At 45.5% G+C, this 576716-nt stretch overlaps 7 protein-coding genes, 9 long non-coding RNA genes, 1 other non-coding gene and 1 pseudogene across 34 annotated transcripts; 10 read left to right on the plus strand and 8 right to left on the minus strand.

Moving 5' to 3' along the window:
- The first annotated feature begins 8817 nt into the window (after positions 1-8817).
- Positions 8818-51850, plus strand: CCDC81 (coiled-coil domain containing 81). Of its 2 annotated transcripts, none has more exons than XM_086384721.1 (16): positions 8818-9002; positions 9865-10051; positions 16892-16953; positions 20085-20241; positions 21792-22048; positions 26884-26963; positions 29615-29736; positions 33650-33773; positions 36448-36541; positions 36963-37109; positions 37766-37870; positions 40629-40801; positions 42397-42475; positions 43150-43370; positions 48911-49036; positions 51364-51850. In XM_086384721.1, the coding sequence occupies exons 1-16, from the start codon at positions 8979-8981 to the stop codon at positions 51503-51505; spliced, it is 2100 nt and encodes a 699-aa protein (XP_086240847.1). In that variant the 5' UTR covers positions 8818-8978; the 3' UTR covers positions 51506-51850. The 2 variants fall into 2 exon arrangements, with proteins under 2 accessions (XP_086240847.1, XP_086240848.1); XM_086384722.1 differs by lacking the exon at positions 8818-9002 and adding an exon at positions 25204-25315 and having other exon boundaries at positions 9597-10051.
- A 21-nt stretch (positions 51851-51871) lies between these two features.
- On the plus strand, positions 51872-60615 carry LOC147342547 (uncharacterized). Its single transcript, XR_015157914.1, has 2 exons — positions 51872-51954; positions 60219-60615. It is a non-coding gene; the product is annotated as an uncharacterized LOC147342547 (long non-coding RNA).
- Positions 60616-62715: 2100 nt separating this feature from the next.
- Positions 62716-63829, plus strand: LOC147342548 (protein tyrosine phosphatase type IVA 1 pseudogene; annotated as a pseudogene). Its single transcript, XR_015157909.1, has one exon. The product of XR_015157909.1 is annotated as a protein tyrosine phosphatase type IVA 1 pseudogene (transcript).
- On the plus strand, positions 62716-64354 carry LOC147342549 (uncharacterized). The gene has a single exon (XR_015157910.1). It is a non-coding gene; the product is annotated as an uncharacterized LOC147342549 (long non-coding RNA).
- Positions 64355-71224: 6870 nt separating this feature from the next.
- Positions 71225-292009, minus strand: ME3 (malic enzyme 3). Of its 8 annotated transcripts, XR_015157908.1 has the most exons (16): positions 291844-292009; positions 291349-291546; positions 188300-188433; positions 185004-185153; positions 147917-147992; positions 135246-135407; positions 121793-121896; positions 96136-96245; positions 81846-81943; positions 81455-81568; positions 80336-80485; positions 79019-79124; positions 78276-78418; positions 77625-77798; positions 73070-73168; positions 71225-71462 (listed from the first exon to the last, which is right to left on the minus strand). XR_015157908.1 is itself a non-coding variant. In XM_086384724.1 (15 exons), exons 2-15 carry the CDS (start codon positions 291529-291531, stop codon positions 71301-71303), a joined length of 1815 nt encoding a protein of 604 aa, XP_086240850.1. In that variant the 5' UTR covers positions 291532-291546; positions 291896-292009; the 3' UTR covers positions 71225-71300. The 8 variants fall into 8 exon arrangements, 7 of the variants coding, with proteins under 7 accessions (XP_086240850.1, XP_086240849.1, XP_086240851.1 ...); XM_086384724.1 differs by lacking the exon at positions 80336-80485 and having other exon boundaries at positions 291896-292009; XM_086384723.1 differs by lacking the exon at positions 80336-80485.
- On the minus strand, positions 102178-103711 carry LOC147342551 (uncharacterized). The gene is made up of 2 exons (XM_086384736.1): positions 103559-103711; positions 102178-103465 (listed from the first exon to the last, which is right to left on the minus strand). The coding sequence occupies exons 1-2, from the start codon at positions 103578-103580 to the stop codon at positions 102726-102728; spliced, it is 762 nt and encodes a 253-aa protein (XP_086240862.1). The 5' UTR covers positions 103581-103711; the 3' UTR covers positions 102178-102725.
- On the minus strand, positions 133649-133718 carry LOC147342552 (small nucleolar RNA SNORD30). Its single transcript, XR_015158198.1, has one exon. It is a non-coding gene; the product is annotated as a small nucleolar RNA SNORD30 (small nucleolar RNA).
- On the plus strand, positions 291429-302218 carry LOC147342553 (uncharacterized). Its single transcript, XR_015157913.1, has 3 exons — positions 291429-291567; positions 293294-293353; positions 302101-302218. It is a non-coding gene; the product is annotated as an uncharacterized LOC147342553 (long non-coding RNA).
- A 12103-nt stretch (positions 302219-314321) lies between these two features.
- On the plus strand, positions 314322-371057 carry LOC147342554 (uncharacterized). 2 transcript variants are annotated; one of them, XR_015157912.1, is made up of 3 exons: positions 314322-314474; positions 326792-326909; positions 369597-371057. It is a non-coding gene; the product is annotated as an uncharacterized LOC147342554 (long non-coding RNA). The 2 variants fall into 2 exon arrangements; XR_015157911.1 differs by lacking the exon at positions 314322-314474 and adding an exon at positions 325975-326428.
- An 8644-nt stretch (positions 371058-379701) lies between these two features.
- Positions 379702-440972, minus strand: LOC147342555 (uncharacterized). The gene is made up of 3 exons (XM_086384735.1): positions 439445-440972; positions 388403-389287; positions 379702-381007 (listed from the first exon to the last, which is right to left on the minus strand). The coding sequence occupies exon 1, from the start codon at positions 440619-440621 to the stop codon at positions 439746-439748; it is 876 nt and encodes a 291-aa protein (XP_086240861.1). The 5' UTR covers positions 440622-440972; the 3' UTR covers positions 379702-381007; positions 388403-389287; positions 439445-439745.
- On the plus strand, positions 393346-395280 carry LOC147342556 (uncharacterized). The gene is made up of 2 exons (XR_015157915.1): positions 393346-393480; positions 393646-395280. It is a non-coding gene; the product is annotated as an uncharacterized LOC147342556 (long non-coding RNA).
- On the plus strand, positions 429945-448860 carry PRSS23 (serine protease 23). 3 transcript variants are annotated; one of them, XM_086384734.1, is made up of 3 exons: positions 440234-440342; positions 441602-441657; positions 447330-448860. In XM_086384734.1, the coding sequence occupies exon 3, from the start codon at positions 447343-447345 to the stop codon at positions 448468-448470; it is 1128 nt and encodes a 375-aa protein (XP_086240860.1). In that variant the 5' UTR covers positions 440234-440342; positions 441602-441657; positions 447330-447342; the 3' UTR covers positions 448471-448860. The 3 variants fall into 3 exon arrangements, with proteins under 3 accessions (XP_086240859.1, XP_086240860.1, XP_086240858.1); XM_086384733.1 differs by lacking the exons at positions 440234-440342; positions 441602-441657 and adding an exon at positions 429945-430117; XM_086384732.1 differs by lacking the exon at positions 441602-441657.
- A 39252-nt stretch (positions 448861-488112) lies between these two features.
- LOC147342558 (uncharacterized) lies at positions 488113-514190 on the minus strand. Of its 5 annotated transcripts, none has more exons than XR_015157919.1 (4): positions 513863-514190; positions 507393-507493; positions 506877-507007; positions 488113-488792 (listed from the first exon to the last, which is right to left on the minus strand). It is a non-coding gene; the product is annotated as an uncharacterized LOC147342558 (long non-coding RNA). The 5 variants fall into 5 exon arrangements; XR_015157916.1 differs by lacking the exon at positions 488113-488792 and adding an exon at positions 500022-501660; XR_015157917.1 differs by lacking the exon at positions 488113-488792 and adding an exon at positions 503271-503392.
- An 18643-nt stretch (positions 514191-532833) lies between these two features.
- Positions 532834-554593, minus strand: LOC147342559 (uncharacterized). 2 transcript variants are annotated; one of them, XR_015157356.1, is made up of 5 exons: positions 554459-554593; positions 554269-554371; positions 553514-553614; positions 552960-553018; positions 532834-533815 (listed from the first exon to the last, which is right to left on the minus strand). It is a non-coding gene; the product is annotated as an uncharacterized LOC147342559 (long non-coding RNA). The 2 variants fall into 2 exon arrangements; XR_015157355.1 differs by lacking the exons at positions 554269-554371; positions 554459-554593 and adding an exon at positions 553715-554188 and having other exon boundaries at positions 552960-553614.
- LOC147342560 (uncharacterized) lies at positions 553072-554644 on the plus strand. The gene is made up of 2 exons (XR_015157358.1): positions 553072-553178; positions 554278-554644. It is a non-coding gene; the product is annotated as an uncharacterized LOC147342560 (long non-coding RNA).
- A 2864-nt stretch (positions 554645-557508) lies between these two features.
- On the minus strand, positions 557509-566807 carry FZD4 (frizzled class receptor 4). Its single transcript, XM_086383029.1, has 2 exons — positions 566185-566807; positions 557509-564021 (listed from the first exon to the last, which is right to left on the minus strand). The coding sequence occupies exons 1-2, from the start codon at positions 566473-566475 to the stop codon at positions 562693-562695; spliced, it is 1620 nt and encodes a 539-aa protein (XP_086239155.1). The 5' UTR covers positions 566476-566807; the 3' UTR covers positions 557509-562692.
- LOC147342562 (uncharacterized) lies at positions 566718-567728 on the minus strand. Its single transcript, XM_086383030.1, has 2 exons — positions 567428-567728; positions 566718-567289 (listed from the first exon to the last, which is right to left on the minus strand). The coding sequence occupies exons 1-2, from the start codon at positions 567711-567713 to the stop codon at positions 566718-566720; spliced, it is 858 nt and encodes a 285-aa protein (XP_086239156.1). The 5' UTR covers positions 567714-567728.
- LOC147342563 (uncharacterized) lies at positions 567467-570466 on the plus strand. The gene is made up of 3 exons (XR_015157357.1): positions 567467-567606; positions 569648-569776; positions 569954-570466. It is a non-coding gene; the product is annotated as an uncharacterized LOC147342563 (long non-coding RNA).
- Positions 570467-576716: the final 6250 nt, after the last annotated feature.

The following is a 576716-nucleotide window of genomic DNA, read 5'->3' on the forward strand; positions in this document are numbered from 1 at the left end:
CGCCTGGGAAGGCCATTCCATGACTTAAGCAATTATAATTTATTGTGTGCTTATGATAATAACTCTTTATGTTATCTCATTAAATCCTTAATACAGCTGAGAATGATTATGATCCCATTTTACTGACAATGGAGCTAAGACTCATAGAAATTGAGTAGCATGCCCAGGTTTTCCAGAACAGAAAATTAAAGGCCTCAGGCTTAGTTTTCCATTAAATGTTCTCATAGCTGAGGATATTTACATCTTTCAGGTCTCTGTTTAAATGTAGCAAATAATAAGAAGCTCAACAAATAAATTTTTTTATGCTTAAGGATTGACTCTCAGTCCCAAAGTCTTACCTTTTATTGTGTTCCTAGGCAGAACTAAGAAGATTTAATTTTTAAATCTCCTGATACTAAAGAATACGCTGTGCAAAGGTTGTGCATGCCACATGCTAAATAATATGTGCCTTGATGGTCCGTACTCTTTTTAAAATTAGAGTTTAATGTACATATAGTAAAATAAATATTAAGCACGTGTGTGTTTTCACAGGTCTATATACTCGTGTAATCACCACCCAGATCAAGATACAGAACATTTTCAGCCCCTGAGGAAACTTTCTGTGCTGCCTTCGGGTTGATACCCTAGTTCTCAGAGGTAGATTTTCTTTTTTCTTTTTTAATTATTTATTGTTTATTTGGCTGCACTGGGTCTTTGCTGTGGCACATGGGATCTTTGACCTTTGTTGTGGCGTGAGAGATCTAGCTTCCTGATCAGAGATGGAACCTGGTTCCCCTGCGTTGAAAGCATGGTGTCTTAGCCACTGGATCACCAAGTGAGTCCCAGAGGTAGGTTTTCTGAATTCTATCACATAAATTAGTTTGCTGATTTTTCAGGTTCAGATACACATAATCTATAGTTGGTACTCTTGCATTTTTCTTTTTTTTGCTCATCATAATATTTTGAAGATTTATCTGTGTTCTGCATGTCAGTAGTTTCTTATTTTTATGGTTGTCATAGTCCTTTATATGAACACACCACAGTTTGTTCATTTATTCACCCACTAATGGGTATTTAGGTTGTTGCTAGTTTTTGGCTATTAGGAGTAAAGGTGGTGAAAATATTCTTATATAAGTTTTTATAGACATATGTACTTGATATGTTGTTTAGGGGAAGATATACTTAGGAGTGAAATCGATGTCATAAGGTATGTCTGTTTCGCTTCCTTTTGTAAGAAGTCCATGTTCAAGTATTTTGTCAATTTTAAAGGCTTTCTTATTGATCTATGAAGTTCTTTATATATTATGGGTATAATTCTTTATCAGATATGTCAGATATATGTATTACAAATATATTCTCCCAGTTTGTAATTTGCCTATCCAGTTTCCTGCTAATGTGTTCTGATGATAGAAGTTCTCAGTTTTAATGAAGTCACATTCAAGAATTTTGTCTTCTGAAGTCAGTGCTTTTTCTGTTTCGTGTAAGAAATCTTTGCCTACTCGAAACCTGTGAAGTTACTCTCCTACCTTTTCTTCTAGAGCTTTATTTTCTAGCTTTCGTGTTTAGATCTATGATCCACCTTGAATTGATTTTGGAGCTTGATGTGAGGTAGGGTTTATTGCTTTTCCCATATGAATATGAAGTTGTTAAAGCGGCTTCTAATGAAGAATACTATCAGTTCCCTGCTGAATTGTGATGACACTTTTGTCATAAACCGAGTGACTATAAATACAGGGTATTTCTGATCTCTGTTTTGTTATATTGGTCTATCCCTGCACTAATGCTCCACTGTCTTAACTGTTGTTGTTGTTATTTAGTTGCTAAGTCACGTCCGACTCTTTGTGACCCCGTGGACTATAGCCCACCAGGCTCCTCCGTCCATGGAATTTTCCAGGCACGAATACTGGAGTGGGTTGCCATTTCCTCCTCCAGGTGATCTCACTGGCCCAGAGACTGAACTCATGTCTCCTCCTTGGCAGCTGGCTTCTTTACCACTTCTCCCCCTGGGAAGCCTGCTGTCTTAATTAGTGCAGCTTTATAGTAAATCTTGAACTCTGATAGTATAAGTTCTGTGATTTTATTCATCTTTATGATAGTCTTGGCTATTCTAGATTCTTTGTATTTCCAGATAAATTTAAGATTCAACCTGTCAGTAGCCACTAAATATTCATGCAAGTTGGGGAAAACTGACATCAATATTCAGTCTTTTGATTCATAAACATGATTTTGCTCTCCAGTTATTTAGGTCATTTTAAATTTCTTTCTATAGTACAACGGAGAAGGCAATGGCAACCCACTCCGGTACTCTTGCCTGGAAAATCCCATGGACGGAGGAGCCTGGTGGGCTGCAGTCCACGGGGTCGCTGAGAGTCGGACATGACTGAGCAACTTCACTTTCACTTTTCGCTTTCATCCATTGGAGAAGGAAATGGCAACCCACTCCAGTGTTCTTGCCTGGAGAATCCCAGGGACGGGGGAGCCTATGGGGTCGCACAGAGTCGGACACGACCGAAGCGACTTTGCAGCAGCAGCAGCAGCTATAGTACAAACTTGCAATATTTTGCAGTTTTCAACATTAGCTTTATGAAACTTCTTAAACTTGTTCCTAGATGTTTGATTTTTTCATTCTAATATAAATGGCATTTTTAAACATTTCATTTTCTGATCATTTCTTGATAGTACATAGAAATACAGTTGTTTTTTTATACGTTGGGCTTCACTTGTGGCTCAGCTGGTAAAGAATCTGCCTGCAATGCGGGAGACCTGGATTCAATCCCTGGGTTGGGACGATCCCCTGGAGAAGGGAATAGCTACCCACTCCAATATTCCAATTTGGAGAATTCCATGGACTGTACAGTCCATGGGGTCTCAAAGAGTCGGACACGACTGAGTGGCTTTCACTTTCACTTCTATACCTTAAGCTTATATCTAAAGAGCTTGTTGATAAACTTATGATTTTAATAGTTGATATGTTTTCAGATTTTGTACAGTCATGTAAAATGCGAGTGAAAAATCACTCTACTTTTTTCCCAGCAGTGTATCTTTTGTTTACTTCTAGTCTTATAGCACCATGTAGGGCCTCCAGCACAATGATGATAAAAGCTGTGGTGCTCATCTTGTTGGGGAGAAAGCTTTGACTGTGGCACCACTGAAAATGGTGTTTAAAAAAATAAATTTCTTTTCAATTTATCTGGCTGCACTGGGTCTTAGTCACAGCACACAAGAGCTTCATTGCTGCATGTGGCATCTAGTTCTCTGACCAGGGATTGAACCTGGGCCCCTGCACTATGAACAGAGTCTTATCCACTGGACCACCAGGCAAGTCCTTACCTATAGGGTTTTATTACTAGATAATTTTTCAAAAACCCTATTTCCTCCCATTTCTACCTTGTTGAGGATTCTTCCTTCTGAAATTGTGAATGCATTTTAGTTTTATCAGATGTGCTTTCTCCGTCTAGTGACATGACTGCACTTTCCCCCTATTTTTAAAAATTCTGTTAATGTTGTGAATGACACTCATGGAATTTTAAAACATTAAACTGTCCTTTTATTCCTGGAATAAACCCCTCTTGGCTGTGATGCATCACATTTTTTTTTAATATCCCTGGAATCCTGTTTACTGATATTTTGTCAGGATTTTTACATTTACATTCAAAAGAGACACTGGCCTGTAGTTTTTCTTTTTTGTAATGTCTTTTTTAGGTTTGGAATGAATGTTTTACTGATCTTAAAAAATTGAGATCAGAAGTCTTCTCTCTTTTTCTATTCTTTGAGTATTTGTAAATTCAGTATTATTTTTTCCTTAAATATTTTGAAGAATTCACCATTAAAGCCATATGGGTCTGCTGTTTTTTGTGGGAAAATTTGGAAGTAATTTGTGTCAGCACATCAAATTGAGAGAGTCATTTCCTAGGCAGGTTGATAGGGAGTCTAGGGGTCCCCGAGGAGAGAGGGGTCTGGAATTCTCAAGGAGGAAAAAAGGACAAACTTTTTTTCTTTCTCCACATTCCTTAGGATTATATACCAATAATGTATCCTGCCTAAGGACAGTCTTTGGATTCAACCTTCTGTTATTTTAAAATGTTAATTATGGGAGTATACCTGGTCTTTACAAGGATGTATCTTGCCTGAAGACAGTGTTATCTTAAAATGTAAATTATGGGAGTAGGTCGGAGGAGGTCTTTACAACCTCCAAACATTCTTTGGATTATATAACCTCATTGTTAACACTAGCAAGGGGGTACGCTTTCTACCCCCTTCTGATGCCTATGTCAGAAGCTTTCTCTATCTCCTTTATACTTTAATAAAACTTTATTACACAAAAGCTCTGAGCGATCAAGCCTCGTCTCTGGCCCCGGATTGAATTCTTCTCCTCCGGGGGCCAAGAATCCCGGTGTATTTGCGTGATTCAACAACAACCTTTCAAAATTTTAGTCATTCTCTATAGGTAATGTCCTTGTTCAAGAGAAATATTATTATAGCTTGAGATGAGTTTGAAGTTTATATAAAATAATAAATTATAGGTATGTCTTTCTATTGGGCTTCCCTGGTGGCTCAGATGGTAAAGAATTTGCCTGCAACATAGGAGACCCAAGGCTACAGTGCATGGGGTCATAAAGAGTTGGACATGACTGAGAGACTAACAAACATAAAAATCATGTCTTTGTACTAAGAAAATAAAAAAAACTAGTAGTCTTCAAATTATTGGGTTTTGCTTCATATATTTTGAAGCTCTGTTATTAAGAGCATAAATGTGATAGGATAATTAGGATGTAAAAATTAAGATTTTTATGTCTTGTTCATAAATTGACCCCTTTATCATTGTGAAATGGTACTCTATCTCTGGTAACATCCTTTGCTCTGAAATCTAACTTGTCTGATGGTAATATAACCACTCTAGTTTTTACTGATTAGTGTTAGTGTGGTATACTTTTTACCACCCATTTAGTTTTTGCCTTTTTGTTTATATTCTGAATATGTTTCTGATAGGCAACCTATAGTGGGGTCTTGCTTTTTGACTAATCTAATGATATCTGCCCTTTAATTAGATATGTTTAGACCACTCAGATTATATTTAATATGATTATTGACATGGTTGGATTTGAATCTGTATGCATGCATGCTCAGTCACTTCAATTGTGTCTGACTCTGTGCGACCCTATGGACTGTAGCCCTCCAAGCTTCTCTGTTCATGGGATTCTCCAGGCAAGACCACTGGAGTGGGTTGCCATAGTCTCCTCCAGGGCATCTTCCCGACCCAGGGACTGAACCCGTGCCTCTTACACCCACTGGCACTGGCAGGTGGGCTCTTTACTGCTAGTGCCACCTGGGAAGCCCTGAATTCGAATCTACCCTCTTGCTATTTGTTTTCTATTTGTCTTGTCTGGCTTTTGTTCTCTTTGTTCTCTTTTTCTGCCTTCTTTTGGACTAACTGATTTTTAAATTCCATGTTGAGGGGGCTTACTTGTTACAATTCTGTTGTATTTATAGTATACTTGTTTAACCTGTCCCAATCTATCTTCAAGTGATAACACTTTACATATAAGAACAAGTGTATACTTCTATTTCCTCTCTTCCAGCCTCTGTGCTATTGTTGACATACATTTTACTTTCGTATATTTTATAAACACTGAAATATATTGTTATTATCTTTGCTGTAGATAGTCAATTTCCTTTCTAAAAAAAATATGTCTCTTAAATCATGTAGAAAACTAAAAACTGAAATCACAAACCACTGTTACAATAGTAATGCATGAGTGCCTGAGTGCAAAGTTGTTCAGTCATGTCCGACTCTTTGAGACCCTATGGACTGTAGCCCGCCAGGCTCCTCTGTTAATGAGATTCTCCAGGCAGGAATACTGGAGTGGGTTGGCATGCCCTCCTCCAGGGGATCTGCCTGACCCAGGTCTCTTATGTCTCCTGCATTGACAGGCGGGTTCTTTACCACTAGCACCACCTGGAAAGCCCAGCTTTAGTACTAGGTTATGTAACTGCCCATGTACTCACCTTTACTGAGGTCTTTATTTCTTCACATGGCTTTGAGTTACTTCAAATGTCCTTTCATTTCAGTTTGCAAGATTCACTTTAGCATTTCTTGCAGGGCATGTCTAAAGGTAATAAACATCCTCAGTTTTTATCTGGGAATATCTTGATTTTTCTGTCATTTTTTTTTTTTTTTGTCACATCATATGGCTTGTGGGAACTTAGTTCCCCAACCAGGGATTGAACTCAGACTCTAGGCAATGAAAATGCCTAACCACTGGTGCTGTGCTCTGTGTGCTAAGTCTCTTCAGTTGTCTCTGACCCCGTGGACTGTAGCCCACCAGGCTCCTCTGTCCATGGGATTCTCTAGGCAAGAATTCTGGAGTGGGTTGCCATGTGCTCCTCTGGGGATCTTAATGCAGGGATCAAACCCACGTCTCTTAAGTCTCTTTCACTGGCAGGTGAGTTGTTTACCACTAGCGCCACAAGGGAATTTCCACTCCCTCATTTTTTAAAAGACCTTTTATTGGAGTATACTTGATTTACAATGTTGTGTTGGTTTCAGGTGTACAGCAGAGTGAATCAGTTATACATATGCTCTTATTTTTGTTTTTAAATTATTTTCCATTCAGGCCATTGCAGAGTATTGAGTAGAGTTCCCTGTACTATCCACCAGGTTCTTATTAGTTATCCATTCTGTATATAGTAGTGTGTATATGCCAATCCCGATCTCCCAATTTATCCCTCCACCCACTTATCTCCTGGTAGCCATAGTTTATTTTCTACATCCATGACTCTACTTCTGGTTTATAAATAAGTTAATTTGTATTCTTTTTTTTTTTTTAAGATTCTATGTATAAGTGATATTGTATGATGCTTGTCTTTCTATATCTGACTAACCTACAGTACTAGCTCCAAGTTTAGTAGTTTGGAAGCCAAAATTTTTTTTTTCATTTAATTTTTCCCATTGTTTCTTATTTATTCTTTAAATTTTTGGCTCCATTGATCTTAGTTGGCTTCCTGCTGGATTTTCATTGCATTGTGTGGACTTCTCTCTAGTTTCAGCACGCAGCCTTAATAGCCCTGAAGCATGTGGGATCTTAGTTCCTTGACCAAGGATGGAACCCGTGTCCCCTGCATTGGAAGGTGGATTCTTAACCACTGGATGACCAGGGAAGTCCCTCCTATTGTTTCCTTAAGCGTACTGCAACTTCCTCTATTATCATTATTCCTGTCTTATGAGTGAAAAACTGAAGCTCTGAAGTATTAACATTTTTTCAGTCATACAAATTATTTATGCTAACATCAGGTGTGAACTCAGGTCTTCAATTGCCAATATTTTTATTTTTTCTTATTTGAAATGGGGGGAAAACATGCAAAATGTTTATAAGAATGACAGGTCAGATGAGTACGGCATAAATATTAACTTAGCATCCATTAATAAATAATGTTATATACATAGGTATCATTATCATATTTATTATTCATTGAGGTCACATCTATTAAACACGGGAAAGTTCTGTTGTACGACTTTCATCCTGCAGGTGCACCAGGTAGAGTGGTGACGGTGTGCTATCTATTACTTGACATGTTCTTTTTTTTTAATAGTCTGACTTGAGTTTTCCTACATTTCTTCCTTGGGAGATCATTCCATAGCTTAGTCTCAAAGCATCCTCATTTGTCATATTATCTAATTTACCTTTCTTCAGTTGTGTTACATCTTTGCCATTTCATCTGTCAAACGTTTATAAACAGCTGTCACTCCCAATGACATTAATCATTCTGGGGTCAATCTTCCCAAGACATGCTCTTATGCTTTTAGTTATTGGGTGGCTTTCCCTCATCTCTCTCAGAAATTTCTCTGATTGCAGTTGACCCTTGAACAATGGGAGGGGGTGAGGTTTGGAGTGCCAAGTCTCCCCACAGTGGAAACAGCCCCTCCCCCCAACTTTACAGTCCCTTGGACTGCAAGGAGATCCAACCAGTCCATTCTGAAGGAGATCAGCCCTGGGATTTCTTTGGAAGGAATGATGCTAAAGCTGAAACTCCAGTACTTTGGCCACCTCATGCGAAGAGTTGACTCATTGGAAAAGACTCTGATGCTGGGAGGGATTGGGGGCAGGAGAAGAAGGGGACAACAGAGGATGAGATGGCTGGATGGCATCACTGACTCAATGGACGTGAGTCTGGGTGAACTCCGGGAGTTGGTGATGGACAGGGAGGCCTGGCGTGCTGCGATTCATGGGGTCGAAAAGAGTTGGACACGACTGAGCGACTGAACTGAACTGAACTGAACTGATACCTCATGCCCCTCTACCCCCACCCTGATATCTGCTGTTCCACATCCATGGATTCAGCTATTTCAGAATCCGTGTTACTATAGCATATATATTTAGTGAAAAAAATCTGCACACAAAGGGACCCGGGCAGTTCAGATTTGTACTGTTTGAGGATCAACTGAATAGTTTCCATCTGACATATAGATTCTTTATGCCACATAATGAAATACCAACTCCATTTTAATACTGAAGAATATAATAGTCTGTGTGAGTGATCACGTCATCTTATCCCAAAGCCTTCAGGAGCCATCTACACCTTCCAAGTAAATCCCAAACCTCTTTGCTAAGCATTCAGACCAGTCATCTCAGAAGTAACCTCCCCCTCCTTGTACTGCTTTTACATTCTCTTCATATCTCAAATATGAGAGTTAACATGGAGAAGTCACCCATTGAGAAGCCCCTGATCTCGGCAACTAGAGAAAGCAGCACTTAGCAACCGAGACCCAGCACAGCCGAAAAGAAAAAGTTTGTTCAAGAATGTTTGCAGCAACATTATTCCGAATAGCTCCAAAGGGAAACAATTCATGTCTCCGTCAACAGTGGAATGGATAAATAAAGTGTGCAATCGTCACACAAAGGGATAACATGCAACAGTGAAAATGAACAAATTGCTACTGAAGAAATCACAGAGGAATCTCACGTTTAGTGACAGAGCCACAATCGAAGCATACATACTGTATGCTTCTAAAAGTTCAAATACAGGTAAAATTAATTGATGGTATTTGTTGGAATAATGTCAGGAGGGGAAATGAGGTGCATTTCTGTGGTAATGGTGGAGTTCTATTTCTTGACCTGAATGGGGTTTACATGGGTATGCTTGCTTTGTGATAATTCATTGTCAGCAGAGGAGAGAGTATGAAAACAGTTCTGCAGGAGGAGAGTCATTCAGTGTAGAAGGAAGGAGAAGTTGACTATAATGAAAAAAAAAGTCGACTCCCTCCCCAGTCCTCCTGCCCTCCATTTCCTAGGAGGGGAGTCTAGGAAAAACCAAACAGGAGACAAACAAATTTCAGCTCTCACTCAAGCTCTCAAACAGACCCAGAGACTCAGAAAGTCCATCACTCGGGACAAACGCTTATTTCCAGGTTTGTCCAGGGTGATTACCAAAGCCACACGTCTCTTCGCTGTTCAGGGCAAGAAGGAAAGGGAAAAAAATAAAAAACATTGTTACTTCCCAATTTCTCTCTGCCTGGAGCTCTGATTCAACCGGGCCACCTGGGACCAGACACACCTAGGGGGCTGGGCCACGGCCCTATTCTGACTCCCTAGCAACGGAGCGAGCCTTTGTCGCGTCCTAGCAACACGCTTCTCCCTTACTCTCTGCGGGCCCGCCCTCCCGCGGTCCCCTTACCCTGCTCCGTGCTCCGGCTGACCCTCTCAGTGGGCCTCCTAAAGGTCCCCAGAGCTTGGATTTGCGCTTTTTAATTCAAGTGCCGAACAGCTCTCTGAGTTCCTGTGGTGGGCACATTTCAGGGAGAGCCAGAGTCGGGGGCGGGGTGTGGGGGACGGCAAGAAAAAAACGTTTAAGAAAGAAAAAAAAAATCGAGATTTGGGAATTTTTAAGGTACATCCAAATTTCCCAGGAGAGGGGGGCTGGAGAGTGAGACAACCACGTTTGTGTAAACTCCATCTGAAGAAGAAAAGACGCAGCATCCACCTGACGGGACCAGAGATGCTGGACACCATCCTCCCTTCGCTGCAGGACGTCGGCAGGCACCTGCTGCCCACGCTGCCCTCGCTGAGCCAGGAGGGTAGGCGACAGGGGTTTGGGGCTGGGGACGAACCTTTACCTGCTTGGGGCAAAGCTAAGGGCTTCTCCCCATCCCCTGTCTCTGGAGGGCCTTGAAGGGCCCGTGTTGCCTTGTCAAGCAGCTGGTAATCACAGCCGATTCACGGTGCACGTCCAAAGGCTCTTTCCATTTCTTTAGCTCCGCTGGGTCTTAGGTGCCGCTTGCTAACTCACTTACTTGCTCGGTGTGGGAGGGGCTTCCTTGACCCGGGATGGAACCCAGACCACGTGCACTTGGGAGCACTAAGTCTTAAGACACTTTTGTTTACTGAGTTCTTTAATGAGAGAAAGGGGCCAGCTGAGGGGGTTTTTATTAAATAAGATAATGTACACACTGGGACTAGCGTGGAGTCTCAATAAATGCTGGCTACAAACAACCCCCCCAAATGGCTCCTCCTCAGAATTCAGGCAAAGGCAAGGCTACTTTTGTTGCCCTTGGTATCTCAGGGTTGTGTTAAGAAAGTGAGATCAAGGGACTGCCCTGGTGGTCCAGTGGTTAAGACTCTGGGCTTCTACATGGAGGGGAGTGGGTGAATGGGTTCCATCCCTGGCTGGGGAAGTGAGATACTGCATGCTGCCTGTGGCAGCCAAAAAAGTTAAAAAAAAAAAAAAAAAACAACACCAAAAAACAGATTAAAAAAAAGAAATGGCTGTTTGGAAGAAGACTTGACATGTTCTATAGAAAATTTGCTAGGCTTGGTTAGAAAGTTTCTTAGAAGAGTAACTCCAAAGTGACACCGAGATTAAAAAAAAAAAAATTATTTTTGGCTGCACTGGGTCTTCATTGTTTTGCCTGGGCTTTCTCTAGTTGTGGCGAGCAGGGGTTAGTTACTCATTGTTGCAGATCTCCGGCTTCTCACCGCACTGTCTCCTGTTGCAGAGCACAGGCTCTAGGTGAACCGACTTCAGCAGTTGCGGCCCGAGGGCTCAGGAGTTGTGACAACCCATGCCAGTGTTTTCACCCGGGAAATCCCAAGGACACAGAAGCCTGGCGGGGTACAGTCCATGGGGTCACCAAAGAGTTGGACATGACTGAGCAACTAAACAACAACACTAGTACTTAGAGGGAACCATCATCATTTTACAGATGCGAACCGATTGAAAGTACTGAAGGCTGCACAGCGAGCAATCCGTGGGGGCGGGAAGGCTGTAGGTCTCCAGACACACAGCACAGCGTGCCCTTCCCACTGCACTGTGCTCTGGGAATATGTTTCCTTGTCTAAATCACTCTATACTAATTTGCTCTGTTTGTATATCATGATTTTAGTTTAATAAAGTTAGGGGACTTATCTTTCCCTTTTGATATTAGTATCTATTTCAAGTACATATTATTCTGTAATATACATAATGGGCACTTGGTCTTTTTTTTTTTTAATAATGATTATATATAAGATAAAGTGTTCCTACCTGGAATACATTTGGCATTGTGTTTAAAAATACGGTTTTGAATGCACAAAATGTTTAGAATCTGAACTTAAATGAAGGTTGAATTGAATATGGAAGGTACATCCAGGGATGATTTCTTGTGGTTCTTGGTATTTCAGTGTTTGGTCAAAATAAATAAAAACCTCAGCTTTCCTAAAAATATAACAGTAGCATATTCTTTAATTTGCTTTTTAGACTGGATTAGAAGTATTTTTCTTTTGAGATTTAGTGATTCTTTTCCTGACACTTTGGTGTATGCAAAAAAATCAAAGTTAGAAATCAGTCTGCAAGATTTCCAGGTCTGTTCCATTTGAATTACAGAGGCTTAAAGGCTTCATTTCCTGAAGGAAAGGATGTACATATTTTCCTTTTCCTTCTGTGAAAAATATCAAATTTCAGCTTAGAATAATAAACTCTGCTCTTATAAGACTTTGCCTATTCGATTTTTAAGAAATTATTATTTTATTTATTGATTTCTGACTGTGCCAGGTCTTCATCACTCGTGGGCTTTTCTCTAGTTGCAGGGAGAGGGGGCTGCTTTCTATGGGCAGCATGAGAGCTTCTCGCTGTGGTGGCTTCTCTTGTTTCTGAGCACAGGCACAGGTGTGCAGACTCCAGTGAAGTGAAGTGAAGTGAAGTGAAAGTCACTCAGTTGTGTCCTACTCTTTGTGACCCCATGGACTATACAGTCCATGGAATTCTCCAGGCCAGAATACTGGAGTGGGTAGCCTTTCCCTTCTCCAGGGGATCTTCCCAACCCAGGGATTGAACCCAGGTCTCCCTCATTGCAGGCGGATTCTTTACCAGCTGAGCCACAAGGGAAGCCCGCAGACTCCAGTAGTTGCAATATATGGGCTAAGTAGTTACAGCTTCCTGGTTCTAGAGCCCTGGCTCAGTAGTTGTAGTCCATGGGCTTAGCTGCCCTGCAGCATGTGGGATTTTCCCAAATCAGGGATGGAAACCATGTCTCTTGCATTGGCAAACAGATTCTTATCCACTGTGCCACTAGGGAGGCCCCCCACTCCCACCCCATTAGATTTTATAGGGTAAAATGACACAGTTGGACTTGAATGTATCTTTCAAATGAAGAAAGAGGATCTTCAAATTTCTAATTAAGCTCAGGTCTTTTCAGTAGGGTCTGGTCGCCAGCTATACAATTTCTCCTGGCCGTAATTAAATCATTTCATTTTGGTACAGATTGTTTTCCTGAAATGTGAGCTGCATATCATCACTCTAGGTGAAAGGCTTAACAGTTTTGACTTTCAAAAGTCTTCATGTAAGTCTGGCTACTGAGATTCTATATCACTAGTGAATTAAATATTTTTAGTCATGATGAAAATTTGAATTCAGGAAACAGTTGAGACTGTTAATTCTTAGCAGCCAGCAGCAGACAGAATTCTTTTGTCTGTAAGGGTGAGGAAGAATGGGATATATAGTAGAATGGGACAGAGTAGAAGGAATACTTGAGTATATTTAATAAACCGTATATCCATGATTTAGAGTGAAGGGCAGAGTTGGCATCCAGCTCGCTGTAGCATGCAGTCCTAGTTTTCTTGGTGAGTGAGTTTCCATCACCCAACTTGTTTCTCGAGGCTCATAAGAGTCACTTCCATCTGTGCATGCATGCTCAGTCATGTCCGACTCTGGACTGTAGTCTGCCGGGCTCCTCTGTCTATAGGATTTTTCAGCAAGAATACTGGAGTGGGTTACCATTTCCTCCTCCAGGGGATCTTCCCAACCCAGGGATTGAAAGGTTGTTGCTGAGTTGTGAAAGATTCCGGGATTCTTGACCTCCAGAGGAGAAGAATTCAATCTGGGATCAGAGACAAGGCTTGATCGCTCAGAGCTTTTGTGTAATAAAGTTTTATTAAAGTATAAAAGAGATAGAGAAAAGCTTCTGATATAGACATCAGAAGGGGGCAGAAAGAGTGCCCCCTGCTAGTCTTAAGCTGGATGTTATATAGCTGCTGCTGCTGCTGCTAAGTCACTTCAGTCGTGTCTGACTCTGTGCGACCCCATAGACGGCAGCCCACCAGGCTCCGCTGTGCCTGGGATTCTCCAGGCAAGAACACTGGAGTGGGTTGCCATTTCCTTCTCCAATGGATGAAAGCGAAAAGTGAAAGTCAAGTCGCTCAGTCATGTCCGACTCTTAGTGACCCCATGGACTGCAGCCCACCAGGCTCCTCAATCCATGGGATTTTCCAGGCAAGAGTAATGGAGTGGGGTGCCATTGCCTTCTCCTACCAGCTGCTAATTAGAGAAAGGAAATGTCTCAAAACTCAGAGACTGTCACCAGGCCCCTCACCCACAACATACATTTTGAGATAACATTGGTACCAGGTGAGTCATCCCAGGCCATAAAACGATTGACATGAATCTTGCAGAAAGGTAGGTTTCCAAGTAAATATACAGTTTCATTAACATAGATTGGGAGAACAAGGTACGAGTAAAACATACTGGTTTGTTGAGCCCTTATCAGTTCTGTGTCTTAAGTGGAACCGACTTGGAGAAAGTCAGAGTCTAGGGTAAATACATAGTTCATTAACATAGCTTAAGAAAAATATTTCCATAAGAAAAATGCATTGGTTAGCTCAAGGTTTGAGAAAAGTTAAGTTCAGGTGGAACCAGGTGTCATCATGGCAACACAAAATTTTAAGAGAAACCTCCTTTTAAATTTGTATAGAGAAGGGAAAAATATTTAACACTTGTAGTTTGTTCCCCTGCCACTTAAGAAGGAGATAAAAAAACATCTGACACTTGCAGTCTGTTTCCTCTGTTTGGAGACCCCCTAGCCTTCCTGCCTGGAGAAGGCAATGGCACCCCACTCCAGTACTCTTGCTTGGAAAATCCCATGGACGGAGGAGCCTGGTAGGCTGCAGTCCATGGGGTCGCTAAGAGTTGGACACGACTGAGCGACTTCCCTTTCACTTTTCGCTTTCATCCATTGGAGAAGGAAATGGCAACCCACTCCAGTGTTCTTGCCTGGAGAATCCCAGGGACGGGAGAGCCTGGTGGGCTGCCGTCTATGGGGTCGCACAGAGTCGGACACGACTGAAGCGACTTAGCAGCAGCAGCAGCAGCCTTCCTGCCTGTTACCCTCTTAGGATCAAACCGGTGTCTCCTGTATCTCCTGCATTGCAGATGGATTCTTTACCCACTGAGCCATTAGGGAAACCCATGAGTCACTGCTACTTCTCATTGCCCATCCTGTTCATTGTCTGGCATATTAATAAAAATATTTACAGTGTTGATATACAGGATTAAATGAGTGCAATTTTCCACATTAGGTAATGGTTTAAACCATTAGAAAAGCAGTTACAAGAGTAAATCAAGCAGTTTCTAAACTGGGGAAAGAATGGGTTTTTGTGCCCAACTCCATCTATGCCATGAAGTGGTAAGCTGATATTTGCCACTGTTCGTGATCCTTTCTTTTGAGTAAAACACAGGACTCTTGATTTGCAGAGAGAGTTCACTAGTGGAAAATATCTGTAATAAACTCATGACTAAGTTTGGAATGGAAATGTCAACATAGACATGGTTTTCTATATTTATGAGTATTAGTTATACCCAGAGTATTCTTTCATATCATACATTAACACTTTAGTAATTGACAACTACTTATTTTTCTACCACAGCTTTCCTGGAACATAGCTCAGAACAAGAAAATAAGCATAGAAGGCCTCCCTCTGATCATTCAAAGTAGAAAGTGTGAAGTCTATGTCTCAATTCAAAGTAAAGCTCTTTGGACCCTTACCCAAAAGTCTGTTTTTAAAAATTATTATTTTAGACATAATGTTAGTATATTTGTTGAAATCAAGAGCACAGCTGATCAGAAGCAGTGAATTAAGACTGGGCAGTGAGCCTGCAGAGCACTTGTAGCAGAGAGGAGTGACAGCTGGAGTCCAATGGTGACGACTGAGAGTGAAAAGCAGTCAAGAATGAAGCAAAAATAAAAGTGCAGAGACAGTTAATGTACGGACAATGATCTTTCATGCTTTAGTGGCCCCTGGCCTCCTTCCTGTATTATGGAGTGGTGTGAGAATGAAGGCTTATGTTAATCAAATGGCATGGTGTAGACTCTTAGAAGCTTGTTGAATGGGTCATTAAGAAAAGCCTAGATTAGGGACTTCCCTGGTGGTCCAGTGGCTAAGACTCCATGTTCACAATGCAGGGAGCCCTGGTTCGATCCCTGGTCAGGGAACTAGATCCCACATGCTGCAACTAAGAGTTCACAGTTCAGTTCAGTCACTCAGTCGTGTCCGACTCTTTGCGACCCCATGAATCGCAGCACACTAGGCCTCCCTGTCTATCGCCAACTCCCGGAGTTCACTCAAACTCACGTCCATCGAGTCAGCAATGCCATCCAGCCATCTCATCCTCTGTCCCCTTCTCCTCCTGCCCCCAATCCCTCCCAGCATCAGAGTCTTTTCCAATGAGTCAACTCTTCGCATGAGGTGGCCAAAGTACTGGAGTTTCAGCTTTAGCATCAGTCCTTCCAAAGAACACCCAGGACCAATCTCCTTTAGAATGGACTGGTTGGATCTCCTTGCAGTCCAAGGGACTCTCAAGAGTCTTTTCCAACACCACAGTTCAAAAGCATCAATGCTTTGGCACTCAGCTTTCTTCACAGTCCAACTCTCACATCCATACATGACCACTGGAAAAACCATAGCCTTGACTAGACGGACCTTTGTTGGCAAGCCACAACTAAAAAAAGATCCTGTGTGCCACAACTAAAGGTTCCACATGCCTCAATGAAGATTTAAGATCCCTTGTGCTGCAACTGAGACTCAGCATAGCCACATAAATACATATATATATATATATAAAGAAAAGGCTAGATAACACTAGGTTAACTCAGATGGTTAAGAATCTGTCTGCAATGCAGGAGACCCGGGTTTGATCCCTGGGTCAGGAAGATCCCCTGGAGAAGGGAATGGCTACCCACTCCAGTATTCTTGTCTGGAGAATTCCAAAGACAGAGCAGCCTAGCAGACTACAGTCCATGGGATCGCCAAGAGTCTGACACAACTAACAACAACTATGTTTATAGAATAAAGGGCAAGTTGTGACACTTCCCTTTATTCTACAAAGATTTTCTCCACCTCCTCTCTACCTTCTCTTTCTCTTTCGCCTCCTCTTTCACATTTTTGGAATTTAAAGCAAGTTAACTTTGCTTATTAGGAAAATTATCTTTGGGGAGTGACTTTATTTTCTGTTAATTTTAATTAATTAGAAATTATTATCACTTAAATAATGTAAATTATTTATTCTGTATTTCGTATTCACATTTTTGTTTACGAACACTAAGATAACTATCACAGGTGTGCTTTCATAAATTATTCATACATTATATTTTATTTACCTTGAATTTTAGAAGTTTCTACTATTTGGGGAAATGTGTCAGAATTTGTGGAACGGCAGCTATCCTTACACAAGGTAAGATTTATACTTTAATTTTAACATAGGACATCAAAGAATGTTTCCTCCTTAGTCTCCAATTGTTTTGCTGGGAGAAAGATAGCAGATTTTAGAGCCATCCAGTGTAACCTGCAGTCTTGTGATTTTATGATGCTCACACGTAGGACTTGTGGTTGGTAGATTTAACAGACACGGATTTCACCCTTAGGTAATGATGTGAAAGTTGTGCTGTTCCAGTGATAGGAAGTGTATTGCTGATCAGTCCAGGTGTGTACAGAGGACGTAGATGAATTCTGTTCCTCTGTGATCTGGTAGTTCCTGGCGTGGCTATAGAAGGATATGATGCTTCTTGTCTTGCCTCCTTGCAGGGAATGGATTCTAACTGAAATGTATGAAGGCAGTCAGGGACTGAACTCTACTTGCCAAAAATGAGAACCTTTGTCCAGGGCTGGCCTATTTCTCCCCCATCAAGTCTTGAGTTTGGATGCCACAGAACTGAACAGAGATGTTGGGAGTTTGGAGGGTGCTGGGATATTGTGAAACGTTTATATCCTACTCAGAGGTCCCAATATGAGAACCTTTGATCTGAATTCATCCATGAAATCTATTTGTTTGATCTGATAATTTGAATTAGTCATCAGAATTTAAAATTGGGAGTTTGTACAAATTTTTTTTTCCTTGAAAAATCAGCCGATTAACAAAATCAGTTTTTGTTCAGTACATGTGACGCTTGGCTGAAGCTGACAAGGGTCTCTCCCCTTTAGATGGGGCATGCACTCCTGAGCCATCACATTCTCTGGCTCTGTACCTTCACTCCCTTGCATCCTTTCTTGGCTCCTATAGCATTAGACTTTGTAACCTTTGATGTTTCCATGAAGACAGAGCTCTAGAGTGAGAGCCAAAATCTTTTGCTTCTGCGCATTAACCAAGATCACCACACTAGGGCACGTATCTTCGATGTTTTGGGTCGTCTGATTTTAAGTGAGGGACAATAAACCTACCATAAAGAATGAGAGGGACTTCCTTGGTGTTCCAGTGGTTAATCCTCCATGCTCCCAATGCCAGGAGCTTGGGTTTGATCCCTATTTAGGGTTCTAGATCCCACATGCCATAACTAAAAGATCCCATACACCGCAGCGAAGATCAAGACACTGTGTGCCACAACTGAGATCTGGTGCAGACAAGTAAATAAATAAACGTTGTTTTTTTTTTTTTTTAAAAGAGAGAATGAGGAAGCAGAAAATCTCTCCCCTGATGGCAAGGGATTAAAATTTAAAATGCCACACAATTTCAGTCAGTTCAGTTCAGTCGCTCAGTCGTGTCTGACTCTCTGCCCCACCACGGACCACAGCACGCCAGGCTTCCCTGTCCATCACCAACTCTCGGAGCTTGCTCAAACTCATGCCCATTGAGTTGGTGACGTGGCCAAAGTATTAGAGTTTCAGCCTCAGCATCAGTCCTTCCAATGAACAGTCAGGACTGATTTCCTTTAGGATGGACTGGTTGGATCTCCTTGCAGTCCAAGGGACTCTTAAGGGTCTTTTCCAACATCACAGTTCAAAAGCATCAATTCTTTGGCACTCAGCTTTCTTTATAGTCCAACTCTCACATCCGTACATGACTACTGAAAAAAACATAGCTTTGACTAGATGAATCTTTGTTGGCAGAGTAATATCTCTGCTTTTTAATATGCTGTCTAGGTTGGTCATAGCTTTTCTTTCAAGGAGCAAGTGTCTTTTAATTTCATGGCTGCAGTCACTATCTGCAGTGATTTTGAAAGCCCCAAATAAAGTCTGTCACTGTTTCCATTGTTTTCCCATCTATTTGCCATGAAGTGGTGGGACCAGATGCCACGATCTTAAGTTTTCTGAATGTTGAGTTTTAAGCCAAGTTTTCCACTCTCTTCTTTCATTTTCATCAAGAGGCTCTTTAGTTCTTCTTCGCTTTCTGGTATCATCTGCGTATCTGAGGTTATTGATATTTCTCCCAGTAATCTTGATTCCAGCCTGGGCGTCATCTAGCCTGGCATTTCACATGATGTACTCTGCATATAAGTGAAATAAACAGGGTGACAGTATGCAGCCTTGATGTGCTCCTTTCCCGATTTGGAACCAATCTGTTGTTTCATGTCTGGTTCTAACTGTTGCTTCTTGACCTGCATACAGATTTCTCAGGACGCAGGTAAGGTAGTCTGGTATTTCCATCTCTTTTTAGGACAAGAGTAATCTTCAGTTCAGTTCAGTCGCTCAGTCGTGTCCGACTCTTTGCGACCCCATGAATTGCAGCACGCCAGGCCTCCCTGTCCATCACCAACTCCCGGAGTTCACTCAAACTCATGTCCATCGAGTCAGTGATGCCATCCAGCTATCTCATCCTCTGTCGTCCCCTTCTCCTCCTGCCCCCAATCCCTCCCAGCATCAGGGTCTTTTCCAATGAGTCAACTCTTCGCATGAGGTGGCCAAAGTACTGGAGTTTCAGCTTTAGCATCAGTCCTTCCAAAGAACACCCAGGGCTGATCTCCTTTAGAATGGACTGGTTGGATCTCCTTGCAGTCCAAGGGACTCTCAAGAGTCTTCTCCAACACAAAAGCATCAATTCTTCGGCGCTCAGCCTTCTTCACAGTCCAACTCTCACATCCATACATGACCACTGGAAAAACCATAGCCTTGACTAGATGGACCTTTGTTGGCAAAGTAATCTTAGATAAAGATTAAAAGCAGCTATGGCATCCATACATTAAAAAAAAATTTTATTTGTTTGACTATACCAGGTCTTAGTAGTGGTATGTGGGATACAGTTCCTCCACCAGGGATCAAACCCAGGCCCCCTGCACTGGGAGCGCAGGGTCTTAGCCACTGGACCACCGGGAAGTCCCCATACATGTTTTCTTAGTCCTCACAGCCTTTGAATGATATGGAGATGATGGATCAGAAAAGCACTGTGGATTGAGATATTACATTTTATACTTCTTTGAAAACTTAGAGTCATGAAATACTAAAGCTGTAATGGGTCATAAAGAGCATTGAATTTTAAGGCACATGTTTAAATTTCTTCATGTGCTTTGGGATAACACTGCTAAGGATTATTTTTCTTTACATTTCAGTGAATTCTTTCTGTTGATTTTTTTTTTTTCCCCTTTATCTTTTCAGGGAGTTCAGATTCCAGGACTTGGAACTTTCACTTTCATGAGACAAAAGCTTGAGGTGGGAAACAAGAAGTTTTTCCTAATTCAGAGGCCCGTGTTTATCATGGCAGAGAAGTTAGTACAGATTCATGGACTCAAACAAAACAGAGTATATACTCCTGGTAAACAGATTTTATTTTAAAGACTTTCCCAGAACGTGACTAGCCAGGGGATGAAAATGAAAGGGCAATGCTTGGCCAATTGTGGCTTTACTGCTTTCTGCTTTGAGAAGCTCTCTTTTCATGTGATACCTTTGTCAGAGGGAGGGGCTGAGGTAGGGAATAATATACAGTCTTTTTGCAAGTCATTTTCAACCTCAGAAGCTCAAGGCCGGATATGACATCAAGGCAAATTTATATAAAAGCCACATCACTGAGTCATGCAGATTTTATATGTATTTCAGATCTAAGAAATTAAAAGTGATTATAAAGAAGAGAAAGTTAATTAGGATTACTGGTTGGAAGAATCACAGTTAATATCAACTAGGAAAAGATCAACTGAGTTTCTATTGTATATCATAGAAATTATTGAAATTTAAAAGTTGTTAGAAGGTTAATGGAGAAGGCAATGGCACCCCACTCCTGTACCCTTGCCTGGAAAATCCCATGGATGGAGGAGCCTGGTAGGCTGCAGTCCATGGGGTTGTGAAGAGTCGGACACGACTGAGTGACTTCACTTTGACTTTTCACTTTCATGCATTGGAGAAGGAAATGGCAACCCACTCCAGTGTTCTTGCCTGGAGAATCCCAGGGACAGCGGAGCCTGGTGGGCTGCTGTCTGTGGGGTTGCACAGAGTTGGACACGACTGAAGCAACTTAGCAGCAGGTTAATAATTCTGTAAAGACTTAATACCTTATACACCTCTCACATCCTAAATCTCCTTCTTTCCTTTGCTTCCTTATTCCCTTCTTCCCTCCTTTTGCCTCCTTCCTTTTTCCCCTCCACAAATATTTACTAAGGGCCAACGACATGGCAGTCTTGTCCCAGGTGCTAGAGACATGGGGGGATACATGACGCCTTCTCCAGGATACTTGCATTCCAGTTTCAGGGTGTGGCTTTATGTGATACCTGCCCTGGTTACTTGGAGTGGGAGGGTTCTCTCCTAATTTCTGGTTGTGTTCCTTTTGACTTTCCTTATCATGCCCTCCTGCATCAGACTTATATCTGGATGAAGAGAGTTCATCTACCCCCAGTGCCGACAAGGTGAAAAGGCTGGAACTTGCCTTTATGTTAACATCTCTGGAAGTTAATTTGCAGAGTAACTTTCTACCGAAAAATGATATATTGGAAAAACAAATACCAACAAGCTATACTTAGAATTTGTTATGCCTGTATTCTGTATGGTAAATTTGATGGATTTTTCAACCATTTAAAAATGTATTTATTTTTGACTACACTGGGTCTTCATTGCTTTGGGTGGGCTTTCTCTTTCAACAAGAGAGAATGAAAAGCTTGTCTGTAGCACAGTTTAGAAAGCTAATTGTGCTTGTTCTGAGCAAAAACATTCTACTTTTAGGGAAAATTTAATTGAGCATTAAAGAGTACAACTAAAGGCTTCACAGGTACAGTTCTGTTTTTAAGTATTAAGTGAGAATCAAGTGATTATTTGTGAGTGTGTATGCTATGTCTTTGTTATAATCTCAATTCTTTCCTCTCCCCCTTTCTCCTCTAGGTGATATCCCAATAGTTCCACTTAATTTTGTCATGATATCCTTGGAGGGTCCATTTAGCAGAGATATAGTGGAAGGATGTGTGAAGGAGACGCTGCTTTTTTTGTCACGATCCATTTCCATCAAACAAAATGTGGAGTTTACATTCAAAGGAATCGGGGTCCTCATGATCAAAGACAGCAAAGTCAAGATGAGATTCTATAAGGACTTCCTTTGTACAATGGATGGAAGCGGGGCTTTGGCAAAAGCCCTAGCAAATGTAAATTACTGTTTTCTTTCTCCTAACCCCTTTCTGAATCTGTAAATGTGTTATCTTTAAGATTGACAAGGGCTTCCCTGGTGGCTCAGTGGTAAAGAATCTGCCTGCCAACGCAGGAGACGCAGGTTCAATCCCTGGGTCGGGAAGATCCCCTGGAGGAGGAAATGGCAACCCACTCCAGTATTCTTACCTGGAAAATCCCATGGACAGAGGGACCTGGTGGGCTACAGTCCAGAGGGTCGTAAAGAGTCAGACAGGACTTAGCAACTAAAACAACAACAAGGTTGACATATTTTAAATGGCAGTTACCCCAAGTCAAAGAAGTGCTTGTTTATAGATGATTAACTCTTTGACAAAAAAGTTAGAAGGGTTAAAGAACTAAGTTTTGTGTCAGTGCCAACTGAAAAATTATAAACAGTAGTAGAAACTCATAATTATGAACATTTTATAGGATAGTACCTTATAGTTTAAAAACTTTTTTTTTCTACATATATTATTTCATTTGACTCTCAAAACATTATAAAACCAGAATTATTATCCTGATTTTACCAGTGAGAAAAATGGGGTTCAGAGAGGTTGTGTGGGAAGTCTAGGAGTTCAGCAGTGGAACTGAAATTTAAGCCAAGACTTCCTAATTACTCTTTTTGTACCGATTACACTATTTTATTTTAATGAAAGTCTACAGAAAAATCTAATTCAAGTCATAGAAATGTATATTCAGCTTTTAATTTGCATTGTTTAGAAGAAATTTCATAGTTGACCATTCACCGTTAACTGTTATAGCTGGTGTGACCTTCGTGCCAAGTTGGACATTGCAGACTTTAAGGAGGCAGTGAAACAATCATTCAACAGAGCTAACTGAAACTCCTTTTTTCTTTTTTCAATTTATTTTAGTTGGAGGTTAATTACTTTACAATATTGTAGTGGGTTTTGCCATACATTGATATGAATCAGCCACGGGTGTACATGTGTTCCCCATCCTGACCCTCCCTCCCACCTTCCTCCCCATCCCATCCCTCAGGGTCATCCCAGTGCACCAGCCCTGAGTGTCCTGTCTCATGCATCAAACCTGGACTGGAGATCTGTTTCACATATGATAATATACACGTGTCAATGCTATTCTCTCAGATTATCTCACCCTCGCCTTCTCCCACAGAGTCCAAAAGACTGTTCTATACATCTGTGTCTCTTTTGCTGTCTTGCATATAGGGTTATCATTACCATCTTTCTAAATTCCACATATATGTGTTAGTATACAGTATTGGTGTTTTTCTTTCTGGCTTACTTCACTCTGTATAATAGGCTCCAGTTTCATCCACCTCATTATAACTGATTCAAATGTATTCTTTTTAATGGCTGAGTAATATTCCATCGTGTATATGTACCACAGCTTTCTTATCCATTTGTCTGCTGATGGACATCTAGGTTGCTTCCATGTTCTGGCTATTATAAACAGTGCTCTGATAAACATTGGGGTACACGTGTCTCAATTCTGGTTTCCTCGGTGTGTGTGCCCAGCAGTGGGATTTCTGGGTCATATGGCAGTTCTATTTCCAGTTTTTTAAGGAATCTCCACACTGTTCTCCATAGTGGCTGTACTAGTTTGCATTCCCATCAACAGTGTAAGAGGGTTCCCTTTTCCCCACACCCTCTCCAGTATTTATTGTTTGTAGATTTTTGGATAGCAGCCATTCTGACCGTTGTGAGATGGTACCTCATTGTGGTTTTGATTTGCATTTCTCTGATAATGAGTGATGTTGAACATCTTTTCATGTGTTTGTTAGCCATCTGTATGTCTTCTTTGGAGAACTGTCTGTTTAGTTCTTTGGGCCACTTTTTGATTGGGTCATTTATTTTTCTGGAATTGAGCTTTAGGAGTTGCTTGTATATTTTTGAGATTAATTATTTGTCAGTTGCTTCATTTGCTATTATTTTCTCCCATTCTGAAGGCCGTCTTTCCACCTTGCTTATAGTTTCCTTTGTTGTGCAAAAGCTTTTAAGTTTAATTAGGTCCCATTTGTTTAGTTTTGCTTTTATTTCCAATACGCTGGGAGGTGGGTCATAGAGGATCCTGCTTTGATTTATGTCAGAGAGTGTTTTGCCTATGTTTTCCTCTAGGAGTTTTATAGTTTCTGGTCTTACATTTAGATCTTTAATCCATTTGAATTTATTTTTGTGTATGGTGTTAGAAAGTGTTCTAGTTTCATTCTTTTACAAGTGGTTGACCAATTTCCCCAGCAGCACTAGTTAAAGAGATTGTCTTTTCTCCATTGTATATTCTTGCCTCCTTTGTCAAAGATAAAGTGTCCATATGTGCATGGATTTATCTTTGGGCTTTCTATTTTGTTCCATTGATCTATATTTCTGTCTTTGTGCCAGTACCATACTGTCTTGATGACTGTAGCTTTGTAGTAGTGCCTGAAGTCAGGCAGGTTGATTCCTCCAGTTCCATTCTTCTTTTTCAAGATTGCTTTGGCCTATTCGAGGTTTTTTGTATTTCCATACAAATTGTGAAATTATTTGTTCTAGTTCTGTGAAAAATCCCATTGGTAGCTCGATAGGCATTGCATTGAATCTATAGATTGCTTTGTGTAGTATACTCATTTTCACTATATTGATTCTTCCAATCCATGAACATGGTATATTTCTCCATCTATTTGTGTCCTCTTTGATTTCTTTCATCAGTGATTTATAGTTTTATATATATAGGTCTTTTGTTTCTTTAGGTAGATATATTCTTAAGTATTTCATTCTTAAGTGAATGAAATTGTGAAACTTTTAAAAAATCTTTTATTTTGTTTTGGGGTGATAGTTTCAGGTGAACAGTGAAGGGATTTGGCCATACATATACATGTATCCATTCTCCCCCAAACTCCCCTCCCATCCAGGCTGTCACATAGCATTGAGCAGAGTTCTAGGTGCTATATATACAAATAGGTCCTTGTTGAGAACTAATTGAATCTGAATGTACTAATTTGGGATGGATGGATTGGATTATCATGAATGTTATATAATCTTGTGACCCATAGAACAAAAGCCTGACTTTCTTTTTTTTTTTTTTTTTAAAGAAAGAGCTATGAAAGAAAATGTTATACATATGGTTTAATTCTCCCTTCTGATTTATCCTTTTGTGGTGCTCTGGGATGGGGGTTTAGGAGATGGAGTCATGCCTACTTAGGCCCTTGGTGTTTTCTCCACATCCTGGCTTCATACAGGATGGCTCAGAGGGATGCCAACCCTGTGTGTGCAGAGTGGAGACACACACACGTGAGTATCACCCTCTCGTTTTTATTAAAACACGGGCAGGATGTGCAAAATCAGAAACAAGGCCAAAGTGCTGCTCCATCTCTCACCCTCAGGGATTATGCAGAGCTTTGTAAGCTTTGATACATGTTTAAAAGACAGGATAATGCTTCATTTGGCCTGCTGTACTCTAAGATGTACCTTTTAAGGAGAGTTTTCCAAAAGAACTGCTCTTGATGGATATCCTATAAAAAAAGCTCTATAGGCCAAAGCACATAGGTATGTTAAAGTACCTGAGAAGTCTGGCTGGAAAGAAGCAGCTTTAACTGCCTGTAAGTATTTAATCATGGAACTTTAGGTTGAGTCAATATTCATTAATACCTGTAAAACACATTTCGGGAAACTGCTGTAAAGTTGTGAGAGTGACTGTTTTTTCCCTAAATGTTCCATAACGTAAACCCGAGTGCTGTCTTGTAGAAGAGTTCTCTTAGGAAGTTGTGTGCTAATTTCAGTGATGCTGTGTTAGCTCAAAATATTTTTAAAACTTAGATCTTTAGAATCTCCTTCAAAGCCTTTTGTAAACCACATCATTAATCCAAAAAGAATAATTTTACCTGTTATTCTATACTAGTATAATTTAATAATGTGATTATTATATATAATATACAATTATTAAATATTTTATAAATTATATTATAAATACGATTTGTAGATTATAATAAATATATATTATTTATAATAATTGTAATTGTCACTATTTGTGGAGTGCTTTTATGTGCTAGCCACTTATATATAGTACCTCCTAAAAGTCCTGTGAATTTGATCCCACATATCTAGGGTCTAAAGCTTTATAGCTGTTGTTGTTCAGTCCCTCAGTCATGTCTGACTCTTTGTGACCCCATGGACTGCAGCATGCCAGTCTTCCCTGTCCTTCACTATCTTCCGGAGCTTGCTCAAACTCATGTCCCTTGAGTGGATGATGCCATCCAACCATCTCATCCTCTGTCACTCCTTTCTCCTTTTGCCCTCAGTCTTTCCCAGTGTCAGGGCTTTTCCAATGAGTCAGCTCTTTGCATCAGCTGGCCAAAGTATTGGAGATTCAGCATCAGTCCTTCCAAAGAATATTCAGGGTTGATTTCCTTTAGGATTGACTGGTTTGATCTTCTTGCGTTAGCAGTGTGGGGATTTAAGCATGAGGATAGCTGACTCCAAAGTCCTTCTCTCAGCTACCCAGTTTTAGAGTTATTTGGGTCAAGAGTGGAACTAGCCAGCTTGCTCGTATTCCTGAGAGTTTCAAGAAGTTGGCTGTCCTCTTAAAGATGAGGAGCTGTCAACCCTGAGGGCAGTTTCCAAGGAGGAAATGGTTTGAGAAAAGGCAGCATCAATGAAATTGGGATGGGACCAAGCAAGGTGACTTCTTTGATAAATGAGATCTTTCTTCATTGGATGTTAAGTTCTAGACTTTAAGCCCTAAACAGAAATAACAGTGGAGGGTATCATGGTAGTCTGAGGCTTTTGAGCAGCCTGTGGCTCTGATTGTCTGTGTCCTGGACCACAGCCCAAATGTAACCTGTCTTTTTCCCTGTCCCCAGAGGCCTGACACAGTGGACTCAGTGTTGTCTAGCAGAGAGAACTTGGGGAAGCGACCCAGCAACGTGCTTGCATTTCCAAGGTCAGTGCTTTCCTCTATAGGTTTCTCCGGGCGTGGCCGTCCTTGCAGACCTGTTGATGGAACTGGACAGTGTTTCGCACCTGAATTCTCTAGCTCATGCTCTATCTAGTGCAGCTCTCTCTTGCTCTCTCTCTGTGTTCCAGCAAATGAATTTATTGTATGCACTTTCTGTAGTTAAAAAACAATGGACACTTAGAATACTTAGAAAAAAAACAAAAAACCAACTCTTGGTTCCCTGGGAATTCTCTTACTGCCTCCCACCAACCTTAGTCCTTGCAAGTATCAGTAAAATTTTTCTCATCCACTAGGCTTTCTTCTACCTTTCACCCCTTCCTCTGACCTAGTCCCTTCCTCATCATGCACTCTAGACTAACAGTTGTCTAAGATTTGATTTTTACCACGGAAGGGGCTAGACAAGGTATAGCTTCACCCCAACAGCATAGTGAGTGTTTTCAATGGCTGCTGATGCTGCTGAATATAATAATGATAATGATAACAACAATGATAATATTACAATGACAATAATAATAGCAATCATCTATGGAGCACTTACTAGTTGCCAGATATTGTTAAGCCCTTTCTTAATAGTCTTGCATTTAATCTTTACTACAACCACTTGAGATACGTATTATAATTTTATAAAGGAGCAAAATTAATTATAACTTTAATTCTATTTTTAATTAAAAATTTTATTGAAGTATAGTTCATTTGCAATGTTGTGTTAGTTTTTGGTGTTCAGCATGTAGTTTTAATTCTTTTTTTTTTTTTTAACAAGTGAAGTATCACTCCAGTTAGTTCAGTTGCTCAGTTGTGTCCAACTCTTTGCGACCCCATGAACCTCAGCACACCAGGCCTCCCTGTCCATCACCAACTTCCAGAGTTTACTCAAACTCATGTCCACTGAGTCAGTTATGCCATCCAACCATCTCATCCTCTGTTGTCCCCTTCTCCTCCCACCTTGAATCTTTCCCAGCATCAGGGTCTTTTCCAATGAGTCAGTTCTTTGCATCAGGTGGCCAAAATATTGGAGTTTCAGCTTCAGCATCAGTCCTTCCAGTGAATATTCAGGACTTACTTCCTTTAGGATGGGCTGGTTGGATCTCCTTGTTGTCCAAGGGACTCTCAAATGTATTCTCCAACACCATAGTTCAAAAGCATCAATTCTTCAGCACTCAGCTTTCTTTATATTCCAATTCTTACATCAATACATGACTACTGGAAAAACCATAGCTTTGACTACATGGACCTTTGTTGGCAAAGTAATGTCTCTGCTTTTGAATATGCTGTCTAGGTTGGTCATAATTTTTCTTCCAAGGAGCAAGCATCTTTTAATTTCATGGCTGCAGTCACATCTGCAGTTTCAGGATGCAGCATTAAAAGCACTTCAATAGGAGTCAGGAGAGTTGGGTTTTATTTCCAGTTTGGTCATTACTTACCCATTATGAGCTCTTAATCATATTTTTAATCTTAATTGCTGTGCCACTAACTACTATGCATTTTGGGGAAAGGAAGTTTGGGAAATAGTAAACTATTTCCCAAAATAGTTTTCTCATTTTTTTTGTCTCAGAGTATTTTCTCATATTTTTTGGTGGCGGGGGAGGGGAGGAGGGGGAGGGCGTCTGTGACATCCTCTTACATTTGTTGGTTTGGAACCAGTCTTTCCTGGAAAAGCTATATGATACAGCCCTCAGCATAATCAGTGTGAGGGGGAGAATAAGCATTAAAGATTAATTAGTCCAGCCTCTTCATCTTCCAGATGAAATGATTACACAGCATGGGGGCCCAGTCGGAAACCGTGGCCCCTGACTGTCTCAGTGCTGTTTCCACTGCAGCATGTTGTCTTACCCATTAAACAGAAATCCATGGATTCAAAGTAACTTTATTTTGATTGTATTTTGGGAGGCAGATTTGGCTGTCCCCTTGGACATAGTTTGGCTTAAGCACTCCAGGAGGGAAATAATTGTAGTTAGTTAAGGGACAGATGGACGGTCCTGTCCATTAGAGAGCCTGGCAATGGACAGGAGGGCTCGAATCCTCAAAGCAAATGTAGGCGTTTCCTTTATGTGAAGCTTGGCCTCTGAATGTACTGCAAGCACCATGCCTGCCCCACCCTTCCTTCCCACCTCTAACCCAGCACCCCATTCCTGGGACCAGAGAAAAGCTGCAGTTACTGACATCAGCTAAATAAACCTCTTCCCCCTCGCCTTTGTAAGCCCCTCACTTTTGCCTGGGGAGAGGATGGAGCAGTGAGGAGGAGGAAGAGGGAGGAGAGGAGTGCTCACTTCTGGGCATACCCTGCCTACCAGTCCCTGAATCCATGCCTCCAAGTTATCCAGTGGCCACCATCCACTGTTTCAGGACTGTGGCATCTGCTTACAGAGCTAGAAAAGACAAATGAATCCAAGCTGAAATAAAACCAAAAAACTTTAATCCAGGCCTTCAGAGCAGTTTATCTATATAAGAGCTTCTTTGGGTTGGGAAGGGTCTTGGTTGGCTCCCAGGCTTAACCTCAAAGAGAATGAGTCCATGATTCGTACTCAGTGAATAAAAGCACTTCTCCTCCTTGAGGCATGTAAGCTTATTTCATTCAGAATCAATCAGCTAACTTGGCTTTACACATTCGCCTATGGACACATCTTGGCTCATTCCAGGATTGAGCTCAAGGAGATGGAGAACAAACCACCTATGGAGACCATTGCAGAAGAAGATGGACAGAATGAACAGAAGAAGGACAAATTAAAAGACCAGTCAGACAAAGAAGTGGGTGTCCCAGGTAGGTCATTGATTTCTGGGTATAATCTGTTCCTCTTTACTACTTGTGAGCCACACCATATTGCTTAGCAACTCTGATGGTCAAAATAAAGTTCATTTCATGAATAATCACTGTATTCTTCTCTCTAACAAACATCTCCTATTCCTGGAATCCTGTATCTCACCCTAACCATTTTATGACACTCAGACTTTTAGACTGTGATCTCTTTGCTGACTCCCCACTACTCAAAACTCAGCTGCCTGGAAGATCTAGGCAGGTAACATAAATGCATGAACTGGGCTGGATGTCACATGGTAGGGAGACATGTATCAATATTTTTTATGAAAAATGAAGAGTGGTAGTTTTACATCTTTGACACCTGGATTTATAGAAGATAGCAGATTCTCATATCTGTGTCATCATATAATCTGTTGTAATATATTGTTTTGGTTGGGGCATGTGAGGAAAATCCTAGGACTTCAAAGACTTTTTGAAAGACTCCTAGGGGTTCCCAGGGGTTGCCAGACTATATACTTGGAGACTTATTCCTCTAGCAGATTATTGATTTGTGGAAATGTAAGCCAGTTCAGTTCAGTCGCTCAGTCGTGTCCGACTCTTTGTGACCCCATGAATTGCAGCACACAAGGCCTCCCTGTCTATCACCAACTCTTGGAGTTCACTCAAACTCACATCCATCGAGTGGGTGATGCCATCCAGCCGTCTCATCCTCTGTCGTCCCCTTTTCTTCCTGCCCCCAATCCCTCCCAGCATCGGGGTCTTTTCCAATGAGTCAACTCTTCGCATGAGGTGGCCAAAGTACAGGAGTTTCAGCTTCAGCATCATTCCTTCCAAAGAATACCCAGGACTGATCTCCTTTAGAATGGACTGGTTGGATCTCCTTGCAGTCCAAGGGACTCTCAAAAGTCTTCTCCAGCACCACAGTTCAAAAGCATCAATTCTTTGGCACTCAGCTTTCTTCACAGTCCAACTCTCACATCCATACATGACTACTGGAAAAGCCATAGCCTTGACTAGACAGACCTTTGTTGGCAAAGTAATGTCTCTGCTTTTGAATATGCCATCTAGGTTGGTCATAACTTTCCTTCCAAGGAGTAAGCGTCTTTTAATTTCATGGTTGCAGTCACAATCTGCAGTGATTTTGGAGCCCCCCAAAATAAAGTCTGCCACTGTTTCCACTGTTTCCCCATCTATTTCCCATGAAGTGATGGGACCAGATGCCATGATCTTCGTTTTCTGAATGTTGAGCTTTAAGCCAACTTTTTCACTCTCCTCTTTCACTTTCATCAAGAGGCTTTTGAGTTCCTCTTCACTTTCTGCCATAAGGGTGGTGTCATCTGCATATCTGAGGTTATTGATATTTCTCCCAGCAATCTTGATTCCAGCTTGTGCTTCCTCCAGCCCAGCTTTTCTCATGATGTACTCTGCATATAAGTTAAATAAGCAGGGTGACAATATACAGCCTTGACGTACTCCTTTTCCTATTTGGAACCAGTCTGTTGTTCCATGTCCAGTTCTAACTGTTGCTTTCTGACCTGCATACAGATTTCTCAAGAGGCAGGTCAGGTGGTCTGGTATTGCCACTTCTTTCAGAATTTTCCACAGTTTATTGTGATCCACACAGTCAAAGGCTTTGACATAGTCAATAAGGCAGAAATAGATGTTTTTCTGGAACTCTCTTGCTTTTTCCACGATCCAGCAGATGTTGACAATTTGATCTCTGGTTCCTCTGCCTTTTCTAAAACCAGCTTGAACATCTGGAAGTTCACGGTTCACGTATTGCTGAAGCCTGTCTTGGAGAATTTTGAGCATTAGTTTACTAGCGTGTGAGATGAGTGCAAATGTCAGCCAAGTGGTAGCAAATTGCCTGATTTTTCAAGAGAAGCAGAGATCCTGACTTGTGAAATCTATTAATTGTTTTTATTTAATTTATTTTAATTGGAGGATAATTATTTTACAATATTGTGATGGTTTTGCCATACATCAGCATGAATCGGCCACAGGTATACATGTGTCCCCTCCCATCCTGAACCCTCCTCCCACCTCCCTCCCCACCCCACCCCTCTGGGTTGTCACAGAAGACCAGCTTTGGGGGCCCTGCTTCATGCATCAAAGTTGCCCTGGTCATCTCTTTTACATGTGGTAAGGTATATGTTTCAATGTTATTCCCTCAAATCATCCCACTCTTGCCTTCTCCCACTGAGTCCAGTGTTCACTACTAATTGACATTCAAAAAAAAATACTAACTAGGCCAAACAAAACATTTATCAATGGGTAAATGTTGGCTTGTGAATGTTGGTTTTGTGACATGTGGCCTACAGGATTACACATCAGCTTTTAGCCTGATAGATGCTTTCATTCTTTAGCTTCACTTGTCAGTTTCCTATGGACTCTTTCTAGAGTTAAATTGTCTGTTCATCTTCTCCTAACATGCCTTGCTCTTCCTTGACTTCAAGCTTTTGTTCACTCTTCTCCTGCCTGGAATTCCCTTCCTTTTCTTACAGTCTATCCCAATCCTACTCTCCTCTTATCAGCCTTTTTTTTTTCTTTTTAAATTAATTTTCATTGGAGTACAGTTGCCTTACAGTGTTGTGTTAGTTTCTACTCAAGAGCAGAGTGACTGAGCTGTATCTGTACATATATCCCCTCTTGCTTGGGCTTCTTTCCCATTCAGGCCACCACAGTGATTGCATTAAGTAGTGCTCCCTCTTCTATTCAGTGTGTCCTCATTCATTATCTATTTTATACTTGGCATCAGTAGTACTGGAGTACATAGTATAGTACCATAGTATAGTAGTATTAGTACTGGAGTACATAGTATAGTACCATAGTGTAGTAGCATTAGTACTGGAGTACATAGTATAGTACCATAGTATAGTAGTATTAGTACTGGAGTACATAGTATAGTACCATAGTGTAGTAGCATTAGTACTGGAGTACATAGTATAGTACCATAGTGTAGTAGCATTAGTACTGGAGTACATAGTATAGTACCATAGTATAGTAGCATTAGTACTGGAGTACATAGTATAGTACCATAGTGTAGTAGTATTAGTACTGGAGTACATAGTATAGTACCATAGTGTAGTAGCATTAGTACCGGATAGACTGTAGCCTACCAGGCTCCTCTGTCCATGGGATTTTCCAGGCAATAATACTGGAGTGATTGCCATTTCCTTCTCCAGGGTATCTTCCCAACCCAGGGCTTGAACCTGGGTCTCCCACATTGTAGACAGACACTTTACTGTCTGAGCCACCAGGGAAGTTCTTGTACATAGTATAGTACCATAGTATAGTAGTATTGGGATATGTCCACCCCAGTCTTCTGGTTCCTTCCGCCCCTCACTCTTTCCCCCTTGGTGTCTGTATGTTTGTTCTCTATGTCTGTGTCTCTATTTCTCTTAGTAGCCCTTTCACATTTCACTTCCTCCATGGAAACTTCTCTCATCAATGGATTCTGAACTGGCTCCCTTCATCTCCTCTGTCAGACTTAAAGATGGCACCATTTATCTGAGATTCAGATATTCTGCATCCTTGTCCTGAGTTGCTATTTATATAATGTGTATAAAACACTTAGTATTTTTAGCAGGTGGAAAGACCTCCACAACTGAGAGCTCTTGTGTTTTCTGTTTGTATCTTATTTTTCCTCTCCAACTATATTTATTGAAAGATCTTCAAGGGCAGAGACTTGCCTCTTGTATTTTTTAAAGTGCCCAGCCAGAGCCTTTACATGTAATAAGTATACAGCAAAACAGATATTTTAACCACACTAGGGCCAAGGGACAATAATTTAAAATGAGAAAGTGCATTTTATGTGAAAATTTTCCCAAGTAAAATTATGAGTTTTTAAAATCTGTGTTACGTACAAACCACTGATTTAGAGTTAAAAGGAAACTCGCTTTCATTCATTCTACAGAGATTTTATCACCCAAGACAGCTCAAGATAGACCGGCTGTCTCTTCTGCCAAAGGGACAAATGTCCGTTTGCCAAATAAACTGGAGCAGAATGGGAGTGGTGGGAAGAATATGAACCTTGAAAGGTAATGCACTGGGTATTTTTTTTCTGTTGCATTTTACTAAATGTATTTTCACGCCCTTTCTTGATGTAGGGAATTTTAAATAAGCATTCATTTTTTCATTCATTCCTTCACCCACTATTCCTGATGCCACATTCTAGCATCTAAAATACACTTGCATGCCAGGTGATGAAGGTGGTAATGATGACCAGCACTCACAACCTGTGGGAAAACCAGAGTAATAAGTTATGATTCAGTAGGATAAATGCTACCACGGAGGTGGAAACAAAACAGCACAGAGGAAGAAACATCTAACTTCCCTTATGAATTCGGGAAAGCCTCTCTTGTTTTCTGTGTGTGGATATTATAATATGATACAGGTTCATGTTTAGATCAAATCGGAAAGCATTTTTGCCAAACATGGCTTTGTTGTTGTTTAGTTACTAGGTTTGGCTACTCTTTGCAACCCCATGGGCTGCAGCACACCAGGCTTCCCTGTCCTTCACCAACTCCCAGAGCTTGCTCAAACTCAGGTCCGTTGAGTCAGAGATGCCATCCAACCATCTCATCCTCTGTCGTTCCCTTCTTCTCCTACCTTCAATTTTTCCCAGCATCAGAGTCTTTTCTAATGAGTCAGTTCTTTGCATCAGATGGCCAAACTGTTGGAGCTTCAGCTTCAGCATCAGTCCTTCCAATGAATATTCAGGGTTGATTTCCTTTGGGATTCTAATTCCTAATTATTAGTGATTCCTAGTAAAGTTTTCCTATAGAAGTTGACCAATCAACCAATGTTTTTTTCTTGTTTGTTTGTTTTTGTTTGTGTGCTGATTACTAAAGTAATATGCATTTGTCAAAGAAATTTTAGAAGAAATGAGAAAAGCAAGAGATACAAAAACAATCACCCATAGCACACAAAACAGAAGAAGTTTTCTGTAATATTATGGGTGTATATCCTTCATTTCAATGCACATATATTATAACACGGACATATATTTATACTTTAAACATGTACATACATTTTAAAGAAAACTGAGATTATATCATATGAACCTTTGCTATACTTAACAATTTAAGTGGTGAAAATTTCCCTATGGCTTTAAATATTCTAAAACATGAACAAATGATTTCTCATCTCATTTATTAAACCTTTTGTTTAACAAATCTCCTGTATACATAGATGATTTTTAGTTTTTTATAAATGTTGAAACAAATATAATCACATAATTCTTTGCACACACCTGCATATTCTACAGGAAAGAAGCTTTAAAGTGAAATTTCAGAGATAAGTGATGAGTCCATTTTTCATGTTTTTGATATGCATTACCAATCATCTTCAGGGCTTCTGAAGTGGTGCTAGTTTTAAAGGACCCACCAGCCAAAGCAGGAGATGTAAGAGATGTGGGCTTGATCCCTGGGTCGGGAAGATCCTCTGGAGGAGGGCATGGCAACCTGCTCCAGTATTCTTGCCTGGAGAATCCCATGGACAGAGGAGCCTGGTGTAGTACAGTTCATGGGGCTGCAAAGAGTCAGACACAACTGAAGTGACTTGGCATGCATGCACCATGCACCAGTTACCCTTAGGTAGACGATACCAAAAATTATCTTCCCAGTAACAGAAATATGAAGAACTGCTGTGTTCTCTGTAGCTTTGCTAATACTGGATATGGCTCCCATTCAATGGCTGCATTCTCAATGGCTCCCTCTTCATTCTTCGATGGCTCCCATTCTCACCCAGGGTGAAAGCTAAAGTCATTACCATGGCCTTCAATATCTTGCCTGATCTCTGATCTCTCTCTTACTTCCTCCAGCCACAGACATGCTCCCACTTCAAGTCCTTAGACTCATTTGCTCCACTAGATTCTTTTCCATCAGATATCTGATTATTATTATTATTTTACTGCCTTCAAGTTGCTCAAATTTCACCTTTCTGGTGAGAATTTCCCTGGACATTTTATTCATGATTTAATACTCCATTCCTCCAGCATTGCATGGTATTTATCACCAACGAACAGACTATATAATTCATTCATCTTGTTTATTGACTGTCCACTCCCGTCAGCATGTTAATTCCATGAGGACAGAGCTTTTTTTTGTATGTGTGTTTTGTTCTTCAGTGCCTCTCCCATGCTGAGAGCAGTACACTTAGTAACACTCAATAAATTTTTGTAGAATGAGTAAGTTTTATCCCAATTTCACTGAATTGGTAACTGAGACTTTGTGTAATTACCCAGTTTGTCTAATGCCAGTCAGCTTCTAATAAAAAAAGCTGGGTTTTGAACCTGAATTTATCTGATATAAAGGTTAGGTTTTTAATCTCTATACATGTAGATACTCTAAAGAAAACTGCTGAGATATTTTTTATTTTCTTATATTTATTTGTGCATGCATGCTTAGTCACTTCAGTCACGTCTGACTCTTTGCAACCCTATGGACTGCAGACCACCAGGCTCCTCTGTCCATGGGATTCTCCAGGCAGGGTCACTGGAATGGGTTGCCATGCCCTCCTCCTGGGGATCGACCCATCCCAGGGATCGAAGCTGCATCTTTTATGTCTCCTGTATTGGTAGGCTAGTTCTTTACTACTCGTGCCATCTCGGAAGCCCTCTTATATTTATACTTGTTTCTAAAATTATCATTCATCATTGATTATAATTGATGTTATACATTAATATTAATTAATGTTGCATTGTTTTTATAGTGCATCATTTCCAGGTGGACTGAAAAATGATCATGCAATGAAGCCTAAAATTTCTCCAGGCACTTCTTGCAAGGACCATCATAGGGCAGGACAGGTACAGTGTCTTCAAAGAAACAGAGCCCAGACAGAATCTCCTTCTGACTTCTGCTTCTCAAAGAGAATTTGAGGAATTGCTCTTTCTTTAATACACGGGTATGGCTTAAGTACACAGGACCTATAATGGGGCTGTGATAAATATATCTACTAGTCAAAATCTACTAGTTAACAGAAATACGTCTGGGAAATCTTTAATTTTCAGTTGCTTTAAACACATCTGTTCAAGTAAGAGTTGAATAAATCCTCTGGAATATTTGTGGGGCCCTCTCTGAAAAATCCCATTTGGATAATATCACGAATACATCCTTTTATGAAGTCTACTTCTTGACACCCCTAGCCTTTGGAGAGCTTGGGAAGGAAATGCAGAGCAAAAAAAGTAAAAGGTAAAAATCAATTTGCCCTAAAACTCGATGTTATAGGAAATGTGTTACATATGCTTGCAACGAGCACAGCGAAATTCCCCGCTGTACTACACCGCGGAGAGGAGGAGGAGAGAGATGGAAGATGAGCAACTCATCCAGGAGTATCTCGTGTTGAAAGACCAAGAGACTATCTTCAAAGAGCAGGTACTTCCGCACCTCGGTTAAGGAGTGTTTACCATGGGGCAGGAGAACATGATTATCAAAGGCCATTTAAAAAGCTCCAGCGTGTAGCTTGACGGTGGTGTATTTAATCATTTACCTACTGCTGAATTCGAACTTAGGTTATGTCCAAGTTTTCACTAATAATACAGCCCGGGGATGAATATCCATGTAGTTGGTGTTTGAACCTGCTACTGATTTTTTTCCCCTCCCTGAGGACTGAGTTTTAAAGGTGGAATTCCTGGATGTATGTGGCTTTATTTTTGATTTACATGAAATATAACCCCAGGCAAGTCTTCTCCCTTCAGGCTCATGGCCTGTCTTGAGTAAAGATGGAATGGCACCTTCATCTTTGCTCTGTCCTGATTTCTGAACTTTTCAATAACTGGCTCTGCGGCCTTCTTGCGATATCATAGGGAACCATTCCTGAAACCTTCGTTCCTTCTTACGATCCCTGTAGAAGTGGTGCCTAGAGTCCAAGAATGGGAAACAAAAGCCCACTTTAAAAAAAATATATAAACACATCAGAAAGTACCATTACCTCCCAAAGGCAGGTTTCTACCTTAGTTGGGTTATTTTAATGTAGTAGAATTAAATTTTTAAAGACTCTATTTCAACATGTAATGATTTTTTTTTCAAAGATGAGAAATCTGGCTAGTAGAGAACAGAATCAAAAGAATGCCGCCTATAATCTTGGAGTTGCTGAAGCTATACGGATCCACAAGAATGAGAAACCTGAATTTTATGTAAGAATCTATTCAAAATTTCTGTTGCTGATACCTGCCATAGTTGTGAGCATTGGGGTCTACTCATACTGCATGTTGTGCCATTTTTAAAAAGTGGTAAGGCTGTGCAGGGGTGAAGGCAGGTGCACTTCTAAGGCAGGAGTGGTCCAGTGTCTGCCTCTGCATGTCACGCTCACAATACAGTCCCTGTTGTGGGTCACTACAGTGCTTGTCACAGATGGTGATTCTCAGCTGGGACCTGGGAGAGGTGGGGTTAGGAGAACAGTATATTAAATTCCTGCCCCAGGATTAGATGATCTAAATAGAGAACAAGTATCTCCCGGGAGCTTGCTGGAAATACAGAATCTAGGGTGCCACCTCACACCTCACAGAATGAGAATCTACATTTCAATAAGATATTTAGGTGATTTGTAGCTTCCTTAAGTTTGAGAGGGGCTTCCCAGGTGGCTCAGTGATAAAGAATCTGCCTGCCAATGTAAGAGATGCAGGTTCAGTCTGTGGGTTTGGAAGATCCCCTGGAGGAGGGCATGGCAACCCACTCTAGTATTCTTGCTTGGAGAATCCTATGGACAGAGGAGCCTGGTGGGCTACAGTCCATGGGTTCGCAAAAAAGCTGGACATGACTGAAAAACTAAGCAATAAGTTTGAGAAGTCCAGCTTCAGATGGAGGTCAGCCACCTGCCTTGCCATTAATTGTTTTCAATCATGATGTGCCCACCTTTATTTCTGCTTGTTCTTGCTTCTTTTTACCTCACTATCTAGGTAATGTGACACTCTGGATGTACACCTAATAAAATAGATTTTCTTTATTTAACATCAGACATTTCATTGAATTATTTTGTGCTGGCCACTGTACCAGTAGCTAAGAATACAAGGATGAAGAATAAGACAAAGTCCCTCTCTAAAGACATTTCAGGATAATGGGGGAAACAGATTTAAAGAGACAAGAGTGTGATAAACTAAATGCTATGATAAATCTTTGAACAGGGCAGAGAAGGGAGTCACTTAACTGAAACCAGAGATCTGGGAAGACTTCCTGGCATACAGGAGTTAGGTCAAGAAGTGAATGGAGGCAAAACCTTCCGGTCAGGGGCAGCAGGGAGTGAGGAAGAGAGAGCACCATGCTTTTGAGCTGTAGGCCCGATCTCTCTCTCCTCTTAGGTAGATTTAAGGTTCAGATTATATGTTTATCACTGCCCAATTTGAATCTCCTCTTTGTTATAACTGTAGATGCTTAAAGTGAAACAGATCAAAACAGAAGTTTCGATTCCCCTTCTCAACCTGTTCTTCTCCCAGCCTTCCCATTTTAGCAAGTGGCATCACCAGCCAGTTTCATGCACCCTTACCTAAAGTGATCCCAGATCCCTTCTCCTCCGTCCCGCCTTATCCAGCCATCTTCAAGCCCACTTGCCTTCACCTCCAAAATGTATCCAGCATCTCTTCACCTTCAATGGTACCCAACCCTAGCCCAAGCCGCATTTCTAGAAGGTCCAACTTTTGTGATGCTTTCCTAGTTAGGCTCGAGGCCTGCCTTCCTACAATCTAGTCTCTACATAGAAGCCAAAGTGATCTTTTAAAACTGTTCACCAGAACAGATCATTCTCCGTATAGAGCCTCTAATGGCCTTCCACTGAATTAAAATAAGCCTAAACACCTGACTTTGACCTCTCACATCCCCCTGGTTTGGCCCACCTCTCTCTTTGAGCCCGCCTGCCGTGTTTTCCCCCTGCTCACTATGCCTCAGCCATGTAGACCTTCTTTCTGCTTGTTTTCATCTAGGGTCTTTGCACTTGCTGTTCTTTCTGTATGGGTCCCTGATGTTTGCAGTGGAGGTGACCCAGTCACCACCTTAATAAAAGCCTTCCCTAATAACCAGTTAACCCCGTTCCCATCCAGTTACTTGCTATGACAAAGACCTCATAGCACCTTGCTGCTGTTCAGTCACTAGGTCATGTCCAACTCTTGTACAACCCCAAGGACTGTAAGCCCACCAGGCTCCTCTGTCCATGGGATTCCCCAGGCAAGAATACTGGAGTGGAATGCCATTTCCTTCTCCAGGGGAATCTTCCTGACCCAGGGATGGAACCCGCATCTTAGGCATTGGCAGGTGGATTCTTTTCCATTGAGCCGTGAGGAAGCCCTCATAGCACACATTAATTTCTTGAATTATCTGTGCGCTGTTCCTTGTTGACTGGCTGTCTGTGGCACCAGCGTGTAGGATCAGTGAGAGTGAGGCTCTCTGTTGGTCTCTGTTCTTGGTCATGGCTGGGTTCCCTGTATTGAGAGTGGCCAGAACCAAGTAGGTGCTGTATTCTCCTTCTTCCACTCCCTTGCATTCCTGCTGATGCTTCTGCACTCACTCAATTCCTTCTTTCAGTATGAATGTGTAAGTACTAGTGGAGGACCTACTCCGTGAAGTCCTTTTTCATCTCCCTCTCAGTTATGGGGCTGTGGTCAGTACTATTCAGATTCATCCTCAAGTGTGCTCGTATTAATCTGTGGGTCACTAGCTATTTGCCACGTTGAAGACTGGGCAAATATGATAACTTAATGTTTTCTGGTTGACATTTTCTGAATGATTACCTTTGTTCTTTGATGCTTTTTGGAGAAGGAAATGGCAGCCCACTCCAGTGCTCTTGCCTGGAAATTCCCATAGACGGAGGAGCCGGGTAAGCTACAGTCCATGTGACTTCACTTTCACTTTCTTTGATGCTTTTTATGATTCTAGAATAAATGAGTTGCTTCTCTTTCATTCTAGAAATCCTTCCTGTTTGATAAACGGCCGCTCAGTCCTGAGATTAATGCTTTTAAGCAAGAGGAGTATTCCCAAAGTCTCCTGAAACAAATGGATCACAGACGGGAAAAGGACATAAAGCAAAGGCAAAACAGAGAGCTGATGGACCGCCTGGAACAAGTGCAGCTCACAGAGGAGTGAGTCTCTGAAAAGACGGGTTTGGAATGTTCATGGGACACTTCTTCCCCTGTAGGACTGAATCATCGCTGGCAGTCCCGTTAGTACAGCTGTGCGCATTAACCCAGCTAGCAGCCAGTACCATAGCATAACACTTCATTAGAAACGAGAAAAAGCCAGCATTATTATAACTACCATTATAGTAACAATGGCTGCTTAAAATCATTTTGATTACAGAGTATCATTTTGTATTTTTAAGTGAGATATTATTTTTAAACTTTATTAATTTGGCTGCATCGGGTCTTCATTGTGGTTTGTGGGCTTCTCTCTAGCTGTGGTGTGCAGGCTCTAGGGCTGCAGCCTTAGCTGCCCCGTGGCATTTGGGACCTTAGTTCCCTGACCAGGGATCCAACCTGCATCCCCTGCATTGGAAGGCAGATTCTTAACCACTAGACCACCAGGAAAGTCCCCATTTTGAACTGTTTTGTGGTCACTAATCCTTGTAGATGGCAGAAAGGACCTGCTTGAGCAGGCTTCATTCCATTATTCCCAGATGACCACAAGGCAAAGCTGAGTTTTATTATAACTAAGAAGGGGGGTCCCGTGGAACCCAAGGGCAGAAATGTATGGGAGACCCAGGAGGGCTGAAACCAGGGTCTAAAATCCTTGTAAAAAACGCTTTCCATCTGCTAATATCCACAGGTCCTTAGGTGACATTGTCTGTATTCCAGCTGGCACTTGGATGAATTTCAATTCCAAATTTTTAGGAAAGAATCTGATTGGTCCTGCATGGGCTATTGGAGACCTAGGTTAGGGCCAGGGCCACAGAGTTCAAACATGCTAGAGGGGATACACTTCTGCTACTGGAGAGAAATTAGGGAGGCTGCTGGGGTGAGAGAGAGACCTCCGAAACAAGTAAGCAGCTAGATTCTGTGGCCAAAAAGCTGTTTTCTAGAAAATGCATATGTTTTGTTATATTCATTTTACAGATCATGTGGAGGTGGCATAAAATAGATGCGTGTTACAATAGGAAGATCACTCTTATAAAGGAATCTTGTGATGAATCATTTTATTGTGTTACAGACATTTTCTCCTTTTCTATCTAGATTTTTTTAAGCCTGGGGGGAGAAGGGGTGCCTGACTTACTGGCAGTGCATTTGGAAAATATGGTTGGTCAGTTGCTTATTCTCTACCTGTCCGTCCTTGTCTGCGGGCTTTCCCAGTGGCTCAGCGATAGGGATCTGCCTGCAATGCAGGAGACCTGGGTCAGAAAGATCCCCTCGAGGAGGAAATGGCAACTCACTCCAGTGTTCTTGCGTGGAGAATCCCATGGTCAGAGAAACCCTGTGGGCTACAGTCTATGGGGTCGCAAAGAGTTGGACACAACTGAAGTAACTTAGCAACAGCATCAGCTGTCCTTGTCTACTAGCTTATGGATTTGGATTTCTTTTTCTTTCTTAAAGTAAAAGTTCCTGGAAGGAAAAAAGTATCGCTTTTTGTTTATCAGGTTCTTATTCCTATTAATATTTATTAAACACGTGCTGTTGATGTTAATCTGTGCTACGAAAGACTCTAAGAAACTGTGCCCTCACCTTCTCTTATTTGTAACTGCCAGACTTGCTGCGCAAAGAGCCAAATATATAAAAGATAAGATGGAAGAAACACAGTGTTACAAGAGGGCTCTGGATGCCCAGGTAAGGGGACATATTATTACTTTAAAATTGTGCAGTGTTTCTGGCTGCTTTTGGTCCCCATGGATGGAGTAGTTGAAATCTGTAGGAATGAACCTCCAAGGGCTGGAAACATGACATATTTGGGAACAATTCTTAAACTGATTAACTAGCTGTAATATAGATTGCACTGATGCTGTAAAATCTGGACCGTGTGGGTATATCTGTCCCCAAGTAAGTGTTCTCTCCCCTTTATTGCTGTAAACAGTGATGTCCATGTAGCACATGTTAAACTGTTTTAATGTTTCCCGTATACACTGCAAACTACTGTAATTTACATGTGTTTCCTTGTTGTAAATAAGCTTCTCCTCCTATCCAGATTTTGTGTGTGTGTGTGTTCTACCAATTAACTACTTTTGCAGTTTTATTCCTTTGTTATTTTTCCTACTTTGTTTACGGAAAAAATAGAAATGCTGGAATCCCCACCCTCCCCTAAAAAGGTGTGCAGTGTTTCCATAGCATTCTAAACATGTGTGAATCCTGTAATGTTATGAATGCCCTTCTGTGTTATCCATTTGGTGTTTTTTGAGGCCCTTGTTCCTCCCGCCCAGGTGCTGGTTTTTGCCATGCCGCGGCCTGTGCCTGACGTCTAGTCCCTGGTATAACCATAATCTGCATTCTGTGTGTCCCTGCCTCAGATAAAGAACAGATGCCCTCAGCTGCCTGTGTTTGAGCCAGACTCTTCTAAGCCCATCTTTGGTAAGAATGAGGGTGAGATGATGGTGGAAAAGCGAAAGAGAGACCAGAACTACATGAAGCATCAGATGGAGGCCGCAGCTAACCACAAGAGGAGAGCCATCCTGCACCAGCTGGTGGATCAAAAGCGGGATTTGCTAATGCTGCAGAGGACACACCAAGAGTGAGACCCCTGGCGCTTTCCTCTCCTCCTCCTCTCCTGCCCTCCAGAGAAGCAGTCATAACAGGGAACACGCTGAAGAGTTACCATGCACAAAATATTGTTCTATGCTTATTATATGCTTTATCTCGTTTCATCCCTACAACTCAACCTATGGACAAAAGCTTTTAGATTAATAACAGAGCCATTTATTTATTTTTATTTTATTTTATTTTTTTAAATTTACAATATTGTTTTGCCATATATCAACATGAATCCGCCACAGGTATACACGCTCTCCCCATCCTGAACCCTCCTCCTTCCTCCCTCCCCGTACCATCCCTCTGGGTTGTCCCAGTGCACCAGCCCCAAGCATCCAGTATCGTGCATCGAAAACAGACCCATTTAAAAGGAATATTAATAAGCATACATATTATATAATGATGTAAGATAACCGATAATGAATTCTAAATGCATTATCTTTTTCATACTCTTTTCCATTATGATTTATTATAAGATGCTGACTACAGTTCTCTTACTGCTTATCTATTTTATATATAGTAGTTTGTATCTGTTAATCCCAAACTCCTAATTTACCCCTCCCCTACTCCCTTTCCCTTTTGGTAACCATAAGTTTGGAGAAGTAGCTGTTCGAGTCTCATACCAATTCTTATCACATTATTTATTTGCTATATTTACTATTTTGTGTTGTTTGCTTTCTTACTGTAGAGTTTTAAAAATACTCTTTAACCTCCTTTTTTTTTTTAATTGAAGTACTCAGCATTTCATAGTTTTAAAAGCTTTCTGGTGATTGCATTGGGCAGCTAAGTTCACGGGTGACATCTAGGTTCTGCAGGTTTGGTTCAGAAGGATGTCCCTTTGGAACTATGTATTCCTTGGTTGCGGTTTCCAGGTGGCTCAGTGGTACAGAATCCACCTGCCAATACAGGAGACACAGGTTCGATCCCTGGGTCAGAAAGATCCCCTGGAGAAGGCAATGGGCTACCCACTCCAGTATTTTTGCCTGGGAAATCCCATGGACAGAGGAGCTTGGCGGGCTACAGTTCCATGGAGTCGCAAAGAATCGGGCACAACTTAGAGACTAAACAATAGCGACAAAGTCTCAAACAAACTTTCTTGATCCTACTTCTCCCTCAAGTTAACTTTCCATAGTTCTCTTTCCCTGTTCAGGACAATGTCTGAAAAGAGTTGTCCACCCCAGCATTGTCCATAGGTGAGTCACAAATGTGCCGTCCTGCTCAAGTGGACACAAAGACATGAAACTCAGATCCTTTCTCAACCTCCACTAAATCCCTTCTGCAGAGAACTGTGCATATAGTAAGCTGTGCTGATGTTTGCTGGTGCAGGGATGCTGAAGGTGAGAACATTCTGGAAATCAGAGCTCTGAGCAAACACGACTGTGGTCTTTACTTGGTTATCTCTTTCGTTGGAGCTCTGATCATAAACTTCCTTTTCTGTATGGGCCAGGTCCTTGTCTTCTGTTTCTATATCCTTTACTAATTATTCCAGTCTCTCTCACTTCTCTTTTCTTTTCCAACTGGCCCACCTTCAGCCCATCTCAAGATGTGAATTTAGGTCTTCCTGTGGCAAATAGAAAGTCACTTTCTTTCAGAGAGAAATGATTTAGTCCGTGTGATCCAAAGATGCCTGCTGACGTAATTTTACTTGTTTTACATTTTTTTCTTTAAACTTTCCTGTTTTTGTTTTTAAAAAATATAACAACTCATGCTCACTAAAATTATCAATGGGTGGAGAGATTTTTTTTAAAAAGGCTGATAATCTCTCTTACCAAGTAGTCTATGTTAAGATTCAGTTCAGTTCAGTCGCTCAGTCATGTCCGACTCTTTGCGACCCCACGAATCACAGCACACCAGGCCTCCCTGTCGATCACCAACTCCCGGAGTTCACTCAAACTCAAGTCTATCGAGTCGGTGATACCATCCAGCTATCTCATCCTCTGTCGTCCCCTTCTCCTCCTGCCCCCAATGCCTCCCAGCATCAGAGACTTCTCCAATGAGTCAACTCTTTGCATGAGGTGGCCAAAGTACTGGAGTTTCAGCTTTAGCATCATTCCTTCCAAAGAACACTCAAGACTGATCTCCTTTAGAATGGACTGGTTGGATCTCCTTGCAGTCCAAGGGACTCTCAATAGTCTGTTCCAACACCACAGTTCAAAAGCATCAATTCTTCAGTGCTCAGCTTTCTTCATAGTCCAACTCTCACATCCATACATGACCACTGGAAAAACCATAGCCTTGACTAGATGGACCTTTGTTGGCATAGTAATGTCTTTGCTTTTTAATATGCTATCTAGGTTGGTCATAACTTTTCTTCCAAGGAGTAAGCATCTCTTAATTTCATGGCTGCAATCATTAGCTTTCTACATTTTTTCCTATTTCTTTTACAAATGCGTTAAAAAATGTACACATATATATATTTTCCTTCCATTTTGCAAATGAAAATAAGGTGTGTGAGATCTTATATATTACTCTACAACCCAACCTTTCTTTAACCTAATAATGTGCCATTAATTTGTATTTAGGTCAGTACATATATTAAAAAATTCATTTTTCTTTAATAACAGCATATTATCTATAATATATAATATGGTTTATATAGTTTAACTTTTGCACCATTGATGAACATTCACTTTATTCCCAGGTATTTTGCCACTACACCAATTTGGCATTAAACACTTTTCTTATATATCTTATACTGGTTGTTTTGTTTCTATTGGATAAATTCCTAAAATTGGTGTTGCTGTTAGTGGGAATGTAAATTGGTACAACCACTATGGCAAACAGTGGTGGTTTCTCAAAAAAAATTAGAATCACTGTTCAGTTCAGTTCAGTTGCTCAGTCGTGTCTGACTCTTTGGCACCCCATGGACTACAGCATGCCAGGCCTCCCTGTCCATCACCAACTCCCGGAGTTCACTCAGACTCACATCCATCGAGTCGGTGATGCCATTCAGCCATCTCATCCTCTGTCATCCATCCCCTTCTCCTGCCTTCAATCTTTCCCAGCATCAGGGTTTTTTCAAATAAGTCATCTCTTCGCATGAGGTGGCCAGAGTACTGGAGTTTCAGCTTTAGCATCATTCCTTCCAAAGAACACCCAGGACTGATCTCCTTTAGAATGGACTGGTTGGATCTCCTTGCAGTCCAAGGACCCCTCAAGAGTCTGCTCCAACACCACAGTTCAAAAGCATCAATTCTTCAGTGCTCAGCTTTCTTCACAGTCCAACTCTCACATCCATACATGACCACTGGAAAAACCATAGCCTTAACTAGATGGACCTATGTTGGCAAAGTAATGTCTCTGCTTTTTAATATGCTGTCTAGGTTGGTCATAACTTTTCTTCCAAGGAGTAAGTGTCTTTTAATTTCATGGCTGCAATCACCATCTGCACTGATTTTGGAGCCCAAAAAAATAGTCTGCCACTGTTTCCCCATCTATTTCCCATGAAGTGATGGGACCAGATGCCATGATCTTCGTTTTCTGAATGTTGAGCTTTAAGCCAACTTTTTCACTCTCCTCTTTCACTTTCATCAAGAGGCTCTTTAGTTCTTCCTCACTTTCTGCCATAGGATGGTGTCATCTGCATATCTGAGGTTATTGATATTTCTCCTGGCAATCTTGATTCTAGCTTGTGCTTCATCCAGCCCAGCATTTCTCTTGATGTACTCTGCATATAAGTTAAATAAGCAGGGTGACAATATATAGCCTTGACGTACTCCTTTTCCTATTTGGAACCAGTCTGTTGTTCCATGTTCAGTTCTAACTGTTGCATCCTGACCTGCATACAGGTTTCTCAAGAGGCAGGTCAGGTGGTCTGGTATTCCCATCTCTTTCAGAATATTCCACAATTTATTGTGATCCACACAGTCAAAGGCTTTGGCATAGTCAATAAAGCAGAAATAGATGTTTTTCTGGAACTGTATGATTCCACAATTCCACTTCTGTGTACATAACCAAAATATTTGAAAGCATACTCTTTCAGAGGTATTTGTACACTTATGTTCATAGCAGCATTATTTATGATAGTCAAGGAATAGCAACCCAAATATCCAATCACAGATGAATGGATAAATAAAGTGTGGCACACACATACATGGACTATTATGCAGCCTTATAAAGAAAGTTCTGACACATGCAACAATGTGGATGAACCTTGAGGACACTATGTTAAGTGAAATAAACCAGCCACACAAAAAAAGACACTGTATGACTTAATTTACATAAGGTAATTAGAGTAGTCTAATTCATGGAAACAAAGTAGAAGGGTAGTTGACAGGTTGGGGAGGGAAAAGTAGGGAGTTGTTTAATGGGTTTAGAATTTCAATTTTGCAAGGTGAAAAAAGATATTTCATATATGTTAGATACATTCCCACTAATTGCACGACAGTGGGAATATACTTAACACCATATATATGTATGTTTAGAAATGGTTAAGAAAGTCAATTTATGTGGGTTTTTTTTCTACAATTTAAAAAACTGAAAAGATAAAAAATGTTATGAAAAATGTATATAATAGGTACCATTCAGTCATTGAACTCCCATTGTGTGATAGGAATTGGCACTTTCTGTACGTTATCCTACTTAATCTCCATAATGACCACACAGTAGCTATTGAATCAATGCTTGTTAGAGGATAATGTGGCCGTGCTATTTTAGAAGTGAACCAGCACAGAGCACGTGACAGGTTTTATCGGCGGGTCCTGACACCTAGTGGCGGTTGGTACCAGTAACACAAGAGTCTTCAGAGCAGCAGGCTAAATCAAGGGTCACATTCAGTGAAGTCCCTTCTAGAATTTAATGAGAACTGACTGTAAGAGTTTTAGCTTGGCAAGAAAGAGACACATTTATATTGAGGCCAGTTTAGGGTGATTCACAACAGCCGTGAGTATGTGTTTGGAGATCAGAGGTAGAAACAACATTGGGAATGCTGGAACACTCTACTTGAAGGGAGATATTATACTGCAGTCATTTCTTTGATGACGTGACCCTCAAACACTTTTGTTTTTTAAAACTTCTTCACAATGTTGGATACATTCTCCATTCACTTTCTTTTGCCTAGTTATTTGTCCCCGCCCTGCCCCGCCCCGCCCACCTTTCTAACCATTCATTTGTATGCCTGTCTACATGTCTTGTAAAACTCCTGGAAGAACTGGTGGGCCGGCTACTGAGAGTCTGGACTAAAAGGAAAGAAACAAAGTATGGGAAACCATGTGAGATGAATCTTCAGATCAGCTAAATTAGCCTCAAAGGAAATAGATGGCTTTAAAAGCTGAATTTAATTGGAAGGAGGTTTTAATACTACTAATTTAAACCCAGATTGATGATGAAAAGCCTTAGATCCATAAATTATTTGCAGGAGTTTCACCATGTTTTTACAGTGTTCATGTCTCTTAGTCTGTTTCAAAGGGTGGGGAACAAAACCAGGACGTTTCCTGTTTAACTTAGAATAAAAGGAATGGGGCTCCTAAGGCTGCTGTCTTTCCCAGTATTACAAATGGAATCAGACTATTCTGTTCTCTCTAGGCACTTGGCAGACAGAAATGCTGAGCTTGAGCGAGTGAACAGAATCAACCAAAGCTTACAGGACAATTGGGAAAGGAGTGCTGTCATGAAGAAGCATCGAGACTTGGAGGAGAAGGCTTTTGAGCGGTAATACCTGATTGCACCTGAAGTTTTATTTGCAAAGCAAATCCCTTCTGCATCTTGTTTAGTTCCTACTAATCCTGGGATGACAGATAGGTTTTAAGTGTCAACTTCAGTTTATTAGCATTGACTGCCTAGAGAGCTTAGAGAGGAGGAAAGAATTCTGGGTTCAGTGGGAAATACTGCTGTGACCTGGGACGGCGACTGCTGTGTTGTATGCTATATGTTTGCCACCTCTGTGCTGATCTTTGCCTCTGTGTAATAGGTTTGTTTTCTTTTTGTGGAGGCTAGGAAGGCCTGGGGAGAGGGGAAGAGTGTGGAAATTCTCTTTGGAAATAATTAGCTGGAAATAGGAATTAGAAATAGAGTGTTTCTGCCTGAATGCATGTTAGGTTTATGGAATGATCTCATAAGAACAGAGTCATGGGGCTGTGGTTAAGACTGGCAATCAGAAAAGTGAGATGCCCAACCAAGAACACCTTCCTGAAATGTATTATATTCCCGCTCTCTCTCCCCTGCTATCTATTTACAATCTAGAGTCAGGGAATCTAGATGTTTTTAAGAATTAACACTAACTTTGGAGAGGCAGCTAATACTTTTTGCCTTATTTTTTCTTATTTCTAAGGTGGGGAAATTAAACATTGGCCTGGCTTGGCTAACACAGGAATTTGGGGGATCAAATAAAGAGATAGAAAATCATTATACTTTAAAAATTGAAAATGCTTTACACATGTAAGGTACGATTTCATAGAATATTAAAAACTTGAAGAAACAAAGTCTATACAATCAAACATTACAAAAACCTGAAAATACCAAAGTAACATTCAATTGCTAATTATCAACAATGTTTTATCATAAAAAATTGTTACAGTGGATCTTGATTTGTAACTAACCTTTTCCTTTTAGATTTTAAGGCATTCCTCACCTATCTTTCTAATGGGCAGAACCCATATTTTGTGACAATGAAAGTATGAGGGATGATGTGGAAAACAGATTTCAAAGAAGTGGGGTTGTTTGGCCTAGAGAAGAGGAAGAGAAAGGGAAGTTGGATATTTTAAACCATTGTCTTAATGTGAAAAAGCAGGTAAAAGGCAATAAGATTAATTAGTGTCAGGGAGATTTTAGTTGGATTTTGGAAGAAGGCTTGGCTAATGTTGCGATAAAGGATAGCGACATAACACACGCTTGAGTGGCAGGATGGCCTGACTGCTCCATGGCCACAGCAAAATGGACCTCTCACCTGAAGACGTAGGGCAAGCTGTGGGCAGGGACTCAAGTGAACGGCAGACAGGGAGGAGGAATTGGTTGGTGTTAAAAAGAAAACAAAGTAAAAGCAAAATTAAGGTTCATGTGTATGCAGTTGGCTTCCCTGATAGCTCAGTTGGTAAACAATCCACCTGCAATGCAAAAGACCTTGGTTCGATTCCTGAGTCGGGAAGATCCCCTAGAGAAGGGAATGGCTATCCACTGGAGAATTCCATGGACTGTATAATCCACGGGGTCGAAAAGAGTTGGACACTACTGAGCGACTTTCACTTTCTATGCAGTTAGCTTGTGATACTCCTTCCTATCCCCAAAGGAAGCCAGGTAGGTCTCCCCTGCCCATTGACAAGGGCGTCTTTTTTTTCCCTTTGAGGATTATCACTGATGTGTTTTTTATAGAATCCCACCTGTACAGGAATTTTGATAGGGTAGGGGAGACTGTGGAGACTGTCCTGCATCATAGAGGAAAATGGCTGAAGTGGAAAAGCAGCCATTGCCATCCCTTCATCTCTGCTTTCAACTGCTTTTGTCCTCTTTCTCTGTCTCCACTTTCTCTCCTGCCCTCCACTCACCAGAGGCTCCTGGCCCTCTGGGTCTTTTCACTGAAATCTAGTCTTCCCTGTCTTCACTGTTTGCTGATAACCAGCAGCTCAATGGCTTGATCTTCTCTCAAAAGCTGTCTCCTGGGAAGCCCGACAGGTGAAGGCCCCACACAGGGCCAAGCAGCAAACACCAAAGCTCTGGAGTTTTCCCATTGCCGCCGACTGTGTGACTCTGGGCAGGTCTTGTGTGCACTGAGGGTTTAGGTTGGGTGAGGGGAGAAGACTTGGGGGCAGACAGGAAGGTACCACTCAGAGCCTGTTATTGACCCGGAAGGAGACGCAGGACATGCCTTTCCTGGGGTGACCAGCAGGTGGCGGCGCAGGGGATCACGGATGGACCGGAAGCTCCTGGAGGGCAGGGACCCGGCGCTGCTCCTGCACGCTGTCCTGGCTCCAGCTTCCAGGCGAGGCATGCAGCAAGGACTCAGGGGGCGCTGGCCGATGACCGCTCTTCCTCCGTCTCTGCAGGGCCTCCGACAAGCTCTTCCTGCTGGACCAATGTGAGAAGTACCGGCGCTGCAAGCAGTGCCAGAGGCGCACGTCCAACAGGGGCGAGAGCAACCTGTGGCCCCTCAACAAGTACATGCACGGCTCCCGGCTGTTCGTATAAAACCCGGAGTCCGGGCCTGCGTCTCCTGGGGAAAGTCTTTTTCTTTTTTTTTTTTTAAAGGGTGGTGGTGAAACTTCATGTTTTTACTTTAGAGGAAAAAAAAAAAAATTACTGTGCCATTCTGGTGCTTTTTGGAGTAGATTGGATTCCTATAGAGGGCTTCTCCCTGCCCGTCTCCCTCCCATTCCTCCCCAGGCCACCAAGGAGCCTGGACTGGGAAGTGGAACCCTGCTTCACTGTGTTTGAGAGGGGGGTGCTGACCCAACCCACCACCCGCTCTGTGACTTTATTTAGGAACCTTTATTTTTCTTCACCTATAATGAAGAGTGTCATAATAAATACTTTGCACGACTTTTGACTGTGCAGAACAATTCGTGATGGTGAATCATACCACGCCTCCCCCAGCCCTAGATTTTTCCCAAGGCTGGAAATGTGTGAACCTCCCAAAGGTAGGTCAGGCTATTTGCCTCAGGCGGTCATAGCAATGCTTCTGGAGTTTTCTAGTTGATGACACACCTGGGACTTGTTGGGATCTCAGGGATATTTTTCCCTTGGTGAGCTTCTGGCCAACCATTCCACCATTCTGCCCGTTTCTGCACCACTACTGACTGTAGGTTTATTGTTTGGATAAGTGAATACTGTGAGGGGAGCCTGGCTGGCTTGCCAGGGTCCACTTTCTTCTCTCATTGCATCCAATCTTTTTTTATTGGAGTATAATTGCTTTACAATTGTGTTAGTTTCTACTAACACAAAGTGTTATCACACACACACATATGTATGTATATGTCCCCTCGCTCTTGAGCCTCCCTCCGTCCCACATCCCCATCCCACCCCTCTAGGTCATCACAGAGCCCCGAGCTGAGCTCCCTGTGCTATAGAGCAGCTTCCCGCTAGCTGTGTGTTTTACACATAGTAGTATATATTTGTTAATGCTACTGTCTCAGTTCACCCCACCCTCTCTTACCCTCCCTCTGTCTGTTCTCTATGTCTGCATCTCTGCTCCTGCCCTGCAAATAGGTTCATCAGTACCATTTGTCTAGGTTCCATGTATACCTGGCATCCATTCTTAAGCTGTACGTGCTATGGGTGAGGAAGAGCTTCGTGTTGAGGGACTGATTTTCAGTTAAGGTATATGTGCTCTTTTTAAAAAATATTTTCTTTTTTAAAAAATTAAAATTTGCTTGCTTTTAATTGGAGGGTAATTGATTTACAGTATTGTGTTGGTTTCTGCCAAATATCAACAAGAATCAGCCATAGGTATACATATGTCCCCTCCTTCTTGAATCTCCTTTTCACCTCCTATGGTTTGTGTGTTCTTAACCAAATTTTTTTCACTTATCTTTACCCTTTGGCTTTCTTCTCCCTGTCCTGTCCTACCACTTCAGGTGAAACAATGAACAAAGCAGAGCGATGTCTGGATTTCTGATATGTAAAAGCTAGGCAGAAAGTCCCTTAGACACTCTGCTTTCTGCCTGCAGCATTTTTCTTAGAAAGAAATGTGGGGAGATACAGAACATTGTGCTTCCCTGGTGGCTCAGTGGTAAAGAATCCACCTGCCAACACAGGAGACATGGGTTTGATCCCCTGGGTCAGGAAGAGCCCCTGGAGGAGGAAATGGCAACCCACTCCAGTGTTCTTGCCTGAGAAATCCCAGGGACAGAAGAGCCTGGCAAGATACAGTCCATGGGTCACAAAGAGTCAGACATAACTGACTAAACAACAATCTAGAACATTGTTTGCCCTACTCCAAATACAAAATAGGAATGTTTTGAGCCTTGAATAATTGGGAAAGTATTTACTTAAATTGATATTGGGCAAATTTTGTTGCTTACGTTATCTTTTTCTATCGAAACAAGTATGCTCTCTGGTGACTGAAACTGTCTGAAGCTCTCCCCTCCCGCATCCTGTATTAACCACTTCCTTCCATTTCCCCAGAAGACCCCTCCATGGGGGTTCCATCATCCCCAATATTTGAAACAATAGCCTGGCCCCAGGACTGCTTGACTTGCTTGAAAAACCCATCCCTGCCACACCCTTGGAGTACTTCTCTGTCTCTAATAAATAATAAATTCCTATAATAGCATTGTATGAATATATATCTATATAGAGAGAGACTGCCTTGTTAAAGAAAAAAAGACTTTAGGCAATGTTGATATGTTTGGGTGAAAAGATTTAAATTCATAGGTATTTTTACTGTAGGAACTGAACTTGTAATTTATTTTTTTAAGTATTTATTTATTTTGACTGCATCAGGTCTATGTTGCAGTACACAGGATCTTCTAGTTGTGAGCCATGGGATCTAGTTCCCTGACCAGGGACCGAACCGGGACCCCCTGCATTGGGAATGTGTGTCTTAGCCACTGGACCACCAGGGAAGTCCCTGAACTTACAATGTGTTACCCTGGGTAGCAGTACTGACTCTCAGTCTGTGTCAAGCACCAAGCTAGTGACCTGGAGATTAAGACCTCTTCAGTCCTTGCCTGCCTTGGGAGCACTTACGGTGTAATGCAGAGATGTGACTTGGAAAATCTCTCTGTAACAAAGCAGATACCTAATAGTGCTGTGCATTGCTTGTTTTGGAAAAGCAAGGTCGAGCCCTTGAGGCTGGTTAGCTTGACAGGGAAAGCTTTTGAGAGAGATGAGGCCAGGGCTGAGTTTTTAAGGAGAAATGGGAAATAGCTAGGTAAAGACTGACAAGGAGTCATGGCAACAGATGTCGAGGCCTGTGCTCCTGTCTGTTGAGACTAAGGTGGAGAAGTGGTTATGTGAGCTAGGTTATAAAAGCTAATTAAAAAAAAAAAAAAACATTCATTCATTTTAAGAACAAATTTTTTTGATGTTCATGAACTTTAAAAAATTTTTATTTGGAGGATAATTGCTTTACAATGTTGTATTGGTTTGTGCCATACAACAACGTGAATCAGCCGTAAGTATACTATATCCCCTCCCTCGCGGGCCTCCCTCCCCAGGTCACCCCTAGGGTCATCACAGAGCACTAGGCTGGGCTCCCTGTGTCATACAGCAGCTTCCCACTAGCTGTTTTACACATGGCAGTGTATCTATTTCAATATTACTCTCTCAATTCTTCCTACCCTCTCCTTCCATTACTGTGTCCACAAGTCCATTCTCTGTATCTGTGTCTCTAAGAATCAAATGTTATTATAGTCCTGAATTAAAACAGCTGATTTCATACAAAAAAAGAAGGCACAGTCTTTTTTTTTTTTTTTTGGAGCAAGTTTTCCTAATTTGGTACCTTGTTCACTGATCTTAACTGCTAATATTGTTTTAGTTCAATCCTGCTATTAGGCCAGACTCAATGAGAATGTCTTTTCTAAATCAATTTGAATTACTGTCTTCAAGTTCTGTCATTTCTGGAGCTATGGTACTGCCAGACCAGCTTAATGTATCAAAGGAGTTCCAATTTCAGTGGTTTTTAATGTTTTGGACAGTCGGGAATCTTTTGAGAATCTGATGGAAAATATGTATGTACTCTTTCCTAAAAATATGCACATTTTCATATACAACATGTTGCATATGATTAGGGGTATCCTAGAACACCTGGGCCACAGGTTAAGAACTCTTACTCTAAACAGCTTTATTTCAATGTTATTTACAAGCTCAAACTATCAAAAGTGAGCAAAGTGAAGGACTTTGCTTTTGAAAATGCCCTGTCAGTTCTAGGGAACTATGCCCATTTTTGCCTTCCTCTTTGACCCTATGTAAAAATAGTGCGATGAAATTGGAATGGCTGTTAGAAAACACTCCAGTAGTTTTCAAAATGTTTTGAGTAAGATTCAGTAAAAGAAATACACTTCATATTGAAACACAGAACTTGTGCACACACATAATGAGACAAAAGTTTTACAGGGCTCTACTTACCCCACCTATCTGCAATGGATTCTGATAATTTCTATTTTATTTCATTAAACATTTCTGATTAGATTGAACAGAGCTGATTTAACAGTCTGCTAGTGTAAATAGATAATTTTCAGTTTGATAAACATAGTTTTAATTGAATTTTTCCCTCTCATAGTACTTTGTAGTTGGCTCGAATTCATTAGTGGTTGAGATTGTATTATAATGGTATTCAACCAGGAGACTGAGAAATGCTTAGGTCCTATCTGGTAACCAGACTGCCTTCTCCTAAGGAACTTTAAGAAAGTGGCCACCTAGTTAAGATCCATTGTAGGATATTGACTTTTTTTTTGAGCAAGCAAAATCTTGACATTCAGAGTGCAAGTTCTATCTCATCTGTGGGTAGAAGAGTCAGCCTCATCTCTTCCAAAAGCTTTCCCTGTCAATCAGACCTGACTGCAAGGGCTCTGCCTGGCTCTTCCGTAATTCTCAAAGCCTGTGTTTCTTTGGGTCTGTTTTTCACATGTGTGGCTTGGGAGTAAACCTGAGACTTGTGTCGATTCACACACAGAATTAAGGGATTTCTTTCCCAGCTTTCTCCTCTCTGGAATTTCTTTAATGTTCTCCAGTGTCTTATTTCTAGTCCTCTGTCTATAAAGCCACAGTTTTTCTTGGAGCTTTAGGAAACCAGGGCAAACCAGAAGAAGAGCAGTAAGTGACAAGACAGAAACAAACGACAAAGATTCGTCCCACACTCTTCTGACCGTGGGGTGCCTTTTCCTGCTTCCCCTGGCCAGGAAGACAGGCTGTCAGCGTCTCCGGTACTTGGAACGCCGCCACCATCACTGCAGTTCATGACTGTGGCTGGTCTTGGCGCATGCCGGGGTTGGGGAGAAGGACAAAAAGGGCTTCCCTTTACACTCTAGTTCACAGGGAACCCTTTTCCTGTTTCTCTGGCCAGAAGAGGGGACTTCTCTTGAGTTTATGCTCTGTGTGTCAACTGGATCTTAGATTGTCCTCAGGGCAAACCAGAAGAGGAATAAATTCACCAGTAAATTCATCACTATACTAATCATTCTTCAGGTTTTGACTAGCTTATATAATCCCCCTGCTATTGTTTGCTTTTTAGAGTCCTACTTGCTTTCTATATTCTGTTCAATTACAGTCAAAGAGAAACCCTGGGGTGTGCTTACTCCATCTTGGCCAGCACCAGAAGTGTTTTATTTTGGTTTTGAGTCTCTATTCTTCTTCCTTTCACCTTTCTCTCAAACCAGGTGGTATGTCAGTCCTTTCATTTAAATTTTATTAGTTAGGATAGCACCTTAACAAAGATTAAATACTAGTAGCTTAACCACCATAATAAGTAGCTTAACCATTTTTTCAGGAAACAGTCTAGGAGTACATAGTCCAAGACAGTAAGGTGGTTCTACCAGATTCTCCTGTGGTTTCCACCACTGGTCAAGGCAACTGTTTCTGGTAGCATCTCCTAACTAGCAAGTTGGAAGAAAAGGGCAAGGTAGCCAGTGTGCAAGTTTTTTTTTTTTTAAGGAGTATAACCTGGAAGTGGTACCATTATTTCTGTCCATGTCCCATTGGCCAAAATTTAATCACATGGCTACACCATGCTGCAAGGGATCTTGGAGAATGAAGTCTCCAGCTTGGTGGCCATGTGTAGTGAAGTACTCAGGGAATGTTAGTACTAAATATAGGGGAAATAGATCCTATTGGACAACTGCCAGTCTGCCATATCCTAGAATTATGGCCAGAAGAAGCTACGAAATACCTAACAATGCCAGCTATGATATTTTTATTTTTGGAATATAATTGCTGTACAATGTGTTAATTTATGTTGTACAGCAAAGTGAATCAGCTATATTTATACATATACCCCTCCCTCCCTGCCCCCTCCCCCCCCGCCCAGGTCATCACAGAGCTCAGAGTTGAGCTCCTGTGCTATACCACAGGTTTCCACTAGCTATCTATTTTACATATGGTACTGTGTATGTCTGGAGAAGGAAATGGCAACCCACTCCAGTGTTCTTGCCTGGAGAATCTAGGGATGGGGGAGTCTGGTGGGCTACCGTCTATGGGGTCGCACAGAGTCAGACACGACTGAAGCGACTTAGCAGCAGCAGCAGTGTGTATGTCAGTCATAATCTCCCAATTCATTCCACCCTCCCCCAATATTTTAAAAATCTTAAAAAAATATAAAGCTGCAAAAAACATCTCTAGAGGCAGACACAAAGTGGGAGCAAGAATTCAGAGAAGCAAGCATCAGCTGGTGGGTTACCTATGACTTGGACCTTTTAAATTAATGCTAGAGATACATTTAAAATTTTTCAAATAATTTCAAGCTTACAAGGATTCAAGAATGGTAAAAATACCCCCCTCCCACCCCCAAACTAAATAAGGGTAAGTTGATGACATATCCCTTACCACTTCTAAATACTTTAGAGCATAATGCCTTACAAATAAGGATCAGTTCAGTTCAGTTCAGTTGCTCAGTCGTGTCTGACTCTTTGCAACCACGTGAATCGCAGCACGCCAGGCCTCCCTGTCCACCACCAACTCCCAGAGTTTACTCAAACTCATGTCCATCGAGTCGGTGATGCCATCCAGCCATCTCATCCTCTGTTGTCCTTCTCCTCCTGCCCCCAATCCCTCCCAGCATCAGAATCTTTTCCAATGAGTCAACTCTTCGCATGAGGTAGCCAAAGTGTTGGAGTTTCAGCTTTAGCATCATTCCTTTCAATGAACACCCAGGACTGATCTCCTTTAGAATGGACTGATTGGACCTCCTTGCAGTCCAAGGGACTCTCAAGAGTCTTCTCCAACACCACAGTTCAAAAGCATCAATTCTTCGGCACTCAGCTTTCTTTATAGTCCAACTCTCACATCCATACATGACCACTGGAAAAACCATAGCCTTGACTAGACAGACCTTTGTTGGCAAAGTAATGTCTGTTTTTGAATATGCTATCTAGGTTGGTCATAACTTTCCTTCCAAGGAGTAAGCATCTTTTAATTTCATGGCTGCAATCACCATCTACAGTGATTCTGGAGCCCAGAAAAATAAAGTCTGACACTGTTTCCCCATCTATTTGCCATGAAGTGATGGGACCAGATGCCATGATCTTAGTTTTCTGAATGTTGAGTTTTAAGCCAACTTTTTCACTCTCCTCTTTCACTTTCATCAAGAGGCTTTTGAGTTCCTCTTCACTTTCTGCCATAAGGGTGGTGTCATCTGCATATCTGAGGTTATTGATATTTCTCCTGGCAATCTTGATTCCAGCTTGTGCTTCTTCCAGCCCAGCGTTTCTCATGATGTACTCTGCATATAAGTTAAATAAGCAGGGTGACAATATACAGCCTTGACGTATTCCTTTTCCTATTTGGAACCAGTCTGTTGTTCCATGTCCAGTTCTAACTGTTGCTTCCTGACCTGCATACAGGTTTCTGAAGAGGCAGGTCAGGTGGTCTGCTATTCCCATCTCTTTCAGAATCTGCCACAGTTTATTGTGATCCACACAGTCAAAGGCTTTGGCATAGTCAATAAGGCAGAAGTAGATGTTTTTCTGGAACTCTCTTGCTTTTTCAATGATCCAGTGGATGCTGGCAATTTGATCTCTGGTTCCTCTGCCTTTTCTAAAACCAGCTTGAACATCTGGATAGTCTCCCATAAAACCACATTATAGCCACCAAAATCAGAAAATCAACATCTATTTTTACTATATAATCCAACAACTCAATTAAAAATTTGCCAGTTGTTCCAGTAATATCCTTTAAAATTAAAAAAAGTTATTTTACTTTTGGCTGTGCTGGGTCTTTTGCTGTGCAAGGGTACTGCTCATTGTTGTACGAAGGCTTCTCATTGCGTGGCAGGTAGCATCAATTTTGGAGCATGGGATCTAGGCATATGGGCTTCAGGAGTTGTGACATGCAGGCTCAGTAGTTGTGGCTCACAGGCTTAGTTGCCCCGAGGCATGTGGGATCTTCCTGAAACAGGGATTGAACCCATGTCCCCTGAGTTTGCAGGCAGTAATGTCCTTTTAAGCAAAAGGGTGCAATCTGTGATCATGGTGACATATTTAGTTGACATTATTTTCCTAATCTCCTTCTACCTGAATAGTCCTCAGCCTTTACTTAAGTTTCACAGCTGACACTTTTGAAGATTTCAGTCCTTCCACCAGGATGTATGATTTTTCCTCATGATCAAATTCAAGTATTTTCTCAGGAATACCACAGAAGTGCTGCTATGTTCCTTGTATACCATTCTATCAGGTGGTACCCACTCAGTCTTTCTCATTACTGGTCATGTTAACTCTGATCATTTGAATAAGTGATACCTGCTGGGTTTACCACTATCAAGTTGTTTTCTTTTGTAACCAATTGATACTTTATGATAGGTACTTTTGAAAGTAAATAAATATCCATTCCTCATCAAATTTCACTCACTAGGTTTAGCACATATTGATGTTTCTTTGCTAAATATATAATTGTGATGATGGTTGCTAAATACAGATTTTTGTAATTGCACTATTGCTGCTACATTTACTAGTTAGCATTCTACTCTAAGGTAAAGTGTTTTCTTCTCCCTATTTATTTATATCCATATAGACTTATGGTTTATTTTATTCAATGACTAATAATTCAGTACTATTATTGATATAAAAATCATGATCAGTGGGAGATCTTTAAGCTGGCTTCTGTGTTTTTTGTACTTTTATTTATTTTTTTTTGTACTTTTAAATAATTAAAAAAAATTAGAATGATTTTAGAGAATTCCTTGTACACTCTTCACTCAGTTTCCCCCACTGTTAACATCTTCTGTTTCTATGACATATTTGTTATAACTAAGGAATCAACCAGAGAAGGCAATGGCACCCCACTCCAGTATTCTCACCTGGAAAATCCCATGGATGGAGGAGCCTGGAAGGCTGCAGTCCATGGGGTCGCTGAGGGTTGGACACGACTGAAGTGACTTAGCAGCAGCAGCAAGAAATCAACATTGGTACTCTACCATTAATTAAACTTCACACTGTATTCAGATATCACTTGTTTTACCCTGATATGCATAAAATGTCCTTTTGCTGTTCCAAGATTCCATCTAGTATAGCATGTATCATTTGGTCGTCAGGTTATTTTTAGTCTCCTTTGGTCTGTGTATTTTTTGGTCTATGTCCTTTTGTCATATGCCTATCATTTTTTGAACACTTCCATAACTTTGTCATAATAAATGTTCTAGGCTAGTCATATTTTTGCTGCCCTACCTTTAGAATTAGCCATCTCCCCTAGGGGACTTTTAATGGAGAATGGTATTAGGAAACCATGATCTGAGTGCTAGTTGTTCTCATTGCTATTGGGTTGTCATTGCTTTAGGCCCTCTCTGCTCTCTGAAGATGAAGCTGAGGAATTCACACACACACACACACACACACACACACACACCTATCTATAATTCTATATATATTGAAATTATGAGTTTACAGTGACACAAACAATGCCAACCCCAAATCCTACAACTAGTTATACTTTTTCCCTTTCCATATTTGTAACTCCTGTCAGAGCAGGGAGAAGGCTAATTCCCATTATTCTCAATGTATTACTAGATAAACTCTTATGTAATCTTACTGTATAAACCCTTATGTAATCTCCAATCATCACTGCTTTCCTCCATTGTACATGTCCTCTGTACCCTGCTTGAGCTCTGACAGCCCACACTAGGTTCCAACTGCCAGCCCACCCTTGCTTAAATGTCCTCCTCATCCTTTTCCCCAGACTCCAGTATCTTCTGCATTCTCCATCTCTCATCTACCTCACAGACAACTACCTTGCTCCCCTCCATGTAGTGGACTCAGTTATTAAAAAAGAAGTGAAGGATGGAAGAAAGAGCAAAGAATGAAGGAAGAGGAAAGAAGAAATGGGCCCAATATAGGCCAGTGAAGAAAGCCTATACATTTTAGAAAATTCTAAAGCTATTAGAAAGTTAAACTGAAAACAAGGAATATCTTCAAAGGTCTGAGAAAATGTCAATGTAGAATTGCATACTCAGTGAAACTATCAGAAATGAAAGCAAAGTAAAAAGAATTATAGAAAAAAAAGTTTATTTAAAAAAACATGTCTACCAACAATAAAAAATATTTTTCAACAATGAGAAAATGCATATTTTTAAGATAATATAAAATATTTACCAAAGTCGGTCATACAACAGGAACTAAAGGAACTGCCCCAAAATGCTGTAAGATAAGAATACTCTTAGAAGAGTTGAGATGCAAGAAATAGTGAGCAAATAAACTGCTAACATATTGGGCAAATTTAAACAAACCCTGATTTTTATAAACAATGTCATAAGTGAGGTTTAAAAAATGCTTGACGGCATTATTTAAAATATGTTGAGCTGGGCTCAATAATAACTGCTGGGCTTCCCAGGTGGCGCAGTGGTAAAGAATCGGCCTGCCAATGCAGGAGACACAAAAGAGGCTGGTTCCATCCCTTTCATCCCTGGAAGATCCCCTGGAGTAGGAAATGGCAGCCCACTCCAGCATTCTTGCCGGGGAAATACCACGGACGACAGAGCCTGGTGGGCTACAGTCCATGGGGTGACAAAGATTGGGACAAGACTGAGAGAGTATGTCTGTGTGACTTAGAGTTGTAACTGCTAAGAACTTTAAAGCACAATTACACATTTTCAAAACAGTGGAAAGAAAATATGAACTTAGCAGAAGAAAAATCTTATTCTAAAAGAAATCGGAAGATTAAAAAAAAGAAATACACAAATGTCAAATAACACAAAATGAGAAAAACAGATGCAGAGACAGCAATAACATGTAACGTAAAACAAAATAATGTATAAAAATAATGTAAATAGGCTTAAGTTCTTTAAAAACAAAGTTTGTCAGACCGATCGAAAAAAAGCCTAGCAATATGTCATGGCTGAAACATGAAGCCGACGGAGGAAGCTACAGCAGAGTCCACGGACGGGGTTCTTCCACTACCTTTCCCTTCCCACCTATCTCGGTTCGCCTCCGACTCTCTTCAGCCTCTCCCAGGTTTTGACTCGGTCCATTCCCGTCCCCAAGTCCCTCCTCACTCCCTTTCCTCCCCGGCGGGAGACGGGGAGACGAGGAGGCTTAACGTCCAGCCCGTGTCCCTACACCAACCGACTCACTCCCCATCGGCCGCCGTGGCGACGTTGCCGGGGACGGGCCCCACACCGTCGCGCTCTATTTCTCGGCCCGCCCTTCTGCGATTGGTGAGGAAGAGTCCACGCTGACTATAAAAGGAAGGGTTTGTGACGCAGGCGCGCCTCGGGGAGCGCCGATTGGCTCTCTCGACGCGAACGCTCGGCTGATCTCGGAGTCGCGCCGCCGTTCTCTCTGCGACGACCGCCATAGCTCCCTCCTCTTCAGCCGACGCCACCACCGCCTGTGCTGCGGGACCGGCTGTATGGTTAGGCCACAGTCTTTAATGAGTAAACTAAGTCCTTCCTGTGGTGGTGTTGGTCACGCATTTATGGAGTTTCTGAAGGTCCCCGGAGACTACTGCCAGGCACAGCACGACCTTCGTGAGGAGAAGTGAACTGTAGAAATTCATCACTGCTCCACCAAGAAGACCCCATAGGAGCGTCAACCTGGACACAGACGTGTGTTCTTGAAACCATCGGAGCCTTTTACAAGAATTCCGACCTGGATGGGGTAAACCTCGGTGCTCTTCCTTTCCATTGACTCAGTCTTACTGAACTGAAGGATGGCTTCGTGTTAGGAAGTTCATTTCATTTCCTCGTTACTCCCAATTTCGTGTAAGCATTGAGAATTTCGAGTGGGGCATATTGGAATAGACTTCAGTTTCTTTACATCATTTCTGCGTTCAGAAATTTAATTTTTTTTTCCCGTAACTGTAACGAGTTTTTTTTTTTTTTTAAACTAAATTGACATGGCTCCACTGAACCGCCCAGCTCCTGTGGAAGTCACATACAGGAACATGAGATTTCTTATTACACACAATCCAACGAGTGCAACCTTAAGCAAATTCATAGAGGACCTTAAGAAGTATGGAGTTACGACAATAGTAAGAGTGTGTGAAGCAACTTATGACACTGCTCTGGTGGAGAAAGAAGGCATCCAGGTTTTGGATTGGCCCTTTGATGATGGTTCATCACCCTCTAACCAGATTGTGGATGACTGGTTAAGTCTTTTAAATATTAAATTTCGGGAAGAACCTGGTTGTTGCATTGCTGTTCACTGTGTTGCAGGTCTTGGGAGAACTCCAGTGCTTGTCGCCCTGGCATTAATGGAAGGTGGAATGAAAAATGAAGAGGCGGTCCAGTTTATAAGACAAAAGCGGCGTGGAGCTTTTAACAGCAAGCAACTTTTATACTTGGAGAAATATCATTCTAAAATGCGGCTGCGCTTCAAAGACTCCAGTGGCCATAGAAACAACTGTTGCATTCAATAAAACTTGCCTGCCTCATGCTGTTGCCTTGGACACGGAACTTGAGACAGGACTTAATTTATCATATATATTAGCATAGGCTTAATGAAGGACAAGTCTAATGAAGCCTCCCATAGGAATACTGAAAAGCCACAAATGTGACAAAATTGTAGCCTCTTTAGCTTACTACTATTCCCATGCCAGAAATAATATATAAGAAACTGAGAGATTAGGTACCAAAAGTCAGCACAATACTGGGATAATTTTAGTATCATGTAGATTTAAAACCCTAGGAATTAAGAACAGCACTGTAAACCATATGAAGTTTATTCCTCTAGTCATCTCAAACTATCACAAGACCTTTGTGGTTATTTATCTGCTCCTGTGTTTACCACTACCTGTGTATATCAGGTTTGTGTGACAATTGATTCTGTTGAATTCTTACTAGGACTTATGGTGATTATTGTCTTTATATAAATCTCATTTTGTGCTGTTGTGAAAGGCTCCAGTTTGAAAAAAAATCACATCTCTGAAAGTTAATGTAAAATATACATCATACAGAAACGTGTGTGTGTGTGTGTAATATTTTTAGACAAAAAAGCTTTACAATCTGTTTACACTTGGGATGCAGTTTTGAAGGGGAGGGCCTGAAGACAGAATGGGAAGAGGCTATGGAAAATTTCTACTAGAAATTCCATGTTGCCTTAATCTTGTGCAGGATGTATAGAATAGTTCCTTTTATTTAGTAAACTTTAGAAAGGGAAAGATACTTTGTAGCGAAAACATTTCTTAATTATAAAATTTTTGAATGCCTTGTAGTTCTTCAACACACCTATTGGAAGTTATTAACTATTATTTTTAAGTGTAGTATTTTTTCCTTGTCTTTTCAACCAAAATAGAAGAGAGTTTCTACTACTGAACTGATCAGACATCTAACATTTTATGATTTTGAACTGTGTAACAATAGTTAGATACTTGATACTTTGTTTTATTATGGAATTGATAAAATGGTGGTATATATTAAGGTTAGTTCAACCATAGATTCATAGTGTGTGGAAATGTAGTTCTGTGGGAGAAATAGTTTGTTAGTTTTTACCTTTTGTCAGCTAGTACAAGAGCTGAAATATCTAATGAATTGTAGGAGAGTGAGATGAACTAAGCAAGATGGTGTAGCTGTGTCATTTTTAGTAAAAGTAGAAGCAAAGGCATGACTAGAGATAAAATCATTACTTAAAATTTCAAAAGTTACACTTCACCAGAAAGTTATGTATCAAATAACATGGTTCAAAAATCTGCAAAGCAAACATGGAAAGAACCACAAGGAAAATTGACAAGTTTACCAGAGTGATAGGAAATTTTATTATTTTTCTTTCAGAAACAGATCAAGTAGACAAAAATTAGTAAAGATATATATTTGAACAAAACAGTAAGTTTGATCCCATGAACATAAGGACATTGCATCCAACAGTGAGCATCCTTATTTTTCTAAGAGTACCTGAAATATTTTATTAAATTTGACTATATATAAGATCATATATAATTTCAGCAAAATTCTAAAACATTTGAATAACACAAGTTTTCTGACTACAATTAAGTTAGAGAAAAAAGTAACATTTGAAATTTTGAAAATCTGTGTCTAGAAACTTCCACTTCTAGACAGGATGTAGTAGGTCATTGGCAGCCCAACACCCTCTCTGCAACATCCATAAAAACATGGATAAGTTTCAAGAATCATATGTTTAAGGATGTATGAGAGCTGTGAGAGCAGCATGGACTAGGTGAACAGGAATTCCGAACAGGAAGGAGTTCTCCTGAGGTGAGTGGCCGTTTTGTTTGCTGGGGGCATTTACTAGGACATGTTTGCTGGGACGTGGACTAAGGATCAGGCTTGGTTCTTGCAGCAGGCTCTCTACTGAGGGAAAACGAAACCCAGCGAGGCTCCTGGTGGTCACATTGGGGCTGGCGCAACAGATTGGAAAATTGAGAGGTTTGGCCAGTTTCACGTCGCAGGTCAAGTTTCTCAGGAAACAGATAGAGGTTTGCACTTGGAGGCTTACTGGAGCGTCATCTCAACAACACTGTGATGGAGCTAGAGAACCAGGATGCTTCAGAAGCCAAATGGGGATACATACAGATGCAGCAGTAGCATTAGCCAATCTCCCAGGGAGCTGTGAAGCTGGGATGGCCATTTAGGGGTGTCTGCAATTGTGGCAAGGGGCTTGGATCTTTGGACTCCAGTCATTAGATGCAGGCTGTCCCTGGGGATGAGGGCGTAATCTTGGATGAAGCATCATCTTTCAGTCAAGTGCAGCTCCCAGGCAGTGCTGTGAGCCTGCAGCTGATAATACTGTTGGCGGCTGGCCATGAATGTGTGTTTTAGACCGTTCGAGGGATCTGGGTGGTACTGCCACAGCATCCACAGGTACAGCCACTATACTGAAGGACACTTGCTGAGTTCTGGGACCAAGTATGAGAGGCTGGGGAGTTAGAATGAAGGTTTTTAAAAGATGGAGGGAAATTTCCCTCAACTTCTTGGTGCTTAGACAAAGCCCTGCTAGAAGAGGTTCTAATTTTCCCCAATACTTAGACTGTTTCTCTCTTTTTTTATTATAGCCATTCTGGTGAGTGGGAAGTGGTATCTCATTGCAGTTTTAATTTTAATAAAACTAATGTTAAACATCTTTTCGTGTACATGTTAGCCATTTATAATATATCAACTCAAATATTTTACCAATTTTTTTCAGTTGGATCTTGTCATCTTACTGAGTTGTAGAAATTTCTTATATATTCTGACTCTAATGCCTTTATCAGATATATAATTGGCAAATACTATCTCCCAATCTGTTACCTGTCATTTTCTTTCCCTTAATGGTTTGTTTCAAAGTACAGAAGTTAAAAAATTTAATGAGGTACGATTTATCTATTTTCTCTTTTATGGATCATGCTTTTAAACTGTATCTAAGAATCTCTTCAATCAGTCACAAAGACTTTTTGGCTATATTTCCTTCTAGAAATTGTACAGATTTTAGCTCTTACATTTAGATCTGTGGTCCATTTTGAGTTAATTTTTGTATATGGTGTGAAATAAGTATCTCTTTCTCTATGTGTGTATATATATATTTGCATGTGGATATCTAGTTGTCCCCAGCATCATCTCTTCAAAAGATCACCTTTCCTCCACTCACTTTGGTAACTGAAAAATCAGCTTACCATAAATGAAGGACTCATTTCTGAATTCTCAACTCTGTTTCATTGATCTATATGAGTACATGGTCTTGATTACTGTAGCTTTATGGAAAGTTCTGAAATTGGATCATGTACATCATCATTTCAAAAGTTTTTACTATTCTACATTTGCATATAAATTTTAGGATCAATGTGTGAATTTTTACAAAAATAGGCTGTAGGGATTTTGATAGGTCTAGTGTTGAATTTATAAATAATTTGGAGAGAACTGCAGCCTTGATAATATTGAATCTTAAACATGTACATGGAACATTACCCTTAAATTTAGTTTCTATCATCAATGTTTTATAGTTTTCATTGTGCAAGATTTGTACCTCTTCAGTTCAGTTCAGTTGCTCAGTCGTGTCCGACTCTTTGCGACCCCATGAACTGCAGCACACCAGGCCTCCCTGTCTATCACCAACTCCTGGAGTTCACTCAGACTCACGTCCACTGAGTCGGTGATGCCATCCAGCCATCTCACCCTCTGTCATCCCCTTCTCCTGCCCCCAATCTCTCCCAGCATCAGAGTCTTTTCCAAAGAGTCAGCTTTTCACATGAGGTGGCCAAAGTATTGGAGTTTCAGCTTCAGCATCATTCCTTCCAAAGAACACCCAGGACTGGTCTCCTTTAGGATGGACTGGTTGGATCTCCTTGCAGTCCAAGGGACTCTCAAGAGTCTTCTCCAACACCACAGTTCAAAAGCATCCATTCTTTGGTGCTCAGCCTTCTTCACAGTCCAACTCTCACATCCATACATGACCACTGGAAAAACCATAGCCTTGACTAGACAGACCTTTGTTGGCAAAGTAATGTCTCTGCTTTTGAATATGCTATCTAGGCTGGTCACAACTTTCCTTCCAAGGAGTAAGCGTCTTTTAATTTCATGGCTGCAGTCACCATCTGTAGTGATTTTGGAGCCCCCCAAAATAAAGTCTGACACTGTTTCCACTGTTTCCCCATCTATTTGCCATGAAGTGATGGGACCAGATGCCATTAAATTACGTATTTTTTTTCTTTTTGATGGTATTGTGAATGCAATGTTTTCTTAATTTTATTGCTAGTGTTCACTGCTAGTCTATGGAAATATAGTTGATTTTTGTACATTGACCTTGCTTTCTATGAGCTTCCTAAACTCATTTGTTAGGGGAGAGAGAGAGGGAATGAGGAAGGGAGGGAAAGAGCAAAGCAAGTGCTGTTCTGTTCTTTGGCATTTTCTGCTTACAAGAATACGTCATCTGTAAATAAAGGCAGTTTTACTCTCCCCCCACCCCCCCAGTCTGAATGCCTTTTACTTTTTTTTTTTAATTGATTGGCTAGACCCTCAATGTTGACCAGAAGTGGTGGAAACAAACTTCCAGATCTTAGGGAGAAAGTATTCATTCTTTCACCTGTAAGGATGATGTTAGCTGTTGGCTCTTCATTAGGTTGAGGATGTTCTCTTAGTTTGTTGAAAGTTTTATCATAAACAGGTGTTGGGTATTTTAAGATGCTTTTTCCACATCCATTGACATGATCTGGTGGTTTGTGTCCTTTGTTCTAGTAAGATCATGTACTATGTTGATCAGTTTTTAAATGTTAAAACAACTTTGCATTCCTGAGATAAATTCCACTTGTTTGTTGTGTTTAATTCTTTTATATTGATACATTTGGCTTGCTAATATTTTGTTTAGAATTTTGCATCTATAGTCATGAAGGATATTGGTCTGCAGTTTTTGTGTGTTGCTTTTTATCTGGTTTTGATATCAGGGTAGTACCAGTATTATGGAATGATTTTGGAAGTATTCCATCCTCCATTTTCTGAAAATGTTTGTGAAGGATTGGTATTATTAATACTTTAAATATTTGATAAAATTCACCCATGAAGAATTCTTGGCCTGGGCTTTTCTTGGTGGGAAGATTTTGAATTACTAATTCAATTCTTTGATTTGTTATAGGTCTATTGATTTCTACTCTAATCTTTGCTTGCTTTGAATTCTGTTTGCTTTTCCTGTTGTAGTTTCTTAAGGAGAAACTTTGTTATTGTTTTAGGACTTTTATTCTTTTTTCCCCCCTGATATTGGCATTTAAAGCTCTAAAATTTCCCTCTAGGTACTATTTTTAGCTATAACTCATTAATTTTTTGGAGAAGGCAACGGCACTCCACTCCAGTACTCTTCCCTGGAAAATCCCACGGACGGAGAAGCCTGGTAGGCTGCAGTCCATGGGGTCGCCAAGAGTTAGACACGACTGAGCGACTTCACTTTCACTTTTCACTTTCATGCCTTGGAGAAGGAAATGGCAACCCACTCCAGTGTTCTTGCCTGGAGAATCCCAGGGACGGGGGAGCCTGGTGGGCTGCCGTCTCTGGGGTCACACAGAGTTGGACACGACTGAAGCGACTTAGCAGCAGCAGCAGTAATTTTTATTTTTCTTTATTTAATTCAACATACATAATTTATCTTGTGATTTCTTCTTACCATGACTTACTTAGAAATATACTGTTTAATTTCCAAAGAGTTGGAAACTTCCCATTTTCTTTTTTACTGTTGTTGATTTCTAATTTAGTTATTAATTCTGTCCAAGAAGACTTCCTGGAGTCAAATGTATTTGCAGTCCAATGATGAATGATGTCTCCAGGTAGAAAGCTGGTTGAACTGAAATGTAACTGATAAAGGGCAGAGAAGCAGAGGGAAGGACTTTGCAGGTAGAGACGAAGCATGTGTAAGGGCACAGGCCTGGAAGCGCATGTGCTCAGTGCCAGCAAGATGATCCCTGTGCTTGGAACACAGGAAATGTAATTATCTTCTTTTTGTTTCCATCAGCATAGCTAAAGTTGGTCATTTTAGTTGATCTTGTCAGCCTGTTTTGGTTTCACTGATTTTCTCTACTATTTTTCTTTTCTGTCACATTGAGTATAAAGAAGGTGCAGTTGGGATACAGAGGAAGTTGTGGGACAGGACGTAGAAAAGATATGAAAGGCTCCCTGGTGTCCAGATTCCAGCTTCACTCTTCAAGCCCTCTTCTGACCATGAGAGGTCCTCAGAATGCGGCCACAGATTACAGAACGGGGATGTTTCCTCAGGGTATTCCTGGCTGAGCACCAGCACCCAGGAAGGAGGTGTTGGAAGAGTAAGACCTAGACAGGGGGTGACGTGATGTCTCTGCTAATCACTCTTCCAGGATCCCAGGCGCCCCCCTGGCCTGTCCCTGAGGAGTGGCACGTAGGGCCGGCTCATGGTGGGCAGCGGAGACCCTCAGGCTGAGCTGGCAGCAGGAGGGTGGACAGTGGTAGGTCTCTGGGCATGGATTGTTTTTTCTGGTGTCACTCAATGAAAGTGGAGGCTGGACGCTGCCATGCCAGTAGATGTTAGCAATTTAGCAGGGTCTTCCATTGTGAGGGCCACAAGCTCGTCCCCCCCAGCCGCCCAACCCTCCCCATGGTGTGGGCTCTGCTGGACACGAGGGAGGTGAAAGCTATGACTCAACCTGGTATAAGAGACACACAGACTGACAACCTTCTGTAGGAAAGCTTTTCCAGTTTGATGAACTACTTCAGAGTGTGAAGGGCAGAGGAGAGCATCCCTGAGTCAGGAACATGAAATCAAGTCTTCTCTCACGCTCCCCACGGTGCCCTTCCCCTCACAGCCTCTCTTCCTCCTTGGTTTGCTGACTGTCCCCACCCACATCTCTCTGGTTTTCCTTTTGGTAATAACCACAAGGGCATGCCCACACTCAGCAACCACAGGGCAGTGACCATTTCTGACTTGTGAGTTGCTTCGAGCCAGACACTCAGCTCTCACGCCCTCTGAGTCTTGAAGGGTGTGTATTTGTCCAGCAGAGACTGAACTCCCTGGTGGGTGGGTCGCCATGAAGCCTTCTCTTATGCCCTCATAGGAAGGATCCTCTCCCTTCTCTGAGCACACGAGCTTTATCTGCAGTTCTTTCAGGGACTTAACTACTTTCTCCCTGGAGGCAAAATGCCTTGTGCCCATATCTCATCTCCTCTACTAGACCCCAGACCTTGTCAAGGCAGATTCTAGATTTCCACAAGGTCTAGCCAAAAGTTAGCAATTGGTGGATGAAGAAATTCTTGGGAAGGAAGCCTGAGGAGGGTTACAAAAAAGTGAACCCAAGGCCTCCTTCAGGGACAAAGCTCTTACTCATCTTATGCCTGGGCCTCTCCCCTCACACCAGAAAGTTCAAAGGAAAAACACAATGACAAGGATGGCCATTTTTGAACCCATTTATATTGTCAGTGTTACCCTGGGCTTCACCCAGCCCTATCCCAGCCTTTGAGGTTGCATCAGATGGTCTGGACATTCATGGCTTCCTCGGGCCAAGTGTAGCTGTCCAGCGTAAAGGAGTCATATTCTGGAGTATAGACCAGAGACCTTACAAAAGCCTCCTTGTCCTCGGGCTCTGGGTAGTAGGAGGCCAGGTTGTGTTTGTACGCGAAGTCGAGGACCTAGGGAAAGATATGTGTGACTGAGGAACTGGCTGTAAGGAGGAGCCTGCCTGAAGACCCTCGTTTGGGAGCTTGTGGAAGGGGGGGATACACCCGCGGCAGGCATGTGGCCCCTGAAGCCACTGGAGAGGAAGGAGCTAGAGCTTTCTGCCTCGTAAGGGAGCTCTGACACAGTGGAATAAACACGGTCAGGGTCAAGAGGCTTCAGGCTAAAGTCTGCTTCTGCTTCCGATTGCCTGTGGGTCCTTGGTAGTGATGCCATCCTGGCTGAGCCTCAGTTTCCACATCTGTGAAGTGGGGGTAATGACAGCTTCCTCTGGCATGGCGTGAGGATAAAGTTAGGTAGCAGGCAAAAGTGTTCAGTACCTGATACTTTGTCTCTCCTAAACGCAGCCTGAATTCAAAGAACAGCTTGGACAATGTTCTTTGGGTATTAGCTTTGGCTTCACAAGAGGATGAAGCTAAATATCCCTGAAAGGAAGGAACTGGACAGGGTGGAGCTGGACTATCAGCTGGACAGTTGGGCTTGAGGACAACAAGCCCCACAGTCTGATTCTGGAACACACGGGACAACTCTTGGGGAGCGCATGCTGTCTGTCGTGCAATGCATTTTCTGAAATTACTCTTAAAACTTATAGAAAATGTAAAATATATATTAATAGAAATTATAGAAATAACAGTATAATAAACCCTCGTGTATTTGTCATCCAGATGCAACAATTATCAGTGTTAGGTCATTCTTTAGGGCTCTATGTTCTGGTTCTCTGAATACCCATCATCTCTGCATCGTCTGTTGGGTGACATTTATACTTAGACTATTCCATGAACTTGATCACCCCGTGGCCCAGCCATCCTGAGAGAGAGAGAAAGCATGAGCATCTACTCTGGCCAGAAAGGTGCCAAGTGTGGAGCTTTTTCAAGCTCTTCTCTTTTAATGTCCTCCAAAGCTCTGGGAGTTGTTGTTTTGTTGCTCAGTCATGTCCAACTCTCTGCGACTCTGTGGACTGTAGCCTGCCAGGCTCCTCTGTCCATGGGAATCTCCAGACAAGAATACTGGAGTGGTTTGCCATCTCCTTCTCCAGAGAATTTTCCCAACCCAGGGATCTAACCCACATCTTTACCACTGAGCCACCAGGGAAGACCCAAAACTTTGGGACAGAGGAATTCTTTGGAAAAGAAGGAAACTGAGGCCCAGGGAGGTGCAGTGATTGTCCTGAGGTGCCTCTGCTGCTGACTGGCAGGGCTGGGACTCCACAGCCCAAGCTCTTTCCATGATGCTATGCAAGTTGACCTTTCTGTATAAATGGGCACTTATGATTCATTTTTTAAAAATCCCACCCACGTTCTGGTCCACAAAACTATGGACTTTGATGACCTTTCTGTCTGGTTTCTGAGGGGAAGTGCAGGAGCTTCCCAGAACTGCCCTGAGTGGGTGTCGGGATGGGGCTCGAGCTACAGGCCAGAGTTTGTCAGCAGCCTCTGGGGAGCATGCAGTGCAGGCCAGGGAGCCAGGACGTGTCCAGCGCTGCCCTCCCCTCAGTCCCCCTAAAGTCAGACAGAGTTGACGGATGCCGCTACCCATGTTTAGGGGGTGAGGAGTCCCTTACTTTGATGGCGATTCTCAGAGACACGTCTCGGATGGTGCTGAGGGGCGGGTACAGTCTCCCCTGTGACAGATGGTGCTCAGAGACCTCTTGGGCAATTTGCTGGGGAGAGACAAGGGAGAGGAATAAGCTGATTTTCTGCCTTTCCAGAACAAGCCCGACCCAGTACACTGGAGACTCACCTTGCCCCTTACAGGTGGCCAGTCACTGCAGTTTCCACCGTTGTCTCGCCACCTCGTGGCCCTGGGGTGCTTAAAGCTTAGGCTTACAACAAGGACACACCCTTTATGTCCTTTGAGACTAGCTGAGGCTTTAAACAACATGAGGCTCTCTGAATTCTGAAGGAAAACCACTAGGGCCAAGATGAACAAACTAGTGACTCGCAGAGCAGCTGGTAAACAACCCGCCTGCCAGTGCAGGGGACGCAGAGACGTGGATTTGATCCCTGGGTCAGGAAGATCCCCTGCAGAAGGAAATTCCAACCCATTCTGGCATTCTTGCCTGGAGCATCCCATGGACAGAGGAGCCTGGCGGGTTACAGCCCCTGGGGTCGCAAAGAGTCGGACACGACTGGGCCAACTAAGCACGTGTGCACAGAGCAGACTCCGGGACCCCCTGGCTGGCCTAGCCTGTTGCCTTGGGACGCCTGAGTCCCTCGCTTCCTGAGCTCTAGCCCCTTCCACACGCTTAGGAGCACCCTGGGCGTCCATCATGACTGTCTTGCGTCTCTGTATTCAGGGCTCCTTGATTCGCCGTCCCAGCCCTGGCCCTGGTGAAGACTAGCTGCTTCTCCAGCAAGTGACCCCACAACGGGCAGTACCAGCTCCCTGCATAAATGCTCCGAGCCTTCACCCTGGGACACCCTCCCTGATCCAGGGCTGCTCTCTGAGGGGCAGCCCTCCTCTGCAAGCCTCTTCCTCCTGCCGGGGGCCTGGTGCTCATCCAGCCTTGCAGAACAGCCTCTTTGATGTGGCTCTGAATCCACCCCCACCCTGCCTTGTGTCAAGTTTAAATCTGGGGAAAAGCCACATAAGAAGTCTTGTGTCCCAGAACAGACCGAGAAAGGAGCTAGTCTTGCCTCAGAGTCTGGCAGATGGGAGGGACGTGGGCCGTGTTCTCATGCTTGGCCTTCTCCTTTCTGTTCACTCAGCCCAGCCTTCACAGAGCCCTGCGACTCGCCAGGCTCTGTGCTAGGTGCGGAAGGGCATGGCGGAGAAGCCAGTCTTTTCCTTCCTGGAGGCTGGCGTCAGTGGAAAATGAATGATTAGAGTGACAGCAAGGAGAGGGGAGAGACAGGCATAGAGGAGGGCAGGGCCCAGCCCTCCAGGGCCCTCCTGGTGGTCCAGTGGTTGAGACCCCACGCTTCCAGTGCAGGGGGTTTTGTTGTTTAGTCGCTAAGTCATGTCTGACTCATTTGAGACTCCATGGACCATAGTCTGCCAGGCTCCTTGTTCATAGACTTCTCTAGGCAAGAAGACTGCAGTGGGTTGCCATTTCCTCCTCCAGGGGATCTTCCCAACCCAGGAATTGAATCTGAGTCTCCTGCATTGGCAGGTGGATTCTTTACCACTGAGCCACCAGGGAAGCCCTCCAATGTGGAAGACGCAAGGGGATGCAAGTTCAATCCCTGGTCAGGGAACTAAAATCCTATATGCCTCATGGTGAGGCAAAAAAAAAAAAAAAAAAACACAACACAACAACAGAAGATGAGGCAAGGCTGGTGACATGAGAGAGGGAGATGGAGCAGCTGAGGTAGACGCAGGCAGCAGAGAGAGAAGGGTAAGACCCTGTTCAGAGAGAGAAGAGCCAGGCGCAGACTCACTCTTTATAAAAATAAAAAAAGGCATCCAGAAGAAAAGACAGAAGCTAAGACCTGAAGGGCCAAGTATGAATTCCTTGAAGAGAGGAGAAGGAATAGCACATGAGAATTCTTGGAGGGAAGAGAGAGCATGACTGTGAAAAGGATGGATAGGCTGATGGCAGGGGGAGGGAAGGAGGACCTGGGATGAACCGTATGAAGGGGTTTGGACTTTCCTGGGAGCATCAATGAGCCATATAAAAGTCTGAAGTTTAGGAGACAAGAGGGCCTGTTCCCAGCTTTGAAGGATCCTCTGTGGAGCTATCGAGGATGGACTGATCAGAGGGAAGCAGGATTCCCAGGGATAGATCTGCAGCTAGAAAGCTTCTGCAGTGACGAGTTGGATCGCGGTAGGTGTGGTTGCTTCTAAGACGCTGGGCATTGCCAATGCTCTGCTGTGGCTTCAAGGCACATTGCCTGGGGCCCTCCTGGCGCATTGCTCACAAGCCAGGTGACCCCTCTCGGTGCCTGTTTCCTTGTCTATAACACAGGGATGATCGCTGTATTTTACCAGGCTGTCAAGATGACATGAGATAGCGCATGTAAATCTCCTAAAATACATATTACTTTTTATATAGAGCAATCAGATGCAACTGAAGTTATCTTAATTTAAAAGCACCCTTTTCAGAAATGTAACCTGCCAGGACTTTGAAGACCAGACTGTCAGCTCCAGGGAGGCAGGGGCCTTGTGCTCATAGCAAGTGACTGACAAGTAGATTCAGGAGGGGTTCCTGCTTAATTCATGGACACTATTTTGGAAACGATGGAGTGGAACTGTCCCACAGCATGAGGTGGGGGTTGGGAAGATGTCTCTGGGGGTTGCACAGGAAGGCTCTGGCAACAGTGTTTCTGCACATCAGGGAACCTGCTTGCAGGCCAACTCCAAGCAGGAAGTGACTCTTCTTATCCAGTGGGAGTTTCGGACAGTTCTGCCCATGCCACCAAAACATCACCACCACCAATCAGAGCAACCAGAAGAAATACAAACACAAAATACTTAGACAAGAGGGACAGAGAACCACAGCACAAAACCAGAGCTAGTGTGCACAAGGCTTGCGCGAGGCTGACGGGCCTCCAGGAGACATAGGAAGAAGGAACTTGATGTGTGACGCAGGTAGTTTCTTGTGGGGCTCATAGGAGCAGGACTGGGTATGGCTGTGTGGAAGCCGTTCTGTGTCATGCTGGTTTGGGGCTCTCCCCAGTGCTGTGGTGAGAGGGGAACGCAGACACAGGCCAGAGATCACAGTTGAGCCTTTGGAGCTCACTGGGGATAAATGTATTTGATATTCGTTTATAGTTTTGAGAGTCCTTTGGACTGTAAGGAGATCAAACCAGTCAATCCTAAAGGAAATCAACCCTGAATATTCACTGTAAGGGCTGGTGCTGAAGCTAAAGCTCTAATACTTTGGCCACCTGATGTGTAGAGCTAACTCGTTGGAAAAGCCCCTGATGCTGGGAAAGGTTGAAGGCAGGAGGAGAAAGGGGCAGCAGAGGATGAGATGGTTGGGTGGCATCACCAACTCAATGGACATGAGTTTGAGCAAACTCTGGGAGATAGTGGAGGACAGAGGAGCCTGATGTGCTGCAGGCCATGGGGTCGAAAAGAGTCGGACATGACTCAGCGACTGAACGATGACAACAACATAGCTGGGATTAGCTTAACTTTCCAACAGAAACATTTCTATTGCCATGGTTCCTCAGAGTGAAGATAAATGTGAAGCGCCTGGTCTTTAGTAAGCGACTAATAAATGTCAGCCACTGTAACTGTTATTAAAAACCATTATTTTGAATGTGGGCTGTCATTCTCAATGAATTCTTTCATTGTTTTCACCGTGCCCAGTAAAGAGCCCTTCTGTAGTAAGGTAAGTAAGCCTTTTCTAGTAAGGTACCTGGAGCAGGTGTACATCCATGTCTGTGCTCAAGATAGGGGTACTCAGAGCAGGCCAACCCAGCCTGCAACCTTCCTTATACAAAGCTGTCCTGCTGCTGCTGCTGCTGCTAAGTTGCTTCAGTCGTGTCCGACTCTGTGAGACCCCATAGATGGCAGCCCACCAGGCTCCGCCGTCCCTGGGATTCTCCAGGCAACAACACTGGAGTGGGTTGCCACTTCCTTCTCCAGTGCGTGAAAGTGAAAAGTGAAAGTGAAGTCGCTCAGTCAAGCCCGACTCTTAGCGACCCCATGGACTGCAGCCTACCAGGCTTCTCCGTCCATGGGATTTTCCAGGCAAGAGTACTGGAGTGGGGTGTCAGTGCCTTCCTCGAGAAAGCTGCCCTAGTGGGGCTTATTTTGCTACCAGTTACCAGTAATGTGGCCAGCACCCACGGTCGGAAGAATCAATTGCTTGTCATGGTTCATGAGCCCACTGTTTGAGGTGGCTTTGGTGGCATTTCTGTTCTTGGCAGGCACACGGGTACTGCTGGGAGGTAGGGAGCCCCGCCAGGTATGTCCCCTCAGTGCCAGGGCCTCCTGCCAACACCCCCTCCCACTGACTCTTCCTTATCCCACATCGCGCCCCTTAGAGCGTGTGTTTTCAGAGACGTTCAAGCCTCAAGGTGATCTTGAGAGACGCTTGACATTGGAGCCCTTTGCGGGACCACTGAAGGACTTGGCGGGCAGGAAGTAGCAGAAACAAGACAAGGAGTCTTCAGGGAGCAGCGTAGGCCCTCCCGGGAGCATGCAGGAGCAGGGAACAGGGATACCTCTGCTGTCAGGAGGAAGATCTCATCAGGGATGTGCCGGATCCCGCCGGCAATGACTCCCAGGGCCACGCCGGGAAACACGTAGGCGTTGTTGCCCTGCCCCGGAAAGAAGGTCCTGCCATCCTCCAGAGTCACACTTGGAAAAGGACTTCCGCTGGCAAAGATCCCTCGGCCCTGGGGGCGGGAAGAAAACCAGAGACGGAGCTTGGAGACGGGTTGCGGGAGTGATGGTGGCCTAGTCTGGTCTCCCGAACGTTGACTCCTCTCCGTTTTCTCCCGAGTGCTCGGCGTTCTGCTGAGGACGCTGCAGGTGCTAAAAGCAGGCCTGTTCATCTGACCGGAAACCGAGCTCCCACCAGGCTCCCCGGCAGCCACAAAACCACCGGAAGGGGAAGGCGTGCCTTTCTAACTTGTCACCTCCCCAGAGAGCCAAGCCAGGTGTGCAGAGTCTACCAGCACCTCGAGTTCCGGTCAAAGCTCTATGTGAGGGGACCCTGAGCACCAAGGCATAATGGTAAGAGCCGTGGCTTTGGAGCCAGACCTGGGTTTGGGGGCCAGCTCCACTTTTTTCCCCCACCCTACTCATAGGGCGACTCATAGTCACTGTTACTGTGTCCGCTCAGCCTGGGGCAGGAAGCACTCCCCGCTGACCTCGGTGACCCGGTAGCACTTCTCAGCCGTGCACTCGGCCTTGCTGGTGGGGTTGCTCAGGGCAAAGATGATTGGGTGCTCGTGGAAGGAGGCCATGTCCCTCAGGATCTGCTCCGTGAAGGCTCCTGCGATGGCAGCAACACCTACGGGGAGAAGAGGGGTAGTGGGGATGCCTACGCTTTATAAATACCCCATTCCTCTCCTGGTGGTGCTGGCGGGCAACTAGATACAGCGCAGAAGGCTCAGGAGTCTTGGGGGATGTCATTGGCCATGGGGACAACAGAGGATGAGAGAAAAGGGTCTTCCTGCTTGAGCTGGCTGAGACCCCCTGTTAAGTCGTAAGGGACCACTGGTCTGTCCCAGGCCCCTGGCCAGTGAAGATACACCTGTGAAGGCATTCCTGGCCACTGCCCTTTAGAGTGGGCTGCTCCCCCCAGGAGAGGGGTGATGCTAGGGTCCCCTCCAAGGAGCTCATTTCATCTTGGTCAGAGAGACCAGCCTGTGTTTTTCTGCTCTATGGAGTAATTCTGCATCATGAAGCCCAGCGTGGTGCCTCCATTCTATGGTTCACATGCAGCAATAACTCAATAAAAGTCAATAACTCAATAAAAGCACTGAATTGGATGTGAGGGGAAAGAGCTGCATCTCCATGGGTTGCTGAAGCCCCCTTGTTGACCCTCAGTCTCCGCCTGCAAGTCAAGAGAATTAGCTGGGCTGAGCAGTGGGCCACCCCCTCCTCCTACCTATGATGGCCGTGGGCTTCACCAGCCTCACCACCTCCTCCAGGGAGTTCACTTCGGGGTGGTCCTGGGCAAACATCTCCTTCTCATGGTTCAGGTGGCTCCTCCCCTGCAGGGAAAGGAAGAATACGATGCAACTGTGGTGGTGAGAACCATCGGGTAGGGTGGGGATGTTCTGGAGACTCTTAGAACCTTTCCCGCAGAGCCCTGTGCTTTGGGCTGAGCTGTCAGAAGTGTTGAGGCCCATCCTCTAGATTGGAACCTAAGACGGAACCTAAGGATTTGAAATGTGCGTGTTATGTGTGTGTGTGTGTTTCTTTAATCCAAACCACATATGGAGAATCCAATAAAGCCTTTCTTTGAGCTGCTCAGGTCGTGGCTTCCTAGGCCAGGACAGAAAGGCTCGGAGGAAACGCCTGAGTCTAATTGAGACTCTTGACTCTGAGACACACAGCACACAGGCCCCAGGAGGGATGGAGGCCCAAGTCATCCACCATCAGGGTGTATTTGACAAGAGCCATTAACCTCCCCACGGGGTCTCAAGGAGTCAGACACACGATGGAGTGACTGAACTGAAACTGAAATTAACCTCCCCAGTGCCTCCCTGGTGGCTCAGATGGTAAAGAATCTGCCTGCTGAGCAGGAGACCCGGGTTTGATCCTTGAGTCAGGAAGATCCCCTGGAGCAGGGCATGGCAACCCACTCCTTTATTCTTGCCTGGAGAATCCCTTGGACAGAGGAGCCTGGCGGGCTACAGACCATGGCGTCGCAAAGAGTGGGACATGACTGAATGACTAACACTTTCTCTTTCATTAACCTCCCTATAAATAAGAATAAGCCGGGATCCAGATCTGGCTTGCAATGGCTGGCTGCTCCCAGTGAGCTTGAGATTCTTTCCACTTCTTCCTTTACAAATTTTATTGGAGTCTAGTTTATTTGCAGTGCTGTGTTCGTTTCAGATATACAGCCCAGTGATTCAGTTATACATATGCATATATTCATTCTTTTTCAGATTCATTTCCCATATAGATTATTACAGAATATTGAGTGGAGTTCCCTGTGCTATACAGTAGGTCCTTGTTGGTTATCTATTTTATACCTAGCAGTGTCTGCATGTTAATCCCAAGCTCCTAATTTTTCCCTCCCTCCCATATTTCCCTCCCTCCCACATTTCCCCTTTGGTGATGGTAAATTTGTTTTCCAAATCTGTGAATCTGTTTTTGTTTTATAAATAAGTTCATTTTTTGTGTGTGTCATATTAAAAAATTAGATTCCACACAGGAGTGATACGTGATATTTGTCTTCCTCTGTCTGACTTACTTCACACTGTGTTAGATTCCTTCCATTTCTTCACATAGGAGGCCGTGGGTCACAGGCTGGTCAAGGATGACTCCCCTGGGTCAATCGGTCCCACGAGAACCGGAGTGAGAATGGCAGCTCTGACAGACCGTGCAGGAGGGGCGAGCTCAACTGAGCAAAGCGATGATGAAAGGTGGGCGAGAGCCAAGCGCGGCAGCCTGCGCCCGAGTCTGGACCACGCTCTGGAAGGCTCTGGGGCAGGAGGCGGGGTCCAGGTCCCGGTCCCCTCCAGTGGGAGTCTGCCCTGAGAGGGTCTGTGGCTGCTTTGGGGGATTCCACTATTCTTGGCTGAGACCCTCTTGTTCCCATCTCTGTCTTTAAAAAAAAAATCTCTCATGGACACATCCTATGTTAGTGGAATTTGGGGAATTAAAACATGGAGCTCTGAGTGAAATCCTAAGGAAGGAGGTCATCCAGCCGGGCCCTCAGCACACTGAAGTCAGAAGCTGGACTGTCTCCCTTACTCATTCCTTCACCAATGCCTCAGATATCAATTATGTTCTTATCACATGCTGGACACAGATATCAAGACTTACAGCCTCACGGGGAGGGAGACCAGCAGAGGGGTGCCAGCCCCATAACGTGACAAGTGTAATATTAATACACGAAGGGCAGAGGGCAGTTTCCTCTAGGAAACTAATTGAGACCTAGATGCTCAAGAACACTGCTTGAAGGAGGTGACAGAAGACAGGGAGGAGACTGATGGGCTGAGTGGGCTTGTGGGAAAGGAGGTGGGCATTCGTTCCAGGCAGAGGAACAAAATATGCAAAGATGGGGAAGAGAGGGAGCATTCACTTTGGGACAACTGTGGTTTAATATGGCTGGAGGTGAGTGCAAGACAGGAAGCAGGGAGATGAGGCTGGGAGCAGGAGGCAGACACATTCACACGCACATTCAAAGCTTTTGGACAAGAGTGGTTAAGGCTCCTGGGGGATGAGTCATTTGCTGTGGAGATCAGGACACTGCTGTCCTTCTGCTCTCTATTCTGTCTGAGCAGTTTGCCCCCTGGAAGATCTCCTCCAGTCCCCTTCCAATAGTGGCAGGTCTCAGGAAACCTGCAGGTCTCCAGACTGACAGTACCTTGACAATGAGCCCCTTGGAGTCCACCATCCAGATCTTCCTTGTGGCCTCTGCTTTGGGTACACCTTCTTTCTCTAGGGCCATGACAAGGAGGTGGGCAATGCCCATGGCTGCCTGCGAGGTGGTGTTCAGACACAAGGCCAGAGCTACTCAGGATTTATCAGACACTTTGCCAAGATCCTCCCTTCTTCCCCCACTCCTCCCAGGAGGCCTCGTTAAGTCCCTGCCTCGAGATACCCAAATGGTGGGGCCCAGGCAGGTACAATGATCACCATGCTTCTGGGCTGTTTCCTCTCCTCTGGAGCCCAGAAGGCGTCCCCTCCTTGTTTCTCCTCCCCGTATTCTTATTCTCCTTCTGGAGTGACTGTAGAGAGCCCTTGGTGGGACTCACCTCACCAGCACCTTGGAAAACAAACACGTGATTGGAGAGCTTGTTCTTGGTGATCCGCAGAGCAGCCAGGATCCCTGCCACGGCCACAGAGGCTGTGCCTGCAATAGAGTGGACTGAGATGACCGTCTGGCCCCCGGGCCCCACCGCCAAGACCCTTGGCAGAGTTCTCCGTACCTAGAACCTGTGATGGAACAAGCAGCTTTCCCTCGGCCTCACAGAGTCAAGCCTGTAGGCATGCAAGTTGTCCAGCAACTCTCTTTTGCATAATACTCTGCATGCAGGGGTGTGTCATAGCACTCCAGTGCTCCAGAGCAGGTATTAACAAATATTGTTACAACGAAAGAGAGGCAGAGCTGCTGAGGGCGCAGATCCTTCAGAAATGAAGGTCTGGGTCATCTTACTAAGGGAACTGGCAAGCCGAGTTCTTGTCTGAGGATAAGAAAATATGGCATGGGAGACTGAGGAAGAAATAAATAAATATCAACCATGGCTGCATGACTGGTTATAGAAACGAGGGATGTAGTAACCATGCAAATTTTCTTCCTTGACTATCATGTGATTTAATGGTTCATATTAACTAATTTATTCTCCCTTTTTCTTCCTCTTATAAGTTTTGTTGAAGGTTAATTCTACAATTCAGCCTCTAGATAACAGAATTTTCAAATGTGACTGAGTTGGAAGAGTAGTTAATCTTGCCCAGATTTGGGTAGTGTGACTATCTTCCAGATATAAATATGTCAATTGAAAAAAAAAGTGCACACTGTCAGAGTTGAGAGTTAATGCTTATTTGGGGGCAAAAATAAGGACCTTAGCCCTTTCAAATAGCTCTGGGAACTACTCGGAAGCGATGAGGGGGAGGTCAGTATACATGTGATTTTAGGGAAGAGGGTATTGCAGTCAAGTACACATTTTGGCAGGAAGGCTGCTGCTAGTCACAAGGTTATTCCTGGTCATGAGAAGCAGATGTCTCCACTAATGATTTTATGCTTTTCTAGATATGACAAGATGCAAGAAACTGGGTTCATAAAATCTCCTGAAAATACCTAACTATCTGAAGGCCTGTTCTGCCTGTTTTTCCCAGGGCACAGAGGACTCCATCCCTTATCGCTGCCCTGAACCCCTTTCAGGGTGTGTGGAAGGTTGGCGACTGCAGGGGCCAGCGACTTCATTCTTGTTGAAACAGACATTCTTTACCTGGCAAACAAAAGAACTGTAGAGACTTTGACTCTCCCCATTTCAGGGAGAGGGTAAGAATGTCTGCACTGGTTGGAAAGATAGTTGCATTTTATTAGGCATTTTGTTAGAATTGTTTCTATTGTCTTCTGGAAGTATCAATGTGTAGAATAGGTGTGCAAGGATGCTGAACCGCCAAAAGTGTGGGCTCTGCCAGTTACTGGATAATTGTCGCTCCTTGGTCTGCAAACCACTTTCCAGCCTTACCAGCTGGCTTTATGGTGGGCTCTGCCAATAGGCGGTGCCAGGGGGTGACTGAAAGGCTAAATGAGGAGGGAAAGAACACTTTTTTCAGCATCATCCCCACCTTGGAAGATTGGTTGGTAAAATGTAAGACATTCAGTTAAATTTGATTTTTAGATAAACAAGAAATATTTTTTTTAGCATGTGTTCCATGTTTATTATAAATATTCTAAAAACTTATTTGTCTGAAACTCAAATTTAGCTGACCATCTGCATTTTTGTTTTTGCTAGATCTGGCAACTCCATTGCCTTGGTTTTGTTTTTACTCTTACAGCAGCAGTTTGTTCCAGAAGCAGCAGTTAAATCCAGTTTGCACTTTATCCATCACTTCTAGAACTAACCTCATAGCGCTCCCCACCACATCTTCCCTATGTTACCCCAGCCTATGGGGGTGGTAGCAGATCCTTAGTATTTCTTCTTGGTTTTTCAGTTCTTTAATGTATAATCCACAAGTCTTTATGTCAAGTTTTCTCTGTTAAAACCACTGATGTGGATGCTGACAGAGTCACAATAAAGTAACTACAGCTGGCAATGCTAAGCGTCCAGGATGACCAAAGAAAAGGAAATTCAAGTGGGATTGTTTATGGCTGGTTAAAATTATACAAATCAAAAACAAATCGATATTATCTCTGGCTGGTGAGGGAGGAGGGAAAAGAGTAAAGTCCCAGCCCACATTCCATGCTAAAGAGCTACAATCCTTTTTGGAAAACTATTTCCCAATATAAACCAAGGCATAAAATGTTTTTGCCCTTTGACCTCATGCTTCTACTTTTGGGAATCTATGTATGAAAACATCCAAAAGGTATGTTGTAGGGTATTTATGACACCGTCACTTAGAACACAGAATGATTGGAAATAATAAACACCCAACAAGAGTGACATTTAAGTAAATTAGCTAATGTAGACACTTAGTAGGATATTGCAGCCGTTAAAAACGCTCCTTATGATAGCAACACAGAAAATGCTATCAAGTTAGTAACTGACAGCACGTATTGTTCAGAGTTCTTTATAAGTCTTAATGTAAAGACATTTAATTGTCTCATAATCATCCCCATTTTACAGATTGGGAAAGTGAGGTATGGAGCAGTTTGCTGAGTTGGCCAAGATCACATAACAGAGTGAACTCGGGGAATCAGGCTCTTGGGCTGGTGCTTTTGACCCCTAAACTATATTTCACTGAATTAGTTGGAAGGATGTGCGTGTGTGCTCAGTCGTGTCCAGCTCTGTATGATCTATGTAGCCCGCCAGGCTCCTCTGTCCATGGGATTGTCCAGGCAAGAATACTGGAGTGTGTTGCCATTTCCTACTCCAGGGACTCTAAATAAACACATTCACTTGCTGTGGAGATGCCGGGATTGAATCCAGGGCCTCATACATGCAAAGCATGTAATTAGTTGGAAGGAAGAGAACATTAAAGTGGTCTACATAACCATGATTCTAACTGTATCAAAATATACACACAGAATCTGGATGGTGCTGTAAAATACTAATGGTTGCAGGGTGGGAATAGGAGTGTATCTTTCATTTTTGTGTCCAGTTTTCCACTGGACAGAGCAAGTTTTCAGCTCATCTAATTCTATTTCAGGACAGCCTTCTGCCTCCTGAAGAAAGGCAATGAAAGAATCCTAAAGAAAGGCAATGACAAAGAGTGTTCAAACTACTGCACAATTGCTCTCATCTCCCACACTAGCAAAGTAATGCTCAAAATTCTCCAAGCCAGGCTTCAACAGTACGTGAACCGTGAACTTCCAGATGTTCAAGCTGGATTTAGAAAAGGCAGAGGAACCAGAGATCAAATTGTGAACATCCCTTGGATCATCAAAAATGCAAGAGAGTTCCAGACTTCTACTTTATTGACTATGCTAAATTCTTTGACTGTGTGGGTCACAACAAACTGTGGAAAATTCTTAAAGAGATGGGTATACCAGACGACTTTACCTGCCTCCTGAGAAATCTGTATGCAGGTCAAGAGGCAACAATTAGAACCATACGTGGGACAACAGACTGGTTCCAAATCAGGAAAGGAGTTCGTCAAGGCTGTATACTGTCACCCTGCTTATTTAACTTATATGCAGAGTACATCATGAGAAATGCTGGGCTGGAAGAAGCACAAGCTGGAATCAAGATTGCTGGGAGAAATATCAATAACCTCAGATATGCAGATGACACCACCCTTATGGCAGAAAGTGAAGAGGAACTAAAAAGCCTCTTGATGAAAGTGAAAGAGGAGAGTGAAAAAGTTGGCTTAAAGCTCAACATTCAGAAAACTAAGATCATGGCATCTGGTCCCATCGCTTCATGGGAAATAGATGGGGAAACAATGGAGACAGTGAGAGACTTTATTTTTGGGGGGCTCCAAAATCACTGCAGATGGTGACTGCAGCCATGAAATTAAAAGACACTTGCTCCTTGGAAGAAAAGCTATGACCAACCTAGACAGCATATTAAAAAGTGGAGACATTACTTTGCCAACAAAGGTCCATCTAGTCAAAACTATGGTTTTTCCAGTAGTCATGTATGGATGTCAGAGTTGGACTATAAAGAAAGCTGAACGCTGAAGAATTGATGGTTTTGAACTGTGGTGTTGGAGAAGACTCTTGAGAGTCCCTTGGACTGCAAGGAGATCCAACCAGTCCATCCTAAAGGAAATCAATCCTGAATATTCATTGGGAGGACTGATGCTGAAGCTGAAACTCCAATACTTTGGTCACCTGATGCGAAGAACTGACTCATTGGAAAAGACCCTGATGCTGGGAAAGATTGAAGACAGGAGAAGGGGACGACAGAGGATGAGGTAGTTGGATGACATCACCAACTGAATGTACATGAGTTTGAGTAGACTCCGGGAGTTGGTGATGGACAGGGAGGCCTGGCATGCTGCAGTTCATGGAGTTGCAAAGAGCCAGACACCGCTGAGCAACTGAACTGAACTGAACTGAACTCTGCCTCCCGAAAGGAGATGTACAAAACATAGGACACCAGGTGGCGCCAGAGATATTTCATCAGAGGACCTCTCAAGGACCCTGCCTCTTGATGGAGCTTTTCCTCCTTGGATGTCAAGTATCTTTGTGGTTAAACCTGCAGGCTGAACAACAGCTTACCTGCAGAAATTCAGTGCTGGATGGAGAGCATGACATCCAACAATGGTACGGATGAGGAAACTGAGGCCAGAGAAGGACAGTGGCTTCCCCCGTCAGTCACCAAGTAAAGAGAAGTAAAGCAGGAAGTAAAGCAAAGTAAACCTGCTTCCTGGTCTATGCAGCTCAGACAGCCTTTCCTGACTCTGGAGTTGAAGGCAGCAGCAGTGGCCTCCAGGGCTTTCCCTGGGAGGTGGGGGGCGGACCTGAGAAGCAGGTGCTAGTGGAGGTAGAGGGAAGTGAACTTAGGTCGTGGACATAATTGTTCAGCTGTGACTCTGAAAGTGGTGGAAAACACAAAAGCTCGGGAAATCTGATAGAAAAGAGTCGAAAATGTCCAAAGGATACAATGGCAACCTCTCCTAATTGCTCTCACCGTGACCTTGGCTCTGTGCCGTGTATATGCTTGCCTGCATTTATTTGTTCATTTATTGTTTATGACAACTCTAGGAAATAGGTACTACGGAGCATTCTTTTTTCCCTTTCCCCCCTTCTCAGAAATGAAAAGAGAAGTTCAGGAAAATAAAGAGAGCCAGGTGAGAAGTGAATTCTCTGACCACTAGGCCTATCAAAGCCTCCGGCCTCTACACTTTGCCTTTCCTCCTGTTTCATGGATGAATGATCCCTGCTCTTGGCGAAAGCGCCCTCCACGTGTGGACTGGACCTTAGCATGTTTACCTACTCCAGGAGTTGGTTTTGTAATTCTCTTCCTTTTCCTCCTCTGGCATCCTCAACTGCTCCCTTTCTAGTGGGCCACACTGCCGTCAGCATGCAAATATGTCATCAAGTTGCCATCCTTAAAAAGCCTCTTCTTGACCCTATGTCATCGCCACCCCATTTTTTTTGCTGTCGCTATTGTTTAGTCGCTGAGTCATGTCCGACTCTTTTGTGACCCCACGGACTATAGCGTGCCAGGCTCCTCTATCCGTGGGGTTTCTCAGGCAAGAATACTGGAGTGGGTTACCATTTCCTTTTCCAGGGGATCTTCCTGACTCAGAGAGTGAACCCATGTCTCCTGCATTGGTAGGTGGGTTCTTTACCACTGAGCCACCAGGGAAGCCCACCCTGTCTCTTACTTCCCTTTATAGCCAAGTTCCTTTATAGAGTGTAATATACTCATTGTTGGTTCCCTGGTGGCTCAGATGGTAAAGAATCTGCCTGCAATGCAGCAGACTTGTGTTCAATCCCTGGGTTGGGAAGATCCCCTGGAGAAGGAAATGGCAACCCACTCCAGTATTCTTGCCTGGGGAATTTCATGGACAGAGGAGCCTGGTGGGCTATAGTGGACAGAGTTGCCAAGAGTCAGACACGACTGAGCAACCAACACTTTCATACTCATGGTCTGCATTTCCTTTCTTCTTGGTCTCCCTGAAAACCAGTCCCATCCAGCGACTCTCCTGTCTTGATGCCACCAGTTCCTCCCCTTGTCAAGCTCAGGGTCAGTCCTCAGCCCTCTTCCTCCCTGACTTTTCATTACCATTCGATACTGGTGTTCATCCTTTCCTATGGAAAACTCTGCACATGGCTTCTGGACCCTCATGGTCATTGGCTCCCTTGCTGGCTACTTCTCATTCTTCTTTCTGGGATCTTCCTCCGAGGACATCCTCTGAAGAGGCCAGTGACCCTAATCACAGTCAAGAACTCAAGAGGGGAAACAGCAGTTCTCAAATCCTGTATTAGAAAGTTTGGCAAATAAAGTCATCTCCATCACTGACTTTCATTTAAGTTTCATAAAGTTTCATTAAAGTTAATGAGGAAGAAGGTCTTGGGTTATGCATTAAGGATTTAAAAACAGAGAGGAAGGAAGCTGCTTAGCTTTCTGGAAGCAATCACCTAGAGAAGCCCGGGGGTCCAGGGTTACGTTAGAACATCGCTTGTGCCCACACATACCATGGCAGCTGAAAGCATGGTTGTTTGTTCCTTGTTCATGATGAAAGAAAAACAAATTTTCCCTTTCAGAGGGAGCTTTCCATAATTGCACTTCCCGCAAATTGAGTACTGGAGGTTGTAGGTACAGGAAATAGCATAGAAGGACAAGCTGAAAATGTAGTTGCTATTGGGCTTTTAATAGTCACTTTTAAATTTTATTTATTTTTAATTTTTAATTAATTAATTGTCACTTTTGACAAAGTTGAAGAAGTTTCTATCCTAGACCATGGGTTATCAGAGAAAAGGGGAAGAACTAGCTGTGTCTCAGGTGAGAGGAGGCTGTCGTCCTGGGCAATGAGAACAGGGAGTTAGGCTTCGCCAGGGTGTGGCCAAGGGGCCTGGAGGCTTGCGCCGGGGCACTGGGCGGCCTCTTGAATAAGGTCGGGCCCACTTTCACAAGTGGGCTGGTCATCCTCTGGTGGCTTAGATGGTAAAGAATCTGCCTACAGTGTGAGAGAGCTGGCTTTGATCCCTGGGTTGGGAAGATCCCTTGGAGAAGGGAAAGGCTACCCACTCCAGTATTCTGACCTGGAGAATTCCATGGACAGAGGAGCCCAGTGGGCTACAGCCCATAGGGTTGCAAAGAGTCGGACATGACTGAGCGGCTTTCAGTAGGGGGAGGGGCAGCAGACCCCTGAGAGTTGGAAATGCACCCCCCCCCCCCCACTGCACCACAGTGTCCTTACAGAGCAGACCAGCTGGACAGATGTCAGAGCTGGGCTGTTTGTTCCTTCTCCTCTGCCCCTTTCCCATCATCCCTGCACCGGGGTATTTTGCAATATCATGCCAAGTGGGTGACCGCTGCCCAATGTCACTCCTGGGCTCCTGGTGAAGGGTGGGGTCATCCTGGGGGCTGTGGAACAGGTTTGACCCTGGGCAGGGTATCCTAGGCTGAGGTTTGAGTCTTAAGGACAAAGAGAAATTAGCCAAGAGCAGAAGAGAGTTCCACGCAGAGGGACCAGCACATTCAGAATCGCAGAGTTGGCAGAAAACTCATGGAACTGAGGATTCAGCGGGCTGCAGAAATAGGGTGGATGCGGAGAGTGGAGAGAGGTGAGGTGGAACCCGCCTCCCTTCTCAGCTCCCCCGTCCTGCGCTCACACTGGTCCCCTCCCCACTCCCATCAAAGCCGCTCTGTTTCAACCCTCCTTCCCTCCCAGCCTTATGTGTTGGGAGCCTACAGTGCACCAGGCGTTTCAGTACTTGGTACCGGAACCATCTCCGGTTACATGCCTGTTCCTGCCTCTACATCACTACAGCCCTTACGATAACCTGGGTGCCGTAAACGGAGGGAGTGGCGGTAACAGTGGATCGGCAGAGTGTCCATCCAGCCAGGACTGATGCTCACCTTAGCAAAGCATCCTGGTCTTTCTGGCAGTACTGGCTGAGTGCCTTTCATGGCTGTCAATACGATCATGTTCCTTTTACAGATAAGGAAAAGAAGACTGTGAGGAGTTAAGCCATTTGGCCAAAGTCCCAAAGCAGAACAGTTGGAGATTTCGACCTAGGCTTGTCTTGGAAATACAGCTCAGGGGTAGAGCATCTGACGGCAGACCCAGGCTTGTCTGAATCCAGCATCTGACGATTAAGCACCTGGGCTCACAGATGAAAACTTGAAAGCCTGAGGGCTGACGGTGGCCCGGCACACACTGCAGGCCCCCTGAGCGGCTGTCTGCTTTCAGGAACGAGGCAGGTCTTGAGGGCAGGGAAGGTCCAAGGAGGACTTGCAGGGCGGGGAACGTTCTGGAGCTGACAAGCCAGCCGGCTTTCCAGGGTCCATGCGGGCAGCCAGCCATGGGGCCCGGGGCCCATGCTCACCAGGCCAGCAGCCTCCTGGAGCTGGCTTCTTGGGAAGGACACAGCTGGTGAGTCCCCCGGGCGTGACCATTCCTATCGCTGTTCTCCTTCCAGGTCTCCCGCCTCTGCTAAGAGTAGGGATGCTTCTCTGTTCCCAGCTGAAACAACAAAAGTCACCTGAGCCTCTGCCTTTTCCAGAAATTCCTGACGAGGCTGCCAGCAAATGAGTCAGTGCCGGGACGGCCGTGCTCACTGAGAACCAGCCTGGGTGGAGGAGGCCTTCCACCAGCCCGCGTGCCCTGCTCGCTGAGAACCAGCCTGGCCGGAGGAGGCCTTCCACCAGCCCGAGTGGGAGCAGGCTGGAGCAGACACGCAGCCCTGGGGGGCCCTTGACCCTCCAGTGCGGGGGCTCCAGATGCCCCGCCGGGGGGTTGGCCACGTGGGCTTGGTGACTCCCAGGAGGGTGGAGCAGCAGACTGGCTGGGAGACGGCTTGAATCTTCCGCTCAGCACCAAGCACGGCCCTGCCCTCCTGGAGGGTGGACCCTGTGGCCTTTACTCATATCTTTTCTTATTCCACGGAGGACATGAGGCTGGGCTGCTGTTCCTTTTGTTGACTTAAAAAATATTCATGACTTAAAAGTTGGGAATTAGGTTTTATCTGGTGGGAATTTTTAGGACTTCATGCCTGGGAAGACAGCATCTCAACTAGCCCTGAGAGAACTGCTCTGAGGAGCTGGGAGTGAGGGGATAGAGGGGGAGAGGAGCCAGGTTACCTAGAAATTTGCAACAAAGGGCAGGTAATCTGAACGTCAAAAGTATTTTTGTGAATTCCAGAAAACCAAGTATCTCAGGTTAAGGAATGTAGCACTTTTCTGTGTATGGAAAGATGCAAGAGTCTGGGCTCTCTAAAGCCATTCCTGTCACACGTATATCAGCTGTGGGGCCAGGATCCTGCATTTTTCCACGTCCTGAGCTCCCTTGAGCTCACTGTAGGGGGTGGCTGCAGTCCGATGGCTGCTAGATCACAGGTATTCTTCTCCTTCCTGAGTGCCCTTGCTGCTGCTGCTAAGTCACTTGAGTCGAGTCCGACTCCATGCAACGCTATGGACAGCAGCCCACCAGGCTCCTCTGTCCACAGGATTCTCTAGGCAAGAACACTGGAGTGGGTTGCCGTTTCCTTCTGCCCACTGAGTGCCCTTAGGGCTCACCAGTTCACACGGAGGACTGCTGCTGCATTCGCCGATGACTGCGACATCCTTGTTTACTGATACGGCAGGAAACATTCCACTTCTTGATTTCACTCCACTTCTCGATTTCACATGGGCAGCCTGGTCCCAGCCCCCGCCATTATGGGATTCCAGAAGATTCTGACCACGCATCCTGCTAGGGGCCTGTCCCCAGCGACCACATGGGGCATGGCTGTAGTGTCGGTTTACCACTGGGATTCCTCCCACACTCCCTCCCCATCCCAACCCTCTCCAATTCTGCGCTCGCAGGCACCCTTTCTATTTTTGAATTGATGCTTTTAAACTGTGGTGGTGGAGAAGACTTCTTGAGAGTCCCTTGGACAGCAAGATCCAACCACTCCATCCTAAAGGAGATCAGTCCTGAATATTCACTGAAAGGACTGATGCTGAAGCTGAAGCTCCAATACTTTGGCCACCTGATGCGAACAACTGACTCATTGGAAAAGACCCTGATACTGGGAAAGCTTGAAGGTGGGAGGAGAAGGGATGACAGAAGATGAGATGGTTGGATGGCATCACCGACTCAATGGACACAAGTTTGAGTAAACTCTGGGAGTTGGTGATCGACAGGGAGGCCTGGCATGCTGCAGTTCATGGGGTCGCAAAGAGTCAGACATGACTGAGCAACTGAACTGAACTGATATAGTTACAGGTTTCTTTTTACTTTTTATTTGCAAGGAAAGGGGAGCAGTTCTTCCATGTTGCCCCATTAGCCCCGGGACTCCTCACTAGTCTAACTGCCCGTTCAGCAGTGAGAGTGCACAGCACAGGCTTCCGGTCCTGGCCCGTCACTCACCAGCTGGTGACTGAGTGAGCCCGTCCCTTTCCCCAGGCCCCCGGTGGGGTGTGGGGACTGCGAGCCTCAAAAAGAGAGGACGGGGGAGGTGAGCAGAGCAGTGACACCCACACTGATGTGGGGTTTGGAACGTAATCCTCGGCAAAGAGGATTTCCACCTCACCCATGCCGGGGCACAGGCAGCCTGACTGCTCGGAGAGACAGTACAGAATTCCGGGTGAGAAATAATTAGCTTCTATCTACCAGATGGGCTTTCCAGGTGGCGCTAGTGTTAAAGAACCCACCTGCCAATGCAGGAGATGTAAGAGATGTGGGTTCCATACCTGGGTCGGGAAGATCCCCTGGAGGAGGCCACAGCAACCCACTCCAGTACATTTGCCTGGAGAATCCCATGGACAGAGGAGCCTGGCAGGCTGCAGTCCATGGCGTCACAAAGAGTCAGACACAACTGAAGCGACTTAGCATGCATGCACGCACGCACCTACTAAATAGCACAGGGAGCTCTACTCAATGCTCTATGGTGACCTAGGGAAGGAAATCCAAAAAAGAGGGACTGTATTGGCTCAGATGGTAAAGAATCTGCCTGTAATGTAACAGACCAGGGTTGGATCCCAGGTCAGGAAGATCCCCTGGAGAAGGGAATGGCTACCCACTGCAGTATTCTTGCCTGGAAAATTCCATGGACAGATGAGCCTGGAGGGCTACAGTCCACGGGGTCACAAAGAGTCAGACACGACTGAGCGACCTGACACTTGCACTTTCATAGCTGATTTACGTTGTTGTACAGTAGAAACTAACACAACACTCTAAAGCAACTATACTCCAATAAAAAAAAAATTTTTTTTAAAGAAATAACTAGAGTCTAGAAATGGCAACCCAATCCAGTATTTGTGCCTGGAAAATTGCATGGACAGAGGAGGCTGGCTGGCTGCAGTGCATGGGGTTGCAAAGAGTCGGACACAGCTGAACGACTGAGCACACAGCACAGCCCCGGCTTTATGTCAGGCTGTGGGACCTGGAGCGACATGCTCACCAGTGACGTGGACAACAATGTCCGTTCGCCCTGTAGATGGAAGGCGGGTGAGCCAAGGAAGCTGTGAGGCTGTGTGGATGGAAAACCCTCTCGGAACCTAAAGCTCTGTGTGTATGTCTGCACACCTGGAGCCCGCTCTCCTAGCTGTGCTTGCCCACGGCGGCTTGTTTTCCACATCTACCCTCCGGCCTGGGAAGCCATGGGCTCAGGAGGATGATTGGCTGTCCTGCTGCCGACTCACGGGTGAGGGGTGTGACCTGGGAGCTGGTCAGGGGCCGGCAGGCAGGTGCTTCCTCCAGGGCTGCAGGCACACCCTGCCCGCTGGGCCAGCAGCGAGGGGACCGCTGTTCCCGGACTGCGCTGCTCTGTCTGCACAGCGCCCCACTTGTCCAGGTGAGGCCAGGCTGGCACTGCCAATGCCTGTCCCAGCCCAGAGACGGAGTGGTGACAGGCTGGGGGTGGGGTCACCATGCCCCAGCATTCCCTTTCTGGGCCCCTCTCTGGACACCTACTCTTCCGGCATTGTGTGTGTGTGTGTATATTTTGGGTGTTTTTTTGCTCCTTGGGTCTTTGTTGCTATGCACAGGCTTTTTCTGGTTGCAGAGAGCAGGGGCTCTCTACTTTTGAGCTGCAGTGCTCGGGCTTCTCTTATTGTGCAGCACGGCTCTAGGGAACAGGCAGTTGCCCCATGTGGGCTCTATAGTTTCGGCTTGCGGATTCCAGAGCACAGGCTCAATAGTTGTGGCCCACAGGCTTAGTTGGGCATATGGGATGCTCCTGGATCAGGGATCGAACTAGTGTCCCTCGTGTTGCGAGGCGGATTCTTAACCACTGGACCGCCAGTGAAGCACCCGTGACCACCATAGTTTCATCTGAACTATGCTAATCTGCCTCTTAAAAATGTATGAAAGTGAAAAAGTAGAAGTGTTAGTTGCTCAGTCATGTCTGATTCTTTGTGACCCCATGGACTGTAGCGTGCCAGGCTCCTCTGTCCATGGGATGCTCCAGGTAAGAATCCTGGAGTGGGTTGCCATTCCCTTCTCCAGGGGATCTTCCCAACTTGGGGATTGAACCTGGGTCTCCGACATTGCAGGCAGATTCTTTACCATCTAAACCACCAGGGAAGCCCCCTCAAAATACAGAACACCTCACAAATTTGCATGCCATTCTTGACCAATGCAAAAAAAAAGATCATATATCGTATTTCTTTAGCCCTCAGTGTGGACCACAGGGAAGGAAGAGGCATTTGGTTTTGTGATATGAGTACAAAATCTGGGTGGGGGATTATAAACTTGGAATTCAGAGTCCAAATGCCTGGTTTCAAATTTCAGCTCTACATTCACTGGCTATGAACACTAGTTACTCTGTCTGTGCTTCTGTTATTTCATTTACAAGACAGGGTTGCTAATACATAGTAGGATTAACATGTAAAGTACTTAGAACCACGCTTGATGTATAATTAAGATTCGGCTCTAATCCTCAGCTATTTCTGACTAGGCTTGAATCCACCTAGGTTTCTCTCTAACTCCAGTACTTTGGCCACCTCATGCGAAGAGTTGACTCATTGGAAAAGACTCTGATGCTGGGAGGGATTGGGGACAGGGGGAGAAGGGGACGACAGAGGATGAGATGGCTGGATGGCATCACCGCCTCGATGGACGTGAGTCTGAGTGAACTCCGGGAGTTGGTGATGGACAGGGAGGCCTGGCGTGCTCCGATTCATGGGGTTGCAAAGAGTGACTGAACTGAACTGAACTGAGGTTTCTCTATCTCACTTGGAGAAAAGCTGGGACCTCTTTGGACCTCATCTACAAGATGCTGGCCCATCTTTAAGTCCCAGGAACCAATACCTGTCCCCTACCAATTTGTTCATATTATCTGACATTTGAAAAGTTCCTCGGTTTGAAAACATCTTGCTTGCCAAACTTCATTTGTTAAATAATAACCTACAAGTCATCAAGGTTTCCATCAGGCTTCATAAAATACTAGGAACAGCTGGCCATGCTCCTTACTGAGAAATCCTGGATGAGGTGAGGTAAGCCCGGAGGGACCACCCCTCCCACTCCAGTCATATGCTGGCACTGCCACGGCAGGAAGCAAGTGCCTTCAGATACTTCTAGCTCACTGAACAGGGAACCAAGTCAACTCTGAATGAGAAGATGCTCTTGGAGTGTTCCAGTGCTCTGGTTATCACTGTGAGAGGCACTCATTCTAGCCAAGTTACATTGCTGGTGTTTAGTCACTAAGTTGTCCCCGACTCTTTGCAACCCCATGGACTGTAGTCCACCAGGCTCCTCTGTCCATGGGATTTTCCAGATAAGAATACTGGAGTGGGTTGCTATTTCCTCCTCCAGGAGATCCTCCTGACCCAGGGATCGAACCTGCGTCTCCTGCTAGGCAGGTGGATTCTTTACCACTGAGCCACAGGGGAAGCCCCCAGCCAAGTTAAAGGAAGGCCTTATCCTGCTTCCCTGACAGTGATACACTTTGTGTTCAGAAACTCCAAGAGTGAGTTGTGGCTGGGGAAGGCCATTTTTATGGTGGCTGATGCTTGGGTCTGATGAGTCCTAAATCATAGCATGGTTGAAAATCTCTCTCGTGTCCCTAATCACCTAATTCTTATTTTCCTCTGAAACAGTAATGTTGTATATTTTACAGATGAGGAAACTGAGGCTTAGCAAAGTTAGAGGATGTGCTGAAGGTCACAGAGCTAAGAATTAGCCAAGTGGGACTCGAATCTAGATATACTGCTCTGTCTTCAACAGCTGCTGGCGGTAAACTGGCTCTCAGGGGGCCCCGCCCCACCCTGGCACCCAGGTGAACCTTGGGAGGCCTCAACCTGAGTGGCTTTGTCAGGCTGGGTGGAAACCTACCTTGGATGTCGTCGTTGAACATGCAGTACTTGTTGCGGTATTTGTTGAGAAGGCGGAAGGCGTTGGCATTGGCAAAGTCCTCAAACTGGATGAGGCAGTTTATTCCAAACCTGTGGGGAGGGAGAGGAAAGGGCACGTGATTGCCTCCTCAAGCTGGTTCCTGGCAGGTGTCAGCCTGTCCTGGGGAGGGGGCGGTGCAGGCCAGGGGCTGAGGGCACGGCTCACTCTTGGGGTGCGTGCCACTTGGCGGGCTTCTGGACTTCTGGCTCTGCCCGCCCCACTGGGGAGGAGGATGGGGAAGGCAGAGGGTATGTATGGGACCTGGAGGCCAGCCAAGCACATATCATTGTCTCTAATGTGGGCTGGTGGGCTTCCCTGGTAAAGAATCCACCTGCCAATGCAGGAGACACGGGTTTGATCCCTGGGTCGGGAAGATCCCCTGGAGGAGGAAATGGCAACCTACTCCTGTATTCTTGCCTGGAGAATCCCATGGACAGAGGAGCCAGCCTGGCAGGCTACAGTCCACGGGACTGCAAAGAGTCAGACACGACTGAACGACTAAGCATGCTGCCTTATTTAAAATCTACACTAGAACTGCCTCCTAGATTTCAAGGTCAGAAAGAAGGTTGTGTTTCCTAAAAAATGACTGGCCTGGTGACCCGTGCTTCCTGTTAGCGCTGCGTGTCAGGAAGCCAAGAGCTGACTTCTGCCCTTTCACGGCAGGTTCCTTAAGCCAAGGCTCCCTGCATGTGCATTCTCTTGACTCCATTCTGGCTCTTGGATCCTGCTTTTTTGCGTTGTATTCTGTCTTCTTGGAGTCCTTCTGGAAGCAAGTGTGATGTGAATTACTAAAAATGACTTAATCCATGAGCCAAAAGAGACATCATCTCATGGGTCAATTTGTGACTGACAGCATCTGCAGTCCTGTTCATTGAGAAAAAATGCCCTGATTGATCTATATTGGGGTGTCTGGGCACAAGAGAAGGAGAAATGCCTGCTAGTCCCAGTTGTGTGAACTGGAGGCCTGGGATCAGCTTGGGACCAGCTGTGAAAAGAAAGACGTCTGCCCTTGCGGCTGGGCACACGTGGTGGGTGTCCTGTGCTGTCGAGGCGTGTGTCTGATGAGGCTGGGTGCTGTGCGGGGGGGCGGAACACTGAAGTGGCCCAGAACACACAGTTTCCAACCTCAGAATTCTGTGCGTGGCTTATCCTTCTTTTTTGTTCCAGAAAATTTACCCACTTTATTAACACATTGCGATTGCTCTACATTTTATCATGCATGCTCAGTCGCTTCAGTGGGGTCCAACTCTTTGCAACCCCATGGACTGTAGCCCGTCAGGCTCCTCTGTCCATGGGATTCTCCAGGCAAGAATACTGGAGTGGGTTGCCATTTCCTTCTCCAGGGGATCTTCCCAATCCAGGGATCGAACTCGTGTCTCTTTCTACATTGGTGGGCGACTTCTCCAGCACTAACACCACCTGGGAAGCCCACATTTTACCATCTTACGTAGAAAACACTGGAAATACAAGCTACTTTGTAAAACGAAAGACGAACATTGAATCCAAAGATAAGCTATGCTTTACACAATAGACTCTTATCTTGTGGCTAGTATTAAATCTTAAATACCTACTTCTTTTGTTAAAATGATTAATCTACATGTTCCTAAATTACATCTGCATTACAAACATGGCTCAGTAATTTTCAGAAACTGTTTCTAGAGGCTTGTTCTAAAAGGAGGTGCACAACCAGAAAAGGGAGAAAGCAAAAATAAGTATGGTAGAAATGCGTGCTCCTACGTGGTCCTTCCAGAAGCTTAGTGAGTTAGGGCTGTTGATGGGGGATCTGGAGACAGGTTCATGTTACTGAGCTGAAATGGAGAGGTGGTCACTTGCCAGTCCGTCAGGAGGGTCAGGAGGCTGGTGGGCTGCAACCGAGTGGTCTTATACCTGTCACTTCACTTCTGTGTTAGGCCTCAGTTTGCTGTCTGTCGACAGGCACCATAATACCTATCTGGCCAACTCTGGTGGGCTGTTGTGAGGGTTCAGAGCTGGGGGTGATTTGTTTATTCACTCATTTTTGGCTGTGGTGGGTCTTGGCTGCTGTTTTGGCTGTGTTGGGTCTAGTTGCAGTGGGCGGGGGCTTCTCTAGTTGTGGGGTTCGGGCTTCACACTGTGGGGGCCTCTCCTGTTGCAGAGCTCGGGGTCTGCAGTGCAGGCCAGCAGCTGTGGTGCTCAGGCTCGGCTTCTGCGTGGCACATGGGATCTTCCTGGACCAGGGATCCCACCCGTGTCTCCTGCACTGGGAGGCAGATTCTTTAACCACTGAGCCCCCAGGGGAGCCCTGGGGGTGATTTTTGTTTTTTTAATTTATTAAAAATTTTTTTGATCTTTGGCCACACTGTGCTACTGGCAGGATCTCAGTTTCCCGAGCGAGAATTGAAGTCCCTGTAGGCGATTTTTACATTGTAAGATGCTAAACGTGTGTCACCCTGACCACAATTCTTATTTCCTGTCACAGAGCAAGTGCTGCTGGGGGCAGGGGTGGGGAGCTAGCCGTGTCTCCTGACTCACCATCCCTCTTCTCCTTGTACAATGAATATAAATGTTTTTTTTTTTTTTTAACGCCCTTCGCTGCATAATTATAATGCTATGCTCGCCAAACCAAAATTTACTGTGAATTTTTGCTCAGGGTGTGAATTTCAAGTATTTGGATGGGGACTGGGGAACAGAATGTCTTTGGTGGCTGGTGACATTTTGATATATAGCGTCCTCACAAGACTGCCAGTGTTGCTCCCCCACTAGCCTGGAGCTAAAATGCTGAAAAGGTCAAACGGCGAAACACTGTGATACACGTTCTCCTTTCTCTCCCATCTCTCTTTCACACACACAAACACAATCTGACCTTTAAGCAACCCCCCTCTTAGGTTAAAAAAATAAGGCAAGGATTAGAAGTAAATGCCTGGGTTCAGTACCTTATTCCTCTTTCATGTCAGATTCAGTGTCACATAAAAGAACCTTCCCAGGCAGCAATCTGATGAGATATAGGGTACAATCTCATTCATTCAGGTCACTTTAATCTAACTCGGAATTGGGCAAAAGGCTATGTGAATTGCCCATCCAGTAAACTAGTTTCAGAGTTCCTGGACCTCCTTGGATTTAAGGGCCTCCAGGGACCCTGTCCACCATGGATACCATCCCCATGGCTGCTCCCTGGACCTTTCGTCACCAGGAGCAGCTTCCACACTGCCTGGATCAGCCTCTGACCACGGCCTTCCCTTCCACATCTCTCACTGCCACTGTGCCTGTTCTTCATCTCCAGTGAGACCTGTGGACCTGTTACCATTCCCCCAGTCCTTCAGTATTTGTGGCACATAGGCTTGGTCACTCCGCGGTATGGGGGATCTTAGTTGCCTGAACAAGGATCGAACCTGCGTCCCCCACATTGCAAGGCGGATTCTTAACCACTGAAACACCAGGGGAGTCCCCTGCCAACTTGTTAAACTGATTAAAAGCCATTTCAAAGTGAAGATTTAAAAAGCTTCAGTGGCAAAAGCACTTCTCTCAATTCCTCCATGTAGATCCAAATACAGGTAATGAGTGGACCATCATACCAATTTCAATGTTAATGATAATATTCATTAAAATATTTCTACCAACAGCAGCAGTAACAAAAACAGCTAATGGTTACAGATGGAGCTGGGCATCTGGTTGAGTTCTTTAGAAGCATTATCTCAACTAATCTTCCCATGACCATACGTGGTAGGTGTCCTTTCAGAGAAGCAACTCTCAGCTACAGGATGGTCACTTACTTGCCCCGGGGCTATTTATTCTCCTGCAACTGAAAAGTGGTGGAGCTGCAATCTGAACCTGGCTCTGTCTGACTCCAGAATTTAGATTTCACAGCAATATGATTTTTGTAAAAGATAAAGTAGATGTTAGATTTCTTTTGACACTAAACTGGGAAACAGGAAAATCGTGTTCTCTTTCTGACATAAACTCGGAGTTTTGGGTGAGTCCCTTTCTCTCTGGGTCTCAGTTTCTGCTCTGAGAGCCTTAGGGGAAGAAGCAGGAGCTACTTAACATAGGGTTGGAATAGATACACCGGGGGCTTCACTCAGATAGATGGTTAAGTCCAAAGTGGGGTGGTCTGACCATTCCTGCTGAGGGTCACATGTGACAGGAACACCAGTGTCCCTGAGTCTTTTTTGAGCTGGCTCAGAGCAGACCATCCTAGTGAGCAGGCCTGAGGCAGCCACCGTCCAGGTCGTAGGGCAGGGGCTGCAGCAGCCCCTCCAAGGGGCCCCCGCTCAGACCGCCTGCTCAGGGCCCTGGGCAGTTCCCTGATTTTGGTGCCAGCGGCGTGTCACTGGCCTTCCACCCTGCCAGAAGCTGGCCCTCACCGGGGAGGTGGTGGTTTATCTGTCCCCTTCTGCACTTGTGAACTCTTCACCCTGAAGCCCTGGCAGGGATTGAGGAACATCTAATGCTTCTGCGATGGATGAAATTCCTGCGATGGAGAAACAGGCGCATCCCCAAGCCACACACAGAGCTGCCCAGACTCCTCCATCCTGGGGACTTCGCTGGGAAATGGCCTTGGTGCTGCCAGGGAAGGCACGCTAAGGCTGGGGCTCATTTAAAGACACAAGGCTGATGGGTGGATGTTACAAGCGTTTTTCCCTCCAGCCCTCAGGCAAGAGGAAGGCTAAAAACGGCAGCTTGTGCCTGGGAGCCCTAGGGAGCTGAATGCAACAGTGAGAGGAGGCCACGCCAGGGCCCACAGAGCGGTGGACCTGCTACCTGGGCTGCGGGGTCAGGAGATTCTCAGGTGGCTGCTCCTCCCCTGCAGCCAGCCAACCAAAGTCAGCTGGAGAGATGTGGTGAGAGCCAAACATTCCAGGGGCTGCAGACCCGGTTTCTTTGCTCCGTAGGTCAGGACCTGCCATTCTTTTAAACACCTGGGGCTGACCTCTTTCAGGCCTGAACAAACACAGGGGACCTGGGAAGAGCAGGTGGATTTGCTCAGCCTGCCCCCAAACAGATGACTAAAACCGACCCCTCACATTTCCATGGGAGCCCATTCCATGCCCCTAACAAAACAAACACACATACACACACAAAAGACTTCCCAGGGGAGTGCACTCAGAGGACATCAGTTACTCACCGGGGAAAGCTATTTCTTCTGTTTATTTTGTCCTTCCAGGAATTAGAGCTGACAGAATCACGAAAGCACTAGATCTTGGTTTCTATTTTACCCAATCCATTAAATTCTAGTCCCTTGAGATGCTCTCAGAAAGAGGTTACAGGGCTCAATCCATCTGGGAAACTCTGAATGTTCATGTAACATGTACAATGTATTATATTAAAGGCTCTGAAAAGTCCTGCATTAAGAAACCTGTTTAACTCAGCATTTTCTAAACATATTTCACTACAGACCTTACCGTTCTGGTGCAGCTTGACAGACATAGCTCTCTGCAGAAAGAACTCTGTACTGGGGTTGGGGTGTGTGTGGGGGGATGAGTGGATTCAAGGCAAGGCCATCTCTCCCTGGGATTCCTGCAGTTGTTACTTCTGGCCAGGGTCCTATAATAATGGATCTCACCTCCAGCCTTATTCCCCTCCTGCCAATCCATCTACTGTTTCTAAACACAAATTCTTGCACACCATTTCTGTTCTGAAAATCCTTACAGGTCTCCCATTGCCTTTGTGTTCAGACTCCTGAGATGGCATTGACTTGGTCCCAACCTTAATGATCACCCCTGCTCATGTCTTCCAGCACTGTGGACATATTTTGCAGCTTCCCAACCACTGTGGACCCTTGCACTGTTTTATGTCTTTGCTCAGATACCTAGGAGACCTCCTTTTATCCTGGCCAACTCCTACTTAAACAGTGAGGCCCTTATGAAAGGTCATGTCTTCGAGAAAGCCTTCCCTGATCCAGCAATTTCCTTACCCGGGGCGGCAGAAACTCTTCTGTGTCTGGGCTGCCTTGCTACACTGGGCGCATCTGTTAGCACACATCATGTTGCATCACAATTATTTACAGAGATTTCTACTTTAATTATTAAAGGAATGTATTGGGCATAGGGTCCTCCTTGTGCCAGGAACTCTCCGGGGTATGATAGAAATATTCAGTTCAGCAGACATGTCTAAGGGGCCCGCTGTGAACCAGGGACTGTCTTCCCTGCTAGATGACCAAGGCAAGTTCAAGAATTTCAAGTTTGACAGGGACACAAGAAAGTGAAGAAAGCAGTGGTGACATCCTTTGACAAGGGCGATAATGAAGGTATGTGCTGGGTACGTGGGAAGTCTCAAAGGGAGCAGACAGCTGTGCTGGGGCAGGCAGGGAGGGCTTCCGAGAGCAGGAGATCTGGAGGTGCGCCCCGGGGCAGGGCAGAGGTTCCCGGCAGACTCGGCAGGTGGGGTCAGGCGGGGAGAGCGAAGGGCGCCTCAGGCAGAGCGAACAGCACACGCGTGTGCAGTGGTGGGGGGCGTCCTGGAGCTGAAGGAACGTAACCAGAGCTGGAGCTCGGGAGGGGTGAGGACGGGGAACTTGGTGGGGGCGAGGCTGGGTGGACTCTGGGGGCCGCCCTTTACAGGCCTGTGGAAAGAGCCTGGACCGTCTGGGCGCAGTGAGGCCTACTGAGGGGCTGTAGGTGGGAGAAAGTGGCTGCTGTGTTAGGACATTCGAACGGGTGACGGATGGACAGCTGTGCGTGTGTACCAAGCGGGGAGCGAGGCCGAGAACGGAGCCCCTGGCACAGCTGCAGCCGGGGAGCGGCGAGGAGCGGGGAGAGCCCCCTGTGCGGCAGGGTGAGCGGGGGCCCGCAAGGTAGAAGGGGGCCCGCAGAGCAGCTGCCCGAGGAGCCTCTACCGAAACAACGGCCAGGAAGTGTGGGTGCGGGTGAAGCTCGGATGACTCGTGCACTTAGCCAGAGCACGTTCAGCGGAGAGGAGGCGGGAGAGCCATTCTGCACGTTCAGGAAGAGGCTTGGCTTCAAAGGCAGGGAGACAGGCCGGTGGCGGGTGTGGGACGCAGGGACGGCCTCGGCTTTGATGGGAGGTCTGCGTATGGGACGGAGGGGCCAGCAAGGAGGGGAGACGCGAGGGGCAGTGACGGGGGTCGAGGGTCTGAGGAGACGGGAGGAGGCAGGAGTCAGAGTCCAGCTGAAGAGGGAAGAGGACACGGTTCCTCCTTCTGGGACCTCACAGCCTGGCGGAGGGACAGAGACGAAGCTCTCACCCCGAAGCTCCACCACAGACCCGAAGAGGGGCTGACGCACTCTGCAGGGGGTGGTGGGGAGGGATTCAGCAGGAAGACAGGGAAACGAGTCTGCAGGTGAGAAACGGAAAACCACAGATTGGAGAAAGGGGGACTATGGCGTCGGAAAACGAAATCCCAGTGGAATTAGGCATGAATGATTACCTTCAAAGACACGAAGGACCATTCTGTGGACGGGAAATGAAGTAGACTTATCTTTTGTGGCCTTAAGGGAAAAAACAGAGCCGATAGGGGGAGGTCAGAAATCCAGAGATTGCAGGGCCGTAAAAGGTAGAGAGCTCAAACGCCAAGACGGAAGGAGGCTGTCCCTGGAAGCGATTCCAGGCTCCTCGGAGCTCCGCTTGGCGCTGAGGCTGTGGAAGGGGCTCCAGGCGCGATGGCAGGGGGCTGGGGGTGTGTGTGCAGGCCCTTCCCTCCCTGGTCCCACCCCGGACGGTCCTCTGGCGTGCCGGCTCTGGCAGCCAGACTGGCGGGCTCCTGCGGCCGCCGTGATAGCCTGATGGGGGAAAACTCCCACCGTGTAACAGCACAGTCACAGGAAGCAGCAACTTCTGAGCAAAAGTGCCAGAATAATGTGTTCGTTCCGTGGTCACTGATCTGACGGCAGTCCCAGGCCAGACAGAAAAAAACAAAAATCTCCAGGAACAGTGTGGACTTCCTCCTCAATTTCCCCGTGTGTCTGAGTTCCTGGGCAAACAGGCAAATGGCGCCAGAGAGCCCGGGGCTGGGCAGAGGATGGAGGCTGACCTGCCGACCTCTCGACCTCTCGACCTCTCAGAGGTCAGAGGCCAGACCTGAGTGCTTCCTCCAGAGCACACGGCTCACTCCCCAACCTCCTGCTCTTCAAGCCCAGACACCTTCCCAGCCACCATCCCATGGGCTGACGTGGGACATCGGCTCTGATTTGCCCAGACTGTACGTTCGAACCGTCCTGGGATAACGGGACATCCTTCGTGAAGATCCTCGGATTACTCTGGTCCATCCTGATCTCTCTGTTTGGGTGTACTGCCATAGTATCTGTACCATACAATCTGTCACACAGCTATGTCTTGGACTTCCTAAGCATCTAATGAACTGTCCCTCTCTCACATGTGTCTTAAGTCACTTCAGTTGCTTTGCAACCCTATGGACCATAGCCCGCCAGACTCCTCTGTCCATGAGGATTCTCCAGGCAAGAATACTGGAGTGGGCTGCAGTGCCCTCTCTCATGAAACTGGCTAAATTCTACCCTGAATGAGAGCCTGGGGTGGAGGACAATAAGGCCACAAAATCCAGTCTGTGTTTGTGGGCTTGTGAAACTGCTGTGAGTCAAAGTCAGGGAGGGAAAGAAGGGCAAGATTAAGCCAGGGTAGGGGACAGCCTCGGTCCAGGCAGGCCCGGGGCAGGGTCCCTTGAGGGCAGGGAAGGTGTCTCACTCCCCACGTGGCGCACGACTGCTGAAAACAGGAGCTGCAACTGACCGCCTCTCCTGTGCCCTGCTCCGAACAAATCTGCTTGAGACATCTGAGTGAGAAGACCAAACCCACCTGTGGCCGTTTGCCCGGGGCCCTGGGCTTGCCCCGCTCAGCCCTTGCGGGTGAACAAACCGAAGCGTGGATGGTGCCTGCCAGAGAGCACTGCCCCTCCCAGGGTGCCCAGTCACACGTAGCCCACGGGACACCCCGGTCCCCGGGGGCCTGCTGTCCCCTTCCAGAGGCCGCTGTGGCCAAGAATCTTTGTATCATAATAGCTCAGTCCCGTTCCTTTACCCCAGGATCCAAGTCAATGCAAATAAGTCCACAGGCAGGAAAGGGCTTTCTAGTGAGGCTGGGAGAGCCAGCAGCAGAGACTGGAGAAAAATACCACTAAGTGTGGAGTCAGATGCGTTTGAGGTGGGCCTAGATTCTTCCCTTTCTAGCTGGTGATTTTGTACAAGTTGTTTAACTTTTCTGAATCTCAATTTCTTTATCTCTCAAGGTTGCTGTGATAATTAAAAGTCAAGCACCCAGTACAGAGAAGATTCTTTGGAAAAGTGAGTTGCTAGCTCTTTCCTACGAAGAAAGTCATAACTTTTAACTCCATCTAAATGTCCCAGGCGTTTGATCACCTTATTCTCCCATCAACCTCAACTGACACTGCAGGCAAAGCCATTAACTAGGTGGGTGTTAAATCTACACAGACTCAGCAATAATTATTTAAGCATATTTCTATTTTTCCCCAATTAAAAACTTCTCGAGAGACAAAGGATTAATTTCCAAAATATACAAGCAGCTCATATGACTCAATACCAGAAAAACAAACAACCCAATCAAAAAGTGGGAAAAAGACCTAAACAGACATTTCTCCAAAGAAGACCTACAGGTGGTTAACAAACACACGAAAAGATGCTCAACATTGCTCATTATTAAAGAAATGCAAATCAAAACTACAATGAGATATCACCTAACACCGGTCAGAATGGCCCTCATCAAAAAGTCTACAAACAATAAATGCTGGAGAGGGTGTGGAGAAAAGGGATTCTTTGCACTGTTGATAAGAATGTAATTTGATAGAGCCACTCCGGAAGATGGTATGGAGAGTCCTTAAAAAACTAGGAATAAAACCACCATATGACCCAGCAATCCCACTCCTAGGCATATACCCTGAGGAAACCAAAATTGAAAGAGACACCTCTATTCCATTGTTCACTGCAGCACTATTTATAATAGCTAAACATGGAAGCAACCTAGATATCCATCGACAGATGAATGGATAAAGAAGTTGTGGTACATATACACAATGGAATATTACTCAGCCATAAAAAGGAACACATTTGAGTCAGTTCTAATGAGGTGGATGAACCTAGAACCTATTATATAGAGTAAAGTGAGTCAGAAAGAGAAAGATAAATGCTGTATTCTAACACATATATGTGGTATTTAGAAAAATGGTACTGAAGAATTTACTTACAGGGCAACAATGGAGAAACAGACATAGAGAATAGACTTATGAACATGAGGAGAGGGGAGGGGAGGGTGAGATGTATGGAAAGAGTAACATGGAAACTTACGTTACCATATGTAAAATAGATAGCCAACAGGAATTTGCTGTATGGCTCAGGAAACTCAAACAGGGGCTCTGAATCAACCTAGAGGGGTGGGGTGGGGAGGGAGATGGGAAGGAGCTTCAAAAGGGAGGGGATATATGTATACCTATGGCTGTTGAGGTTTGACAGAAAATAGCAAAATTCTATAAAGCAATTATCCCTCAATAAAAAATAAATTAATTAAAAAAAAACTTCTTGAGAGCAAAGTGTATTTCTGACTCAGTGAAAACACTGAGCAGTGACGGTCTCAGCTAAGAGGGACTCAGTGAGTGAACGCTCCTTGAGACACTGGATTTAGAGCTAACATTCATGCTCTTTACAACCTTTCAAAATTAAAACAAAACCTTGAAACTTTGTCTGTAGCCTGGATGCCCTAAATTGAGGGTTTTTCCTTTGTATTGTTTAAAACCACCAGGAAAAGCTTGGAGCCAGAGGCTCAGTTTTTCCCCTGGGGCCCGACAGGACTGGCTGGGTTTGCAGTTTGTAGAGAGGCCTGCAGGGACATCAGTCCTGGTGAAGGATGGGGCAGCTGGTCCACTAGCCATTGGGCAGTTAAGGAGGAAGAACTGAGAAATGCCACCCAAGACCCAGATTCTGGGGAATTTTCCCCACCACCAAAAAAGAAAATGATAACTGATATAAGTGGTATAAATATATTGCTTTATAGTAATGTATCAAGTCAACAGGCTGTAGGCCTTAAACTTATACAATGTTACATGTCAATTACATTTCAATAAAAAGAGAAAATAAAAAAGAAGGCGCCTCCCTTGCTGAGGGTGGCTAGAGAGTCTGGAAAATGGGAGTTGATGGCTGATGCCTCCATCGCCTCCCTGATATTGAGGATGGGTGGGTCATTAACGCTGCCTTAGAACAAGGTGGAGAGAGGAGACACGGATATGTGAAGCACTGATAGACTGGTTTCCACAGACCTTCCTCCCCTTTGTCCTCCTTGCCTGCTGCATCAAGGAAATGTCTGGAATAGGTTGGACAGTCTTTTCTTTCATGTAGAAGAAAAGGCGCAGAGATTCTCCAAGTCAGAGAGTAGGTTCTGGAGTTAGACCACCTGGTTCACAGCTCGGCTTCACCACTGTTAGAGGTGTGACCTTGGACAAGATCCCTAACTGCTCAGTACCCCAGTTTCCCTGTCTGTAAAGGGTGCCCTCATTCAATAAATGTTTATTGAGAGTCCATGCTGTAACTAGGCATCGTTCCGAGTGCTTGAGATACAGCAGTGAACCTAAGAGACGAAGATCTCTCCCTGGAACTTACATTTTAGTGGGACAGGACAATAACTGTATCTACTTACTAGGATTATTTTGAGTATTACTTGACTTGATGTATGTGAATGACTTTATCGTCCGCAGAAGCCTAGATCAGACTAACACTCACTTTACCAGAAGGTGAAACCTGGGATGCTTGCTTGCTTCTTTGCTTCTTTAGTTTTTAAAAAATGCAAGGAACTGTCTTTGAGAAAGAATTGCTGCTTAACTCATTATTTTAAAAGAAATCCATTGCTTTTTCTAATTTCAAAAGAAATGCCTGCACACAATCAAACATCATAGAAATGACTGACAGTGAAAATTCTGGCAACCTCATGCTTTAACTGTAGTCACTGTTAATGGCCTGATGCATGTACATGCAGGTATTTTTTTCCTTTACGTAACTTACCTTTTTTTTTTTTTTTTTAATTATTTACTTCTGGCTGCGCTGACTTTGCGTTGCTGTGGCCAGGCTTTCTCTAGTTGCAGCAAGCAGGGGCTACCCTCTAGTTGCAGCGTGTGGACCTGTGGTGCCGGCCTCTCTGGTGGGGCACAGGCTCTCGGGCTTCAGCAATTGCGGCACATGGCTCAGGGGTTGCAGCTCTTCGCATCCAGAGCACGGGCTCATTACTGGGGCACACGGGCTCAGCCGCCCTGAGGCATGTGGGGTCTTCCCAGACCAGAGACTGAACCGGTGTTCCCTGCATTGCAAGGCTGATTCCTGACTGCTGGACCACCAGAGCAGACCCCATCACTTATCCTGACAGAAGCATTTGTTTTTAGGATTATCCACCCCCCATTTTATTAGATTCAAACACATTAAAAATCAATGTGCTTGAGCCTAACAAAATGAATGCAGTAGAATAAAAGAGACTGCATGATATGCGTGTGTGAATGAGTGAGACAAGGAGAAGGAGACACAAAGACAAAATGAGAGCAAATGTGCCACAGGGATGGGGTTGCCTAGAACTGCAAAATCCTCTCTGGCATGCAGTGATGGGGCTCAGATTTGGGGGCTCCAGTCTTCTCTATCCTTTCTTTCCCTTGAGAGAAAGGCTCTTTTCATCAACGGCAGCTCAGAAAACAAAAGTCTTTCCTGAGTAGAACACCTGGTCTCCCAACTCTTTTTGGATCGCCAGCAGTAGGAAAGAAGGGTCTCCGATGTGCCGGCAGGCAGTGATTTTTAAAGATTTGGGTTTTCTGATGGTGTCTTGAGCTAGCCCTGGTGTACTCTGCTGAATTTCTGTGACTCTGTTGTTCCTTTTCAGAAGTTTGAGCTGTTTCTTTTTCAAATCTGCTTGCCATTTTTTAAAGTACTGTGTACTTTCCCTACTACTTCATTCTTGTAAAGCATATCTCTATTCCACCCCAGTGTGACCGCTTTACGCCCTCAGAATGCTCCTCTCCTGGGGCTCTAACTCTTCCACTAGCTTCGGAACTTCCCGCACGGTGGCTTGCTTCTGTGTGGCTTACTGTGAATCACGAATTTGCTTCATTACGGAATTGCTTTTCCCTTCAAGGAGTTCCACCAGCATGGCTGGTGGGCGTGTCACTACAGAGAAGTTTGTTTTCCCTCTGCGAGGTCCTTCAGCCGTGTCACTGGTAGGGGGCACTTTCATACCCACTTCTTAACTTGGGAATTTCTGCATCACGTGGATATTAAAATTGTGGACTCTCAAGTCCACATGTGGTGAGACTCAGTGTTTGCTTTCTTCCAAAAGAAAGCGATTCCTCTCCTCCCTACTTCACCCCGACCCCCAGCTCCTTGTTATTCCCCTGGGGTTGGTGAGCAGATCCCATTTCTTCTTCATGTAAGGTCCAACCATTCAAAACTTGCAGTTTTCTGCATCTCAGTTCCAATGTTCTGCCTTGTATAGGCCTCAATACTTGACCCCGCCTGGGTGTATGGACCCATCTCCAGGTCTGAATGATGAGAAGAAAACAGCCGTGAAAATGGATGGATTTTCAAGGTTGGGGAAACAGCAAGGATGAAGGCTCTGCAGCTGTAACAGACATGACCTGTGGAAGGAGGAGCAGGAGGGTCGGTGTGGCCGCAGCTGAGGGAGCAAGGGAGGGTGGAAGGGGACAACGTCATCAAAGGCTTCCTTCCAGCTCCAAGAGCAAAACACAAGGGATGCTATACGTGTGGTCCCTGAAAAAGTCAGTATCAGTGGGCTGACCTTAAAATTCAGTGATTTCCTATCCTTGGGCAAGTTTCCGGTTCTCATTTCTGTACTGAGAAATGTGTCCCACAAGAATATTTTCAGTTCTGCATGGGGCAAAGCTCTCAGAATGGTGGGTCTGTAAGGCCCACCCCTAAGAAAGGCAATCCCTAAGAAAAGCAATCCCAAAGAATGCTCAAACTACCACAGAATTGCACTCATTTCACATGCTAGTAAAGTAACGCTCAAAATTTTCCAAGCCAGGCTTCAACAGTATGTGAACTGTGAACTTCCAGATGTTCAAGCTGGATTTAGAAAAGGCAGAGGAACCAGAGATTGAATTGCCAACATCTGCTGGATCATCAAAAAAGCAAAAGAGTTCCAGAAAAACATCTATTTCTGCTTTATTGACTATGCCAAAGCCTTTGACTGTGTGGATCACAATAAACTGTGGCAAATTCTGAAAGAGATGGGAATACCAGACCACCTGACCTGCCTCTTGAGAAACCTGTATGCAGGTCAGGAAGTAACAGTTAGAACTGGACATGGAACAACAGACTGGTTCCAAATAGGAAAAGGAGTCCATCAAGGCTGTATATTTTCACCCTGCTTATTTAATTTATATGCAGAGTACATCATGAGACACGCTGGGCTGGAAGAAGCACAAGCTGGAATCAAGATTGCCAGGAGAAATATCAATAACCTCAGATATGCAGATGATACCACCCATATGGCAGAAAGTGAAGAAGAACTAAAGAGCCTCTTGATGAAAGTGAAAAAGGAGAGTGAAAAAGTTGGCTTAAAGCTCAACATTCAGAAAACAAAGATCATGGCATCCGGTCCCATCACTTCATGGCAAATATATGGGGAAACAGTGGAAACAGTGTCAGATTTTATTTTTTTGGGATCCAAAATCACTGCAGATGGTGATTGCAGCCATGAAATTAAAGGACACTTGCTCCTTGGAAGAAAAGTTATGACAACCTAGACAGCATATTAAAAAGCAGAGACGTTACTTTGCCAACAAAGGTCCATCTATTTAAGGCTGTGGTTTTTCCAGTAGTCATGTATGGATGTGAGAGTTGGACTATAAAGAAAGCTGAGCGCCGAAGAATTGATGCTTTTGAACTGTGGTGTTGGAGAAGACTCTTGAGAGTCCCTTGGACTGCAGGGAGATCAAACCAGTCCATCCTAAAGGAAATCAGTCCTGAATATTCATTGGAAGGACTGATGCTGAAGCTGAAACTCCAATACTTTGGGCACCTGATGTGAAGAACTGACTCACTGGAAAAGACCCTGATGCTGGGAAAGATTGAAGGCAGGAGGAGAAGGGAAAGACAGAGGATGAGATGGTTGGATGGCATCACCGACTCGATGGACATAAGTTTGAGTAAACTCCGGGAGTTGGTGATGGACAGGGAGGCCTGGCGTGCTGCAGTCCATGGGGTCGCAAAGAGTTGGACACAACTGAGCAACTGAACTGAACTGAAGGCCCCCATAACACTGCGCTGAAACAACTACAGAAAACAGAGCTCTAACCCACACATATTTACACGGATACACAGAATGCCTCTCTGTCAGGTGCGGGTGGGGATGGGGCGAGCTAAACTGAATAGGTGAAAGGACTGATCGCACATACCAGACATCTGAAAATGGACATGGCTCACAGCCACGCTGCCAGGGCTGTTGTTTTTATTTCCTAAGAGTAGCAGCTGGGAAGAGAAATTGGGGAAGAGAAGGGAGGTATTATTGGAACAGTGGGGATGGATGAGTGGGGGACTACGGAAGAAAAAGATGGATATATTCATGGATAATTTAATTGAATACATGAATTCGGGGAGCACTAAAGCATGGCCTAAAGGACAGTGACTTTGGAAACTGCCTCAATTATTATTGTTATTCATAATAGCAAACATTCATGCTTACTATTACCCAGTTATAACATTTACATGGCTTGTCTCATACATTCAGCAGAAGCATTCTACAAATTAAATATTAAAAATGCATCTTGGAAGTGAGGACGCTGAGGCACAGATAAATTAAGTAGTTTGTTAATAAGGGGCAGGCGAGAGGTTCAAACTCACACATTATAGCTCTGGAGGTAGTGCTTTTAACCACCATTGTTAGTGGGAGGGGTCTTAATGAAGGGCTTCCCTGGTGGCTCAGACAGTAAAGAATCTGCCTGCAATGCAGGAGACCCACGTTGATCCCTGGGTCAGGAAGATCCCCTAGAGAAGGGAATGGCTATCAAACTCAGGCATTATAGCTCTAGAATTAATGCTTTCAATAACTATTGTTAATGGGTGGGGCCTTAATAAGGCCCCCTTTCTTTTTATATATTTTTCTTTTTTTTAAATTTATTTTTTAATTGGACAAAAATTTCTTTACGATGTTGTGTTTGTTTCTGCTGTACAACAATGCAAATCAGCCATGATTATACATACACTCCCTCCCTCGTGAGCCTCCAGGCCCCCTTTCTTAGAGGGCTAGTTACACTTTGTAAGCTTCAGTTTCCTCATCCTGTAAAATAAAGCTTGTAACAGTAGCCACCCTAGAGGGCTGTTGTGAGAATTAAATGAATTAATATTGTATGAGAGCTCATATTAGTCTGTGCATAGAAGGTAATAAGTAAAAAAAATAGTTATTGTCATTTTATCATTATTGTTATCAATTCATTAATCTATTCTTTCCTCTCCTCTGCTATAATATGAAACTTTTCAGGTTTGGGAATAATTTTATTCCTATTTTGATACCAGGTAGTACAATCCACCTCTTAGGGAAAAATGAAATAACCAGTTGGCGTCACTGAATCCATCTCCCCAGTTAAGTGAACTTCCTCCATCACATTTTGGCCTCTATTTAATCCACTTGGTCAGGATAGAAGCTAACAGGGTCCTAGAGAACTCAATGCTGATTTGCATTTTGCTACCACCTTCCAGCTCTCTCTGTAACCGCAGACAGAGTCCTCACAAGCATGAGAGTCTGTTGTTTCACAGCATCCGGCTCCTGTTCGGGTGGGAAAATGTAGGAGCTGGACTGTCAACAATTAGCCATGCTAGGCTGAGACTGGGAAACGGTCCTGTTTCTTCAGAGGCCAGACAAGCTAGAATGGGTCCTGCTGTTCCTTCCTCCGAGCTTCCTTGACCGTGAGTGCTTGGTCGTGTCCGACTCTGTGTGACCCCATGGACTGTAGCCCGCCAGGCTCCTCTGTCCACAGAATTTTTCAAGCAAGAATACTAGAGTGGGTTGCCATTTCCTCCTCCAGGATATATTCCCGACCCGTGCATCAAACATGTGTCTCTCGCGGCTCCTGCACTGGCAGGCAGATTCTTGACCACTGGGCCAGCTGGGAAATGCCTGAGCTTCCTCAGACGTGGCCCGTTCACCAGCTTCTATTCACTTTGACTGACAGCTAGCCTGGTGAGGGCTTTCAGCCCCTCAACCAACCAACCAAGCAACCATCCAACCACCTGACCCCAATCAAAGATCCAACCAGTCACCTCCCACGCTCACCATATATGGCGGATCCACCATGAGTCTAATCATGCACTGTGCCCCCCAGGGACTACCAGTCTGGTAGAGATGATACACAGTTATAGGACCCGAGGAAGGAAAGTTCTTCAAAGTCCATCAGTCCGGCCTAGGCTGATACTTGAACCTCTCTACAAGAATCCAGGCACATCTTTGCCTAATTTCTGCTCTAATGGTATAAAGACCAAAAAAGGCTATGGAAAAGCTCTAGACCATTATAGAAAAGACATCATGATGTGATGCATGATTAAGTAACACATGAATTATGTGGTCACAAGTTATGCTATGATTACAAACAGGGCAAGGGTTTCTGGCCAGGTTGGTCAGGGCAGACTTCCCTGGGAAGCGCAGAATTTGAGTTGGGGTGTTACCATGGCTTCTGTTCTCATCTTCTCCCACATCTTGTCAATTTCAATACTTCTGTTGCCTAAGAACTTACCAAGCCTCCCTGCTGCTCTCTGCATCAAGTTCCAAGTAAGGCTTTGTGAGGATGGATAATTTTCAAACATTTTTAGTAGAAGTTTTTTTTTTTTTAATTAATGAAATCTTGAACAGAACTGTGATACAGAAAGCAATGAAAAACAATGATATTTTTCTTCAAGTAGTTTTAGTCTTGTATGGTTGCTGGGAAATATTCATTTCTAGCAGCCTGGATGCATTCATTTCTAGCAGCCTCCAGGCATTTCTGTAAATGCCTGGAGTTTGAGGAAGCTTGGTTTACAATCACCTAATTATCGGGACTTCCCTGGTGATCCAGTGGTTAAGAGTCTGCTGTGCAATGCAGGGGACAGGGGTTCAATCCCTGGATACTAGGGTACTAGGACCAAAGTGCTGCATAGCAAGTAAGCTGGCACACCACAGCCACTGAGCCTGCATGCCCCTGGAGCCTGTGCCACAAACAGACTTCCTGTGCCGCAATGAAGGAAAAGTCCTGTGTGCCCCAACTACCCAATGCTGCCAAAATGCAGAAACAAACACACACATAGATATTAAAGAAAACACTGGGTTAGATAACTTAAGCCCTTTTTACTTCTGAGCTCTAATAGTTACAACCCTCTTCCTGGATCCCAAGGCCTATCATGTAGCCCACTCTATTCCTGTGTGTGTGCTCAGTTACTCAGTGCTCAGTTGTATCCAACTCTTTGTGACCCCATGGACTGTAGGCCGCCAGGCTCCTCTGCGCATGGGATTTCCCAGTCGAGAATACTGGAGTGGGTTGCCATGTCCATCTCCAGGGGATCTTCCCGACCCAAGGATTGAACCTTGAGTCTCCTGCGTTTCCTGCATTGGCAGGAGGATTCTTTGCCACTGCACCACCTGGGAATCCCCTATACCTACTTAACTTTATTTTGAACCGATAAACATCCATCTCTGTGGGACCAGTCCTCCAGAGTCTTTGCTGTGTCCTTGCCTTCCTCGTGATGTATCATGCATGTGGAATGTACTCCCTCTCCTGTGGCTTACTCACATTTGGCCCTGCCTCTGTTTACTTTGCATCTCTCCCCAGTCATCCCTGATTGCTCCTTTCTCTGAATTTCTATCGAACTGAAGGCCAATACTGAACAGTCGAGTACTTAATTCTTCTCTAATTACCTCCTGTTCAAAATGTTGTCTCGTTGGAAGACCTGTAAGAATCACGAGGACACAGTGCATGTCTTGTATTTCTTTAGAACTTCATTACAGGGCTTAGTCAGGTTCTGGGCATGCAGTCATTATTCAAACGCTCTGGAAAAGCATGATTAGCTCCGTTATTTGTTTGTGCTGCTCTCAGCTTTCTCAGAGCTTCTCACCTCAGTGCTGCAGATAAAGCTCAGTTCCCAGGAGTAAGCGATCTGTACCTCCTGTTCTTATCTTTTTGCCAAAAATACATTCCCTCATGGGTCGAGTTGGAAAAGTCAAATTCTGAAAAAAGTAGACAAATTTATTGGGAGGGTGATGTGATTTTCTGTATTCCACAGGAAGTTTTTCATAAGAAACCCCCTGAACAAGAGAGTCATAACTGTTGTTACTGATTTATCTATGCATTAATACTTATTTTGGGCTGTACTGGGTCTTTGCTACTGCGCTCAGGCTTTCTCTAGTTGTGGCGAGGGGGACTATTCTGGCTGAGGTGTAGCTTCTCTTGCTATGGAGCATATGCTCTGGGCTGCTCGAACTTCAGTGGTTGTGGCCTGAGGGTTCCAGAGCTCAGGCTCAGTAGTTGGAGTCCACGGGCTCAGCTGCTTCACTGCGAACGGGATCTTCCCATACCAGGGATCAAAACCAGGCCCTCTGCGTTGGCAGACAGGTCCTCAACCACTGGACCACCAGGGAGGCCCTTGGAGTCTGTATGATTGATACCTCTCCGGGTGGATCGAATGCCAGGCCAGGTTTGGGAACCACAGGTCAGTATTCACATGCCTTCGTGTGTTTGACGCACTGCTTTGTTCCAGCGTGGGTGGAGGGTGGGCATGGGGGTGGAGGGTGTCATGGGAGCGAAGTCCATGATTTGTAACTCAGAAGAAGCAGCTGTAATCTCACGCGGGTCCAACAGACAGGCTTGGTGTAGTTCTTGAAATATCCTGAACAGCTGGAGATGAGAAGTCTTCAGCCTCCAGGATCCTTTGGCCTCTGAGTTGCCACTGGGCTTTAGAGTTGCAGAAGGACCAGCACACGTGGGTGTTCACGGAGTCACAGATGCTGAGGCCACAGGCTCGACACAGATCTGGGAGGGTTAAAGCATGGCACACGTGCTGCCAGCCTCACTGCCCTGCTCAGGGCAGACACTGCTGATCAGCCACAGCCCGTTTCCAGTGGTGCCTAGACAGGCCTTAGAGTCCCAGCAATCAGTGCGAGCACGAGGAACAAAAGCTTTTACTCTCCTTGCCGTTCCTACCAGCAATATCCTAGTGTGCTCCTGGGCTTCCCTGGTGGCTCAGCTGGTAAAGAATCCGCCTGCAGTGCGGGAGACTGTATAATCCATGGGGTCGCAAGGAGTCGGACACGGCTGAGCGACTTTCACAGTGTACTCCCAAATTTTGTTGAGCAGATTAACTTGCAGTTATTCACAGGGCACAGTTTCAAAATCAGTAGTAAGGCACACTCTCTGCTCTCTCTACTCTCTTTTCCTAGGTGAACCCCATCATGCCCTTGACCTTACACATGTACACTCGTGTGTGTGTGTGTGTTAGTTGCTCCGTCGTGTCTGACTCTTGGCGATCCCATGGACTGCAGCCCACCAGGATCCTCTGTCCATAGGATTCTCCAGGCAAGAATACTGGAATGGGTAGCCATTCACTTCTCCAGGGGATCTTCCCGACCCAGGGATCAAACCCCAGACCTCCTGCATTGCAGGCTGATCCTTTACTGTCTGAGCCACCAGGGAAGCCCTTGCCCTTATATACCATCTATGAACTGGTAATTCCCAAATTTATATTCCCACCCTAGAATTCTTCTTAAAGAGACTCAGAGGCTGAGAAAGCTTAGAGGTAAGGTCTGAACTCCAGGAGGCAGATAAGAATATCTCTGCATTCATAGATCCTTGAGAGCAGACTGTTTATTTCTCTGAGGATTGCTGACTACACTTGACACAGTGTCTTACATACAGCAGGTACTCAATAACTGACTACCAACTGTGTATGAGGCACCTCCCTGTTTCTATGTGGAAGGATGTTGTTCTTTTTCTCTGCCCTTCTTGCATTTCTGGGGCACAGCCTCTGGTAATGCTGGCTGCCCGATTCCTTGTCCCTCTGGCTGGATGGGGTGGTTGTCTGTTACCTTGATGGCTCCCAATGAACCATGCCTCCTGATGTTCAGACCCTTGTGTTACCCTTCCCCCTTGGAATCGGGTGTGGACCTGTGATTTACTTTAACCAGTAGAATGTGATGGAAGTCACTCTATGCTAGTCCCACCATGGCATGAACCTCAGGTCTCTGGTGTAGAATAGTGTGTGTGTGTGTGCGTGTGAGTGAGAGAGAGAGAGAGAAAACCAGAGAGAAAGATGGAGAGACTCAAAAAGACATTTTCTTGGAGCTAAGACGCAGATGACTTTCTTGTTTTTAAAGTCACGTTTTAAAAAATCTAATATCTCCCTTCTTTGTTATGACTCTTATCAAGAGTTTAGAAATCTCTATATTTAGAGTTTGGGGAGCTAGAGAATGGGGGTGACTTCCTCTCACGGCCTGCATAAAGGCTGAAGCTGCTGCTTCAGACATCAAACGCCTGTCCAGCCCAGGCCAAACATCAGACAGAACTGGCGCTCCGGGGGCAAACTTAGAATAGACTCTGCTGTAAGTAAGAGAAATGAAAAACACAAGTGGAAACCATCAGGAAAAGCCCATGACTCAGGTGCATCACTCTGGGGTCCAGCGCAGGGCAGGGACAGCGTGGGGAGCATGAAGGACTGGTCTTCGCCATGGGAACACCAGGCTATGCGTCAGCTCTGAGCTGGACACGCACAGTGGCTCACTGCTGCGGTTCGCAGGTTACATGGAGATTCCTTCTGCCCACGTGGGTCTCCCCCAGTGGCCACCCACTAGGGCAGCAGTTGAGCCACAGTAACTTTTTTTGTTCTGCCGAAAACTCTTAAGATGAGCGGGTAGAAGCAAGCTGGTGGAGCTTTTACTTGCAGGACTTTTGAAAAGAGATGAGGATGTTGAAGGCAGGAATCAATGTTTCCCAAGGCTCTTTCTTAAAATACACAGTGTCTGGCCTCAGGGGGGCTGACTCATTGGCTGCCCAGGCTGGGCACCCCATCATGGGGCTACTATAATCCCAGGAGACCAGCTCACTCCCCACCTACAGCATCCACAGCAACATCTGCTTCAGCTTATTAGAAAGTTAAAATAAGCAAGTGTCAACCGCTCATCTTTTCCACTTAAGGACACATTCCTCTTGGCTGACGCACATCCCTGCCCAGGGGTTTACCCCTGGACTGTGGGAGTGTGTCTGTGAGACTGTAAACTGATTTTAATGATAATTTAAGGAGCCTCTTACATCCTAGTTTATTTAACCTTCTCACACGAATAGCAGGGCTTCTCTGTGGGGAATCACGGAATGACTACTGACTTCACTAGATAAGGAGGGAGCCCTGGAAACAGGAAGCCAAAGAAACGTGCTCTCAAAGCCAAACGCATTCCCGTGTGTCATCCACGAGTAACTGCAGAAAGCAGTCTGGCCTTGGAGTCAGCAGACTCAGGGTCAGCTCGCTGTCCTGCCAGATGCTGTGTGACCTGGGACAGGTTCCTTGACTTCTCGAAGCCCTCAGATCTCTCGTCTGCTACCCTGCCAGCCACACGGGGATCTTCAGAGGTCTGAATGGGCACCAGGTGGGGAGGCTTCTTAGAGGACAACTGATGCCTCACTTCCTTCTATGACAGCACCACCCAGACGCCACGGAGCCCCAGCTTGAAATAGTTCTCACAGAGCGTCTAATGCACTGCGGGTTAGCTCAGATCTATTCTGAGCTGAAAACTTCCTCCTTTAACATTCTGTCAACTGGTTCTTCTCCCGGTGAAACAAGAGAAGAAATATACAGAAACAAGCCCAGTCCCTCCTCTGTAGGAACACCTTGCAGGTTTCTGAAGGGAGTTCCATACCCCTGTGACCCAGCAGTCCTTTCCCCTGCTCCCCACCAGGCCAAGCCTTTGCTCCTGTTGTGGTTATGGGAGAACAATAACCGTGATACCTGCTGTGGTCATTGTTTTCCAAAGGCATGTTAGGCCATTTACGATAATTTGTGACCTTCAAAGTATCTTGTCTGGAACCATATGTGGTATTCAGGATGATCTAAATGGGGGAGAATTAGGTGAGACATTCACCTCTTCTGTTCTAGATGATTCGCGTCTGCCCATGTGAAGTGCAACTCGCTCAGTCGTGTCGGACTCTTTGCGACCCCATGGACTAGAGAGTCCATGGAGTTCTCCAGGCCAGAATACTGGAGTGGGTAGCCGTTCCCTTCTCCAGGGAATCTTCCCAACCCAAGGATTGAACCCAGGTTCCTGTGTTGCAGGAACCAGCTGAGCCACCAGGGAAGCCCTCTGGCCATGTAGCTGACCCCTGAATGGGCTGTTTCAGTGGCCCCATCTCAACAGCAATACTTCCTTCACAATCCCAGCTTCGAACCCTTGACTTTCTGATTATCTCTTCCCTTTCCTGCTTATTCCATCCGGTACCCAATTCAGTAATTCTCAGGCCTCACCAGGACCTACTGTCCATGGACCATACCACTCTCTCAGCCCTCCTCTCCACCAGACCCTCATCTGTCCCTTCTTCCCTGGCCTAGACCTCATGACGCATCATTGCAATCATCCCCTTAAGGACACTGTCCAGCCCTTCCCTTCTCTTTCTCTCGCTTGCCTGGCAAAATCTCAACCCTGATTGAATCCTTCTCTCTGTGTCTTCCTGCCCTGTATTCAGACAGTGGAAACCCACTAGAGAAAATCACGGGTAAGTTAAACTCATGACCTAAGTTAAATTCATGGCCAGTAACCTGAAGGGGGTCCATGAAGCCACCCAGCAACCGTTCTCTAGCTCCGAGTTGGGACATTCCAGGTCCTGCCTCCTATGCCTCAAACCTGCACCCCCTCAGTCCCCATCCTCACTTTCAGCCGATGACCCTGTCATCCAGGAGAGCTCCCACGGACTCCCCCACAACATCTACCCACCTGTCAGCATCTGTGCCCAGCGCACGGCCTTCCCTCTGTGTGGATGGGCTCTGTTCTCCCATCTTGGACGAAGTGCCCAGGTGGACACTGGACTCTCATCCCCTGGCTTACTTGGCCCATCCACCCCAGTACTCCACACTCTGCTATCAATCCCCACCTCATATAATTCACTATTATTTTCCCTCATCTTCAAAAATGAAACCAGGGACTGCCCTGGTGGTCCGATGGTTAAGAATCCACCTGCTAATGCAGGGCATGGGGGTTCAGTCCCTGGCCCAGGAGGATCCCACATGCCGCAGAGCAACCAAGTCAGTGCATCACAGCTGCTGAAGCCCAGGTGTCTAGAGTCGGTTCTCGGCATCACGAGAAGCCACCGCAGTCAGAAGTTTGTGCATCGCAACGGAGAGTGGTCCTTGTTCGCCGCAATTAGAGAAAGCCCCCGCCCAGCGACTAAGACTCAGCACAGCCCCAAATAAAATAAGCAAATAATTAAAAAAATAAAGACAAAAACCACAGCAACAATAAAACGCTTTCTTCTTATCTCTGGATAAGGAATCCAGGTAATCAGGCTTTAAAGTTTGGTAACCTGCCCTGGTGACTCAGAGGTTAAAGCGTCTGCCTGCAATGCGGGAGACCTGGGTTCAATCCCTGGGTCGGGAAGTTCCCCTGGAGGAGGAAATGGCAACCCACTCCAGTATTCTTGCCTGGAGAATCGCATGGACAGAGGAGCCTGGTGGGCTACAGTCCATGGGGTCGCAAAGAGTTGGACACGACTGAGCGACCTTACTTACTTACTTACTTACTTAACCTGCCCAAGGTCACAGACCTGGAAGTGGTGGGGTAGGTGTGTCCACCCCCAAAGCCCACCCAGACGAGATGTCCTGGGCTGCAGAGGCCAGCCCAGCTTTCTCTCCAGCCAATCACTGAACTCAGACAACGAAGTCCCTTGTCAAGGATGTTCAGACCAGCTCTGCCCTCCCCAGGCACTCTTGGAGTGGCAAGCAAGGCTGGAAGTTTTCAGTGAGAAGGGATCTCTAGATCTGCAGGGACCAGCTGAGCTGCTGAGACTGTCTTGACTGACAGGCCTGTCAGACTCGGCATGGGAGGACAGGGGCTGTTTCCAGAACAGCCAGTGTGCCATCCCAGCAGCATGCCAGTCCCTGTAGGGGGAGCGGGTGGCAATGATGGCAGACAGATGGGGCAGGCTGGGGTGGGACGCAGGAGCTGCCAGCGTGGTACACCCTTGCACAGAGATGACACCTCGTAAATCTCGCAGGCCCGCCCGTGTGGCCTTCAGCGGTGGCTCATTAACACTGCCTGGTCCTTGGAGCCGGAAAATGACAGCTAACAAGGCCAGCTGCCTTGCAGGCCATTCCATCAGAAGGACACTCTTCCGTCCCCCAACACTAAGAACATCTCTATTTCTGCCAGGAACCCAGAGCAGCTGGCCAGGGGGGGTTTTCCTCCCGGGACATCAGATACTTAACTTCCCCCTGATCACAGGGCCTTCAGCTGTCACCCCTTCTCTCCCTTCTCGGCTCCCCAAGATTATCTGAGAGCACGAGCCCGTTTGCCTTTGAGATTTCCAAGGGCATGGGGTCAAGTTGGAATTTTTGGACCACCTGGAAAAGCACGCGTCTCTGCCAAACCCTGTGTTGACTTAGTCATCCTATCTCTTAACGGTCCTCTTCCAGAAGGGGTGGGCTGGCCCACTTACTTGTCCGTCACAGCCTGCATGAACTCGTCCAGAAGGTCATCATACTCCTGCCCGCGGACGCGCCGGTGCTTCAGGCCGATGTACAGGGGGTCCCTGAGCAGCTCCTGCAACAGACAGCATCCGTCTCGTGAAGGGTCCCGGGTTGGCAGGAAGGTGGCGGTGAGGAGGGCTGGGGGGCGCCTGTCCCTCACTCCCGCTCCCCAGGTGCTGCCTGGAAGGGTCTGGAGGCGAAGCCACTGATGCAGCATGGACCTCTTGGCAGGGGGTCTGGAGTTTAGGAACCAAGGATGCTTGAACTAGCAAGACTCTCTGATAGTCTTCCAACCTCTGGCTGCGGCTCTGGGTTCATCCCAGGGCTTCTCAGCAGTAATTCCATGGACACTTTGGCCTGGACAGGTCTTTGATGTGAAGGCGAACCTGCATGTTGTAGAATACTTAGCACAGCAGTGTCTCCAGGTTCTTCCCACTTGAAGTGAGGAGCACCCCCCCATCCCCGCCAGGTTGTGACAATAAAAAAATATCTATAGACACCACCAAATGTCTCCCCAAGGAAATTTCCTAAAGGAAATCAGTCCTGAATATTCGTTGGAAGGACTGATATTGAAGCTGAAACTCCAATACTTCTGCCACCTGATGCAAAGAGCTGACTCATTTGAAAAGACCCTGATGCTGGGAAAGATTGAAGGTGGGAGGAGAAGGGGACGACAGAGGATGAGATGGTTGGATGGCATCACTGACTCAATGGACATGAGTTTGAGTGAACTCCAGGGAGTTGGTGATGGACAGGGAGGCCTAGTGTGCTGCAGTACATGGGGTCGCAAAGAGTCAGACATGACTGAAGTGACTGAACTGAACTGAGCTGAAATGTCTCCCTAGGGGTCAAATATTGACCCCGTTAAGAAGTGCCACAGGCAACATCTGGATTGAGGTACTGGGTCTCAACCAAAGTCACTGATCTGGACTCAAATTAGGAAGCCTTCCCTTCCTCCCTCCTGTCCTTCCCGTGAACGCTTACTGAATACCCATGATGTGCTTGGCACTGTGCCAGGCCCTGGGGACACAAGGAGAGACTGATACAGCCAGCATTTTCCATCCAGGAAAGAAGCCTGCCGTAAGCAGCCCCGTGTCAGGTGCCCCATCTTCTGTGTCTGCGCTGGCTGACGGCCCCTCCCGCCTCTCCTGTACCCCCTCACACACACGCCTACACAGAAGCTGCGGGTTCATCCATGCATGACACATTTCCTGACCCTTTACTGACCCTCTAATGGCCTGCTGCCCTTGGGTCTCTCAGAGGCTTTGTGGGTAAGAGATGGTCTCTGCCTTCAAGGTGCTCAGTCCACTGCAGGTTGGCTGATGAGTCAGTAAACTTGACTACAGATAGAGAGACATTCCTTCAGCACAAAGTGTGGTCCATGGTAGCAGAGAAGGAGTGGAGTAGTTCCCACCAGGGACAAGTGGGGATGATGACATGGGATAAATGGTCAGGCATTAAAAGATGAGCAGAGAAGGGGAAAGGACTTGGGGGAGGGGTGGTTAGGGAGTCTGGGATGGACATGTGCACACTGCTGAATTTAGAATGGATAACCAACAAAGACCTACTGTAGAGCATATGGGACTCTGCCCAATGCCAAGTGGCAGCCTGGATGGGAGGGGAGTTTAGAGGACAATGGATATATGTATACGCATGGCTGAGTCTCTTTACTGTTCACCTGAAACTATCACAACATTGTTAATCAGCTACACCCCAATACAAAATAAAAAGTTTAAAAAAAATGACAGATTTTGCCAGGCAGGCTGGGCCCTCCAGGCTGAGGAGTAAACACAAAGAAAGACTGGGAGCTGGAAGTAAAAGCAGGAAAAAGCACCTGGTGAAGAAATAGGACGAAATTTTATGTGTTAAGGTTTTTGGAAATTATGTTTTTGTGTCCTCCTTCCCCAAATATGTTTCACAGGTGGCGCTAGTGGTAAAGAACCTGCCTGCCAATGCAGGAGACATAAGAGACAAAGGTTTGATCCCTGGGTCAGGAAGATACCCTGGAGGAGGGCATGGCAATTCATTCCAGTATTCTTTCCTGGAGAATCCCCATGGACAGAGGAGCCTGGAATTTGGGTCACAAAGAGTCAGGTATAACTGAAGTGACTTAGCACACACATCCCTAAATATGAGCTCCTTGGGGCCAAGGTTTTGTGTTATCTTCAAATCTCCATCTGGACTGCTCCTGCAGGATTCAGAGGCAAGCATGTCATGAGTCCTGCCCTCAAGGGGCTCGGTGTCAAGTCTCAGCTCCAGCACAGACTAGCTATGTGACCTCAGGTAAATCATGTGACCTCTTGGAGCCTTCTTTTCATCTGTTCAGTTCAGTTCAGTTGCTCAGTCATGTCTGACTCTTTGTGACCCCATGGACTGCAGCATGCCAGGACTCCCTGTCCATCACCAACTCCTGGAGCTTGCTCAAACTCATGTCCATTGAGTCAGTGATGCCATCGAACCATCTCATCCTCTGTCATCTCCTTCTTCTCCTGCCCTCAGTCTTTCCCAGCATAAGGGTCTTTTTCAGTGAGTCAGTTCTTTGCATTAGGTGGCCGAAGTATTGGAGTTTCAGCTTCAGCATCAGTCCTTCCAAGGAATATTCAGGCCTGATTTCCTTTAGGATGGACTGGTTTGATCTCCTTGCAGTCCAAGGGACTCTCAAGCATTTTCTCCAACACCACAGTTCAAAAGCATCAATTCTTCAGCACTCAGCTTTCTTTATGGTCCAGCTCTCACATCCATACATGACTAGTGGAAAAACCACAGCTCTGACTAGATGGATCTTTGTCGACAAAGTAAAGTTAGATGGGAATAAGATACCATCTGCCCAGCTTGATGGTTATGAGGAAATGAAATAATACTGATACATGTGAAAAAGCTTTGTGAATCATAACATATGCTGTAAAGTAATGGCAGCAGCTTTAACTTTCAGTGTTTCCTATGTGCCGGGTACTTCAGGAGGGCCAGACACAGCGAGTTTAAGAGACTCGACCAGCCCTTGGGCTAGTGAGTGGAGGAATCTGGATTCAAACTCATGGCTGCAAGCTCCAGAGCCCATGATCCTAACCTCTGGGCCAAGCTGCTTAAGTGGTTTTTCGGCACATCAACCAGAATTGACATCCTTTTTAAGACACCAGTCTAGGTCCATATTGTCTTGATGGCGCTGTAGGAGGTGGTGGGGGAAAAGTGTAGGGGACAGAAAAGATCAGGAAATATCTACCTTCCCAACCCCTTACCCCCCAGTCCTCAGGCCACATATCTGAGGTGGATTTAACACTTTCTCCAAGGAACCACATGGCTACATCTGAGAGACGTGGGACCTAAACTTCATTTCTCACTCTCCGCACTCCTGGGTTATGCATCCTTGAGACTGTTTAGGACTCTGCTCTAGCTATTGTGTGTGTGTGTGTGTGTGCGTGCACGTGTGGGCAAATGATGCGAATGGGACATATAGCCTTTCACCGGCCACTTTCACAAAATGACCATCTGAAAGCCACTGAGAGACAGCAAACGTCCAGCCAAGGGGACCAAAGAAGTCAATGATGATGTAACAACAAGATGGACAAGTAGGCAGCCGCAGAAATTGGACGAAGCCTATGCAGCCACCTGAACAGAGGTGTATGAGATGATTTAAAATGGAAAAAGCGGGAAACAAAATTGCACAGATATCCTGGTTTCATCTGTCAGAGACACATCAACACAGAAAAGGCACACACAGAATGATAAAAATGGTGTAACTCTTGGCATTTGCAGAAAACACTCACTTTTTCAGTTCTTACAGAGATGAAAGGGTCCACGGTAAGTTATAATTTGTCATGTTTCCAAGAGGCAGATTGATTCAGTGGTACATTAGGCAGCCAAGAATGGCTTTCCTGGTGCTGCATATGTGGTTTCTGGGGGCAAGTCCAATTCTCCAGTGGTATTGAAGAATTTTAGAATTTTCCAAAAGCTTCTCAGTATATCTGCATTTAAGATGAAGGGTTAACCCTAATGAAGTAGTACTAATGAGTTATAAAAGTGACTAGGAAGCTTTGAAAAAAGTCTTGATATTTTATAGTACTTATTTTATTTATAATAAAACATTTTATATCTGAAATATTTCAAAACTAAGTGCACCAAAAAATTGGGGGAAAGTTTCTATGTGGAGATGACATGAAAATATAGCTTCTCATACTTGTACAGAACTTTTGAGTAATTCGCTTGTTCTGAATCAAAAGTAGCTTGATTCAGGACTTCCTCGGTGGTCCCGTGGTTAAGATTCCGAGCTCCCAGTGTAGGGGGCCCGGGGTCAGTTCCTGGTCAGGGAACTAGATCCCGCATGCCACAGCTAAAGATTCCGCGTGCTGCACAACGGCAGCAAGTAAGACCTGTCACAGCCAATAAATAAATACGTATTAAAAAGAAACCATGTGTGGAATATGATGCAAACATTTTTCTAAAATGTAGTTCAAGCTTTCTGTCTTGCATGCTCTCACGCCCATTTTACAGATGAGGAAGGTAGAGTTCAAGGGTTTAAATAAATTACCCAAGCTCACACAGCCAGAGAGTAGCAAAGCTTAAACTGAGCCTTGCTTTGACTGGATCTCCTGACGGTGCCCTTTCCACCCCACCATTTGGGGACCAGGGGACGTGGGTGTGGCTCCTGACCCCCACCCTGGTCTTCCTGAGAGTCCAGGAGTGGCTGGAAGCTCCAGCTGGTGCTGCCGACCCGGCTGGGGAGCAGCGACAGCCGGGGTGGGGTCTGGGGAAACGCCGTGTCCACACCTCCAGTCAGCTGGTGGTCCTTCGGCAGGAACGAAGACAGCTTCTCATGAACAGCAGAGGGTGGAGCTTCCACACTGTGTCACATGGAACAATTCCACCCTGTGTCCCACTGAGTGACATAAAGTGGGCTCTGGGATCGGACGCCCCTGGGTTCGCATTCACGCTCTGTCACCCAACGAGCTTGAGACTCTGGGTACTTGCCCCTGCTTCATTTTACCTCTCTGTCCAGTGGCGATAATAATGATCTCTCTATATATTTTATTGAAATATAGTTGACTTACAATGATGTCTACTGCACAACCTAAGTTCTTTGAGGAAAGGGTCCTACTGACGTGCATCTCCCCAGTGATGTTTACAGTGCTGTGCGTGGCAGGCCATTTAAAAGCATTTACCATGTGAGTTGCAATTATGACTGGGCTAAGGAGATGCTGAATTAAAAACTACGCAGGTCTTAGAAATCACTTGGTTTGGCTTCCTCCAAAGGAATTTTTGAGGCCCAGAAAGGTTAAGTGAACTGCCTATGTTCACAAAATGAATCTGGTGGAAGCAACAGGGTGGCGATGACTAGAGCATGCGGTCTTCCCAGGAGGGACCAGTGCCCCAGCTCCAAGCCTGCTGTGTTCTCTCTGCTAGGTTGTTGCCAAGTTCCCGCTGGCACTAAGTCATTCTACAACTGTAACTTCAGGTTGAGGCTCTACTCAAAGCAGAGTAGATGAACCAGATGAACCAGAACTTTCTTCGCTGCCATGGGAGTTGAGTGTGGCCTCCATGGGTGTCTGCCTGGCTCTGACTTTTTTTTTTTTAAGGGGAAAAAAAGTATTTTATTGAATCACAAAACTGAAGAGTGTAGAGGTAGACTGACTTCAGATATAACTGAAGCCAGGTACCAAAATAACTATCGTAATGCTCATTCTTGGTATTTAATCTCTCTCTCCAAACCCTAATTTCATAGCTCTTCCTTCTTTGTGTTGCATTCAGTTTTTTTTTATTGTGATAAAAGTCACATAATATAAAACATATTATTTTAACCATGTTTAGCTGTACCGTTCAGTGGCACTAAGCACCACTTAATGTACCACAATTGTACATTACTGTAGAATTCTCACCATAATCCATCTCCCAAATTTTTCAGCTTCCTGAGCTGAAACTCTGTCCCCATTAAACACTAACTCCCCATTCTCCCTTCTCACCACCCTTGCCCCCGACCAGTGGCACCTATCAAATGTACTTTCTGACTCAATGAATTTGACAATTTTGGGTACCTCGTATAAGTGGACTCAAACAGTATTTGCCTGTGCCAAATGTATGTTGGAACGCAGGCTTCTTCGTGGCTTAGCCGTAAAGAATCTGCCTTCTATGCAAGAGCTGCAGGAGACTCGTGTTCGATCACTGGATTGGGAAGATCCCCTGTAAGAGCGCATGCCCACTCCAGTATTCTTGCCTGGAGAATCCCAGGGACAGAGGAGCCTGGTAGGCTACAGTTCATGGGTTGCAAAGAGTCAGACACGACTGAAGCGACTTAGCACACACATGTTGGAATGCATTATTAAGGTTAACTTAATATATGCTGGCTCTGACTTTTCAAGGTGAAAAATCTTGGAGACTAAATGTCATGGAAAACACAATGGCTTGCTCCTCTTCACCTGCTGTGTCATCGAGTGCTGGGTTTAAATTGGAAGATGAACCTCTTGGTCTGGAATACTTATCTTGCACAGCAACAGGCACACAAAGGTGTTATTCAGAGAACATCTGGGGTTCTGAGGAGGTCATGGGGTTGGGTCCACGGTGTGGACACAGGGCTCTTTCAAGCTCCAAGTGGCAGCTATGCCCACCATGTACTTCTCTGGAAGCTTGGTCAACCCAAGGGTCAGTGACAACGATCCTAGGACGGGCCTAGGTCACAGGTGCACAGATAGCCAGCGCCTGACGGCACTGTGGGTGAACCAAATTATTATCTGCAGTGAGGACAGTCTTATCAGGGAGAAGGAATCCTTCACCCTTCGGCTCTGGGGGCGATCCCATGCTGCCTCGGCAACCAGTAGCCCCCAAGGCACCGACAACCAGGCTCTGCCCGTGATCCGTCTCCTCCACCTGCCTCTTCAGTCATTCCAATGAGACTCTCTCAGCGTCTCCTTGAGAGGAGACCCCATCAAAGCTCAAGATCTGGGCAGGAGAAAACGTGAGGGCTGAGAAGCCAAGCCCAGATCTGCCCCACAGAATCCTTGGCACAGAGTGGGACAAGTGCTGGGTTTGCACTTAAATCTGGGGGAAGTCATTTCTGCCCTGGGGCCCCTTTTCCTGTGTGAAACGAGGGAGGGTGAGCCAGAAGCATTGACATCTAATATCTTGTGTGTGTGTGTGTGTGTGTGTGTGTGTGTGTGTTAGTCGCTCAGTTGTGTCTGATTCTTTGTGACCCCATGGACTGTAGCCCGTCAGGCTCCTCTGTCCATGGAATTCTCCAGGCCAGAATACTGGAGTGGATTGCCATTCCCTTTTCCAGGGGATCTTCCTGATCCAGGGATCAAACCCAGGTCTCCCACATTGCAGGTGGATTCTTTACCTTCTGAGCCACCAGGGAAGCCTAGGGGTGGGGGGTGGGCCAGAGCAGGCGCTCTGCCGAATGGGGCAGGGCTCCCTCTCCCTGGCGTTTGGAACATCATGGGATGCCCCTCCCTCATGCGCTCATGCCTCATATATTTACTTTTCCGAACCTCCTTGGTGTCAGCAGGTAAAAGTGACTCAGAGTTTCAGGGCTGTAGACACAGATGTTTTCCTTCAACAGGAAACCTGGAGGGGTGTTTTCTTTGACTCTGGTTAAAGCTCCTTTTGCCTCAGGAGTTTTTTTTTTAAATAGAGACACACACAGTTAGTCTAGTTGTTCTGACACAAGCCTTCACTGCAGCATCCTCCCTGAACTGGCACAGAGATGGTAGCTCAAGCAGACGCTCCCTCTCCCGTGGCTTGCTCCGGGCAAGAGATGTGCCCCCTGATTTCGAGGGGAAAAATCTTGCAGACTGATTATTTTCAAAAAGCCCTCTAGGGTGGGACACCACGTAGTGAATGCATTTGGAAAGAGAGAGATGACTGTCTTCCGTTTCCCCAAGGTGGGCCTCTTTGTAACTTCCTTAAAGATAGTCTGGAGGGAGTTCACCTCTGCTTGCAGGGGGAGGACTGTGAAAATGGCATTGCTAAGCCTTAGTTTGATCCTGACTGTTCTGTGGAACCCAGAGTGTGGGAAACACCTCCTTTCCCACTCTTCATCACCCAGTCTATAACACAGATGCTTGACATTTTGGAGCAGTGTGCCATGGTAGACAAGGCAACTCTGGCAGCCAGAGAGAATCTGGGCTCAAATCTCTGCTCCGACACTTAGAGCTGTGGAGCCTGAGGAAAATAGCTCGTTTCAGTCTCAGTGTCCTCATCTGTAAAATGTGGAGATTGATATCTCATATATAGCCGGCATGAGAATGAAATGAGATCAAATCATACAAGGTCTTGGCGCACTGTGGCTGATGGCTGAGGCCTCCCTGGACTGGGTGAGAACCGCTTTCTCTCTCACAAATGGTGTTGCCTGGTCAGGGTGTGCTCTGTCCTCCAGCTGGGGAACCCTCTGGTCCTTTCTAACAGGAGGGAGTAGGCCCAGGGGAAGCTCTCTGCCTTCCACACCCAGGAGTTAGAGGTGATGCGGGGGCCAAAAGCCACGGGTTGGGGGGGAAGCAGACACTTTGAGTAGCTGTACCCCTTGAGCCATTAAAATGATCCATTAGGTTGCTGAGACCAGTCCACCCACGCCTGGCTCTCATTTATCTCCTGCAGCCTCGCAGAGTGCCTGACACCTACTAAACACTTCATAAACTTAAAAAAAAAAATAAGTAAAGAGAAAGTGCTGACAACATAATTCTCATTGAAGAAATCAGAACAAAATTAGGGGCACGGTGTGATGACAACTTGGCAACAAGGACATCCACGAACACGCGCAGGGACACGTGGGATGGGGGCACAGATGTGGCACAGCGGGAGACAGGCCGTTTCCTTCTTCCTTTAGAATTCTGAATAACACATTAAAGTTACTTTAGGAACACAAATTCTCAAAGTCAAGAAGTACCTTCTCATAAAGCGACTGGAACCTGTGAGGGGAGGAGGACACAGGTGGTTAGGCCCCCTCCTGCTGAGGGAGGAGGTAGACGGGCCCCTGGGCTGGACACCTGGGGTCTGTCAAGTGGAGGGAAACTGAAGCTTTGTTCTCACCCAGACACTCCAGGGACAAAGCGAGCGGCAGGAGCTGAGCTCTGCTGAAGTGAAGAGGGAAGGTGACCACTCGGGTGACCACTCCTGAGGTCAGGAAAACTTCCCTGTCTGCACGTGCACAGGAAGGCTCCTCGGGGGTCACAAAGGGAGGGGGTGCCAGCCCATAATAAGTGTGGACATACCCCAACAGGCCTCTGTGGTGGGGTCCATCTTAACAAAAAGTTGTACTCATATCTTGGAAGAGTCCTAGGACAAGTCCCATGTGAAAAAAGAAACAAAATAATTAGCCAAATGTAAACAAAGGCCTTCAGAGAAGGCAATGGCACCCCACTCCAGTACTCGTGCCTGGAAAATCCCATGGACGGAGGAGCCTGGTGGGCTGCAGTCCATGGGGTCGCTGAGGGTCAGGCACGACTGAGCGACTTCACTTTCACTTTTCACTTTCATGCACTGGAGAAGGAAATGGCAACCCACTCCAGTATTCTTGCCTGGAGAATCCCAGGGACGGGGGAGCCTGGTGAGCTGCCGTCTATGGGGTCGAACAGAGTCGGACACGACTGATGCGACTTAGCAGCAGCAGCGGCAAACAAAGGCCTTAAAGGACTGTCCTATGTGAGTGATTTAAGTCACCTCTCTACTGCATGCCTCCTTCAGGACTCCCACACTCCTCTCCAGGTGTATCTCTGCCTATCTTCTGACTTACTGTACTCCTCCTCACTAGAGAGGGCTTCCCCAGTGACTCAGTGGAAAAGAATCCACCTGCAATGCAGGAGCCGCAAGAGACTAGGGGTCAGTCCCTGGGTGGGGAAGATCCCCTGGAGGAGGGCACGGCGACCTATTCCAGTATTCTTGCCTGGAGAATCCCATGGACAGAGGAGCCTGGCAGGCACCTCATTAGAGAGGATGCCTATTCCCTTTGTCTCCAGGTGTGTATTTCTGCCTTGCTTCTATCTTAAATATTAATAAACAAACTGTTTCTCCGTGTGTTCTCCCACATGTTGTGCTCTGCCTCTAATAAGAAACTTTCTACCTGTTATGACAGTTTTTGCCTCCTTGAAACATTCTTGCTTTCAGATGAGGGAAAGAACCAGGGAACTTTGCTTCTAGCCTCTAGCCCCTGGTGGTCTGGTGGTTAGGACTCCTGGTTTTCATCCAGATTACCTAGGGTCAGTTCCTGGGTAGGGAACTAAGATCTCTCTTCAGGACCATTCACTGCTCTGCCTCCAAGATCTCTGCCGTTTCTAGCAGATCTTAGGGAAATTAATCTCTCTGGGCCTCAGTTTCCTCAGCTGTAAAAAGAGGGTAATAACTCATGCTCCACCCATAGGGTTACTGCAGGGTGGTCTATGAAAGGGCCATGGTTACTCCTACTTTTCACCACCTTTTCTGATGGGTTTGTTACAAGTAGTTCAGTTGTTCAGTCATGTCCATCTGTTTGCCACTCCATGGGCTGCAGCCTTCCAGGCTCCTCTGTCCATGGAGTTCTCCAGGCAAGAATACTGGAGTGGGTTGCCATGCCCTCCTCAGGGGATCTTCCCGGCCCAGAGATTGAATCCAGGTCTCCCGCATTGCAGGTGGATTCTTTACCATCTGAGCCACGGGCAAAGACCCTGGTAGTTACAAGTTGAGGCCCACTCTAAACTTTAGCACATCATTGCTGGGTGCTGGACCTTTAACGATAAAGGATGTCAGACACCTGCTAAAGGCAGCCAACACCCTTCCAAGGGATGCAATGGCCTCAGAATCAACCTCAAGCCATTCCATTTCTTGTCTAGAAACAGCTTTAGGGGAGAGAGAGAGAGGGTGGGAAACGATTAAATCCAGTTGGAACACAGCAGGAGGTGATGGGTGGGAATAATAACACAAAGTTTGCTCTCCTCATCCACATTTACAGGGCTTCCGCACATGTTCTTTGTGGTTGAGGGACAATTTCAGCAAAATTCAGGCATCTGGTTGGGTGGGGGAAACCACAGCATGGGGCAGACCTTAAAGACTGGTCTTGATGAGCAATGATAAAGCGTGTCCCACTACCCAGCCTCCCTGCTCCTAGGCTGGTGGGGAGGCATATGGAGAAGTGCTTTGGATGTGGGAGCGCACTCGGTAACCTTCTGGCCCAGGCTCCAGTTTCACTGGCAGGGCTGGAGTCTAGAGGGATACAGGGACTCCCCTGGCTGTCAGGGCTGGGGATCAGGGCCCGTGTTCCCAGGCCAGCACTTTGGCTGCCGGCTTGTCCTCCGCCAGCCCCTCCTACCCCAACAGGTTCCCAGTCTGAAGCCAGGTCTCTCTGTGTCTCCCTCACTTGACTGCATCTGGGGATGAAACCTGAATAAGCATCTCACTAGGGGCTACAGTGCATATTCTCGTTTAGAAATGAGGGTGTTGTGCGGTGTCCAGAGTGGAAGGAGACCTTGGAAAGAGCTATGAAAAGTTTTCCTGAGAAAGATCACACAGGATACCAACAGTATAAGCTTTTCTGACAATATGAATAAAGAATGTAAGTAATGACCATTCTCTTTGCCTCAATATTTCTGCTTGTAGGAGTATATCCTTGGGAAATCAACAGGGAGAGGAAGACTGACCTGCAAAAATGGGTATGAGAGCACAATTATATTTTCAAGAAGACAGAAACAACCTGAGTGTCCAAGAGTGGAGAGTTTCTTACATGAACTGTGATACACCAGGCAGCTATGTAAATGACATTGTGGAAGAATGGCTAGTGACCTGGGAGAAAACTCCTGACACACATTACCTTTAAAAAAGCGGGAAACAAAATTGTATATGCAATATAAACTTAATTTTGTTTCTTTTCTCTAGAAAATCAGATTTCTGAGTCTCAATAGCAAACCATCAGCTAAATGAGATTTCATGTAAATCATCACATATTTAATTTTGCTTTTATAAAAGCTACATTTGGTGGGGGTAAGGCTGGAAAGAAATATTCCAAATTGCAAACAGTGATTATGACTGGTTGTGTGACTAATATTTTATTTTTAATACTTCTCTGGATGTTTCTCAGATGGACATGCATGGATTTTAAATCCAGAGATAGATGTCATTAAGAAGGAGTTCTTTCATGTTCTCTGAAACAAAGATACAGAGCTGTGAATCGCAGACAGCATGAGGAATGTGACCCAGGTGGGTGGTACCCAGAGCAGACAAACTCCTGGCTGGGGTTTGAGCTCCTTAAACTATAAATCTCCCAGAAGCCTGCAGGGGCTCCCAGCCACAGTTTGGGTCAGTTTCTCCCCATGGGTTTACAGGACACTCATGTGCCTGATCCTGGCATTTCAGCATGTGGTCCCAGTGCTTCGAGTTTTAATCCTTTTATAGAAGTAGTAGTTGTTGTTTATTCACTAAGTCATGTCCGACTCTTCGTGACCCCAGGGACTGTAGCCTGCCAGGCTCCTCTGTCCATGGGATTTCCCAGCCAAGAATACTGGAGTGGGTTACTATTTCCTTCTCCAGGGGATCTTCCCTACCTGGGGACCCAACCTGTGTCTCCCGCATTGGCAGGCGGATTCTTTACCACTGAGCCAGCAGGAAAGTTCTTTACAGAGGTAGTTCACCTCTAAAATGCTGAAAACACTGACCAGAAGCCACTCCCACCTCAGTGGCTTTCTTCATTAATGGATCAGAAAGAGAGAGAGGCCACCAGGGTAATGGAAACTGCCTGGGGTCACAGAACAAGAGAGCACAGAAAGCCTGTGCAGGGGCACCTTGGCAGGAGGGAGGGGAGCAAGAAGACCCAGAAGAGGCTGGGGGAGGACAGCGGGGCTGGGAGGGCGGAGTGGGTGACCAGGATGGAGAGAGGTCTTTGAGTCACCACCGTGTAGGCGAAGTGTCCTAGCAAAGAGGACCCCAGAGAGAAACAGCCCCCTTGTAGAGAAAAGCCAATTCTGTGTCCGTGTTGTAACTGTTTCTTTGACTTGCTTTCCTTTGCTTTTGTTATTATTTTTAAAATATGTAAAAAATAGAATGGCCTGATTCAGAGACTCCTGCCCCTCTGCCTGACTGTTAAACTAAAATGCCTTTGTTCAGGACCCTGTCCACCTGTGGAGAGCTGGAAGGAAGAAATGAACACACCCCCTGCCTGAGGCCTGCCATTCTAGGAAATACTTGCAAGATTAATGGCCTTTTTACTTTGCTTCCTCACTTCCCCCATCTCTGAGCTATAAAAGAACCTGGCATCCAGCCCCTGTAAGATGGTTATTTTGAGACATTAGTCTCTCATCTTCTCAGATGGCTCTCCAAATAAATAAAGCAGCTTCCTTGCCTCAGTACCCATCTCCTGGGTTTACTGACCTGTTGTGCAGAACAGCCCGATGCTGCGTAGACAGATCACTGCACAAAGGTGCTCCCCCCCCGAGCCCAGCTGCCACCCTCCGGCTCCCGGCCAGGGCAGCACATTACCTCGTTGTTGGTGCCCACGTCCAGCAGCACAGGGAGGCACTGCCGCGGGTTGACGCCTCCGCACGCCGTGTACAGGGCCAGCTTGCCCACGGGGATGCCCATGCCGTAGCAGCCCAGGTCTCCCAGGCCCAGAATGCGTTCCCCGTCAGTCACCACCACCGCCTGGAAGGAAAGGCAGGACATCTGTACAAAGTGCCTGTTTGTGCAGCGTGTTGGGCCTGACGATGATGCTTACTGTGGGAATGGCAGGGATGTGTGTGCTCAGACGCTCAGTCGTGTCCGACTCTTTGCGACCCATGGACTGTAACCCTCCAGGCTCCTCTGCCCATGGGGCAGGGATAGAGTAGGATAATCAAATAGTTAGCTTAGAAACCCCATTAGGGAGGGAACTTTAGGGGGCTTTGAGAAACCACAATAAGACTAATGATCACTCAAGAAAATAATGAGAAAATTCTGAAGCGCTGTGGGCTTGCTTCACTCACAGAGCAAACGAAGTCCCTTAGCATCAGAGCCAGATTGGCTTGCTTAACAATAAAATCAAGACAACTTGCTTAGCAAGTTAAACTATGCAACACAAGCACGAGACAGGCCCCCAAACAAAACAATGGAGGCATGAGACCTACATCCTGCCCAGTGAGCTCAGTTAATTAGTAACCCCCAAAACATGCTCTTTGGCCCCTAAGACATGTTCTTTGCACAATGACCCCCAAACAATAAAACAGTAGTAGTGAATAAGGCCTACAACTTGCCCAGTGGTGTCTTCAGGTTAATGACCCTCAAAACATGCTGTGTGCACACAAAAAACAATCATTTATGGAAAGGTGACTTTTCAAAATGAAAGACCCTTATTGTCCTGAGACCTGAAAATATTTTTCCCAAGTGCTATGACAGTCCTGGCTGGACCATAGAGGGACGAGAAAACTTCCCTGCCCTAGCTGGGGGAGGAACTGATGAGGGAAACATGACATCTACTCAAGAAAGACAAAGAAGATCTTCTCCCTCTCCCCTCTCTTCCTGTGATTAGGAAAATGCAACCCACTGAGTACTCAGGGCAGTGAGAGCTGGCCGGGAACCTTGCAAGTGAACCAACTCTAATAAACTTTGTGTGCAAAGTTGTTTCAATCATGTCCAACTCTGCGACCCCATGTAGCCTGCCAGGCTCCTCTGTCCATGGGATTTTTCAAGCAAGAATACTGGAGTGGGTTGCCCTTTCCTTCTTCAGCGGATCTTCCCCACCCAGGGGTTGAACTCACATCTCCTGCACTGCAAGCAGGTTCTTTACTGCTGAGCCATCCCTGAGTCAGGGCACTTTGCAAAAGACACCATGCTAAAACCTGGGGGAAGGAGCTTCAGTTTGCTTATCTCTAAGATCAAGAATGTGTGGACCCAGCCCTTGAAAGGAATAATGGGCAGAAGAGAGATGGAATGTGTATATTTATACTGACTCTGGGGTAAAGTATGAGAACCGTGTCATAGCTCAAGAGCAGCAGAGACAGAGAGAAGGGAGAGGCACTTCCTGCAGGGCAACCCTTCTTGGATGAGGGGGAAACACATGCCAGACCTTGGAAAGGTGGAGATTACCCATTTGATGCAAAGGAAATTAAGGTTCAGGGTGGAAGTGGTGGGGGTATAGGGTGTGTGTGGGGGGAGAGGGGGGTTTGGGTCCCAGGAAAGGAAGCAATGGAAAATCAGGCTGGAGTCAGACTGAGGGGGACCCTGAATGTCAGGCCAAGGGGAACCCCTCAGGGTGACAGTGAATTTGTTTATAGGTCACCCCAAGCTGCTCCCCAGCACTGGTTCCCTACATCTTCAAATGAGTGGAGTTTATGGGGCCACCCAGCCCTCCCCTGGAACCAGCTTTGGGTCAGGACGTAGGACCAGCTCTGAGATGTGGATGTCCTGGGCACCATAGGGGTCACTTTACTCCATGTGGCACAGCGCTGGGCCCTGTGGATAAAGAGATGAAGACTCCGTCCTGCCAGGAAGGGTTTAAGATCCAGCACCCACAAGCTCTGCAGAATCTTCTCTCTCTTTCTCCAGGAGTGAGAGCACACAGGGCCTTTTAATAGACACTGGTGCATAGATTTTTAAAATACCCCTTCACCTCTGGAAAGGGGGCCCTCGAGAGGGCAGCCGACGCGGGACTATCATGCTGTCTCCTTGAGATTGGTCTCTTCCCCTAGGGCGAGGGCCCCTCCCCCAACCCTGTCTCACGTCTCACCCGATTCTCCCCACACCCGGCAGGGAGGCAGGTCAGTGATGGTTATCCCTGATGCACAGCTGAGCAAACTAAGCTCCTGGACCTTCACGTTCTGTACGTATTTGCTCAGTATCAGCCCCACGCCAGGCACTGCACTGGAAGTTTCCACGGCAGTTATCTTAGAAACGCTGGGTGACTTACCAAGGGCACTTTGCTTGTGAATGTGGCAAGCGGGGGTTCTAGTTAGGCTTCAGGTTCCTGGTCTGGGCTCCCTCCACTCCCCGCGTCCCAATCCCCCCACCATTCAGCTGAGAAAAGCACCTGTGCTCTTGGCCAAGTCCCACCCCACCTCCCATCCGACCTCTCTGCGGCCTGCCCTTGACCCCCTCCTGGCCGCTCTCCCCGAGTCCTGTCTTCACACTGTCCCTGGGGGCCCAAACTTTGCACATTTCCCTACCATCTCTCCTAGCTAAAACCTCCTTATTCTGATTCCCAGTCTCTCCCACTTTCTCTCTGCTGGGGCACAGAGAGAGACAGGGAGTTCTACAGAGGAAACCAGCTATGACTCCAGGGTGCTCTCCTTATAGCCCTGGGGCTTTTCAAGATGGTGGTGGGGGACCTCCCTGGTGGTCCAGTGGTTGAGACTCCACACTCCCAAGGCAGGGGGCATGGGTTCGATCCCTGGCCGGGGAACTAAGATCCTGCAGAACACACAATATGGCCAAAACAAAAAAAAGATGGCAGCAGAGGTCTGACCGGGTCCCTCCCAACATGGAGATGCCTGTGGGCACTTGACTGCATGCCTGACTGCTCTGAAGGGATATCTCACCTCCATCTGCCATCCACTCTCAATCCTGTTGTGCTAACAGGTGCGTTGCTTATTAATTTTCCTTTTTTTTTTTAAACTGGAGTATAATTGCTTTACAATGTTGTGTTAGCTTCTGCTGTACAACAGAGTGAGCCAGCCATATGTATAATGTACCTGTATCCCCTCCCTCCCACCCGCCCTCATCCTGCCCCTGTAGATCATCTCAGAGACCTGAGTTGAGCTCCCCATGCTATACAGCAGTGTCCCACAGGCTAGTTTACAAATAGCTATTTTACAAAGCCCTCCCTGTGGCTCAGTGGTAAAGAATCCACCCGCCAAGCAGGAGATGCGCATTCAGTCCATGGGTTGGAAAGATCTCCTGGAGAAGGAAATGGCAACCCACTCCAGTAGTCGTGCCTGGGAAATCCAATGGACAGAGGAGCCTGGTGGGCTACGGTCCACGGAGTCACAAAAGAGTCCAGCGCGATTTAGTGACTAAACAACAGCCAAGTGTATATATTGCAACAGCTTCGCAACCAGGGTCAAAGGCCTTTTTTCGCTGTTGTTCAGTTGCTAGGTTGAGTTTGACTCTTTGTGACCCCATGGACTGTTGCCTGCCAGGCTCCTACGTCCATGGGATTTCCCCTTTACTGCCTTCTAACTGTCCATGAAATAGAGTCCAAAAGGCTTATCTCTAATGACAGGAACCCGACACGCCTTCTGGAACTTATCTCCAGTTACTCATCTGCACACAATTGCTCTCTTTGGTCAAACTGGCCTCACTCCCGCCAGAGGAGGGACACACTCTCTCTTCACCTTTGGTCTCTCTCGCCTCTCAGCCTCTGTCTCCTCCTGCACTTTCCCCAGCAGTGCAAACCCCGCCATTACAACCTAATGTGATTTCTTCTAGCACCTGCTATATATTCCATGCACCTGGCCTGCGCACCCTTCCTGGCTGCCCGCCTGCCTTCTGCAAACAATAATTAAGTACCGACTGCTTGCCAAGCCCTGCATACGGTGCAATTAAATCCTTTGATAGTGATAGCATTTGCGTTCTTATTTAACATTTAAAAAATGCACATTTTATCTCACCCAACAGCCTAAAGGTTAACAGCAGGGGTTTTGGCATCTAATAGCCAGCACTTGAGACTATCCTTCTTGATAATGTACCATATGAAATCTTAGGTCAAACAGTAAATTTTCTGAGTTTTAATTTTCCATAACATTAGAATAATTAAAATATCCAACTCATTAGGCTGTAAAGATGAAAGTTGTTAGTTACTCAGTCGCGTCCGACTCTTTGCAACTCCATGGGTTAAGATGAAATTAAATAATAAATGTCTCATTTAACCAGGGGCCTTGTACAATAAAGTAAATGATTGGCAAATGATCACTGCTCTTATGATTATATTGATGATTATTATTTAGGGCAAAGGCTACATATTAGAATTTTTAATTGTTTCATCGCTCTTTAATGCAGCCTCACCACAGAAAGGCCATGCAACAATTATCTGTTAAATGAGTGCGTGAAAAGGAAACTATGGAAGACCTTGGCAACTTTTAAGAAAGTCTGGCTATATGGGCTTCCCAGGTGGCGCTAGTGGTAAGGAACTCACCTGCCAATGCAGGAGACAAAAGAGACGCGGGTTTGATCTCTGGGTCAGGAAGAATCCCCTGGAGGAGGAAATGGCAGCCCTCTCCAGTGTTCTTGCCTGGAGAATCCCATGGACAGAGGAGCCTGGCGGGCTGCAGTCCGTGGGGTCGCAGAGAGGTGGACATGACTTCGAGACTGAGGACGCATGCAATTGGTCTTTCTACTCCTGGAGTCTCCTTATCCCATTTTGTTTTTCAAAGCACACCTAGATTTGCCACTTTCTTGCCCCCACACCTCCAATGGCTCCTGATGCCTATAAAATAAAGCTGAAACATCTCTGACATTTAAGACCTTCCATGATCTATGTCCAATCTACTCTTTGAATTTCCCCTTTATGCACTCCATGCTCCACCCAAATGGAAATACCGCTAATCTTGTATAAGGTGTGTGTTTTCTAGCCTACATGCTATTTTACACCTCAATCCTTATACCTCCTTGATCCAAATCCTACCATCCTTACATGTTTCAAGAAACAGTTCAAAAGACACTTTCCTCCATATGAAGCTTTCCTTCTGGAACATATCACTCCCAGCTCTGAATTCCTATAGCATTTTAATCTCCCATGTCACCTAAGCCTTTCTTTTTTGTATGACAGTTATATCTATGTCCGTGTCTTTCATAGCAACCCTTTAAGGGCAGGTAAAGGATCTTGTCCTCTTTGATTCTTTAGCACTTGGCTTGGGACCTGCAGTGCAACGATGGACAATGTGATTGGCCCAACAGAGAGAGCAAAGGCTCTTCTCCACGGGACTGAATTCAGACCTGGAGTAGACAGGCAAGTTCAGAGAGAAGATGCTGCCTCCTCTGGGGCTGGGACCACAAGAGCGGGAGGAGTCAGAAGGCTGAGGGCAAGCTTGAGTTGCAGCCTGGGGTTTCAGAGCCTGGTGATGGCTGCCCTGAGCCACAGCATCACAGTTCCCACATCTGGATGGCGTTTATAGCTCGTGACCCCTGGGTATTTCTAATAACAAGGAGAAGATCCGGATGACTGGGGGATGCTGTGTCCCTTTCTTCCTCTGTCCAGCCGGCTTCTGACTTACTGTCCACCTCCCTCAGCCTGCATGGCCCTGGCGGGGCTGACCCAAGACCGATACGAGGGCCCCGTGTCCTGGCCTGCCCCGGCTCTGGTTACCCTGGGCTTGAAGCTCTGGGCGTGGGCCGCCTTCAGCACTGTGTGCGAGGCCCTCTCCCTCCTCCTCCTCCTTGCTCACCCTTCCCATCTCCTCTTCCTCTCTGCCTCTTTTTCTCTCACCACAACACAAATAATGCCCCGGCTGTGGTTTCAAATCTTGGTTCCATCCCTCACCAGCACTGAACCTAACTTCCCAGTTGCCTTGTCTATAACACGGGAATGACAATAATTCCTGCCTCTTGGAGGGTCGCTGGGAGAAGCCAGTGAGTTCATCCGTATAAAGCACTTAGTGGGATGCTGGCAAGTGGATGTGGTGCTGTGCTGTCCAGATCCCCTCAGAGGAGAGAAGAGGTCATTACCTGAGCTGTACTTTCAGCCTGCTTGGGTACCTGCTCAACTGAGGAGAGCCACCTTGACCAATGTCATGCTCCATTCCCAGGGCAGCGGCCCACAGCCAAGGACTGAGGGACTCCTTGGCCCAACTCGGGATGACGGAAGAGCCATCCCCACTCCTTAACCTCCTCAGGCGCCCCGCTGGGTCTCTCGGGCCTCCCGACTCAGCTCAGCCTCTCCCTCTCCTCTGTCCTGCCTCCTTTCCTTCTAGAGGCTGATCCCAAGTGTCCTTCCTAATACGCTGATCTCCTCCCAAGAGAAATGTTCCCGGGGAAATCCAACTTCTGACACTGATTGGGGCTTACCCCTTGGTGGGTGTGGGCAAGGCAGGCAGGCACTTGGCACTAAGTCTGGTCCAGGTTTAAAGGCCCAAGAGGCTGGTGCCCATAGGCAGGGGATGCTCCCTTGGCTCCAGGGCTCAGCCGCCTCTCGGCACTGTTAGCTGTTAGGCTTGGGATGAAGGAGGGGTTTAGGAGCCTGGGAAAGCTGTTGAGAAAGGGGGCTCTTCTGAGCCGAGCCTTCCTCCCGGCTCGGGGCAATGGCCTCTGTGGGAAAGAGTCAGAAAAGCAGCTCTCAGTCCCCTCTGTGATTTACACCGCAGGGCTCTGGGGAGCGGCGGGGCAGGTGGCTCTCCCTCCCTGCGAGAGAGGAGCCCCCAAACCCCACGGTCCCCCTGGCCCGAGATCGTGACCTTGCTTCCCTGACAGCCTACTCCTCTTCCTGCACGTGTGCAGTCCTGCTTTCTGGCTGGGAAACTAGAGAAAGTCCTGTTTTATTTTCTGAGTTCTTTCAGAAGGATCTCTCTCTCTCCTCTTTTTAAAGATTACCTGGCTTTTCTTCCAAAGCTATGGTCCCACTTTATATACCCGTCGACAATGAGCGAGAGTTCCAACTGCTCCGTGTCCCTGCCACCCCTCCTTTTACACTTCCTGCCATGCTGATGGACATGTTGTGGTAGCTCACGGTGGGTTTCTTTAAGTTCGTTCATTTATTTTTGGCTGTGCTGGGTCTTCGTGGCTGCGCTTTGGCTTTCTCTAGTTGTGGTGAGCCGACTCCTCACTGTGGAGGTTTCTTCTGTTGCAGAGCACAGGCTCTAGGGCGCGCTTCAGTAGTTGCAGCCCGTGGGTTCAGCAGTCGTGGCTCCCAGGCTCCAGAGCACATGTGCAATAACGGTGGTGCGTGGGCTTATTGCTCCGCATGTGGAATCTTCCCAGACCAGGGATTAAACCATGTCCCTTGCACCAGAAGTGGGATTCTTAATCACTGGACCACCAGGGAAGCCCACAGAAGCATCTCTGGACCACGCCTCCCCTCCAGCCAAGAGGCGAACTATGTGAGGGTCCAGAAAGACCTGCACCTTGAAAAGCTCTGCCTGCCCTGCTCAGCAGCTGGGCTCTGGCTGGCAGCGACACTTACTGGCGGGCGACCGTGGGCATCACTTCACCAATAAACAAGAAAGGCTGTGGCTTAGAAAATTCTGTACGTTTGGAAGGGTAGTCCTGGATTGAGAGGGAGGCACCCTCCAGAAAAACGCGGTCGTGGGGCAGGGTGGCGACTGGGGGCAGCCTGATCGGTCCTAACTGACTTGTATGTGCATGCGTGTGTGTGTGTGTGTATTAGTTTCTCAGTCATGTCTGACTCTTTGCCACCCCATGGACTGTAGCCCACTAGGCTCCTCTGTCCATGGAATTCTCCAGGCAAGAACACTGGAGTGGGTAGCCATTCCCTTCTCCAGGAGATCTTCCCGACCCAGGGATCAAACCTGGGTCTCCTGCATTGCAGGCAGATTCTTTACCGTCTGAGCCACCAGGGAAGCCCAATTGACTTGTACACACGACAAACCATGGGCCCAGTATTCAGAGCTCCTGGCTTTTCTAGAGAAGTCAGAAATCCAGGGTTTTAAAATTGTGGTTTTGTTTTTTTTTCAAATGAAGTCTCTTAAATTTAAAATGTTGCCTACAAATTTAAAAAAATCTCAAAAATCACTGAAAAGCAATAGTGTCTGAGAGCCAAATCTCCTGGCCGCGCTTTTGTGGTCTGCTGTCCCCAGGTGGGGGCCGCCCTCCTCGGCCGCCCTCAGGCCCCTGCAGTCTCCATGCAGCCCCGCTCTGTGGGCTTACGGCCCTCTCCAGCGATGGCAATGCCCACCCCAGTGCCCGTCTGTACGGCACAGACTTCATCAGAGGTGGCCCTCACAATTTTCTGCTGTGAGGTCAGAGAGGCCATCGGCCCACACGGTAGCTAAATGGAAGATCCAAGACCAGAACCCAGAACCCAGGTCTGCCTGGTTGCAAAGCCAGAGCCGACTCTTCTACATAGCTTCCAAGACCAACCTCAGGGTTTCTGCAAAGTGGAACAGCAGTTCTGCGTGGAGGGGAGGCGGGGGCCCCAGGGATTCACCCATCTGCTCTGGGGTACCACGGGGTGAGTGGTCAGGCAACCCTGTTGCTCTTCATTCCCACACTCCTCTCTTCGGCGGCACAGAGAGAACGTCTCAAAGTGTTAGCTGCTCAGTCGTGTACAGCTGTTTGCGAACCCATGGACTATAGCCCGCCAGGCTCCTCTGTCCATGGGATTCTTCAGGCCAGAATACTGCAGTGGGTTGCCATGCCCTTCTCCAGGGGATCTTCTTAACCCAGGGATCAAACTTGGGTCTCCTACATTGCAGGCAGATTCCTTACCATCTGAGCCACCAAGGAAGCCCTGTTGGACATTTTATTTATTTAGTCGCTCAGTCGAATTGTTTCTGGGTCAGTCTAACTGGACTTCAAGCTCCTTGAGATGCCTGTACACCATCTTTATCCCCAAGCCCTCAGAGAAGTCTTACAGAATAGATGTTTACTAAATGGCTGTTGGGCTTCCATCATAGCTCAGTCGGTAAAGAATCCGCCGGCAATGCAGGAGACCCGGGTTTGATTCCTCAGTCGGGAAGAACCCCTGGAGAAGGAAAATGGCAAACCACTCCAGTATTCTTGCCTGGAAAATCCCATGGACAGAGGATCCTGGCGGGCTACAGTCCACAGGGTCGCGAAGAGTCGGACACAACAGAGTGACTAAACCACCACCAAATGGCTGTTGAACACAGCTGAATTAGATGCGCTGGCTCATGTAACTCACGCTTTCCCTAGAGGAGCTGGGTGCTTCTCCTTGTCTGAGCCCTGCTTCATTCCACCTCTTCCAGAATGACCCCAAAGCCCCTGTTTCTCCTCTAAAATCACAACAGGTGCTGTCTTCAACTCTCTGGTAAGTAGCACTTCGTACTTGGAAGGTTCTTAAAATATGTTGGTTGAAGTCAACAGATACTGAGCAGCTAAGGTTCAAGTTTGAATTCATATCTCGATTTCCCAAGTGGAGTGAAGCACTTTGGGATCAGGGTATGTGTTCTCCCTATTCTGCACTCCTCGAAGCAGAGCTCTGGGTGCAGCTTTGTAAGTTATGCCCTGACAGGAGGAGAGATGGGAACCTGATATCCAGCCCACGAGCTGTCAAGGCCCTGTGCTAGTCTGGAGGAAGGAAGGAGCACTTTTTTTCCTTACTGGTTAAGAGGGGACGTCTTTTCATCATTCTTTTAAACTCCCCATAGCAGGTGGCGCTAGGGGTAAAGAATCTGCTGGCCAATGCAGGAGACACAAGAGAAGTGGATTTGATTCTTCAGTCAGGAAGATCTCCTGGAGAAGGGATAGGCTACCCACTGTAGTATTCTTGGGCTTCTCTCGTGTCTCAGACAGTAAGGACTCTGCCTGTAGTGTGGGAGACCTGGGTTCGATCCCTGGGTTGGGAATATCCCCTGGAGGAGGGCATGGTAACCCACTCCAGTATTCTTGCCTGGAGAATCCAATGGAGAGAGGAGCCTGGTGGGCTACAGTCCATGGGGTCGCAAAGAGGGGGCAGGACTGAGCAACTGAGTATGCATGCGTGTGCATGCGTGCACACACACACACACACACAACTCACACACACACATACACACACACACACACATACATACAGAGCTCACACAGAGGCACCACAGATGTCAGTGCAGACCCCATGACTCTGCCCTGGCACAGGCCTGGTATCTGGAAGATGTTCATCAGGTCCCTCTACTAAGTTCATTCAGTTCAGCAAGCATCTACTGAGCACCTACTGTGGACAAGCCTCTCCATGGCTGAACTGTCCAGGAAGGAGGAAAGATTACACAGGACAGGCTGCAGTTAACTTTCCATCAAGTGAGCTGGCTTCCCTTAATGAGCTCAAGATTTCATTATACATTCATCCTGACACACCTTGGAAACTTGCTTCTTCTGAGACTGGGGCCAAAGCCTGCAGGGTCAAGACCTGCCTGTAACCAGAGTCTAAGAAGACAAGCAGGAAAGAGAAGCACCAGGCACATCACGTGTGTGATTGCATACTCAGTCTGGTCCGACTCTTCACAACCCCATGGACTGTAGCCCTCCAGGCTCCTCTGTCCACGGGATTCTCCAGGCAAGAATACTAGAGTGGGTTGCCATGCCCTCCTCCAGGGGATTTTCCCATCCCAGGGATCAAACCCGAGTCTCTTCTGTCTCCAGCACTGGCATGTGGATTCTTTACCACTGAGCCACCTGGGAAGCCCCAGGGCACATCACACCCAGATGGAAATGTTCTAACTGAACTCTTCACTGAGGTCAGGACTGGAATCCAAGGGCCCTGGCTGTGGCGCCAACCTGGATCCCAAGAGCCAAGGTCCTGTCCTACTTACTGTGGTTCTGAACCCCACCACGCCCCCAAGACGGCCAAAAGTGGGTGGAACACAGGAGAGGGGGTTAGAGAGAAGCTGCACTTGGTGCCTGGTGGAGGGAGGTGGCCCAGGGAACTGGCTGGGAGGGAGGGAGAAAACGACTGTCAGCCTCTCAGCATTGCCTTGGGAGGGACAGGAACTGGGTGTGGTCTGCTCCAGTCCCTCCCCTGCTCGTGTGCCAGAAACGCCCTCACCAAGCAGCCAGGGGATGTTCTGTAATTGTGCTTCAACCATTTGTTTGCAGGGGCTTCCCAGGTGGCGGTGGTGGTAAAGAACCCGCCTGCCAAGGCAGGAGACCTAAGAGATGTGGGTCCATCCTGGGTCTCCAAGATCTCCTGGGGCAGGGCATGGCAACCCACTCCAGTATTCTTGCCTGGAGAATCCATGGACAGGGGAGCCTTGTGGGCTACAGTCCATGGGGTCAAAAGAGTCAGACATGACTGAGAAACTAACACACACACACACATGCAGGTTCCCCTGTCCATGGAGGCCTGATAAGGTGATGGGATCTGACCTAACCGTTACTTCGTTTCGTTTTAAGTATATTCATTTCTAGATACAATCTTTACAGATTTCAAATACAGGATTATAGAATCATAGATGCGAAGAGACACAGAGGAGTATTCCTTTAGCCCAGTGCCTTTCTGCCCTGAGCTGAGGTTCACATCTCTTTTACAATATCCCCATCAAGTGATCATGGGGTCCCTCCTTGGATATCTCCAATAGTAGGCGATTTACAGTCCACAGGGTCGCAGAGTCGGACATGACTGAATTGACTTAGCACACACGCATGCATGGCGTCATTCAATAAGATTTGTTTGCAGAAGTGACGATGATCTTAGAATCCAGAGTCCCTGAAATCCTCCACAAAAATCCCCACGAGAAGAAATCTGGCTACACAGCCAGAGGCTAACGAGTTTCTTCAAAGCTGCACTGATTTTGCCTTCTATATTATATCGTTTGCTATATAAAAACTACTTTTCTCCTTAAATGTTTTGAGTAAAACTGGAAACAGTGCCAGATTCCTTTTGTCACTCTGCACATCCATCCCTTCTCCCCAACACTTTGTACCCTCGCCCAACACATACTGCTGTGCACACCCAGGTGTGAAGACGTTGCTCATCATAAATCTTTTCTCTTGGTGCAGAATGTCCCTGCCCTCCATCCTAGTCTCTCCAATGCCTGACTGTCCAAACTCTACCCCTCAACTCAATGCTTTGCTCCAATGTCACCTCTTCCATGAAGTCTTCCCGGATTACCCTGACTAAAAGGAAACTCTCTCTTTGAACACCCCCAGCTCTTCTGTGTGCCTGATTAATCTCTGATCAAGTTCCACCTGTTACTCTTTTGTCTCTCTCTCTCTCTTACTTTTCTCATGAAAAGTTAGCTACTTGAGAAGAGGGTCCATGCTGGATTTTCCCCTGAATCCACCATGGAAACCAGCAGTGAATATTCAGCAAGTACTCAATACACGCACCAGTACTACTATTAGTAATGATGATGATGATGACGGACAGTTTCACAAGGGTATCTGGTTAACGCAAGCCTTCACTCCATGGTGCATTTGTGCTTGGCTATAACTGGACTATGGTCTGGGACTGGGGGAATGGATTTGGTGTCCTGTCTTCAGTGTTGCAATGGCCCCTCTTATAGCTCAGAATGACTAGCGCAGGCTGAAAGGATTCATCCAACAAGACAGCAATAGCAAAGAAAGCAGGATCATACCTTAATATCGTCTTCCGGCCAGGAGTTGAGCATTGTTGCAAGGTGGCCCTTGTCATGAACGGTGATAAACAGCCCACTGGGAAAAACAAAGCACATGCCCACAGACAGACCAGTCAGACCAGGAACGCAGCAGGGGCCACAAGCACTGTGTATCGTTGTATCGCTTAATTTTGGCCACAGATCGGGGCTGAGGGGGTCCCTGTTCAAAGTCCAAACAGTTTACAGCCCTGCCCTGGGCTTCCTTCAACTGCTCCCCACAGGGGAAGGGCTCCATGGGGCCAAGGGATGTATCCACCTGAAGTCTGTGCTCGCCGCAGCCTGTACCCTTCTCCCCCTAGGCCAGGCACCCAGGACCCCAGAATCATCTCCCTGAGTGGTCCCAGGCTGCTTTCAGGGGCTGTGTGGGCCTCTTCTCTGGGTCCCCCCTTCCAAGGACAGACCACACTGCAGTGGGTGGGTCCCCAAGCCTGGGGCCATGACTGGAATTGGACGTGTGGGCGGTGATGTCTAGATACCCGTCCACGTGGTCCCTTGCCATGGAGGATGGAGCTGGGGACAGAAAGGGGCGGGCTGCCAGCCACAAGCCTATTTCCTCTGTACCACTTGAGTCTGAGAATTCTAAATTCAAACTTGGCCTTCCAGACCGTATGAAGATATATCTGTAAAGCAGGAGGATGAAACATATTTTACTTAACAGTTTGTTAGCTTGACTTTGAATTTCTAATGTTTGCACCTAAGTCTGTGGATATGAATCTCCTGTCCTGGGATCAGTGGTGAGAGGACATGTGTGCCTGGTGGGGAGGTTGTGGGTGGTGCAGAGGATGGCAAGTGGTCTGGACCAGTTCCTTCTTTTTCCTTTTTTTTTTTTGACCAATGCACCCAAGAGAGAGAGGCTCCTTTGACTTGTGAAGTACCCAGGCCCGAACACGCAGTCTGTTTTTGCCAGTGTGAGAGGGTTGGGGAAGTGTATGTTGGGGGTGTGGTTCTCCGTTCTACTTGCCCTGCCTAAATCAGAGTGCTTCCCCCAAACGGCTGCCATGGCTTCACGAGGTGCTTGGATTTTGTGACCCATTACTGTAGTCATACCCTCGTTAACACTGTAAGCACCATGGCCCTGTTCTTCGGTCCCACTGGTCTTGTGAAACCCTCACCCTTAAGAAAACCCACTTTCCGCTCCCTGTGCCTTCCCAGCCAGGCCCCGAGGGCAGATGGAGACAGCCCTGCTCCAGGGCAGGCTGATTGCACCACCATCCACTCTCGGCATCAACCCACACAGACTCTCAGCGTTGACCGGTCTCCTTGCCTACAGTGTTTCTCTGATCAAAATTCACTCTTTCCACTCTTTGCAAAGACTGTTGCAACTTCTTTGCTCTCAGGCCTCCAACTGCCTCACCTTTCCCCTCACTGCCCTAGTGACCATGTCTGTGATGTCACAGGAAGCATCTCTTGTCAGTTTTCCACCAGCAAACCTATACACTTCCGTATCTGCAGCCAATCCTCCCATTGCAGTGAAAATTACAGAGCCTGAAACAGACAGAAACTGCAGAGGAATCTGCCTCTGAGAGCAGGAATTATACCCTTTGAGATTTGCCCATCTGTGGCTTTTGCTTGAGGGCAGTCTAATATGCAAGTAGCTTGAGGCAGCAGAAAGCCTCAGTCCTACTAGTTTGAGGTGTCAGAGAAGTGAGTTGGAGCTGGAAGAGCACTCAGAAAGTGAAGGGGAAAGTTCTGGAAGGGAAGGCGATGCAGAGAGGATGAACATCCAATTTTGTGTGTAAAACCTGCCCAAATAACTGGCTGATGATTCACCTATACATACCCAAGGGTCTGGCAAAAAACAAACAAACAAACAAACAAACAAAGAAAAAAAAAACCTGCAGCTGGACACTGAAAGAACCCAGCAGAGATTTCCACTGTTGCCCATCAGTAGGGACAGAGTTTGGAACTTGAGTCCAGCCTACTTGGACTCCAAAATCACTGTGCACGGTGACTGCAGCCATTAAATTACAAGAGGCTTGCTCCTTGGAAGAAAAGTTATGACAAACCTAGACATCACATTAAAAAGCAGAGACATCACTTTGCCAACAAAGGTTTGTATAGTCAAAGCTATGGTTTTTCCAGTAGTCATGTATGTATGTGAGAGTTGGACCATAAAGAAGGCAGAGTGCCAAAGAATTGATGCTTTTGAATTGTGGTGTTGGAAAAGACTCTTGAGAGTCCCTTGGACTACAAGGAGATCCAACCAGTCAATCCTAACAGAAAAAAACCCTGAATATTCATTGGAAGGACTGATGCTGAAGCTGAAGCTCCAATACTTTGGCCACCTGATGTGAAGAGTAGACTCACTGGGAAAGACCCTGTTGTTGGGAAAGACTGAGGGCATGAGAAGAGGGCGGCAGAGGATGAGATGGTTGGATGGTATCACCCGAATCCACGGACATGAATTTGAGCAAACTCCGGGAGACAGTGAAGGAAAGGAAAGCCTGGCGTGCTGCAGTTCCTGGGGTCACAAAGAGTTGGACACGACTCAGCAACTGAACAACAACAACAAAAATAAAAATTACTCTTCTGAGAAACAAAACAATCCAGAGTTCACAGAATTCAGAGTACAGAGAGGTCTATTACAATAGCCTGTTTACTTTATCTATGTTAGACACCATCCATAATAAAAAAATTAAACAAAATAAAACAAGAAAAACACCACTGAACTCCAAACTATTCTTGACCTCCACGGTCCCTGCCAAGACTGCTTCTGCCTTCTCTTCTCTCCCATGGCTAGACTTCTTGGAAGCGCTGTCTACACTAGCCGCTTCCGTTTTTCCATCTTCCACTGAAACATGTCGTTACTTAATAATGTGCTGACAACACTGCTCTTGCCAAGGCCCCGGATGATGTCCACTCCAGAAAGACAAGCAGCTTTCTAGCCTTCGTCTCCTTTGTCTTCTCAGCAGCCTCTGACACTTTAAGCCTCTGGCTTTGGTGACTCCGCTCTCGTGGTTTTTCTTCTACCTCTCAGGCTGCTCCTTCTTAGGATATTCCTGCTGGATCATCCCACCACTAGGTGTTAGAGTTCCTCCCAAATTTGCACTGCCCCATTCTCCTTCTCTCTTGCCTGGAAAATCCCATGGGCAGAGGGCCTGGTAGGCTGTAGTCCATGGGGTCGCTAAGAGTCAGACATGACTGAGCGTCTTCACTTTCACTTTTCACTTTCATGCATTGGAGAAGGAAATGGCAAACCACTCCGGTGTTCTTGCCTAGAGAATCCCAGGGACGGGGGAGCCTCGTAGGCTGCCGTCTATGGGGTCGCACAGAGTCGGACACGACTGAGGCGACTTAGCAGGAGCATCAGCAGCATTCTCCTCACTCTTCCTCTTTCTCTATATGATCTCAACAGTGCCCAAGGCTTTTGGCCAGTGACTCTCAAAGATCTGCAGACCAGAGTTTTTCATCTTTGGTACTACTGACATTTTGGGTGGGATAATTCTTTGCTGTGAAGGGTGAGGATGTCATGTGTGCTGTGGAACGTTGGGCAGCGTCCCTGTCTCTCCCCACTAGATGCCAGCAGCACCCCACACACTGCTGTGAGAGCCAAAAATCTCTCCAGACGTTGGTAAACATTCCCTGGGGAGAAAATGTGCCTCTGATTTTAGAGCCATTGTTCTAGACATTTATATTCAACTGCCTGCCTGCCATCTCCCTTCGTATGCCTCGAAGGCACTTTAAACTTCACCTGTCCAAAATCAAAGTATGATCTAGATGTGCATCGCTATGACTCAAAGACAAGACAAAACAAAAACCCAAGACAAACCTGACTCTCCTCTCCCGCTTCCTTTCTCAGTAACTATTTCCCTCAGGCATGTAGTTTAACAATCCCAGACCCCCAGAAGCATCTTCGACACTGTCCTTTTTCCCTTTTATATAACCCCTGCCAAGTCGTTCACTTCTGCTCTGGAATTACCTCCTGGTTCATACACTTCTTTCACCCATGACACCACTGACCTGGTCCAGACTCCCAGTACAGCTGTTCCCTAAAGCACCACAATAACTCTGTGACACCCTCTCTTGTCTCCACCTAATCTAGTATCTACATAAAAGAAAGAGCGATGTTCTTGAAATCAAAGCCTTACTGTGTTTTTGGCTATGCCTCTCAACTTGCAGGCTCTTAGTTCCCTGACTAGGGATTGAACCTGGGCCACAGCAGTGAAGGCACCAAGTCCTAACCATTGGACCACAGAAAACTCCAAAACCTTACTTTGTTATCCCCTGTGATAAATATCCTGCATGTCTTTCCATGGTTCTTAGGACAAAGACTCAAGTCCTCAGCCTGGTCCACCTATGAGGCCCTGTATAGTCTGGCCCTTGACAACTTCTTCACTTTATCCTTATTGCTTTCTCCAGTCATTGACCACACTGGCCTTCTTTCCATTCCTCCATGTGTCAAGATTTTCTTAGTCCATGGCCATTTCATACACTGTTCCCTTTGCCTGGCACCCCTGGCCTCTCTGCATTCTATCAATGTGCTTAGTTAATGCCTACTTATTTTTCAGATGACTTCCAAGTCAAATTTGGGGCTCCTTGTTAAAATTCTCAAGTATCCCATCCTTACACACACAAACCTATTACAGTTATTTATGTGGTTATTTAGTTAAATGCTACTCTCATTAGACTGTAAACTTCACTGGGGCAAGGCAAGCATTTACTCTGTTGTTGACCACTGTATACCTAAACCTAGTCCATAATAATACTCACACATTATTTTTGAAGAAGTGAACTACAAGGATGGTTGAAGGTTGAGTGATGAAGGTGAAAGGTGTAGAGTTTGGTATAAGTTTGGTATAAGTTGGAGTGAAAGAAGCTTTCATGTGGGCTATGTTGTATCATGCTCAAGGGATCAGTGTGCTGGGCTGGGTGGCACTGGGCTGTGCTTGTGGCTCAGAGCAGGGAAATGCATCTATAAAGGGAGTGGACAGGCCAGTGGGGAGAAAAATTCCAGAGCCTAAGACTTGGGAGTTGCCAGGCTCTTTCCACCATGTTGACTGGGGACAATGTGAGTCTCCGAATTAACTTACTCATTAGGTTTGAGAGCAAGTTCCAGGAATTTTCTGGCCTACTCTAAAATGACCATAGAGCACTTAGTTGTACCCATCAAGACAAAAACAAGAATCAGATTGATTTCTTGGAACTTGTTGCTAAAGATCATCTCTATGCAGTTTGAGTTCGGAAAAAAAAATCATACTGTGTTGATAGTAATGAACTTCAAAGACTTCCCTAGATGAGATAAACAGTCACACATGGTGAGCATCCTGAAGTTTAAATACTGGTACCTGCCTTGGGGGCTTCCCAGTGGCTCAGTGGTAAAGAACCTGCCTGCAATGCAGAAGACATTGGTTCCATCCCTGGGTGGGGAAGATCCCCAGGAGGAGGGCATGGCAACCCACTGCAGTATTCTTGCCTGGATAAGCCCATAGACACAGAGGAGCTTGGTGGTCCATGCGGTCACAAGAGTAGGGCACGACTGAAGTGACTTGGCGCGCACGCACGCACCTGCCTTGGTGTCAGCAGCGGTAAGCGGGCCAAGTTGAGCCTGAATGCCTGGGACCTTTCAAAGAACCACCCTCTCTACTTCCAAACCAGCTGCTGCTCTGAGGTTTGGCCTGAGGAGGCCTTGTTGGGGACTGTGACTCTTCCTTAGCTTCTATTTGTCCACAGCTGCAGCTCTGATATTCATAAGCAATTTCCGCACCCCTCCCCCGCCAGGTCGTCTGGAGCTAGTCACGTGGAACAACAATGCTAACAAAGGGGCCCATTCTTTTCAGCTGGAAAAACCAGGTCTCAGCCCAAGGCTCACTGATGACTCACCGAGTGACCTTGGGGAAGTCATTTACTCACATTAATTAATCCCTATGACGCATTCCTGGCCTCAAGAAGTTCTTAACCCTGACCTGTTTTGGAAATGTCCCTTAGAGCCAAACAACTTCTCTTCTCAACATTACTTTTTACCAGATAGAGGCTTACTAATGATATTTAGCAAAAAGCTCACATGTTAAGGGATAAGATTCAGGCACCATTTTAGATCTTAGCAAAGCTCTCATGTGACTAATTCTAAACACAGGAAAAGTATGATTATGGAAATAATCGGCCACATAAAAATAGGCTCTCTTTGTGGCAGATAAGAAGAGGGTGGAGGGACATTTCAAATGAATGTTTTTAAACTGAGATTTGAGCTAAAAAGTTTCAAAAGATGACTTTTTTTTCTTTTTTGCATATATAATTTTATGCTCAGATCACAGTGCAAAAATAAAACTGAAATATATTAACGGCTTTTAATGACTTCTCAAAGTGCATTTCCATTTATTACATAACTCACAGCTACCAGTCTTCCCCAAAGGATTGCCCTGGAAGAGGATTTTGAGACATCCAGCCCAAAGACCTCACTATATAAATGAGGACATGGAAGTTCAGAGAGGTGAAGTGATTTGCCTGAGGTCACACAGCTCACAAGCAGCAGAACCTACATGAACCAAGATGCTGAGTCCAGTGCTCTTTCTGTTGCCCCAGACTGCCTATTCTTTCCAGAGACCTAGTTCCCAATGAAGAGCTAGGGACATGGACCAAAATGGAGCATCATAGACGCTCATTGGAAACACCGATGAAAGATTTCTCTTGATGCATGTTGGTGAGGAAGTAAAATGTGCAGAGTGAGGGATTATGAGGTTAAACAAATGGACTGTGGGTTCAGCGGGATCCTAGGGGGAAATCCCTTGCCCATCCCTCCACTTCCTACCCAAATTGCATCTAGACCAGCTCAAAAAGAAGATATTTCCAGGGAAGAAGACCTCTTAGATGCCCTCAGCAACCTATTTTCAGGTTTAACTACTTCCACTCAAAGAAGCGGGGTGGGCATTAGTTTTTCCTAGCAATACATGGTGATGGGGTTGGTTCTTATCTCTGCTGTCATGAGGTTCTGACCAAGTGAGAAATGCAGATACTCACTTCTCTGCATTCCTGTTTAGTGGCTTCAGGAAGAATACTTCAGTGCCTGGGAGGTGCACTGACCCACACCTGCTCAGTCTCACCAGAGATCTCCAGCCCATACAGTCCTGGGCATGGGCATGGGGATTTTCAGGGATTACTTCCAATAAAACAGATCACTAAGAGTGATGAGGGTGCAAGCGACTCCAGAGAAGTTCAGAGAAATGGCAGGGGGAGGTAGCAGAGAGGAGGTGTTAAATGTATGCGCTCTGCGGCCACAGCATCTGGGTTCAGATGCTACCTTCGCTCCTCACTGGCCGAGTGGCTGTGGACAGGTTACCCTTCCCCAAGCTGCACTTCCTTATCTGTAAAATGGAGAACTTGACAGTAGCTGCTTCATGCCTGTTATAAGGATCAACTATGACAACGCATATTTAAAGAGTTTACTATGGCGCCTGCTGGCGTGTAGTAAGTGCCCAACAAATGGCAGCGCTAAGAGTTGCTGGGTTGGTGTAGTTAGTGGTTAGGAGTGCAGGCTGGGGAGTCAGCATCCAGATGCTGGCGAAATGCCTAGCGAGGAACTGCTCATAGTAAGTGCTCACTAAACACTCAGAGCTAATTATTAATTCATATTTCAGTGAGACTTATACCAAGTCAGTGTGCGTGCTTGTCAGGGGCTAGGGTTGACAGTTCAGTGTGCCTTTGGTGAAACAGGAAGGCAATCAAAGTTTGGTAGAAAATCTTGCAGTATGAGGGTCACCGAACGAGAGCAAGACAGAGTTCTTTGTGGTGACGCACTGTTGGGACTAAAAGTTTCCATTCCCTGCAAGAACTAGTGTTCAATAAGGATGAGATCAAGGGCAGCTGGAAAGGGAATACACATCACGGAAGAGCAATATTCATCCACTCTGCCATTCAACCATCCATTCGCTCATCCACTGAACAGGCTCTTTGACATCTCTGGAACCCTGTTTAGCCCTTTATGTACATTGTCTTATTTCTCACACAACACTCTCAGATGGGCTTCCTCCCCATTTCTATAGATGAGATTCAGATGGAAGCAATGTAAAGGCAGAGGTGAGGTTTAAACACAGGACTCTTGGAAGTTCGGAAACGCGGCTCCTTCATGTGTGTGATTTGGGATCAGTCACTTCAATTTCATGGCAAATAGATGGAGAGACAGTGGCTGACTTTATTTTTCTGGGTTCCAAAATCACTGCAGATGGTGACTGCAGCCATGAAATTAAAAGACGCTTACTCCTTGGAAGGAAAGTTATGACCAACCTAGACTGCATATTAAAAAGCAGAGACACTACTTTGTCAACAAAGGTCCATCTAGTCAAGGCTATGGTTTTCCCAGTGGTCATGTATGGATGTAAGAGTTGGACTATAAAGAAAGCTGAGTGCTGAATAATTGATGCTTTTGAACTGTGGTGTTGGAGAAGACTCTTGAGAGTCCCTTGGACTGCAAGGAGATCCAACCAGTCCATCCTAAAGGAGATCACTCCTGGGTATTCATTGGAAGGACTGATGTTGAAGCTGAAACTCCAATACTTTGCCCACCTGATGCAAAGAGGTGACTCATTTGAAAAGACCCTGATGCTGCGAAAGATTGAGGGCAGGAGGAGAAGGGGATGACGGAAGGTGAGATGGCTGGATGGCATCACTGACTCAATGGACATGGGTTTGGGTGGACTCCAGGAGTTGGTGATGGACAGGGAGGCCTGGTGTGCTGTGATTTATGGGGTCGCAAAGAGTCGGACACGACTGAGCGACTGAAATGAACTGACTTCAACTCTCCGTGTCTCAGTTTTCCCTTCAGTAAAATGGGAACTGTGGCTTCTCCATTACGGAGTGACCAGGAGGACCAAGCAAGGCGAGTTCACACACTCTGTACACTATAAAGGCCTGAAGGCGTGTGAATCCTCATAGGTGTCTGACCTTGGGACAGGTCAGACAGCTGCGAGAATCCTGGGAGTTCTATGGGGATTCTGAGCAGGGGAAGGGGGTTGGTTTAAGCGTGCTGGCCTCCCTGGTTTCCTGGCGGCCCTTTCTGGCTGAATGGGCTAGTATTTTGGGTGCCAATTTGCTCTCGGCCTGTTTCAATCTTCTCTTGGTGAGAAGAAGCCACCCTCCCCCACAACCCTGCCCCCTACCCTGAATGCGGCCATGTGAGACGATGCCCTGACGGCTGGTGTGATGCTCTTGGCCTATTCTGGAGCACAAAAGGAGGCAGGAAGGCGGGGAGTTCCAGGGAGCACTGGGCCTGGCTCCGCTGAGACGCGCAGGCACTTCCGGCTTTTGAGTGAATGCAGGCTGCCCTGGGGAACTCCTGGGCGCTGAGCACCCTGCAGGGAGCTATGGTAACCTGAGTACTCATCAAGGCTAAAGACTCCTCTGAGCAATCAGAACAGACGCCCTTGGCCACTCCTGGTGCTGTGAGGATGGGCCTCTGTCTGAGAGGCGCTCACGGGGATCTGTCATGTTAACAGCCCTTAATTGAAACAAGAAAAAAAAACAAAAATAACTTTGGCTACTGATTACTTTCCCCAAGTTTTTCCTGTTTGCTTCAGGGAAACAACTTTGAAATTTTAGGAAAGAAAAAAATAAATATATATATAAAGAATCCGGCAAGCTGCCAACTTATGGAATCAAGGCTTAAATAAATATATGCCCTGCTTTACAGAACATTCCTGAAGTTGTGAGTTGTCCACCTCTTCGAGGCCCTGTGGACTATAGCATGCCAGGCTCCTCTGTCCATGGGATTCTCCAGGCAAGAATATTGGAGTGGATTGCCATGCTCTTCTGCAGGGCATCTTCCCCACCCAGGAATCCTGGGTTTCCTGCATTGAAGGCAGATTCTTTACTGCTGAGCCACCAGGGAAAGAAAATACACCTAAAACAATACTGTATGTGTATTTCGGAGGTTACTGTTTAAAGGGAGACTGCAGAGAATTGTCCAGGAATGTAAATCACTGTCCCCTGATTTACAGCTTTCACAAATTTGGACCTTCCTACTTTGGTTTCTAGAAACAGAACCCAGGTTCCTTCTCAGCCGATGCTTGGACATCAGGGCCTGAGAAGGAGTGGTTGGAGATGGGGGGTCAGCCCTCTCTCGCCCAGAGTTCTGGGCTAAATATGTGGCCAGGAAAGGGAAAGGATTCATGCCTAACAAAAACGAAATACCTCCTTTATTCTCTCACACACTTGACTCATTCGGCCTAAAAGACATGCTTGCTCCAGGTCTGACCTGACACTTAGGGGTGCGTGTTGAAAGCTAGCATGTAATTCACCGTCTGCTCCTTCAATGGGGCCGTCGGTACTGTTCCAGAGGAGGCCACCTCAGGACCCGGCCCTGGAGTGGGGATGACGCTGAGCACAGGCCCCAGGTGACGCACGGGTCACGATGCAGAAGCACGGAGTAAGCTTTCCACAGCATCATCTAGCCATGGCCCACTCTGTGCCACAACATCCTTCAGAGATGCCTGTTACGTAAATCGAGATACTGGCGCTCTGGGTAAAGCAGAGGCAAGAGCCTTCCTTCTTGGAGGATCTTCTCATTACTCTTCATCTCAGCGATCACTGTTCCTACAATAGAGCTCAGGCAATGACAGCAGAGAAGGATTCCTACCTGGCGCTATAGCATTGCAGGTTGCTGCTAAGTCGCTTCAGTCGTGTCCGACTCTGTGTGACCCCATAGATGGCAGCCCATTAGGCTGCCCTGTCCCTGGGATTCTCCAGGCAAGAACACTGGAGTGGGTTGCCATTTCCTTCTCCAATGCATGAAAGTGAAAAGTGAAAGTGAAGTTGCTCAGTCGTGTCCGACTCTTAGCGACCCCATGGACTGCGGCCCACCAGGCTCCTCCGTCCATGGGATTTTCCAGGCAAGAGTACTGGAGTGGGGTGCCATTGCCTTCTCCTTGCAGGTTATCGGCTGTTATTTAGAACAGTACGTCTTCAGTGCACAGCTCCTCCCTCGAGACGGCATGTTCTACGAGGGCAGGACGACATCGCTCTTGTTCACTTCTGTAACCCTGGGGCTCAGCATAGCACCAAGCACACAACAGGGGCTCCAGAAGGCGAATACGTGTTGGGCATGCTGAGCGGTCCAGAATGTGGGTACTGAAATGAGACAGAGCTAAGCCTCTGTGTTTTCAGTTAGAAACTGGGCGTACAATAACACCTATCTCAACGTGTTTCGGTGAGGATTCAATGAAATAACAGATCAGGCACAGGGGTAGTGCTTGGCGTGCAGTAACCACTCGCAAATGGTGGCTGATACTGGTTACTTAGACTAGGAAGCAATAACATATGCAAATATTTTCTGGGTGACAGAAAATTCCAAGCCAAGAAAATAAAACAATTCAAAATTGAAGTGTGTGCCTCCCTCTAAAAAGATATACTAAAACCTTAACTCCTGGTGCCTTCTGTGGAAATCGGGTCTTTGCAGATGTCATTAAGATGAGGTCATTAGGTTGTTTCCATGTCGGAGCTATTGTAAATAGCGCTGCAATGAACACTGGGGTACATGTATCTTTTGGAATTATGGTTTTCCCCAGGTAAAATAAAAAAAAAAAAAAAGATGAGGTTGTTAAGAAGGTCTTTCATTCAAAATGGGGTTTCCCAGGTGGCTCAGCAGCAAAGAATCCACCTGCCAATACAGGAGACATAGGAGTCATGAGTTCAATCCCTGGGTAGGGAAGATCCTCTGGAGTAGGAAATGGCAACCCACCCGAATATTCTTGCCTGGAAAATTCCATGGGTAGAGGAGCCTGATGGGCTACAATCCATGGGGTCACAAAGAGTCAGACACGACTGGGCATGCACACACTCCATCCAAAATGACTGGAGTCTTTATGAAAAGAGGCGAAGATGGAGACATACGGGGAGAAGAAGGCCATGTGGTGATGGACGCAGAGATTGGAGTGGGGTGTCTACAAGCCAAGGGATGTCAAGGACCACTGGCAAACTATAGGAGCTGGTAGGAAGGACTCCCCTCTATAGATCTCAGATAGACCTCAACTCTGTCGACCCTTGTCAGACTTGCAGCCTCCAGAACTGTGGGGCAATGAATTTCTGCTGTTTTCAGCCACTCCGTTTGTGGCACTTTGTTACAGGGAAGCTAGTACACCAGTATCCAATTTTTGTGCAGTGCCACAAGCAGGGGTGATCCTGATTTCTTCTCTGAACCTGTCTTAAAACTCAGTCTGTAGGAATTTTGTCAGGGCAAGTGCAGGAGAGGTTTCCTCCCACTGACAAAGGCCTGTAAATGACAACACTATCTCCACTTTTCAACAGGAGCCAGAAAATTCTCTTGAATTTTAGAATTCAGTTACACTGAGAAAGAAAAACAAAGATAACGCTCACTTAGGAGAATGCTCTTTCTTGAGAAAAAGACTCTTAGCCCTTATCTCCCCCTGCAGAGGAGGGACCCTTAGAAGTTTCCTAAAATAGAACTGAGAGAGGAGAAAAAAAAAAACAACAAAACCCACTCAAAGAGACAACATTCATTTAGGCTTCCTGGCACCAAGTCCAACAAAAAAAGGAGGACTTAATTAAAGCAGGGTCAGTGACATCAGGCAAACCACCGAGGCCCGGCTCAGGAGGAGGGACGTGAACTTTCAATTTGGGAACAAAGGTTTGCTGTTGCCACGGAACCACCATTCCGCACATTTTTGGCAGCAAGGAAACCTGGCCTCCGAAAGCACGCAAGAGACTATTTTTAAAGCCTAGCAGCAGCCTCCTGGTCTCAACAGCGCAGCTGGAGAAAGTAGGTCGGAGAAGTCCCAGGGTCCAGCACCTGGCGAGGCAGAGGCTGAGGATGCGGCGAGGTAGCTGCCCTGCTGGGAGGAGTGTAAGCATCACGTTCTCCCCTGGTTCTGCGAAACGTCCGCGGGGCAGTGTGAATAAAGGGGCGGGGGAACACCTATCCGTGGCAGGTCACTCACAAGCTTGCCTTGGTTTTAGTTTCCACCTCGAGGGACATTTTGACTCTTAACCCCCTGAGCCATAGCTCACCTGCCGGCCCTCCTACCACCCCTGCCGTTCCCCCTTGTCTCCCTCGGAGGCGGGCAGGTGTCCCCTCCCACCCTGAGATGGCCCCCTTTCCTCCTGGCCCTCCAACATGACAGTAAGGGAGGGTGCCTGCCTTCGCAGTGAGGCATAAAGGCGTGAACTGGAGTTTCGACCGCACCACTGGGCTGGGGTGGGCGGGGCTTCCTTGAGGGTACCGCCTGCCTCGCCCCCAGCGCTGGCTTCATGCATCCAGCTTTAGGCAGCCAGCACGGTGCTGGGATCCTGGGAAATAAGGAAGAATGGGACTTTACCTCTGATCCAGTGGAGTTTTTTGTTCTAGGCAGACTAGGAAAAAAATAAAATAAAATAGAGTATAATGGGGAACAATGGAGATGCGCTTAGAGGATGGGGAGATGACAGAACAGGCAACCTCTGGATGGCTCATTCATAGAGCCCCAGAGCTGGGCGGGGAGCCCCCACTTTGGGGCACTCGGGCCCTTCCTTCTCACCCTCTCTCCTTTTGCTGCTGCTGGACGGTTTCCTTCAAGTAGACCTGAAGCATCTGGAGAGAAGGGACCATGTCTTCCACCTTCACTGACGTCCACGGGTCCCCCAAGTACAGCCCTATAAACATCATGTCCACTTCAAAAGGGAATCTCTGAACAGACTCCTTTCTCTCCTCTGTGTGGGAATGGAGTGGTTGGGAAAAGGGCAGTAGAAAATTTCCACGAGTATATCCAGCTCTGTGAGTGTTGAAAAGTTAAGATGTCTCTGAGCTTGCTTCCCCATCTGAAAAATTTATCAATAGAAAGTAGATCACATAACCTGTAGAAATCTATGGGTCTGTGACATAATCTGGGCTTCCCTGATGGCTCAGTGCTAAAGAACCTGCCTGCCAATGTAGGAGATGTGGGTTCGATCTCTGGGTTGGGAAGATCCCCTGGAGAAGGAAATGGCAACCCACTCCAGTATTCTTGCCTGGGAAATCCCATGGACAGAGGAGTCTGGAAGGCTACAGTCCATGGGGTCGAAAGAGTTAGACACAGGTATTAAACAACAACAACAATGACGTAATCTAACAAGCCCCGAATGTTAGACCTAGAATGGTTACAAGAGCATGAATTTGCAGGTAGACAGACCTGGACTCAAATCCCAGGTCTTACCCTTATTCACCGAGCAACCTTAGCAAATTACTAACCTGAGTGTCAGTTGCTCGTTGCTAAACCGGGGCTTGAGTTAACAGTTAAATCCATCCCATTAAGCCGGTGTGAGCATTAAATAAAATAAGGTCACAAAGTAGCGTCTTGAAAAATCTTAAACTGGAACGTAAGATGTGTTTCTCAAATGAATGAATGTCAGTTTCTCTCTAAGAGACACGGAAATGCATGCTGTGGTTCTTCAGTAGGGTGAGCACATATTCTGGTTTGCCTGTGTCTTGACATAATTATTTGTGTTTCCTTTCACTCTCAAAAACTTACAGAACTGCAGGTCCAGCCTATTAAATTCAATACTGCAAACATTTATGGGGAACCTAGCAGGCAAAGTCAGGGTCATTTTTTTGGTGGCATCATGTGAACCCTTTCCCGGTGTAGTCTCTAAGTCATTAATATTAACCCTACTGGCAACAAGCGTCTGTGAAGTGTGTAGCGGCACCAACAGTCTTTTGCTCTCTCTGACTTTTGGGAAAAATCTACAACATACCCTGTGCCAAACTCTGCAGAGTGGGTGTTGAATCCACACAGAGGATGCAGCCTTCAAGGCTTTAAACCTACAAAACTCAGGCTTGTCTTGGCTCTCTGAAGGCCTGATCTTTGGCCTCAAGTAAGTCATGTCATTTTTACCTCAGTTGTGATAAGTAAAATGTAGGAAAGAGAGAAAGAGAAGAAACCAGCATTTGTTTCATTCCTGCTAGAGTCTGAATGTTTCCCTCCATATGCTGAAATCCTAATGTCCAATGTGATGGTATTAGGAGGTGGGGCCTTTGGGTGGAGCGCTCCTGAATGAGATTAGTGCCCTTATACATGAGGCTCTGAAGAGTTCCCTAACCCCTTCTACCATGTGAGGATAAAAGGACAAGTCTACTACCAAAAGTGAGCCCTCATCCATGGCATTGACGATGCCAGGGCTCTGATCTCAGACTTTCAGCTTCTGGAACTGCAGAAATAAATTTCTGTTGTTTATAAGCCACACAGTCTGTGGTATCTTGCTACAGCAGCCAGAACGGACTACGACAGCTCCCAGTGGGAGCATTTTACAAATGCTACACCATTTACTCATCACCGTGAGCCTAGGAAGCTGGCATCATTCTCATTCACACCTGGGAGTACTGAAGGTCCTTGAGGCAAACATCCCTGAGACAGGAAGTAGCCTAAGTAGTAAGGCAAGCAGGTAAGAGGTCATCACGCTTTCATGTCCTTCTTGCTGAAGCTTCAGAAGATATCTGTAACACACTAAGCCCTCTAATAGACAGGCTTCTATTAAAATAGAGAAAAACTGGAATAAGTTTCTAAGTGTTTCAACTATTTTTTTTCTTCCTGGAATTTGCAAATATCATTTTCTGCTCTGATGTCTTTGATTATGAGATGCTTTTTGGCAGGAGAAAATTGTTCTAGTTGAATTCCAAGGGTTGAGGAATTTCTCCATCTGTTCTCTTTGAATCAGAAGGATCCTGATAAGGTGTAGAATAAGAAACTGAAAAGAAAGTGTGGTTTTCATTTTTAAGAAAGCCTGTGTACACGGAAAGCTGGTGAAGAGTGTATTTCCATCACATCATTAGCTGAGTGAACAATTTATAATCCGGAGGGAAAAAAGGCCCCATAGATGAAAATTTCATCTGAAACTGACACCCCTGTTCAAATAGCAAATCACTTCAGAATCTGAAAATTCTAATTTTGCAACTCACAGACGCTTCCAATTAGAACAGGGAAGGTTAGCGTGGTTTCAGCTGTTAGTTGAAAATATTAAAACATGCCAAGAAAACTCAGAGTTGGTACAAAGGAGTTTCTTTTTCTACTGAAATATTTACTCCTCCAAAAATAATAATCACAGAGACGTCAGGCCCCGTTTCCCCCAAGAAGTCACACTTAACACTCTTCTCTTTCTTTTATGGCTGGGAACGTGGCACAGACCCACATATGCCTCCACTTTATAAAACAAACACACACCTTCCTGCCGTCTGGAAGGCCTTGAGTTAATCTGGGTCTGTGGGCAATAAGTTTTTGGAACGTGGCTCTGTTCTGACACGAACTTCTGATTTATCCAAGCAAATAATCATCAAACCCGAGAGTCTGAAACTGCTATACCTCTGACTCAGAGGCCTTGCCAATGAGTCGCTTGTTTACAGGTATGTGCAAGATTGTGAGAGAGAAACATCCTGTTTTTCCAAAGCAGGTTGGAGAAGTAGCCCGCATATTTTTTTCCAAGTGCGTCATAAAATCTCTGTAGCCTCAGTTTGAGGAACAGACTGGGAGCGCAGATCCCTGTCGAGAAACAATAGGCCTCTAAGTCAAGGGCCAGCTGAAGCTGTACAAGCTCAGATCCATTTTATGCTAGCATGTAGAAGACGATTCTATGGGCAGACATCTGAGCCCTGTCTTGAAGCAATTTGTAAGCGGAAGATTCTGCCCACTTTAATTTGTCGTGTAAACAGTTCTGGAGTTATCACCGCATATTAGTCATGAAAGCTGGAATCTGATAAAAAGAGAGCAGAATGCACTTTTCAGAGAGGACAAAAGTTCACTGGGAAAACATATGTGCAAACCTCAGGGACCCTGATCAGTGGAAGCAAATGCAAGAGACAGCTAAGTGCCTGGAACCAAATGAATGAGAGAGCCACTCATCAGGGGTAATTAGTGGGGATGGGGGGGTGTGGGGGGGCATTTAATATAATTTATCATTTTGACCGAGTTTAGCTTTTAGATCTTGAGAAAACTCAAGATCAGGAATGTTCAAGGCCAAGAAAATATTTGCTCTGAGATGACTGGAAAACAACATATGTTTCTCTTGTCAGGAGAAAGTTCCAACTGCTGCTGCTGCTGCTAAGTCGCTTCAGTCATGTCCGACTCTGTGCGACCCCATAGACAGCAGCCCATCAGGCTCCCTGGGATTCTCCAGGCAAGAACACTGGAGTGGGTTGCCATTTCCTTTTCCATTGCGTGAAAGTGAAAAGTGAAAGTGAAGTCGCTCAGTTTCGTCTGACTGGTAGCGACCCCATGGACTGAAGCCTACCAGGCTCCTCCATCCATGGGATTTTCTAGGCAAGAGTACTGGAGTGGCTTGCCATTGCCTTCTCCAAAGTTCCAACTAGATCTACTCAATTCAAAGCCCCAGAGTTACGGTGAAGCTCAAGAGCAGAAGCTCAGATAGACTTCCGCTCAAATCTCAGGTCTTCTGGTTAGTAGCTGAGTGACCTTGGCAAATGACTACATCTGAGCCTCAGTTTCTTCATCTGTAAAGTGGGGATAATAAAACATTTCTAATCAAGTTGCCTGAGACAATTAAAAGAGATAACATGTGGAAAACAGTACAATGCCTGGCACATTTAGTAAGTGCTCAATAAATGGAAGCTATTTCTACTATTATTCCATATAAACTATCCTAGAGAATCATTGCTATCCCAGGCTTACCTTGAATAGAAAAACGTAATGAGTAAGGATAAGAAAAGTTAACTTGATCCGATTATATAGGTATGAGCTATATGCTTGCAATATTACTTCTGTTTCTTGATTAGAATCCCTTGGGTCTATAGAGCTAAACCTCAAACTATTAGATGACAGAAATGTCAAGTGGGGAGCTTAATCATGACTTGTCTGGGAGACTGTGCTTATACTGGTGCTACCATGAAAAATCTGTACCGGCACACCGAGAAACATAGCAGGTCCAGCCTTTTCAATTGGTTGTATAAGCTAAAGTACTCATCCATGAGTTAATTCAATAATTACTTTTTGTGACAAGACCTGTTCTGGGCACTTGGAATGTTCATTTCAGTTAACGAAACAGGCAAAATCCTCTGTGCTTATGGAACGTATATTCATCCATTCACTCAGTCATTCACTGTAGCATGTGGGAACTGCCATACTAGGAGTTAAAGACAGGGAAAAGGCAAAGCTACAAAGGTTCGTGAGACACACTGTCTGACAAGCTCCTTCAGAGCAGAGGTTGATGGAGCACGTCTGTAAATCACTGCTGGATAACACTGCAGTAAGTTCATTACCAGAGTGGTAGTGGAGGCACTGTGGACAGACTTAGAAGAAGGAGCAAAATATTCTGAAAGCAAGGGTGTGGGGACAGAGGGACCTCCCTGGTGGTCCAGTGGCTGAGACCCCACACTCCCAGTGCAGGGGGCCCAGGTTTGATCCCTGGTTGGGGAACTAGATCCCTCATGCTGCAACAAAGATTTTGAATGCCACAATTAAAGATTCTGCATACCACAACTAAGATCCGGCACAGCCAAATAAATATATAACTTAATGAGTTAATTTTTTTAAAAAATGTGTGGGCACAGAGACTAAGGAGGGAGCAAGAGATGAAGACACTTGGGATGATTTTAAAGAGTAAGCAGGCATTTACTGTTGGGTAAGATGGGGAAGGACTTCACAGGTAGAATCCACCTGCCAATTCAGGAGACGTAAGAGACGTGGGTTTCATCCTTGGGTTGGGAAGATCCCCTAGAAGAGGGCATGGCAACCCACTCCGGTATTCTTTCCTGGAGGCTCCCATGGACAGAGAAGCCTGGCAGGCTACAGTCCATGGGGTCGCAAAGAGTGAGACATGACTGAAGTGACTTGGCACGCACACACAAAATAAGAAAGAGCATTAGGCAAAGCAAACAACTGCTGGTTTCTGTCAATTAGGGAAGCATTTGGTAGAATGTGAGATTAAAAGGAAGTATAAAATATAAACTACAGTAGCTTATTTCAGAAACTCATCTGTCATCAGTCATGGACTAATTAAACTCTGGTTTTTATTTTGTTTTTAAACTAAGGCTGAGTAGAAAACAGCTTTTATTTTTCCCTAAATTCTCCCATCAGATGAGAACAGCTGAGTTGGCTCCAACTGAGTTTGATTTCTGATGTTCTATTTACCCAGAGGAGGCTTTATGAAATTATGGTCCATGTGCTACCAATATAGTCCATAAATTTCATGCAGAATAATAAATTGTGGACAGTTTTAAGACAGAGATTCTTATGCTCCACTCCTGACACAATGAATCAGAACCTTGGGAAAGAAAGCTGTAGTCTGTAATTTCTTAAAGTGGACTCTTAGGACAAAAGTTTAAAACCAATGGCCTGGGAAGAGGTTTACTTTTAAACACTCCTCCCCTCCCCCTCATTTTTGGTTTGATCATCAAAATCATTTAATTGCCTATTTAACTGCTAGAATTATCTAGCCAGCACATTACCTGATTTTCTCTACTGCTACTTGAATTCTACTTCAGTGCACCATCTTTGTCTAGAAAGAGAGAAGTTTCTCTGCTTGTCACTCCTGGTTATGCCCACTCACACCCCCATACGAGCCAAGGAGGTTTACTCCATCTTCATCTATTCTTCTGATCAGTGAAAGCGTTACCATGACAACCTCACATCCAAGTCCCTCCACTTGGCTGCACACGAGAAGCAGAGCTGGCTCATGCCGGGTCCATTCTGCACCGGCAGGCAAGGGCAATCTATTGCCCTCACCACCTACTCGTGTGAAGACTGGACAAAGTTATTAACCCTTTGGAACCAAAGATTCTGGAAATGCAGGTCCTGATCTCATCCCACTCTCACTGTTGACTTCTTCCCAGTTGACAGGCCTGGATATGGGGATAAAGATATTTTGCAAATAATAAAGTCTGTTCTTTAATTATCCAGTAACATGGAAACTCCTTGCAACTACACTTACGTCCCCAGCCTCGCTTTTAAATCCAATTAAACTCCAGAGACAGCTATCAAGTTCCTACTATGTTCCCAGTCCTGGGCAAGTCTTCCTGTTGAAAATTTTTAAAGGAATCCAATGTAATTTACATTAGTATTAAAAAATTAGGGCATAATGCATTTTAAACAAAATTAGAGTTAAAGCTCTTGGTTTTTAAGTAAGGAGCCATTAATCATAGAAGCTCACTCCTCAAAGATCTATTAGAAGTCATCAGGAAAATAAGACTCCAAGTTTCTTTTATCCTGTTTTATCCTGTTCTATCCTTCCTTTCATCTAACAAGGAGTGTACCTAGGCTCTGTCCTGGGTGCTGGGTATCAAATGATGAGCTCAACAAATATGGCTCCTGCCCATTGGATGCTTACAGTCAGTTCAGTAGTGGAAGGACTCCTGAATAGCAAATAGAAGGCGGCCAAGTCTATGTTCTGTTCTCTTACAGTTTGTACAGCCTGGGGAGTCAAGCTCTGGATCCCTCATTTCCTCATGTGAACAGCGTTGCCCTCTCTGTTTCAAAGCACAGTTTGGTGGGATTGTATTTGAATTCATTTTGAAACTTCAAAGTGCTATACACAGACAAGTAACACAAATCAAGCTTGGTTCAAATGGTGGGAAACACCCCTTTCTCTCTGCACAGAGCCAGGGGACCTGACTTCCAGCCCTACTGTTTCTACTGACTTGTGACCCTGGGGAGGAGGTGCCATGTCCCGCCTAGGCCTTGATTTGAGCTCCATGATCCGGTCACCATAGGCTGCAAAGAGCAACCTGTGACGCACTGAGCTCAAGGGTCTCTTAAGAGCTAATTGATTCCACCTCTTTATAGCCAGGGCCTCACCTAAGACTCCCTGGAGAGATTTAACTATTCTCCAGGTCCTCTGAGGAGGTCAATGTCTCAGCCTGTTTTGGAACCCAGAGCAGGGTGCTGTGTGGGTTTTGGGGAGTGGGCCACAGGGGGCACACAGGTAACATCTGTGCTGGCTGTGCACGGGGTGGGCTTCAATGTGGGGCCATCCAATATCTCATCAGCGACTCAAGGACGTATCACGAGAGCAGGATCCATGAAGTCCTTGGTGTGTCCTGGCTACGTGCCTAAAAGACTGTGCCTGCCTGTGTGGGTATAAAGATTCTGCAAGGTGCCAATTCCCGCTCTCCTAACCGGGCACCCTGATGTGGCCCCATATCGCCTGTCTCCCCACAGGGGACTCCAGCCCTGCATAAGGGTTCCTGCAGATCCCTGTTGCTAATTTCATTCAGTCTAAGGAACATGTCAGCTTAGCTGTTGTTCTGGAGAGGACATATGTGTGGACACATGACTCAGGAATGTTGAATATCAATCCTGCAGATCTAGAAGGGGATGCCACGTGGAAGGAGGGAGAGGCCGCAGGGCAGGATAGACCGGGGTTTGAATCCTGCCACTGACCAGCGCTGAGGCTCCGGGCCCGTGGCCCATCACTTCTGAACCTCTTGCCTGTGACTCGGGGACAGGAGCACTTCTGATTTCTCACAGCTGGTTTGAGATGCCAAGAATACAGATCACGTGACCATGGTGGTCCTGAGCCCTTCTGAGATGCGATCTGATCCAGCTCATTGAAGCAGCTCTGGAGCCCGAGCTCCATGCTCCACGATGACACTGCACGGCCTCGCAGCGCACACCTAATGGTTCTTCCTCTCGCGTTCACCTTCACATCCCGCTCGTCTCCACGTCCTACAGGTCCCCCTTTCTCGGCATCCTGTGTTTTCACCCTTCACTTCAGCCTCTCAGACCCTGCAAGGCCCTTGTCTCCCTGGACTTCAGCTAACACAGCAATGCCCCGTGGGCGCTCCTCGTAAGGCCTCCGAGGATGATCCTCCTTGCAAAATGCTTTCCCGGCAGCCCCTCCTCAGCAGCATGACCATGGTCCCTGAGGAGCGCAATCCTAAGTCCTCACTTGGCTTCACGTTGGCCTTACCTTCCCCGCCCAAGTGATGGAACAGTCTCCTTACATACGCAGTCTGCGAGGTGATGGTGAGTCCTCTGTCCTGGAAGCTCCATCACCAGGGAGGAGAGGCTCAGAAGGACGTGACAGGCTTTGCAGCCGGGGTTGGAATCTCAGCTCAACTGGGTACTAGACGTGTAAGCTATTTCAGGTTATTGAATCTCAGTGCCTCAGTTTCCTTTTCGTGAAAATGGGCTTAATATCACAAAACTGAAAGAGACATTGTGGGGCCTGATTCAAGCATCTGGAGCATCGGAAGCTCTGAATAAATGAATGTGAGCCACTGTTCTAAGAGGTGATTCAGACATCCCATCAGGAAGGAACACTGCTCTCAGCTGTAGGTAACAGAAAACCTTTGACTCAACTGGCCGGAAAGAGGAAATTTATTTCTCCTAACAAGAGGTGCAGGGGGAGGCGACTCAGGATTTGTTTATTTGCTGGCTCAAAATGTCACCAGGGACACAGGCTCCCTCCATGACCATCCTTGGGGTGACAGGCTTGGTCCCCACACTGTTTTTGTGACTGCAGGATGATCGTCACAGTTCCCAGGCAGACGGAGGACATCCGGGAAAGAAAGAGCTCTCCTGGGATGAGAAAACCTTTCCAGAAGTCCTTGGGCAGAGTACCCTCCCAGCTCTTGGGTCAGAATTGTCACTGGGGAGGGAACTTCTCTGTGACTGGCTAGGGATTAATTAGCTCCCACTCCTTGGGGTTGTGGAGGACCAAGACTTCTCAAAGGACACGGCCATTTGGGGGAGGAAAAAACTGGAAATAAATGTGGGGTTTTTGTTAAGAGGGAAGAAGTGTCTCGTATATTCCCAGTCCTAAGAGTCTGTGTGATTCTCGTTTGTCCCAATCACATCTCTTGCTTATGCAGGTCCTCCTGTTTAGAACTCACATAATAAATCTTTATGCCAGGGACTGTACTAGGCCATCTTCCCACCTTGAATCAAAATCCTATTCTCAAGATTTAGATCAAGAACCAACAATTCAGTGGAGATACTTCCTACATAATGAATTACCTCTATGTGTTCAAAGTAAACCAGTCAATCCATACCATGCTTTACTAATTGGTTTATATCACCTTAGAGCTGTTCCTCTCTTCAGGTGGGTTGTAAACTCCTTAAGATCAGGGACCATGAGTAAACTATCTTATTCCATTTGGATCTTCCATGTATTTATGGTGGCCAACCATAAAGATGGAGCTTAATCAACGCTTGCTGAATGGAGTCTAATCAGAAGATAGTCTCTAAGTGCTCTCTCTGCTCAAGGCCTGAAGATACCATGCTTGGCACCATGGGAGACACAGGGCAGAAAAAACCGTAGTTCATTTCCCTCCTAAAGTTTTCAGTACAGGAGAGGAGCTCATATGAGAAGTTGTGTCCAGCTGGAGAAGTCCATCTTTTACCATTCACTTTACCCTTGTCTTTTTAGCTTTTTCAGTTGCTCCCCTCCTGTAACCTTCTGGACAATGCTGATGCTACACTGAGGCTCCCTGCCTGAGTCTTGCTTCATCTCCAGCACCTTAGACACAACCTTCCTGATCTGTTCTTTCCTATTCCTTTTTCTTTTCATACAAAACCTCTCCTTCCTAAGTCCCAATCCCTGCGATATAGGCACAGCAGTCCCCGACCTTTGTGTCACCAGGTACCAGTTTCATAGAACACACAGCCTGGGGAAGGGGATGGTTTGGGGATGATTCAGTGTCTTACATTTATTGTGCCCTTTATTTCTATTATTAGTACGCCAGCTCTACCTCAGGTCATCGGACATTAGATCCTGAAGGTGGGGGACCCCTGGATGCTGGTTTAATGTTAGTCTCTAAGAAACTAGCTTATAGATAAAGTTTTCAGTGTTACCCATTCAGGGCACCTGAGAAATTTGGGGGATTCCTGTGGGTGCAAGGACACGAATATGACACTGGATTTTGGAGACTGGCCAGCTGGTGGTGGGGTTCTTTCTGGCAAGACAGCCTTCACTTTTCTTCAAGAAATTCCACAACACTGATCTTACTTGTCCTCTAGTCTGGGACCTTTCAAAACATTTGCTTTATTTGCAGCATCTCTTAAGAAGCCACTCTTTTGGGAGTGAACTTAGCTTGAGCAAACACAAGCTTTTATTTTTATTGACGTATAGTTGATTTAAAATAATACATTAGTTTCAGGTGTACAACACAGTGATATGATATTGTTATAGATTATATTTCATTTAAATTTATTAAAAAATAATGGCTATTTTCCCCTGTGCTGTATAATATATCCTTATTGCTTATCTATTTTATACATAGTAGTTCCTATCTCTAAGTCCCACACCCCTATCTCACCTCTTCCCCTTCCTTCTCCCACTGGTAACCACTCGTTCATTCTGTTTCTGTGAGCAAACACAAGCTTTCGTGCATTTTACAGGTTAATGAGAGATCAAGGTTATTTGAGGAAAGGTCTACTCAATTGCTGCCCGCATGTACGGATTTCCTTGTCAGTAAGGAAATTCTCCCACACCTATTCTTTTGATCACCAGGGTTGGGATTGCCAGGGACAAGGGAGGAAAAGGACAGAGTCAGATAAAACAGAAACAAAAATCAGTTTGTTTAAACTGCCAGGGAAATCTGCCTTTGGCTAAAGGAAGTCAGACTCAGAACATCCTGTTCTAGTTAATAAAGCTCATCTGCTTCCAGCTTGAACAGAAAAATAAAATCTCTGCATCCATGTGGGGCCACTCAACTTTCCCCCCCTTTTCACTCTCAGCCATCTACACCCAGCCAGGCTCATGGACGGAAGGGTGGCCTCTGTCCTCCCCACCCAGCAAGCTGCTCCTTCTGAACGCTAAAGGCAGGTCACATGCCATGAAGCACAAACTTACTTGCTTGTATGTAAATCTTTAAGCCTCCTCTAAAAAAGGAAGTCTGGAAAAGAAAATGGCCACCCACTCCAGTATTCTTGCCTGGGAAATGCCATGAACAGAGGAGCCTGGTGGGCTACAGTCCACAGGGTCGCAAAGAGACGGACACAACTTAGTGGCTAAACAACAACAACAACAACAAAAGCCATGCCCCTCAGTGACTGAAACCGGTGTGATTCAGACACAAAAAAACCAGGATCCTTAGTGGTTTCTGGGAGTGGGGTGGGGGAGGGAGGGACGAACAGGCAGAGCTCAGGGTTTTTAGGGCAGTGAATATACTCCGTACAATGCTATATAAAACTTTCATCCAGATCCACAGAATGTATGACACCAAGAGTGAGCTCCAAGGTACTCTAAGGACTCGGGGTGATAATGAGGTGTCAGTGAAGGTTCATGAGTTGTGACAGAGGGACCACTCTAGCGGGAGATGTTGATTATGGGGGAGGCGATGAATGTGTGGGGGCAGGGAGTATTTGCAAAGTCTCTGTACTGTCCCTTCAATTTTGCAGTGAACCTAAAACTGCTCTTAAAAGAATAGTCTTTACTGAAAAAAAAAAAAAAATCCTTCTCTCCTCCGTCTCTCCGTCCCAAAGTGATTCACTGATGTGGGATCCAGATACAATTTCACTTACTCCACGTGACATGTGCATCAATAATAGCTGAACAACTTCGAGCTCGGGGAGGACTCCCTCAGATCTACTCCAGCATCAGTTCCCAGTCCCTGGCATCGAACCATCCGTGAACAGCCCCCAGGCTGCCCAGCTGGTCTGTCTAAGAAGATGCCCACGTGTGAATCAGATTCTCAGCCAAATGACACTTCTGCAGATAAGCCTGAACACTTTTTCTTGTCAGAAAATGTGTGTTCATCTACTTTTGCGTTTTTCTCCCTTAAATGCCAAAAAACTTAGAGGCAAATTTATAGCCACCGTGTTCCAATCTGTTCAAAAATTACAGATTGTAAGGATTGGAGGGAGCCCCCTAGATCACCTAATAAAATGCTCTGGTTTATAGATGAGGAAATTGAGCTCCATAAAGGGGTAGGGGTTTCCTGAGGGGCACTGCTAAAGGGCTTCCTTAGTGGCTCAGTGGTAAAGAATCTTCCTGCCAATGCAGGAGACTTGGGTTCAATCCCTGGGTTGGGAAGATCCCCTGGAGAAAGAAACGGCAACCCACTCCAGTATTCTCACCTGGAGAATCCCCATGGACAGAGGAACTTGGTGGGCTACAGTCCATGGGGTTGCAAAAGAGTTGGACACAACTTAAGCATCTAAACAACAACAACACTTCTAAAACTGAGACCAAAACTTCCATCTCAGGACTCCTAGCTTTCTCTGCGAATGCACAGTGGGGTCTGGAAATAACCTATTTCTTCTGCTTCCTTCAGATCGTCTTAATTCATTTCTCAGCGAGTCACTTTTCATTAGCCTTCGATCAAGTGGCTTTCTTTCCTTTTTCAAAAAATATTTATTATTTTTGGCTGCATTGGATCTTAGCTGCAGCATGCGGGACCTTTTCATTGAGACACGAGGGCTTCTCGCTGGTTGTGGCGCTTGGGCTCAGCAGCTGTGGTGCACGGGCTTAGGTGCCCCTTGGCATGTGGGATCTCAGTTCTCTGACCAGAGGCGGAACCTGAATCCTTGTATCGGAAGGCAGATTCTTAATCACTAGGCCACCAGGGAAGTCCCTAATCCAGCAGTTTTCAGTGTGTGGTCCTCACACCAGCAGCATCAGCAGTGTCTGGAACTTGGTGGCTAGGTCAAGTCTCTGAATCAAGCCCTCCAGGTGACTTCAGCGCAACCTGAAGTTTGAGACTATAGTATCCTTGCCTGGGAAAGTCCACAGACAGAGGAGCCTGGCGGGCTACCGTCCATGGGGTCGCAAAGAGTCGGAAACGACTTAGCAACTAAACAATGATAACAACAGAAGTTTGAGACACCCTGCTTTACTCTGTTAACTCCGTTCACCAAGGAGATCAGGGGACTGATCAGGTGCATCTAATTTCACAACACTTTTTCAGCCTGGCTCCTCCAGTGACCGAAATCAGAGGTTCACGTAAGTCACCTTTGGAGACACAGAGTTGATGGTAAATTTGTGGAGAACTGGAGTGGAAAGCCAGGGTGAGCTGAGGCAGCTCTGGGGACTGGCCCTCCCTCTGCCTGTTTTTCCCTCTTTCTTTCCATTTTCCCTGTCTTCCCTCCACAGATCTGTTCCTATTCTTCCTGTTCTTTTTTCCTTTTCCTTTATAGCTGGCGTTTGCCTTTGATCTACCATGACCTGAGTCAAAAGTCTAAATCGCAGCATCCTTTGGCCTTGATTTCCCTTCCTACCTGGAAAATTCTCTCCATATAACCTTTCCCGTTTGTCCGTTCAAGTTCCTGGAAAGGATTCTGACTGGCTTCCCTTTTGAGCCAGGCGGCACTGGTCACATCCTCACCCAAATGATGGGTCACCTTTGGCCTGAGGCTTTTTCCTGTCTCATCAACTGTTGACAGAGGATGGACTGCAGCTGGGGAGATGGGTGACTTCTGTGCAGTAACAGAGGCTTCAGGAAGACACTGGGGGCATGGACAGGGGGAGAACACGTGTGAGACCCTTCCCCCCGCCTGCCCACTTACCCCCACTCACTGTGTGCATGAGACATGAGGGCACTTGGCAGTGGGACTCAACAGTGAGGTTGCTGAGGGTTGAGCTGGAGATACGTTTCTCTAACATTATCATGACCCTAACCTTTTTTCCTTTTTGAATTTTCTATTATCTATTTATTTTTGGTTATGCTGGGTCTTCGCTGTGGCTTCACTGTGGGCTTCTCCAATTGCGGCTCAAGGGCTCGGTAGTTGGGGCATGTGGGATCTTAGTTCCCTGACCAGGGATTGAACCCGGCCCCTTGCATTGGGAGTGTGGCGTCTTGAACCACTGGACCACGAGGGAAAATTCCCCTTGTCTTCAACGTGTTAGGCTCGGGTATTGAAGATCTGGGCCTGGAAGATTTGGGTGGCAGGTTATTGACTCTCAGCAAGTCATAGAGGATCCAAGCTGGAAGGGACTTCAGAGATCACCCCGCTCAGCCATTCCTCACCAGAATCCCTGGGAAGCTTCTGAAAACTAAAGCTGCCTGGACCCACCTCACAGATGTTGCTTAAAAGCCCCCAGAGGCTCTCAGTGCACAGCTGCCATGGAGAACTACTGCTCGAACTGATCTCTTAATTTTTCAGGCGGAGAAACTGCAGCTCAGTTCCATAGCTTGACCATGGCTCAGCTGAATATCCCACTTCCAACGTGGTTATGGAGTTTGGGTTGTTGTTGCTGTTTGGTCGCTCAGTCGTGTCTGACTCTTTGTGACCCCTTGGACTGTAGCCCGCCAGGTTCCTCCGTCCATGGGGATTCTCCAGGCAAGAATACTGGAGTGGGTTGCCATTTCCTTCTCCAGGGGATCTTTGCAATCCAGGGATCGAACCTGCATTTCCTGTGTCTCCTACATTGGAAGACAGATGCTCTACTCCTGAGCCACCAGGGAAGTTCAGGGTTTGGGTTACTAGATGCTGAATGTTTAGCGCTGAAAGAGATCACAGAAGCCATGCACTCCAGCCCATCACCTTCTCCTGAGTCTACGGAGCTAAGTGACTTGCTAAGCACTCAAGGCCAGAAAGAGGGTGCAAAGGCTAGAATGCGGGTCTCCCGACCCTTTACCCAGAGCTCTGCTCATAACCCCAAGCCTGGGGGACTAAAAGGGCCAGATGGGACAGGAAGCGGACCAGCTGCTGACCTGGGCTAACTCTGCACTCGGGAGCCTTTCCAGCCGCACAGCTGAAACAGCCTGGCAGAGGGACCTGGGCAGGACTGGCCGTGGAGTGGGCTCTGGCAGAGGAGTCGGCGCTGGTGCCCTGAGAACAGGGAGGAGGCAGCTGGTCTGAGGAGACGAATCCTTGCTTTCTGCCTGCCTCCCAATTATGCTGGGAGTGTGTGTGTGTGCGTGTATGTGTGTGTGCATGTGTGTGTGTAGGTGGCTGAAGATGAAAAGATCCTAAGTGCTGATGGTAAAGAATTCGCCTGCAATGCAGGAGTCGCAGGAGACGTGGGTTCGACCTCTGGGCTGGGAAGATGCCCCAGAGGAGGAAATGGCAACCCACTCCAGTACTCTTGCCTGGAGAATCCCATGGACAGAGGAGCCTGGTGGGCCACAGTCCATGGGGTTGCAAAGAGTCGGACACGAGTAAAGCTACTTAGCATGTGGTGTACAAAGAGAAAAATATGAGGCAAGGGCTCCCCAGGCATTGAGAGAGGGAGGCAGGAAACCCACGGGTGTGAGCATGAGCTTTAACCTCATCCTTTCAGGTGGGTTGGGGACGGAGAAGAAATGAGAAAATAAATCCCCCTCAAGCTTGTGAGCAGCTCTCCAGCGGATAAAGCATGTTCTCACACAGTCAGCTCGCCTGACCTTCAGCGCAGCCCCGCGCGGTGGGCAGCTCCTGTGATCCAGGCCCAGGGACAGAGAGCAGCTGGGCTCCGAGGTGACACAGCCATTACCCGGGGAGCTGACCCACCCCCTCAGGGCTCCAGCTGGGGCTCTGACCACCGTGGGATCCTGCCCTCCAGGTGTTGTGAGTGTGTGTCCCTCACGTGTGTCCCTTAAGAATGTGCTTGCCTGTGAGGGGTCGTGTTTACCGGGGCCACAGCAGCTGGACTACGAACGCAGGAACGAACAGGGTGTGGTTATAGGGCGGCTGTGAGGTCTTAGACAAGCTAGTTCTCATCTGAGAAACAAGCACCCTGCGGGGCTGCTGTAGGGCTCAGGGATAAGTACACGAAGCACCTAAGCCAGGCTTGCCAGGAGCCTGTGAGCACTCAGCAAATGGTAGCTGTTAATACCCCGTGTACTTGTTAGTGGACTGGGTGCAGAAGCGCATCTGTCTTCAGATTAAAAAAGAAGAGAGCCTGGCACAGGGCCAGGGCTGCTGGCTCTGTCCAAACGTGAACTTGTCCTCAGGGATCTTCCCTGAGGTTCGACGGGGGAAACCAAGTCCTACTTCCTACTCTCAACTTACTAACTCTGCACGAGTGTCTGCTGATGAATCCATGCTAGTTAGGCACAAATACAGATCACTAAGGTCACTGGTGGCTCAGATGGTGAAGAATCTGCCTGCCAATGAAGAAGACACAGGCTCAAGCCCTGGGTGGGGAAGATCTGCTGGGAGAAGGGCATGGCAACCCCTTCCAGTACTCTTGCCTGGAGAATCCCATGGACAGAGGAGCCTGGTGGGCTACAGTCCATGAGGTTGCAAAGGGTCAGACACGACTGAGCAACTTTGACTTCACAAGGTCAGCATGGGTGGCACTTTGGAGGCCTGAGACGCTCTCAGAAGTCAGCAGTTGAGACTCTGGGGTGGGGTGACTGAGTCAGAGGATCGGCTGGGGCGGGGAGGGGCTGGGGGGCCACGCGTATCACAGCCAAGCACATACAAGGACACTTCTCACGTGGCATTGCGCCAAGTCCTCACAAACGGCCATGCGCACAGGCGTTACTCCCATTTCACACGAGGAGGCTGACAGGGTGCTCAGTTACTTGTCGAAAGTCATTTTTTGGAACTGGGGTTCAAGGTCAAGTCTGCCTGGTTTCAAAGGCTATGCTCCTTAAACTACCTGCAACCCAGCCCTTGCCACCCATGCAGGTGAGATCCCACAGGGAGGGGGGAAGCGCTAGGTCTAGAGGTGTGTGTGTATGTGTGTGTGTGTGTGTGCACGCGTGCACCTCACTTGGAGCTCACGGAGGACTAGGAGGGGGAGGCGGCCTCCTGAAAGGAGAATCTTTGCTGACATCGGACAGCTACCCACGCCATGCTGGCTTCCTCGCCACACTCGCTGTGGGGTTCAGCTGTATTCCTCGCGCCTCCCCTCCGCTTGACTTTTACTTCTTCTGAGTCACACACTGAAGACCTTCAGGCCAAGCTAGCCAGGACCCACGGCCCACGGAGGCACAAGCAGAGCGTGTACAGGGGAGAAGCAGGAAGGGGCAGAGGAGGCTCCACGGAGCCCAGATCCTTTTGCTGTGTCTCACCTGCCCGGGGTACTCAGGTGTCCTTGAGATACTCGGGCATCTCCCTAGGGGTTCTGAGGTGATGCAGAGCCCCAGGGATGTCAGAGCGATAATTTCAGCCTCATGCATGCTCAGTTGCTTCAGACTGAGACCACCAGGCTCCTTTGTCCATGGGATTCTCCAGGCAAGAATACTGGAGTGGGCTGCCATTCCCTTCTCCAGGGGATCTTCCTGACCCAGGGATCGAACCCACGTCTCTTATAACTCCTGTGTTGGCAGGTGGATTCTTTACCGCTGGACCCCAGGGCAGCCCATTTTAGCCTCAGCTGGATCTAATTAGCTTTGGGGGTGGTGGTGGAGTGGGGGGGAGGTCTTTTCACAGAGGACTGACAGGAACGTTTATCATTTCAGAAATGACGAGGCGCTGGCTCTCTCCCTCCTGCCCTCGGGCTGGCCTCCTGTTGGACGCTAATCTGCGAAGCCCCGCCTAGCCAGGCTCAGAGGACACTCAGGGCTGGGGTGGAGCCCAGACTCTCCCTTAGTAGGGAGACAGGGATGCAGTCAACACCTGGAAAAAGGCCAGATGGACGCCTGGAGCAGCTGCTCAGAAGGTCACAAGTCAGGTAGCTTGACTGGGTTATCATCTGAGGAAAGGTTCTGCAAAGCATTTGCAGGAAATCTGTACCCAGAGTGTGCGGGATGAATCTGTTGACTTTAAAAAATGCACAATGTGAGAATTGTGAGTTAAATTTTATTGGGGGCAAAGTAAGGACTGCAGCCCAGGAGATAGCACCTCAGATAGCCCTGAGAAACTGCTCCAAAGAGGCAGGAGGGAAAGGTCAGTATGTGATTTTTGGTGAAGAGGGGGAATACATGCAATCAAGCACATATTTTCCAGAAGATTTCTACTAGTCTCAGGAAGCCTTAGCTAGTCACGAGGAACAGTCGTCACCATGGATTTTAGTGCTTTTCTAGATGGGGAGAGATAGAGGAATTGGGCTCATAAAGTCCGATCCTGAAAAATATCTAAAGGCGACCTGAAGACCTGTCCTGCGTTTTCCCCCCTGAGCACAGAGCACCTCATTTCTGCTTTCCACCCTGAACTCCTTTCAGGGTGTACTGAAGGTCAGCAGCTGCAGCGGCACAAGACTCAATCCTTGTAGAGGTACAGGGGTAGATGGCAAGTGCCAATTAGTCACTGACAAACCCACGGCGCCGGCTCACTCTGCCTGTGTCTGCCTCAGCCCTGGATGAGGGGATCGTGCCCTCCCAGGAGAGGCTCTGGAAACGAATACAGCAACCCCCAATTGAGACCCCCAGACAATCATGTTCCAGGAGTGGCAAGAACACCCCTTCCTGAATACCCACCTAACGTGCACAGCCCCAAACTACAGCAAGCGTCGTGATGTGCTGCTTACCTCTCCACACTCTGGTTCAGACTGTGTGGGTCCGAGTCTTGGCTTTGCTGGTTATGAGCTGTGTGACTCTGGGCAAGTTTTCTCTGTGCCTCAGTTTCCCCGTCTACAAATAGGCTGATAACAGTGTCTATTTCTTAGGGGAGCTGTGATAATTAGATGAGTTTATCTATAGACTGCAAGAAGATCAAACCAGTCCATCCTAAAGGAAATCAACCCTGAATATTCACCGGAAGGACTGATGCTGAAGCTGAAGCTCCAATACTTCGGCCACCTGATGTGAGCAGCCTACTCACTCCAGTGAGACCCTGATGCTGGGAAACATAGAAGGCAAAAAAAGGGGGCAGCAGAGGATGAGATGGTTAGATAGATCATTGGCTCAATGGACATGAGTTTAAGCAAACTCTGGGAGATGGGGAAGGACAGGGAAGCCTGGCGTGCTGCAGTCCATGGGGTCACAGAGTCAGACACCACTTAGCGACTGAACAACAATCTATGTAAAGATCTTAGGATAGTGCCTGGCCTTTAGCCAGCAGGTATTACGATAATACTTTTCTCCTGGTTCTAGTTCAACTGCCAGTCTCCTGCCGGGACTGTCACACATCTGTTTTCCATGCTACATGTCCACCTTCGGCAGCACCCTCCCTATACCCAACTGAGGCTGCCCTGGCTCCTGGGCTCAAGCGGTTTCCACCCACATGAACCCCCACTCTGCTGTTATGATCCTTTCCATCACTAACGCACTGGAGAACCACCGGTGAGGCCTGGACCTGAGCGTGAAACAGCTCCCTGTTAAGCCAACCCCCTTGCATGGTGAGAAGGAGACCATGTTTTAGGTAGAACCACTGATCAATTCTCCTACCCCGCCCCTCTAGTCTGCTGTTTCACCCACCGTGAGGTCTCAGAGGCCTTACATTCTTTCCAGGGGGAGGTGGGCATGCTTGAGTCACTGTAGACAAAGACATTCTGTCTCAGTTCTTCGCACTCATCTTTCAGGCCCAGCTCAAATGTCATCTCCTTGGTGTGGCTTTCCCCAGTTCCCACAGTCAGAACTCTCACTTTACAAATTGCTTGAGAATTGTGATCTCAGACAAGTTCCCTTCCTGTGCCACCTCAGTTTGCTCATTTGTGAAATGAACAACACCATTTCCAGATGAACCTTCCAGCACTTGGGGAAGATCCATTATCAGCCAATGGATGTAAAGGCCCTCCGTGCCAGGCAAAGGAGATGGGGAGATACCTGAGTGAGCTGACTGCCCTGCTGTCTACAGAGCTGATAAAACCAAGCCCTTTCCTGGAATGCCCTTCCCTTGTTCTGCACACATGGAATTCCTATTCATCCTTCAAGGACCAGCTCAAATGTCATCCCTCCTGTGAAGCATTCCTGCTGCCCTCAAGGAAAACAAATTTCCTCTCCCTTTCACTCCTGTAATCCTTTGTCCCTATTAAATCTCTTGTTGCTGTTTAACTTTTATCATATTCAACTTATAGCTTTAGGTCAAGAACTGTATTTTGATCTTTGGAGGTAACTTCACAGCTTGTACCATGATGCCCAGCAGCTTCAAAAATGCTCATTAATTCAAACTTCTGGATTCTGGAGTGGACCCTGGAGGAAAACTCTACTATCACCGTGTGTGTGTGTGTGTGTGTGTGTGTGTGTGTGTGTGTTGGTTGCTCAGTCGTGTCCGACTCTTTGCAACCCCATGGACTGTAGCCCACCAGGCTCCTCTGTCCATGGAATTCTCCAGGCAGGAATACTAGAGTGGGTTGCCATTTCCTTCTCCACTACCATCACCAGTTTGCTTGTTTTCTCAGTTGCTAAGTCGAGTCTGACTCTTTGCGACCCCATGGACTGCTGCACACCAGGCTTCTCTGTCCATCACCACCTCCTGGAGCTTGCTCAAACTCATGTCCATTGAGTTGGTGATGTCATCCAACCATCTCATCCTCTGTTGCCCCCTTCTCCTCCTGCCTTCAATCTTTCCCAGCATCAGGGTCTTTTCCAATGAGTTGACTCTTCAGACCAGGTGCCCAAACTATTGGAGCTTCAGCTTCAGCATCAGTCCTCCCAATGAATATTCAGGGTTGATTTCCTTTAGGATGGACTGGGGATCTCCTTGCAGTCCAAGGGACTCTCAAGAGTCTTCTCTAGCAGCACAGCTCAAAAGCATCACTAGTCTGATACTAGTTTATCTGAAGCCAACAGCTGAATTCACAGTCTAGTCCATTAGAGCCTGGGGAGAAGGGCTTCCAGTCAGCCTGGTAGTGGGAGTGGGGAGTGGGGTGGCTGTGTGTTTCTGTACAATCTCAGCTGCAATGCTTAAGGGTTAAAGGATCTTTTCAGGAAACAGTGAATCTGGAAGAGCCAGATCTTGTCTGTAATTACACATTAGTTCATTATATGTTTGATGACTCAATTTTCTTCACCAACATTGAAAAATACAGACGTGTAACATAACTCTGCATATATCAGTCCTGCCTTCCTCCTACGGTAGTTGCTGAAGGAAACAGCACAGATGCCAGGACCCGGCCACGTTATCACATTTCACCTTCACAACGATTATTTCAGGTAGGGAGCCTTATTGCCTTTGGTTGATAAATGTGGACGTTAAGGCCGAGAGAGGTTAAGAAACTTGCCTAAGCATCAGGGAGACGAAACCACAGAGCTCATTGTGGAGACCTAGCTCTTTTTCTCACTCAGTAGGCGACACTGTCCCATCAGAGTGTCAATTACTTGCCCAATGGATCTGATGCGTTTCCAGCTCCCTCTAGAAACTTGTGTCCCAGTACAGGAGGTTGGTGGCTTATCAGATGACTCAGTGGTAAAGAACCCACCTGCCAATGCAGGAGATGCGGTTTGACCCCTGAGTTGGGAAGATCCTCTGGAGAAGGACATGGCAACCCACTCCAGTATTCTTACCCAGAGAATCCCATGGACAGAGGAGCCCGGTAGGCTATAGTCCATGGGGTCTCAAAAGAGTCAGTCATGACTTAGTTACTATACAACAGAGGAGGCTGGTACACAAATAATTAAAAATATAAAGCACCAAAAATAAAACTATGGAATAGAAATATGTGTCATGCACTGGGGTTGAGGGGAGGCGTGGAGGCTGAGAAGAGTTTAGACTGGGGCAGATCAGGGAGGGTTTCTCTGATCAGATCAAAGAAGCTGACTCTTGGAAGATGGGGATAACCTGAGTTTTGCTGGGTAGAGAACAAGGAAAGGAGAGAGGGCAGGAATCTGAGGCAGAGTGGATGGCATGGGCAAAGGCTTGCAGAGAATGCCAGACATGCTTGGGGAAGGAGACTAGACCAGGGTAGCCAGAATTCGGGATTTCTGAGGACGAGCTGGGCTGTGCTAGGCTCAGTTTTGTTAAAATGTTGGCCCTTGTTTCTTTAAGCCTCAGGCAGCTGCTGATAGCTGCAGAGGAGGGCCATGACACTGGTGCAGTGTTAAAGCTAATGCAGGAGATGTGAGAGATGCAAGTTCGATCCCTGGGCCGGGAAGATCCCCTGGAGTAGGCAATGGCCACCCACTCCAGTATTCTGGCCTGGGAAATCCCATGACAGAGGAGCCTGGTGGGTTACAGACCATGGGGTTGCAAAGAGTCAGAAACGACTGAACACACAGAGCACAGCACACAAGCTGTGTGAGGAGGGAGGCTCTGCAAGGAACCGGGAGGTAGTAAACAGGGTCCTGCATCCTTCAGAAACGTGCCATCAGCTCCCAAGGTCTCGGTCAGTATTGGTTTCAGAGATGACTCTCTTTCCCGTTGAAAGAGACAGGCTGAAGACCAGATCAGCTCTGGAGTTTGGGCACACTGTCCCCTGCCCCCAGGATGGCAGAAACACAGCTGCTCTGCGTGATGAGGTCAAATATGCTGCAGCACGTGGACATGCCCACCCACAGGAAGTGGGACACGCTGCCCTTTACCAAGGGTAACACCGGGAACTCCCTGGGCCTGCAGTGCTCATTCCAAATGCTGGCTTCAGAACTGGAATACTGCTTATCCAAATTAATGAAAGATGTTCTAGATCCATGATGACATGTTCCTGACACAGTGCATGATTTATAACACAGATTTATAAATTCTATGTAAATGTAAATTACACATCTGTGCACAGTATTCTAACACAGGCTGAAACAATGTCCCACGACACATAATAAACTCAGGAGCTCTTTAATCATCAGTGCTAGAACTACGTGTTGACAATTACCTTGCACTGAGCACTTTGTGAAAATCCTTCCATTTTTCCTTTTTCATTTTTTAAAAATATATATGCTGAACTCACCATGAAAAAGACAAACAGGTGATCTCTTTAGAAAACTGCCCCCAAATTCTTTGGCTCGGAAAGAAAATGGCGTGCCAGATTTTTGCCGAATAAAGCGACATTTTGAGTGGAATCTGGGTTGAGCCCAAATAAAGGAATGCTGCTTCTTTGAATCAGCAAAAGAATTCAGTCTCCGGTATCCAGCACTCCATTATTCATTGACCCGAATTAGCAGGAGAGCTGTCTGCACTTTGGAGATGACTGGGAAAGTGGGGTTGGAGGGGGAGAGGGAAGGAGGTGGTGGGTAGATAAAGGAGAGGAAAACAAGCTGAAATACCTCCCGGGCCAACTCTGAACAACATGTTGGGTGTTTCTTATTTGGAGGTGGAGAGGCTCCGAGGTCCCCTTGCTAGACACTGTCTCAGATCACCTCTCTGCACATGGGCTCATTTCCCAGAGCAAAAGCTCAAAACAAATGTCATGCTGGGCTGCTTCTTCCCAGGAAGCCCCTCCAGGGTCCCAGCAAGCAAGGCCAGAGAGAAGACTGAACCCGGCCAGGAGACGGCCCCTCCCCGAGCCCTGGCCCCAGGCCGCTCACCGGGGTCTGCGGAAGGTCAGGCCGTAGTGCTGGCAGGCCAGCCCCACGGTGGGCGTGTACACGATGGGCAGGAACTTCTCCACGTCTGAGGTCAGCACGCGGTAGAAAAGCTTCTCGTTCCGGTCCTGGAGCGTCATGAGGATGATGTACCTTGGGAAAAGAGGCAAGAACCAAGCTGATGACATGAACACCCCACATGGCAGCATGGACGGCCCTCGACGTGGAAACCCAGGGCTCCCTGGGCACCTTCACAGGCAAATCACCATCCCCTCTGAGCATGAGTCTCATCATCTAGGAAATGTGGGGAATATGACCTGCATTACGGCGTCCATGGGGTCACCCAGAGCCGGACACGACTGAGTGACTAACAACAACAACAACAATGGCCCTTATTATTACACGATGTAGGTGCCATTCCCAACAGTTTCATTAACGGATTTGACATGGGGAACATGCCTCCCAATGACCTGTATGTGTGCTTAGTCGCTCAGTCATGTCCAACTCTTTGCGACCCCATGGACTGTAGCCTGCCAGGCTCTTCTGTTTATGGAATTCTCCTGGCAAGAATTCTGGAGTGGGTTGCTATTACCTTCTCCAGGGGATCTTCTGGACCCAGGGATCGAACCCATGTTTCCTATATTGCACGGGGATTCTTTACTGTCTGAGCCACCAGGGAAGGCCCCAATTGACTTGTAAGGTGGGTAATATAATTTTGGTCATTTTATTTTATTTTTTTTTATTGGGATATAATTGCTATCTGGCCATTTTAGAGACAGTCAAGCCACAGAGAAATGAAATAATTCACCAAGAGATCTGAACCTATGCAATATAACTCCAGAATCTGTGCTCTCAGCCATGATGCAAGATGGCTAGTTAGGTTATAGTTATGTGGACAGTAATGAATGACAGCAGAATAACAGCATTCTGGGGCTGGGGGAGGTTGGGAAAAATGCTAGGCGGACCGGTGGTATATGAACGGGTCCTTCCTGTCACACAGGCCTGGTTCCTGTCACAAGTAGAGTTCACAAGTGTTTGAGCACCAAGTGATCTCAGGAAGCATGTTGCAAACATGCCTACTTCCTGAAGCCTGGAATCAGTAAGCCAGGAAAAGGGCCTTTCATTCACACTTCACACAGAACAGTCTGGGAGAAAAAAACTTAGGGACTGAAATTCCCAGTAGGGTGTGAAATTGAAAGTGTTCGTTGCTCAGTCGTGTCTGAGTCTTTGCGACCGCATGGACTGTAGCCCGCCAGGCTCCTCTGTCCATGGGATTCTCCAGACAAGAATACTGGAGTGGGTTGCCATGCCCTCCTCCAGGAGATCATTCTGACCCAGGGACTGAACTCACATCTCCTGCAGCTCCTGCGCTGGTGGTGGTTTCTTTACAGCCAAGCCACTGCGGTAGCCCAATGAGGTTTAAGTAGCAGCTGATATCACAACCTTTAAGTTTTGGAGAGATAATGAGGGCGCGTGAGGCCCTGGCATGGAGTGGGGTGACAAAAATGATCTGGCAGGGGAATGATCCCCGGGCGAGGCGTCAGGTTCCTGGGTGTGAATCTCAGCTCTGCTGTTCACGAGCTGTGTGACCTTGAGGAAGTCTTGTGACTTCTTGGGGCTTCAGCCTCTTCTTCCTCACCAAAGGCACTAGTCCGTTACTATGCTCTAGAAGGTACTTTCAGGAAAGGGGGATTTATGCTTAGAATAGTCAGGATCTTAGCTCATTACAAGTGTAATGATTCCCTTACTAAGCACCCACTAGTACACATCTCTTCTCAATTCCGCATTCAGTGATGTCAAGTTGATAAGCTGAAATTGACCTTGGCGGGAGTATCTGCATCATGAAATTGGCAAATGCTTTAAATCCTCACCCCCTGGCCCCAGAACCGCTCCTTAAGCACTTAGCAGCACACCACTGTCTTTACCCATAAGCTGGGGAGCCTCCTTAGCCTTTCTCCCTAAGCACCTGCTGGAAGGAGGGGCTCCCATAATGAATGGGTCAGAGAGGTCCTCAGGAGCAAGCCCCCTTGAGCTCACAGGATCAGGCACATCCACTGCCCCCAGGTCTTCCCAGGCATGCGGGTGAGGCCCATCTCGCTGGAAAGAACTGGAAAGGGGAGGATTCTGGACTTCGATTTTTAGGGTTTAATATCTTTGGGAAGGTGAATTTCATTTTGGACTAAGGAACTTTTGCTCTTAAGTGATAGAATGAGGATCTGAACTCAGGATAGTTTTGTAGCCACTAAGCTTCAATACCTCTTAGCTATGGTGTAGCAGAGAGGTTCAAAGCACAGACTCTGGAGCTAACTGTCTGCGTTCAAATCCTGGCTGTGCCAAAGTTCACAGCCATGAGACCTGCCAGGTCACTACCTTCTTTAGTAAGACGGGTAAAGCTGACCCTGTGAACACCACTGACTCTTCTTGTCAACATCCCCACCGGGAGAAACCGGAGGGGAGGCGGGGCTCTCCCTAAACCTCCAATGGATGGCATCCCAGGTCCGCCCAAGGTGACCCTGTCCATTTCCCTTCTGCTCCACCACGTTCCTTATATTTCAGGAACCTGGGCCATGCACCGCTTCCTTAACCCATCTGTCCCTGTATTTTTTCCTATAGATTAAAAATTTTTTTTCACTTGGAGGATAATTGCTTTACAATGTTGTGTTGGTTTCTGCCGTACGGCATGAATCAGCCAGAAGTACACACATGTCTTCTCCCCCTCAAACCTCCCTCCCACCCCCAGCCCCATCCCACGCCTCTAGGTTGTCACAGGGCACTGGGTTGAGCTCTTCCCACTGGCTATCTATTTTACGTATGGTAATGGATGTTTCAGTGCTACTCTCTCAATTTGTCCCGCCCTCCCCTTCCCCTGCTGTGTCCACAGTTCTCTACGTGTGTGCGTGCTCAGTTGTGTCTGACTCTTTGCGTATAGGCCCACATTTTTGCTCCCCTCCTTCCCATTGAGTGAAATCCTTCCGGGAACCCCACTGCTGAATGCTGAAGTCCATTGGTACTATTGGTGCTTCCTGGGCTGACTCTGATTTCATCACTTCTGGAAGGCCCAACCAGATCCCCCTTGTTGGAGTTCAGGCAAACTTCTCAGTCCTCCCAGGACACACGGACCATGGCTCGATCACAACAAGCCCTGTCCCTCAGGGAGACCATCACCCTGTAGAAGGCAAGGCTGGGTCTGGGCTCTCTCGGGGCTGTCGGCCTTTCCTAGCTAGAGAGTGTCCAGAAAACCATCTGAGGACCAGAGCTGAGCCCGGCGCTGGGTGAGAGAACAGACGTCCGGCACTCACTTGTCCAGGTCACTCTGCTGTCGCTCGTAGTATCTCATGACCCGGAGGAGCTGGACGTCCTGGCTCAGGAAGCAGGGGGGGATGAGGCCGTGGATCCCGAGCTGCAGCCTCTCTTCAAGTGTAAAGGCCATGCCCTGAGGAGAACAGGAAAGAAACGCATGCCCATAAGTGGGTGTGCAGGAAACCCGGGAGCAGCGGCGGTTCCATCCCCAGACCAGCCACAGGCACTGAGACTCAGCAGCGAGGGCCCTGGGCGCAGAGCCCACTGCTGCCTTTTAAGTAGCCAGGCCATCCTGTGTCAGTCATCTTGGCTCTTCTGGAGTCTAGCTTCCTCTTAAAAAAACATGGAAAATGTGTATATTGCCAGGGTTTTTTGGTTTATACTTCTTTTTGAAAATGTATTTTATTTTTAGAAGTTTTTTTTTTTTAAACATTTATTCATCTTTTGTTATTCATTTGGCTGCACCGGATCTTAGTTGCAGCGTGTGGGATTCAGTTCCCCGACCAGGGATTGAACCCAGGGCCCCTGCATTGGGAGCATAGAGTCTTTGCCACTGGATCTACAGGGAAGTCCCCAGAACAGTTTTAGATTTATAGAAAAATTGACAAGACAGTACCGGGTTCCCTTATATTTCCTCATCCAGTTTGCCCTATTAGTAAATATCTTCCATCCCTTTGGTATATTTGTTAGAATTAATGAATCAACAATGACACATTATTATTAAAGTCCCTGGTTTATTCAGATTTCCTAGTTTTTTTTTCCACCTAGTTTTTTTTTCTTTTTTCGTTGTTCTTTTAGGATCCCATCCAGGGCCCCACATTCCATGTAGTCATCAGGTCGCCTAAGGCTCCTTTTGGCTCTGACAGTTTCTCAGGCCCTCCTTGGTTTTGATGACCTTGGAGTGTCTTGAGGAGGACTGGTCAGGTATCTTGTACACTCTCCCTCCACTGGAATTTGTGTCATGCTTCTCTCATGACAGAAGTGGGCTAATGGGTTTTGAGGAGGAAGACCACAGAGGTAAAGTGCCATTTTTATCACATCAGATCAAGGCACATATGACCAACACAACTTATCATTGTTGCTATTGACCGAGATCACGTGGGTGAAGAAGTGCTTGCCAGGACTCTCCACTGTGAAGTTACGCCTTGCTTGGACTTCTACACAGGAGATTTGTCTCTTCTCCCTTACTTATTTGTTCAGTCATTTATTTATATTAGAATGAACTCATGGCTATTTGTTTTATGCTCTGGGTTATAATCCAATACTGTCTTATTTTCTTTGCTCAAGCTGTTCCAGTTTTGGCCATTGAAAACTCTTTTAGCTGGCTCTGTATCCCTTGAGGGGCTTCCCAGGTGGCTCTCCTGATAAAGAACCCACCTGCCAATGCAGGAGACAAAAGAGTCAGGAGTTCAATCTCTGGGTCGGGAAGATTCCCCTGGAGGAAGGCATGGCAATCCACTCCAGTATTCTTGCCTGGAGAATCCCACAGACAGAGGAGCCTGGTGAGCTAAAGTCCATGGGGTTGCAAAGAGTCAGACACGACTGAAGCGACTGAGCATGCCTGGTAAGATTATATTTAGCTTTTTAAGAAACTGCCAAACTGTTTTCTAAAGTGGCTGCAAAACTTTGCGTTCCTACCAGCAACGAATGAGTTTCTGTTGTTCCACCTCCTCTCCAGCAATCGGTGTTGTCAGTTTTAAAAATTTTAGTCTTTGTAATAGATATGTGTGTGTGTGTGTTAGTCGCTCAGTTGTGTCCGACTCTTTGAGACCCCATGGGATGTAGCCCACCGTATGTAGTGGTATGTTATTATTGCTTGAATTTGCAACTCCCTATTGACATAGGATGTTGAACAATTTTTTTTCATATGCTCATTTTTCACCTGTACATCTTCTTAGAGAGGTATTGTTAAAAACTTCTTGCCTTTTTTACTCTTTTTTTCTTATTGTTTAGTTTTAATAGCTCTTAGATCTTCAGTTTTAATGCAATCCCTATCAAAATTTGAATGGCATCTTTTGCAGAAATAGTAAAGTCAATTTTCAAGTTCGTATGAAGTAGCAAGGCACCCTGAGCAACCAAAACCATTTTTTATAAACTACAGGAATCAAAACAGTGTGCTATTGGCATAAGTACATACAGATCAATAGAAAAGAATCAAGAATTTGGAAATAAATCCATACATCTACGAAAATTGGTTTTCGACAAGGATGCCAATTCCATTTGATGGAGAGAGAATAATGTCTTCAAGAACAGATGCTGGGACAACTGGATTGCCATGTGCAGAAGAATTCAAGGGGATTCCTACTTCACACCAAAACAAAAATTAATTCAAATGGATCAATGGCCTAAATATAAGAACTAATATCATAAAACTCTTACAGAAAACACAGGGGTAAATCTTAATGACCTTGGGTTTGACTATGGATTCTTAGATATGCACCAAAGCAACGGCAGTAAAGAAAAAATTAGATAAACTGACTCCATCTAAAAACTTTTGTGTATAAAGGAAAACTGCCAAGGAAGGGGAAAGACAGCCTACAAAATGAGAGAAAATATTTGGAAATCACAGGTCTAATAATGGCTTAATATTCAGAATCTATAATTTCTACAACACACAACAAAAGGAAAAGCAACCCAAGTAAAAAATGGGCAAATGACTCAGATATTTCTCCAAGGAAGATATACAAATGGCCAATAGCACATGAAAAAATATACAGCATTATTAATCATGGTTGTTTAGTTGCTAAGCAACCCCACAAACTGCAGCCTGCCAGGCTCCTCTGTCCATGGGATTTCCCAGGCAAGAATACTACAGTGGGTTGCCATTTCCTTCTCTCGGGTTCTTCCCCACCGGGGGAAGGAACCCACATTTCCTGCATTGGCAGGTGGATTCTTTACAACTGAGCCACTCGGGAAGCCTATCATTAGTCATTGTGTGTATGTGAGTCGCTCAGTCATGTCCGACTCTTTGTGACCCCATGGACTGTAGCCCGCCAGGCTCTTCTGTCCATGGGATTTTCCAGGCAAGGATACTGGAATGGCTTGCCCTGCCCTCCTCCAGGGTATTCTCCTGACCCAGGGATCGAACCTGGGCCTCCTGCATTGCAGGCGGATGCTTTACTGTCTGAGCTAATAGGGAAGCCCATTAGCCATCAGGGAAAATAAAATCAAAACTACACTGAGATAACCATTTCACACCCACTAGGATGGCTGTAATGAAAAAAAAAATAAAGTGAATAACAAGTGTTGGTGAAGATGTGGAGAAACTGAAACTCTTGTACATTGCTGGTAGGAATGTAAAGTGTTGCAGCCTCTATGGGAAAACAATTTCGAATTTCTTCGAAAAGCTAAGCACAAAATTACCATATGACCCCAAAAATTCCATTCCAGAAACTGAAAGCAAGGACTTGAACAGATGTTCACTGCAGTATTATTCACCACAGCCAAAAGGTGGAATCAACAGAGGTGTCCACCAACACATGAATGGATAAACAAAATGTGTATACATACAATGAAAATTATTCAAACATAAAAAGGAATGCAGTTCCGATACATGCTACTTCATGGATGAACCTTGAAAACATTATGCTAAATGAAATAAGCCAGATACAAGAGGACAAATATTATACGAATCCACGTACAGGAAATATCTAGAATAGACAAATTCAACACGACAGAAAGTAGATTAGAGATTACTAAAGGCTGGGCGGTGGGGAAGCCATGGGTGCGTTACTACTTAATGGCAACAGAGTTTCTATTTAGGGCAATGAAAAAGTTTTGGAAATGGATAGTAATGATGGTTGCACAACATTATGAATGTACTTAGTGGCACTTAACTGTATACTTAAAAATGGTTTAATCAAATTTTGTTTTATATATATATATATATACTTGACCACAACTTAAAAAGTTAAAACCAGATTATCTCCCAAAACCACTGAACTGTATCCGTAAAATGAGTGAATTGTATGGTATGTGAATTGTAACTCAATAAAGCTGTTTTAAAAGAATTCTTTGCATATTTTGGATACAAGTCCTGCATCAGATGTGTGTTTTGTAAATATTTCTTTCAGTCTGTGGCTTATCTTTTCATCGTCTGACCAGTGTTTTTCACAGAATGGCCCTTTCTGGTTTGGGCACTGGCAGGGAGACACGAGGGATAAGTAAGACATCATGGAATCTGCTCCCTGGCCCGGTTAAACCCTCTGGAGATGGTGTCTGCTGGCAGAAGCTGCAGGAACTGTTCTCGTAAGGGATACTGGGGGATGTGAGCAGTCCAACTTCCCTGCCTTTATCCTGAAGTGATGAAGAGCAACATCCTGTGGAAAAAAAAGACACCTCTTCCATGTAGAACTCTGGGTGGCTCTGCTGAATGAGGGCTGCCCTAGAACTGCCTAGAAAACAGTGTAGGCGCCCTCAACCTTCTTACCCTGGCAGTGGCCGAAGGGGTCAGCCCAGAGTGGCTCCATGGGTGGCAGACATTAACAAGGAAGGGAGCAGAATCCCCAAGCGGGGAGGATTGTGTAGGGGACTGAGAACAGTCCTTAATTAACTAATTCATTAATTAATACTGCTAGTCAAGGCTATGGTTTTTCCTGTGGTCATGTATGGATGTGAGAGTTGGACTGTGAAGAAGGCTGAGCACTGAAGAATTGATGCTTTTGAACTGTGGTGCTGGAGAAGACTCTTGAGAGTCCCTTGGACTGCAAGGAGATCCAACCAGTCCATTCTGAAGGAGTTCAGCCCTGGGATTTCTTTGGAAGGAATGATGCTAAAGCTGAAACTCCAGGACTTTGGCCACCTCATGTGAAGAGTTGACTCATTAGAAAAGACTCTGATGCTGGGAGGGATTGGGGGCAGGAGGAGAAGGGGATGACAGAGGATGAGATGGCTGGATGGCATCACGGACTCGATGGACGTGAGCTTGAGTGAACTCTGGGAGTTGGTGATGGACAGGGAGGCCTGGCGTTGTGCGACTCATGGGGTCACAAAGAGTCGGACACAACTGAGCGACTGAACTGAACTGAACTGAACTGATGACCCCCACTGTAGTCAAGGCTGATGATCGCTGGGGCAACGCGGGTTAAGCCCTCTCTTCATAATGAGCCTCAGGTGATGAAGGTTCCTTGTAGAAGCGAAGGCTGTATAGGTGATAAGTAAAAACTAATTGACACTTATGGATGTCTAGCGTCCCCAGATTTCCTTGGGGAGGAGGAGCTTGAATGGGTAGGAAGCACCAACTCTTCCCATTCTTCCACCAGCTGGAAAATGCCTCATCTGCAATGAGTACAAGTGCCTCTTCTTGTTTAGGCATGAAGTTGTGTCCGACTCTTTTGTGACCCCACGGACCATGGCCCACCAGGCTCGTCTGTCCGTGGGATTTTCCAGGCAAGAATACTGGAGTGGGTTGCCGTTTCCCTCTCCAGGGGATCTTCCTGACTCAGGGATCGAACACAGGTCTCCTGCATTGGCAGGCAGGTTCTTTACCACCGAGCCTTTACAGGGAATTTAACAATGACAGGGCGATTCAAGTCCATATACTGATTATCCCACCTAGCTGATGCTATCATCAGTTCTAAGAAAAGGACTAATAAATACCCAATCTCACGCCATCCTTAATAATCACCTTGTGAGGAGGTCTTGTACCCTCTACTGTCCAGAGGACACAACTGAGCACCAGATGTTATTTGATGCTCCTGAAGTTGCACAGCTATTGACCCATATTGTATTGTTTCTTAAACCAAGATGCATCTTACAACCATTCGGTGTGATAACTTTTTTCCTGATGATTTCTTTGACTAGAGGTAAGTGACAGAACCAAGAGTGGATCACAGGCTGCATTTTTTTTTTTTAATTGGGGTGTAGTTACTTCACAATGTTGTGTTAGCTTCTGCTGTACAATAAAGTGAATCAGCTATATATGTACATACACCTCCTCCCTCTTGGACGGCTCTCCTGCCCCCTCCACCACCATCCCACCCTTCTAGGTCACCACAGAACACCAAGCTGAGCTCCCTGTGCTATATAGCAGCTTCCCACTGGCCATCTGTTTCACACATGGCAATGCTCATACATCAGTTCCAATCTCCCAATTCACCCCCCCTCCTCGTGTCCACATGTCTGTTTCCTCCTTCTGAGCCTCTATTCATTTGCCACTTATATCATGTACACCCTGCCAGGACCTTGGTGAGATGGACCTCAGAAAATGTGAGTTGGGATGGTGCTGGTGAAGGAAGGGTGGGAAAAAAAGAGAAATAGAAGGGAAAAGTAAATAAAAGTTAGATTCCTTGGCTATTCCCAATTCCTCTTCGTTTTTGTTTTGTAACTTGGGAATCTCTGAAACTACGAGTACTGGGCTGCGGTTATATTTTTATAAAGGAGCAATGATGACTTGGCTTATAAAAATCCTGAGGCATTGTTCCTCCTCTCAGAACTGCTGGAACTGTAAGAAAAAACCTATCTTAGGATAGGCTCGGCTCTGAAAATATGACTCATGGCGTTTTGCAAAGCACTCTGGGCACATAAAATTCCCAGTTTTCTTCATCAAAGCCCAAAATCACCAGTTCACAAATTCCCTGTGCTGGCCATCACCTCTGCAAGCTTGGTATGACACCGAGGTCCCTGATCCTTTTGCAGGAAACATCTCGTACTTTCACTAAACACTATTAGGCAGGTGAGTCTTCACTGGTTTAGTAAAGAATGGAATTGTCTTTCCTTGGACCCAGGATCCCAGGCAGGCCAGGACATTTAATTATGACATCATCTTTGTTAATGACCACTTGGCTTTTAATAACAGCTCGAGTCTCTCTACAGGCTGTTTCTCTTGGCTGACTGCCACCAACTTCTTTGGTATTTCAGGAAAAAGTATGACTGTTTAGCAACTGGTAATTTCAGGGATTAAAAAAAAATACTTCTATAAGCTTCTTTTCACCCTGAAACTAATGTTAAGGCAACCTCAGATTTACAAGTTTGCAGAGAAGAAATGCAGGTACTTTAGCTTTACTGTGGCTTCCAAAATAGGACAGGCCAAAGATGATTCACTAGGGTGTAAGGGAAAAGTATTAGAACTCTATAGGAGAAAGCACTCAGGCTCTTGGCCTGGATAATTTCCATGTTAATATGGAAATGAATATGGTATTCCATATTAAGGTATACCAGGAGTCCTGAGGCAGGAGTAAGGTTTGTACAACATGGAGAAGCTGATAGTGGTGGTGGTGGTGGGGGTCAGTCCTTAATCCTTCTTACTGCATTGAGAATTTATGGTTTCTGTATGCCTAGCCAAATAAAGTGTTGGGTCATATTATCCAGTTTTCGTTGTTGTTGTTAAAGACTGTTTTATTCGATATTTTGGCTGCGCTGGGTCTTCACTGCTGCATGCAGGCTGTCTCCGGTTCGGTGCTTGGGCTTCTCACTGTGGTGGCTTCTCTTGTGGCTGCAGGTGCACAGGCTTCAGGAGTCACAGCACGTGGGCTTGGCTTTTGGGTTTAGTTGCTTGCGGCATATGGGATCTTCCTGGACCAGGGATTTAACTGGTGTCCCTTGCATCGCAAGGCAGACTCTTAACCACTGGACCACCAGGGAAGCCCCATATCATCAAGTTTTAACAAAGTCTTCAAAATAGGACAAGGGGGTTTTGAAAAATGGCTGATTCTCTTAGCAGAAAGTGACCTTGAGGTGTTCAGCTACGACACTCCGGTAGGAATCTGCCAGTTGTGACTCTTTTGAAATATTTGAATTGCTACAGAGCCACTTCTCTGACTACTCCCCCCAGCCAGGTGCCCCTCCCAACCTGCTCTGGCTTCTCCCAGGGAACCTTTGGAACCTCCCCAAGATCAACAAACAATGGGTTAACGTTTGGCAAAGTGGGTGGCTTCAACATCCTGCTCTAGCACCAAAGGTCTGGGACTGTTTTGATTGGTTGGTGCCTACGCTGCGGCAGGGTTAAGCTTTCAACCATCACTCCTGACCTTACCTATCTCATCGTCTTCCCTGAATGACCATCTCTGGCCCAGCCGCTGAATTTCACCTGTGGGCTCAACCCAGGACAAACTTATTGGCATCAGAGACTGGCACCAGAGATAAGACATTTGCTTCCAGCATCAAATCCTCTGGAGAAGGGAAAGGCAACCCACTCCAGTAATTTTGCCTGGAAAATCCCACGGACAGAGGAGCCTGGTGGGCTACAGTCCATGGTTACAAGAGTCGGACATGACTTAGCAACTGAGCACCCACACCATCAAGTGGCTTGAAGGCAGTGAGCCTGTCAGGCCGGGCCCGGCCCCAGCCTCCTGCTGTCCAGAGACCCAGGCTTCCCAGTGGCCGGCTCCTCAAAAACTAAGCCTTCCCGACAGGAGGGCTCCCTGCCCCTCTTGGCAATCTGCCTATTGCCTCTGGCTCCAGAGTCCTGCTGTACACTTGACACTCTCTTTTCATTCACTGTTCAAACATTTATGAGTTCCTACTTTGTGCCAAGGTGTACCCCGTTAGGCACCCTGAAAAGAAATGCGCTTCTGGGTCGACCAGCAAAGACACGTGGATTAACGTGTACAGGTGATCCGGGGCCTCCGCCTCGGGCAGGACACTTCTCCAACCTAAGAAATGGGATGCGGGCCGTGTCACGTGTGGTGGGATTCACTGAAATACCGGTGTGAAATGCTCAGCACGGGTACTGGCACACTGGAAGTGCTCAGGGAACACCACATATTCTCATTATTACCACTGTTATCTGTTCATGGGGCAGGGTGACACAAGAGAGTTCAGGAGCGATCCTGGAGACAAGCCCTGGAGGGTGGTCGGGAGCTCGTCCAGCAGAGGGGGCCTAAAGGGACGTCACCACATCCAGCATAATTGCGCCTCCGATGACTCAGGCCAGGCTCCTGCCTCTGCAGCCCCATGCGCTCCCCACGCCAAACTGCCCTCCGCCCCCAGCAGGCACGCTCACTCTGCCTGTCATACTCTGGTCCACATTAGGACCCCTGTCCAGCATGCTCTGACGCGCTCCTCTCCCATCTTCCAATCCCCAGTCGAGGCCACCTCCTCCAGGAGGTCTTCCTGATACCCTACCTCATTCAGCTCTCCCCTCTCTCTTAGAGTCAGTGCCATACATTTTAGCACATGAAGGGCATTTCTTGCTTGGTTTCTCGAGCATCAGTTAATTAACAAACGTGGGGTAGTGTGAACTAGACACTTGGAAGCAGCTAATACAGGTGGAAGCACAAAACTATCATCACCAATAACACTAACAAGAGCACCCACTGGGTTAGGTCAGGCACTGAGACACGCACTTTGTACTGATCGTCTCATTTAATCACCACTGCAACCCTGAGTTAACAATCCTATGATGTTATCCCCATTTTATGGACTAGAAAACTGAGGCTAGATGCTCAACATCACTCATTATCAGAGAAATGCAAATCAAAACCACTATGAGGTACCATTTCACGCCAGTCAGAATGGCTGCAATCCAAAAGTCTACAAGCAATGAATGCTGGAGAGGGTGTGGAGAAAAGGCAACCTTCTTACACTGTTGGTGGGAATGCAAACTAGTACAGCCACTATGGAGAACAGTGTGGAGATTCCTTAAAAAACTGGAAATAGAACTGCCTTATGACCCAGCAATCCCACTGCTGGGCATACACACCGAGGAAACCAGAAGGGAAAGAGACACGTGTACCCCAATGTTCATCGCAGCACTGTTTATAATAGCCAGGACATGGAAGCAACCTAGATGTCCATCAGCACATGAACGGATAAGAAAAATGTGGTACATATACACAATGGAGTATTACTCAGCCATTAAAAAGAATACATTTGAATCAGTTCTAATGAGGTGGATGAAACTGGAGCCTATTATAGAGAGTGAAGTAAGCCAGAAAGAAAAACACCAATACAGTATACTAATGCATATATATGGAATTTAGAAAGATGGTAACAAGAACCCTGTATAAATGACCGCAAAAGAGACAGTGATGTATAGAACAGTCTTTTGTACTCTGTAGGAGAGGGAGAGGGTGGGATGATTTGGGAGAATGGCATTGAAATATGTATAATATCATATATGAAACAAGTCGCCAGTCCAGGTTTGATGCACGATACTGGATGCTTGGGGCTGGTGCACTGGGACTACCCAGAGGGATGGTATGGGGAGGGAGGAGGGTTCAGGATGGGGAACACATGTATACCTGTGGCAGATCCATTTTGATATATGGCAATATTGTAAAGTTAAATAAAATAAAATAAAAGAAAGGTAGTTAGGCAAGGTCACACAGCAGGTGGATGGAAGAACCAGGAGTGGAACCCAGATCCACTTGTTTCTAAAGTTCACACTCTTTGCTCTGAACTGCTCCTGAGAGTGGCCAGGTTAAACAGTTTGTTGACTGAGTTGAGCTTCCCTGGTGGCTCAGATGGTAAAGAATCCGCCTGCAATGTGGGAGACCTGGGTTCAGTCCCTGGGCTGGGAAGATTCCCTGGAGAAGAGAATGGCTACCCACTCCAGTATTCTCACCTAGAGAATTCCATGGACAGAAGAGACTGGCGGGCTACAGTCCATGGGGTCGCAAAGAGGTGAACACGACTGTGTGACTAACACTTTTGACTGAGTTGACTTGATTTGATTGGAGACGGAATTATTCTGCTTCTCCAAATACAGCCAGTTACCTTAGTGGTTCAGCCACTGCTCCTCTGTGTTAGCACCGGGCCCATCAGCCTATGAGAAAAGCAGGTGTGCTTGTGCCGCTGCGATTACGTGCTTGGTCCATGACATGCACGGAGCCATGTTTCCTTGGAGCAGTGTCACTGCTGGAAGGAAGGATTAGCACACACACGTGTAACAGTAAAGGTTTCTGTTCCACCACCATTACGTCATGCTTTGGGCTGAAGGCTTACGCTGTGGCCTGCTTCCTCCACCAATCAGCTGCAACAGCAGAGAGGAGCCATGGCTGGGGGCAGTTAGCTGCAAAACGGTACAATTAAAGCTGATTAGCTGTTAGGGGACGGGAAGGCATTTCCTCCTGCTCTTGCATATTTTTCCATGACTCTAATTTGCTTGTGAGTTTTATGAGGGTGATGTGGATTCCCACTGGCGATAGGAAGTGAGGTTACTGGGGCTGCTGCTCTCTGACTGAACCCCAGGTTTATGAAGGCCCCTGGGCATTTCTTTGAGATGGATATTTGGGGGGCTTCAGGAAGCAACAGTTAGAACTGGACATGGAACAACAGACTGGTTCCAAATAGGAAAAGGAGTACGTCAAGGCTGTATATTGTCACCCTGTTTATTTAACTTACATTCAGAGTACATCATGAGAAACGCTGGGCTGGAAGAAGCACAAACTGGAATCAAGACTGCTGGGAGAAATATCAATAACCTCAGATATGCAGATGATACCACCCTTATGGCAGAAAGTGAAGAGGAACTAAAAAGCCTCTTGATGAAAGTGAAAGAGGAGAGTGAAAAAGTTGGCTTAAAGCTCAACATTCAGAAAACAAAGATCATGGCATCTGGTCCCATCACTTCATGGGAAATAGATGGGGAAACAGTGGAAACAGTGTCAGACTTTATTTTTGGCGGGGCGGGGCTCCCAAATCACTGCAGATGGTGACTGCAGCCACGAAATTAAAAGACGCTTACTCCTTGGAAGGAATGTTATGACCAACCTAGATAGCATATTCAAAAGCAGAGACATTATTTTGCCAACAAAGGTCCATCTAGTCAAGGCTACGGTTTTTCCTGTGGTCATGTATGGATGTGACAGTTGGACTGTGAAGAAGGCTGAGAGCCGAAGAATTGATGCTTTTGACCTGTGGTGTTGGAGAGGACTCTTGAGAGTCCCTTGGACTGCAAGGAGATCCAACCAGTCCATTCTGAAGGAGATCAGCCCTGGGATTTCTTTGGAAGGAATGATGCTGAAGCTGAAACTCCCGTACTTTGGCCACCTCATGCAAAGAGTTGACTCATTGGAAAAGACTCTGATGCTGGGAGGGATTGGGGGCAGGAGGAGAAGGGGACGACAGAGGATGAGATGGCTGGATGGCATCACTGACTCGATGGATGTGAGTCTGAGTAAACTCCGGGAGCTGGTGATGGACAGGGAGGCCTGGCGTGCTGCGATTCATGGGGTCGCAAAGATTCAGACACAACTGAGTGACTGAACTGAACTGAACTGAAGCACAAGCATCGGGAAGTCTTAGCAGACACAGACCTGAGAATGACCTTCCTCCCAGACATGCTTCTGTGAACAGGGGCAAAATCACAGATCCAGAAACAGATTGTAAATGCCCAAAAGGAGAGTGGAAGATACATTGCTCCTGAGCACTGAGAACGAACCCTAAAGTTTTGGGCTCAAAGACTGGGCTTTGGTGTCATAGGCTGCAAGGGTACAGAGGCTGCCTGGCTTCAAGGTGCACACAGGGGCACATCTCGTTCCAGCGGGACCTGCAGTTCCGTCTCCCTTCCGTGGGACGACGACCAGGACGTGGAGGTGCTGCCCTCACACAGCCAGTATTGGCGGGGGACCGAAAGACCAAAGAGCTACAGTAAAGCCCTCCACTCTCCAGCTGTGTGATTCTGGGGGCAGTGACCTCCTCTCTCTGAATTTGCTGACATGACTGGATGGTTGTGCCGATCGAGTAAGAACACTGACGTTGGGATCTCTTTATAAACTCAAAGATGTGGCAGGATCTAGGATTTTGTCCTAACCTGAACAAGGGAAGAGAGGTGGATAGCGGGAAGGCTTAGGAATCATTCTGTTGGCAAAATTCCCTGTGGCAGTTTGAATGCTTCATGGCCCTCTCTTCCCAAGAGGCTATTATTTAAAATTTAAATACTATTGCTCTTGGCACCCCGTTGGCCCTCTAACTCAGCTAACCCTCAACAGAGGATTGGCACAGGAAGGTGATGGGAAGGGGAGCCACTGAGGACCAGGGAGTACCACTTCCTTCTTCCAGCAGCACAGTGTCTCCTTGACCCTCTCAGCCTGGGAAGACTGGGTCATAATGTAAACTATGACCTGGGGGAATAAGACACACACTGAATAGCCACTGTATCAATATATGCACGCCTGGTGCATGCCGATGCTTGGGTGGGATGCCAGAGCCGGACATGAGAGCGACCAAGGACAAGCTCATCTTACAGGGCAGCTGTCCAGCAGATGACTGTTAACCTGTTCCACCCTGGTGTTAACTGAACCCTCCTTCTCCTCCTCCTGGGCTTGAGCTCAGCTCTGCAGCCCATCAGGTGGAGCAGGAGGAGATCATTTCGTCCTGGAGACAGATGACCGATGGGCACACAGGAGATCAGGTACTCAGTCTCCTCTGTGGTGACAGTGGGAGACAGGAATTGTAGGTCCACAGTCACTTTGGACTGACTTTATAACAACTGTTTATAGTGATGGCTTCTTTAGGTTGCATGAAGTGATTGCATTTCCTTTGTTATATTTGACAATCACAAAACCCCAAAAGAATATCCTGATGACAGAAGCTCCCGAATTTTGCTACCTAGCAGAACCACTAATGCATGCATGCTAAGTCACTTCAGTCGTGTCTGACTCTTTGTGACCCTACAGACCGTAGCCCTCCAGGCTCCTCTGTCCATAGGATTCTCCAGGAAAGAAGACTGGAGTGGCTTTCCATGCCCTCCTCTGGGGGATCTTCCTGACCCAGGGATCGAACCTGCATCTCTTAATGCCTTCTGCATTGGCAGGCGGGTTCTTTACAACTAGGGCCTCCTGGGAAGCCCCACTAAGGGGCTGTTAAATGCCCAGGTCACACCCTATACCCATTAAGTCAGAATTCTGGGAATGGGAAGTCTGGATGAAGAGTTTTTAAAGGTCCACAGGTTAAGTCCAAGGTACAGCAATAGGGAACCACCACCCTAGAGGTAGGCTATGAAAGTGTTTTGTTCATTTTATAGACAGTAACTCGGAGGCTAACAGAGTTTAATAATTTACCTAAAATCAAGACCCTAACAGCACCTTAGGATAGGACTTGAACCTTGAATTCCACTCCAAATTACTGTCAATTCATTTACATAATCATTCATTTAACAAGCATGTTTGGAGAACCAGCCACGTAGGAGGCACCAGACATATGAGAGACCAAATAGACACAGCCTCTGCTGCCAAGGAGTTTCAGTGTAGTCCTCTTTCTAGCCAAACCAGTGGACTCTGCACCCCTTGATACTTTGGAATCAATTCAGAAGTAAGCAGATTAGTTCAGTGCCTGGCAGGGTGTGGTGCTCAGCACAATAGTGCTAATGGTATTTTTGTTGGAGTTCTGGCCTGTAGTGTGCAGATGACCCAGAACAGGCCATGGAGGAGGGAGATGAGGTTTTGAAGGCACCAGTCCTCAATTCAAATCATGACTCTTCCTCCACCAGCTGTGTGATCCTCAGTAATATTCTTAATGTCTCTGAACCTCAATTTGCTCATCTACAGAATGAAGATAGTAATTTGTTGTTCTTGTTGTTATTATTCAGTCACTCAGTCGTGTCCAACTCTTTGTGACCCCATGGACTGCAGCACGCCAGGCTTCCCTGTCCTTTACCATCATCTGGAGTTTGTTCAAACTCATGTCCATTGAGTCAGTGATGTTATCCTACCATCTTATCCTCTGTCACCCTTTTCTCCTCCTGCCCTCAATCTTTCCCAGTATCAGGGTCTTTTCCAAAGAGTCAGCTTTTCACACCAGGTGGCCAAAGTATTGGAGTTTCAGCTTTAGCATCAGTCCTTTCAGGGTATCTGCAGGGTTGATTTACCTTAGGATTGACTGGTTGGATCTCCTTGCTGTCCAAGAGAATCTCAAGAGTTTCTCCAGCACCACAGTTTTCAAAAACATCAATTCTTTGGTGTTTAGCCTTCTTTATGGTTCAACTCTCACACCTGTACATGACTACTGGAAAAACCATAGCCTTGACTTTGTCAAACAAAGTATCACCTTTGTCAGCAAAGTTATGTCTTTGCTTTTGAAAATACTGTTTAGGTTGGTCATAACTTTTCTTCCAAGGAGAAAGCACCTTTTAATTTCACGGCTGCAGTCACCATCTGCAATGATTTTAGAGCCCAAGAAAATAGTCTGTCACTGTTTTCATTTTTTCCCCATCTATTTGCCATGAAGTGATGGGACTGGATGCCATGATCTTAGTTTTTTGAATGTTGAGTTTTTAAACCAGATTTTTCACTCTCCTCTTTCACTTTCATCAAGAGGCTCTTTAGTTCTTTGCTTTCTGCCATAAGGGTGGTGTCATCTGCATATCTGAGGTTATTGCTATTTCTCCTGGCAATCTTGATTCCAGCTTGTGCTTCATCCAGCCTGGCATTTCTCATGATGTACTCTTCATAGAAGTTAAATAATCAGGGTGACAATATACAGCCTTGACGTACTCCTTTCCCAATTTTGAAGCAGTCTCTTGTTCCATGTCTGGTTCTAACTGTTGCTTCTTGACCTGCATACAGGTTTCTCAGGAGGCAGGTAAGGTGGTCTGGCATTCCCATCTCTTGAAGAATTTTCCAGTTTGTCATGATCCACACAAAGGTTTTAGCATAGACAATGAAGCAGAAGTAGATGTTTTTCTGGAATACCATTGCTTTTTCAATAATTCAGTGGATGTTGGCAATTTGATCTCTGGTTCTTCTGCCTTTTCTGAACCCAGCCTGTACATCTGGAAGTTCAGTTCACATACTATTGAAGCCTAGCTTGAAGAGTTTTGAGCATTATTTTGCTAGCATGTGAAATGAGTGCATTTGTGAGGTAGTTTGAGCATTCTTTGGCATTGCCCTTCTTTGGGACTGGAATGAAAACTAACCATTTCCAGTCCTATGGCCACTGCTGAGTTTTCCAAATTTGCTGGCATATTGAGTACAGCACTTTCACAACATCATCTTTTAGGATTTGAATTCCAGCTCAGCTGGAATTCCATCACCTCCACTAGCTTTTTTCGTGGTAATGCTTCCTAGGGCCCACTTGACTTCACATTCCAGGATGTCTGGCTCTAGGTGAGTGATCACACCATTGCGGTTATCCAGGTCATTAAGACCTTTTTTGTACAGTTCTTCTATGTGCTCTTGCCACCTCTTCTTAATATCTTCTGCCTGTGTTAGGTCCAAATCATTTCTGTCCTTTATTGTGTCCATCTTTTTAGGAAACATTCTCTTTGTATCTCTAATTTTTTTGAAGAAACCTCTAGCCTTTTCTATTCTATTGTTTTCCTCTATTTCTTTGCATTGTTCACTTAAGAAGACTTTCTTATCTCTCCTTGTTATTCTTTGGAACTCTAATTCAAATGGGTATATCTTTCCTTTTCTCTTTTGCTTTCCACTTCTCTTTTTTTCTCAGCTATTTGTAAGACCTCCTCAGACAACCATTTTGCCTTTCTGCATTTCTTTTTCTTGGGGATGGTTTTAGTCACCACCTCCAGTACAATGTCATGAAGCTCCTTTCACAGTTCAGGCACTCTACCAGATCTAATCCCCTGAACCTATTTCCATTGTATACCCATAAGGGATTTGATATCAGAAGATAGCAGTGAGAACTAACTGAAGCCTCCAGCGTGGTGGTCAGCACATCTGAGGTCCTCAGTAAACTAAGCTGTGGCCAGGTCCCTGCCTGATGCTGAGTGCGGTGGGGAACACCAGGCTGGAACCTGGTGCTCCTGAGAGGGCCAGCAACCCAGAGTGTCCGTAGAACGTCTCATCCTATTTACCCTTCTAACCTCTACCATCAGCCCATCCTGTTCACCCTCCTTGGTACTCAGCGTTGGGACATCATTTACTTGCAAGTTAAGGCTAAGTGTCCAGTAAATTTTCATCAGGGATGGAGACCAAACGCAAATCTAAAATTAGTGAGAGAAACTCAGCGGGGACGGGTTCTTGTTGTTCAAGTCATGCCCGACTCTTTGCAACCGCATACACTGCAGCATGCCGGGTTTCCCTGTGCTTCACTGTCTCCCAGAGTTGACTGGACTGAAAGTTAAAGGCTGAAGTACTGGGACTGCTTTCTGAACTGTAGTTCCACTTTTAAATTAGATTTATATCAAAAGAAAGGGAAAGGCAAACACAGACCATGTGAGTTTTCCTTCTTACCAGAGCTTAGTTTATACCATTAGCATTGAATTGTTTCTCTATTCCCTTATGAGATAGAATCTAATCCTTGCACTTAAGGAACCTGAGAGGCTCTTTAAAAATTTCTCATTTCATAAACATGATGAGCTCTGGGACCTCTGTGCTGAGGGACTACAGGTGCTTAATCAAATTGCCCTTTTCCATTGGTGATTTCCTAAATGGTAACTGAAATTCTTGCACGTGTGGCTTGGCTGCTATAGAGTGACCCTGAAGGAAGCGATGCTGACATTCGCAGAGAACTCCAAGGGTGACCTTTCCTCCAAATTTCCAAAATAAACAGCTCTATGCCCAAGGCTATATTTAGTGCCATTAGCTACCAGGCTCTTCTGAAACCTATATCCTGTGATAAGTACAGTTAATATTTAAAGTCTCCTTTAAAGGACTGAGGAAAAGTTTATTCTAAATTTATGCTGACTGACTACACCACTGAATGAGTGACTGGGACACTGCTGAGTAGGGTGGAAATTTACTTTGCTTGTACAGATGAATATTAGGTTGGTGAGTCGGCTTATATTTTATAACTTCTATTAAATTAAAAAAGATTTTAGTACTGTTTTTTAGTGCCTACTGAAGGAGAGGCTGTTTTGATACTGAATGAACCAATGCACTGTTTGAATTTGATCCTTCTACAACATCCATATGATATATAATATCTAACCAATGTTATAGAGTTATCAGGCTATGGAGCTGGAACATGAACCCAGGTCTGTGTTGCCACTAGAGTCCATTCTCGTAATCACTATTTTGCACGCGCTGTTTCTCACCCTTTGTTCTCATTTTGGACATTCTGCAATAATCTTAGTCAGCCACATTAAAGACAGAGTTTGAAAGGACTTGCAGGGACACATGGGGAAAAGGAGAGGGTGTGACAAATTGAGAAAGTAACATTAACATATATACACTGCTGCTGCTGCTAAGTCGCTTCAGTCATGTCCGACTCTGTGCGACCCCACAGACGGTAGCCCACCAGGCTCCTCTGTCCATGGGATTTTCCAGGCAAGAGTACTGGAGTGGGGTGCCATTGCCTTCTCCGAGCATATACACTACCATGTGTCAAATGAAAGTGAAAGAGGAGAGTGAAAAGGCTGGCTTAAAACTCAACGTTCAGAAAACTAAGATCATGGCATCCGGTCCCATTACTCCGTGGCGAACAGATGGGGAAACAATGGAAACAGTAAGAGATTTTATTTTGGGGGGCTCCAAAATCTCTGCAGATGGTGACTGCAGCTATGAAATTAAAAGATGCTTCCTCCTTAGAAGAAAAGCTATGACCAACCTAGACAGTATATGAAAAAGCAGAGACATTACTTTGCTGACAAAGGTCCATCCAGTCAAAGTTATGGTTTTTCCAGTGGTCATGTATGGATGTGAAAGTTGGACTATAAAGAAAACTGAGTGCCGAAGAATTGATGCTTTTGAACTGTGGTGTTGGAGAAGACTCTTGAGAGTCCCTTGGACTACAAGGAGATCCAAACAGTCCATTCTAAAGGAGATCAGTCCTGGGTGTTCATTGGAAGGACTGATGCTGAAGCTGAAACTCCAGTACTTTGGCCACCTGATGCGAAGAGCTGACTCATTGGAAAAGACCCTGATGCTGGGAAAGATTGAGGGCAGGAGGAGAAAGGGATGACAGAGGATGAGATGGTTGGATGGCATCACCGACTTCATGGACATGAGTTTGAGTAAACTCCAGGAGTTGGTGATGGACAGGGAAGCCTGGAGTGCTGCAGTCCATGGGGTCGCAGAGTCAGACGTGACTGAGCGACAGAACTGAGTTGATGTGTAAAACAGATTACTAAAGAGAGGCTGTTATATAACACAGAGAGCCCAGCCTGGTTCTCTGTGATGAGTTAGAGGGGTGGGATGAAGGGGGGTGGAATACGGGGCTGGGAAGAATGGGATATATGTGTATATATGTGTGTGTGTGTATATATATATATATATATATATAGTTATATAGTTATGATTGATTCACCTTGTATGGCAGAAACCAACAAACACCGTAAAGCAATTACCCTCCAGTTAAAAAAAAAAGACTGAGTTTGATCAGTCTACTGAAGTGAGAGTTTCCTGGCTGGCGGTATCCCCCAAGACCCCAGGGTACTACCCTTAACACTTTTCTCTGGAGAGAAAAGGGCAAAGCATTCAGCAATATTTAGTGTTCTGTCCCCAAAGGTAGGGGAATGACAAGAGCTGAGAACAGAAGGGAAATACTCTCCCCAGGAGAAGTAAATATGGCTGTGCTTATCAAACAATTCAACTCTGGCTTTGAAATCAACTTAATAGGGAACAACCAGTATTTCAAAAATGACATAGATTTGTGTAGAACATTCCAGGCTGCATCACATTTAGCAGGGACAAGAACTGTTGCTTAGTTGCAAGAGTATGTGTGTGCACGCATGTGCTCACGTGTGTGTATGTCAGGGTACTGGCCTGTGATGTAAAGTATATTTGTAACCGAAGGTTGTAGTGTAAACATCTTGAGAAACACTGTAGCATAGGATAATGATCATGAGTGATGGAGACTAAGACCGCCAAAGACTGATCCTCAACGAGATGCCCAGCCTGAATCCATTACCTGACTTTTCAAGGTTCAGGTTCCTTGTCTGTAAAACTGGGCTGATACCAGAATCCACTTGGTAATTTGTGTCCCATGTCACAGAGTGTCTGATGTTTAGTAAGGACTCACTAAGTAAATATCAGCTATCAATATTTTAAATAAAGGAGCCTGGGTGTTAATTTGGTGGCAAAACAATGTTTTGCATAATGTCCCCAGAATCATTTTCATTCCAGATGCAGACCTCCATCAGCTTCCTGGGCATCCCCACTACAAGTCTCCTAGACCAGTCAAATACCATACGCTACTAACCAAACTCATCTTCCAGGCCAAGCCTCCCTCCTACATTCTCTACTCGACAATGGTGCCACCCAGTAGCTCAGGAGAAATTTAAGAGTCATCCTGGACTCCTCACATCGCAGCCGATTACCAAATCCGGATGATGTCCTAGCTCCTGAATAGTTTGAGACAGAGTTTGAGATTCCACTATTGTCCGCCTCCTCATTCTCATCTTTCTCTTTTCAAGACTGAAATCGTCCTTGCCCTGTTCATAAACAAACGGTTCTGCAACTCCTGGACTCCAGTCTTAATTCCCCCACCCCTTGCTCTCATTGTCCCACCCTTGGAATATATCCTTCAGAACTTCTGCTGGACTGACCTTTCCCAAAAGCCAAATTTGATAACTACACTCCCTTACTTAAACATTTTTATCTGACCTAAAGATTATCATACTGAGTGATATGAGTCAGACAAAGACAAATATTGTATGATGTCACTTCTGAAAAAAATGATAAGAGCTTATTTTAAAAACAGAAATAGACTCAAAGACATAGAAAACAAACTTTTGGATGCCACAGGGGAAAGGGGGCAGGATAAATTAGAAACTTGGAATTAATGGATACATACGGGGCTTCCCTGGTGGCTCAGTAGTAAAGAATCTGCCTGTAAAGGCAGAGACCACTTGCACTGCAGGAGACTGGGGTTCGATCCCTGGGTTGGGAAGATCCCCTGGAGAAGGGAATGGCAACCCACTCCAGTCTTCTTGCCTTAGAAATTCCATTGACAGAGGAGCCTGGTGGGCTACAGTCCATGGAGCCTCAAAGAGTTGGACACAACTGAGTGACCAAACCACTGTCACTGCTATTATATATGCAGTAGATAAACAACAAGGACCTACTGTATAGCACGAGGAAATATATTTTATATCTTATAATAATCTACAATGGAAAATAATCTGAGAAAGAACACACATGTATATGAGTATAACAGAATCTCTTTACTGGACACCTGGGGCTTCCCTCGTAGCTCAGTTGGTAAAGAATCCACCTGTAACTTTGAAATGCATGAAGCATTTGCCAGAAAACTTAACCAAAGGTTACCCATAATAGTTCTTTCCAAGAGCTTACATTTCGTACATTTCCTACTAGAAAACTACTTTGATGATGCAATTACCAACATCTTTAACCTAGGATAACACAATCATACTGACACACATTTCCACAAATTGTTTTGTTCCAGATGGCATAGTTTCCAGTAGAAATGACTTGTGTATTACCTGCTGTTACGGAAATAGCTCACACCATATTGTGTCTTCTGGGAAAAATTTTCACCAGGGAAACGAATATTGTGCTTTGTATATTTTTCCCCTTAAAATTAAAGAATTAAAGAGCAACATAAAAAATTCAAAAAAAAAGAATCCACCTGTAATGCAGGAGACCCTGGTTCGATTCCTGGGTCAGAAAGATCTGCTGGAGAAGGGGAAGGCTACCCACTCCAGTATTCTTGGGCTTCCCTGGTGGCTCAGCTGGTGAAGAATCTGCCTAAAATGAGGGAGACCTGGGTTTGATCCCTAGGTTGGGAGGATCCCTTGGAGAAGGGAATGGCGACCCACTCTAGTATTCTGGCCTGGAGAATTCCATGGACTGTATAGTCCGTGGGGTCACAAAGAGGTGGAAACGACTGAGCGACTTGCACTTTCACGGTATTGTACACCTGAAATATTGTACGTCAACTAAACTTCAATTAAGGAAAAAACCCCTCCTTTTCAAAGCTTGCAAGGCTTCTCATCAGCTGTGCATCACCCTTGGCTTCTTGTCCTGCTGACCTCCACCAAGAGCTCTCAATACAGCAAACTCCTTTCCCATCCCTAGAGGAAGCGGGCATTTTCACATCTGTGCGTGCTGGTTCCTCAACTGAGCATGCTCTTCTACGCCCGTCATCACTCTAGTGCATAGAGGGATGAAAGGTCATCAGCTGAAACTTACAATCCAGTACCCGGATTCTCAGAAATCAGGGTACATGGGAAGCACCCGGGTTGCTGGTTTATAATTCAAGTCCTAAGTCCTGTACCTGTGACTGTGGACCCCTGCGGAGTCAGGGCTTTTCATCTGCACCCCCAGTGATTGTAAGGAACTGCACCAGAAAGGGAGACAAAAGTTTTGTACAAACTCGAATCCACAGCATACAAATTCAGGAGTACACATAAGTATCTTGTCCTTAGGAAACATCTCAACAGAAATGCAATTAGGAGAGGCTTCCCTGGTGGTCCAGTGGTTAAGAATCTGCCTGCCAATACAGGGGACACCAGTTCAGTTCCTGATCTGGGAAGATCCCACAGGCCATGGAGCAACTAAGCCTGTGCTCGACAACTACTGAGCCTGTGCTCTAGAACCAAGGAGCCACAACTACTGAAGTCCCCTCGCCCTGAAGCCCGTGCTCTGTGACAAGAGAAGCCACTGCAATGAGAAGCCTGAGCACCGTGACAAAGGGTAGCCCCTGCTCGCCACAACTAGAGAAAGCCCGTGTGCAGCAGTGAAGTCCCAGTGCGACCAAAAATAAAAAATAAAAAGAAAGGCTATTAGGAGAAATTCTGAAAGAGGTGGCGGAGGGTTGGACCCTGACTTCTTAGGAAAGATTTCTCTTTCAGGATGAGGAGTAATGACAGGAAAGAAAAATACTGCTATTTAATATAATTATTTATTAGTGTTATTGCCTTAAAATACAAATACAGCATAGAGCCACAGAACAATGATGGTGCTAACCATGACACAGTCTTGTAGAAAGGCCTCTCACTGTCCCTACTGGAAAACCCTGGCAAGAGTCCTGGCATGGGTTAAGTTTATAACAGAGAGAAAATTAGCTGCCACACCTATGCGGGAGACAGGAGCCAAGTTCTTCCCACTGAGTCTCATTGCTCTGCTGTTTTCCCTAGTAAGAAAAAAAAAAGAAGCTTCAAGTTAAGTATCTGGGCATTCTGGGCAGTTAAACATTGATGAGACATCAAGATCATTAAACACTGGTGAGAAATTAAGACCAGAGACTGACTTTTTATAGGGAAAAAAATCTCTGAAGCAGTTTTGTGGCTGAACATTAATGAGAAGCAGATAACCCGAGGTTTGCAGATAAGACCCTTAGGAAGCTTTTCTCACTGCTGCCACTGTTGACCTGTTCACCATCTGGCCCACCCTTCTGACTCAACCTAGCCAACATTCATTCATTCATTCATTCAGCTAGCAGGTGCTGTTTGACATGCACAGTTCTAGGTACAGGTGAGAGATGGCAAAACTCATCTCACCTTCTGGCAGCGAAAATTAGCACAGATGATACAAGCCAAAGTGATGCGTCATTCATTTAAAGTTACAAAATAAGGGGATGTCATTCGTTTGACAAAAATTTAAGTACACACTTCATGCAAGGTAATGTGCTGGGCATGGAGATGTAGCCATGCAAAACAGAAGTTCCCAGTTCCTCAGGGAAGATAAATGTTCAACCAAACAAAAAACTACCACATAGTTGCCTCACGATGAGAAGTACCACAGAGCAGCTGTAGAGGATGCTATGAAAGCATGGAAGGAACTGGGAGCCCTGATGTGGCTTCCTCTGCAGGGAGGGAGCGCCTTCCCTACGGAAACAACCTTTGAGACATGATATGAAAGACAAAGAGTTAATTAGGCCAAGTGCCAGGACAGATTTGAGCAGAGAAACATCCTAAGAAACAGCATGTTCAAGGCTCGGAAAGAGGGGGCAGGACCCGGATGGGACAGCACGTGGGCGACTTTGCTAAGGACTGAGGTTTTCGGCCCCAGGGCAATGGGAAACAACAGATAAGTGTTAAACAGAAGAGAAAGGATTTGCTGTGTGTGCAGGGAAGATCACTGTGGCTGTAGCGAGGAGAACTGGGGGGTATCGCTGCCATGACAGATGACTGTGTCACGGAGATGGGACACGCAGTGATCTGGGTGTGCAGGAGGAGATGGAAGGAAAGGAACACATCTCAAATTGTACTTTATACATGCTGAGTCTGATACCCTCTGAAATACCCATCTGCAGACATCAGGCAGACAGCTGGATATCTGAAGTCCGGGTCTCAAAGAGAGGGCTGGAGAATGAATCTGAACATTGGTAGAAATCCGTGGTAACTGAAGCCACAGCAAGGTCTATTCCTCTACAGAGAGTGGTCAAAGTGAGGAAGGTCTGAGCTTTGAGAAACGCCAGCATTTGACGGCTGGATAAAGGAAGATGAACCGGGGGAGCAGGCTGAGAACAAACAACTGGAAGGTAGAAGGGGAAGCAGATGGGTTGTCACTAGATGGCCCAAGAGGACAGGGCTTCAGGAAGGCAGGAGTGGTCAAGGCAGCTGAGTGTCTCTGAAAGATAACGAGGACTGAAAACCCTGCTGGATTCAGCCAATAGAGGTTCCCTGTAAGCTGGTGAAGATTGGCCGCAGTTGGGATTCTGTGGTTTGAAGGGAGAGTAGGAAGGGAGGGAAGGGAATCAGCACAGAGACACAATTCTTCCAAGACCTCTGGCTGCAAAGGGAATTTTAGAGTGGAGAGACCGTGAACATATTTAGATGCTATTGGGGTGGATTCCTCAAAGACGGAGAGAATGGGTGCCAGAGCCGATCGGCGCGGGTGGGGGACCGCCTGTAGGCAGAGGGGCCCCCGCAGCATCTGTGCACGTGTGCTAGGTCGCTTCAGTTGCATCTGACTCTTTGCAACCCCAGGGCCTGAAGCCCGCCAGGTTCCTCTGTCCATGGGACTTCCGAGGCAAGAACACTGGAATGGGTTGCCATTCTTTTCTCCAGGGGATCTTCCTGACCCAGGGATCAAAGTGGCATCTCCTGCATCACCTGGCATTGGCAGGTGGATTCTTTACCACTGAGCCACCGGGGAAGCCCAGCAGTGAAAAGACATAGAGGCAAAAGATGAGGGTACTGTCGGGATGAGCAGGAACGATGACCCTGGGCTGGAAGCTGGACTGGACTAGGTCAGCGGGCAGGAGAGGTAGAGGGCAGAGGAGGCTGGAGACTGGTGAGTTCAGAGGGCAAGGCTGAGCAAGCAGCATCTCTGGTCAGAGAATGTTGTTAGGCTCACTGACTTCTGTGATTTCAATAATTCACACAGACAAATTCCACACTATGCCAAGGTCTGGGGTGTGACTGCAGTAGTAGCTGAGCTGGATTGCAAAAGGAGAGTATTCCAGTTGGAGGAGGTCTGGGTGCTGGGGGAATCAGCCCTTTGATTCTGAAGTCATCCAAGGGTGGAGAAAGTCTATAAGCTGGTGCCAAAGTCCTCAATGAATGAAAGATGGTAAATGACAATGACAAAAAGGAGGAAAGGTCAGTCTCTCTAAATAGCACAACTCTTAGAAAAGGCACCGAGAAGTGGGTTTTGTTGCTGTGGAAACTATTTGTTTAAATAAGAGGATGGGAGAGTTCTAACAGTGACCCTGGGGAATAAAAGGCTCCCTACCTTTGGCCTGACTTGGAACCTTGAGGAGTCCAAAAGGAGTGTGAGAAGGATTTGGGAGAAGCAGTCAGCTCAGGCTGGCGGTAGGTCTGTTACTAGATGGAGCTGGAGAGAATGGGCTGGAGGGGACTGAAGATATAAGCGAAGTTCACTATTCCTGAAATCCGAGCTGAAGTGTATGGGATGGAGAATGGGAGGCTGGACTGGGGGCAAGGATGTAGGCACGACAGTCTGACAGAGAAACAAATGCAAGTAAAGAGGAGCTGGGAGTGTAAGGGGGCGTCCCTGCTGGCTCAGACAGAAGCGAGTCCACCTGCAATACAGGAGACAGAGGTTCGATCCCGGGGTTGGGAAGATCCCCTGGAGAAGGAAATGGGAATCCTGTCCAGTATTCCCGCCTGGAGAACTCCATGGACAAAGGAGCCTGGTGGGCTATAGTAAGGAGAAGGGGGTTAACTGCTTGGGGTTACAAAGGGAGCAGACAGGTGGGCTTTGCAAAGGTCACATCTAGCTGAGATCAAGCAGAATTTCTGCTGATGGGCAAAGGAGGGGGGAGGGCCCCAGGGAGAAGAATCAGCATTTACAAAGAGGCAGAGGCCCGGGAGGTGGCCAGTGCAGCTCTCTTCAGTGGGACTGCGGGGAGGAGTGGAGGTGGAGATGGGCCCAGAGGCCTGGGCAGGCACGAGGCAGGCGGATCCCGGTCACAGAGGGCTCTGGGGTCCAGCTACGGGCCCTGTGGCTTAGGGAGCTCCTGGAGGCTTTTCAGTGGGGCCAAGCTATGATCTCAGCTCATCTCTGAAGACCCACCTGGCGGTGGGTCTTTGCTCCCCTCATCACCCCCTCCATGCTTTGGCTCACATGGTCCACGGAGAGCCCAGCCCCCATCCTCTGACTAAATCCTACTCATCCCTGAGACCTAACTCAAGTCTTAACCCTGGAATAAAGCCCTTCATGACTACTCCAGCCCAGACCTTCCTTCTTTTCCATAGATGTTTTCATTCTTATGGCCAAAATCCTACCCCAAAGGAAAGGCAGTGGGAAAGGTCTTTGTGTCAGTGAGCATCGGCCTCACCAGCTAGAGGAGATAAAATTATAACGATGAGTGGGTAACCTATCTGTCTCTTCTACAAAGAAGGCAGAACAAGACTTGTTCCCAGAGCATTGGAAAAAAGGACTCCTCTTTTCTGTTTTCCTATCAAAAGAAAGAAAAGAAAAGAAAAAAGAAAAATGCCTTAAGGTTCAACTATAGACAAGGGATCAGTTTGAAAGCTCCGTAGTGGGTGGAGGGCCCCTTCCTCTACTAACTAATGGGCTCAATTCATTTCTGGGGAAAGAAAGCCTGAGTTTCCCTAAGGTTTACTCATGAGTGACCAGGTCATTCAAAGATCTCAGGGCACAATGGCTTTCCGAACTCCCCAGTAGCCTGGGACAAAAGAACCAGGGTGCACGCGCTGGCCCTGCCCATTGTGCAGCAGCAGCAGCTGTGGGATTTCCCGGCCCTGCAAACCCCTCCCCGTTCCCCCTTCACCGCCCAGCGCCTGCTCGGGGCTCTCAGCACTGCTGGGGGTGATGGCTGAGCTTGGAGGCCTGGGGGTGGGGGTGGAGGCTCTTAACAGAAAAGCTTCCTCTTTTATTCCTTTAGCGGCAGCAGGGTAGGGAACAATCTCAGCGGCTAGGGAATTCAGGCAACTTATTTTGGGCACTGACTGGAAAGCCAACTGCCCTCTCCTTTCTTGGTAACCTTGCTGTCCCCTGTACCGCCCCGGAGCTCTAAAGATAACTGCCAAGTTGCTGCAAGCGTTTGTTTACAAGTCTGTCTCCCCATTTAGACATCTAGGCGTCCTTCCGGCAGGTCCTACTTCTCTTTATGTTAGTTCTTGACTTGCAGTTGGAGCTAAAAAAATGTTTGAAGAAAGAGAGAGAGGGAAGGAGAGAGAACAGAAGGAAATGAATGGAGGGATGGATAGATAAGTGAATAAATAACAGACTCTGTCTCTGAGGCTGGACGACTAGCTTAGGAGATGCCAATCTGGACTCTGAAGACCCTAGTGGGTCCTCACAGGTTGCACAGACTGTCAAGTGGGGAGTGTCATGAGAATAGATGTCCGTCTTGCTACCCCTGTGCAGTTTAACTCTGCTTTTATGATATTCATTGAACTTCCTTATGTGAGATTTTGTGTGAATAAAAGGTTCTGTGGCTAAGAAAGTCCCTTGAAAGGAATATTGGGCTAGATTTTTCCCCCTTAGATTTCCTCCCACTTTGCTATTTTCCATGATAGGCAAGTATTTGTATTCTCCCTTGGAGGGCTTCCCTGGTGGCTCAGCTGGTAAAGAATCTGCCTGCAGTGTGGGAGACCTGGGTTTGATCCCTGGGTTGGGAAGATCCTCTGGAGAAGGGAACAGCTACCCACTCCAGTATTGTGGCCTGGAGAATTCTATGGACTGTACAGTCCACGGGGTCACAAAGAGTTGGACACGACGGAGTGACTGTCACTTTCACTTGGACCACAGGCTTCCCAGGTGGCGCAGTGGTAAAGAGCACGCCTGCCAACGCAGGAGTCGCAAGAGATGCGGGTTCGATACCTGGGTTGGAAGAGCCCTTGAAGGAGGAAATGGCAACCCACTTCAGGATTCTTGCCTGGAAAATTCCATGGACAGAGAAGCCTGGTGGGCTACAGTCCATTGGGTTGCAAAGAGTCAGATCAAACTGAGCACACACACACACACACACACACACACACACAGCTTTGGACCACTGGTAGAACATTCTCCTGTTCTCCAAGAACATCTTATTCTTGGAAAGCAGGAAGACAGACGTGAGTGAGGGCACCGCTTGCCAGGTACTCTCAGCATGCTCTTTCTGGGCCAGAGCTCCAACAATTAAGCGGCTGCTCCCTGGTCTCCTCCACCCCGGGTCTCCTTACATGTGTGCTGTCCCACATCGCAGTGATGGGGTTCTTGAGGCAAGTGGTGTTTGCAGCTCTGCCTCCAGGTCCATTTTTTCACACCTGATTTTAATGTAACTTACGTTGCACTTGATTGCACTTCTGCTGACAGTCCCAAACACGGAGGGGACTAGGCCCCAGAGGATGGACGTGCTACTGCAGACGGGATGGCCATGAACACTGTCACAGAAGAGCTTGTCACTCAAGTTTGAAAAGGACATCATCAGAGGACCGGACAAGCCCACAGCCTGGCCCATTGTAAGGTTTAGAGAGACCCCCCACAACTTCATCTCCTAACTAACTGTGTGGCTCAGATGCTCAGTCGTGTCTAACTCTTTATGACCCCATGGACTGTAGCCCACCAGGCTCCTCTGTCCAAGTGATTCACCCAGCAAGAATACTGGAATGGGTTGCCATTTCCTTTGCCAAGGAATCTTCCCACTCCTGGGATCAAACCCACGCCTCCTGCATTGGCAAGGGGGTTCTTTACCACTAATGCCACCTGGGAACTCACTCACTCTGGAGGGTCTATGTGTGGCACTATGGAGATCCAGGGTGAATGGGAGAAAGTCCTTTTGTTAAGGAGCTCCCATCCTAGCGATGGAGACAGTGTTAAGGAAATGAAGCAATTCAAGAAGTTAAGCACAGACACAGTATCAAGCCCTGAAGGATTTCAGAACAGAGAGAGAACAGTCCTCCTTGAGGGCTGGGGGAGGAGTGGAAAAGACGTCCCCAAAAAGCAACATTTGATTGAGACCTTGACTTTTTTTTTTTTCCTGAGTAGACCATTTTTAGTCTTTATTGAATTTGTTATGATACTGCTTTTGTTTTATATTTTGGTTTTCTGACCAAGAGGCATGTGGGATTTTCGTTCCCCAACCAGGGATTGAACTCCTTTGCATTGCAAGGTGAAGTCTTAACCACTGGGTCACCAGGGACATCCTTAGACTTTGACTTTGGACAGTTCTTCAAGTCTGGAGGCAAGAGATGGAAGCAGGGGAGACATGCGACACCGAGCTTATAGGATGAGATGGAGGGTGGGGCTATATTGGGGGGTGGGGCTGGACCATGTTGAGGGGTAGGGCTGAGGGCAGGGGGTTTTCATCAGGCAGTCAGGCTGGTGAAATGGGCTTTGCAAGCTTTGCTCATTGTATCACCCTGCGAGTGGTGGGGAGACATTGATGGTTTACAAGCACAGTCTCATATGTTACACAAAGGAAGGCTGATATCCTGCAGGCGATGGGGAAAGAAAGCCCTCAAGTACTGACCCAGTCTTCACAGTGAGGAGCGCTCTGGCAGCTGAGTGGAGGGCTGGGGAGGTACAGAAGCTCAGTGCTCGAAGCAGGGACGGGCCGTGGCCATGGTCCACATGAAGAAGGGAGATGCTCTACGCAGAGCAGAGCAGAAGAAACCAAGTGGAAGAGAAAGGGGAGCTTCAGTGTACATTTCAGAGGGAGAGGAAGCAAGACGTGAGCCTCCCAGAGCGTGGGGCCACTGGGGGAAAGGAAACGATGGGCAGGCCTGGGGGGCCGGGGCCAGCCCTCAGGCCTGTGGCTTAGCACCACGTGGGCATCCTGGAGGCTGGGGTCCTCACAGTCGCTGTGGTGCTGCTCTGTTCCTGGGGTCTGATGACCACTGCATCACTGGAGGAGTTGCTGACACCCGTCAGCCCTTGTGGTTCAGAAAGCCCTAAGTGACTGCTCAGCTCTGATTGTTCTATCTGGTTTTCTGTAGACCTGCCCTGTGAGGTTGCATTCCCCCCCACATTTGTGTGTTAAAGTTCCAAACCAAGGTACCTCAGAATATGACTATTTGGTGCTAGGGCTTTTAAAGGGGTAACTGAGTTAAAATGGGGCTTTGGTGTACCTAAATCCACTCTGACTGTCCTTTAAGAAGAGGAAATGAGGACAGAGAGTCAGAAAAGGGACCATATGAAGGCACAAGGAGAAGATGCCTCCTGCAAGCCACAGAGAGGGACCTTAGGAGAAATCAAACCTGCCGGCACCTTGATCCTGAACTTCTAGTCTTCAAAACCGTGAGAAAACAAATTTCTGTTGCTTAAGCCATCTGGTCTCTGGAATTCTGTTACAGCAGCTCAGCAAACGAATGCACCTCCTGTGAACAAAGTCTTACCCGGGGCCAAACCCACCTGAACCCACCTAGGCAGGCTAAGCAAAGGCCGGGAACTGGGGCCATGTTCCCTGTTTTGATTTCTCCAGCCAGTCTAGCTTCTCCACTGGTCTATTCCTTTACTATCATCACGGGTACCATGACAATGATGGGCAGATGAGTCCATGGAACTTGCTCATCTGAACAAGAATGGCACTGTTATTACCCACAGGGGGCTGCTGCTGTTTTTTCTAAAGAGCCAGTCAATGGGTTCACAAGGCTCACAATAACCCAGCTCTCGGCGCCTGCTCAGAGCTGGTTTCTTAGGCCTTGGGAGGGAGAGAATATTCCCCTTATGCCAAAATGCCCATTGAGCTCTGTTGATCAGATACCACTTGGAAGAACAATGGAATCTATCTGCAAGAGGTAAAGGCTATCAGAGGGGTCAAGCAGCACTTCCCAGCTGACTTCATCACCACATCCGAGGCAAGAGAAGTGGGAGACCTATGGCCTTTATAGGCAAACACAGGGCATTTCACTGTGACTGATGGGGTCACCCGGCTTCGCTAGACAATTGCTGGATGTGGCCAGGTCAGCCCCCACATCTGAGATAAGCCATGGGTCTAAGTGTTGCTACTAAAGCCAGTAACAAAGGAACATTTTATCCAACTCCTTTCTAGACTTGGAGATGCCAGTTTTTCTTCATTTCTGGCTAGCAATCACAGAAAAGGTTAAAATATTGCTGTCTGGAATATCCCAGGAAACCCCCCAATTCAGCAAGACCTGAAGAATATAGTTGCTAGTCACTCCTCTGGAAAGGAGTCCAGGAGGGGAGAGAGTACAGAACTTAGAAGGCAAAGACACTGCATTTGAATCCTGGTCCCTTCAGTTTACTAAGTCTGTGACCTTGGGCAGTCTCTACTCTTCCATGGGTCTCGGCTTCTTCATCTATCAGTTCAGTTCAGTCGCACAGTCGTGTTCGACTCTTTGTGACCCCATGGACTGCAGCACTCCAGGCCTCTCTGTCCACCACCAACTCCCGGAGCTTGCTCAAACTCAAGTCCATCTGAGTCGGTGATGCCATCCAATCATCTCAACCTCTGTGGTCCCTTTCTCCTCCTGCCTTCAATCTTCCCCAGCATCAGGGTCTTTTCCAGTGAGTCAGTTCTTCCCATCAGGTGGCCAAAGTATTGGAGTTTCAGCTTCAGCATCAGTCCGTCCAATGAATATTCAGGACTGATTTCCTTTAGGATTGACTGGTTGGATCTCCTTGCAGCCCAAGGGACTCTCAAGAGTCTTCTCCAACACCACAGTTCAAAAGCATCAATTCTTTGGCGCTCAGCTTTCTTCACAGTCCAACTCTCACATCCATACATGACTACCAGAAAACCATAGCCTTGGCTAGACAGACCTTGTTTGACAAAGTAATGTCTCTGCTTTTGAATATGCTGTCTAGGTTGGTCATAACTTTCCTTCCAAGGAGTAAGCGTCTTTTAATTTCATGGCTGCAATCACCATCTGCAGTGATTTTGGAGCCCAAGAAAAGAAAGTGTGTTACTGTTTTCATTGTTTCCCCATCTATTTCCCATGAAGTGATGGGACTGGATGCCATGATCTTGGTTTTCTGAATGTTGAGTTTAAGCCAGCTTTTGCACTCTCCTCTTTCACTTTCATCAAGAGGCTCTTCAGTTCCTCTTCACTTTCTGCCATAAGAGTGGTGTCCTCTGCATATCTTGGGTTACTGATATTTCTCCTGGCAGTCTTGATTCCAGCTTGTGCTTCACCTATAACACTGGTGTAATACAGGCCCCTCCACACCATGTTATTATGAGTACTCAGTGTGACCATGTATGAAAAGAGAACAAAGAAACTTCATGGAGACGTGACGGTGGGCCAGGCTCACAGCCAGGAAAAGGACTCATTTCTGTACCCGAGAGTACAGGTCACTGTTATTCTGACAAGTTAATGTGGCAGGTCAGCAACTCCTCAACCTTTCTTTACTCACACAGTCAAAGTCACCCAGCACTTGAATTGCCAAATATACAAAACAGACAGGGTACCACCCCCACCTCCAGGAACTGATGATGCCATTCCTGACCTGCCGGGAATCTCAACACACGTCAGGAAGGATATTATAACAGCTCTAGACACCTTTTTCAAAAGGTACTGCTTTGCTACAACAGTTGTAAGAACAACAGCTATCATTTCATTTGTTAATTTTATGCTTCATTTTGTCATTATTTAGTCCCTAAGTCGTGCCCAACTCTTTGTGACCCTATGGACTGTAGACTCCCAGGCTCCTCAGTCCATGGGATTTCCCAGGCAAGAATACTGGAGTGGGGTGCCTCCAGAACTATAATCTCCTTCTGCAGGGGTTATTCCTGATCCAGGGATAGAAACTGTATCTCCTACATTGCAGGTAGATTCTTTACCGCTGAGCCACCAGGAGAAGTCCCAGTTTTATGCTCAGTATTTTGTTAAATGATCTGTTTACATATATCACATGAGACATAAAGTCTTTGGAATGTCAACACACGACCAGCAAGTTGCAGAGCTTGGTCACAAGCCTGATCTCCATCTGACTCTAACTTCAATAGAAATTTAGTAACATATCTTTTACCTAGGCTTAAAAGTGATATATGCTCATTACAGTGGTACAGTGGTAAAGAATCTGCCTGCCAATGTGGGAGACCCCAGACTTGATCCCTGGGTGGGGAAGATCTCTGGAATAGGAAATGGCAACCCGTTCCAGTATTCTTGCCTGGAAAATTCCATTGGCAGAGAAGCCTGGGGGCTACAGTCCATTGGGTCACAAAGAATCGGATACAACTAAGCACACACACACACTGAAAAGTTAAGAAAAATTAAATCAAAATCACAGCTAATCTCATCACTCAGAGATAATCACTGTATCATTTTGTTCTATTTCTTCCTGTATTTTCTCTGTGCTTAAAAAAAAACTTAATTAAAATAAAGTTGAGATTTACTATATGTAAAATTTCATATACTTATGAATTTTTTCCACTTAAAATTATATGATAAACATTTTCCCACACACTAAAAAGTCAACCTAAAACATCACTTAAAATTGAAAATTTCAACTGATTATCTAATAATTTCCCTGTTTTGTATAACTGTTTCTAAAATTTCACTATTATAAATTATGCTGTGCATATATTTTTATTTTGTATTTATATTTATTTTATAAATTTATGCACACATAAAAGACTTTGTCTTCATTTCTGACTATTTTTTTAGGTTGACTTACTAGACTTAAGAGATCGACGAGTCTTTCACTCATTAATTCAATAAATATTTAGTGAGCATCCCCTAAGTGCTGGACAATATTCAAAACTGGTGATGTACTAACAAGCAAAAAAACTGAAGACAGACAAAAATACTTACCTTCTTGAATCTTACATTCTAGAGAGGTCTAAATAATTTTAATTCTCCTTAGTTATTGTCAAATCACTTTCAGAAAGGTTGGCGCAACTTACAACTGCACTAGCAGTGCCTGAGTAGCCATCTCAGTTCACCAGCACAGAGGATTACGGTTTTAAAGTTTCTCAACAGTTTCATAACAATTCACGGCAATGTTGCATTCCTTACAGACCTTTCCCCTACCCTCTCTGCCTCATTTATTCACCACCTTACAAGACACAAGCAAACTGAAGAGATATTTAAATTCCCATCCAAAATGTAAGTTTCAAAGTTGTTTTTTTCCCTCCAATGGGAAAACAATCCCAGCCCCCAGCCACAGATGGCAACAGTGGAATTGCCTCCTCTATTTTGCAAGGTAGCCAGAAATAATGATGACAAATCCATGTCCTGTTAGGGCTTCTGTGTCTGGGAGACAAGCCAGCAGTGAGTTTCTCCAGCCAAAGATCAGGCTTCCTTGGAGGATCAGCCAGAACAAGGCAGGTGGGAACTCTGCAGGGCAGAGGTTGAGGTCAGGATCAAATGAAATTCTGTCACCAAAGCAGTTGGTAAGTTACAAAGTGCTGAGCAGTAGAAGGAAGTTTTATCCTTTTTGATGGAGGCTTTCAGGGGATGTTTAAGTCTTTTGTAGGGCCTTATACCATGTATGGAAAATATATAAAAATAAGTAAAGAAAAGATCAATAAAGAAATAAAGTAAAAATACTACATATATAATATTTTTGGAGTGTTAATCATGTATTAGAAATTTTCAGAATTCTCTTTTTATGATAAATCCATAGACAGTGCTTACTCTGTATCAGGCACTGTTTTAAGCACTTTTGACTCATGTGATCATCATAATCAGCTTATGATGTAGATATCATCATCTCCATTTGACAGATGAAGAAACTGAGGCATAGAGAGATTAAGCACTTGTAAAGCAAGGATCAGATCCCATTTGTTCTGCCTTTACTTCTTTTTTTTTTTTTTATCTCATTTAATATTGGCATATAGCCAATTAGCAATGTTTTGATGGTTTCAGGTGCACAGCAGAGGGACTGAGCCACACAAGTAGATATATCCTTTCTCCCCCAAACTTCCCTCCCATTCAAGCTGCCGCATAACACTGAGCAGAGTTCTCTGTTCGATATACAGCAGGACCTTGTTGGCTACCCATTTAAACATAACAGTGTGTACATGTCCATCCCAAACTCCCTAACCACCCCTTATAAGAAGGAAGCTTCTGAACAAATCAGGTAAGTAATCAACCTGATTCAAAAGTTCAGGTCAAGAGGGGTTTACTGAATGCCTCCCGTGAACCAGGCACTGTGCTCGAGGTCACAAAGCTCACGAGTGGGAGGGCTGGGAGCTTGGATCTGGCTCAAAGCCTGTCTGACTCCAGGTCCTCACTATTGCTCCAAATTGCTTAAGAGAAAATGTTTTCTTATTTGGGCTGAGGTCCGAGAGGCAAGGCTGGCACAAGGCACGGTGCTCTGGGAACAAAATGCCACAGCTACAGAAACAGAGGCTCAGCTGTGCCGGGCTTTGGGAAGCAGTCCTGTTAGAAGAAGGCATATCTGGGTGAGCGTCTCTTCATACCTTTGAGGGTCCCAGACATTCTAATATGGTCCAGGTGGTTCAGAATTGATCTTTTTGGCTCAGATGCCTCCGTACAATGAAAACAACAGTCTTTAGAATTCCAAGAAGTGTTCTTAAAATCCTGGATCTTGGCATTAGAAACTGTTGAACCTCCAGTTATTGAAAACTCTTTTATATTTCCCTCATGACAGCTCACTCTGAGCCTCAGATCATTTTGATAGCTCCCTTAATGGTTGCCTTCACATTTCAAAATCTATGAAATTACATATTTGAAGGGATTATTCATTTTTTCCCTATGGAAAGCATACACACCCCATAATGCTTTAATAATAATAACCAGATGGATTGAGGGGTCTTTGACAAGGGGTTTCTTTAGCTAATTTGAGAACATACTGAATTTCAGTCTCTTCTGACTGGTGCAAAATGAGCAGCATGTAAAGAGCCCTATAAATTTCCTTCTTGTGCAATTTTAATACTTTCATCACAGTCAGATGAAATACATTTAAAGCTAAGTCTCCCCTTTCTCCATTTTGAAAGTACAGGTTTCAGGCTTTACTCAGTAAAGCCCAGAAAAATATCTAACCCGAAGAACTGGCTACCCTCAGTAGTTCCCACTCAAAATTCACCCCATAATACCTCCAAATCATGCGTATGCTCCAAGCTCCTTCTTTCTCACTCTCAAAAAAGCCTGAGAGACTTTAAGAAGGTTATTATGTACCTACATGTAGAATTACAAGACGCCAGGAGTGGAAGGGACCTCAAGGATCATCTGGTCTACATCTTTTATCTTATAACTGAGGAAATTAAAGTTTCAGAAAGGTTCCAAGATGTGGCCAAGATCGTGTACACAGGAAGTGGCAGAGTTTAGACTTGAAATTCCTTCTGAGTGCAACGTACATCCATGATATCACTTTTCCTCTGTCTTCTGCTTTCATTTTCTGAACTTTATCTCCTTTCTCTTTATGTTTTCTACTTCCCATGTCAGAACCAGGTCTTGGACGATGATGGAACGGGTCAAACCATCTCTAGTGGTTGTGAAGTGGCATCTCGTTGTGACTCTGATATTCATATCTTCAGTGATTCATGACGTTGATCTTTTCCTGTGCTATCGGCCATTTGTACATCTTCTTTGGAGAAACGTCTACTCGACTACTTTGCCCATTTTTTTGGTTTATGGGTTTTTTTTGTGTGTCTTTTTGTTGTTGAGTTGTAAGAGTTTTTTATATATTCTGAACACTAAATCGTTATCAGATATATGACTCGTAGACATTTTCTCCCATTCTGTAGCTTATCTTCTTATCTTAAAGCTTGGTGTTTAAGTCTGTAGCTTATTCAAAGAGACTTCTTAAGATACTAAAAAGTTTGTTTTCATATTCCTAAGTATCTTATTTCATACCCTTGAAACTATAAATATTTGCTATGGGAAACTACATTTGTTAAAATTTGTTATTGAAATTCATTATTAAACTTTTTAGTGTGTAGAAGAAAAAAATCAACAAGTATTTATTAAGCATCTACTATGTCTCTTGTCCTCAGTGTATTTTGATTTAAAAATGTGAAGCAGAAGACTTTTACTTCTGACACAGTTCCACCACACGTCATCCAGTGCCATGCACAGAGAAAGTGCTGGAATTAGTGCCCAGAGAAGCTGGGTCACCTCTGCCCCTGGGTTCTCCTTACCTGCAGGATGGGAGTGAAAATATCCTCTTTGCCTCCCGCTAAAGGCGTTGTGAGGCTCAGAAGAGAAGAATGAGAACCAGAGACTTCAGTGGCATGCCCTGGCCCCCTCCCAGCGCATACACACAAACTCACATCATAACAGCATAATGTCATAACAGCACGTCGTAACAGTCATAAGAGTAGAGCTGTTATCCATGTGCTGCTGGGGTCCTCGCAGCACTGCTGGAGTGGGTTTCCCAAAACACACATCTAACTGCTGTTTGCTCCTCTAAAACCCTATGGGGGCTCCCTCTCTTCTAAGAAAGACTTGGTGGTCCGATTCTTTGGCCTCTCCTCGGGCTCTGATGGTCCTGAGCCCAGCCGTGCCAACCTGGCTTCCGTCTGCACCGCCCTCGGCCACCCTCAGAGCATCAGCAGGTGCTGTTCCACACGCGCTCAGTTCAAAGCCTGGCTATGCCTCTGGGTCACGGAACCCGACACCCATATCCAGGTGTCGGTCCTGGGAAGCATCTTAGAAGCGTGACGGAGAGGAAATGACTCCACCACTTGGAGACTTTTGTTGGAAGCTCAGTTCTGCCACCAACAGCCTTGGGACCACCAACAGGCCAGCCTTCTGGGGCCTCAGTTTTCTCATCCATTCATTCAGGTGAGCTCAGCGTCCTTTTCAGTCTATGACCTGGCATTTCTTCTATGAGAAGTAGTTTTTGAGCTTTACTGACATGTAATTGACAAACAAAACCATACTATAAAGTGTACAATATAATGTTTTGATATACATATGCATTGTGAAAGGATTCCCTGCTTTGAATTAATTAGCACATCTGTCACCTCAATGTTTACCCTTTGCTAAGTACGTGTGGTAACACAAGTTCTACTCTCTTAGTAAATTTCAACTATACAATACAGTCACCATGTTATACATTAGATCAGAGCCTTACAACAGAGAGCTTGTATTCTTTTACCAACCCTTCCGTATTTCCTCCATTCCCAGCCCCTGAAAACCACCATTCTACTCTTTGTTTCTATGTATTCAAATTTTTTTAAGATTCCACATATAAGTGATACTGTGCAGTGGTTGTATGAACAAGTATTTTCTGTTGCATTTTACTGAATCAGTGGTCACTAATAATAGTCATTATTCAGTGACATTTACTATTTAGGCTCTATTTAACTGCATTATTTTAAATCTTTGTAACAACCTTTTAAAATCAGATTTATAAAAACCATGGCTCTTTTACAGATAGAATGGATAAGTAACTCGACTGAATCAAACAGCCAGAAAAGGAGGTGCTAACTAGAGCTCACAGCCAGACAGTCTGACTCCAAAGCCCACAGTGTTTTCACTTCAGGTCCCTTCCTCCAAGTCTCCTGCAGCAATGGTATCTTCCCCAAGTTTGCCTCCCACAACTACCCAGAAACACTTGATTACTTCTCCATTCTACCAGTTTTCTAAGGGCTTCTAAGCCCACAGCTTTTCTCCCTCTCAGAGAAAGAGCTGGGAGTCCACTCCATGCACAGAGAGATCTGCTCCCCAAAGCTACCTGAGCTCACCTGAGAAGAGCAGTAACAGTAACATGTGGCCCTCACATAGCAAAGATCTGCTTACCCCTGCTGTCTGTTACCTCCCGAGACTCCTACTGCACTTCTGTAAGTCACGTGGGGACTGCTTTTATAGATGACATGACTGAGGCTCAGAGAACTCTCCTGCTCGTGGTCACGTCGCTGGCTCCAAGTTTACACCCTTTCGATCCTGGGCTGAGCTGAAGTTTGGGGAAACATCTCAGGGACATGCTTTCCTACGGTTCTCTTTGTGAACAGAAAAGGGGAGGGGGTGTTTCTAGTCACCAACAGCCACACAGCTAAATGCCACTCATATGGAACCCTGGCCTTGACCCTAGAGAATCCATCAGCGGCTGGTCTTTGCTGAAGCTATTTTCAGGGCCCCTCCAGTGCTCTCACATTCTACTTCCAGACTTCCCCTGTGCTGGGCTCCAGGAGCCTGACAGGCCCCCCAAATATCCCTGACGACCTCATGGACTGATGCTCACCAGATGCTTCCCAGCCCTCACATTCTCACATGGGGATGATGGGAAAACCCACCTTTACCCAATGGAAGCTGACAGTCCTTGGTGCTGTGACTCTTCCCACAAGGAAAAAGGAGAGAGGAGCAGTGGAGTGACTTTGGTTGGCTGACTGACTTTGAGCTGGAGGTCACTCGTCTGGCTTTGGATTATCTGGTGTTTACCATTCCTGTTTTAATCACCCCTATTTCTTTTTCTAATCCATGCCTCACCAGCAGAAAGAACTGTAAACATGTGAGGCTGCTGTTTTCAGCAAATTCACTCCGTGATCAACGCCAAACCAGGCTCTGCCTGAAAACCAGTCTGGCGCTGACAACAAGAGACGGGGATAGGGTTACATTTCTTGTAAACCGGCAGCTTGATTTTCATCTTGGCGCATGGTGGATTTTGTTATTGTTGTTATTCTGGACTGAGGGATAGGCTTATTTTTCATAGCTGGGTTTACGGTTTAGTGTAGAATTGCTTCTTGAAACTGGCTGAATTTATACATGATTCAACTTATATTCCCAGTCATTAAGAATTTTAGCAATTCAGTCTCCTCTGAGTTATCTTTCTAAATTGCAATTATGACAGTACTCCTTCTTTGGGGGGAATATTCTGGTAAAAAAATTACTTTTCAGACTTATTGATTGGGCTGATATTTACCAGATATTCCAGCAGAAATGTGAAATGGCTGTGAAATGTCTGGCCTCTGTTTTGATTCATTTAGCTAACTGCCATATAGGTCATTAAATATTTCAGATGTTACCCCTACTTGTTAATCTCTACTTCTACCCTTACAGCATTAAGCCATTACAGAAAACACATAATGCTTTAAATAAACCAAGGTTTCCTATTTTCTCACACCTTTGAATGGAATCTTGCAGCTTCCTCTAACTCCTCTCCTTTTTCATTGCTCTCGGCTTAGGAAAGCCTCCCTAACCCCTTCCCCCAGCTCTCCTCCCGCCGTGCACACTGTCAGTCACTCCTTCTGATCCCATAGTACTTATAACACGAAGGAGTTAAGTGATGGAGTTTTTCCACTACAGGGAAAAGTATCTCCCCTGAGTCAGGTCAGTATCGTCAGAAAGAAGCAAACTAGGCAAGTCAGTCCTTCCCTTAAAGATTTACAGAATCTTAGAGCTTGAAGGGAGCTAAGAGGGTCCTTCCCATCCCTTCGGTAGATGCTTTTTCAGCTTCCCATCAAGCACTTCCAGAAACAGAGAAGTCAATGTGTTCTGAACAGTTTTTCTTTACACTGAGCAAAAGTTGATCTCATGATCAACTCTGCCCATATGCCCTTGGCCGGCCTTTTAGAGCTGCAGAACAAGTCTACTTCTCACTCTATCTGATATTTGAGAACAGCTTCATCTGCCTTCTGTCCTTCAGAAAGAGACGGAGGTCCCAGAATCATTTTTCTTTCTTGCTAGAGTGAAGATCACGCCATGACTGCCCCTTTAAGTCAAATGTACCTGTCAGGTTATTTCCCAAACACTTGGCACCAGGCTGTTGTTTGGTCAGGAACATAAATACACTGTATTCAGAATTGATTAGTTTAAGCATAAGCAGTACACCCCTTAAATTCAAGATTACAAATGAAAAAGTTTTTAAATAACAGAAAGTATCTATTAGAGAGAAACATTCTGCAATGAATCTAGTAGGTTAAAGCTCAGCTGCAGCTCATTATTTGTGAAATGTTATGCCTGTTTTTTGCGGAGGAACGAAGAGGCAGTCAAAAGATAGGGCTATGTGTCTCTGAGAGTCCTAACGCGCTGGCTTCACTTTGGAGAAAATTCCTAGGAGGGGCCACTGCGGGGAGCTGGAGACCACTCTGAAATGAAAAGTGAATTCTAGGAAAATTAAGTATGCATGTGATGGAAGCAACCTGGGCAGTGTCTGAATCTATTTTGGGAAATGATGCTGAATTTTTCTCTGAGAATCCATTCACAAGAATGATGTTTTCAAGTATGATTCAAATGCAGTTTTGTCCAGAGGCCGAGCAGCGGACTCAAATACCCACTAAGCTCCCTCTAGAGGTTCGAGTGTGCCGCTGCCCCCAGAGCTCCTGGGCTGGGAAGCCTGTCCCAGCACCCAGAAGAGGGGTCAAGAGATGCAAGGAGCTTCTGATTGTTTCTGGTATTTAGAGTCAAATTTGTGGGCTGAAACAAATTAGAAAGCAAAACAAAACCCCATTCTCTAAATAAAGCTTAGATAAAATACATTGTGAATATACATTCATAGAGAAGAGGTAGCAACTGGTAACATTCTAAAATTTCAAATTAGGTAATACGCTGATGGTTCACAGCGCAATGAAAAACGCAAAAATTTTTGATGACATCCTAGACGTGCTGATGTCTAAAATGGCATGTATTTTAGCACTTAGATTGTATTTATAGCTATTCGCATAGCATTAATCTTGTATTAAATATTGTAAGTAACGTTACTTACAATATTTAATACAAGATTAATGCTGCAAGGAGATCCAACCAGTCCATTCTGAAGGAGATCAGCCCTGGGATTTCTTTGGAAGGAATGATGCTAAAGCTGAAACTCCAGTACTTGGGCCACCTCATGCGAAGAGTTGACTCATTGGAAAAGACTCTGATGCTGGGAGGGATTGGGGGCAGGAGGAGAAGGGGACGACAGAGGATGAGATGGCTGGATGGCATCACTGACTCGATGGACATGAGTCTGAGTGAACTCCAGGAGATGTTGATGGACAGGGAGGCCTGGTGTGCTGAGATTCATGGGGTCACAAAGAGTCGGACACGACTGAGCTACTGAACTGAACTGAACCTAGAGGTGCTTTAAAAGTATATGGAAGGATTTGCAAATACTGCCTAGGACATGGCAACCCACTCCAGTATTCTTGCCCGGAGAATCCCCATGGACAGAGGAGCCTGGCAGGCTACAGTCCATAGGGTTGCAGAGTCGGACACAACTGAGTGACTAAGCACAGCACAGCAAATGCAAATACTACACCATTTTATAAAAGGTGCAGGATGCACCACAGGGTGCAGGATGGGGTCCTGGAACCAATTTCTCCCACAGCTCCCCACCTCCCCAGGGATATTGTGTACACCTTCACCTCACAGGACTGTTGTAAGAATTAAACAATCTACTAAGCATGTTTCTATCACATATTTAAAGTGCCTGGCACTGCAGAGGTTAATTCACTTCTTATCTGAGATAACTGGAGAAAAGCACTTAATCTGTGGTTCTTCTCTTGACAAAGTCCCATACACACAAACTGTATACTGCCCTATAAGTTTTTTTTTTTTTAAATGATATGCATCTTTTGGTTCATGGGTAATGTAATCAACATGATCATTATTAGAGAAACCAACTGTTGAGCACCTTTTCTGTGTCAGGCACTGTGCCAAATACTTTACCTGCGTTTTCAGTCCCCTTTTGGACAGATACTATTATTAGCACCAGTTACAAGGGGGTGGCAGAGGATAAGATGGTTGGATGGCATCTCCGACTCAATGGAAATGAGTTTGAGCAAACTCCGGGAGATAGTGAAGGCCAGGGAAGCCTGGGATGCTGCAGTCCATGGGGCTGGACAGGACGGAGCAACTGAACAAAAACAGATCAGGAACCGAGGACTTGAGGAAGTTAAATCCTTTGTACAAATTCATGCAGTTCATATATGATGCTGGAATTGGAACCCTCGGCTGTGCTTTTAAACACAATAAAATAATTCTTTGTCATTGGCGGAACCTGAACTCATCAAGATTAATGGCTTGGCATCCAGGTACCCCACAAGCAGTGGTGCCATTAATGAAGGGCTTGACTGAGAGAGCATATATACAAAACCATTACAAACATTCAGCGATAACCTCCCCTTCTGAAATGATCACCAGTCTGATTTCATGTGCCCTGTGTCTCCTAGAGCACAGAGGACATTTAATCTTTGCATTCTGCCTATAATGGGTGCTGAGCACATATTTGTTAAATGAATCAATGAATGACTGAATGCCACTGCCTGTCTTCTAAGAGCTTATAATCTGCTAGAAATGATAAGACTTGTGCATACACACACACACACACACAAGTATAATTATAATAGTAGCCAAAAGTGAGTTAAAATATGTGAAAGATATAAATCAGCAATTCTACACTATTCAATTATATGAGGTCAGAAAAAACTTGCCCAGGCACAAGGAGACATGCAGGAATGTTGATTGCAAAATTATGGCTAATAGTAGAGATTGGAAACAACTAAATTTTCATCAACAGAAGCATGGAGAAGTACATTTCACTTTACTGTTACAACAGAATGTTATATATAGAAATTGGAGAAGCAAACGGCACCCCACTCCAGTGTTCTTGCCTGGAGAATCCCAGGGGCAGGGAAGTCTGGTGGGCTGCCGTCTATGGGGTCGCACAGAGTCGGACACGACTGAAGCGACTCAGCAGTAGCAGTCTAAAAGTAAGTGTATTATATGGTTAATTCATGAAACACATTAAGTGAAAAAATAATAACAGCTAATTAGCTACTATTATTTTTTCACTTAATCTAATTTGCAGGTATTAACTCATTTAGTCCTCATGACAACCCTCTGAAGGTAGATACTGTCACCAAACTCACCTTAGAAATGAGGAAGTTGACGGATACCTACATTTGATATAATTGCTAAGACGTTTAAACATATGCAAAAAGACTCATATAAGAATAAATCCGTATGCAATAAAAGCATTAAAGCATACACAGGAACCCTAAGATTATGACAGTGATTACACTAGGGATGGCAAAAGGGAAGGGACCCTGATGACGGAGGGGAATAGAGCAAGCATCAGATGTATTTATGTTTTATTTCTCAAGCTGGATGATGGTTGCAGATACTCTGTATTTTTTCTATGTCTGAACTGCTGCTGCTGCTGCTGCTAAGTCGCTTCAGTCGTGTCCGACTCTGTGCAACCCCAGAGACGGCAGCCCACCAGGCTCCCCCGTCCCTGGGACTCTCCAGGCAAAAACACTGGAGTGGGTTGCTATTTCCTTCTCCAATGCATGAAAGTGAAAAGGGAAAGTGAAGTCGCTCAGTCGTGTCTGACTCTTCGAGACCCCATGGACTGCAGCGTACCAGGCTCCTCCGTCCATGGGATTTGCCAGCCAAGAGTACTGGAGTGGGTTGCCATTGCCTTCTCCTATGTCTGAACTATTTCATAATAAAGTGATCAGCAAAAAGAAATTAAATAGCTTGAAGCCTCAAAGGAAAGAAATGTGATTCCTGATACTGCCTGGAGAAGGGGACAGTTAAATGAGGCCTGGGTACACTACGCATAACACTAGCAAACGAGGAAGTCAGAGTCTGTGCCAAGTGAGGGACACGAGCCCAGAGGTGGAGGTGCAGGAGAACTCAGGCTGCTGGAAAGACATTGCACTTCCCATCCCAAGGCCCCCAGGGCACCAGCCTGAGGGGCTCAGGCATCGGACTTTCTGGTTCCAATATCTGCTTGGTCTTTTTCTCTGTGGCTGTAGAAACAGGGGACTGGGTGGTCCCAGCCTCTTCGCCAGGGTGACCCAGGTGGCTGAGAATGCTTGAATTTGCTGGCATTCTGACACTCTCTCCTGGACTGCAGGGGAGGGGGCATGCCTGCCTGCTGCTCAAAGGCAGACCGGCTGGATGTGGAAGTCTGTTCAGAAGCATGAATAATGACCGCCAGAGAGTCTCCTTTGGAGTTTCCGGAGGAATGATGAGGACTCGCTGCAACTGGAAGCCCAAGCTAGCAATAAGGGAAAACGGTTTTGCTGAACAAAACTGAGCCCACTGCTGGCCAGAAGGGCCAGGACACTTTGGAAGGCTTCAGACACTCAAGTTTTCAGACAGCTGTGGCACTGGGTCTGTGTATATGTGTGCTAAGTCACTTCAGTCGTGTCCAACTCTTTGTGACGCTGTGGACTGTAGTCCACCAGGATTCTCTGTCCATGGGATTCTCCAGGCAAGAACACTGGAGTGGGTTGCCATGCCCTTCTCCAGAAGGATCTTCCTGACCCAGGGATTGAATCCACATCTCCTGCGCCTCTGGCGTTGCAGGCGGATTCTTCCCCGCTGAGCCACGGGGAAGCCCAGCACTGGGTCTCTACCGCCTCAAGCCCCAAACAGACTGGCTACACAGTCTTGACTCTGGGCCTCAGTCTCTTTCACACTCTCCTGCCTGTGCCTATGGGGACTGGCCACACTGCTGACCTGTTCTCACCAGCTCTTTAACTGTTTCTGGTCTGGATCAGAAAATCTGGGATGGCATAACTTAGAGTCTCATCCCTATTTTGCCAGAGCTTCTGGGTGCAATAGCTGGTTTCCCAAGCGCACACTCAAAAAGCAATTTACAGCAACATGGACGGACCCAGAGATTGTCATACTGAGTGAAGTTAAGTCAGACAGAGAAGGAAAAGCATCATACTACATCCTTTATACGTGGAATCTAAAAAGAAAAGACACAAATGAACTTATTTACAAAACAGAACGCGACAGACTTAGGGAAAGAAGGTATGGTTGCCGGGGCCAGTATGGGGGGAAGGGATAGCTAGGGAGTTTAGGATGGATATGTACACATCGGTGCTGCATTCAGAGGAAGCACTTCCTTCTGCAATGGGAAGGCCGAGAAGTTACGTCTGAAGATGGGCCTTGCAGGTTGGCACTTCCTCTGCTTCTGTATATCTGCTCTTGAACGCAGCTTCTCTAAGCCTCGCTTTCCTCATCTGAAAAGTGAGGCCACAGCAGCAACCACCTAAAGAGCGGCTGTGATGAGCAAAGACAAAACACCACCAGCCACCACTTACTGACGCTCACTCTGTGACCAGCTCTGTGCTTAGCACTTTGAAACAGAATTTTACATTAGCTTCCCAGCATCTCTAAGAAGGAGCTGGGGGAACAGAAAGCATAAGTAATTTGCCCCACTCTTTCTCTTTTAAACTGTGGGATAATTTATTTTCTTCTTTAAAAAAAGTATTTATTTGGCTGCGTTGAGTCTTAGCTGTGATATGCGGGAGCTTCACTGCAGCTCAGGGGCTTGGCTGCCTTGTAGAATATGGAATCTTAGTTCCACAACCAGGGATCGAACCCATGTCCTTTGCATTGAAAGGCAGATTCTTAACCACTGGACCATCAGAGAAGTCCCTGTTTTCTCCAGCTTTTTATTATTATTATTATTATTATTGGCTAGGCTTGGACCTTTATAGCTGTGAGTGGGCTTTCTCTAGCTGTGGTGAGTGGGGGCTGCTCTTGGCTTCTTGTTGTGGTGGCTTCTCCTGTCGGGGAGCACAGGCTCTAGGCACATGAGCTTCAGTACTTGTGGCACATGGGCTTAGCTGCCTTGTGGCATGTGGGATCTTCCTGGACCAGGGATCAAACCCCTGTCCCCTGAATTGGCAGGGGGTTTCTTAACCACTGGACCACCAGGGAAGCCCCTTCCCTCATCTCAAATTCACAAACTGTGGATCTGGGATTCAAACCCAGGTCTGTCGGGCTCCAAAGGTGATTCCAGCACTGGAGGCTGCAAAATGCTTTGCAAGTGTGTTTCTGTAGAAGTTATAAACTCATCTCAGTGGGGTTAAAACATCCTTTCTTGAACTGACTTGATTTGGGATTAATTTAAATCCAAAACACATAGGTTGGATTACATTCTTGCTGTGAGTCCAAGACACTCTTTCCTCTTTGCTCCATATAAACGGACTGGGTCCCTGCTGTCTGGGCCCTCAGTGGGCCGGGTCGGACACCAAGAGCTACCCCCCAGCAAGAACAAACTTCTTTGGGGGACCCAGATCTCTCCATTAAGAGGGTGGTGCTTTCACCTTGGACCTCAGTTCTCCATCTTCACAGCTTCTTGGCCATGGTCACCAACCAGGTACCAAGGATGTTTTTTGATAATATCCCAAAGCTAAGTCCTCAAACCCAAATATTCATTTCACTAGCCAAACTCTTCCCCAAATTTTAAGTGTTCTGGAGGTTAAGCTTTTCAATAGTTTCTCTGTATCCACTAACCCATGAACAAGTCAAGCTGCCTCACCTATACTGGTATTATTCTTAATATTGAATTAAATATTGAGGGCTTGGCATTCCTAGTTCCACAATGCTTACCACCTCAAATAAATTAATGAACTACTTCTTTATAAAATGTCCAAAATGTTAAATCATGTCAGATGTGGCCACAAAAGAACTTTGAGTTTTTGGCTGTAAGAATTCATCCACTCTGGCAAAACCAAGTTCTTTCTTTTTTTAAACATGATCCAGCATGAAAAACCAGGAGCTATGGCCTTCAGCTGGAGGTCCTTTGGAGACATGCTTTTGTGAGTTTTAGAAATTAAAGCAGAGATTTATACACTATTCTTCCATTTGAATAGATATTAGTGAGCTTCTAGCCACATTTAAACCATACATATTTTTCAGAGTCACAATTTGAAAAGATGTAGCCTCTGGAAAGGACTTCCCTGGTGGCCCAGTGATTAAGAATCCACTATTGATGCAGGAGATGTAGGCGGCGAAGGTTCGATCCCTGGGTAAGAAAGATCCCCTGGAGAAGGGAATGGCAACCCACTCGAGTATTCTTGCCTGAAGAATCCCACGGACAGAGGAGCCTGGACAGCTACAGTCCATGGGGTCGCCAAGTCAGACAGCACTGAGCGAGTAAGCACACAGCCTCTGGAGAGTGGATCACAGCATTTTTGAGCTGGAGATTATCTGAGAAATCATCTAGTAGAGGATTGTTGAATTCCTAGGGGAAAAAGTAACTGTTCAGTCACAAGCCATTATATTAAATACCACCCACTGAATACTACTGTGAGCCACGCGCTGTTCTAAGCACTTTACAGGTATTAATTTTTTAAGTCGAGAGGCCCCAAGTCTCATAAGGTAGATATTATTATTATCCTCATTTTGTAGATGAGGAAACAGAGGCACAGAGAGTTAAATAACCTGCCTAATGCTTAAATCCAGGCAGTGGGACTGCCCTTAACCCCCTCTCTACACTGCCTCTTGATTCAGGATCACAGAGCTGATAAGGGTCCACCTCCGCCTCAGCCTCCAGTCGAGCTGCTGCAGGTACACCCTTTGTCTTTGGAGAGCTGTTGAGGAACTGGGAGTGTGTACACGGGGTGTGTGCACGGGCGTGCTGGTGGTGTCAGGCGGGCAGTGGTGGAACGCCTCCTACCTCTTCTCAACCCCCCACACTCAGAGTTAGCTCCGACCTCGGGGACTGTTAGAGCTTAGGGGTTAGGGACAGAATGAAGCTCAATTGATGCATCTTGCTCTCAAAGATCCTTCCATGTAATCACCTTTTCAATTCACAGAATATTCTTTTAGTGATTGAAGAGTATATTCCTTTGAAAAAACACAGTTTGTGAAAAAAACACAAACACCCTAATTGCATGGAACGTATAGAGAAGCAGAAGAAAGTAAAACTTTCTTCTTTATATTCCCACTACCCAAAGACAATCACTGTTGATATGTTAGTGTATTTTCTTGTAGTCATTTTTGGACAATTGTTAGCTGTGACTGTAATGAACATGCAATGTTACATCTTGTTTTTCCCACTAAATAGTGTCTATACTATCACCACCTTTTACAAACATCATTTTAAAAGGTTGTATAATAAACCATTATGGGAATGTACCGTAATTTGTATAAATATTCCTCACTTGTTAGGCATTTAGGCTCTTTCCAAATGTTTTATTATCATAAATTGTACTAAAGGTAATTTCTCTAAATAGAGGTTTTACCATCTTTTGGCTTACTTCTCTTGGAAAAATTTCCAGCACGAAAATATTGGAACTTCTCTTCACCTCACACATCACTTTATTAGGAAATTCTCAGTGCTGACATTAATTATCAAGCTATCAATTGTCAAATGGAAATAAGAACGCCATTATGAGACTTTTAATTATTTCATACTTTTAAATGAACACCCTTCTTTTCTCCCAGTATCACACTAGAGCTGTAGTTCATTCTTTGGTAGAATGGCAAATAGCAATACTCTGCCTGGGACTGTCCTGGTGTTCCAGTGGTTAAGAATCTGCCTTCCAAGGCAGGGAATTTGGGTTCAATCCCTGGTCAGGGAACTAAGATTCCCACCTCCTGTGGTACAACTAAGCCCTGATGCAGCTAAATAAATAATAAATATGTAAATAAATAGATTAAAAAAAGAGAAATACTCTGCCCATTCATAATATTGGCATGTCTGAAAATGACACAGAAAGTGGTTGAGAACAAGGGTTCTGCCTCTGTTATATTCTTTCAAAAAGCTCATAACCCCAGTCTAATCATGAGAGAACATCAAACTAACCCAGCTAGGGCAAGGGCATTCTACAGGTTAGGACTTCCCAAGAGTGTCAAAGTCATGAAAAATAAGGAATGGCTGTCATAGATCAGACATCATAGAGGGTCAGGGCAACCAAATGCAACGTGGTACCTTGGACTGGATCCTAGAACAGAAAACGGACCTTAGTGCAAAAAATGGTGAAATCCAGATAGAATCTGCAGCATAGTTAATAGTAATGTACTAACATCAGTTTCTCAGCTTTGACAAGTGTACCATGGAAATGTAAGATGTTAACATGGAAAGACTAGGTGAGAGGCGTACATGAACTCTCTGTAATACCTTTGTACTTTTCTGTAAATCTAAACTATTTCAAATCAAAAGTTTGTTTTCTTAAAAAAAAAAAAGAGATGAAGAGCAGGTTTCTGGAGCCAATCTGATCTGATTCTGAGCCCTAGATCTGACATTTGTTATCGCCGAGTGACTTTAGACAAATGACTTCTTCAAGTGAGGTTCATCTGTTTTATATGAAGAAAACTTCTATGCAGAGTACATCATGAGAAACGCAGGGCTGGAAGAAGCACAAGCTGGGATCAAGATTGCCAAGAGAAATATCAATCACCTCATATATGCAGATGACACCACTCTTATGGCAGAAAGTGAAGAGGAACTAAAAAGCCTCTTGATGAAAGTGAAAGAGGAGAGTGAAAAAGTTGGCTTAAAGCTCAACATTCAGAAAACAAAGATCGTGGCATCTGGTCCCATCACTTCATGGGAAATAGATGGGGAAACAGTGGAAACAGTGTCAGATTTTATTTTGGGAGGCTCCAAAATCACTGCAGATGGTGACTGCAGCCATGAAATTAAAAGACATTTACTCCTTGGAAGGAAAGTTATGACCAACCTAGACAGCATATTGAAAAGCAGAGACATTACTTTGTCAACAAAGGTACGTCTAGTCAAGGCTATGGTTTTTCCAGTGGTCATGTATGGATGTGAGAGTTGGACTGTGAAGAAAGCTGAGCACCAAAGAATTGATGCTTTTGAACTGTGGTATTGGAGAAGACTCTTGAGAGTCCCTTGGACTGCAAGGAGATCCAACCAGTCAATCCTAAAGGAAATCAGTCCTGGGTGTTCTTTGGAAGGAATGATGCTAAAGCTGAAACTCCAGTACTTTGGCCACCTCATGCAAAGAGTTGAATCACTGGAAAAGATTCTGATGCTGGGAGGGATTGGGGGCAGGAGGAGAAGGGGACGACAGAGGATGAGATGGCTGGATGGCATCACCGACTCAATGGACGTGAGTTTGAGTGAACTCCGGGAGTTGGTGATGGACAGGGAGGCCTGGTGTGCTGCAATTCATGGGGTCGCAAAGAGTCGGACACGACTGAGTGACTGAACTGATGAATAAAATGTCTATCACAGAGGGTTATATGTCTTAACTAAAATAATGCAGATAAAGCACTTAGCATTATTCCTGGCACAAGGTGTGCTTGACAAATGTAAACCATATAATTATTTTATTTAGTTGGAGGACTTTTCTGTCCAATTCTTGGTTTCCTCTAAGGTAAGAAGGAATTTTTATGCACAGCTATGCTAAAAGTGGAAAATTAAATAGCTTCATTAAAACTGCAAACTCAACACAAAGGGGACAAACTGTTAGGTGAATCTGAAAACAGTAACTACTGTGGGCTTTTGGATCCTTGCTTTTGTTTTCTGTGTAGCTATTGGGCTGTTTCCTAAGGGTAGGTGAAGTGAGAAGATGCAAGGTTTTGAAGAGACTACATTCTAGCACTGACTGCCCTATGTAACCAACATATAAATGCCCATGGTAAGACATAGGAATTCTTTCACTTGAGCTGCTTAAAAAAACAATCTTGCAGAGAATTGAAAATGGTCCATGCTTGGCTTCTACCCAAAGGCAAATTATTTTAGTACAAAAGTCTAAGGAAAATAATTTAACCACAAGCTATGTGAGTAGGAAAAGAAAAATAACCAAAGGATAAAGAAAAATGCACCCTGGCTCTATCATATATAAAACTTCTTTTTTGGGTGCTAAGCTGCAGAATAGATGTGAAACTTGATCTATAAGCTAGGGTCTAAATGACAAAAGGAAAATAAATAATTCAAGATCTAAAAAATATTCTGAGATGATACTGGACTTCAGGAGAAGATGAAAGACAGGCATGGCTAAAACCCATGATTCAATATGCTGTTCAGGACCTGAATTCAAGTTCATTGACAAGATGTACAGACATCAATTACCTAACAAAAATCACCGAGCTTCAAGTTTCTCAGTCCTCAAGGTGTGAAAATATTGGTAATATCTATATCATGAGATTCTTTGAGACAATATAAAGATTAAATGAGCTAACATGAAAAATGCCTTGCATAACAGCTCGCATATAAGAGACAATGGATAAATATAAGCTACAGCAAGTCTGAAGATACACAGAGCTAACCTGATCACCTTTATGACCTTGTTTCTTATGTTAAGGAACCTGCAATCTGGTTGATGAGAGAAAAAAAAGAACCATCCACATGAAAAAGAATAGAATCATACTGAAACTGCATAACAGAGTGTTAATTTGAGTGTTAGAAATATAGTACTAATATCAGCTTCCTTTTGGCTGTCAAATTCAACCTTACTCATCAACGTGATACTTTTTGGAAATGGAGAGAAGGAAGGATTAAATACCATACATAAATCAGGGCAGGACATTTATCCCTTTGGTGGGAGACTAGTTAGCTGACCAGCCCTCATCCAGCTTTGTGATTCACAGTAATTCATAGCAACAAATCATTTCTCCAGGGAATGAGCTCTTCCATATAAGTGGATTTTCCAGTATAATTAATTGTACCTTCTTAAGTGCTAAAAAAAAAAAAAATCCAATATTTTTGGACAAAAATTAAAAATAAAATTGTTTACATTATCTATTTCACACCCCAGACTTCAAACACACATCTTCATTTAAATCTCTGGCGCTAAAGAAACACCGTGTCTGGCATCCACCAGAGGATCCATAAGGGAAAGGGGAATCGCTCAGTCGTGTCTGACTCTCTGCGACCCCGTGGACTGTAGTCTACCCAGCTCCTCCATCCATGGGATTCTCCAGGCTAGAGTCCTGGAGTGGGTTGCCATTTCCTTCTCCAGGGTACTTCCCGACCCAGGGATTGAACCCGGGTCTCCTGCATTGTAGGCAGATGCTTTACCGTCTGAACCACGAGGGAAGTCAAGGTTCCATAAACGTTTGGCTAAACTGCAGTGTACGATATGTACTTATTTCTACCTTCTTAAGAAGTGTCAGGAAGATGCCCCGAAGGAGGGCATGGCCTCCAGTATTCTTGCCTGGAGAATCCCCATGGACAGAGAGGAGCCTGGGGGATTATAGTCCATGGGGTCGCAAAGAGTCGGACACGACTGAAGTGACTGAGCATGCAAGCAGCATTTAATGAATATGACCCAACCTTATCTTAATGACTACCATCCATATTCTGAACAAAATAACTGCATCACCTCCTGTGACTTAAGTCGTCTGAAGCTATCTTCCTTCATAAAATGAATGCAGACATGTGATCGTTTAATTTTTTCAGCTTTTTTAAAAAAAGTTTTTCATCTCCTCTCGTGTCACGTTGTCAGTGATCTCTGCTAGCTGTTATCATATTGTCATCTTTCAGGATCTTCTCTTTCCTAATCTGTCATGAGCCAGGAAATGAGAGAGCCCATTCACTGGGATGATTTCTAAAAATAAGAGTCAACAGGCTCCGTGCAGGGGACTCTAGGGCTGCCTTCAGAATAAATCAGACAAGTTGTGTTGCTTGGTTCCTTGGAGGCTCAGCATTCATTAGCATGCTCAGTTGCTTCAGTCATGTCCAGCTCTTCGTGACTCCTTGGACTGTAACCCGCCAGGCTCCTCTGTCCATGGAATTCTCCAGGCAAGAATACTGGAGTGGGTTGCCATGCCCTTCTCCAGAGGATCTTCCCAAACCAGGGATTGCACCTGGGGCTCCAGCATTGCTTTCATTTAGTCATTAAAAAAAGTATGTATCAAGTGAGTTTTTCTGTGCCAGTCACTGTTCTAGGGGCAACACTGAAATAAAAAACTGGCACAAAGGACTTTATTCTGCAGGATATCCCAGTTGGGAGACAGATAAAAAGGAATAAGCATCATAAGTTAGCAAAGAATTCATCAGGCTAGGAAAGAAAAAAAAAAAAAAAAAAAACTCAGATGGGATATGGAAGATCTGGAGTGAGCAGGTCACGGTATTACAAAGTTGGTCAAGGCTGGCCGCTGTGAAAGTGAGATGGAAGGAGGTGAGGGAGTTTGCCGAGCAGCTGTCAGGAAGAACCAGGTTCCAGGCAGGGAGTAAAGCAGAGCAAAGCCCATAAAGCCAGAGGGGAGAAGAGCAAGGGGACCAGTGCGACCGCAGAGGCACAGACCAGCAGAAGGCAGGGGCAGAGGCTGGTTTGGGAGGGGACGCAAGCAGGGCCTCGTAGGCCACTGGGTTTTCCTGGTGAGGCAGACGAGGCAGAGGTCGTGGCTCCATTTGTCAGATGAACCAGCTCAAGATCAGGGAGATTTTTTAAAAAATAAATTTATTTATTTATGTATTTTCCCTTGTAGCTCAGTCGGTAGAGAGTCTGCCTGCAATGCAGGAGACCTGGGTTCGATTTCTGGGTCGGGAAGATCGCCTGGAGGAGGAAATGGCAACACACTCCAGTATTCTTGCCTGGAGAATCCCACGGACAGAGGAGCCTGGCAGGTACAGTCTATGGGGTTGCAAGAGTCAGACATGACTGAGTGACTAAGCACACACACACGTGTTTTTGACTGTGTTGGGTCTTCATTGCTGGGTGGACTTTTCTCCACTTACGGTAAGCAGGGGCTACTCTCGAGCTGCGGTGTTCGGGCTTCTCACTGCACTGCCTTTTCTGGCAGACGACGGGATCTAGTGCGTGCAGGCTTCAGCAGCTGCGGTTCCTGGGCGCTAGAGCACAGGCTCAGCAGTTGTGGCTCAGGCTTAGTTGCTCTGTGGCATGTGGGATCTTCCCAGACCAGGAATCGAACCCCTGACTCCTGCATTGGCAGGCGATTCTTTACCACTGAGCTACCAGGGAAACCCCAAGGTCAAGGAATTTAAGCATCGTTTGGAGGTATCAGGGATCCCTGGAAGCGCTTGTCACACTGCTTCCCTTTAGGGGGGTCTTCTCTTTTATAATATGTTAGAATACAGGTCCTCTCTTTTCTAGTATGGTCAGGCTTTATGCAAGGGAATTCAGTGTCTGAAGTCACGGCTTTGGATTAGAAATGCACTCCTCTTCCAGATGCAGGAAGAATGTCGATTACACGGAACTGAACAATCACTTAAGGAAACTGATCACGTGATGCGTCTGCACATTAATGCTGTTGATTACACAAGAAGGGGTCGCCTTAGAGGCACCTCCACCAGGTAATGCCCTTTGAGGAGTTAAGTTTCAGCTACCTGCATACCTTAGTGTAATACATCTTTCTCCTGATCAGATATTTTATAATTCAGTCATTTTGCTAATTCAGCCAATCTCTGCTCTCCAGGGTCTTAGTCCAATTTCCTGAGGTTTTACATAATGGGATCCATCTGCCCGAGGGTCACTTGTCTGAGTACATTTTCCCATCAGAGCATGAGGGTTCTCAGGCCTTGTGATTGGTTAAATAATGCTACAAAGTTCAAGCTCTTGACTAGGCCTCCTCGGAAGTAAGGTCTGCATTTGGATCCATGGCACAGGGAAGAGAACTCTTTCGGACCTTGCGGAGAAGTGTACAGAACCAAAATGCTTCTGTTTTCGAGCCCGGTACAGAATATCAAAAACCACCTATCTGTGCCAACTCCACATTTCTCCATAATTGCTTTGGGAAGATTGTTTGCCTACTTGAAATATGTTCTTTGAGGTTAATAAAAGGAGCGAAATCACCATTTTCAACCATTTCAACCCAGAACCAATGGAAAGAAAAACAGTGTTTTTATTGGCACAGAACTCATGGGACTTAAGAACAATAAAGGTCAACTGCTTCGTATTTTTAAACTTTTTTTTCCCTTAGTCTTGGCTAATCTGTAAGCAAGATTCTCAGAATTCTTAAACAAAAACGCACAACTTCTAATTATTTACAATTGGTCTGAGAATTTCTCTCGGGTAATCAACAGGCCAGGCATGGTTTTATCACTTCTCAAAGTTTTTACTTTTTTTTTCCCCTGAAGTACTTTAAATTCAGGGCTTTTTTTCCTCACTTATTCATTGTTTTTGAAAAAGCAAATTCCCAAACTTTAAACTTGTGTTTGCAAACAGTGATGTATTCAAGTTCAACTTGACCTAAAACTAAGCTTAAGGTCAAGTCAGTCCAACTTCTTAGCATAATTTATTAACAAAACTTTAGAGGGTTTCAGAACAAGCAACATTCAAATCATAATTACAATCTAGATTGGAATAACTGGGAGAGGGAAAGTCTGCATGAGACTTAAAAAATCAAAATATTAAAATATTTGTTGAATGAGTTTTTTTTTATACAGATGAAAATGAAACCTTTAAAGCAAAAAAAAAAAAAGGAATTACTACTTTCTTTTAAGAGAGCTATGGATTTTAAGAATTTACAGGAGCTCTGTGAATCATCTAATCTAGAGATAACAAGTTTTAACTGGAAGCCAACCTCAATCAATGCTAAGTGGGTGCTGGGAGCTCTGTGATAAATACTGAGAAGTCTCATCTGAGTTCAGCCAGCAGTGTTATGATTGATTAACAGTGTCTGCCAAGGCCAAGGAAGGATGTGGAAGACTGCAGGACATAGAAAGGACATGTGCGGAAAGACATATTCCAGATACCTTTCATTGACCCAGTCTAACCTACAACTTTGACAAAGGAGAAATCTGAGGCTACCAAGAAATTGTCTGCCAATGGTCACAAGGCTAGTCTGGACAGAGCCAGAATTAAAGCTTAGCAGTTTGGGTTCTCATTCGAGATCCTTCTATCAATGGAAGTCATTTAAAAATGTATTACAAACTTTCCTGCCACAGTCAATAGATTAAAGGAAGACACTTGCCATATCCAGGTTGCCACAGGATGATAGTGGTGCACAAAGCCGCTTGCAGCCCGGGGCTTTCCGGGTGGTGCTAGTGGTTAAGAACCTGCCTGCCGATGCAGGAGATGTAACTCCCACCGAGCCCCCGGGAGCACAGACTCTGAAGTAGACTGTTGGGGTTCAAGTCCTGACTCCACCCCTCACTGGTACTGTCACTCTGGGCAAATGACTTCACCTCTCTGTGCCTCAGCGGCCAGATCTATAAAATGGAAATAATATTAGTATCTACTTCATGGCATTGTTATGAGGATTAATTTAAATGAATTAACAAAAAGTAACGGGGTCAAAAGAGTCAGACACAATGACTTAACGACAGCAACACAAAACAACATGCTTCAAACAGGGCCTGGTCTGTTAATGTGTCGTGTAAGTTTTCACCATTCTTACTATTATTCATGTCACACTATTTGAGGCTACCAGACAGTCAGGAGTCAAATAACTAAGGCACTGTTACATAAATAACAGCTTAATCCACAGCTCAATCGATAGATCATTTCACAGGTACCTCTGCGGGCCCTTTCAGCAAGCAGTGATCAACTGTTCTGTGTGCCCAGACGTGTCATGGACATATGTTTTCCCCAGGGGTTATAAATGCCCTTTAAAAATACAGTAACATCTTTGGAGTGCCTGTCCAGATCAAAATCACCCCCCATCACCAACACACGCATGTTCACCACCCCCAGCAGCCCTGATGCACAGTGATCCTTCTCTCCAGTCACTGCCCGGACCAGGGTGGCCACCTGACTCAAGCTGGACCGATCAATTCTTTCTCTGACAACTTAGTATTAAGACTAAGAGATGGCTTTATGTCTTTGAGGCTGGAAGTTTAATATAAACTTGGGAGCTGTGGGGCAGTCATGTTTCCCACAATGAAAAAGTGTGAAGCAGAAGAAGTTGGCTTATTAGCAATAAGAGAACAGAGAAGCCAGCGGATTTCTGAGGACCTACCAGCCTCCGTTCCCAGTATTCCCTTGGGCCTGCCTGAATTCCACTGACTGGCTCTGTCTGGCCAATACTTACATAACTTTCGATTCTCTATTTTTCTTAATTTAGATCAAGTTTGTGTTTCTGCTTGCCTTCGTGTATGTGTATGTATGTGTGTGTGTTGCCGTACCACACAGCATGTTGGATCTCAGTTCCCTGAACCACGGATGGAACCCACACCCCCTGCAGTGGAAGTGCAGAGTCTTAACCACTGGACCACCAGGGAAGCCCATCTCTGCTTGTTTTAACGAGCAGAGGTCTAGGATTTCCTTTCACTAGCGGTGGCTATGAAATCTGTAGATTCTCAGACAGATGCCTGCAACCCAATAAACATAAACTCAAATAAAAATAATATGCTTACCAGACAAATAGCTCTGGGACCACTCCCTATATCCCTTCTCCCAGTGCCCCATCTAACCAGATTACTGCCCTGGACCACTCTTAATGCAGAGTTTCTGGAGCTGCTACTGTTCATGGGAACACTTGAGACAATCGGCACAGGAAACGAAGATTGACTTCATTGGTTAAAATAGACCACATAGAAAGCTCAGCTGACTATGTTGAGTGATTACATCTTATTGGTTGGTTAAAAGGTAAACTGAATGAATGAATGTTTGGGAAATCTACTGCCCTTCTGCCTTGCTCTGCTATTTCCCTCTGATTCTTCTGAGCTTCTATGCTGGCCCCAGATGGAGGAATAGAGAAAGGCCACCCGGGCTGTTCTGAGGATACACCATGTAATGCCTCACATACTGTCGTGGGGATGTTGGCTTTACTCTGAGTGGACAGTATTGCAAAAGTATACAGAAAAGAGGAAATGCAGCCTGTGGAGCCCTGCAAGTGGGTGAGCAATGTGGGGTAGAGAGGTTTAGAAGATGACGTGCCCCAGCCCCCAGCAAAAGCAATCTCCTGGTGGTCCAGTGGTTAGCACTCTGTGCTTTCACTGCTGAGGGTGCAGGTTAATCCCTGGTTGGGGATCTAAGACCCTGCAAGCAGCAGTGCAGGAAAAAAAAAAAAAAAAAAAGGATGACATGCTGAGGGGCACGAATGTTGTCCTGAACTCATGAACATCATTTGATTTTGTTCAGATTTATTCAAAGAACCATTGTTATTTTTCAATATTTTAAATACAACATTTTCTTTATGCTCTTTGTAAAAAAGAAGAGCATGTGTATGAAGTATCCTCTTCTTAAAAAAAAAAAATCCAAATCCTAGAGCAGGAATTTTATGCGGAATAAAAAGTACAAGAATCCCCTACCCACGTTGCTAAATGCCTTACTGGACACGACTACATTTGGTTAACACGGTATGTGTCTGAAAAAGCTTTACTAGAAAACTCCCCTCCCTGGGTTTGGGGACTGTATTTACAGAGCACAGTGATTTCTCTCCTGCAGCCCAATCAGGGCGTGGGGAATTACACACATATATTTCACACATTCTGGGTAACCCGAAGACCACAAGGAACACTGTAATTTGTCTAAAACACAGAGAACAGCAGTGAATTTACAGTGCCTTGGGGCCATCATCGTGTATCACTGGCTGGCAAGCACGCAACTGCCAGCTCATGTCTAGGAAGAATATGGATTCCAGAGTCACACAGACCCGGGTTTGAAACCCAGCTCTGACAGTTACCTGTTGGCTTAACTTTTCTGTGACTCCAGTTCCTCATCCATTTATTCATCCATTTAGGAAATTTTCACTGAAAGCCTCCTGCGTGCCAGACCTTGTGGCAGGCATAGGGGAGGAAGAGACCCAGTGCCCGCTCTCACGAAGGCAGTCTAATTGGGAAGGTGCATATTGAATCGAGATTTACGAACAGAAAACTGAAACCAAGGGGAAGGGCTGTGTGGTTTAGAGCCAAGATCCTGGAACAAAACTGCTGCAGTTCAAAGTCTTGTTCTTTTACCTACTAGCTGAGTGGCGCCTTGAGAAAGTTATTTCAACTTCTCTATGCCTCAGTTTCATTATCTGTAAAGTGGGGAAAATATCAGTATCTATCTACACAAGGTTGTTCTGAGGATTAAATCTTAAAATTGTGATTAAATCTTAGAACTACGCTGGCACGTGGTAAGTCTATCTAAGGGTTTGCTCTTATTATCATTAACCGCAGGAAGTGCTATGGAGGAAAGGCACAGGCACAGTGAGGATACGATGGAAGGCCCTGAGCACATGGCAGAATTCAGCAAAGACTTCCTGTCCCGTTTATTAAATTATGACCCTCAAACCTACTCCTCTACAGTGTGCGTTGTGATCTGGGGGGCCAGGGCTCTGCAAACGACATTTTTTGCTTTGCAAACTGGTTTTTTGTTGGGCTTTTCCAAGAGGGCATGATGGAGGGGGATGGAAAGCCTGGAGCAGGGAGAGACAGAACCTGCTGCTTTCCTTCTGATGTCCCTGGGCTTCCCATATCCGTGGGTGGCGCCTGGCAAGGCCAAGTGAAAAGCGAAAATGTTAGTCGCTCACCATGTCTGACTCTTTGTGACCCCCATGGACTGCAACCCACTAGGCTCCTCTGTCCATGGAATTCTCCAGGCCAGCATACTGGAGTGGGTTGCCATTCTGTTTGCCAGGGGATCTTCCCGACCCAGGGGTCGAACCCAGGTCTCCCGCATTGCAGGCGGATTCTTTACCGTCTGAGCCACCAGGGAAGCTGGTGTAAAGTCAAGGTCTCTTGACTTGCACAGCAGTTACTCCTTCCCACGGCAGCAGCAAGGCAGGATGCGCGGTTTTCCTACTACTCATGGAACCAGCTTCATCACACCCCACCTCAGAGACAGCACACCAGCCGCAGGTGCTCCCTTCTCAGAGGCCTGGGTTGCAGGCCTTGGGTCCCTTCTTTAAGCATCTAAGTTTTCTTAATTGCAACTTGTGTCTCTGCAGTCCCAGAGTGGGTTAGCTCACAGTTGTTACCTCCATGATGCCAAAGAGCACAGATAGTCAAATTTCTTCTGTAAAGTCAGGGTAGCAAATATGTCAGACTTTGTCGGCTACATGCCTTTTTTTTTTTTTTTAATTATTTATTTATTATTTTTGGTGGCATGTGAGATCTTAGTTTGCTGACCAGGGATTAAGCCCATGTCCCCTACATTGGGAGGCAGATTCTCAAATACTGGACCAGCAGGGAAGTCCCACTTTTTAGAAAAATAACAACCATTAACAACTGTAGAAACTATTCTTAGCTAACTGGTCACACAAAAACAGATCCTGAGCTGGATTTGGCACACGGGCTGTAGCTTCCAACCTCTCTTCTGTTATCTACTTTATAACATGGTACTTAATTTATAAAATACTGTGTTATAGCCCACTGGTTCAAATAAATGGTATGGTTTCAGTCTCCTGCCTGGGCACTGACTGCTATACTTTCCTTGGGATCTGAAGGAAACAGTAAAGGGTAAAGGTTGATTGGAGGCTAAGGTCTGGGGGGTGGGAGAAGGGGTTCCAGGAGAGGGGAGCACGGGTGTAAGTGCCCAGCAGAGGGAGGGCATGCATACATGCTGAGTCATTCACTCGTGTCCGACTCTTTGCGATCCCATGGACTGTAACCCACTAGGCTCCTCTGTCCATGGGGGTTCTCCAGGCAAGAATACTGGAGTGCATTGCCATGCCCTCCTCCAGGGGATCTTCCTGACCCAGGGATTGAACCCGCGTCTCATTATGTCTCCTGCACTGGCAGACAGGTTCTTTATCATTAGCACCATCTGGGAAGTCCACAGAGGGTGGGCACAGGGCTCACAAGAGAACTGCTGGGTTGGAACAGGCAGACACAGGCAATGTGGGGCCAGCCTATGTAAGGCCTTGTGGGCCACACCAAGTTTCAGTTTTCCATTCTAAATAGATCTGGAAAGCCACTGAAGGGCTTTAAGTAGATGGGTTACAATCTCATATTAGTATTTTGAAAATATCTTCTTGGGTAACTTAGAGTGTGCCAAGTATGAAATGATCTACTCTTTACCAAACAACCTGTACAAATCAAACAGATGCTCAACGAATTTCAGTTTCTGACTTCTACCCACTTTTGGTATCATGGCTACAAGGCCTATTGCTGGATTTCTGACCAAATTGTCAGCAAACCGGCTTGCCCTTTGTGACTTTCAACTTTGGAAGGATGACTTTTCAAACTGTCAAAGTTTTTCTGCCCACATGCATACAAATATTAGGTATATTATTTCTTTATTCTCATCTAGCCCGAGACCACAGATATGATTTTTCAATCAGACACAGTGAAATTGCCCAGTTCTGAGAACCACGGACACAGCCATTTGGCAAGCATAGACTTGGCAGCCTTTCTGCTGACTTGTGAAATCTGCCCACCCCCTCCCCGCCACCCCGAAGGCTCTAGTATCAACCTCAAAATCACAGCCCTCAGGACTCAGTGACTCCACTTCATGCTTTTCTGCCAAGGCCAGTCTCACCAGCAGCAGAAGCCTGCCTACCTGCCCCAAAGGGAAAGCACAGGAGGCCACAACCTTGTGGCAAGAAGTTGACGGACTTGCCAGGAAAGGGTGGCTTCAGTGAAGTTCTGCACAAGTGCGTCCCCTATTCCACAATGAATTTATGTGAAAATATTACCCTTTCCAAGGATGGCCACACCTCCAGTGAAAGTTCCCCCAGCATCCTCTGTGTGTCCCAGGCACAACGTGCTGTGATCTGCAGCTTGGGAGACGGTCAAGGAGCATAACTATAGGCCCTGCCCTCCAGAGACAGGGCATCTAATGAGGAAGATGGTAGACCTCTTCTGGGTACTAGTATCTGAAACTCAAGAGAGCTTACAATCCATTTCGAGAGTTCAGATTTAAGTACACAAAGTAATTACCAGCCGGTACACAAGAGTCAACCCCTTGGCTCCCACCATGATTGCTGTGGGTGGTTAGCAGGATGGTTTGGTTTCCGGTCTTGGCTGAGCTCTATTGCCTGCCCCCTCGTCCACCTCTCTTTCCAGTACTGCCGGGGTCACTAGAATGCCTCCTGGGTCCTGCCCTTGGTGCAGCAGACATTTAAGCAGCTCCAGCCTCACCTTCTAAGATATCAGCTCTGTCTTTCCTAAGCGCTGGTTCTCAGTTTTGGTCTCTGCTTGCTCAGTTGCTCAGTTGTGTCCGACTCTTTGAGACTCCATGGACTGTAGCCCGCCAGGCTCGTCTGTTCATGGAATTTCCCAGGCAAGATTACTGGGGTGGATTGCCATTTCCAGGGGCGCTTCCGGACCCAGGGATCGAACCCACGTCTCCTGCATCAGCAGGCAGATTCTTTACCACTGAGTGACCTGGGAATCACCTGGGATAGTTTAAAAAACTTTGATGCCAAGGCCATACTCTAGACAATTTTTTTCATAATTCTCTGTAGATGGTCATTAGTATGTTTAAAAATAATAATTATTTATTTATAATATATTATAAATATAATATGCTGCTAAGTCACTTCAGTCATGTCTGACTCTGTGCGACCCCTGAGATGGCAACCCACCAGGCTCCCCCGTCCCTGGGATTCTCCAGGCAAGAACACTGGAGTGGGTTGCCATTTCCTCCTCCAATGCATGAAAGTGAAAAGAGAAAGTGAAGTCGCTCAGTTGTGTCCAACTCTTAGCGACCCCATGGACTGCAGCCTACCGGGCTTATCCGTCCATGGGATTTTCCAGGCAAGAGTACTGGAGTGGGGTGCCACTGCCTTTATATATAGTATAGATATAATATAAATAAATGGAATATAGTTATTAGTTTATTTATAATAATTATAGTTATTCTCCAAATAATTACAAAGCATAGCCAAAGTTGAAAACTAGTGCCCTACAGTGGGTCTGTCCCTGCTTTTATACTGTTTGAGAACAGAGCTTATTCCTTGATCCACAGATCAGTCCTACCCGGAACTTTTAAAAACATTTCTGTTCTGGTCGTCTGCCTAGGATCCCAACTCCATTTTAGGTAATGAGTTAGGTAACCAAAACAGGAGATGGAAATACAGACTTTGGATTTACACAGACCTGTGTTCCAACCCACTGTGTATCCCTTGACTCAATTATGGGTTTCTGAGCCTCAGTTTCACAGTCTCACAGAAAATTCTCTATGATGATAGAGGAGACATTTCACATACAGAGAAACTTCTAGATCTAGTATTTCTCGATGGCAAGTATGGGATGAAAACCATCAAACAAAGGAGGTGACTGGTCGTCATCTGATTAGCCCAAGCGCGCAGCCAGTCCACTTTTCCTCCTTCAAGCCCTGCATTAACACATCCAATTAAGCAGTCTCTGCAGAGAGAAACCGGTGAGCCTCACACACACCCCTTGCTCCTGAAAGAGCTAACTGGTGATTCAGAGAATTCAATGGGCCTGACGGACGATCTGTCTTTGGGGGAAAGAAAATCCAAGCCTGGAAACTGGAGCCCTGCTATCTTTCTCACCGGGGTCATGAGAACGTCTCGCATGGTGAGTTCATGTCCCTGAACTTGTATTCCTTTATCATAACATCCAGAGCAGCTGGACTGTTCCCAGAGGCAAGGCTTTGTCTACGGGGCTTCAGAACACACTTTGAGAGAAAGATGCAGGGCTTGTACTCATTTATTTGTTTTCTTAAAGAAGCTTTTCACTCTAGAAAATAGTTTTCAGAAACTTGGGGGAGCTTCTCGAAAGCTTAAAAAAGAAGGTGGGCCAAATGTCAAGCTTTAGACAAGACTCCTCCCCTCCCCCCACCTCCAGCCCCATGGATAAAGGACACCCAATTTCCCGTTGCCTGCTGGGACTGGTACACTTAGCTTAACTGGTATACTTAGTCTGGTTGCAACTTCCTTCATCAACTGGAGCTTTACGCACTGTAGAAAGATAAAAATCACTTAAAGCTTTTGTTTTCCTCTCCGATGGAAAAAATCCTAGCTGGTCTATACCATCCTCCAATCCTAAAGTCATTTCTTACTGTCCTGGGCATCTGCTGTGCTCTAGTTTCCAATACCACGTCCAGAGGTCAAATGTGGCCCATTGGGCACAGGGCAGGGGCGTCTGAAGTTTTGAGCAGAGCAATCATTTTTACATAAACTACCCTGCTGGGGCTTCCCTGGTGGCTCAGTGGTAAAGAGTGGCAACCACACCAGTAATCTTGCCTGGGAAATCCCATAGACAGAGGAGCCTGGCGGGCTACAGTCCATGGGGTCACAAAGAGTCAGTGGGACACGACTGAGCAACTGAACACGCAGAGACCAAAATTGAGAATCACTGTTTAGGAAAGACAGAACTGGTATCTTTGAAGGTGAGACTGGAGTTGCTTAAATGTCTGCTGTCCCAAGGGCAGGGCCTGCCAACGCAGGAGAGGCAGGTTCGATCCCTGGTCCAGGAAGATCTCACGTTAGTTGGAGCAACTAAGCCTGTTTGCCACAACCATTGAGCCTGTGGACTAGAGTTTGGGAGCTACAACTACTTAAGCCCGAGCACCTAGAGCCCAATCTCCACAGCAAGAGGAGCTACAGCAACGAGAAGCCTGAACACTGCAACTAGAGAGCAGCCCCTGCTTGCCACAACTAGAGGAAGCCCATGCAGCAACAAAGATCCAGCAGAGCCATAAATAGATAAATTTGAAAAACAGAGAGAAATTACCCTGCTGGCTGGGCTTGCCACCCACCCACCGTTGCCAGGCGCCCCCCTAGCCAGTTTTGATGGGTGAGGAATTGTGATTGAGGCTGGATGTGAATGACAATCTAAACTGGAACCCTTGCGGTTTAACTCTGCTAAACCTGCAGCATGACAATGAGACAGTACAAGGCATCCAGAGGTCTGAACAACTCCCACACGGACAGACGCCTGTCTCAGAGCTGCAGCACCCACGGAACTTCACCAGGTCCACAAACAACGGTTTGCAAGAAAGCCCCAAATCCCCTGATGAACCTTCCATTGCTTTGATCTGTTTTCTGCTCAGGGTTTCCCCAAAGAATTCTTTTTGACAAAGAGAGTTCAAGGCTATGCCACTAGCAAATGAACAAAAGGCGTGAGCTGCACAGATTCACCTCTGCTACGAATAAAGGAACAAGAACAAGCAGCAGAAGCAGAGCTGTCTGTCACGAGGCCCTGACACAGGACATCTGTTTGAAGTGTTTGACAAATGAAGCCAGGCTTTGCAGACCCGGGCCTCCCACCCCAGGGGCCTGAGCTGGACACCTGACTGGGTCTGTCCCCACTCTCCCCTGTCTCCCATAAAGCCGTGAATAGCGCCATCTCTGGGTTTCTGCAAAACTGGCACCAGGAATGTGCTTTTGGCCTTTTCTTTTCCACAGAAATTACAAAGTGACTTGGTGCTTTACACATAAGCTTCCAAGCCCCAAAGCAACACTACAATTTTAGGTAAAGAACCAAACCTCCTGGGGTGTTTACCTCAAACAAGTCCAGAGGCCAAGACAAATCAACAGGATATAACAGAGTTCATCAAATCAGGCCTCTGGCCTGGAGAAAACACACTTATTGGCATCTTCTCTGAATATCGACCTCCAGCATTTCTCCCCAGAAACTGTTGTTGTTTCGTGAATAATCATGTTAATGAGGGTTGAGTAATCTGTTGGAGACCTGAGTCAGGATTTTCAAAGGAGTTTTCAGGCCCAGGCTGGTGCCCAGCCAGCTCAAGTTTGCAGGCAAAGAAGGAGATTTGAAAGGAAGTGACGGTTGACCAGGAGCCCCCGAGGGGGACTGATAGGGGGCCACCCAGAATCTGGAAGGGGGTGGTGGCGACAGACTGCAGGCTGTGGAAGGCGCTGGTGGGTGCCTCTGTCACGACAGAGAATGGACAACGTGCTGGAGAGGGCAGAGTGACCGAGCCAAGGATGAGCCCAGGTCACTGAGGCACTGGGAAACAGGAGGCCCAAAGAGCTGCTTCGGGGAAGAGACGCTACATACTGAATTTTAGGCGCTGAGCAGCCCTGAACACTTAACAAGCAGCTCAGAAATGCTGGTCCTGGGGCTTGGCTTGGGGGGCTAAAGGAACTTGCTGAAGGTTACGTGCATGTGTGTACGCCCAGTCATATCTGACTCTGCGACCCCATGGACTGTAGCCCTCCAGGCTCCTCTGTCCATGGGATTTCCCAGGCAAGAACACTGGAGTGGGTTGCCATCTCCCCCTCTAGGGGATCTTCCTGACTCAGGGATTGAAACCGTGTCTCCTGCATCTCCTGCACCAGCAGGCAGTTTCCTTACCACTGAGCCACCTGGGAAGCCCTGCCCAAGGCCACATAGCCCGTGAAAGACAGACTTTGGGTGTGAACACAGGGATGCCCAGTGCTGATGCCCAGTGCTGAAGCCCAGTGTTTCCAATCCCAGCGCTTGCTGCCTCTTCAGAGAACCCTTCTTTGCGTGTCAATGTCTTGGTGGGATGTAGCTCATTAGAGAAGGCTAGACAAATTAGGCAATGGCACCTCACTCCAGTACTCTTGCCTGGAAAATCCCATGGACGGAGGAGCCTGGTGGGCTGCAGTCCATGAGGTCGCTAAGAGTCGGACACGACTGAGCGACTTCACTTTCACTTTTCACTTTCATGCATTGGAGGAGGAAATGGCAACCCACTCCAGGGTTCTTGCCTGGAGAATCCCAGGGACGGCAGGGCCTGGTCGGCTGCCGTCTATGGGGTCGCACAGAGTCGGACACGACTGAAACAACTTAGCAGCGGCAGCAGCAGACAAATTAGAGACTGAGTCAGAATTTTCCAAAATGAAGGCCAGCCCACATAAAAAAAATTGGCTTTAATTTGTAGGGAATGAAAAATTGTTAAAGAACCAGAGCCACGCTCAAGACAGGAGAACTGGGAACTGAGGGGACTGTGTTCCTTAGTGTACATCAGAACCCCCTTGGTAAATTTTTTAAAAAAGATCCCCACCCCATCCCAGACCTACTAAATTAGGCTGTATCCTCTACAAAGCTCCCTGGGTGATTCTGAGGCCTCTGGACATAATAAAAATAATCTGAGGGAAGATCTTAAAGATAACAGACAATAATAAATAAGAGCTCTCCACATTAGATGTCTTACTGCACGCCAGATGCTGTTCTGAGGGCCGGCTCTCATGATTTGCTTTAATTTAGTGCAGAAGATGACAAAAGGAGAAACAGAGGCTCCAGGAGGCTCAGCAGTTCGTTCACGGCCCCACAGGGGCCTGCCTGAGGCCAAGGTCCTGGTGTGGAGGGAGGGGGCGTGGTCCTCCAGCAGGGATGTGTTTGGGCGACACGTGGAGCATGCCCTGAGCAGCCTGCGCAGTGTCTTTCCCAGGAGGGCTGCATGCCGACCTCCCAGCTCGCCGGGGAGAGGAGGAACAGAGAGCTGGGATGGGAAGCGGACGCTGGCTGGGGCCTGGCAAGCGGGCTCTGCTAAGCTGTGTACCTGCGACTCGCTCACCCGAACCTGATTCCACCCACACCTCCAACCACAGCCAAGCAGATTCATCCTCTCACTTTAACGAGGTTTCCTGAACACGGACTTGGGGATCAGAGCTTAGGATTTCAGTCCTGTCTGGACTGCGGACTCTCCTGCTTCTCCTGCGACATCAGTCCATCTACAACAGGAGAAGCTCCTCCATGCCGTCTTTGAGGTTCCTTCCAGCGTCGATTCCCTGTGACGACCAGCTGCCCCATGGAGACAGCAGTGGGGGAATAGAGAGGAGCTCAAGGCACAGAACTGCCTTGGCCCAGCACAGGAGGTGTGAGTGACAGTGGGAGAGGCGGTTTCTTCAGGTCAGCCCAGGTGCTGCAGAGTCACAGGAAGCCCCCTGGGCATTGCTCTTTCTTGGAAGCCCCAGGCCCTGCAGCAGGGTGGTACTGACAGGAAACCCACAAGGAGGCGTGCACTTCCCGAGTCCCCATCGTTCAGCCCCCTCGTTCATGAGTCAGTCACCACAGCCAAGCAGCAGCACTTAGTCACTCTCCTCCCCACACAAGCCTGGGCCCAGGACGCAGAGGCAGGGTGCCGAGGGTTCCCACAGAAGAACGCTGTGGGCCCCAGCTACGCATTCCAGCAACGACCACCGAGTCGCCACTGAGCACCGTGTGGCCTGGCGCAGGGTCTGGTTTCGTATCCTTTGGCCACTGGAAGCCGTCTCTGCAAAGTATGAGGCGCCCACGCGGTCCTGTCAGCTTGTTGCTGTCTTGTTGTCCTGACACACAGGACAGATGTGACCCAGGACAAACTGACAGTCAGTCACTTACTGTGTATCAGGCGATGTTTCGAGAGCTTCACGGTACTAATGCATTTTGTTCTGGTAACAACCACAGAGGGGTAATCAACCCTATTTTATTGATTAGGAAACTGAGTACAATATGCTTAGGCAGTCTTCTCAAACTCACAAAATCAGGGGAGACAAAGCCAGGATTTGAACCCACGTGATGGTGGTTCAGGTAATGCAGTGGCAAAGGATCTGCCTGCCAATGCAAGGGACGTTAGAGATGCGGGTTCAAGCACTGAGTCAGGAAGATCCACTAGAGGACGAAACGGCAGCCACCCCAATATTCCTGCCTGGAGAATCCCATGGACAGAGAACCCTGGTGGGCTATAGCCCATGGGGTTGCAAAGATGTGGATGCAACTGAGTACACGCTCACATGATGTTGGTTCTAAAGCTCTTAATGTTAAATGCCATGTTACATTGTCTACATTAAAATAACTAGAAAACAAGAACATGAAGGAGAAATGTAATAAGAGAAATAAAAGGGGACCAGACAGGATGCTGAGACCACACTGCTTTGGGAAAGGTGGACGTGAGGGAGAGGACGGTGTCGGGTTGGCCAAAAAGTTCATTTGAACTTATTTTCAGTATTTGTGCTGGTATCTTTATTTTTGGGGGGCTCCAAAATCACTGCAGATGGTGACTGCAGCCATTAAATTAAAAGACACTTGCTCCATCGCTTCAGTCGTGTCCAACTCTATGCAACCCCATAAATGGCAGCCCACCAGGCTCCGCTGTCCCTGGGATTCTCCAGGCAAGAACACTGGAGTGGGTTGCCATTTCCTTCTCCAATCCTTGGAAGAAAAGCTATGACCAAACTGACAGCATATTAAAAAGCAGAGACATTACTTTGCCAACAAAGGTCCATCTAGTCAAAGCTATGGTTTTTCCAGTAGTCATATATGGATGTGAGAGTTGGACTGTAAAAAAAGCTGAGTGCCAAAGAATTGATGCTTTTGAACTGTGGTGTTGGAGAAGACTCTTGAGAGTCCCTTGGACTGCAAGGAGATCCAACCAGTCCATCCTAAAGGAGATCACTCCTGGGTATTCATTGGAAGGACTGATGTTGAAGCTGAAACTCCAATACTTTGCCCACCTGATGCAAAGAGGTGACTCATTGGAAAAGACTGATGCTGGGAGGGATTGGGGGCAGGAGGAAAAGGGGACAACAGAAGATGAGATGGTTGGATGGCATCACTGACTCAACGGACATGAGTTTAAGTAAACTCCGGGAGTTGGCGATGGACAGGGAGGCCTGGTGTGCTGCAGTCCATGGGGTCACAAAGATTTGGACATGACTGAGTGACTGAATTGAACTGAACTGAACTGCGCTGGTATCTAGGACACCAATCTAGGTTTTTTGGAAAATAAGCACATGCTGTTCCCCAGGCCAGAGGGCAACAGAGTGTCAGAGGGGCCCAGAGGAAGAAGACATGTCCGTCAGATGCATCGTGAAAAGTTTCTCAAGAAGCATCAGCCAAGGGCCTTAGGGTTTCCCAGACACAGGTGAAGATGGAGGCTGGTCCAGAGAGGTCCTTTCAGGAAGTGGGACTGCTTGAGCAAAGGCAGAGAGATGGGAAGTCAAGACACTCTCAGGAAGAGTAGGGACTTGTGCTTTCCTGGGTCACAGCACAGATGAAGAGAAGTATCGGAAGGAGCCATGCTGGAGAGGTCTGATCACAGGAGACCTTAGACGACAGGTTGAGGAGGCTAGGCTTTATTTATCAGGCCATGGGTGACTGAATCTTCCCAAACAGGACAGCGCAGGACAGAGTAAAGCCTTCAGAAGCTGGCTTGGTGCAGGGGGTGTGGCTGCCGGAAGTGAGCAGCCAGGACAGCGCTGTCACAGACGCCAACACACAATGAGACTCAGACAGGGAAAGGGCCACTGGGAACCCGACAGTGATGGACACACTGGAAAGAGAGACTCAATAGGACTTCAGGACAAGAAACATTTGTATTAACACGTGTGGCAGCGTGCGGACGGTTGCTGGGTTGAGATGGAAGAAATCAACAGACCAGAGGTGCCTACCCTGAGTGTCTGGCAGAACAGGCAGTAAAGAGGCAGATTTTCATTTGACACAGTCTAGAATCTTGGAGATGGAGCAGATCCCAGCAGGGGCAGACAAGATGGGAGGCTGGGGGGCTCCCAGTACAGAGGGCTGAGGCCACTACACAAGGGGAAGCCAGGGCACAGTGAGGACAGGAGTGGGACGCTGTCCACTCTATCAGGACCCGAGCATCTTCCTCCTTGTAAGACTGTGGCTAATGGACTTCCCTGGTGGCCGGGTGGTTAGGACTCCACACTTGCACTGCAGGAGATGTGGGTGCCATGCCTGGCTAGAGAACTAAGATACTGCATGCCACTCGGCCTTGCCAAAAAGAAATAATAAAAAGATTGTGGCCAATGTTTATAAAAGAGTGGTTAAGAGCCCAGGCCCTGGAGCAAGAGAGCTGCAATTTGAACCCCAGCTCCCCCATCCACTAGCTGTGTGTTCTTGAGGAAGGTACTTAATTCTGTCCCTCAGTTTCAAATCCTGTAAAATGGGGATAGTAATAGTACCTACCTCCAAAAATTAGGATGAGATACATGAGTCAGTATACATAAAAGGTTTTGATCAGTACTTGGCACACAGAAAGTGCTATGACTCTTGACGTTATAATTAATATAAGTGCAATAAGTAAATAAAGAGCACTTTTGAGCCATATGCACACTGGCTATCACACCAGGTTATCACAATGCTGCTATCTAGATGGAGAGCTGTGACCCAGAGCAGCTACACGACTGCCCACCTGCAGTGGCAAAGCCGAGATGGGAGCCGCCCACTCTGCCATCCCATTGCCTTTGGAGTCCAGATGGGAAGAACGAAAAGGAACCAAAATTTCCTTCTTTCACTTATCCTCCATGTTCCACTAATTTAGTCCCCAAACCCCAGCCAAAATATACCCTTCTCCTTCCATTCCAGCACACAGCCATCCTGAACAAAAGAAAGGGAAGGAGAAGGCAAGAAGGAGGAGAAAAAGAGGGAGGAGAGAGATGGAAGACCAGAGAGAAGGTCAGGGAAGTCTCTACCTGTCAGTTAGAAGTGGAGGCCCTGATGTAAATCCCCCAAATGAACCCAGGAGTACGGGTGTTGCAGGAAAAAGCCAATTCTGACTCCATGTTGGAACTGTTTCCTTAACTTGCTTTTTGTTGTTTTTGTTATAATCATAGGTAATGGCCTGCTTCAGAGAATCCTGCCTCTCGGCCAGTCTGTTAAACTAAAGTGCCTTTGTTCAGGACCCTGTCCTGAACAGGCAGGAAAGAAGGCGGGCAGGAAAGAAGAAATTAACACATTCTCCTGCCTGAGGCTTGCCACTGTAGGAGATATTTGCAAGATTAATGGCCCTTTTACTTTGCTTCCTCACATCCCTCCATCTCAGATTTTTAAAAGAACCTGGCATCTTAGACCCCAGAAGATGGTCATTTTGAGACATTAGTCTGCCATCTTCTTGGTCAGCTGGCTTTCCGAATGGCTGTATTCCTTGCCTCAACACCTCGTTGTTGAGTCATTGGCCTGTTAAGCAGCGAGCAGAGTGAGCCTGGACTCAGTAACATGGGGCCAGCCAGGGGCACGTGCCTCTACATGTGAGTCACTTGCACCCCCGCTGGTGCTGGTTTCTCCCTGCTCTTGACCCCCAGTGGCCTGGGCAGCTGCAAGGCTCCTCACCTGCCTCCTGATCATGTTAGTTAGTTGGCAGTATGTCCTCTGGGAGTGCAGACTCCCTAGCTTTCTCAACCAACAATCAGGTCCTGTGCTTACCTGTCTCTCAAAAAAGCCAGGGCTTTGGGTTTGAAATCAATGGTCATGCCTCCAAAAGAAAATTATCCAGACAACAAAAGGTGACTAGTAGCATTTTAGTCCCACATCCGAGGCACTGTCTACTGTGTGTGAACCTCAAGCAAGACAGAGGATCCTATTCATGGGCAGAACATGGTTCTGGGTTTTCATTTTGCTTTGATTTGTTCTGGAAAAAAGAGGGGCATAGATAATGGCTGGTTTGTCCATTGTCATCTTTCTGGGAAACCTTTAGACAGGTTCCTTTAAACACATTCCGTGGCCTGCTCCCTTAGGACGCATTGAAACTGCAATTGATGATAAGGAACAATAAAAGTTGATTTAGACAGAATTCTCCTCTGGCATTTCTTGAAAGGTGACATTCTATCTTTGCTGTATTCTGCATGTCACCAGGCACTGTTAGAAAATTAGGAACTGACCATGGACTTGGAGAGGTAAATGGCAACTCACTCCAGTATTATTCCTGGAAAATCCCATGGACAGAACAGCCTGGTGGGCTACAGTCCATGGGGTTGCAAAGAATCAGACACGACTGAGCGACCAGCACATGGACTTGAGGCATGAGAGCTTTGCAGGGAACCTGAATATGTCCCCCAAGCCAGGAGGTCTTAGTGGCCAGTCCTACAATCTTCTTCTTCCTCATTAACATCATGATGAGGAATATTGCAAATGGAGGGCTGTTAAAGGGCTGAATGTCTGTGTCGCCTCTAAATTCCTATGTTGAATGAAGCTCCAGTCTCCAGTGTGACGGTCTTTGGAGATGGAACCTTAGGGAGGTAATTAGGTGAAGACGAGGTTTCGAGGACAGGGCTCTCGTGCTGGGAGGAAGAGACACCAGAGTTTTCTCTCTCCACAGGGGCACACAGCCAGGAAAGGCCACTGGGGCCCACAGTGAGAAGGCAGCCAGGGAGAGGGCTCTCATCAGAATTCTATCATATGACCACACTGATCTTGGACTCCAGCCTCCAGAACTGTAAGAAATAAATGTCTGTTGTTTAAGTCACCCAGTCTATGGTACACCGTTCTGGCAGCCCAAGTCACTAAGACAAGGCTTTACTGATTACAGAGAACCCGTGTCATTTCCTAGAGCAGCTCAGTGAGGTTGCTACCTCATTTTACAGATAAGGAAACTGACTCGGAGATGGAGGGATGGGCACAAGCTGGTTGAATGATGGAGCCATGATTGGAACTCTGGTATCTTGACTTGATTATTTCCTTCCCTGGTTCTTCTGGGGCTGCTTTGTTCAACCTAATCCCCACGTCCTGGGAAGGCTCCAGGCTAAAGTTCAGATAGTGTCAGGCAGAGGGGGCAGAGGCCATTTACCAGCCCACCAGGGTCACAGAGAGGAAACCTGGGTCCTTGCATAAGTCTGAAGCTTCTGCGGGTGGAAGAAACAGGAAGCAGTTCTGCATGGCAGTCAGAGAGCTGGGGTGCAGGGTGAAAGAGGTCTGGCCCAAGACTTGATGAGTTTAATTGTGTGTAAGACTTTACAGGATGCCTATTATATCCTGTGTGCCTCAGTTGGGGCTAATTATGGTATTTACCTTAAGAGATTTACCTAAGGAATTTTTATGAAGCATAAACTGAAATAATGATCACAAAGGGCTCTTAGGATGCTGTCTGGCACAGAGTAAACCCTCATAAAGAGGGATAAAGGACATGGCCTGGACTGGACAGCAGTGGCTGGGCATTGTCTGACCACTGCAGCTAGCCCTGGTTCAGGAGAGGCATCAACCAGATGAAAGACCAGAGCATCTATACTCCCTATACCAGGAGACTTGGGACAACTTGCACAGCCTCCTTCCTTCCTCTTCCAATTCTGGGGAAACAGAATTGAAGAGATAAAGCTGTCAAGCAGAACATGCACAGGTTTGAAAACCAGAGATGCATGTGTACTTTGGAGTTTCTGGGTGCTGTGAGTGGGATCTCGAGCGGATTTCTTAACTGCTCTGAGTCTCCATTTCTTCATCCTAAAAAAGTGAGTTGATTATTGTAAAGTAATAGCCTCCAATTAAAATAAATTAACTAAAAAAAAGAAACCATAAAAAAAAAGTGAGTTGATTAACAACTGCCTCCAAGGGCAATGCAGGGAACCAAGTGAGCAATATATGTGAAGGTGTCCCTAAAATGTTATTTTCTGTTTTCACATTAAGAGCTTTGCTGGTATTTACACAGCAGCTGGTAAGCGGCGGGGTGGGATCCTAATAGACTTTCTGATGCCACGAGGCCACAGGAGTGCATCTACATAGTAAATGAGAAATTAAAGATCCACGTGTCTAGGATTTGTTGTTTGCCTATCACTGTTCTTACATCTCCTTAAGGACTAAAAGAAGTATAAAACAGAGTCCAAAGCAAACACTGATGGTGTCTGTCTGTATCCAGAATTTTTAAGGGGTTTTAAGACTAACGATGGCTGGGTCTCAGCCACAACCATAATCTATGCATGCACATTTAGGGCATGAACTCATTCAAGCAACAAATATTAGAAAGTACCTGCTATGTGTGTGAAGTCCTAAGCCAGGCTCCTGAGGCTATAAAAACTGGTAAAAGAGTTACTATCTGTAGGGGATCCTATTAGAGGGGGTAAGATAAAAATAAAAGCCAAAAACAACTCATCAGGGGGGTGATAAGAGCCATGGCAGTGGAATAAACACGGGGATACAGTGGGAAAAAACTGTATTTGGTCTGGAGCTGTCAGGAAGGATGTCCAGAGAGAGTGGTACTGGCACTGTCAGAGTTAAGAGGAGCAGGGGACCAGCAGGCACAAAGATCTGGGATGAGAGACACCCGGTGTCACTAGAGAACTCTTAACAGGTCTGGTACAGGCACTCAGGTCCACGGGCAAGGAGGGACGAGGCTGCCAGGCTGAGTCTGCTTGACAGGGGCCTTGGACACTGCATTAAGGAGCCTGAACTTCGTAGTATGGGTGGAAGGAAGCCACAGAAAGCATTTTAAGAAGCAGAGAGCCTCCCTGGTGGCGGAACCTGCCTGCCAGTGCAGGAAACATGGGTTCGATCGCTGGTCCAAGAAGATTCTACATGTCTCAGAGCTACTAAGCCCCTGTGCAGCACCTACTGAGCCTGTGTGCCAGAGCCTGGGAGCTGTAACTATTGAGCCCAAGTGCCCTAGTGCTTGTGCTCTGCAATGAGAAGCCCCCATATCACCACTAGAGAAAGCCCGTGAAGCAATGAACACCCAGCACAGCCAATAAGAAATAAGTATTCAAATTATTAAAAAAAAAAGTTTAAAAAAAAGAATCAGAGTCTCCCTGATTTTAAAAATTTATCTAGTGGAGGTTGAAATAGAAAGTTGAACTGAGGGGGTAGGAGAAACTGGAAAGAAGGCAATAAATAAGGAGGCTACAGAGATGTCCAAATGAGAAAGACAAGGTTGTGAACTTTGCACACACACACACAGCTACACACACATTCAGCTGGTTCAACCTGGACTGAAACACCCTGGCAACAACTGCACCTGGCCTCTGGCTCCCACTGAAGTGCCCCTGATGGGGCTCTGCTGGGTTCCCTTATATAAGCCCCCATTCTGTTACTTCTCGGCTGTGGTCAACCCAAATAGCTTTTCATTTCCAGACTAACCTCAGACCCAGAGTTTGAGGTGATTAAACGTGGCCTGTGAGGCTGTGGTTCTGGAAACTTCCTCCCAAATGATGTTAAGTACAGGGAGCGCTGCGCGCCTGGACCCACACACAGCACAGTCAGGGCGGCTGGGACCGAGGTCACCAAGGCTGTGCTGGGTTCCGCGATCAGACCTTTAAATTAACACGCAATTACAGCCCCCAAGGGAAGGGAAACAGGCATTGACTATTGATTTTATAAACAAATGAAAAAAAAAATCAAAACCCACTGCATGCACAGAAGGAAATAAATAGTAGTTAATGTGCCTTCGTTAAAATAAAAGCTCTTACTGGGAAGAAGATGGAAGCTCCTGAGGAGCGTAGGGTGAAGGCGGAGGACACAGTCTTTCAAGCTTCTGGAACGCTTATGGATGTGATATCAATGCTAGTAAAAGGGCAGGAAGCTCACTAGCCTTCACTGGGGGCCTACTGTGTGTCAGCAGCTGGGTTAAGCAAGCACTTCAAATGTGTTCCATCACTTTCAATCCTTAAAATGACCTCTGGAGGTTGGAATTGTCCTCCTTAATTCTCCCAATCAGAGACGAATGGGATTACTTCCCCACAGACTTTGTGAAAGGAAGATCAAGTAGCCTTCCCAAGATCACACAGCTAGCAAGTGTCAGGGGTAAAATACAAACCCACATCTCTCAAATTCCACCCCAAAGCCTGAGCTCCTCCGACTGTGCCCCCTGCTTATCTGCATATGAAAATGTGAACAGCTGGACCCCCACAGTGAAAGTGTTAGTTGTTCAGTCCTGTCCAAATCTTTGCGACCCCATGGACTGTACCCCACGAGGCTCCACTGTCCATGGGATTCTCTGGGCAAGAATACTGGAGTGGGTTGCCATTTCCTCTTCCAGCGGATCTTCCCAACCCAGAGATCGAACCTGGGTCTCCTGTATTGCAGGCAGCTTCTTTACTGTCTGAGCCACCAAGGAAGCTGTTTCTCCCTTGTACCTCCATAGCTGGCTGAAAAGTCCCCAAGGAAGTCACTCCCTTAGGGTCCTGTTCATATCTCTGGGTGCTTAGTGCTCAGTCATGGCTGACTCTTTGTGACCAGCCAGGCTCCTCTGTCCATGGTATTTTCCAGGCAAGAACACTGGAGTGGGTTACCATTTCCTATTTCAGGAGATCTTCCCAACCCAAGGAATCAAACCCACATCTCCTGTGTCTTTTGCATTGGCAAGTGCTTCTTACCACTAGAGCCACCTGGGAAGCACAGGTTCATATCTCTAGGGAATGTTAGCCTGGAAGGAAACTTGGAAGTGATCAACTCCCATCTCCCAGGATAGGGATTAGAGATGAATGGGATTACTTCCCCACATCACCCAGCTGAGAGGAGGGCCTATAATGCCCCTGGTCTCCTCTCTTCCTGGCCACTGTTCTCTTTGCTATATCAGGCTGAGGTCTCGTGTCTCAAGAGTCAATGATTTCCTGCAAAAGTTTGTTGTTCTTGCTGTTATTTTTTAATATTAAGATTTCTATTCTTGCCTGAGTCTAAAAAGGACTAAAAAGGAGGTAGGGAAGTAAGTAATAAGGCCTTTTCCTCTAGCAGACTTACTCAGTGGAAAAGCATGAGCTGTGACTCCCTAATGTAGCTAGTCTGCCTTCCACAAGATCCTACAAGAGAATGAGTAAGAAGTGACTAAATCACAGCAAAATGGTTTCATTTACAATTAGCTCTCAGTGTTCTGAAACACAAACCTGCCACCCAGATATTTATCCTAAGATAAACATCTCCCCCACATGTTGCCATAACCAGCTCCTGCTGCCACAAAAGTATACATCTAAACACCCGTACCCAGAACAGAAATGATGACTTCCATAAAAAGAGCTCAGAGGACACCCCTGTGCAGTGATTCTTGTCCTAGAATCCTGGATATAAGCTTTCTATTGGGTCTGGATTCAAAGCTAATTTTTTCTCAAAGGAAAAAAAAATTCATAAACTCAGTTACTCTGACCTCACTGATAGCCAGAAATTTCTCTTTTTCACAAATTGAGGTGCTGAAAGGAATAAAAATGAAGCTCCGCATTAAAGCAGAAAACTTCAAGGTAAAAGAAGTCTGTATATTCTTTCAAACTGAGCTATAAGCATAAATTTTTCCTCTAAGAGTCATGTGATTGAAAGTCTCCAAGATGGGCAGATGACTGGGACACAGTCCTTCAATTATGCTTGACATTGGTGGGTGACTCGAGGCTGGGTGTGGTTAGATGGAGCGGGGACAGAACTGGATGAGTTGGTAGGAATCAGAACCCACCTCTGGGCACATGACCTGAACATCTACTATCAGAGACAATGGACACGAGGCCAGAACCTACCTTTGGCCTCAGGTCAAACCTTAGCCACCCACAGGTTTCTACTCCAGCTTCTACTGTTCCCCCACCAGTAAGAAGTGGGTACAGTTAAACGAGAACCATTTGAGAGGTCCTTGACACAGGAAGAAGAGACAACAAAATCAAGACTGCATGACAGTCTTTGGTGCTCGGGCCAGACTTCTGTGGGGTCATCTCTTGGTATGCTGGATCCTGCCATGGAGGTGATATATCGGGCTTGCTGGAGATCCACAGAGCATATTAGCTTCTGACACTAAAGGCCACCACAGTTTGTAAAGTAAGAGTCTGGGGTTTTCCAAGCTAGAAGGCTTCTGAGTCTGCTCTCCTTGAACCCCGGGGTCCCTGACGTTCTTCAAGCTGCAGATGTACAGAGTGACTGCCATGGATGGGGAGGTCTCACCTCTCATACTCACTGGCTGTGATCCCAGTGTTTGGGCCGACAGCTTTAACATGTGACACTACATTTAGCATATGTTCAAATGACACTTCCGGAGAAGGCAGTGGCACCCCACTCAAGTACTCTTGCCTGGGAAATCCCATGGACAGAGGAGCCTGGTAGGCTACAGTCCATGGGGTCGCAAAGAGTCGGACACAACTGAGCGACTTAGCAGCAGCAGCAGCAAATGACACTTCGGGGACCTCAGGCTTCCTGCACTGATGGGCAGGTGGCAGCCATCAAGTCCAGTTTGGTTTTTTTAAGCAGTTGCCTCACCTTTGCAGAGGTGTCAAGACCCAAGAAAATGGTAGGTACCCAGCAGTCCCTCATTCGGATCTTGGACTATCTCACCCCATCTACTGTAGACCTTGATCCTCACTCTTTCGTCTCTTCACCTCTTTTCCTATCTGGCGTGTTACACCTGCAATCATGCTTCCCAACGCAGTACACAATCCAAGTCTTCTTGGTCTCTACTACTGGCCCACCTTCCCATGAGGTTTTTCTCTCTCATTCTTGGTTTGGAGTTCCCACTATTGATATTTCAGGACCCATTCCTCCCTCTCAGTTCATCCTTAGGATCTCATTTCAAGGATAAGTGCCCCCAGACTTGAACACTTAGTTCTAATGGAAAGACATAGGGAGAAAGTGTTCCTGACTCCTTAGAGGCTAACATCATCACATTCAACAATTGGGAATCCAATTAAGCACAATTAAGCACACATTTGCTCTCTTTTCAATGGGGGTAAATGAAGTACTTTGGCCACCTCATGTGAAGAGTTGACTCATTGGAAAAGACCCTGATGCTGGGAGGGATTGGGGGCAGGAGGAGAAGGGGATGACAGAGGATGAGATGGCTGGATGGCATCACTGACTTGATGGACCTGAGTTTGAGTGAACTCCGGGAGTTGGTGATGGACAGGGAGGCCTGGCGTGCTGCGATTCATGGGGTCGCAAAGAGTCGGACATGACTGAGCAACTGAACTGAACTGAACTGAACGGAATGTCAGTATATCCTAACAGTATGAATGTATGTTATTGTTCAGTCACTAAGTTGTGTCCAACTCTTTGTAGTCCCAGGGACTACAGCACACCAGGCTTCCCTGTCCTTCACTATCTCCCAGAGTTCACTCAGGTTCATGTTCATTGAATCAGTGATGTCATCCAAACATCTCATCCTCTGCTTCCCTCCCCTCCTTCTGCCTTCAATCTTTCCCAGCATCAGGGTCTTTTCCAATGAGTCAGCTCTTCGCATCAGGTGGCCAAAGCATTGGAGCTTCAGCTTCAGCATCAGTCCTTTCAATGAATATTCAGGGTTGATTTCCCATAGGATCTCCTTGCTGTCCAAGGGAATCTCAAGAGTCTTCTCCAACACCATAGTTCAAAAGCATCAACTCTTTGGCACTCAGCTTTCTTTATGGTCCAACTCTCAGAACCATATATGACTACTGGAAAAATCATAGCTTTGACTATACGGACCATTGTAGGCAAAATGATGTCTTTGCCTTTTAATACCCTGTCTAGTTTTGTGATAGACTTATTTCCAAGAAGCAAGGATATTCTAATTTCTTGGCTAAAGTCACCATCCATAGTGATTTTGGAGCCCAAGGAGAGAAAATCTGTTACTCCTTCCATTTCCACTTCTGCTTTGAATGTGTAATATATATTTAAATTACATAAATGTATGTGTGTATGACAGAGAAGGCAATGGCAACTCATTCCAGTACTCTTGCCTGGAAAATCCCACGGATGGAGGAGCCTGGTAGGCTGCAGTCCATGGGGTTGCTAAGAGTCAGGCATGACTGAGCGACTTCACTTTCACTTTTCACTTTCATGCATTGGAGAAGGAAATGGCAACCCACTCCAGTGTTCTTGCCTGGAGAATCCCAGGGACGGGGGAGCCTGGTAGGCTGCCGTCTATGGGGTCGCACAGAGTCGGACACGACTGAAGCAACTTAGCAGCAGCAGCAGCAGCATGTGTGTATGAATGTATTCAGGTATCAATGAATGTATAACATATAGTTAAATTACATATAATTCTCAATAACCCTCATGCAATTCTAATAGACAGAATACCATGTCCTGACGCCAAGTAGAAAAGCAGAAAGCAGGAGAAAAGTCTTCTCACTCACTCAGTAAGGAAAATAAGAAGGCAACAGTAAACAAACCAGGTCAAGGAACACATAGAATTACAACACAAAAACCAAATAAAAGCTCCTCACGAATGGTTATTTGATCAAAGATGTTAATGAGGCACTTGGTCTCTGGGAGAGCTGATGGGAACTATACTTCAGAGGCTAAGTCAAAGGAATAAATGCTTCCCCCATGGAAAATAGGGACGGAAGAGTCCCTCAGATCTCCAAACCATCGGCTAAATGGATGCAAATGTGTTTACAGCCTTCCTTCTTTGAAGTTACAGTATTATGAAATGTTTACAGTGTTAGGCCCCCTTTATAAAAATTCACTCTTTTGAAGAGGAAGTGAAATAAAGTTATACTTCATAGAGTAAGTTACACAAGATCAAAGACTTGGAACACCCATTGTGTAAAACCAAAGATCTTTCATGATTTTGCATGACCTGTAAGATGCCTAGCCTCCCAAGAATTTTCATTCTGGAAACCGTGTTTTCATCACTGAACGTCCTGTGTTGTCCACAGCTTCATGGTTACAGTCACACCATGTGACAGATCACCTTGTCTAAACGACACCAAAAAATGTACGAGAAACAAGAGTTGGCTTTCTATGGTGTTCTTATTGCTGATTCTATTAAAACTTCATCTCTTCTTAAAAATCTTTAGTTATTTACCTAGACAAGTGGCTGAGACTGGGTCGAATTTGCCAAGAAAATCATTCCTGTAAGCTTCTGACTTTCTCTTTTCCTTCTCCAGGAATCAGAGTTCATAAGCACAAACCATAACTCTGCAAAGAGAAAGGCGAGCAAAAATCCAATCCAGTGGAGAAACGGACAACACTTGCCATGGAGGCCAAATTTGTGAAAGGTTCATATTGCATGAATTTCAGATTCTTGTTTCTAGTCCATCTAAGTCTTCTCAAAAACAAAACAAAAATAAAATAGAGGAAGGAAAGAAAAAAATACCTAGAGGAATGAAATTCTCATCTAGAAAATAAACTTGCCAAATTATGAACATTCTTTCCATTTTCAATGCAAGGAATTACTGTTTTTCCAGAAGACTGAGGGAAAACACAGAAGAAGAAGGACATCCCATGAGCTCCTACAAGTGTTCAAACAGCATCTCCCCCACGTCTTTGTGATGGGGGCAGTGATGTCAAATGCTGCATGGGATGCTGGGCACTGTCCCCACAATGAAAAAAATGTCAGTTAATGACAGTCCCTAGGACAACAAGGAGATCAAGACAGCCAATCTTAAAGGAAATCAACCCTGAATATTCATTGGAAGGACTGGTGCTGAAACTGAAGCTCCAATATTCGGCCACCTTGATTCGAAGAGCCAACTCATTGGAAAAGACCCTGATACTTGGAGAGATTGAAGGCAACAGAGGATGAGATGGTTGGAAGGCATCACTGACTCAATGGATATGAGTTTGAGCAAACTCAGGGAAATAATGAGGGATAGGGAAGCCTGTTGTATTGCAGTCCATGGGGTTGCAAAGAGTCAGACATGACTGAGCAACAGAATAACAACGTGACCACATACTCAGTGAGTCAGCACCTTCCTTTGGGAGATAAAATTATAATCAAGAGTGCAGCTTTGTGAGAACAGAACAAGAACAAGGATGCTTAATTAGATAAAGGTCAATGACAAGAACACTCACAATAAAACCACTCTTAAAATAAACAGAACCCAAGTCAGTAATTCATCTCATATTCACCAGTCCCAAAGCAGCCCTTAAGGAATTTTATGTTTTGAAAAATCTTGATTGATAGTAAATTTCTTTTCCGATGTTTAAGATACACGTAACTGGCAGGCAAAACTCTGGCTACTGGCATGAACTCATCAGTATTAACAGCTTTATTTTGTTTAATTCCAGGCGAAGACAAAGGAGCGTGATACTCTGATTAAGCTGTACAAGTTTATGTAGATACATAGAAAGTTTCCACTAGGTTTTTTTGGTTTTTGTTTTAATATTGACAATAAACCTTAAGAATCCTTTTGTTGCTAAGGAGCTCAAGAAATTCTGGAAGGGACACAGTCTCCTCCTTCTTCAGCACCTCTCACTGGCCACCCCAGGCCGCCATCTCCCTCATGGAAATCAAACTCCTGATTCTCTAGTCTCCCTGACTCTGCCCTTGTCCCCTCTTTGGGGCCAAAGTGATCTGTCTGTAGCTCAAATCCCATTGTGTCCCTTTCCAGTGTTCCCCCTCATCTCGAGGACTAATGTCCAGCTTTTCCCCAGGCAAAAAGCAGCCCAGGATTCCACGCCCTGCTCCACCCCGCCCCCCGCGTCTGGCCCCGCCCCCCCGCGTCTGCCCCCCCCCCCGCATCTGCCCCCCCACCACGCGTCTGCTCCCCCCACCCCGCGTCTGCCCCCCCCACCCCGCGTCTGCCCCGCTCCCCCGCGTCTGGCCCCACCCCCCCGCGTCTGGCCCCGCCCCCCCCCCCGCGTCTGGCCCCCGCCCCGCATCTGGCCCCGCCCCCTCCCGGGTCTGGCCCCGCCTTGCTATCCAGCCCCTCCCCTCCACACACCCCGCCCACCTCCGGAAGCACCCACAGGTCCTCACATACCATGTAGCTCTGCTGTATGAGCTTGGAACGTCTTGTTCCCACTTTGTCCACCTAGGGAATCCCTGTATATCTTTTAGGTCTCAGCTCCAAGAAAAATAAGTAGTGACCTCAGCAGAGAGGTCAGAGCAAATTTTCTTTGTTTTACTTTATGCAACACATTATCTGTGAGATTCAATATAAGGATCCAAAGTCACCCACTTAAAGAAATGCCACCTTCTTTCTCTTCGCCAAGAGAAAAATTACTTGGACATTATTAATTTGTTGTTTAGTTGCTAAGTCATGTCTGACTCTTTGTGACTCCATGGACTGTAGCCCACCACGCTCCTCTGTCCATGGAATTCTCCAGGCAAGAATACTGGAATGGGTTGACATTCCCTTCTCCAGGGGATCTTCCCGACCCAGGGATGGAACCTGCATCTCCTGCATTGGCAGGGGGATTCTTTGCTAATGAGCCACCAGGGAAGCTGTGGACATTGTTAATACCATACTTTTGATACAACATAAAACCTATTATACTGCATTTAATTTATGATCTTGCCAGTCTGTCTCTTCCTCTGAACTCTGAGAGCAAGGACCATGACTGACTGATTCATCTCTTTATTTTTTTTTGAACCCAACACAGTGCCTGGAACACAGTAGGCGCTCAATAGATGTTTTGTACAAACCAATGACCAGTCTCAAGAAATCTAGGTTGAGTCTTCTTGCTGCCCCCTTACCATCCAGGAGACCATGGGCAACTCATTTAGGCTCTCTGGGTCCTGGTGTCTCCCCATAAAACAAAGACAGTAATGCCTGCCTTGTGAGGATGCAAGAGGTGCCCAGACAGGAAGCCCCCAGGGTAAACCACGAACACGCCACTTCCTGGCTGCTATGAAGCAGGATGCAGAGGAAGGCCAGGAAGGATCTGAAATCAACAGGGGGGTGAGGGTGGCACAGCAGGAACATACAGACCGAGTCCAGGTGAATCTGAAGGCGGAGTACACAGGGGACAGGTCTCACCCATTCTACGTTCAAACGTGGTTCCCAATCCAGCCACCTGCCTCCTCTCCTTGTCTCCTATCTCTGCCTCCTCCCACAGCCCGGCCACCGCCACCTCGGGCTCCCACTGCTGCAGGGCCTGTGACTGGCTTTCTGCTTCCACTCTCGCCCCCTCCAGCCTGTTATCCACACACAGCCAGAGAGATCCCTCATGGATGTAAAGCTGATCACGCCGCTTCCTGGCTGTGTCCCGTGTTACAGAAGATGAAAGCCAGCCTGCATCCCCCAGACTCCAAGGTCCTGCACAGATCTGAGACCCTGAGCCGTTTGCACCCTGACTTGAGGCACACTGCTCAGCACACCCCTACTGGACTGCCTGTGGTCAGTTCCCAGAACCTGCCAGGCCAAGTCCTTCCTTGTCTCTGGCTCTACACATACTGTTCCTTCCACCCACAGCACTCTGGGCCTGGCCCCTCCGCCAGCTGGCCCCCTGTCTCTGGTCTTTTCCCAAATGTTACCTCCTAAGAGATGTTCCTTCACTGCTGGAGGGGGCCCTCAGTTATTCTCTCAGGCCATACCATGTTTGTTTCTTCTCTATCGTTAAAAACTATCTGGGCAATTTTTTTTACCTTACTGTCTTTCTCACTAGACAATATATTCAATAAGAAGGAGGATCGTAGCTGTCACATTTACTTTCCTATTCCCAATACCTAAAGTAGGAAGTCAAGAAACACCTGGAGTTAACAGGCAAATTTGGCTAACAGGCAAATGAAGCAGGGCAAAGGCTAATAGAGTTTTACCAAGAGAACTCACTGATCATAGCAAACACCCTCTTCCAACAACACAAGAGAAGACTCTACACATGGACGTCACCAGATGGTCAACACTGAAATCAGACTGATTATATTCTTTGCAGCCAAAGATGCAGAAGCTCTATACAGTCAGCAAAAACAAGACCGGGAGCTGACTGTGGCTCAGATCATGAACTCCTTATTACCAAATTCAGACTGAAATTGAAGAAAGGAGGGAAAACCACTAGACCATTCAGGTATAACCTAAATCAAATCCCTTACAATTATACACTGGAAGTGGGAAATAGATTTAAGAGACTAGATCTGATAGACAGTACCTGATGAACTATGGACGGAGGTTCATGACATTGTAGAAGAGACAGGGATCAAGACCATCCCCAAGAAGTAGAAATGCAAAAAAGCAAAATGGCTGTCTGAGGAGGCCTTACAAATAGCTGTGGAAAGAAGAGAAGTGAAAATCAAAGAAGAAAAGGAAAGATATACCCATTTAAATGCAGAGTTCCAAAGAATAGCAAGGAGAGATAAAGCCTTCCTCAGCGATCAGTGCAAAGAAATAGAGGAAAACAATAGAATGGGAAAGACTAGAGATCTCTTCAAGAAAATTAGAGATAACAAGGGAATGTTTCATGCAAAGATGGGCTCAATAAAGGACAGAAATGGTATGGACCTAACAGAAGCAGAAGATATTAAGAAAAGGTGGCAAGAAAACACAGAAGAACTGTACAAAACAGATCTTCATGACCCAGATAATCAGGATGGTGTGATCACTCACCTAGAGCCAGACATTCTGGAATGTGAAGTCAAGTGGGCCTTAAGAAGCCTCACTATCAACAAAGTTAGTGGAGGTGATGGAATTCCAGTTGAGCTATTTCAAATCCTAACAGATGATGCTGTGAAAGTGCTACACTCAATATGTCAGCAAATTTAGAAAACTCAGCAGTGGCCACAGGACTGGAAAAGGTCAGTTTTCATTCCAATTTCAAAGAAAGGCAATGCCAAAGAATGTTCAAACTACCACACAATTCCACTTATCTCACACGCTAGTAAAGTAATGGTCAAGCCAGGCTTCAACATTATGTGAACCGTGAACTTCCAGATGTTCAAACTGGATTTAGAAAAGGCAGAGGAACCAGAGATCAAATTGACAACACCTGCTGGATCATTGAAAAAGCAAGAGAGTTCCAGAAAAACATCTATTTCTGCTTTATTGACTATGCCAAAGCCTTTGACTGTGTGGATCACAATAAACTGTGGAAAATTCTGAAAGAGATGGAAATACCAGACCACCTGACCTGCCTCTTGAGAAACCTGTATGCAGGTCAGGAAGCAACAGTTAGAACTGGACATGGAACAACAGACTGATTCCAAATAGGAAAAGGAGTACGTCAAGGCTGTCTATTGTCACCCTGCTTATTTAACTTCTATGCAGAGTACATCATGAGAAACACTGGGCTGGAAGAAGCACAAGCTGGAATCAAGATTGCCGGGAGAAATATCAATAACCTCAGATATGCAGATGACACCACCCTTATGGCAGAAAGTGAGGAAGAACTAAAGAGCCTCTTGATGAAAGTGAAAGAGGAGAGTGAAAAAGTTGGCTTAAAGCTCAACATTCAGAAAACTAAGATCATGGCATCCAATCCCATCACTTCATGGGAAATAGATGGGGAAACAGTGGAAACAGTGGCAGACTTTATTTTCTTGGGCTCCAAAATCACTGCAGATGGTGACTGCAGCCATGTAATTTAAAGACGCTTGCTCCTTGGAAGAAAAACTATGACCAAGCTAGGCAGCATATTCAAAAGCAGAGACATTACTTTGCCAACAAAGGTCCGTCTAGTTAAGGCTATGGTTTTTTCAGTAGTCATGTATGAATGTGAGAGTTAGACTACAAAGAAAGCTGACCAAACAATTGATGCTTTTGAACTATGGTGTTGGAGAAGACACTTGAGAGTCTCTTGGACAGCAAGGAGATCCAACCAGTCCATCCTAAAGGAGATCAGTCCTGAATATTCATTGGAAGGACTGATGCTGAAACTGAAACTCCAATACTTTGGTCACCTGATTTGAAAACTGATTCACTGGAAAAGACCCTGATGCTGGGAAAGATTGAGGGCAGGAGGAAAAGGGGATGACAGAGGATGAGATGGTTGGACGGCATCACCGACTTAATGGACATAAATTTGAGTAGACTCTGGGAGTTGGTGATGGACAGGGAGGCCTGGTGTGCTGCAGTCCATGGGGTTGCAAAGAGTTGGACACGACTGAGCAACTGAATTGAACTGAACTGAACAATGCCTGGTAACTGGTAGGTGCTCAATAAACATTTGATGGTTGGATGAATGGACAGATGTATGGACACATGAACAGACAGATGGATGGACGGATGGTTGAATGGGGAGGCAGGAAAGGAAATAAAGAAGAGATGAGATGCAGATCAGGAAGCAGGACTCTTTATAAGATATAAAGTCCGTTAGATTGGTAGCCCTAGACATCTTAGTGATACCATGAAGAGCCTCAGAATGTTTTGAATGGAAATCTGTAAGGGAGAAGAGGCCATGGAAACAGGAGGCAAAGTTTACCTTCTTCGTGTTTTTTTCTCTGCCTGCAAGTAATATATGGAAAGCACCTATAAGATCACTTGGCATGCGTGGCATTAGATACATGTTTTTTATTATTATTATTTCTAATATTATTATTCCAGCAGTTATGAGTCCCAAAGGAAGCAGCTGACTGTATGCAAGTGATTGGTCATAGAACACTCAACAGCTCAGCAAACGAAAAAGCCGCCACGGATGCTCAAGACACTGCAGTGTCACAGCCAAGGCTGGTTCCGGGGAGCTGAACCATCCCTGGCGGGGCAGGCCTTTCCCCCGGGCACCACGTGGCCAGCTGCCCACAGGCACCCATGCCATCCTCTCACACAGGCAAGGCTAGGCACTGCCGAGGTTCCTCAAACACAAGGAGAAGCTACTGCCAGCTCCTGAAGTGTGAGAACAGGGGAAATCTTTCAGCTCTGACGGGTGAATTTCAAAGCCTGTTTCTAAAAATGGCTGTTAATAGGCTTTTCTTCACACCAACTCTCCCTATGCCTGCTTTATCAGGTGGCAACTGCATAGCTATTCACTGTCCTGTGGCCAGAGTGATTTCACCAGTCCAAAAAAATAGTAATAATAATAATAATTATGGGCTGGAAGAACCCAAAAATAAAAGAGATGAGAAGGGAGGGTCTGACATGAGCGTTGAGCTTTCTGTCAAATGGTTGGTAGACTGTCTTCATGATCATGTTACTGCAGAGAAAAATAGAAATCCCAAGACGAAGGTGGATGTCAGGAGCACGTCCACTCATTCGAGATGGACACACAGGAGTGACAGCAAGAGCCAGGGCAGCAGATGTTTAGGTCTGAGACATATGCTGTTTAACATGAACTCATCTTCTTTCTACAAGAGACTCAAAAGCACTGTGCTTAAGTTAATGGAGGCTGTATGTATGCTCAGTCACTCAATTGTGTCTGACTCTTTGCGACCGCATGGACTGTAGCCTGCCAGGCTCCTCTGTTCATGGCATTTTCCAGGCAGGAATATTGGAGTGGGTTGCCATTTCCTCCTCCAGGGGACCTTCCCAATCCTGGCATCGAACCTGGGTCTCCTCCACTGCAAGCAGATTCTTTACCATCTGAGCCACCAGGGGAACCCAAGTACTCAGAAATTATCACTAAAGACTCTACCTCACCTGTTTCTTCCCAGACTCACTCCTCTCTTCTCATGTCTCTGCCAAAATCAGATGTACCCACGCCCACGGAGAATGAGTTTGGATCTCCCAGTCTTCCCCTCTCCTTCTGGACTGGCTGCTCTAGAAGGGCAAGGACCAGGTCTAAACGCTATTAGGTCTGTGACTTCTGAGGCCCACACGGGGCTTCACACTATGCTAAAGGAATGGAGGAAAATTTTTACAGATCTGGGTCCACTAAGGATTAACTGGGCACTTACAGTGCACTTTACATACATTAATTATTACAGCACTCTGTTAAGTGGGGTATTTTATTATCACTTCCATTCACAGATGTGAAAACTGAGGCTTAGAGAAATGAAGTGCCTTTCCCAAAACCACACATATAGCAAATGGCTGAGCTGGAACTGGAACCTTGGGCTTTTTGGACTCTAAATCCCTAGATCATAGCCAGTGAGCTCTGCTGCCTGGTCACAGGCTGTTCCCTGGTGGTGGTGGGCAGGGAGAGGTCACACACGGTTGATTCTAACTGACTGCTGTCTTTCATCACCAGAATCCTTTAATCTGTTGCTAATTATAGCAGGTCTAAACCTAGGGTCTTTAAAGTAGCCTCAAAGATGAGAATATATAATCTGGTCGTAAATGTGTTATTCTTTAGATGAAGCTGGAACTGCGTCAGAGCAGAAAACCCTCTTGAATAAATGGATTCGTGAAATTTATATGACCAAAATAAAAGATTTCTCTTGGTTTCCAAAATCCTCCAACCCCCATGGAGGGATCTAAATATAATTATATTGTCACCATCTTTTTAGTCGTGTCCGACTCTTTGTGACCCCCATGGACTGTAGCCCATCAGGCTCCTCTTTCCATGGAATTCTCCAGGCCAGGATACTGGAGTGGGTAGCCTTTCCCTTCTCCAAGGGATCTTCCCAACCCAGGGGTGGATCCCACGTTGCAGGTGGATTCTTTACCAGCTGAGACACAAGGGAAGCCTTTTAAGAAGAGACAGCAGATGGGCTTGTATATTAGTCTTGACCAGAGTGGTTTCTGATGTCTTCAGGAGGGAATGTGAAAGTGATTTGCATAACTGATTTTTATCGAGAGTATATTATGAAGAAGGCATCGTGCTGGCCACACAGTGTTGATGAGGGGGTCCTGGCTCTGAGGACAACATTCAGGTGGAGACAGACATGCACTGCAAGTGTTTAATGAACCCGATATAGAAGGACTTCCCAGGTGGCTCAGTGGTAAAGAATCTGCCTGCCAATGCAGGGGACATGGCTTCGATCCCTGGGTTGGGAAGATCTCCTGGAGCAGGAAATGGCAACCCACTCCAGTATTTTCCCCTGGAAAATTCCATACACAGAGGAGCCTGGTGAACTACAGTCCATGGGGTCGCAAAGAGTTGGACATAGCTCACCATACACACACACACACAATGTAGAAAAGAGCCAGGACTATATAAGCTAAATCTCAGAGAAGCGTGCAGGGTGAATGAGTCACTTGCATGGGTCATTATCAAGGAAAGCAGCAAGGCCGAGGTAGCCCGTGCCAGCTGAGCTGAAGTATGTCAAATATTTAATAAATGAACCCAATGGGAATGGTGCTCCCAGGGGCTGAACAACACAAAAGTGAGGGAAAGAGCAAAATCAAAAGGCACGTCCACAGTCCCTGGAGATGTATCATTAACTCTACTTATAGAATTAGAGGTTTCATAAAATGATTTCTCTCTCTGAAAATGGGGCCCCTCATAAAGTATGGGTCTACTGCTCAATTTCTTCACATTCAACCACAAAAGGTGGCTCTTCTCAGGGAAAAAGTCTTCTCTCACCTGCTTTGATCTAGACAGCTTCTCCTCCACCACCTTCATCTGCCAACTCCTCCTCTTCATAATGTCAGTTCTGGCAGTGCAGCCAGAGAAGCATTCACACCCCTCTCCCCAGCTCCCACAGCACTAGTACAGATGCTTCTCATCACCCCGACCTTCTGAACTGAAACTGTCTGCTTACAAACTGCTGCCTACTCCCACCCCTCTTACACATAAGCTCCCTGAAGGCAAGTGTGTTCACCACTGAGGTTCCCCTGCCTAAAATACAATAGGGTCTCAGCAAATCTTTAATGAATAAATTTAATAAATAAACAAATGAGTTGTGGGAGAATTACACAAATTTAGAGGGTGACAAGAAGGCATCCAGCGATCTTTCAAATTCCCTCTGATATTCTGATTCTGACAGAGCCAGTAGGTATGAGCATAGCCCATCAGAGGGCCACAGCAGGGAATGCCTCGCCAACCGGCTTAGTTGAGTCAATGCTATGGTTTTTCCAGTAGTCATGTATGGATGCAAGAGTTGGACCATAAAGAAGACTAAGCATGCAAGAATTGATGCTTTCAAACTGTGGTGTTAGAGAAGACTCTTGAGAGTCGCTTGGACTGCAAGGAGATCCAACCAGTCAATCCTAAAGGAAATCAGTCCTGAATGTTCACTGGAAGGACTGATGCTGAAGCTGAAACTCCAATACTTTGGCCACCTGATACAAAGAGCTGACTCACTGAAAAAGGCCTTGATGCTGGGAAAGATTGAAGGTGGGAGGAGAAGGGTGCAGCATAGAATGATGGTTAGCATCACTGTCTCAATGGACATGAATTTGAGCAGACTCCAGGAGACAGTGAAGGACAGAGGAGCCTGGTAGGCTGCTATCCATGGGGTCACAAAGAGTCAGATGCAACTTAGCGACTAAATAACAACAACAAAATTAAACGAGTCAATACAAACCCTGGCACAATGTATATCCAAAAAATCCTGGCTCTTATCATTATGACTTGGGTTCCTTCCACAAGGCATTCTACTATTGAAAGAAATTCAGTATAATCTTGGTTGGAATCTTCAACACTCCCTTCAGAAGCCAGAGAAAGAAGGGGTGGGAACCGTCTACTGTGAATGAAGACCAGCGCCACTGAAGTCGTGAGGGAACTCAGCAGCCTTTGCCTCATGGGAAAAGTCACTGCACAGCTCAACAACCCAGAGGATGCTGCCTTGTACGGATGCTGGCTCCTCCTACTGTTTCCTGAAAGACCAAAGCAAACTACAGGATCCAGTAGGGTCTGCCTCCTCCAGAGCTCCACACCACAGGGGAATGTGTTCCAGGACCATTGTGCTACGGGCTTTGTAGACTGCTCCCAAACAATGATACAGAATCCAGACAAAACGCTTTCAAAAAAAAAAAATAATATTCTCAAGTTGCTAATCATTCAACTCTATCCCCTCCGGTCCTTCTGGCTTTCAATATCACTTTTAAAAGCAACTGCAGCTTTGATTTTCTCTTTTTCAACTTCCTCAAAAGCTGATGATCTTTCCACCAAAACTCCCTCTCCTCAAATGACTTGAGTACATTTTACTTCTACTGTGTCCTTTTGGTAGGAACTCTGTTTTCACCAGGCTGCCAGGCAACCATTTGGGTACAGAATGAATGCATGCTTTTAACCGCTGACCCTGGCACCCCCAATCATAGGCTATCCCTCAGATTTTCATCACACAGTCATAGAGCATCTTTTGTGCTCTGCATCAGAGAGGCAGTGGGCCACCACCCCAAAGGATTTCCCAATGTACTTTCTACACATCAAAGTGAAGGTCTGGAAGCTGACTATAACCACGTCTTTGCAAACAAAAGTGCTGAACACCAGTGACCCCTCTGCAATAGCCACGAGAATCAAAAGGCCTCCCCACAGTCCCTCACTATAAGACTGGCATTTGGAAAGAAGAGAACAGATGATGAAAGAAATCTTTGGTAGAAATGACACAAATGCAAACTAAAATAAAGCCATAGTCCCCAGAGTCTCCAAAGGCCCACGCAGATCAAGAGACATTAGAAACAGAGGCTCGAGATGAGCCCTGTGGAGCCCTCCACAGAAACTCTATATGGAGTTCAGATTTAGACTGACTTTGATGCCATTTGGTCCATGTCTGAGCCAGACAACATGTATTTCTGTGTGGGATCTGCCCCCCAGTGCCGCTGCTTACAGACTCTAGTACTGTTGTTTATGACTGTTTTTAGAACAGGTGGCAGGTTCTCCGTTAACATTTACTACATGAATCTAAACATATTGCCTCTAGAAGATAACTGATTATACATGCAAGCAAATCTTGAAATAGGACCACTTGGGAGGGATTTCTGGGCTTCCCTGGTGGCTCAGATGGTAAAGAATCTGCCTGCAACGCAGGAGACCCGGATTCAATCCCTGGGTCGGAAAGATCCTCTTGAGAAGTGAATGGCAACCCACTCCAGTATTCTTGCCTGGAGAATTCCATAGACAGAGGAGACTGACAGACTACAGTCCATGGGGTCGCAAAGAGTCAGACATGACTGAATGACTAACACACACACACACACACACAGATTTTATAGGATTAGAATGCCACCCTTGTGTTACAGATAGGTCAACTTCCAAAAGTTGGTCCAAATGTTATTTACTTGGCTCTAGAAACTCAGTTTCCAACAGAAACTGTGTCTAAAATTGAAAAGACAATGGACCATTAAAGAAAATTATATATAGAGGAAATAAATCTCCCATAATTCCATTGCCCTAACATGATCATTTTTACACATTTAGTTTCAAGTCTTTTTACAGAGCTACCTCTTTTTACAGTAATGCACATGGATATAGATTCCATTTAGTATTTTGCATTAAGCATTCATAAACATAAGTCAATACTTCTGAAATCTTCACAATGATCAAATGCTAATCTAAATCATAATATACTATCTTTGGAGGACAATTCAACTATTTATAACAACGCATTTATAAGAAAAGACTTTCTGAGCATTAGTTTTTCAGGAGTAGCAAACCTTCTCCCTGAGCTTCTGGCACGCCATCCCACACTTCCTTGACTTCCTGACCCCTGAGGTACACAGCAGGTCCTGGAATGATGTCTTAGTCCATCTGGGATGCTGCAACACCACAGACAGAGTGGCTTTGTTGTTGTTGTTCAGTCACTAAGTCATGTGCGACTCTTTTCATGCCAGGCTTCTCTGTCCATCACCATCTCCCAGAGTTTGCTCAAACTCACGTCTGTTGAGTCAGTGATGCCATTCAATCATCTCATCCTCTGTCACCCCCTTCTCCTCCTCAATCTTTCCCAGCATCAGGTCTTTTCCAATGAATCAGCTCTTCGCATCAGGTGGCCAAAGTACTAGAGCTTCAGCATCAGTGGGGCCCCAGGGCAGCCAACGGCAGCGGTGAGGCTGGGGTGCCCTCCAGTCCTGGGCGTCTTCCAACACCAGCTCCAGCCTTCCCCGTATCCCCTGCCCAGCCACTCCAGCAGGGCCTTTGTCTCAACCCCTAGCCTCATGTTGACTGACACCCAATGGCCAGTGAAGGTTTAAACACTCAATGGGGATCAGCAGTGGGACAGCCAGGCATGTCATCCAGCTATGCTGAGTGGCCGAAGGGCATGTCCCTGCTGGTTAGGGCCTGACAAAACCTGGTCCACTGCAGAAGGGAATGGCAAACCACTTCAGGATTCTTGCCTTGAGAACTCCATGAACAGTATGAAAATGGTGGCTTACACAACAGAAATTTACTTCTCACAGTAAAGACTAAGTCTAAGACCAAGGTATAGCTGATTCAGTTCCTGCTAAGGACCATCTTCCTGGCTTGCAGATGGCCATTTTCTTGCTTTATTTTCACATGGCAGAAAGGGAGAAGGGGTTCCCTCCTGTTTCTTTGATAAAAGCACTAAGCCCATCATGAGGGTGCCACTCTTGTGATCTAATTACCTCCCAAAGGCCCCACCATCAAACACCATCGCATTTAGGGGTAAGGTTTCACCCTGTGGATGGGAGGGGTGGGGGTCCATAACATGGTAAGCCTTGTCTTCAGCAGGGAGGCTGCAGCATGGGGGGCTCAGAGAAGTTTAGAGCAGAGACGGGGGCTTCCAGGGTGGGAGCTGTAGGAAGCTGGAGATGCTGACTGAAGCTGGGTTTTCCTATCTCTGGGCTACTCCCTACACATCCTGTTTTTTTTTTTTAGGGTGGGTCTCAAGAATGTCTCCATCCATCTCTGGTTTCAAGACACCACCTGTGTCTCCTAAACAGTTTCTTTTTTTCCCAGGCTTGGTTTAATGCTGGTGAACCTGGAAATAACAAAGGGTGAACGTGTTGTTGTGCTTCCCCAGTCTTCATGGTAAGTGGACCTCTAGGTACACTAAGGGTTGATGTCAGACTAACCTACATTCCAGATGCAGGTGAACTTGGGCATATACACCCCACAGAGAGGGGCACTGGGGAGGAAAAGCACCAGAGGAAAAGAAGGGGGGCTTTGGCGAGGAGGAGGGGAAGGAAGGGATGAAAGGAAGGAGCCTCAGCAGACGCCTCCCTGAATGATCCACTCATCCAATAACCCTTCACTGGGTAACAAACACTGGACCAAGAACTGTTCTAAGTACCTTGGATACATCCATGAATGAATAAGACAAAAATCTCTGTCTAAACAGAGCTTAGTAGGGATATACAAATGATAAACAAGAGACATGATAAGAAAATTAAACAGTATCTTTGTGACCGCATGGACTGTAGCCCACCAGGCTCCTCTGTCTATGGGATTCTCCAGGCAAGAAAACTGGAGTGAGTAGCCATTCCCTTCGCCAGGCGATCTTTCCAACCCAGGGATCAAACCCAAGTCTCCAGCATAGCAGGCAGATGCTTTACCATCTGAGCCACCAGGGCAGCCAAATAATATGTTAGGAAGGATCAAATACTATGCAGGAAAAGTAGATCATGTGAAGGGGACCAAGAAAGTTGAAAGGACTGTTTACAGCTTCCCATGGGGTGGTCTGAGTAGGTCTCACTGAGAAAGTGAGAAGCCTTGAAGAAGGTGAGGGAGTTAACCATGTGGCTATGCAGGAGCTGTGTGTTCTAGAAGAGGAATAACCAGGGCAAAGAGCCCAAGTAGGACCATGCTTGGAGTATCTGAGGTCTGCTTGATTTGGGCAGTGAGACTGAGAAGTAGGAGAAGAGGTCAGAGAGGGTCAAATCACGCAGGACATGGTAAGAACTTTGCTTCTGCAGAGTTTTGAGTAGAGGAGTGATGTGATCAAACTTTGTTTTAAAAGGATCACACTGGCTATTGTGGGGAAGATAAACAAAAGAAACAGAACGATACCAGCTAGGGTATCCTCAGACACGCAGATGACACCACCCTTATGGCAGAAAGTGAAGAACTAAAGAGCCTCTTGATGAAAGTGAAACAGGAGAGTAAAAAAGTTGGCTTAAAACTCAACATTCAGAAAACTAAGATCATGGCATCCGGTCCCAACATTTCATGGCAAATAGATGGGGAAACAATGGAAACCGTGAGAGACTTTAGTTTTGGGGGCTCCAAAGTCACTGCAGATGGTGACTGCAGCCATGAAATTAAGACGCTTCCTCCTTGGAAGAAAAGCTATGACTAATCTAGACAGCATGTTAAAAAGCAGAGACATTACTTTGCCAACAAAAGTCCATCTAGTCAAGGCTATGGTTTTTCCAGTAGTCATGTATAGATGTGAGAGTTGGGCTATAAAGAAAGCTGAGCACCGAAGAATTGATGCTTTTGAACTGTGGTGTTGGAGAAGACTTTTGAGAGTCCTTTGGACTGCAAGGAGATCCAACCAGTCCATCCTAAAGGAAATCAGTCCTGAATATTCATTGGAAGGACTGATGCTGAAGCTGAAACTCCAATACTTTGGCCACCTAATACGAAGAATTGACTCATTGGAAAAGACCCTGATGCTGGGAAAGATTGAAGGAGGGGGGAGAAGGGGATGACAGAGGATGAGATGGTTGGCTGGCATCACTGATGCGATGGACGTGAGTTTGAGTAGGCTCCAGGAGCTGGTGATGGACAGGGAGGCCTGGTGTGCTGTAGTCAATGGGGTCACAAACAGTCAAACACGACTGAGCGACTGAACTGATTGAACTGAGGCAGCTAGGGAGCGCTGTAATCATCCAGCAGAGAAATGGCAGCGCCTTAGGTCGGTGGGGGACCCGTGGTGAGAGCAGAGGCTGGATTCCAGATGTGGTCTGGAGACAGAGCAGTGGGACTACCTGGTGAATTGGACATGGGGTCTGAAAGAGAGTGGCCAGGGACTTGTGCAAGGTTTTAGCCTCTCAAACTGTGGTTAACAGACACAGAGAAGGAGATTGAAAGGAGCAGGACTACAAGTTGGAAACCCATGAGAAGGCTTCTGCCTAATCTAGACACAAGATGATGAAGGTATGAACAAGGCTGCTTGTAGAGGAGATGTAGAGAAACATGGATTTTAAAGGCTGGGATAAAACTGTTAGTAAATCAAGTTAAAATTTCAGATAAGCATTTTGTAGCCCTTTCCCTAATATCCATTCATTCTTTCCTTACTGGTATAGAATCTTTAGCAGGATATATGGGTGCCCAGCTAAAGATTAGTTTCCCTGGTTCTCCTGCAGCTATGACCAACTCTGACCAATTGGATGTGAATGAAAGTGATATTTGCAACGTCCAAATTCCACTAATTCCCTGCACACTTGCTTCTGTATAGAATAAATGGTAGAGACGAGAGCAACCATCCCGGACGACGAAATGGAAGATACACACTGAGGATGGCTGAGCAACCAACTCAAGCCACACATCAACGTGCTCATCGTTGCCTACCCAGGCTTGTTTATGAGAGAAACATGCTTTTATCTTGTTTAAGCCTCTGAGTCAGGGGTTTGCTTTGTAAAAGTTGCCTAACTTTTAGCCTAATGAATGTAAGTTCTTTTAGCTGTTTCAAGCACAAAGCCCTAACACCAAATGTTATCAATCCCAGGAAGCCAGGACAGTATTTGACGGGGAAGGATTTCATTCCAACCCGCCTCTGCTCATTTGTTCTTAAAATATCTGAACAGGGCTTGAGCTTCAATGCCCTGAGTCACTCTGCACAGGAGGCACATGTCCAGAACAAACTGCTGCTCATGGAACTGATGTTTACTGAATAATGCATTGCTTCTTTATTGAAGAAGCCCAACCCAACATCACATCAGAAGCAGAGGTCTCAAGAAGACATATTATGTCATCTGCCTCTGGAACAGAAAACAGCATCTCCAAGAAACCTCAAATTCTCCATACAACCCAATCATCACCTCCTGATTGATCAATGAGCCAAGCGTGTGATGACAGACTCCCCCCAACCCAAAGGAGGCAAAATCAAGTTCTAAACTGGCACGGAACAAAAACATCCTTCAGTCAAAGGCAAAGCCTAACTGTGTGGGAGTCTAAGAAGTCACCACTGCATACAGCAGGGATGGAGCTGAAACCTGTGCACCCAGCACCGCAGCCCAGCCCCCCAGGGCTTCCATGCCCACTAATCTAAATGCATGTAGTCCATGTGGGAAGATGGTCCCCATGCCCCACAATTTGAAGGGCCCACTGCATGAAATACACTGGGCCATTATCAGTGACTGGACCAAGCACCCTTCATTCATTCTTTCCCTGATCATCAAGCTCAAGAGATTAAAAAAAAAAAAAAAAAATGCAGAGAATCAACAGTTGACTCCCCTTCCCACCATGGCTATGGAGCATTCCATTAGATGGGTATACTGTAAATTGCTGAGCCATTCACTGGTTAATGCACATCTGGGTTGTTTCCAGACTTGGGCTATCGTTCGTAAAGCTACTATAAGCAAACAAAAAGGAAAAACTGCAGAGAAGCAGGTGAAGGCTCAGTGGAAGCACATGACAAAAATTATTGCTGGCACGTGGGTCAAAGGAGGGGGTTGACCCAGCCTGGGAAATATCACACCCCTGCAGTGAAATGCCCTGAAGTCTGGGAAGATCAAGATCAAGTAGGTGGATTTCCTCCCAACGGGCTACTTGTAAACATGTCTCCAGGCAACGAGAGCATTGGGCTAACTGTAAAGCCGTGACATTAAGGCTCGTAAAGTTGAGAGGAAAGGGGTTAGAACTTGATTGAGATCGTCCAAAGAGCAAATATTTATTGAGCATGTCAAGTCAGATGTAGAGAGTATCGTGTGACAAGACAGTCTCTGTCCTCATGGTGCTCGGGGTCTAGGGTGGAAGTCACACCACCAGCCATGACAGCAGGCAGCACTCAGCACCCAAAGGAAACACACACGGCATGAGAAGACAAATGGGCGGGGACTCGAGTCTAGTGTGGGGTGTGGGGACAGCACAGCCCTTCCCAAGAGGCCAGAGGTAAGCGGAGGCGGCAGTGCTGCGGGGGCTCACTTGCCACGTGAATAGGACGGAGGTGATTCCACCTATGAAGACAGCCTATAAAATGGGGTTGATCATTTCCTGTTTCATGTAGGTAAAATATTGCTGATATTCTGTAATGTGTAATCAAAGATTCACTCTGTTGCCACAATCATCTATATGAAGAACAGAAGAAGTCACTATGTAAATTTTAGAAGAAAAGCACAATATCGTTGTCTTCAAAAAGGAAATAGAAATTTTGGTGAATCAGAAGATCTAGACCCCTGTAGGGAACTCAGAATCACCTAGTTCCAATTGTTCTCATCGTGAACATGTCTAAGTCAGTCAAAACCAATGTGAATGAGAACCGTCATTGTGATTCAGCGAACTGAAAATCAGACGGTGGGCATCTTCTGCCCACCTCTGCAACCACTGACAATCTCTGTGGCTTCCTTTCAAGTGAGAAATTGCATGGCTTTCTCACCCTGTCTCTTCATCTGAAAATAAGAGGCTGGATGAAAACAACAGTCTTTATAACAGTTGTCATTTTAAAATGACAGTCCACAGTGAAAGTTGGCATTTCACATGGTGACTTGGTATAATACTTATATTTATTAAATTTGAATGCATTTACTACTTCTGAATTCTATTGTAACCCATGTCTTTGAACTTAAAAAAAAAAAAAAAGCTGGTTAGATCCACAAGATAATTCCATGTCTCATAGGTTGCGACTGGAAGTTTGAACAATTTCAGGCTAGGTCATAGCTAAGGGACTTTCCCACCCTGATTCTGGAACTTGTCAAAATGATCATCTAATATTTAGTTAGCCTTACAGTTTTCCAAAATGATTTCACAGGACTCCCCCGGGATCCTCATAGCAGTGGTGTGACATGGGCAGAGGGTCTAATGTGAGTCATCACAAATCATAGGGCGAGATTACAACAGCGCTGGGGCCAGACCCTGTGACTGCACAATGGCAGTGATGCCCGCCCTGTTCAGTAGCTCTTCTCTAGGAGAATTTCATCTCCTGATGACCCCCTTCCCTCAAGCTTCAACTTAAATGCCTCACCCACAAAGCAGGAGGCAAAACCAGTGCACATGTTCCAAGAACGTAATGTTAGTCTTCATGGTCACGCCCTTGTTACAGCCTTCAGGAACTGCCCAGTGCCAGCCACAAACGCAGGAAACTTGGTCCCTGCCCTGGAGGAGCTCTGAGTCTAGCAGAAAAGAAATCCACCCACAGGACTGCCCATTAAGGATGTCTCCCTTTCGAAGCCACCCTTTTCTTGTTTTCTTAGTGATAACCTCATTGGTTCTGTTGAACTCAGCAAGTCTCCCCATCTGGCTGCTGGAAAGTGTCAAGCTTTCAAGCCTTCCCTGGAGACTGCCCGAGCACTGGACATCAGCAGGGCAGCCAGAGAATGGCACCCCAGGAGGAAGTGGGGGCAGTGGCCAGGCAGTGTTGCTTCCTCCGCTGTCTCCCTTCCCTCCCCAAGGGCAAATGGGGGGGCCACAGGCTCTCTCAGCATCACCCCAGATACTCAGCCCAGACTAGCACCAGCTGACTTCAAGGATATACAAAAACTCTAACTTCATGAAAAGGTCAGGTCCCTAGATTTATGAATAATGTCCCATTTATCCTACTTAGGAGGAAAAAAAAATTATACCAGGGACAAAGGACAAGGGCAAGAATGCTTTCAGGAAACCATAAACCTAAGGCTAAAAAAAAAAAGACATTCAAGTCCTCCTTTCATTTTTTTTAAAACTATTCATAAAAATTCAGTGCTAATTCGAATATGCTAGTCCTTCTAAAGCTATTATTGTTAAAACAATCAGAGTCAGTAGTGGGAATTTATTATTTTGCTTTCCAGCATCTACCCTTCCTCCCTCTAATGACAATACACAGATTTACTTGGGGTGGGGTGGGGACACTTCCCCTTTATTCTAAACCGGCTGCTATGGGTACCCCTAACTTGAACTCCATCTTTAAATTCAGGGGTGAACGCTGACTGACTTAAGTCATAGTGGTCAGTTTGAGAGTAGAAGGGAGTCCAATTAGAGTCCATGGGACAGAAAGACTCCTTTCCTGAGCCTTCAGAGAAAGTGTCCTTTCTCTTCTACAGGCACCAGAAGTGAGTGCCTTTCAATCTCTGGATGGTGAGATGTGAGAACAGGAGACGGGGCCTGTGGCAGCAATGGGGTGAGAGACTCTGCAGGATGGACTCTGAAGATGCAGCTGACAACGCAAGAGCCGAGCAGGCAGCCGGAGAACCTGCATCTGTAAGGATGTGATCTGGACTGCTGAGTCAAAGTTGCCTGCAGTGCTTTCTTCCTCTGGACATTTAGTTACAGAAGGCCTTTATTCGCTAGGCTAGTTTGAGTTTCCTAACACCTGCCAACAAAGTTGTAATTCGTAAAACATCTTACCTATTCCAAAGTAGTAATACACAAAGGATTTAGGGTTTCTTGGAGGTGGCGGGGAGCAGGGATCATAGTGTGATGGGTGGAGGTTGAGAGAGAAATTTTCTTTCTTAGCTTCTTCTATTAATTCTGCAGGAAACAATACTTAGCATCTAGATAATTGTTCCTATTTCTCAAAAACACCTTTTCCACAACTATTTCCTCACTTGAATTTCACAATCCTGATTCAAGGAAATTGTGAAGAATTTTATCTTGCAGTAACTGCTTCTTTACCAAGCACTTTATATACTGTCAAAATCAAATTCAGTAATTCATTTGATTGTCACAATAGCTGAATGTGGTAGGGATGGTGGGTCTGTCATAACATCCACTTTAAGCAGGAGAAAGTGGAACCTCAGAGAAATCAAATGAGAGGCCCAAGTTAATATGAGATGGTGTTAGGAGACAGCCCTTAAACCCAGGTTTCTCGATTTTAACACCAATGATACTAAACTCCACTCCCAGAAGCAAATGTGTGTGCTCTTAAGCACCGTGTCAGCAGTGGGCTGAATTTGACCCAAGCACCGGAGATCCAGACCCAGATTTCAGTGGCAGAGTCAGAGCTAACCAGCTGACGACCTTGTCAAGTTTCTTTTGTCTTGTTTTCTCATTTGTAAAGGGAAAGGTTTCAATTTGGATCTCTGAGGCCTTTTCAAGGTCTGAATGTTCCATAATTCTAGACTTTCTTGTCCCGGCTCAAATTAAAAATTTTCTTCTCAGAATAATGAGAACCTTAGCTGATATTTGTTCTCATTGCGTGTCAGGAATTGTGCTAAGAACGCTATCTCTGTTTTCTCTTTAAATCTCACAACACTCCCGACCCAAATGTTTCGCTTTTACAGATAAGGAAACCTGGACAGCCAGGTTCAATGAACTGCCCCAAATTAACAGAATCAGCAAGCATCAAGGTGAGATCTGACTCCAGGTCCGAATGGTTAAGAGGATCTCAACCCAGTCTATATTTGTTCGTGAAGAAATCAGGCTCCCGCATTATTGGTGACCTCTTTCCAAGCAGAAGAGGGGCGCTAAAAAGCCAAACCGAGTCACACCAAGCTTCCCCTGGAAGGGCGTCTGGGAGGATCCTCCCGGGGCCCCGGGGGCGGGGCGCCCATCCCGCCAGCCCCGGGAGAGCGGCTTGGGCCCTCCTACCCTCTCCCGGTTACCTTGTTGAGATGCGGGTTCCTGGTGACATCGTACCCCCGCTTCTTCAGCGGCACGGGGCGCGCCGGGCGGGCCTTGGAGTGGCAGCCTCGGGCGGGCGCGGGAGGCGCCCAGCTCCGGACAGCTCCGCAGGCCCGGCCGGGCCGGAGAGTCAGCCGCGCGCCGGTGCCCAGCGCGGCGCCCATGGTCCTGGCGCAGACCTGGCACGGGGAGACACCAAGGTCAGGGGGGCTTTCGGGCCAGCCAGGACCCGCGCGCGCCGGGGACGTGTGCGCGGGGAGAGGGCGGGGGTCCCGCAGGCGCTCAGGCGCCCCGCCTCCCCCGCGGCCACCCGCGCGGCTCTCGCGGCTGGGCGGCGGGATTCAGGCCTGGGCGAGCCGGACCGAAGCGAAAGCAAGCTCAGGAAGCAGATACGGTGCGGGCGGCAGCCCGCGCCTCGCCCGCCTCCATCCCCGCAGAGAAGCAGCTGCGACTGCGCGGCGAGGGGGTTTCCAAACCTCCGAGTCCGCTCGATGGCGCGCCTCGGTCTCCCCAGCTTCTCCAGCCCACCTGTGCTGCGCCGGGAGCCGCTGTCTATGCGGCCCGGCTGCGGGGCAGGCGGGGCGAGACGCTGCGGGGCCGTTATTCCCCTCCTGCCAATGGCTGGACCGCGCCCGCGGCCTCGAGAGCGCGGAAGCGGGTGCGCCCTGCAAGACGAGTCTGCAAACCTCTGCGCGCCGTGCGGGGCTTCCCCGGGGGCGCTGCACAGCCGCGTGCGCGTGCCTCCGCGCTGATTATAAAGGAAGCTCAGGATGCGCTGCGAGCCGCTGTCTCTTGACAAGGCGAGCGCACAAAGCGGGCTCAGCGTTTAGGTATCAGTGGACCTGCTTAATAGCTCCAACATTTGGTGCAGGAGGCCCTTGGCTTCCCCGGCAAGGAGTTAAAACCCTCAGGCACCCAGCTCTGCGCTGCATTGGGCTGCCAAGTATATAGCCATTAGCCTCACGTGGCACTATACCTTTAAACAAGCTACTTTAAATGGAATAATATTTAAACTCTAGTTCCTTAGGCGCACTAGCCACGTGTCACGAGCTCAAGAGCCACCTGTCCATAGTAGCTTTGGGCCTCACAGAGGAGCCTGGCAGGCTACAGTCCGTGGGGTCGCAGAATCTGACACGACCGGGGGACTCAGCACAGCACAGCACAGATACGGAACATTTCCATCTTTGTAGAAAGTTCTAGCGGACAGCGCTAATACAAGGTCACCAGTTACTAAGACATGAATTGTTGGGAGCAGATAAGAACCTTGGGCGTCTATCACAGTCCTGAATTAATGGTAGATGTTTTTCACACAGTAACCAGCAAACCCCTCTTTAACACGAACTTTTCAGTGGGTGCGGAGTAAAACCCAGACTCTCTTTGGTGCTCACATGTTATCCTGTAGTTAACCTGGCTGCTGCGACTTCCTCATTCTACTTGGGTCTCCCTGGCACTGAGCTCTAGCCACACAGACTCCTCCCTGTATTTCTGCCCCCGGCCGGCTCCCTCACACCTCAGGGCCTTTGCACTTGCTGAGAGCGTGGAATGCTCCTGCTCTCAAGTCTCTGCTAAATTTTCAACTGGAACACCTTTCCTCTACTCCATCCAGTGTCAGCCTCCATTAGGGACTATGGTCATGAAGGAGATTTTCCTTTCTTAAAACTTAACACAGCCAGTAATTAGCTTGTTTTTCTAATTGTTTATTGCCTGTCTTCCCTTATAATGTAAGCATCATGGGGAAAGGCTCTTTGGCTGTAAACCCCTGTATCCTCACTTCTAGCTCAGTGCCTGGTACATTAGCTGTTGTTGTTTAATCACTTAAGTCATGTCTGACTCTTGCCACCCTATGGACTGCAGCCTTCCAGGCTCCTCTGTCCATGGGATTCCCCAGGCAAGAATACTGGAGTGGGCTGTCATTTTCTTCTCCAGGAGATCTTCCAACCCAGGAGTGGAACCCACATCTCCTGTTTGGCAGGCAGAAGACGCCTGGTAAGCCTGGGAAGATGCCAGTACCTGGGAAGCCGCCTGGTACATAGTTGCATAAGAAATAGCTGTTGGGTGACGGAATAGAAGTGGCAGTCACTTTCATGGACTGTGAACCCTCAGAATGATGGACAGGCGGCCTGTCCTCTACACTCCCCTTCAAGCCTTCCATGTAAGCAGCCTTCAGAATCTGCGCTCTGACTCTGTTCTGAGTACCAAATAGATATCTTAGGACTCTGGGCTGCCCTTGCCTGGATTCAGGATGAGAAACAACCATCGCCCCCTTCATTCTCTCCCCTTTCCAGTCCAACCTGCTATTTGCAGCTCAGTAATCTATATCAGGAGTTGGTGATGGACAGGGAAGCCTGGCATGCTGCAGTCCATGGGGTCGCAAGGAGTCAGATACAACTGAGAGACTGAACTGAACTGAATCTATATAAAAACAATACTTTCCAAATCAGAATTGAAATTACCTGGTAGGGGGATGGGGTGAGGGGCAAGATACAGATTTACAGACCCCCAATCACAGAAATTCCAATTAAGTATGGTTTAAATGCCTGTAGTCTGGTTTACTCTTGGACTGTACATTTACATAAACACATAAATGATCCTTTTTTCCCCTTAAACCCATTTCAGTCAGATTTTTGGTTGTTTGCAACTCAGAGTATTTTTAACTGATACTTTCCTGTCAACGCTGTTTTATATTTGCCAATCTTCCTACCATCAGCAAACATCTTGAGGGGAGAGAGAGAGAGAATGTGTGTGTGCGTGTTTCCATCTTTGGTACCTGACACATAGCAAATCATCCAAAACTTTTGAATGAGTCTAACTTTCCTCAATACAATGATCGGTTTCTCACCTGGAGGACATTGAATAGGTAACCTCAGTCATTTGAAACTTAACTAGAAACCAGGATGTAGACAAATGTTCCCAAATAAGCCAGTGTAATTTTTATCAATCTCTTCGCTAGAGCACATGCAGCTTATGTCTAAGATTCTCTCACGTGTGCTATATTCTCTTAGCCCAATATTGTTAAGTCTAACAATATTGCTTTTCTATCATGGGTGTTGATCTTTGGCCAAGTTAAAAAAAAAAAAAAAAGGTGCTAAAGGCAGGTTCACTAGGTGGAGCGGCAGAAAGTAGTGATGAGGAGGGGGCTGCCCTGTTCCTCAGACCCAGGTTCTTTCTCTAGGGTGCTGTCCGTCTCTCTGCAGAAGCATGAATGTGAAAAGGGGGAAGAAGAAGTTGAGGGCGCTGCTTTAGGGAAACGATGTGGATATGGCTCATGTGACATCAACTCACGTTCTGCAGGTGAAATGGAAGTCACGCAGTCCCATCAGCTACCAGGAAGCCTGGGAATACTGTCTCTAGCAGAAAGGCATGAACACCCTCTGCTAAAGCTCAGTGGGGGCGTCTACTACTGAAAGAAGGATGGGAGAAGGATACCTGGGAACTAGTGGCTACTACTAGCCTGGATATAATACTCATTTTATAGGAAAGTGTTTGCAATGGAGTGGATACTCAGAAACTGTTCACAATTATTACTGGCAGATGTGGCTTCCCTCTCTGCTTTCCTGGCATCTTCCTTACTTTCAGAGCTGAACGTAGGCTTACAGAGGCCAGATTCAGAGCTATGGACATGTTTCAGAACTTTTTCAGCTCCATACTACTCTGATTTCCTTAGCAAACCAGCCCCGTGGTCCCTGTGGTCTGATTCTGTACGATAGAACTAATGAGTCTCTGTAAAATTTGTCTCATTTGCTTTGCCTTCACATCCCATGCTCTGTCTACTGTCAGAAGTTGTGGTTGTGATGCTGCTTCCTGGAGTGGAAGGAAAGGAGTCCCATTCCCATCCTCCCTGGCCAAGGTTCCCATATTCCCAGCACACTTAGGACTCTTCCATTCTGATTGCAGAGATTTGCATATCTATCTGTTGCTCTTCAGTACTATACTGAGTTCCTTGAGGAGTGGAACCACCGTTTATGATTCTTTGCATCTCCAGTACCTAGGACAGTACCTAACAGCAAGAACGCAACCAGTCTGATGAATTAAATGAAACACATATAAATCAAATTTGTGCATACCCTTCTAAGAGCTGGACTTGTTAAAAACAAATTTGGTGCATTGGTAAAAGGGTATCAAAGCAGCTTAGGGTTTTAGTTCAGTTGACTGTCTCAAAGCAAGATGACGTGTCTTTTGTAAGCAGATTTTAATGACCCTACCTATAGATTTTTTAAAAAATGAAGGTGCATTAAAATTCATTATTTTTCAGCTAATCCCATTGCTTCACAAATGCATAATATTCTATGTAATATTTTATGAATACTGTGAATTCCTTAACTCACATTGCTGCCAGGAATATTTAGAGATACCCCAACTCTGTTGTTTACATAAGAAGGGATGGTGAGGGACGTTTATTTCCCCCTTGTCCTCGTCCTCACTGCTCCGCCTACATGCCCTGCACTTGGGGTCTTTGCTTAGGCAGTTTCATCTGCTCCCAGCACCTGCCTGTTAAAGCCTTGTCCTCCAGCTTCGCTCAAACACCACATTCTCTGGCAAGTCTTCTCAGATTCCTCTACCTGCAGCAGTTTGTCCCTCATCCACATGCTCCCCAAATTCCTCTCCTCTTGCACTTTTATGGTCTGTTTCTCTTTAAAGTGATTAACTTAGGTGCTTTCCCTCTCTGAGCCTCAAAGGAAGCTCATACCAAAGCTGTAAAAGCAACAGCTTTGCATTCAGACAGTCCAGGGATGAGCTTGTGTGATCTTGGGCATTTTATGTGACCTCTTTGAGGGCATGCTAACTTGCTTCTTCACCAGCTAAGCCATAGGGAAGCCCCTGTGGCTCAGATGGTAAAGAATCCACCTGCAATGTGGGAGACTTGGGTTTGATCCCTGGGTTGGGAAGATCCCGTGGAGAAGGGAAACGCCACTCACTCTAGTATTCTGGCCTGGAGAATTCCGTGGACTGTGTAGTCCATGGGGTCACAAAGAGTTGGACATGACTGAGCCACTTTCACTTTCTTAAGTTGCTTCAATTGTGTCCAACTCTTTGCAACTCTATGGACCAGAGCCTGCTAGGCTCCTCCATCCAAGGGATTCTCCAGGCAAGCATTCTAGAGTGGGTGGCCATGCCCTCCTCCAGATGTGACCTCTTTAAGCCCCATCATTTTCCTGGATAAACTAGGATTCTAATATTACTTCCCACATTGGTTTTTGGAGGAGTGATCTTTACTTTTTATTTTGCTTTTTTTTTTTTGTATTTTCAAATTAATTTTTATTGGAGTATAGTTGCTTTCTAATGTTGTGTTATTTTCTATATAGCAAAGTAAATCAGCTATATATATACATAGATCACCCTTTTTTGGGATTTCCTTCCGCTTTATGTCAACACAGAGCATTGCATAGAGTTTCCATGCTGAACAGTACATTCTTATTAGTTATCTATTTTGTATGTTCAGTTCAGTTCAGTTTAGTTGCTCAGTCATGTCCAACTCTTTGCGACCCTATGAATCGCAGCACACCAGGCCTCCCTGTCCATCACCAACTCCCGGAGTTCACTCAAACGCATGTCCATCGAGTCGGTGATGCCATCCAGCCATCTCATCCTCTGTCGTCCCCTTCTCCTCCTTCCCCCAATCCCTCCCAGCATCAGGGTCTTTTCCAATGAGTCAACTCTTCTCATGAGGTGGCCAAAGTACTGGAGTTTCAGCTTCAGCATCATTCCTTCCAATCAACACACAGGACTGATCTCCTTTAGGATGGACTGGTTGGATCTCCTTGCTGTCCAAGAGACTCTCAAGAGTCTTCTCCAACACCACAGTTCAAAAGCATCAATTCTTTGGTGTTCAGCTTTCTTCACAGTCCAACTCTCACATCCATACATGACCACTGGAAAAACCATAGCCTTGACTAGATGGACCTTTGTTGGCAAAGTAATGTCTCTGCTTTTGAATATGCTATCTAGGTTGGTCATAACTTTCCTTCCAAGGAGTAAGCGTGGCTTACTTTTATTTATTATACTTTTAATTTCATGGCTGCAGTCACCATCTGCAGTGATTTTGGAGCCCAGAAAAATAAAGTCTGACACTGTTTCCCCATCTATTTCCCATGAAGTGATGGGACCAGATGCCATGATCTTCATTTTCTGAATGTTGAACTTTAAGCCAACTTTTTCACTCTCATCAAGAGGCTTTTTAGTTCCTCTTCACTTTCTCCCATAAGGGTGGTGTCATCTGCAGTGTCTATATGTCGATCCCAATATTTATTTTTATAAAGCACATTGTAATGCACTTATCACATGCCAGGCACTGTTCTAGGAGTTTATAAACATTAACTCACTTATTATTTAACAGTTAATGATATGAGAAATACTCTTACTGTGTTTCTATGAAACACTGAGCTCTTTATTAAACTATCTCCTTCAGCTCCAGATCTATGTTTCTACACTCTGGTTTATGGCTGGAGTTGGTACTCTGCAAACCAGTTCTTTGGGGGCAGTGAAAGGGAAAGTGTGAAAGTGTTAGATGCTCAATTGTGTCCAACTCTTTGCGACCCCATGGACTGTAGCCCGCCAGGCTCCTCTGACCATGGGATTTTCCAGGCAAGAATACTGGTGTGAGTGGCCATTACCTTCTCCAGGGGATCTTAAGTTTCCTATTAATTTCTGTCAATAGGGACAGTAGAGGGAGACTGAGGGCTGGAGAGGAAAGATGTCCTTTCTGTTTACCTGCTATTATTTCCTTTCAGTATCCACCTCAGCCACAGTCCTTCGCCCACCGTAAACCGCTGGTCCCAGCCTCTTCCACTCTCTGGAAGCAGCCTCACCACCCCTGCCAACAGCAGAGTGTCACGTCCTCCACGTGTCCATATCCTGATGGTCCGGCCTCTTCCCTTTCCTCCAGCCTCAGAAGTGGGAGCTGCTTCCTGCAGTCTCTCTCTGTGCTTGCCTCAGCACTCTCCCTTTGCATTCAGCCCTCTGCGCGTGTGCTTACCAAGTCGCTTCAGTCATGTCCTATGGACTGCAGCCCACCAGGCTCCATTGTCCGTGAGGCTCTCCAGGCAAGAACACTGGAGTAGGCTGCCATGCCCTCCTCCAGGGGATCTTCCCCACCCAGGGATCGAACCTGCATCTCCTGTCTCCTTCCTTGGCAGGCAGGTTCTTTACCACTGGCACCACCTGGGAAGACCATTCAGCCCTCTAGCACCTTGTGAAGCCAGTTGTTTGTATAAATCCTTTCTGTTGATCCACACTACTCTGGGGCTTCCCAGGTGGTGTTAGAGTGGCAAAGAATTCACCTGCCAATTCAGGAGACCCAGGAGACGCCAGTTCGATCCTTCAGTCGGGAAGAGCTCCAGGAGAAGGAAATGGCAAGCCACTCCAGTATTCTTGCCTGGAGAATCCCATGGAGAGAGGAGTCTGGTGGGCTACAGTCTGTGGTGTCGCAAAGCGTCAGATATGACTGAGCAGCTGAACGCACGCACGCACACACACACACACCCCTACTATAGTCTGGTCTCCTTGACTGGACCCTGCCTGCTAGTATTATTATCTCCATTTTACAGATGAGAACACAAAATCTGGAGAAGCTAAATAACTCACTGAAGTGAGCCAGGACATTTTTGGTGGGCAGTGGAGGAGGGGACAGATTTTAACCCAGGTTCCAGAGGCCATGGTGGTCACCGGGACGCAAAGGGCTTACATTTAGGGAGTGTTGAGACTGGTCTCTTGATGAAAGTGAAAGAGGAGAGTGAAAAATTTGGCTTAAAGTTCAATACTCAGAAAACTAAGATCATGGCATCTGGTCGCATCACTTCATGGGAGATAGATGGGGAAACAGTGGAAACAGTGTCAGACTTTATTTTGGGGGGCTCCAAAATCACTGCAGATGGTGATTGCAGCCATGAAATTAAAAGACGCTTACTCCTTGGAAGGAAAGTTATGACCAGCCTAGATAGTATGTTCAAAAGCAGAAACATTACTTTGCCAACAAAGGTCCATCTAGTCAAGGCTATGGTTTTTCCAGTGGTCATGTATGGATGTGAGAGTTGGACTGTGAAGAAAGCTGAGCACTGAAGAATTGATGCTTTTGAACTGTGGTGTTGGAGAAGACTCTTGAGGGTCCCTTGGACTGCAAGGAGGTCCAACCGGTCCATCCTAAAGGAGACCAGTCTTGGGTGTTCATTGGAAGGACTGATGCTAAAGCTGAAACTCCAATATTTTGGCCACCTCATGCAAAGAGTTGACTCATTGGAAAAGACTCTGAAGCTGGGAGGGATTGGGGGCAGGAAGAGAAGGGGACAACGGAGGATGAGATGGCTGGATGGCATCACCGACTCGATAGACGTTGAGTTTGAGTGAACTCCAGGAGTTGGTGATGGACAGGGAGGCCTGGTGTGCTGTGAGTCATGGGGTCGTGAAGAGTCAGACACAACTGAGCAACTGAACTGAACTGAACCTGGCCTGGTGTGGTCAGACACTCAATGGACAATTATGATCTGCTCTGTAGTCATCATCTTCATCGTTACTCTCAGCCTTGCATCCTACAAGACACCGAGCACAGGGGTGGGTGCGATAAATATCCTTGGAACTGAATTGATTTGCCTGAATGTTGTTGTTCAATTACTCAGTTGAGTTGGACTCTTTGCGACCCCATGGACTGCAGCATGCCAGGCTTCCCAGTCCTCCACTATCTCCCGGAGTTTGCTCAAACTCGTGTCCACTGAGTCGGTGATGCTATCCCACCATCTCAGCCTCTGTGTCCCCCTTCTTCACCTGAATAGGGAAGGACACAGTGGCACAGAGGGGCCATGAAGCCTTTGTATCGGATCCCTCCGAGCCCCTCCTCTAGAGCCGTTTACAGGGTAACCATCACTCCCTCTCTTCCTATCCCTCTCTCCACCTCCCTGCCACCCGCCCCGTCCCATTAAGCGGGAATAATCAGTTCTCTGACATTCCGAAAATGTCACGAGGAGAAATGAAAAGAGTAATTTGGTTGGGTAGCAGAAGAAAACATGTGTCTTATTCCTCTATGGCACTGCATTCTGTTTCTCTATTCCTCTGTTGCATTGCCATAATTTAGTGATGGCTAATTTTAACAAGAGAGGAACATCTTTGAAGTAACCACGTTTCCAACAGAGGTGGCTGCCAGATCCAGTGAGGCCTGCATACTCTTATCACAAAAACATTTCTAAATCTTTATTTATAAATCCATTCAACCTTCTATTCAAGCAGCTGTTGTACCAAACATAATTGCTTCCAGAGAGAAGGAAATAACATACTGCCTTTCTTTCTCATCAGACTCCCTGCCTGATTCTCATTTAGTTCCGCACTAATCCTGAACAGGCTTGTTCCCCTTCTCAGCCTGACCAATGGACCAGCCTTTACTTCCACGGTTTGGTTTATGCACAGACAATTTATAATCCATTTCATACACGCCCTCACTTCCGTCCTGCAATAGGAATGCCTAGAGAAAAACGTTCTCGATCAGCTACCAGAGAGAGCACGAATAACCAGCGCTTCTTGTATCTCCTCTACGCCTCTGGTTTTCCCAGAGGCTGTTTTAGAAAATCTGTCTTCGGCCCGTCCCGAACCTTCTGCTCAATCCCTCTGTCCTCTGACAGCCACCACGGCCATCCTCCGCTTCTGCTCCTGGCCCCTCGGCCTCTTCTCTGCTCACAAAAAAGTTAGACAAAAACGCAACTGTTGGGAAAAGGCAGGATGCGGAAGCAGAAACTCAGGGCAGCCGCTGCTGGGCTGAGCAGCTGATAAGGGGGACGAAATCTGCGCCGGGCTGTTTGCTGGAGGTCAGGGCGGGCTCTTTGTCTGCGGTGTGACCGCCCCTCTGACCCTCTCAGCGTCCCGCCCGCCCCCGCCGACCCCCGCTTGGCCAGCTCAGCTTCTTCCCTTTTTCACCTGCGCGCTTGTTAAACCGTAATGAGCGTAGCCTCCTGCTTCCTCATTGACTTTCCAACCTTCCTGACACCCTTCCGGGATGGGGAGGAATTCGTGGTCTTCCCTGCTGACCGTCTTCTCAGGGGAACAAAAATCATCAAATTTCTGGAGGAATCCTGGGGATATCAAGGGGCGTTCCAGTTATTTTTGCTTTCGGTGTTTCCCAAGTAGACGTTTTCTTTAGACACATAATTGGTGAGAGTGACAGGCCTCGTCAATTCCTCGAGAGGAGCGATAAGCCTCTCTTTGGCTCCTTATTGCTCCAATTGGCTTTTGTTCCTTCTTCCCACCAGATTTAACCGCTCAGCCCCTCCCCTCAGCTCTTATTCAGCCTCAAATCCCTCTGCGGAATTCACTGAGCCTTTCTTTCGCCAAAGAGATGTAATTTGCTTCCTTTGTGGATTCACAGGTTAGAGCTGCAGCTGGGATGGTTTATTCTTGCCCTGGGTGTTATCTGTGCCATCGGGCAACCTCCAGAGCAAGCATTCAGTGGGCTGTGAAACCAGATGGGCTGTGAAACCAGATGTGCGTTCTGACCAAAAGGGTCAGGGTTTCCCGCTCCAGGTCACACCAATTGTTCTCCGCAGGCCACTAGTTATCAGGACTATGCTTGCTTCTCAGAGCAGATGGATTTTAGTTCTTCTCAGCTTAAATCGGGCTTGGTTTCAAATCTAAGACTGGCTTGCAGAGGTCCAAGCGGAGACTGATCCAGTAGTTATCTGGCTGGTATGAATGGGAGAGGCACATTTTTTGCTTTTCAGGCATCAGAATTAGTTACACATCGTTTTATGCTTTTGCAGGCTTAACCCCGCTGTTTCAAAGGAGGTTTTGAGATTCGAGCTCCATCAACCTATTATGTAACACTTTAATTTGCACAATAAAATAAAGGATAGAAACTTCGGTTACCGTTTCAGATTTTCGCCAGTATGAATGTCCTGTTCTTTGTGTAGTACTGAGAGCCTTCTCTTTGGACTCCGATACATCTGGGATTGAGTCCCCACTTTGTCACTCACTAGCTGTGTGATGTTGGGAGATTTACTCCATCTTGCTGAACCTCAATTTCCTTATCTTTAAAATGAGGATGATAATCATAGTAGCTAACTCATAAAGTAGTTGTGAGGATTAAATACCTGGTCCACAGGAAATCTGCAATAAATAGCAATTATTGCTATTTCAATGCTTCCTCTGCCTTCCCACAGAACAATTCTAGGTACATCGTAATTGCTGAATAAATATTGGTTAAATTGCACTTGACTGAATTTTCAAAGATCCAGCTCTCAGTGAGTCACTGTGAAATACTGGTACATCTCCAAGGCGGTTGAGGCCCAGAGGAGGGGCTGAATGTTCAGTGAGTTTTAGCTGTACTTTAATTATTGCAGAAAACACAGGCACAGAGTACGAACCTTTTAAATACTGTTAAAATCTGTGTTGTGTGAATGCTCCCTGGGCCCCCTCTCATGCTGCAGTCGCTCACACCACTGGCCTATAGTTCGCTAGCTCTGTCTCCCTCTACCTATCAAATGCCAGGACCTCAGCTCACCCCAGCTTTGTGCTTACCTAGGGTTCTGCCCAGCAGCGAGGCAGGTTTCAGAATCTGAACCACACCAAGGCTCTCCCTTTTGGGTGCTCGCCTTCTGCTCAGTGGGGCTGTGGCCGCGGGTTCGGGTCCCCACGAAGCTGCAACTCTGCTCAGACCCTGCCGAGGGACTCTGACCACTGTAACTTCTGGGGTGGCTTTCCCAGCTGATGCCACTTCAAACCCCTCTGTTTCTGCCTGTCTCAGCATGTCTGTGGTCTTCCACCTTTTCTCTTCAGCTGGAGACTCTTCTAGAGCCCGGCTGTCTTGGTGGTGGCAGAGGAAGGTTGAGATGAAGACCTAGGACACCTCTCGACACAGTGCTTTCAGATTTATCGTCTCCTTGGAAGAGCAGAGATCCCTGGCAGACTTGGTTAACACATTCTCTCCTCATCCCAGAGCACACAGATGGTCCTGGGGGGAGACAGGGCAAAGTGGATTTCAGGATAAGCCCACCTGGACTCTGTCTGACTCTCTGCTTCCTCCTATCCAGGCTCCTAATTCCAACCTATCCTGGAAACTATCTTTAACAGTTTTTCTAGAAGAAAAGCATTTTCTCTATCTGTATTCAAGCTTCAGTAGGTCCACTTGGTTTAATGCACGCGCATGCGCGCACGCACACACACACACACACACACACACACACATCAGTTGTAACATGTATTAATTGTTGTCTAGTTGCTATGTTATGTCCACCTCTTTTGTGACCCCATGGATTGTAGCCCACCAGGCTCCTCTGTCCGTGGAATTCTCCAGGCAAGAATACAGGAGTGAGTTGCCATTTCCTTCTCCAGGGGATCTTCCCAACCCAGGGATCAAACCTGGGTCTCTTGAATTGCAGGAAGATTCTTTATCATCTGAGCCACCAGGGAAGCCCTCAACTGTAATTAGGCTCAAGTGTTTCTTCACAAGGCTCCAAGGCCACATGCAAATCAGCTCCGTGCCCAGCGATTCAAATGTCCATAGCATCCTGTCACATTTAAGACATTTGCCAAAAAAAAGAAAAAAAAAAAAAAAGACATTTGCCAGGCTAGTGCATACAGAGGACTAACCTCCAGTAGGAGGTATGTAAATTCAATAGAATTGCCCTCAAATCCAAGTTCTTCCCACTCCAGGTGCCCTGCCACTTATTGTTTTAAAAATATTTGCTTTAACAATATGTGTGTGACAGAAGTGAAGGTAGGAACTGGAATTTCTTTATAAATCAAGAGAATTATCAAGGTTGAGCTGGGAGCTTTCTAAAACTCCTGGTAATTACAGAATACATGAAATGACATAACTCTCACATTGGCAGGGACCTTAGGGATCATCCAGGTTTTATAATAAATCAGTGATGGTGTCAAGAATAGACATTTTGCTCAATGAGAACAGATTTCTGGATGCAAGAAGACACTTACCCCTGCCTGGGACATCTAATGAAATAAAGAAAATGCTCTCATTTGAGGAAGAAAACCATTCCTTATGATGAAAAAAGAATGATCACACTCAGCAGCCTTATTTTCCCACTTTTATCAAGCCTCAGGTTTCAGAAAGGAAATTTCTCCTTTAGAAGAAGAAAGTGAGAGACGATGGATAAATAATGCACATGCCGAACACTGGAGCTCTCACAGAGAGAAAATTCAAGGCAATTAGACTACAAGTCAGGAAATTTTTTATCTAATCTCAAGTTCCGACTAGCTCTAACCAAGCCAAGAAAATGAAAATTCTGGAGAGACTAATAATTGATTGATAATGGATGAGAATGAGTCAAGAGGATATCAAATTGAAACAGTCTGTTTACATTTCTCAGGTCTTGCTTACCAGCCAATACAACAGGATATTGAGTGGGATTTTTCTTATTATGTCAGGATTTCAGCTAAAGCCCTGACCTAAGGACAATAGGTAGTTCCCCATATTCTGTAAAGAAACCAAAAAACCATTAGACACGGCCTCCAGGAGTGCTCCAAGAATCCAAATGGATCCTCCAGCCATCACCCACATCGGCAGAAGACGAAAGCCCAGCCCTCTTTTCTTGTTGATGGTTGGCAAGAAAGAAGCCTCTCAGGGGAGCACGCCTGGAGATGAGCGCTGCTTTGAGACGGCAGGCTTGCATCTCCACCTCTGGCCAGAGGCTTAGTGAGCAGCCCGTCTCAGTGGCTCATGACTGACCCTGACCCATGGCCCCGGGGAGATGGGACATTCTGTAGCCAGAGGCTGCCTACAGCAGCCAGTGATGGTGAGAGTGGAGAGAGACCAGTTGCATGGTAGGGTGATCTCCATTCTTCACACTGGCTAGGATGAGATTATTTATTTTTATTGGAGTATAATTGCTTAACAATGTTTTGTTAGTTTCTGCTGTACAATGAAGTGAATCTGCTGTATGTATATATATATATATCCCCCCCTTGAGCCTCCCATCCATCCACATCTTATCCATCTTGATCATCACAGAGCACTGAGCTGAGCCTGTGTTATACAGCAGCCTTCCACTAGTCACCTGTTTTACGCACAGTAGTATATATAAACATATATATCCACGCTGCTCTCCCAATTCATTCTGCCCTCCCGTCCCCCCACCATGACCTGCTGTGTCCAAATGTCTGTTCTCTGCCTCTCTATTCCTGCCCTGCAAATAGGTTCACAGGATGAAATTCTTGAAGGCCAAGGAGATAGCACAAGAAGTAGCTGGGCCTGAGTCGCTTGAGGGTGTAACACCCCTGAGGGTGGCCTGTTCACGGGAGTGGACTGGGGCCATAAGAGGCCGTGGTGTTCCCCACTATGCCAGGAACTGGGCAGGGAGTCACGGAGGTCAGCCAGGAGCTGACCTAAGGCAGTTCGCCACAAGGGCATCTGAGAAAACCTGCTCCCGCGTCTGATTATGCTGCCAGCTTTGGGACACGTGCCACACAGAGCCCTTCAGTAGCCATGAGAGAGCTACAAAGAACAGATGCTAAATGTGAATGCTTGCTCCTGTGTTCGTTTCTTCGGACTGCCGTAACACATTACTATAAACTTGGTGGCTTAAAGCGAGGGGACTGGATTCTTTCACAATTCTGAAGGCCAGACGTCTGAAATCAAGGTGTCAGCAGGGCTGTGCTCCAAAGGCTGTAAGGGAACAATCTGTTCCTTGCCACTTCCAGCTTCAGAAGGCTCCAGGTGTTCCCTGGCATGTGGCTCCATCACTACAATCTGGCTATGGTCACATTGCTGCTGCGGCTTCTCCCTGTGTGTTTTCTGATAAGGATAAGTCATTGAGTTTAGGACCCACCTGCATAACCCACGACAATCCCATCTCAAGGTCCTTAACTTAGGGACTTCCCTAGTGGTCCAGTGGTTAAGAATCCATCTGTCAATGCAGGGGATGTGGGCTTGTTCCCTGGCCCAGGAAGATTCCGCACACTGTGGAGCAACTAAGCCCGTGCACCACAACTGCTGAGCTCCAGTGCAGCAAGTACTGAAACTCCTGCACTCAGAACCCAGGCTCTGCAACAAGCAAAGCCCCTGCTCACTGCAGCAACAAAGACCCACACAGTCATAAATAAAACACACAAACAAATAAATAATTTTTTAAAGATCCTTAATTTTATTACCGGAGAGGGCAATGGCACCCCACTCTAGTACTCTTGCCTGGAGAATCCCATGGACAGAGGAGCCTGGTAGGCTGCAGTCCATGGGGTCGCTGAGTCGGACACGACTGAGCAACTTCACTTTCACTTTTCACTTTCATGCATTGGAGAAGGAAATGGCAACCCACTCCAGTGTTCTTGCCTGGAGAATCCCAGGGACGGGGGAGCCTGGTGAGCTGCCATCCAGGGGGTCGCACAGAGTTGGACATGACTGAAGCAACTTAGCAGCAGCAGCAGCAACTTTATTACACCTGGAAAAATCCCAAATAAGTTCATAATCACAGGATCTGGGGATCAAGACATGGACATATTTTTGAGGCAACAACTCAACCCACTACATTTCTTGTCTGCCTTTCCTCCTCCAAGCAGGCAGGGACCAGAAATTTCTAGGTGAGGTGGAAGAGGAGGGAAGCATAGACTATATCCACCTTTTTCTTCCCTAGAGATCTTCCACTGCATATGAAACAGGCCCAAGCTGGGAGAAGAATCTTTGAAGTGAATGTGAGGCTGAAATTTGAAATTGTACCTTACTAAACTTCCACTGGGCTTCCCACGTGGCGTTAGCAGTAAAGAACCCACCTGCCAACGCAGGTAGACGTAAAAGACAAGGGTTTGATTCCTGGGTTGGGAAGATGCCCTGAAGGAGGGCTTGGCAACCCACTCCAGTATTCTTGCCTGGAGAATCCATGGACAGAGGAGCCTGGCGGGCTGCATTCCATAGGGTCACAAAGGGTTGGACACGACTGAAGTGACTTAGCATGCGTGCAAACTTCCGTTACTGCAAAGTAGGTTTGAAGTTTTGAGACCCACCTGAGATTTCTCAAGGGTTTTGAAAAGGGGACCTGACCAAATATAACCAAAGGCCCCAATGAGAAGGGAGAAAATGGGTATTTCCTGTTGTATTCCACTGAAATCAGCATATTCCATAAAATGGTTACAATAATATTAGTTAATAGTTTATGCTTTTCTATTATAAGGTCTCTGAGTTTTTTTTTTTAAATAAGAAAATTACAATTTAGAGGTGAAGTGTGCTAATATATGTTCTCAGTAAGTATCATATTAAGAACGAACCAGTTGTTTGGGACATATATCCATAGAAACCCAAACTATAAAATTATACTCAATGTCAATCCCTGAGGCAGGAAGTGTGAGGACAAGCAGTTCTCCTATTAACAAATTTCTCACCCACCTACCTGACCACCAACTCCAGGTGTGGACTGATCAGGAAAGTACAGTGAGACTATTATCTACCCCATCCATCAGATTTCTAATAATGCAGCCTGGAGCCTCTGTGCTAAGTCACTTCAGCCATGTCTGCCTCTTTGCAACCCTATGGACTGTGTAGCCTTCCAGGCTCCTATGTCCAGGGATTCTCCAGGCAAGAATGCTGGAGTGGGTCCCTCCAGGGGAATCTTCCCAACCCAGGGATCAAACCTGCATCTCTGTAAGTCTCCTGCATTGGCAAGTGGATTCTTTAGCTCTAGTGCCACCTGGGAAGCCCAATGCAGCCTCATATCATTTGACATTTGTAGGAGCCATTAGAGGCGGCAGCCGAGAGGAGCTACCCCATGTCTGAGGCCAGGGGCGGCGGCTGGGAGGACCTATCCCACGCCCGAGGCCAGGGGCCGCGGCCGGAGGGGCAACCCACCTCCAAGGAGCAGTGGCTGCACGGGCGCAGGAAGGCCTAGGGGAGCTATTCCACGTTCAAGGTCAGAAGGGGCGGAGGTGAGGAGATACCCCTCGTCCAAGGTAAGGAGCAGCGGCTGCGCTTTGCTGGAGCAGCCGTGAAGAAATACCCCACGCCCAGAGTAAGAGAAACCCAAGTAAGAAGGTAGGTGTTGCAAGGGGGCATCAGAGGGCAGACACACTGAAACCATACTTACAGGAAACTAGTCAATCTAACCACACTAGGACCACAGCCTTGTCTAACTCAATGAAACTAAGCCATGCCCGTGGGGCCACCCAAGACGGGGGGGTCATGGTGGAGAGGTCTGACAGAATGTGGTCCACTGGAGAAGGGAATGGCAAACCACTTCAGTATTCTTGCCTTGAGAACCCCATGAACAGTATGAAAAGGCAAAATGATAGGATACTGAAAGAGGAACTCCCCAGGTCAGTAGGTGCCCAATATGCTACTGGAGATCAGTGGAGAAATAACTCCAGAAAGAATGAAGGGATGGAGCCAAAGCAAAAACAATACCCAGTTGTGGATGTGACTGGTGATAGAAGCAAGGTCCGATGCTGTAAAGAGCAATATTGCATAGGAACCTGGAATGTCAGGTCCATGAATGAAGGCAAATGGAAGTGGTCAAACAAGAGATGGCAAGAGTGAACATCGACATTCTAGGAATCAGTGAACTAAAATGGACTGGAATGGGTGAATTTAACTCAGATGACCATTATATCTACTACTGCAGGCAGGAATCCCTCAGAAGAAGTGGAGTAGCCATCATGGTCAACAAAAGAGTCCAAAATGCAGTACTTGCATGCAATCTCAAAAACGACAGAATGATCTCTGTTCGTTTCCAAGGCAAACCATTCAATATCACAGTAATCCAAGTCTATGCCCCAACCAGTAACGCTGAAGAAGCTGAAGTTGAACGGTTCTATGAAGACCTACAAGCCCTTTTAGAACTAACACCCCCCAAAAATGTCCTTTTCATTATAGGGGACTGGAATGCAAAAGTAGGACGTCAAGAAACACCTGGAGTAACAGGCAAATTTGGCCTTGGAATATGGAATGAAGCAGGGCAAAGATTAATAGAGTTTTGCCAAGAAAATGCACTGGTCATAGCAAACACCCTCTTCCAACAACACAAGAGAAGATTCTACACATGGACATCACCAGATGGTCAACACCGAAATCAGATTGATTATATTCTTTGCAGCCAAAGATGGAGAAGCTCTATACAGTCAGCAAAAACAAGACCAGGAGCTGACTGTGGCTCAGATCATGAACTCCTTATTGCCAAATTCAGACTGAAATTGAAGAAAGTAGGGAAAACCACTAGACCATTCAGGTATAACCTAAATCAAATCCCTTATGATTATACAGTGGAAGTGACAAATAGATTTAAGGGACTAGATCTGATAGATAGAGTGCCTGATGAAGTATGGACAGAGGTTCCTGACATTGTACAGGAGACAGGGATCAAGACCATCCCCATGGAAAAGAAATGCAAAAAAGCAAAATGGCTGCCTGGGGAGGCTTTACAAATAGCTGTGAAAAGAAGAGAAGCAAAAAGCAAAGGAGAAAAGGAAAGATATAAGCATCTGAATGCAGAGATCCAAAGAATAGCAAGAAGAGATAAGAAAGCCTTCCTCAGCGATCAGTGCAAAGAAATAGAGGAAAACAACAGAATGGGAAAGACTAGAGATCTCTTCAAGAAAATTAGAGATACCAAGGGAACATTTCATGCAAAGGTGGGCTAGATAAAGGACAGAAATGGTATGGACCTAACCGAAGCAGAAGATATTAAGAAGAGGTGGCAAGAATACACAGAAGAACTGTACAAAAAAGATCTTCATGACCCAGATAATCACGATGGTGTGATCACTCACCTAGAGCCAGACATCCTGGAATGTGAATTCAAGTAGGCCTTAGAAAGCATCACTATGAACAAAGCTAGTGGAGGTGATGGCATTCCAGTTGAGCTATTTCAAATCCTAACAGATGATGCTGTGAAAATGCTGCACTCAATATGTCAGCAAATTTGGAAAACTCAGCAGTGGCCACAAGACTGGAAAAGGTCAGTTTTCATTCCAATCCCAAAGAAAGGCAATGCCAAAGAATGCTCAAACTACCCCATAATTGCACTCATCTCACACGCTAGTAAAGTAATGCTCAAAATTCTGCAAGCCAGGCTTCAGCAATATGTGAACCGTGAACTTCCAGATGTTCAAGCTGGTTTTAGAAAAGGCAGAGGAACCAGAGACCAAATTGCCAACATCCGCTGGATCATGGAAAAAGCAAGAGAGTTCCAGAAAATCATCTATTTCTGCTTTATTGACTATGCCAAAGCCTTTGACTGCGGATCACAATAAACTGTGGAAAATTCTGAAAGAGATGGGAATATCAGACCATCTGACCTACCTCTTGAGAAATCTGTATGCAGGTCAGGAAGCAACAGTTAAAATTGGACATGGAACAACAGACTGGTTCCAAATAGGAAAAGGAGTATGTCAAGGCTGTATATTGTCACCCTGCTTATTTAACTTCTATGCAGAGTACATCATGAGAAACACTGGGCTGGAAGAAGCAGAAGCTGGAATTAAGATTGCTGGGAGAAATATCAACAACCTCAGATATGCAGATGACACCACCCTTATGGCAGAAAGTGAAGAGGAACTAAAAAGCCTCTTGATGAAGGTGAAAAGAGAAGAGTGAAAAAGTTGGCTTAAAGCTCAACATTCAGAAAACAGTGATCATGGCATCCGGTCCCATCACTTCATGGCAAATATATGGGGAATCAGTGGAAACAGTGTCAGACTTTATTTTGGGGGGCTCCAAAATCACTGCAGATGGTGACTGCAGCCATGAAATCAAAAGACACTTACTCCTTGGAAGGAAAGTTATGACCAACCTAGATAGCATATTCAAAAGCAGAGACATTACTTTGCCAACAAAGGTCTGTCTAGTCCAGGCTATGGTTTTTCCAGTGGTCATGTATGGATGTGAGAGTTGGACTGTGAAGAAAGCTGAGGGCCAAAGAACTGATGGTTTTGAACTGTGGTGTTGGAGAAGACTCTTGAGAGTCCCTTGGACTATAAGGAGATCCAACCAGTCCATTCTGAAGGAGATCAGCCCTGGGATTTCTTTGGAAGGAATGATGGTAAAGCTGAAACTCCAGTACTTTGGACACCTCATGCGAAGAGTTGACTCATTGGAAAAGACTCTGATGCTGGGAGGGATTGGGGGCAGGAGGAGAAGGGGATGACAGAAGATGAGATGGCTGGATGGCATCACTGACTCGATGTTCGTGAGTCTGAGTGAACTCTGGGAGTTGGTGACAGACAGGGAGGCCTGGCGTGCTGCAATTCATGGGGTTGCAAAGAGTCGGACATGACTGAGGGACTGAACTGAACTGAACTGAACTCCCACAGTGCTGGCTAGATTGAGTTGCTGTTAATGGAAATCCCAAGGTCAAATGAACAGCTAAAGAGGCAATTGTCTACTTGGACAACTGGTTTTTTTTTAATGACAGAAAATTTCTAACCTTCATACCTCTCCATTCTTTCATGCCTTTTAACTGTAATTTTGCTCTTTTCAGCTGTCTTCAGCTTGTTGCAATCTTTATGATGTTGACTTTGTTACTCAAGTGTTAGGTCTTGCTCATCACGTTGCATCACACACAAAATGGTAAACCGACATTCTTGGATTTGCATTAACAGGAACTTCAGGACAGGGTAGACTTCTGTGGTTAGCCAGTGGAGACCACTGGTCTAGTATTCAGTCAATTATAAGGTCAACACCCAGAAGCTTACCTTTATTTTTGCAACATTGGACTTCTTAGACAAAGAGAAGCACCAGCAAAATAAGAACATATCAAAGTCAATAAGGGGAAAATTACTGATAAGCCTGGAGTCAATCACGTCCTGCCCAATAACCTCCTGCTTCTGCCTCAATAGTTACTGGTCGGCAAAGTTAGAATTCATGTTCAGTCTAATGACCTTCAAAAATGTTAAGGTAAAACCAAAACACCTGGTTGAATTCATTTCAGTAAAATGTGAAAACCAAAAGGATCCATTTAATCCTGAGTTAACTAGAAATATTAGTTGTCCAGTTACCACTGTCCTTTGAGTTTTGGTATAATCAACTGATTCTTTTCTTCTTCAGTGATAGTTGAGGTTATGATGGGAAAGCAGACAGAGTTCAGTAAGAAAAAGAACTAACAAGAGAAGAGGGTAGTACCCAGAGTTCAGAGATGAAGCAATTCTGGAGCACAGGCGTCGAGCGTGCAGTTCGTGGACCAAATACCATTCCTCTGATAGAGAACGTCAGCCAAAACAAAGAATGCTCCTTAATTAGACGACGAACTTGAACCAGAGTTCTGTAACTACCCTGTCTGGGTCTCCCACTGTATAGAAATGTCACCCTAACATTCTTTAATTTATTAATCACTGGGAAGAAAAGTGAATGCGCTTATCTAACTTGGGCTTAATTACATTAATACTACATCATGATACCAGGGCATTAAGATGCATCAGTGAGGGACGTCCCTGGTGGTCCAGCGGCTGAGACTCTGCACTCCCAGTGCAGGGGGCCTGGGTTCAATCCTTGGTCAGGGAACTAGATCCTGTATGCCCACTAAAGATCCCACACACCTCAAGGAAGGTGGACGATCCCACGTGCCACAACAAAGACCTGGCACAGACAAATATAAATGAATAAATAAACGTTTTTTTAAAACATGGATTATTGAGTATAGGAAATAACGATTTGGATTAAGCATTCTTGTGCATATGACTCACACTGCAATTTCATTCAGTAATCCCTGCCAGGCATGGACCATCTTGACTCACTACTCTCAGTAGTGAACCATCACACAGACATATGAAAATTCCCAGTGCCTCTGCCCTGGACATGCCGACAGTGCCTGGGATCCTGCCCCACAGAGCCTTTTCCAGACAGCGTGGTTCCTTGGGGAGCCCGAGGCAGATTTGCTCATGACCCTGTCTGACTCACAGGGCCAGTACGTGGTGAGTCTCACCAAGCCGAAGCCATCCAAATGGCAGAATTGGTAAAACAGAAAAGATAAGCTTAAAATGACTCTTGACTTTATTGGTTGCCCCAATGGAATGGAGTGCATGTCTTCTATGCTTAAAAATCATAGAAAACAGTGTCCTCTTTATATAAGATTAAAACAGTTACTTGGTTTTTAGAATATTATAAAAGCCTAGGAAGAAACTAAAGCTCAGGATTAAAACCAAGTCTTAACACTGGATATATTTAACCAAAGTTTATTGATCATAATGAGATTACAGCTTGTTTATTTCTTGCAGCAAGTATAAACATCAGTCTTTGGTGACAGGAGTGTTTAAAAGCTAACAATATGTATTTGTGTGTAATGTAGAAATGATATAGAAACAAGTTATACAATATTTTAATTTTTTTAAATTGGTTTTGTTGTAGGTATAACTTTTATTATTAACAGGCCAAAGTAGTAGATACCATAGGAATAGGCATAAGAGGCAGAATAGAAAATACATATTTTACTTGCTTTGGCAATAATAATTAGCCATTTAAATTAGTCAAAAAGGGGTATATTAGAAAATGTATTTCATGGAGTTTCTTCTCCGAATCAGAGGTACCAGGGAACATCAGTCCTAGTCCCTACCAGGTAACTGAGGATTGAAGCTCTGAATTGCACTAGCAGAGATCTCATCTTGCACTTTTGTCCGAGCAGTTACCTCCTATGGAACACTCTTTACTCATCACTGTCTAAATCACAGATACTTTACAAATCCTGGTTCATATACTTCCTTATTCTCCAAGCTTTGCTTAGTACATCTTTCTTCTCCAAACTCCCATCACTCGAGGTCATGGTTTGCCCTCCAAGTGGGTGATTTCCCAAACCTTGATCTCCAAAAACCCTTCTCCCTTCTATGAATGCCGCCTTTTGAACAGGGTCATCTCCCAAGTAAACAATATTTATTAAGAAAAAGCTCGTCTATTCAGTCAGGGCTTTTTGCTTGGGGAGTTGCCGTGCGACACTCAGTAATGTCATTTTAATTGAGTATTATGAATTGCATAATCACATGAGTCACTCTCATGGTTGTGGCACTAATTATAATAATGAGGGAATGGTGAAGTCAGCAGTTAGTGGCCTATCTCCAGCCACTGGGCTATACTTAGTGTCCAAGGTCATGCCTGCTCTGCATCTGATCCAGTGGACGGCTGAAACCACCAGACCTATGGCTGTGAAGACACGTCATCAACTGACTGCATCCTAGAAATTCCAACATTGTCATCAACAAGCGATCTAAGCTACCGGTGAGCAGAGCAGGGTTGGTAATACTGTAGTCGAAAGAAGCTTGACCTTTTATTTTAGCTGGTGTGATGAGCTTTTGCTTTCTTCATAGCTTTACTTAGTTCTGAAAAGAGCTTTTAGACTTTCAGCTTTCATGCCTAAAACTGCTAAGGTTCTGGGGAGGCTAAGGTGAGAATGAGGAACCTAAGCCTCCTGATTCTTTCACTAAATTTCAGTTGCATTCAACATTACTGTAACTTCAAAAGTTCCAGTTCCAGGAACACACTGATCATAGCTGACTATCCAAAATGTCAAACAGGAGCTATGAAAGGGGAAAGTTTAGAGTCAACTATCATGTCCTGTTTTTCCAAATGCACACTTGGCTCAGCTTGGAAGGAGCACTTCTTAACTTCAGTCTCCTAGAAATAACCTTTAAAAGAAGAATTATAAGGGTATAATGCACTGTAGTCTACTGTGTGCTGCTGCTGCTGCTGCTAAGTCGCTTCAGTCGTGTCTGACTCTGTACGACCCCATAGACAGCAGCCCACGAGGCTCCCCCGTCCTTGGGATTCTCCAGGCAAGAACACTGGAATGCATTGCCATTTCCTTCTCCAATGCAGGAAAGTGAAAAGTGAGAGTGAAGTCACTCAGTTGTGTCTGACTCTCAGCGACCCCATGGACTGCAGACCACCAGGCTCCTCCACCCATGGGATTTTCCAGGCAAGAGTACTGGAGGGGGGTGCCATTGCCTTCTCCGTTGGGACCACTTAGGACCTGGCAAATGACTGAAGGATTCCCTTCTTTGCACTTCCCTTCCATCGAGGTTCTCAGCCTCGTGAGTGCTGCACGCTTTGGTGTCTTAGTTCAAGCTTCTATAACAAATGTACCATTGACTGGGTGGCTTAAGCAACAAACATTTATTTCTCATGGTTCTGGAGCTGGGAAGCCCAAGATCAGGGTGCCAGAATGGCTGTGTTCTTGGTGAAAGCTTTCTTCCTGGTTCACAGATGGCCATCTGCTCATGGTATCCTCTCACTGTAGAGAGAGAGAAAACTCTCCCATGTCTCTCCTTATAAGGCCACTAATCCCATCACAAAGCCTCCGCCCTCATGTCTTAATTACCTCCCCAAACACCAGGCCTGAATATCATCACATAGGGGATTAGGGTTTCAACATACAAATTTGGGTGGGTTGGGGGTGGGGTGCTGAATACAAATGTGCAGTCCGTAGCACTTGCTGGCTAAACTTCACTCTGATTTGTGAATGCTGTCTCCCTAAGACTGTCAAGGCTCTGCTCAGTTGCTGCTTTCTGCCAGTTCCCCACTCACACCTTTTCACTCTCACTACCTGGAATGAGTGAGTGCTGCAAATGGAAGCAGGGTTGCCCAGCAGTGCGGCACACGCACAGAATCTACGTGTCCCTCCGTGTTCTCAGGAAAGCCGCAGAGTGTTCTGCCTCGGGCTGCAATCCGCGTGTGGGGAGCACTCGCTGCTGACAGGCCCAGGGACCTGGTAGTCCAGACCTCCCTTTCGGCTCTGGAGGGAAGACGTAGTAGACAGTGCCCAAGGACCACTGTCCTGCGCCTCCCCCAGTCACAGACTACTAAGGCTTGATCTCCTTAAATCCACCTCCACTCCCAGGGGGAAAAAATGAAGAGGGGAGGGGGTAGAAACCCTCCACCGACTGTAATTCAGTTTCCATCATCTCATCAGGCAGAACAGGGACTTAAGATATTACGTTAAGTTCAGTATAGGAAAATAAAGACAATTATGTATTTTTTGCATATCTGAGTTTGTAGTCCATGGAGAGCATTAATACCATAAATGTTGCTCTGTGACTTACTTAATTATATATTATATAAAACTCCCCAGACAATATATATAGACCTATCTTTTCCCTTTCATATTTGCATAGTAGTCCCTTGTAAGGTTGAATATAGTTTATTGCATGCTACCTTTAATGGGTAACTAAAAGATTTTTCATTGACCCCATGGACTGTAGCCAGCCAGGCTCCTCCGTCCATGGGATTTTGCAGGCAAGAGTACTGGAGTGGGTTGCCATTGCCTTCTCTGTTGTTTAAATTATAAACTATTAATATGTTAACATATTCTCATGCTTTTATCATTGAATGACAAAACCCGTAGACGTGGGAGTGCCAATTTAAAATATACCTACATTGAAACATTAATAGATGCTGCGCAATTACTTTCCTCAGAGTTGTAGCAATTTATATTTTCATCACTGGTATACATACAAACATGTCCTTTTTTGCACACTCACAAAACACTGATGCTATCAGTCTCACTATTTTTGTTAGTAAAATAGGAAACAACAGTACTTCATTATTGTGTTAATTTTTTCTTTCCTGACCACTAGTGAGGATGAGAATCTTTTACATTTTTATTGTCTAGTTATAATTCCTTTTCTGTAAACTATTTGTTTCATTGATCCATAGTTTCATGAATCCTTTTCTTAATAATTATCTTTAGCAATTTACAGTCATTCTTTTACTGTATGTCTATTAATCCCTTTTCTGCCACATGATACTTTTAATAGTGCTTATTTTTCCAGATATGGAACTAAATGCTTTAAGATATTGTCTTACTCAATCTTTATAAAAACCTCATGTTATTACTACACTAGCTGCTGCTACTGCTGCTAAGTCACTTCAGTTGTGTCCAACTCTGTATGACCCCACAGATGGCAGCCCACCAGGCTCCCCTGTCCCTGGGATTCTCCAGGCAAGAACACTGGAGTGGGTTGCCATTTCCTTCTCCAATGCATGGAAGTGAAAAGTGAAAGTGAAGTCGCTCAGTCGTGTCCAACTCTTAGCGACCCCATGGACTGCAGCCCACCAGGCTCCTCTGTCCATGGGATTTTCCAGGCAAGAGTACTGGAGTGGGGTGCCATTGCCTTCCCTGACTACACTCACTAGAATGGCTAAAATAAAAACCACTGACAATACCAAGTGTTGGTGAAGAAGAGGAATAACAGAGCTCATTCATTGCTGTGGGGGACACAAAAAATACAACTGCTTTAGGAAGCAGTTTGACAGTTTCTTATAAAACTAAACATATGCTTATTATATGAACAAGCAATCCTACTCTGTATTTATCCATGATAAATAAAAACATATGTCTACAAATATATTTACTTGAATGTTCATAGATGATTTATTCATAGTAATCAAATGGCTCCAAACTGAAAAGAACCGAAATATGGTTTTGATTGTGGTTTTATCAGATGTTTCCATTTCTAAAAGCTTTTTTAACTTGTACAGTGCACTCCTATTTTGTTTGGTACATAAAAATTTATAGCAGGGATACATTGCTTTCACCATTCAAAGTATCATTTTCTGTCTTACTGAATATTTTACTCCAAATTCCACTTTATCTGATATTAATGTTGACCCTTTACTGTTGTTTAGCTTTCTTACCTCTGGTACATTTTTCAGTGTTTCTCTGACAAGGGTAATAGGAAGCTGGTATTCACAGATGTTCAGTTATCAATTGTTTATAACAAATTCCTGTTTCGATTGATTAGTTCCCATGCCAAATTAGTTAATTATTTAAAAAGTCATTTGGAGGACATCTTTGTTTTCTTCTGTTTCTTATAAATAGCTAAATGGAATTATAAATAGCTAAACAGAATTTTAACTTGTCTCCCAATATGTGACCCTTTGACTTTTGATGGGATAATTTCATTTGTTAAATTTATTATTATAATTGATGTTTAGTTTTATTCCTTCCATTATATTTTGCAGATGCTGTTTATTATACTTTGTTTTCATTGTTTCTCTGTTTTCTTCATTTTGCTAGTTTAAGTTTTAAAATTTTCTCCTTTTCTGTTATTTAATGTGGGAGTTGTAGGTTTTTGATAATGGTTAACTTTCTATTTTAAGTCATATTAAACCTAATTTTTTAATAGATAAAAATATATATTATTGTCCCAACCAAAAGTAGACTGCTTATATGCTTTAGCTTCCCTACTTTTATTCCCCGAAAAGTGAAAGTGTTAGTCGCTCAGTCTTTGCGACCCCATGGACGAGGCTCCTCTGTCCATGAGATTCTCTAAGCAAGAATACTGGAGTGGGCTGCCATTCCCTTCTCCAGGGGATCTTCCCAATCCAGAGATCAAACCTGGGTCTTCCACATTGCAGGCAGACTCTTTAGTGTCTGAGCCACCAGGGAAGCCCTTATTCCCCTGCTCTAACCAAAATAAAACCTGGGATATGCTTCTCATTTCCCCATGTCATAAGCTCTCCATCTCACTGTCAAAAGTTCTTGATATAAATTACAATTTATTCCAAAGCCACAACAAGTTTTTCTTTATAGTTGTATTTTCTGTATCAAGTTCCTTTTTTTAGTTCCCAGTTGTTATTGTTGTTGTTCAGTCTCTCAGTCAGGTCTGACTCTTTGCGACCCCATGGACTGCAGCACACCAGGCTTCCCTGTTCATCACCATCTCCCAGAGCCTGCTCAAACTCATGTCCATCGAGTCGATGATGCCTTCCAACCATCTCATCCTCTGTTGTCCCCTTCTCCTCCCCTCTTCAATCTTTCCCAACATCAGGGTCTTTTCAAGTGAGTCAGCTCTTCGCATCAGGTGGCCAAAGTATTGGAGTTTCAGCTTCAACATCAGTCCTTCCAATGAACACCCAGGACTAATCTCCTTTAGGATGGACTGGTTGGATCTCCTTGCAGTCCAAGGGACTCTCAAGAGTCTTCTCCAACACCACAGTTCAAAGGCATCAATTCTTCGGCGATCAGCTTTCTTTATAGTCCAACTCTCCCATCCATAAGTGACTACTGGAAAAACCATACCTTTGACTAGATGGACCTTTGTAGGCAAATTAATGTCTCTGCTTTTTAACATGCTGTCTAGGTTGGTCATAGCTTTTCTTCCAAGGAACAAGCATCTTTTAATTTCATGGCTGCAGTCACCATCTGCAGTGATTTTGGAGCCCCCCAAAATAAAGTCTGTCACTGTTTCCATTGTTTCCCATTTATTTGCCATGAAGTAACAGGACTGGATGCCATGATCTTTGTTTTTTGAATGTTGAGTTTTAAGCCAGCTTTTTCACTCTCCTCTTTCACTTTCATCAAGAGGGTCTTTAGTTCTTCTTCACTTTCTGCCAGAAGGGTGGTGTCATCTGCGTATCTGAGGTTATTGATATTTCTCCCAGCAATCTTGATTCCAGCTGGTACTTCATCTAGCCCAGTATTTCACATGATGTACTCTGCATATAAGTTAAATAAGCAGGATGACAACACGCAGCCTTGACATACTCCTCTCCAATAATTTGGAACCAGTCCATTTTTCCATGTCCGGTTCTAACTATCGCTTCTTGACCTGCATACAGGTTTCTCAAGAAGCAGGTAAGATAGTCTGTTATTCCCATCTCTTTAAGAATTTTTCAGTTTTTTGTGATCCACAGTCAAAGACTTTAGTGTAGTCAATGAAGCAGAAATAAAATTACATTTTACCAAACCCTACCAAGAATTATCACAAAATTTTAACAGATAAGTTACTTATTTCTTTTTGCTTATTCTTTCCTCATTTCTGGTGTCATTTGATAGTCAACTGCCTTGAATATTTCTAGAGTAATTTCCTTAGTAATTGGACATAAGTTGTACACAATTGCATGTGGTGGACCACTGGAATTTTTGCTTATCCAGCATCCCTTTTCCCTTCTTATAGTTACAGAGCTCTGCTTCCTTGTGACAAATCCATTTCACTGATGTAGTTAAGGCCCACTCCACCTAACCCTTCAACTTCTCTGGAAAAGGCATGTGACCCAAATCCTGGGCTCTTTCTTCAAGACACGTCAGACAGCACCACTTCTCTTTGAGGATCTCTAAACTTACAGAACGTGAGTCAAGCTGTTGGTGGCTTCCTGCTACTACGTATAGAGATGGTGAAGTCAAGAGATGGTGAAACAGAGCCCAGATGACATCGCTGATCTATGACTGAAGTCTCCCAATGGACATGGAAATAGATCAGTTGAGTTTCTGTCAGTTCCAACCAGGATTTGGATTAATATAGATTAAACAGGTGATATACCTTTTTAATCATTGCATGGCTAAGAAACTTGTTCTTAACAATCGTGGGCTTCCCAGGTGACACCTTGGTAAAGAATCTACCTGCTAATGCAGGAGACTTGGGTTCCATTCCTGGGTTGGGAAGATCTCCCAGAGAAGGAAAAGGCAACCCACTCCAGTATTCTTGCCTGGGAAATCTCATGGACAGAGGAACCTGGCGGGCTATACTCCATGGAATCAAAAAGAGTCCAATATGACTTAGTAACTGAGCATGATAGATAGATAGATAGAGTGATAGATATCTGATAGATAGAGTGCCTGATGAACTATGGAATGAGGTTCATGACATTGTACAGGAGACAGGGATCAAGACCATTCCCATGGAAAAGAAATGCAAAAAAGCAAAATGGCTGCCTGGGGAGGCCTTACAAATAGCTGTGAAAAGAAAAGAAGCAAAAAGCAAAGGAGAAAAGGAAAGATATAAGTATCTGAATGCAGAGTTCCAAAGAATAGCAAGAAGAGATAAGAAAGCCTTCTTCAGCGATCAATGCAAAGAAATAGAGAAAAACAACAGAATGGGAAAGACTAGAGATCTCTTCAAGAAAATTAGAGATACCAAGGGAATATTTCATGCAAAGATGGGCTCGATAAAGGACAGAAATGATATGGACCTAACAGAAGCAGTAGATATTAAGAAGAGGTGGCAAGAATACACAGAAGAACTGTACAAAAAAGATCTTCACAACCCAGATAATCACAATGATGTGATCACTGACCTAGAGCCAGACATCCTGGAATGTGAAGTCAAGTGGGCCTTAGAAAGCATCACTACGAACAAAGCTAGTGGAAGTGATGGAATTCCAGTTGAGCTATTTCAAATCCTAACAGATGATGCTGTGAAAGTGCTGCACTCAATATGCCAGCTGTTGGGCAGTGCAGTACAAAATAGCCTGGAAGGAGAAGGTCCTTGGGAAAATGGCAGAAGGCCAGAAGTACCCCAGCTTTGCATGCTGCTGGCTGAGAAACATCTCCTGCCTTTAGCTATGCTTGGTGCCAAGATTTAATAATAAATATTAAAGATGTTGCTTGAGAAAATGGGTCATGGGATAAACACCTGGGTCATTTAGAACAAGCTGTACTTGAAATATTGTTTACTGGTTATGTCTTAACCCCATGTGAGCTCTGCTGGCCGTATACTCTAAGCTTTTTGTTCCTGCTTCTATAAAAAGGCTTAACTGCAGAAATAAACATGTCAGTCCTTGCAAGAGACTGTCCGAGTGTCATTCTTTCAGATTCGTCGTTTCCAAGTCCCGGGGAGAAAATCCCCAACACCAGCAAATTTGGAAAACTCAGCAGTGGCCACAAGACTGGACAAGGTCAGTTTTCATTCCAATCCCAAAGAAAGGCAATGCCAAAGAATGCTCAAAATACTGCACAATTGTACTCATCTCACATGCTAGTAAAGTAATGCTCAGAATTCTGCAAGCCAGGCTTCAGCAATATGTGAACCGTGAACTTCCTGATGTTCAAGTTGATTTTAGAAAAGGCAGAGGAACCAGAGATCAAATTGCCAACATCCGCTGGATCATGGAAAAAGCAAGAGAGTTCCAGAAAAACATCTATTTCTGCTTTATTGACTATGCCAGAGCCTTTGACTGTGTGGATCACAATAAACTGTGGAAAATTCTGAAAGAGATGGAAATACCAGACCACCTGCCTTGCCTCTTGAGAAATCTGTATGCAGGTCAGGAAGCAACAGTTAGAATTGGACATGGAACAACAGACTGGTTCCAAATAGGAAAAGGAGTACGTCAAGGCTGTATATTGTCCCCCTGCTTATTTAACTTATATGCAGAGTACATCATGAGAAACGCTGGACTGGAAGAAACACAAGCTGGAATCAAGACTGCCGGGAGAAATATCTATAACCTCAGATATGCAGATGACACCACTCTTATGGCAGAAAGTGAAGAGGAATAAAAAGCCTCTTGATGAGAGTGAAAGAGGAGAGTGAAAAAGTTGGCTTAAAGCTCAACATTCAGAAAACGAAGACCATGGCATCCGGTCCCATCACTTCATGGGAAATAGATGGGGAATCAGTGGAAACAGTGACAGACTTTATTTTGGGGGGCTCCAAAATCACTGCAGATGGTGACTGCAGCCATGAAATCAAAAGACACTTACTCCTTGGAAGGAAAGTTATGACCAACCTAGATAGCATATTCAAAAGCAGAGACATTACTTTGCCAACAAAGGTCTGTCTAGTCAAGGCTATGGTTTTTCCTGTGGTCACGTATGGATGTGAGAGTTGGACTGTGAAGAAGGCTGAGCGCCGAAGAATTGATGCTTTTGAACTGTGGTGTTGGAGAAGACTCTTGAGAGTCCCTTGGACTGCAAGGAGATCCAACCGGTCTATTCTGAAGGAGATCAGCCCTGGGATTTCTTTGGAAGGAATGATGCTAAAGCTGAAACTTCAGTACTTTGGCCACCTCGTGCGAAGAGTTGACTCATTGGAAAAGACTCATGCTGGGAGGGACTGGGGGCAGGAGGAGAAGGGGACAACAGAGGATGAGATGGCTGGATGGCATCACTGACTCGATGGACGTTGAGTCTCAGTGAACTCTGGGAGCTGGTGATGGACAGGGAGGCCTGGCGTGCTGCGATTCATGGGGTCGAAAAGAGTCGGACACGACTGAGCGACTGAACTGAACTGAGCATGAGCACAACTTAACAATCACAATTGTAGGATATAATCCTTTTGTCTAAGTTATCTGTGAACTTTGTTCTACTAGCTACTAGATGTTGCAAATGAGAAATCCGACACCAATCTAACTTTCATTTACAATTCACCTTTAGAATCTGTAGTCTGAAGTCTCGTTGACTTCTATCCTCCAATAAAACATGCCAAGATTTTGTTATTAGCATGCAGATTTTACTGAAATAACAATCTACCAATGAATGTAAAATGAAATTTTGATTTTTGTAATAACTTTTTAGTAGTTTAACCAACAATACAAACATATGTTTTGGCACAGTTCATAATGAGTGTATGGACAGCTGAGGAGAGGAATTACTACCTGAAGAGATTATGGAAAGGCTTGTGAAGAGGATGGGATTTGAGCTGAGATGGATGAGACTTCAATAAACAGACAGTAGTAGGTAGAATAAGCTTCCTTGGTGGCTCAGCAGTAAAGAATCTGCCTACCAGTGCAGGGGATGCAGGTTCCATCCCTGCGTGGGGAAGATCCTCTGGAGAAGGGAATGGTAAATCACTCCAGTTTTCTTTTCTTGGAAATCCCATGGACAGGGGAGCCTGGCGAGCTGCAGTCTATGGGGTCACAAAGAGTCAGACATGACTTAGGACCTAAACAAACATCAACAAGTAAGTAACATATTCCCATGAGAAGTTAGGCATGAACAGATCAAGTCCAGACTTTGAAGAGTGTTTAGAAAATGGAAAGGAGGCTGTTGGAATTGAGTGAAGAAACCCTATAAGAAAATTTTCTGGACTCAAGGTAAAGGCCCAGGAATGCCAAGCCGAGGAGACTGAGGGTGATTTTTTTTTCTGTTGAGGGCAGCCTGGGAAGGTTTGCGGTAGGGAATGGAAAGAGGATCACTGTTGGGAGCCATGTCTCTGACTCAGGAGAGATGCAGGGAAGCCTGTGTGTGGCGGTGGCCGGGAGACAGAGGCCTAGCTCCTGCACAGCGTGAGCCAAATTAAGTGCAGCCCAGAGTTTGGGGAAGTTCAACTGCTAACTCTGTCTTGACTTCATGGAAGACCAGAGTAATAAAGACGGTGGTAATGACAGCCCCTGGGCATGAACGTGCAACTAAGTGACAGGTTGGAAGCCTGGGAATGAACTGTTTTTATAAAACCACCATCTATTTGATCATTGCACAGTAAATCATGTAAGTTAGCAATAATAGTTTCCTATTGTAACAAGTTCATTTGCGCTTCCATGAATTCTTGTTTAAAAGCTTAGATGTGGAATTTGGCAAGTCCACAGATCTGTATTAGGGTTTAAGATTCCTAACATTTTCATTGTTTATGCATAACAATCTCGGGTTTTCAGGATACAGAATGAAAAATATAGTTGCATAAAATGGAAACTTAGTAACCTTCATATCAGAGCTTCTATTTATTCAAATGTATCCCTTAATGCTTGCAGCCTCTGATAAATGGAGTGATGTATTACTTTACATCCATCCATTCATTATTTATTGAAGACTTTCTTTGTGAAAGGTACAATGCTAGAATTTACATACAGTCCTCAGAATACAGTCTTCAATCCTTTGAATAATGGTGTTATCTCCATGTTAGAGATGAGAAATCTGAGGTTGACAGGTAACCATTTGTTAGCAGAGTTTTCTGTGTCTCTCTCTCAGCCTCTCTCCTTGTGGAACTGAGCCTACATCTACAGGAGTTTGTCTCCGGAAGCTATTTTGGGGCAGAATCTTGCCTCCCTTGTCACTTTTTATTGGCACCACCAGGGAACACGTGGAGCCACCAGATGGGACCATCCGCTCCCATCACTTCACAGCAAATAGATGGGGAAACGATGGAAACAGTGACAGATTTTATTTTCTTGGGCTCTAAAATCACTGCAGATGGTGACTGCAGCCATGAAATTAAAAGACGCTTGCTCCTTGGAAGAAAGGCTATGACAAACCTAGACAGCATATTAAAAAGCAGAGACATTACTTTGCCTACAAAGGTCTGTCTAGTCAAAGCTATGGTTTTTCTAGTAGTCTTATATGGATGTGAGAGTTGGACCATAAAAAAAGCTTTGGCACTGTGGCGTTGGAGAAGACTCTTAAGAGCCCCTTTGACTACAAGGAGAGCAAATCAGTCAATCCTAAAGGAAATCAGTCCTGAATATGCATTTGAAGAACTGATGCTGAAGCTGAAGCTCCAGTTCTGTGGCCACCTGATGGGAAGAACTGACTCGTTAGAAAAGACCCTGATGCTGGGAAAGATTGAAAGCGGGAGGTGAAGGGGATGACAGAGGATGAGACGGTTGGATGGCATCACCGACTCAATGGACATGACTTTGAGCAAACTCTGGGAGTTGATGATGGACAGGGAGGCCTGACATGCTGCTGTCCATGGGGTCACAAAGAGTCGGACACGACTGAGCGACTGAACTGAACTGAGTGAACATGTGACCCAAAGCTGAGCTAATCACATTCTTTCTCCTAGAAATTTGAAGTTGGAATTCAGAGACTACAAGTCCTTGCTTGTGGCTGGAACACATAGACTTAACAGCCACGGGGAAGCAGATTCCAACAAGATGTTTAGAGAATCCCAGGAGGCAGAGGAAAGAAGGATGAAGTTGCTGCAAAGAGAGAAGCAGAGATGAGAAGTAGAGAGATAGACGATAGCCTTCCAGTTCTTAATTTCCTTCCTTTCGTGAGCCCCAGCTATATTTCTTCCCATAATTTCCATAAGATACCACTATGTCCTTATAATAAACCCTTTTTTTTTTTAGCAGAAACTAGCTCAGGTTTATATTTGTTACTTTCAATTAAAGAGTTTTAATTAATACAGCTAGCATATGACAAAATTTTAACCCAAGTGAAACATTCCAGGCCATGTTTATAGCCACTATACTATATTTCCTCTCTAGGCAAAGAACTGCTTAACTCTGTATAGCAATTGGACAGTATGTTAATTCTGGGAAAAGACATGAGGGTCATGCTGATGACTGCTGCTGCTGCTAAGTCGCTTCAGTCGTGTCTGACTCTGTGCGACCCCATAGACGGCAGCCCATCAGGCTCCCCCATCCCTGGGATTCTCCAGGCAAGAACACTGGAGTGCGTTGCTGATGACTACTTACTATCAATTTGTTTCAGTGGTAAAGGAAGGCTTTCATCAACTTATACACCAAGTCATATACAGATGTAAAGAGGCAAGACATCTGACAAAGTTTTGGTGGTGAGTTCATTGGCTTCTCAGGATCTCTTTGATATATCAATAACCTTACTCTCATCATCATTATCATCACTATGTTCAACAAACTAGGCTATATAGGACCACATGCCTTGGAAGGTTTCCAAATATTTTGCAAATCACCTATTTTTAGATCACTGACATGTAGTGATTTCAGGGACTACGGAAAACCTTTTTCCTCTTCCTCCTGGGCACAGAGTTTTATTACATCTCCCAGGCACCTTGAAGTTAGTGTGGCCATAAGACCCAGCTCTAGCCAATGGAATGCTAATAGAAGTGATATGAACTAGTTGTAGGCCCCGACTATAAAAACACCTAACTGCCATCCTCTGTGCTTTTTCTCCCAAGTCCATGATCTTGGAGCCCACATATTGAATATGGAGGAGTTCCAAGGTGGAGGAATCCTGGGATCTTTAATTGCTACTTGGAACAGAACCAACCACTAAGATGGAAAACCTCTTCGAATGTAAGTGAGCAAGAAGCACATTTACACTTTGCTAAGCTACTAATATTCTGGAGTTTATGTGTTGTAGCAGCTAGTGCTAACTTAACAAGGATTATCTCTTTGGTTTATGACTAATTAGCACATATCCCAAGGCAGGAGAACTTCACTAATAGATCTTATAAAAAAGGGAAAGTTCTCCAGTACTAACAGGCTATGTTTAGAATTTTTCCTTTTAAATCTTGACTATATGCCAGGTTGGCCATGGAAATTGGATGACTCTGGGTGATTAACATCCTGGGCATTTGAGTGATGAAAGAGGCCGGTGTTCCAGGCCTTAACTGATTAATCACATTTCCAGCAAGAAAAAATTATCCCTTGGCTTTTAGCAGTCACTGTGGACATAGAAGGAAAGCTTCCCCATTCCAGGGCCCATACTAGTCGTTTCTTCAAGGATGAGCTTTCTTCAAAGACTTTGATTCACAGATCAAGCCCTAAATATACTGGAATGGATGGCCATGCCCTCCTCCAGGGGATTTTCCTAACCCAAGGATCAAACTCACGTCTCTTTAGGTCTCCTGCATTGGCAGGTGGGTTCTTTACCACTAGCACCACCTGGGAAGCCCAAAATAGTGAAACAGAGATAGCTAAATGTGACCAGCTCCTGACAAATCCTCTGATGGGGCTGCTGCTGCTGCTGCTAAGTCGCTTCAGTCGTGTCCGACACTGTGCGACCTCATAGACGGCAGCCCACCAGGCTCCCCCGTCCCTGGGATTCTCCAGGCAAGAACACTGGAGTGGGTTGCCATTTCCTTCGCCAATGCATGAAAGTGAAAAGTGAAAGTGAAGTCGCTCAGTCGTGTCCGACTATTAGCGACCCCATGGACTGCAGCCTACCAGGCTCCTCTGTCCATGGGATTCTCCAGGCAAGAGTACTAGAGTGGGGTGCCATTGCCTTCTCTGATGGGGAGACTGAAGCAATTCTGTGGCTAAGGTATTTAACAAGAGACTAACACTCCAGATAGTTTAGGCCACACAATGAATTATTGTTATTGCTATTATTGTTGTTATTCATTTATTTTTTATACATTGAGGGCCAGTGAGCTCAAATAGCTGTCAGTCTATCAGGAAGCACCCCTCTCCTCTCTCTGTCCACCATCCCTTTAAACAGGAATCAGAGTATACTTGACTGGTTACCTGCGCAGCAGCAGTTCACTGGAGAATTTTCAGTTCTCTGCTTTACTCTATCCTGATATCCTTGGTCTGGGTAGGCAAGCCCAAACAAAACCGGGGAGAGACAATGGGTTTCATACACTGGAACAGTGTCTTAGGTAACAGTGAAGGGCCAAGATTGAACAGACTCTGAATGTAAGCTGAGTCAGGCTGCAGGGGGAGGGAGCTGAGATCTAGGATGAAAACCTGGGGCCGAGCTCAGGGACCTCTGCTCCAGTGCAGTTGGCTGGACCTGACTGTTCCAGTCCAGGAAGGTCTGTAAGCAGACCTCAGGGCCCCGGGGCTCAGTCACAGGGGCCTGTGGGTACAAGGAAACGGATGCATTTAGTCTCGGGCACAGACTTCTCGCTTCCCTAGCATGTTGTGCACACCTTGTTCTAGCTTTTCTCTTAAGGAACTATTTCCCTCTGCAGATTTTCAGCTCTGTGAGGCCATGAACCACAGCTGTCATGAAAGTCAATTTTTAAATATGAGGAAAGGGAGAGGGATAAATTAGGAGCTTGAGGTTAACAGATACACACTAATATATATATATATATTATACACACATACACAAGGACCTGCTGTACTGCGCAGGGAACAATATTCAATCTTGTAATAACCTCTAATTTGAAATGAGTCTAAAAAGATTCATATATATGTAGCTGAATCACTTTGCTGTACATCTGAAGCCAACACAACATTGTAAATCAAATGTTATACTTTAATTATTTTTAAAAATGTTAATTGCTAGTTCAAAACAACTCAATGGAGGAAGAATGCTCATCTTTTCAACAAATTGGTAACAACTGGACGTCCTTAGGCAAAAAAAGAAATGAAACTTGACTTAAACTTTATACCATGTACAACCATTAATTAAAAAACGGACCATGGACTTAAGTGTAAAATATCAAAATATAAAACTTTTAGGAAAAAAACACAGGAGGACATCTTTGTGAGGAGTTATTATCAATGTCATCAAAAGCATAATTCATAGAAGCAAATATTGTTAAATTGGACTTCATCAAAATTAAAAACCTCGTTCTGTGAAAGGCCTTCTTAATAGAGGGTGAGAAGATGGTTAGAGACCAGAATAAAATATTTGCAAAACACCTCTCCAATAGAGGTTTTATATGTATATATGTAACGTTTCAAAAGCCAACAGTAAAGAGGTCCAAACAACCCAGTTATACAGCGGAAAAAGACATAGACAGATATTCCACTACAGAGGAAAGTGAACTGAGAGTCACTCAGTCATGTCCAACTCTTTGTGACCCCACGAAATTCTCCAGGCCAGAATATTGGAGTGGGTAGCTGTTACCTTCTCCAGGGGATCTTCCCAACCCAGGGATTGAACCCAGGTCTCCCGCACTGCAGGCAGATTCTTTACCAGCTGAGCCACCAGGGAAGCCCACAGAGGAAATACAGATGGGAAAAGAAAAGCACATGAAAAGATTTTTCAACATTATTAGCCCTTGGAGAAAAGTCAGTTAAACTACAGTGAGATATCACTACAAACCTATGAAAACAGCTGAAACAAAAGGCATGAAAATACCAAAGGCTGGCAAGGAGGCAGAGATCCTGGGTCTCAGGCACCCAGGTGGGAATAAACAAAGGTACAGCCACTCTCAAAAGCATCTTGTCAGCTGTTTACAGAACTAAACACGTACTTGCCATACAGCCTAGTCATTGTACCTCTTGGACTTTTTATCCTAGAGAAGTGAAAACTCATGTTCACACAAAAAACCTGCACACGCACATTCACAGCAACTTTATTCATAACAGCAAAAAACTAAAAATAACCCAAGTGCTTTTCAAAGAGTGAATGGTGGAACACAGTCTGGGGTGTCCTTACCATGCAACACTGCTCAGCAATAAAAAAGAACAAACTCTTGATACAACCAACAAATTTGATGGGCTTCAAAACAGATCCAGGAGGTATGGGACCCTACGCAGAGGGACTGGGTAATTTGGCCTCCCCGAGAAAGTGACATTTAAGCTGAGATGTACTTCCCTTTGCACCCCAACGCTGAACAAAGTGCCTACCATCTCTGATGAATGAATGAATGATGTCCAAGGCAAAAGGACCCAAGTAACTTTAAGACAAGCAGCAGGAGTGACATCTCATAAAGACAGAAAACCACTGCCACGGCATTTTACATTTTCCTAAACCAGGGAGATGGATCACAGTGTGGAAGCTATTGGAAACAAGGGACCTGGGATTCTCCTGAAAACATTCAAGAGAATGAACGCACAGTAGGGCTGGGAACCAGGCAAAAAATGCAGGATTACCATCTTTCACATTATTTCCCATGTTACACATGTGTGTGTGTGTGTGTGTGTGTATTCAGTAGCTCAGTTGTATCCGGCCCTTAGCGACCCCACAGGCTGTAGCCCACCTGGCTCCTCTGTCCATGAGATTACCCCAGCAAGAATACTGGAGTGGATTGCCATTTCCTCCTCCAGGGGATCTTCCCAACCCAAGGATCAAACGTGTATCTCTTGTCTTCTGCCTTGGCAGGCAGACTCTTTTTAAAAATTGTTTATTTACTTATTCATCTTTGGAGGTGCTGGGTCGTGGTTGCTGCCCTGGCTCCTCTTTGGCTGTGGTGGACGGGCCTGCTCTCCAGCTGTGGTGTCTGGGCTTCTCCCTGCAGTGGTTCTCTTGCTGTGGAGCGGTGCCTTAGGGCATGTGGGCTTCGGTAGTTGCAGCTCCTGGGCCCTAGAGCACAGGCCCCCGGCCCCAGCTGCTCCACAGCATGTGGCATCTTCCTGGACCAGGGATCAAACCCGAGTGTCCTGCATTGGCAGGCAGATTCATTCCCACTGAGCCCCTGGGGAAGCCCAGCAGGGGAATTCTTTATCACTGTGCCACCTGCCTTTCTTATACATTTCTAGTATTTCCAGCAGCCTGTTTCAAACAATCAGATACTCGCTAATAATAGCATACATGAGACTGTAAAATTCTTGTTCATAAATGTTTTGATTGGTATAGATACTATACCAATACACCCACATATATGGAAGTTTTCATTTAACAGAAGATATATTTTCCCTCATTAGTTAGAAGGGAACCCTCTTGTGGACAGGGTTTTGTTTTTGTTTTATTTTTTATGTTTCTTCACACAGGGATTTTCTCACAGTGTTTTCTTTGTAAAAACTGCCACATTTTGAAGCTGGACTTGGGAGATAGTTTTTTGCTCTCTGGTAAAGGTTTCAGCTGGTAAAGAATCTGCCTGCAATGTGGGAGACCTGGGTTAGATCCCTGGGTTAAAAAGATCCCCTGGAGAACGGAAAGGCTACCCATTCCAGTATTCTGGCCTGGAGAATTCCACGGACTGTATAGTCCATGGGGTCGCAAAGAGTCGGACACAACTGAGCGACTTTCACTTCACTTCACTTTCTGCTCCCATTCATTTTACAAATAACCAACCGAAGGCCCAGAGCCAGAACGATCTTCATTGCTCAGCTTCTAACACAGCTTCACGTGTACATTGTTTTCAAATCATGGATTGTGAAATGCTTACATCAGAGAGTATTAGACCTGGAAGGCATCCTCAAGGCCAAAGTCACATACATCACTGATAACAGGGCAGGGAAGGGCACTCCCAGCTCCCAGTCCGGCGTTTCTTGCATGGCCCCAGGCTCTCCCCTGGAAGCTCCACGAAACAGCTAACTGATTGACTGTGGATTTCTTTGGGATGGGTGACAATTCTTTCCAGCAAGATAAACTTCCCACCCCAAACGGGAAACTTGTAATGCAGCCATCCAAAGTCACTTGTTGACTTCTCAAATTCAAGTCGTTTTTATGGCTGTTGGAAATTTACAGAGATTTGATGGACCTGTGCTTTTGAAACCCAGGGAGGTTCCAGCAGTGAACCAAACCCAAACTTGGTTTGATTCAAAATGATTCAAAACCCAAACTTTGAAACCCAGGTGGGCTGCATTACAGGTTTCCCATTTGGGGTGGGAAGTTTATCTTGATGGAAAGAATTTCTGGCTTCCGGAACTCTCATCTGGCACATGTGAAACCCTCGTGTGAACATCCAGGCCTGCCTTCAGGTACTTAAAGAGTTCCCTCGCTGCAGGAACAATAAGAAAGGCTGACACTTAGAGTCACCAAGGTGCCTCACCCACGTGTCTCATCAGCATGTTTCCCCTGGGGGGTTGTTTTCCAGGTTTTAATGGTGAGAGAAAAGAGAAGCTAAGTACTTGCAGGATTTGGGATAAGCCAGACCTTCACTCATGAAGAGATGCTTTTATGCAAATCAATTTTCCATTTGCCTGGTTTTAAAGCTCTTCCTTCCTAGGCAGAACTTTCAACCAAGGCACTTAGAGTAAAGACTGGTTCAATTAAAATGAAAAGCTAAACATCAGATGGGTGAAAGTGTATGTGTGTGTGTGTGTGTGTGTGTGTGTGTGTTACATACAGTGAATGAACTTGCTGAGGCTAAAAAACAGCTAAGGTATTAACTAATATGTATGAACAGTTCTTTTTATCAAATTTATCAAGTGTGAATAGTTTAATTGGACAAGTTAATTAAGAAGGCTGCTGCTGCTGCTAAGTCACTTCAGTCGTGTCCGACTCTGCGAGACCCCATGGACCGCAGCCTACCAGGCTCCTCCGTCCATGGGATTTTCCAGGCAAGAGTACTGGAATGGGTTGCCATTGCCTTCTCTGAATTAAGAAGGCTACAATCCCAAATTGAAGTTATGTTTAAACCTAAAATGAGTTTTAAACTCATAATTTAAACTAGGTGATTTTCTTTATACTGGTGTCAGAGATAAACGATTTAAATTGCAAATATAAATTTTCTTCCTTCTTTTACTCCCCCAACCCCCCAGAAAGGACTCTTGCTTGCTGGACCAGCTTTTTGTGGGGAGGGGAAAGGGAGATGAGCTGGAGTTATGACAAAACAGGCAAAAGAAAGAAACCAGAGAGATTAAATTGATCTATGGAATACAAAATTAAGATAAAGACAGGAATGGAGCTATCAGAGCTTAAATGCACTGAATTAAGGGAAATTTTAGAGCTTGGAGTGGGGGAGGAGAAGTATTTTGGAGCAAGTTCCATGCATGAGAGATGATAAAAGGACATGAGATACCAAAAAAAAAAAAAAAAAATCAAATAATTTTTGCTATTGATTATTTTCCACTAAAGGTAGAGAGATTTTAATAAAAAAGTAAATTTCTTTTTGATTATTATAGATTAGGACCAAATTTCTTTAAATATGAAACCATGGAAAGAATCACTGGGCTCTTGAAACTTACATGCATTACATACTGAATGTTTAAATAAGAGGCATTTTTTTCAACATTAGTTATTGTGTATATACCAATGTGCTTTTAATGCACATGCCCATTTAGCCTCATTGACTCTCTGATAAATGCTTTCTGATAGTCCAGGGCAACTGCCAAGTGAGAGTGACTGTATTAGAGCAAGACCATTTTCTCTATTGGGAGAGAAAAATCAAAACACCACCTCTGCACTATATCTCAGCAACAAAAGACAGAATTTTCATACAATAGTAAGGGCAGAGAATATTTATTTTTGGCTATGCTGGATCTTCACTCCTGTGCATGTACTTTCTCTCGATGTGGTAAAGTGGAGGCATCTCTTTGAGGAGCACAGGCTTTTTAGAGCGCCGGCTCAGTAGTCATAGCACACAGGCTGCGTTGCTACGTGGCATGTGGGATCTTTCCAGACTAGGATTTGAACCCGTGTCTCCTGCATTGGCAGGTAGGTTCTTAACCATTGAACTATCAGGGAAGCCCCAAAAGATATAGGATATTGATGACAAAGGGCTGAACTTGGAGAATCTCAGAGAGAGAAAAAAAGCATGGGAATCACAAACATGGACCGTATACCTTTTTAAATACACTTTTACAACACTACATTTATGAAGAATTACAGTCAGCCCTCTGTATACACGGTTCTGCATCAGATGCTACTATCTTACAATAGAACTATCTATAGTTGGTTGAACTGTGTATGTGTGGGCCTGTGCATATGAAGGGCTGGCTGTATGACATCATTCTATATAAGGGACTTGAGCATACACAGATATTGCGATCGGTGGGGTCTTAAAGTCAATTCGAGTGAATACCAAGGTACAACACTACTATAATACATCCAGCTATAAAGGATCTCTCTATTGTTCCATGTATTTAGTTAGTTGTGTCTCAAGAAATGTTGGTAGCAGTGATCTTAATTTTGGTAAGGTCAAGAACATCTTTGGGACTCAGTTGAAAGCTATGGACCCATTCTAGAAAAACATGCATCCATGACAAACACATATCACTGATTCTCCTGGACTCTGGCTTAAGAACCTCTAGATCTTTCTAGAACAGCAGAAACCTGCAACAGAGATGCCTTTATCCTGTCATGAGACTTAAGGTGGCAAAGTAGTGGGATTTTTCTCGCCTAACTATGCTGTCATGTTCCCTTGTGGCTCAGCTGGTAAAGAATCTGCCTGCAATGAGGGAGACCTGGGTTTGATCCCTGGGTTGGGAAAATCCCCTGGAGAAGGGAAAGGCTACCCACTCCAGTATTCTGGCCTGGAGCATTCCATGGAATGTATAGTCCATGGAGTTGCAAAGAGTCGGACATGACTGAGCGACTTTCACTCAAAACTATGCTGTCACACACAGAGATGAGGTTGCTTGCTAGGCAAGCAAAAGCACTGCCTGCCCAGGTCCAAGTGTTACTAAACTAAGGACCAGTTTTCCAGTGGTGTAAAATATTGACTCAGAGAAAGACTCTTTAACACTCCTAAGTAACTGAAAAAGAAAAACATACCGTCCTGCCCTATACCACACACAAAGAAGAAACAGGCCAAAAATCATGAAATAACATTCAAGCATCTTTAAAGTTGCAATTAATTATTTCATTGATGCTTTCAAATGCATATTTTTTTGTTCCATAGCCTTAGGGAGCACTTAAGCAAATTCTAGGGTTATGGATCAAACTACAAATCAGCAGCAAGGGTTAGGTTTTGCCAACTGGATTTAAGCACAGAAGTTTTTTAATGAAAAAAAAAAATTGCCTTCATAAAGTTGAAATTTATAGCCCCCCATTTAGAATCGTGGAGTCCTAAGTGTAATTTGATGTGTATCTGCTGGCTGTGCCACCAGAAAGTATTTGCTATAGGATTTAAATGGGATCCTGTATATAAAGCTTTTAGCAAGGGTTTGGCATGCAGCAGGAGCTTAAGAAAGAGTCATGTTAGCAGACTCTCCTAAGGCAGCTGGCCCTTTACTGCTGCTGCTCTGCAGATGCTTCTAATACCACAGAGGATTTTGGGTAGCTTGGTTGCCTCAATACAGCCTTGGCTGAAGCAAAGAAGTCCCTAAACTCTAATGCTTGCTTTATTCGCACCCCTTGGTGTTTGGTCACAGCAGAAAGCATCCAAAATGGCGCATGCCTAGCCTCTCAGTTGTGTCCTATTCTTTTCTATCTTTTGGACTGTAGCCCGCTGGCCCATGGGAGTTTTCAGATACAAAATAGTAACAGGGCCTTATACTTCCTTACCCCTAATTGAGAGAACAAGTTTATACACCTAAGAGAAAAACTATTTCTCTACTCACAACACACTCTGACACCAAAGGTGGAGGGTGGTTTCCACACCAGCAACCAATTCTTTTAACTCTCTGGACACCAAGTGGGTGTCCAGTGATTGGATTTAATTATGGCAGACTCCAAAGACTAAGGGCTCAGTGTCATAAGGCTGCCTACACTTCAGAGGCTCCTCACAAGCCTGGACTTCTGGTACTTCTGACCAACTGGCTACAAGTGGAGAGCTCCTGAGACTCCCTCCTCAGGTTTGATGATTTGCTAGAATGACCTCATAGAACTCAAGTTGGGGAACAGCTGAAGTATTATTACCAGTTTATTATAAAGGAGACAGCTTAGACAGCCAAATGGAAGAGATGCATAAGGCATAAGGTATGCGGACAGAAGTGCAGAGCGTTTATACCCTTTCTGGGCATACCAGGGAGAAATGGGGTACTTCCTGCCGTATCAGTAAACAAGCCTGTCACAGTCACCAGGACTGCAGCCACAGAGGACGGTGAGCTGGTGAGCCCTGAGGGAGCTCGGGAAGGAAAGAATGCCTGCCCTCTAACAGCCGTCAAATTGCAGCCACTCCCTACACTGAGCCCTGAGGAAGCTCAGAACATAAAACAAAAAAAACCACAGGACACTGGCCCCAGATAGGAGAGGTGCATATCAAAGGCATGATTTCAACAAGGCCAGACTCTTGCCTCTCCCCATAGGTAGAAAAAGGCTTCCCAGGTGGCTCCGTGCTAAGAATCTTAGATGTGGGTTTGATTCCTGGGTCAGAAAGATCCCCTGGAGAAGGGAAATGGCAACCCACTGCAGTATTCTTGCCTGGAGAATCCCATGGACAGAGGAGCCTGGTGGGCTACAGTCCATGGGGTCACAAAGAGTCAGACACGGCTGAGCACACACATACATAGAAAAGCACTGAATTCCTTAACTGAAGGTATCTGGTTTTCTTTAATTTAAAGAAACTTTAAAAAAAAATATTTATTTGCTTGTTCCATGCTCATGAAAGATGTTCGCTCTTACTGCAGCATGCAAACTCTTCATTGAGCTGTGTACGATTCAGTTCCCCAACCAGGAATTGAAAGTGGCCCCCCTGCATTGAGATCACAGAGCCTTAACCACTGGACACCAGGGAAGTCCTATGAAAAAACTTCTGACAATCAGACTACCTGTCCTTTGTTGCAAAACTTCTATATAACCTGGCTCCTCCCCTCACCTCCTCTGAGCAGTTCTCGCAGGGATACTTGAGATGCTGCCTACTGGGCTTAAGTCCTAAAAATTTCTGCTGAATAAAACATAACTCTCGACTTTTAGGTTGCGTGTTGACATCACCCTCCCAGTGCCCCATGTGTTCACTAACCTAGAAACTCTCCAAACCTCTTCATTTAGGGTTTTTATGGAGGTTCCATTACACAGGCATGATTGATTCAGTCATTGGCTATTGGTGATTAAATGAATCCCCAGCCTCTCTCTTTTCCCCAGAGGTGGGCGTAAAGAGGCATAGGGATGAAAGTTCTAACCTTCCAATCACCAGGCTGGCTTCCCTGGCAACCAGCTCCCACTCCCCAGAGCCATCTCCTTAGCATAAATTCAGGTAGGCTTGAGCCAGGCTTCTTATGAATAACAGAAGATGCTCTTTTCACCCCTGTGGCTCAGAAAATTCCAAGGGCTTTCAGAGTTTTATGTCAAAAATCAGAGAGAAAGATCAAATATGTAATTCTTCTTACATCACAACATCACGATATTCCCCTGAAGATCACCTTCTGGGTCTTTACATGATTAATTTCTCGTTCAGTTCCTTCTAAGCAGGAGACACACCCGCTGGGAGTCGTTTGGTCACTATGTCATCATCGTCACCCTTTGTTTTCCTTGGGGGGAGAGGCTCATTGGAAGGGAGCTGGGGTGTATGGGGGCATCTGGGAGCCCTTATGCTTGGGTGTACCGCCTCTGAAGGCACAGGGCTTAGGCACTAGTCCCCACCCCTAAGTGCTGACCCTCATATCTACTCTGGTCTAGCAGATAAACTAGTCATCATCATTATCATCTTCTTCCTTAAGGCTCAGAATGCATTTTTCTCTTTTAAATCCTTTAACATGCTATCCCCAAGCAACCTTTCCAGCTCTATCTTACCCTGCTACCTTCCCACACTTTACAGTTCAGCTAAATGAATATGTATCTTCTCCAAGTTTAATTCCAGTCTCAGCTTCTCTCCTGAACTCCAGACTTGTATGTCCAACTGCCTACTTTAGTAATGCCACCCGGAAGCAGAATAGATACACTCACACTCATCACATTGAAAATTAAACTCCTGATACTGCTTTGGTTATCTATAAGGTTCAGCTTATATCCTGGAAGAGCGAAGCTTTCGGCATGTTTTATTCATCTCCTGTTCAGTCTTAGAATTGCAGTGTGGGTCTTGTTCAATGTGAGAGGTTTCTCCGATTGCAGCAAAGTAGATTGGCCTCAACTGTGATCACTGACCTGGAATGTGCCTCCCTCATTGCCTGGCCAAAGCTGTGTGTTCATTACATCCCAATCTTCACGTTGCATCATCCACTCATTCCTTAAATGTTTATGTCTCTGCCTCCTCTGATCCAACGACTGTAAGAGCTGGCACTGTACCTGTGAACTACATGATCGAGGTCTTGGTCTTCATAACCTATAAACACTAGACATGGGAGACTTTCACAATAAAAAGTAAAATAATAAAAAAAATCATGCCAGACCATGAAAAGTAATAAGATCCAGGTGGACAATGGATCCAGTTGTTTCTGGAAACAAAACTTCTCTTCTCTGGAGTAAAGGCCATCTTCTATCCAGGGACAACACTCGGTCAAATTGAATCAACTTTCTATATTCCATGCCAACCGTACAACTGAATATTTCTTATTTCCATTTAGGAGGAATCTTGGCAGTGAAAGGGCGCCTATGTAAAGTGCTTTCACCATTTGCAATTGGCCACAGATCAGGGAAACCAGAGATTTCTCACAGACTTATTCCTTCTGCTTCTGCTGCCAAAATTCTGGCCAACTTTGCGTAGCTACCTCTGTTTCCATTTGAATGAGTCTACTGAATAGCTCTTCTTGAGTTCTGGTGTACACTCTTGCCCACGTCTGCCATCTAACAGGTTGTCTCACTGTTTGTTGAGTTTGTGGTATCCATTTTTCAAATGTTAAATTGTCGAGCCGGGCTGCATCCTTTCCCTTCCTTCTTGAAAAATCTTCCTTTTGTTAAGTCTTTTTCTTCATTGTGTCTTTCTTCATTACAAGTGCGTTTGGCTTGTCCTATGGTCCCTAAGTTAGCACCAATTTTATCTAGTATTTTTGAGGGAATTTTGGCCAGGATTGGTTTGTGCACCCTATCTACTGCTGTGTGTATTAACTGCTTGTGTGCAATCTGGAAACGTATTTCTATCCAGAAATGTTGATTTCCCTAAGATAAAGCCGTGTGAGTGTAAGTCACTCCTACATATATCTTAGTCTGAGTGTGCCAGAGACCTTCCCATAGCGAGCCCTGACGTCCGGGATTTCTAGTGAACTCTCTCTCACCATGTTACTCCCAGCCTTCCATTACTCTTGCTTTCCCACTAAGATTTGCCACTGTTGAATTCTTCCAATCCATCCTATTTTTACCCTAACTACTCATGAGGGGGTCAGATAAGGCCTCTCTGACCCTCAGCCCACCTTGTACCCCACCATGGCACCCTCTACTTTTCCTTCAAAGCACTTCACTCACTTGAAATTATTTAATTTGTATGTATAAGTTAAGGCCCGTCAGCACTGCTAGTCTCCAATCCCAGTGAGGCTAGGGACTGTGTTCTTCTCATTCATAACTGTATCTCCAGGGTCAAAGTGCTTGAGGCAAAATAAATTCCCAATAAACACAAGGTGACCGACTGACTTAACATTCACGCCATGAGATAATGAAAAGAGCTGGTGGCAACTGGCCATCTCAAGAGCCCAGTGCCATTCTGTAGATCAGTCTATGAACTCTGCAGTGATCTTTCACTAATAAAACTTCCAATGAGTTGGAAGACTAGGCACACACAGAGGCTTCCAACAAGGAGGGTATATATAGACCCAGAGGCCAGCATCTTGTCACACGTAGGCTTTTGGTTATTTGACTAGAATTCTGTTTTCAAAAGCATGCAGCCCTCATCTTCTCCTAGTGTGTTTGCAAGAGCACCCATCATCTGCTGTAATTAGTTCCAAGGCTTTGGGGATTTTTTTTTCCCTCCAACCCAGCAGAAACCCAAGAGCACATTTAGACTCCTCTTCTTTGGGCAACACTGTAAAGTGGGAAAACTTCATGGTTAAGGCTGCCTCCCTGAGAGCCAGGTCACTCATCGGGCCATCTTCTCCATGTTACCCCCAGAGGATCAGCGCCCTCATTCTGCAGCCCAGCTCTCTCCCCCTCCAACCCCGGAGGTTCATGCCTCATCTGGAGCTCTCCACCCCAGAGGGCACCCACCTTCCTGAGCTGTCCCGGCCACTCAGCTAAGGTGTGGACCATCTCAAGTGATAATTTTGCATTTCATTAAAGCCTCAGAGGGACACAATTAAACCTGAGCAACTAACCCCGCTGATAGGAGTGTCTAGGTTCCAGAAGAAAGCAGGATTCAGGGGGATGGTCAGAGCGCTGCAGCAGTCAGGGTAGAAGACGAGAAATACTGGCAGAGGTGTTAAAGCCTGCCAGACTTGCAGAGCTGAGTGCTTCTGGGTATTTAAAACCTGGAGCAGATAACTTTTAAATACCCTCTTCGGTATGAAAAAAAAAAAAATGGTTTGCAGTTAATAGCTTTAGATTAGCCCATTTTTATTCCTTATTCTCTAATAAAAATTCTTGTCTACAAAGCTTCTTAATAGTTGACAATCATTCAAGCACGTTTTGGGCAGAGTTGATGGTTCCCATCCCTGGGGGAGTACACATTCCCTTGTTGAAACAATAGCTTCAGAATGAACAATGTTAGCGCAAAGATTGAAAGACAAAGACACAGAACCTGAGTCACTTCAATTCTGTCACCCTGTGTGATCATTTGGAATGTTTATCTGTCTAACGTTTAAAATGGGGAAATGAAGTGGCTGGAGCGATCATTTGAAAGCTATGCTCCACTGAATGGGATCCAGGCAAGGATCAGATTCTAGCTCACAGTGTGTGTCGGAGGCCCCTGTGGTTTTCATAGGTATTATTAAAATTCAACAGTAACCACGCGGCGATTGTTTAGAAATTCTTAGACCAACAGGAAATATTGGAGGGGGGAGTATTTTATCACTGACAATGTTTGGAATGCCCTATGCTTTTTAATAATGAAAAGCAGACGAATGATTTATTTAATTTGATGATAGTTGTAAAATTCTCTGTCAAGCTTGCACACACACACACCCCCTTGCCAGCACCCAGGGCAGGTCCCTCCCACCATCACCCCAGGTGTTCCCTGCCAATGGGTTCAGATCCACATTCTGACATTTACTGTGCAATCTTGAGCAAAGTTATACATTTTTAGAAAGTTAATTTCTATCATTATCAAGTGCTTACAATGTGCTGAAATGACGTTACAGGCTTTGCATGCCTCATTTAATCCACCCAGCACCCCATTAGCTGGGTATTGTCATTATTTTTAGTTTGCAGATCAGGCAACCAAGACACAGAAGATAAACAACTCAGATGTTCACTCCATGTGTAAGCTGCAAACCTGAGACTTGAATTTAGGACTGTCTGACTTTAAATCGTGGGCATTGGACCTTTTCTCCCTAAGCATCACTTCCCTCATCTGCCAATGGGGATGCTCCTATCTCTCTGTTACCAGGCCCCTGTCTCTCTCTCTGGCTTCGTTTCCAGATCCTTCCCAATTGCCACTGCAGGATCTGGCAAGGCCACACTCTTTGTTGTGCCCTCAACTCCACATCTCCACGTGGCCCTCTCCTACTCACTCTTTTAAGATTCAGCTCAAACATCATCCCTCGGAAGCATTTCCTGACTCCCTCCCTTGCCTGCATTGGGCCCCCATGGTGCCCTGCACATAACTCTGACACAGCACCTCCTCACCCAGTCTAAATGGTCTGTTTGTGAGTGTCTCCCCAGCCATCCTTATGTTTCTGAAGAGAATTGGTCTTCATGTTTATGCCATCAGCACCCAGCACTGTGCCAGCAATATAAAGGAAGTTCAAGGATGATTTTGGAATGATTTAGAAACACTGGATCTCGGTTTTCTTGATCTGGAAGGAAGCCTGAGATCTCCTTGCTGTCCAGGGTACTCTCAAGAGTCTTCTCCAACACCACAGTTCAAAAGCATTGATTCTTCAATGCTTAGCCTTCTTTATGGTCCAATGGTAATATCCATACATGACTACTGGAAAAACTATAGTCATATAAGTCATAGACAAAAACTTTGTCTCACAGTACCCTACAGAATTTACCTTTTTTGTAACACTGGCCATTCATCTGAAGGGCTTTTTCCAGAGTTGCCTATAAATGTATTTGACATATTCATGGATGATGTCTTTTCTATTTTAGTAAATAGAAAACTATAAGGAATGAGGGTTCTAACCCTTAATAATCAACTTGCTACTCTCAAGATTTTGCTGTCAATTAACTAACAATCACTGAAGAAGTCATCTGTGTGTTCACGTATTTATTAGCTTGAGTGGGTGTGAAGACCATGGGGGTGATGTGTACTGGTGAAGGAGAGGAGAGAATTTCCTCCCTTTAAGAGCTTTCATATGATATAGGCAGCCTTCTCTTTTGGAAGTCCCCTGGGCAGAGTCCCCAAGTGTCCATTTGTCCAGGTTTTATTAGTCCAGAGGAAGCTACTCTGAGCATTGCCTGTGGGCCTCAGCAGTTAGAAGCACTTTGATTTGACATTTGTCTTTTTTTTTTTTTTTTTTAACCCACTTGGGATCAGCATCAACATTCAAGATGTTTTTATCTTGGATGCCAACTCGTGATAGGCACCACCCCTCCTCCCCGCAAACCCTCTGCAAATGACTTTTGCTGCTCAAATTGTAAGCCAAAATCAGTGAGTGATGGAAGGAAGCCGAGGAGGGCTTCTCGGGTTCCACCCTGGCCCTCTCCAGGGCACCAGATGTCTGGGTGGATGAACTTCCGGGTGTGATCAGGGACTCCCGCCAGCCGCAGCAGCCTCTGTTCCTTGTCTCTGTGCCATGTTTGCTTTGCTGTGTTTGCATTAAGAGATAAGCATGTGCAGCCCACTTTCCAGCTGGTGGATGCTTGTATTTGCCCTACTCTATGTCACACAGAAGGACTATTTACATTCTCATCTTTAGCACTTTCAGAAAACTGGGAAAGGCTATGAGCCCTGTGCCTCTCCACTGTAGAAGCTGGTATTTTTCTCTGGTCAAAGAAATGTAGCGATGTCTATAGAGTTCACAGCTAATGAGAGTATCTCAGAACTTCTGGATTCACCATATTGTCTTACTCTGGAACACAGCAAGGAATTCTGAGAAATATCCAGACAGTGTTTTGTTTTGTCTTGTTTTTTGAAAATAACTGTAATGAATGGGCCAGAACCAATCCAAAGTGGAGAATCCATCAGTGTTCTTGTAATTTCTGCCACCACACAAGGTATTAACAGAATATGGACTGGCTGCTCACTTGCTGTGATTCCTGGGAAAGTTCCTGAAACTCAGTTTTTCAATCTCTAAAATGGAGCTGATAATATCTACTTGGGGGTTGTTGTGACTAGAAAATAAGCCAATGAAAGTAAAGCATGTATCAGAGCACCTAGCACTTAGTATTTACAAATTCTTAATGATTTATAAATTCTTAATAATGTAGTAATTTTATGAGAAAAAAATATTTTTTTCTCATAAAATTTTTTATGTTTTTTTTTTCATAAAATTCTTCCTTAGCACCAAAGTTATTTAGCTTTCTTTTTGATATTCTTCTGCTAAAGAAGTGCTCAGTTGGTTATTGAGAATACAAAAGCTTCTTTAATAAATACTGGTCTTCAAGTGGACTTTATCCCAGGGATGTAAGGATTCTTCAGTATTCACAAATCAATCAATGTGATACACCACATTAACAAATTGAAAGATAAAAACCATATGATTACCTCAATAGATGCAGAGTTCGCCTTTGACAAAACTCAACACCCATTTATGATAACTCTCCAGAAAGCAGGCATAGAAGGAACATACTTCAAAATAATAAAAGCCATATATGATAAACCCACAGCAAACATTATCCTCAATGATGAAAAATTAAAAGTATTTCCCCTAAAGTCAGGAACAAGACAAAGGTGCCCACTCTCACCTCTACTATTCAATATAGTTTTGGAAGTTTTAGCCACAGCAATCAGAGAAGAAAAATAAATAAAAGGAATCCAGATTGGAAAAGAAGAAGTAAAACTCTCACTGTTTGCAGATGACATGATCCTCTACACAGAAAACCCTAAAGACACCACCAGAAAATTACTAGAACTAATCAATGAATATAGTAAAGTTGCAGGATATAAAATTAATATACAGAAATCCCTAGCATTCCTATACACTAACAATGAGAAAACAGAAAGAGAAATTAAGGAAACAATCCCATTCACCATTGCAACGAGAAGACTAAAATACTTAGGAATAAATCTACCCAAAGAAACAAAAGACCTATATATAGAAAACTATAAAACACTGATTAAAGAAATCAAAGATGATGCAAATGGATGGAGAAATATACTATGTTCGTGGATCAGAAGAATCAATATAGTGAAAATGAGTATACTACCCAAAGCAATCTATAGATTCAATGCAATCCCTATCAAGCTACCAACGGTATTTTTCAGAGAACTAGAACAAATAATTACACAAATTGTATGGAAATACATGTGACAAGATGTGATCTTACTAATCTAAATATAAGACCAGAAACTATAAAACTCCTAGAGGAAAACATAGGCAGAACACCCTCTGACATAAATCATAGCAAGATCCTCTATGACCCACCTCCCAGAGAAATGGAAGTAAAAGCAAAAATAAACAAATGGGACCTAATTAAACTTAAAAGCTTTTGCACAACGAAGGAAACTATAAGCAAGGTGAAAAGACAGCCATCAGAATGGGAGAAAATAATAGCAAACGAAGCTACTGACAAAGAATTAATCTCAAAAATACACAAGCAGCGCAAGCAGCTCAATTCCAGAAAAATAAATGACCCAATCAAAAAGTGAGCCAAAGAACTAAATAGACATTTCTGCAAAGAAGACATACAGATGGCTAACAAACACATGAAAAGATGCTCAACATCACTCATTATTAGAGAAATGCAAATCAAAACCACAGTGAGGTACCATCTCATGCCAGTCAGAATGGCTGCTATCAAAAAAGTCTACAAGCAATAAATGCTGGAGAGGGTGTGGAGAAAAGGGAACCCTCTTACACTGTTGGTAGGAATGCAAACTAGTACAGCCACTATGGAGAACAGTGTGGAGATTCCTTGAAACAAAGTGAAAGTGAAGGTTGCTCAGTCGTGTCTGACTCTTTGTGAACCCATGGACTATACAGTCCATGGAATTTTCCAGGCCAGAATTCTGGAGTTGATAGCCTTTCCCTTCTCCGGGGGATCTTCCCGACCCAGGGATCAAACCCAGGTCTCCCACACTGCAGGTGGATTCTTTACCAGTTGAGCCATAAGGGAAGCCCAACTGGAAATACAACTGCCATATGACCCAGCAATCCCAGTGCTGGGCATACACACTGAGGAAACCAGAATTGAAAGAGACACATGTATCCCAATGTTCAGCACAGCACTGTTTACAATAGCTAGGACATGGAAGTGACCTAAATGTCCATGGGCAGATTAATGGATAAGAAAGCTGTGGTATATATACACAATGGAATATTACTCAGATATTAAGAATGCATTTGAGTCAGTTCTAATGAGACGGATGAAACTGGAGCCTATTATACAAAGTGAAGTAAGTTAGAAATAAAAACACCAATACAGCATATTAACACATACATATGGAATTTAGAAAGATGATAACAATGACCCTATATGAGAGATAGCATATAAAGATCAGACTTTTGGACTCTGTGGGAGAAGGCAAGGGTGGGATGATTTGAGAGAATAGCATTGAAACATTTATATTACCATCTGTGAAACAGATTAACAGTTCAACTTCGATGCATGAAACAGGGCACTCAAAGCCAGTGCACTGGGACAACCCAGAGGGATGGGATGTGGAGGGAGGTGGGAGGGGGTTTTGGGATGGTGGACACAGATACACCCATGGCTGATTCATGTCAATATATGGCAAAAACCACAATATTGTAAAGTAATTAGCCTCCAATTATAATAAATAAATTAATTAAAAATAAATAAATACTAGTCTTATCATTTGACTATGCAGCACCACTATTTGATACAAGTCTTACTGTAGCATATTGCTAGCAACATCTTTGAAAGTGAAAGTGAAGTCTCTCAGTCGTCTCTGACTCTTTGCGACCCCGTGGACTGTAGCCCACCAGGCTCCTCTGTCCATGGGATTCTCCAGGCAAGAATACTGGAGTGGGTTGCCGTTTCCTTCTCCATATAACATCCTTATATTGCCATAAATGCAATAAATTAAACTCATACACAATATGAAGGTTAGAAGTTTTTACATTATGGTTTCTTCTTTTTTCAAAAGATTTGTGTCCTACCCAGAGGCCTTCACTGCATTTAGATGTAGCAATATTGAAATTTATAATTCAGAGAGAATTAGGTAAAGTTATTTCAGCTAAGCCTCAACTTGAAACTATGTGGATAACACGCCTTCCATCCATAAGGAAATGGTTAAGATCACATAAGATACAGCAAGTAAAGTGCTTATCTGGGATCTAGCTTAGCAGCAGCACTACAATGTAACAACCTCCTACTGAGAAGGCAATGGCACCCCACTCCAGTACTCTTGCCTGGAAAATCCCATGGACAGAGGAGCCTGGTAGGCTGCAGTCCATGGGGTCGATAATAGTCGGACACGACTGAGCAACTTCACTTTCACTTTTCACTTTCATGCATTGGAGAAGGAAATGGCACCCCACTCCAGTGTTCTTGCCTGGAGAATCCCAGGAACGGGAGCCTGGTGGGCTGCCGTCCATGGGGTCGCACAGAGTCGGACACGACTGAAGTGACTTAGCAGCAGCAGCAGCATATAGTAGTTGCTAGTGTTGTTGTTGCTGTTTAGTTACTAAGTCATGTCTGACCCGTTTGAGACCTCCATGGACCGTAGCCCACCAGGCTCCTCTGTCCATGGGATTTCCCATGCTGGAATACTGCCATTTCCATCTCCAGGGGACCTTCCTGACTCAGGGATGGAACCCAGGCCTCCTGCATTGGCAGGTGGATTCTTTACCACTGAGCCACCAGGGAAGCCCATGTACGTAGTCAGTGTTAGCTATAATCATTACTAATGAAATTTTCACTTGGATCCATTGATTCTACATTCTTCCTTTTTCTCAGACTAAGATTAATTTATTACCTTATAATTGTGCATGGATTTCACTAACGATGCATTAAAAATGTTTCTGAACCTTTCTAGGCCTTATATATGTACTTATTTATTATTAATAAGTTTAGGAATTACCATAAGAATCAGAGAAGCAGAGAGAGAGAGAAAGTCTGAAAAGTAGGAAGGATGAAGCTGTGGAATAGGGAGAGTGAGAGAGGTGGGAGGCTTGGTGGTCTGCGGCTCCAGCTCCTTGCAGAGGCTGGGGGACTCATCTCATGTCTGACCTTGGGATCAGAGCCAGCTGCTTAAGCTAGCTCCAGTTGCTTCTCATTACTTGCAACTAAACAGGCCTACTAGAGTTTAGCACCATTAAATGGTTAGTAACTTATGTAAATTTTAAGTCATTTATGTTATTTTTTCCTGTCATATTCATGGAAGCCTAGATATCAAAAAGATATTACATTAAAAAAAAAACCTGAAAATCTATATCCCTCATGAACATATATGAAAAATCTCTAACAAAACATTCTCAAATAAAGCACAGCAATTTATTAAAATGGTAATACATAATGATCAAATAGGGTTTATCTCAAAAGTGCAAAGGTAGTTCAAGATTCAAAAATCAGTCAACATAATATATTAAGAAAATAAAGGAGAAAACCATGTGACCAATGAAATGGATGCCAAAAGACAGCTGACAAAATTCAGCACCCATTTAGTTTTTAATTGGAGAAAAATTGCTTTACAGTGTTGTGTTGGTTTCTGTCATACAACACACAAATCAGCCATAATTATACATGTATCACCTCCCTCCCCTTCCCCACTCCACCCCTCTAGGTCATCACAGCATACAGGGCTGGGCTTCCTGTGTTACAGAGCTATTGATAAATCCATTTATTTTCAAAATACTTAGCAAAACAGGAAAAGGAAGATACTAATGCTACATAAGGAACTACATATAGCATTAATGATGAAATGCTATATGCTTTCTCCCTGTAATGAAAGACAAAATAAATATGTTTGCTCTTACCACCTTTATTCAGTATTGTTCAAAAGCCAGTGTCAAAGGCAAAAAACAAAAAAGTCATAAAAATTGAAAATAACAAAGTAAAACTAGATTCCAGACATAGAAAACAAACTTATGGTTACCAAAGGGGATAGTTAGGGGAGGGGGTGGCAGTGGAGGAGGAGATAAATTAGGAGTTTGGGATTAACATGTGCACACTACTATATATAAAATAGATAAACAACAAGGGCCTATGTATAGCACAGGGGAATACATTCAATATCTTGTAATAACCCGTAACGGAAAAGAGTCTGGAAAAAGTATATATAACTGACGCTTTGCTGTATATCTGAAACTAATGCAGAATTGCAAACTAACTATATTTCAGTTTTAAGAAAGATTTAAAAAACTGTGTTTATTCACAGGCAACATGATTGTTTGTCTAGAAAATCCTAAGAAATCATCTCCTCCTATTGTGTCTGGCAATGCAGGATACAGAGATAACCTGTGACTGTGTTAAACATAAGGTGTTCTCAGAACTCACAGTCTTGCAGTAGATGGACAATTACAATAGACAGTGATAGATCCTTCAGAGGAGAAAAAACTATAGTGAAAGATTAAAAACCATGGAAAGGTGTGAAGAAGAACCAGCTTTCAATAGAGGTGAGCAATTAAGATGCACAAAAGTCCTGAACATACTTTCACATCTTAAAAGAAACAATGCTGTGGGGAACTCCCTGCTGGTCCAATGGTTAGGACTCTGCCCTTTCACTGCGGAGGAGCTGGGTTCCATCCGTGGTTGGGGAACTAAAATTCCCAAGGGTGCAGCCAAAGAAGAAAAAAAGAAAGAAACAGTGCTATGAATGCATGTGTGTAGCATTTAAATTACTCTTCTCTCCTATTACTGAGCAAGGAAGAGAACTGAAAAGATCTGGGGTCAAGGAGATCCAACCAGTCCATCCTAAAGGAAATCAACCCTGAATATTCATTGGAAGGACTGATGCTGAAGCTGAAGCTACAATACTTTGGCTACCTGATGCGAAGAACTGACTGATTGGAAAAGATCCTGATGCTGAGAAAGAGAGAAGGCAGGAGGAGAAGGCGATGACAGAGGATGAGATGGTTGGATGGCATCACTGACTCAATGGACATGAGTTTGAGGAGCTGGTGATGGACAGGGAGGCCTGGCGTGCTGCAGTCCATGGGGTTGCAAAGAGTTGGATATGACTTAGCAACTGAACAAACAAACAGGCTAGTGATGGCAGAGGTTGCCTCCAGGGTCCACTCTAGAATCCATGAGTTCACAGAGAGCCAGACATGACTTAGCTACAGAAGAACCACAAGTAAAAATGAATGCCTTACTATTGTGATCCTTCTTTGGGGATTTTCCATGTAACACCCTTCGTGCCCTCCAGCCCCAACCACTTACATGATAATTGATGTCAAAGTTGAGGAAAACATGCCACTGGAGTCTGCATCCTAGAGGTTTAAAACTGCACAGTATCAGGAGTTTGTTTCTGCTCAAGGCCAGATCCTTTTATTGTCTCCGTTTCCAGCGACCAAAATTGCTCTTTCCATCACATTCTTTTCCCTAGCTAGTGGAGGATGACGCAGTGTGCAGAGTACTGGCTGGGCCAGAGAATATACCCTAACCAGCTCCCGAGGCTGAGAGTGGGTTTGAGAGAAGCCAATCCCCAAATGAGAGGTGAAGACGCAGCTGGCACCATCACGGTGCAAAGTGCTGGTGGCAAAAAACAGCATCTCAGACTTGCAAGAGGCAAGGACAGGCCCTCTACCCACAGAGGAAGAGTAGCTGAGCTTGGGCAATTGTGTAAGAAAAACCTGAACATATCAGAGCTCAAACTAGCTGGTAATGCACTGAATTTCATTAGTTTTTGAGTGATGAGCCGGTGGAAGTTCTCTTTTAAAACCCAGGGTAGGCTTTCCCTAGTGGCCGAGTGGTAAAGAATCCATCTACCAATGCAGGAGACACGAGTTCGATCCCTGATCTGGGAAGATCCCACATGGCCGAGGAGCAACTAAGCCTGAGCCACAATGATTGAGCCTGTGCGCGCTGGAGCCTGGGAAGCGAAACTACTGAGCCCATGCCCGACTCATGCTCCCCAACAGGAGAAGCCCCTGCCCTGCAACAGGGGAAGCCTGCTTGCCACGACAAAGACCCAGCACAGCCAAAACTAAAAAAGGAGAAGAAGAGTACTGATGGAAATCAGTCTTCTTACAGATGGAGAGAGTAAAATATAAAGCTCTTGAGTGATTGGTCCAAGTGCCTCAACTAAGTAAGAACAGAACTAGAAACTCTGGAGCAGAGCTTGGACAGTCCCTGAGAGAAAGCAGGGACACAGGGAAGACTGCAGAGTGCTCCTGGGTTCCAGCTGAGTCAGAGGCTGTACATCTGTCATAGCACCCACCACATGGTCGGGATTCCCTGGTGGCTCAGACAGTAAAGCGTCTGCCTGCAGTGCAGGAAACCCGGGTTCGATCCCTAGGTTGGGATGATCCCCTGGAGAAGGAAATGGCAACCCACTCTAGTACTCTTGCCTAGAAAATTCCATGGATGGAGGAGCCTGGTGGGCTACAGTCCATGGGGTCACAAAGAGTTGGACACGACTAAGCAACTTCTCTCTCTCTCTCTCTCTTTCTCTCTCTCTCTCTCTCTTTCTGTCTCTTTCTCTCTCTTTCTTTCTCTCTTTCTCTTTCTCTCTCTCTCTTTCTCTTTCTTTCTCTCTCTCTCTCTCTCTTTCTCTTTCTCTCTCTCTCTCTCTCTCTCCCTTTCTCTCTCTTTCTTTCTCTCTCTCTTTCTTTCACCAGCATGGCCAGGGCTCCCCTCCAGGGACACTCAGAGAGCTGGGTCAGAGGGAAGAAGGTGAAACACAGGATGAGGCTGAAGTTTGGGGTTTACAAAGCTGGGGACTGGAGAATGACAAGCCTGCTGGGACGCAGAGGGCATGGCAAGAGTGCTATTAGTGATTCGCTCTGGGGTTCCTGTCTGATCCAAACAAGAGTGACACTTTGAGGAGCACTCATAGGGCTGGAGCTCCTAATGGGGCTGAAGAGAAAGTAGGGGCGAGGAAAAGGATAGGGCAAATAAAGGGACCAACTGTTGTGGTCAGAGCTTGGTCTCTCTTTGAAGAATCCATTGCTATTTCCACTGGGCTTTCTAAAGTAAGACTTAAATTATTTTTATTAAAAATATTTTTTTATTGGAGTATAGTTGCTTTATGAATGCTGTGCTATTTTCTGCTGAACAGCAAAGTGCATCTGCTATACGAATACATATATCCCCTCCTTCTGGAGCCTCCCTCCCCGCCACCCCCCACCCCTCCCCTCCAGGCCATCACAGCACTGAGCCGAGCTCCCTGCGCTGTACGGCAGCTTCCCACTGGCCATCTGCTCTACACACGGTAGTGTATACATGTTGATGCTACTTTCAATAAGAGTTAAAAGTTTTAAAGATTTTGAGCAGAACCCTGTCTGCCTGAGAAACATAATAAGAACAATCCTTTCTTTAATTATTCTAGTTAGCAGTTATTTTTGCACCGCATATTAAGTGCACCCAACTTGGGGAGTGTAATGGGTGGGCGTTAAAAGCACAGCAGCTGAAATTACAGATTTGTATCCTCGAGCAAGTATTTAATGCCTCTTTGCTTCTTAGTTCCCCTACATGTAAAATGGAGGTGATGATAGTACCTGCCTCATAAGGCTGTTGTGAACTTCAGATGAGTTAAAACCATTACTAAGGCATGCTAGGTAATGTGCTTGATTTAGATATGAAAACCTCTTCGTTGGTTCAATATGCCAACAATTCATGGTGGGGGAAAGTGAGGAAGGTCATAGGAACCGTAGAGTCAACATACCTTCTTCAGTTCAGTTCCATTCAGTTGCTCAGTCGTGTCCGACTCTTTGAGACCCCATGAACTGCAGCACGCCAGGCCTCCCTGTCCATCACCAACTCCCGGAGTTCACTCAGACTCACGTCCATCGAGTCGGTGATGCCATCCAGCCATCTTATCCTCTGTCGTCCCTTTTTCCTCCTGCCCCCAATCCCTCCCAGCATCAGAGTCTTTTCCAATGAGTCAACTCTTCGCATGAGGTGGCCAAAGTACTGGAGTTTCAGCTTTAGCATCATTCCTTCCAAAGAACACCCAGGACTGATCTCTTTTAGAATGGACTGGTTGGATCTCCTTGCAGTCCACGGGACTCTCAAGAGTCTTCTCCAACACCACAGTTCAAAAGATCAATTCTTCAGTGCTCAGCTTTCTTCACAGTCCAACTCTCACATCCATACATGACTACTGGAAAAACCATAGCCTTGACTAGACGGACCTTTGTTGGCAAAGTAATGTCTCTGCTGTTGAATATGCTATCTAGGTTGGTCATAACTTTCCTTCCAAGGAGTAAGCGTCTTTTAATTTCATGGCTGCAATCACCATCTGAAAGCAAGGCAATCAGATATCCATAGTGAAGCAGGACTCTTAAAAATATTCTTGGGTATCCGTGGATGAATGGATAAAGATGCTGTGTACACACACACACACACACACACATATATTCAGTGATGAGAAAGAAGGAAATCCTGCCATTAGCAACAACATGGGGGAAAACTTATACTAAGTGAAATAGACAGAGGTAGACAAATATTGTGTGATTTCACTTATATACGGAATCTTTAAAAAAAAAGATCACACTTATAGAAGCAGAGTGCAGATGGTGCTGCCAGAGGTGGGGAAGGGGAGGGGGGAAATGGGGAGATGCTGGTCAGAGAAGAGCACTCAGTGACAGCTTTATTGGATGAGTCTGTCTAGAAATCTAACGTACAGCATGCTAACTATAGTTAATAATACTATTGAATACTGGAAATACACTTATTATATTAGGTGCTTTAACCACACAGAGAAAAACAGTAACCATGGGAGCAGTGTATGTATATGAATTAATATATATGTATATATATACACACACACACATATATATGCATATTTATGTGTGTAAATACCTCATTATATATATATGTATATCAAGTTATCATGTTTTACATGTTACATATATATAATTTTTATATTAAATACAATATTTGGGCATTTTTTTTCTTCTGACTTTCATGTCAAAGTCGAAGTTGCTTGATAATAGATGTGGTTTAGTCCCCATGTTTCTTGTAACCTCCACATTATTTCTGATAGCCCTGGCTCATGAGTAACTAGAATTTGGCTGACATGTGTGAGGCTTGGGAATCCAGGATTCCTCAATATATAAAAAAACTCTCAGATGGTTAGTTCTTAATATATGCCTGCTATTATTATTATATGACTTATAAATAAGCCCCTGCCTGCCATGGGAGATTGTTTATACAATGAGGAAAGAGGGCTATTCTGGTTTATTTATTCAGCATAATTCATTCTTGAATACTACTACGAACTGAAGGTAGAGGTGAAAAATATTGTGTTTGCCTTCAAGTTGTTTCCCTTCAGTTGGCAACAGACACATAACCCGGCAAGAAGAGATTTGTGTATTACATGCAGTGGATATACTTCTTCCATGTTTACAGCAAAGACGGGAGGGAGAAAGAGACTAAGAGAATGACGGGTGAGAAACTGAAGAGAAAATTGGAGGAGGGCTCTCTGCTGCCCTTCAACTCCCTGTGAGGATAAAGGGACCCAGGAAGGGAAATCCCAGAGCTGAGAACTCATATTTTCAGGCTGTGCATTCTTTTCCTAAGGATGGCTCATTGGCAGAAATAAATTGGATATATGTATTAAATCTATTTTTCTTGTACTCTGGGCGGTAGTGAATGGAGAGTACGGTGTTTTTTTTAACCTAACTGACTTTAAGGACATTTGCTCAGAGGGGACTCATTAACCAAGTAGCCATCCACTGTCGGGGTCCACCCACCCCTGGACCTGAAATGTGAACACAGCATCAGTTGACAAAGGATGCTCTCCAGTCCACTGGCTGCGGAGGAGGTTTTCTAAACAACACCTGGGAGTCTGGTCGATACCCTGGGGTGGGTAATTTGATGGGTCTCAGCATTCTACTATACACCTGGGCAATGGCGCAGGGCAGGGCAGCATTCTCGGCTGAGGTATTAGGATGTAGAGGTGGATGAGACAGCCTGTGGGTATCATCACAAGTCACCTATTAGAAATAATAAACAGATAAATGATGCTTGCTAGTTATTGTCTTTAAAAATACATTACAGAGGATATAAGCACTTGCTTATACTGATAATAACATCAGTGTCACACACTCTTTACTGATATACTTTCTTCAGTCAAAACACAGGGGTTGTGGGACTTCCCTGGCGGTCCAGTGGCTAAGACTCTGCACTCTCAATGCAGGGGTCTGGGTTGGATCCCTGGTCAGGGAACTAGATCCTGCATGCCTCAACTAAAGATCCCACATGCCCTAACAAAGACCTGGTCCAGCCAAATAAATAAATATTTTTTAAAAAAGAAAAGAGAGAGGGGTCATGTCATACATAGCATGCAAGAAATGTGTAACTCATGGGAGCATGTCACACACCAAATATCATTCATCATCATTTTAATAAAGGGTGGGCAAGTCACTTGACCTATGTGATCCTCAATTCTAGGTTTGTTTGTGAAAAAAAATAATAAAAGAGAGACATCTTACAGAAAAACCTGTGAAAAGTAACGGTATACAATTAAATTTAGCACAGTATCTGATAAGGTATGTAGGGAACTGCACAGACCTCAGAATTAGTATAAAGATTATTGTAAAGTGAAAACATCTGAGCTAAGATGATGCAGAAAGAAATCTTATCTGAATGTTTCATATCTAACTGAAGCAGCTCCCCAAAACACAGTTGCAATTAACCCCCTGTAAATACACCTTTTCTCTTCTCCTGTTAATTGGCTTACTGTCAGTTAATTTGCAGGTCCCAATCACTAGACCCAAGCTGGAAGAGGATAAATATGTCTTCCTTGACACTTGGATGTTATTTTTCTTCCTTCTCAAATTGTCACTGAAAGTGGTAAATAAGATGATTCTAATTCATAGCAGAAGCTTTAAAAGGAAGAAATAATTGTGAATGCTTAAGACTTAGTATAACCCAAAACAACAACAAAATGTCCTCAAGCCCAAGCAAACTGCAAGAATGAATAAATTCGCACTAGCACCCAAATGCTGCAAGCTCACAGCCCCACCTGCAGGATCTCAACTCTTCCTCAAAGATCCCCTCTTATTTGATGGAGTCCCTAGGTCTCACAAGTCGCTTCAGTTCTGTCTGACTTTTTGTGACCCCCATGGACTGTAGCCTGCCAGGCTCCTCTGTCCATGGGATTCTTCAGGCAAGAATGCTGGAGTGGACTGCCATGCCCTCCTCCAGGGGATCTTCCCCACCCAGGGACTGAACTGCATCTATTACATCTCCTGAATTGGCAGGCGGGTTCTTTACCTCTAGCGCCACCTGGGAAGCCCTTACTTTCTCAAGATTACTAGTCTAGAAAGAACTTAAGAACGAGTCCAAACTTGTCCTATTGCAGTAGCCTCCTTGCTGATGAACATTGCTCCAAGACACTCGAATGTCTCCACCACCGCTAATGCCTTCCCTGACCATCCTGCTTCCCTACCTGGCCTTCCCTCATCAAACCCCCAAACCCTGGTATGTTGATGTTTCACTGTATCAGAATCATGCATGGTGGGTTGTGCAGAAATGTAAAGAAAGACAGTGTCTCACACTGGTGCTTTGCCACACCCTGCCCATCCTATAGATGACATAAAATCCAGTAGGACATACAAACAGCTTCTGCTGAGGCCAGATAGAACAACAGACCCTGGACTAACCCCTCTCCTGTGCTGCCATTATCCTGCCATCCACTCATCATCCACCTACTCACCCACCCATCCATCCATCCACCCCTCCATCCATCCAACCCTCCATCCATCTGCCCATCCACCCATCCATCCACCCACACACCCATCCATCCATCCATCCACCCATCCACCCCTCCACCCACCCATCCACCCATCCATCCACCCATCCACCCCTCCATCCACCTATCCATCCATCCATCCACCCACCCACCCACCCATCCATCCACCCTTCCATCCATCTATCCACCCACCCATCCATCCATCCACCCATCCATTCACCCCTCCATCCACCCATCCATCCATCCATCCATCCACCCATCCACCCACCCATCCATCCATCCATCCACCCATCCACCCACCCACCCATCCATCCATCCACCCATCCACCCACCCACCCATCCATCCATCCACCCACCATCCACCCATCCATCCACCCATCCACCCCTCCATCGACCCATCCATCCATCCATCCATCCATCCATCCACCCACCCATCCATCCATCCATCCATCCACCTATCCATCCATCCATCCACCCACCCACCCATCCACCCATCCATCCATCCATCCACCCACCCACCCCTCCACCCCTCCACCCCTCCATCCACCTATCCATCCATCCATCCACCCATCCACTCCTCCATCCACTCATCCATCCACCCATCCATCCATCCACCCATCCATTCACCCCTCCATCCACCCATCCATCCATCCATCCATCCACCCATCCATCCATCCATCCACCCATCCACCCACCCACCCATCCATCCATCCACCCACCATCCACCCATCCATCCACCCATCCACCCCTCCATCGACCCATCCATCCATCCATCCATCCATCCACCCACCCATCCATCCATCCATCCATCCACCTATCCATCCATCCATCCACCCACCCACCCATCCACCCATCCATCCATCCATCCACCCACCCACCCCTCCACCCCTCCATCCACCTATCCATCCATCCATCCACCCATCCACTCCTCCATCCACTCATCCACCCACCCATCCATCCACCACCCATCCATCTACCCATCCACCCCTCCATCCACCTATCCATCCATCCATCCACCCATCCACCCACCCATCCATCCATCCATCCATTCACCCCTCCATCCACTCAACCATCCACCCATCCATCTATCCATCTACCTCTCCATCCATCCATCCACCCATCCACCCACCCATCCATCTATCCATCCTCATGTGCACCACAAATCACATCCGGATCTTCAGTCATTCAAATGGAGAACTTCCTACTCTTATTTCTCTGTGATCATTGAGCCCTTTTAAATCCTTTGCAATTCAAAATGCTCTTAATATTGAACATATGTATCAAACATCTGACTAAGTGTTTTACATACACTAGCATTTGTAAATTTTTTAACATTTTGAGGTACGTACTAGCCTTAATCTCATTGGACAGTTGAGGAAACTGGCACATAGATGTCAAGCAGTTTGCTCAAAGTCACACTGGTGACTGTTGACAGAAACAGGATTTGAGCCTGGGTTTCATGTCAACTTCTCTAAATCTAGAACCCTTAATCTCTATAAAACCCTGCATCTCTAAGGGGAAAATGAAGCTGTTATATTACAGGATAACTACTTTTTTCACTCTCCCCCAAACAATGAGCACATTTAATTTTATGAAGTACTATTCATTTCAGTCAATGTTTTTAAAGCACTTCTTGGGATCAGATTCTCTGCTGGCTACTCCTTACAAGGCAGGACCTGTTTCTTAGGCTTCTATGTAGCCCAGTTCCCATCAGTGCTTGGATCCCTAGTGTCTGACGCATGACAAAATAACTAAGCACATACAATGCCAAACAAAATTCCTAGACAAGGAAGGAAATCAAATACAAGTGCAGATACTAATTAAATTAGCAGGTCACAATTTCTCCCAGATATTCCTTCCCTGCCAGTCATCATAGGTCTCCTCCTTCTTAAAAATGATTAATCCTCCTTGGGTGAAATATGCTTCTTAAATGTGAATATTTTTTCCCCTCTAAATTCAACAACAGTGTTGGATTCCAAATTGGCTGTTAAAACTCCTGCAAGCACCAACATCACAGATAATCCTCAAGGTGATTCATTGCCTTTAATCCAGAACTTGAATTGATTAATGCACGGATACATATGGGAACGTGCCTGATAACCCTGGAGCAAAGCAGCTTACTCTGCCTGGAAACAGGACCCTGGGGACTGCCCTGATGGCGTTAAGGCTTCTACCAGGTGACACTCCTGCCAAAGGAGGAAATGCAGGAGACGTGGGTTTGCTGAGTCAGGAAGATCCCCTAGAGGAGGAAATGGCAACCCATTCCAGTATTCTTGCCTGGAAAATCCCATGGACGAAGGAGTCTGGCAGGCTGTGGTCCATGGGGTCACAAAGAGTTGGACCTGACTGAGTGACTTAGCACGCACGCACAAGTTCACAGGCCTCACAAGCCCTCAAAGGAATGAGGATGTTTATTCTTCTGAGGACCATCCCAAAGAAGAGAAGAACATCCTCATGTCCTTGAAATACTCAACAAACACTCCTGTTGATCAACTGCATGGATTTAGGGGTATACAGTGATATCATTTCCTTTTTTGTTCTCCTCTTTATTTTCCAATGTAGGTGCTTAAAAGCAAAGAGATGGATAAATTAGGTCTTAAAGAATTTAGGGTTAACTTGCCTTTTTGTGTACACTGAATCATTTTCCTGTTCAGTTGTGATATATTGTTTTAACGAATACATTTTAAATGGAGTAGACAAAATCCTTAGATTTCTCAGATGGCTGATGCTGCCACAGGACATTTGCACAGACTATTATTTCTGTGAGGAATGCTCTTTACCTGCTCTTCACTTAGCTCCTATTAACTTCAGATCTCAGTGAAGTACTACTTCCTAGAGAATCATCACCTGACCTATCTTAGTAGTCAGATCACCTCATTATTTACTCATAATGATGCATGCAAGTCCACCTTCTACCACTGGTCACAATTGTAATTATGTATGTATTTGTGTGACCATTTGATTTTCCATCAAGTCCATCTCGCAAGTAAAAGAACTATGTCCATTGTTGCTCATCATTTCTTGTCAGTGTTTTGCACAATGCCTAGCAAATAACAGAGGCTCACTATATATTTCTGGAATATATGAATAAATTAATGAAACTATTTTTAAAGCACTCCATTTCACCATAGTAATAAATACATAGAACAGGAAGAGCACATAATCTGGAAACCTGGTTTTACGTCTATAATTCACTTATTAGTAATATTGTGATCTTGGCCATGTTAACATTTCTTAGCTTCTAGGTCCAGGAGTATCACCTACCTTTGGATTTCAGTGAAAATAAAATAGCACAATAGATGAGAAAAAGGTACTGACTCATTCTTGTACAGTATACAAATACTAAACTATTGTTTTGAGTGCTACAGATACAGAAGTTCATCAAATATTTGCAACCTAAGGAAGATATGTTTTTCTTGAGCTTTGAAAACATACACACACACACACACTGATTACATAGACTGTCGAAACTCATAAAAACACAAATGGACAGTGTGACATAAACGGGGGTGCTGTAATTCTCTGAGAATGTTTGAATGATCCTAGAAGCAACTAAACTCCTACCTCACACCATATACAAAAATGAACTCAAATAGTTCAAAGTTGAAAATGTCTTAGGAAAAAACATAGGTGTAAATCTTCATGACCTTGAATTAGGCTATGGTTTCTTAGCTATGGCACCAAAAGCACAAACAACAAAGAAAAAATAGAAAAAAAATGGACTTCATCAATTAAAACCTTTGTGCTTCATAAATGTCATCAAGAAAGTGAGAAGAGAACACACAAAATGGGAGAAAATATTTGCAAATCATATATCTGATAAGAGAAAAATAACATATATACAGAAAACTATTATCAGAATATATAAAGATCAAACTCAACCAGAAATTCAAGAAGAAAATGACAATTCAAATAGCAATGGGCCAAAGATTTATATGTACAGTTCTCCAAAGAAGATATATACACACATCAATTACAACACATTCCATTGTAGAGAACTTGTTGACACAATCACACTTACTGCTAGAAGACTGGGAAACAGCCCTTGATAGAGAAGCTACAGCTGCCTATAATAAAAGGAGGAACACAGATTTTTGGTGGAAGTCTACCCAGGTTGGTCTCAGTAGCGATTGTCGGTCATATTATTCCATCATTTTAGGCAGAAGGTATATAATGCCTTAAGAATCATTTCAATCTCAAGGTCACTTCAGTTCAGTGAAGCTGACCTTTGGTGTCTCAGTGTTCAGGTTGTTATTCTATCCTTGCAGCCCAGAATTCTCCTCGTCCAAGGCACGTAGCCTGGTGACACAGGGTTTCCTTTAATCCCATGTGGAATATGTAAACTCAGAACAAGAAAAATATGTGCTTTGTGTCATTTGTACATAAGTCATTTCCCCTCTTGGCATGCCAGAGGCTAATGAATGAGACTTTTTCATCCTCTCTAAATAGTCTTCATGCTTCATGAGCTGTCGTGAAAAGGAATGACATGCTCTGAATCCATTTGATGTAGGTGCATGCAGATTGAATGTCTTGTCATTAATTATACTTTTTGATTTGTGGTAACCCACGTGATAATACCATTTCCCTTTTATTCTAGAAAGAAAAACTTGGAAGAAAAAAAGCAATGCAAAGACTCCCAGCCCAGTTTGGTTACATTTGGATTAGTTAGCTATGTGCTGATGCCAGTAACAAAAGACTGACCCAAATCCCAAGGCAGGCAAGCACTCAGAAAGTTATTTTATTTTCAGAGTGAGGTGATCTCAACCTTATTTGATTCCTACCCTGCCAAGTAATAAATCTGATTTTCTAAAGTCAACAAAAAGATAATACAGTGGCAAAGCCCTTTGCAGCTTTACAAATAGCTCTCATATCTTTTGTTGCAGTGCAGCAGAACATCTAATATGCATTTAGTGAGTATCTACTATGTCCAAGACGCTGTCTCAGGCATTGGGTTTTTATTTCCCTTTACTTATGAAGAAATTGAGATTCAAACATGCAAAGTGGTTTGCCCAAGGTCACAGCCAGTGGGATTAAAACCTACTTTTCTTAACTCTGGCTCTCTTAAATTAACAATAGGCTATAAGAGCAATTGTAGATTACTTACTGGTCAGGCGAGGTAGTAGAAATTTTATATACCGTATCTCATCTAACCTTCTCATCAACTGTGAATAGGTATTGTTTTCCTCATTCCATAGATGAAGAAATTAAGGCTCAGAGGAGTAAGGAGCATTCCTTACCTGAAGCCCAACACCTGTAAGTGGCAAAGCTAGCATCTACACGTAGCTCCATCTATGGGAGACCTCCTTTGCCTGTACTACTCTTCCTCTCTGCTGATTGGCTGTGGCCTCTTCCTCTCTGCTGATTGGCTGTGGCCGTGAGACTCTGCTGGGGGCCACAGCTGATTGGCGGATACACACCTGAAACCAGCGCGGCTTTCCTAAGCCCAGTGTTCTGTGCGTCGATTCCCCCGAGGCAAGCTTCAAGACACAGTTCTACTGCAGTGTCAGTTGCCGCCACGGTCCTTGCCTATTCAAGCTGGGTCCCTAACCTCTGTCTGGTTCTAAATATTAGGTTCTAAAATCACTTGATGACTGCCCCCGTCCCCTGCCCTAATAACCAGGAGGGGTAACTACTTCATGCTTCTCTTGTTCATGCCAGCTTGTATTTCTGGAGATGAGTCTCCGGTTCAATGCTCCCTGGCCAGGATTAGCAACATAATTTTCAAGGCCCGATGCAAAGTTAAAATATAGGGTCTCATGTTTAAAACTTAAGAATATCAAGACAGCAACAGCAAAGCACTTAGGTAAGCATGGGGCCCTTCTGAGGGTGGGACCCCGTGCAACCCGACAGCTCACATGCCCATGAAGTCAGTCCGGGTCTTGCAGGTTTTATTGAAATCTTAAGAATGACCTAGCTTTTCACCACAGATTCTCCCTCTGTTTTTGCAACACATCTATCTCCCTGCTCTAACCTAGTACAGGCTTGCCTTGACCACGGCTGTTAGGACTTCTTGTTGTTCAGTTGCTCAGTCATGTCTGACTGTTTTGCGAACCCATGGACTGCACCGCACCAGGCTTCTGCCCTTCACTATTTCCTGGAGCTTGCTTAAACTCATGTCCATTGAACCAGTGTTGCCATCCAACCATCTCATCCTTTGTTGTCTCCTTCTCCTCCTGCCCTCAATTTTCCCCGCCTCAGGGTCTTTTCTGATGAATTAGCTCTTAGCATCAGGTGGTTAAAGTATTGGAGCTTCAGCTTCAGCATCAGTCCTTCCAATGAATATTCAGGGTTGATTTACTTTAGGATTGATATTGGTTTGATCTCCTTGATGTTCACGAGACCCTCAAGAGTCTTCTCCAGCACCACAGTTTGAAAGCATCAGCTCTTCAATGCTCAGCCTTTTTCATTGTTCAACTCTCACATCCATGCATGACTACTGGAAAAACCAGTTTGACAATACTTGTCAACAAAGTAATGTCTCTGCTTTTTAATATGCTGTCTAGGTTTGTCATAGCCTTTTTTCTAAGGAGCAAGGTTCTTTTAATTTCATGGCTGTAGTCACCATCCACAGTGATTTTGTAGCTCAAGAAAATAGTCTGTCGCTGTTTCCATTGTTACCCCCCATTTATTTGCCGTGAAATGATGGGACCGGATGCTATGATCTTCATTGTAGGACTCGGTCTCCATTTATTGACCCTTTCCCTCATTTTTCCCAGCCCCTCCCCAACCTCCAGTAACCTACCCCACTCTCCAGACATACTCTCACACTCTGACATTCTCAGCAACACAGATCACCCATTCAGTGTTCCAGTCAATGACTATGCAATGTGTACAGATAGGGAACTGATGGAGAGAGAAAGAAGGCTGTGCATGTTTGGCAAGGTATTTGTTTATAACAATCTCTGGCATCTAGAGTAATTTTTGCTTTTTATTAAATATATCTCAGTACTCTGAAGTTGACTCTCAACTTGGCCTGAGCTTCTCGAGGGAAATTTTGGGAGTTTTGCCAAACGACAACACAGAGCTTCATATTTATGTTATAAAAGCCAGCAGTGTCATCACAGACAACTTCCTTCCTTTGCCCGAGCAATTTTCAAAAACACAGATCACAGCCTTATTCAGTACAGTAAACCACACCCTCCACCCTTTTAAAGTTATTGACAACAGCAAGGCAAGAACATGGAAGTCATATCCAAATGGAAAACATTGGCTCCAGTGCATCCGGTTGTGAAATCCTCAAGCATCGGGTTACAGCACTGACAACAAGGGAGAAATTAACAACCATCAAGAGGGGAAACAGAAAAAGATTCCAAATGGAGAAAGACAAAAGGGGGAGAAGTTCAGAAGGCCCCATAGGCCAGAAGGTCCTGTGCATACCCAAGACTCCGGCTCTTCTAAATCACTTCCGGCGGATAATAGCGATAATTTTTGGGTATTTTCCATGGGCCTGGCATGGCTGGATTACATGTCATATTTATCTGGTCTTCCTAACAACCGTGGGTTTCCCTGGTGGCTCAGACGGTAAAGAATCTGCCTGCGATGCAGGAGACCTTGGTCCAATCCCTGGGTCAGAAAGATCCCCTGGAGAGGGGAATGGCTACCCACTCCAGTATTCTTGGGTGGTTAATCCCATGGATAGAGGAGCCTGGAGGGCTACAGTCCATGGGGTCACACAGAGTTGGACACGACTGAGCAACTAACACTTTCAGTTTTCACTTAACAACCCCAGGAAGTAGGTATTATTCCCCTCATTTTATAGATAAGGAAAACTAAGGTTCAGAGGGGTAGGAAGCCTTGCACAGAGTCACATGTCTTAGAAGTGGCTTGGTTGAATGTACAGATGATCCTCTGCAGGTCAGGAACCTTCCCTTGTCTATTCTCTCTCACTCCCGGCTGACTGACTGCGCCCATGGCCACAGTTGATGGCATGAGGCTGGACATCTGAAACAAGAGCAGCTAATTCATGGGATGGCCAGCAACCTATGACTCGTGCAGCTTGGCTCAGAAATGCGATCTGGGCCCATCGGGCTCCTCTCTTAGATTTTAGAGTCTAGAAAATTACAGCCACCAAGTCATGGAAGCTTAGCTGAAGGCTGGTAAGATGCAGTTAATACAGGAGCAGCCATTCTGGGTCACACGTTAACAAAAGTGAGGAGAACTACAGGCAGAGGGAGGGGAAAACAGCATGGATGCACAGGAAGAAGAAAAGATGTCAAGAGAAAGTGAGTATAAAATCAGAGAGAGACACAGAGATGGAGAGATAAGGGCAGGGACACCAAGTCAAAGGGAAAAGAGCCGGGGTTAGCCTCTCGGGTTCCTGCCAGAGCCCCGACTTTAGGCCCCAGGAGTCTTGGCTGCGTTATGGTGCCCAGCTTTGGTTCCTGTGATGTCTCTGGGACCCCACGACAATCCTTTCTACCTCAGGAGAGTGGGCCTCCGTGGCAACCCCCCGCCAAAGTTCTGACTTCAACAGCCTGACTGCAAAGCTGTGCTTACTCTACGTGACTGCATGCCCCACCCCCTCATTCACGATAAGGGCGCCACCTACCGTGTGCCCCAGGGACAGCTGAGAAGCCAAAGGTCCCCTGGGCCAAGCTCCATGAATCTCTTACTTTTATTAACCTTTCATGGCCACCATCCCTGAGTAAAGACCGGGTCTCTGCCTCTGGGCCACTCCCCAGCAGTCCCAGCTTCCCCTCCAGGGTCACTCTTCAGGCCTCCTGTTGCCATGGTTACAGCCACCATCATCTCAGGTCCCTGACCTGGAGCTCAAGGGGCACCAAAGCAGGTGGTCAGCCTTGAACTGGCCTCCTCACTTTCCTCTATGTCCCCTCCTCCCCCAACACCCAGATGTAGGCTTTGTAGAGTCTAGAGATTAATCTGGATAGTGAGTAAACAAAGCATAAATAGTTGAGTCAAGAGGTTAAGATGTGAGCAGACCCTGGCTTAAGGTCTGGATCTTCCTCCTAATGGCTGGGTCACCTTGGGCAAGCTGTCGATCTGAGTCCTGGGTGACATGGATGTCTGTAGAATGATAGCGAAGGTGATGAGCTGAGGCCCCTTCCAGCTCTGACTTTCAAAAATCCCAATGTAGATGCCATTCCCTTTGCTTGGCGTTTAGAGAAGGTCACCCTGTCTGGATCCTTTCTGGAATTTGTGCTTAATCATCATACCATTTTGGCTGCAAATATCAAAAAGGCTCTTCCCAGGTGGCATGGTGGTAAGGAATCCACCAGCCAATGTAGGAGACATGGGCTCAATCCCTGGGTGGGAAAGATCCCCTGGAGAAGGAAATGGCAACCCACTCTGGTCTTCTTGCCTGAGAAATCCCACGGACAGAGGAGCCTGGTGGGCATGGTCCATGGGGTCAAGAAGAGTCAGACACGACTGAGCACAGCCCATAGCACATCAAAAGGGCACATACAGAGGGGCTGAGCAGACTACAAGAAAGGACCCACCTTCACAGGAAAGATACGGAAACAAACTAGCTGAGGGTTCAAGCAAGAAGAAGGAAGTTCTCACACCTGAGAGAAGCCTGGTCACACCAACAGCCCCAGGAACTTGCGGGCAACTGTGTGAACAGCAGAGGTGCAAGGGCGTGTGCATTGCTGAATTAGCAAATTTCTAAGGCATCTATCACAGCAGGCCCACTTGCAGGCTTTATTTAGGTAAAACTCCCATTGAGCCTCAGCTCTCAGGGCTCAGTCTGACTCAGAGCTTCAGAATCTTGGCCTGCAGTGCGATGAGTCATGGTGATGAAATTTCAAGAGAAAAGGACATTCTTAAAATTAGCTTTGAGACAGCAACTGGACGTACTTTTGCTCTGGAAGTGCCTTTCCCAGGTTATTTCAGTTGGTGTCCTCTTTAAAGGGACTCAGATGGCTGGGTTTGCCTCTGGTTCCCTAACCCTCGGGCCCCTCAGAGGCCCAGTACTCCAGACCCTCCCCGTGCAGTTTCTTTCCAGGAAGCAAGTGCAGGCCCCCGGCACAGACCCTCAGGCCTGCTCTGACCCTCGCACTTCCGGCTGTGGTGGTTCCAAGAGGGGCTGGAGCTCTCAGAGGAGCCAAAGGCGAGGATGGGGCTGGCTTGGCTTGACCACCCCCAGTGCTAGAAGTTCCACCGCCGAACACAGATGGGGTGTGAGGGTCTCTGCTCACCCCATCTCATGAGCCCTCTGACTCTGCACAGGCCTCCTTGGCGCCTTTTGACCCGGCCTCCTCCCAGGGCAGGAAATCAAAGCCGATGCTGACTTTGCAGTCGGAATATTTCCATGAGCAATGAGATGTGGATGAACAATTTCTCCACTGTTCCCTGTACAACAGAGGGTTCTGTTGAAATTGGGCAGGAGTGGCTCAGCTCCCATCCTTGATTTCCCCGGATGGAGAGCTGGCTCTCTTCATCTCCATCTCTCCTCAGGGACATGCTGTCTTATGGGGACAATTGGGATTGCCCTCAAAAGTACAAATGGGCAGAGAGCTACTGGGTCTTCAGGGAACCTGGTGGGAGCTGTAAGTAGAAACAATGGGCAGAGCCCAGCTGATGAGCTCTGAGAAGGTCCCAAAGGTCTAAATAAATGCATCTCCCTTTTGCCATCCTTACACTCATTTAATCGTTCACTTAACAAGAACTGAGGGCAAACCAACCATACAGCATCGTGATGCTATTTTACAGGAACTACTGCCATGAAGAAAATACGGCTGCTGCCCACAAAGAATTCACCTTTTTAGATGGTTGTTATTTGAATTGCTAAGTCATGTCCAACTCTTCATGACTCCATAGACTCTAGTCCACCAGGCTCCTCTACCCTTGGGATTTCCCAGGCAAGAATACTGGAGTGGGTTCCATTTCCTTCTCCAGGGGATCTTCCCAAGCCAGGGATCGAACCTGCATCTTCTGCTTAGCAGGCAGATTCTTTACTACTGAGCCACCTGGAAAGCCCCATTTATATGGTGGATACTGGTAAACGGGGCATGGCAGTGTGCACTCACAGAGGCTTCTACAAAATATGATGAGATACAGAGAGAAGAAATGGAAGGTACAGATGAGGGCGGGCTCTGAGAGAAAGGTGAAGGTGTTTACCATTAATTAAGAAAATTTAAAAAAAAATTCAAGCCAGTCTTCAGCAATAGATGAACCATGAAATTCCAGATGTTCAAGCTGGATTTAGAAAAGGCAGAGGAACCAGAGATCAAATTGCCAACATCCGTTGGATCATCGAAAAAGGAAGAGAGTTCCATAAAAACATCTATTTCTGCTTTACTGACTACACCAAAGCCTTTGACTGTGTGGATCACAACAAACTGGAAAATTCTGAAAGAGATGGGAATAACAGACAATTTGACCTGCCTCTTGAGAAACCTGTATGCAGGTCAGGAAGCAACAGATAGAACTGGACATGGAACAACAGACTGGTTCCAAATAGGAAAAGGAGTACATCAAGGCTGTATATTATCACCATGTTTATTTAACTTATATGCAGAGTACATCATGCGAAATGCCAGGCTGGAAGAAGCATAAGCTAGAATCAAGATTGCCGAGAGAAATATCAATAACCTCAGATATGCAGATGACACCACCCTTATGGCAGAAAGTGAAGAACTAAAGAGCCTCTTGATGAAAGTGAAGGAGGAGAGGGAAAAAGTTGGCTTAAAGCTAAATATTGAGAAAACAAAGATCATGGCATCTGGTCCCATCACTTCATGGCAAATAGATGGGGAAACAGTGGAAACAGTGGCAGACTTTATTTTTCTGGGCTCCAAAATCACTGCAGATGGTGACCGCAGCCATAAAATAAAAAGATGCTTCCTCCTTGGAAGAAAAGTTATGACCAACCTAGATAGCATATTCAAAAGCAGAGACATTACTTTGCCAACAAAGGTCCATCTAGTCAAAGCTATGGTTTTTCCAGTAGTCATGTATCAATGTGAGAGTTGGAATATAAAGAAAGCTGAGTGCCAAAGAATTGATGCTTTTGAACTGAGGTGTTGGATAAGACTCTTGAGAATCTCTTGGACTACAAGGAGATCCAACCAGCCTATCCTAAAGGAAATCAGTCCTGAATGTTTATTGGAAGGACTGATGCTGAAGCTGAAATTCCAATACTTAGGCCAAATGATGGGAAGAGCTGACTCATTTGAAAAGACCCTGATGCTGGGAAAGACTGAAGGTGGGAGGAGAAGGGGATGACAGAGGATGAGATGGTTGGATGGCATCACGGACTCAATGGACAGGAGTTTAAGTAAACTCAGGGAGCTGGCGATGGACAGGGAGGCCTGGCGTGCTGCCGTACATGGGGTCGCAAAGAGTCGGACATGACTGAGCGACTGAACTGAACTGAACTAGTATGGTTTGTGTAACTAGTCTGTTGGACAAACATGACTCGTAGCACGTTAGAAATGCAACTTTTTGGCTGACTCCTCCTGTCCTGGTTTTTCCCCATTCCTCCCTCTCTCTCTCTCTTTCTCTCTCTCTGCTGTTTGAGGTCAAAGCCATGAGCAAGAGGAAAGGTAAAGAGATTGGAGAGCTTTGATTTGGCCAAAGGAAGAATCCCTGGTTGGACCAGGGCAGGACTCGTCTCTTGGGGTCATGCCATGGATGCTCCCAAGACCCCTTTCAGAGGCCTCCGTCCGACAGTTTCCTTGACTTTGACAAATGCAACTCCATTCCTGGAGCCACTCGAGGCACTGGGACCTGCACATCTCACCTTCCTGCCCTATTCCCTCCTCCCTCAGGCACTCTCAGACAAGACCTAAGGGGACCTAATCACACACTTATTTTTTGGCATGAGCCACATCTCATGAGCAGGAAACAGTTGCATCCTTTACCCTGAAAAACTCTGGGGGTGCAGTCTAAGCCCCCCCCAGCACTCTATCCTGGCTCTTGCCTCTATGTCAAAAGTCACCCCTCCTTCATTCTCTACCTCTTGGGAGGAGCCAGGTGCTAGTCACAGTTGGCTAGGTCACCAGTGCCTGTGTCTCCCTACTGCAAAAAATAGCTCTCTGCATTCTCCGGCAGCATCTGCACCCTCCCCTGTAAGAGGAGTCTCCTTCCCCCAAAGGAATCTCTTCTCTCACCCTCTCCCCTCTCCACCCTCTCTGACCCTTTCCCCTATCTTTTATGTGGATGAAGAATGAAGACATACGAGCCCTTCCCCTTGAAAATCTGCATCCTGGGGTATGCTGTCATACCCATTGTTGGATCCTGATTTCATCTTATGAAGTCTCAGTGGCAAGAACTAGTGGCAAGAATCCCATTTCAATGTCTTGTTAATGTCCCATCATTGTAGCAGCCCATCTGGACATGGCATCTCCCAGGATGCTCAGCCAAGCTATGGTCTGCTTGGATGCAGAAGTAGGGGACCTCTCAAAGACCCAGTTACTTTCAAGAGGCTCCTCATTGGCTGATTTCCTTATTCACAACCCAGGTGAGTTTTTTCCATCCCAGAGTTTACCTGGAGGACTTCAGGGTGGGGTTTAAAACAGGAAGCTACAGACTGAAGTTTTCTGAGCAGTGTAGTTGAGAAAGGATAGGGTTGAAGTGAATCCATGTTTTTTCACACAGAGGATTTCTTCCTCTACAGGGTGTTGTCTTCCTCTGACAGACCACAGCCACAGAAGGCCACCCATGGAGTGGAGGATCCACAGTCAGCGTCTACACAGCAGCAGCAGAAATGGAGGCTGACCTCACTGGCGAGGCCACTTCAGCACCCTTGGTCTTGGCGCATCCATGAGCACCTCTGACAGATTAGAAGATGCTCCCATGAGCAAAAGGAAAGAAGTACAGCCCAGGATCCCTGGATTACCAGCATATCACTAACCTTCTGTTACCTCCATATAAACCCAACCCCAGGAGCCCAACAGCCAAACTCTGAGCCCTGAGTAGGATGTGAAAACTGAGTCATAGACTGGTGACTCATCAGTGAGAGACCACACAATGAGTCAGGCAGAGGAGCCCTGGGGACAATAGTGTTAAATCTGAATTCTCTGGACTGCCTCTAGAGAACCACCCTTGAAGGAGAGAAAGCCCCAGAATACACGGGTGGGAAGGCAGGTCCAGACACCAAGGTCCCCTCTGAGAACGATGACACACCTTGGCTTTCTGCATGGCTCTCTGGGAGCCTGGGGTTTTGTGCAATGGATTCTAAAGTTGTTCTGTAATCTCTGCTTCACTTACTGAAAACAAGTTCATCCATGTCCTCACGTTTGCTGCCTGCCCTCGGTGACTCATCACTGTTCATTTCATTATCTGACCCTGGACACAGAAGGACCGTCGGGGGACAGGATGGTGACACAGAACAGCAGCTGAGGACATAGCCTGACTTATTACACAAACCTGGGTTTGAAACCTGGCATCACATTTGATGGGATCTGGAGCAAGGCACTTGCTTCATTTTCTTTTTCCCATCATTAAAGCAGAAATAATAATGCACTTAAAGGGTTGCATGGAGGAATAGGAGAGCTGCTGTTTCTGAATGAACCCAGAGTGCAGGAAGTGAACTGAAGTGAAAGCTCAGTTGCTTCTGACTCTTTGAGATCCCATGGGCTGTAGCCCACCAGGCTCGTCTGTCCATGAATTCTCCAGGCAAGAATTCTGGAATGAGTTGCCATTCCCTTCTCCAGGGGATCTTATCAACCCAGGGATCGAACCTGCATCTCTCGCACTGCAGGCAGATTCTTTACCATCTGAGCCACTAGGGAAGCCTCAGAGCATAGTAAGTAGTCTATAATTGGATAAATATTGTATTGTTTACTAAGGATTTGTGTTTCATTGAGGATTTCTCTTCCTCAGAAATTTGCTATTTGCTTACAAAGTTAGATAATTATTTATCACTTACTTGGGGGCAAAAAAAAAAACCACTGTGACAACATATCCCCTCTTCCCCACCACCCCCCAAAAGTCAAACAGCTGGAAGGATCTAAACCAGCTGGAACACACAAACCCTTGAGACAAGGGCCTCATTCAATTCATTTTATATCTGCAGGGCCTGGCAAAAAGTGCTTGGGGAGTGGTTCTAAATAAATATAAGGCTGAACAGCGTGTATGTCGACACTGAACATTTTTGGAATTTGTCTCATGCATATCTGGACACATTCATTCATCAAGAACCTCCGTGTAGAGCCTGCACCCCATATTATGTGAGACACGACTTGGCCATCCACACTTGTGCACATGCTCAGTCACTAAGTCGTGTCCACCTCTCCCCAACCTCACGGGGACTGCAGCCCGCCAGGCTCCCCCGTCCATGGGATTTTCCAGGCAAATAATACTGGAGTGGATGGCCATTTCCTCCTCCAGGTGGTCTTCCTGACCTGGGGATCCAACCTGAGTCTCTTTGGGCTTCTGCATCGGCCACCACGCCACCTGGGAAGCCAGCAATCCACACACAAAATAACAAAACAAGACATGCTCAGGTGAGGGGATTCAAGGCCACAGAGTGGGAGGATTCGAATAGTCCTGGAAAACGTTTCGGAGGCAGACTTGGAAGCTAGGACTCGAAAGAACAGGTGGAATCCTCCACCAGGCGGGATGAGATGGGGCACCTTGCGGGGGGAAGGGCTAGCTCATGAGGGTGGTGGCAGCTGCTGCCGTGTTCGGCAATCAGCGCCCAGCATGGATTCGTGGATACACTGAGCACTCCAGGGGCTTTTCAGAAACGTCTCAAGGGGTTTCTGTCAAAGGCTGGTCTTCCGACCTTCAAACCCTCAGTGACCTAGAGACTTGGGTTCTTCACGTAAGCATGATTGCCTTGGTAACGCCTGGGATGTTCAGATCATGGACCTATAAGATTGAGAACAAAGCTCATCAAATAGGTAATCTCTGGCTGTTGCTTTGTTATTAAGGCTTCCTTTGGTTTAGCGGTTCCTCCCTGCAATGGAAACTGCTCTCCCAAATGACAGCCTGCTTCTCACACCAGCCACTGGGCAGCTCATCCACCTTCTCTTTTTATGTCCCTTAATCTCAGGGTGATGGGAGGTGTATCCCAGTGAACCTTCCCTCCACAGCCGCTGCCCTCTGCACATGGCTTCTGGTTTCCCAGGTAACGGCTGCTATTTAGCCTGAGCTGCAGGAGAGACCCTGGGGACTGATTGCAGTGGATTCCGCTGGGTTCACAGTCATTCTCCCTCATGTTGTGCCAGCTGGGTTCCACCCAGGCTTTTGGTGAGGGCAGCTGCAAAATATGTGGTGTGGTTACACAGAGTATTCTTTTTTTCTAATGGGGATATAGTTGTTTTACAATAGCGTGTTGGTTTCTGCTGCACAATAGAGTGAATCAGCTCTGTGTATAAATATATCCCCTCCCTCTTGAACCTCCCTCCCACCCATCCCTCTCCCCCATCCCACCTCTCTAGGTCATCCCAGATCACGGAGCTGAGTACCCTCTACTATACAGCAGGTTCCCACCAGCTGTCTGTTTTATCCACGGCAGTGTATATGTCAATCCCCATCTCCCAATTCACTTCCCATTCCACATGTCTGTTCTCTATTCCTGCCCTGCAAATAAGACTCATCTGTACCATTTTTCTGGAGAAGGCAATGGCACCCCACTCCAGTACTCTTGCCCGGAAAATCCCATGGACGGAGGAGCCTGGAAGGCTGCAGTCCATGGGGTCGCTGAGGGTCGCACACGACTGAGCGACTTCACTTTCACTTTTCACTTTCATGCATTGGAGGAGGAAATGGCAACCCACTCCAGGGTTCTTGCCTGGAGAATCCCAGGGATGGGGGAGCCTGGTGGGCTGCCGTCTATGGAGTCGCACAGAGTCGGACATGACTGAAGCGACTTAGCAGCAGCAGCAGTACCATTTTTCTAGATTCCACACATATACGTTAATATGCGATATTGTTTTTCTCTTTCTGACTGACTTCAGTCTGTGTGACAGTCTCTAGGTCCATCTACATCCGCCATGAAGATGTCAGGGAGGCAGCATAAAACTGTTGAAATAATGAGTTTGGAACCTGAAAGGTGTGGCTCTGAACCCCAGTTCTGACACTGATCAGCTGTGCAGTGTTGCACAAATCGCTCAGCCTCTCTGAGCCTTAGTGTCATCATGTGCAAACCAGACTTGGTAACTCTGCCTCACAGGGTTGTTGTGAGCACAAGCAACGGTGCGGATAAGGAACCTGGCACAGAGGGGCTCGGGTAGTCAGTGGCATTAGGGTGCCAGGGAGGGAGGCTGATTTCAGAGCCTGTATCTCAGGACTGTGCTTGCAGCCCGTCATTCCCAGACTGCCAGGCACCATCCTCGGCACGTGGCTGCGCTGATGCATGGAGTTCACCTCCTCTACCCGCTCCAGTGGGCTCAGTCCGTGACCATCCCGTCTCCTTCCCAGTGGCACAGCCTGTGTTGGACTCTTCCTGATTCTGGGTGGGGCCCGTTCTGGATGCCTCTGACTCGCACTGTGCTGGGAATGAAAATAAAATGGCTCTGGGATGTAAACAACAGATTGGTGTGGAGCTGGGAATCCGGCAGTGGGAAAGTGAAAATAAGATCTTGGTTGAATAGCTGTGGCAAATATTCTTGACATTCAGATATTCAGGCAAATAATCAGACATTCTCGGTCTATTCTTAGGGTGAGAGGAGCTCTAGCCCCAGATTGTGGGGCTGGAAAAATCCGTTCTTCATGAGGGGGAGCAGTTCTCCCAAGCAACCCCGTGGTGACAGCCTGGGTGCTGAGCAGCCAGGCCAGCTCTCACCAGCACAGGGAACCAGAGCCCAGGGCACAGGCTGCGGGGCGAGGGTGGGGGGGGGGGGCGGTGCTCTGCGAACAGCCAACGGAAGCAGCAGCTCTCCCTACCCTTCTGTTCTGCTCAAAGGCGTGTTTCTCACGGTACCCTCCATAGGCAGAAAGGGAACGATCCTCCTAGCACAGCCCCATTCATTGAACACCTGCTTACCAGAGGGGGAGTGAAGACACCCCAATATCTCTAACCAGTCTTCTCTGTGCTTCAGGCTTTGCTTGCCCTCCTCTCACCTGGTATCTTGGCTAATCATTCATTGAGAAAATAGACCCCCATCAGGCAAGTGCACGCCACTCCCTGCAGCCGTCAGAATTCAAGCAGAAAACAGAACCTTCCCAAGTGTTTAATCAGAGGAAGTAGCACCGACATATATACAGCACCATGCGTAGGACAGAGGGATAGTGGGAAGTTGCTGTATAACACAGGGAGCTCAGCCTGGTGCTACGTGATGACCTAGACGGGTGGGATGGGGGAAGGGAGGGAGGCGCAAGAGGGCCGGGAGATATAGATAGATAGATAGATAGATAGATAGATAGATAGATGTAGTTAGTGGCATTAGGGTACCAGAGAGGGAGGCTTGTTTCAGAGCCTGCATCTCAGGAATGTGCTTGCATCTCATCATTCCCAGCGTGCCAGGGACCATCCTGGGCATGTGGTTACGCTGATGCTTTATATGTAGGTATTATTATATATATATAGTTATGACTGATTCATGTTGTTGTACAGCAGAAACCAACACAACATTGTAAAGCAACTATCCTCCAATTAAAAAAAGAAAACAGGGAATCTAATACCAGGAAACGGCTGTGGAGAAGAACGAAGACCACAGCGGGTGATGCCCAGGGGGTTTCCGACGAAAAGGAGGAGGGAGGCGGTCTTGTCCCCCAGCGGAGGTGCTGGGCTCCCCTGCCGAGCCCGACCACGGGGGGCGTGCCTGCAGGAAACCCGGCCGAGAAGCAGCATCTGCTCTGGAGGTCTCACCCACAGACGAAGGGAGGAGGAATACCCCCGCGTCTCCCTTCCCCCACCTGATAACCTCCCATCAGCACCTCGAATTGACTACACCCAGAGAGGAGCCAGCTGACACAGGTCGTGGGAAATGCAGGGGCCGCCCGCGGCAGGCAGGGCCAGGCAGGGAGGGCCGTGAAACCTCGTCAAGGACCAGCACGCCAGGGACAGCGACGCTGGCCTTCCTTTCATCCTCACAGAAACAGTCACAGGCTCAGACAGGCGTCCCTCTTCACCCGTTTTTCTGATACGGAAAATGAAGTTCAGAAGGGTTCCAAAAAAATCGCCCATGGGCTCTTAGAGCTGAGATTATTTTGGCATCCGAACTAATCTAAGCTGTCTGAGATTTAAACTCTCAAACTTTGTTTTCTCTCCTGACGGGAAAGCTGGGTAAGTTTTGATGAAAGTGAGCCAGATCTATCTTTAGACTCAATCAAAGGCTTTAAACTTAATTTTTGAAAACCGCAATTAATGGAAAATACATTTGTGCCAAAGAGCAAGCAAGTAAAGAAAACAAGCCTGTGGCCTGCTGGAGCTTGACAGCAGGTCAGCCTTGAAGAAGGAGCCTGGGGCTTGAACCATCTCCAGGGACAGCGCGCTGCACTCAGAAACGTGGACGGGATCCGCTCCGGGCCGGTCAAGGCCACCCCAGGTCTCCCCGAGTCACTGAAGCCTTTCCGCCTGTGTCCCTGCCCAGCACCACTCTGTGGAGTTCCCACAGCTTTATGTCAGCGATCCATGAAGTCCCTGCACTGAAGGTTATTCCAGGCCACCGTGGGACCCCTCCTTCTGGGACTCTGACCCCCAAGTCAGGTCATTTGATGCCCCTCCCTACTCTCCTCTCCACATCCTGTGCCAGGCTCCATCACGGGACTGGATGCACTGCCCTGCAATGGTCTGTTTTCTCAGTGATCTGTCCTAAGGGATTGTGAGCACCACAGAGTGAGTACAGGGATATACAAGGACCCGGGATATTCTTAACAACACAGTTCAGTGAAAAGAATGTGCAATCGGGTGTCCCCTCAACCTCAAATTATATCTCACGGATGCTATCCTTAAAAGGTAGTCATTTAGGGTCTGAACTTCAGTTTTTTCCTCTAAAAAATGAGATTACTATTACCTTCCTTAGCTGTGTAACACAGGGAGCTCAGCTCTGGGATGACCTAGAGAGCTGGGATGGGGGAAGGGGTACTCAAGAGGAAGGGGATATATGTGTAGGTATATTGCTAATTCACTTTGTTGTACAGCTGAAACTAACACAGCACTGTAAAGCAATTATACTCCAATTAAAAATAAATAAAAGGAAATGTAATTCAACTTAAGAAAAAGGAATAATAAAAATTAAAGAACTTAAATATTACCTTTCTTTAAGAAAGGGTTGCTGTGGCTGTTCATAATTTAGACTTGCTCAACCACTTGACATTTTGAAAGCAAACTACTCTGTTCTCTCCTAAAATGTTTTTGGATCATGAAAGAATAAAATATTGGGATAGATAGGCCATGATTTTGAAGCAAGGTGATGATAGGAACTAAGATTCAGTATAGGAAATGGAAACCATTCCGAGTAATTCAAGAAGAAAGTGATTTAACGTGGGATATTCAGTTCAGTTCAGTCGCTCAGTCATGTCTGACTCTTCGCGACCCCATGAATCGCATCATCCAGGCCTCCCTGTCCATCACCAACTCCCGGAGTTCACTGAGACTCACGTCCATCGAGTCAGTGATGCCATCCAGCCATCTCATCCTCTGTCGTCCCCTTCTCCTCCTGCCTGCAACGTGGGATATTAGGGGAGTAAAACTGCCAAAGGAGCTAGAAGAATGGACATCACGGGCCCAGCACTGGACTATCGGGTTCAAGGACATCCAGTCCATGGTGGCTGCCCTGCCTACGTCAGCATGCTCTGTTGCTGCCACAACAGCCAAATCATCTCCCAGCTATAACCTCATGTGTTAGCTTCCTAGGGCTTCCCAGGTGGTACAAGTGGTAAAGAACCTGCCTGCCAGTGCAGGAGACATAAGAGATGTGGGTTCCTTCCCTGGGTCGGGAAGATCCCCTGGAGGAGGGCATGGCAACCCACTCCAGTATTCTTGCCTGGAGAATCCCATGGACAGGGGAGCCTGGTGGGCTACAGTCTGTGGGGTCACAAAGAGTCGGACACAACAGGAGTGACTTAACATGCACACACATTAGTCTTCTATTGCCGCATGACAATCTCATCATAAACCTAGGGGCTGAAAGCAACACATTATTACTATCTCATAGTTACTGTGGTCAGGAATCCAGGCATAGCTTACATGGATCCTCTGACTCAGCGTCTCTCGAAGCTGCCATCATGGTGTCAACTGGGGCTGCAGTCTCATCTGAGTCCTGCCCGGGGAAGGAAATGCTTCCAAGCTCACATGGCTGTTGGTGGCATTCAGCTTCTTGCAGGCTGTCAGAGAATGGGCTTCAGTTTCGTACTGATTATTATTAAGCAGAGGACATCCTCAACCTCTTGCCACATGGCTACTAGCTTCCCAAAAACCAGTAAGAGAAAGAGCATCTCCTAGCAAGATGGATGATGCAGTCTCATACAACATAATCATGTACATGTAATTTCATCACCTTGCTACATCCCATGGGTTATTACAGGGATCCCCAACCTCTGGGATCTAATGCTTGATGATCTGAGGTGGAGCTGATGTAATAATAGAAATAAAATGTACAATAAATGTAATAAGCTTGAATCATCCCAAAACCATCCCCACTCTGGTTTGTAGGAAAATTGTCTTCTATGAAACCCATCCCTGGGGCTGCTGGAAGTCACAGGTCCTACTGCCCATATTTCAGGAGAAAGGATTTCACAAGGGTGTGAATGTCAGCAGGGAGAATCTCGGGGCCATCTGAGAGTCTGTCCACCACACCTCGTTTGGCAGCAGCCTTAGCAGCAGGAGGATGGCTTCACCTTGCTTCTGCCTCTCATGTTACTCACCAATGCATTTAACCTCAAAGCAGAATTTCCATTATAGCCCTAGATGCCAAGGATTCTGGAAAATGTCATGTACCCCTTGACAACTTCTCTAACTAGATGGAAGGTAGAATTGTGGTTGAGAGAGTCAGTTCAAAATACCAACACCGGTGGCCTGTGGTATTGAGCATCTGCTCTAGTGGGAAATTTTACTAACTCAATGAATATTTGTTGTGGGAGCGTCAGTGTTACAAAATGGTCAAGAGCATGGGCTTGTAGTCAGACTGCCTGGATGTGGATTCTGTTTCTATCTTAAAATCCTCATCTATAAAGTGGGCATGATAAGCACACCTATAGAATCATGTAATCAGTGAGGGTTTGGCATAGAGTCACAATTCAATAGAGGTTAGACGACATCATCATTCCTGTGGGTCAAGCAATTTCCTAAGTGCTTTCCACACATTATCTCATTGGATCTTCACTAGAGCATTATGAAGTCACTACTGTTATTCCCATTTCATAGATGAGAAAACCATCTCGGGGAGGTTATGCAATTTCCCCAAAACTATTAAAGCCAATTATCAGAAGAGTTCACGGCTCTTAGTCGTTGGGTTAAACTACCTCCTCTTCACCCTTTGAAGATAAAATTGATTTTTATAAATGGCCGTAATCAAAATAACAGGAATAATAATAATTCTTTAAAATCATGGAGGACTTTACAGTTTACAAGTTGCTTTTTCACTTGAGCCCTCTGATAAAATGCTGTAATGTGTATATTCGTTGTTTGGTTTGAAAATACTCAATTCTGAAACAGAAATGGAAAAAACTAGACAAATGAAATTCATAAAATATGTTATTACAGAAACTATGACATGTGTATATTTAACCATAGATAGAAAGAGATAGAAAGTTAAAAAGATATCTACTTTTTGCTGCTGCTGCTAAGTCGCTTCAGTCGTGTCGACTCTGTGTGACCCCATAGACGGCAGCCCACCAGGTTCCCCGTCCCTGGGATTCTCCAGGCAAGAACACTGGAGTGGGTTGCCATTTCCTTCTCCAATGTATGAAAGTGAAGAGTGAAAGTGAAGTCGCTCAGTCGTGTCCGACTCCTAGCAACCCCATGGACTGCAGCCCACCAGGCTCCTCTATCCATGGGATGTTCCAGGCAAGAGTACTGGAGTGGGGTGCCATCGCCTTCTCCGATCTACTTTTTAGGAGGCGCTAAATATTCCTGAGGCACCTGTGCACTAAATATAAGTGACACATAAATATGCATGAGTCCTGTGAGGTTCTGATGTTCTGGGTGTGCTACATATACATGAGCAATCAATATCCATGAGGCCATAATTCAGCCACACATTGATTGACACCCATTCTGACTTGTGTGCCCCCTGCAAAACCTCATGGCTGAAACTCAGGCCTGCTCAGCAGGTGAGCTGCAAGCTACAGCTATTGTGCTGGTGTACTTGTGCTGTCTCTCCAACAGTTTGTGTGTTCTTGGCAGGGGACTTTCCACTGGGGAGCCCCTTAGCTCAAACCTCAACTCTCATCCTGTAACCGAACCATGAGCGGGGAAGGTCCCCAAGGGGGAAGGTTGATGTGGTAGAGGGTGAGGTGGGCAGATGGAACGCTGCCCGCCCCATGGTTCGGTGCTGTGGTCCTTCCGCCCTGATCACACGGCACCCGAGCGCTCATCTCTTTCTTCTTGCTTCCTTTATGTGTTTTACAATGATTCTGTAATCCACTTGGTTAGTGAGCCTTTCTGTTCCATGACCTCAGGTAGGGTGTACCAGTTGGCCTGGTAGTGACCTTAGAGGCTACCACTGCAACATGGTAATTTCCCTCGTGATAAGTGATGGGAAGCAGGTAATGATCATGCTCCTCTCGTTATTGATAAGGAAATTAAGAAAAACAGAGGATATGTGATTATCTAAGGACGCTCAACCAATTAGTAGATTAATTGGAATTAACACATAGGTTTCTCCAACTCCAAGTTTAGTTCCTTTTACTCTAAGCAAGATCCACATAACAACAAAAACAAAACAAAACAAAAAAATCAAAAGGTACAAAAAAAAAGAAAGAAAGAAACAGGTTTTTCTTGTGGGCCTCCAAAGAAAATTTGCAAAGAAAAATTCCAAGGCTGTTCTGAGCAGCGGTTCCTGGGCAGAACAAGGCATTGCTCTGGCAAATGCCTTGTTTTTATGGAGCCACTCACACACGTGCCCATGCTGGAAGCATCCTTAAAAGAGGCCTCTTGTTTAGATACACAGATGCCCTTCCTCTGTTCCTCATTGATTCTGTAAACACAGCCTCCTTATGGACAAGGCTGCCAGGCGACAGACACATAAGAGACTCCGATGCTATTAGGCATTACATCCAGAAAAAAAGGAGGCTTGAGCCAGAAAGGGGTCAGTCATCTGCGTGTCCTTCCTGAAGCTGGATCTCTTGCTAGACAGTATAGCCCTCAGAGATTTGACCTGTGTGTTTGCTCTGGCTTTTTTAACTGTTGACTTTTGGATCAACTTTAGTTTGGCTCGGGTATGAAACTTGCTTTCCTCAAATTAATAGTTACTTGAATAAGCACTTTCTGGTCTTCCTTCCATTCCTTTCCTCACTGGCTTTGAAGCCACATGTAAATAATGGTTGCTGGCCGAAAGGATCTGGGGGCTGTGACTAAGGCCTTTCTAAAGAGGGAAGGCTCCTGGGTCGAGACTATTTATGCCAATTCCCAAGCTTTTGTAGGAAGCATCAGTCTCTTTAGGGTTTCCCCGGTAGCTCAGATGGTAAAGAAGCTGCCTGCAATGCAGAGACCCAGGTTGATCCCTGAGCCAGGAAGATCTCCTGAAGAAAGCAATGGCAACCCACTCTGGTATTCTTACTTGAATAATTCCATGGACAAAGGAGCCTGGTGGGCTACAGTCCATGAAGTCACAGAGAGTCACGACTGAGCGAAAACACTTATCAGTCTTTTCATAGGAGAAAATGGTTAGTCACAATGGAACCTTGGAAATAATTTTCAACAATCATTAGGCACCCCAAATGTGTAAATTTTCTGCAAATTTACACTGGCTTTGCTCTTGTTTCCATTTCATCATAGCCATATTACCTCTTTCAATTGTTCATCAAGTCACTAGGTTCAAAGTACATCACAAAAACTACTCCATTCATGGATATGAAGAACTCAAGGTATTAACAAGGAAAATGAACACAACGTCTTCCTGTATTTTTCCAATCGTGTTTTTGTGGATGTGTTTGAGTGTGTGCAGGCACATAGAGAGACAGCAATGAAGACACCTGGAAGGAGAAATAACAAAATGTTTACATGTACTTATGGAAGAATTATGAAGCTACTGGTGGGAGATGGTAAATAATCTGCCTGCAAAGCAGGAGACAAGGGTTCAAATCCCTGGGTTGGGAAGATCCCCTGCAGAAGGGAATGGCAATCCACTCCACTATTCTTGCTGGGAAAATCCCTTGAGCGGAGGAGCCTGGTGGACTGTAGTCTATGTGAGTCACAAAGAGTCAGACACACTGAGTGACTCACACTTTCACTTTTCATGGAGGAATAATAGGTAATTTGTACTTGATTTTTTAAAATAACTCTCTGTATTGCTTAAATTATTATAATCTTTCATTGCTTTTACCATTTTATTTTCTTTAAAAACTTTCTCTATTTCCTTTCTGAATAGAAATAGCAATATTGAGAAGGTCTTTACTGTTACCAAGGAGCTTTTTGAAAGCTAAATAACCTCAGTGGAATTTATAACATCCCTTGGCAGTTAGTATCATCTTTATATCCATTTTATAGATGCCTCAGACAGCCTGTTGTATTCAAGGTTACACAGCCTCTAAACAAGCAAAATTGAGAGGCAAAGACAGATTTTTTTGACGTCAAAGCCCATGTACTTTCCACTCTGCCATAGCTGCTCTCTGTAGGGACTTTCAGCACTGTGTCCCCAATTTCAATCAACAATTGTTCTCTGGCATGGCACTCTGGGGGGTGCAAAGATAAAAATCTTGCCCCTCCAGGAATGCACAGTCCAGAGCAGGGGTTCACAGCCACAGCTGTACAACAGATCCACTGAGAATCAATTTTCAAACTTTTGAGGCCTGGGTCAGCCTCAGACAATCTTTAAAACTCCTCAGATGATTCCAATGTGCAGCCAAGGTGAGAACAACTGGTCTACCAAGAAGCTGGCATATCTGTAAATGCACAGATCCTGCCAGAGACAATATATATATACATTCAATTGTGACAATTCACAGCCTTGTTTCCAGTAATTGCTTCTTTCCTGGCATCTTATGGGTCCTTGGCATACGGATCTCTTTGCATGGATGTCACAATTTAAGACTATAAATTTAACACTAGGTACTATAAACAGCTTTTCATGTTTATTCTTAAAATTAGTTGGAAATAGCTCTTTCACTCTCTTAATGCAGTGTAGTTGGACAGTGTCATGTAGCAAAAAGAATTCTAGACGTGGAAATCTGAAGACAGGTTTAGTCTTGACTCAGGCTATAAAAACTGTGGTTTGGGACAAGTCACTTCTCCTCTCTGGGACGGGTTTCTTCCTCTATAAAATAAAAGGGTTTAATTACATGCTGTCTTCATTCCTCTAGCTCAAACCACCCATATAATTCTCTTTCATGTAACCCTTACTAAAAAGCAGCTAGCCCAAGATAGACATGAATTTAAAACCTATGTATTTTAGTTATCAATTGCTTCATTACAAATCACCTCAAAATTTAGTGGCTTAAGATGACAGCTTACTATTTTTGATTCAGTGGATTTACTGGGAGGTTGCACTGGTTTCTCCTGGGCTCACAGGTATGGCTGCAGACAAGGGGAGTCAGCTGTAGCTGGAATATCCAAAAGGGTCTTACTCAATTGCCAATTGGTGCTGGCTGTGGGCTGGAGAGCCTTCATCCTCTCCACGTGACCTCTCATCCTCCAGGGGGATAGCCTGGAATTTTGGTGGCCTCAAAATTCCAAGAAGGTGAGAGTGGAAGTTGCATAGCCTCCTGAGCTCTAGGCTCTGGAACTCCCACAGTGTCACTTCAACCATAATTATTAATCAAAGCAAGTCATGCGATTAGCCCAGGTTGCTGCTGCTGCTAAGTCACTTCAATCGTGTCCAGGTTAGATACAAAAAAAAAAAAAAGAGAGGGTGGAGCAAGAGATTCCACTTCCCGATAAGAGAGGCAACAATGACAGACTGCAAAGGGGTGTGGACACATGAGGTGCGGCGCATGTGTGGCTATTATTGTAGTAATCATCCGTGTTAGTTTTGCCTGGAGGTGCTATATAATGTAGTGGTTAAGGGCACAGTCTTTGGATTTAAACAATCTGGTTTCAAATCCTGCTGTTTTTGTTGACTTGTAACATAGGACAGGAGACTTAAATTTCTCTGTGCCTGATTCCTCATTGGTAATTTGGGAAGGATAATAACAGTGCCCACCTTATGAGGTTGACTGTGATAAATAAATATGATTACATCTGTAAAGCCCCTGAGTAGTGTGCTCAGTCATGTCTGACTTTGACACCACATGGACTGCAGCCCACCAGGCTCCTCTGTCCATGGAATTTTCCAGACAGAATACTGGAGTGGGTTGCCATTTCTTTCTCCAGGGGATCTTCCCGACCCAGGTATCGAACATGTGTCTCCTGTGTTTCCTGCATTGGTAGGCAGATTCTTTACCACTGCACCGCCTGGGAAGCCCGTAAAGCCCCTAACTCATAGTAAATGTGTCCTAAAAGCTCTTTGCTCTTACTACTGGTCCTAGTTTTCCGCAGGGAGTGAGGGAGCTACTTCATCCTTCAGGTCAAGGCAGCAACCCTTATCCCACTCCTTCCCAACATCACATCAATTAGACTGCCTGCAGCCACTTGCTGTGAACCTGATGGGTGACAATGCATTTGGTACTGGTTATCACCAAGCTCATTTGCATACAGCATCTCTTCCATGAAAAGCCAGCTCTGAGCACTCATCTGAAAACAAGGAATGTGATGTATGGTCTCAGTGGGAAGGGTGTGCTTCTGGCACGAACAGCTCTCGTTCCTTGGTAGCTCCTGGCTCCTCACTGCCCGGTGGGCTGCAGTTCCAAGTGAGAGAGCCCTCTGCCCCCTGGGAACCTCAGCCTCAGCTGCACAAAGCACACCACCACTTGCTGGCCAAGGCTCCCACCAGGACTCACCTGACTGAGGGCTGGAAGGGCCCTCGGGTCACTGATGTGGTCCAGCCTGTCCTTAATTGCCTGCTGTGCACAGGCTCCCCAAGTCAGGACTTAACCTGTGACTTGTCTTCTGGGAGACACAACCTGAGCTTTCTGCAAGGCAGTTCAACTAAGCTCAGCAGTCTGACTTGCAGCTCTGGAGTCAGACAGACATAGGTTCCAATTCCTTACTGACACTTACAATCACCACGACTCAGGGCAAGGGGGATAACTTCCCTATGCCTTAGTTGTTTCCTCTGCAAAATCATCTACCTGGGACTTCTCTGGTGGTCCGATGGTTGAGAATCCGCCTGCCAATGCAGGGGACATGGGTTCATTCCCTGGTCCGGGAAGATCCTACATGCTGCGGGCAACTAAGCCGATGTGCCACAACTTCTAAGCCCGCGCTCTGGAGCCCCGAGCCATAACTACTGGAGCCCGTGTGTCTAGAGCCTGTGCGCTACAACAGGAGAGGGACTGCAGAGCCATTCACAGCAACGAAGACCCAGCACAGCCAAATAAATACAAAACTGAAAAACTCATCTACCTTACAAGGTTGCTGTAAAGATTAGAAATATGTATACAAAGCACTCAACTCAGACTCTGGATATTAGTAGGATCAAAGTAAATGATTTGTCCAAAGTGCCCATGAGCTCAGGGTACATAATAGCCCCCCCCAAAAAATGTTACTTCCCTTTCAAGTACCAGGGTGAATCTAAGCCTGAAGCTATTCCTTTATTAATGTATTCCACAAACCACTGCAAATGTTGCAGAGAACGCAAATGTATATATCCAGTTCCAAACTAGAAGCCCATGAAAGCAGGATCCTACCTTTTGGTCACTTGTTGTTTAAAAGGTACCTATACAGTACCTGATGGAGAAGGCAATGGCACCCCACTCCAGTACTCTTGCCTGGAAAATCCCATGGACAGAGGAGCCTGGTAGGCTGCAGTCCATGGGGTCGCTAAGAGTCGGACACGACTGAGCGACTTCACTCTCACTTTTCACTTTCCTGCATTGGAGAAGGAAATGGCAACCCACTCCAGTGTTCTTGCCTGGAGAATCCCAGGGACGGGGGAGCCTCGTGGGCTGCCATCTATGGGGTCGCACAGAGTCAGACACGACTGAAGTGACTTAGCAGCATACAGTACCTGAAATACAGTGGGTGTAAAATGAATGCTTGTTGAAGGAAAGATAACCTGGTCTCTGCCATCCCTGAGTTTGGATTTAGAGAGAAGATGAGGAATATGCATAAATAACCGTATCCAGGTTGATTGATTCAAGTGGTCAGGGAGGAGTAAGGGGTATGTAAGAAATTACCCCCTGCAGGGGACTCAGGCAAGGCTTCACGGGAGAGGCACATGAGAATCAGCTTTGAGGAAAGGGAGGATTTCAAAGTGCAAGTATGAGAAAGAAGGCTGAGAATAAAAAGGAGGACCCGTTTAACCCATGGCTGAAATTTACAGCTGAAGCTGGAGGTGGCTCCCTCTCTGGGTATGTTTGTTGTTGCTGTTGTTTAGTGGCTCAGTCGTGTCCAACTCTTCTGTACCCTGTGGACTGTAGTCCCACCAGGCTCCTCTGTCCATGCGATTTCCCAGGCGAAAATACTGCAGTGGGTTGCCATTTCATCCTCCAGGGATCCTACCAACCCAGGGATTGAACCTGCATCTCCTGAACTGGTAGATGGACTCCTCACCATTGAGCCACTACGGAAGCCCCTATGCATGCTTATATGTCTGTAATTCAGAAAACCTCTCATTATCTGAGTGTGTAGTATTCTCTGGGTGGCATGCCCAAATTATATTATTAAATATCTTAAAGGAACTCTTTGTATTCTGGCTGGCTTAGAGACAAAAAACCTCATATATAAATTAAATGTTCCTAAAAAAAAAAATACCCCAGAAATAAAGGAAATTGAGCCTGGAATACTTTCAATGTAAAAAAAATAAAAAGATATTCTTACAGAAACAAACTTAGAAATTTTAAAAAACTTCAAGTACTCAGGATGCAAGTAAATCTTTGGCAAACAAGACTAGTTCAACAATTTCAGTTTAATAAAACAGCTGCTTTCTGAGTTATAGTTTTGCATGATACAAATATGTTTTTACTCTACACAACTATCTTCTTCCTAAACTTATCCAGATTTACTGATAGAGTAAGTTAGCATTGTTGTTGTTTAGTGACTAAGTCATGCCTGACTCTTTTGAGACCCCATGAACTGTAGCCCACCAGGCTCTTCTGTCCATGGGATTTCCCAGACAAGAACACTGGAGTGGATTGCCATTTCGTTTCCCAGGGGATCTTACCAACCTAGGGATTAAACCCAAGTCTCCTGCATTTGCAGGCGATTCTTTACCACTTAGCCACTAGGGAAGCTCTAAGTTAGCATTACTTCTACTAAATACATAGAATTTTAGAATTTTTTTAATTCAAATATTTGTTTAATCATACCAAATATTATTCTGACAAGCTTTATTTCAATAGTAATTATGTTTTCTAGTATGTTAGCTTGAAGATAATTTCCAAGATCATTAAGCAACTCTCAAAATCCTGGACAGATACTAAGTTGACTTCATTAATAGATATTTGTTAGATACTAAGATCATTTCTAAAAAGACAGAATACTGAAATGGTGTCACTAAGTATAATTTAAGTATAATATACTTTTGCTTCTTATTTTTATATGCTATTTGGGTCTGTTAATAAATGTGTTTATGTTTTGCCACTTTGAGAAGTTGTAATAAAGGATATGCAATGGATACAGAAAGTTGTAGAAGGTTCCTGAAAGGGGATTTAATTGTGGTCAGAGCTGGCTACATTTAATGGGTCTATTTATGAGATTGTCATTGTATTTGAGCTATTTTATACCTCTCTATAAACTGCAGACAATGGATATGCAAACTTTGTCTTGTCAGGCAGAGATTAACTGACTTCCTTCTTCCCCATGGAAAACCCAGTTTTGGTACCTGGGTACCTGCAAATTGAACCAGATCCTGTTACCTTGCCCAAATAGTGAGTTTTCCCCCAATTTTCAGTTCTTCCAGATTCCTTCAGTATCTGGCTACAACCTTCCAAACTAACTTTCCAATTTGTCTGCCTTCTGCCTGGTGGCGTACCTAAGAACTATAGCTTGACTGTCCATATTCCTTCTGGGACTCTTGGTTGCCTTGCAGCTGGCCATTTGCCCTAGGACCTGAAGAAGGTCTGGAAGCTGGAGCTCTACTGCTTGATATAAAGCTTGAAGCACTATCCATCACGCAGAGCATGCGTGAGCTGGAATTCTCTCTTGACAAGCCACTCTCTGGACTACTAAGGAAGGCTGGTGAAATGCTTGGGTCATGCATGCCCTTATGAGAAGTGACCTTGATTGTGGACAGCAATTTCACCAAGAACACTGACATTCTAGCTCAAGACCTTCAAGAAACTCAAGGAGCTGTGCTGCATAACTGCATGTGTTCCTCCACTGGCCTGTGGGAATCCACTGGACTGGTTACTCTTAGAGTACAACTCCTGGTTCTTTAATACAACCTTTTATATCACTCTTTCTCTTTTTCACTTTAAAGTGAAAGTCGCTCAGTCATGTCCAACTCTCTGCGACCCCATGGACTATATAGTCCATGGAATTCTCCAGGCCAGAATACTGGAGTGGGTAGCCTTTCCCTTCTCCAGAGGATCTTCCCAACCCAGGGATCGAACCCAGGTCTCCTGCACTGCAGGCGGATTCTTTACCAGCTGAGCCACAAGGGAAGCCCTTTAAACATATTTCTTTTAAGATGCCTGATCTCCAGGACCCTAAAATAACCTACCTTTGCCACCACTTCTCTGCAGATGGTTGAACTGGTTTTGCAGGAATAGAAGCAACAAAAAGTCCTCAAGAGACTATTTCTCAGACTCTGCTTCACTCCATTCAGGGGTTTATAAATTACTTCTGAGTTGTTCAGTGACAAGTGATATTCATTCATTTTTCAAAAAAAGGACAGGCAGTGTTGAACTTTACCTGAGGCCTGTGCTCTCAGAAAACAGCTGGCTAAGAAATTCCCCCACACATTTGTTCTCTGAAATCTCTCTTCTCTTTTGTATTCCAAGAAACAGCTACAGCAATGTTCCCCCATGCACTAAAAGAAGACTCATCTCTAGTCTTCTTCATGACTCTTATAAGACTGTGGACGACCCCTTTGCTGACCTATCCTTATTAAAATTCCAGGCCCCCCTTTCCTTTCTTAGAGAACTTTCTCATTTATGAACATTCTTCCTATTGCAATAGCTTGAATAAAATCATCTTCTTACTCGACAATCTGTTCTGTCTGTTATACTTTCCAATTTAAAAAATAAAGATAGATGTGGGAGGCTTTTTTCCAGTCTTTGGAATTGTTGTGTAAGGAGGTGATGTCTGAGACAGTGTCTGCCAACTCCAACCATGCAACAAGCCTGATGATGGAGGGGCAGGGGACACGGTGGGGGGAATATGCAAAGTACCTGGGTCCTTGATGACATCGTTATATTGCTGAAAAGAGTCAATCTCCTTACTCCCCATCACTTCCAGACTTCTTATTCCAGTAAACAATATTTCGTCTTATGCTTTAAGTTACTCTCTGTTGGGTATTCTATTTTGAAGCCTCAAACACCCTAATAGAATGCTTGCAGGCTTCAGGAATAAAGAAAACCTGTGCCAGAAATCTTGAAAGATGTTTGAGAAGAAACGATTGCCTGTTATATGCAGGTTATATTGTTGTTCAGTTGCTAAGTCATGTCTGACTCTTTTCTACCCCATGGACTGCAGCTTGCCAGGCTTCCCTGTCCTTCACCATCTCCCAGAGTTTGCTCAAACTCAAGTCCATTGAGTCGGTGATGCTATCTGATAATCTCATCCTCTGTTGTCCCTTTCTCCTCCTGTCCTTGATCTTTCCCAGAATCAGGATCTTTTCCAATGAGTTGTCTCTTCGCATCAGGTGGTCAAAGTATTGGAACTTCAGCATCAGTCCTTCCAATGAATATTCAGGGTTGATTTCCTTTAGGATTGACTGGATTGATCTCCTTGCTGTCCAAGGGACTCTCAAGAGTCTTCTCCAGCACCATACTTCAAAAGCATCAATTCTTCAGCTCTCAGCCATCTTTTTGGTCCAACTCTCACATCCATATGTGACTACTGGGAAAACCATAGCTTTGACTAGACAGACTTTTTGTTGGCAAAGTGATGTCTCTGTTTTTTAATATGTTATCTAGCTTTGTCATAGCTTTCCTTCCAAGAAGGAAGTGTCCTTTAATTTCATGGCTGCAGTCACCATCTGCAGTGATTTTGGAAGTTATAGAGAGACTTAGTTTCCTGTGTCATTGTGTGACACTGGAGTTACAGAATCATTCCTGAAAGGACAAAAGACACAAAAGAAGCTTTCAGATATGAATGAAGAATGATTCAAAGGTAACCTGGATGGATAGATGATTGAGGACCTGAAGAGCTGTTGGACATCTCAGCAGATGTCAGCACAGGCATGTAACCTCACAGATCAAATGCACTCTGTGCCTCCCTTAGCATGAACAAGGGTCTCCAGGGAAAAGTGGGCACGTTCAAATGGATTGAGATGAACTTTTACCCACATGCAATAGCCAGACTCATGAGGCAAGGGCTTTGACGATGCCTATCTAGTGGGGTGGCCTTCACGAAGACCTTCTTCCATCTCTAGAGTTCCCAGGAGGAAACCTGGGGGAGTCTTGGCATGAAGTGGGAGTAGGGGAGCAAGAAGGATGGGATCCTGACCCCCTGTTGCAATTCAACCAGAGCAGTCTAATTTTATTGCACTGTATTTGCACTATATTTGTGGCTTGCAATTACAGTTTTACTTGGGAAAGAATTCCAATGCTAGCAACAATTATTTGAAACCTGTGAGCTAGAGGATACATCTCAACATCTCCCACCTCCATGCTCAAGTAAACCTTGAGGGAGCAGGTATGTGGTTGGGGTTGAAAGTAGGTGTTGGTGCACAAGTTTCAGGAACCTTACTGACAAAGGTCTGTCTTTACTATGGGTCAGAAACAGGGGTAGAGTGGCCCAACTTAGCAACCATATTTTGATAAAGAAATCTACTGTTACTTTCTCCCAATAAAATAAAACTCATATCCTCAAAATTTGGCCTGCAAGGAGGACCTCAAGGGGGAGGATGGGAATTGGACGTAGAAACTCTTCTTCTGTTCCTCTAGGTTCTAAGTGTTCTCTTCCCCTTTGGATTTTCTCAATTTGTTCACTTCCTCCACTCTCCAACACTCTCAACAGAATGATGCTCCCGCAACATCTTTCTTTCTTTCTTCAAATATCTTTCTACTTTCCACTTAAAATGGCAACAAGTCAGTTCCACAGATTCTCCAGCTAAAATGGACTTTCAAAAACAACTGAAGGTTAGGGAAGAGCAAAAGAAAAACACATGAGTATCAATCAAGTACATGATGCAATTTTCAAAGCACAGGCTCTGATTCCACTTGAACTGGATTGTTCTCAGGGATTTTACCTCTTCCTGTTTCATACAAGCTCCTGTTTCATACAAGCTCCGTGAATGTCAATGAGCTAGCCATCCAAAGGGCTGACATCACTTCCCAGATCCTCTGCCTAAGCCCTCACTTCAAAAGTGAAAGTGAAGTCGCTCAGTCATGTCCGACTCTTTGCGACCCCATAGGCTGTAGCCTACCAGGCTCCTCTGTCCATGGGGTTTTCCAGGCAATAGTACTAGAGTGGATTGCCATTTCCTTCTCCAGGGGATCTGCCCAACCCAGGGCTCAAACCCGGGTCTCCCGCATTGTAGACAGACGCTTTACCATCTGAGCCACCAGGGAAGTCAACCTCACTTCAAAGCTCCCACCTGTTGCCTGTGGATAATAGTGGCCACCACCTAGGATCTTCTCCTAAACATCTTGACTCTTCCCATTGACAAGATCAAAAAAGATTCTCTTCCAATACCTATCTTGGCTTGGTTATGACACATATTTTCTGCCCAGGATTGACAGGATGATTCATTCTTCAAGAGAGATTGCCCAGTACAATCTCAGTACAAACACTGGTGTGGCTTTATCCTTTCAGATCAAAGAGTCTATTGTTATCTTAATCCTTTTATAACCAGACAGGGGAAATTATACACTAAGATTCCTCTTTTTTTTTTTTTTTTAATTTTTATTTTGTTTCGAAGGATAGCCGATTAGCAATGTTGTGACAGTTTCTGGTGGACAGCAAAGGGACTCAGCCACACATATACATGTGTCCATTCTCTCCCCAAACTCCCCTTCCATCCAGGCTGCCACATAACATTGAGCAGAGTTCCATGTGCTATACAGTAGGTCCTTGTTGGTTATCCATTTTAACTATAGCGGTGTGTACAGGTCCATCCCAAACTCCCTAACCATCTCTTTCTCCCATCCTCACCCCCCTCCCCACCCCCTCCCCAACCATAAGTTTGTTCTCTAAGTCTCTAAGTCTCCTTCTGTTTGGTAAATAAGTTTCTTTGCCATTTCCTCCTCCAGGGGATGCTCCCAAGCCAGAAATGTGCATCTCCTGTGTCCCCTGCATTGGCACACGGACTCTCCACCATTGAGCTGCCTGGGAAGCCCAGTTCATTTGTATAATTTCTTTTTAGGTTCCCCATATAAGGGATGTCATATGATATTTAGGATTTTTAGAATTCCTTTCATGAAGAACATTGTATTTTGGCCTGAAGGGTGTTGGATATGGGGTGGAAAAGCTTTTTTTAAACACCTGGGGCTTGAAGTCTACCTTAATCCCTGGCCCTCAGCCTAGTTCTGTTCCTGGGCCTGGGGAACATCTTAACAGAAGAATTCGAAGTTTCAACAGGTGACCCAGGAAGTGAGGACGGGCGCCTTAGGCCAGTTACTGCATGAAGGAGGAATTTGGAGAGAACAGGAATGTCTAAAAGTGGACTTTGGTGTGACTGCTGTAAATTTTTCCTCTAACTCCTCTAAGAAATCTTTAGTTAAATCTACAAGGCTCGTGTGCTTGGTGTGAGTGAATTCTTTTGCACGTTGACTTTCATGCCTGGTTGGGGTCATCCTTGGTGCAACACAGGACTGGAGGAAGACAAAATCTAGACTCAAATGGGCCATGAGAGAGTAAGTCCTCAGGGAACAAGTGTTGGGACAGACAGACTGTGAAACTGGAAGTGTAGGCCAAGTTTAGCTGGATGTGTAGGTCAAGGAGGCCCTCGTTGACTTCAGAGCCACAGCATGATAAATTAAGCACTGTAATCCTTCACTGATCCCCAGTATCTAAAGTCCATACTCCTTGGGGGAGAGGGGCCCCTCCTCCAAATACTTTTCTTTCCTCAGATTGTCTTTCCATTTTCCTTCTAAAATGGCAACAAATCTCATCTACAAATTTTTTTTTTTTTTTTTAGCTAAGACTGGAATTTTCAAAACAACTAAGGATTAGGGGACTATACATCAATTAAATGATGCAATTTCCAGACACAGGGCTCTGAACGTTTGTATGCATGACACACAAAATCCATTAAAATTTGGCTCCCCAACTCTTCAATGTCATCTCTTCACCACTCCTATCGTCACGGATACTGCTGCACTGCCACCGTTAAGAAACCTAAATGATGACCTTGTCACTCCACCAGGTAGAAGTGACCACTCTTTACCCCATGTCTCACTGGAGCATCGCATTCCAAAACGCTCTGTGTGGGTATTTATTCACATGCTTTTCTCTTCCAATAGATGGTGAGTTTCTTGCCCCAGAACCTAACAAGTCCTTGTGAAGTAGTAGATTCTCAATAATATATGTTGAATGGGAAGGGCTCCAAAGCAGGATATAAAAATAGAAAGAGAGGAGAATGACTAGGCGGGAGTGACAATTCTCTCTCTTATGATCCAGATGACTTTGGGTAGGTTTCTGAATCTCTCAAACTGTCAACTGCCTCATCTATTAACAAAGGCTACTTTGTAGAGAGAAGTTTAAAGTATATAAAGGACCTGGCCTCTAGCAGGTATATAGTAAGTGGACCCTATTACTCAGTAGGCTGGTGGTTTTCAAGGTATTGCTTTTCTAGCAGTGTAACTCTTTTAAAAATGAAATGTTCACAGCCCTGAGTAAGAGCAGAGCTGCTCTAACTTGGGGGTGCAGCCTCAAAGCCCCACCTGCTGAGCTACTTCCCCATCTTGACACAGTCACTCTTCACCCCAGAAAATCCCTGGGCTCCCAGAATAGGGAGTAAAATCTACTGCCTTAGACCAGCATGGAAGATACACAAGTCGTAGCATGGGAGATGATTGTAAGCGGCTTAAAGATATAGCATTAAAGAACACTGATATCTTTTAAAAACTTAGTCCCTGTCCAATTAAATTTTTTTTTCTGAATTTTTAGAGGAAAGTCTGCATCTGGAGCTAATACATTTTTAACTCCTCTCTTACTTTCTCCTAAGACTCCAATACTCAAAGACAGGAGGCTGCAATCTCAGAATCTTCTAGGAGTACCTCACTGGAAGTTAACACTATGGATTTTGCTGGAGTCCAACTCCAGCAGCCAGGGAGTCAATCTGAAGACATGGACAGTGTTGGTGAGTAATGAGACAGCCTCTCATCTTTCTTGGACTGCCTGTTTATTTCAAGTTTAAGATTCTCTTTTATACTTTTACAAAAACATTAGGCCAGAGGTTTGAAATTTTCAGTACCCCTTCTCCCAGATTTATTACCTCCATAAATCATTGTTGCTCTTCAAACAGAGTTCCTGCTTCAGTGATTCTCTCAGATTTCTCTCGGAATCAGCCTTATCATCTATTAACTACCTCCTCTAATGTGACCTATGTGGCTGCGCGGGCGCAGGAGGGCCTAGAGGAGCTATCCCACGCTGAAGGTCAGGAAGGGCGGCGGTGAGGAGATACCCCTTGTCCAAGGTAAGGAGCAATGGCTGCACTTTGCTGGAGCAGCCATGAAGAGATACCCCACGCCCAAGGTAAGAGAAACCCAAGTAAGACGGTAGGTGTTGCAAGAGGGCATCAGAGGGCAAACACACTGAAACCATACTCACAGAAAACTAGTCAATCTAATCACACTAGGACCACAGCCTTGTCTAACTCAATGAAACTAAGCCATGCCTGTGGGGCAACGGATACTGAAAGAGGAACTCCCCAGGTCAGTAGGTGCCCAATATGCTACTGGAGATCGGTGGAAAAATAACTTCAGAAAGAATGAAGGGATGGAGCCAAAGCAAAAAGAATACCCAGCTGTGGATGTGACTGGTGATAGAAGCAAGGTCTGATGCTGTAAAGAGCAATATTGCATAGGAACCTGGAATGTCAGGTCCATGAACCAAGGCAAATTGGAAGTGGTCAAACAAGAGATGGCAAGAGTGAATGTCGACATTCAAGGAATCAGCGAACTAAAATGGACTGGAATGGGTGAATTTAACTCAGATGACCATTATATCTACTACTGCAGGCAGGAATCCGTCAGAAGAAATGGAGTGGACATCATGGTCAACAAAAGAGTCCGAAATGCAGTACTTGGATGCAATCTCAAAAACGACAGAATGATCTCTGTTCGTTTCCAAGGCAAACCATTCAATATCACAGTAATCCAAGTCTATGCCCCAACCAGTAACAATGAAGAAGCTGAACAAGACCTTTTAGAACTAACACCCAAAAAAGATGTCCTTTTCATTACAGGGGACTGGAATGCAAAAGTAGGAAGTCAAGAAACACCTGGAGTAACAGGCAAATTTGGCCTTGGAATACGGAATGAAGCAGGGCAAAGACTAATAGAGTTTTGCCAAGAAAATGCACTGGTCATAACAAACACCCTCTTCCAATAACACAAGAGATGACTCTATACATGGACATCACCAGATGGTCAACACCGAAATCAGATTGATTATATTCTTTGCAGCCAAAGATGGAGAAGCTCTACACAGTCAGCAAAAACAAGACCAGGAGCTGACTGTGGCTCAGATCATGAACTCCTTATTGCCAAATTCACACTTAAATATAACAAAGTAGGGAAAACCACTAGACCATTCAGGTATGACCTAAATCAAATCCCTTATGATTATACAGTGGAAGTGAGAAATACATTTAAGGGCCTAGATCTGATAGATAGAGTGCCTGATGAGCGATGGAATGAGGTTTGTGACACTGTACAGGAGACAGGGATCAAGACCATCCCCATGGAAAAGAAATGCAAAAAAGCAAAATGGCTGTCTGGGGAGGCCTGACAAATAGCTGTGAAAAGAAGAGAAGCAAAAAGCAAAGGAGAAAAGGAAAGATATAAACATCTGAATGCAGAGTTCCAAAGAATAGCAAAGAGAGATAAGAAAGCCTTCCTCAGTGATCAATGCAAAGAAATAGAGGAAAACAACAGAATGGGAAAGACTAGGGACCTCTTCAAGAAAATCAGAGATACCAAAGCAACATTTCATGCAAAGATGGGCTCGATAAAGGACATAAATAGTATGGTCCTAACAGAAGCAGAAGATATTAAGAAGAGATGGCAAGAATACACAGGAGAACTATACAAAAAAGATCTTCATGACCAAGATAATCACGATGGTGTGATCACTGACCTAGAGCCAGACATCCTGGAATGTGAAGTGAAGTGGGCCTTAGACAGCATCACTATGAACAAAGCTAGTGGAGGTGATGGAATTCCAGTTGAGCTATTCCAAATCCTGAAAGATGATGCTGTGAAAGTGCTGCACTCAATATGCCAGCAAACGTGGAAAACTCAGCAGTGGCCACAGGACTGGAAAAGGTCAGTTTTCATTCCAATCCCAAAGAAAGGCAATGCCAAGGAATGCTCAAACTACCGCACAATTGCACTCATCTCACACCCTAGTAAATGAATGCTCAAAATTCTCCAAGCCAGGCTTCAACAATATGTGAACCGTGAACTTTCTGATGTTCAAGCTGGTTTTAGAAAAGGCAGATGAACCAGAGATCAAATTGCCAACATCCGCTGGATCATGGAAAAAGCAAGAGAGTTCCAGAAAAACATCTATTTCTGCTTTATTGACTATGCCAAAGCCTTTGACTGTGTGGATCACAATAAACTGTGGAAAATTCTGAAAGAGATGGAAATACCAGACCACCTGATCTGCCTCTTGAGAAATTTGTATGCAGGTCAGGAAGCAACAGTTAGAATTGGACATGGAACAACAGACTGGTTCCAAATAGGAAAAGGAGTACGTCAAGGCTGTATATTGTCACCCTGTTTATTTAACTTCTATGCAGAGTACATCATGAGAAACGCTGGACTGGAAGAAACACAAGCTGGAATCAAGATTGCTGGGAGAAATATCAATAACCTCAGATATGCAGATGACACCACCCTTATGGCAGAAAGTGAAGAGGAATAAAAAGCCTCTTGATGAAAGTGAAAGTGGAGAGTGAAAAAGTTGGCTTAAAGCTCAATATTCAGAAAACTAAGATCATGGCATCCGGTCCCATCACTTCATGGGAAATAGATGGGGAATCAGTGGAAACAGTGGCAGACTCTATTTTTCTGGGCTCCAAAATCACTACAGATGGTGACTGTAGCCATGAAATTAAAAGACGCTTACTCCTTGGAAGGAAAGTTATGACAAACCTAGATAGCATATTCAAAAGCAGAGACATTACTTTGCCAACAAAGGTCCGTCTAGTCAAAGCGATGGTTTTTCCTGTGGTCATGTATGGATGTGAGAGTTGGACTGTGAAGAAGGGTGAGCGCCGAAGAATTGATGCTTTTGAACTGTGGTGTTGGAGAAGACTCTTGAGAGTCCCTTGGACTGCAAGGAGATCCAACCAGTCCATTCTGAAGGAGATCAGCCCTGGGATTTCTTTGGAAGGAATGATGCTAAAGCTGAAACTCCAGTACTTTGGCCACCTGATACGAAGACTTGACTCATTGGAAAAGACTCTGATGCTGAGAGGGATTGGGGGCAGGAGGAGAAGGGGATAACAGAGGATGAGATGGCTGGATGGCATCACTGACTCAATGGACGTGAGTCTGAGTGAACTCTGGGAGTTGGTGATGGACAGGGAGGCCTGGCGTGCTGCGATTCATGGGGTCGCAAAGAGTCGGACACGACTGAGAGACTGATCTGATCTGATCTGATCTGAATGTGACCTATAGTTAACTTGTGACTACATTGTAGCTCATGCTACATTCCTCAGTTTACTACTTATCTTCCTAAATCCTGTTTGCCCCTAACATCTTGAGCTCACTATCTCTTAAATAGGCTTCTAGCTATCAGATCAGATCAGATCAGATCAGTCTCTCAGTCGTGTCCGAATCTTTGCGACCCCATGTATCGCAGCACACCAGGCATCCCTGTCCATCACCAACTCCCGGAGTTCACTCAGACTCACGTCCATCAAGTCAGTGATGCCATCCAGCCATCCCACCCTCTGTTGTCCCCTTCTCCTCCTGCCCCCAATCCCTCCCAGCATCAGAGTCTTTTCCAATGAGTCAACTCTTCACATGAGGTGGCCAAAGTACTGGAGTTTCAGCTTTAGCATCATTCCTTCCAAAGAAATCCCAGGGCTGATCTCCTTCAGAATGGACTGGCTGGATCTCCTTGCAGTCCAAGGGACTCTCAAGAGTCTTCTCCAACACCACAGTTCAAAAGCATCAATTCTTTGGCGCTCAGCTTTCTTCACAGTCCAACTCTCATATCCATACATGATCACAGGAAAAACCACAGCCTTGACTAGAAGAACCTTTGTTGGTAAAGTAATGTCTCTGCTTTTGAATATGCTATCTAGGTTTGTCATAACTTTCCTTCCAAGGAGTAAGCGTCTTTTAATTTCATGGCTACAGTCACCATCTGTAGTGATTTTGGAGCCCAGAAAAATAAAGTCTGCCACTGTTTCCCCATCTATTTCCCATGAAGTGATGGGACCGGATGCCATGATCTTTTTCTGAATATTGAGCTTTAAGCCAACTTTTTCACTCTCCACTTCCACTTTCATCAAGAGGCTTTTTAGTTCCTCTTCACTTTCTGCCATAAGGGTGGTGTCATCTGCATATCTGAGGTGACTGATATTTCTCCCAGCAATCTTGATTCCAGCTTGTGTTTCTTCCAGTCCAGCGTTTCTCATGATGTACTCTGCATGTAAGTTAAATAAGCAGGTGACAACATACGGCCCTGAGGTACTCCTTTTCCTATTTGGAACCAGTCTGTTGTTCCATGTCCAGTTATAACTGTTGCTTCCTGACCTGCATACAGATTTCTCAAGAGGCAGATCAGGTGGTCTGGTATTCCCATCTCTTTCAGAATTTTCCACAGTTTATTGTGATCCACACAGTCAAAGGCTTTGGCATAGTCAATAAAGCAAAAATAGATGCTTTTCTGGAACTCTCTTGCTTTTTCCATGATTCAGCGGATGTTGTCTCTAAAAATTCCTAACTTCTATAAGCTGTAGTAAAATATGCTAACTTTACAACATTCCTTAAATCTTGAACTTCTAACTGTTTTAATTATTTCTAAGCCCTAAATTCAGTAAACTCCTTTGCCATAAACATTGTCCTCACAAACAGGCTTCAGATAGCAGTCCCTCCCATGGCCTCAAGCTACAGCCTATGTGCTCATCCTGGAACACTCTTTTATAAAAGTCCTTGAACAAATGTCAATGATTAACTTTATGAATTATTTTCTGAGCACAGCTGCAGAAGGCTTTGTGCCTTTTCATGTTCCTCTCAAGAACAATAAGCACTTTAATATTCCTTTTCAGTCAACTCAGCCGAGGAGAGGAAAAGACAAATCAGAATTACAAGGCCTAACTCCTTCATCCCGGGATTCGTGCCTGCAGAATGAGGAGAGGGGGCTGGGGACCATGCCTCCATTTTGTCAGTAATGCCTAACGCGGCTCCCGACAGGATTTGTTCAGTTCCATCTCTACCAGTATCATGCTGTTTAGGTTTGGGGAAATTATTTGACAACAAATTTGTAAAACAAAAATAACAATGCTTACTTCATTTGTGAGTATCAGCATATATTTATTCTAGATATATCTATTGAGAGATTTCCGTGTGCCAGTTACCCTGGTGGAATACAGTGGTAGACCAGACAAATGATCTGGTCTTTGGAAAAGATCGCATCTTTGCCTCTTGGATCTTCCATGCTAGAGGTAGATATAGATCAATAAGGAGATGATTCATTGATATAGTATGCTAAGACCACTTGCAGCATCCAGCATGCTTGGGAAACACTTAAGAAGGACACCTAACTTGGACTTGGGGGTAGGGGTAGTCAAAGAAGTTTTATTGGAATAAATGGCAGCTCAACTGAGTTCTGAAGACCTGTTTAATCCAGAAAGAAAAAGGGAACATGTGTAAAGGACTACAGGGCAAGGGGCACGGAAATAAAAGATGTTGAGTCCTTAGTAAAATGTCCCAAACACAGACATTATTCCAAATGGCCACAGCCTTTAGAACTGCTCTAATGTGCTTGGTCTCTAGAATAATTAGATTTATTTCTGTACCTCAACATGAAAGCAGTTTCTGCCACATAGTGGATGCCCAATAAGTAAATGACTGAATAAACAAATAAATGAGTAAATAAATGAATGAATGAATGTTAGTTATTTCTGTCTGCTTCCAGAGGCTGGTCCATATCACGAGCCATATTCTTACTCAGGGATTACCAGAGAGTAATCCTGCAGCCTGGTTTGTACTTGGGACTTGGAAGATTTTTGTTGGGTTCAGCTGGTAACACATGGCCTCCCTTACCGCTAACCCAGGAGGGGCTGTGCTTTTTTCTCCTATGATACAGATGCTACTAACTGAGACTGCTTTTGTCTCAAGGCATTCTGTCTGAATGGCTCCAACCGTCATCCCACAGACTCAGGCAATCTGTGATACTGTAAAAAACACCATGACTGCCTTATCTTCTGGGACCCTGCCTGACTGTGGCTCATGGACCAATGGAGCAGCTTAGCAGGTGAGAGATAAGGAAAGTCAGGCTAACATTAACAGGAAGGATGAACATTTATTGACCACTTTCTACTTGTCAGGCATTCTGTATGCTAAATGCTCTATATGCCTGACCTCATTTAAATCTTCACAAGGACCCTTGGAATTGGATACTGATATTATCTATGTTTTCCAGACGAGAAAACTGAGGCTTGGAGAGTGATATGACGGTTTTAAGTCAGGGGTAAGCTGGGATCAAACCCCGTTAGTGCAACTGAAAAGCTGGTACTCTTAACCTCAACCGCAAGCAAGCAGAGCAAAACACAACTTGTGCATGCTGCCCACAGCAGCCCACATCTGCCCACACCAACAAAATTAGGGGCATGCCAACAGAATCTGCGCCAAACTTTGTTTCTATTGACTTTGTGAGCCTATGAGGGCACTGAATAAACACTTATTTAGCAAAATGGGGAAAAGAGAAGAAGATTGAACCAAGCGATTCCAGTCATGGAATCTTTTTTTCTCTGTTGTGAACCACATCATCTCAGGTTGCACTTTATCAGTTTAATCTTTCTTAATTTGCAGTCACTGCAACAAGAGACTCAGTCTCTGACAGCAGAGAATAGCTCAGTCTCTGCCTCTGGAATTATATAAATAATATGGCCCCAGAATTCACAAGTTTTTCTTATTTTGCAGAATGAGTTCTTCCCAAATCTCAATACCCAGAAGCTGGCGTGCATGCTAAGTCACTTCAGTCGTGTCTGGGTCTTTGGAACCCTACGGACTGTAGCCCAGCAGGCTCCTCTGTCCATGGAATTCTTCAGGCAAGAATATTGGAGTGACTGCCATTTTCTTCTCCATGGATCTTCCCAACCCAAGGATCAAACCCTTATCTCTTAGGTCTCCTGCATTGGCAGGCGGGTTCTTTACTACTAGCATCACCTGGAAGAGCAATGTAAAAACTACTAAGAAAATCTTTATTCTTTAAACATTTGCCTTCAGATCCCCATAGGTGGTTGACCTTCAGACCCATCAGTGCTCCCACTCAGAACTGTGTCCCTTTGAGATTAGTTAGGCCCTGAATATGTTCCTTCAAGATTCACCTTGAACATAGATAATTTCCACCATTTGTAGAGGGCCCTAGTGGCTCAGATGGTAAAGAACCTGCCTGCAATGCAGGAGACACGGGTTCGATCCCTGGGTCAGGAAGATCCCCTGGCGAAGGGAATGCCTATCCACTCCAGTATTTTTGCCTGGAGAACTCCATGGACAGAGGAGCCTGGCCGGCCACAGTCCCTGGGGATCACACAGAGTCAGACATGACTGAGTGACTAACACACTTACTGGCCAGGACCTGAGCAGAGCCTCTTCCACTTGCTGCCTCTGTTCTTTCTGCAGCCTGCACGGGTCCAGTGCTCCTCTCCAAAGACCCTTTCACGTGACCTCCTCTTTCTAACTCTATCATTTTCCTCACTTCTCATTTTCAGCAGATCGCCGTGCTGAACGCTTTATAAAGGAAATGGAGCTAATGAGACAAGATCAACTCTTCTTCCCACCCCCACCCAAACCCACTCCCTCCCACTTCCCGGGCTCTATGCCAATTCTTATCTCTTCTTTCTTAAAATGTGAACCTCTCTCTCTCTCTCACCTCCCTACACTCTCTCTGTTAGAATCTTTCCTTCCTTAAACCCACATATCCTCTCTTGAAATTTGAATCCATTCTTGCTTTTACCTTTTTTTCTTTTCTACAGAGAAAAAGTTCTCAGATTCTCTGTTTTCTCACCTAGTTTTCAGTCGTCTGTGGGCTGCCTTCAATTCCCACTGGCCCATCAAAATGTATTTGGCAAAGGTCACATGGGATCTCCCCATTAGCCAAGCCTGTTGGTGAGATTTTTGAAACCGTCTTATTGGGCATCTTTAGGATACTCAACACTCAATCATTCTTCACTCTAATAACCTCCTGGCTAACCTGACTTAGCGACTGTACTCTCTTTATTCCTCTGATCCTGCTGTCTCAGCTTCCTTCAGAGACCCCCTCTCCCCTGTCCCCCAGGGTGAGGTCCTGGCCACCTCTTCAGCCCCATCTCCCATCACGTTCTCCTTTTACTTGACCCTGAAGACACTCACTTGCATGTGTCCATCTGTACAGACTCCGCAGCCTCAGGCCTCCATGCCTTTCCTCCTGTGGTTCCCCCTTTCCAGGACACCCTTCCCCCCAGCCTTGCCTGGCTAACTCTTACTCATCCTGTAAAGGTGACCTGGATTTATGTTTGGGGAACGACCCTGGCCCCTCTCCCCTTCTTCTCCTCTTGCCCACTCCCTCCTGTTCTCCCAGCAGCTCAACAGCCCCGTGTGTGTCTCCATCCTTGTCACACTCTCTAATGGCTTTTGTTCTGGCCTCTCAAACACTCTCAGTGGAGTTACTGGATTCACCTCCACGAGGCCTGAGAGATGCATGGCAACCCAGTGCTGGTACCAGAGGCACAGGGCAGAGCGGTCCACGGGCTCCTCATCAATGAATGAATTAGGAAGCTCATGGGGAATCCCTGCGGTCCGGTGGCGACTCCTGGACCCATAATCTGAAGCTTCCCTGCTGGCTTTGTTCTCTCTTTGCAGGCTGACAGGAAGAAGTCAGGCTGCGGCTCTGATCAGCACTACAGACCCCATTATCTAATCTCAGTGGGGCCTCAGTGCCACTCAGACAGCCTCCTTGATCCTGGATGACTCCCTACCACTGTCCTTGAGCACATTCTCCAACTGTTTCCATTTTTCTTAAACCCCGGACCTACTCCAGCCCCTCTGCCCACAGGTCCTGCTTTGCTTACAAGACTGAAGTCCTTGACTTCCTTCTTCTTCCACTAAAAACCTCCTTGTTTCAGGGCTCCCCTGGTGGCTCAGTGGTAGAGAATCCACCCGCCAATGCAGGAGACAGGGGTTAGATCCCTGATCTAGGAGGATCCCAAATGCCATGGAGCGACTAAGCCCGTGCGTGTGTACTTGGTCGCTCAGTCGTGTCCGACTCTTTGCAACCACATGGACCGTAGCCCGCCAGGCTTCTGTGTCCATGGGCTTTCCCAGGCAAGAATGCTAGAATGGGTTGTCATTTCCTCCTCCAGGGGATCTTGCCAACCCAGGGATCAAACCCATATCTCCTGCAGCTCCTGCATTGGCAGGTGGATTGTTGGGAATCCCAACTAAGCCCGTGGGCCACACCTCCTGAGCCTCTGCTCGAGAGCCCTGGAGCTACAACTACTGAGCCCACATGCCCTAGAGCCTGTGCTCTGCAACGCAGGAACCCATGGCGATGAGAAGCCAGCGCACCGCAGCTAGAGACTGGCCCCACTCTCCAAAACTAGAGAAAAGCTGGTGCAGCAACAGAGACCCAACACAGTCATAAATAAGTAAATAAAAATATTTTTTAAAAAACCCTGACCTGGGAGGATCCTACATGCTACAGAGTACCTAAGCCCGTGCGCCACAACTACCAAGCCCGTGCTCTAGAGCCTGGAAGCCGCAACTCGGAGCCCATGTCTCAGAGCCCGTGCTCTGAAAAAAGAGAAGGCACCACAATGAGAAGCCTGCGTACCACAACAGAGAGCAGACCCCGCACACCACAACTAGAGAAAAGGCTGCATGAAGACCCAACACAGCCAAAAATTACAATAAAACAAAACAAACCCACAAACTTCCTGTTTCTTCCAAGTCTCTCCTCTCTCCTCTCTGCCCCTCAGGGACCCCCATGCCCTGGACTGGAGGAGGTATCCTCTGCCCACCGGTCCTAGAGATCCGTCCCCAGGAATTTTCCCCTGGTTCCTGCATCTTCTTCAGCTCCCCAGGCTCATCACCTCAGCTTAAAAAGAGATTCCAGTGTTTCCCACACAAATAAATACATGAATGGGTAAACAAACACCTTTTTTTTTTCATCATGCAAAACACCATCCTACCTTTCTCTGTAATGGCTGCTTCCTCTCCACACCTCTTCCACTTACATATTTAGATTACATCAGTAATCTCTGTTCACAGCAGAATAGTTAGAAACTGTACACAAGCAAAAAGCGGAAGCTATTATCATGACCCCTCAAAAATGACTATATTATTACCTGGAGTACAACTTCCAAACTTCTTTCCATGCATATATGCATGTAAATAAGGTTTAAAAAAAGATTTTAAAACAAAGATAAAATCATCTTCTATGTTGTGTTCTGTGACTAGCTTGTCTTATTTCACAGAGTACTTAGAGTGTCTTTTCGCTGAGCTTAGCCAGATAATTCAGGATCATCTCCATCTCAAGATTCTTAACCCCACCTGCTAGATCCTTTTGGCTATATAAGGTAACATATTCAGGGTAACATATTCACAGGCTCTAAGGATTAGCCCGTGGACTTCTTTGGGGGAGGGGGACATTATTCTGCCCGCCCTAAATAGTCAGTAGCCCAAAGACATGAGAAGGGTCACAGTGATTGGTGGGATTTCAGCACGGGAACAGCAGCATTCTGATGAGACCTCAGTCTTGTCTCATCACATAGTCTCCATGCCCATAAGTAGAGATCTACACTGTCTCTTAAAGAAACAAACTCACAGTTATAACGGTACCTCTTTTATGGTCCATTCCATCTTCCTTTTTTGTGGAAGTCACCTTTCTCCCCCACAGCACATGATTCTGGTGGGTTTGTCACAGAAGGCACCTGTGCTCTGGGCTGACCAATCACAGTACTCCACGCTTTTGGACACAGCAGTTGAAGGATGGGCAGCAATGTAAACAGGGCCTGTAAGATTCTTGGGGGAGGGGCCTGGTCTGGACGCTGAGACAAGAAAGTTTTCTCTCTTGTGGAGACGGTGAGCTCTAGAAATGCTGTATCCTAGCGAGGCTGTCCTTCCCATCATGGAGAGAGATCCTGTCTAAGAATGAAGCCATTCCAGAGGAAAGGAGAGGGACATGGGGGTAAGTGGGGAGTGCGAGATCTTAAGACTAACGGACATCAAATCTGAGCATTTGGGTCCAGACCTGCCTAAAGCCAGACAATTTCTGGACTCTTCAACTGCATGAGCCTATAAATTCATTATATCTTTCTTTGCTTGAACTTTGAACTAGTTTGATTCAAGCTTCTGTTACTTAAAGAATCCTTACTAATACAATACTATTCCACAATATGGATTCATTAAAATCAAATTAACCAAATACTTCAATATTTGGCCTTTAGATGGTTTCCAATTTGTACTACTGTTTAATAAGGCCATAGTTAACCTCCTTGTACCTCTATCCCTACGCATGTGGCATTATTTAGACAACATCTGGGGACTTCCCTGGTGGTCCAGTGATGAAGACCTCATGCTCCCAGTGGCCTAAGTTTGATCAGGGAACTGGATCCCACAGGCCGAAACTAAGGATGCCCCATGCACCTGAGACCTGGTGTAGCCAAATAAATAAAGTGTAAGAAACGAAAAGAAAACAATCAAGGAAATACATTTAGAGTATTGTGCTGGGCGAAAAGTTTGTTTGGGTTTTCTATAACATCTTGTGGAAAAACCTCGAATGAACTTTTCGGCCAACCCAATACATTCGAATGTATTCTTTAGAGTATATTCAAAGAAACCCATCAATTTTACCCATTGTGATCTGGCTACAACCCCACAAGCCTCCTTAAATCTCCTGCTCCTAGGTCACCAAACATCAAAGTGCCTAGTCCAATCATCCTTTTCTCCACCCTCACCCTACGAATAAGCCTTTTCTCATTTCTTCCACCTAAACGATCCTCTTAGACTCCAATGAGTCTTTCTTCCTACCTTCTTTTCTCACTTCCAGGACTGAATCCAGATGCCAATTCAAAAATACTGGTGAAAAGTTGGGAGTACTGGATTAAGACCGTTTGGGGTCTGTCTGTCTTTACTGAATTTGTTACAGTACTGTTTCGGTTCTGCATCTCGGTTTCTTGGCCGTGAGGCATGTGCCAGCTCCCTGATGATCGAACCTGTACTCCCTGCACTAGAAGACGAAGTCCCACCCATTGGATGGCCAGGGAAATCCCCCAGAAATGATATTAATCTTCTGGAGGAGGTCTTAGATAGCTTTAAAGACCTGATAAAAGCTATGTTTTTTTCCTTTCCAGAAATATGCACAGTCAGACAAATGTTCGCATACAACTCCAGAGGCTTCAAGAGGCTCCTGGGTCACTTTGGAACCCCCAGGGAACCTCCTGATCTATATCCTCCAGGTTAAGAACCTCTGGGTACAGCAATGGCAAATGCTTGACTCCTCTACAATCTACCACTTGCCACTTCAGTGCCCCCTGCTCCAGTGCCTTCAGTTCAGTTCAGTTCAGTCGCTCAGTTGTCTGACTCTTTGCGACCCCATGAATCGCAGCATGCCAGGCCTCCCTGTCCATCACCAACTCCCAGAGTTCACTCAGACTCACGTCCATCGAGTCAGTGATGCCATCCAGCCATCTCATCCTCTGTCGTCCCCTTCTCCTCCTGCCCCCAATTCCTCCCGTCATCAGAGTCTTTTCCAATGAGTCAACTCTTCGCATGAGGTGGCCAAAGTACTGGAGTTTCAGCTTCAGCATCATTCCCTCCAAAGAAATCCCAGGGCTGATCTCCTTCAGAATGGACTGGTTGGATCTCCTTGCAGTCCAAGGGACTCTCAAGAGCCTTCTCCAACACCACAGTTCAAAAGCATCAATTCTTCGGCGCTCAGCCTTCTTCACAGTCCAACTCTCACATCCATACATGACCACAGGAAAAACCATAGCCTTGACTAGACAGACCTTTGTTGGCAAAGTAATGTCTCTGCTTTTGAATATGCTATCTAGGTTGGTCATAACTTTCCTTCCAAGGAGTAAGCGTCTTCTAATTTCATGGCTGCAGTCACCATCTGTAGTGATTTTGGAGCCCCAAAAAATAAAGTCTGACACCGTTTCCACTGTTTCCCCATCTATTTCCCATGAAGTGATGGGACCGGATGCCATGATCTTCGTTTTCTGAATGTTGAGCTTTAAGCCAACTTTTTCCCTCTCCTCTTTCACTTTCATCAAAAGGCTTTTTAGTTCCTCTTCACTTTCTGCCATAAGGGTGGTGTCATCTGCATATCTGAGGTTATTGATACTTCTCCCAGCAATCTTGATTCCAGCTTGTGCTTCCTCCAGCCCAGCATTTCTCATGATGTATTCTTAGTGCATTGGTAAACATCGCCCACATCGCCCACACATCCTCTTGCTGAGCTAAACCTACTGTGGTAATCATTTCACAATAAATCATTTCACAAACCATCATGCTCTACACTTTAATCTTATACAGTGATGTATGTCAATTATTCCTCAAAAAAACTGGGGAAAAGAAAACACTTTCTAAGAAACAAATGAATATTTATCCAATAGTCACAAGAAATCAAATGATTTTCCTAAAAGAGGCTTCTCTTCATTTTCATTTTATTTTCCATGATCCACCTCAAAAAAAAAAAAAACTCTTAAAAAAAAACAAAACCAGCCATTTCTGCAGATGGTCTCCTAACATGTGTTTTCCTCAAGTGCCCTTCGTCAACTGGAGTTCACAGGTTGGAGAAGGAGAGTCAAGTAACCCAGTCATTACCAACCAACCTGCCATGTGCAATGACTTCACGACCATATGGGAGGTCCTTGAGAGAGTCTTCAGGGAGAAACTCAGGGGCCACTGACACTTTGGGCCAGCCCAGAACAACTTAACAGAAGAGAGGGTGGATGGGCAAGTTAAGAGGAAGTGCAGCTGCTCTTCAGGACACACATTCATCCCTTCTCTACTGCCCTCCCCACCTTCCCCCCTGCCGCTCTGCCTCGGCATCTCCCAAACTACTCCAAGTGCTCTTGGACCCGGGAGACCAGCTCAGTGCTGACCAGGGTCCTCCCTCCAGCTGCGCCCCCAAAGCATGGAAGTCTGTGACATCTGGGATTCTGCACATCTGGGAAACAGTGCTCAGGCCAGCGACCACATTTCGCCTTCAATATAATTTCCCCTCTGCCCTTCTGTCTATCGCAGGCCTCTTAAATCATGGTGGCTCCATCCAGACCTCCGTATCTTAGTGACTATCTGTTTTGCATTCCTTGCTTCCTCCTCCCCCCACGTTTAATGGGAAACGTTTCCTGTCAACATTTCTTCCGTCCTTTCTGGTGACTGTAACTCCAGCCATTTTGTTATCGTCAATGAATTTCATTAAAAAGGGATGAAGATCCCACGTTCCAAGATCACTAGGGTAGATATTAAGTGAACTAAGTTTGACCCTCAGGCTTCATCACATCCTCCAGAGACCTCCCAGAATGCTGCCTAATAACTGTTTGTGTTTTTATGTGGTCCAAGGTCATAGTTCTATACTGTGCCTTGACAGACCACACTGGATTCCTTCCAAGAACACAATTTCTTGAGACCAATTCAATGTCCCATTAAAATTTTAATCCGCCTTCTGTTACCCATGAATATTTGTAACCCACGCTTTCCAAATACCAATTCTCCACAGAGAATTTATATTTTAGATATTTTCTGCTCACATGACTCCATGGAGCACTGCTGCACACACACAAAAAGCCCATGTATATCAGGGCCCTACAACTTGATGCCTTTTCCTTCTAGACGTGTGTTCTCTATAGGAACAGGAGCTCTGAACTCAGATACATGCTAAGTCACTTCAGGTGTGCCCGACTCTGCCATCCTATGGACTATAGCCCACCAGACTCCTCTGTCCATGGAATTCTGCAGGCAAGAATACTGGAGTGGGTTGCCATTTCCTTCTCCATGGGGTCTTCCCAACCCAGGGATCAAACCTGAGTTTCCTGCACTGCAGGATTCTTTACTGTCTGATGCACCAGGACCCACAGTTAAGGTTAAAGATCTTCAGATAGGGAGATTATCCTGAATTATCTGGGTGGGCCAACTTAAATTACATGAAAAGCAGAGACCTTTCTCTGGCTACAGGCAGAAGAGAGATAGCAGGAGAAACCAGAGAAATGCATAAGCTTTTTGTGTCAGGCCCCATGCATACTAGTTACTGAATTTAATTCTTATAAGAACACTATGAAGTAAATAGATATATTTCTTTTTATAGATGTCCCAGTAAAACAAACTTGCCTAAACTCCAACAGCTGCAAAGAAGAAAAGTATGAGGTGACTTTCAGAGAATTCAGGTCTGCCCGATTTAAATTTACTGCAATGTCTTAGGGTGTTTTCCATAAATACCACTTTTGCCATCATCATAGCAGACATCCCTGCAACCCTGCAGAAAGCAGCTCATACTCACAGCAAAACCTTGAGGAAGGTTTTGTGGCTCGGCTGGTAAAGAATCTGCCTGCAGTGAGGGAGACCTGGGTTGGGAAGATCCCCTGCAGAAGGGATAAGGCTACCCACTCCAGTATTCTGGCCTGGAGAATTCCGTGGACAGAATAGTCCATGGGGTCGCAAAGAGTCAGACACGACTGAGCGACTTTCACTTTCACTTTATTATCTGAACTTTAAAGATGAGAAAATTGAAGCCCAGGGAGTTGAAATGCTCGAGTTCACAGCCCCCGACAGACCAATTAGATTTAAGCTCGGGATTCCTGAGTGGGAACATGCTAAGGGGCCTTTCCACCCACTACAGCCAGTTCCAGCCGGTGCTGAGGAGTTAAACGTTGTGTCGGCTGTTTTCTAAAATTACTGCAAGGCAGTATTTCTAGCACCTCTGAGTCAGATTTTGGTTGTTGCTCTGCCTTGATTATACGTGCCGCACCTCCCCAGCGCTGCGTCGGCTGCAAACTACACTGGTGTCACTCTGACTTCTCCAGATCACACACCCAGCTCTGGAATGAAACGGATTCTGACGCCAGCACCTGAAGCCTCTGAGTCCCACCTCCCCCAGCACAGGCAAACCGGCTCACGGTCCCTCTTGTTTAAGATCTTTTGGTCAATTTTTAATCAACATGTCTTTGTATAAGTAAACTTTTATTTACCTTTGTGTTTCAAAAATAACTCACCAATTGTCAAAAAAGGAATTAAACATCACATTTAGTTTCATCACCTAGAAAAGCAAAGGACGTTACTTTTAAATTGAAATGTTCCTAAAGGTCACTTGTTTTTCAGTCACTAAGTCATGTCATGTCTGAGTTGGTGATGGACAGGGAGGCCTGGTGTGCTGCGGTTCATGGGGTCGCAAAGAGTCAGACAAGACTGAGCAACTGACCTGAAGTCATGTCTGAATCTTGGAGACCCCATGGGCTGCAGCATGCCAGGCTTCCCTGTCCTTCTCCATCTCCCTGAGTTTAACTCATGTCCATTGAGTTGGTGATGCCATCCAACCATCTCATCCTCTGTCACCCCTTGCTGCTTCCAGATTCTATATCTAATACTATAAAAATGAAATGCACGATAATATCTACCTTTATTTAGGAACCTAGTGTTTTAAAATGAATTTCTTATATGTGCCTGACCCTTTTAGAGCTTTACATGTGTTACTTCATTTTAGTCTCATAATACTTTACAGTTTATGATATATAACTGACATGAAAAAATTAAATAAGATGTATTTAAAGTGTAAAAAAGTAAAATAAGTTGGTTTCTTTGGTGTGACATACTTTCTTTCAAAAAAGAAAAGGAACCTTATTGAACTCTGTTGATTGTTTTTTCCTTAAGGTCTCTAGGTTTATCTTCTAAATTTCATAACTGTTTCATTAGTGCTACTACTTGATGGAAGAGGATCTACATTCTACCTAGCTCATAAATCACCTGATTCTGACCTCTAGAGCTACCATAGTTTTTCTTTACTGTATACACATTAATGCAAATACCCACTTCTAACACCCCTGGGAATGTGCATCTCACTCTGCAGATTCTGCACAGTTCCTGTTTGCTAAGGGTTTTCAGCCTGCTTTCCATCAAAAGTTATGACGGTGTTTTCATTACCTCCTAATTCTCTGTACCCCTCGGCTCTGGGTCCTTGCGAACGGAAGCAAACAATAACCTGTGTAATGGTGTGTTCTGTTATTTTGGCTATTTCTTCATTTATAGAACTTGACTGAGGGCAGCATTTTCGGTTTCCATAATTCTAAAAAAACAAACATTTTTCTCAGAGCCCTCAGGCTTGTGCTATTGACACCATCATTTTTTCAGCAATCCCTGACCTTATTTCAGGATGCTACAAGTTAGGTTACTAGGGTTTTTTTTTTTTTTTTTTTCACATTTCTCCTTTTCATAAAGTGAGAGCATTGTTTTTTCTAAACTAACTTCACTAATATGGCCCTGCTTTAATTTCCTGAAAAGGGAAACATTAAATCAGATTTTATTTGTAGTGTTAGTTGCTCAGTCGTGTCCGACTGTTTGCAACCCTGTGGACTATAGCCCCTCAGGCTCCTCTGTCCATGGGAATTCTCCAGGGAAGAATACTGGGATGGGTTGCTATGCCCTTCTCCAGGGGATCTTCCCCACCCAGGGATCAAACCCGGGTCTCCTGCACTACAGGCAGATTCTTTACCATCTGAGCCACTGACAAACCCACCTTATTTGTAGAGGGTGTGCCTAACGGTTTAGTCACAATAGAGTCTATTGAACAGACCAACTGATGTTTTTTAGTGATCCGCATTGAATTATTTATCATTTATTAGAGTATTCCATGTAGACTTCCCTGGTGGTTCAGTGGCTAGGACTCCACATTCCCAATGCCTGGGATTTGATCGCTGGTGAGGGAACTAGATCCCACATGCCCCAATTAAAAGATCCTGCATGCCCCAATGAAGATGTAAGATCGTGTGCACCTCAACTAAGACCCAACACGGTCAAATAAACACATATTTTGAAAAGAAAGAACTCCATATGTGTGGACTATATGCCTAGTAATAATAACAACAACATTTTCTAAGTGCTTACTAAGTACCAAGCATCGCTCTAAGCATTTTACACATACTAATTTATTCATCAAAACAAATATGCGATAATTTAACAGTCTTTGTTTTACAGACAAGGACACTGAGGTACAGAAATATTAAGCGTTTTGCCCAGGGTCACACACCTAGTAAGAGACACAGCTACAATTTGTACCCAGGCAGTCTGAACGCTACATTAAGTGCTAGGTCATGGGAACAGTGGCTATCTAAGAAGATGAGCAAATTTTCAAATGAGGATTTATTATTTCAAGAATTAATTACAGAATGTATCATTTTCTCAAAAAGCACCTACCAAATATTGACTCTCTGCCTCCACTGGAGTAGATACTATGGAGAAGAGAATTAGCAAACTGGTCCACATATACTGAGCGGATTTAAACCTAGCTGAGGAGATCAAGGATACAGATATGACACCCCTAAATAATACAATCAGCATCTAAATAAAAGATCATGCTGCTGCTGCTGCTAAGTCGCTTCAGTCGTGTCCGACTCTGTGCGACCCCATAGACGGCAGCCCACCAGGCTCCCCTGTCCTTGGGATTCTCCAGGCAAGAACACTGGAGTGGGTTGGCATTTCCTCCTCCAATGCATGAAAGTGAAGAGTGAAAGTGAAGTCGCTCAGTCGTGTCTGACTCTTAGAGAACAGCTTATCTGTGACAATGGAAATTATAAAATGGGAACATTAACTGTGGATCCATTTTGTCAAAGTAGTACAATGGGAAAGCACTACAGTGTGAATTAATTTAAAGGACATAAAAGGAAAATCTTGATACTGTGACTTCATTCAGTTAATTCAAACAATATTTACCGGGCACCTACTATGTGTCAGGCAGTGTACTTGTTGCTGATTGTTAAACCATGGCACAATTTACTGAGCGATTATAAAATTACTTTCTCTTGGGGAACTTCAAAAAGTAGGACAGTCTATATTTAGCTATGCCCAGAGGCAGGGAGATGAGCTGGGTGATGATAACTGTACCTAATAATACCAGGCTGACCTGAAAGAGGGTGCTCCGTGACCCTCTCTCTTGCTGCCCCATCGAGGTTCACAGGCAGAAGGGTCTTTGGGTCACCTCAAGTGCTCACAAAAGTTTAAGACTCAAGCTACATATTTTTCATCATGTAACCCAATCCTTCATCTCTCACTTTTCTAGAGCTCTCTGTGAAGAGATCTGTGGCCAACAAACTCCCCCATGTCCTCCCCGCTCTGACGGTCCCCTCTTCTCCTGGCTTTGTTAAAACCTGGCTTTTCCCTGAGACACTTCTTCCCCTACAGTCTCTCAAGGCCCTGTTGTCTCTCCCACCGAGTGTACCTCAAGGCTCGAAGGTGGGGAGAGCCTCATCTTTGCTCATGCCACATTTTAGACCATTTCTCTCACTTCCTCTCTCAAAAACTGCGGCTCCTGCCTTAAGCTCACAGGACTTGTGGTTGTCAGCTGTCGGCCCCGCCTCTAGCTGAAGGTTTTGGCTATGGGCTCCAGGTCCTGCTCTGCTTCTGCTGTCTTCTGGATGTCTTCAACAGGCCTATAAATGGACTGTCCAGCTCCCTGGCCTCTGTGTTTCTTGTTTTTGTCCACCTTCTCAACCACAAACATCCACTCCCCCAGTCACGCCCTAGACCTTGCCGTGATGGCAGCTCCTCCCTGATTCCAAACAGCCCACTCCCTGACAACCACCTTATCAAAACTTGTAGCCTACTGACTCCATCACTTTCTCTCCACTATCCTTCTCTCCATCACCTTCTTACCCAGTTCAAACAGCCACTCCCTGGCAACTGTCAGCCCCAACTCCTTTGCTCAACTCTGCTCCTCCTCCCTCTCACACTCACCTAAAAAAACCTCAGCAGTCAGTGAACCAACTTCTCTGCCTTTTTTGGGCCCACACCCAAGCAGTTGAATATTCCTGGGGGAAAAAAGAACAAAGCGAAGTCAATCAGCTTAAACAGTCTTTAAATTCATGCTAACAAATCTCAAATGAGCTGGGCTTCTCCAGCAAATCCATTTCCCACTCTCCAAGCCAACTAGCTCATACCTTTTTCTGTTTAAATTTCCCATATCCACTTTTATCACTTTCCCCTCTCAATTGAAGACCTTGATTTATGCTTCACTGAGAAAATACATGTTATTAGAGAAGTAATGCCTCAAATCACTTTCAATAAAATGTATACTGAAACCATTAAAAAAAAAAAAGACCATCTATGGAATGGAAGAAAATATTTGCAAATGATGTAACTGACAAGGATGTAACTTTCAATATACAAATAACTTATAGTTCAACAACAACAACAAAAAAAACAACCCAATCAAAACAATGAGTACAACACCTAAATAGACATTTCTCCAAAGAAGAAATTGGTTGGCCAATAGGCACATGAAAAAATGTTCAACCTAGCTAATTATTAAGAGAAATATGAATCAAAACTACAATGAGATACCACCTCACTCTGGTCAGAATGACCATCATTAACAAGTCTACAAATAATAAATGCTAAAGAGGGTGTGGAGAAAAGGGAACCCTACTACACTGTTGGTGGAAATATAAATTGGTGTAGTCACTATGGAAAACAGTATGGAGGTTCTGCAGAAAACTAAAAATAGAATTACCAATGATCCAGCAAATCCCACTCCTGGGTATATATCTGGACAAAACTTTCATTCAAAATGATATATGTACCCCTATGTCCATAGCAGCAACATTTACAATAGCCAAGACATGGAAAGAACCTAAATGTCCATCAATAGAGGAACAGATAAAGAAGATGTGGTCTGCTAAGTCTGCTAAGTCACTTCAGTCGTGTCCGACTCTGTGCGACCCCATAGATGGCAGCCCACCAGGCTTCCCCGTCTCCAGGCAGGAACACTGGAGTGGGTTGCCATTTCCTTCTCCAATGCATGAAAGTGAAAAGTGAAAGTGAAGTCGCTCAGCCGTGTCCGACTCTTCTCGACCCCATGGTCTGCAGCCTACCAGGCTCCTCCGCCCATGGGATTTTCCCAGCAAGAGTACTGGAGTAGGGTGCCATTGCCTTCTCCGGAAGATGTGGTACATATATACAGCGGAATAGTACTCGGCCATAAAAAAGAATGAAATAACGACATTTGCAGCAACACAGATGCAACTAGGGATTATCCTATTAAGTAAAGAATTGGGTTAACCAGAAAGTTCATTCAAGTTTTTCCATAAAATGTTACAGAAAACACAAACTTTTTGGCCAACCCAATAAGTGGGAAAGAGAGGAACAAATACTATATGATAGAAGGAAATGGCAATCCATTCCAGTATTCTTGCCTGGAGAATGCCATGGACAGAGGAGCCTGGCAGACCGTGGTCCATGGGGTCGAAGAGAGTCGGACACGACTGAAGCGACTAAGCACGCACGCACCACTTACACGTGGAATCTAAAATAGGGCACAAAAGGACCTGTCTACGTAGAGAAACAGACTCACAGACGTAGAGCTGTGGTTGCCAAGGGGGAAGGAGGTGGGGGCAGCATGGACCGGGAGTTTGGGGTTAGAAGATACGAACTATTACATGCAGAATGGATAAATCCTAAACATCCTACTGTATAGCACAGGGAACTATATTCAGTATCCTGGGAGAAACCATATTGGAAACTAATATAGAAACGAATGTAAAATTGGCCTTAAATCAACTATACTTCAATTAAAAAAAACAACTTAAAAAATGCGTACCAAATCTTCTCTCCTCCGCAACTATGAAAATGAAAGAACTGTCACTTTCCTGTCCTTGTTCGACCCCTTTACCTGTGTGCTCCACCTCATTCCCTCTGGCCCTTTGAAGGACTACACTCCTGCCATCCCCAACAGCCTCCACATCAGCAGTTCTCAAAGTGTGATCTGCCAACCGCTGGCTATTGCTGAGACTCCAAACCTATTCTCTCCCCAGTCTTCCCCCACCCATCCATCCATTAACAATAAGCAAAAACCTACCAGTCATCCTTGGCTCCTCCCGTTCCCCTCTCCTACTTCAAATCTGTCACAAACGCTTGCCAATTCTTCCGTCATAACCTAGCATCCAAACCCTCCTCCCCACCTCCAATCTAACTCACTATTATCCCTCCGCTGAACTGGTGTAACAGTCCCCTAACAAGTTTCACTGCTTCTGCTGATAACTCTTACAATCCATTCTCTACACACCAGCCAGAGTGATGTCTCCAAAAACCTGTATCAGAACATGTCACTCCCTCAGTTGAATCAGCTAATAGCTGTTCATTGCTCACAGAAAAAGCCCATGAAGTGCTGCAAACTCTAGCTTCTGACTGTGTCCCCAGTCTCAGGGCACTTTATTACACAGCACAGCCTATTTATTTGCCTTCCTTTCTTGGGAGCACTCTGCCCTTTCCACTTCCTGGCTTTTGCACTTGTTTCCTTTGCTTGCAGTGCTTGTCCACCAGCTCCTCGGCTGATTACCACATTCTCACTCTTTCAGTCTCAAAAATCCTACTCAGAAAGACCTTCCCTGAGAACTGTACGGTCGGTGGCTTCTTCAGCTTACATTCTTATCACTTATTTCCTACATGACATTTATTACAACCCACCACTATCTTAATTATTTGTTTCCTCATTTGTCATCTGTTTCCCCAATTAGAGTGTGAGCTTCAGGAGTGCAGGGACTTTATTTCTTTTGGTCATTTCTGGATTTCCAGCACCTGGAACAATGCCTAGCAGAAAGCAGGTACTCAATCAGCATGTATTAAGTAGACAGTGTGAAGGAGTTTTTTAAAAACTTTTATGTGCGGGTCCTTTGGCTATATTCTTAAAATATGTTACAGTATCTCATTTAATGACCATAAAAATCTAATGAGGCATGGTAACTATTATGTTCACGTGGCAGATAAGAAAAAGGAAGCTCAGGAGAGTTATGTGCTCAGTTACCTAACTACTACCAGCTTAATCGGAGCTTCCCAGGTGGCACTAGTGGTAAAGAATCCACCTCCAATGCAGGAGACGCAAGAGACTCGGGTTCGATCTCTGGGCCAGGAAGATCCCCTGGAGCAGGAAATGGCAACCCACTCCAGTGGCCATTCTTGCCTAGAAAATTCCATGAACAGAGAAGCCTGGCAGGCTACAGTCCATGGAGTCACAAAGAGTTGGACACGACTGAGCACACACAGAGATAGTGCCAGCTATATTAGTCAGCCTGGGCAGGCATAACAAAAGACCGTAGACTGGGTGGCTTGACAGTCAACTTGAATTCATTTTCTCACAGTTCTGTGGGCCAGAAGTCCAATGTCAAGGTTAGCTGATTTGGTTTCTGGTGAGGCTTCTCTTCTGGGCTGGGGGAGCAGCTGCCTTCTTATTACCACGCCACATGGCCTTTCTCCAGGTCACTGCACATGGACAGAGAGATTGAGCTTTCTGGTGTCTCATCCTCCAAAGATACTAATCCCATGAGATCAGAGCCCCATCTTTATGATCTCATTTAACCTTAATTACTTCCTTAGAGACCCCATCTCCAAATAAAGCCATATTGCAGTTCAGGGCTTCCACATATGAACCTGGGTTGGGGGGAGTACAAACGTTCAGTCTGTAAAACTGATAGAGCCAGGATTCAAGCCCAGACTTGTCCAGTTCCCAGGCTGATATTCCTAATTGCTGAGTTATATTGCCATGTTGCTTCTGGGTCCTTAGCTCTGCCATAACCTGAACTTCCTCATGCCTGGATTCATACATTACTGGGGATTAGATCACTTGTCTGGTTTTCTCATGGGGCACACCTGCCTTGGAGTTAGGAGCCAAAAATGAAAAGCCTGGCTTCACTTCTCACTACCTGTGTGACCTGGAGCCAACGGCTTAATGACTCTGGATACATCTTAGTTTCCCCATCAATGAAATATGGGCGATATCAAAAGGTACTCTAGGAACTTCCTCCAGGTGTGAGGGGGAAAACAGTCCTCACGGGAATCCACTGAAGGTCTGGGAGCAAACACACCGCGTGATTCCAATGCCTTGTTGTGATGAATATCTTCCTGAGTCACATTAACAGTTGCATAGATGGGCATGAAAAAGCTGCTCCTAGCCCAGCATGGTGATACAGCCTGTGGGAAGGGAGCTCTCATGGCTGTGACCAGTATTTTCCCCTTCCTCCTCATGCTGAATCATCACTGTGCTTTTGTTTTGCTTGAATTCAGTATTTTTCTATTTGGCTTAGTTGCTTTCCAGGCTGGGAGGGACTGCCTCAAGGGGATCACTCCAGAAGGCAGCCTGTCTGGAAGTTCTCAGCAATGTAATTTATCTACTTGAAATCCAAGGGTAGAGTAAATAACAACAACAATAACAATGACAACCTAAGAGTCAACACTTACACTGAATTAAATACTTTGGCCACTTGATGCGAAGAGCTGACTCACCGGAAAAGACCCTGATGCTGAGAAAGACTGAGGGCAGGAGGAGAAGGGGACAACAGAGGATGAGATGGTTGGATGGCATCACCCACTCAATGGACATGAATTTGAGCAAACTCTGGGCAATAGTGAAGGACAGGGAAGCCCGGCGTGCTGCAGTCCAAGGGGTCACAAAGAGTCAGACATGACTTAGAGACTGAACGACATTCAGCATTAACTATATACCAGGCACTGATCTAAGTACAATGAAGATATGAATTTACTTACTCTCTACAATATCTTCTGTAACCACACCTAGAAATAAGTGACAGTATTAATGAGGCTCTACAGTAATCGGTCCCACAGCCAGTAAACATCTGGGCTGGGATTTGAACCAAGGGACTCTGGCTCTATACTCCATACACAAGGCCTCTCCTAGCATTTACTGTTCCTCCCTGCCTGGCCTGTAGTGCCAGGAGGTGGGGCCATCCCCCAGCACAGGGGAAGCACAGGGCCCTATGGGAGGGGAGTACGTCAGGGAGCATCCACCTAGGATTGGAAGCAGAAGCCAGAAGTCTGGGTACAACTGCCAACTAGGAGGTTATGGTAGGTGGCTCCCTGAGGACTCCCAGGCACCCCATGCTTTCTACTCTTGTAGCACTAAGCAGCCTGCATCCCAACTCTGGGCTCATTATCAAGGCCAAGGATGATGTCTAGATGAGATCAGTGATCCCTCAGTAGCAGGGGGGACACAAACCTGGTCCATCACTGAACTACTGGTTTTTTATTTTTTAATTAATTAACTGGCCATACAACATACAAGATCTTCCCTGATAAGTGATCGAACGCATGCCCCCTGAATTGGGAGCGCAGAGTTTTAACTACTAGATCACCAGGGAAGTTCTATTTTAATTTTTTTTATTTATATTTTGGCCATGCACCCTGTGGGATCTTAGTTCCCTGACCAGGGATTGGTCAGGGTGCAGAGTCTTAACCACTGGACTAAACTGCCCATCACTAAACAAAATTGTGATCCTGGGGGCTAAAAAAACACACTTATGAAATGAGTAATGAAATAGGCCCACAAATACCACTGCAAGCACTGGCACAGTGGTTTTGAATCTTTTATTCCTGCTTAGTGTAAAGGCCCTAAAACGAGCTACTTGAGAATTTTGAGAATATTCTTGAGAATATTCTCAGGCCCCAAATCTGCGATTCTGATTCATTTGGTTCAGGTGGTTCTTAAAAACATTTTTACTGAAATATAATAGACAACCAGAAAAGTGTACATAAGTGAACAGCTTGCTGAATTTTCACAAACTGAATGTATCTATGCACCCTGCACTGAGGTCAAGAAACAGAATATTAGTGGAACAGTTTTGGGGAGTTTTAAACTTACAATCCTGATCATTCTTATGCAGATCTCCTGAACACCGAGAAACACCGCAGGATTGCTTAGCACTAAAACTGTTAAAACGGAAAGAGCCCGCACGTGCATCTTTGAGGATGACAAGGACAGGAGAAGGGAAGCACTGCTCGTTGGGGACAACAGACAGTGGCATGGGTCCTGGGGTCATGAAATGGAGAAGGCCAACTCAGTCACCAACTGGCTTGCTGGATGTGAAAAGCAGAGCTCATAAGCTCCCAACACCTGATGAGGGGCCCGATGACTCAATGGGAGAGAAGTCCATGGATGCCAGGTCCAGGCCTTCAGTTTAGCAGCCGCTAAAGCAAACACATGGACGTCACCAGGCGGTCAACACCGAATCAGACTGATTATACTATTTGCAGCCAAAGATGGAGAAGCTCTATACAGTCAGCAAAAACAAGACCGGGAGCTGACTCTGGCTCAGATTACAAACTCCTTACTGCCAAATTCAGAGTTAAATTGAAGAAGGTAGGGAAAACCACTAGACCATTCAGGTATGACCTAAATCAAATCCCTTATGATTATACAGTGGAAGTGAGAAATAGATTTAAGGGACTAGATCTGATAGAGTGCCTGATCAACTATGGACTGAGGTTCGTGACATTGTACAGGAAACAGGGATCAAGACCATCCCCATGGAAAAGAAATGCAAAAAGGCAAAATGGCTGTCTGGGGAGGCCTTACAAATAGCTGTGAAAAGAAGAGAAGCAAAAAGCAAAGGAGAAAAGGAAAGATATAAGTATCTGAATGCAGAGTTCCAAAGAATAGGAAGAAGAGATAAGAAAGCCTTCCTCAGCGATCAATGCAAAGAAATAGAGAAAAACAACAGAATGGGAAAGACTAGAGATCTCTTCAAGAAAATTAGAGATACCAAGGGAACATTTCATGCAAAGATGGGCTCGATAAAGGACAGAAATAGAATGGTCCTAACAGAAGCAGAAGATATTAAGAAGAGATGGCAAGAATACACGGAAGAACTGTACAAAAAAGATCTTCATGACCAAGATAATCACGATGGTGTGATCACTGACCTAGAGCCAGACATCCTGGAATGTGAAGTCAAGTGGGCCTTAGACAACATCACTACGAACAAAGCTAGTGGAGGTGATGGAATTCCAGTTGAGCTATTCCAAATTCTGAAAGATGATGCTGTGAAAGTGCTGCACTCAATATGCCAGCAAATTTGGAAAACTCAGCAGTGGCCACAGAACTGGAAATGGTCAGTTTTCATTCCAATCCCAAAGAAAGGCAATGCCAAAGAATGCTCAAACTACCCCATAATTGCACTCATCTCACACGCTAGTAAATGAATGCTCAAAATTCTCCAAGCCAGGCTTCAGCAATATGTGAACGGTGAACTTCCTGATGTTCAAGCTGGTTTTAGAAAAGGCAGAGGAACCAGAGATCAAATTGCCAACATCCGCTGGATCATGGAAAAAGCAAGACAGTTCCAGAAAAACATCTATTTCTGCTTTATTGACTATGCCAAAACCTTTGACTGTATGGATCACAATAAACTGTGGAAAATTCTGAAGGAGATGGGAATACCAGACCACCTGACCTGGCTCTTGAGAAACCTATATGCAGGTCAGGAAGCAACAGTTAGAATTGGACATGGAACAACAGACTGGTTCCAAATAGGAAAAGGAGTATGTCAAGGCTGTATACTGTCACCCTGTTTATTTAACTTCTATGCAGAGTACATCATGAGAAACGCTAGACTGGAAGAAGCACAACCTGGAATCAAGATTGCCAGGAGAAATATCAATAACCTCAGATATGCAGATGACACCACCCTATGGCAGAAAGTGAAGAGGAACTAAAAAGCCTCTTGATGAAAGTGAAAGAGGAGAGTGAAAAAGGTGGCTTAAAGCTCAATATTCAGAAAACGAAGATCATGGCCTCTGGTCCCATCACTTCATGGGAAATAGATGGGGAAACAGTGGAAACAGTGGCAGACTTTATTTTGGGGGGCTCCAAAATCACTGCAGATGATGACTGCAGCCATGAAATTAAAAGACGCTTACTCCTTGGAAGGAAAGTTATGACCAACCTAAAAAGCATATTGAAAAGCAGAGACATTACTTTGCCAACAAAAGTCTGTCTAGTCAAGGTTATAGTTTTTCCAGTGGTCATGTATGGATGTGAGAGTTGGACTGTGAAGAAAGCTGAGCACTGAAGAATTGATGCTTTTGAACTGTGGTATTGGAGAAGACTCTTGAGAGTCCCTTGGACTGCAAGGAGATCCAACCAGTCCATTCTAAAGGAGATCAGCCCTGGGTGTTCTTTGGAAGGAATGATGCTAAAGCTGAAACTCCAGTACTTTGGCCACCTCATGGGAAGAGTTGACTCATTGAAAAAGACTCTGATGCTGGGATTGATTGGGAGCAGGAGGAGAAGGGGACAACAGAGGATGAGATGGCTGGATGGCATCACCAACTCAATGGACATGAGTTTGAGTGAACTCCGGGAGTTGGTGATGGACAGGGAGGCCTGGCATGCTGCGATTCATGGGGTCACAATAGCTGGACACGACTGAGTGACTGAACTGAAAGCAAACAAGCTTTCAGAGCAAAGACAGAGAGGCCCCTTGGATGTGATCACTGAGTCACCCATTCCCAAAACAATGGGAGTCCCTCCTCTATCTGAAGCAGACTGGATGAGATCTTCAGAAATTCTTTTTCAATTTCAATCACAATCTCTTTCTCACACACACCCAGCTCTTGGTTGGGTACCAAGAGTTGCTCTGGAATGTTCTTTCCCATGTTTTCAATTGAGGTCTTTCACTATGGGTTGGACTCTTTCACTGTCTTTTTCCTCCTATTTTTCCTTTCTTCAGAATTTTTTGACTCCTGATGTTCAGCCTAGAAGCTACAAGCCTGAACTTCTACAAAAATAAAGAAATTTGGTGATGGGAAAAGAAGGCTTCATTCTGGTTATCTCTTGATCACCCATTCGTGGATTCGTGGAGGTCTGATATCAGCCTGAGTATTCCAAGCTGTTCAGTTTTCCTCCAACATCTAACATCCTTCAAAGCCTCACCTTTAACAAGTATAGACACAGATGGCAGAGAGGGAGAGAGGTCGTGCAGGGAAGGAAAGTCATTTTGGTATCAGGCCTTAATTTCTCTAGTCTTTATTGTTAAATCACTGACAATTTCCCTAACTTTAAATTTTTTTCAAGTGCCATATATTCAACAGAGGACTGGGCTGTTTTGTTTTGTTTCCCAGATTTGGCTTCTAATTCTCCCAGAATTTTTTTTTTTTTTTTCCTGTGGGAAAAGAGTTTTAAACATTTCCAAATAAGTTTGGAAAGGAGTTGTCTAGACTCTATAAAGATTCAAGATGAGTTCCTTTTCTGCATAACTCCTTGTCTCCAGCAGATCAGTAACCAAAAGGACAATCTGCATCCTGGTTCCTAAGGAAAGCTGAAGTGTAGCCCCTCCCAGAAAAGTCACTTCTCTTAGTCTACTATTCATTCATCCGATCACCCATTCATCCGCTCTTTTATTCAACAGATTGTCACTACTGAGTTTATACTGTGTCGGGACTTTGCTAGGTGCAGATCACCAAGTGCAAGTGCCCTTCGCTGGCCTTTCCTTTTATTTCTGGGGTGGGCAGGTGGTGGTGGGGAGCACTCAGAAGAAAGGGATATAGATATCTCAAATTATCTTCTTTCCCCTCCAGCTGCCTCCAGGCATCCAGTCCCTGGTTAGAAAGCTGCATAATTGGGACTTCCCTGATGGTCCAGTGGTTAAGAGTCCACCTTGTCACTGCAGGGGACCCAGATCTGTGAACTACTACCCCACATGCCACAGAGCAACTGGGCCCAGTACTGCAACTAGGGGATTCCCAGGTGGTGCAGTGGTAAAGAACTTACCTGCCAACATGGGAGACATGTGTTGGATCCCTGGGTCGGGAAGATCCCTTAAAGAAAACGGCAACCCACTCCAGTATTCTTGCCTGGAGAGTCCCATGGACAGAGGAGCCTGGTGGTCTACAGTCCGTGGGGTCGAAAAGAGTCAGACACAACTGAGCACTCAGGAAAGGGAGGGATGGTTGGAACTAGAGAGCCTGTACGCCACAGTGCAAGATCTCGAAGGCTGCAGCTGGGATCTGACGTGGCTAAATAAGTAATAAATAAATAAAAAGAAAACCTTAAAAAAAAAGAAGAAGAAGAAAGATGCATGCTTAAGGTAAAAGCGATTCTCTCCCAACCTGAATCTCCTCTTGGTATTGCTGTTAGCCCCTGGCTTGCTTCAGGATGACTCTTAAGAGCTTAATAAGGGCCAAGACCATCATTAAAGCTGGGCTTTGCAAGGCCAGCTGCCATACTGCAGCTGTGGCCCTCAGCGCGGAGGGCTGGGGATGGCAGTGTCCCTTGACTGCCTGCCGGATGGCCAGCTCATGCTAGACGAGTGCTCTGGTCTGCTCTGCAGAATCAAAATTCAACTGTTCCACCCGGATTGCATTTGCTAATTTTCATCCTTTTGATCTCATTCTAAACTAGATGTTAGAGCTATTTGCATTAGTGGGGTGAAGATCATTCTGGAAAGTTCAAAAAGCAGCTCAGCCATTATGCTTGAAAATGTGTTTGCGGCAGTGTGACTGAGGGCAAAAACCTGATTCAGGCTGCATCCATGCCTTTGACACTTTTCAAATTGATGTTTTTCCTCCTTCAAAAAAAAACTGATTTCCAATGGAGTTTAACATTTTTCCTTAATGAAGTTCAGGTGCACGTATCTGGCTTTACAACAGATCCAGTATGTGAAAATGGATGTGTACCCATCAAATTAAGGGAAAAGAGGGGCACTTTCAGATGGACAGACTCAATTTACAGAATGATTCTTTTCTTCACCAAAGGAATTTCCACTGGGTTTTCTGAAAGGGGTTAGCTTTCCTAGTGTAATTAAACACTTTGTAAAAGTTTCATTTAAAAACATGGTTTAGACACCACACATCCTATGTAAAGAGAAGACTGCTCAGAACAGGTGGATGGCTCAGGCTGATATTTTTAGAGCCATCACCCCATTTCAAATAGAATTCAGATGGTTTGTCAACATCTGGTTGGTATTCAAGGTCCTGTCTAGATGGTACTGAAGCAAAGCTTATACTTGCTTCAACACTTATGTCAATAGTCACTCCTTTGTTGAGCCCTCTCAGACAATGCTCACCTGTTTTGCAGAGGTGAAATCTTCCAGGCACTCATGCAGCATCTGAACTGGCCACTGTGAAGACTGCCCTAGAAATGGTCTAGGCTTTATCCATTTTATAAGTTCAGATATGTGCCAGGTCCTCAAGAAACCTGCCTCAAAAAGTAGTTGCAGTTGATGAAATGGAATGAGAAGCAGCCTTCACTGTTCTGAAATAGTGTCTTCTGGTTAGAATTCCTCAGAACGAGATCTGATTTTGGTCACAGGGCTATGTCTCCTAGTGGCTTAGAGTTAGGTTGCCTTTGTGGACGAATCATAAAAATTATAATAGAAAATAAAAGACCACATATATAAGTCTAAGCCAGTCAGCATAATCTCTTGCAGCCAGAGGGATTGCTTCAGGAATGTGCAATGGAAAGCAGACCTGGGATGTTTGTTGGAATCGATGAGGAGACAAGCTCTCTCATCCACTGGATTTAATCCTCTGAAAATGTAAATTAGTAGCTTCTGAAGGCTGCCTTAGCAACCATCACAGAAGAACTAACTGGTAGAGAAGCCCAAGCCCCGATGATATCATCTGAGCTCTGGGGTCCAACATCTCCTGAGCGACACCTATTTCAGGACTTTTCAATTAAGGGAGCAGGTAAATTCGCTTCTTTATTTAGACATTTGCCTTGATCTCTTGTCATTTGCAAATGAAAGCCTCCTGGGACTTCCCTGGAGGCCCAGTGGTCAGGACTCAGAGCTTCCACTGCAGGGAGCATGGGTTCGACCCCCAGTCAGAGAACTAAGACCCCACAAGCTGCAAGGCATGACCAAAACACAAAACAAACGAATGAACAAAACAAATGAAAAACTCCTGGCTCCCCGTTTCCCAACTGGCCTTTATATCAATTACCAAGATCTCTGCTTTCTCAGTCCAAAGTATCCATTGGCTGATCTCCGTACCAGTGCCCATAATCTGGTTCAGATTCTCATGGCCTCTAATTTACAAACTCTGAGATTTGTCTCTCAGCCTTCATTTTCTCCCCTCCTATCTAGCTTCCCAGAAGCTGCCGCTTAATCCTCATAAAGCACAGATATGATGAAGGCACTCAGTCGATTGCTCCACAGCTTCCACTGACTCGCCACTGCTCCCTGAGTTAAAAAAAACCTACAGACTTAACCCCTCCCCACCCCCTGTGTCTCCTTTACTCTCACACAGAATACTTCACTTCTGACCCTTCTGGTCACCAAATGTGTGGAGGAGCTTTCCCCACACCGAGGAATTTTCCACAACACTAGGTGGGTGTCCTACATTGTCCTTCAGTTCGGACACTGCTGCTGCTGCCGCCAAGTCGCTTCAGTCGTGTCCGACTCTGTGCGACCCCAAAGACAGCAGCCTACCAGGCTCCCCCGTCCCTGGGATTCTCCAGGCAAGAATACTGGAGTGGGTTGCCATTTCCTTCTCCAATGCGTGAAAGTGAAAAAGTGAAAGGGAAGTCGCTCAGTCGTGTCCGACTCCTAGCTACCTCGTGGACTGCAGCCTACCAGGCTCCTCTGTCCATGGGATTTTCCAGGCAAGAGTACTGGAGTGGGGTGCCATTGCCTTCTCCAAGTTCGGACACTAACTACTTGGAAATAGTGCCAGGTTTTACAGGGTAAGGTCTCCGTCCCACAAGACTGCTCTCCCATTTCAGATGTCAGCTGGAAGCAGGAGTTCCTCAGGTTACCCACAACTTCTGTCCAATTTACCTATAAATGGGAGGGTCCCATGGCCTTCTCCTTGGGTTCAATTAATTTGTTGGAGTGGCTCACAGAATTCAGGAGTACATTTACTTATGTTTGTGGTTGTTGTTGTTTAGTCACTAAGTCATGTCTGACTCTTTTGAGACTCTTTTGCAGCCCACCAGGCTCCTCTGTCCAAGGGATTCTCCAGGCAAAGATACTGGAGCGGGTTGCCATTTCCTTCTCCAGAAGCTCTTCCTGACCCAAGGATCAAACCTGCGTCTCCTGCATTGCAGGTGAATTCTTTACCATCTGAGACACCAGGGAAGCCCTTCTGAATTCTTATAGTCCTTTATCTCTTCACAGCTCAGGACTTTCACCCATCAATTCCTCTTATCTTTCTATATTTTGTTACAGCTATTTGTGGATATGTTCTATCTGGGGCTTCACTAGTGGCTCTGAAGGCAAAGAATCTGTCTGCAATGCAGGTGACCTGGGTTCGACCCCTGGGTCAGGAAGATCCCCCTGGAGAAGGGAATGGCTACCCACTCCAGTATTCTTGCCTGGAATATTCCACGAACAGAGAAGCTTGTGGGCTACGGTCCACAGAGTCACAAAGAGTTGGATACGACTGAGTGACTAATGCTTTTCTATCTAGTCTGCTCTCTAGAGTTCTTCCCCAGTATAGTAGATGGTTACTAGGGGTGAATTAGTGGTCATCACTAGTAGGTTCAGATAGGGTCTGTTTTTGGTTCTTTTATTGGTGGATCCCATCCCCTGCCCCCATAGTAATAATCCATACGTTTACTGAATTGGTATAAAGGAAGGAATGAGAAAGGTTGTTTAATAGATTCTTAGGAAACTTGCTTTTGAATAAGTATAAAAAATAATTTCTAAACAACCTACCCATATATAAACAGATACTAGAGGAGCATACAGGGTTGCTTGGAAATTGTCTTTCTTAAGTACTAAATCTCACACTTCTCCCTCCCCTATTTTTGCACTACTAATTTTCCAACAGAAAAGTAAAATTGAGGTAAAGTTTTGACAAATCATTGAAAATTCTAAACTGTCTTGTGTGTGTGTGCTCAGTTGTGTTCGACTCTTTGCCACCCCATGGATTGTAGCCCACCAGGATCCTCTATCCATGGGATTCTCCAGGCAAGAACACTGGAGTGGGTTGCCATGCCCTCCTCCAGGGCATCTTCCCCACCCAGGAATTGTAAGCTATCTTCATGATGACGATCAAGGACCACATACGAGTATAACTGAAAAAATATCTTATGACCAGACTCTGAATCATGTTAATAGAAGCCATACGTGCATTTACGTCATGTGTCCCAGTTCATAAAATACTTCTACAGACTTTACTTCCTTCCTGGTTTACAACTCTGTGAGATCAGTAAGGCAAGACCCATCAGCCCTATTTACCAGCAAGGAAGAGGTAAGGTCTAAGAGAGGCCAAGCAACTAGCAAGTCTCTATAACCAAGTAGATTACAGAACTAGGACTAAAACCCAAGGTTTCTGACACCCAGCCCCAGTCCTTCCAATTATCCTGTGCCACTTACCTTAGGCTAACAGATAACATCATCCCTTGCCAGTGACTGATTTAGCAAAGGACTTATGACCATTGAATTCCCACCACTGTGATATGAAGAGAGGTCTGGTGAGCAGTATCATTGTCCTGCTTCTAAGAAAGAGAGATAAGGAGAGAAGTTTTTTTTTTTTTTCCCTCCTGGATGTACTTGTTTATGGTAACTACAGAGCTTCAGTGCCCCTCACCTGAAACCACCCTATCCTTCCATTTCTTGACATGTGCAGTCCTCAACTTCCTTGTTGTCATTTAAACCGGCATAAGTCAGGGGTTTCCATTACTAATACATGAAGTCATCCTAACCGAAACAATATGGGCAACTTAATGATATATGGATTTGGGGTAGAGAGGCCTGTGGTTGAATCCCCACTCCAACCCTTCAAACTGGGAATTTTACTCAACTATTTAGAGCCATGGATTCTTATCAGTAAAAGCAGGGATATGTGTACCTACTGCTCAGGGCTTTTCAGTCCAATGCAATAAGTAGTGGGAAGTATCTGATACCTGGTAGATAATAAATAGTCATTATTGTAAAGATGAACTTTATACCAATGCTATAAATACTTCTACCAAGAAAAAAACTTTTAAAACTATAAATGTATATAAAACAATTTTATTGGCTCACTCACGCTCCCTACTGTAGTCAGGCAGGTCTTAGAGTAAATACAAAGGGTGATTCCTAACAATCTCAGATCAAGAATACTCAACCTTTGAATGAACTTCAATTCCCTAAGGCTTTGGGACTATGGAGCAGGCGATGAAAGTGTTGATAATAAAATTACAACTGGAGCTGAGGTTGGAGGGCTGCTACCAGGACTGGAATTTGCCTTGAAGTCAGCAATCAACCTTTCAAAGAGTAGTCTAACAAATCAAAGACTTGTCATTTATTTGCTTTTAATTTTCCTGCAGAAAGAGTTTTAAGGATTTAATAGTTCAATTTTATTGCACTGTTAAAAAAATATAGAGAGAGAGGAAAAAAAAAAAGAGACAGACATTGCCATCTCTTGTCCTAAAAGAGAAGATAGTTTGGATAACCTCACTTTACAAAGATGCTGTTTACACAACCATGAGATCGTAATCGTTAAGCGCAGGACTGGGCCATTCTGGGCCTTCCTGGTTTGAAACCAATCACATTCTTCATTTCAACATTAAAACAAAAAAATATCATGTCACCTTGGGATGTTGTCACATTACTAGGAGAAGCTAATTTTTTGTTTTTATTTTGCTTTGTCTTTTTTTGGCAGAATTACAAAGAATAATATGTAAAACAGGTCAACTTTCAAATGGAGTTTCCCTGGCAGTTCAGGTGGTAAAGAATCTGCCTGCAATGAGGGAGACCTGGGTTCGATCCCTGGATTGGGAAGATGCCCTGGAGAAGGGAATGGCAACCCACTCCAGTATTCTTGTCTGGAGAATCCATGAACAGAGGAGCCTAGCGTGCTATAGTCCATGGGGTCTCAAAGAGTCTGACACCACTGAGCGACTAACACACACAACTTTCAAATCTGTTTCTTGTGGTTTACTATGTGACTATGTCCAAGATCTTAATATTGTTGATTGCAGCAACTGGGAAACGCTGTACCTTTCTTAAAGTTTTTATAAAAGAATAACGAGCAAAAGATGAGTGTCAAAATCCAACTGGAGGATGCAAAGTTTTAAAGGAGGAGCTAATTTTTATTGAGAGCGTAATCCCCAAACTACTCTGTTCCCTATCACCCCCCTGCTTGATGGAGTGAACCCATTGCATACGTGTCAAGTGGCTGCACGCAGTTGTCCAAACAGGGCCTCAGTCAGCCTTGAGTAAAAAAAAAATAAAGCATCCATGTGCTCTGGGAAAAGCCAGAGGATGCACACTTTGAAGACAGCAAGAGGTGGTAGGTGGAAAGGCTCTAGAGCCATTCTTACCAGTTCTGGCTTATATCTTGATTTTTCAGGGACAAGGACGATAACGTGAACAGCTGCTTACAGATCCCACAAGACCTAGGGGCTCGGTGCTCTCCCCACTAATTTTAGTCTGCTGGAAACCCGGATAAAGTCACTCCTCCTTGAAGGGAGTCCAGCTGCCAGTGTCAATACCAGAGTCTCCTCCCAGCGTGACCTTCACTGCTTCATCAGGGAGACAGGCTCCCCGAGCTGTCACCCTGAACCCGCCCTTCCTCCAAGAGCACCCGCTGCAGTCCCAGCTCCGACATCCACCTGCCTTCATGTGGGTAAGTCCCACCCCACCCCACCCCTGCGCCTATGCGAGGACTTTCCCGATATCAGGTGGAGAGCCAGTTGGCTTTCCACGGCATGCCGCAGGCTTTGAAGGGAAAAGAACACGAATGGCCATGCTTGTGGTTTCCCTAATCTGTGTACCAAAGGCAGCAGGAGCCAGGTGGCCCTGCGTTTGAAATAAAGCAGGTTACTGGTTTCAAAGAGCAGGAAGTGAAAGGCTTCTGCAGGTACAATCCCTCCTCTGTTAAGGGCTGGCCACCCTAACTTGGCTTTCACAATGTGAGAAACCACCGCCATTCCCAGAGATGGCTATGGGGCGCTGGTCCTGCTGAGCTCGTCTGCTCTTCAGCAAGTCTCCTCTCTACCGACGTGAAGGAAAACTAGGGGCCTCGGACTGTGTCTGCACAGTGACCAAAGAAATCTGCTGAAAACTAAAAACAAGTCTCAAATTTAGCTCACTGGTGTCTGTTCTCGAGGTCACACTGGCTGATGATGTCAGCCCAAACAGACAGTCTTCCCTGTTCAAAAAGTCTCCCCATTGCCTACAAAAGGCCATCTATTTTGGGCTTTGCTACAACAGTGTTTGGGGCTGGATGTGCAAGGGCTTCAAAATAAACCAACACACGATACCTTCCTCAATTAGCTTTTACACACCAGGAGCTATTCAAAGAGCTGTTATTGTAAATAAGAAGAAGTCGTAGCTAATGAGTAGAAAATCAGGCACCACATATGTTAAGAAGTATTTTGATGCAACTCCTAGATTAATCCTTACTATAACCTTGGTAGGAGGGCATTGTCATCACCCTATTTTGCAAATGAGGAAACTAGGCTCTCCCAGGGTTCTGGTTATTCTGTCTTTATTTGTGTGTGCTCAATCATGTCCAACTCTTTGCAACCCCCCGGATGGTAGCCTTCTCAGTTCCTCTGTCCATCAGATTTTCCAGGCACCAAGATTGGAGTGGGTTGCCATTTCCTACTCTAGGGGAATCTTCTCGACCCAGGGATTGAACCTGTATCTTCTGTTTCTCCTGCATGGCAGGCAAATTCCCTACTATTGTGCCACCTGGGATTTTCTGTCAGTCTCCCAGCAATTCTCCACCCTTCGGCACCCTGCCCTGTATCCAGGAGGTTAAGCCTTACAGACAGCACGGTCAGTTCCCTTGTGAGCTCACTTTGGCAGCTCCAGAGATCAGGGTGGGAAAAGAGGAGGTCAGAGTGTTCCTCTCCCGCTCATTCCCTTCCTCCTGGGAACCAGATTCCTGCAGTGCTTGCAGCCGCCGTCCCATTGACACAGGGCTCCTGGGCGTGCGCATGCAACTAGGTTCTGCTGCGGTCTTCTCCCCCTCGGTCCCAACAACAGCCATGGCTTTCCTCTGCTGCTGGAGCCTGGGTGCTCTCTGTGCTGGCTTGTCCCCTCCACCCTGTTCTCACTGCCATAAGTCGGCACTCCCATAAAATTTCTTCATCTGAACCAATCAAGGGGAAGGTGAGTCTCTGTCAAGAACGCAACTCATATAGCCAACCAAAGACATGCAGGCCAGAGATTCAGCAGGGGCTGCTGCTGCTGCTGCTAAGTCGCTTCAGTCGTGTCTGACTCTGTGCGACCCCATAGACTGCAGCCTTCCAGGCTCCTCCATCCATGGGATTTTCCAGGCAAGAGTACTGGAGTGGGGTGCCTTTGCCTTCTCCAAGTCTTAGACAGATGATGCCTAAGAAGACCAACATGTAGCCATAGCATGAGTACTGAAATGTAACCAGCACACCAAGCAGAAATTGAATTTGTTATCTTAAGTGACCCGAAAGGAAAGAATGGTGAATGGGCATCAAACAGTAATTTGGATTTACATCCTGGAAAATATTAGAGCCCCACTGGTTAAAATTTCACATATAGTATGCCTTGCTCCTAATGGCTGCAATGGCAAACTAAATTATTTCAGACATTATGTTTTAAGCTAATTAGAATTTTACTTATTCATTCATTCAATCATTTTATTAAGTAAAAATTCATTGAGCCTTTATCCTGAGCCAGGCTGTCTTAGAAGACAGAGGAAAACCATAGGGTCTAGAAGAACAAGCCAGTGGTCCCACTCGTGAGACGCTCTGGGCCACTTGAGGCTGAACATGTAAATATATGGTTACAATGTAAGATATAATTTCAATACAGTTCTCTGAAGACACAGAGTATGAATTTACAATTCTAGCAATGAAGGGTTTAGAAGCCTTCAGAGAAGAGCTGATATTTGAGCTTAAAAGATGAGTAGAATTTGCCAGGAAAGAGGAGAAACCTCATGAAAAGACACTGAATTTGAATATCCAGTCCCCACACTTAACCGCATAAAAGATTACTCCTTACAGAAAAAGAAAGAATCCAATATTCATGGATAAATACAAACATAAGTTGAAATACAAACATGAGTTGAGAACAAAAGGATTTTCCGAAAAGACCTTTTAAAGCTATCGAGATTTGAAAGAAATTTTAATAAGATTCCCATTGAAAAGAGAATATCAAAAAGCTGTTTAAGTCTATTTCAAGGCTGCTTCTCCTTGAGTTAAAGGAAGAAAAAACACTTTTTTCTCTTTTGTTCTTGCTCATGAGATCCAGGATACAAGTTAGAGTACATCAGAGAAGCCCAGCGCCAGCCTCCAGAGACCTTCTGAATTTCACCAGAGAAAATGAGAAACACACAGTTATTTCAAAATGTTTCTAATTTTTCAGTTTCAAATAGTGCCCACATTATACAGGAAATTGCTAGTGCCAAAGCCTGTTTTTCTTTCTAATAATTTTAGATTGCTATATTCTTTTAAGTAGGATTAGAGCAAAGCTTTCCTTTGCTGTGCAGCTTTTTTTTTTCTTTTCTTTTCAGGCTACCATATGTACCAATGTGACAATTTAGCTCTACAACTACTTTATGTTTTAAGGCTTTATATATTACGCTTTCACATATCTATATTCATAGTATACTGATTACTTATATTTCCAAGTATTAATACTTAAAATGAGTAATTGACTCAATGGACATGAGTGTGAGCAAACTCTGGGAGATAGTGAAGGACAGGGAAGCCTGGTGTGCTACAGTCCACGGGGCTGCAAAGGGTCAGACACGACTTAGTGACTGAACAATAACAACGACAACAATCAATACTTTTAACAGGAACAGGAATTTTTTTTTTTTAAGTTTTAAGTGCTGGTAGGCTGCCGTCTATGGGGTCGCACAGAGTCGGACACGACTGAAGCGACTTAGCAGCAGCAGCAGCAGCAGCAGCAGCAGCTATACAAGTACGTTTACTTTATTAAGTGCTGTAAAGATTATTTTTATTGGTTCTTTTTGTTATCATTTTTTTAAATTATGAGAACTAGTTGTGGTTTTTTTTATCATAAAGATTTTAAATCCAACCTTCATGAGAGAAAAATCTGGCTTTGCCCTTAAAACACTGACAGATTTATAGACCTAACAATATTCGTGTTGAAGATGCTAGTTGAATAAATGAGCTGATGGTGCCATATGGGGAGACTGGAAGGGGAGACAAAAAGACTACAACCCTGGCTCCATCTGAACCTGTAACTCTTCCCAAATTCAGTACTGTTAACCCCCTGTATCATGGGTTCCAAAAATTCAACTAACCATGGATCCAAAAATTTTGAAAAAAATCCATAAAGTTCCATGAAGCAAAACTTGAATTTGCCATATATCAGCTACTGTGTACATAGCATTTACATTATATTAAGTATTATAAGTAACCTGGGCTTCCCTGGTGGTTCAGTAGGTAAAGAATCCACCTGCAATGCAAAAGATGCAGGAGATGCAGTTTCCATCCCTGGGTCGGGAAGATCCTGGCTACAGTTCACAGGGTCACAAAGAGTCAGATGGCTGAAGCAACTGAGCACCCATGCTCAGAGATGATTTAAAGTATTGGCAGATTTCATAGGTTATATGCAAAGACTGTGCCATTTTATATAAGGAAGTTGAGCATCCTTGGTATCTGCAGGGGTCCTGGAACCAACCCTCTCTCTACAGATACTAAGGGATGACTGGACTGGGATGACTGGACCAGGAAACTCTTTGCTGCCTCCAAACCAAACCTATGACAAAAGACTTAGGGTTGAACAAAAGTCCTGAGATGGTTTATTCTTGGAAAGCCTGGAAAAAACTTTTTAACAATTCGACTGATTCATTCAACTCATTCAACAAGTTTGAAACATAAGCATTTGCAGTGGTAGTAATAACAATAGGTAATATCAATTCAGAATTTATATTATGCTAGCCCAGGGCTGTGTGCTTTGTACTGATTATTCCACTGAGTCCTGACTACAGCCTGAAATAAGCCCCACTGCATAGAACAGAAAAGCAAGGCACAGAAGTCACATCACTTGCCGATGATCATCCAGCAACTAAACGAACTCTAAACTGAGCCCAAGCCAGTCTGACTCCAGAGTTCCACTTCCTTTGCTCTCTCAGGACCACATGCTGGGGGTGCCCGAAGATACAAATGTGGGCCATTCTCCCACAAGGATCACAATGCTGTAGACTCAAAGACTGTAACAGTAGGTCCTCTAGACTTTACCAATGATAAATCCAGGCCAAGTGAGATGATTTACCCGAAGGCACCCTGACAGGTTGAGAATGCCTGCTTCCCTCCTGCTCTGTGCTGTCTCCTCCATTTCTCTTTCACTCACTACACAAAGCTAGAAACATCCACTTACTGAATAAACTCCTGGATCCGTATTATCACCACAGATATAAGAAAATGGATGGAAATGATTTTTAAATGTGGAAATTTATCTCCTTAGAAATAATTCTCATGGACACCTTTTAAACTGGCAAATTATTGAAGCTACATGTGAGCTTCATGGCCTCGTAAAAAATAAGCACTAAGAGGAATGTTGGGATTCACAAATACACGTTGCTGTATATAAAGTGGGGCTTCCCTGGTGGCTCAGAGGTTAAAGAATCCACCTGCAGTGCTGGAGACCGGGGTTCAGTCCCCGGGTGGGGAAGATCCCCTGGAGAAGGGAACGGCAACCCATTCCAGTATTCTTGCCTGGAGAATCCCATGGATGGATGAGCCTGGTGGGCTACAGTCCATGGAATCTCGAAGAGTCGGACACACCTGAGCGACTAACACACACACACACACACACATAAAATAGTTAACAGCAAGGCCCTACTGCACAGGTAACTACGCTCAGTATCTTGTAATAACCTATAATGGAAAAGAATCTGAAGAAGAATATATATGTGTGGATAACTGAATCCCTTCACTGCACACCTGAAACTAACACGACACTGTAAACCAATTGTACTTTATTAAAAAAAAAAAACCTCAGCACTGAAACCATGTACAGAGTTGGTGTCGGGCCTCTCCCCTCCCCGCCACCCTAGGTTTCCAATTATCTTTCGGTCCCATCTTGTCTCCTGCATGGAGACCACTTAACAGGTCATAACGAAATGACTGCAAGCCTGGAACAAAAGCAAGACAGAATCAAAGGATGTTTTCAGTTGGAGTGATGGCAGTCACTCAACAACCTCCTTATTGTAAGGACGAGAAAATGCCGGTCTGGGAAGCAGTACCACACGGCAGAAGCTGCTGACAGAGTGCAACAGGTGGGGCAGAAGTCACAACTGTGTTCCTTAATGGCACACACTCGCATCCCGGTTAACCCCTCTGAATCTCAGTCTCCTTGCCTGCGAAGTGGAGATAACCATAGTTCCTCTTTTTTTGGTTTCTTGAATTAACATGTATGAAGTTCACTACACAGTATGCACTCAGTAAACACAGTGACAATTAGCACAATACGGCACCCCACTCCAGTACTCTTGCCTGGAAAACCCCATGGACAGAGGAGCCTGGTGGGCTGCAGTCCATGGGGTCTCGGAGAGTCGGCCACGACTGAGTGACTTAGCAGCAGCAGCAGCAGCAGGCCTAGTTCTGCCCTCTCCATTCTTCACTGTTCGCCTTGTTTACACAGTAGAGGAACCCAATGCCATGCTTGCTGACGATCTGCTCAGGGCTTCGTCCTCTGAGCTTCAGCAGAAATTCTACCACCTCTTAGGAGGCTTCAGCACCTGCCAGAGTGGGAATTAACAATTCCCTCTTCCATGCTCTGTAGCTGTAGTCTGATCCAGCCTACATCTCACTTTCTCCTGTGTTTGATTTTGTTTTGGTTATATCCAAAGCATCAGTTCCTTGAGATGAGGGATATTTGCTTTCTCCCTCCCTTCCTCTATTCCCAGGTGGCTCAGTGGTAAAGAATCTGCCTGCCAGTGCAGGAGATGCAAGAGATGCGGGTTTGGCCCTTAGGTTGGGAAGATCCCCTGGAGAAGGAAATGTATTCTTTCCTTCTTAGAAGGAAATGCATTTCTAAGAAGGAAAAGAATTCTCCAGTATTCTTGCCTGAGAAATCCCCTGGACAGAGGAGCCTGGAGGGCTAACAGTCCATGGGGTCACAAGAGAACTGGACACAACTTAGCAACTCAACAGCAACTCTTTTATCACAGCCCCCATACAGTTACCTTATACAGACTGGGCACTCGCTAAATGTGTGGGCTTTGTTCTGAATGCATTTTTAACAACTCAGCTGCCATACTCATGAAAAGTATTTGAGAATTATGATTATGGAGTTGATCTGAGTTCTTAAACAATGTGGGTTTTGGATTTTCTGATGGTATTCTTTTTTCAGATGGGGAGTGGGGCAAATATAAAAACAAATATCTAGGTTCACAACTGCTACACAGGGCATTTCTCTTTGAATTAAAGTCCTCTGCAGATCTGCTGTTGCTGCTGTCCATGTGGCAATCACAGCAACAACCTTAGAGCCTGGTAGCATCCTCCCGTTTTACTATCGACAGCTCCTGGAAACAAGAGAAGGGGGTGGAGCCTGTTCAAACATGGTGAGTCCCATCTGGGCAGGGGCAGGAGGCCTGAGGCTGGTTCTGGGAGAGGAGACAGGAGAGGGAGATGCTCTCGGGTCCTTCTGTGCCTCAGTTTCCCTCTTGGAATGACGGGAATAAAATTATTCTGTTCTCTAAGATGCTACCTCCCCAAACTGGTGACAATGGAATTTCAAAAACTGCCAGGACAGGGATTTCCCTGGTGGCCCAGTAGCTAAGACTCCACACTCCCAGTGAAGGAGGCCTGGGTTCGATCCCTGGTCAGGGAACTAGATCCCACATGTCATAACTAAGAGCTCACATGTCTAAACTAAAGGTCCATCATGCCACAACGAAGAGCAAAGTTACTGTGTGCTGCAACTGAAACCCAGCACAGCCAAATATCTATCCATATATATACACATACATACATATATATATATATTTTTTTTTTTAACTGTCAAAGCAAATGAGCAGTGAATATCAAATTCAACTGAGGTGGTCCTAAAGTACAGAGCTCCAAAGCAGAGGGAAGGCATCATCTTTGTGCATAACAGACACAACAAGAGCTAATATTCAGGAAGGGTTTACTATGTGTCAGGCCACGTGCTAAGCATTTCCTGTGTTTTAATTGATTCAGTCCTTCAAACAATACTATGAGGTAGTCACCATTTTACAAAAGAGGAAACTGAGGTGCAGAAAAGTTAAGCCAAAAGCTACAGAACTGGTAAGTGGCAGAGCCTGAACTAGTACTCATATAGTTGAATGTTACTGGCATGCTCTTAATTACGTTCCTGGATTGCCTTCCTGTGGCCATCTCTTTTAAAATTTTTTTTTAATTTTTTAAAATTTATTTATTTTTAATTGAAGGATAATTACAATGTTGTGTTGGTTTCTGCCATACATCAACATGGATCAGCCACAGGTATACATATGTCCGCTCCCTCTTGAGCCTCCCTCCCACCTCCCACCCCATCCCGCCCCTCTGGGTACCACAGAACCCCAGTTTGAGTTCCCCGGGACTGCTCACAGTGCGTTGCATTAATAGGTGTTTTGTAAGTCTCTCCCTTCTTTTTTTCCTTCTAATTCCTTCCCTGGTTCTTCTACTAAGTCAGGTGTTTGACTATTAATGGTGTTTCTCTAGTTGGGAGCTATAGACCCTTGGAGACCCATAATTTAATTTTTTCATAGTTATGATTTTAAAAAATGAACATAAACACATTCTGGGGCACTGGGATAACCGCCTGATACCAAGGATTGCCTTGTGATCTCAGGGCCTCTGTGAGCTCTGCCTTGACACCAGCAGTCACCACCCTTCTCACTACACTAGTAAGAAAGGGAAAGCACAAAGGTAATCTCGAATGATATATGCAACTCAAGTGAAAATCAACTATTACAATAACATAGGCTGTGAACAGAGGAGATGTAGCTGGAAGGGAGGAAAGAGGTAAGAAAACTGAGTCAATATAGGGCACTGGCCACACCATCAGATGGGGAGAGCCATGCAGACCCCGAAAGTACTCACTTCCGGGCCAGAGATACATAATGCTTGCAGCAGCTGAGTGCAGGTGTGCTAAGTCACTTCCGTCTGTCCCACTCTTTGCCACCCTATGGACTGCAGCCCACCAGTCTCCTCTGTCTAGGGGCTTTTCCAGGCAAGAATCCTGGAGTGGGTTGCCACACCGTCCTCGAGGGGATCTTCCTGACCCAGGGATCCAATCCAGAGTCTCTTATGCCTCCTGAGTTGGTAGGCGAGTTCTATTGAGTAAACATCAGTAATTTAAATTTTATAGTTCTGGGAGAAGAACTTTATATTTGATTTACAAATTTATTTTTGCTTTATTCCTGGCTTGTTCAAAAGCTATAACACAAGTTTATATCTGGTTTTATATTTACAACTAGCAATGCAACATTTTGAAAGAAAATAATTTAAGCCAAGCCTGGGGAGGCTGAAGAAACTTTTGCCTTTAACACAGTGCCCTGACATTTGAGAATCACCAACAGTGACAAACACATCGATGACAAATGTGAACACCCTGGGTCTGTCATTAACACACGTGTGAAATAGCCTGTGAGACCCCCCTCTTTTTGACAGCAGGCTTTGGTGGGAGAAATTCTTTCTCTGGTGGCTCAGACAGTAGAGAATCCGCCTGCAATGCAGGAGACACAGGAGATGAGGGTTCGATCCCTGGGTCAGGAAGATCCCCTGGAGGAGGGCATGGCAACCCACTCCAGTATTCTTGCCTGGAGAATCCCATGGACAGAGGTGCCTGGGGGGCTACAGTGCATGGGGTCGCAGAGAGTCGGACACTGACTGAGGAATGACTGAGGAACTAACACATGGGTGGTAGAAAGGACAGGCAGGCGAAATGGCTTCATAGAAGAAAAAATGTGACCTTAGTGCATTGGGGCAAGTCATTCAACTGAGAAAAGTCTCCTCCTGGGCCTTACCTGTCAGAGGGTAATCAGTACCTTCTCCAGCTGCACTGTGGGTCCCTTGCAGTGACTCAGGGAAGCTGACCCACTGAGCGAGGAGGTGGCTCCACCCGCTGGCGCCCCGATAAAGAGCCGAGGCCGGTGGGCTTCCCAACCAGCCGGTCCCTCGAAGCTGCCTCGCCCCAGCTGCGCTCCGGGCCCCGCGCCCCGCTCTGGGTGCGGCCGGAGGGGATGCAAAGCCTGGGCGGTCATGCCACCCGGAGGCAGGTTTCCGCCCCTGGGGGGTCCCCAGAGGCTGGGTGAAGCGGGAAGGAGCTCAGGCATCACCTAAAGACTGAAAACTCTCAAAAGTGCATGTGGGGTGAGGAGCGCACAGGGTTTGCCTCCAACTTTGCAAACTCGCGGAGGGGTTCCGCGCGCACCAGATGTGGCCCAGAGCCCCAACGCTAGGCTGTCGACTTTGCGGGGGCTGGTTTTTCCGAGCAGGAGGCCGCCGGCCGGCAGCAGAGGCCCTGGGCTCGTTCCGGCCGGGGGCTCCCCGGGAGCCAGCGCGGGCTGGCGCGGCGAGGCCGGGACAGGCGAGCGCTGGGGGCCACCTGCGCAGAGCCGCGCGCCGCGGTCCTGCAGCCCCGAGCCAGGCTCGGGCCGCGGGGGCGGCAGAGGCGGGGCCGCGGGCGGGGGGCGGGCCGCGGGCGGCGGAGGCGCGGCGTCCCCGAGGCCGGAGGCGGGGCAGGCCGGCTCGGGAGGCGCGGGGGGCGGATCCGTCGGCCGCCGGCCCAGCTCCCCGGCCCTCCCGCCCCGCTCGCACTCGGTCGCGCCGCCGAGCCGGCATGGGAGCTGCGCGCGCCCTCCCGGCGCCCACACCTGTCTGAGCGGCGCGGCGAGCCGGGGCCCGGCGGGCGACCCGGCACTGGTGAGTGCGGGCGCGGGCGAGGGGCGCCGGCCCGGGGCGGAGGGTACCGGACAAAGGGAGGGCCGCTGCGCTCAAGGCAGGGGCACTGAGGGCTGCGGGGGCCCCGGAGACCTCTCTTCGGCGGCCCCGGAGACCTTGCTTCGGCCACCCTCGGCGCTCGAGGGCTGGGACCCGCGGCCTGCGGGAGCTCCGCGGAGACTCGGGACCCGCAGGGCGTTTGGATTTCCACGGTGTCACCCGCGGATCGAGTGGGGAAAAGCAAGTTTTCGCAGCTACCATCTCGGATGCTGGGTGGGAATAGAAAAGAAGCCTGCGCACGCTCGCGCGCGCGCGCACACACACAATTACTTTTTCCCTTGAGTTTTGCAGCAAGGTCTGCAAGTTAATTTTTTACCCTGGGCATGTAACTGTGAACACACCTTGGCAAGCAAGGAGAGGACAGCAAACAGGTCGGGGAAAAGGCTCTCTTCTCTGGCTCTGTGACTGATGGCCCTGCGCTGCGCTAGGAGCCACTGTCCGTGAACTAGCAACAGTTCTTGGAAGCAAATCTTTCCTCTTCAGCGTGTGGACATTCTTCGTGGGTTCATTTTTAAATAAAAGCTGAAAGAATTAAAAAAAAATGTTTTAGAAGAGCGAGAAGAATATTAGATGAAGGATAACTCCCACTCCCCTTTGGAATACAAATTAGGTTTGCTTTCAAACATCCCATGAGAAAGCAGCTGATAAAAAGTCCTGTTTGTTTTATTGCCTTTTGGGTGACACCCGCGAGACTTCAGAAATAGCGCCTAGCTGGTGGAAAGCTCCTGGTTGTTCCTGGTATCCCTGTTGGCTAGGGCTGCCTTCTCTTAGTTCCTGAAACTGAACTTGAGTGGTCCCTGTGCTGCTCCTTAGGAGGAGATCCGCGAATGATTGGCGCAGATTGGCCAGTGTCAGAATCATTTTGAGGAAGCCCTGTGATAAACAGTTGAATTTGTGGTTTGAAGTCAGCTGTGGCCAAAAGCTGAAAGCCAAATTAATACCAAGCTATTTACTACACTTGGTTCAGAATCATACTTGTGCATAGAGCATTTAAAATAGACCTTATAGGTGCACCTCTCAAGAGCTCTGTTAGACAGGAGTGGATTGGAGGTAGAGTGGAGAAGCAGAAACTGCCACAAAAGCCACTATATGTACTTGTGAAAGCATTTGTGATCATATGCACACCATCTGCATTTGAATAAGTTTTTTCACTTGTGTTTTTCCCACTTAAATAAACTCAGGTGATAACTTGTCATACTTTCCCATGCCTGAACTGGAACAGAAGCGTTTTTCCAAGGTAATTAATATGGACCTCATTTTTGTAACACTGACAACTTATTCAGGTAGATAGTGAATGTGGGTGCATTCTTCTGTCTGTAGTATAAGTGCCAAAGTTCCCATTAGCGGGTCTGAGAACATTACCGGCCCCTGTCTGCAGTGTTTAAGAGTCTCAGGTTCTCCTGAACATCTTTTCTCATAGCTCCCTTAGGACGGAATCCACCGGCCATTATTCATGCATAACTCTCCCTGACCCTAGGGAATTCCTTTCTCAGGGTCTCACCATTGACCGTTTTCTACTATTCTTGTTCTGCTGCCAGGTTTGTCCCAGGCTCACTGGGGTGGTTCATTTTGCCTGAAATCTGATAGAGACGAAGTTAAACGTCGTTTGACCACAAGATTATGTTTAAGGTGGCTGGGCTTGTAAATACCCTGCATTTCTTTCCTGTACAAGACTGTAATTCTTAAACCATTATGTGATTAGGTTTGTTTCCCTTTAACAGGTTCAGTGCCTCAGGAAAACGAGAGCATGCCTGGCTGCGGAGTGTTACCAGAGCTTTGTTCATTTTTAGCTATTTGCTTTAGGAATTAGCATGGTTTTACTGTTCAGTATCCCTGGTCACAGAGTCCATGGAAAAACTCTCTGCCATCCTTCCGAACGTCATCCAGACCTGTTATCCTCACAAACTTGCCTGCTCTTTCTTTCTGTCATTACTGTTTATAGTGGTCCCAGGAATTCAGATGTTGTACAACAAAGAACCTATACCCTGAGGATTAGATCTTCCCTGCCAACACTTGTTTGCTATAGGAGTTATATCACAGCTCCCGAGTATTTGCCCTCTGGAGGAGATGTGTGTTGTTGGAGTTTTCAAGGTGCAGAACTGGGAGAGCGTCTCTGCCCACAGCCTCCAGGCAGCACTGTGGTGTGCACAGCTGATCACAAGCACCGAGCAGTGTCCCCTCCCTGTGAGGTTATCAGCGCACTTACCAAGTGGCAGCATCTTCATAACGTCCATATATTTTTAGACAGTGAACAGCAGGACAGGGGCTCATGGTGAATGATGGAACATGGAAAGTGTAGCCCTCTTGTGAGTCAGATATACAGAGCTGGAAAAGGAATACTGTTTCCATATTACTAAGCACGGCCAGAAAATATTTGCTTACCTTCATTTTCCATTCTGCTTTGTCATTTAGATCAAGTGGTACATGAATATACTCAGTTGGGAACGTTCAAAGATAATTCTGTATCTAAGGACTCCTTATCCAGTAAAGGCTTAGTCCTAGAAATGAAATGTTACAGACCTGAATTTTCCTCATCCAGAGTTAGATACAAGGATGAGATTTGGAAATCTTCATTCTTTTTTAAGGTGTGAGTTTTCCAGACAGTTCTATGAGGATAAAGTGAGCCATTAGTAAAGGCAAGAGAGAATTAAAAATTATGTTCCCATGATTTACCTTTCCAGTAGTGAGATTATGAATGTGTTCATCTTAGAGTGTTTATGTTTAAATAAATGAAATGGGTGTAGTGAAGGTTTACCTAGAGTTTATAAAAATGGAAACAATAATTGTCTCCTGGGGAATTATTCCAGTATCAGGTGAATGGAGAAATTAATGCAGAATCACCAAGCTAATTCTAAAGTATTTTATTAATAGGGCAGGGGTCAGGGCAAGGTGTGAATGCCTTAGGAAAGGCCCCGAGTGGAGGTAGCTTGTCGTCTGTCCCCCATCACCACCGTGCACACACACCCTCACTCACCCCCTCTGCAAACTTTTCTAAGAGCTTTCTCACCTAGCCATCCTCCACTCATCCTTGAAAGCTGCCCTCTGCTGGAGGCCTTTGTTTCCTTTGCAAACAGATAAGGGGAATCTTGTCATCCAGACAGGCTAGAGACTAGCATGATAAATTTTCCTTTTCGTTTCCCCTTGTACCTCCACCTTTCACAATTCTTTGAGTAAAAGTTCCTGGGGGGGAAAAAAAGGCTCCTGGAAAAACCAGACCTAGAAGACTAAGAGATCATTGTTCAGAACAATTTCTAAACCATCCTAAATACACATTTGGTAAGGGAGTGAGCAACTTATGAAGTTGTAACTTTAATACCATTGTCAGTTTAAACCCAGGGGGGACCTGAGAACACATCACTTTATCTTCCAGCTTCTGATCAGGTATTTAAAAACCAAATCAATTCGGAATAATTTGACCTGCATTAATTTTTAAATTTAAATCACAGTTTCTTTTAACATATAGTTCTGTGGGGACTTCCCTGGCGGTCCAATGGTTAAGAGTTCACACTTCCAATTCAATGGGCACAGGTTCAATTCCTGGTCAGGGAACTAAGATCTTACTTGCTGCGTGGCCAAAAAAATGAAATGGAACAAAATAGAATAAAATAATAAAATATTTGTAGCTTTCAGTGTTACATAGAAACTTTAATGAAGATATAAAAAGTTCTCAGAATAAGGTCTTACCGCACAAACAAATGAATAGAGTTGAAATTGTATAGGGAACTTGTAACTGAGATTTCAAACTAATAGAATTAGTCTTTAGAGGTAACTGAAAAGCTTATTTTTAAGGAATTAGAGCTTTACTCAGCACTGTTGGTTCAGCAGTTTTACTTACACGTGGCTAACTTCTCCTTGTGGTGGTGGTTATTCAGTCCCCCAGTCATGTCCAACTCTTTGTGACCCCATGGACTGCAGCGCGCAAGGCCTCCCTGTCCATCATCAACTCCCGGAGTTTACTCAAACTCATGTCCATCAAGTTGGTGATGCCATCCAGCCATCTCATCCTCTGTCACTCCCTTCTCCTCCTGCCTTCAATCTTTCCCAGCATCAGGGTCTTTTCCAATGAGTCAACTCTTCGCATCAGGTGGCCAAAATATTGGAGCTTCAGCTTCAACATCAGTCCTTCCAATGAACACCCAGGACTGATCTCCTTTAGGATGGACTGGTTGGATCTCCTTGCAGTCCAAGGGGCTCTCAAGAGTCTTCTCCAACACCAGACTCTTGCTGAGGTGCTCCTCCTGTTGCTGAGCACAGGCTATTGGTGCTCAGGCTTCAGTGGTTGGCGGCTTGCGGGCCCTTAGAGCACAGGCTCAATAGTCGTGGCTCAGGGCCTTAGCCTCTCGACTTGTGGCATCTTCCCGGACCAGGGATGAAACCCACATCCCCTGCATTGGCAGGCAGATTCTTAACCACTGGACCACCAGGGAAGTCTGAAAGTATTTTTTAAACAGGGGTTTACTATACAGGCAAAGCGCTTGGAAAGGTGAAATAGGGATCAATTTTGCCTGAGAGGGGGTTAATTCATTAAGACATGCTTCCTGGATGGATTTTTAAAGGTTTATCTGAAGTAGTTTCAGACTTTTCCTGCTATTGTCTTCCCTGACACCCTTGCAAGTGGCTGGTTTCAGTGTTTGGGTGAATGGGTAGAGCTAAAGGCATGTGCCACTGGAACAGTCCCGCTGCAGTAAGTAATTTGCACCCGGTACTCCTAGGATCCAGTTAACATGTACGTTTCAGACTTGGGATTTGAAAATGAATGTTCCAGTTGATAATATGCGCGTATATTAACTCTCGTGTTCCTCCTGCCCCTGGAAAATGTCGACTGCTTATGATAACACAGAAGATCGTACTGTCTCATCTCCTCCTTTCTCTTCCCCAGCAATCATATTTTGAAAACGGGAATACCTGGCAGCTGGACCTTTGTGTTTTCTACCTTGAGATAAGCCTCAGTAAACTTGGCTTAAGGCTTGTGTTGCTCAGTGTTAGCATGCCTTAATGTCCTCCTGTGTTATAGTGAGAGGGAGGAGAGGGTAGTGTGTAGGGGTCCAGGAGGCAGCCCTGTGGGAAGCACATGATTCCTCCAGTTTTCCAGTTTTAGGTAAGAAAGCAAAAATCACCCAAAAATTGCTCACAGGTGTATATTCTCAAAGAGGAAGCTTGAGAATAGGAAAACAGTTGCTTTCGAACTCTCACTCCACCTAGCTCGCACCCGCCTCTTAAGACCTAATCCCTCCTTGTCCTTGTTTTGGGATCCTTGCTTGTGAATGAATTAACCTACTTGCTAAGTCAGCTTCTCTTGAACAGAAGATTCGGAGCCAGTCAGAGCCAACTAATGCTTCAGTTCAGTTCAGTCGCTTAGTCATGTCCAACTCTGTGATCCCCCTGGACTGTATGTAGCCCACCAGGCTCCTCTGTCCATGGGACTCTCCAGGCAAGGAGGCTGGAGTGGGTTGCCATGCCCTCCTCCAGGGGATCTTCCCAACCCAGGGGTGGAACCTGGGTCTCCCACATTGCAGGCAGATTCTTTACCGTCTGAGCCACCAAGGAAGCCCCCTTGCTGAGCTAAGGGTAATTCCTAAAGCGACTTATACTGCTTCCTGTCTCCGTATCCTTGCTCCCTTTCTCTAAGTGTCCCCTTTAGTTTGTTTTAGCTTATTTCTGTTCAGCTTTATCACCCCTCTCAAGCATCACCTCCCTTGGAATGCCTCCCTTGTTCTTCTCCCCACCACGGGATTTCATGCCCTTTCTCTGAACCACCACATCCTCCATGTACGTATCTGTCATTGGCATTCATCGTGCAGCATTCAAAAAATGTGTTTTTTGAGCCACACTAACATTAATTCATTCATTCATTTACTCTTCCATGAATAAACCTTTGTGGAATGCTAGCATAGGCCCAATCTCAAGGCCTTTAGACTAGCTGGGAACACAAATGCACAGACCTGAAAAAGCAACCAACAGTAATAGTCACAATGTGTTATTTGATGCAAATTTAAAGCTTTCAGTCTTTGACAAAGACCCTGACACGTCCCACTCTTTGCAACCCTGTGGACTATAGCCTTCCAGGCTCCTCTGTCCAAGGGATTCCCCAGGCAAGAATCCTGGAGTGGGTAGCCATTTCATTCTCCAGGGGATCTTCCTGACCCAGGGTCTCCTGCATTGCAGGCAAATTCTTTACCAACTGAGTCACCAGGGAAGCCCAACGCCCTGGTCTTATACAATAAAATCCAAGGGAGGAGGGAGTGTTTCCTTTGCTAGAGGCCTGTCTACTTTGGAAGTAAACTTATAATAGTTATGATGGTTCTAAATTCAAAACAAAACAAAATTAAAAAGTCCCACACCTTCTTCTGAATCACTCACCATTTAGAAGCAATCTGCGTCCCATCAAGTGTGGCACTGTGGAGCCATCCCTCTTTGATGCCTTGGTCACTCAATAAACTGTGTAATTTGAATTCACCCCGAAGATGAGCAAGTTACTCTGAACATTTCCAAGTACAGGCTATAATGAGATTGAGAGGGAGGAAGAAAGGAGAGAAGTTCAGGGGGACCAGGAGGGTAGCAGAGGATGAAGGTGTAGAATTGAGCATAAAGAATGGCCCGAAATTACATGGGTATCAGGGCCGGTCAAGCAATTCATCTGGGAATTAATGGCCCCATGCACCCACCCTCTGCGGGTCATCCTTAGGGTCCTCTGAAACACCAAGGAGAACAAATACCCAGTTTCATGCTGGGTATCCAGCCCCAGGAAGAAACAAGGTCAAGCCCTTGTGTTGTGAGACCATTTCCGGGGATTCCTCTGCACACCCCAATTCCTGAAGAAGTTTCACAGCTCCAGACAATGCCAGGCATGCCCCTGGACGGCTTCTGCTGACCCTCACCCTCCTCACCCGCTTGTCTTTGTTCCTGCAGGGTGGTGCTCAGCATGGCGGGGACTCCAGGGCACCCCATCTTCCTCCTCCTCCTCCTCTGTGCTGTTGGGCAGGTGAGCCCCTACAGCACCCACTGGAAGCCCACCTGGCCAGCCTACCGCCTCCCCGTGGTCCTGCCCCAGTCCACTTTCAACTTGGCCAAGCCAGACTTTGGAGCTGAAGCCAAGCTGGAAGTGTCCTCCTCGTGTGGACCCCAGTGTCATAAGGGAACCCCACTGCCCACTTATGAAGAAGCCAAGCAGTACCTGTCCTACGAGACCCTCTATGCCAACGGCAGCCGCACCGAGACGCAGGTGGGCATCTACGTCCTCAGAAGTGGCGAGGGGCAGCCTTCCGGGAAGTCTCGGAGGAAGCGGCAGATTTACGGCTACGACAGCAGGTTCAGCATCTTTGGGAAGGATTTCCTGCTCAACTACCCCTTCTCAACCTCCGTGAAGCTATCCACGGGCTGCACCGGCACCCTGGTGGCCGAGAAGCACGTGCTCACAGCTGCCCACTGCATTCACGACGGCAAGACCTACGTGAAAGGAACCCAGAAGCTCCGGGTAGGCTTCCTGAAGCCCAAGTTTAAAGACGGCCGAGGGGCCAATGACTCGCGCTCAGCCCTGCCGGAGAAGATGAAATTCCAGTGGATCCGGGTGAAACGCACCCACGTCCCCAAGGGTTGGATCAAGGGCAACGCCAACGACATCGGCATGGATTATGACTACGCCCTCCTGGAGCTCAAAAAGCCCCACAAGAGAAAGTTCATGAAGATCGGGGTGAGCCCGCCTGCCAAGCAGCTGCCGGGGGGCAGGATCCACTTCTCGGGTTATGACAACGACCGACCCGGCAACCTAGTGTACCGCTTCTGTGACGTCCAGGATGAGACCTACGACCTGCTCTACCAGCAGTGCGATGCCCAGCCCGGTGCCAGCGGGTCCGGGGTCTACGTGAGGATGTGGAAGAGACAGCAGCAGAAGTGGGAGCGGAAAATTATCGGCATCTTTTCTGGGCACCAGTGGGTAGACGTGAATGGTTCGCCACAGGATTTCAACGTGGCCGTTAGAATCACCCCTCTCAAATATGCCCAGATTTGCTATTGGATTAAAGGAAACTACGTGGATTGTAGGGAGGGATGATGTGGGCAGGTTCCTCCCTGGCTGCTCTTAAGAGTCTTCATGTACTTATTTTAGGAAAGGCCAAATGTTGTCATTGGGGTGTGTGTGTGAGTGTGCGTGTGTGTGTGTATGTGTGTGAAATGTGTTATAATACCTTTTACCTAATTTTTTAAAATTGCAAGATGACCGGCAGTGTTATTTGAAAACTGGTTGGTGTGTCATATATCATTCAAGCAGTTTGAAGGCATACTTTTGCATAGACATGAAATACATGCTGATGTTTGGGGCAATAGGGAAGACTTAATGGTTAAGTTAATCTTTCACCTTTTGAGAACTTTGATTTTTATTTCACCTGAATTTGTTTCCAAAGTTGACATTAAATATGTGGCATATGGGAGGCATAAACTCTGACGCGTGTGTATGTGTGTATTTTCTCCTGAGAGTCAACTTGTTTTGTTTTATTAGTACCTAATCATTCATGTTTCCAGATGTTCCCCACCACATACAACTCGTAGGAACTTTTACGATACTTTTGAGACAGGTGGTTATAATGTTTTGGATTTGGGGGCATTTGCACAGTAGTCCTGGATCAGTAAGATAACTTATATTGGTACACATGTAAAAGAATCCACCTGCAATGCGGGAGACCTGAGTTCGATCCCTGGGTCAGGAAGATCCCCTGGAGGAGGGCATGGCAACCCACTGTAGTATTCTTGTGTGGAGAATCCCCACGGACAGAGGAGCCTAGGGGGGGCTACAGTCCATAGGGTTGCAAAGAGTCAGACATGACTGAGCAGCCAAGTACACACAAGCACAGACGCAATTATATCCTACAGTAAGTTGGTATCCCAGGCATCTTTCAGTTTTGAAATAGCTTCTCTTTTGAAAACCATTGCTGTGTTTTTTGGGAAGATTTCGCATGTGGCAGTGCCAGGCCTGCAGTTGCACCAGAGTAGGCAAGATTGTTTATGCCAATCCTTCCATTTAACAGGATTTCACTCACATTTCTCGAACTAGCTTTTCCAGAAGACAATAATCAGGGCCTAATTAGAACAGGCTGTATTGCTTCCCCGCTAACAGTTGTGGTCACACTAAAAACAATCATTGTATTTTACCCCTGGAGTGTAGCACATCTCATGTTTTATCATTTAGATGGAGTAATTTAAAATGAATTAAATTCCAGAAAACAATGGACGCATTGCTTGGCAGATGTCACAACAGAATAACCACTTGTTTGGAGCCTGGCACAGTCATCCAGCCTAATCAAAATTATTCGGCATAGTTGTCAGTGAGCTTTTGGGGAGCTGTGGACTTGTGCAATTTAGAAACTTTCCTCTCTTACTTCACTTGTTTTATAGTAAAAATATTTGGAAAATGCTTTAAGAAAAATCAACATGGCTTCTTTTCCATTAGCTTTTAAAAGGCCTCTTTTACTAGAATTCTCCAGGCTACAGGCATATATAATCTAGAATAAAATTGGGAATGTGAAATGGATCGGAATCATCACTTCAGTTGATGTCTTTATGAATGTTTCATCAATATAATCATCACAGTATAGAAAGAAAAGAATTTGACTTATTTTGGGTTTCCATTCTATGCCTCTCAGCCTGAGCAGTTCTTTCTAAATGTATCAATAGAGGGAGAAAAGCAAATGAATTGCAAGGCAGATATATGGTGAGTTTGCACCCCTGGCAGTTCCAGCCTGCACTGTGACTTTTTTGTGGGAGGACATTGAGATACAGTGCTGCTGTTTATACCTTCTGCAGGTGACTTTCGGCTTATGTTCCTCGAGCTTTTCGGAAGAATGACCTTGATAAGGCACTCGAGCAACCACAGCCGTAGTGCATTCTTCCAGTCACATAAGAAATACTGTGCATAGCAGAGATGCGAGGCCGCCAGGAATCTTTGGATTTCCACTACAATATGCTTTGGAATCTAACAGGAATCTAGCCTCAGGAAGAAGAGAGGTCTCCGTCTCTATGTCTGGTATTTGGGAGTTTTGTTTGTTTTCACTTTTGCTTGGTGCCAAAGGAAGTTTGCTGGACGCCTAGACCAGAACTGGCTTTTTACACCTAGACCAGAACTGGCTTTTTACACCTAAACCAGAACTGATTTTTTTTTTTTTAAATAGATGCTCCTTTTACAAAGCACCTTGATTTCTTGATTTTGATTTTTTGCAGTGCTGAAACTCAACAAGGATGGGCAATGGTACAAAGTCAAAATAATACAATATTTAGTTCACAAGTAGGTTTAATTTACTAAGGATAGTGCACACAGGCTGTGTACAGCCTAAGTCAGAGAAGTGTTAAAGAAGATTATATAATAGTTCGACATGCCCACCTTTTCAGTGGTAATAAAAAGAATCATTTTATTGAAATATTGTGGAAGAAAAGGCTCTTGCAATATTATTAATATAATTAGCACTGAACATATAGTAGTTATACATTGTACTGATAGATCCCTAGCAGAACAATGTTTCCCAAAATGTCTGCCTTAAACACAATCCAGGTTTTCTACCCAAAGTGAAAATGGCACCAACATCGAGGAGGGAAATGCCTCAGGATATTCCCTCTTTTCACTGGGGATTCACTTGCCTGTTTGCACATTAAAAGCTCTAAGAAATCCCTGTAATGAAGAGATATGTTTTAAATTCTGCATTTCAATAAAGGTCTTTGCTCACAGAACCCTTGTTTTCTCATATAATACTTATGAGCAAGCTCTAATAAATACATCTGGGGAATTGCTGTAGCAAACTCTTGGACTAGGTGATGATGCAGAAAGGATGAGTCCTGAGTGAGGTTGGGTACCAGCGTCTTTTCGGTTCACCAGAGCCCTGTACCCAGCTTTGGGAATGTTCAGACAGTGAGATAGGAAATGATTTTTCAATCATTGAAAAGTTTTCAACTTGAAAAATCATTTGTTGTTGAGAATCAGAAGGTTGTGGCAGAAACTGCAGACACATTTTTTTCCATAGACTTTATTCAAAGTTTTGAATTCAGAAAGGAATTAATAAAAAAAAAAAAAAAAGGAAAATAGGCCTAAAAGAGAAATATGAACTGGTCAGTCATGGAGTTGTGTCTGTGTTTTTTCTTTACCTTTTTTGAACCAGAAAATAGATTTAAAAAAAAAAAACAACAAAACCTGGAGGGAATTCCCTGGTGGTCCAGTGCTAAGAACTCAGCACGTTCACTGCCCAGGTTCAATCCCTGGTCAGGGAACCGAGATCCCACAAGCTGTGTGGCCAGCAGAGTAAATCAGAACAACAAGATGATGCTCGCACTCTGGGTGAGTCCTTCTACCTGCCCAGAGGGAGGGCAAGCCCACAGCGACACGTTTAAGGTCAGCATTTAGGGTAGCTGTCTTCCTCTACCACCTCTGGGGGCCTTTGGTTTAGAGCTTGTCAAGGATGGCAAGCCTGCACTGGAATGAAGATGCTCTGGTGCATCGCCACGCACTGGCTGAGCAGTGAGGGGCAGCTATCCGGGGCGTCGGGGGGAATTCTGACAGTGGTCCTCAGCACTTCCCCTCTCTGCTGGTCAGAGCCCGCAGCCAAGGAGCCTCGTGGACAGTCCCTTCTCAGGCCTGCTCGCTTTGTCTGAGTTCTACTGCCCCTGTCTGCCCTTTTTCTTAGTCCTTGTCATGAACTCATCTCTTTTAGAATTTTCCACCGTTTATTGTGATCCATACAGTAAAAGGCTTTGGCATAGTCAATAAAGCAGAAATAGATGTTTTTCTGTTTCAATAAACTAGTTCAATAAACTGTGGAAAATTCTGAAAGAGATGGGAATACCAGACCACCTGACCTGCCTTCTGAGAAATCTGAGAACTGGACATGGAACAACAGACTGGTTCCAAATAGGAAAAGGAGTACCGCAAGGCCGTATGTTGTCACCCTGCTTATTTAACTTATATGCAGAGTGTATCCTGTGAAATGCTGAACTGGATGAAGCACAAGCTGGAATTAAGATTGCTGGGAGAAATATCAATAACCTCAGATATGCAGATGACACCACCCTTATGGCAGAAAGTGAAGAGGAACTAAAGAGCCTCTTGATGACAGTGAAAGAGGAGAGTGAAAAAGTTGCCTTGAAGCTCAATATTCAGAAAACTAAGGTCATGGCATCCAGTCCCATCACTTCATGGGAAATAGATGGGGAAACAGTGGAAACAGTGGCAGATTTTATTTTCTTGGGCTCCAAAATCATTGCAGATGGTGACTGCAGTCATGAAATTAAAAGACGCTTACTCCTTGGAGGAAAAGTTATGACCCACCTAGACAACATATTAAAAAGCAGAGACATTACTTTGCCAACAAAGGTCCATCTAGTCAAGGCTATGGTTTTTCCAGTAGTCATGTATGGATGTGAGAGTTGGAGTATAAAGAAAGCTGAGTGCTGAAGAATTGATAATTTTGAACTGTGGTGTTGAAGAAGACTCTTGAGAGTCCCTTGGATTGCGAGGAGACCCAACCAGTCCATCCTAAAGGAAATCAGTCCTGATATTGAAGCTGAAACTCCAATACTTTGGCCACCTGATGCAAAGAACTGACTCATTGGAAAAGACTTTGATGCTGGGAAAGATTGAGGGTGGAAGGAAAAGGGGATGACAGAGGATGAGATGGTTGGATTGCATCACTGACTCAGTGGACATGAGTTTGAGTAAACTCCAGGAGTTGGTGATGGACAGGGAGGCCTGGTGTGCTGCAGTCCGTGGGGTCGCAAAGAGTCAGACACGACTGAGCGACTGAACTGAACTGTTATGAACCAACTCAAGGATGCCTTGAAGTTGCCTCCCTCAGCTAATCTTTATGAATATTTGGTGTGTGTGCACTCAGTCACTTTAGTCATGTCCAACTCTTTGCAGCCTCAAGGACCACAGCCCGCCAGGCTCCTCTGTCCATGGGATTCTCCAGGCAAGAATACTGGAGTGGGTTGCCATTCCTCCTCCAGGGAATCTTCCCAACCCAGGGATCGAACCCAAGTCTCCTGTTTTGCAGGCTGATTCTTTACCCACTGAGCCACCCGGGAAGCCCCATGAGTATTTAGTAGAGTGGCCATTTAAACTTATCATCCACAGTGGAACTCTTCTGAGACTGATAGAAAGGAAATGCTATTAATAATGTGGCTAGAGAAACAGGTACACCCTGGGTGGGTCCTGGGAAATCCAGCATGTTGGGTCACCTAAACTGGCAAACCCGTAAACCCTCCAAAGCACTGTGTGGAATGCAGACCAGCAGCCATCCTTGTTGACCGAGGAGCAACAGTGGGGCTGCATGCCTTCTTTGCCCAGATCAGCATTCTGAGGATAGCTGATAGGGGAAGGGCATTTAAAATCATTTTGATGGGGTGTTTACCATAGGTGGTAAACACTATTTCTAGCCAATGAACAACCCCTCTGTTTTTAGTCTTCCGTTTCCCCAGAGAAGGAAATAAACCAGCTTCCAGGACAAGAGTTAATAAGGCTGAGAGCTAGGGCAGCAGACTGGTGGGGCTGTGGTGGGAGATGCTGGCCCTGGAGTTGGGCAGGCTGACTCTATAGTTGCCTGCTTCCTTTTGGTGAATGAATCTCAATGCACTTCCGTTTAAAATGTAAAACTCTATTGTCTGATTTAAAGATTCTCTCTCTCTCTCTCTGTGCTCCTACACTTCCAATGAGCTGAGGTAAGTCTAAGGAAGAGGGAAAGGGCAAATATCTGGATCCTTTCCTCCATGGTTGTTGCTTCTCAGGTAACACTGTCTCTTCTATCCTCCTTAGCTCTTACCTCTAGTGATATAACCCTCTGCCTCCTGCTGTTGGGGCAGCCTTACCTGGGAGACAAGCCTCTAGGGTGGTGAACCAGCAAAATATTCCAAGTTCAGCCACTCTCACCCAGACTGGAATTACCCATGAGAAACTTGGGTTTCTCATGGGCTCGATATACCCAACTGTGAGCTGCCCACTAAAGATCTGGGGAGAAAACGTCTTAGGCTGAGGGAACTGGAGTGCAAGGGTCCCAGCAGGATCAAATTTGGTCTGCTCAGGAGGTGAAATAGATGAAGGAAGTTAAAAAGTATAAACTTCCACTATAAAATAAATGCCATTGGGATGTTGTGAAGAATGTGGTGACTGTAGCTAATTGTACTCTATATGTGAAAGTTACCAAGAGTAGACCTTAAAAATTCTTATCACAGGAAGAAAAATTTTTGTAACCATGTATGGTGGTGGATGTTAACCAGACTTTGGGATTGGTCATTTCAGAGCAACATCTGAAACTAATAGAATAAGTCAATTATATCTCGGTTAAAAAAAAAAAAAAACAAAAAACAGAATGACACTTAGGTTTGGGACCTGAGAACCTGTAGATTCCAGGTGCCACTTGCTGAGCTAGGAAAGAGGATTGGGTTTGGGATCAAGGACTTTTGTGTCTGTCACAATAGGTCTGAAATGGCCTAGTGGACACCCAAGTGGGGAAATCAAGTGAGCGCATGAACGGTTAGGTGAGGAGTTCTGGTTGTGAAGCCTGGTAAAAAGATCGTGAATCAGCATGTAGATGGCACTTAAAGCCATCTTTAAGTGATGAGATAATAGCATATGGGGAGAGAAGGAGCAGGATGAAGCTTGAGAAGAGGGCTGAGGACAGGGTCCTGGTCAGCCATCGTTTAGAGGCTGGGCTCGGGGAGGAAGAGGAGGAGGGGAGGAAGCCAAGAGGCTGAGAAGAAACAGCCAGTGAGGTCAGAGGAGAGTCAGGGAGATGTGGCCTCCCAGAGGCCAGTAGCAAAAAGAGGGAAGCCAGGTGGGGAAGGGAGGAGGGAAAATGGGCGGGGCAAGAAGAGGTTGTGGTACATACACACAATGGAATATTACTCAGCTACTAAAAGGAATGCATTTGAATCAGTTCTAATGAGGTGGATGAAACTGGAGCCTATTATACAGAGTGAAGTAAGTCAAAAAGAAAACCACCAATACAGTATACTAATGCATATATATGGAATTTAGAAAGATGGTAACAATGACCCTGTATGCGAGACAGCAAAAGAGACACAGATGTAAAGAACAGACTTTTGGACTCTGTGGGAGAAAGCGAGGGTGGCATGATTTGAGAGAAATAGCACTGAAACATGTGTATGATCATATGTGAAACAGATCTCCCGTCCAGGTTGGATGCATGAGACGGGGTGCTCAGGGCTGGTGCACTGGGATGACTCTGAGGGATGGGATGGGGAGGGAGGTGGTAGAGGAGTTCAGGATGGGGGACACATGTACACCCATGGCTTATTCATGTCAATGTGTGGCAAAAACCACCACAATATTGTAAAATAATTAGCCTCCAATTAAAATAAATACTTTACAAAAGAAAAAAAAAAAAGAGGTTGTGTTTAGAGACCTCCCCCTGGCTGCAGTAAGCAAGGCAAGGGGCCACAGGCAGGGAGGAGTCATCTGGTCCTGCAGGGAGGACCTCGCCTGTGCCTCTCCCTGCTCCCCCAGGGCCTGTGATGACTGTGGATTAACCGAATCCTCAATGGAGTCTCGGAATAGCTGTGTCCTCAGGACATGCAAGGATCCAGGGCCATGCACTCCCCAGGAGGGGACTAAGGGCTATAAAAACAGGGGCTCAGGGAGGCCCACGGCCATCCCCTGCTGCTCAGCCTGATGTTCTCTGAGGATAGAAAGTGCAGGGTGACTTTTCAGCGTGGTATGTGTGTGTGCATCAAGTGTGTAAAAATACCAAGTGTTCCCTTAGTCTTGATTTATCACTATCCCTCATCTTCAGACTTTAAAAGGACTAAGGCACTCTCTTCCGTAAAGAGCGAGGACAGTTTCAGGAACTGTCAAGTCACTGCAGTGAAGCAAGTCTAAGAGAATGAGGAGAGTCTCGGAAAATGAAATAAACAGAGCCCGGGGCTGGAACTGATGCAGCCGCCCTGGGAAGCGCGGCTCAGCCCTGCCATACTCTGAGCTGTCTTCTCAGGAAAGCCTTCCCCCACCATCTAATACCAATGTCCCCAACCTTTTTGGCACCAGGACTGGTTTCGTGCGAGACAGATTTTCCATGGGCTGTGGGGTGGGGGTGGGGGGAGGGTGGTTTCCGGATGACTCGAGCACACTGCATTTATTGGGCCCTTTATTCCTATCGTTCCATCAGCTTCATCTTAGACCATCAGGCATTAGATCCCAGAGGCGGGGGGCCCCTGCTCTAAAAGGTCAACCCAGCCCCTGCCTTGAACTGGTCGTACCTCCCTTCCCTGCCTTATTGTCTCTGTTTAGCACTAACCAGTATTTCTCATCGGAGAAGGCAATGGAACCCCACTCCAGTACTCTTGCCTGGAAAATCCCATGGGCAGAGGAGCCTGGTAGGCTGCAGTCCATGGGGTCGCTAGGAGTCGGACACGACTGAGCGACTTCACTTTCACTTTTCCCTTTCATGCATTGGAGAAGGAAATGGCAACTCACTCCAGTGTTCTTGCCTGGAGAATCCCGGGGATAGGGGAGCCTGGTCGGCTGCTGTCTCTAGGGTCGCACAGAGTCGGACACAACTGAAGCGACGCAGCAGCAGCAGCAGCAGCAGTATTTCTCATACTCCATGTTATATGCATTTCTCTTGTTTGTCCACTGGAATATAACTTCATGAAGGCTGGGATTTTTGTCTGTTGTTTAGATCACCGGCTGGCACACAGTTTCTCAGTAAATAATGTTTTTCAAATGAATGATTGGACAAATGATACCAGTCGCTTTATTTTATTTGGCCATGCCAGCACCTCCGTTCATTGACCAAGGATCAAACCTGGGCCCTTGGTGGTCACAGCCTACAGTCCTATCCCCTGGACCACCACGGAATTCTCCTAGTTGCCTTGTATATCCTGTAACACCAAGACTCGGGATTACTTGGGTTTGGCTACTCCTTGTGTGCAAACATATTCCAGAATAAAACTCTTGTGGTATCTTATACATATTCTACCCTGTTCTAGGATGTATTACATTGTATTGTATTGTATTACAATGTATTACATTGCTATTGTTAGTTATGCATCTGTCTCCTACAGATGCATAGACGATGAGCCTCGTGAGAGCAGGGCTGACTCCTTCTTCCCTGTGTCTTCCGTTGTCTGGCCCAGGCTCTAAGACAAGAAATGTATAGTGAGAAAATGCATGGGTGTCAGTTACGACTTGGCCTGTGGCCCAGAGACTTTGTCCTCTCCCACATCTCACATGTAGTCAGGCCAGCCATCACCTTCTCTCCAGCTCCTCTGCCACTGCTCTGATTCTGGTCCTGACCCTCTCTTCTTTAAACCATCACGTGTGTGTGTGTGTGTGTGTGTGTGTGCACGCGTGCATGTGCTCAGTTGTGTCCAACTCTTTGGGACCCCGTGGACCATAGCCTGCCAGGCTTCTCTGTCCATGGGATTCTCCAGGCAAGAATACTGGAGTGGTTGCCATGCCTTCCTCCAGGGGATCTTTCTGACCCAGGGATCAAACCTGCATCTCCTTCATCTTCTGCTTTGGCAGGTGGGTTCTCTTACCATTGAGCCACCTGGGAAGCACCATCATGGCAGACTCCAAACCACAGCCTCACTGACAGCTCACTGACAGCTGCCCAAGGCATGTTCTAAAGCAAAGATCTGGTTAGGCCACTCCACCGTGTCCTGCTGACTAGACTCAGGCCACTAGAGGATGAAGTTTAGTTTTCTCAGCCTTGGCTGTACACATCCACGCAACACTGGTCAAGTCTGTCCTCCACTGCTCCGCAGTCACACAGCCGGGCCTCCACCAAGTTGTACTGAACGTGTTTGTGTTTCCAAGCCTCTCCCAAAGCCCTCCTCCACTGCCCAGGTCGCCCTTCTCCTATCTCTTCAGTTATTCAGCCATTCGATTATTCGTTCAGCAATAAGCCCTTCTCGGTGCCAGAAACTGTGCTGACCTTGGAGCTGCAGAGACAGACAAGACACATCCCTGGTCTCCAGGTGTCCCTGTGGCTCCCCCTTTTGGGGTCACTGTGGTCCAGACCCTTGTTCCACCCCCCAGAGAGGAGAGGCTCAGTCACTACACTGTCTACAAGAATGCCTTGGTGTCCATGAAACGGAATTGCCACTTGGTAAATTAAACTAATCGAGTGTTCTGCTCATGTTTTAATAAATCGTTGAGTTAGACTGTCCTGCCTGGTTAGTGCCTTTCTTTTCTGAGATTTTTAAAAATAATTTTATTTACTTATTTATGACTGTGTTGGGTCTCTGTTGCTGCACCAGCTTTTCTCTAGTTTTGGAGAGTGGGGCCAGTCTTTAGCTGCGGTGCGCTGGCTTCTCATCACCATGGGTTCCTGTGTTGCAGAGCACAGGCTCTAGGGCACGTGGGCTCAGTACTTGTGGCCCCCAGGCTCTCGAGCAGAGGCTCAGGAGGTGTGGCCCACGGGCTTAGTTGGGATTCCCAGGTGGCTCAGTGGTAAAAATCCACCTGCCAGTGCAGGAGCCGCAGGAGATGTGGGTTTGATCCCTGGGTTGGCAAGATCCCCTGGAGGAGGAAATGACAACCCATTCTAGCATTCTTGCCTGGGAAAGCCCATGGACAGAGAAGCCTGGCGGGCTATGGTTCATGTGGTTGCAAAGAGTCGGACATGACTGAGCGACCACGTACACACGCACGGGCTTAGTCGCTCCATGGCATTTGGGATCCTCCCAGATCAGGGATCTAACCCCTGTCTCCTGCACTGGCGGGTAGATTCTTTACCACTGAGCCACCAGGGGAGCCCTTGGGATTTTTTTCTAACTACTGCTCTACATCCAGTTCCCTGATGGAAAATGCCATGTTTGGTAAACTAGTATAACTCAAGCATGACTAATATCCTTCGTGGGTGAGCCTTGCTTAGACGTAAGGACGTTGTCCTTGAAGTGACATATTTAACAACTCCAGGATGTTTGCTAGACCAGATTTGGAAGATCCCCTAGAAATGCCATCATTTTTTTCTGTCCTCATAGGGAAAAATGTGTCAGGAATCATCCGTTCAATGCTCCCTGCTTTATTTTCCATCTGCTCCTTTATGCCTCATTAAGTTCTTCAAGGTGTTTAATGTCCCATGTTCTCTTCATTTGCATTCATCTGAGGAGTCAAAATTGTAAAATGTTATGGAGGTTCACTCATAGAAAATAATTTGACTTGAAAATGCAATTATTTATGCTTTCACCCACTGTGTGAAAGGATAAAACATTATAATGATTACACTCGAGTCCATACATCCAGGCATTAACATTGTGATCAGATTTCTTTTCCGCCTGTAATTTTTCAGATGGCTCATTTTTGTTGAAAAGACAGTTCTTTAGAGTAAGAGGGGGTCTTCTGATTTGATTTTTTAATCAAATTTTTGACTTGAGCTTCTGTTTCCCTGGATATTTATTGAATCTATAGTGTGTTGAATTCAGTTTTTCTTGACTCTGGAGCTCCATAGCCCCTTGACATAGTGTTTGTTTTCTACGCCGTTTTAAAACTTTTTCTTTTGAAATGTTATAAATCTGGCTAGAGAGTCAAGTTGGTGATTTGGCAAATGTTAAGCTCTGTGCTGCTGCTGCCAAGTCACTTCAGTCGTGTCTGACTCCGTGCGACCCCAGAGACGGCAGCCCACCAGGCTCCCCCGTCCCTGGGATTCTCCAGGCAAGAACACTGGAGTGGGTTGCCATTTCCTTCCCCAATGCATGAAAATGAAGTCGATCAGTCATGTCCAACTCTTTGCGACCCCATGGACTGCAGCCTACCAGGCTCCTCCATCCATGGGATTTTCCAGGCAAGAATACTGGAGTGGGGTGCCATTGCCTTCTCTGATTAAGTTCTTTAGATGGTTACAATTGAAAAGATGAAAAACAAAGTAAGAAATTCTGTGATCGCAGATGGAACTTTTCTAAGTGGCTGGCCAGCATTTTTGAGCCAAACCCTTTACTTTTATTAGAGTGCTCTATGTCTCTGGCCCACTGATTATCACCGTATTATAGAGATGAGACAAAGGGGCTAATCTGGTACACCCAAACATTAATCAGAGTTTCAGTTGTAAAGGGTATTCACCATTCAACTCTCCTGTTTACCACTGGCTTGTTAACTTTTTATAGCAAATGAAAACCCGGACCAGGATCTTGTAATTTCCTCATGAATTTGTCCTTATAAAGAATTTACATTGGATTGAGGCAAGGATCAGGCCATTCATGCATAAATTTATTGAATACCTGCCATGTGCGCACATTTTTTTAAGTGCTCCCTGTAGATTAATTCATTTACTTGTCTCTACAAACTTATGAAAGGAGGCTTTGATTTTATCTCCATTTCAGACATGGAAGAATCGAGGCCCATCGAAGTTAACTTGACAAAAACACACAGTTAAAGCTGGGATTCATATTCTAGCAGTCCGCCACCGGAGCCCACACTCTTGTTTTACTAACAGCCAGGTGCTTGGGAACTGCTGGGACTCTCACAGCTCAGCGTGGCTCCTGGTTGGGGTGGGGTTGGGTGGGCTTCAGGGAGGGCAGCACAGAGCAAAAGATGCTTGATCTTGATGAAGCGTCGATTTAATCCCTTTGAGCAACCGGTTAGCATTTACCAAGTTATCTGGAAAGAAGAAGCACTTGAAAAAAATTAAGTGCACATATCTGTAAAGTTGTGTTACATACGTAAGAACCTGTGACATCAGGACAAGTGTGATACAAATCATGCATGATTCTATTCATTTATATGCTGATGAAGTACTTCAGATTTCTTTTACATGCTTGTCAAGTTATGTGTATATCATTCATTAAAATCTATTTAAAATGGCCAACATTCAGAAGTTTCTGAAATGCCTTGGAGAAGGGATTCAAGTTAAGATGCACTGTGACTCTACCCACAAGGATCTACTGGATAGCACCTGAAACGCTGCTCAATGTAAAGTGGCCGCCTGGATGGGCAGGGACGTAGGGGGAGAATGGATACATGTATGTGTATGGCTGAGTCCCTTCACTGTTCACCTGAAACCACCACAGCACTGTTAATCAGCTATACCCCAATACAAAATAAAAAGTTTAAAAGAAGAAAGATACACTGTAATTCTGATTGTATTGTTTGTAATAACTCATAGTTAATAAATGTTTCTGAACATTTAGGAAGATATCTCCTCTCCAAGTCAAACAAAAACCTCTCCAAATAAATGACAGTTTGAAATACCACCTTGGTTTGCAGATTCATACTAAACTATCTTGTATTTCTTCAAGCTTTGAAAAATTTACTAAAAAAAAAAAAAAAAATATATATATATATATATATCTGCAAGAGAATCTTCCTTGGCCAACAGAGCTAACGTTTGCTCATTCTTGGATCGCCCCCTAGTGGTTTATTCAACTTATGACTATTTCTCAGTTCAGTTCAGTTCAATTCAGTCACTCAGTCTTGTCTGATTCTTTGCCACTCCATGAACTGCAGCACTCCAGGCCTGCCTGTCCATCACCAACTCCCGGAGTCCACCCAAACCCATGTCCATTGAGTCGGTGATGCCATCTAGCCATCTCATCCTCTGTGGTCCCCTTCTCCTCCTGCCTTCAATCTTTCCCAACATCAGGGTATTTTCAAATGAGTCAGCTCTTCGCATCAGGTGGCCAAAGTATTGGAGTTTCAGCTTCAACATCAGTCCTTCCAATGAACACCCAGGACTAATCTCCTTTAGGATGGACTGGTTGGATCTCCTTGCAGTCCAAGGGACTCTCAAGAGTCTTCTCCAACACCACAGTTCAAAAGCATCACTTCTTCAGCGCTCAGCTTTCTTCATAGCCTAACTCTCACATCCATACATGACCACTGGAAAAAACCATAGCCTTGACTAGATGGACCTTTGCTGGCAAAGTAATGTCTCTGCTTTTTAATATGCTGTCTAGGTTGGTCATAACTTTCTTTCCAAGGAGTAAATGTCTTTTAAAGGAGTAAGCGTCTTTTAATTTCATGGCTGCAATCACCATCTTCAGTGATTTTGGAGCCCAGAAAAATAAAGTCAGCCACTGTTTCCACTGTTTCCCCATCTACTTCGCATGAAGTGATGGGACCAGATGCCATGATCTTAAGTTTTCTGAATGCTGAGCTTTAAGCCAACTTTTTCACTCTCCTCTTTCATTTTCATCAAGAGGCTCTTTAGTTCTTCTTCACTTTCTGCCATGACGGTAATGTCATCTGCATATCAGAGGTTATTGATATTTCTCCCAGAAATCTTGATTCCAGCTTGTGCTTCCTCCAGCCCAGCATTTCTCATGATGTACTCTGCATGTATAATTTGGACCATGAAGGAAACTGAGCACCAAAGAATTGATGCTTTTGAACTGTGATGTTGGAGAAGACTCTTGAGAGTCCCTTGGACTGTAAGGAGATCCAACCAGTCAATCATAAAGGAAATCAGTTCTGAATATTCATTGGAAGGACTGATGCTGAAGCTGAAGCTCCACTGGAAAATACCCTGATGATGGGAAAGATTTAAAGCAGAAGGGGATGACAGAGGATGATATGGTTGGATGGCATCACCAACTCGATGGACATGAGTTTGAGTAAACTCTGGGATTTGGGGATGGACAGGGAAGCCTGGCATGCTGCAGTCCATGGGCTTGCAAAGAGTCAGACCTGACTGAGCGACTGAACTGAATAGGTTGCTTTGGGTGTTTTTTATTTTGTCCCTTCCACACGTTTTTGAATTTGCCCAGGGGACCTCCAAAGACAGTATCTTGAAGTGAAAAGTGCACAACGTGCAAAGTGGCCCAGACACTCAGTGGTGATCAAGACACGCTATCGATGCGGATGGTGAAATCCTTCCTTCAAATCTGTACTCTTGCTTTTCCTCTTTGTACCATGGTACCATGTTTTCACTTGTCCACTCTCTTCCTGTCGTCAACATCCCACTGGCGTGGTGCCAGCTAGCCTAAGGACATGACAATGACATACCGGCAGTGCTCAGTCTTGAAAATGCCAATGAACGCTGCTGGGCAGGAGCTCCATCCTTTCACCCACATACAGCAGTCACCACCCTAGAGCTCTCAGTCAGTCCCAGACTTCTCGGCCTTCTGGACAGCAGGGGCTGTGCCTCTCAGCCCCAGCCACGTGAGCACCATCCAAATAGCATGAGCAGGGTGAGGCCTGGCCAGCGTCGTGGACCTGACCCTCGGCAGAACGCTGGGTCCTGTCCAATTAGTTCATAACAAGGAAACTTAGCACGCACACATTGTGACTTCAAACAACCTTCTTTAAGAAGCAGAAGGCCAATAACTGGCTTGATTCAATAAGTAAGACTACCAACACATTTTTAAAATAAAATGTTTTTTAAGCATCTTGATGAAAAAAAAATCATACTCTGATTCATTTTAATGGAGCAAAGTTCACTGACAAAGGTTACACTGAGAATTTAGAGCAGGAGGCTTTGGGGAAGGGAGGTTGAAGCTAAAGAGGGTCCTGTCCTGGAGAAAAGAGGGGGAATTGAGAACAGGGGCCAGGGGTGGGGGTCATAGAGTGTGGGTGCACATTCAATGACGTCTAGCTCTTTGCGACCCCATGGACTGTAGCCCACCAGGCTCCTCTGTCCATGGTATTCTCCCGGCAAGAATCCTGGAGTGGGTTGCCATTTCCTTCTCCTGGGGATCTTCCTGATTCACAAATCAAACCCATGTCTACCCATGTCTCCTACACTGCAGGCAGATTCTTCACTGCTGAGCCACCGGAGTATTACAAAATATTGGATACAGTTTGGCTCTACAGTAAGTCCTTCTCGGTTATCGTCGTATACACAGTAATATGTACATGTTAATTCCAACTCCTAATTTATCCCTCCCACACCTCTCTTTCCCCTTTGGTAACTGTAAGTTTGTTTTCTAGGTCTGTGAGTCTCTTTTGTAAATAAGTCCATTTGTATCATTTTTTCGATTCCATGTTTAAGTGATACCATGTACTTCATCGTGATTTAATCTCACCTTCCCTACCACATGGCCCCTCCCAGCTCTTGCACTGAGCCAGTGATTGCTCAGTGTGAGCGATTAACTGGCAGAGACTTGGGTGGCCAGAGCTGACTGCATGCAACTCCTTGACCCTGTGTGTGATCAGAGCACCCCTAATCCAGTAAATCCAGAGAGGAGTGTCTGCCGGGCACAGTAGTAGAAAGCCATTACTTCACTCTGAAGGCACAAGCAAACGGGGCAAGATTCCAGCTAAATGTCTACATGAATAGAACAACTCTGCAGACAGATCGGCATCACTGAGTTTCCAAAACAGGAGAAAGTGTGAGCTTCTTTGGTCTCCGTGGACTGTAGCCCAAATTCTTCTCGGGAGTCACAGCTCCACAGCCTCATCGAATCTAAACATTTGCTTTAGGAGATTACGGGAAGGCTGTTAAATCATAAACGATGCACTGATTGCGTGCTTCCACGTACGGGTTATTCTTTGTTTATCGAAATGAGGGAAAGGGTTATGTCTTTATGTTTCTTTATTCCCTGAAATGTTTCTTCCAGCCTTCCCTTTCTTTGTGTCTGTTCATTATTTTCCTTAACATGGTATCTGGATTTTATAGAATAGTTTGCAATTTAACACCTCTTTTGCTCCCTTCCCACAATGGCCCTGATCATCACCTTCATAATCATATTTTCTTACAACTCTGTATTGCTCTTCACAGTTCATGAAACACATATTCATGATCTCATGAACCCCCAAGAGGCCCCAGGAGGCCAATAAAGCAGTTGCTATTATACACATTTTACAGGTGAAAAAAATGCCGACTAAAGAATCATTTGCTCCAGCCTGCTAAGCTCGGTGGTCAAGTTGGGAATTGAACCCCACTTTCTCACTGCTTAACTCTGACCTTCAGCCACCACCCTATATCAACAAGGTCCACATTCGGGCTGGGACAGATCTTATTCAAGACTTTGGTTTTCTTTCATAAAACTCTTAAAAATTAAATTAATACTTGTCAGCGTACAATTGTTTTACAATGATGTGTTAGTTTCCAGTGTCTAGCAAAGTGAATAAGTTATACATATCTCCACTCTTCTTTAGATTCTTTTCCGTATAGGTCATTACAGAGTATTGAATAGAATTTCCCATGCTAGACAGTGGGTCCTTATTACTTATCTAGTTTATATATAGTCGTGTGTGGATGTCAATCCCAATCTTTCATAAAACTTTAAAAAATGTAAATGAATGAACTGTGTGACTTATAAGGGAAAATGTGTATATTAAAAGACAGTCACATATTCAGATGCTATATAAACATTTCATGGTGAAAACTACCAGGCCCCCCATCAGACTTCCAAAATGCAGTGTCATCATTAGTCATTACTCACAGCAGGTGCTCAACAAACACTTCGTTGGATGGATGGATGAACGGAGGAGAGACGGGTGGGTGGGTGGATGCGGTGCTGACCCCGTTCTGGGTGCTGGAGACACATTGTTGATCAGGACAGGCAGGTGCCCTGCTCCAGGTCTCTCATGGACACGTGGAGACAGACTTCCCACGCAGTCTCATGATGGCTGATGAGTGTTATAATGGTACAGGTTAGCTTTATTCCAAGCCAGGGACTTGCACTGACTGATTCCTAAGGCCTACAGGTATAGCAGTGCCTGAGGCGCCCAAATCTTTTAGGAAACTGTAAAGCCATCTGAATCCAGTGAAACAACAAAAATGCAACGATTCTAAAATACAGCAGGGAGTTTGCAAAGCCAAAAAGAATAAAAATGTAAATATCATAAGATGTAATATATTGACTTTGTTAAACCAACCTTATTCACTTTTGTCATTATTATTTGCGCAAGTTTTCACTACATTTAAAAACAATTTCAAGTTAGAATTTTTCACATCACAATCTTTCCAGAGAAAGCACAGAAGCTTCCCAGGTATTACAAACAACCCTAAATTAAAGGAGTAATGTAACCAAGTCATTTCAAAAACATAATTATAAAAAGGTTTTCAAAAAATTTACCTGAAGCAGCAGGTAGGCACAGACAACTCCGGCTCCCGCTGCCCCCAGGGTTCTGAACAGGGGCCATGACCACCCCAGCGTGTCAGCAGCACCTGCCTCCGCCCCCACCCCGCCCCCAGCGACAGGGCGCGCAGGGACCACGTGACCTCGGCCATGATGGCGGCGCCCATCATCCGGGTACCCGGGTCGGGGTTGGCAGTAGCAGCAGCAGCTTCATAGACAACAAGCAGTGACAACGAGTTTAAAACTCCAAAGTCAGCGATGGCTCCGACAGGCGCGGTGGAGGGTAAAAAGTGCCCATTTTCAAATATAGCCGGAGGCAACTCCTGTAAAAGAAACCCAAAACGTGTGCTACAGCACCACTGAAAAACAAAACAGTTAGCTCATTGCTAACTGTTGAGTTCTTAGAACCAAGTGAAAAAAAGTTTTACCTAAAGAAAGAAGGTGTTCTTTACTTCAAGTGTGCATCACCATGAAAAGCCAGTAATGTGATATCACAAGAGGAAAATGACAATTCTCTGGAAACCAAACTTAAAGTCATGAACAGACACCAACACAGTATTGTAAAGCAATTGCCCTCCAGTTAAAAATACATTGATTTAAAAAAATAATGCCATGGAATAGTTCAAGTAATAAAGAATTCAAACAGCTGTCATGAAGAAACTCAACCAGCTACAAGGAAACTCAGAAAAGGAGTTCAGTGAACTAAGGAATAAAATGATTAAACAAAAGGAATACTTTATGAAAGCGATGGAAATTCAAAAAGAATCAAACAAATTCTGGAGCTGAAGCGTTCAACAAATTAGATAAAGAATGCACTAGAAAGCATTGCAAATAGAGAAAACCACGTGGAAGAAAGAATTAGCAAGCTCAGCGATAGAGATCTAGATATGTTTCAGGTAGAAGAGTGGAGAGAACAAAGATCTAAAGAAAAAAATAGAAGAAATTCTAAGCAAACTATCTGACTCCATTAGGAAGGACAACATAAGGAAAAGATACTCCAACGGAAGGAGAGAGGGAGAAGGGAGCAGAGAGTTTATCTGAAGAAATAATAGGGACTTCCTTGGTGTTCTAGTGATTACTATTTGGCCCTTTCACTGCTGTGACCCAGATTCAATCTCTGGTTGCAGAACTGAGATCCCACAAGCTGCATGACATGGTCAAAATAATAATAATAATAATGGCTGAAAAATTCCCAAACTCAGGGTAGGAACCATTTATACAAGTCCAAGAAATAAAGAGAACACAGAATTATCTCAGTGTAAGATGTATTGCAAGCTTCCTAGGTGGCACTAGTGATAAAGAACTCACCTGCCAATGAAGGAGACATAAGAGATGCAGGGTTGATCCCTAAGTTGGGAAGATCCTCTGAAGGAGGGCATGACTACCTACTCCAGTATCCTTGCCTGGAGAATTCCATGGACAGAGGAGCCTGGAGGGTCTATATTCCATAGAGTAGCAAAGAATCAGACACAATTGAAGCGACTTAGCATGCACACACCAGAGAAGGCAATGGCACCCCACTCCAGTACTCTCGCCTGGAAGATCCCATGGATGGAGGAGCCTGGTAGGCTGCAGTCCATGGGGTCGCTAAGAGTCAGACACAACTGAGCGACTTCACTCTCACTTTTCACTTTCATGCGTTGGAGAAGTAAATGGCAACCTACTCCAGTGTTCTTGCCTGGAGAATCCCAGGGACGGGGAGCCTGGTGGGCTACCATCTATGGGGTCACACAGAGTCAGACATGACTGAAGTGACTTAGCAGCAGCAGCAGCACACACTCATGCAAGATGTATTATATTAAAACTGTCTAAAAGTCGACAAAGAAAAATGTTAAAGGCTGCCAAAGGGAAAAAAAACATGGCAATGTATACAGAATCCCCATTAGGCTATCAGCAGATTTTTCAGCAGCAACTCTACAGGCCAGGAGAGAGCAGAATGATATACTCAAAATATTGAGAGATAAACAGTGTCAGCCAAGAATGCTCTATCCAGCAAAGTTATTATTCATATATGAAGGAGAAATAAAAGCTCTTTCCAAACAAACAAAAGTTGAGAGCATTCATCACCACTACACCTGCCTTATAAGAGATGTTGAAAGGAGCTCTTTCAGTTGAAACAAAAAGGCAAAGGTACACAAAACTTTGAGTAAGGTGGCAGATAGAATCAGAAAATTGCAACTCTATATCAGAATAAGTTGTTAAGCACGTAATTATAGCTTAAAGGTTGAAAGGGGAAAGGCAGTTAAAAAAAAAAAAGCTATAGCTACTTCGATTTGCTAACAAACTCACAACAGAACATTAAAAGGGATAATGTGAGACAATAAAAGCATAAAAAGGAAGAAAAGGACAGAACCCCTATAGACAAATGAAGATAAGGTTCTCCCAGCAGAAAAGGGCTATTTTATCCATGAGACATTTTATGCAGACCTCACAGTAACCACAAAAGATAAAGGCAGAGCAGAGACCTGAAACATAAAAATGGGGAAATTGAGAAAAACATCACAGAAAATACCAAACAAAAATGGCAAACAGAAACTCAGGAAAAAGAAACAATGACGATATGGAGCAACCAAAAAGCAAAAGATAAAATGGCCATACTCAGTTCTCATTTATCAATAACTGCCTTATATATACAGAGAAGGCAATGGCACCCCACTCCAGTACTCTTGCCTGGAAAATCCATGGACGGAGGAGCCTGGTAGGCTGCAGTCCATGGGCTTGCTAATAGTCAGACACAACTGAGTGACTTCACTTTCACTTTTCACTTTCATGCATTGGAGAAGGAAGTGGCAACCCACCCCAGTGTTCTTGCCTGGAGAATCCCAGGGACGGGTAAGCCTGGTGGGCTGCTGTCTATGGGGTCGCACAGAGTCGGACACGACTGAAGTGCCTTAGCAGCAGCAGCAGCCCTAAATATAAATGGGCTGAATTCATTAATCAAAAGACAGAGTGGCTGAATAGATTAAAATACAAGACCCAACTACAGGCAGCCTCCAGGAGACTCACCTCAGCTCTAAAGATAAACAGACTCAAAGTGAAGGGATGGAAGATGATACTTCAAGCAAATGGGAGCCAAAAGAAAGCGTGTAGCCACACTCACATGAGACAAAGAGAACTCAAGCCACAAAAAGTGACCAGAGACAAAGGTGGACACTGTATAATGATAAAGGGGATAATTCATACGAAGACATTGACCTTGGCGTTATCTTTCTGGGTGTGTCCTCCAGCAAGGGAAACAAAAGCAAAAATAAACAAGTAGGACCACATCAAACTGAAAAGCCTCTACTGCAAAGGAAAACATCAACGAAGTGAAAAGACAACCTACTGAATAAAAGAAGTTACTTGCAAGCCATGTATTTCATAAAAGATTAATATCCAAAATATATAAAGGACTCAGACAACTAAATTATGATAAGAAAACAAACAAGATTTAAAAACGTCCAGAGGATCTAAATAGATGTGTTTTTTTCCCCAAAGAAGACATATAGATGGCCAAAAAGCACATGAAAAGCTGTTCAGTACCACTAATTACGAAGGAAATGCAAATGAAAACCACTATCATCTCATGCCCATTAAAATACCATTAACAATAAAACAGATGAATATTGGAGAAGATGTGGAGGAAAGGGAATCCTTGTGCAGTGTTGGTAAGATTGTAAATTGGTGTAGCCACTATGGAAAATAGTATGAAGATTCCTCAAAAAACCAAGTAGAACTACCATATGACCCAGCTTAATACCCACTTCTGGGTATTTATCCAAAGAACACAAAAACACTACTTCAAAAAGATATATGCACCCTTATGTTCATCATAACATTATGTACAATAGCCAAGATATGGAAACACTCTCAGTGCTTATCAACAGATGAGTGGATAAAGAAGATGTAGTGTAGTGGTACACACACATACAAGGGACTGTTAGTCACAAAACAGATGAAATCTTGCCGTTTGCAACAGCATGGATGGAGGGTATTATGCTAAGTGAAATAAGTCAGGTGGAGAAGACAGACATCCCGTGATTTCACTCATATGTGGAATATAAAAATAAATAAATGACCAAACCAAACAAAAAACAAAGATACAGAGAACAGGTTAGTGGTTATCAGGTTGGGGGCAGCGGGGTGGGCGTAGGGAAATGATTAAAGAGGATCAAGTGTATGCTGACAGGTGGAAAATAAACTTTTGGTGGTGAGCATGCAGTAGTGTTATAATATACACAAGAAACTTATATAATGTTAGAAAGCAATATTACCTCAATTCTTTAAGCAAGAAGAGAAGCTGGAGGATGGAAGAAATATTTGAATACATTTTTTAAAGCTTATGTGATTTGCATATGCATTTTAATATGCTTGATGCCAGCTACCCAAAATGAGACAGCCTGGGTTCTGCAACTGTTGAAAACAGGCCCTGACTGGTGGGGCCAGCCTAACTATGGGCTTCTCATTTTCAGAGAGTCACTGGGTTTTACTGTTCAATTAAAATATTATAAGATGAGTTTCGAGCTCAGATCATTTTTTTTTTTCCAAAAGGAAGGGAGGGAAGTGGGAGGGGAAGCAGTTGTAGGAGAGAGAAAGATTTTTAAAACTTGACTTTGGCATGGCTGCTGCTTCCAGTGGCAGTGTATACCTTTTGCCAAGTCAGAAGAAATGAGCTGCTAAGACATAGGTTTATTCTCAAATGGGTATGGCCAATCCACAATTCACTTTTCTTAGCTCTGGTGTCTGATGCCCTAGCCTGCCCTGACCATTCAGACACCTCGTGGGCACTGGCGTTAATCCAGCACTGGCATTAATAGCAGCCCCACTGCACTACCAAAGAAGGTTTTGCACAGGACGGCTGAGTCCGCTGAGTTCTTTCTCTGTGACTGAGAGCAGGGAAGCAGGGCTGTGGGGAAACAAGCGAGGGGACTGGTGACTGGCTCTGTGTGATCTCCAGGTTAAAGAAGGTGAAAAAAGTGACAGCTAAGGGCCACACATAATCCTGGACTGATGCCTCGCAGAGTGGGGGGTGGGCACTAGTCATAATGGACGTTATCAGGGCACTGATGAAATCTGAACAAGGACTATAATTTGTAGTATTGTAGCAATGTGAGTGGGAAGGGATAGTTAGGGAGTTGGGGATGGACATGTACACACTGCTATATTTAAAATGAATAAACAGGTATACCTGTGGCAGATTCATTTCGATATTTGGCAAAACTAATACAATATTGTAAAGTTTAAAAATAAAATAAAATTTAAAAAAAATAAATAAAATGAATAAACAATAAGGACGTGCTGTATACAATGGAACTGTGTTCAATGTTATGTGGCAGCCTGGATGGGTTGGGGGAGAATGGATACGTGTACATGTGGGGCTGAGTCCCTTACCTGTTCACCTGAAACTATCACAAATTGTTCATCAGTATAGGCTATGGTTTCTCCAGTGGTCATGTACGGATGTGAAAGTTGGACTGTGAAGAAAGCTGAGTGCCGAAGAATTGACACTTTTGAACTGTGGTGTTGGAGAAGATTCCTGAGAGTCCCTTGGACTGCAAGGAGATCCAACCAGTCCATTCTAAAGGAGATCTGGGTGTTCTTTGGAAGGAATGATGCTAAAGCTGAAACTCCAGTACTTTGGCCACCTCATGCAAGGAGTTGACTCATTGGAAAAGACTCTGATGCTGGGAGGGATTGGGGGCAGGAGGAGAAGGGGACAACAGAGGATGAGATGGCTGGATGGCATCACCGACTCAATGGACGTGAGTTTGAGTGAACTCCGGGAGTTGGTGATGGACAGGGAGGCCTGGCGTGCTGCGATTCATGAGGTCGCAAAGAGTCGGACACGACTGAGCGACTGAACTGAACTGATACCCCAATTACAAAATAAAAAGTTAAAAAAAAAAGTTTACTTATTTTGACAGAGAAAGTCCTTGTTCCTAGTAAAAGTGCTCTGAAGTATTTAGGGGGGAGTTGGGCCTGTCCGTTAGCTTTTATTTTACTTTGGTTGCACCGGGTCTTCCTTGTAGGGCTCAGGCTTTCTCTAGCTGTGGCGCTCGGGCTTCGCTTCCCTGCAGCATCTGGGATCTTAGTTCCTCAGCCAGGGATGGAGCACTCGCCCCCTGCATTGGAAGGCGGATTCTTAATCACTGGACCGCAAAGGAAGTTCACTGCTTGTTACTCTAAATGATAAGAGCAATAATGATGATAATGATGACTCTTGTCAGAAAGTGGACACCCTCTTGCTGGAGGCTGGGGACATGGTGAACAGCCCTCTCTGTGTCTAAGAATTCTTCCCCAGAGCCTTCCAGATCCACAATTGGCAGAAACACAGAGCACTTGAGTAACTCACCCAGATTCACATAGCCAGGGCAGCAGAATAGTGTTCTAACCCAGCTGTGTGAACTCCTGAAGTGAAAGTGTCAGTCGCTCAGTCGTGTCCAACTCTTTGCGATGCTATGGACTGTAACCCACCAGGCTCCTTTGTCCATGGGATTCTCCGGGCAAGAATACTGGGGTGGGTTGCCATTCCCTTCTCCAGAGGCTCTTCCTGACCCAGGGATTGAACCTGGGTCTCCTGCATCGCAGGCAGATTCTTTACTACTGAGCCACCAGGGAAGGATCTAGTGGTTTCACGTGCCGTGAAAAACAAGAAGCGGTAACAGGAATACTTGAGAAACAGCCTTCAAGTCCATGGCAGGGACCCAGAAAGCCCTTGGAAGAAAAACAGAGCTAGGATTTCCCTTGCGCCTTTGAAGACCGTCTAGCACTGAAGCTAACAGACTGAGTGCACAGCGATTGTGTCCCATGGGAAGAAAACAAACCCCAGACACTGGCCGAGATGTCTGTGTGATCACTGCCTGGAGGACATCCAGCCCCACAGAGTAAACGCAGCTTGGGTGAGTCCTTTTACCGTGAAAGACAATGAGTGCGTTGTCAACAGCTGAGGTCTCGCTCTCCAGACAGGCTCGGGCTCTGAGAGCTGATGGGGTTCACCCGTCTGCTGATCCCTGGCTGGACGGCTGAGGATATCAGCCTTGAGAAAGCTCCTGCAGTCTGACTGTATGGCCTTCATGAACTCATTCATCCGTCTCTTCATTAATGCCTTCACCGAGCAGACAATGACAGAGCTGTTGGCGTGCGTGTTTAGAGGTGGAGGGTAGTCATTACAGAACCACTAAGAGTTAGATCTAGTCTGTGACTTTGAAATAATAATAGGTACATTTTAATAGGAGCACACTGTTGCCAAGCATTTCACTAATGATGGATATAGATATAGATCATTGCCTAATGGTATAATTAAATACATATATACGTCACTATAAATCACTGCAAAATATATAAGCTAAATCTCTCGACAATACTGTAAGTTAGAAGCTATTATCTTCCCTGATTTATGAATGTGGAACTAAAAGCTTGCTCAGTGAGCCTAAGATAATTTTCCAAGGTCACATAACTGCTAAATAACAAAACTAAAATTTAAAAGCAGGTCCATTTCACTTCAAAGCTCAGGGCTTAGCACTCTGCCTAAGGGGCTGAGAGCAGGTATAAAGAGGGTTGAGAGTATGAATTCTGGAGGAAAACTGCCTGGGTTTGGATGCCAGCTCTGTCAATATTTAGAATGTGGGATCGTAGGCAAAGTACCAAGCTCTCTGTGCCTCAGTTTCTTCATGGGTAAAATGAGGGCAACAGGAGTGTTTGCCCCAGAAGCTTATTAGAAGATTGAAATGAGTTAGTAAGTGCAAGATGGCCTAAAAGTGCTATAGAAGTGTTTGCTCTGTACAGAGAACCCGAATCTACACAGGAAACCTCAAAAGCTAAGCAGTGTAGAGACTGGAGCTAAAAGACAGGCATCAGAAGATGGGGTATGGACCACAGACGCTGGGCAGCTAAGTTCAGAGTGGGATGGCCAAGGCAAGTAGACACAGAGAGTCCCAGACTGGTTTTAAAGTGTCTTAGTCTCTCAGTTGTGTCCAACTCCTTGTGACCCAATGGACTGTAGCCTCCCAGGCTCTTCTGTCCATGGAATTCTCCAGGCAAGAAAACTGGAGTGGTTTGCATGCCCTCCTCCAGGGGATCTTCCTGACCCAGGGATTGAACCTAGGTCTCCTGCATTGCAGGCAGATTCTGAGCCACCAGGGAAGCCCTAAGTTAAAAAAAAAAAAAGAAAAACTAAGGTCACATGAGTATATACAGTATGCTACTTCTGGTGTAAATCATAAAGGAAAATAAAACATACATGTATCTGCTTTAAAAAAAATGTCAGGAAAAAAGCACCCCAAATCTATATAAGATCCCCTTAAATCTGTTGCTGAACTCTAAGTTATGCATGGAGAGGGAGAAACTTCAAAGGTAGGGAAGGTTCAAATAGACTGGGACATTTGGTGAGGACAGAAAGTAAGGATGTGCTCAAAATAATAATAATAGGAGTAGACACAAGAATCACGCTTTGCTCTCATTTATTTGATCCTCAAATGTCAAAATCCGGGGCACTTTGAGGATTACAAGAACTGAGGACACCAAAGGCTCATAATTCACGCAAAGTAGGAATCCATGAGTTCATGCTCATGTCAAATAGATAATAAACAAATCAATTAATAAACAAGGGAGAAAAGAGTGTTTTCTTACAGTGTAAGCTGAATGTCAACTGATCAATGCAGAAGGAGGAGTGAAGTTGGAAAAAAATCATCATTTTGCAAACACCATTGTATATTTCAAGAGATTCTAAATCTAGAATTAAAAGTTTCATGAGACCTGAAATATTTGCCTGGTTACAAAATGCCTCTCCACAGATTGCTAGTTAATTCCAAGAGAAAAAATAATAATCACACGGTGGAGATGCTACACAATGCGACCAGGCCCACAACATGCACCCCGCTGGTGCAGGACGACCAGGCAGTCTGTGCCCCCGTGGGACAGCAGGAGGAACACGTGACCTCGGAAAGTCAAAAGGAGATGCCTAACCTGCACCTAAGCTTGAGAAAAGCGTAGGCAAACTCTAATCGAAAACCTTTCTGCAAAAATACTTAGACCATATTCTTTAAAAGGGCTTCCCTGGTGGCTTAGACGGTAAAGTGTCTGCCTGGAATGCAAGAGACCTGGGTTCAATCCCTAGGTTGGGAAGATCCTCTGGAGAAGAGAATGGCAACCCACTCCAGTATTCTTGCCTGGAAAATCCCATGGATGGAGGAGCCTGGTAGGCTACAGTCCACAGGGTCGCAGAGTCGAACACAACTAAGTGACTTCATACTCATAGTATTCTTTAAAAACATCAATATCACAACAGACAAGAAGAGACTGAGGACTTTTCTTATATTAGAAGACACCAATGAGACGATTACATCCAATGCTATACCCTGGACTGGAGGGATAGAAATGCTATATGTGACACTATTGGGATAACTGACATAGAGTATAAACTGTAGATTCAATTATATAAATGGGATGTAAACTGTAAAAAGGGTTGTATAAATGTTTCCTGAATCTGATAACTGCACTGTACTTATATGAGGGAATATTGTTATTCTCAGGAGCAACACTGAAGACAACATATGCAGCAACTCTTCCAAATGGTTTGGAAAAAATAAAATGCATGTGTGTGCATGAGTGTGTGTGTTGGGGGGTAGACAGACGAAGGAGGAAAGAAAGAACATTAAAATGTAGAAAAAGTTTTAAATTGATGACTCTGATTAAAGGATATGTGGGAGTTCTCTGTCGTATCCTTGCAAATTTTCTGTACATTTAAAATAGTCACAGAAGAAAAAGTTTTTAAAAAGCAGGGGCGGGCCCCTTGCCTCCAGAGAGGACAGGTGCATGGTCTGCAGCACAGCGCGCGCTCTTGAGGCCACTCCCCGTGGGTCAAGCCAGGACGGGGTCCTGTGACCACATCCTCACTTGGCTGTCTCCTCCCTGTCCCGCTCACTCCCTGCCTTTACAGGAGCCTCCTGAAATGCATTGTGTGCACCCAGATTCCTGCCTCAGGCTCTGTTTCTAAGGATTTCATCCTAATAACCAGCTCTGACCAACCCTACCCCACCTTCATGCTTCATTGCCCTTACACCTGTGCTGAAAAATAGCCCCTCGGCATGTCCATGTCCTAATTTCTGGAAGCTGTAATGTTAGCCTATATGGCAAAAGGGGCTTTGCAGATGTGATTAAGTGAAGGGTTTCTAGTTTTCAGTGGACTGTGTAGGGCTGATACAATGACAGGAGTCCTTAAAGTGAGGGAGGCAGGAAGTCAGGGGCTTCCCAGGTGGCACTAGTGGTAAAGAGCCTGCCTGCCAATGCAATAGACTTAAGAGACAAGGGTTCGATTCCTGGGTTGGGAAGATCCCCTGGAGGAGGGCACGGCAACTCACTCCAGTATTCTTGCCTGGAGAATCCCATGGGCAGAGGAGTCTGTTGAGCTACATACAGTCCATAGCGTTGCAGAGTCAGACACAACTGCAGTGACTTAGCATACATGCATACAGGAAGTCAGAAAGAGGCAAAGTGATGATAGAAGCAGGGATGGGGGTCATGTGCTTTGAAGATGGAAGAAGGGGCCACAAGCCCCTGGAAGCTGAAAAAACAAGGAAACAGATTCTCCTCTCAAAGCCTCTGAAAGGACCCAGCCTTCCTGACACCTTGACTTTACAGCCCAGTGAAACTTGACTGATTTCTGACTTCTGACCTTGACCTCTAAAGTTCTAAGAGAACCCAGAAGAATGTTGTTTTAGGAGACAATTTTGTGATCATTTGTTATAGAAACCACAGGAAACACACATTTGCCCTCCACCCTTCCTTTTTCTATTGCACTTGGGCTTCCCTGCTGGCTCAGTTGGTAAAGGATCTGCCTGCAATGCAGGAGACCTTGGTTCAATCCTTGGGTCGGGAAGATTCTTGAAGAAGGAAATGGCTACTCACTCCAGTAATCTTGCCTGGAGAATTTCATGGACAGAGAAGCCTGGCAAGCTGCAGTTGATGGGCTCAGAAAGAATCAGACATGACTGAATTACTATCATTATCAACTTGCTGCTGCTGCTGCTGCTAAGTCGCTTCAGTCGTGTCCGACTCTGTGTGACCCCATAGATGGCAGCCCACCAGGCTCTGCTATCCCTGGGATTCTCCAGGCAAGAACACTGGAGTGGGTTGCCATTTCCTTCTCCAATGCATGAAAGTGAAAAGTGAAAGTGAAGTCACTCAGTCGTGTCTGACTCTAGTGACCCCATGGACTGCAGCCTACCAGGCTCCTCCATCCATGGGATTTTCTAGGCAAAAGTACTGGAGTGGGGTGCCATTGCCTTCTCCGCATTATCACCTTACATTATGTTATATCACTTGCTTGTTAAGATCTTTACTTTCTTGTCTTTCTCCTCCCATTGGAATATAAACTCACAATGGCAAAGATATGGGTCTGTTTTGTTCATAGCTTTATTCAAGTACCTAGACCAGCATCAAGAACATAGCGGGTGCTCAGCTAAATCTGGTGAATGTCAGTTATTCACAGCTTTCCTCATTACCCTCCTCTCTGTCTATCCAAATTTCTAGCCATCCTTCCAGGCTGGCTAAAACCGTGAGCTCCATGGAGTCTTCTCTGATCTCTTCTCTCCCTCTGAATTCCAAGAGCTTACAATCTGTTCTGTGTTATTCACTCAACTCTACTGGCTGGAATGTGGTGTGAGCACAGACGGCAACTGAACAGCAGGGTTCTAGACCCTGCTTCTATCACTTACTCGTAAGGGGACGCGAGCAGAGAGCAAATATGGGAGTTCAATAGTGCGTGGGGGGATGTTCATAGCAGCACTGTCTACAGCAGCCAAGACATGGAAGCAACCTAAGTGTCTATCGGCAGATGAATGCATATAGAAGACGTGGTGTGTATATATATGGTCTATATGTGATATATATACACACATATGTTATATATGTGTGTATATATATATACTAGTCATAAAAAGAATGAAATAACACCATTTGCAGCACAAGGATGGACCTAAACATTATCACACTAAGTCAAGACACAGAAAGACAAATACCGTATGATATCATTTATATATGGAACCTAAAATATGACACAAATGAATTTATTTGCAAAACAGAATTAGACTCACAGACTTGGAAAACAAACTGATGGTTACCAAGGAGAATGGGAGTGTTACTCTTGCTCAGTCGCTCAGTCATGTCCAGCTCTTCGAGATCTCACAGACTGCAGCATGCCAGGCTTTCCTGTCCTTCACCATCTCCTGGAGTCCCCTCAAACTCATGTCCATTGAGTTGTTGATGCCATCCAACGCTATCCAACCACCTCATCCTCTCTTGTCCCCTTCTCCTCCTGCCTTCAATCTTTGCCAGTATTGGGGTCTTTTCTAAAGAGCCGGCTCTTCGCGTGAGGTGGGCAAAGTATTGGAGCTTTAGTATCAGCCCTTCCAGTGAATATTCAGGGTTGATTTCTCTTAGAAATGATTGGTTGGATCTCCTTGAAGTCCAAGGGACTCTCAAGAGTCTTCTCCAACACCACAAAGTATCAATTTGAAAGCATCAAACTTCAGCGCTCAGCCTTTTTTATTGTCCAACTCTCACATCTGTACATGACTACTGGAAAAACCATAGCTTTGACTAGATGGACCATTGTTGGCAAAGTAATGAGTCTGCTTTTTAATGTACTGTCTCAGTTCAGTTCAGTCGCTCAGTCGTGTCCGACTCTTTGCAACCACATGGATTGCAGCACACCAGGCTTCCCTGTGTATCACCAACTTCTGGAGCTTATTCATGTCCACTGAATCTGTGATGCCATCCAACCATCTCATCCTCTGTTGTTCCCTTCTCCTCCTGCTTTCAGTCTTTCCCAGCATGAGGGTCTTTTCCAAGGAGTCAGTTCTTTGCATCAGGTGGTCAAAGTATTGGAGTTTCAGCTTCAGCATCAGTCCTTCTAATGAATATTCAGGACTGATTTCCTTTAGGATGGACTGGTTGGATCTCCTTGCAGTCCAAGGGACTCTCAAGAGTCTTCTCCAACACCAAAGTTCAAAAGCAACAATTCTTCGGCACTCTCCTTTCTTTATGGTCCAACTCTCACGTCCATACATGACTACTGGAAAGACCATAGCTTTGACTAAAATGACCTTTGTTGGCAAAGTAACGTCTCTGCTTTTTAATATGCTGTCTAGATTGGTCATAGCTTTTCTTCCAAGGGGCAAGTGTCTTTTAATTTCATGGCTGCAATCACCATCTGCAGTCATTTTGGAGCCCCTCAAAATAAAGTCTGTCACTGTTTCCATGGTTTCCCCATCTATTTGCCATGAAGTGAAAAACAAGACCGGGAGCTGACTGTGGCTCAGATCATGAGCTGCTTTTTGCAAAATTCAGACTTAAATTGAAGAAAGTAGGGAAAACCACTAGACCATTCAGGTATGACCTAAATCAAATCTCATGATTATACAGTGGAAGTGAGAAATAGATTCAAGGAATTAGATCTGATAGACAGAGTGCCTAAAGAACTATGGACAGAGGTTCATGACATTGTACAGGAGGCAGTGATCAAGACCACTCCCAAGAAAAAGAAATGCAAAAAGGCAAAATGGTTGTCTGAGGAGGCCTTACAAATAGCTGAGAAAAGAAGAGAAGTGAAAGGCAAAGGAGAAAAGGAAAAATATACCCATTTGAATGCAGAGTTCCAAAGAATAGCAAGGAGAGATAAGAAAGCCTTCCTCAGTGATCAGTGTAAAGAAATAGAGGAAAATAATAGAATGGGAAAGACTAGAGATCTCTTCAAGAAAATTAGAGATACCAAGGGAATATTTCATGCAAAGATGGACACAATAAAGGACAGAAATGATATGGACCTAATAGAAGCAGAAGATATTAAGAAGAGGTGACAAGAATACACAGAAGAACTGTACAAAAAAGATCTCCATGACCCAGATAATCACGATGGTGGGATCACTCCCCTAGAGCCAGACATCCTGGAATGTGAAGTCAAGCGGGCCTTAGGAAGCATCACTATCAACAAAGCTAGTGGAGGTGATGGAATTCCAGTTGAGCTATTCCAAATCCTGAAAGATGATGTTGTGAAAGTGCTGCACTCAATATGCCAGCAAATTTGGAAAACTCAGCAGTGGCCACAGAACCGGAAAAGGTCAGTTTTCGTTCCAATCCCAATGAAGGGCAATGCCAAAGAATGTTCAAACTACCACAAAATTGAATTCATCTCACACGCTAACAAGGTAATACTCAAAATTCTCCAAGCCAGGCTTCAACAGTACTTGAACCGTGAACTTCCAGATGTTCAAGCTGGGTTTGCAAAAGTCAGAGGAACCAGAGTTCAAATTGCCAACATTTGTAGGATCATCAAAAAAGCAAGAGAGTTCCAGAAAAACATCTACTGCTGCTTTATTGACTACGCCAAAGCCTTTGACTGTGTGGATCACAACAAACTGGAAAATTCTGAAAGAGATGGGAGTACCAGACCACCTGACCTGCCTCCTGAGAAATCTGTATGCAGATCAGGAAGCAACAGCTAGAACTGGACATGGAACAACAGACTGGTTTCAAATTGGGAAAGTTCATCAAGGCTATATATTGTCACCGTGCTTATTTAACTTACATGCAGAGTACATCATGAGAAATGCCAGGCTGGATGAAGCACAAGCTGGAATCAAGATTGCTGGAGAAATATCAATAACCTCAGATATGCAGATAACACCAGCCTTATGGCAGAAAGTGAAGAAGAACTAAAGAGCCTCTTGATGAAAGTGAAAGAGGAGAGTGAAAAAGTTGGCTTAAAGCTCAACATTCAGAAAACTAAGATCATGGCATCTGGTCCCATCACTTCACGACAAATAGATGGGGAAACCATGGAAACAGTGACAGACTTTATTTTGAGGGGCTCCAAAATGACTGCAGATGGTGACTGCAGCCATGAAATTAAAAGACACTTGCCCCTTGGAAGAAAAGCTATGACCAATCTAGACAGCATATTAAAAAGCAGAGACATTACTTTGCCAACAAAGGTCCTTCTAGTCAAAGCTATGGTCTTTCCAGTACTCATGTATGGATGTGAGAGTTGAACTATAAAGAAAGCTGAGCAGTGAAGAACTGATGCTTTTGAACTGTGGTATTGGAGAAGACTCTTGAGAGTCCCTTGGACAGCAGGGAGATCCAACCAGTCCATCCAAAGGAAATCAGTCCTGAATATTCATTGGAAGGACTGATGCTGAAGCTGAAACTCCAATACTTTGACCACCTGATGCAAAGAACTGACTCCTTGGAAAAGACCCTGATGCTGGGAAAGATTGAAGGCATGAGGAGAAGGGGATGACAGAGGATGAGATGGTTGGATGGCATCACTTATTGATGGACATAAGTAAGCTCTGGGAGTTGGTGATGAACAGGGAAGCCTGGCAGGCTGTAGTCCATGGGGTTGCAAAGAGTCAGACACGACTGAGAGACTGAACTGAACTGAACCGATGGGACCAGATGCCATGATCTTCGTTTTTTGAATGTTGAGTTTTAAGCCAAATTTTTCACTCTCCTCTTTCATCTTCATCAAGAGGTTCTTTAATTCCTGTTCACTCTGCCATAAGCATGGTGTCATATGCGTATCTGAGGTTATTGATATTTCTCCCTGCAATCTTGATTCCAACTTGTGCCTCATCCAGTCTGGCATTCTGCTCGATGTACTCTGCATATAAGTTAAATAAGTACAGTGACATCAACATTTTAGGAATCAGTAAACTAAAATGCACTGGAATGGGTGAATGGGAGTGGGGGAGGGACAAATTAGGAGCTTGGGATTAGCAGATACACACTGTTAGAAATAAAATAAACCACAAGGTCCTACTGTATAGCATAGATAACTATATTCAAAATCCTATAATAAACCATAATGGAAAATAAGAAAAAGAATATGTATATATATAACTGAATCACCTTGCTGCACAGCAGAAACTAATACAACATTGTAAATCAACTACACTTCTATTTTAAAATAAATTAAAAAAATAGATCCCGGAGTAACAAGCCTGCAGCATAGTGGATATCCAACAAATGTTGATCCCTATAATAGCACCCAATAAATGTTGCTAAGAGTATGATTTCTGCCTTGTGACATCTTTTTTTGTGCCTTTAAACTCTTTTCTTTTCTGTAACCCTTTCTTCCCTAGGTCAGGAGCTTCCAGAGGTAAGAATCTTGGCTTCAAACATCCTGGTAGGCCCTTGTAGCACCCAGCAGGGTACAGGAAATGCACCAGCCACTCATTAGAACCCAGTGGCAGGCTTCCTGCTGAGTTGGCCTGGAGTCTGGGTGGGGAACCAGGAAGGAGAAAGGATCTGGGTAACTCAGGCCCACAGGCCCCCCAACCAGGGAGACCTAGGGAGCTGGAATACTGGAGAGCACAGGGACATTTCCTGCAGGCAGAATCCCAGCTTTCAGAATTTAGCATCTCCTGCGCGTGGTCGTGCCTGCTCAGTCACGTCCTACTCTTTGTGACCCCACAGACTATAGCCCACCAGGCTCCTCTGTCCACGGGGTTTTCCAGGCAAGGATACTGGAATGGGTTGCCATTTCCTCCTCCAGGGGATCTTCTCACCCCAGGCATCAAACCTGCATCTCCTGTGTAAGCAGGAGGATTGTTTACACCTTGAGCCACCTGGGAAGCCCCTAGCACACCCCAGAACAGTTCAAATGCCTACAACACTGAGTCCTTTCTCTCTTGATTTCCCACTTACCAAATTTTCCTAGGCCTATTTTCTCTTTACAAAATCCCCTCATAAACTTTAAATACTTCAGAAATCCCCCTCAAATATTTTTAAAATTTTGACTTCCTAATGATTAACATAAAAAGAAGAAAGACAAAGCCACCAGCTGTGGCAGAAGAATTAAAATCCAAGTTCAATTCTGGATCACAGAGCAAGCTTGCACTGTAATTTGCATCACAGTGTCTGACACCAAGGAATCACGTGCTTTCCACATACCTGCCTGCACGTTAAACCCGAGGTCACTCTGGAGCGCTTGTCCATGACTCATGTTTAAAATGTATAATCATAATATTATAGCTGTCGTTTAGGGGGAACTGACTCAGTACCTCATAGCGTGTTGTGTATGTTGCATGAATCATCTCAACAGCTCCATGAGTTGTATGTTCCTAACCTCACTTTGCAGATGAGATAACCAAGGCTAAGACACTAAAAAACTGCCCTTGACTGTAGTCATTATGCATGCTGCACAGCCTGTAATGGTGATTCTTTTAGTTGGAAAGTTCCTGGTCTGACACGGGAGCCGGCAAAGGTGGAAACCAGGTGAGTGGCAGAGCCAGGGCTGGGAATCAGGCAGCTGCAACAGGCTCCCTCCTCAATGGAGCAGCGGGGTCACAGGAGGGAGCCCGGCTCCTACCACGGGGAGTTCCTGCAAACCGAGCTGCAGAGGAGCTGATCGTGACCCAGAGAGAGAGCCACGCAGCTGTCTGAGAAGCGTGGCAGGTGCTGTCACCATTTCTGGTCGAGGCCTTCAGTCTGTCTGGGGCCTCCTCTAATGATCACCAGCTCTCACGGTGGCTCCTGCCCGGCAGTGACCCTCAAGCCCCCTCCTGTCGTCTGACAATTTGTGATATTTTCCAGGTGTGTTCATTTCAAATTTGCTGCTATAACAAATGATCACAAACTTAGTGACTTATACAAAGCAGATTTCTTATCTTACTCTTCTGTAGATCAGAAGTCCAAACATGGCTGGAAAAAAGTGAAAGTGTTAGTTGCTCAGTCGCGTCTGACTCTTTGCAACCCCAGGAACTATAGCCCATCAGGCTCCTCTGTCCATGGGATTCTCCAGGCAAGAATACTGGAGTGGGTAGCCATTTCTTTCTCTAGTGGATTTTTCTCCACCCAGGGACTGAACCTGGGTCTCCTGCATTGCAGGCAAATTCTTTACTGTCTGAGGCACCAGGAATTACAGACTAAATCCAGGTATCAGGAACACTGTGTTATTTCTAGAGGTTCTAGGGGAGAACCCGTTCTCTTATCTTTTCCAGCTTCTCACCTCATTCTGTGGCTAATGGCCCTGTTTTTCGTTTTCAAGCCAGAAGCTGAGCATCTTCCAGTCTCTCTGACTTCCACAATCTCTCTCTCTGCTTCCGTGATCCATTGCTTATTGCACTTGGACCCTCCTGTCTGCCTCTTACAAGAACTCTTGTGAAGGTAAGCAAGGTAATCTTCCCATCTCAAGGTCCTTAATACAACCACATTTGTAAATGCCCCTTTTCCTTGTAAGGTAAGATGTTCATGGGTTCCAGGGATCAGGATGCGACCATCTTTGGTGGTGTGGAAGGGGACGGTGCATTTAGTCTGATTTCCACACAAGTGAAGTTGCATGGGCTCAGTGGATATTTTTTTACTGGACGTGACCCTCCTGCTCTAAGGAGGCATCATGTGAGGCATCAGTGAGGAGGCCAGAGGCTTTGAAGCCAGACAGATGTTGATTTCCAATTTCACTGTTTAGTGTGGTCTTCGGCCAGGAACTTATCTTCTCTGAGCATCAGTGTCCTCTTGCAGGAATGACTATTGTACTTACCTCCTAGAGTTATCGGGGCTTCCCAGGTGGCTCAGCTGTACAGGATCTGCCTGCCAATGCAGGAGACGCAGATTTGAACCCTGGGTCGGGAAGATCCCCTGGAGAAGGAAATGGCAATCCACTCCAGTACTCTTGCCTGCAAAACTCCATAGACAGAGGAGCCTGGAGGGCTATAGTCCATGGGGTCTCCAAGAATCGGCCACGACCAAGCATGCACACACCTAGAGTTACTGTGTGGCTTGAGATAATACATGCAAAGTGCATAACTTAATAAATAGGGGGCCCTTATCATTGTCATTCTGATGGTGTAAGCAAGTTCTGTGAGTGCAGTGATGAAAATGCTAACTTCAAATGCTTTGAGGCAGGATGGCTCCCTGCCTGGATCTTCATCTGAGAAGTTGATTTTCAGGGGTCCTCCTAATCGACCCCATGGACTGTAGCCCGACAGGCTCCTCTGTCCATGAGATTCTTCAGGCAAGAAAACTGGACTGGGTTGCCATTCCCTTCTCCAGGGGATCTTCCCGATGCAGGGATCAAACCTTCCTCTCCTGCATTGCAGGCAGACTCTTACCATCTGAGCCACCAGAGAAGCCCCTCGTGGGATCATGAATTGGGCAGAAAAAGCTGGGCCACCATGCGGGCTGAACACAGTAGAAGACCTGCCAGTTCCCCAGTTAACTGTGGGATCTGGGTGGCTTTCTAGAATGAGAATGAAAGAACACGGCACTTCTCATCCACATGGCTTCTGTTCCACGCGGGATGCGCCGACGGCAGGTTTGGATGTGTGGCGCACCGATCCACACGCAGCGGCGAAAGACAGAGAGCCGGTTGTAGACGTGGCCGGGTCACGAGAGGACGGTCACCGCATCACTGACCGACGCCAGGGGGGAAAGTGAGCGTGCAGCCAGGCCAGGCGCGGGCACTCAGCAGCTCATTAGTCTCACTGTGGCCCCAGACACGGCAAGATGGCTTCTCAGTCCCCACTGACGCCTGTGCGGGGAGCGCCCCCGGGCGCCCCGGCTACAGGGAGTCTTGGCTGTCTCCGCATCTGTGTTCTCCGGATCCAGCTCGCCCGGGGAGCCCCGGACGCAGACGGCACCGACGCAGGCAAAGCACTGTGGAGTCGGGACCCCAGGGTGGAGCCTGGCTCCGTCACCTGACTTTGGGCAGGTTTCTAAAATTGCTCTGAACCTCACCTGGAGTGCAAAACAGACCAAAGTGTCAGCTTTGGCAAATGACTCCTGTGAGGAGAAAAGTAGGTAAAGAAATAGTGTCAGATTTCACAGAACCTTGCCTGGAAGGTGGGAACATTCAATCAATGGGAGCTTTCACTGCAGGGAACCCAAGGGCCGTGATGGGACCAGAGACGCCTCCTGCTTCTGAGAGCAGCAGCCGTAACCCAGGGCGTCCGGTGAGGCCCTTCCCTGCCTCCCAGCTCAGCCGTATGTTCAGTCCTTCATCAAACACTAACTGAGCACCTACTAAGTGCTCCACACTGCATCAGGAGCAGGGGATGAAGACCACGGCGGCCCTGGCCTCACACTGCCCACAGCCCAGCGAGAGAGGCCGCTGAAGTCCACCGTGGTGAGCGCTGACAGAAGAGCGGGCATCTCCCTGAGGACAGCTGGAGAAAAGGCCTGACGCGTAGGGGACGCGGGAGGAGGAGAGCCGCTCTGAGAGGTTACGTCAAGGTCGCACAGCTGGCCTGGCGATCGCCAGCCCCCTGAGAAGCGGAGGCGTGTCTGCCTCCCGATGCCCACGCCGTCACGGGGCTCACAGATGAACTGCATTTGTCTCCAAGGCAGGGGTTTGCTCAGCATCTCCCTGACCGGTCACGGGATAGTGGGCCACTTGAAGACCAGGACCACATCCCTTTCTTTCTATTCCCTCAGGGCCTCACTCGGGGTTCAGAACACAGTATTGAACCTGAATTAGTGAGTCAATGGTGCTCACAGAGGTTGACTGGCTTATTGAAGATCACTTGGTTTTAGCAGCAGGACAGGGACAGAACCCAGTCCTCTGACTGTGGCCCTACGCTTCCCTCTCCAACGCTGACAGGAGGCACGAAAAATCAGCAGCCCAGAAGGGAACGGCCCCGCCTAGGCCTGGAGTCCCTCTTTTCCATCCACTAGAGCTTGTCCAAAAAACAAGAGAAGCAGTGGTTTCCCTGGTGGTCCAGTGGTTAAAAATCTGCCGGCTAACGCAGGGGACGTGGGTTCGATCTCTGGCCAAGGAAGATCCCACGTGCTGCGGAACAGCTAAGCCTGAGCACCACAACTGCTGACACCCACGCTCCCGAGGGCCCGTGGGCCACAGCAAGAGGAGCCGCCTCCACAGCAACGGACACACTGCACAGCAAAGACAAGGACGTGGGTAAATAAAGTTTAAAAAAGTAAACAAAGAGAGGAGCCAATACCCAGGCTCTATAAAACTCAGCTCCTTTGCTTTCTCCTTAATTCTCTCCCCTGACTCTCCTTGCCCTCTCTCTCTCTCACCCTCCTCTCCACCTCTCTGCCTCCTCTGGTTCTTTGCTTCCCTCTCCCCTCGTTTTCTCTTTCTCCTCTCTTCCCATCTTTGCCTTCCTCTCCCCTTCTCCCTCACTCCCCTCTTTCTGCTTCTATACATATGTATATATATTCGTATATATCAATTCATATACACATATTAATATGTACACGTGTGTGTGTGCTATCACTTCATTCGTGTCTTGCTCTTTGCGACTTATATATATATATGTATATAAGCCTACATATACGTGTATGTATCCATATCCGTGTCCATATGGTGAGGCCCTAAGAAAGACTATAGTAGCTCCAGGAGAGGAGTATCAGGGGATTTAAAAATACGCCAAGTGCGAAATTCAAAAGTGATTCCCTGGTCCCCACCCTAGTTTCCACGGAGCATGTTATGACTCCATCTCACCAGCAGAGGGCAGGCTAGGACGGCCAGAGCATCCAAGTCCCGCGGACAAGACTTTAACCCCGCCCTGATGGATTTGTTTTTTTTTCTTTTCCCCCACAAAGGAGGAGAAAAAAGCACCAGAGCTAAAATGCTTTCCCAAATTATCCCACCTGTTTCTTAGAGAGTCGTCAATAGTACAGTTGCTTGTTAATAGGTAAAGGGTGGAAGTGTTTACAGGAATCAAGTTCCTTTCTCTATGTCCAGATTCTGAAACCTGTTGCCTAAGGAGTGGCATGGTTGATTAGCTGGTCCCAAGGAAAGAAAGCTGTGATCATATCTTTAATTTTAGAAACTGGAACTGAAGGGACCCTGACAATCATCGTTGGACTGAAGACTAGAAAAGTTTGGCTGACATTGTACAATAGATCAGGGGCTATGGTGGACACTCACCTAGCTGCTAAATGGTAGACAATCTAGATTGTATTATTTTTCTTTAAAGAGTGTGCAGTTTTATGCCAGCAGGCAGTTAAGTCACTCCCGGATGGTCTTGATTCGGTTGAGACGTGGTTTTGCATTTTGTTAGAATCCGTCTAGGGTTTCCCTCACTCCAGAATTTGATCCTTATTTCGAAAACATGGCCTTTTGATGTCTCAACTGAATTCCCTGGGTTTTCATGACATCACGTCTCTTGGAAGGGTTGAAAGCCCACATGTCCAAGCACTGTGTGCCCTCGGGAGTCGCTGCCCGGCTCTCAGTCCCTGGGGTACTCTTCTCTGCCAGGCCTTCCTGAGTCACCCTGCACACGTTAGCAAAGTGATATTCAGGCAAAGACCCTAGAGTCTCTCTGCGTGTTTCTGAAACTCCTTTTCTCCAGTGTCCTTGTCTCCAGGACCCTGCCCCCCAAATCCCAATCACCTCAGGAGCCTAAACACCGATATCTGTTTCCTCTACTTGGCAAGACTTCTGTTTCCTGTTTGGGCTTCCTCTGGCCAGCCAGACCCCTGTGGAGATTAAATGTGATAATGTGATAATTATGCAAAGCATTGAGCAAAGTAATAGAGTAAATCCTATATGGTGTGTTATTTTTGTTCTTTCTTTTGCAAATGTTTAAATGATGTTCAGAGAACGGAAAATAATGTGTAAATTTCCTGGGCCATGTGTAAAAAAACAGGAAATATCTTCCAAATATAAGTATCATTTTTCTGAGTTGTTTAAGGTTCTGGAAAATCAAGTGGTCCCGCAGGAACAATGGAGAGTTTGATGTCCATCCCACACGTAGCAGGCTCCTGACTCGAACGTTCTCTCACTTGTTATTGATAAACATGTCTGTACTTCATGCCCACTGTTCTACTCTCATTTAAGACTGTTCGGCTCCTCTGAGCGCTGAGACCAGTTTTATTCATGTTTGTCTCTCTTATGGACAGTGGCAGAGCACATTGTAGGTTCATTCAAATATTCTTAAAATTTTTTAATCAAATAAAAAAATTTTCACACAAGAAAATATAAACTGGCATTATGCACATACCCTGCCAAAGCAATATGCTGTAAAAGTGGCAATACAATTATCCCTTCTACTGGCTCCACTTAATACTGAACGCAAACTAAGCAGTGAGAAGGCCTGGGGAAATCGCGATCTGGTTTTCAACCCTAGCTTCCAGGTGTTTTCTAAATGAATGACCTTGAGTATTTATTCTTAATATTGAGAATATTAATATTTATAGAATTTTTCATTTCTTAATAATTTAAAGTCAAGGCTGTGGTTTTTCCAGTAGTCATGTATGGATGTGAGTTGGACTATAAAGAAAGCTGAGTGCAGAAGAATTGATGCTTTTGAACTGTGGTGTTGGAGAAGACTCTTGAGAGTCCCTTGGACTGCAAGGAGATCCAACCAGTCCATCCTAAAGGAGATCAGTCCTGGGTGTTCATTGGAAGGACTGATGCTAAAGCTGAAACTCCAATACTTTGGCCACCTGATACAAAGAGCTGACTCATTTGAGAAAAGACCCTGATGCTGGGAAAGATTGGGGGCAGGAGGAGAAGGGGACGACAGAGGATGAGATGGTTGGTTGGCATCACCGACTCGATGGACATGGGTTTGGGTGGGCTCCGGGAGTTGGTGATGGACAGGGAGGCCTGGCGTGCTGCAGTTCATGGGGTCACAAAGAGTTGGACGTGACTGAGCGACTGAACTGAACTGAACTGAATAATTTAAAGATATTAATAATTATTATTAATTAATATAACAATATTCTGAACTTCAGTTCCTTATCTGTAAGAAAGGAATAATGACTACTACCTCCTACTGTCTTTTGCGAAGATGATAAAGAAATAACACATTTAAAGTCTCTACCACAGATTCTTCACGGTGCATCGTGGAAATTCAATTCACATGATTCCATCGATTCAATCAACCATTAGTTAACTCTGGGTTTTTATGTTCCCCAGTAAGTTTGGCTAACATTACACAGTAGATCCGGGGCTAACGTGGACATTCACCTATGATATCGTCTGTCCAACCATCTCTTTTGGAGAACAGTTTTTCCCCAATTGCTTCTTTCATTCATGTGGGTTTCCTGTGTTATTCAAGGTTCCCTGAAAAGTAAGTTCTGAGATGAGATTAGAAGGGCAAGGCCTTGATTAGGGAAAAATGCCTATGAGGGAAAATGTGGAGGGAGACAGAGGGGGCTGGAAGGCCTTCTGGTCAGGCCGAGATGCAGGTCCAAACTTTGTGAAGAGGAGAATGGGGCGCGGTCGGGGGAGAAGCTGGCTGGGATAGTCTTGGGCTGCAGTACAGTGTTCAGCAAGTCTGATGGAGAATACTTGCACCAAAGTAACCCATCAGAGGGGTCTCATGTCTCCCAGAAACAGCCCATCACAGAATCCTGTCACGTCCAGTCACCACACAGTTATGGGACACCCAGTTAAATCTGAATTTCAGATAAACAATGAATTATTTGTGCATGCTCAGTCAGTCAGTCACGTCTGACTCTTTTGCGACCTCATGGCCTGCAGTCCACCAGGCTCTTCTGTCCATGGGATTTTCCAGGCAAGAATACTGGAGTGGGTTTCATTTCCTCTACCAGGGAATCTTCCCAACCCAGGGATCAAACCTGTGTCTCCTGCATTGACAGATGGATTCTTTACCACTGAGCCACCTGGGAAGCCCAATTTTTAGTATGTCCCAAATATTACATGGGCATCCTGTACTTTTATCTGCTAAATCTGGCTCCCCCAAGCTTGTGAGGACCTGGGCTCAGTGAGAACACGATGACGGATCTCAGCGTGCAGCCGCTGAGACCATGGCTCAATCACACTCCCACAAGGGATCTTTGAGGCACATGTTCATGGCTGCCGCAACACTCTAGGACCCTTCCAGCAGATTCTCTTTCTCCAACGCTAGTTTGAGTTGTGCTTTTATTGTCTGCAACCCAGAGAGTCCTGACTGATTGATGCAGTTATCAACTCACGTACAACAAACTACCCCCAACTCTGTGGTATAATACAGAAACCGTGTTATTATGCTGGTGAATTCCGTGGGTGGTGAGTTAGGATAGACTTTAGGGGCATAGCTTATCCCTGCTCCATAAGGTCTGAGGCCTCATCTGGGATGCAGATAGCAAAGGATGCACATGTGGATGAAGGACTGAGCCGTCCTGAGGCTTCTCCACTCATGGGTTTGGTATCCAGGATGGGGTGTCCTAAAGGCTGGGCTTAGCTGGAGCTGTAAGCCTTCACATGTCTTCACACGTGGCTTGAGTTCTTACAACACGGCTGCCTCAGGGCAGCTGGGGTTTTTAGCTGGTACTTTGGGTTCCGAGCATGATTATTTAGGTAAATAAGTCAGAAGCTGCATGGTTTTTTGTACCTTAGCCTCAGAATTCATGCAGCCTCAGCTGCTGCTGTATTCTACCTGTCAAGGCAGTCACAGCCACCCAGATACAAGGAGAAAGGACCTTGACCTCAGCTTTTAATGTGAAAGAATGTACAGTCATGTTTTTCACAGGCCACACTCATGAGCTGACCAAGCTGAGAATGTCATTTTTAAAAACCCACCTTCAGACCTTCCTTTGTAAGGAACTTTGGCTTATTCACAAAGTAAAATCTCAAGTACTTATTGAGTCAGTGGCATAACATTCTTTTCCAAATATCCATTCAGATCTTCCTTGGGAGCCCAGCAAGACTCTCCCTGCATTCTTCCTTGACTAGATCTTTGATTAAAAATGTAAGCAACTGCATGACACAGTGGGGACACCAGAACAAGAGTGTTTTCTCTGTAGACAGAGACCTTCAGCTCCATCAGTTATTCTCTGTCATTTGCTGTACAGCTATGGATAGAGGCTGCGACAGCTGTGAGGCTGTGCAGCAGGAGAATAAGAACAGCTCTTCTCATCGTCAAAGGTCTTGGGCAGATCAACTCTCATTCTCATGATCAAGTGTCTAAAGATTTTTGACAGCCTGGATATCAGTCATAGAGAGTTGATGGAGAAGCATTTCTTCACTGGGTGATGTGTGCACAGCTTCATAACTAAAAATGAAACGCTATGGGCTCCTTTAGAAAGCAGACGTGGTTTTAAATTCCTTCTTTTCCACTTCTCTCTTGGGCAAGACACTCCACTTCCCGGTCTCTGTTTCTTCCCTGAGAAACTGCATTGCAGATCGTAACTCTGAGCTCATATGAGGGTTATGATAGTACCTGTGAAATAAAGCAGCCAGAACACTGCAGAGTGGCTCCTGGGGTCTTAAGATGAACTGTGGATTAAAGCAGCATCAAATGCTTGCCATGCACTGAGCATCACATTAGAAATTTCAGGGGACACAGAAATTTCCTGTCACCAGCTACCATAGCTGGTTAAGGGGTGCCAGTTCTGGGCAGAGGGAACCAGACAATCGGAAACTGAGTCCCAGGTAAGGAGCTTTGTGTCAGCAGCTTCCTCCGGCTAGCCAGCACGTGCTCGGTGTACATCTGTTACAGTGGGGATCATAATAACAATCACCCCCTTCCTACCTCACAGGGTTATTTTGAATATTACTTAAGAGGGTAGATATTAAAGTGCTTTGTAAATGGTAAAATATCAAAGACTGGTCTTGCCTCGCAAGCAATGTGTCGCCCATGGATCATCAGAACTGGCATCACCTGGGAGCTTCTTAGAAAAGCGGACTCTCAGGCCTCATCCCAACCCTACTTAATTAGCACTGACAGTTTAACAAGACCCCCAGATGACTCCTCTGCGTGTTAGTGTGTGAAAGGCAGTGGTCTGTAAGAGTACACACTTTGATGAAATGAAAACAAGGCAGCTTCAAGGCAAGGCAACCAGTGGGCAACATGAAAGGATCTAGTAATAATTAAAAGCCCAGTTTCCAAGGGTATCAATTAGAAGAAAACCCACAGGGCTAGTTAATGGAAGAATTCCCAGAGGGCATGTGGTTTTGAACAAGTGGTTCAGTCTTATCACCCAAGAGCCTCTGTGGGAAGGAGTGGTATAATCTCCCTGCCCTGCCTGCATAGTTGAGCCTTGGCCAAACAATCGCTTTCCCACCTCAATCAAGGCACCTCGTGGTACTCTGGACTCACTGTGCCCACTGCAGCCAAGCCAAGATGGTCCCCCGTGGGTTGGTTCAAGACGGTGTGCAGTATAGGTATCTAGCTCTCCCGGTACTTCATTCACTCCCCGATTGTAACCTTATCCATTTTCCTCTGCTATCGGGGTTCAAGTGTCTCCTCCACAGTGCTGTGAGCTCCATGAGGTCAAGGACAGCATCTCTGTCTTCTCCCTGATTCCTAGCACAGTGCTGTAGGAAGCCTTAGCCAGGGGCTAATGAAGGAGAAGGTCCTCATTCTGCTGGGATCCAGGATGTGCCCCTTTCCCTCCTTACACGGCTTCAGTGCTTCTGATTCCCTTCCACATACGTGGGGTGCCATTGCCTTCTCCGATACTCATCTCAAAAAGTTCTAATTCTTTACCTGTGCTAAGGTTCTGGATTCATTTTAAACGCAGGTACTTTATGAACATACTTCTGCTCAGGCTACTGTATCCTTAAGTTCAGTTCAGTTCAGTCCAATCGCTCAGTTGTGTCCGACTCTTTGCGACCCCATGGACTGCAGCACACCACGCGTCCCTGTCCATCACCAACTCCAGGAGTTTACTCAAACTCATGTCCATTGAGTCTGTGATGCCATCCAACCATCTCATCCTCTGTCATCCCCTTCTCCTCATGCCTTCAATATTTCCCAGCATCAGGGTCTTTTCAAATGAGTCAGCTCTTCTCATGAGGTGGCCAAAGTACTGGAGTTTCAACTTCAGCATCAGTCCTTCCAATGAATATTCAGGACTGATCTCCTTTAGGATGGACTGGTTGGATCTCCTTGCAGTCCAAGGGACTCTCAAGAGTCTTCTCCAACATCACAGTCCAAAAGCATCAATTCTTTGGTATTCAGCTTTCTTTATACTCCAACTCTCACATCCATACATGACCACTGTATCCTTAATCATGTTGTTTTCAGGGTTTAGTTAAGAAAAAATACTCTATGTGTTTCAACAAGAGTCTAAATATGCAGTTTTTGATGACAAAATTGCTGGAAAATTGGAGTGCAAAAGGAGAAGGTGATGTTACTTACATGAGGAACTGCAAAAAAAAAAAAAAAAAGACCCTGCAAACGCCTCTAATGACTAATGCTGAGCATCTCTTCATGTGCTTGCTATTTGCTTATCGTAGGACAAATGTTTACTCAAATCCTTTGCCCATTTTTAAAACACGTCATTTGCCTTTATGTTGTTGAGTTCTAAGAGCTCTTCACATATTCTGGATTTGGGATATGGATTTATATTTCATATGTGATTTACAAATCTTTTCTTCCATTCTGTTGCTTGCCTTTTTACTTTCTTGATGCTGTCCTTTGAAACGCAAAAGTTTTTAATCTTGATGAAGTCCATTTTATCTGTTTATTTTTTCTGCAGGCGTTTTGGTGTCATATCTAAAACAACATTGCCTGATCTAAGAGCATAAGGATTTAAACCTCTGTTTTCATCTAAGACCTTTATAGTATACAACTCTTACATTTAGATCTTTGATCCATTTTGAATTAATTTTTGTATATGATGTGAGATCAGGCAAAAATGTTCAATTTCATTATTTTCATATGGATATCTAGTTGTCCCACCACCATTTGTGGAAAAGTCTATTTTCCTTCCACTAAATTATCTTGGCATCATTGTCAAAAATCAGTTTACCATAAAGGTTTATCTCTGGACTCTCAGTTCTGTTCCACTGATCTATGTCTGTCTTTGTGTCAGTACCATACTGTCCTGATTACTGTAGCCTTGTTCTGTTTTGAAATTGGGAAGTATGCCTTCTCTAAGTTATTTTTCAAGAAAAGAAAAAAAGTTGTTTTGTCTTACAAAACAACTTTTTGTATGAGTTTCAACAAACTTAAGTGCTTCTCCCGTGCTCACACTGCACTGTATCTACATTTCCAGTAAAGCAAATACTTTATAGTATTGTGCTCATTATGATGTTTGTGTTCTGATTAGAAGATCATTTCTTGAAGACAGGGCACATGTTTAATTTAGCTCTGTATTTCCAATGCTAGAATAAAATTTGGCCCAAACCAGGCCAAACGGATTTGGCCCAAATCAGTGATCAAATTTCCGGTGTTCCTACCATATACTATATAACAGCATTAAATTTCTTTCGCCATCGGTGACTCAAGAATGTTACCGACTTAACTACTTCATCTCAAGTACTTGACAGACAAATAGAGAAAGAATGCACGGAGACCTGAAACCTGTTCTGGCACTGTCACAGAATTCTGTTACAAACACCGTGAAACCCCCTGAGTCTAGTTCTGATTCTTATTCTACAAATTAGGGGTGACATCTGCTATTCATTTCCTGTGATGGTTCATTTCATGTGTCAACTTGGCTGGGCCATGGTCCCCAGATAATTGGTCTTCGTCCTCTGGACTGTTTTTTTGTATGTGAGTGTTTTTTGTATGTGATTAATATTTAAATCTGGACTTTGAGTAAAGTAGCTTGTCCTCCATAGTGTGAATGGGCCTAATCCTATCAGCTGAAAGCCTTAGTAGAATAACACAGACCCCTCCTGAACAAGGAGTGCAGCAGAAGACAGCCTTCAGACTTGGACCAAGACACGGATTCTTACCCGGGTCTCAGTCTGCTGGCCTACCATGCAGAGTTTGGACTCATCAGCCTCCATGATCATATGAGACAAAATTCCTCAAAATAAACTTCTCTCTTTATATGTATATATACATATAATAAGAGATACATATCTCTTATTGGGTCTGTTTCCTTGACGAATACATAAGAACGTTTTCCACCATTATGGAAAACAGAATGGAAGTTCCTTAAAAAACTAAAAATAGAACTACCATATGATCCAGCAATCCCACTTCTGGGCATAAAGCAGAAAAGACAAAAACTGTAATTGGAAAAGATACCTGCACCCAGATGTTTGCAGCAGCAGTATTTACAGTAACCAGGATATGAAGCAACCTGTCCATCAACAGATGAATGGATAGAGAAGATGTGGTATGCAGACACCATGGAATATTACTCAGCCACAAAAAAGAATGAAATATTGCCAGTTGCAACAACACAGAAGAACCTAGAGAATATCATCATACAAAGTTAAGCAGAAAGAGGAAGTGAAAGTGAAAGTCGCTCAGTCGCGTTCAACTCTTTGTGACCCCATAGACTATACAGTCTGTGGAATTCTGCAGGCCAGAATATTGGAGTGGGTAGCCTTTGCCTTCTCCAGGGGATCTTCCCAACCCAGGGATCAAACCCAGGTCTCCCGCATTGCAGAGTCTTTACCATGTGAACCACCAGAGAAGCCCAAGAATACTGGAGTGGGTAGCCTAGCCCTTCTCCAGAGGATCTTAGGCAGACAGAGAAAGATAAATATTATAAGATATCACATATATGTGAAATTTAAAAAAAATAACACAAATGAATTTATTTACAAAACAAGCAGACTCATGGACATAGAAAACAAGCTTATGGTTACCAAAGTGGGGGGAGGTATAAATTAGGAATTTGGGATTAACACATACACACTACTATATATAAAATAAGCAGCAAGGACCTACTGTATAGCACAGGGTACTTGTCTCAATATTTTCTAATAACCTATATGGAAAAAGAACCTGAAAAGAATTTTATGTATATTCACTGTGCTGTACATCTCAAACTAACACAGCATTATAAATCAACTATGATTCAATTTCAAAAAGAATCTTTTTCATTGGCATATACTTTAGCTCTATCCTGCTGCTAAGAGGTAGATTGTTTGGGGGAAGTGTTCAGAAAATGAGCCCACTGGCTCCTCTACAAGTAGAGCAGTGTATTCTTTTTGGCAGGATGACGGGTATGGGATATCTGGTGGATGATACTGATGACAATAGCTGCCCACGTTTATTGAGTACTTACTCTTTGACAGTGTTGTGCTAAGCATTTGTGTCATCAGTCTTTGTAATGGATGCTGTTGAGGGTGTCATCTCACAGTGACAACTCTCCAAACACAGTCCTCAGCTGCAAAGAGTCATACACCCTTTGGAGAGGGGATAAACTCCTCCCAATAAAGGGTCAACACAGGAGACCCCAGCTCCCTCCCTATATTTCAAGACAACTCTGCAGGGCCTCCCAGCTTCAGAGCGTCCTGCAAGAGTGGCTGGAGCCTGTAAGACTGTCCTGCAGCCCAGCTTCTCTGTCTGTCCAGACCTGCTTGCGTCTCGCTTACCCACAACTGTCAGTCCCCAATTTCCTGCCTGCGCATCCTCATCTCAGAACCTCCTCTCAAAGAACCTAACCTGCAGCAGTCCTCTTGTAAGGATTAAACGGAAGAGTCCACAAAAAGAGCTTTGACCGCGCCCCCTGACAGAGAGTAGGCATTCAAACAATGAAATTACTAATTGTTATTGGAGAATAGTTGGCCTACGACGTTGTCTTAGTTTATCCTGTACAGCAAAACGAACTAACACAGCATTGCAGACCAACTACACTCCAATAACAACTAATAATCCAAAAGAGATTATTTCAAAAAATTAATACAAAAAGAGGGGATATATGTATATGTATACATCCCCTCTTTTTTTGGATTTCCTTCCCATTTAGATCACCACAGAGCATTGAGTAGAGTCCCCTGAGCTATACAGTAGCTTTTCACCAGTTATTTACTTTATACATGGTTTCAATAGTATGCATGTGTCGATTTCAATCTCCCAGTTCATCCCACCACCTTTCCTCCTTGGTATCCTTATGTTTGATCTCTACATCTGTGTCTGTATTTCTGCTTTGGAATTAAGATCATGACCAACCTAGATAGCATATTCAAAAGCAGAGACATTACTTTGCCAACAAAGGTTCGTCTAGTCAAGGCTATGGTTTTTCCAGTGGTCATGTATGGATGTGAGAGTTGGACTGTGAAGAAAGCTGAGCACTGAAGAATTGATGCTTTTGAACTGTGGTGTTGGAGAAGACTCTTGAGAGTCCCTTGGATTGCAAGGATATCCAACCAGTCCTTTCTGAAGGAGATCAGCCCTGGGATTTCTTTGGAAGGAATGATGCTGAAGCTGAATCTCCAGTACTTTGGCTACCTCATGCGAAGAGTTGACTCATTGGAAAAGACTCTGATGCTGGGAGGGATTGGCGGCAGGAGGAGAAGGGGACGACAGAGGATGAGATGTCAGGATGGCATCACCGACTCAATGGACGTGAGTTTGAGTGATCTCTGGGAGTTGGTGATGGACAGGGAGGGCTGGCATGCTGCAATTCATGGGGTCACAAAGAGTCGGACATGACTGAGCAACTGAACTGAACTGAACTGATACAATTTTCTAGATTCCACTGCTGCTGCTGCTGCTGCTGCTGCTAAGTCACTTCAGTCACGTCCAACTCTGTGTGACCCCATAGACGGCAGCCCACCAGGCTCCCCTGTCCCTGTGATTCTCTAGGCAAGAACCCTGGAGTGGGTTGCCATTTCCTTCTCCAATGCATGAAAGTGAAAAGTGAAAGTGAAGTCATTCAGTTGTGTCCAACTTTTTGTGACCCCATGGACTGCAGCCTGCCAGGCCCCTCCATCCATGGGATTTTCCAGGCAAGAGTACTGGAGTGGGGTGCCATTGCCTCCTCTACTAAATTCCACATATATGCACTAATTAGTTTTTCTCTTTCTGACTTATTTCACTCTGTATGACAGGCTCTAGGTCCATCCATATCTCTACAAATGACCCAGCTTCATTCTCTTACATGGCTGAGTGATAGTCCATTGTGTATATGCCACATCTTCTTTATCCATTCCTTTAAAACAATGAGATTATTATTAACCACCCCAAAAATGTAGGTACTGTCCCTACCCTGCACTTTACAGATGAAGACACTGAACTTCAGAGAGGTTAAATTACTCAACCAAGATTAAAATTAAAATTAAAGATGTATTTCAAATCCAGGTATGACTGTCTTCAAAACTCTGCTCATTCAAGCTTCCTTATTTTTCCCATTTCCCCCAAGAGTCAATGAAGTCTCAGAGTGACTAAGCCAGTGAGAGGTAGGTCACACAACAACCCTGCCTGCCTCAGAAACAAGTCTGGCCCCTGAGTGACTAAGTCTCACTTCTCTTAACAAATCCTTACACAATGTCCTTTAAAAAATAGGATACTTGGTCTTTCACTCAACTTATGTTCATCAAACTGAGTTGCTTTCAGTAGTTATAAACTTTTATGACTTTTTTCTGGTTATTACTGACAATATGCTTTTCCTTCAGTGCCTTGGTGGTTAAACTCGCATGTCACTATCTATCTGGCCTCTTAGTAGAATGCGATCATTTGCATAATCTGTTCCTTGTACAGTGTTTATTTCCTGGACCAGCTTTGGATTAATTATAATGCCTGTATTTAATGTTCTTATGGGTACTGTTCTAAAATCATTTTTAAGTCAGTTATTAAAAACAATAGATGACATAAAAATGGTTGTTCTTGTATTTTTTTATGAAAAATCTCATTTAAAATTCCCAAGTTCTAACTCAAGGACAGAAATTAATTTTGTGGATTGAAGTTGGGGATAATTTATGGACTCTAACAAAGATAAATAAAACATTATTATTTTTCCTAAAAAACAATCTGTGTTTATCCTTATTAGGCTATCCTGCCCTTTTGGGGGGCTTCCCAGGTGGTGCTAGTGGTAAAGAACTCACCTGCCAATGCAGGAGACATAAGAGATGAGGGTTCGATCCCTGGGTCGGGAAGATCCCCTGGAGGAAGGCAAGGCAACCCACTCTAGTGTTCTTGCCTGAAGTATCCCAGGGACAGAGGACCTTGGAAGACTACAGTCCTTGGGGTTACAAAGGGCCTGATCTGACTAAAGTGACTTAGCACTGCCTTCTTTCAAACAGCCATTCTAGAGACTATATCCAAATGCAAGATCTGGAGGAAGGTATACGGCAGGTGGAGACTGCGTTGTGCAAGCAGAGTACAAAACAAGCCCGCATTGGCAGTGAACTGCAAGTAAGCGGCGAGTTGGAAACCACCAGCGAAGACGGGAAACAAAGCAGAGTGGATGAAAAACAGGAAAAACAAAAGAACAGAAACATGAAAGTCCTGCCCGAACTTCTGGGGCTGTTCCAGGAGGAAGGTTTCACTGCATCCAGAGCCAAATATGAGGGAACAGGTAAGAATGTTCAAGACATCTTCCCTGCAAAGGACTTGGAACACAACTTTATAGAAGCACCTAAAAAAGGTCAAAGATCCTAGACACTCACTGTAAACAAACAAACAAACAAAACAAAACAAAAAATCCTGAACCAGGAATCAAATGTAATCCTCCACATGATATTTACTGGACACTCCACTTCATGGTCTCTGTCTTTGAGGAGCTCGCAGTCCACCATACTAGGAGTGGAGACGGCAGTGGAAAGGACGTTTTCAGTGTAACAACTAACTGTTGCACAAAAGAGATAAAAGACTGAAGCCACTAGAAAGACTGAGGCTGCTATAGAACGTGTGGTTAATCCTGCCCAGGAAAATCCTGGAAGGCTCCACAGAGGAGATGACATTTGAACAGGACCTTGAAGAATAATAGGAGCCAAGGAGAATTTTGAGAGACTAGACTATCTTCTAGCGGGGAAAAACAGACACATGCTTTTCCTTGCTTCCCTCCAGCATGTGGAGGGCACTCCGCGAGGAGTGATCCCTGCGTCGTCTTGCGGTGGATCAGGAGCACTTGGTATTTTCCATATTTCAACACCTGGGGCAATCTCTATAGATTCAAGCACTTCACCCTTTGAGAAGCTTGTCACGGGGTAAAAGAAATGGTCCTTTGAGTTCACATGTCATAAAACCCCGAGAAGCAGCCTGCGTGTGGGGAAGGCAGCTTAGGTTCAGTGGAGCTACACAGAGGAAACAGATGTTCTGCTGTGTCAGACAGACTGGGGGCCAGTCCTGAGAGGTTGCTGAGAGATGGCTCCCTTGCTTCCACGTTCTTTTCCCCCTGAGATGAAAAGGAGAGCCCCATCTCTGAGCCCTGGTGGCGTTTATGTCTAGGTCACAGGAATTCTATCCTCAGGCTCCGACACTGGCCATGAAGCTAGATGGCAGCTTCATGCTGATGGCACGGTACCCACCAGGAGCTCTGTACCCAGAGGATCCAACTGCACTGCTTCAGAAGGAAGTTTTATCTTTCCCGATACTGCTGAACAGATGGCAGCTTTGCACTTGGGAAACATTTGTCGCCAGGATGAAGTCATGTCTTTTAGCAGTTATGGTCTCATTATTTTTAATGAATATTGATGCCATGCTCCGATGTGTCTTAGAAAGAGCTTGTAACTCCTGGTGGGGATCGCATCTGGTCCTGATCCCTGGGAAGGAACATTTTAAGGAATTCAGAGGAAATGGAAATAATGCTTTCAGCCCATCTCTGTTAATAACTAGCTGTGGTTAAGTGGCCTTTGACAAGTCCTTCAGTTACTCAGACTAGCTCAGTGTAGGGAGTGGGCACCACGGGAGGGGTGGATGTCAGTTCTCAGGCACCGTGAGCTCCTCCCTTACTGTTGAAACTGGGGCACTTGGACACCTAGCGATCAGGGTGTTTTGGGGGCCTATTCCACTTGGAACTTGGGGAACCAACTGAAGAGCCAGGCAGCTTCACCTGTCACTCTGAGACTTATCTATCAGATACATTAAACCCTGGACATGACCCTCTGGTGACAGAAATCTCCCTCCCTCTTTGACTCTGTCTCTGACATGCCAGGGTTCTGCCCCTTAGAATCATCTGGAGAGATTTTTTTTTTTTTAAATACCAATGTCAAGGACCCCACCCCAGATATTCAGATTCAGGTCTCAGGTGGGGCCTGAGAAATGCTCTCTTATTTTACAAACTCCCCGGATGAATCTCATGGGCAGCTAATGTTGAAAAGCCTTGCCCTGGAATCTCATACCTTTGTATAAAGCATACTTTTATCCAGTTTCATGCCAGATATCAAGTTTTATTCAGCTTTATGCCAGAACAAAAATTTTTACATCAGTTGTTGAGAACACCAGCAACAAAAACTATTATTGATAATTGCTTAAAGCGTACTTGGCTAGCAATTTACAGTTTACTATCCTTAAAATGGCCTCAGGCTCAGGGAGGTAAAATAGCCCACCGGGAATAAGCAGGTCTCTGCCGCAGAACTTGGTCTAAAACACCCAGGTTTTCTAATTATTTGAGCTCAACCCCTCTCACTATTTCACCCTGGCTCCTAAATTACCAAGCCTGTTTTCAGTTATCAGACTATTTGAGGCCCGTGAGACATTTACAGCTGGCCCTCCACCACCAGACTGAATTGAAACGTTGAGGTAATTATCTGAGTAATTCAGGCAATGCCGTTTATTTTTCCTGAATTACCTGGATAATTACCTCAAGCCTAATAAGATGGAAAGAAGCCAGAGCCACATTCTGATGGTTTTATTGCCCCCTCAACAATGCATTCTTATTTTAAAGGTCCTGATTTGAAGAAATAAGCTGTGGAAACATGGGTCCTCCTCATTTGCCACAGGATACCCCGTTAATCATCTGGGGAAGATGGCGGTTGGCTCAGGAACACAGTCATCCTGTTCTCCAAGTCTCTGGGAGTCGCCTCAGCTAATGAGGTGACAGAGAGGAAGGCTTCTGGGGGCTGGTGTTTCTGCTTTTCTACTTGAGCTTTGCCACATTTCCCTCTGAAACAGTGTCACTCAACACTCTGCACCAGCTCCTTGTTTGCTGGGGCCGGACCTGGCCTGACTGACTAAATGGAGCTCGTCATCCGCGTGGCAAGGCCTCACCTTTCACTTCAAGGCTCGTGGCTAGAAGCCAGAGGGCTCCTTCCAGCTAAAGGGACAGGAACCCCCTGCTTCTGCCGCTGCCACTGTCGACCCTGTTAAGACGACCAAAGGTGTCACAGGAAGAAGTGTCCACCCCATTTCCTCAGGAGGGTTCCTCCTCCTGGTGCCTGGTCGTCTTTCTGGAACCTTGCTTCATCAGTCACTCCCTCTCCTTCCTCTCTCTTCAAGCTTTGCTCTCCATTGGCTCCTTCCGTTGTGCCTATGGCAGCACTAAGACTCCTCCACCTTGTAAGCAGAAAGCAAGGAAGCCAATGAGATTGGGAGGAAGCAAGCCATAGCCAGAAGCCGGCAGAGTGACAGTACTGGGAGATGGGAAAAAGAAAACGGGAGCCAGAAGAATGGAGTCAGGTCAGAGCAGACTGAGCGATAACACGGAAGCCAAGGGAGATGTGAGTTTCCAAAGAAACATGACTTGGTGGAGAAGTAAGTGTGGGTCTGGAATTGAATCCTGACTCCTTCACTTTCTGGCTGCATGATAATCTTTAAAACAGTGATGTTATTAAAGCTCACTCCCAAGGTGTCATGAGAGTGAAGCAATTCATTGCATAGAAAATTACCTAGAGAGATTTTATGCTAATTATTACTGTTATTATTGCAAATGGGAAGGGCTGACCAACAAGATTAAATGCTTCTCTGAAATCAGACTGGAAGAGGTAGTCATGGTTTTCTAATCTTATCATCTAAACTTTTTATTATAAACCCATTCCCATGATACGAAAAACATTTTATAAATGGTCAAGAATATTCATTCATATATACATATATTATATACATGCATGCTTGGTCACTCAATCATGTTCGGCTCTTTGCAACCTCATGGGCAGGCTCCTCTGTCCATGAGATTTTCCAGGCAAGAATACTGGAGTGGGTAGCCATTCCCTTCTCCAGGGGATCTTCCCAACCCAGGGATCAAACCCAGGTCTTCTGCTTTGCAGGCAGATTCTTCACCGTCTTAGCCATGATGCTTTCATATGGATGAGATAAAATGGCTCACCATCACCATAGCCACATTCTGGAAGAGGGCACATGGACAAATTATACCCCTTATCTTTAAGGATATAACCTGGAAGTTGCACCCACCACTTCAAATCATGTTCTGTTGGCCAGACCTTACCTATGTGCCCATTCCTTGCTTCAAGGGAGGCTGGCCAATGCAGGCTTTATTCCATGTGGCCAGGATCATGGTTTTAAGGACCAGTAAATATGAAAGGGTGGCAGGGTGGACAATGAAGGGCTTCCTTGGTGGCTCAGTGGTAAAAGAGTCCATCTGCAATATGGAGACATGGGTTCAACCTGGGTCGTGAAGACCCCCTGGAGAAGGAAATGGCAACCCACTGCAGTATTCTTTGGAAAATCCCAGGGACAGAGGAGCCTTGTGGGCTACAGTCCACGGGGTAACAAAGAGTCAGACATGACAGAGACTAAACAACAACAACAAGTAACAATGAAATGAAGAGAGAACACCTTGATTACTCTTTTGGGAAGTTTGCCAATGAAGAGAAGGAGAAGGAGACTAGGAACAGGAAAGTCAGGCTGAAAGAAGGAGAAGCTAACCTTCACTGGTCGTTTTGAACTTGAAAGCTCACAGTACAAATGCCATCCATGTAACCTTGCCTAATCCCCGGACTAATAATCTCATTCTCCCCATTAACTCCCATATCGCTTGACATATCCCCCTCTGCCTCATCACTGACTAGTTTACGCATGTGTCTCATCTCCCCTATAGCCTCTAAGCATCTCATTTATCTTTCTAACCCTTACCGCTTCTAGTATGATGCCTTGCCCAAAGCTGACATCTTTCTCATGTATCACCTTCCTCCCTATTGGTCTTGCTTTAGTCGGAAGCACAAGAAAGAGTCTAGTGTTTCCCTTCCCCTTTCAACAGCGTAGAGAGTTGACAGTGCTCTTTGAACAGTACTCTTTCCATCTTGCGCTCAGAATGAATGCAGAAAATGATTGGTCACAGACCCCAGGGATGGGAGCACCGTTGCTCAGGAGCGACAAGTTGCTAACATGCAGAAAGAATGGGTGATGGTTCCTGCTTCTCACGATGCATGTTTGTTAATAATTTTGTCAGGCAGGTTATAGAATTTATAAATCTGTACAAGATCATAAAACTGGTTATGACTTTTTTTTTTAAAAAAAGAAGCAAGACTTCAGATCCTGAGTTTGAAAATCATGGCTTTAAATCAGATTTTGTTCTGATATACAGGAACACACAAGATTTAATTAAAGAGTTAAATATCTCTCCTACCCAAGACAGTCTAGCATATTGGAAAATATTTTGAATACTATGAACAAAGGTACAAATCCTGGTCCTAGTGTTATGATCTTGGGAAAGTCACTTAATTTGTCTGGGCATCTACTTTCTCACCCATTAAATGGGGTTAAAAAAACTCATCTTGCACAGTTATTGTGACATATAAGGCTATCGTGTGAAAGCGTTAGTTGCTCAGTCATGTCCGATGCTTTGCAACCCCACAGACTTTAGCCTGCCTGGCTCCTCTGTCCACAGAATTCTCCAATCCCATCATTAGAAAAGACACTGATGCTGATAAAAGCCAACTCATTGCAAAAGACCCTGATGCTGGGAAAGGCTGAGGGCAGGGGGAGAAGGGGGTGACAGAGGATGAGATGGTTGGATGGCATCGCCAACTCAGTGACATGAGTTTGAGCAAACTCTGGGAAATGGTGAAGGTCAGGGAAGCCTGGCATGCTCTAATCCATGGGGGAACAGAGTCAGATACAATTCAGCAACTGAACAACAACAACAAAGGCTGCTGTGACATATAAGGCCAATGTCTGTCATAAATTCTATGCATTTATTATTTTTTAACACTAAACTGAGAGTATTTGGATTTTGGGCTCCACTCATCATTTTCAACCAAATTTATGATATTATTATGAAGACATAATTACAGTTAGTAGAAGAAAAGTCACACTTATGTCAGTGATAAGCTATTTACAAAGATGAATTAATAAATGCCTCTCCTTAGTCCATCAATCATTTCAGGCAAATTATTGGGAAGAGCCACAATAATTCGTATAACACAACTAACAGTTTATCTTTCTGTTAAGTGGGTAAGGTGGGGAGGTGGTAACTGGTTTCTGGTAGTAGCTCTATAGCTTTTAAATTCTATCTTTGTTTCTTACTTTGGCTAAAGGATCTTTTAGGCTTTTTAAAACTTCAAATAAGTCTCAGAGACCCCAATTAAAACTACTGATTAAGTTTGTACAGAAAACCTTTTTTCTAATCACCATGTTCGCTTTCATAGTTTAAACAGGGCCACCAAAAATGTATGTTTAGAAAAATTCATGAAAGGATGTACTTATTCAAATTGCTTGCCATGTTTAGAAGCATAGATTTCTTGGTTGTAAATTTTTGTGTATTTCCCTCATTCCACGGTTTAAATTGACATGGAGAATCAATAAAATAGCAATCATTAAAAAAAAAGAGGAAAAAAATCTTTTTTCTAAATGCAGTTATAAAGCAAATGTTTCAGAATGGCTATAAGCGATGGTATTTTAATAATTTTGTTGAGCCTTAAGGTATAGTATCAAATTCTGCTCATTCCTTCCAGTGGGGGAGAAAACTGGAGAAGGCAGAGGGAAATTGCTTACTTGCCTCCCCGCCATTCTTTAATAAGGCACTGACCCTTGTCAAAGAAAACACATATACGCAGGCACACAAACAAGGACCCCCATTTACCTTATTTTCAAATTTAAATGATGGGATCCGGTCATTCATCTTTGTCACAATCCACCAAACAGTTTTGCAAGAGTATGTTTCATAAACAAGCTCTCCTTTCAGCATCAGCCAGGAAGGTTAAGGTTTAGATCCTGCGTGATAGAAACCCTTTTTGTAATTCTCCCCCAAACATCTGTTCAGTCGCTCATCAACATCTGTCACCCATTTCTAGGCTCAGCCCAGACAAAGCTATGTTTTTCTAACACACTCCATTCCAAATTGTTACCAAGTGATTCCTACTCAGACTAATCTTACACAGGGATTGAGAAGATGTCTTATTGGATCAAATTCGTCTTCTGCTAATGGAGCATCTACCCTGCAGTCTTGGCAAAAGCCCAATGGCTCGGAGGAAGGGAAATTCCTCATAACATGCTAACACTTTTCTGACTCAGATTGTTACACTGAGAACTTTTCATTTTCTTCAGTGCTTCAGGGTTAGCACACATTACCGTATACCTGTGTGTATCTTTAACTTACCCGATTCAAGGCCCAGAGGGTTTGCTTTGTAAAGTAACTGAAGTAAGAAGATAAAAAATGTTTTCTGGGCTTCCCTGGTGGTTCGGTGGTAAAGACTCTGCCTGCCAAATGCAAGAGACATTGGCAACACATCAGTCAAATCCAGGTTCTATCCCTAGGTCAGGAAGATCCCCTGGAGAAGGAAATGGCAACCCACTTCAGTTTTGTTGCTTGGGAAGCCCCATAGAAAGTGGAGCCTGGTGGGCTACAGTCGATGGGGTCGCAAAAGAGTCAGACACGACTTAGCGACTGAACAACAACAACAACATGTTTTCTAATACTTGACCCAATTGTTTGTGTGAAAAGACAAGAAACGTTGGCTAATTTGAAGGACATCACAGGTAAAAGCGAGCAGAAAGACCTGAACTGAGATCTTGGAAATGTCACCTCTGAGGCAAGTAACCTTGGTGGCTTTAGTTAATGATCCTGAGACCTCAAATACCTAATGAGAAAAATGCATACCTTATAGGATTACAGAGTGAAAATTGTACATGTACATTGCATGTAAGGTGCTTGACATTGTGACCGGCATATAGTAAACAACTCAGTCAGGGATAACTCTTGCTATCACCACCATCATGATGATCATCATTGAAGCAGAAAGACACCAGGAAGGCTTTACCTTCCTCTTTTGCTCCCAGCCTCCCTTTTCCCTTTCTGTTCAGCCAGCATTTACTGAGGGCCTCTTATGAGCTCAAATATGTGCCAAATATGAATCTGGTAAATTCCTTGTCCTCAAGGAGCTGTCTCCTTAGTAGTGGAGATACATAAACCCACATTCTACTCAAATCAGACACTGATAAATGCTATAAAATTATAAGTAAAGCTCTTCTCAGAATATTTGAAGATGTTTTAATACCAAATCTCTGTTTTTTCTTATTAGAAGACTTTAACTGGGGCTCATCTTACATGGTAAATTAGGAATTTAAACCCCAGGGCAGAACTTTCATTTCAATGGGAACCTACTGGTTATAATTTAGGTCAATGTTTATAATGTCAATAGTGCAATGAGGAGGAAGAGAAGGGTTTTCACCTCTGTTTCCATGTACATTAAAAATGATAATGAAGAAGGCCCCCAGACTGAACCAAAGAGAGCACCTCAAGTATTCTTTTTTATTTTCTTCATGAAGCTGAATATAAGAAAAGATTTGAAGCTGCCATGACTCATTAAGGCCAATTTGACTGACATGGGTACCAAATATTAATGTTTAGATTTTAGAGATAAGAGTCCCACAGACTCCGCTTTCTATTGTTTCACAGGGAAGAGTCCCTTTGGGAATTCTGTGCCAATGGTCGCTAAGGGCCCCTTTTGCACACTATCCGGGGAAAGAGCAAATGGCACTGAGCGCCCTTCAGATGGATATCCCTCTGCTGCTGTTCCTTCACAGGTCCCTGTCCTAGAGGCCCAGGTCTTGTGTGGGAGACAAGTGTGTCACACAGAGGACATGACTCCATGTGCTGAGATGAGCAGAAAGAAGCTGAATTCCTCAGCAGAGGGGGCAGCAGCCAACAGAGACCTTCCAGGAAGAGGAACCTGCTTCCAGGGAGGGGTCAGGGCCCCTGGTCAGGGGTTAGTCTGGGGAGGGCCAGGTGCAGAACCCAGGTGGGGAGTGGAGTGACTGAGACTGGGAGAAATGGGCCAGAGGCAGTTCTCGAAGGAGAACTCGCACTTTGTATTCACCAAGACACCCGCTAGAAATGAGTGAGATCCAAGGCCCATTCTAGAGGTCCCTCTATGGGCCATGAAGACCACCTGTCCTCATGGAAGTTTCACAGGGCATGAATTCCCAGGCTTTATCAACCAATGTCATGTAACTTCCCTCCTTCAGCAGACTGATAAATTGTTATGTTATGTAACATCTCTGAACTTGCATTTCCTTCGCTGTAAATGGGGAAAACAACACCCACCTCTCCCAGCATCCAGGAACGTGTATGTACCTTGTCTGGTGGTAACAGGCACGCATCTATTCATTTCTTGGAGGCCAAGAGTTATTCACCAGGAAGTGATAAGGAAACAAACCCAGGTATGCGGACCATACATGTCACACACGTTTCAGGGCTTCACTCCACTTCCGGGCACACCTGGCAGGCAGAGGACACCCGGGAGCCCGGCTGAGCAGCCACCAATTTTACACGTGAAACTGGGGGGCATTTGCCTCCCACCCTTCAACTCCCACCAACCTCAACAAATCCTGGCTCTGCTGACTCCTCTCCCAGCCCAGTCCCCACCGATGGGGAGCTGACAGAGGACAACCAAGTCAAGGAAAAAAATATGACTGCAGGGAGGGGAAAGTCACGACAAGTGACACTAAAAAGACTGGATTTTTTCAAGATGTTTTCACTTGTCTTTAAAAAAAAAAAATTACAAAGGCAAATCAGATAACCAAAGAATGCGTGGTCTGTGAGGGAGAAAAGTAGGAAATTGAGTTACAAAAGGAAAGGGGCTGACTAAACACCACTTTGAAAACAGAGATGTCTCTAAATCAACAGGCCCCAAGGACATGTTTCCTGAGGTGCTCATAGACGAATATATTCCTTTCACTGAAAATCGACTTAAGACGAATCCTGTTCTTAAGTTGGGGACAGCTTTAAAACCTGATTTATGGTTTCCCACTCAAAGCCTTCCTGGGCTGCCACTGCAGACACTTTATACTTTGTTGCAGGGTCTGGAAGCCACATTCTGCCTCCTAGGCAGGACCCCTTGGTAGGGGAGGCAGGTGGAGAAGGCAGTCTCTATGTGCCCAGGATACCCCTGGCTTTTATGCCCCCCTTGCCATAGAGCTTGGAAAAGCACCTGACCCATGGTGCAGGTAAGTCAGGCACACAATGATAATGACTCAAGCTGTGTCATGTGCTTCTTAAATGTTTATCTGATCCGTTCTATGGGGCTTCCCAGGTGGCGCTAGTGGTAAAGAACCCGCCTGCCAACGCAGGAGACTTAAGAGACGCAGGTTCTATCCCTGGGTGGGGAATGGCAACCCACTCCAGTATTCCTGCCTAGAGAATTCCATGGACAGAGGAGCCTGGCGGGCTATAGTCCATGGGTTCGCAGAATTCCCAGATATTTCACAAGGTAAACAGATTACCCTTTTTCCCTGCTCACGGCCCTTCTGTGACTTCCCTGTCACCAGAATGAAACTCACACTCTTTGCCAGGGGCTTCAAGGCCCCGCGGGGTCTGGGTCTGAACCACCCAGATGTGCTCCATTTGTACTGCTCTTTGCCACCATGACTACGCCATGGCTGTATTTGCCTGTGGACCCGTTTGTAGGCGATGCTCTCTTCTTTCCGGCTTACAGTCTACACAAGTTCCCTCTGCCTGGAATTTCTTCTCTGAACTCTTTGGCAGACTAGTGCCCACTCCTTCAAATCTCAGCATTATTGGACTTCACTGGCAGTCCAGTGGTTAAGATTCCACACTTCCAATACAAGAGACATAAGTTCGATTCCTGGCTGGGAAACTAAGATTCTGCAGGCCTGTGTAGGCCCCCCACCCCCGTCCCTCAAAAAAGGTCTCAGCATTATTATCTCTTTCTTAAAGAGGCCTTCCTTGCCTCTCAATCCGATTAGGTCTGCCTCTTTTTACACTCACGATAGCCCAGTCTCTTCCTTAATAGCAATTAACTAAACGTTGTGGAGTTATTTGTCTAATGTTTGTCACTGCATCCCTGACAGATGAGGACATCGACTATATCTATTTTACAGGTATTATATGCCATGAATGGGCTTCCCAGGTGGCGCTACTGGTAAAGAACCCTCCTGCCAATGCAGGAGATGTGAGAGTTGGGGACTAGATCCCTGGGTTGGGAAGATCCCCTGGAGGAGAGCCTGGCAACTCATTCTAGTGTTCTTGGAGAACACTAGTGTTCATGGAGAATCCCATGAACACAGGAGCCTGGTGGACTATAGCCCATAGGGTCTCAAAGAGTCAGATATGACTGAAGTGATTCGGTACGCAGCACAGCTCCTGACTCAGCCTGGTGTGTGACAAACAGTTGGAGAATCAATAAAAGGCTGCCTTGAAGAGAACTACAAAATCGTCTGCTCCTGCAGCTGAGAAAGGGTATAGGTGGCTTCTGACCTAAATCAGCTCACAACCAAATATCAAATTATTAAAAGTGCTTGTTGTCAAATTGAATTAAAGGCAAAATGGTAGGTTGGCAGACCATCTTCTCCTTCCAGCCAAGGAACTGCAGTCAAGGGAGGTCACCGGTCTGAAAAGTTAGGAAGAACTTTGAGAAAAATAAGAGCCATTTTCTAAAACCAGAAAACCCGTAAACACAAGTTTCCTGGAGAACTGGTCACTCAGGTGACCCCATGGACTGTAGCCCGCCAGGCTCCTACGTCCATGGGATTCCCCAGGCAAGAATACTGGAGTGGGTAGCCTTTCCCTTCTCCAGGCGATCTTTCTGACCCAGGGATTGAACCTGGGTCTCTTGCACTGCAGACAGATTCTTTACTGTCTAAAGAAAAGGGAAGTCCAACTCTAAAACCAGGAAGCCCCTAAACACAAGTCTCCTGGAGAGCTGGTCACTCAGGTACCCAGCCACACGGTCACCTGTGTAAATGCCAAAATGTCAGAACGTGCAGCTGATACTGGAAAGAGAAGCAGTGGTAGAACCCGGGCCCCAAAGATCCTTGCCCACATGGTACAGGATCTGCCCGTGTTAATCAGAGAAGCCTAGCTGTTCCCATAACTAAAGGCAACTTCCAGGCATTCCTTTGGTTTTCCACTGATTATAAAATATTATTATAAAGGCATAGCATGTCAAGGCATATCATTTATGAAAACCAGGACTCTTTCAGAGAAAAGCAGATAAAGAGAGAAGCCATGACTCATGTCTGTCTCTCTCTACTGAACTGGGACTGGGGCTCCCTTTCCAGGCCGGAAACGGGATGTTCCTGGTCTTTGTTTACCCAGAGCCCAGAGCAGTGCTGAGCACAGAGGAGATCATCCGTTAAGGTTTACCGAACCTATACATGAATAACAGACGGACAAGAGTGTGTCTACACAATTCGTGGAGCTTTGTCTTTCACTGACATGAAGTTGCCCCTCCTAAAAAGGTGCTGTACTTTGTCGGGATGTCTCTGGTGGTTCAACTCCAGACTCAATGGACATGAGTTTGAGTAAACTCTGGGGGATGGTGAAGGACGAGGGAAGCCTGGCTGCTGCTGTCCGTGGGCTGCAAAGAGCTGGACACGACTGAGCGACTGAACAACAACATCTGGTGGTCCAATGGCTAAGACTCCAAGTTCCCAGTGCAGGGGGCCTGGGTTCGATTCCTGGACAGGGAACTAGATTCCACATGCCACAACTAAGGCCCGGTGTGGCCAAATAAAGAAAGAAACATTAAAAAGAAGAAAATGTTATACCTTTAACCTGACCCACCTGTGGCCAGACCCCATGGAGGCATACTCCACAGTCCTGGAATCCCTCTCTGTCTGCTCCCAACTTTTCCTCCTCTGTTTAGACTCAGCCTGTGTCCTGACTTTGACACTATCTCTCAGTTGAGGTCTCCTCTCCCTTGGCACAGGCATTTGTACTCAATTTTCCACTTTCTAACAACTGTGCTGCTACTGCTGCTGCTGCTAAGTCGCTTCAGTCGTGTCCAACTCTGTGCGACCCTATTGACGGCAGCCCACCAGGCTCCCCCGTCCCTGGGATTCTCCAGGCAAGAACACTGGAGTGGGTTGCCGTTTCCTTCTCCAATGCATGAAAGTGAAAAGTGAAAGGGAAGTTGCTCAGTCGCGTCCGACTCCTAGCGGCCCCATGGACTGCAGCCCACCAGGCCCTTCCATACATGGGATGTTCCAGGCAAGAGTACTGGAGTGGGGTGTCATTGCCTTCTCCGTTTAACAACAGTAGCTTTATCTAATTCCCATCTGTGGCTACTTGGATGAGAGTCTTCATCCAACCTCTCAGCCACTTCAGATCCACCTACCTCCCCTCAGCCCACAACCTCTGTGAAATTTTAAAGAAATTAGACAAGCTGGCTAGCTGCCAGGTAGGCAGGGAACAGGCCTGGTGTCATCTGCCCAGCTACTAAACTACCTCTAGAAGTGAAAGACCAAGGAGAAAAGATTAGTGCAAGTGATGCCACTACCTATTTTTTTTTTTCCTAGAAAGACAGTAAAGAAAACAACCCAAAACAAAACACCAAGGCACAGATTGGTGCTTATTCTTTTCCGACCTTAGCTAATTCCAAACTGTTTCTCTCACCCAAGCCTGAGTTGGACATTTCTTCCCCTCCCCCCAAGGATGAAAGACGTATGTAAGTGTTGTTAAGTGCCTGGACTGTGGCTTCTGGGATAGTAGTGTGGTTACTCTGGGTCTACTTCTGAGTTGAGTGAGCAAGTCATGTAATCATTTCAAGCTTCAGTTTCTGTGTTGTCAAGACATGGAAGATAACAGCTCAGAGGAAGACTACTCACTGAGGTGTCTGGGCGCTCACCCCGCTGGATGAATGGTACTTCAAAAGTTTAGGTATTTCATCTTCCAAACAGCTCTTCCTGCTATCATTTGACCCGGCTCCAGAATCTTTTCGATGTTTCTCCTCCCCTTCCACTTCCTCCTTCTTGCCCCTTCTCCTCCTCTCTCTGTTCTCATCTATTATATGGATTAAGAGACAACTGTCTAATGTCAATTTGCACAATCAGGTAAGAAAACCTAAAAGAAGCGCCATCTGCCAAAATACAAACAAAAAGCAATCATCTCAGCTTCTCTTTCACCAGGTAACTGCGATCACCTGTCCTCATTCACCCCATCTGTGTTTCGTGGACTGAGCTCCCAATCGTTCCCACGCCAGCCACATGCACCACTACCATACCCAGTGGTTTCTCAATTATTGTAATTTTCATGCATAGTCTTTTAAAATATTCTTGTAACAAGTAGTTGCCATTGGTGTTTAGTAAATCATTTTTAAATATATTTCTATAGGGAAATATATTTTCTTATTGTGATAAGAACATGACATGAGATATACCTTCTTAACTAGTTTTAAGAGTACAATATAGTATTGTTAGGGCCTTCTCAGGATGCCCAGTGATAAAGAATCTGCCTACCAATGCAGGAGACGTGGGTTCAATCCCTGAGTCAGGAAGATTCCCTGGAAGGACATGGCACCCCTCTCCAGTATTCTTGCCTGGGAAATCCCATAGACGGAGGAGCCTGCAGGCTACAGTCCATGGGGTCACAAAAGAGCTGGACATGACTTAAAAACTCAACAACAACAAATAGTATTTTTTTAACAACAGGTATGGAGGAGCCTGGTGGGCTGCAGTCCATGGGTCAGAAGAGAGGGACACGACTGAGCGACTATCACACACACACACACTGTGTTGTAGAGCAGGTCTCTAGAACTAATTCATCTGACACAACTGAAACCCTGTGTCTGCTGAACAGTTACACCCCAGCTCCGCCTGCCTTCAGCCCCTGACAACCACCACTCTACTCTCTCCTTATGGGCTTGGCTGTTTTAGATCTTTCATGTAAGGGAAATCATGCAGTCCTTCTGTGACTGTTTATTTTACTTAGTATAACGTCCTCAGTCTCATCCATGTTGTCAAATGTGGCAAGACTTCCATATTTTAAAGGCTAATATCCCACTGTGTGTACACACAATATTTACTTTATCCATTCATCCATCAATGAACACTTAGATTGTTTCCACAGTTTGACTGTTGTGCGTGATGTTGCAATGAGCATAAGCATGCCAGTATCTCTTTGAGATCCTGATTTCAGTTCTTTTGAATAACTGTCCCGAAGTGGGACTGCTGTATCATATGGAAGTTCTGTTTTCATTTTTTAAGTTTATTTATTTGGCTGCATCAGGCCTGTGCTTTGGCACACGGGATCACCTTCTTTGCATCCTGCGGGATCTTTCTTTTGTGGCATGTGGACTCCCCAGTTGTGGGGTGTGGGGTCCACAGCTGCAGTCCACGAGCTTAGTTGCCCCAAGTCACGTGAGATCTTAGTTCCCCAACCAGCAATTGAACCCGAGTCCGCTGCGTTGCAAGGAGGATGCTTAACCACAGGACCATCAGGGAAGTCCCTCTACTTGTATTTTTTGAGGAAATTCCATACTCTCTTCCAGCATAGTGCACCATTTTACATTTGCACCGAGAGTGTGCAAGGGGGACGTGTATGAATAATATAAATACATGCATATCTATCATTTTGTTGGTCTTTAGGAAAACGTGTCAAAAGTAGCAAAAGTTTATGAAGATGTTCACAGTCTTGAGCCAGTTTGTTGCTGTTTAGTCACTAAGCTGTGTCCAGCTGTTTGCGACCCCATGGACTGTAGCCCGCCAGGCCCCTCTGACCTGCGATTTCCCAGGCAAGAATACTGGAGTGAGTTGCCATTTCCTTCTCCAGGGGATCTTCCCAACCCGGGGACTGAACTTGCGTCTTCTGTTTGGCAGAAGGATTCCTCACCACTGAGCCGTGTGGGTACTTTTACAGATTAATCCCAGGGAGGGACTGGAGGAAACAACTAGCCTCCTCCCGCCGTCCCAGGAGCACACTGCTTCCCTTGCAACCACTCCCAGAAGACTCACTGGTCTGATTATACACAAAGTCAAACAACTGATGCAATTTCATGCCCAGTGTTATGGAAGTGGTTGGGTAAGTGATGTTATTTCAGCTCAATGAAATATGTGCAACTATTTAAAAACAATAATTACAACAACTTTGCAGTCTGTATAATTTGTAGAAATATGGGAAATATTTTAAGATGTACCGCTATGTGAAAAATATAAGAAGTGAAAGTAATGTTAGGGTGGTGGAATTTAGATAATTTACTGTGATTTTTATTTTCAAAGACTTGAATTGTTTACATTCCCCTTGAACAGAAGCATCAGTATCAGTCAGTCTCACCCTGAAAATTTTGTTAGAAATGCAGAGCTGGGGGTCCTACCTGGAATCTACTGAATAAGAATTTTCATTTTAACAACATCCCCAAGGGGTTCATACGTGTGCATTCGTGCTAAGTCATGTCCAACTCTTTGCGACGCTATGGATTGTAGCTTGCCTGGCTCCTCTGTCCATGGGACTCTCCAGGCAAGAATACGGGAGTGGGTTGCCATTTCCTCCTCCAAGAGATCCTCCCAACCCAGAGATCAAACCTGCGTCTCCTGCGTGTCCTGCATTGGCAGGCGGGTTCTTCACCACTAGCGCCAACGTACAGTTTATATTATCATTATATCAAGAAAAAAAAAGATGTTTACTGACTGCATTTCCTCACTTTGGTCTTCAAATAATCCTGAGTTGCTAGCACAGGAGTTGCCGTCCCTGTTGTACAGGTGAGGTGACAAGATTGGAGTTAAGTGACTTCCCCTGGGACATGCACCGTTTAGTGTCTGGGTCAGCTCTGAAGCCCAAGTCTCCCAGTTCCCAGGCTGAATCCAGGCCAGCCCACCTGGCTTGTATTTGCCCAGTCTTCCTACTTATGGCCCACAGGGGACCACCCAAGGTCAGGGCCTGAGGCTCAATAGCACAGCTGAAAGCAGCCCACAGGTGAAGAGGAAAAGTTGAAGTTTTACCTCCTCCATCTGCCTCTATAACTCAGCTTGCTCAATGCAAGGTCTAGATCACGGAGGTCACAGAAAGTGGGGACTTACAAATACTAGGAACTGGAGCTTATCTCACTCACCCTTGTCCTGCTCTTTGCAATCGCCTGGCCCCTGCAAACCTGCAAACCCGCTTAATCATGCCTGTCCGTGTATAAAAATTCTGTAACCCTTTTGTTTGGGGCTCAGAGCTTGGAGTGTTAACTCCTCTGGGCCCGCTGGCATAATAAACCTGAGTTCTTCAACTCTCCAAGTATGGTGCTTGGTTTCTCGAGTACAGGTTTCTGCAACACAGGGACCCCTGTTTCAGGAACAAGAAGAAGACAGGCTCATTTTCCTGAGGACATTTCTCTCTCCCACTGACCCTGATGACGCTGGGCTGACCCTCAGAGCAAATGGTGAGGCTCAAGTGTTTGGGAACGTTCCTTGGGGTTGTAAGGATGGGTGTGAGCGGGGGAGAGGCCACCGTACATCAACCAGAAGCTGCCTGACTCTCATCTGGGCCTTCCCAGGTGGCTCAGTGTGTAAAGAACCCACCTGCCAATGAAGGAGCTGCAGGAGACCCAGGTTCAATCTCTGGGTCAGGAAGATCCCCTGGAGGAGGGCATGGCAGCCCACTCCAGTATTCTTGCCTGGAGAATCCCATGGACAGAGGAGCCTGGCGGGCTATAGTCCATGGGGTTGCAGAGTGTCGGACACGACTGATTCGACTGAACACATACACACACGATTCTCATCTCATTCCACTCCATCCATCTTCAGAGGGAGAAAGGGGCTCAGAGAGGAGAAATGACTTCACCCAAACCACAGAGCTAGTTAGAGTCAGGCCGATAGACATGGTGGGCAGCCCACTTACTGGAAGGCAGGGCAGTGTGGCTGGGGGTGCCTGCACAGGCAGTGGCCATCGAGGGCTCGCCACTTCCTCGTCAGGGAGTGCAGAGCCCTTTCTGGAGAACAGTCTGCAGTAGCCTCCCTCAGTGCCGGGACACCACGCCAGGCGTGTACCCACTCTCATCTGAAGTCCATCCCATCACTCCATGCTGAGGACTGTCTGCTCCCTGTCCTGTGTTAGGTATCTCAAGTGCTTTTCCCTCTCCAACCATTGACGAAACCAAATACAGAGTAGTCATTTAAACATAAAGAGAGACTTCCCTGGTGGCCCACTAGTTAGGAATCTGCCTTCCAATGCAGGGGACTCTGGTTCGAAACTACCTACATGCCACAGGGCACCTAAGTCGCATGGGCCCCAGCTAGAGAAACCCACACGCTGCAACTCGTGAGCCCGTGTGCCACGTGGAGACTCAGCACAGCCACACACACACACACACTCGCAATCATGGACCCTGTAATGCAAATAAAATAAAAGCAACATTTAAAAAACAAAAAGTAAACATGAAGAAATAAAATGAATAACCTAGTTCGGGTCTGCTAAAAGGCAAGACTGAATTTATATCCATAGTGTGCTGTGCACTGGGCTATTCATCTACGTGCTTTTCAAAATGGAATCTACAGGCTTCTTCAATAAAGTGCACGTTCAACTGAAAAATTACCCCCAAATTTGACTGTTTTAACTTAGTCTCCAAGGTAACTTTTACATAACCCGCAGGAAATAGAGAAGATCATTAAAATACATGATTAATTACTGGGATAAATGGAGAGATGGAATAGTAATTAATATCACTTGAGCTCAGATTGCCCCTATAAGATCTGCAGAAATTGCACGACGGGGCAAGGTTTCATAGAACAATATTTCATCAGCAGATAATGACATTATCTCATTAGATGAGAGGGAGATGACAGATGTTGGAAGATCACTTTTCATAACAGTGCTCTGATAGTAATAATACCTGTGCCATCTCTCAATGACAGAGATGTAAATTTGTACTCTATCTAAAGAACACCAAAACAATAAGCCAATTCATGGTTTTAAAAAATTGATAAAAAATTGTTTGGCTCCATAGAGAGATCCAGCCATAGACTGAAACTTTGTAGGATATATTTTAACCTTTTACTGGTGAAAAATAAAACACACTTAACAATAAATGAAGTGCCTAAATGAAAAATATTTATATCTTTAACCTTTGCTACTTGAAGATCATTCCTAAAGTATCTAGAAAGAGCTAAAATTTTTAAATTAAAAAAAAAGTTTCCTGTAAGTACCCACTTTCAGCATTCTAAATATTCTCTCTCTTGCTCTATCTTGTCCAGAAACACTATTTTACATTTTTGTAATTCCCACCTTGGGTATTAGATTACACATCTATTTGTTTATTTTCCTCTTGTGTGACTCACCTACTACAGTGAGTGCAAAGATTTTTTTTTAGGGCTGTGTTCCCAGGACCAAGGTTAATTCTTGGCACATAATTGGTCTTCAGTGAGTCACTATTGAATAATGAATTATTTTTACCTTTGTTCCCCTATATCTCCTAAATGTCCTATGCATTACTTTTGTAATAAGGAATAAGAAGAGTAAATTATTTTAGAAGTAACAGGATCTGAAAGTGACAGATGTGGATCACTACATGATGGGTTCTGAAGTTGCTTTCTCCTTTCTTAGGTCTCCCCCGCCCCTATTCTCCACCAATTTACAGCTGCTAGGGTTACCCAAAAGCTTTCCTCCGGTTCTTTTAACTGCTGAGAATGTATGCTTCTGTCCGAGTTTTAGCTGCCCAGTAGAGTACTGACTGGAGTTTTCCCTCAGGCAAAAATCTGTAAAACATGCAAAACTCACACATGACATTTCATTCTTCCAAGCACGACCCTTGTTCACCATGTCTGCTTCTGGTTACTCTCTTTAAGTGCTTCCCCGTGACTGGTTCTTATATTTTTTTCTCTAGCTTATGGTTGTTATTTATGGAAAACTTGTTCTTACGGGATCAACTCTGCCATTATCAGAAGTGGAACCTCAGATTTAAGCATTTTAGGAAGTACCCCACAGGAGTGTTGGGAAAGGGTTAGAGGTGAGCGGAGGGATAAAGAGATAAATCCGGATGCTGCAATGAGATACCTGGGGAAAGAGGACGAGAGTTCACAGCGGTGACCATTATGGGGAAAGAAAAGGTCATATCTGAGAGCTCCAGGCTCTGAAATTTCAATTCTTCGGAGAAATGGCCAGCATTTGAGTCCGCACTAAAATGTCAAAAGTTCTGGTTAGGGATGTAGGTTGCGGTAAGAGTTGATGCAGTAGTCCCAGGGGGTGTTCTCCCAGAACAGGGAAAGGGAAGGAAAGGGGGCCAGAAGCTGAACATGGGGATGATGCAGAGAGATACAGGGAGCAAGGTGGCTCAAACGGTAGGAGACATCAGAGAATCAGGAAGGTGGTAGTGGCGATGATGCTGAGGCTGAGGGTTGCTGTCGGTTAATAGCATCAACTGCCTCCATTAATCAGTAATCCAAGGTCCAGAAAGCTCCTATTGGATTTGGAAACTGTAAAATCACTGGTGATGTTTAGGAGCAGTTTCAGTGGAGGTTGGAGAAGCCAGGTTGGGGAGGGTTAGTGGCTAAAATTCACGCTCCCGATGCTAGGGCCCAGGGTTCAATCCCTGTTCAGGGAACTAGATCCCACAGGCCTCAATTAAAAGAGCTGCAACTAAGACCTGGTACAGCCAAATAAAAAAATAAAATAAATAAATATTAAAAGAAAGAAAGAAAGTGAGTGGGAAGTGAGGCAGCACAAATTGCTCTGCATCTATAGATGCCTTCACAGCATTCCACTTGCCTTCCCATGATCTTTGTCCACACACAAATTTCACAATCATGCACCATATAACTTTTTAAATGTAATTATATTAAGCCATTATTTGTTCCAATTTTATGTGAATATCCTTCAAAAAAGCACCATTTGATTATGGTTTCGGAAGCATTTAGAAGCAAACAATTGGCAAAAGGATTGCAATAGTGGCAGACACTTTCAATAATGTCCATCTATAACTTTCCCCTCAAAAAATTTCATAATTGCACCTCCACTAAAGTAGAGATGTCTTTGTTAATTTGCACTTCCGGTTGGTTGGAATTCCAGGCTGCCAGTTACTAGCTAGATGCCTCTAGTCTTCCTGAGCCTCAGTTTCCTGGCAGAGATAAAAAGACCAGCTAATCATTTGGAGAAGGAAATACTTCAGTATTCTTGCCTGGAGAATTCCATGGACAGAGGAGCCTGGCGGGCTGCAGCCCATGGGGTCACAAAGAGTGGGACATGACTTAGCAACTAAAAAAACAAAAAAAGGCATTCATATAACACTTACCTTTTGCCAGACACTAAATGGCAACCCACTCCAGTGTTCTTGCCTGGAAAATCCCATGGACAGAGGAGCCTGGTAGGCTACAGTCCATGGGGTCGCAAAGAGTTGGACATGACTGAGTCACTTCAATTCACTTCACATATAATAATAAATAATTTACTTCTTTTGACAGATCTAGGTACTATTATTATCCCCAGTTAGATGGGAAAACTGAGGTACAGAGAAGTTAAGACACTTGCCTAAGCTCTCAGAGCTAATCAATGACAGAGCAGGATTTGAACACACAAGTAAGGACCTCATTCAATGGCAACTGATATACTAATTATCACAATTTATTCACTCAATAAGTATTTATTGAGTACGTATTCTAAGGCAGGCATAGTACAAGGACCCGAGTAAATACTGAAGAGTAAAATCCTGGCCTTTGCTAGAAAAGATTCTAACCCGACTGGGGAGATGAGCAATTTAAGAGTGAACAAAAGATGAATATGCAATAACAACATACCAGAGCGCTATGGAGAAAACAGCCGCGATGCGGTGTAAAGAATAATGGAGGGACTTCCCTGGTGGTCCGGCGGTTAGGAGTCCGCCTGCCAATGCGGGGGGACACCAGTTCAACCCCTGGTCTGGGAATATCTCACATGCCGTGGGGCAGCTAGCCCAGCGCCCTAAAGCCCAGGCTCCACAAGAAGAGAGCCCACCGCAGTGAGAAGCCCCTTCACGGCAACTAGAGAGTGGCTCCCACTTGCCACAACTGCAGAGGGCCCGCACACAGCAGTGAAGACCCGGAGCAGTCAGGGAAAAAAAAAAAAAGAAGAAGAATGGGGACTCGCTTAACCCCAGGTGGTAAGGAGGGCTCCTCTAAGAAGGTAGATGTGAAAACTGACACCCGGCTGACAGAAAGGATCCAGCCATGCGGAGCACTAGGCGAAGAGGGAACCAGGCGGAAGGATCTGCACTTTAAGGTTCCAAACACTTAAGACCTCGAGGACCGTCTGGACAAGAGCAAATTGAGATCAGGCAAAGGACGGAGATGTGGACAGGTTGACCGGAACACGCAACGTCTTGTGGATCATGGTAAGAAGTTCGGACTTTACTCAAAATACAATGCAGGACTTCCCTGCTGGTGCAGTGGATAAGAGTCCACTTGCCGGTGCAGGGGACGTGGGTTTGATCTCTGGTCTCGGAAGATCTGACATGCTGAAGGGCAGCATGTCAAACTGTTCGCCACAACTGCTAAGCCCACGCTCTAGAGCCCGCAGACCTCAACTACCAAGCCCATGTGCTGCAGCTACTGAAGCGCACACATCTAGAGCCTGTGCCCTACAGCAAGAGAAACCACCGCAGTGAAATGCTGGAACGCCGAAACGAGGAAGAGCCCCCGCTCAGCGCAACCAGAGAAAGCCCACACAGAGCAGTGGAGACCTAACCCCGACCTAAAATAACTAATTAACTTAAAAGATATCTAATGCAGGTTCTTTGAAAGGTTTGAAGCAGGGAATCGTCATGATTCCGATGATATTTTTAACAGCTCACTCTGGTTGTGACACGGCGAATATCCTGGGGAAGGGGCGGGGGCTGGAGAAAGGAGGTCAGTTCAGGAGCCAGTGAAGTCGTTCATGTAAGAGATGACTGGCATTTAAGAGTGGGTGGTGGTTGGGTAGATGGGATCCCCCCAGGGCAGACGGAAGCTGGTAGAATCTTGCAAGTAACTGATAGCCACAGAGATGGCCAGAGGAAGAGAGGAGACAAGATGAACCGTAGTGCTGTGTGAGAAATGCCTAATACAGCCTCCCTTTCAGCTCACGGAGACTGGGTGTCTAGAAATTCTCTGGACGACTTCCTTTCTTACTGGTTTTTTATTATTATTAATGGAGTATAATTTTTTTTTTTTTTGGAGTTACAGACCTCCTTTAATCTCACTGGCCAGCCTTGCTGGCAGCCAGGAGCAAGACTGCCCAGTGCTGGCGCTGAGATGGCTGTGAAGGGCTTAGACCCGAGTCCGTTCGATCCCTGGTCTGCGCACGTCATCCCTGAACAAAATCAAGGTTCTGTCAAGTGAGGAGGAAGCAGCGAAGGGTTACTGGCTAGACAGCCAACACCACCTACGGAGACAGGTTTGAGAGGAGAACCCCAAGAATTCGGATTTGAACACCGGAAGTTTCCAAACGTCTGAGAAACTATGTCAATTGGACTGTTGGGTACATACCCAAGTCTGCTTTGAGCTTGATTTTTTTTTTAAGTTTAGAATTCTCTTTAAAATGTGCTGAGCTGTTGAGGGCACGTTAGATGTTGGAAACCATTGAGACTACAAACGGGAGTCTGAAAGGGGCACAATAGCCATGAGGCTTTCGTGAGTCTGTCAGGAGTCCGTTTTACAATGTGAGACGTGATTAACCTCGCGGCCGGCCTATCTGAGAACAGCTGGGAGCGAGGCGAGGAGGAACATATGCTGCAGCAGTTGGGAGCCGTCAACGGCGGCAGCGCAGCGGCCTGGCCGCTTTCCAATGGAGAGAGTCTCCTTGGAAAGGCTTCCGTCTGACTAAGGGTTCCAGGTGTCCATGGGAACTTGAAAGGAGAGAGATGAGGATTAAGATTTTGGCAAAGGAGAGTACCAGAACATTCTTCCATCATAGGCACCGATGCTCTGTAAAGATAGAAAACTCAACAGGGCGAAGACAGAGTCCAGCGTAGGTAGGGCTGGCTTAGGAGTTACCAGCACCTGGGCTCCAAACCTGGCTCTGCCTTTGGGACAATTCCTTACCCTCCTTGAAGCCCAGTCCTTTCATTTTTAAAACACTATAATGCCTACATTGGAATCTTAAGATGAGGGAATAAGATAATATATCAGTAGTGTCTCTTAAAAAGGCAGGAATCTGCTCACAGTTGCCATAATGTAGTAACCAAAAATTGGTGGGAGTCGGGGAGTGGGAATATGAGTGTCCAAAAATACGTTAACCACCTAAACCCGAATGGCAGGATGTTAAATATCATTTATAATTAGGTTGTACAGGACACAATTAATGAGGATACGTTTACCATATAAGGTTATGGGAACAGAGCAGGATGTAAAATGCATATAAATATTATTCTGTGCACATCAGAATGTTAACAGTGTTTGTTGAGACTGAAAATTATAGATTTGGGTTTTGTTTTTATATTAAAAAGAGCACACAAATTTTTATCATTCTTCTGAGCTTTCTGTGAGAATGTACTGCTTTTATAGAACCTGGGAATTTAATGGGAGATATTAAACGGTGGATGATTTAATATCACTGTGCTTGTTACCCTTCTTAGTGTATTGTTCTAATTCGGCGTTCCTCAAATCCACCTCTGGCATAGCCCCTGGGAAAATGGCAACAATCCAGTGGACCCAAAAATGTGTACCTAGAGGAATTAAAAGGATTTTTCTTCGTTTAATCTGGGTGGTTTCCACCAGCTGGGTGTGCCTCATCCTGACAGGAAATGTGTGTCACCAGAAGAGAATTTTATTCTTTGCAGCAAAAAGCCGGTTAGTGGAGGGAGGAAAAAAAAACCACCACCCGCTCACAGGTTCTGCTTGGCTGTGTCAGACCCAGCTCTCCTGTGTGGCCAGCTCGCCTCAGAGAGCAGATGTCTCCACTCAGGGACCGCGCTTTGCAACTGGGCAGGCTGTGCTGGAGGGGTCTCCTGGGGCCCCAGAGGTCGCCTGCACAGGGCCCCTGGGCTCTAAACCTGACTGTGTCTCTTGCAAGAGTCACCATTCCTTCCTGAGGCTCAGTTTCCCAACTCTAAAATCTGCATCTGCCTCGCCTCTCCCCCTGAAAAGGGAGCTTCTTTCTGGTTTGGGACCTTGCTTTGGCCTCCTTCCTCAAGGCCTGCTGCTGCTGCTAAGTCACTTCAGTCATGTCTCCTCAAGGCCTAGGATCAGTTAAAGTCTGCAACAATATTAATAAAGTATATGGGAAGATGTGTGTACATTATATGCAAATACTATGCCATTTTATAGGAAGGACTGAAGCATCCATGGATTTTTGTATGTGAGGAGAGTTCTAGAACCAACTCCCTGTGGATATACAGGGATGACTGTATATTTTGAACTTACCAAAGCAATAAGTCTAATTAACATCCATCACAAAATAAATTAAAAGAGAATGAAGTCTGCTAAATGACAAAGTTGTATAAGTGGCTTTTTAAATGTTCCATCCAGGCTTGGTCATTAAATGTGTGAATGTGCTCCTCCAGGGTATATTGGACATAATAGTTTATTTATGGAAAAAACAATTTAAAATAAATGCAGGGAGGTGAAGAGCAAAGGGACTCAACCACACATACACATGTAACCATTCTCCCCCAAACCCCCGCTCTCATCCGGGCTGGCACATAACATTGAGCAGAGTTCCATCAACATTGTTAATTGGCTATACTCCAATGCAAAATGTTTTTGGTGTTAAGAAATAAAATAAAAATAAAATTTTTAAAAATAAAATAAATATGGGGAAATGTGAAGATCAGTCTGCATGGTGGTTTGTGAGTATGTGAGTGGACCCACATAATACCCATATTAATCTCTTTGATTCTTGGTTTCCTCGGATCTGCAAAATAATACTGACCTCCTTGAGTTCTTTCTGTGCCTTGAATGAGAAAGTGTTTTGTAAAGTGCTTAGCATGCTTGTGCGTTCATTAAATGTCCATTTCCTTTCAGTCAGGAGAGTGAAAGGTAGGTCTCATAGCTAACACTGGACTGTTTGATGTGAAGGTCCTGACCCCAGGCCCCCTGGTTGCCATGCCAGAGTGGTTATATCCAATTGTGACACAGATTGTTCAATGGGTAGTAAATGCCTCCCATTAGGAAAGACCATAGCACTGATCTCAGCCTGTGTCCCATCCACTGTTAGAAAGGCCTTGTATGATCATACGGGAAAGCATAATTAGTCGCCCGTTCACCTACAGAACACCCACCACATACTCAGCATTGTGCCAGGCGCTGGAAATTCAGGAAGGAGAAGCACAATCCCTGACCATGAAGAACTGACTGTCCAGGCAGAAACAGTATTACAGTACAATGCAATGAGCACTAGATGAATCGCTCGTGGGAGGAAGTGAAACATCCAACCTCATTTAGCAGTGAAATGTACCTCTTTCATTTTTATATGAAGCCCCCCAGAGGCTCAGTGGCAAAGAACCCACCTACCAGTGCCACAGATATGAGAGACCTGAGTTCAACCCCTGGACCAGGAAGATCCCCTGGAGTAGGAAATGGCAACCCACTCCAGTATTCTTGTCTGGAAAATTCCACGGACGGAGGAGTCTAGAGGACCACATCCAGTTCACAGGGTCACAAAGAGTCGGACATGACTGAGCAACTGAACATGAGCATGGCTCTCCTATGTTTCTGAAGTGTAGAAAACATTTGGAAGAGACTGTGGAAAATAAAAAGGCATCACCTTCACAAAGGACAATCTCATTTATGTCGTAAAGAGAATGAAATGAAATGCATGGGTGAGATACACAGAAATGAATACAGATGATGCGGAGACCAAGTTCAGGAAGGGAATACACCGTGGTCAGCGTGTTTACCGGGGAGATGAGGAGGTGACGGGTGGTGAGAAAGATGCTCTTATCATCTGTATGTTTCCACATTGTTTCATATTTTTAACATCAAGGATGTCGTCAGACATTGCTAAGTATAACTGCATTACTATATGTGCACAAGAAATAGAAGAGGAGGGAACAGCCTCTCCTCGGACGCCCACGCGGTTTGCTCCCTCATCTGCTTCAGGTCCTCGATCAAATGGCACTTTCTGAATATCGTGCTTCGAGTCGTCACCTCACCACCGAGAAAGCCTCCATCCCTTTCTTTTGTTTCTTTGTCCTCAGAGCACTTACCAGTCTGACACTATGCATTTTACTTCTTTTTAAAGTTGATTACCTGTCTCCAGAACTATAATGGAAGCCCTGGCAGAGCCCAGATGGGTGTGTTTGTTTCCCAGCTCTAAACACAGTGCCATGGACACACCTCAGGGACTCCACTGGCCAACTGCCTGACTTATGGGGCAATAGGTCAGCAGCGATGATTCCTTTCCTTTTTTTTTTTTTAAGTTTATTTGGCTGCACAGGGTCTCAGTTGCCGCAGAACGTGGGATCTCTAGTTGCAGCATACGAGCTCCTGGTTGCAGCATCTGGGATCCAGTTCCCTGACCATGGCTGCATTGGGAGTGCGGAGCCTTAACCACTGGACCACCAGGGAAGTCTCACGGTGACAATTTCTGAACGGAGGAATAACAGATCCTTTTATTCTCTTCTTTCTGCTACTTGGTATCTGAATTTTTGTAATGAACTCATATTAATATAATATTGGGCTTCCCTGGTGGCTCAGATGGTAAAGCGTCTGCCTGCAATACAGGAGGCCCAAGTTCGATCCCTGGGTCAGGAAGATCCCCTGGAGAAGAAATGGCAACCCACTCCAGTATTCTTGCCTGGAGAATCCCGTGGACAGAGGAGCCAGGTGGGCTACAGTCCATGGGGCCACAAAGGGTCAGACATGACTGAGAGACTTCACTTTCTTTCTTTTCTTTCATATTAATATTACTGTCTGAAGTAAAAAAAAAAAAAGAAAGAAAGGAAAAGAAAAGTCAACTGGGAGGCAATAAAATGTGACACCCAGTGGAAGCCACAAGGGCAGAAGAAAGGGCTGGTGGGAGGAGACCAGGCACAAGGAGCAGGGACAGCTCCCGAGACCTCTGGTGGGGGGACAGAGCCCTCCCCAAAGACGTGTCGTCCAGGCTACTGGCTCCTTTCAGACACCGGGATAAAGCCGGTCTACAGGTCGATGCTCACAAAAGCTCTTCTGCACCACAGTGCCTCATTCCCCACACAGAGAGCCCAGAAACCTACCTTCCTTCTTCTAGCTGCCAAATGTTTTTATCTGGTTCCTAGTTAGGTTTCAGCCGATTCTTTGCTGAAGCAACTTGGCTTCTTGTTTTCCTTGGGAACCAGACTCCTTTCAAATTGAAGCTGTAAAAAGGATGAAATCCATTCCCTGATTCTTCTCTATTCAGCCATTCAAACCCCGGGCAGATGGAGGCCCTGGGGGCCACACTCTCTCTGTGGCTGCGGCATCCAAGCTGGACGCTTTGCGGGAGGCACACAGGAAGGCGAAGGCTCAGGGTTTGTTTCTGCTGCTCTTTTCTTTCCTCCATTTTTTTCTCTATTCTATTTCCAAATTAGAGCTTTTGTCTTGAGGGAATGATTGTGGAAACAGGTCAGTCCTCCTCTCGGAGTGTCGCTGGAGGATTGTGGAGGCAGGCGGTCATGGTGGTCCAAACCTTAAGGGACTTGAATTCTCCTAAGTGCTCTGCACGTGTAACTAACATGTCACTAACATGTAACTAACATGTCACTAACATGTCACATGATTGTAGGTAAATCGTGTTATCTCTCCGCGCCTCAGTTTCTTCATCTGCAAAGTGTTTTTGAAGTGTTTCTAAAGTCCCTGCCCCCGGATCCGTTTTTGTTTAACTGAGGATCAACAGTGACATCTTGTGGTACCCCTTGGCTTGGGTTCCATTTTCCCAGCCCACAGCCCAGGACGCTCATCAGCAGAAAGCCAAGGCCCCTCCCCAGCCCACCCACTCACAGACGAAGGTGTGTGCCTCTGGGGTGAAGCTTGAGACGATGCAAATGCAAGGGTTTCACCCCCAGGTACCTTATGGGGCTGACAGTGCAGCTCTAGAGAGCTAACCTGGCAGGAGGTGAGATTCAGTGGTTTTCAGGGCTCCTCCTAAGCGGCCTTATGGACTGTAGCCCACCCAGCTCCTCTGTCCATGGGATTTCCCAGGCAAGAATACTGGAGTGGATTGCCGTCCCCTTCTCCAGGGGATAATCCCAGCCCAGGAATCTAGTCTGCACTGCAGGAAGACTCTTTACCGTCTGAGCCACCAGTTAAGTTCAGTTCAGTTCAGTCACTCAGCTGTGTCCGACTCTTTGTGACCCCATGAATCGCAGCACGCCAGGCCTTCCTGTCCATCACTAACTACTCCCGGAGTTCACCCAGATTCACGTCCATCGAGTCAGTGATGCCATCCAGCCATCTCATCCTCTGTCATCCCCTTCTCCTCCTGCCCCCAATCCCTCCCAGCATCAGAGTCTTTTCCAATGAGTCAACTCTTCGCATGAGGTGGCCAAAGTACTGGAGTTTCAGCTTTAGCATCATTCCTTCCAAAGAAATCCCAGGGTTGATCTCCTTCAGAATGGACTGGTTGGATCTCCTTGCAGTCCAAGGGACTCTCAAGAGTCTTCTCCAACAACACAGTTCAAAAGCATCAGTTCTTCTGAGCCACCAGGGAAGCCTAATTCCTGAAATAACACAACTCCAAATTGCTCTGTGCTTCTGTTTTCCCATTCATGAAATAAAATTGCCACTCAAAACTGCCTTCAAATTGACAATTTAGTCATTCTTTTACTTATACATCAGCCATTTAATTAGCTTCATCCTGGAGTCAAGTTCTGAGCAACTACCCGCACTAATGATACAAACGAGAAGGCACAGTCCCTGCTTTTGTCCAAGTTTAAGAGAGACAGGAAGGCCCTCCACAACACATGGTAAGATACAGGCCTTAAGGCAAAGTGTACACGGAACGGCCCAGGGCCCTAAAACAGACATCTAACCGGCCCCAGAATAAATGTCAGACAGAAAACAGAACACTTCAATCTGGATCTCACAGAATGGGAAGGAATTTGCCAGAAGAGGAACTCCAGAAGAGGAAACACGGTGAAAGCGGACAGGTTCTATCTGAATATCAAAACCAAAACGTCCTGGATCCAACCACTTCCCCTTCTACATATCACTCAATTCCTTGGCTTCCTATTTTGGCCAGACTTTCCAAAAGAGAAAGGGCATTTCATGCCCTGGCCTCACCCCTGCATTTCCTAGTCAGCCCCACCCCACCCTGACTTAGCCCTACCCCTCAATGGCTAACCAAGGACACCATGATACCACATCCCAGGGACCCTTTCTATTGCTTCGACTGTCATCCTCTCGTTTGGCTCCCAGCTGCAGGTGCCACATGAGGCGCCCTTCCCTTCCTGAAGCTCTCGCTCTCTCAGCTTCCATGAGACTCCCCACTTCTAGCTGGCCTCTAAGGTCTGCTTCTTCCTGAGCTCCTTTGTCAGCTCCTCCTATTCCACCCAACTTGAAATGTCAATATTTCTTAGTAACTAGACCTGGATTTCCTATCCTCTTTTTTTCGGTCAAGGGCTTCTCATTTATTCTCCTGGTTTTAAGTGTCATGTATCAGCTCCTAGATTTGTAAACCCAAATCTGAGTTCTGAAATCCAGACTTCTCAACTAGCAGGTGGTGGTGGTGGTGGTTTAGTTGGTAAGTTACGTCCGATTCTTTGCAACCCCATGGACCATAGCTCACCAGGCTCCTCTGTCCATGGGGTTTCCCAGGCAAGAATATTGGAATGGGTTGCCATTTCCTTCTCCAGGAGATCTTCCCGACCCAGGGATTGAACCAGTGTCTCTCACATTGCAGGTGGTCTCCTGCTTTGCAGGTGGATTCTTTTACCGCTGAGTCACCAGGATAGCCCAATAAGCAGGGTCCCGGCTTAAATGCTACCGGAAGATCAAGCAGCCTCCCCTGGCATTTTTCTTCCTTATGTCTACCTCCCCTCCCATCCCTCTGCACCATATATGCAGATCCAGCACCTAGAGGGTACTCAAAAAGTATTTGTTGAGTTAATGAAATATAAGTAAACAAAGCTATTTCAAAAGACAGAATAAATGTGGTATTGGGTTTTTTTTTTAGTGCTTTAGTCAAACCAGTTCAAGTCCATGCAGGTGACTTTCACAGGGTATCCTATGCTCTGTGTTTCAGGATGTGATCCAATTTTGAATTGTTTTTTGATGCAAAGTATCACCCTTTCCCCCACAACACACACACACTGTCTACATTCCTCTAGGGATATTTCCCCACAAAATCACACCTTCATTCTCCTTGATTATTCCAGGTTCACAGGCTTCTTAATCTGTGAACTTTATGGCTGTGGCTATTCTTCCAGGAACTACTGGAGCTACAGAGGCTTGTGTTCTAGTTTGGTGGATGTTCACGCTCTGGGTGCTTTTTATCAGCTCAGACAATTCCCAAATCAGCAGGAGCTGAAAGCAGAATGGTCCAGGCTATGGAAAATGAAAACTCCTCCAGGCTGGGCCCCTCACCACCTCAGGGAAGCTTTGGGAAACACGCTCAATTTAGAGAAACAAGGTAAACCCTCCTTGAGGTGAACTTGAGGTTGAGATGTGTTTCAAGTTGAGGTCTCTGACCTAATTGACCTTGAAAGCTTCTTCACAGCAAAGGAAACCATAAACAAAATGAAAAGACAGCTCACAGAACGGGAAAAAATAATTGCAAATGAAGCGACCAACAACGGATTAATTTCCGAAATATACAAATAGCTCATGCAGCTATATGTCAAAACAATAAATAACCCAAGCAAAAAAATGAACAGAAGGTCTACATAGACATTTCTCAAAAGAAGACACATAGATGGCCCCAAATCACATGAAAACATGCTCATCATCACTAGCTATCAGAGAAATGCAAATCAAAACTGCAGTGAAGTATCACCTCATACAGGTCAGATCGCCATCATCAAAAAATCTATAAGCGATAAATGCTGAACAGGGTGTGGAAAAAAGGAACCCTCTTACATTGTTGGTGGGAATGTAAATTGGTATAGCCACTGTGGGCAACAGCATGGAGATTCCTTTAAAAACGAAACATAGAGCTACCATATGATCCAGTAATCCCACTCCTCAGCATATATCCAGAGAAAATCATAATTAGAAAAGATACGTGCATCTCAGGGTCCGTTTAGCACTATCTACAATAACTAAGACATGAAAGCAGCCTAAGTGTTCATCAACAGAGGAATGGATAAAGCTGTATGTATATACAATGGAATATTACTTAGCCATAAAAAGAACAAAATAATGCCATTTGCAGCAACGTGGATGGACCTAAGGATTATCACACTAAGTGAATTGTCAGAGAAAGACAAATGCCATCGGATTTCATTCGTATGTGGAATCTAATTTTTTAAATGATACAAATAAACTTATTTACAGAACAGAAACAGATTTAAAGATATTGAAAACAAATTTATGATTACCCAAGGGGAAACGTGGTAGAGAGGAGGGATAAATCAGGAACTTGGGATGAAGACACAGGCACTACTATATACAAAATAGGTAACCGACAAGGACCTGCTGCACAGCACAGGGAAATACACTCAATATTCTGTGATAACCTACATGAGAAAAGAATCCGAAAAAGACTGAGTGGAAGTTTATGTATAACTGAATCACTTTGCTGTACACTTGAAACCAACCCCACATTGTAAATCAACTATAACCCAATAAAATTTAAAAAACAACAATAAAAAGAAAAAAAAAAAAACCTGAGGCCTCTGAGGCACAGAGCAGCTCCCAACAGCCAGGGAACTGAGTTGTTGGAATGCTGTCTTCCTCTCTTCCTTTGCAGCAAGAGCCTCAGGCAGTGGGAACTTTGGTCACCAGGGATGAGAAGGTATTAAAATCAACCTCTAGTCACTTTATTCGGGAAACTTTAGGAATGTTTCTTTATTTATTTTTGTTTTGTGTGCATGCACTGCCGTATTTGTTTGTTTATTTTTATTTATTTATTTTTGGCTGCTCGGGGTCTTTGCTGCTGCGTGCAGCCTTGCTCTGGCTGTGGAGAGTGGGAACTGCTCGCTAGTTGAGTGCACAGGCTTCTCGTTGTGATGGGTCCTCTAGTTGCAGAGCATGGTCTCTAGGCACGCAGATTTCAGTAGCTGCAGCACAGGGCATGAGACTGTGGCTCTCGGGCCCTAGAGCACGCAGGCTTCAGGAGCTGTGGTGTGGACTCAGCGGTTGGTCTCCGGGCTCTAGGGCGCAAGCTCAGTAGTCGTGGCACGTGGGCTTAGTTGTCCTGCAGCATATAGAATCTTACTGGACCAGGGATCGAACCTATGTTCCTTGCATTGGCCAGCAGATTTTTATCTACTGCTCCACCAGGAATGTTTTTAAAAAGGCAAAAACCATCATGTCCAAGGAATGTTCACTCACCTTGCTCACATCTCCATAAATGACACTGACCAAGTTAATCATGCCTGCTTTCTGTGACAGAGTCACAGCTCCACCTCTGATATGACTTGTGCATGAATTATTCAGGTTCTCTGAGCCTTTACTTTGTCTTCGATAAAATGGACACAATAAAGTCCCTATACAGTCACGCTGAGGAATAAATCAGACAATACCTGTTGAATGCAGAACACAATGCCTAGAACATAACAGCAGTTTGGAACAAATACTTTGCTATCCCCAGTACTGGAGTAGAGGAAAATGCCCTCGTGATCCAGATATTGTCCCTGGAGAATTTTCTTCCTGACTTGCTCAACCAAACATACAAATGCATAATCCAGCAGCCTAGATGGGGAGGGACTCCCAACCTTGGGTTATGATTTCTGGTTTCCAAGGCTGTCCGCTTCATCCTCTGCTGGGTTTCGTCACCTTCATATCCCTGCATCCAGAGAGTGCCTGGAACATAGAAGGTGCACAAAATGTTTACTGACTCACCTTGGACTAAATCTGTGCTGTCCCTGTGGTAGCCTCGAGCCACACGTGACTGTTATGCACTTGAAGTGTGACTAGTCTGTGTCAACTGTGCTCTAAGTGTAAAATACACACCAGATTGTGAAGATTCGGTACAACAAGTATAAATCATTTGCTTATGCTTTTTTTGTTGATTACGTGAAAAATATATTGTCTTTGTTGTTCAGTTGCTAAGTCATGTCCGACTGTTTGCAACCCCATGAACTGCAGCCCACCACGCTTCCCTATCTTTCACTGTCTCCTGGAGTTTGCTCAAGTCAATGTCCATTCAGTCAGTGATGCTGTCTAACCACCTCATCCTCTGCTGCCCTCTTCTCCCTTACACAGTGGACCACGTTTCATCAGAACTCTCCACTATGACCCATCCATCTTGGGTGGCCCTCCACGGCATGGCTCATAGCTTCATTGAGTTACTCAAGCTCCTTCACCACAACAAGGCTGTGATCCACGAAAGGGATATTGTCTATATTGGATTAAGTAAAAAATGTTAATGTCACCTGTTTCCTTCTACTTTTTAAATGTGATTACTAAAAAAGCTTTTAAAATTACATGTATGGCTTATATATTGTATTTCTAGACAAAGCTGAACTAGATTACAGAGCACCAACTGGCTGAGAGATTGATAGATACAGCCCCGAATTCTCTCTCTGGGGTCCTTCATTTATAAATGATGCACAGCTCTGTCAGGGGCTTTTCAGTTCCAGAACTCTATGCTTTTACAAGCTTTAAGCTACAGTTTCTTAGGTATGAATACTTATTAAATTTCTACTATAGGCTTCCCTGGTAGCTCAGATGGTAAAGAATTTGCCTGCCATGCAGAGGCTCAGGTTCAATCCCTCCTGGGTCGGGAAGATCCCCTGGAGATGGAATAGGCTACCCACTCCAGTGTTCTTGCCTGGAGAATTCCATGGACAGACCATGGGGTCACAAAGATTCAGACACGACTGAGCAACTAACATACACACAGGCCGAACAGTTTTCCATGGATGTTTAACCTGTATACTAAATGGAAGAAGAAAGAATGATTCTCCTCATTCAACAAACGAAGAGAAAACCTGCAAAGGTTAAGACCATTGGCTAAGGTGAGCTGACTGCTAGGTGGCAGAGTGAAGTTAGAATGTCCGCCCCTCTTCTCTGGTTCTTTGTAAGAATTTTCAACAGAAAATGTAATCCAAGTGTTGAGTGTGGGTGCTTTGGCTCAGTGGTCCCCTAAGATGTATTTCCTTGTTTGGAAGAACTGTACATCATCAGAATCAGTATAAAAATGGATACAAGAGGCTCCTCGGAGACTGGCGGGGTTTGGTAGATCCTCGACACCCAGTAGTTCCCAGATGGCTCAGCAACTAAAGACACCGCCTGCAATGCCGGAGATGTGGGTTCGATCCCTGGGTCGGGAAGATCCCCTGAGGAGGAAATGGCGACCCACTCCAGTATCCTTGCCTAAAATATCCCATGAACAGAGGAGCCTGGTGGGTCCCAGTTCATGGGGTTGCAAAGAGTCAGATGCAATTGAACGACTGAGCATGCAGGAGCACAGCAATGTGTGGGAAGGCTTTTCGTGAGAGAGGTCCGAGAGCCTCTGGAGGTTAATTGTTCACCAGCTTCAGAAGATCTGGCTGGGAGGGAGGCAGGGGGTGAAACATTGACCAGCATCTGATTTAGATGCAGGAATGCGTTAAGGAGGCACCTGAGACCGCTCCCACGGGCAAAATTCCTCTCCCTGTGAGAAGGGACAGGGAAAGGGAATGTGCTCAGGAGGGAAGCAAAGGGCCTCTGGCCTCACAGTGCCCTTGTTTTGCCAGCTCTGACAGCCATTCCCAGGGCCTGCTGGAGAGCGGGGGAAAGGCGAGGTCATGTTTGACTTTTCAACCTCCCAAAGTCAACTGAATTTTGGAGAGCTGGGACCAGGCAGGGAGGGGTAGGGAAAACAAAGATGCATAATTTAGATATTGTCCTTGCTTTGGGGCCAAACTGGAAAATTCAATGACTGGGCCTGGAGGCTCTTGGACTTCAAGTATTGGCTCCAGTTAGCCGGGTAATCCTGGGCAGTTTAGCTACTTTCTGAGTCTCCATTTACTCAACTGGAAAAGAAAAGTAATGAAGTCTACCTCCAAGTGTTGTTATAATAATCACATGAGCATGAGAAAGCTCCTGACTCCCAGTTCCATCAGGGATTAGCTGAAGAGTGGGAAAGACAATATCATTGCTTAAATTGGTTCCAAGGGCTCCCACAGCCTCTAGGGGGAAGGTTCAAACTTACATCCTCTTGTGAACTGACCCCACCTCATCTTCCAGCCTCCCTCTACCCTCAGCTTCCCACTCCTACTCCACCCTTAGCAGCTTCGGATCTGGGACTTGTTTAGAACCAACCTCTTGGGTACTGAGGTTCTTGGTGATTCCTTCCTTCGCAATTTCTGCAGCCTTTAAGTCACCCAGGGGAGTTTACCCCTCGAAGGTCCTCCCTTAGCCCAACCCAGCAAATTACCCATATCCTTTGCCAGGATTAAACCCTAGCCCTGTGGGGCCGCTCTTCATCACCACAGACATCATTTGACGAAGAGCACGTTGCATTTCTCTTAATTTGTCTTAAAAACACAAAACAAAAATTTGCTGGCTGGCTGCCCGGTTTCTGTTATGTAGACCAAGGTTGAATTTTTCTTGGACTGGTTTGCGGGGCCGCTGGATGCTGAACTGAAAAGTGATTTACATTTTTCTCTTGACAGGAGATGACCCAAGTGGGACTTGCCCTGAAAAATAGCTGTTTGAAGCTTGTGTGTGTTTGTGTGTGCACATATGTATACATCCCCTGGTCTGGTCAGGCTGATAAGTTCTTCTCATTGTCTGATAGGCTTCAGAAGTAGACTTACGAAAAGGGGTTTGCGAGATCATAACCCTAATGAGTAACAAGGTTGCCACGGCAACGTCGTAAGCTTGATTCTGGACCCTGGGTTAAAAGGGAAGCATCATCAGGCAAGTAGCTCTTCCCATCAGAATGGAGGTTCTCCTGACTCTTCTTGGGAAGATATTACAGTAATACTCACCTACCGTTCACTGAGCTCTGACTCTGCATAAGGGTACATTTAGTTCTTATAGCAGCCACATAAATTTTTCTTTATGGTTGAGAAAACTCAGACTCACAGAAGTAGTGACTTTTGTAGGAGTTGGAGCCTGAATTGCTACCCAAGTATGTCTCCCAGTCTCCCCAGCCTGTGACAGACATATCTTCAGCAATGCTTTCAGAGCAAATAGACTAGTTTGGGAAGCTGTCTGACCTTCAAGTAGAAATGGGTTTGTTCTGTGTTCTGTTCAAACTGGAAATGAGTTGACTGACAGGCTCATCCCCATCCCTTCTTCCATTGGGGGGAAAAAAAAAATATATATATATATATAGAGAGAGAGAGTCCATCTCATTAGGTGCCCTATATTCCTTTCCTTCTTTCTTCCTTCCTTCCTTTCACTTTTTTCAGAATGAGTTTCTATGTACCTTCAAAAAATCCTATCGGAATTTTTATTTGAATTAAATTCTACAGATATTTTTTGGTACCTTTCATTGAATTGTAAGTTTACATAATTTAACTTTTCTGATATCTTAATTTTGTTTTAATTTTTATCTTGTATTGGAGTATGGTTGATTAACAGCGTTGTGTTAGTTTCAGGTATGTAGCAAAATTTTTCAATTATACACGTGTGTGTTAGTTGCTCGGTCATGTCCACCTCTTTTCGACCCCATGGACTGTAGCCCACCAGGCTCCTCTGTACCATGGGACTCTCCAGGCAAGAATAGTGGAGTGGGTTGCCATACTCCCCACAGGGGATCTCCCCGACCTGGGGATCAGACCCAGGTCCTCCACTTTGTAAACAGATTCTTTACCATCTGAGGCACCACTTCTTTTCCCACTCAGGTTATTACAGAATATTGAGCAGAGTTTCCCTGTGCTACACAGTAGGTCCTTGTTGGTAATCTCATTTCTTTATTTAAAACTCACAAAAATTGTGTGACTTAGAGCGTAAAGGATGTTGGGAACCAGAACAGGTCCCACATGGGAAAATTTAAATAAAGGTGGACAAGTCATTTTAAGTGTCATGTATCAGAGAAAACTTGAGACCAAGAAGTGTGACTGGGTTTCAGAAGAGATGAGAAGTGGAAGCTGGGAAGTTAGAGCTCAGAAAGGGCGCTCCCTCTCCAAGGAGAACCATCTCCCGGCCCTGCACCTCCATGTTGGGGTGACCCTCCTTGTGTCCAAGCAAAAGAACCCCCTTTCAGGTTACACTCAGTCTTTGATGAATTTGAGAAAAGTACCAGGAATTCACCAATCAGCCACTCTTTCTTCTTTAGAGGCCCTCAGAAAGCCCCCCGCTTCCCTTTCTCCATCTGCGTGGAGTGACCTCTAACCACTCAGGACTGCTTACAAAGTCCATCCCGTTATAGGGCTCAGCACTGCCAGGCTGAGCCAAGTTCACCAGAAAAGGCTGACGCGTTTCTCTTCCTAGGCTGTAACCTCACAGGAGCCTGGAGGCAACAGTCCACGGGTCACAAAGAGACGCAACTGAGCGACTGAGCACAGCACTCCCCACCCCCCATCCCACCACACACACACACTGGGTCCTATGCCCAAATTCTTTGGAGATTCTGAAGGACCTCACTTGGGCCAGTCCACCCTGGGCCCAACCATCTCTCCCAGGGACCTGGAGTCACAAGGTACCAACAGGGAGGGGAGTCACTGGAAGCAGACAACTGAGGACCAGCAGAAGCCTCGAGGTTTCTGTTGTCATCTCCTTCCCCCCGGCAGGAAGGTGCTCCTAGGAGACCTGACCTTCACCCCCATGCTCGTCACTGAACGGAGTGATGGGGGCCGGCCCTGAGCTGGGTGGTCTCCAGTTGGCATTCAGCAGGGTCCTCCTCATCCAGCTCCGGTCCAGTCATGTCTGAGTCTCTGCGGCCCTGTGGACCATAGCCCACCAGGCTCCTCTGTCCGTGCGATTTTCCAGGCAAGAATACTGAGTGGGTTGTATGTCCTATCAAACAGTATACTTGGCATCTTATAAATGATTTCAACAGTAACACCGAGCGGAGCAGAGCCAAGATTTTTACCTTCTGCCCTTTCATAGCCTCTCATTTTCCTTTCTCCCTGTTGCTGCTGCTGCTGCTAAGTCGCTTTCAGTCGTGTCCGACTCTGTGTGACCCCATAGACGGCAGCCCACGAGGCTCCCCGGTCCCTGGGATTCTCCAGGCAAGAACACTGGAGTGGGTTGCCATTTCCTTCTCCAATGCATGAAAGTGAAAAAAGTAAAGTGAAGTTGCTCAGTCATGTCCGACTCCCAGCGACCCCATGGAGTGCAGCCCTCCAGGCCCCTCTGTCCATGGGATTTTCCAGGCAAGAGTCCTGGACTGGGGTGCCATTGCCTTCTCCGTTCTCCCTGTGGACCACCCTAAAAATGTGGGGCTGCACACGCTGATAGAAATCATACTGTACGTATATTAACGCATATATATGGAATTTAGAAAGATGGTAACGACGATCCTTTATGTGAGACAGCAAAAGAGACACAAATATAAAGAACAGACTTTTGGACTCTGTGGCAGAAGGCAAAAGTGGGATGATTTGAGAGAATAGCACTGAAACATGTATGTTACCATATATGAAGCAGATCACCGGTAAAGGTTCAATGCATGAGACAGGGTGCTCAGGGCTGGTGCACTGGGATGACCCTGAGGGATGGGATGGGGAGGAAGGTGGGAGCGGGGTTCAGGATGGGGAACACATGTACACCCATGGCTGATTCATGTCAATGTTTGGCAAAAACCACTACAATATTGTAAAGTAATTAGCCTCTAATTAAAATAAGTAAATTAATTTTTAAAAATATTTTTTAAAAAAGGAATCACACTGTACTCGGCGCCAGAAAATCCTCACTTACAAGTTGTGTGTCCTAAATCATTTGACCTTAACCTCTTTGATCATCATTCAGTTTTTAATCCCTTCAACAATTATATATACTTGTATACAGTACATATGCTTAATATATATTAATAAATAAAATATACGCACTTGGCATACATCATATATATTAATAGACAACACATATGTTTGTTATTGTATTGATAGATGTATTGGATATATTGCCAGGCACTGTGCTATGTAATGGAGAAGGAAATGGCAACCCACTCCAGTGTTCTTGCCTGGAGAACCCCAGGGACGGGGGAGCCTGGTGGGCTGCCGTCTGTGGGGTCGCACAGAGTCGGACACGACTGAAGCGACTTAGCAGCAGCGGCAGTGCTATGTAATTAAAAATATAACAAATCCTACCAGATGCTTAGTTTCTCAAGTAAGAAATGCAAACTAAAACAAACTATGCCAAGATGATATTTTTTTGTTCTCACATTGCCAGATTGCCAAACGCTCTGCAACAAATACAGCGAGGTCAAGGGCAAACAGGCTTTCTGATTCGCTGCGGGTGGGTGCATAAAGTGATACAACCCCATGGAAGGCAATTTGCCAAAATCTGTTCAAATATTATACAAACTCGGACTTTTTGTACCATCAATTTGTTCCTATGAAATTATCCTTTGGGTGTTCTAACATTCACAAGAAAGTAACATGTGTATATGATTGTTATCACTACAACATTGATTAGCAAAAGATGAAGAATAACTGAAATGGCCATCCGGATGGGCCTGGAGCAGTCCTAGACAGAGCGTCAGGCTTAAGGGACAGACCAGCCCTAGATGGAACGCCAGGGAGAAGTGACAAAGAATGAGCAAGATTTCTAAGTTCTAAAAAGGAAAATTACCAAGACATATTGCTAAGTGAAAAAAGGAAAGTGCAGGATGGTGTGTAGAGTGCACTACTGTGAGACTAACGATAGTGTAGTTGTTCAATGAGGAGCCTGCACAACCCAAAGAAATTCCTTTCTAGAAGAGGCCTGTATGAGATTTTACACCCATTTACACTACACTAATTATTAGCATTACTCTAATATTACTGTATCAATTCATTATATTAGTATATTTACTTATTATATTAGTATATATACTAATTATATTGGTTTATATATATATAATGCAGTAAAAAAAAAAATTCCCCTCCAGAAAACGCCTATATGAGATTTTACACACACATGCACTATACTAATTTTTAGTATTACTGTTTCTAATATTATTATATCAATTTACTATATTAGTATATATATTAATTATATTAGTGTACATATATATATATATAATACAGCCCAAAAAAATTCCTCTCCAGAAAATGCCTTTATGAGATTTTACACATAAAGATCCCCTGGAGAAGGGAATGGCTACCCACTCTGGCCTAGAGAAGTCCATGGACTGTATAGTTCACGGAGTTGCAAAGAGTTGGACACAACTGAGCGACTTTCACTTTCATACACATATGCACTATACTAATTATTAGTATTACTCTTTGTAATATTACTGCATCAATTTATTATATTAGTATATATTTATATTATATATACATATAATATATATATTATATAATTAGTATATATTCTTTATATTAGTATATATACTAATATAGTAATATAATAAATTGATGCAGTGATATTACAAAGAGTAATACTAATAATCAGTATAGTGCATATGTGTGTAAAAATCTCACATAGGCATTTTCTGGAAAGGAAGCTTCTGTTGCTGTGCAGGCTCTTCACTGTGACACGCAGGCTTCGCTAGCTGTGACACGTGGCCTTAGTTTGCCCCGAGACACGTGGGAATCTTAGTTCACTGACCAGCAATCAGACCCGCATCCCCTGCAATGAAGGTGAATTCTTAACCAGGGAAGTCCCTCTGGAAAGGGATTGAAGGGAGTTTTTCTGTGTGTTTTTTTTTTTTTAGGTAGGTGGGAAGCTAGGCAAAATGGAACAGGAGTACACCCAAAACTTTTCGCTGAACATCTTTTGAGAATCTTTGAACTGTATGAGTGTATAACCTATTCAAAAACTGAAATAAATATATGCAATTTAAAAATAACAACGGCACAATGAATGTTAAGAAGGAGAAGACCCAGGCATCACAGGAGCAGGTAACGTGTGACCTGACCTCGTCCACAGAGGAAGCCCCTGAGGAAGTAAGCCGTAAGTTGAAACTTGAAGGATAAATGGGCAGAAAGTCCAGTGGATGAACAGGGGTCATCCAGGAAAAGAGGAGGGAAAAAGCTCCACAGGGAAGGAGACTGGAATGCAGATACAAGGGGGCAGGGAGACAGGAAGCAGTAGCTGAGGCAAGCGCTGGGCCACGCTATGCACGCCGTGTTTAAAAATTTGGACTCCATCTGAAGGGTAGTGGAAACCCATTGAAAGGGTTTCAGCAGGAAAGTGATGGGATCAAGGTTATGTTTTGAATAGATTGCTCTGGAGTTTACAAGGAGAAATGACTGGAGGAAGCCAAGTGGATGTTGACAAGCCATATATCTGACAAACCACTTTGGAGAACTATTTGGTGCTTTTTTTATAAAGTTAAACATACATCTACCCTATGACCCAGCGATTTCATTCTTAGGTATTTATCCAAGTTAAATGAAAACACATGTTCACAAAAGTATTTGTACAAGAATTTTTATAGCAGCCATATTTATAAAAGCAAAAAGTATGCCCCCCCAAACTCCACAAATTTCTATCAAAAGATGATTTCAAAAGCAAATTGTGATGTATTTATACAATGAATACTATCAGCAATACAAGCGTAGACTCTCCTGATATACACAGCATGGATAATTCATGCATATACTGTGTGATTCCATTGATATGAAATGAAACTCACATACCAAAAAACAAAAATTGTAGTGATAGAAATCAGAAAGTAGTTGCTGGGGGGAGAGGGAAATTGGAAAGAAAAGTGAGGAAATGTTCTGGGGTGATGGAAATGTTTTGTGTCTGTTTGTACCTGGCAGTTACACAGTGTGTGAAACTGTCAAAACTTGCCAGAGTGAACAACTGAGACTTGTGCTTTTTATCAGATGTGAAGTATGCCTCAATTTAAAAGAAAAAAGAAAGAGTGGACATTGAACAAGTTGAGGACGTATTTACAGTAATCGGAAGAAAAGTGATGCTTGCCCAGTGGCCTAGTAGGGGCTCAAATAAAATAATGCATTTAAGAGGGCAAACTGCAGACTCCACGAGAACTATGCATGTGTGTGTGTGTGTGCGCGCTCAGTCAGTTGCTCAGTCGTGTCCGACTCTGTGTGATCCCATGGAGGATCCCACCAGGCTCCTCTGTCCATGGGATTTCCCAGGCAAGAACACTGTAGCGGATTGCCATTTCCTCCTCCAGGGGATCTTCCTGACCAGGGATCAAACCTGGGTCTCCTGCGTTGGCAGGTAGACTCCTTACCACTGAGCCACCTGGGAAGCCCATGCAAGCCAGAAAGCTCTGTATAAACTGTGACGCCCTGTGCAAAAGTGAGGATTTAGTCTAACACAATCCGTACCAAATTTTGGAGGTGATTGTGGACCATCTATGGAGAAGGAAATGGCAACCCACTCCAGTGTTCTTGCCTGGAGAATCCCATGGACGGGGGAGCCTGGTGGGCTGCCGTCTATGGGGTCGCACAGAGTCGGACACGACTGAAGCGACTTAGCAGCAGCAGCAGCAGCAGCGGACCATCTAAATTGTCCAAAGCAGTCCTGTTTATTTGCAGTGAAGAGTTGAGGGTGATTAACGATTATTTTCTTGTTGGTTTGTCACCTTTTAGCAGGAAATAGGTCCAACGACTTCTGAGATTCATCAGAATACTTATTCTGAAAAGAAAGATTGGGGTGGGGGGTGGGCGGCAGGGCAGGTGTCTTTGCCCAGGATAATCTTCTACTGAAAACTGGGCTTTCCCAAATGAAAAAATGCATTCAGCTGTTGGGCTTGAGTCTTTAATTTAGTTTTTTGAATGATTAGGGTTTTAAAGATATGAAAGAAGGAAGCAGTCAGTTCCTGAAGCAGAGACAATATGATCAGTGGCACGGCCACCCAGCATTCAGGGGCGTGCTGAGAGCTGAGAGGAGGTGAGACACACACATGGGCTGCTTGAAGCCCCTGCCTCTGAGTGTAGACAGGTCTGGAGAAACAGCTGTGCGGAAATCAGTCACAAGCCATCTGAAGAGCTGGTCCCTCACCATTTAATTGAATTCAACTTGTTTATTAATTGGTAAGGGACCAGCTCTTCAGATGGCTTGTGACTGATGTCTGCACAGGTATTTCTCCAAACCTGTCTACACTCAGAGGCAGAGTGTATTGAAGTTGATTGAATTCAACTTGTTTATTGGGCTTCCCTCATAGCTCAGTTGGTAAAGAATCTGCCTGCAATGCAGGAGACCCCGGTTCAATTCCTGGGTCGGGAAGATCTGCTAGAGAAGGGATAGGCTACCCACTCCAGTGTTCTTGGGCTTCCTTTGTGGCTCAGCTGGTAAAGAATCCACCTGCAATGTGGGAGACCTGGGTTTGATCCCTGGGTTGGGAAGATCCCTTGGACAAGGGAAAGGCTACCCACTCCAGTATTCTGGCCTGGAGAATTCCATGGACTGTATAGTCCATGGGGTCACAAAGAGTTGGACACGACTGAGCCACCTTCAAAGTGGAAGTGGAAAGTGGAACTTGTTTATATGTGTTTTTCAATGACAATAAATTCCTAATTATTTGTTTTCATTTAATGTTGATTTTTCTTCAAAACCACTTTGAAGGAGCAGACACTGCAGGGCCCTCTCTATCCACAGCAGTGGGCCCTCAGCACGGTACTTGGGCCCTTTATCCCACACAAGGCGGGACCTCAGAGTCCATGGCCTCTGGAAGACGCCTGCGCGTCCTCTTCTGAGCTGCAACTGGACAGGCGTCCCAGTTTAATTGTCTAGTGTCTCTCAACCAACCCCTCTCTCTTCCTAAGGATTGATCTTGGTGTGGTTTTTCTTGGTGGGAGGTTGAACCCATCTTCCACATCAAAAGTAGTCAGGACCTCTCTCTCTCTCTTTCTCTCACACACACACACACGCACACTTACTCTCACACACACACTCACACACACACACACAACACACACTCACACATACACTCTCACACACACATTCACACACTCTCTCACACACACATACACACACACTCACACAGACACACACATACAGACACACACACACTCACACACTGGCCCTAGCAAAATCTGAGGGTGGGCAACTGACTTGGGCTCAGCCGCTCTGGTGGTCTTCCCTTGAACTGGCAGCCTCCGAGAATCAGTTCAGGAATGCAGATGTGGCTGGTGGTTATCCACGGAAAGAGCTGGAAGCCGTTGGTTTGAAAGCAGTGGAACTAGCCTGCTGACCACACTGCTGCCGGACACCACAGCTGTGGCCTCGCCCACTGACTCTCCACTCCTGGGTGGGAGACCGGAGGCCCAGGATGTGAAATGACACGTCCATGTTCACACAACAAATTATCAACCAAGAGAAAACTCACACTTGGACGTTTTCCCCTCCCCCACTGCGTTCTTCACAGCACAAGAACCTCCTCTGATCTCTACCCATTTCTAGTTCTCTCCATCCCCTAATATCCCGCCAATAAACTGCTCTGCAAATAAGTTATCTGGAATCTGTTTTACTTGCTGACACCCAAGACAGATATACAACCATAAAATACAGTAAGTCCCCTACACACAAATGAGTTCCATTCTGAGAATGTGTTCGTAAATCCAATTTGTCCCTAAGTCCAACAGAGTCAGCCTAGGGAGCCAGCTAACACGGTTGTATAGTACTGTACTGTAACAGGTTTATAACACTTTTCACACAAATAATACGTTACAAAACAAAAAATAAAGAAAACATTTTTAACCTTACAGTACAGGACCTTGAAAAGTACAGTAGCACAGCACAACAGCTGGCATACAGGGGCGGGCATTGGGTGCACAGGCGAGGAGAGTTAGTGATGGAGGAGGGAGCGGAGGTGGGCAACGGAAGAGCCGAAGGGTCGTCAGCAACAGAGACGGAGGGCAGGCTGTAATTCCGCTTGCAGCTGACGTTGATGGCACAAGCTCTGGTCCACGCCAGACTCAATTCCACCTAGCCTCTTGAAAAAATGATCCAGTGATTTCTGGGTGGTAGCTCGTCTGTCTTGTCAGGGATGCCACGGTAGCCCTGGATTGCGTTCTGAACGGCTGCTGCAACTTTCATGCTTCTTTCGACTTTCAGGTCTGGTGCCTCAAAAACTACTGGCAACCCACTCCAGTGTTCTTGCCTGGAGAATCCCAGGGAGGGGGGAGCCTCGTGGGCTGCCGTCTATGGGGTCGCACAGAGTCGGACACGACTGAAGCGACTTAGCAGCAGTAGCAGCAGCCTCAAAAACTAACCATGCCTCCACAAGTAGAGAAAATCCCCTTGCCGTTTCCTGTGTCGTGAATCCCTTCGGTTCTTCAGTTTCTTCTTCCTCTTTTCTCTCTTCATCCTTTCTCTGGGCCTCCAATTCCATCCGGTTTTCACATCCACATCTTTGAAAGCTCACAACTTGTAGGCTAGTGTGTAGGGGGTTTAGTGCAGTGACTGCACTTCCTGTTTGAAGGCTTCACAGAGATGCTGTCAAGCAGTATCTCAGATACGCAGATCCAAAGCTTTTACTTTGGGGCCCAGGGAAATACACCTGAGTAAGTGGGAGTGGGGAGGGGGTAAGAGCAGTGAAAAAGAGAAGAGGAGGAGGAAAAATCTTATGTATTTCTCATCTGCTCTGTGCTGGAACTGAGGGTGCAGGGTCGGTCAACAGAGGCAGAGGCTCCAGCAGATGTCAAGAGCTGTGCTCAGCACTTGCTTTTGTGCTGACAACACAGGGAGGGGGGTGTTTTCCCATCAGAAGTGGGAACAGGGAGGTTGGATGACACTGAGAAATTTGCAGATGGTCACACTCACTCATACCCAGCACTGGAGCGGCAGGACTGGCATCAGGACTCATTGCCAGCCAGGTCTGCCCAGTCCAGGGTAATAAGTGTGTTGAAAGCTGGTAGGAAGCCATGCGTCTGTTTTATCTTTTTATTATGATTTCAGAATTGTACCCACGACTCGGAATGAGCTCACCTGAGCATAATGATGTGACAAGACCATCGGATCTTGTACTTATTTATTTAAGAAACACGAAGTACAAAAGTTCCTCCAGCTTCTGAAGAGCAGAGCTGGGGGTGTGTCGAAGCCTGTTTCAAGTGGAATGGATCCAGCTCGCGTATAAATTCGAGGCCGTGTTTGCTTGAGTCACACTCTGTTTTTTCAAATGACTTTTGTATGTCTCATTTCCTCTATTTCCCCCCTACTTCTGAGTTAGAAAACTGAGGTCTAGGACTTGAAAAATTCAAGTCCCGGTCCGCACAACAAACTGTCATTCGAGCCGAAACTCAAACCCAGATCTTTTCACTGTATTCCAATGCTTCCTTCCCAGCCTGAGAATTAACGCTGAACCAAGTGAGTTTAACAAGACTGATTCATCCTGATAGTCTGATTTAGCTTTCTGGGATTCTTCAGGTAAATATGAGTCCCACATATCTTTTCAAATACGTTCAGCCTCTCTGTCTTTGTTTCTTCATCTTTTCCCTGCATCCCGCCCCTCCTCCCTTCCTCTGTTAACTTTTCCATCTCTCCTTTCTTCCCTTCCTCTCCTCCTCTCACAAACACATTTGTTTTTCTTGCCTAGAGGTGGTATCATGTCAGTGGGGTGGCTGAAATGAGAAGTATCTTTTAAGTCCTTGGAAGGAGAATATTTTCTTATGGATTTTTTTTTTATTATTGTTTGGATTGTTTTTCCAATGATTGCTTTTCCATCTTTCTAATGAAAGATGACTCTGAGCCCCCCTGATCTCAGGCCAACCGGAGGATGCATTCAAGGTTTTTATTTTTTTTTCCCCTTACAAATGCACCCAGAAGGTCACTCTCAGGTCCCCGAGATAGCAGTGGGTGATCAATCACAGCTAGGACATCAGCATCACAGAGGATAATCTCATGAATGGGAGGATCTGGGGAAGGAGAGAGGGGAGCCAGGCTTGTGAGCTCAGTAAAGGGGTCTGATGGATTGCTTTCTCTAGAAGTTCTCTGGGACAGTCCCAAGGATATTCGTTCCAGCCCCAGTGGCTGGCCTTCCCCTCTGATTTTTTACTCCAAATAAGTAAATATACACTTACACAAAAGACTCAGACATTTCCCAAGTAATCTGATCATTGCAACTCAGCAAGCAATAAAGATGGTGTCTACATGGGTCCCCACAGGGCCCTAAGCACTCCTTTCAAAACAAACAGAAGGGACTCCAGTTCTGGCTTTGCCAAGGACAGGCTTTGTGAGCCTGGGTAACTCACTCAGTTTCTCTGGGCTTCAGCTTTGCAACAAGAAAATCAAATAATGAGCTAGTTTATTCTTTCAACAATTATTTATTAAACATCTACTTTATGACAGGCGTTGTGAAGAGTTTTGTTTGTTTATTTGTTTTCAAGGATAGACATAGTCCCAAGTCTGGAGAGGCAGGGGGAGGTCTCAAAGTTGAATGCAGAAAAAGATTTATAATAAAGGAAAATAATGATAATATAATATTTTCACGTGGTCTAATTCAAAGGACTGTGGAAGGACAAAGGTCAAAACAGCTGGACCTAAGAGCTCGTCTTTAGGATTCCTCCCACCTCTAAAAGTCTGTGTGTATGGATTTTTTGGTTTGTTTTGGTCTCCTTTTCATATTCATGTATTTTGTTCTTTCTTAACTTGTTAATTTCAAATCATTGTCATCATTATCAGCCATTGCCATCACACATACTGTTTAACAGCCCTGACAATTACAGAAGTTAGATATTATGGTCACCATGATCACCATTTTAGATATAAGAACACTGAAGGCCAGAGACGTTAAGCAACCTAGTCACACTCACACAGCTGAGAAATTACAGAATGGGGACCTGAACTCCCAACTGCTGACTTCAAAGCTCGTGCCCTTTCCACCACACGGTGCTGCTTCAGGTATATGCAGCCACTCAGGTCTTGCAGCACAATTTGCAGGACCAGGTGCAAAGTAAAAATATAGAAGCTCTTATTCAAAAATTATTAAGAACTTCAAATGGCAACCCACTCCAGTACTCTTGCCTGAAAAACTCCATGGACTGTCTGCTGAGGAGCCTGGTAGCCGACAGTCCATGGAGTCCCAAAGAGTCGGAAGCAATTGAGCAACTTTCACTTTCACTTCACTCAAGACAGCAAGAGCATTAAAGCCTGAGACTCTGAATGACTGCTCAGCTCACACACATATGAAGCCTGCCTCTCCCGACCGCAATTCACTTTAATAGGTGGCATCTCCCATCCAGGAGCAAAAGCATCCTGGCAGTTTGCAAGCCCAGCCCACAGTGGCAGAACATTTTATAGTCATGCTTCACATGTAGGTTACCTGAACAAAAGGTTCAGCCTGGACCACCTGGGCAGGATTGGTGAGCACTCTGGGATAGCTTTCCTGGAGCAGGAAAAATTCTTTATGTGGGGAATGCTGCATAATCTTGGGTTAACGAGGGTTCTGATCATACCTTCACAATACCTTTAGAACCTAAGGAGGATGACACTAATTCAACACCAGTGGAACACAGGCAAAAGCCCTTAACCTCTCTTTTTAAATTGTAGACCAGACCTGTAGGTGCCCTAATGAAGGACAGTGGAAAAAAAGCAACAGAATCGCTGGTTTATAAGCTTCCCTTGTGAAGCAGTCAAGAAGGTGTCAACTCCTACTAAGCCAATAAAAGATTACGAGCATCCTTTTTGCAACAATTCTTCATCAGTGGTATTCAATCTTTTGTGATCATACACCCACCTATGAAAGATTGGACCATTTCGCTCCCCAAAGACACATGTGTACATTATATATTTTTCATGCAGTTACAGACTTCCTGCATTGACCTCAGAGTTTTACAAACGCTTAGATCACAGCTCCTCCAGTTATAGAAACTGTGATGCACCCAGATAAAAACTTAGAGATCATTTATGTGAAACCATCATATTCCTCAGGGGATGAAGTTTGAGGCCATTTGAGATAATAAGTGGTTCTGTACACTTTCAAAGACCTGCTCTCTTGACTGTCAACTCTACTTTTGAACTAGCTGCACACTCCCCGGCCTCTCCTATCAAAACACTGCAGCCCAGCGGAACAGTCTAAGCCTACAGACACTGATGTCAGGATGTCAGTGAACATTGGCAGGGCACCTGGACAAGCCAGGGAGTTAGGCGCCAGGACAGTCCTTGTCCTTGAGACTATCACAGATGTCTAGGAGAGACATGTGTGCAAACAATGGAATGTGAGATAACGTGCAATTATAGGTGTTTGAGAGGTGACACACAGGGGCACAAGGTCGGCCAGGAGGGATCATTCAAGGCTCCCGGGAGAGAGAACGCTTACATGGGGTCTTGAGCAGCGAGTCCAGAGCCTTGGAGAGACAGGGTCTCCTGGCTGAGGGGACCTGCATGTGCAAAACCGAGAGGAGTGAGACACAAGGGAGTTGGAATTGGTTAGAACACACATGGAGTCTGAGGAAGAGGCGGGACGTGGGGCTGGAGGAAAGGGGAAGGGGCCCGACTCTGCAGGCCTTGGATGGACCTGCGGAAGAATGTCAGCCTGGGTAATGGATGAGGGAGCCTCTTCCTGGGGAAGGCATGAGGAGGCTAGATACCCATCTGTCCCAGGCAGCCTTCTGCTGGACGGTGGTGCAAGGAACGCGGGGGCGAAAAGCCTTTCTCAGATTCTTATCACCGCTTCCTCTAAAAATTAGCTGCTGCCCGACACACTGGAGAACATTAAGAAAGGCCCTGTAAACCCTTTGTAAAAGACAGGGGCAAGGGGACTTCCCTGGTGGTCTAGTGGTTAAGACACTGCCCTTCCAAGGCAAGGGGCCTGGGGTTCAATCCCTGCTTGGGGAACTAAGATCCCACATGCCATGTGGTGTAGCCAGAAATGAAAACAAAAAAGATCTGGACAGTCAGCCTAAAACATATCTCTAAGGCGTCCATGAGATTTACTCAACAGAAAAATACCATTCTTCTCCACAACCAGATGACCAAATCGAACTTCTTACAAATACAGAGAGACTGCCTTCATTAAAAAAAAAAAATTGAAGAGACCCTGATCCTGACTTGATATATCGATGTGCTTCTCTCTCCAAAGTCTCAGATTTTTCATTCATTCTTAAACTGAACCAGTTTAGGTGTGGGCTGGCTAGGCAGTGGGCTGGCTCTGAAGAAATATTAATCAAAAGAATAGAACATCACCAGAAATGTTTAAGGATTGCCATTTCCATATCATCACTTCACAGGGTTCTTAGGCAGTATGGGCATTAAGAAGTGCTTGGAACAGGTGTGTTTTCTCCCTAAGTATTTGTCGTTCAGTGTCCGACTCTTTGGGACCCCATGCGCTCTGTCCATGGGATTCTCCAGGCAAGCATATTGGAGTCCAGGGGAATCTTCCCAACTCAGGGATGGAACCAGGGTCTCCTGCATTGCAAGCAGATTCTTTACCATCTGAACCACCAGGGAAGCCCATTTTCTCCCAAATGCATAACTAAAAAACCCTGATCACTGAGACAGTGTGTGACACTCACCTTCAGCTTTAAAGCGGTCCTTCCCGCTATTTACCACTAGGGGTCATGAAAACCCTGTTTTAAAAGAAACGAAGCTTCAGAAATGCTGACCTAAAGAAAACCATTCCCCCTAGTGTTCAGATTTTTCAGTTAAAAAAAAAAACAAAAACTTTTTAACAACAGCAAACAGAAAAAAAAAATTGCAAATGTTCAGAATTTATCTCTTGAGTAGCTACATAACGGTTATAATCCCTCAGACTATCTGCAAATAAAACGGTTCCTACGAGATCACAACAAACAGATTCTTGTTGAAATATCCACAGTAAACGTACATTGTACAGGAAATTCCATTGCATTTACACTATTTATTTAATAAAAATAATCTCCGTGATTATTTGCATTTATTTCTGAAGGAGGATGTTTTTCCTTCCTCAGAATAAGTTCAGGAAGTGGGTGAAGTGTTCAGGAAGTTAGCTAAATGCTGATGTAAATCCAAAAGGAAGGTCTGTTGTTTGGAAAAAAAAAAAGGGACCCAAAAAAAAAAAAAAAAAAGAGAGAGAGAGAGAGAGAGAAAGCTAGGAAGTGGTGGTTCTCTCTTTCACTGATGGAAAATGTTATACAGAATTTCTGATTTAAAAGGAAGAGGACTAGGGGAAAGGTGTGTGCTGATGACACCTTTTGCTGTGGATCTGGCTGGCAGTCCAGACTTCTTTTTTACTGATCACAGTAGCCCGCAGAGAAAACTGTCAAGAAACAAGATCTGGATGGAATATGTGAGTGGGATTAAGTTGGTGTTTATACTAAGTGAAGTCTTTCCTATGCAATCTGGAGCAGCTATAGTCTCGATAGGAAACTCCGAGTCCAAATGAGGTAGTGCGGCGGCTGAAGACGACATAAACAGCTCAACACGGTGCCCACCCCCCAGGGCCCCTGGCCTTTCCAGCCCCCGACGGATGGTGTCAGGCTGACCTGCAGACTCTGAGGGAGTCGTCTCCTCGGGGAAACCCCAGCTCCCCGGGGTGCCACGGGCCGCAGCCCCGGTGTGATTCCTTCGGTCATTATTTATCTGGGACTTGCAACGTAGGGAGTGTGCCGTATCAGGTGTCCGGAGCAAACGGAGAGCTCTGGGCCTCTGGAGCACAGGCCGTTTAGAAAGCACAGATTGGGCTCATTGAATTGTGCCGAGGAGGACGCAGTCTGTCGCCCGTTTCTCTGAAAATCGCCCCCTCCTTTCCAAGTCTCTGCTACCCGCTTCGTTGAGGCCTTCACGGTCTCTCAAACTGGTCTGTCTGCCCCGTCTCCCCCACACCCATCCTGGCCTTGTCTCCAGCTGAGGCCCCCCGAGGCAGCCAGGGAGAGCTCCGTGAGACACCCTCCCCCGCCCAGACCCCCGCCACCTCCCTGTGCCCGGCGAGGAGACGGCGCAGCCTCCGAGGCCTTTCCTAACTCGGCCGGAGTCCACCCTCCCTCCCGCTCGCAGGATCTCGGGCTCCAGAACCACTCACTGCCCGCACCTCGGTTGACTGCGTGCTTGTCTTCATTTCTGTAGAGCAGACTCTCTGGATTCGTAGAACTATGGCGTGAGAGAAGCAAGAGAGGGATCCCACAGGGCACAAGGCAGACACAGCTACACACACCACCTTCTGGGTGCAGGTATCATAAATCACGTGCGCCAGCGGAGACGTTCAGAGGAGGCAGCTGGTCGGATGGCTAAATGCCTCTGATGCCACCTTGTGAGTTTTTATTTTTATTTTTTTACAATTTTGGGGGGAAGATTTTTTGATGTGGACCATTTTTAAAGTCTTCATGGAATTCACTTAAATTGTGCTTCTGCTTTATATTTTGGGGCGTTTGGGGTCCTGAGGCACGTGGGATTGTAGCTCCCTGACAGGGAATCGAACCTGTGCATGGTGAACTGGAAGGTGAAGTCTTCACCACTGGACTGCCAGGAAAGTCCCCTGTTTTTTTACAGTTTGAACAGGGGGTGGTTTTGATGAGCAGACCAAGTTTTAGAGAATTCAGGGTGCCTGGACTCTGCCTGCTTCCTGCCCCCTCCCTAAGCAGTTACCTGTTGAGGCCGAGGTGTCCTTCAGGGGATCAAATGGGATGACAATGGCTTAGAAAATGCTTTCCCGTTGCACTCAGTCCTCAGAAGCTGCAGCACCCACACTAAACAAACAAAGCCCCAGGACTCAGATTAGGAAGAAATTACACAATGAACACAGTAGGAACAGTAGCTCTGATCCCTTAGTGGGTCCGGAGCCTTTACCAGGTACGGAGGGCATGTGGTTTGTTGCCGTGAACTTCTGGAAGGAAAAGGTTGTGCCTTAGTTATCTTGCGGCTGGACCCTCGTTCAGCTACTCCACAAATATTTACTAAGCAACAGAGGATTTGTTTTTCCAGGTTTGGAATTTTAAGCTTGTTAATAACAGATGGATTCTTTCTCTGTTTCGTCATCTGTACTCTTGGACTCGGAGTTGGACCTTGTCTTTGCGGTTTTCGACAATCACTCCCTCTTTCCTTCCCCAGCCAACCCCAGGATTCTGCATACAGTAGGCACTCAGCAAATATTTGTTGGGGGTGGGGGTGCGGGGGGGGGGCGGGGAAGAGGGAAGAAAGACAACAGTAAGCAGCACAGCGGGTAGGTGACCAGTGTCACAACCAAGACTGCAGGGTTTTCTGCCACCACCCCCAAGCTTCTTTCCAGAAACTTCGGCCTATGTGATGCCTCTTGTTACCTTTGGTTTTCTTTCCCACGCTGGCCACATCTGTCACCAAAGCCCCCACCTAACAAGATAAAACACCGTCTTCTTCTACCCTACCTTCCTTAGTCTCTCCACAGATATTTCCGAAAGCCTTGCTAGGCCCTGAGGACACGCGGGTGGGCACCTTTGGGTGCTCAGAGTCATCATCGGGTTGTTCATTCTGGTGGAGAGATGGATACATCAACAGACTATAACAAACAGTACAATCAAGGCTCCCAGAGTTGAAAGCACAGAGGCTTACACTTACCGGTGGTAAGAAGCAACAGAAGTGGGACTTCCCTGGTGGTCCAGCGGCTAAGACTCCGCCTTCCCAATGCGGGTGGGCCTAGGTTCGACTCCTGGTTGGGGAACTAGATCCCACATGACACAACTGAGTTCTGTGTGCAGCAACGTAAGCTCCTGTGTGCTGGAGCTAAACCCCAGAGCAGCCAAATGAATGAATATTAAAAAGAAGAAGCCAAAGGAGGCAGGAAGTGGCAAGTTGGAAGGTCAGGGACGTCTTCCCAGGAGAGGTGACCTAGGATCTCAGTGTCGAAGGAAGACTAGACACAGCCTAGTTGAAGGAGGGAAGAGTCCTTGCAGACGAAGGGAAATACCCACGGAAAGGCAAGGCAGTGTATGGAAAGCGACGGAACTAGGACGGGTTTTCCTCTGTGACTTATCAACCCTGTCTCACTGCTTTGCACTCTACACTTAATTCCTCTCGAGTGAAATGATGCAGTCCTTCGGCATCCTGGAAAAGGTAGATAACCAATCATTTCATCTCTTAAAGAAATAGGCATTGATAATGAGGGTTATCCGTGAGATTCATCAGGCTCTTGGGCGAAAACCACATCGGGGGCTTAAGGGAAGCCATGTGGGAAGCTGATGAAAATCAGCCAGTTGATGTGAAATGTAATAAACCTTACTTTTTATTCTTTCTCCCAGGGAGTTTGAGAAATTGGAAGCCTTTGCCTGAGAGCAGATGATTTCTTGGGTTCTCTTCTCCTTAAGGATGAGACAGAAGGAAAAGCTCAGAAGGAGAATTCCCGACTCTTGGAATTTCGGGTGGGACCAAGGTCCCGTTTTGAAAACTTTTTGGACTAAATCTTTGCAGGTCCAATCTTTTCAAAAAGTTTGCCAAGATGTTCCCAGTCCTACATCCCAGCTGCATGAAGGAAAACCGAGCAGAGGGCAACGCCCTTCTCAGAGTGTGGTTTATTTCTGTTTGCAGCAACTCTGAAGACAGGAGGCCAAGGCTGACCTCTTTAGTCAAGAGTCTGGTCAACTTTAAAATTATGATTGCATGTGAAAGCTAAAATGGGAAAGAGAAAAAATCAGTTCTCAGGACAGAAATGCTAAAAACCCTTGGGCCACATTCCAGCCAAGGTCCTGGCCCTGCATACGGAGCTCCCATCAGGGGCGGGTGGATGGGGAGAGCGGCTAAGACCGGTTCAGGTCGGTTGAGTGTCCGGGATCCTGGGGTTTATTCTAGAGGTGTCCAGCTTACAGATAAACTTACAAGAGTGATCACCTACATAATCCTTAAACAACAGAAGCTCATGGCCAGGTCTCGTTATTGAGTTGCCTGCCAAAATATTTATCAGTTCTCGGTGAACTATCTACAGTAAAGACATCAGAGGAACGGGGCTTCCCAGGTGGCTCAGTGCTGAAGAACCCACCTGTGAAGCAGGAGACCTGGGTTCGATCCCTGGGTTGGGAAGATCCCCGGAGGAGGAAATCGCAACCCACTCCAGTATTCTTGCCTGGAAAACTCCATGGACAGAGGAGCCTGGCAGGCTGCAGTCCCTGGGGTCGCAAAGAGTCGCCCATGAATAAAGTGACTTAACAAGCAGGCATGCATCTAGTATGAGCTGATTTTGGTTACAACTGCAAAGACCCTATTTCCAAGGAAATTCACATTCATAGGTAAAGAGTGTTAGGTCTTCAGTGTATCTTTGGGGCAAACACGGTTCAACTTGCAACTCACTGTATTAGGTTGGCCAAAAAGTTCGTTCGGGGTTCCCATCACACTATAGGGAAATCCCAGAAGAATTTTTTGGCCAACCCAGTAGAATGAAAACAAGACCCTGGGCTAAGCAGGAGAGAACCTGGCTGGCCAACAGGCTACCCACCTACAGAGGTCCCCCTCAGCAAGTCCCTCGTCCTAAGTTTCCGTTCTCATCTCTAGCGAGGTAGTGCCCACCCACCTTGCTTTCCTCCAAGGTGACATGAGTGTAAAATGAAATCATGTAAATAAAAGCATTTTCTATCCAGAAAGGGTTGGTACCAGTGCAAGGGATTATTGTGAATTCACCCCACATTGTGTTGACTTTTCCCTAACATCGTAACTACATAATGAGTAGGTAATGAAACGAGACACACAGCCTGTCTTCCAGGGAAGAGAATTTAAATTACATGCCTCCCTTCAGGTACGGTTGGACTTAAAAGTACAAGAGCAATCTGCAGTGAAGGAGACGAGCATTGCAGATTCTTGCTCCCTGGGTTTTCTATGCGCAGCAAAGCAGGGTGGTGTTCAGGTAAAACCGAAGGGTGGAAAGAAATTCAAAGGTAAACCGAAAGGACCAACGTTCTCCTCTGGGACCTCGACAGCATCTCCAATCGAGGGCAATGACTCCCCTCCCCTGTGTGCCTGTGTGGTCCATAATATTGCTTGCTCCCATGGCAATGTCCTGACAAAGGCCTTGAATTTGCTTTGTCTGATGACTTTTCTGGCTATGGGGACACAGACCACCCAACTTATAAAATTAGCTGAAGAAGTCATTTTCCTGGCTGACTGATGTGACATACTCCCATGTCAATTACACAACACAGAACCATTGTGTAACCAGAAAAAAAAAAAAAAAAAGGTTTTGTTTTTTTCCCAAAAAATTTGGAGTTAAAAAAAAGCTCCCTTTCCCCTTTTTGAGTGGCCTGAACTCTAGCAATAAGAAAACTTTTTTCAGGCTGCAACATTAAGCCAAAGGGACTGAGAAGGTGTGTAAAAATGGTCACGTGTATTGAAAATGCCAAAATGGGGTGTGGAGTGACAGCTTGAGAACTTGAGTCACATCTGAAGCATCATGTGACCACTTGAGAGTTACCAATGACCACAGCAGTGATGGATTCTGTTGACCCTGGACCTCAGAGGGTTGGCTGACCCAGCCGAAATCCCACGGGGGAAAATTGCATCAGCAAAAAGAAGACAAGGCTGTGCCTCTGCCCTGCAAACCCAGCTCTTTATTTCTCCCTTCTGGGTAAGCGTGCTTCCCAGGGGCTTTCAGACACCTGCAGGAAGAGGCCAAATTACACACCAGCTAATAAACAAAACTTTATTTTCCTTTAATACAAAAATTAAATAGCAAAGTTTATTTTTTTTTGTACAGTGATAAATTAGAAATTTACAGTACAGACATTAATGCAGACATACGTTTGTACATCCTCGATAGCAGGGTCCATTTCTTCTGACGCTCAGCAATTCATTCAGGGTGCGTCGTAGGGGTTTGCTGGTACCTCTAATGTCGAACATCTGAAAGTCCCTCAGGTTGGCCTCAAGGGGGCTGGGGCTGCGGCTGCGGGTGGCTTGGGGGACCGAGAAAGGCCACACAGCAAGAGCTTGTCCGCCACACCAGCAGGCGGAATTTCATCTCTGTCTAGATCACACCTGATACTCACTCCACCTTTCCCACCGAGAGCTCAAGGAACCTTTGTCCTCCTCTCATCTGAAGTCTCACGACATCCCTGTGAGGTAGGAAGAAATTTAGGGCCACCTAGATGCCCCACTGGGAGAGACATCAGCGTCGCCTTCCCAAAGGCCCCAGCCAGGCTGGCCCGAGCCCTCGGCAGGATGGTGGGAGGGCAGATGGACCCAGGTTCCGGGGGGCAGGGGCGCTTGCAGCCTCCAAGGAAGCCTGCTGGGATGACAGTGGTCGTATACTGAATACTGTGGGCAATCAGGGAGCTCCGTAAGCTTGGAGGACATGGCTCATGGGTCCCCAAGCAGGCCCTCGACAAGTTGCCTGGGTGAATACTGGGGATTTGCTGGTGCAAAGAAGAAGGGAAATAAGGTAAATCAGAAACAGAAACAGCAGGTGGGTTTACCGCGGAGTAGAGGCTTGTTGGGGCGGGCGAGGGGGCTCCGGGGTTCACTTCCCTCCGGGTAATGCCCAGTGGGCATCACCGCACACACAAGGACAAGAGGTGGCAGCAGACAGCTCTGCCGAGGCCACAGCGCAGCAAAATCCATTATTTAAGCCTCTGGGATCTGATCCTTGGTAGGAGCAAAATGCTCTGCAAGGAGTTTCCAAGATCTACGACCTAGGCCCTGGAGAAAGATGAGAACCTAGGTCCCTATCCAGATGTAATACAAACCCAGACAGGGACTCTGAGCCCAAGTACAGTAAAGAGGCAAAAAGAATCGTCGAGGGTCCAAAGACGTGACATAATTGGCTGGGACAGCAATGCCCTCCAACTTCCCCCATCACGGAATGCAGTTCAGGACGTAGATCGATTCTGGGGCTCCTTCCAGGGGGCACTCTACAGCCCTCTTCTGGCTGCGGCGGTGGCCCCCTCGCCAGAAGCCGGCATGTGCACACCTGGGTGAAATCTCCAGTTAAGTCTGCCTTCCAGGGCTGAGGCTGTGGGGTCCCTCCTTACACCCTCAGGTCTCAGCTGGGTTCCCCCACTGAATTCAGTGGTCAGGAGGCTGAGTGGGGCAGGGCAGAGAGGACAGAGCTGGGGTGCTGGTGGTGTCAGAACCCAGACACAGAAGCTTCCTGGGGTCCAGGTTTGGGGGACGCAGGAGACAGAGGCCCAGGGGAAAGCAAAGTCAGAGAGCATCTCGGGGAAATAAATGAGTGTCCCTCTTTCTCCTGGCTGAGGTCCCTGAGCAAGCTGCCAGTTCAGGAGCAGTCTCAGGGATCAGGAAACGGGTCTCCACAGAGGAAAAAGGATATGACTCAACCAAGGCACTGCATCAGGAGGTTCTGGTCAGCTTCACTCTGCCCAGGTTCCTCTGCCCTGAGGTGCAACCCTTATGGAGGAGGAGAAAGGAGCCTGCCAGAGAGGAAGCTGACAGAGGTGCCCTTGGGCCTTTTCGAGGCCAAGGGATTTTGTAGGAAGTTACAATTATATACCTACTTCTCCTGGATTTCTGAGAAAGAGGAAGAACCCTAACCTTTTCCCTAGCAAGCTGCTGTCCTCAAATTCACCTGTGTGAGTCACTAGATTGGTTTCCCAGGTGGCTAAGTGGTAAAGAATCTGCCTCCAATGCAGGAGATTCGGGTTTGAACCCTGGGTCGGGAAGATCTCCTGGATGAGGGCATGGCAACCCACTCCGGTATTCTTGCCTGGACAATCTTTCTGGACAGAGGAGCCTAGTGGGCTATAGCCCATAGAATCGCAAAGAGTCAGACACGACAGAAGCGACTTAGTGTGCACACGCAAGTCACTAGAAAACCCCGAGCCCTGAACAACCTGCCCCGGAAGCCACATTAGATGGAGCCAAGGTTCATGATCATCTAGGGAGGTTTCCATAGAGACTGTCCTGTAACAGAATTGATGCTTTCTGGCAAAACCCCTGCACATCAATTTGCAAGGAACCCCGGGAAGGGCTGAGTGATGGGTTAAAGTTGGAAAGACCCAGGAAGAGGTTTATGGGATGGAGACAGTGAAACAGGTGGCAATTCAGCAGCCCCTGCTCCTTCTGAAACCAACGGCAAAGTTCAGCAGAACCAGGTTGGATTGGTTAGAGGAACAGAGTTGATCCTCCCTGACGTCCCTTAAGGTGCCTAACACAGGGTGTGACACACAGCTGGCATTCAATAAATGTGCTGATAATTAACTTTTTTTTCAAACCAATATCAATTTAAGAGGTGACAATAACTCACTTCAAGGTAACTGATAACTAACTCTTCAGCCACAAAGCTCCTTTCCTAAAACCGTAAACACCCTCCAAAGTCTAGAATGTGAAAGGAGCAACCTAAAAGCCTGTGACATTGTCAGTGTGTGCCAATGGCCAGCTCCAATCAAATATACTTCCCCTGAGAAGGCAAGAGACTGACGGAAGAGACATTCTAAGACCTAGAAAGCTTCAGAACTTGGGCATCCAGGTTCACCCAAGTACCCTTACTGTCACTATTTCATCATTCATAAACACGGAGCACCCTCTCCACAACTGGCCCTCTGCTAGGATGCTTGTCTCGGTCACCCAGTCACTGAAACATTACAAAGAGAACTGCATTGCAAACCCCTGCACAGTCCTTTTTCCCTTTCCTGGGCCAGAGTCTCCGAGCAACTCCCAAGACACTGGAGAGGAGCGTGAGTAAGGGCAGGCTTTGCCCTGGGTGCATGCTCCAGGACCCCGGCCAGCTATGGGAACCATCTGCGAGCAGCAAAGGGAGTTCACATTCTACGTTTCAGGGGCGATGCAGTCGTAGATGGAGTTCAACTGGCCCTTCTGGGGAGCATTTCTCATGCTCCTGGAGCCCTGACCCAGAGTCCAGCCAAGGTACTCAGGCCCAGAACACACAGTGGGGGCCACCAGTGCCCACTTAGCATCTGTGCACGAAACCCCAAGACTTTGCCTTCCAAAACAGGCAACAGTCCTTACGCACATCTTCATCTCAGCTCGAGAACCACACCAGACCAGAGAGAGAAGAAAGGAAAATGTCAAACTAGGGGCACGAAGCTCAAACAAAGACATGCTTATTTCCAGAATCTGAACTCCTATTTGCAATTTTGAGTCCCTGGAAACATTTCTCCACAAAGAAATGGGATAAAAGAGCTTTCCTACCTGTTTTAAAGGGGCGGGGAGGGGCAGGGATAAATAAATAATCATCCCAAAGTTGCTAAAGCAAAGACCGAGATGAACTTCAAGGACAGCAACCTGTTACATCAATCTGTCCCAAAGATCTGGTGATTAGAAGACCTCAGGGGGTTGAGGAGAAAGGCCAGTTATAACTTTAAAAGAACTGCAACTTTTGAGAGGCTGCTAGGGGGTACCCTCTTGCAAGGAATATAAAGCATACATTTTAAAAGCTCTGGATACCCCTGCAAAATGCAATTAAGACCTGTGCTGTAAGAGTTTGCAGTTCATTTCATATGGTCTACACTTTATTCCCTACAAACCAATCAAGCTCCTGGCTGGTATTCTGGAGATTCATTAAGCACCATATAAATACTCCAGGCCACACTGCCTCCAATGAAATCTTATACGGAGCCCTTGCCAATTACTAGGAAACAATTATGCACCAAAGTAGTTGGATTAGTTGTCCTTAGCTCCCTCTACAAAATTGAAAAAGTCTCCATTGCGCCAAGTAGACCAGACTCTGATAACATTCTTATGCTAAAGAGAAAAAAAAAGGCACTATCATTCTGAGAATGCAAGCTGACCATAGTTTTAAACTCAGTTGAGTAACTATTAAGTCATGGTCCAAGAATGTGCTTTTAATTGTAATTGACACACACAAATTATACAGTTAATCTGTGTGAATGCAAAGTTGCCAAGAAACGTAACATTTTAGCTCTTCCAGACTGGCGTCTGCATAGATACAATCACACAAAGTAAAATATATTAAGTCCCTGGTGCTCAATGCAATCGGTCTCTGGGGTGGGTAAGGTAAGTCGACTTGGTAGATCTCATTTTCCTCTGAATTAAGTGATTGTCAAGAAAGTGAATCGCCCTTCCTTTCCCCCCTCATTAGACCTGCTGCAGTGCAAACATTCCTATAAAAATACCTATTTTGAGTCATTAATGTAAAATGGAAAAAACAGCAGCGGTCTAGTAGGGAGCTATTGAAATTTAAGAGGGAGAGAGAGAAGAAAAATTCACGGGATACCTCATGTGTGTTTGTACAGTACTTTTGTTTGTTCAAACAATTCTGTTTTATGACAAAGGCACTGAAAGATTCTGACACCACCTCTTGGGAGAGCAATCCACAAAGTTCTAAACAGCAGACAGTGTACCACAGAAAATGTTTATGTTAGATCAGCCAAACTATAAAACTCTTGTAACACTTCTCTGAACCCAGTGCTTCCAGTGTTTATAGATCGCTCTGCTGTCTGAAAGACCCAGTTAGTATTTAAAACTTGTAAAGGGTTAAAAAAAAGTTAATCTTTCTCCCTGTAAGTTGCCTACTCACAGCTCAAATCCCACCCTGCAGGGAAAAGGAGCATCCCCTGGACTTCCTGGAATCTCGGGAGGACCTCCACGCTCCAAGCTGCGACCTGCTCAAGTGATCAATGTTTTGATTTTTCACAGCTTTGAAAGCCTCTTACTGGCTTTTCCATTTTGGATCATTCCAAAGTCTGCAGCAAAATCACTAGTTTTATGATGCTGGGGGGGGGAGATGGGCAGCGGGGGGAGAGCGGTGGTGGATTATTGGGGGGGGTTACTGAAGTGTTGCTAGTTTGTTCAAACTGAGATTCACTGCATAAGCTTTTTAGTAGCACTTGCACCCCAATGCTGGCATTCCCCCTGGAAAGCATGGAGGCTGGCTAGCCTTATACCACAGTCTCATTACCTCTCCCAGGCTTCACCCAGCCACTCCCTCTTTTCTCTCTCTTTACCTTCCCAGAATTCACCAATCTGTTGGAACACTTCTGCCACGTGTGCAGAGTTTTGGCAGACCAAATCCACATGCCCGAAGTGATGCCCACCAGCAAAGACATAAAGATTTTCAACATTTCCACTGCCATGTTGGAGTCATCTGCGGAATACCGGAAAAGCGCCCAGTTGGAGATTTCATAGAAATAACAGGCAATCACGCAGGTTGCAGGCACTGTGTACAGGACCGAGAAGACCCCGATCTTCACCATCAGCCTTTCCAACTTGTCTGTCTTCGTCCCATCCTTTTGAAGATTCGACCGAATTTTGAACAAGGCCACCAACCCCGCAGCAATGAACAAAGTCCCAATCACCAGGTAGGTGAACAGCGGGGCCACCACAAAGCCCGTGAGTGCATCCAGGTTCTGGTTCCCCACGTAGCACAGGCCAGTCAGCTCGTCCGCGTCCACCAGTCTCATAATCAAGATGACAATGGTTTTCACCGCGGGGATGGCCCAGGCTGCGATGTGGAAATAAGAGCTGTGCATTTCGATGGCTTCATGACCCCATTTGAGTCCCGCTGCCAAAAACCAAGTGAGCGTCAGAATAACCCACCAGATGGAACTGGCCATTCCAAAAAAGTACATCAGCAAGAAAATGATTGCACATCCTGTGTTCTTAAGGCCTTCTTGAATGAGAACAGGTTCTGCTGCCTCTTCAAAATCGCAGGATATCCTTTCCCGGCCTACAGTCAGCCTGACAATATAAGCAATGCTATAAATATTATAGCACATACTGAGAAAGATGATGGGGCGCTCTGGGTAGGAAAACCTGGAAGAATCAATCAGGAAGGTGAGCACAGTGAAGGCGGTGGAGATGAAGCACAGGCTGGCCCACACGGCCATCCAGACGTCGGTGAACTCCTTGGCCGAGCGGCTGTACAAGCCAGCGTCGTAGCCACACTTGAGAACACAGTTCAGGCTCCTTTTCACCCAGATGTACTGATCCGAGTTGGTTCCCACGGAGTGGCACTCTTCCCCAGGCTGGATGGGGGTTTTGTGAGGCAAGGGCACTTCCTCATCACCTGGCCCTTCCATGCACATGTGGTTGTGGTCGTTCTGGGGCGGGAATTTGCTGCAGTTTAGGCTCTCCGGCCAGGCAAAGCCAAACTCCTTCAGCACAGGCTCGCAGCGTCTCTTGACAGAAAGGCACATCCCGCCGCAGGGCCCGATGGGGATGTTGACCTTCTCTGTGCACATGGGCACATACACGGAACAAAGGAAGAACTGGAAAAAAGTCAAGAAACGAACAAAGAAAACAGTGACAGCTGACATGGAAGTCTGACCGAAGGCTTGCACAAATCTGACTTGCTTCTGGGCAGAGTCCATATCTACTTTTAAATCAGTCTATAGGGGTATCTGACTGTTGACTCTGACCTCAAATGAGCTTGCCTAATAATCCATCACTTACACCTTTTTCTACTTCTGGGTCTAGTAAACCCTTTCCAGGAGAACATAGATAAATAAATAGATAAAAGGGACTCAAAGCATTACATAATCCCCTTTTGCACAACACTTAGGGAAATAAACCTTAAAGAGCTGACTTTGAGCCTCCCTCCCCTTTCAGCTACTATATGAAAGAGCTGAACAGACTAATCAGTCTGACTCAGTTCTCTGGATGATGGGGTGCTTTATTTTTATCCCCATTTCTTTATTACCATAAAACTAAATATTCAAAAAAAAGGAGATCCGGCTTTTATCATGTTAATAGTCTCTCCTTCCTCTATTTTATTCCCCCAAATTATTTTTTAACCAGTCTCATATTGAAACAGAAAATGTCCTCATTGACGCTGTTAAACCCAAGGATGGGAAGCAAGTTGAAATCTCTGGGTATCAGGGGCTTTGTTTGGCCAGGTTTCCTCAATGAATAATAATGAAGCACAATAGGAAAATACAAATGTTCAGTCCCTGAAACTGCAATACCAGCAGGGGAGAGTCCAGTTGCTGTCCTCAATTCCTCCAGCATTGATAAACAGTCTGCTTGGCTCCGTACAGATGTTGTCTATGAAGTCTAGAGTTACAAGTAACTATTTTCCAGCATGTAAAGGGATCTCGTCCTGTCCTTCAAAACAGCTTGGCTGCCTCCCCAGGATACGTGTAATTAAAAATATATATCCCTGAAAAGCTGTTTTGCCAACAAAATTGCCACTGGTGTCAGGATATGTGTTGTTTCCAAACTGAGAGCTCGAGAATCATTGTCCTAAGCTTTCATAACCTAGTTCTAAAATGCTGACACTTCCACAGGGACATTTCACCAGCAACAGGTCTAATCCCAACCATCCTTCTGAAACCGCCATCCAACTTTTCAAATGACCTATGTAAAAACATCCACCTAGTAAGTCAATTGCCTGCCTGTTTATCTCTTAGAAGTTACAATCGGAACCACAGATTTCCAAAGCTTTCAGCCTGGATAACTATAGAACTATCCTCTATTCCTCTCCACTCCTCCCCCACCCCTCCAGTTCTCTCTTTTCTAAATTTCTAAAAATCACTCATAGCCTTTCCAACAGAAACACAACCAGTGTTAACATTTTTAAAAGTTTCCTTCCAGTTCTTTTTTTTTTCAGTGAACTTGTCGTTGTGGTAAGATTATAATCACTCGTATATACAAATTCTTTCTGCACTTATTATGTTAGGAAGAACATTTTCTATAGGACTACATAAGCTTTAATATTTTTAATGACTGGGAAAAAAGAAAAAAAAAAAACTTCCAATATACAAGCTACCTTCTGGAGCTTGACCCTACTATCGCCTCTTCCCCAAGTGATGCCTTCTCCCCCTCCATGTCCTAAACCTGCCCTTAACCCTGAGAATAAGAAGGAACTCAAGACAGCGCAACCATTCCTTCGCACATGACCTCTACAATCATGCAAGACACCGCGAGGGGCCATTCTGCAGAAAATGGGCCAGGGGTGTTGCATTTAATAACACACCCAAAAAATACGGGGGAGAAAGGAGGTCGGCGAGGGAGCAGAAATTCCCTGTCGCCTTATCACTCCCTTCCAAGTCTTAGCTGCAACTGGCTGCCGTGCGGAGGACTCGCCCACCGAGCAGCGGCGGCCAGAATCCTTGGCAAAGATAACTCTCAGCTCCGCTGGGGTTAGGGGCTTGGCCAGACACGGGTGGGCAGAGGAGAAAGACGGAAGGGCGGGGTGCAGAGCGGGTTCTTTCGCAGGCCAGATGACTTACACAACGTTTTGGCCTCCAGTCCCTGAGGAGGGACAGCAAAGTGGGGGTGGGGATGGAAATCACTTTTCCCGGATAGATATCATTCCTTGAGACCTAGGAAGGGCACAGGGGGCTCGACCTGGCAAGGGCCCCGGGGAGTGAATCCGGGGCTCGGAGGCGTCCCCCTGCCCCAGGGGTCCCGCCCAGGGAGGGGGCGCCCACCTGCAGCTGGCTGGAGCAGCCGTACTGGATGAGCGGCGTGAATGTGGTCAGCTGCAGCTCGGCGTCCGTCTGCAGCTCGTGCCCCACCAGGTTGGGCATCTTGGTCACGTTGTAGCCCAGGTTCTGGCACATGGAGATGCGGATGGGGTCGCAGCGCCTCTCCTCCTCGTCCCCGAAGCCCCGCACCGGCTCCACGAGCAGTAGCAGCAGCAGCAGCAGCAACAGCCGTGGACTGAGCCCGACGCCCCCGGGGCCCCCCAGGACGCGCGGCCCTGCGCCCCGCCAGGCCATGGCCAGAGCCGGGGGCGGCGGCGGCGGCGGCGCGGGGGGCTGCTCCAGCAGACACCCCCAGTTTGCACGGGGCCGCCGGCCGCCCGCGCTGCTCCCGGCTCCGGGGAGAGGGCGATAAGGCGCCAAGGGCGACTACGACGGGGCGGAGGGGTAGCGGCCGGTTCTCCTGCAGCTGCGCGCGACTGCGTGGGGGCACTAGACGCCGCGAGCCGGGGCCGGAGGACGGCCTGCGGGGGTAATGGCTACGGGCGGCGATCCCCGGTACGGCGCCAGCCACGTCCGCGCAGCGCCTCTGCCGAGCCCGCGAGCACTCCGCGCCACCGCGCCGCTCCGCCGCCCGAGCCCGAAGCGGCGCTAGAGGTTCGCGGGGGCGGGCCCGGCGCGCGACGGACGGCGCGCCTCTCCAGTGGCCGCGTGCCGCCAGCCCGTGCCCCGCCCTGCGCCCCGCCCCGCCGCCCCGGGCTCCCCGCCCCGCTCCCTGGCGCTCGCCTCCCTCCCACCCGGTGCGCGGCGCTCTGGGGCCGGGCGCGGAGGCCGCCGCGGCTCTCCCAGCCGAGCCCGCGCGCCCCTTCTCCCCCGGGCGGGGGGAGGGGGAGAGGGGGGGGGAAGGCGCGCCCCCAGACCCTGCCGGCTCCTTTTGCTGTCCTCCAGCTGTCCCCTCGGCCCCTGGCCGCTTCCCCATCGGGCAGCGAAACGTACACAAAGAACACGGGATTCGGGTTATTTACGAAATCGTGGTTTTTAAACCGCCGGCTGTGTGACCCGGAGCAAACTGCTCGGCCTCTCGGTGTCAGGGTCCTCGCCCGTAAAGAGACTGGGGAAGATAAGAGCGATAAGGCTTTTCGAACACGGGGCCCTGCGCCTGGCACGGCGCGGGCGCGCGGCTCCGTGCGCCCCCCAACCCGCCCGGCGTGCAGCCCGGCCCCGCTCCCGCCCCCCGCCTCGGCCCGACCTGCAGCCGAGAGTCGGGGAAGGCGGGGCGCCCCGGAGCCGCCGACGGCCTCGCGCTCCGATTTCCTCACCGTACGAAATGAAATTCCACAGGGGGATTCGAGAGGAAATGAGACCGGGACGCTCCGTGCTTCTCGGCCCGCCGCCCTTCCTGTCTCGGGGACACGGTTTCTAAATAAGGTTGGGAGGGCGAGAGGGCGGGAGGGGAGAAGCTTGACCTGTGCAGGAGGTGCTGGCGGGGTGGGGAGGGGACCGGGAAGGCTGCCCTCCTCCAGCCTTCCGGGCATCCACCCACCCCACCCCCCCACCTGCCTCCTGCATCTCTTTCCAACTTTCTCTGCTTCTCCGGGGGTCCTGGGGATCACGCCAGCCGTGTTTTGATCCAGCTTTACCCTCTCATTCCCAGCCCTCTCCCCACCCTCCGTTCCTTCGGCCGAGCTTGGTGTTAGCCCACAGTCTCCACTAAAGCCTCAGCAGGTGGATTCCTAAACAATTTAGTCCTTGCAGGACTGCCAGTGTGCCTCGCAGAGCCTCAGATGGGTCACCTGTAAGATAAGGAAGTTCGTATCTACCCCACGCAGTTGTTCTGACTTAAATGAGATAATGTGTGTAAATTGTTGTGCACACTGACTGGCACGTCGTAAGTGCCAAATAACTTGGTTATTGTTGATGTCGTGGAAATCTCCTGCAGCCCGGGTCTAAGGATCTGGGTTAAGAGCTTTCTGCTCTCTTCCTGAGATCTTTTTGTCCAACACTTATCACAGTTCTCCAAGAACTTGGTGACAGGGACCAAGCTTCTACTGTGTGTTTATGTCCTCCCATTTCAGGTAAGTCTAGCATATGGCAGAGGCTGGATGCAAGTTGAAAGGACCTCAGTACCACTCATGTGGTAATCATGTTATGCCTTGTATATACTACCAACCGGTCCTGGGTAAGGGCAAGAATGGAATCAACTTTTTTTTTTTTTTTTTTGCTATTTGGCTCTGTGCCTAGAATTGTGTTAGGCACATAGAAGCTGCATGGTCTCCAGCCATCATCATAACCTACCAGGGAAGGAGACTCTGTTTGTTCCTCAAAGAAATGAAGAAACTGAGGTCAGAACCAAAGTGATTGTTAGAAAATGAAGGGGAGAAAACAGAGGCTGAAAGGAGGCCTTTGAAAAATGAAAAAAGTGGAAGTGGGGGGGAGCAGGGTTATTTCCCCAGAAAAGTTCCCAGCTGGGAATCTATGTACTCAGCAGTAGGGTTGAATCTTCTCTTTATCTTTGCAGAGTAATGCATGAGACCATTGGCCTACAGAGGTGAATAAATGATGAGTGAATCAAGTGTATAGATGGTTCTCACCTTGTAGGAACTCAGAGGAGGAGACAATAAACAGATAACAGTAACTCCATGTGTAAGTGCCCACAGAGAGAACTGTGGCTAAATTGAAGGTAGAAATAGCTGAATTTAAAGGGCTGCTCAAAAGGTAGAATTCTGAGCTACTCGGCAAAGCAGAGCTGTGTGCAGTTGGCACTTCTTGGGCACTTGCAAGGAGGGCAGAGGGGTTTGCTAGAAGGCAGTGGCAACCCACTCCAGTGCTATTGCCTGGAAAATCCCATGGACAGAGGAGCCTGGTAGGCTGCAGTCCATGGGGTTGCTAAGAGTCAGACACAACTGAGCGACTTCACTTTCACTTTTCACTTTCATGCATTGGAGAAGGAAATGGCACCCCACTCCAGTGTTTTTGCCTGGAGAATCCCAGGGACAGGGGGAGCCTGGTGGGCTGCCGTCTATGGGGTCGCACAGAGTCGGACACGACTGAAGTGACTTAGCAGCAAAGATTTGCATACACGGTTTATTAAGCAGTGGGTTCTATGAGGTCAAGAAGCAGGAGCTGTCCCTGCACAGAGCCTAGCACACAGAGGCAGCTCGTTGTGTTGGCTGAAGGAATACTACTATCAAATCAATAACAGATAATTCATGTAGAACCTTTACCCTGCGCCAGATATGGTGTTACACACTTTGCATGCATTTAGTTCACGCAATGGCCTCAGCAAACTGATGTTCCGAGAGGGTAAGCCGTTTGCCCAAGAACACACAGTAAGTGACAGAGGAGATGTGTATCTGCCGGCCGGAAAGTCTGTGTGCGTGGCGCCGCGTTCACAGAGGAAGCTGCCTGAAACTCTGCCTAATCCATGGTTACAGATAACCCTTTTGTGATCTGAACCTCTCATTCCTAGAGTCCTGCCATCTCTGCCTCGGCCTGCTTGATGCGACTGTCTCCTTTGAGAGCCCTTGAGAAAGCCGCTTGCCCGTCAGAAGCTTTTCCTGTCAACAGCTTTTCTTTCCCAGCATGGAACTCATCGCAGGTATTTTCCAAAAAAGAAAGCCCGGGGAATCACATTTCAGTCTGAATGTGGAAAGAAAACAAAGCCCACGACTTAGAGCTAAGTCTGAATGGCCTGGAGCCTCCCTCTCACCGAGTGGTTTACACAGTCGCCAATCTGCGCCTGGTGACAGGCATGGCATGTTTGTCTTTGTTGCAGAAAACACTTCCCCAAGGGAGTTCCAGGCAGAAGGCTATCCACCCTGTGACATGTACTGTTCAAGAGAGGTGCTTGGTCAGTCTCTCAGTCACTCTGTCGTAGCCAACTCTTTATGACCTCATGGACGATGGCCCACCAGGCTCCACTGTTCGTGGGATTTTTCAAGCAAGAAAATTGGAATGGGTTGCCATTTCCTCCTCCAGGGACTCTTACTGGACCAGGGATTGAACCTGCGTCTTCTCCATTGGTAGGCGGATTCTGTACCACTGAGCCACCTGGGAGATGGAAGAGTGGAGTCAAAGATAGTGTCTTGAGAATAGACCTGTTAACCTAAAGGATGGGCCACGGGTCCCTAGTGGCTCTGGCCCCAGTGCCTGGGCAGCTTCCTCCATCCACTCCCTGAGTAACAAAGATGCAGCTACTTTGGAGCAGCAACAAACCTGACTTCAGCAGGCTGTTGGGCAGTCGGAGGGCTCTCTATTTGCATCTAATGAGAGGCTGGGTTCTAATTAACTCCTGTGATGTGTTAATTTTTCAACCTGACATTTTCTGCTCTAATAGATTCTTGTAATGGTTCCTAAATTAAAGGCTGCGTTTGCAGACTAACGTTTAGGTTAAAATCCACCACCTAGGGGGTGGGGGAGGTGGCCCATAAACATCCTTTCCCTCCTAAGGGAAACCTCTCATTTGCAGTTCTTTGCTAACCCAATTAAGTGCTGAAGTAGTCACCCTAGAGCCTGCTTTTTATTTTCTGCGAAACAATCCAACTAATCCATATTCAGTGGCTTCCAAGAAAAGTCTTATTCCAACCACTCATGAAGAAACCAGCTTCTTTGAATCTGGACAGAACATTTAAAACTCACAAAGAGCTGTCTTGATAGAAAATGTAAGAAAGTGGTTCATTATTATCCTGTTTGGTTTTTGAGGGAGAAATTCACTGTGACTAAAACCTCATAAGGATTGGGAATTTACTGTGGGACCACAGAGCAGGGGGGCAAGCCTTGCCCCATCCCTCCGTGTATAGTCTGAATGCTGCATCTTCCCTTGCACCCAAGAACATGCAGACTGAGTAAACCAGAAGGAAAGATTCATCTAGCTCAAAGTTGAGAAATCAGAGACCCCAAGGGGTTAAGTAAAGTGAAAGTGTTAATCACTCAGTTGTGTCCAGTGCTCCAGAGGAGCCCACCAGGCTCCTCTGTCCATGGGATTCTCCAGGCCAGAATACTGGAGTGGGTTGCCATTTCCTTCTTCAGGGGATCTTCCCGACCCAGGGATCAAACCCAGGTCTCCTGCATTGCAGGCAGATTCTTACATATAAATATATATGAGAATCAAGTCACCACAGAACTCTAGGGTGTCACGGAGTCAAAGCCTGGTTATTCCTCCTTCCAAGCATAAGGTGTTATAGAGGACACTGTTGGTGGGTGGTGGTGATGGTTTAATGTACAGATGGGCAATCAAGAACCTTTGCAGGAGGCAACACATAATGCAAACATTTATGGACATGTCACTGAGCTGGATACTGAGTGGAATGCAGTTAAAAGGGGGCCCCTGCCTTCAAAGAGCATACAGTAACGGAGGAGGAGATTAAGACACGAGACTGAGAGTGAAACAAAATTGTTTATAGTTAAGTGCTTTTTCTTGAGCTCCCTTACTGTATTACAGTTCAGTTTTTTGTTTTGTTTTGTTCTTTTCCTTCTCCTTAAAACCCTCTGAGGCTGTGCCCTTTTCACCACTGTGCTGTTGGACAGCAAAGGAAAAATACCACCTGACCCAGAGAAAGCACTCAAGATACTTAGATAAATGAATGAATGTTCACGCTATAAGTGCTCTAGTTATTCAGAAAAAGAACCTTCATTATGTGCTGGATATAGATGACCACCAAAATACAGCCTGCTGCTGCTAAGTCGCTTCAGTCGTGTCCAACTCTGTGTGACCCCATAGACGGCAGCCCACTAGGCTCCCCCGTCCCTGGGATTCTCCAGGCAAGAACACTGGAGTGGGTTGCCATTTCCTTCTCCAAAATATAGCCTAGCTGGTCCCAGATTGATGGTCAAGTCTATTGTATAAGCCACTCCTGCAAGTCAGCTTTCAGCTCTCTTCTGAACTTGGTTGTTTTACCAATCGTTTATCTTTTCTATTTTATTGTGCCAATTCCTAAATCCTTAAAGGTAGAAAAGTGTATTGGCCCAAATTGTTATTTGATTCAGAAGCCTATTTCTCTACTTCATAAAGTAGCTCAAGACATTTTCTTATCACTTTTCGTTGGCTAGTTGACTACACATCTCATTATTGTCAGTCGTTAGGAATCACACATGCTTCAGGACAGGCAGTAAGCAGGGGTCGCAAGCCAAGGAGTTATAACTTAGGGGATCACCTGAGAATGATACATTTGTAGAAAAGCTGGAACGTGAGTTTAACTGTGAGGCATGTGTAAGTTTCCAAGAAACCTTGGGAAGCATGGAATAGAAGTCACCTGTAATAACATTCTCATAGGCATCACTTGTCAGTTGATACAGGTGAGGAATGAACAGGGATGAAAATGGTGCTAAAATATTACCAAAGGGCGAGCCAGCCATGTGCTGTGGATAAGCATGACCTGGATTAGACAGAGTTACAGATGGTGGTTTTAAACCACAGCCTTAGTTTCTTTGACATTGTTCCTGTTAAAGGGCAGAATGTATGTTCCTTTTCCTTGAATCTGGAATCCTTCAACCAGTAGAACGTGACGTGGCACTAGGTGACTTGCAGAGCTGAGTCGTGAAACCATGCAGTTTCTACCTGATTTACTGGGAAATTCATTTTAGAGCTCTGAGCAGCCTTGTAATGTCCAGTTACCTTGATACCACTATACAGGAGAGGCCACCTGTGGGCTTTCGAGCAGACAGTCCCAGACAGATCTGTCCTTCAGTCATCCCAGGCCATGTGCCAGAAATGTGAATGAAGATGCCCTCTTGGAAATGGGGTCTCTGGCCCCAGCTTTTCCTACTTCCAGCTGTTTGAATCATCCCAGCCCAGACCTTATGGTGCATAGACGAACCATCCTTGCTGTGCCCTTTCTAAATTCCTGACACACAAAACCCATGTTGGCTATTGTTTTATGCCTATCTTAGTCCATTTGAGCTGCTGTATCAAAATACCACAGACTGGGTGTCTTAGAAATTTGTTTCTCCCAGCTCTGGATGCTGAGAAGTCCAAGATCAAGGAACCAGTAGATTCAGTGGGAAGGGGCCCACCTCCTGGTTCATAGATGTCTGCCTTTTTGCTGTGTTCTCACATAGCAGGGACTTCCCAGGTGGCTCAGTGGAATAGAATCCACCTGCCGTTGCAGGAGATGCAGGAGACATGGGTTCGATCCCTGGGTTGGGAAGATCCCCTCGAGTAGGAAATGGCAATCCACTCCAGTATTCTTGCCTGGAGAATTCCATGGACAGAGTAGCTTGGTGGGCTGGAGCCCAAGGGGTAGCAAAAAGTCAGACATGACTGAGCAACTGAGCATGCACGCACACTTAGCAGAAGGAACAAGGGAACTCTCCAGGGTCTTCCCATTCCTGAGACCCCACCCTCGTGACCTAATCACCTCCCCAAATCCCCATTTCCAATACAAACATATCGGGGACTGGTGTTTCAACATATGAATTTTTTTCCTTTATTTATTTATTTTTAATTAATTTATATGGCAAAAACCAACATATGAATTTTGAAAGGACACAGTCAGTCACAATACCTATGGGTTTAGGTTGGTTTGTTACTCAGTATCATATAATCAAAGCAGAAGTAAAGGGACAAAATATCAAAGGAGAGTGTGACTGTTAGAGAAAGAATGACTATCACCCAAAGGATGATCTTACCAGTCTTTAGAATTCTTTAGCTCAGCTGTCAAAGAATCTGCCTGCAATGCAGGAAACCCCTGTTCAATTCCTGGGTTGGGAAGATTCCCTGAGGAAGAGCAGGGCTACCCACTCCAGGCAGTATTCCTGCCTGGAGAATCCCCATGGACGAGGAGCCTGGCGGGCTGCAGTCCATGGGGTCACAAAGAGTTGGACACGACTGAGCAACTAAGCACACACACATGGTGTAAAGAAGGTGTATGACTGCCATGCTGACAGACAGTGACTCTGGTACTGTGTCCGTTTAGCTACAGTAGAACTACATTTCCCTGAATTCCCTTCCCTGCATGATTCCAGATTGAGGTTAGCCACAAGAGAAACTGTCCCGAGACTGGCAAGGTGGAAGTGAAGCCGCACTTTATACTCTGAAAGCCAGTGTTGGGTACCAGGCACCGTGGCAGTTCACGTGCGTTGTCCCTGACGGCTGGCTCACTTGCTGGCTGGAGCGGCATCTAGACCTGCCCTGTCTCCTTCAGCTTCTCTGGGTCCTGAGCCAGGTGTGAGTAATTCTGTGGCCGAGAGCTGGGACTTCTGCAGGTCACCTGCACCTTCAAGATTATAGGTGGCTAGAGACAGACACGGAGAAGGCAATGGCAACCCACTCCAGTGTTCTTGCCTGGAGAATCCCAGGGACGGGGGAGCCTGGTGGCCTGCCGTCTCTGGGGTCGCACAGAGTCCGACACGACTGAAGCGACTTAGCAGCAGCAGCAGTGAGACAGACACAGGATCCAGTTTGTCCCTGTAGTTCCAATGTGCCCTCGACTTCCGAAACTTTGTGCTCAGCTTTCCTTGTTGATCGCAGTCCCTTCAATCCAGTACCTTTGCAGAGTACTCCAATGGCTTCCACATTTTATAAGGTCTGATGCTTATTATAAATTCTTGATTCTGCCTCACTCAGAGTGACTCTGCTTCTTCAATCAAACCCTGACTGATACATCCCATAAAAATGACTCATAAGATGTTAGCTCTGGCAGCTGCCTTAGGGATCACCTGGTCCACTCCTCATTCTGAATGGGGAAACTGAGGTCCTCAATGTGACTTGCCCAAGTGGCACATAAAAAATGAGTGGTTGAGGGACTTCCCTGGTGGGCCAGTGGTTAAGAATCTGCCTGCCAATGCAGGGACATGGGTTTGATCCCTGCTCTGGGAACTAAGATCCCACATGCTGCATGCAAAGCTGCTAAGCCCACATGCCACAGCTACTGAAGCAATGCCCTTAGAGCTTGTGCTCTCAGCAAGAGAAAGCACCACGGCGAGAAGTTCACACGCCGCAACTAGATAGCAGCCCTCGCTCGCTGCAACTAGAGCAACCCCCCTTGCAGCAGCAAAGAGCCAGCGAAGTCAAAACCAAATTAATTAATTTTTAAAAATCTAATTTAAAAAAAAAAAAAAAGAGTGGTCGAACCAGCTTGCTAATCTGCTCTGTGACCTCAGTATTTGCCAAAGTCCTCTGTGACTTAGGTAGTTGTGACTGGCCTGCTGTCCCAGATTCTGTTCTCTACCCAAGCACCTGATGGAGCCCCTTCCGTCTGGCTCTGTGCAAGTTGTTTTACATAGATGACCTCATTTAATCCACAGGCTCTCCAGAGTATATCCTAAACCTGGATTACCTCTCTCCGTCTCCACCACCTCCAACTGGCTGACCCTTGTCAGCGCTCACTCACGACTGTTTCTCCTAACAGGCCTGCTCATTGGCAATCTCTTCTCCACCCAGAAACAGGGGCATCATTACAGCTTCCGCCACTGGCTCTTCGCTCCTGCTGATAGCCTGTGGGTGGTTCCCCACTGCTGTTGGAATAAAGTGGATCAGGTCTGCACAGTGCCGGCTCCCCTCCACTTAGTTCACACTCTCTGCATGCTCCAGGCTCTCTTGGACGTCCACCTTCCTTCTGCTCCTAAAGCCCAGCCAGCTGGTTGCTGCCGCGGAGGCTCCGTAGTTCCTTAGGCCTGGAAGGCCGCTCTCCCCCAGCCTCGCATCGCTGCTCCCTCCTGACAAACATTTCCTCTGTGAAGCCACCCTGAGCTGTCTCACCCCTCCCTTCAGTCACTTACCTTGACCAGGGATCAAACCCCGGCCCTTCGGCATTGGGAGTGAGGAGTCTTAGCCACTGGACCGCCAAGGAAGTCCCTACTGGCTTATTTAATAATGTTGTCTCTCTCCTACCTAGAAAGAATTTCCATGAGGACAGGGTCTTAAATGTCTTATTCGTTACTATACCCCTGATGCCTAGAAAGTACTCAGAAAATATTTGTTAAATGAACAGACCTGTATGGTACCTACTATAATTCTCTCCACTTTGTAAATGAGGAGAGCACCTGGGAGATTAAAAACTGGCCTGGAGCCCCTTAGAAAATTGTTCAGTCACCAAGTCGTGTCTGACTCTTTGCAATGCCATGGATGGCAGCACACCAGGCTTCCCTGTCCTTCACTGTCTCCCGGAGTTTGCTCAAACTCACGTCCATCGAGTCAGTGATGCCCTCAGTAAATAGCAGAATTGATATTATTCCAACACAGATTCACCTGATCCTCATGCATACTACTTTAGAGGTTTCATTGCCTCCATTAGTGTCCTTTGGGTGCAAAATGTGTCCAGATTTTAGAACTGCAAGTAACCTTTGATAATCAGCTATGTAAGGAGCTTATGATAAGCTCTTTGCCTAGTCGTTACAGTAAAGTTAATCAACCATTTCTTGAGTCCTTCCTGCGGGCACCGATAAGTTAACTGCAATTGCTCCACCAAATAGGACAGACATTAAGGATCCCTTGTTTATCACATCCTGGGAATTTATAGATGCCTGTATGTTTATCCGACTTTCCTACAATAGCTCTCAAGTTTTCAGTTTCAAGAATGTGGCTGAATTTTAGACCTTCT

Source organism: Bos grunniens, chromosome 29 (genome assembly GCF_055505025.1).
Source record: "Bos grunniens cultivar Pamir isolate PY7600 chromosome 29, Bosgru_T2T1.0, whole genome shotgun sequence".
Taxonomy (NCBI): Eukaryota; Metazoa; Chordata; class Mammalia; order Artiodactyla; family Bovidae; genus Bos; species Bos grunniens.

What these genes read in the sequence shown, in the direction of transcription:
- LOC147342551 (XM_086384736.1), bottom strand. Translation starts at nt 103,580, where the DNA reads ATGGTCCTTCGTGTCTTTGAAG. An exon ending in GGTCCTTCGTGTCTTTGAAG is followed by an intron (nt 103,466 to 103,558) that starts GTAATCATTCAT and finishes TCTCACCTGCAG; the next exon opens with ACTCGTTTCCCTGTCTTCCT.
- LOC147342555 (XM_086384735.1), bottom strand. Translation starts at nt 440,621, where the DNA reads ATGGTAGCTGCGAAAACTTGCTTTTCCCCACTCGATCCGCGGGTGACA.
- FZD4 (XM_086383029.1), bottom strand. Translation starts at nt 566,475, where the DNA reads ATGGCCTGGCGGGGCGCAGGGCCGCGCGTCCTGGGGGGCCCCGGGGGC. An exon ending in GCTGCTCCAGCCAGCTGCAG is followed by an intron (nt 564,022 to 566,184) that starts GTGGGCGCCCCC and finishes ACTTTTTTCCAG; the next exon opens with TTCTTCCTTTGTTCCGTGTA.
- LOC147342562 (XM_086383030.1), bottom strand. Translation starts at nt 567,713, where the DNA reads ATGCCCGGAAGGCTGGAGGAGGGCAGCCTTCCCGGTCCCCTCCCCACC. An exon ending in TCCCCGACTCTCGGCTGCAG is followed by an intron (nt 567,290 to 567,427) that starts GTCGGGCCGAGG and finishes TATCTTCCCCAG; the next exon opens with TCTCTTTACGGGCGAGGACC.
- PRSS23 (XM_086384733.1), top strand. Translation starts at nt 447,343, where the DNA reads ATGGCGGGGACTCCAGGGCACCCCATCTTCCTCCTCCTCCTCCTCTGT.
- ME3 (XM_086384724.1), bottom strand. Translation starts at nt 291,531, where the DNA reads ATGGGCGCCGCGCTGGGCACCGGCGCGCGGCTGACTCTCCGGCCCGGC. An exon ending in GTTCAACGACGACATCCAAG is followed by an intron (nt 81,944 to 96,135) that starts GTAGGTTTCCAC and finishes ACTCTATTGCAG; the next exon opens with GCACAGCCTCTGTGGCCGTG. An exon ending in TCTTCCTCCTGACAGCAGAG is followed by an intron (nt 73,169 to 77,624) that starts GTATCCCTGTTC and finishes GTCTCTCCCCAG; the next exon opens with CAAATTGCCCAAGAGGTCTC.
- CCDC81 (XM_086384721.1), top strand. Translation starts at nt 8,979, where the DNA reads ATGCTTCTAAAAGTTCAAATACAG. An exon ending in AACGTGCTTGCATTTCCAAG is followed by an intron (nt 26,964 to 29,614) that starts GTCAGTGCTTTC and finishes GGCTCATTCCAG; the next exon opens with GATTGAGCTCAAGGAGATGG. An exon ending in ATGAGAAACCTGAATTTTAT is followed by an intron (nt 37,871 to 40,628) that starts GTAAGAATCTAT and finishes CTTTCATTCTAG; the next exon opens with AAATCCTTCCTGTTTGATAA.